We start from the raw sequence: 491641 nt of genomic DNA, 5'->3' as shown, positions 1-491641 counted from the left end.
GGAATTTTTGTTTTTCATCCTAATTTGCAGGTTTCAGAGAAATACTGGTATTTTAGATCTGCTACACTTATAATACGTAATTCAATGTTTCCATAGAAATAATTTAATAAAATATTAGAACTCTATATTACTCTCAGAATACGTAATTCAGTATTTTCATTCAAAAGTATCTGAAAATTAAAATTAGTTTATCCCATAAAACACCGAAGGGTAAGTGTCCCTATTTGTATTCTAATGTCTGACAACTAAACGACCTATTCTACTTGCAGACTCACGCTCAGCCTCGTACTGTACTTTGCAAATAAAACTAACTAAAAGCTTCAAATACTGTCTACGTTGCTGCAAAATTACTTAACAAAACGCATATTTAAGTAAATACTCAAAAATTAGATACTCCTTGGAATAAATTACTTTTGGGGGAACATAAAAGCAAATTCTCATGTAGGGTTTACCTTGTACATTTTTCGTGAGTTTTAGTTTTCGAATTCAATTATTACGAGCTGTGTAAATTTTCGAATTATTGAAATAACAATAATTATAACGAGAAAGAGGTCCGTCATTATCTTTGAAACAGATGTATTATAAAATTGAAGAGTAAATTAATTTTTATGTGTCACGCGTGGTAAATAAAAGTGTGCTTGAACTTTGAATAACAATTATTTATTCTCATAAAGTAGGTACAATGTTTCTTTGATTACAAGATGCGTCCGCGTGTAATTGTACGTTAGATCAATCCATGTCATACTAACAGGAGACATCGCTTAATATAATGCGAATTTCAGCATCCTTGTTCGTGTCTTTCGACATTCATGGTAATTGACTTCGTACTCGTTTACAGTTTAGCCTGAAAATAAAATATTTCCAATTATCCATTGTCCTTAACTTTATGACAATTTATACTCTTTCGATCATCTCTAAAACAAACCTACCCCAACGTGAATAGCAAGAACTCCATCCTCCTCTCCTTTAGAGATTTTGATATAAGCATCGCCATTCTGTTGCACGTTAACAACCTTTCCAGTGCATCTTCTATTCTCCAAGTTACCAGAAATCACGTCACAATATTGACCAGGAGGCAAGCAGGTCTTAAGGGTGGCTCTCAAATCATTTCGGTCATTGTTAAACGCAACAAATCCAGAATTTCCACGACAGAATGCAATCTGATTGCTGCCATTGTCCCACCAGTTCTTAATGCTCGTTCCTTTAACTGCATTGCGGAAGCGAACCATGTTGTAAATTTGCCTCCAACGGTGTTCACAGATCCAACCATTGCCGCAACTATCGTCTGGTTTGATAGTTGCAGATATGATATTGCCATTGCCATCATGAGGTGGTCCTTGATCCTTGTTTTGGAAGTCGAAGGAACTCATCACCCGCGGTGTACCGAAGGGGTGGGCTAACATGAAGGCGACCGCCATCTGCAAGTAGTTCAGTTCAAAATATAACAGGCGAAGGATCGTAGAGTAAAACGTTAGATAATTGTTAGCCATGATTCAGTAATTTTATGGAATTTTTATTTTTCACCCTAATTTGCATGGTTCAGAAAAGTACTGGTATTTTATTTGTATTATACTACTCTTAGAATACTAATTCGATGTTTCCATAGAAATAATCTAATAAAATATTAGAACTCTATATTACTCTCAGAATACGTAATTCAGTATTTTCATTCAAAAGTATCTCAAAATTAAAATTAGTTTATCCCATAAAACACCGAAGGAAACGCGTTCCTATTTGCTTCCTAATGCCTGACAACTAAACGACCTATTCTACTTGCAGACTACTCGACTCGTGCTACGCTTTACAAGCCAAATGGACGATAATCATCGTTTCTAAAGCTCCAAATATCGTCTACCTCGTCACGAAATTACTTAAAGGAAAACACTTTTATGTAAACGCTCAAAAATTAAGTACTTCTTGCAATATAAAAGCAAATTCTCACGCAGGACTTACCTTATACAGTTTTGATGATTTGTAAGTGAGTATTTGATTATTGTCACGTTGTGTGTCGTGATTATCGACGAAAACGAGGGCATCGTGAGAGGGTAAAAGACCCCATTCTTCTCCAAAATTGACGAACCATTTCAAAAGATTGTTACCCCGGAACGAGTTGGAGAGTTCGAAGGCGTATTTGAACTCAATCACCACAGCCTGTTGGTTGTACTCGCGTTTAGAAATTGCCTCGCCGCCATAATCGATCACTTCTTGGTATATGTATGGCTTGGAATTTGGAGGGAAACCATGCTGAGTGTTCAGGTTCTTTATTCTCGAGTAAATGATGTTCAAGTCGCTTGGCCACATGTGCTTGGCAGCGTCGATTCTGAATTTTATATATACTATTAGCAATTTCCCGTGAAATTTTACATTGTTACATGGAAATCATTTATTTAATTGAAATAGAATAGCATAGACTTCTGGTAGAAAGGAGCACCTGAGATTCAAATTAGAAATTAAAAAAATATTACTCCATTTATCGAGTCGAGCGTAGCAACTTTAAAACACAAATAATTCACAATTTGTGAAATAAATAATTCTTCCATTACCTGTTGACAAAAGGATTGTCTACAATCCCAAGTGTTCCTCACCAAAAATCTAATTAAAAACTAATTAATTAATAAATAGCATTTATATTGTAATATATTTCGATTCTTAAGATTTGTCGAAATAACGAATATTTTTGCTGAAAAAGACTATCTTGAAATACTATACAAACCGGAAGCCAGCAACACCAGCGTCGACAGCTTCGTTCAAGAAATTCACCAGCTTCGATCTGACGTATTCTTGACTCTGATCCAAATCATGAAGACCAGTCAGTTCGCAATTTCGCACGTTCTCTGGATCGTTGTAGTTGTTAACCGAGCAAGGTTTATGGAAATGTTGAGCGTGATAAGGCACTTGATAATATTCGTAGTGGTACGTGTCTGCTCTGGAGATTCCAGTGCCATGAGCATTGTTCAAATTGCCGGACATGTGATTCAGGATAGCGTCTACGTAAATTCGGACACCAGCTTCGTTGCATCTTGCTACCATATTCATAAATTCTTCTTTCGTGCCGGATCGCGTAGTCCAAAAGTAGGAAATTGGTTGGTAACGTTCCCACCATGGCCTGTTAGCGATCACCAGATTCTCTTGCAATGGTGATACCTGCAATGATTGAATCGCGTTGATAATGAATTCTATGCATTCGATATATTGTAAAAAAAAAAAGAAGATTCACGAGTAAAAGAAGAGTTTAGTCAGTGATGTACATATTTAATGAATTTCGAAGGAATTTTTATTTCGAATAAATTACCAACATGAGAAATAGGATAAGTAGGAAGGGATAATTATCTGGTATTCTAGTGTTGTGTTGTGATTACGACGCGTGAAAATCAGGTTTCAGATAAAAGAGTTATGTTTGTTTCCCTCGTATAGATATCATTTCTCCAATATTTTGTTATGTGTGAAACTAATTAGCCACTTGATCGATAATAATCATAAATGATAAAGTAATCGAACAATAATGCGGCTGAAGATAATTGCTGATAGAGAGAGCTTTATTGTTATTTACACTTGCGAAAAGAGATTCTAAAACCACCCGAATTTTCTATTACAGACTTAACCGAAAATAATTCATGTATTCTTTAATCGTATAATTTAATTGATAACAAACATTTAAGAAATGTTTATACGTCAAACGAACCAAATATATCTCACTTTTCAAAACAGCTGGCTTTATCACGGATAGTATTTGTATGGGGAAATTATTTTACTTCATACCTGCACTCCACCGTATCCCATTGGCCCAAGAAATCTTTCGCATTCCTTTGCAATGTCGTTCCATTTCCATTCGAAAAGATGCACGATGGTATCGTGGCCAGGAACAAAGTGGGGGTCTTTGTTCGTGGCTTCACTCGCTGCCAATACGAGTACAGCTAAAAACGTCGCGGTCGCCAACATCGTGGTCAGTTTGTGTTGCAAAATGCTCTGCTTCTTAATATATAACCTATCGTCGCTTACACAATCGCTTTCTGTATCCAAAGGTCTACCCCTCTGCTACGAACTACGTTTTATCGATACGATTCAGGTCTATTGTCTATCCCACGGAATCATATATGGTACTTATCTTCTTATCGCCGTGACAATGAAACAAACAGAGCTGTTAAAGCAAGCAGAACGGTGGAACCTTTAATGTTGTGATTTTATTCGGTTTGCGATCAATTTTCTTCGATTTTAATTGAACAGGAAATGAAGAGAAAGTGCGATACTGGAAATTTGTTTAGATCAAATAAGAATTTTTAATCATAGAATCGATTAAAATATTCTCACTGTCACAGGCAAAATGTTTTAAATACAACTGTCGTTGCCTAGTTCTCAATTTCGTTGAAAAATCGGTATTCAAGTATCGTAATATTATTTGAAGAAAGGCTAAATGAAAGTATCTGAGTGCATTATGGTTACGAATGATAAGATACGTCTACAAATGTGAAAAACACCTTGGAAGAGGCAATGTATCATTTTTTATTAAACTGTTGTTTCTTCTCAACGATATATTTCCCCAAGTATTATGAAACGTGATGTTTGTTTCTGAATCGTCATTCTGTCTGATAAAAATAATAATTCAATTGTAATTGTATACGATACTGTTTAATAAATTTGCAATATTTATCACGAATAGGTATCTTGACTCGTAACAAACGTGAATGAAAGTCGTAACAAATGAATAATAATTTATAGAAGTACGTGACTTGCGCGAATAATTAATGCATAATTAATCACACGTTCAAAGGCTACTGAAAATATATGCTTGAAACACCTAGAGCTCGATTATCGTAATAAAACATCATCCACAAAGCATCGTTTGCTCAGTTGTAACAAGAAACGAACGATGTACTTAATTCTCAAATATTTTTAACATCGTCCCCGTAACGTATACATCACTCGTGTGTCAAAACATCCTCATTAAGTTATTTTCAACCTACGAGAAGATTCCCGTTGTCAAGGATCGAATCTGCCATAAAATTCTTAATCGTCGACCTGGTATCCTGAAAGATTTTCGAATGATCGAAGGAAGAACGCGAGTAGGCTGACTTCACGTTTTTGGTCGAGCATAATTAAGAGCAACCGTTAATTCAGCAAAGGATCAGGCAACGCACCGAGCAGCAACAGGCAGCGATGCTGGTTGTTATCAATGGTCGTGCCGCGTATATCGTCGTGAAGCTTATAAAGTAGCGGGCTGCAAGCGTACGATTTCGCTGCGGGTTACAATTACGAGCGAGGCGCGTAATTAAAAGCTGATGTCCCTCATTTATTAATGCTACCAGACGAGTTCAGCCGCGCTGTCGATGCACGGCTGCGCGGCACGCTCGTTTTAATGCCAAACATCATCAGTCTTCGACCATGGTCTTCTTTGTCCCCACTTCTTCCGATCCGCCGATCTTTCTCCTCGCTATATAATGCGGCGATAATGCTGTGGAAAAATGAAACGTGAAGGTAGGAAATTTAAATCTTCGTATGTATAATTATATTTAGAATTACGTTTGAATGCTGTTATTTATCAGTCTATCTCGTCTCAATCTAGTACTACTCTGTTCCATCCTATACGTACCATATCTCGGTTCTCGCTTCCCACGTACCATTACCCACGTATATCACAACTCCTACTTCATTTTTCATATCTAATGCCCGGTTAGTTTGCATATTAGACCCACGGATCTCACATTGTATAAAAAATTCATTGTGTAAAAATTAGCATTGTACATCGTAGATATGTAAGGTGAGTGGTTAAACATTAAAAATGATAAAAATCAACCTACAATTTTCGGGGGAAGTGATGCTTCCGCGTGCCATTTCTTTATACATCATATTCTCCGAATATGAAATTGGAAATTTTACTTATCTTATACTATCCTTATACTTGTACTGACCTTATTTTTATCTTATACTTATCTTGTACTTATCTCATACTCAAGTTCATCTCACTTTGATTGGGTCACCATGTAAATTTAAGCGATTTTTAGAATTTCTTTTACTATCTATTGTTTTACTATCGCGTAGATACTCACCTCTTATACATATTTTCCACATCTCCTTATTTATTTGTTTAGGTGGGATTATTGAACTAAGAGATGTGTAAGAGGGAATGTCAGTCACGCGATAATGAATGACGAATATGAAGAATGGAATGTGGATTAAAGAATGTTAGATGTGGGATGGATTGTTGATGTCGATTTGATATGGAGTAGGGAATGTAAGAATTGAGAAATGAAGGGGGGAATAGGAAGTGTGAGACTAGCAAATATATCTTTGTCGAATTCAAAAAGTGTTGCAAAGTATTTTAAAGATAACTTTTACGTTCTATCGAACGCCAGTTTGTCATCTGTGCAACTCCGTCCAGCTTTTGTGTCTCATTTGCATATTTCCACTTTGAAATGCGAACACATTATCGCGCTTATCAGTAAGCTTAATGATCATTGCTCGGCCTGATGACTCAATCAATTTTATGGCCTTCCAGATGATTAAAGTAAGAGGCTAGAATCCATTTTGGATGCCGAAGTATGTTAAATAAGTTGAATAGATGCAGTTATTCGGCAATCTATTTATTGCGTTCCAGGCAAATCTGTTTGTCGGTTCAATATTATCAATATTATAAAATCAAGTAATTAAGTTACATCGGAAAGTAAAAGCAAAAGTATGTTGCTATTTATCGTAACTGACATCAGTGCATTAAGATAATTAGTCAGTGAATCGTTACATTTATCTTGATGTTTGTATCGTTTAAACAACAAAAATTCTCTTCGTTGTTATCTATAAATTATAAAAAATGTTTATAGCGACTTTCACTTTGCAAAATCATCTAGGATAAGACATTTTAGATAATTAAAATTTGACTACATTGTAAATATTTTTCACTCGAGGATCGTAACTATTACGGCCAGATGAGTTTATTTGTTACACTCAATATATTTTATTTAATCCAGGTGAAAACTGTAATATTTTGGGAAAAATGCTGGAACGTGATGTTTTAACGATATCTGATTAATGTACTTTGAGAGCGAAGTACTTATCATTGCGATAACACACTAGTAGTCCAACAGGTTGGTTTATTGATCGTTACGTAGAGATTATTAAATGTGTGCATATATTGTACCAGAACACGATACATTTTCAAGTAAAACAGATAATAAACTACAACAAATAACAGGTAGTATTGTTATGAGTAAAAAATATTTCGGCAAATAGGTGATAAATGAGTATTTCTAATAATAAATTGAATTTCCTAATTTAATTTCAATCGTTTTGCTACTCGCATCGTATAGTAACAGTAGAACATAATGAACGGTGTATCAAGCACGTTATTGCATAAGCTGCAATACTATAAGTCAAATATACGAAATTATGTTATCAAGTAATTACAATTAAGCGGTCACTGAAATTTTTGCATCGGGTAATTTTGTTGCACTTGAACAATCCCATTTCCTCGTCCTTGGTGTTCATAGATATGTGCTTTATCTCTTATATTTACTATTTACAATTAGTGACACATATACTCGAAAGTCTATCACTACACAGCTAACCATTACTTCGACAATATTTCACGTTTATTCTACTACTATTACAGCGCTATAGTATTTGCAATCAGTCTCACTGTCGCATAAATTCAGCTAGGAAATAGCTCGCATTCGATTTACTTGTAAAATTGCTGTTCTCAACTTGCAACCAGTGAAGCTACCTCTAACAGAAAGACACGTCTTTACGATACTAATAACACATTTTACTGCTTCACTTATCTTCCTAGTCATGCCTCTTCGCTTAGGTTTATTTTTAATCGTATAGATTCGCTCAGTGGATGATTATCACAGCCAGGCTCTTTAAATCGATCATTAACGTCGATACAACGTTCAATAACGTATGGCACGATGGATCGTTCAAATTTCGCTCGAGCCTTGCGTCACAATCATCAGGATGTCGAAAATTATAATTATTCCTGGTACGCTTACCATCTGTCGCCCGTAACGAGCAACGTTAATTTTCAAGAAGGTTTTCAAGAAGGTTCTCAAGTTGACGTGCCGCGATGATTCTCGTTGATCTTTAACCTTCTATCGTTTATCAAACTTCCGAACGATCAAGGTTGTAAATATCCGTTCGTGACGGTTTATGTATCGCGAGATTTTTTGATCCAACGTAATTTTGTTACACTTGATACACGATCATCGAAAGTAGGAAGGTTTTTATCGGTAAAAAAAGAGAGAGAAAAAAAAAAAGAGAAATTTGAATGGATTTAGTACATCAGGAAGGGATAAAAATGTCTTGCTTCGTTATTCCTTGACATCACGCTCTTCTCCCTTTATTTCAACTCATTTGGCTACAGAATATCACAACATGATAGAGATCGAACTTTAGATAGAATTGCACCGATCACCGTTAAACTCATCGATCGAATCGCAACGTTTCTCCGCTTATAACAAGAATATGCCAGAAAGTTGTAAGAATGGAAAGAAAATTTGACAAAAGTTGCTTGAAATTTATGAATGTAGAAAAATTCAGAATGTAGAAAAATGATGGATCATTTTTTAGATAAAAATTTTGACGAAACAATCGAAACAAAAATTGAGAAGATAGTTGTCTCGATCGGATCGACTGAATCTCGGTGGGATCGATGGTAACACTGTAACAGGTAGTTAACGCCCTTAGGCTACTCAACGACATATCATTGTTTATTAATTAATTTTTTGTTTTTTTTTTTTACGCACACCTTACGTACAAAACAGCAGAAGTAACGATGCGCACGGACAGACAACGATACACTGATTAAGTAGACTACACCACATTCATAAATATACTCTTGACACTTATGCAACTGAGCCGCGTACAACGTGACGATAGTAAAATACAATTCTCCGACAGTGACGGCTGCGATTTAGCTTCACGGTTTGATGCCCGGTTCCGTTGTTCTCCTTTTTTATGCGATTATCATCGACAACGTGCAATTTCCTCCACACCTGTTCATCATTGAAATACCACTGAGCTTTGTACAGTTCTATCGAACAGTTTTCTTCTTACAGCTATTGGCAGAAATAAGATTTCATCGTGTCGAATAAACAACAATATTTTATACGTTTGTCGATCTTTTCTCTTGTTTCGGTGTATTTGTCGTTTTTGTGATTTATACAAAGTGTGTTTGATAATTCGTCGAATACTTTCTCTTGAAAAATCAATTTCATCGTTCACTGAATTAATGTTTGTTGTCGAGAAAGGTGTGACATCGATTTTCATGCCTCGATTTTCCAATGCTGTTGTTATTGAAAGACTATATAGAGATAAAGACAAATTTTTCGTAGGGAAATGAATAAACGATATAAATTGAGCAGAAGTTAATCGTGGAATCAGTCTCGCACGAAGCGTATGTAAATTATTTTAAAATGTACAGAATAATTTGAGTGGAGGATTAACAAATTTAGAATGATGTAGTAATCGTATCGATGCAAAGAAAATAACTAATATTTAGTTAATTACAAGTCTGTGAATGGAGAAAATGTTACTTACTCGTGAAAATGTTTCCTTAGTGAAAAAAAAAAAAAACCCAGTGAATCACAACCTTTTTGGGCAAAGCAGTAGTACACTTACAGATTACGATTTTCTATTATTTTATTATAATTCTATATATGTACTTTTATCATTTTACGTTTAGCCTGAGATAGGGAACATATGTGTCGTACGATTAAAGTATTGTCAACGCTGTACGAAAGGAGAACGACGAAATCGATGCGGTATTTTCCTTCTCCTTGTTTCCGTAGATTTGTTTAATAATTATGCGATATTATGATACACGACCGTCTGACACGATTATGAAAAAGATTCGTGGAAAGCTCATGATCATAACGATGCTTCAGCCGTGTTGTTCTTCGATTCCAAATAGTTTGAAGTATTAAACGAAAAGGTAGTGCTTGCGAGGTTTCAAGTTTCTTGAAATCATTATATTTTTAGTAGTAGTACTTCCTCTTCGATGACTAAACTTAAAATTCGTCTTCGATTGCGTTCTAGTGGTTGCAGGAAATTGCGTCAAGTTTTCACACAGATCAACAATTAGCTCTTTTATTATCGTTAACACAAGATCCTCGTTTTGCTTCGTATCTTTTCACTGATGATTTTAAGCATGATTATCGCGCTCGTGCCAAATCGTTCCAGCAAACTGTACACGATACATACAGTGTGAGACTATCGTCAAAATCCTCTTCGAATGATCTTGTATCATCGACACGAGGTATTTTAATACTGTCGTTATAAATCTAAATAACAAAGAATTGTTTAAGTATCGAACGATTCTTTTGCCACTGTTCAAATACACAAAGAGTAAGATGAAGGAATCTTGGATGATATTAATTGGCGATAAATTAACTCGTGATAGGAAGTTTCAATTCTGAGAAACTCTCGGAAAATGATACGGTAATTAATAAATTACTTATTCGAAGAAATTTCGCGATAGTATAGAGGATACGAATGGTAATCACAATATTATACAATTTACATAGGTACACCGTTTGTTTGCTTGATTGCAATATACGAACAAATTGCGCATCGTTTCACGAGTTGGTAGCAACTAACTCGGCATAAATTTTTATATGATATAAATCAACTTACGTCGAGATTCAAATAGTTTCATTTCCCGTCTGCATGAACGAAGGGTTTAGCGTTAGGCGAATCAAGTGATCCGTCGTTCTGCTTTGTACCAATGCTGAGTATTACATCGATCAACAACGTTTAATAGATGATAGTCCGCTTCGTCTCCGCTGCTTAAACGATTAGCTTAGGTGCGGCAGTTAGGAAGAAGAATGTTCACAGCAAGAAATCGAATAATCCGCTTTATCGTAGCGCTATTTGTCGCTCTGACAAATTTTTGGCAAATTCAATTGGAAATTTGTTATTCTATCGTATTACTTATTACTACTTTCTATAATCGAAATTATAAAGAATTTCGAGAACTGAAGAAAAGCACAATCACCGATTGTTGTATGAAATAGGAAAAGTCGTGACAGCGTGGCAATGGAATAGAAAATATTAAATCAGCAATGCTTTCGAGATTGAAAGCGCGTTATGAATATTTAGCCGAATCGAACGATTCGAAATTACCGTCGAAAACACTTTTCCTCCTGTTGCACGTTAAACATTACTTACTACTACTTTGTGTATTCACAGTTTCATAAACAATTTTTCGTTGCAAGCACGCAAGTGGATGCGAGTCAGCAGCACGATTATACAGCTTCACACCCGTGTAAAATTGTTGTATATTAACCGTACTGTACTTTTATCATTGTCGATCGTAATCGTGATAAAAAGCGGCTGCAATGTAACAGCAGAATTACATTTCCGTGCGAGCGAAATTATATTATTCGGGATACAGTAAGTAAGTAAGTCGTATGAAAACGTTGAAGTAGAAAAATAAGAGATCGTGGCAAATAAAAATCGACAATTTTCGTCGAAAGAACGTCGATTTTTGTTCGAAGGTACATCATTGTCAAGATTCATTTTTTAGAAACGTTCATTTTCACATTTCAAACATTCGTTTTAAAAGTCCGAAGCATAGAACTAATAGTAAGATTCTAGTAACAATTTATGAAATTATTTATCATTGTCAAATCATCGACCACAGCTCTCGAACACCTCGCCCATAAGCGATATCAATTGTTTTTCTTTTTTTTTTTTTAATATAGTGTCAAATATAGATATCGTGTATATATATTCTCTTGTGTTTATATATATATATATATATATGTATATGTATATAATTTGTAGTCTTTTCCTTGTAAAAGAGTTCAACAATAACGTCTACATAGATACTTCTTAATTTTCTCATTAGCTGCTCATTTGCTGGTCTTCATTCTTGCAAATATGTCTACGATAGTTATACGCGTACTGTGCATACTTTATTTTTCATTTCGTACGAACGTTAAAATCTCTTTCATAATAAACGATACAGATCTTCTACTTCCTCCTCTTCCTGTGCAGTGATCGAATGAATGTTCGAGATGCTTGGTAAAAAATCGGGTAGACCTTTTCGATCTGCGATAGTAGATCGCCATAATAATAATACGAGAATAGTAGAAAAGTCGACGGAGCAATAAGTATAGTATCATGAAGTAGTGGTTTAATGGGAAAGCGAGAATTGATTGATGTCGACGAAAGTCGTGTTCTCCGCCGTCGCGTGACACCATATAATTGATAATGATTAGATCGAAGAAATGGTTGGGAATTCACAGGCAGGCAACGCGTGTAAATTATCGTATATAAGTAGTCGTTAAGATGTCAGTTGTAAAATAACACTCTCAAAATCAGTATCGATAACATTTTGCGTTTTGATGCTGATATACTGTTCGAAGCAATCGGAGAATTACTTCGCCGGTTCCTTCGATAATTTTTCCGTATAAATCAATCGCTGAAAACGTAAAAGGATACCGTGTACTTAGCATAGAAAATAATCAAATTTCGTTAGGAATAAATAGATTCGTGTACGCAATTTTCTAATCATCTTGAGCAGTGTGTTACTGAAATAACTCTTCGCGTTCAATTACAACCCACGTACTACGCAAATTAAGAGTATCCTTAAAATAATCGTACGATTATCGTAGTAGTATAGTATGACCTATTAAATCACTTTAATGAGCACGTACCTCGTCTACAATCATTTACAGAGGTGGACTTTTTTACTGACTGACTGTAGATGGAGATTCGGTTTTATTAACAACCACCATGAGTGAACGTCCCCGCGTTTATCATAAATACCTGTATACGGTTCCAACGATAAAGAAACGTTAATGTACTAAGAATGTTCCTCGCAAAACACAACGATTCGTTATACAGAAATCTCTGGCGAGACAACTCAAACAATAGGAATAGCCATACTCTGAAACAATTCTCTTCCAGCGAGAAAATTAATTCGTTAATTATTATATAAAATGTCAACAGCGTATAAAACCAGAGTAGAGGATAACGAGAATCGAGAACCATTTAAAATTTGTGCGTTTTGAACAACCAAACCAAATTCGCCCTGCCTTCCTGCCTCACCACTAACTTTATGTAGAAACCAGTTACGGCGGGGTCTTCCTGTTTAGGGGATTCCGCCCCATGTACCCTAATTTCTACTCTTTCGTCTTTCCTCTTTTCCGCCTTCTTTCGTTCCGTTGTTTGCCGCTTTTCTGGTTTCTTTTCCGCCTCAGGCTTCCGACCTTCCAAATACAACTGCATCTGCTGGAATTGTCGACTCTCCCATTGCTCCTCGTATCTCAGGTTCTCTATCTGTCGTTGCAAGGCTTCTTCCTGCTTGTACATTGTTAATTCCTCCGATGCCCATTGAGTTTTTAGTTCCTGCAACTGTAGTTGCAGTTTTCTTTCCTCGCGAATTCTTCGTTGTTCCTTTTCCTTCTGCTGCTTTAGTAACTCCTGCTCCCTTCTTATTCGTTCCTCTTCTTCCAGTTGTCGCTGTGATTTTTCCTGATTCGATAGGCTTGGTTCCTCTGATTCGTTTTCTTCTTCAATCTTTTCTTTGCTCTGCGATTCTTCCGGTTGCTGTAATTCTCGTTTATCCTCTCGATGTTTCTGTTTCTCTTCATCTTCTTTCTGGATTTCCAGCTGCTGTTCCTTCTTCTCCTTCTCCTTCTCCTCTTCTTGCTTCTTCTCTAAATCTGCTTCTTGTTTTTCTTCCTTCGAAGCCTCCTTTTTTTTAACTTCTTCCTGCTTCTTCAATTCTTCCACCTGCTTCTCTTCTTCTAGGCTCCGTCGATTAATCTCTTCCTCCTTTTGCTTCTTCGTCACATCCTCGACTTCTTTCACCGTCTTCTTCAACTCTTCTTCCTGTTCTCTCTCCAGTCCCTTCTGTTCCTGCTGCTTCTTCGGCTCTTCCTGTTCCTGCTGCTTCTTCGGCTCCTCCTGTTCTTGCTGCTTCTTCGGCTCCTCCTGTTCCTGCTGTTTCTTCGGCTCCTCCTGTTCCTGCTGTTTCTTCGGCTCCTCCTGTTCCTGCTGTTTCTTCGGCTCCTTCTGTTCCTGTTGTTTCTTCGGCTCCTCCTGCTCCTGTTGCTTCTTCGACTCCTCCTGTTCCTGCTGCTTCTTCAGCTTCTCCTGCTCTTTTTGCTTTCTCAACTCCTCCTCCTGCTTCTTCTTCTTTTGCAGTTCTTTCTGCCTCCTCTCGAACTCTTCCTGCATCTCCTGTCTCCTTAGCTCCTCCTCCTGCTTCCTGATCAGCTGTTCATCGTGCTGTCGTTGCAGCGTATCCTCTTGCCTCATCGATTGATACTGACTCCGTTGCTCGATCAACCGCTGTATATCCTCCTCTTCGGAAGAGCGATGCTTCGGCCATCGTTCGTGCTCCCTTATCTCCTGCTCTGCTATGCCGTATTTACCTTCAAGCGGGTGCGAGACCGCAACGTTAATAGGAATTTCCTCGCGTCGAGGCTCGTCCGATACGGCCGCGATCAATGCGGCCGTGGCCGGAGGTTAGTTGCTACCTGAATGCTGCTTCTCGTCGGACCCCTCGTCAGACCCAGTCGAGCTTAGCGATGTGTTGCTGCCGAATTGGTCCTGTAGAGATGATTGCACCGACAAACTACGGTCCTGGTGCTTTACTCTGTGGGGGGACAGGTGTCCGGGATCGACGCTTGCCGGGTCTGCCTGCAACAAACTCTCTGGTTAAGAGACTTACAGAATCGAGCCGCCGATCAAGACGGATAATAAAGGATAAATATAGAGAACTCGGTTCTACGTGGTGAAGTTCGATCAAAAATTAGAGGTGTTAACCCTTCCGCGAAGAAATTTGCAGTACAATTTTTCTTATTTGAAGAGGATCGCAATAAAATTGAATAAAATTCAATCGACAGCGTAATTAAATAAAGTCAAAGGATTAATTTGCATTTCCACGGTTGTTTAAGATGTTTTGTTATTCTTCAAACTTAATGACAGGCAAAATTATTAGATGGATTGTCTGGTTCGCTCTTCATGTCGAAAGGGTTAAGATTGGGGTGTGAATTGAGGTTGTTTCATATTGATGTATAGATTGTAATAAAACGTGTGAGGGATGTAGTGAGGGACGTGAGTAGACTTCATTTCTCTGAATTTCTATTCATATTTAATTAATGTCAGTATGTTTTACAGTCAGATGATTTGCGATAACCGTGTAAAACAATTTGAATTCAATAAATCCGTTGGCAAAGGATCATTTATTTCTGTAGAGTTTTCGATAAACGAATGTCTACTACACTTTATCGAATGTTCATGTGAAGAACAGCTATATAAAATATGACACGTAATCGATTGAACGTAGAAGACGTATTAATTTCAAACGATAATTTCGGGAAACAATTATTTGAAAGGAAATAACGATTGCAAATGGAATAAACGCTACATGTGCGACAGCAGACAAACGTACTTGGGGAAATAATATCTTTTAACACTCGTAACAGATACGAAACGGTTGCATAGAATAATTAAAGGTTGATTCGATTAAACATTTGAATATGTCAAGGTTCAAACAATTAAATATTGCAGACTTACACTTTCCAGAATAATTAACAGGAAACTTTCTAGAATAATCAAAAATATTGCAACAATCAGTAACCACAAATTTCTATTAAACTTATGTAACATTAAAGACTATATTATCTTGTATCCTTTAGATATATAATCTTTCAATTATTCTGAACAGTGTAACATACATTGAGCAAAATATATATGTTTTTATATAATAGATAGAAATGCGTGTAATGGTCTCATACAAAACTGAAAATCACTTCTCAATGAAATTTAAAAGAAACCCTTGGACTTTCAAACGGTTACACTGTGTCGCAGGTGTACATAATAGAAAATTTTTAACCAAATTTTCGAACGAGATGATCTTTTCATTTCAAACGAGATAGTTCCATTTTCTGCATGCTTCGATAATAAAGTAACAGACAGAAACGGGTGTACGTTGCATCAAAGGGAACAAGAAGAATCATAGATGCATAATCATACTTGAATTCTTTGCGACCATAATTTCTTGTCTTTTTTTAGGACGAGGCGTTATACGAACATGAAATAACTGAGCACACCACAGTTACCTTAGTGGAGAATGTACATTTTAGCTGATTTGGCTAGAAATTCGCAAACTACAATCCTGGAGCTACACTACAAGTGCTGCTTGCAACAGTGTAATCTCGATCAAGCTGTTTCATGATACATTAAAACAAACACTTTGCACGAGTTCTGTCTGCGACATACGAATCAGTAAGCTAAGAAGGCTAAAAGGCACAATAACTTGAAAATGTTCTAATTACGATAAAGTAGATACTAAGAGATAAAAATTCCAATATATATATAGTACTTTGATTTTTAATTAAATTACGAAACAATGTTCAAAGTCTGTGAATAAACTCGATATTCGTATAGAATGAGAAAGAAGAGAGCGTAAAGAAGAATTAGAAATTAATTTCATTGACAATTCTGAAATAACACGCACCTGATAGGCCAACGCGTTCACTATGATCCTCGAAGGCACCAAGTCCAGAGGATGAACTTCTCTCATCAGCACGTTCGCAGGGATCTTATGGAACTGAATGTACTCGAGGAAATTGCCAATCACGTCTTTCAGCTCTAGATTTTGATTGCTGTCGCAATACTTCTTACTCCACATCAAGGCCGCCTAAGATAATCGAATATTCGGTGAATTTTAATACTCGAAATGAGTTAAAGAATTAGAAAGACTAATAATAGAAATTCGAGTTTTTTTTTTTTTTTAATGGGAAACTAATGACGAAAAAATTTGATGAAATTAAGAAGGGAAAGGAATTATATTCTTTAGAAAATATCAGATAGACGGAAACTAGTAACGAATAGAGAATCTCTTGGTTCAATTGGCTGAAAATAATGTCGAAAATTCGCATACTTGAAACTTGGTGAACTCATCGGCTCGTAACTCTTCTCTCGCCAGGATTAAGCGAACTACATGTTGGGGGAGCAGTGTGAAGGATCCTAAATTCAACACTTCGTTGCCATGTTCGTCGACGAATTCGAATACCTTTAAATACAAAACAAGAAGATATCAGTACTTTTATACGGTAAAAAGAAGAAACCCAAATATCTGTAAATTTCTATACAATCTCACCTTATGGACCAGGGATTTTGTACACTTGTACTGAATGTATCGTTCTGCCGACGCCAATAAAGCGCACACAGTGTCCACTGTAATACAACATTGTACGAATCCAGTGCAAGCTTTTCTCAGCTGTTCTAATCCATAATAATCGGCGGCATTCATCAATCCTTTAAAATGAAAATTAGCGTACTAACGCGAAATTGTTTCCTTCAAAATGCATAGAACGTTAATGTATACGGCGAACGAAGTACTTACCTAATAAAGTTCTAGGTTGTAACGTCACACATCCAGTATGAATGTACTCGATCAGCTGACGAAACACATCGGGCTCGAATTCCTCGATGATTACGGTCTGATGTTGATTCGGCTATGATCGATCACAAAGAGTGATGTGTTTAGAAAAACGAAAAGATTGACAGCGATTCAAAGACTGAAAATCGAAAGTTCATGCTAAGCGATTTGGTGCATTTAGCGATGGCTAGAAAATATTTTCAGTCTCGGAACGGACTAACTAACTACACTTATAAATACTTCTTACTTCTAGAAAGGAGATGTATTATCAATGACGAATTTCTAAACAATTACCTACTATCGTCAACTACAAATTTTTAATAAATTGCTACGTTCTAAATATCTCCAAGGTACGTCCATCGTTGTTCGCTTAAGCATCGATGAAAATTGAAAACAATGTATTGATGCCGCTAGAATGTTCGCATTGCTGCATATCCTTATAAGCAAACTACTGTGCGTCTATAATACATCATCGTCAATTTCACGACTACATAACGAATTGTAGGATGCAGAATTACAGAATCAAATTGTGCCGTCCTCGAATAACAGAGGATTTTGATTGCAGTCGTGCGAGTCTACAGTTATCGCAAATGTGCCGATGTAAGAAGGACAGCAGTCTATATTCACGATTCTCCAGACTTAGACCGTATGGTCAATTTAAAACTTGCATGCCGACTGAAAGAGATAGAGTGGAACGATGAATGCCTCGTTAACAACTAACTGAATTGGGCTGGATGCATCGTATGGGCAATTTCTTACAAATGAAATTAGGATACCAGATTGACGAGCAAGGATTGATAAAAGGACGTCAATTTTATCTCGATAAATATGTCAATTTTTCTTATATATTTTCATTTCATTTCATTTCGTTTATTCGAATAAACGGGAAGTCCCTTTAACGTTAAAAATATATAGAAACATATGCGAATACACAGTTTCACGGAAACGCAATACAACGTAATGCGAGATAATACAGAAAAGATATAACAATTGAGATTAGAAGATTAGTGAGTATCCTATGCATCAAAGTCCTGAATGATTCATGTAATAGAAGAACAAAAGTCTACGTGATTGTGAATTTTATTGCCTACTTCACATATTCTATTTATGGTATTGATTTAAACCATTTCTTTCAGAATAGAATTACTATAGAAATATCTTAGAATTATTCTTCAGAGCTGAGACGATAACTATTTTTGTACTCATAGAAAGTATAAAGTTAAAAGTTCTAAAGACTATTTTTAAAAGGTGCCTGTAAAGTGATTTTCCAAAGTAAAATCTGGTATCCTGAGACAATAAAATCGAGGCCCTTTCGAAGAATAATGAAGTTCATATTTCTATATCTTTCAGTAAAAAAAAAAAAAAGAAAAAAGGAAAAATAATAATAGTACCACAGTGCATTAGTATCGTGAAGATATATGATAGATACTTAAAAAGTAAAAAGTTTCCTATATTACTGATCGAGCAATACAGAAATCAAATTAATTGATTCCATGAAGATTAATCGTTTACTTTCTAAAGAATCGGACATTAATCATCTACTATGATATAAAATGACAACATTTTTATAAAACGTATCAGTTTGACTTCACATTACCAACGCGTTAATGTTTCATGCAATCGTACAGATTAATTTTAACTTCGCGAAGATTATTCGCTTGACGAAGTCTAACACACACCGAGAAACAGACCAAATCCGTCTAACTAACAATTCTTAAGAGATAGAATTTCTCTCGGTGAAACTTTTCGAATCGAGGATTCATCGTTATTCAGGATCCTTCTCGTTATTGTAATGCTTCAGAACAGAAAAAGAACAAAAAATAATAAAAAGAAACAGACAGAAACTTGAGACGAGCATAGAGTGAAAGAGAGGGAAAGGGGAAAATAAAAAGAGGATTTTCAGGATGCAAAATCGTATAGAGAATTGACGTTATAATAGTACCTCTTGTATGGGAGCCAACTGCTGCGCGAACCCTGACCGCTACACGGCACACAACAAACGCACACTTACTATTTCTATCATTTTAACGACGAGGTTCGAACACAATTCGTTTAAATGTTCTTTAAAATGCTTCTTTTTTTTTTTTATTTCAATCGCAGTAAATTGATTGGTTGTAGCAACCGTTTCAAAGATTAATCGTGTAGAGTATAGATTTCAGATTGAATGTTTCGAAAATGAGAGTTTATCGATTAGAAATTTAATATGGAAGCGAAGGAAGGCAAGCACTAAATTTGTAATATTCCAACATTCGCGTAGGTGTTTCATCCATCTTGTTTGTAACAAATGAGTTCAAAGATGCCCACGTTTGATCGGTTTGATTTTATTTTTAGTTTGCTATTTCTATCCTTTCTGATAATGTAGTGAAAGAATAGAGAAGGTATTGAGAAAACGATCTTTCTGTAATGACCGTGATTACCTGTTGCGCTGCGTTTTGCAGATTCAGCAGCGGCTCCGAGCTTCTTTTCAGGAACAGTCGGATCTTGTTTTCCTTCGGCGGTGGTTCCTTTTTACGTTGTGGACTGGGTGCTTGGTAAAACATTTTTTGAAACACCCTATAGAAACAAAGAATACATTATTTCACCTTCTCTGTATTTATATTTATCTAAATATTGTAACAGCAATCTTTTTAACTGTTGTAATAAATAATATTAGAAGAGTGTTGTTATTGTAATAATACGTACTACTTAAACATCAAGATTACCTTTGCACGAAAGAAAGAAATTGATCGTAGCATTAATCGCGATACGAACCTACTTCTGGCTGCTAAAACAGCCTTCACAGCGCAAATAGGCTCTTTTGTTTCACCGACGAGGAAGGTCACGTCGCATAGTTCCGGCATGCTAGCCAGAAACTTCATGTCCTCGGCCAAGCCGGTCTTATTCTCGAAAATCGAATAATCCGACTCATCGGCCACTTCTGACCCTGACGCCTCCGGCATCGAGCTGATATTTTCCTGGAAAATATTTCGTGTAACGCATGTTCCATTAAAAAATTTCATAAAGTATAATTCCCTTCTTCCTTTCGTCTTGAAATTCCTTCTTTTTTTTCTTATTTCACACAACGAAAAAAAGACAAGGCGATATAAAGACACACAAGAATTTTATTATTGAAATATGGTATCTTTGGTATTTCAGAATAATACGATTGAAACTTAAATTCGCGCACGCGTTGTAATATATTCTACGTGATAAAACGAAAGCTTTGTAAGTGTTAGGAGAGATATATTTGGATGACTATGAGAAAGTTTGCTGATATATTCTGAACAACTTTGCGAATGATAAACAAGCTTCAGCTAACGTGTGATACGCTTTACTTCGGCGTGAATTTTGCATTTGTATACACAGCTTATATGTACCTACTATATTAAAGTCTGGTTTCGAATAAAAACATTATCCTGAAACTAAAAGCTTCAACAAGCATTATTGCTCATTAACAGAAATCAGCCATGAATTATCCACGTTTGCATTGAAATAATAAACTGTAATTGAAACCATATGGACGACTTCCAGCAAACTGACTCACAGTTTCGCTTTATATTAAACGACGGAGTATTTCAAACTATTTCCACTGCGAGAAAGTAAATATTTGCAACTTGTCGATATCACATTCACACGATTTAACTTCCTATATCGAGTTTCCATCAGGTTACTTGCCCCTGTAATCACACAGCCACTCTGCCAATACAACACCATAGCGCGGGTGCATTTATTTTCGAGAACATCCAACACTATCATTCGAGTCACGTCTAGTTCGATCAAACAACTATCGCACAGCTATTATTAGCAAAGCGTGATATAAATAAAAATCGGATTTATAAGATTCTTACATACTCGCGAAGAATGGAAACAATCTGTGTGTTTCTTTAAAAATGGACAGAGGAATCGTGTACGAATTCGAAGGAATTGTATTTTTCACTGATATCGATTCACATATACGGAGAGATCGATGGAATGTTTCAAACATAAACACTTGATTCCATAAATAATAATCGAGTATTTGCAATCTACATCGTAGGAATTCTTCATTAAGAAACGGAACGCCGCGCCAAATATTTAGCCTATATTAATTCTCGATTAAATAACAACGCTCTGAAAAATGTCAGATACTCATCCAGTTAGGTATTTCGATATTACTGGAATTCAATTATCGGGGTAATTATTATGTGCAGGTAATTAGCAGCGTTAAATTCTTTTCGGTCTATGCGATCTTCGTAAGCAATGTTTTCATTAAACGTTACCGAGAAATTATTTCACTTATTTAAACGTATTTATTTAATTCCTCTAAATGTTCAGGAAAAACAAGTAAATATCTTTCTAGAGAGAAAGTAGAAACATTTTAGTGAAATTCATTTATTTCGTTTAATTTGTTTAAGTAAATAATCATTTCGATCATTAATTTTCTTTGTATACTTCTTGAACGGAAGTGTAAAATGTGACGGACAGTTGTAAAAAGGAAGATTACTGGAAGAAGCACAAATTCCCGCATGAATGGCCTTAATGCAGTCAGCGAGGCGAGCGCGTGAGGAGTTTCTGAAGAAAATGCGACACGGGAACACGCTTTAATGGACGAAATGCACTCTCTTTTATCCGGTAGGGAAATCTGCTATATCGTCGATAAATCACCCCCTGACGAAAGACTTAACTACCCTTCCGTGTAATGAGCCCTGTTATCTACGATGTAGTTAACCTACTTGCAGCAGGAGACCCGTTTAATCCTCGTCCCACGTCAGCGATATACTTTCATTTACGTTCGACCTTTAAGCAACGCGAATTATTTACGCAACGTAGGTGTTCAGACTCGGAGAATTTGATTGGCACGTTGATAGCCAAAAAGCGAACTGAAATTTGATATATTCAAGAATATAGTCCTTTTTTTTATAGCACATGTAATTTGATCTATATATTCAGATAAAATATTTTTGTTTGTTACTGTTATTGATATATATATGTAGAACTATGTACAAATTCATACTTAAGACTTTTCTTCCGATCGCATTACAAACAAATGACAAATTTCAGAAACCTACCAATTTCTAATAATTAAATAGAATTCGTACAAGCCACGACAAATGCAAAAACAAAGTTCTGCGTCCACACCGAAGAGTATTCTGGAGAAATACTATACATTATAAGAAAATCGAAATAACTCGAAACGTTAAAAACGCCGCAAGCAAATAAACCCAGATATAACAACGAATAAAATGTTGTCTCTTCTTCAGCTATGAGAAAGAAACGTAACGGTAAAGGAAGAATAAAATTTTCTCGTTCTTTCAACGACGACAAAGAAACAGCCGCGTCTCATTAACGGTGAAGGCGCGCGTAAATTGCATCATCTCGTCGCGACAGCAATCAACTACATTTCACCCAGAAGCAACACCGACGCAATGGAAAGTGGTGCCCCGCGGAGTCAGCTTTTAAATTACCTGTTGCTCGAGTCCCGGAGCCCCCTCGCTCGCCGGCCCGCTTTTGCCCCGAAAAAACACTTTTACCTCACTTCCTCGTTTCTACGATCACGCATAATCCACCATACACGCGTAATAACGACCCGTCTACCACGGTGTTCACGCTACAGCATCTCTTTCTCCTTTCCACTCGAAGAAAACAATCAGCGATCTTACAGAAGAAAAGAAAAATATGAATCGGTGGTACGTTAACCCAAAATGAACTATTCCAGGCTCTGCTACCCCTTATCCTCTTCCAGGTACCCTTACTGACAGTCGAGGTACGTGAAATCGAGCAACCGTACGGAAGAGACACGCCTGTATCCGCGGTTCGACCTTCTTGTCTCTCGATTTCTCGCGTTCAACCCGACTTCAACCCGACACAAGTGGCTCAAGCACGCCTTAACCCTTCCTCCGACAGGCACACGAGGGGGTGGTTGTTCGAACAGGTCGTTTTCGTGAATGGAACTCGAGCGACAAACGCGAAAACGCCGCTCGTACTCGGCCAAAGCCACTCGACTGCGCCGAGCCTACGTTCCCTCGGGCCAGGCCAACCCTCATTGCGCACTCGCACACCCTCTTTAGGGGTGAGACTGGAACGCAGCTGCGCCTGTGCGACCCGTAGGTCCTCCGAAGGACCTCTCCCTTCTTTCTTCTTCTTCTTCTCCTTTCTTCCCACGGATTTTTAAATGTCACCTAGTTACCAGTATCCTGAGATCGTTGATTACGCGACCGATGGGGGGTTAATTGCATTTCCTACAGGCAGACGTGGATATTAGCCTATTTGATGACGGCCTTGTTCGCAAGGAAATTGTTTCCTTGAGCGTGGCGTCTCTACCTGTTCCTTGGAAAATTCTCTGCTTTTATTTGAATCTGTTTTAAGAGAAGATAAATTGTATAATGATGTTACTGCGTTGAAACGCTTGATCTTTAGTTTGATGGTTTGATGTGGCTATTTTGGAGAATTGGTTTTATTTTTGAGATTGATGGTTGCGGTTGAAAAGAGATATTTTTTCCTTGCTCGAAGTTGCTTAAGTATACCGTCCCCTGATGTCGTTTGATAGCGATGAAGCTGAGCTCGGCTGGTCGCCACTGTTCACTCTCGATTTTTCACGCTATGCTTAAAACGCGAGTAACGAAAGTGAAGGTAGCGTGAACTCCAGCGTGACGAATCCGGGTCAAGCTCAAAATCTGGCTCTGTGGACCACAGCCATTCATGTCTGTGGAGGAACGTTCGTCTCCCTCTGGTTCCTTCTCTCTTTCTCCACTAATCAATAACAGCCGACCCCGCAACAAGTAGGCATCCCGGCTGAAAGATGGGGAAAAAGGACACGTACCGGTACCTGCTACGTATTAAAGTTTTCCTTTTTTGAAAGCTACTATAACATTCTTTCCAACGCCTCCAATAATTCGAATATTTCACTTATTCGATCAAACACCCTTTAAAAAAAATTATCTAAATAATTCGCGTAATATAACAAATACATCGAAGTGTATGAAATTTATTCGTGAATTTTATGATACCAGAATTTAATAATCTTGACATCCTTCGTTTTTAGAATATTTTTCGGATATTTGATTTTTCTACGTGGCTCAAAATTCGTTGATGTTAGAAGGGGATGCAAGTGACCTTCATGGAAGGCGAATATCGCTATATTTTAGGTATCAATGAATATTCTAAATATAAATGATTTATTAGTGTGTATGGTAGGTGCAAATGGTAAGAAAATTGCTCAACAAATGGAAGAGCATTCGACGGTCACATTCTCCTGGCGAGAGACGTCGCAACGCGGACGACGCCTGCGCGAAAATAACGAACGATTTCGTTTTGGTTTCCGTGGCAGCCCTCGATAATTGGTGAATGGCTCGATAGATACACGCAATCCTTGGTAATCGTGAAATTGCATGCAGGAAGATTTTTAAATATTCAAATCCATTCGGCCATTAATCAATGTCAACCCTTATTATTCGATTCTATCAGTTGTAGACAATAAATTTTATGCAGAGATAATAAATTTGAACGGGCCAACAGATTAATCGTGATTAATCGAGTATTGACTCGAAATGTTTAGCGATTTGTTAATAATTAATAAGCAGCACGATAGGGCCGATCAAGTGGAAATGGAAATTTATGGTCGGACTAGAATAGTTCAAGGTTGATCAGAAACTATGTCACGACCGAGTTTCATGGTGAACTCCCGATTCAATACCACGAGCAATTACGCGGCTCGTCAAAGGAATTCATAGCGCCATAACAATGAATCGAACTAAGCACAAAGGAAAACAAAAGCTTTAAACTTTAAAGACATCGAGTTTCAGAAATGAAAAGAGTATCGTTCGATATTAGAAACTATAGAGTACAATGGCTAGCGGCATATAGTTATCCCATGTGTGAAACAATATGATTATAGAAATTATTTTGAATAATAAAAGCGTCATCAATGTTACATTCAAGCTACATCGCTGTTTCTACGATCGTCTTTCTCTTTCCTTTTACAAATTTTCTTGCTTACCCCCCTTGTTAATGACTGACATTCCATCTGTGTGTGTGTGTGTGCTTTTTAGATGAGAAAACGATGACAATTTTATTAAACAATAAATTTCCAACTTCCAACGCGCCGCAATAGTATCATCTACGTAACTTTAAAATGTTTCAATACGCTTGGTCGAGTCTTTCTTCGTTTCACTGGCAAATGCTTCCTTCTAAGTATGCTAAGAATAGACAATACACATTCATCATGTCTCTTCGTCCACGTTAATTTTATTTTCAAACATCCTTCCAATAAATCAAAATATTCTCGTGCCCCACCACTTTTCTATCGGCCTAACGGGAGAAACGGATGACCGAGTGAACAGACAAGAATAATGATCGATCCTCACGGTATTAACGTAAAACAACATCGATTTATTCAACACAAATACTTGCACGTTACGATAGAGGTTCGGTAATAATGATAATAATAATAATAATGATAATAATATTCATATATGTATATATACAGGAAATAAGGCACGTTCGATATTACATTAATTAACGTGCGACCATACGTCGCTCGGCTATCCAATATTACATCTGTTATCGTTTTATCATCATCGTGTCTTCGTCTCGTTCGTTCGATATGCAACATCGTTACCAAATGTAGAAAATGTCATATATATATATACATATATATATTTATATTTATAATATATGTATATATATATATATCTGTAAATATATATCTGTTAATGTTCTCGTTGAATTTCCATTCGTCCGTTCATCGACATTGTCAAAGATAAACTTTTACATCGTCTTAAATCTATATTTATAATTATATATATATATATAAATATATATATATATATATACGTGTTTCCCTTTTGCTTAATTATCCATGACGAAATCACGACCATATTGGTCGATTTTCCCTTTCTTTTCTCATATATTCATTCTCTGGGAACATTTCTACGGTGTCGTTCTATAGCCGATATTTCAAGCCGCAAATAGGCGCGAAATTTGAAACGTTCGGAACGAAAATCGCTATCGTCGATCGTGTTCGATTGAACGCTTATTGGAATATTTTTCTGATTGATTATTCGCGATTTATAACATTCGTTTAATAGATTATTAAATGCACTCACACTCTGGTTTCGATCCCGATGAATGCTTATTATCAATGAATCAATGACCCATTATGAGGATTAGACTGAGCTAACGGTTATTCTATATTGTCTTGATGAATTTCTCAGGAAACATGGCTCATTGTTTCAACGACAAATGTTTTAATGATGCTGGCTATGATTGATGAGGAAATCGATGACGATCGAGATATCGTGATATTGTACAATGTTCCTCGCGGTATTTACGATTTCGTTGGCACGCGCAGACACCTGCAGATTGCGCTCTTCACTGGAATTATTGATTATTAACCCTTTATTGTCTTTCGTTACAGGAGAACTGTTTGTTAATCTTAATCGTTTAGGTTGATATCGAATTCATAATGATATGTTCTGTACGTATAATACACTTCCTACATATGTAAAGAAACAATTTTTATCATCCAAAAATGTGACATCTTTGTCCAGATTTCCAAATTTTATCTTGCAAATAGATTGGAACTTCATTATATTTTATTCATTCCCAAATAAAACAACGAATTGATGTATGGAATTTCGTAATTGTCTAGTTTTCAGATTACCACCGAGTTCTCCTTTTGAAATTTCCATCAGCGAATCGTCAGACAATGAAGGGTTACACGAATTCTGCTATAGAGTTCGTGATTCTAAAGGACTTACACTCTGAAACTGATACTTACTCTCACACATACACTCGGTAAACTTATTTTAGGCGGTATCTAAACTGGCATCAAGATACTTTACACGAATGTACAAAAGTCTCCCTACACCGTAATCGGAATGTATGAACCATTAATCGTTCGTTCTTTTTTTGCCTGTTCCTACGCGCTACCTATGTGCTAAATTAATTAGAAAAAGAAGGTTTGTCTAGAATTTGGAATCGTTGGTTTCTTGCGTCGAAACTGGAATGTAAGGTGCTACTGTAAGCGGTGTAATATGACAGAGAAACGAAGGGCGATCGGCGAATCGTTGATCGATGAATTTAAACATTTCATAAATGACTTTATCTACGGAAGATTAGGTAATTTTTACTACGAGAATTTCCTGCAGATATGACGAGTTAAGTCTTTCGTTTCACTTCGTTGAAAACGTGTTTCTTCGAGATCAAAGGAATTTCTTATATCAACAACGAAATAAGTCTTCAAGTCTAACGTATTCAAGTGAAGTAATCATTAAATTGATATGTTTAACAAATCCAACGATGAACTTAATGCGTCTCAAGTACGATAGACTGTAAAATGTTCTCGTTAACATTATCTTAAAATTGTAGTATTATTAACAGCAGTCGTGTTACGAGAATTATTTTTAGTTTATCCCTGTAAAGGAAGAAATACAGATTCTGCATACGTTTTCAAATAATGTATATACTTGCTACTTGTTTCTTCTACTTCCTTCTGATTTTAAACTATGTAAAGTCTCCACTTCCATACGTACTTTATCGTATTATCCTTTTTTTTTCATTTTCAAGATACAAAAATAGAAAGCTAGAACGTTCTACTCTAAAAGCATCGAAGTGTAATCTCGAACTTCTTTGGAATGAAAATAATACAAGAAAAGACATGTATTTTACACGCAATAAATTGTTTGATACATATATTATCTCTCTTCTGTCTTGATATCGTCGTATGTATCTTTGAAAGAAAGATTTATGCTTTGCTTCGGATGAATAATCCTGTTTGTTTCTACAATCCACGAAGAAGGGATTCGTACGAGTGGTAAGCCGTAGCCGTTATTCACAATCAACGATCCGCCGTTTTTCAATGAAACTGAAACGCCACGTCGTCTCTGAGATGGCACTCGCCGTAAGCAGCTTACACAAATCGCTCCATCCTCCTTAAAACAACGGAGCTACGGATGAAAGCGACGATCGAGGCTTTCGTAGAGATCGATACGGCCGCGTTCGTCCATTTAACTCCGAATAAAATTCAACAACCTATCCCCTTTTGACACGCTTTTCGCTGTCATTGATGCATTGACGCGTATTCGCCGCCACTTAAACGTTAGGCTTAAATTATACAATGTTTATCGAACAGTAGATCATGTCGATTCGTAAGTACTTGCGCAATGTTATACGTAATAATTATATCTAATTAATCGAATCTTTAACACAACGATTCTACAAACTAGCTTTACTATCAAGGAACGGAGTATCGCTTGTAATTATTCCAAAGATTGAGACTTCTATGTTTTGGAATGTTCACGAGTCTCTCTCTCTCTCTCTCTCTCTCTTTCTCTTGGCGCATTTATATTGTGAAAATATAAAATGTATGGAGAGAAAAATATGTATTGGGAAGTTATTCTTCTTCCTAGTTCCAAGCACAAAACTTTGAACTATATTTTAATTGAGAATATGCACTGTACCTTATTACTGAGTATATTAACTTCAAAATATGTTACGATACCAAAGATGTTTTTGGAACGATACTAACTCTTTCAAGCTTCTAAATTCAATTTTATTATTTTCAATTGCTCCTTATTTTTATTTCATTGTCTCTAAGAATTCTGTCGTTTCTAATTTAACGTAGAAATTGTCTAGGTCCTAGGATCAAAATAGAATCGAGTCACTAACCATCCAGATAATTACAAGCGATGCCACGAGTATCCAATCTCTCAAGAAACGACAACCACATAAACGCGTGAGTCCATCAACGAAAGTAAAAAGAGAAGAGAACAACTATCCATTTAAACACTACCCAGTAGCAGAGGAGGAAGATTAAAAAGTCGTAGGTTCCTTCGTGTACTTTTCGTCCATCGGTAAGCTTTCAATTCTTCAATGCCAGCGAAAGCGATCCTCGAGCGTGTGTATCGACACTCGATCACTCTTCGAGTGTCCCAACTCTCTCATTGTACACCAGGTTACAGCTTATCCATGAGACTGTATCCCCCTTCGATCACTCCTTAAAACGACGTTTCTATTGCACTTCGTCCGTCTTACAGTTAAAGGTTAGAGCCGAAGATCGGCCATTTGGAACGTGTCTCTTCTTCAACTCGGACTTCTCAATGGTTCTTCGTTCGAATAGCTTCCTCAAATAAATTCTCCGTGGTTCCTTTTCTTCGTCTAGCGTTCGATCTTGAGCATCTGGCGGTGTTTCGAGGCATTCGTTGCCTCGATACCACGGCGTCTATCTACCGAAACGTGTCTTAGCGACGGAATAACGTTGAACAGGCACCCAAGAACCGGCACGATCGAACCTTCGGCCGAGACTTTTCGACTGATGACGCGATAAAGCGCGATATCACAGCTTTGATGGATCGTAGTTCTCGAACGACCACCTCTGTCTGGCTGCTGTTGCCGAACATTCCTCCATGATCAGCCGCTGCTTGCTCTCCGTTATTGCCAGACACTTGTCGCTGCTGCCGTGTCTGATTTGCTTCGTCTGAAAATAAAAGAACTAACGGTCAGTATTTGTGCTGACGATAAAGAAGAAATAACGAGAATCGAAGTTTTCTAGAATATGTGTTAGTCAACAGGATGGAATTTTTCGAATGGCCAACTATTATCCCAGCTACAACGGAAAATGATGAATCACAGTGTTTCGTTTTTGAATAAAATTATCGCTCGATATCGCGTAACAATGAAGAGTAGGCAAACGAGAATGCGTTCTACACAACCCTTAGAAATGAATAATCTAATAAATAATTCAATAAATAACTAATAACCTAATCGATAAATAATCGAATGAATAATTAGGAATATGTTAAGATAATTAAATAAAAACCTCTGTATATTCGAACAGACGATCCGCGTTCGACACGAATAAATTTCAAACTTAACGCAACAAGTACGAAAATAATCCCCAGGAAAATCAGAACAGGATTTGATATTAATTACTTAAGCGTACACTCAATACTTGCCACGAACGCAAGGATTACGTACCTGATGATTATAAATCCATTGTTGATTCCCCTTGCTACCATGACAAGGATAGAGGATGACATCGGTGCCGCTGTAATCCAGGCACGACTCGTCTCGACGGATCTCGCCAGTCTTGCTCAACATCCAGTACTGTGACAAACGATCAAGATTAATGTTCGTGGATTTTGACCTCCATCGTTTGCCTATGACCGATGGTTCTGACAGCTACTGCACATACATATGGATGCATTTGTCCACCGACAGACTGCCGAAATCATAAACATTCAAGAAACGAATGGAATAAGTAAATTTCTTTGCAACTTGTTAAAAAACGTCATGAAACTAGGTGAACATTTTTGAACAAAGTATATTCTTACTGGAGGTCGAGTTCGTATAAAAAGTCTAAGAGCGTTTAATATTGTATTCTAGAATTTTATGTAACTTGACTGACATATCGTCGACCACGATCACTTGGCTGTATTTTCTTGTTACTCGACTAAAGTTCTATCTCCTTTATGACGAGAATTTGGATTATTTGGAAATTATCATCGTCAGGAACGTTTTACTAGATTTCGTTAAATGTTCTAGTATCTCGTAGTGTATAAAATTTTAGTTTTTTGATGGCTATAGGTAATTTCAAAATTGTTTGATTAATAGAGATTCTAAAATTTGTGAGCCATACGTAATAGCGTAAAAACTGTAAAGTTATGCAATAGGTTTACTATTTTCACAAACGAATATGTGAAAGATTAGGTATCAAAAAAAATTTATTTGAAGAAATTGGAGTAATAAGGTAATTGTAATAAGATTCAAATTTCTGCTTACACGAGAGACCATGTAATATGCGGAGCCACTGAAAACTTTCTAATTAACACGGTGAAATGGCCAATTTTCTTAATTGAAAAGAAGCTTCTTTGTTGAAGGGATCAAAATTTTCTCTTGTAACTTTGAAGTTTTTAAGCGCGTCCGGGAAAACGTTCAAGTTTTTAATACGTATGAAGAGGAGTATTTCATTTCCGTAATTACTCTAACAATATAGTGGGTTCAAATTTGCACATATAATGGCTATTTAATGCTCTGAAGCCTTATGAGCCTTTGAATATCCTATGATAGTTGAACATTTTTAAACTAATCGTCTTTTTTCATTTGATAAATGTTCATCAATAAATTAATTAAAATAGAAATATTCTATTGCACTGTAAATAAATTTTTCTCGTGGCAAATAAACTTTAAAATATATAGAAACTACGATGACAGAATTGTATTTTGTTAAAAATAAAAAAATATTAAAGCGAAATGTCTTCCTACGCGAACATTTTCACCACTTTTGGAACGCAATTTCATCGGAATAATTATTAATTAAATATGTGCGTACGTGGTTACATTTGACACACTTGAGGCGAAATTAAATCGGAGTGGGAAATTATATGAGAAGAGAATTCCGTGATAATGAATGTCGATCGTTGATAATCGAGTTCAGTGGTCCCAGATATTGCGTCGATCTGTCCCTACGTGATTGAATCATACTGGTCAATTGAATTTGACATCGTTCCATCAAGTTGTAGCTGCTGGTAGCGAAAACGAGAACTAGAACGTATCTTGTTAAGTGTCTAAGTGCGTGTAGTACACGTTCGCGCTTTTGAAAGCATAACAAGCCACCCCCGTTGTGAAAAAAATTATTTCAACTGAACTACTTGTAAAAGATTCAATGATCTTTTATGCAAATAAATGATAACGTAATATTATTAAATTACTGATAATCGATTTTAAATTGGACAAATTTCGTAATCTCAAATTTAATTTATTACATTTCGTTATCGTATTAATTCGACGCAATAATTATATTCCTCGAGAATCGAACAATTAATAATATTCCTTTCCAATACCCACCTGATATTATTTTATTTTGCGTCTAATTGATATCTAAAATTAGCGTAATTAGCTGAAGCGTACGTAGAAAATTTCAATTGGTACAGGCCGAGGGAGCATATGTAGCGAAGAGTTCATTAAGTGTCACGAGTGGTCAGGGACGAACAGTGGCTTCTACTTATTCAAATCGTTACACGGTTGTAACCGCGCTGTCAGAACCATCTGCGTTGAAAATTCAAAGGTTTTCAGCCTCTGTCGTGCAACGATAGACTCAAAAGCGGCGGGGATTCGGGATAACGAAAAGCGAGGATTAACGCCATGCACCAGTTACCGCATGTTAACAACCAAGAATTACTATTTATATCCGCTCCAACAGTACGTAAAACAGATCAGACAACCATAAACCAGTATCGAGGTAAAAATGATGTTAATCTTCCGCTAAACGACTCTTGTTGCAAAAAAAAAAGTATCACTGTAATCGAATTTGCAAATTTCCTGCCAGAGATCTTCCCTTTACCGCCCTTTTTATTTCCATAGGATTTTATATCGACCATTAAAAGTAACCACGAGTATTTTAATGATAATCGATGATGAAATACGATTTAACGATAACGTTCAGCGATCGTATATCCACGATCACAATCTAATCTTGAATATAGCTTTATCTAAACACGTGGCTATCAAGCGACTGTCACACTATCTGTTACCTAATTATCAATGATTACTTGCTGTTAGTGTCACCTAATCACAATGCAATCGGCCTATCTGATTTCAATCTCTTCATCAGCTGCCAACGGCGTATTATCGAGACGTCCGTTAACTGCGCGATCATCGCTGACTATCTTTTATTGGATTGTCATCTACAACCGACTGTGTACTAGTTGATACACGAGATGCGTATGTAACACTGGGTGTAACCACTGTCGACGCTTGTCTGACGGTTGATGTTGCGAATAGCTACGTTGTTATAGGATTCTGTGTTTCATTGTTCAGGATTTTGTGTCATTACATATTGAAACGTATAGCGAGACAATCGTGAATGGAAGGATGGATTTATTTGACTTTTTCTAGGAGAAAATATCCTTGAGTTATCAGCAGCAAGATTAATATAGGATGAAAATGACTCTTTAACAAATTAATGAAGATTATTCTTGTCGATAATGATTTTCAAATTATAGATAATTAAGGCTGTATGGATTTTGATTAATTTATACAGAATAAATTTTAATTTTTATCCATTTTTACTTTGTAGCATTAACAATATTAGACAAGAATTACGCGATAATTGCAAGAATTTGCCGTTTGTAAAGCGTATGTTCATTGAATTAACCAGAAATGCTGTTATTCTTCATTATCGCGTATTTGTTAATTAAAACGAGAATTCCTTTATCTCGTACCATCAGCTATTTAATTCAATCGTGCATTATTGTGCGATTTCGAACATTCTCTGCTCGACGCCTGTCTGCAATTCACTACTGTTATTTAGAGAATTCTCTAATTTGCTGGTTTCATGTGTCAGTTTAATTAATTAGGATTCCCTCAATTCGGCTATCGTTCTTTGTCCATCAATCAAAAGCAATCTCGTACTTAGTAATTTCGAAAGTTCGCGCGTTGTTATCTAATAGCCAATTTGATTAAACACATTACAGTTGATTGACGCACTACAACTGAAATTATTTTTCCAAAAAATGTATAAAAAGAGTCTCTTTCTAAATTCGCGCAATAAACACAATCTAGTTATAGACAATCTCGATGTTTTTCAGTAACGTTACTATAACGAACAGATCCAGCGAAAAAGTTTCTAAATAGGCCACGAAATATCCATCAGCCGGTGCATGGTGTGATTCGTGTGCCGTCATTCGGACGCGTCGAAATCATCAATGGACGCCACACGGCGGAAATGCAGACTGGCCGCGACTGCATCAGAGAGTCGGTCGGAGTTCAGGGGTAGCGGCGTAATTACCGTGAAACCGCGGCTTAATTGCTACGGCAAATAGCTAAATTAAAGCGACGCTTTACGAGGCCAAGCGAGCGGCGACTGATTGTGTTTTTGGTTGTAACCGGTTGTCACGGTTGTTAAACCGCGCCGGAACTCCGGGGAACGATTCAGCTTTTGTATCAAACGTACACCCGGGACTCGCGCCGGCCAGCCTTGTCCTTCTCTTCCTGCTCCACGTCATCGTCTTCGTCGTTGTCAGCATCGTTTGCGTGATTTTAACGACGAGACGAATGCCCGGTTACGAGGCTACCTTTTCATGGTTTCGACGTGACAGCACTCGTTTTATCTGGTAACGAGATTCGCCGACCCCCTTTTTCTTCCTCTCACCGCTCCCTTGTTTCTTCTAACCGGGTGAATTTTTAGTTACCATTCGGTTTAGTTAGCATTTTTCTTGTCTTAGGTGCGCAAAAGAAGCTTGGAAGAATTTAAAACCGCGTGAAATTCGCCAAGAGAAGCTGGGCAGAGTTTCGTGTTTTGGTAAATCGAAATATGTGAAATTCAACATACGCTGGACTGATTTCATAGGAAAATGGATTTGGAATCGTGTTATAGAATGTTCAATCGATGAATGTTTCTTCGAATGTTGGTATTTAATTGATGAATGTTTCTATTCGTGTATTATCGATGAATATCGTAGTACACTCAGTTTAACTGTTCTATCTGACACCGTTGTCGAATATTCTATGGAAATATAGAGCTTTCTTCTATATGGAAATACTCGAAAGTAAATGGACCAACTTGAAATTATTTCAAACTTTTCACACGTTAAATTATCGAGCTATTATATCCATACTTTCGAAGCTCCGACGATGTACGTAGCTGAGAGGAATCACAAGTAGCAGACAAGATACTGGAATAAAAATTTCAAATTTCTCTCACGACGAGTACCCTGTAGCTAGGTAGTAAAGAACATAATTTCCACGCCATACACGACTTCATTATATCGCAACAAGCTGGAACATCGCGAGTGATTCTTTCCCCGTGACAAATGATACCGAAACAACAGATCGATTCATCAAGAGCTTAGCGTCCTTATCAATGGGTGCTGAAAGACACGTCATAGCCAGACGAGCGGACATTACTGTAGCCTCGACATAGCACGGTTACACCCACGATGGGTAATTTCCAGCACGCGTGCTGGTTCCCACGGGTCAGAAGATTAATTCGACACGCTGGCACGTGAAGCTAAAAATGACGACAAGCAGCAGATAGCCGGGCCAAGAGAAAGCTATGTAGCTTGGCCCAACGTGCCACTCGTGCACGTGTGTGAAACAGAGACAGGAATAGAGCTAGACAGACAGAGAAAGAAGGTCGACGATTGATGAGCACCTGCACCAGATTAGCCACGTTACTAATTGCAGCGAAATGGGTCGAGCTTAGCACCGAGTTAGCGTGCAAGTTAAATGGTAAACGTGTCGTGTCGGTTAATGGTCCCTTTTTCTTCCTTCGTCGGCGATACTCGTTCCTGGCAGAACGATTATCGTGAACAATTGTTCGGCCGGGCGACACCACCAAGAAAATTCGTAAATAGTTGCTGCGGTTGCTTTGTAATTTACGCGAACACAATGTGGAATACATTAGAAAGTTCGAAACCGTCTTAAAAAATTCTCGTGTTGGTGATGCGAACTAATTCGGTAACATTTTAAAGAGATTTCGATTGGAAAATTCTCATTTCTTCCAAATTGTCATCAAACTCGATTGTCATTACGAGTCCCAGAGTTATTACGAGTACGATATTACTTTGAAAAGAAATATCTTCGAGATGGCACTTATAATGGCGCTATATATACGATCTACTATAAATTAGAAATGTTCTTCTATAATATCCGATGATTACGCGCTGCTACTTGAGAACTGAAGAGGATCTGGATGAGCCAGAGATTCGTGAAACAAATGCGACAAATCGAGGGTTAAAAATGCCCAATGTTTAGCGAATCGTACGCTTCACTGGATCGTAAACAGATTTGTAAAGATTAAAAAAATAAAAACAGTTTCCATTGTTTCTTTAAATACGAAACTGTGAGCCTGTTTTAAGAACAAAAGAGATCGTTGCCGATTACATACTAAGCTGTTGTACCATTTTTCGAATCTATATTTTCAGAAGAGGCATTCAATGGCTTCTCGTTATCGTCAAATCAACAAAACACAACAACGTTATAAATATATGATCATTGATTACCTGTACGTACACACAACTATAATCTTGTATCATTATACATGACAGATAATCTCTGTAATATCACTTGTCTCCAGGTCACGAAACGCTATTACCTGTAATATGACTGTAGCATGTAATTTCATACTGTATTCGTAGATATATGCCTGGAAAATGTATTATATTCCATCCTGCTCTGTAAGTAATAATAATCTGGCCTGTGTTTTATTAAATAAACCGCGTGTGTTATTAAAACACGTTGTACAGGACTCGGACAAGTTCTATTTTTTGCAGAAACATTGTTGTATTAAATGAAATTTTGCCTGTACATAATTAACAAATAAATAGACCGCGTTTCTCTGGGAAATTGCGCATTATAATTTCACGTTAACCCAAATTGACGTATATTACATTTTAGAAAATATTGTCGAACATAACACCAGAGTTATATTCAATGAATTATGGTAATATTGTTCTTAAACGTAAAATTCTTTACCCACAAAAAGTTAATTTACTACATAATATTATATCAGTGTAAATACTATGAAATTTTGTTTAATTTTTCAGAAAGGCAATTTCCGAGATTTCACTTCTAACGTACTCCACAAACATGCTACGAGCAAGTAGATTTACAAATATCCCATCACCATCAAGGATCCAAAAAACAAAAAAAAAAAAAAAAAAAAAAAAAAAAAAAAAAAAAAAAAAAAAAAAAAAAAAAAAAAAAAAAAAAAAAAAAAAAGAAAAAAAGGAGAAAAAAACGCCTTGCAGATCCGAATCTGACGCTCGAATTATTATTAGAATCAAATGAAACAAGCAATTACAGCACCGCGTGCCCCGATGATTATTCCAAACGCGTTCATTCCCTCGAATTCTGAATTCGTGTACCTGATTGCCGCCCTGGCGGTGACAGGGATATAAACCCACTGGCTGGTGCAGGTCTTCAGGCTTTCCTGCCGAGTCTATACACATGCTGCTAACCAGGTGTCTGATCTGCAGCGAATTAACAGATTTGCAAACCGTTACTATTGAACTTTCGCCGCGAAAAAGATTCAAAGAAACTTATCTCGCTTCTTTTATCATTCGATCTGAACAGTCAGAGTGATCTCGCGCAAAGATTTACCACAATACCTTCCTATTTCTTATCTCACGACCCTGAAGAAATGGAAAACACGAAGCCACACAGATAGTACACGTAAGCCTGAAATACGTACAACTAATCATGCAGGTGTGAACGGGTGTTAAGAGGCTTTAGGTTAGAGAAACGAAAAATCGACTTTCGACGAGTACTCCGTCACAGAAATACGAAGTAAAAGTTGTTCTTAATTACATTTCAAGATTATTTGCTTGTTAATTCAGAGAAGTGTGTTTGAAGTTCATTGCTAGACTGCAAAGATTCGAAAAAGTCGAATTTTCGCTTCGAGCGTGAAACTGCGACACGAAGAGACACGAGATAGATAACGAAACAAACGGCTGAAAACGGGGCTCGTCATATGTTTGATCGAGGTTTGGATTCATCGTCCGTGCGTCTGTTTGTACCTGATTTCCACCTTGTCGATGGCATGGATAGAGTCCAGCCGGTTTGTGCAAGTCTGCCTTGCGTGCCGGCGAATCCAGACAGGTGTTACCTCCTTCTCCAAGATTACGAACCTGTTCATTAGTTAGTACAATCATTTCACGGATTAGTATCATTAGAAGCGGCAGGTTAGTTCGTACATTCTTTCGCGTAACGCGTCGAACACCCGAGAAAAAGAAATAATTTTTTCGCCTTGATTATCATATCGACGAATTAAAACTAAAATAAGGTATTTGAAGCAGGTGAACCTTGAAAATCAAGTAAAGTTTTACGATTTCAATATTTATACCGAAAGGAGCGTTCCATTCGCTTTAGTATTTAAAAAGTAGTGTAATTAATTTGAAAAATCTACGTTCAAAAAAGAAAAAAAATTGCCAATTATTCCTTGCCTTCTCAATGGCCGATTCTAATCATCGACAACCCGTAAAAGATCTTCTTTGGAAAAGGAAACTATAGCGATATGCTATTGTCGGGAGAGTTGGAAAATTGAACCTCTTTAAAAAGAACGGATCTGACAATCGACGAATTCCTCTCGTTAGAGAGACAGCGAGGAGAATCAATCTTCGATATCTGCGCGCTATAGCAAACAATAGGAATTATATCCCGGGCGAAAAATATTTTTCGCGTTGCAGACGATTTCCTATCGAAAATATTTTTCTCCTGATGGACCGTGTTATTTTTCTCTCTGGTGTTCGCACGTCGCCACGGATATTTACAATCGCCAAGTATTTCGCAGTGCCACGTCTGGGAAAACGAAAAACGCATAAATCAATGGAGGGAAACGTAATAATTGAACGGCTGCGCTCGTATATAAAGCTTCACGAAAGCTCTGGCAAAATTTCACCCTCGCGATACCATCGAGATGTAAAGACAAAAGTACACGAGTCATGTGTTATCGCGTAAGTGAATGCGATATGGAAATAGAGAAATAACGCTGCGTAAAGGGCCTTTCCATCCTTGTCTAACTAGGCACACACACTCGCGTATCACACCGTTCGTTGATCGGCGTTACACTTACACATGAGTCGTTTAATGCAAAACTAACGTCGGTCAGTCTTTTGCCTGTCTGCCTTATAACCATATCTAGACATCGTAATCATCATTCTGTTTTGTGCACAAGTACTGTAGGTATATCTTCGCTATCTATAGTTTCACGTTGGATAGCAGGATACGCGAAAATGTCAAACTCGAATCCTTACAAAATTTTTATTTTATCCTTCATTACCCGGACGTTTGACTTACGTTAAACAACTCGTATATACTGTGCATGTGCATATGTTATTAAACGAGGGCACAAAGGATGTCTGTGCAGCGTACTCTCTATTCCTATATCGCTGTTTCTTTATATGCTGCTATCTTTACATCTCCATGCTCGATACGTGGTACCTGATCGTTCTTTTTTACGCCTCGCTGACATTTTATCGGCGTAGATTCCTGTTAAACGTTTCTTTCATTATGAATCATGCGGTGGAATCTCGATCGTACAAGTTGGTTCTTTGTCGTTGAGTTTGCGGAATTTGTGCAAGTTGTTTTAGTTTTGCAAACTGTAATACGAAGGTTTGGAAGTCCAGTGTTTGTTAACGCATTGAACGCCATACGTGTTTTATATATTTTACCCTGAGAGACTCGACAGATTCAGATATATTACATCGCGAGATTTAATTTTTGTAAAATATTATATTGCGTTTACATGCTCTTTTCTGGGCGTTATCTAAGTCGTTCACACTGTTGGACATTTTTAGCCCATGAAATTTACCATCTTTTAATCATTCTATAAAATTTAGATAAGTGAATCACCGATGACAGTCGTGATAGTCAATGTGATAAAGTAGTTAATACGTTCACTGCTACTTGAAAGTCATAGTGATGTAATTAATTAGTTATGAACCGTCCAATTAACTTAGATATTTTAAGATTTTTACAATTTCTCTACAGTACTGTCTCTACCAATCTTCCGTAAAGTTTCCACAAATTTCCAGCAATTTCTTTCTTAAAACAACCCGCATTTCTCCTGATCAAACCGTTCAATCGAGATCACCGTCTGTGAAACGTATCGAGTCTCAACGAACGATCGATTTTTCCTCGAGCTCGTGGTACACGGCCCGTAGAACAGTTGCACAGAACGCGAACAAAAAGATGAGGCCTGCAACAGAGCGATGCGGTTTTCCATTTTTCAGATAGACGGCGACAAATCGAAAATGAGCCGGAGCTACTGTGTTTTGTCTGCGAATATACACCGATCCTTGCACGTGCACTACGCGCGCATACACCTACGAAAAACACAGACGTACACGTGATCTTCGCGTATAGAAGACCACGTGTGCTCGCGGGTGTATGCGTTTTCATGCAATAGAATGCATTCAGTCACGAAAGCCCGGTCAGCAAAGTCCTGATTTCGCTGCATGCAAGAATTCTGTGGTCGTTGCAGTTTCAACACGAGCATCTTCGTGTCTTTCATCCTCGTCGTTCGTAGTCGTCGACGTTGGCCGATCTGGCTGGAATAAAAACTACTGATTTATCGTCGACGTTTGGCCGACTTCGATGAAATTCCGGAAGTTGCAGGATTCCCATCTTCGTGCCGAGCTTTATTAGAGACTCGGAGGCTCCTGTTCGACCAACTAATTTTTTCGAGAGGGTTCCTTTCGCTGATTTATAGAGTCGTGATTTTTGGAAGTTATTCGCAGAGTCGATGGAATTTGACGGGAATTGAAAGAAATTGAGGTGATTGAAGGGTAAATAATTGGATAAATGGTAGGAGGATTCTTTGAATAAAATTTAATCTTCTATAACGCCACGTCAATAGAAGTTTTTAAAATTTACTTATAAAATGTCGTTTCTTCCATCGTCGAGCTTGTCACTCGTTACCGTTATGCAAGGATACCTGGTAACATCAGTAATTTATAACTTGTAACTTGTAAAATTTGATCTATCGTTAATTTGATTGTGCAAGACGCCCCTGGTAATCAAATGGAAACATTCCAACTAAAGCGTCGTTCTAAAACTAAAACTAAATAGTCGGTTCGATAACCAAAAGTCCATGCAAGCGAGTTCATAAAACATACGTTACGAAACATTTACCCCTTTCCACGCGCCGTTTCATCGAGCAGCCAAATCCTTCTCCCTGAGCATTCATCAAAGGCACACTTTTTAACGAGCACAAATTTTTCACTCGTATCGGTCCACGTGGATCCGAAAATTATTTGCATGCGAGAGGCGCATTGGAACTATAAATCCACTCATCTCCTCGTTACCCGACCGCGAGTAGCCAACGTGATTTAACCAACTCTCCATAGAAACAAAGGAAAAAGAAAAACGAAACAAAAAATATGATGAGAGTAGAAAAAAAAAATAAAAAGGTTAGGATGTCGGATGTCAGGAAGAAGAGAAGAGAAGAGAAGAGAAGAGGAAAGGCTGGCTAGACTGTAAAAGCATAAGTTTCGTGACAGCCAGTGAAATTGTTATTTCGCATGCGGCACGGACCGCATTCCGAAGCGCAGAGCGCGTGAAATGTTTCTTCGCGAAAATGTCCGGCCATCCTTTACGCGTTTCCTCCTTTTTCCAACGCGCCTCTCTTTTTCCACTATTTGCCCGGCCGTAAGAGTTTCTGCAGGCGAACGGTGCCAGCGCCGGGAAAAAATATGGCAAAACGCATTCCATTCCGGTTCGAATGGGGGAACTGAGGGTAACGGCAGGGTACTAGCGAGGGTGGAAACCGGTTGATCGATACGATTTCTACGCCACGGTCTCGTGGCTAACGCTCGATTCTTTCCCGATTTCAACTCCGTCCGACTCGATAAAGCGGATCAAGCACCGAATTCTGTTTTGTTTAATTTCTACGCTTTGATTTTCCACGCTGAAAAATTCATTTACGTGTCTGTTTATTAACGCTCCTCCATTTTTATTTTAAGAGAACTTCGAGTGTAACAGAACATTTTCGATAAATGATTGGTAGAATATTCAGAAATAAATTAGAATTTAACTCTAAGAAGGAAAAGCGGAAGAAATTGTCATTTTTGGCAAACATAAGACGACCGAAGATTCAGTTAAGGAATTCATTTCCATTCGATCTCGTTTAAAGAGAATTCAACGAGGGAAACGTTGTACCTTTGTCTTGTCGGCGTTCGTAAGGAGGCCTGTGTAAATTATGAAAGATTAAGCCATAGTTTTGCTACGTCATAATCGATCATAATTAGGAAACACTAGCGTTGTAAGGTAGAAATAATGAAGTAATCGCAGATTTCTTACATCGATCATCCTGAACATTATTTGCTTCCGAAATAACAGGTTGCAGGTCTTCCAAGTAATAAACTCTAGTCGGAGGAGAAAGTAATTCTCTGTTCGATTGTTTCAATTAAAATTTTCGAATCATTTCTGTATATGCGGCTAAAATATTTATTCTAATTACGAGATTTATCTTAAATATTCGTATAAATATAATATCGTAAAAAAACTTTCATTGAATGTTAATAAAAATATAGATTCATTTACGAATCCTAAGATAGAGAACTCTGATATCAGAGAACGAGGCAAAGTCCTCGACTTGAGAAACTTCTCAACAGAGCAAGTCGAACTTCCGAGAAATCATTACCCAGAGCCGTTTCATTTTCCGCCTTCACTTTCAAAATGAGTTTTTAAGTTTTACGAAACCAGCCATGTAATTCAGTCGCTAACGCGGCCTGGCGCCAACTAAATATTTAAACGACACACCATGACCTAGAATTCATATTTCTAGGGAAAAGTAATTATCGCGCATCATTGTAAATTCTATCTCAACAGACTCGTTTGTTGAAACGGTAAAAGAAGCAAGCGTCAAGAGAAGAGGATTATTTTTTGGGCGAGGAAAAACTGCAAATGGAGAAAGCGACAAGTATTTCAGCATTTAATAACAATTCGAGATAAACAACCAGGTTGTGATTAAAAAAGTTAATTAAGACATAACTAATCCCATGCATATTTTACTATTTATTCTATATTTTCAGAGGTGGTAAACGCTGAATATTCATCATGCGACTGGAAAAATTAATAAAAATATGTTTGTCTGTTTCTATTGAAAATCTTCACTTCCGAAATTTTCTTCGAATTCGAGCGCGTTCAACAAAATTACAGTGTACCTGATATATCATCGACTATGATCACTTTTTTCTTTTATAAGCTTCCTTTCGTCATTTTCCTCTTCCCACTAGATTCTGTCTCAGGATCTATATTCAATTATCCAATCGTACGAAAAATGTTCGGTCTTCCTTCCCTTAATTCGGGATAAAATCGGCGAACTAAAGGAAAACAGGGTGACAAGGACAAGGGAAAGCATGAAATATCCACATTGCGTGACACTGCAATTTACATGAAAGTAGAAAGCCTTTAATCCAACGTTAGATGCCGTGACTTTGTCGTGAATCTACGAACGTACATGAGGAAAGGATCTAGGGTTTTCGAGAAGGGTCCACGAGATTACGAGGAACAAGGACTGACTTTTCTTCGATCGATATTTCTATACGATACCGTCTCGTAAAGATTATTCCGACGATTTAACATTAAAACGAACGCCAAGTCTAAAGTCGTTACAGGTACTTGTAAACTGGCATAATTATTGTGTTTAATAATCATCGTGGATCTGAAGCATTATTTTACCCGTCTGTTTTAGTCATTCGTTTCGTGAACGTAACACATAAAAATGGCGGCATTAATTAAACGTTAAAAGTGCTATAAACTGTTTCGAAAGAGAATCGGTGGGAATAGGAGAAAGAGAGAGCGGTGCAAAAGTGTGAAAAATATATTGCTCACGCGATGCCTCCGTTTGAATCCGTTGAGATTAATCGTTCGATATGGGCAAGCTTTGAATATTTATATAATAATATATGAAGGTCACACGGGGGAAAAAAAAGTTGGAAAGCTCGCGATATCACTCCCAGATTTTTAAGAATTAGTTGAAGAGTAAAAAAGAGAAAAAAATGGATCAAAAATGTCGGAGGAAGTTCCTCAAGGATAATGATTGTTCTCTGTTCGAATTATATTTGATCCTTTAGTAGAACGTAGTATTCACGTGGGTACAGAAAATCGTAGAATGTAATACTCGTAAAATTAGATGAAACTGTTTGTTCAAACTTAATCAGAAAACGAGGAATATTAGGTTGGATTTATTCGAATCGTCTGTATTCTTACTGAAGAGCAAACGTAGCCGTTCTAATAGAGGTTAAACAAGGTGGATATTACCGTTGTTACAAATGGATAGTCACATTGTAAGTAACTTTAAGTACTTTACCATGGTACATTCAAATACGAAGTGTGATGCGGGTCTCTTCGAAATTTATAGAGATTAGGAAAGTTGTAATCGTTATTAACTGAATTTCCTATGTTACATCTTTGTGTAAACTTTCTCCATTCACCGCCTCTTTCTCTTGGTACTATAAAATATTGGAAAATGCAATCAAAGCTACATAAAATAAATTCATTTCAGAAACATTCACTGCTGTAATATTTGATTTAAATTTTCCGTGTTTGTCTTTTATACGAGACGAATTGATATTAAACAGTACGAGTTACTTCGTTTATAATAATCAATAACCAAACACATACATTTTATGATAAACAAAAGGTTTGTCAGCCGAGAAATTACGTATCCCGCTGTAGTTTACAGACAACGTAAATTCATTGAAACAATGTCATCCATCACTTTCGTCATCCTATTCCTCTACCAAACAATATCGCGAGCTAAACAGGGAAAAACTCCAACAGAGAACGAAGAATTGGGAAGTGTACACGAGTATCGATGGTGGAAGTTGAACGTCCAGGCGTCAGAGACGGAAATCACGGAAATCACACGATGTGCACGATCCGTTTTGCTCGTCTCGCGATTGACAGTGCATTAATTTCGTTTCGATCCAGAGGAAGAAGGGGACGGGGTGGAATGGAAGGGTTGGAGCGATCAATCACGTCTCGATTTATTTCCGTCGTGTTGCGACGCCGTCTCCTGGCCCTCTGTTTCCCTGCATTCGTAATTGCGAAATGATTGTCGGGCTTGTCGCCGATAATCTCGTAGCCCGCTTCTCCTACGGGTCATTACGTCCTCTCGACTCTCGTGCACCACGTATTTGATCGATGCGACCCGCGCGTGTGTTCACCCTCTGTTATCAAACTGCGACTGGACCTGCCGTGTTTCTCTTCGATCTCGTGAAACTCGAAATTTCCTGGTTTACCACGTAACAACGCGTTGCATCGCTAATTTTAGAGTGGAATATACAGTATGTGCTGTTTAACTGGAAACGCTCGAATATCTGGAAGAATACAAATGATAGGAGAAAAGGTTGCGGATAAAAGCTGCACGGTACCGAGGCAGACATAGCGTGCTTTTATCTATATGACTGCGCGATTACCTTGAAACGTTACGCGAAAGTGTGACATTAAAATTTCTAGATGGATACCTGCATTCTTTATTATCTACTCTTGTAACTGACGGTGTTAAAATCTTTTCACACTGGACACTCCTGATTCTTCTTTTCTTTTTGCACCATCCGCTATCGAATTTTAAAGTTTATATCTCGATAGCGGATAGCGCAAAAGACGCGACATTACAGTGCTTTGAAAACGTCTGAATGTCGGCTAAAGGAATATGTAATAAAAATTACAAGTATTCATCTCAAGATTTTAATTTCATTTTATACAACTTTCGTCTAAAACATTTCCTCGTATCATTCGTACTTTTCGAAATGTTTGAGCGTTTCCAGCTAAACAGGACACACTGCTGTACTGTGACTCACGAAAGTATCTCGACACTTTTAAATGTTCTAGATAAAATAATTTGTTACAGCAATATGTCTAAAGTACGTTTCGTGGTCTACAAATATATCGTCAAATTATTAAATTCTGATGAAAAAGAAAACCAAGACAGAACAGAATAATTGCCAATAAAAAAGGATGACACAAAATAAACAGCGAAATACCATATTCATAACCACGCCTAAGTCCTAAAGGAAAATATATGAACCTGACAGACGCAATTTCCATGACATCGTCTCTCGTTTAGCAATTTAATTCTTACATAAACAGAGGATCGGACACGACACAGAAGAGAAACAGCCGCGAGTTATAAGCCATCAAAGGAAGACTTTAATTGCAAAATCGAAATGGAACAGCGAAGTAATGGGGAAGGCAGCGCCTCTTTCAAACCAGTGTTGAAACGTCTTCGCCCGAAGCGACGTTCGATTCGCCTCTATTATCCGGCGCGACTACCGATTTCGTCGTGCTGTAAGCCAAGAATTCAACAAGCCGATCGAGACGAATCGATTTCCGATCGGATGTCGCACGAGCCTCCGGCCGCGATCCGATTGAGATTGCCTCGACCGCGGGCTGCATTGTTTCTCGATCGAACGCATTGTTTTCTATGTCGCAAGCTCGTCGACATCAATCATTGTCTTCGCCACCGACAATTGAACTTTGCCTATCTGTATAGATACAGGCCCTGCCAGCGTTTCGTCTGTCTCCTACCTCGTATAAAATACAGGATACGCGTTAATTCGTATATATCGCTGAGAAAAATATCGAGTGGATGTTCCTTCCACTCGTAGCGTTAACAACGTAGATTTCGAGTATCGTACATTGTTCGAATGGTGATGTACGTTCGAGTGGAAAGTTGGAAATTCTATATTACAGTTTTTAAGAGTTTTTATTCCTACGTAAAATCTTTAAAAGAGCTATTTTACCATTTCTTTCGTTCCTTTCAGCTGTTCTCAAAACACATTCAAACAAATTCACTGAAAACTTTGTTGTACTCTCTTCTTTCATACGCTAATCTCAAGCGAGAGAGTTCAAAATCCTGAAAAACTAAGGATTTCGCAGATCCGAGAAAAACCACGGAAGAACAATCTCGCGGCACTCGACGCCTGCGCGAATCTCCGGGGGGAGGATAGCAGCCACGCGTCTAAAAACCGTAACGCGACATTTCTCTGAAAAGAAAACGGGGGAAAAAAGAGGTAGGGAAGAAGATAAAAAGGAAGCCCTCTCTCGTCCATTTATCCCATTCGTAAAAATGGCCATTATTCGGCCAAAAGAACGGAACCTCCGAGTATTTGGCGCACCTTGGTGTATCAAAATGTCGGCTGGTAACGCCGTTAAAGAGAAACGAGTGGCTCCGTACGTTGATTCCGATCGTCGTTTACGTAGCTGCAAAAGAGAAGATACGAGGATTGCGGTAAAATTCGGTAAATTCTTACCTCGCCGGAAGCTACCGCTTCGCCAGGTATGAACAACTCCGGATAAACGTTGTCGAGGTACCACTTGAACGACTTGCAGCCGAGTTTCTTCCTCAAGGCCTTCCGTTCCGATACGTCTCCGTACTTGCCCTGCGAAAATTGCGAATCATAAGCCCGGAAATTTTGCCTGCTACGATACAAGGAAGGAAGGAAGGAAGGAAGGAAGACAGCAAGCTGGACTGCGTGTCGGAGGAAAGGGCCGTTTCCGGAAGGCAGGGATTTAAGGGATGTAAGAGAAGGGGATGAGAGTTATAAACGTAAAGAGGGAAAGGGAAGGGAGGCGAGACAAGCGAGGAGGAAATAAAGACCGGAGAGGAATACACGGAATCTTTTATGGACTCGAGTTTTAAAGCCCTCTAGAGCAGAATAATGGCAATACTTTGGCGGGGGACGATTCACGGCACTCGTGCAATGAGTATGCTTCTACTAGGCCGTGGACGGTCACTTTCGTCTAGTCGTCGGAGATTTTTTCCATCGCTGTTCTTTGTAATTAGGTTTTATCCATGGAATTTGGCAGATACGCAATATGGGTTCGAAAATGGCTGACTTGTTCTACTTGGAAATTGGTATTGGATAGAAAAGCGGTAGTAAAGGGATCGATCAACTGTTAAATTAGTATATCGCTGTTTAATTGACGTGTAAATTGATATACGATGTGTAAAATTATCTCATTAGATATTCGTGAAACGTTTTCTGAAAATTTCGAAACAATTTTTGTTGAACATTGCCGAAACACCAAGCTAATATTTCAATCGGATACTTGCCGAAAGTATTATTTCCTTTTACTCTTATGCCACACGCAAACTTCTATTTGCTATAAAGTGCCGCGAAAAAAAGTATATCTGCTATAGAAAATGGAAAATTCAAGCACGTATTGTGACAAACCGGTGCTCCACTGATAAAACGTTTTCGATAGCTGTAAAACAATTTCCAGCAGTACTCGAGTGAAATGTTGAATCGCGTCCGGGACTATCCTTTGTCTGTAATAAAACAAAAGTTGCATCGCAGAATGCTAATCTGCTAAGGTTATCGTCGAACTTGGAAAGAAATACTGTTATTACCGATGTTAAGGGATGGGATGAGATGAGAGGAATTAAAAGTGAGAATCAGTTCCTTGAAATTAGCCTCCTTTTGAAACCGTGAAAATTTAGTCTGTGATACTGTTTGATGCCTGATAGGGCTGAAGCGATAGCTGGACGGTTTGGTAATAAGAGAGAGAATTATTGTTGAAGATTAAAAGGTTTAGAGCTCGTTTCATAACGGCGAGATTATGAAAGATTAGAAGAATTTCGCTTGCAACTGTTCGGATCCTCTTCGGTGGATCGTTGCAATTAGATGGTTCGTGCAAATGAGAGGATTGTCGCTGAAGATTACAGGTCGACGTAATTTGCGAGATAATGGTATCATTTTGAACAAGAAGAGCGGGAAGTTTGGTTTCTTTTTATCCCAATGTTCTTGGAAAATATATTACTAAAAATTAGAATTTCGCAGAATTCGTGAATATATTGTAAATTCTCTTTAAGAGAAGTTTCTACAGTTCTGCTTGTATTAAAAAGAAAGATTGAATTTTTATTAAAAATTTCTAAGTAACAGTTTCTTTGAATAAACTAAGACAGTAGTTTATTCCAAGCCCTATTCTTAAAACATTCCATTCTAAAAATTTACGACTTGATAGAAGAAAACTTCCAATCAAAAGTCATCATACTACGAATAATAAGATTTTTCTATAAACTTTCCATAAAACCATCATATCATGTTTCATTTAAACTGTCTACAAGACCATCGCTGCTTTTAAAAAGCTGTTACGATATATTTGGCGTACGAATCAAAAAGTGAAATTTAAAACTTAAAAAAATATACCGCAAGTTGTTTAATCAAAGTACTTGTAGCTGTCTTCTATAAATTTAAGCCGTCAATCAGACAAACGATGAATTCCGTCACGGAAAAACGTCGTATCTTTGGATAAGATCCAACTATTAGGGCATTAAGAAAGGTGATCGTTCTGTGAAATTGTTGCGTAACAGTACTAAGCCACATGCTGCTTCTACGATCAAAGACATTATAATGAGTCTTATCTGGGACGTCTTTCAGCAGTCAGCTTATTCGCTACATATTACTCCTTTGGAGTATTATCTGCTTGGATCGATACAGTACACTTTATCCGATACTCACTTGCAATTAGTGGAGATACAGAAATGAATTTATCGTTTGGCTGATAGGTGGCTTATAATCGTAGAAAGCAGCGGCGATTATTTCGATCGAACAACTTGCTCTACTTTCCTTTAGATAAACTTTCAGTTTCACTGAAAAGACTTGAATTATTCATTTGTATACGTAATATTAATAAACTACATAAAATCTGTATAAAAAATTCTTAAAAAAAATATATCGATCTTTAACCCTTTATAATTTCCAAACTAAAATTTTCTTTCGATCGTGCCTCACAGTACTGCCCTATGAAGAGCTAAAAAACGACAAGTTACGTTTCCCATTATTATTTTAGTACGCCATACGACGTGCTCGAGACAGGGTAATCCGTCTGAAAGACGAAGCAGAATCGAGATCGGTGCGAGGGAAGTGGGAAAAGCGAGACTGAGTAGCAAGTGTTCACCTTGTCGTGACCTATCCTCTGGTAGTAGTACTTGGCATACTCGTCCAGCCACACTTCGCTCAGCCTTATGCTGTTCCTCTTGAGCACGTTCACGCCGCTGCGCCACTTGTACGGCGAACGTTTGCGGAAGATGTGGCCCACGTGCGAGCACGGCACGATTTCCAAGGTACCTGGAAACAACAATTGCCTTTCGAATTTCGTTCGTTCGTTCGTTCGTTCGTTCGTTCGTTGCAACCTATACCACAGAAACGTCTGATTGCGGGCGAAAAGAGGATGGGAAACAAGTTTATTTCGCCACAAACAGAAGCTACATCGCTATGGTTTTCAGGATTTAAGTCTTCCGGGAGATTTTCCATGCGGCACCGTGTAGCCATCCGTGGAAAAATGAGGATAGAGAAGATTGGCGTGATTGTGCGCCCAGAGATATCGGAGTCCGACTTTGATTAGATTTAGCATGGAATGGGTTCCTGTTAATTGTTATGCAAGGAACGTATGAGAAAAATGATACTGGAAATCTTCTGGATCTTTTTTCTGCTAGACTTTGATCGTCGAAATTAACGAGAGATATAGTTGTTGTGTTATTTTTAACACTCAACATGCTATTTTGTACACAATACTGTTTTTTTGGCCAGAATGTTGGCCAGCATCGTAGCTAGCTTCTTGAGCATCTAAAAAAGCACTGAAACTGATATCCGTTATGGTGTTTTTAACTTCTCTACAAAGCGATATTTCCGTGATGATTAACAATACGAGAAAATAGAAGAGAAATAAATTTCACCATTTGGAATCTTGAAAATTATGACCACGATAAAGAAAACAATTTCAGTTCACAGAACCAAACAATTTATCCTTCTAGAATTTTCTTGTATTATCAATGATTATCGGAATAGCATTTTGTAACAGAGTTACTGAGAAGATAGATCTTGTTAATCGATCAGCTTTTAATTTTTATCACCGTATTATGTTATTTTCAAGGCTCCAAGGCATTAAATTTTAGTTACGCAACAATGAATTTATATAAAAACTGAAGGTGTCATTCTTTCGCGAAGAATAATGTTCATTCTTCAGAATTAGCAAATAGCTCGAATAACGGGGGTTGTTTTCTCGTTTCAGTAAATACCAGGACAAATTTTTGTATTGGTATTGCACATACCTCCGCACATCCAGGTCTTGAAGGAGAGCTCAAGATTCTCGCCACCCCAAATATCGAAGCCACTGTCGTACGTGCCGAGACGGTCAAAGAAAGCTCGATCTATCGAAAAGAGGCCTCCGGCCATCGTCGGTGACCACACAGGCTCCGCAGGATTCTTGTGTCTTTTTTTCTCTCTCTCAGGAACTGCGTGCCAGTTGAACTGATACAGAAAATCAAGAAGTCTTGGAAACCGAGCTGGTCGACATTGAGAAATTATAAGAAATCCGTGGCGAGACGACGAAATCTCGAAATATTTTCGGTAGCGTAGTTTTAGCACCAGCATATTTGTATTTATCTACATATCTGTCTCACACTGATAATTGTCTTCCTCTTACTGTCTTATTTCACCTTCTTTTAAAAGATCTTTCCCCGTTTAATTAATAGATTAAATACGTGTATACGGCACGTCTGACTACAGGCGGACCGCAACTACTTACAATTTGCCACTCCCACTCACAGATACGTATACATCACGATCTAATCATTTCTATATTTTCTGTATTGTCTAATCTTTACTCCAATGCTACGATACGATAGATAGATACTTAATTAAGATTTTTATACTATTATACGTGTATCACACACTCTAGAAAGGCACGAATATTCGTATGTACGTTTCTCGGTGTATATAAATGTATCTCAATATTTTACAGATTAACATAAGTATACCAATATTTCTTTATAGTTTTATATTAAACGTGCAAACACCACAAAATAATCAAAATGGAGAATTCTGTCAGATTTTAAAGCACGGTTGACATCGGTCCCATCGAAAGCGCAATCATCGAAATTCCGGCAATAATTTTGCAAATTTTACCAGCGATTAACCCATCCCTGATCGGCAGAGATGGCCACTCGGCACTGCGAATAGTTTCCGCGAAATAACGGCGAAAGGAATTTCTGCTTACCTGCAGATTCCAATCGAACCCACCCACGTTCACACCGCCGGAATCCCGCCAATGATATTCGAGCGTGGTGTCGTCGATAACATCGATCACAGGACAAACGACTGTCGTCGGATCACGAGCGATACGATCGAGAAGCGGCTCCAACCAGCCCTCGGTGCATTCGCAATGGCTGTCCAAATATGTCAGGACAGGTGCCTTTGCCGCTGCTGCACCCAGCAAACGCGCCCTGATAAGACCTTCGCGCTTTTGCGCCCGGATTATCTGTACCTTTGGGTAGTTCATCATGTAGTCCTCTAGTTGACGCTGCAGATGCGCTGTGAAATTTTTAATTCGATTACTCAGCGATTAAGTAGATAAAAAACTGTTTGCATATTTATGCTTCTGAAAAGGAAATTGAGATATTTGTAAGGACATAATAAAATCTTCATTAGGATTTATAAACGACTCTATTACAGGACTGCGAAACCACGATAAAGTACTAAAAATGCACGTTTGTAGGATTAGTAAGGTTACTCCAAAATTTTATTGCTCCGTCTATTAATTTATTATCCTTTGTGGGATATAATCCGAGATGCTACGTGATGCAGCAACTCTATACCGTCCAACATAGTTACACGTAAAATTCAGATTTACGGGATCTGATGAATTATGGGGACCCATTGGGGATAGCAATTAGTAGACATTCGTGATTTAGTTTACGTTAGAATAGCTATATGAGAACCTTTCCTCTAAGCCTTCACTTACTGAGCTTAATTAGTTTAACTGCGGATACTATACAGAGGTTTTAAGTATCATAGCCGTGCGAATGTAACGATCCTCATCGAGTTTATTTGCAAACTAACGAATCATATTAAGGACATCGTTAAACGAATTTACAACGACATTTAAACAGCTGGATAATTATTTTATCGAAAGAGCTCTACTTTCGAAACTTTTTGTCTCGCGATTCTAGTCATGTCTTTCTACTTTTTCTTCTGCCAATAACGGCGAAACCTTCATCACGTTACGAGCTTACTTAGCCCATCATCAAAGCTTATAAAATTTCAGATTATTTTCATTCTTCTTCTGTGGCGATATTACGTTGCAATTTAACCTCGAGATAGCGAAGAAAAGAGACGCGTTCCTTGTTATTATTAATTAAATCGTCTTTATTACAACCATGTTATTTCACACTTCTCTGCGACAGATAAGAAAACAGATAAAAAGAAGGGAAAACACGAATACGAAGACCAAGAAGCGAACAAGAAGTTCATTGTTTCCTGTTCCTATGATAAAATTAATTTAACTGGTTTTGTAATAGGTCACAACGTCGGCCCACGTTTCTCGCTAACTATGTTTGTAAGCCTGACTTCCGATTAGCACAGAAGCTTATCCCCAGCATTTAGGGGGGATTGTACAGGCTGTTCTGTTCCTATATCGTTTCCAACACGTTGCGCCTTCCCTAGCCTGCTGTCAAGCGAGCTTAATCTGGCCGGCTTTCCCCAGCGATTTTTATTTTCTTCCCTCTTTTCCCCCTTTTGTTACACGTGACTACGGTTAGTTATCTGTCCGTTCCATCCGGCGACACGTTAATTCGATCTGAACACCTTCGACGATAAACCGACCGCTCCGCTTCTGGCTATCTCTTTCAACGAGCTGAGAAATGTAAATATAAAGAAAGGAAATCTTTGTCTTGTCCTTTGGAGATGAGGTCTCTAAAGATCTTTTTTGTTTCTTCGGAGAAAAATTTATTCCAGTTTATTCGTTGGGTTATAGACAACTGGTAATAGCTCCGGTTAATTGCATTAAATTTCGTTTCAACTAATTTTATATAAAATCATTGCCAGCGAAAGAGGTCTGTAGAGACTCGTATTTTGGAATGTTCTGAAATACTTTATTCGTTTGAAACTGGAAGTCTACTAAATATCATAATTTATCTTCGTTAGAGTAAAATTCTTTATAATTCATCACGAATCTCATCCCTCTACAGGAACTACATTACGCAATTCTTTTCCCCTGAACTCATTAACAAACTTACATCCTTCATCAGCGAAACTTCCACGATATTTCCCAACAAAAATTACCAATTAAACGCATCTACCTCGTCAGCCCGCCTCACAGGGGCGATAAAACACTCGCGAAGTTCGCAGCGTGGAAAAATCCTCTTCAATCGTACGATTCGTCTTTCTAATTCGTGTACTCGGTATTGTCAAAAAATTGTGTAAAGGAAACAGGAATGGCAGCCTGTCAAAACGCACTTCCCACGGAAATAATAGGCTTCGCGCGACAGAAAGAGACAATCGATCTTCCGTCAAAGTTTCCTTGGTCGCCGGAAAGCGCGCGTCAGATGCAGGCGAATTTTTCCACGGGACGTGTAGAGAGAAGCAGGGGAAGAGAGACCGGGAAAGATATCAACGTCTCGGCATCGTTGGCATGCATCAAGCTGTCAGGAATTTTCCGAGTACACGCGCGCAACACGTCGACGCCAGCTTTCCCTTCTATTCACGCTGACCCGATCGTTACGGGTTCTGTGCACACCACGGGGGAGATGGATCGCGATTAATCGATCCATCGTGAAGCTACGGAACGCTGTCCGCGATAACGAATCACCCCGCGAGCCTGAATAGAGATACGTTTGCTCGGACGAACAAGTAGCGATACGTAACGAACCAACGTAGCATCTGTATAAGCCCACCGATTTTCCCATTCCTCGACTAGCTCCATTTACAGCAACGATTCTCTCTTATTTAAAGAATGGATAGAGTTCTGTGTTTTAGTTTCGGTTGCTTGTTTGGTACATTTAAACTAAACCTCATAATACCAGAAATTAGATTGAAATCTGACATTAAATACTGGGTAGGATGCGCGTGTAATGTGAACGTTCTTTTTGTCCCAGTTGTTGCTGACTTTGTACCCCGGCCGGATGCCAACGTTGTTAGAAAATATACATTTCCTTAATGACTAGCCGAGGTACAAACTGTATTCCTATGAATAAAAATAGCTTTATTATAGAAGAAAAAGAAAAAACGAAAAGCTAAAGCTCCTTATATTCTGAAGCAAGAATGTATATACGATGGATAATAGAGCAGGACGAGTGTATAAAAATGTATTTTTCATAATATGACAAAAAACGTGATACTTAGATTACGCCTGTACCTCGTTCGGTATTATGAAGCTTAATCAAAGAGCACAAGGGAGAAACACGATAAAAATTCCTTTATCCGTAGTTTGATCGTGATGTTTCTTCCATGTAAGAGGGTAGTTTCGTATGATATAGTTGGCAAAGAAAAAATCTTTGGCCAACATTCTATAATATAAGTTTTTTAAATATCGATAACAATTTCGTTCACTTACGCATATCTGAGAAGTCATCTACTAAAATTATTTCTTGTATGAGGTGCTCCGGTGATCTGTCTAACACGGAATGTACCGTCCTCAGCAGTACTGACCAGGCTTCGTTGTGGAAGCAGATTATCACCGCTGTGGGTGGAAGATCTTTCAAGTATCTTCCAGGTTCTTTACACCTGAAACAGAAAAGGATATTTCTATAGGAAAATTCCAAAACTATTGCAATTCAATTTCTCTTAAGAGCAAAGAAATTTGCCTTTTTATATCGACGAAAGTGAAAAATTTGTAAATCCTCAATAGTCAAAAAATTTTACATTGAAAGAAGGATCGCCTCTCGTATGAATTTGGAATAAATTTGAACGAGGCGCATTAATATCTTAATCCCATCATCGCATCAGTTGGAAGACACGGATTACATAGCGAAGAGATATCGAAACGATGGAAGGCGAAATACGATAATGCGATTAGGAACCACTATGTTGGCGAAATAAACGACCAGGAGGTGGTGTATACACGTTTCGAAGGTCCCTATAGGCCAAGATTCTACAAGCGTTCGATTCCGTATCGTATTGGCTAATAAAGCTAATGTGGATAACAAGATCCGTAAACAATCAAGTTCCTCCATTTCCGGCGTCGTTACGTGCATTTGTGCGTCCATTCGTTTGTCAAGCTACCATTTATCGTTTCCTTCTGTACGTAATCCCGTTAGATTTATAGACCATAAAATTTCCTCCGTCTTATTTCTCCAGTGCTTAAAGCTTAATCGTATACGTTATGATAAAAAGAATATTCTTGTAAAAAGATTTCCAAATTATATTTTAGAAATGTTGAAACCTACAAGTCTTCTCATAGTCTTCTAATGTCGATAATATTCTGATAATACGTAAAAGAAAATAATAAGAATGCTGATAGAACAAGTCCAGTGATAGTCTCCAGGTATTTCTCCTTCGTTGTGAAGAAGGTAATGGCAAAGAGCAAGAAAAATAATAAAGAGAAATATTCACGTAAAAGGTCTATGGCGAGCTATGCCTTATTAACTCCAACCAATTGATTTTCACTGCAAAGCATCGACGAAACCCTTATTAATATTAGGAAACTTTGAATACATATCTATAAAACTAAATATGTAAATATTATTAAAAAACTTTTAATATATTAATAAAGAAGAATTTGCATAAAAGATTTGAGAAATTGTAACAAAACAGCCTCAGTTGTTGCATAAGCATAACGAAATTCGCGGCAAATGCCGGTAGAAGTTTCTCACTAAATAGAGCGTCTCGTGTGGTCGACGAAAAAGGGCGGTGCAGGTAATGACGCAGTTGGGAAGTTTATGAATTTTTAATGAGATTTGCTCGCGCATTAAGCTAGGATCAAATTGAAAACTAAATTTTGAAACATTCGATCTAAAAAAATGCTTTAACGTGTCACCTCGTCAACTGTTGCGCGAGTCAGGGATGAATCATTTTTTAAACGGCGTCATCGTCGTAGAAAACGCATCACGTGTATATCAAATAAATTATAAATCAGCACAATTTAATCGTTAACTTACATAAATTTTACAGTTCATTGTAGTTATAAGAGTTGTCAATTTTTTCCAGTTAGAAAATTATAACACCGATGTTTTATTGAGATTTATAAAGAAATTCTTACGCAGTGGAATAAGTCCACCAATAGTCATAAAAGAAACAGAAGTATTTCACTTTTTCAAAATAGCAGCGTGTTATGAATTTTCGAATAAAGCAATTGTCAGTAGTTCGACCGATGATAAATCAGGCGATTAACTTCTCGTTAATGGTATTGACCATAATGCCCATGTACTACTGAACCACCGAATTCCAATTAGACAGAAACTTTCTGATGCAAATTTATCTCCACAATGTGATCGATTATTCAAATATAAATTTATAGTCCATTCAAACTCGTTTAAATATTTTTTCACGCATTCTCGTAATAAGTCTCCGAGATCACGTTAATTCGATAAGAAGCAGAAATCTCTAGTTAAACGCGAGCAACAAGAGACCCCGTTAAATTTCACGTAAGACACGAGAGACGATCGGGTAATCGAATTTCGAAAGAGGAACCTCGTCGAGCGTCGACAAAAAAATGTCAGTCTCAAAGAGGCAACTTCATTTGCCGTTGCTGGTCGTGCAACGTGAACTTAACGACATTAATCCACCGAAAGCGTCGGAACGGCGAAGAATTTCGTGCGACGTAAGGCGGACAAAACCAGCCTAATTGTCGGAGACAAATTCTGTTTAAAAAGTTGTCACGAAGATTGAATTTGGTCGATCTTTGATTTAGCGACGAACAAGAAACTGAAAATACTGAATTCAAGTAGGTTCACGTTGCCTTCCGCTTTGAAATATCGATTCTAGACTCTGAATTTAATACTGTTAGTAAAGTTGTGCAAATTATAAGTTACCGCAACTAATGAATTATGTTCCATAACATTTCACAAGTAAATTTCCACTAAAGTTATTAAATTACGAATGAGAAAATCTATAATTTGTAACTTGTTATTTACGAATTCATTCTTATTTAATTGGAATTAAAAATCACGTAAAAAACAGTTAAATTTCCATTAAAAAAAAAAAAAAAAAGGAGATAGCAGTGAACTCGAGTAAACTAAACTAAAATGCCGGTCTTCCTTTGTACTTAATCCCCTAGATATCTCTCCACGCAACGACACCAGTTCCGTGCGTGTCAAAAGAGACTGGATAGCCGTACCAATTAGTGCATTGGTGCAATATCGTAATCCCTGATGCCTCATGGAGCGCCATAAAAACTCCTAATGGTCATGGGGCGCGCACTTTCGACCGTGAACGTAAAAAGAATGCGCCGGTGATGAAGTATTTTTCGTGTCGCGCAGAAAGGAATGCGTGCAAACACGAACCAACTTGAGTTATGGTAGTTTTCGCACGCGAACGCGTTACAAATATATTCGACGCCTTGCGTGGCCTCACGGCCGATAAAGCAAAAATTTCTATTATTGCGTCGCGTTAATTACATAGCCAGAAAGGATAAGATAAACTTCGAACAACTTGCAAATTTCAATATCACGCTTCAGATTATCTTTGAGCCGACATAAGTAAAAAATGTAAGGGCAAAAATGTTCACCTCAGAAATGTCAGAATTGCTATTTTATTTTAATAAGTAAGCATTTTCGATTGAAACTTTTCATTTTATCAAAGGGCATTCTGTTAATCGAGAGATCTCGAGAACGTTATCTGCTGTTTCCATTGACGTTCAAGTAACAGTAACGCGCGAGGATAGTAAGTCACGGTACCTGTTCGTACCAAACGTGTATCTACATTAGCCTAAACGTCAGAAACGTTAACTGCACACACGTTGATACGTGTATATCACGTCTATCGGCTGTGCGGTTTCCACGTTACCTCGTTCTCGCCATCTCTCTCTCTGGAGTCGAATCGAGAAAGCTCAAAGAGAAGTCGAAAAATCAGGAAATCTAGGGAACCATTAGTTCTGGTGGAAGGCAGGCTGATTATGCCAAGAGAAATCAACTCGACAAGCGATTGAAAGGGCGCAAAGGCGTCTTTTAACGTGCACAAAGAACCGAATGATTAATGTACTTCGATCTATTTTGCGGTCGGCTTGCAGTTGATTAAAATTCCATCGGCTCTAGCGAGGAATACCATAGAATGCAATCTTGATCAAAGTAAAAGATAAATATATAGCCATAGGAATTTTTAAGTAATTAAGAAATGTAGAAGAAAAATGAATGTCTACTTGAATAAGTTTCTCATAATATTCGCTTAGAATTTTTTCCATGAATCTTTTATTTTTAGCACTGTTGTGAATGTACCTTTATTAAAGTTTATCGTGCCGTTTACACGTTTGTGCTCGTGTTGAAAAATTCATAATACATTTTAATTGATTTAATAACGCAATGAGAAATTTTAATAAAAGCTCGGGTTGCCCCGTTTGCCAGACTAATATACATAAAGGAATTTTTTTTTATCAAAATTATACACTCTCTTTCAAAGATAGCAGTAAATTCTAAATGATTTTATTATCATTCGACCTTTTTTCTCTTATTCAAGCAAATTAGATATATGCATACCTCTATATTCAAAATGTAAAATACGATGGATTTCCTGTTACCACAAGAGTTAATATTTCAAACGTGAAATCATTTTCGTATATCGTGTAATGCATATAATAATATACAATGTGGTACGAATTTCTGTGTTTATCTATTTATCGGCATCGAAGCTCTATAAATAAAGAGGCAAACGTGTCGCTAAAAAATTGTTCACTTCCATATCGCAAAATATTCGTGACACGTAACGATGCAATAAATGGCCAATAAATTCTTCTATCAGATCGCGTTTTCAATGACGATTCGTCGAAAGCAACGGCAGTTTATGGATTTTAATCAGCGCAACCCACTGAACCGCATCAAGGTAATTTAAATACAAATGTTCTGTACGTATCGCACGCCTCCAAATATTCTCTTATCTTTTTTCTGTCACGCTGTCAAATGTATTTAAATAAATTGTCACGATCGTCATTAAAAACTGAAAACGGTAGCGTGGCGAGGTGAATAACGATATGAAGCATTCTTTTTCTGTGACTTGACGCAGGAAGTTCCAATGTTAGTATGATGACAAAGTTGAGATATTAGCAATTAACGATATGATAAAAATTTTATGTTCAAATAATTTCGGAAACAGGTTTCTGATCTTTTTAATTTCTTTTCTAATTAAAAAAAAAAGAAAGAGAATTAAAACGTACGCTATTTGGGTTTTTATACCGACTTCGGAAAAGAAGGAAGATATCTTCTTTCCTTTTTCTTTTTTTTTGAGTTTATTTCTTTCTTTCTAATATGCAAAATTTAAAAAATTGCATTATAGTACAAAGAAGGAAAATGAGAAAAAGAAAGAGTAGAGCATTCTAATGCAAGTGAATATTTTCTGAAAACAAAAACGAACGAAGGATTTTTTGCACACCTTTTGCATACGCCTGTACAATTCAAAGTGGAAACAGTCGCCACCAGGGAAAACTTTCGTTAAAATTTAGTAAATGAATCGCTGCTGCTGCTGTTTGCATGCGTCGTTCAATTGTTTCGTTACGAATTCGTTCGCACTCCTGTCTGTAGCACGACGAAAAAACGAATCGTCACAGTGGCAAACTTTAACCATTATACTTGGATAAACAGGTAACGTTGTTTGTCCGTCTGCGTGCAGAAATTGGGATACGAAGAAAATTGCTAGAAAAAATTGTGAAAATCCTTTTTCCCCATGTTTTGGAAACCTATCGGAACAAATGCTCGATATAAATCCAATTAAAATTTCGTCAAAAGAAATTCTAAATTCCCAAAAAGTAAATCGCTCGTTTCAAATAAGAAAATTGATTGAAAACTTCCCGTATCGTTCTATGCGACTCTTAAAATTCACTTTAAAACGTTTTCTCGAATTTCTTCCAGAAATACCGCGAATAAAATCTCCGAGTGACCAGGCTCGGATGGACGATATACATTCACAGGTTAAGTCTAAAAGAGGCTACGATGGATTGTGTTTGCCGGTAACGAGTAAACATCCTCGTGTCGCTCATCGTCACTGCTAAATGCCAGTTAGAATGGTTCCGGCCGCTAACAAGCTCTCTCGTTTGCATCCAATTTCTACACGCGAAATCTCTTCACCCGCGTTAAGCATTGACAGCGAATTTGCGCGGCACTCGCGTCGAGAGAGACCTTTCGACCTCGAGACTCGCGAATCTCGCCTTGACAGTTGACGTCATAACACTCTAACACGTTGTAATTCCCCGATGAAAAATGGTATTTCGAAATGCCTGAAAATTAATTGCCAATTAGATGAAACGAAATTGCGTCAGGCTTATTATAATGCCAAAGTGATTTCCTATTCTTTATAATATGAGAATGTTTCCTGACATATTTCGCTGTTATCATTCATAGAGGAAGCTTATCGATCGGGCATGCAGAGTAGTGAGAACTAATTCCAAATAATTTTAAATAGATAATTCTAATACTTTGTGTCAATGACTTAAAGACGCAAATTGAAAAAAGGAAACAATATTTTAAAATAATTGCGAGGAATGTTTCCTCTTGATAAATGAATTAAATGAAGCGTCAGAAATCATTCGTTATAACTAATGAATATAAAAAAGTCGTTCATTTTTATTCACAAGCTTGTAGATTTTCTAAAAGCCTTTTGTACGAACATCGTTTACGTGTTTTGACTCTACTGCGCATTTTAATAGATAGCAGCATAGATAATTACAGGAGACTGGGTATACTTGTAAAGATAACTTTTTACTGGACCATATTTTATTTTTAAAATCTCCGTTACCTCTGAAAGCGGACATTTAATACTTTAAAAAATATTGTTGGACGCTCACAGGCAATGTGCATTACGCGCAGCTTATTTCATGGTTAATTAATGTAGATAGAAAGTGTCTACATTAAAATGTACTTTACTTAAAGCTGCTTGGCGTGCTACTGCATGGATTTTTAAATTCACGAAATAGCTTCTTGATCAGAGGTTAGATTTTTAAACAGTAAAATTAGATATATGTAACATGATTAGGTGGCACGCAGTTTAATTATGAATTATTATTAGCTAATATATCCTCAGTGAAAATACAGGGAGTCTGTAAATTATAAAACCAAGCGGTAATGGGTGTCATAATTATAGGAAAATTATATCCGTTCATTTAACTCAGCTTGCGTTTAACAGAGTTTACTTGACGCGACATAAATTTCAAACCATGTTATAATATATAAATATGCGTCGTTTCCGCTGTGTTTTCATATTTCAATCAACTTCCCGTCAAAAAATTCCAAGGATGTAATGTTTCAATTTGGCTATGGTAAATTAACATCGTACAAATTCTAAAAATAATTATGAAATACAAACGCGCACAATTCTATCGCTCGGGCTTAAAAAATTCTCCATATAAATTGAATAATTAAAAATCAACTTGAACTAAACTAACAATTAAATCAAGGTAAAGTGAGGTAAAATGAAATTAAATCTTCGATTATTTTCTCAAACCTTCAACCTGTGAGAATATATTTTAAATTGATACTTGCCGGTGTATCTAAATTATTATCATCGCGCCTAAAAGCCGCACCCTAGGCAAGAGTCTCCATTTTGCGTGCAAACAACTAAACCGCAAACTAAACAGTCTCTAAACCATCCATCAGACCCATCGTCAGATTTTCAATCTATCCAGCGATCAATTTCAAATCCAGTGACACCCCCAACACCGAAGAAACATTCTCGTTATCCCGGCGTTCGGAGGCTGTCAGGGCTTACAGCAAACTAACATAATTATCGGCATCTCTAGACAATAGTCCTCGTTAACCGCCCTGAAACTATTGCTGTAGACAGTGCACAGTTTGTCGAAGACGCTGGCAGGTCCATTGGAAATCCGAGTATTACTTCCTGTTTGGAACCAGTCCAAGTTTCCAGTTGCTTATTGGTAGACCGGCTCTTCGCTCCTTCATTCTCTCCTTCTCTCCTTCCGCGTCTTTCCTCTTCCTTTTTTTTTTCTTTTCTTCTTTCCCCCTTTTCTTAGCAGTGTCGTTTCGACGACATCGAACAGCCATCGAGGTTGAACGATTTTCTGGAACCGCAGCAGATTCGCGACTAATGGACCTTGAGGAAGAGACACGCGGTCGACGTCGACGTGCCTCTTCTTCGCCCGTCAACCAGAATCTTTAGACTCGGATACTCGAGAACGGTTCATGCCACGGTAAGACAGTTATGGGATCGGCGGAAATTCCACCATAGCTCGCAACCAAGCAGAGTCTCTCTCTCTGCTCTTACCACCGGAATTTCTCTTCGATAAGGAATCGAACTACTACTACTACCACTACTACTACTACTGCTGCTGCTACTACTGTTGAACGAGCTTCACTTCAGAATTCTTATTGGCGAAGCTTTATTGAGAAACGCTCGAGGATTATTAGGTCTCCAAGTGTGTTTATTGGTGAAGAGAAGATGTCGAAGGGGGATTTGTGGCGATACTTGGAAGAATACGAAGGAGATGGAGGAATTTGTTTCGCATGAGTAATTTTTAGAAGAAATGGAGAATTCTGCGAGTTGTGTACACTGGTGGTTAAAAGTGTGGAATAATTAGCTGTTTCATGGAATAGAAAGCTAACGAGCTCCAAAATTTTCTTTACGAAGCTTTATCGAGAAACGTTCGATGATTGTTAGGTCCTCGAATAATTTTAAAACGAAGATAAATCGATACCAATAATAAATTACATTTTTCCTAAGAATTAAATATCTGCCTTACGTTTCGTTGACTAAACGAGCTCCGCTACCCTCTTTTTACATATTTTAACAAATCCCAAGAAGCTAAATTTAACCCGTTTTAATAAATTTTATCAAACACGAATTCCGCCCGCTTTAGCAAAATTAAAAGCAGGAAACGCGCGTTAAATCACGGAGAGATCTTCGTAGAAGTATGCGAAACCCTTCTCTAACAATATGTTTCGAAGAGGGACGCAAGTACAACGAAAATTTGCACGCAGACAACGGTCGCTTCGCGTTGTCCACTCGGTGCCACCCCCTCTCGCACGTCGCCGCGAATTAATTGGTCTTGCCCCGTGATTAGTAGGTCCCACGGAATTACCGCGATGCACCGGCATGATTAATGTTTCGGCGTTGCCAACTTTCGCGCGGCAAGATTAATAATGAACGGAGAGAGGCAGAGAAAGGGACAAAACCGGAACCGCTAGAATAGGAGTTTTAAAACAGCAACGAAACGTCCCCTCGTCTCTGTCTTCTTCCACCAATTTCTACATTTTCCTGCACTCGCAGATTTAGCTATCTTGAATGTCAGCCGCAGAAATTTCTGCGGATTCCGAAACGATAAACCTTCGTCTGAATTTTCTTTCTTGTTGTCCGTTTACTCTTACGTCTTTCTTTTTCTTGTGAATATGGCATTTTAGAAATCATACTACAAATTTTATTATCGTAGGATCTCGAAATCATTTGACAGTCGTAAATATCATCGTAATTGGATTTCAAGTCATAACTGGATTTCCAGATCATCTGAAAGCTAAACTGGTCATTCGAATCATGTAATATGTGACCTAGTAACTTCAAGAAATTAATTTCATGCCGCATTAACAAGTTAAACCCGAATTTTCGAATTTCTTGCAAGAGCAATTCGAAAATTGTAGACGATAGTTGAGAAAGTCGTTTGGTTAATGCATTCGGAATTGCACGGGTAGCTGGCATTTAATATATCCTGAATTCCAAAGAAAACGAGAACCTCTTGCGGTAGACGGCCGGAGGCGGCGCCTAAAGGAGTAATTAATGCCGTTTTATGGTGTCGGAGAAAAGGAGCAGTCTCTAGTGAGAATATGGGGTTTAATGGAAGGACCGCGATACGATTGGCGAACAAGGCTGCCAAGAATTCGACGCATACCATTTGAATTATTTATAAGAGTGAAAACTATCAGCGTCATAGTCAAAGCTGACACACACAAAGATAAAATATATTCTTCTGATATCTTCAGTTATTATTATTAAAAGATATTATTAAAAGATAACAATTTCATCTGGTTCCTCCTACGAAAGCACGTTTCTTTCAAAATATTTCTGTATCTTGTAATTCTATGAAACTTGATCGATCATAGTAATATCTTTCGGTCGTCGAAGTAACGAGAGAAAATCTACATTTTATCAAACATTTCTACAGCTTCGACCTCCTCAAAAAACTTGATCAAAGTCTGATTATTATCGAAACATGATAATATTCCTCACTTAGGGAATCAGGCGATTCGCGTACTTCTTACAAAACTGCATTGTAACAATTTCCAAATAAAACGAAGCTAAAATCACAGCCTCTTTAATCCTTAATCCTCTCGCCGTTGAAACTTCCATAATCCGATTGCTAGTTCGCGCGATGCACGCGCTTCATCCGAAACGCTAAACCGTTTCCCGCGGGCATCGGTATGCCATTTATGTACTTCCGTTTCGCTGTGCATTAAACTCGATCGCGCATACGTGCTATACTGGCGCGGAGGGCCAGAGGGTTCAACTGTTCGCGTTTAAGTGCGTCAATGAATTTCGCACGGTGCGACACACGGCCAATTCATCCCCCAAATTACGAACCGGTCACTGCTTATGATTAATGCCGTGTTTCTGACTGGGAACACGCGTCGCCGGCCGCGACGCACGCTGTAATCCATACGTTAATTAAACGACGCTGCGGCCAAAGAGACGTCATCGGCCGAGGACGACGAACCCGCGGAATGTGAAATTATTTATTCGCGCGATACGCCGCCGGCTGATCACTCGATCTCACTGGCGTGTAAATTATATAACGCGGTCATCGTCGCGGGTGCAACGCGTCTCGTGGTTATTTCAGCGGATATGAAAGGACGTGATCGAAAAAGACATTTCTTCGAATTTGAAATGGCGGGTTTAACTACAATTTTGTTGAATTTAGGACATGCCGTAAGGAGTAAGGTCCTGAGTAACGTTGTTACATGCAACACTTTTTAAGGTAAATATCGCTCATTCCATCCTACGAAGTAAACTTCCATTATTATTAAAGTTAGTCACAAAACTATGTACGACAGAATACGATTAACAAGAATTCCAAAATAATTGGAGGATTGAAGGAAGAGTGAGAGAGAGAAGGGTGTAGGAAAGAGAGCGAGGAGAGAAGAGAGTAGAAAATCCGCAGGCAGCGAGAGACAGTTGGCGGGTAAAAATCACGTCTACACTGACAGGCAATAATTGTCGACAAATATGCGTCGTCGACAGAAAAGCCCCGTAAAGTACACGTCCGCACGAGATGGATGGAGAATATTTGCAACAATTGTTATTTTTAAACTCACTGTCTATCGGAGGTTGGAATTTTCAGTAAAATTTCCTATATTTTACTTATTATAAATCACAATTAAATTGAATATTCTGTAATTATATTTATCTTATATCTTGTAACATTAAATTTAAATAAATGACTAATTTTCATTATCGAGTTTTATTCCTGTGATACTCTGTCAATCAATATTTTTCAAACATATATTAATTTCAAATTCAAATGTATCGTCATCGCTACAGTCGGTGGAGACGAGGCTTAAAGGGCTCGTTGAGACACCCGAATGGGAAATATCGTTTGGAAGTTGTATTTGTAGAAAATACTTGAAATCTGGTGACAGAATGGACAAGCTGCCCACATAATCAATTTTATCGCCCCAAATCTTAAAAGCTCCCAATAACATCTACTAAAATTGTCAGGACTTAGCGCACCCAATACTCCAAAATTACACGACATTTTTAAAAACCCGTGCGCCAGTCACATAGTCTGAACCTCCCTCCTTAACACGCTTTTCGATTCACCTCGATACATCGTTTCGTTTTCGAGATATCGTGGCTGGGAAAGGAGGTGGATAATTTTTAATATTTCGCTGTCGCTGTCTCGTCGCACGCTCGGACCTTTCACTCGCGCGTATCCACTGACCTGCCGCAAGTGGCGGCACGTGTTCCGTGGTCAGGGCAGACGCTGAGTCAACAGTTTTTTCACTACTATAGTACTAGGCGGGACGTACGTAATACGCAGAAAAAAAAGTGGGTCACAGCGTTTCCAGGAAATTCGGCTGCTCATTCAGAGTTGCCGCACGCGTTGCGCAACAATCTACCGTATCTCGGCAACTGATTGAGATATCCAATTAGAACAAAATGCATTATAAGGGGTGTACCGTATACAAGCGTACAGAGAATTTGCTTGTGAAACATCGACAGTCTTCTGAGTGAGATCGAGTTGCACTCTGAAGTCACGCGGTGTACATATTGCATATTTTCGTAGTGTTGTCGGGATAGTTTTAGGAATTTCTGCGAAATATTTAGAAATTTCGTCAATAGGAAGTGAAATGGTGGTTTCATGGAAGACACGCTATGCGTCGATAATTCTGTATAGAAGTGAATTGTTGGGGCGAGAAGGTTGCATCGCTGGATAATTTATTAAGCAATTTCTTCTGACGCGGTATATTGCACAATACGTGCCGCCTATGTTCCATGGAACACTATAGACGTATTGGAAACGTTATGATAATTGCGCCACAAACTGACCAAAGTTTACAATATAGTGAAATTTGCTGTCGTGAATGAAGTTAGATATCACGATCGTGACTCTGATTCTGCGATCACCGTGATAAATCACTATTAATGATTTTGCCGTGCTATCTCTGATTATGAACGTTATAGCGAAAATTATTGCATTTCACGGGCCATGAAATACCGAATGAAATTATGAACCGCACAACGTGTGAAGAACCGGGGCCATAAAACAATTTCACGTTTTGAGATGAACCAGTAATGTGCTGAATTTTCCGCGTTCCGTTTAATTAAAGCAGAAAATTGGTCGATCCGTGGCTGGCAAATAGATGAAAAGCAAGTTAATACGCGTTCCGACCAGCGTAAACCGCAGGCGTAAAATTACTTACGCCTGTCTGGTTAATGCTGGTAGCTTCTACTTGGCGCGATCACGCTCAAACACCATGCCCCAACTTGGGCAGGCATGAATTGAAAGTCAAACAGCGAACGCGGTTGTATTTAAATTTCACCGGACTTCTGCAACACCGCCCTGTTCGAGGTGTTACGAATTAAAAGTTTCCAGTCAAGTAACGACCATAATATCGTTTGTGGATAGGAAATTAGCCGAAAATTCCTAACGTTGGAAAGGTCGTCGATTCAGCTGCGATGAATTTCGTCGACACAATGTTCTCGTTTGTTTAAAATTTATGCAACTTTCTCAGATTGATAATCAAATTCATAGAACTTGGAAAGATCGTGCAGAGTGCAACAAGTTGTAAATTGGTAATCGTGTACATCGACGTTAGCACGTTTCGTGTCACATATCTTTTCCCATGTTGGTAACAATCGTTATATTCTGTATCGTCGTTTACTCTGCCAAGCACTGATCTTTATAATTCGAAGCTTCTTTTTCAACTTTTACAAGCGTAGAGAAAGATATAGAATGTTACGATTAGAAATATCTTTTCGGAGAGAAAAATTGAAGATTCGTTCGGTCGGTGTTTCATTGACCTTTATTATACATGTTTCAGTATCTCCAAATCAATAACAGAATGACGGTAAATCAAAGTCTGCGAAATAATTAATTCTTCCGTAGACTGAAAAATAAATAACGTCAGTAACATCCGGTGGTAAAAATCGATACCTGTGTTTCGAGCTCTTTATATCAACTGTCTGACGCAACACACTTGTGCATCGATATTAAGGGATGATCAGATATAAAAACTGTTGAATGTATTAATCATTTGAAAGGATCTTAAATCTTCTAATTGCGCCGACGTCATCGTGACACAAATAAAATGTAACGAAGATAAAATTGTGATAAAATTTTCATTGATCAGGTGGAATCGATAGCGAATAGCTTTGATTTAAAAACCAATCCAATTTTTATTCCATTTCCCTCGGATAACATCCAACCGAATTGAATCTCGGAAGTTAATTAGAAGTTTCATTGGAAGAAAAGAATGAAAAATGATGTCAGCTGCTCAGTCACGTACAGTTTCTAAAAAGAAGTCGCACTCGTCATTTACGACGTTTAATAAGCGCAACGGATCACGTGAAATCGATAGCGAAGTAAAATCGACGTCGCCGTTATAAGAGCATTGCTCCTTTGTTATCGAAAACGTCGATACGAAGTATTGGTTGCCCGGGGCTAGGAAACGTGTCCAGCGGCGTCGCGATGCCTCTTCCAGCCAGATGAAGATAGAACGATCGTAAAGACGGCGCCAGGCTTTTTATTAGTTCTTCACTCGCTACGTCTGAATGGTTACGATTATTCCTTGGCCCCGCGCCTTCAATTTTCTCCTAGTTTCGTGTTTCGCTTCGTTGTTTAGCTGCTAGATACGCGGCAGCTCGTTCATGAAACTTCGATAACTTTTAACGACATATTATGTTCGCGATACGGACTAACCTACGATGCTGTGACTAAACTAATCTTGTTTATCGGATTTCTCAGAGTTTTGATTAAAGTATAATGGTAGAAACTTTTTCGTATTTATTTGTGAATATCGATTATGTGCAATACCAGATATCGCACGAATGTCTTGGAAAATGTCAGCATAACAAAAGAAAGACTAAATAAATAAATCAAAACCTAATATTAATCTGTCTCGAAGACTGTAGAAATTCAAAAAATCGCATATCATCTGATTGAAAAGTCTAGAAAGATATGGAAGAAGTGAATCAAAAATTATATGAGAATTTTACAAACCGATTCACGGAATAATTCTCATTGGTTTAAGCGCGTGATTCGACAATCGTACCTGAAGAATCAACCGAAGGTTTGAGTCAACTGACACTCGGATTTCCCTTCGTGAGATTCCCTGGGGTAGAACTCATAAAATTCCCGTCGAATCGTCGAAAAATAAGCTGTGTGGCCAAGATAAGAAGCAGCGGAAAGGATTTTAGGTTGCGTCACTTCCTATTTCAGGGAATTCACCAACGACGTCGACCAGACTCAGCGAAATCGGTCGCGTGGACCGCATGCACGAACGGTTCGATCGGTAATGCGGGTAATGAAAGACGGTTTCCCTTTATCAGACGTCGAAACGGATGCTCCAATCTGAGACAGGAGCAAACATTTCTTCTATTTGTCCAAAAATTCGATCGTTTCTCCAGTACAAGTATTCCTCGCAAAACACGACAGCTAGTTTCTGGAAAAATGCCGTGTTGCGCGATTCACAAATTAACAAAAGTATTTTTATATTTTTCATAACTGCGTCAGATATGTCTATTAAAATATATGATTAAAACAATAGATAATTGATTAAAAGTACTACATGCTAATATTATTGATATTAATTGTAAAAACTGACAAGATTTCTTTGATCAAGAAAGTTTTGAGTTTCCACTTGCCTACAGCGGAAAGATTTTCGTATGCAGAGGGCTAAAGGAAGTTTAACATTTCAATATTCCAAAATTCACTAATCGACTTACATGGTCAGTCTGTAGCCGTTCTTAGAGTGTTCGAATTAGCGAAAACAGTGATCGATTTCTTGAATTATCTATCGATTGACTCTCTCTTTGGTATTTCTGAAATATTGTCAGAATCAATAAATTTTTGCAATGACCAGGTGATATTTGTGGATACTGATTACAACTACAGCTGATTATGAGCGCGACATTCTTGTTAAAAACTCGTGGTTACATTAACGATACGACTCCTATTAAATTATTTCGAACTGCCGAGATTGAAGTTGCGATTGTAAAGTTTACCGGTCGGAAGACTAATGCGTTTGTCCCCCTTCGTGTTCCGACCATCTGAATTAAAAAATGAGTTCTGAAGAAAGAAACTTCGATAAGAGAACGTACCAAACTAGATTGATTGATACAAGGTTGATCGATCGAGACAAGAAGGGTAGATGTTGCGTTGAAAAAGCAGAAACGAGGTCAGACAGATAAGCCGAATTCCATATGAAAGTCCGAATCCCTTTCAACGGTTCACCACCGACGCACGCATTTCCCGCTTGCCGAAGCCCATAAAACATATATGAAACGAAAGCTTCGCAGGAGAGCGTGCGCCGACAAAAGGAAAACCAATAAAAGTACAAAAATAACTCGCATACGTGCGTGGTTCGCGCTGAAGCACTTTGTCCCGCGGTACAGTTCGGTGCGATTTAAAGCACGTACGAAAAAATACCGCAGAATTTTATCTGCCACCAGATAAATGTAAAAAGACCGGTAAAAGATATAGAGCAAAACAAAAAAAAAAAGACGAAAGAGAGAAAAGTAAAGGTGAAGAGACGAAAAGACACGTACAAGAAGAAAGAAAGACGGAAATAGGTAAAAAGAATCAAAAATAGATTCGATCGATATTCTCTTTTTCAACCACATTCCGCTTTAGCGCGAATATCACGAGTCAAAAGGAACGAAAAATATCGTTTCGCCTCTACCTTTGCGTTTCGCACTTATTATACGACTGGCGCATTCACCTTTGAACGATCCTGATCCCCCTCGTCCATTATCATATCGATCTATCGTCAACTTTTGATCTTCTGCTCCCGGAGGAAATTCCACCAAAGAGAATGCCTAACTTTTGTGCTCCTTTATTCTTCGTCCCTGCGAAGAATGCGGATTTGGAGGCATGCGAAAATTCTCCTCCTCTTTCGCACAAGCATCTCGTTCATAGAGACGATAGGCCTTTGAATTCATTGTTCCCATAATTTTTTCCACCTCTCAACACTTTCTATAGCTCGAATATCAGACATTCGTATACATAAAAGTACGATTAACAGATTTTGCCAAATTTTCGTCTAACAGTTAATCAAAGATTCTAAGTTTGCTACGGTTCCGAGTGAAAAGCGAGTTGGATCGCCCGATTTGGTTCAGTTACCTATTGTTCGGGGATAATTAAGATCTCGCAGAGATGCACCGAGCATGAGAAGGCTTATTCGGATAGGTGATCGACGAGAGGATTACGTTTCCTCTGTGAATATCGCGTCGATTGTCTGCTGTTCGCGTGTTTGTATTTGTATCATAATTGTACTTTTTAGTAGATTTTTAAATAACAATAATTTCTTTGACTTTGTAAATTTAGATGTTTCATTTTTTTACTTTTTCATTACATTAAAAATGTTTCACAGTGTATTACGCCGAGAGATAATATTCAATATTCTATTCAATCATCCGTTGTTTATTGAAATTTCATAAAACCTGACGAAATCCAAATGAATAAATTCAATGCCACACGCAAGCTATTAAACGAAGCATCACTTATTCGCAAAAATCATCCCAACGTATCACCCAAACATCGTTAAAATGATATCATACGTAAAGCATGTTATTCGGATAAAGTCATATCGAAATATTTATCAAACCACATGATTTATAAAAATCTATTTGATTATACCACACACCGATAATGTATTTGAGGTAAATCATTCGCGTATTTTTTCAAGGGTAAATAAAAATTATAATTTCCTAGAAAATCGCAGAGAGGGAAGTGTAAGAGGTCCCGTCGATACAACACGAAACACAAAGCAATAGAAAACCAGGCGAAACAGAGATCAAAGACAATGAGAAAAGTTGCAAAAGAAAGCGCAGAATCCTGTCTTATTTATGAATTATTTCGTATACTACTCGATGGGATTAGCTTTCAGCTGATTGCTACTTGCATAATTCATTCAATTATCTGAATTATCCCGCTTTAAAACTTGACTTTATGAACCTTTTCGCAGTCCTCACCGCGTGCTTTCTTCGATTTAATTTTAATCTCGCTTCTATCTAGCCAACTTTTGACTTTCGAATCGTTACCGAGCTTCAATAATAGCTGTAAGATGGCTTTTTGCAAAGGAATTCGATCTACAACGATTCGATTCTTTACTCGACGCGACACGAATCCTCGAGATACAGAAGACAAACAGAAATGGGAGACTGTGAGGACGTAGACAGACGAAGTGCTCTATTTGCAGACTCCGAGAACCTCGATTGCTACGAAAGAAGTGCTTTAATTAATGTGGATGTCAAAAGTTGCGGGTTGAAGATTGGATCGTGCTCGGAGATACGAACAATTTGATATAATCCGTGGATTGCATGTCGATTGAGATCAATCCTTCTAAGTAGCAGAACAGGATCTTTTAACATTTTCAAAAGGGACTATTTTTCTTAAGAGAATATTAATCTTTGAACTGTTTATTTTTCCGAGCAAAAATCATTAAACGTATGATGCGATTAAACGATTCATGACGTATATGAATTTTTAAAGAACGACTCTTATTAAGATAAAATAATTCAATTATAAGACATTATACGTATATAACTCCCTGTATCTGACATTAAAACTCGACAAAAAATAATAAAAATCCTTTGTAAGATTGAAGCTAGCTACCTATGGGGTATCATAGGTACCTAATAAGCTTCAATGAACGATAATTAATCTTCCGAATATTCCAAAAGAACAGCTACAAACATCTCACTGATCGTGGGTATATAGTTGAATGTTCGAAGTGACGTGAAATTCAAGGTGATACTTTGCGATCTCGACAAGAATATTTTTCAACGACCTTCCACAGCAACTGGAAAAAAGAAAAAAGATGAGAAGATGAAAGATGACCGCGATATATCCATCGGGGTACTCTGTGTGTTCAGCCAGGGTGCAAAAATACCAGTTTCCAAAGGGAAAATGAAGCGGCTCGTCGTGGTGAGTGCGTAGCGAAATTGAAGCTATCGATTTCCTGGGAAAAAGTGGACTGCCCGATGACCGCAAACATCAGTCGAGGGGCGCGTCTATAGTCGATGGGTGATAGTAACGATTTTTTGAAAAAGAAAAAAAAAAAGAAAGAGTTGGAAACGCCACGATATCAGCGTGGCTAGACCGAAGTTATCGACTTTCGTGAAAAAAAAAAAGAGGAACTAGAACTCGATGAACCTAATCTGAAACCAAAAATCAAGGGAAATCGATAATGATCTAAACTGTAGGTACAAAAATGTAGCTAATTGAACTTTCTTGTGCTTGTATGTACATGTATGACACACACGAGAGAGAAGACTGAGTTATTTATGAAGGAAACGATATGATAGATGGAAAATATAGCTTTATTCAGATAACGATTGGAAGCTATGAAAATATTCGATCGATAGAAGCGCGATCCTTGAAGAGCGCACTAAATCATTCGACTCGTTCGATATTATTCGACAGAACTGAATATATGGACGGTATTCTTTATCAAATTCGTTTCCATTCAACTTTCTCCTCCATTGTAAAATTGCCCTCTTTTTTTTTGCGACCAGTTCCTTGCGTCGTTTCGAACATCGTGCGCTGTTTTACGATACGGAATCGAAAATATGAACATTATCTTTTCGTATAAATATTTTCAAGTGCGAAAATCCATTCTCACAACAGCTTCTAACAAGAAATATAAGATAAAAGTATGAAGTTCTAATATATGAAATTATAATGTATGAAAGTATAATATATGAAAAATATTGCGTCGCCATGCATATACGTTCCCTGTCGCCGTTCTTCGTTTCTTCTCATTTTTAACCTCTCCAGTGTCATCGGTCAACGCCAGCGAGAATTTTACTCGAGGGTTAATGTAACTTCAAAAGCGCATTTCACGGTTCAGTTGAGAAACCATTAGAACATCGAGTTATGATAATGAACTTCATCCCGCTGGGGAGGGTGTCGGTTACAGAGCTTTCTGGCCAAGGGTTGAGTGGGAACTATACCTCGTGGCGAAACTTCAAAGATAGAAACGCACAAGGCGTCAGAACACAAGAACAAAGGGAACTTTCGGTAGAGAAATTTTCTTAGTTCGACATCTAATGGGATCTTATTGCTTGTGTAACTGGTACAAGCTATACTATTGTCGCACAAACTACATCATTTATCGTTATTTTTTCACGATAAAATCTTTTTGCAAATTAAGCAAACAATTGCGAAATGTTAAGAAAATGATGTGTGAATGAAACATGAAAAGGAAAAAAACATTTTCTCTCCGACCAACGTTTTTTAATATAAAAATTTTCTACATAATCCCTATACATTTTACGTATTTCAAGTTCTATATATTCCTCTAACATACAATTTTCTAAACGAAATATCTGAATAAAATATTTCCACACTTTGAAATGTAGTTAGCCTGTCGAACGAAGTAATTCAAGTTTGTTGAACTCGAACAAATTTTTTGGAAGGACTGCGGTGCTTTCACTACAGAGAAATACATGTTTTCTCTTGAATATTTCACGAGGTACGGTTTATTTCGAAATATTCAGCGCGGAGAATATTTCAGCGTTAATTTGGTCAGAATAAAATATATATTTTTGCGCTGGGAATTTTTGCATCTAACAATGAAATTATACGTCGCGACGTGAGATTTTTTTAAAAGAATTCAGAATAAAAGATGGTTTGTAAAACAAAAATTACAATGGTTCCCACGCGGAATATGCTTTTAAATCTAAAAAACGAACTCTACCTCTCGTTTACGTATTATCGTGCTTTTATACTTCCTTCCGTATGAAAAATTCCTACAAATTAACTTCCATGAAATATCGCTTCGTTAATTTCTATTTAATAGATTTCTTGTCAGTCTTTAAATTAAAACGATCAGTCGGAAAGTCGAACGATCAACGAATTAAACGTCGTTTTACGGATCTGTAGCTACAAACGGAGCACCAAGTTTTCCAGACTATTCTATCCGTAAAATCAGCGGCGAAGTGATCGGTCAAAGTGGAATCGCAGAGTGTAGAGCGCAGAGGCGTGCACAGGTGGTCGCGAACATGAAACCGAGAGACGTTGAAATAAAAACAACGGGGTCCTTTGAATCGGCGCGCTGGATTATCAGAATACGGTCAATGGCACTCGGTATCAGTTACCCAAGCTCTCTTCAACATTGCAGTGCAGAGTTTGCCGGCCGCAGGCGTTAATTCGATACTATTCCACCCTTTCCAAGCTCTCCACCTCTGACCAATCAGTTTTTTACTGGGTGCAGCTTGATTTAAAAAAGAAATCGGAAGTTGAACCGTAGCTAAGTGAATTTTAAATGTGTAGTAGAATATATTTGTGAAAATTAATTTGATTGGCGTTTACGTTGAAATATGAAATGTTCTGTTCACTGTGTAAGATCAGTCTTCAAATAGTCGATATTGTACGAACCGAATTTAAAAGTTCAGCATTTTAGCATCAAGCGTAAAGCAATATTCGCTTTTGTTTTAATAAAAATTTCAACTGGAATTCTACGTATTGTCAACTTTGTATATCTACCGAAATTAAAATATATTGACAAAAAGATATTCGCACGTCATATAAAATAAATCTGCTACCATCGTTACAATCTAATATTCTATATTGATGTTTTATACGATCAAACAACGCAAAACACAGATTCGATATGCTACGTTTCCTACGTCGATTAGACGATTCTCGTAAGTTTTGCAATTTGCAAATTAGAATCGATAAAGGACGATGAGGGAAGTTCCCTTTCAGCGAATATATGTCCACTCGGTGCAAAGAGGAAGAGGAACTTTCAAAATCGAAGCACGCGGTCACGAGAGAGCGAAGCCTAAAGGCACGGTTGTGCGATATTAATGTTGGTGCAAGTTTCAGCAGCCTGGTTCCGCCCCTATAATTAAATGTACTTCCAAATTTTTGCCCGTGGAACGACGCGGACGTGTCGAAGTTTAATCAAACTGCCGCGGGAACGAGTTTCAATTCCGCAGAAATTTCCATCCACATGTCGAGGCTGGTGCTTTGGGTACGTATGTGCTTTGCGTTAGATCGGTCGATGGTGACGTTTCCGAAGTTTAAATTGCAAGTTATGAACTTCACGCTTATCTTTGCTTCACGCGTTTAACACGTTGCTGATGGAGTCGTAAATTAACTAGCCTTTTGAACATATCGCCGTTTCAGTGCGACACGACGTAACTGCAAATTTACAAATTTTCAGATAAATGCGTAACGTCGTTATTGCGATATTCGTTGATGGCTGTCGAGGTAATAACGACGTAAGCGTTAGTTGCGTCGCAGACATACTTGATGGTAATTAGGGAACGCAAACGACGTTGTTTATCCCAACATTATAAAACATTTCGTTCGTTATATCGTTACAAGTTTTATTAACTGAAATTGGTTTCCTTCGTCCTTTGAAAAACCACTCTTTTACGGTCGTTAGAACTGAAACGGCGATATGTCAATTTATACGATTATTAAAGTACAAGATCGTGTCGGATAGTGCTTGTTAAATTACAGATACAGTTGTAAAAGTTTTCTCAATTGTATTCGTTAATATACTTTTGCAATTGATAATTAGAATATTACCTGTAGAATAATTATAATATCACCTATTTATGTAACTATTTATGTATTCAATTAATGGGATGAAACCCTATACTGTAAAATGGATAAAGGAAAGGAGAGAATTCATGTAACAAGATACAGATACAAAGCTGCAGGCAAGAGTGAGTGCAGTGTATTTTAAAGGTAGATCAATTTCACAGTCATTCGTCTGCATTTATTGATTGATCCAGAGGAAAGATCAACTTGGTCAGCAATATTGTTCGTATAGCTGCATATTCTGGTGGCAGGGTTAATAAATCAAAGATTGATACTAAAAGATTCAACAAGAGGAGGAAAAGGACGTCTACCTGCGTTGAAACTAATTAGTCGAAGTAACGAAGGACAGTTTACTAAGTTATTTATAATTTTCAAAGGAAATAAAATGCCACCTAACCTTCTCCGGTACTCAAGGGTTGGAATGTTGAATTTACGGAGCACAGCGGTATAGTTGTGATCATAACCGTGAATAGGACAGCCTAGGGAACGTGATGCAGAACGTAGGAATTTACGTTGTGAAGTTTCAATAAGCTGAATATGAAATTATGCGTTGGAAAGTGGAATCCATGAAAAAGGACAAAGAATTATAAAATAATTTCATCAGAGAATCTTATAAAACAGCTTTAAAAAACGTAGTTATCTCATAAATTATCTGAATAACACAATTAAACAATCAAAGAATCTATCGTCGCAAAGCAAAATTTTAAATAATACCATTGGATGTCCCAAGCAATTTCTGAAATGTCTGTATTAAACATGACATCGACATGGTACTTTTTCCTGCACGAAATTCCTTAACAAGGGAGGCAAGATCCGACGGCTCTGAGTGGCGAGATCCCTCTCGAACGCCTTGCCTCCACCTTTCTTCCACTACTTTTTCTTCCAGGGACCCTTTCGTTCGGCAGAGGGTGAAGATTCACCGCCTCATTGACCCGATGTCTAATGAGCACACACCTGAGTGCTTTTAGACAAGTGGATCTGCACTTGCATCCGCCTCGGTGTCTGGCTAGCAACGCGTGCATCGCGTCGTCACGACGATGCGAATATGACGAGGGGTTACGGTGAAGACACGAAGTAGAAACAATAGAAATGGTGAACGTTTGCGATTTTTGATACGTAGAAACTATCTCGTCTCTTGCAGAGAATTCAAGAATTTCTTGAAACGTTTCCAGGATGAATCGTTTTGTCTAATTAACCGTTTAGTTACGGTATTCCTCAATATTAATTAAAAAGTAAAATTGAATAGGATTATATAGATATGGATTTTTTAAGCAAATAACTGTTAACTATCACTTGGTAGCGGAAATCTGCGAAAGAGGAGAATTATGTAATTAGTTGCCTTAGTTGTCAGCACATATGACCCTCATTTCCCTAGTTGACAAAAAATTTGTATTTTCATTAACTTTGCCAAATGGATGGCAAATGCTCGACGAGTATATTCGACGTATTACGAATCTTTACGTATTTTTGTAAAGATAGAAAAATAGCAACTGAAAATTTGTATAAATTAAATATTAACATAGTATAAAGTGACTTTTAAAGAACGTAGTTTCCACAAAAATATGTCGCACTAACTCTCGGCGATTCAGCGAATCGTTATCAATTTCACGTGCAAATGAACTTGAAATTCATTACAATTACGTGGGAAAAAAAGTGCACATAGTGAGTAGTGCGCGAGGGAAATAAAAGGTTCACCAAGCTCAAATGCAGCAAAAATTCTAACGCAGCGCGGAACCTGCAATCTCGAGTAATTAAAGTTGAAATTTAACCTTGGACCTCGTCGTTTTTACGTTATTTAATTTTCCGCGTTGCTCGTTAAGTGATTCGACAAAATTGCAAAATTACGGACTATGGCGATTACGTTTGAAAAATATGAGGAAAATTGTATCGAGCGACGACGTAAATGAGAATTTTTGGAAATTATTACGCGTTGTTGAAAAATTTTCGAAATCTAATCGAAGCATGAAATTGTCATTTTAATTGCACGTTTTGTAGAATTGTAATACGCTAATCTCTGCAGTGCAATTGCACCGTATATTTTTACATATACGAGCTTCGTAATTGCAAATTGGATAAGTGTATAAATTTAACTGCCTTGTAATAGAAATTGTATTTCTTATCCTGAACGTTTACGCAAATGTTGATTAAATACAGACAAGAAGCTAATGCAAATAACTATCTTTTTACATAGTATTAACAAACAACATTTTTTTACGTAAAAAGGATTGAAAAATATTCCGATAAGTTCTACTAATAATATAATATATATTTATATATAAATATTTCAATATACGAAACAAATATAATTATTTAAAAAATGTGATATTTCGTTTATTCCTGCCTGCGAATGAGTAACGTTCCAGCGCGTATGGAAAGTGTAGAGAGATGTTTTGGAAATGAATATTTAGCTGGTGAAGTACGAGTTTTGTGAAAAAATAGTGTTTCAGAGAAATGGTTAAGCGTTTTACGTCAATACGGCAAATAGAATGCCTTTACCAATTTTTCGAATAAATTTTTCTATGAAAGATAAACTAAAATTTTCGTTATAATTTCCTACACGTATTCTATTCTATGATCAACCACAATTTAGTATAATCGCAATTGCGAGCTATAATTACGAAATAAATCATACCAAATATTACTATTATTCTTAAATAGTGAGTAGTACGACCTTTCATCGATCCATTGAACAATACACATGTATCGGTCCCTAAATTTCACCTAAAATTCACGGACGCTGCTTGGTCTGCTATACAAAACCATCTCTAAACTTTCTGAACCTTCGCTTACACTCCTCCCCTACAATTACTACCATCCATAAATAGTGTAGGATCTTGCTACAATTAGTTTATTTCAAATGGATTAAACTGACGTTGGTTAAACAGAAAACGATGGTTGTTTAACGTGAACTAATTACAACGACGTACTATAATTAAGACGACTAAATAGTTAATTTGCAACTCTCGTCACCACGGTTCCAACGCTCTCTCTCACGCGGACCACACTCTCTCGACAACGCTAGCAACACTACTATCTCGACAATGCAATTCGCACTCTCTGACTTCTCGATTCACACTCTCTGACTTCTCAACTAACACTGACTGTTAATTCGTCTTTCTCTCCTAGCATCCCTCTGTCTTTTCTCTTAGCCCCACCACGCACGTGTCCCGCAACCAATGCCACACAGGCCTTTTCCACGTAACTATTCGATCGAAAGATCGACGATACATTGATGGGTCTGTCGGCACTTAGGCTTTCTCGCGACATTGTTTATGGTTCGCCCGATATCTCCCAGACCTTTCGTCCACGGTACTACGGTAGTAAGGAGTAAAACCTGCCATTACTCCGTCGTATTATACGTATGAACGTTTGCATTGAAATTAAATAAAAAATTCTAGCTTTCACACAAAACCACCTTTAAACCTTAACTCCGTCGAGATAATTGCTATCATTCGTAAATAATAAGCAGTATATCCATCCATACAAAACCTGTCCACTCCATCATTGAACCTTTTCAACCTTCAGCCAGACCTCTCCAAGGTTATTACATCATCCCCCGCTAATAATCCTTCGTTGATCCAAACTCGCTCGATTTGTATCCTCTCGATTCCGTAATACCTTCGCCGCATGCTGAACAGTCGCGTTACTTTTACGAGAGTGAACTTCTGCAGTCGATTGTACCCGGTGTATCCACTCGAGAAGGTTCGCCACACACGCTCACATACACACAGGATAGCGTCAGAGATAGAGCAAAAGTGGGGAGCACCCTCTCCCACTAGCGTTCGACCCTGCAGCGTCGTGAACACCCCATCTAACCTCTTCCGGGTGCCACCAAGCTCTTTCTCTTTCGTCGCTGTCTGCGTGTCTGCGCCAACTATACATATGGATGTAGCTGCATCGCGTAATTAGAGCGAGACGTGCTCAAAGAACCCGGCACTCGTCTCCTCTTCCCTTCTCGTCGCACTGTAAAATTCGTCGCGACGCGATCGTTCGTCCCTTTATCGAGGAATTCGACAAGTTTCTGCTTGCGTCGCCTCTTACACTCAAACTCGAAAACTCTCACACTCAAAACTTCTACCTCGTGGCACAACCTGCTGCTCGTTCCTGTTACTGTATCGTCTGAGTAAGCTTCTTTCCCCCTCATCGTATTTTTTATAGTTATGGGGTTGTCGATAGATCTTCGATATGCGAGTTTGTTTTATTGCAATTTTTAAAGTGGCAGTCGTAAAGTGTTAGAAACTGGCGTTTCGATTTATACTTTACGGCGCTCACTGAAAGAAGAACTGCCTTATTAACGGATTGTTCGGCGATGTTTCTCCCTGACTGTTTTCGGTATCCAACTGAGACTAGCATTCTAGCAATGGTAAAGTAATTAAAACGTTTATTAAATCTGGCTAAAAAAGATTCGTTGAAAATGTTTAAAGCACGCGTTAATATCTCCGCAGTAATTTTGGATAGAAGAGAAATACGAGTAACGTATGTAGGATACAAGCTCATGAAAGTAAATTGCGATATTAAAAATGTCAAATTGTTTGCATAAATATACCGCGCAGAGTGGTTTAACGAGTAATTAGTAGAAGCAATAAGTATAATTGCGAGGAATAAAAATTCACAAAAAGTTAATAAAAATTAATTGTGGAAAGTAAAAATATTTCCGGTGGAGAATGTCATGTATGGGGGCGGTTTTTACAAAGGAATAAAGATTCATGAACTGTCCTGGATAAAAGAGATGAAAGGTGTTCCCTAAGGACCAAGTAACAGTAGCCTAAGTAACAATACCCTAGACCGTAAGTAATAGTACCCTCTTTGTATAAAGAACCACTGGAAATTCTAAATCGCACGAAAAAATGTAGTCTTGTAGCTGTAATATTTTATGCGGGCCACCGTGTGTATTTTACGAGCAAACATTCCAGAAATTCCTGCAAAAATATAATTTTATACAAATATTTGTCACTTTCATTTCATGTTCAGTAATAAATGCTAAACTTGGTCGTCAGAGTTTAAAAAATCGAAGAATCTATTTGCAACATGAGACAACATTCTTGAAATCGCCCGAATCTTTCGTGCAACATGTTCGAATTTACACAGGTCACTGCAATGAGATCTGCAAATGTAAAGGTGCCTACTGTAACATTTGCTAACGACAAAGCGACGAATGAAAAATGGAACGATGCTTGATCAGGTTGCGAAACGACTTTTTGTATTCTTTTATCTCTTGATCAAGAAATAGTAGCAGAAATACGATCTCAGGAAAAGGAACTCTGATCCTTGTCATTTTTATGACTAGCGCGTTCTTTTGTCAAGAGTATTCGAATTACAAAAGACACTGCGCCGATGTTCCTTACGGACTGGAAACAAAATGGGATATTATAAAATGAAACGTAACAAGCGAATCTTTTTGTCTTCCTTCATTTCTGTCTCGAACGACTCGGGAATCACTGTAGGATGTTACATAGATTTTTTTAATGACCAAGATCAAACAAAGACTACACGGGGAAAAATCTGAGTATTTTAATACGATATAGGTGAAGATAGAAAGACTTTGTTAAACTAGAAGACGCAAGCCCTTTTAGGACAAATGTTGAAGTAAAAATAGTACAACAGCCTGTACTAATATTTTAAACAAGTCACGATTGAAATATGGATATTATACCAGCTATTTCGCCAAAGAACACGAGCAATTTTTCACGGTGAGTGTCCATTTAGCGTTGTTGTGTCGCGGCACATCCTGCCTCAATATCGCTTTTACGTTCCATCGCGAGAACGATATCCGGAATACCTTCTGGCCTCCAATTGCGGTCTCGCCACGAAATGTGCTTCCTGCTACTCATCCGCGAAAAATTGTATGGGATTAGGAAGATACGAGGACGGTGTCAGTGGCGTAATGCAAAAATACTCCCTCTTTTCGCTAATGCTTTTTACGACACACGTTACTTTGCAACCGTGCTTCCATGTCGCGATATTATTATTACGGTTTTACGTATTTATTCCGAGAAAGCGGTTTCTATGGCCGTGTTACGTCGACACGTGCACGTGCAAGACCAAAGTATCACGTGTAATCGCGAAGGAAAAGTTTCATCTTTGAGGAAGAAGGACGTTCGCAATTTTTACAACACCTTGTACTAATGTAAAGTTGTAATTTAGTGCAGGTGTTGTGAATGCCCATAACCGTTAGCAGTTTGCTGTTTTATTACGTAGTTAAAAAGTTGGATGCGAAACTACTCGGTCAGCTGCTTCGAGGAATTTTTTTTATCGTGGAAGAAGTAAACGGTCGCGAGTGTTTTAAACGTTATCAAAAATTAAGCTTTCGAACTTAACGTACTACTAAACTCAAACAAGCTTATCGTTATAGCCTTTTAAATATAAATTTACTATAATTACACATTCACCTTCTTCTTTTTATGACTGAATCTCCCGAAACAAAGCTTCCTTTGGAACGAATTCTTCATAAAGCACCGAAAAGCTATAAAATAAAATCTTCCATTGCTAAGAAGAAATATGTTCCATGCCTTTTCCCGAGTTCAAAGTGTTTCGCAAAAATCTTACGTGGCCAATGCCAAACGCAGCTGCCCTTTCGAGAGTATCTTTTCATGGAAGTATGTTGAATAATAAAACAGCTTTTAAATAGCTCAAACAGAACCGGATATAAGAACATCTAACTCGAACCTTTGAACGAAACCAAACACGGCCAGCTCTGCTGCTTGCGCATCAATAGTATATTTATCATCACTGTTACATTAATTTTCAATCATTTTCATTCGAGCAAATTCGAGCAAAAAACGATGGAATCCACTTTGACACAATTCGTTCTCTATTAAGCGGAGTTCTTTGTTCGAGAAAGTAATTGCAAAGTTCCCAGAAGTTTCCATCGAGATGAAGATTCCAGTTGCATAGTTTCATGAACAGAAACAAATGCCACTCGTTTGTGTAACCTCTAACGAACTATGAAGATGCAAAACATGGAATAATAAACCAACTAATCGTTATTCCATGTTTTCTTTATGAGTTTTGGCTTTAGCTAAGTAACAAGTGAAAGGCAATCAACATACCGTGTATATTATTATCCTTTACATCGATATACGTGTTTGTGACAGTGTAATAAAATAAATGCGTACTGCTTCTTGAGAAAGGTCACTGAATACACCATCGTCAGTGGCGACTGAATTGTAATTCTTGCGTGTAAAAATCACTCTTAGAAATTTATCAACAAATTGATGTTGGTTTGCGAGATAACATTAACAATTCTAAATTAAATTCGTATTTATACTTTCAATTTTTAACAAAACTTTAAACAAAAGCTTCCAATTATCGGGAAGCTTGCGTCCGTGAGACACATGACGCTACGTTTAGAATTATTAAAAATTATGTGATACACACAACGAGGCAACTGGGAAACGATGAAGGCACTGCAAGGAAGGAGAATACGCATTCACCTTCTCAAAGAATTTCAACTTTTCATATAATCAATATATACATTACGCTATCATATAATAAATTGGAACAATTATCACAAAAAGTTAATTAATCCAACGTGAATCTCGTTAGCTCAATACATTACAGGTTCTCAACGATATTAAGCAATTCCAGTTGACTAACATTTCCAAGATCCAGGGCGTACACGCCTTCCAGATGACGAATACGAAAAGCCCGAGATAAAGATCGCTACGCGGAGCACGCGAAATGCAAATTTGCCAGCGATTCCGTCATCTAAGAAGAGAAAGAGAAAGAGAACGACATGGAGCATAGAGCGAGGTGGAAATAAACTTTCGAATAATTCCGGCGACACGACGTTCGTTCACGGCCTACAGAAACGTTTACATGCCTCCGAGCAAGGCAACCAGTCGTCACGACGCGAGAGAACTTCCACGCAACTTATCACGCGGAAAAAGGGTCACGAGTTCGGAATTAATTCGCCGTTTTCAAGAATCATTCTCCGATCTGCGGTTGGAGGCAAGCGAGACACAGTGGGAGAAGTAAATGGAACGGGGGAAGACCGCTTCACGTGAACCGGCTAATTAGCTAATTAAGAGTGCGAACAACAGCCACGACGAGTTCAACCGCGACGAGGGCATCGGTCCCTCCGTCCTTCCGGAGAGGTCGCCCGGAGACAGCGGTCGGAAATTGGAAAATTAAACTCGAACGAGCAGCCCAGAAACGGCGACGTCGCCATCAAAAGTTTAGTCGAGAGGGATCGAGCTAGCGACAATTGGGAAACTGGATTCTTATACAAGTAGATAGATTGATTCGTTTGGTTTTGGAAATTTTGGAAGTTTTTCTTTTCATATACGGATGGTCTCGCCTAATTTTATCACATCTTCTGGAACACCTTCTGGTTCCCCTTGAAAATCATTCACCTTGTTTCTGAAACATTTTTTAAAATTATCAAAAACAAACGATAAAATTAAGTAAGATACACCGTATGGATTGGTTTGTTTATTGTAAAAATCGTGAAACTAAATATGTTTGGTATATTTTTATAATGCGACCTTAAAAATAAATGACGAAGAGATGCAAGTGTAAAAAACAGTTTCTGTTAACAAACTTCTTTACCAACCAAAAATACCTCAGTTTAATTCGCCCCCCTCCCCCCAAAGAAGAAAAAAAATATAACGAAAGAAACAAACAATTCGAGAATTTTCAACTGCAGAAACCATATATCCTCTATAAATCGGATTTAACCAGGGGATTCATGACTTTCATTTCGATGTACAGTCGAATGTACGTTGAACGAGAACAGCATGGCTGCTGCACAATCGTATATACAGTTTCATGCACAAAACATATTTTGCAGCGATCGCGGAAATTGCGTGGATGCACCGGAAACGGACCGAAGGGATTTTAGCGACGCAGTAGGTCGCGTACGTCTCGCTAAATTGCCCCTGTTGAATTTCTACCCTGTTGTGGAGGTCGAGATAAAGGATCGGGGGGCTGGAAAGACGTTCTTCCCGATTGAGTTTTACGAGGCGTTCACGTCACGTGCAAGTAAAACGATAGTACCTATGGTTACGCTCTGAGAAACTGAAAATGCCTCGTAAAAGCCAACACGAGAGGAAGATTTTGGGAATAGAGGAGGATGGAAACGCGAAATTCGGCTCGTTCGCCTGTGTTTGAAAAAGTTTCCTCCGTGATGGGATTTCTTTTTGCAGGATCGAGCGCTTTAGTTAGATACTTTTTACGAAGCGATCCAGTGTTTCGACGACTGATAGACGAATTTTTTGACGGAAAATCAATCTGATAATTTTTAATGGCTGAAATGAATGATCAACGAATGGGATCTGGCGATCTCACGAATGAAATTTTGTAGATTTTTATCGATATTGGATTTTGCTTTTGTTAATAGAAATTAGATTTGTTCGTCTACCAACTTCGTTCGCGTCGACTACTGATAAACGGAATAATTTTTAAGCAGACGAATTTTTATCAATGAAATACCTATACATTTTTTATATTAACAATTAGATTATTCTCCTAGGAAGAAATTACACTATAAAAAGGTTCGATTTCGAAACAAACACGACGTAGATAATGACTATCGTTGCTTGAACTTATATCTCCACCAAACATATTTTTCAGCTTCTACACAGCGGATGAAGATAAAACGTAACCTATTTTCTTTTCCAAACACTAAGCTATAGGACAGAGAAAATCCCGGCAAAACCCGTTCAGTAGTGTTTATGCAATACGAGTACGAACAGACGAACATACAAGCAGACAAAAATTCCAAAAATTAGTTTTTTGGATTTCATAGCTTACGAGCTGTTCTTGTTTTATTATTATTATTATTTTTTTTTAATTCGATGTACAGACACAATTCTTCTGTTGTTTTATTCTATATATAGATATAGATTACGTTAAACTGGGAGAAGCTTCCTGACAAACTGGAAATTTTGATAAAAATTTCGTGAAAATATTACCATGAAGTTTACTCGTTGTGCTTCCACATTATCACTGTTTGTGAACACTTGATGGCTTCTTGGTAAGTCATAAAGTAGAAATTCAATCGCAAGCTCCTTGCGTTTCGACTGAACCACAAGGATCTTCGGACGAGGATTTAATTAAACTTTATCCTCTAAGTTTCAGCATAGTTTTTAAGGAATTTTTAAAAGATCTGGAGGAATATTCCACTTTGCTTTGTCAAACGAGTTTGAACTTGTTTTTATCATTTTTTAAAACTCGAATAATTACTATTATACTCGGATATAATTAAACTAGCTTTAATATATGTATATCTCTCTCATCTACGAATGTTTCTTTCTTATAATAATAATTTATTTGATTTCGACCTCGCGGCCAAGAACTACGACCTTGAAAATTAATTCTTATATTATCTTCAATCGTTAACCTAGTTACTTTCTATTCTAAAATTATTGTTTCCGCTAGCAGCCTCCACTGCTAACCTTTCTGCTTATTGTACCTTGTAATCTTTGATATTTTCACCATTCCTTTTCTTATCTTTTTCTTTTCCTTATTCTTTTCATCTTCCTTAACCATTTCTCCAACTATTCCGATCTTGTATTCCTTAGGATCTTCTCCACGTTTGTGTTCATTCTTTCTATTCGTGTGCAACCTTCCACCGGATGTTTCAACGTCACGATATTCCTCTCGCAGATTTTACACATTCTTTTCTATTGTCGACCACCATCGAAAACCTACCTTATATGATTATGCTCCTTTTCGATCGGAATTAAAAAAATTCGTCGATCTTTAAGTTCTTTAAAAAACGTTTTGATATTTTCGAAATAACTATCAACGCTAAAGAGATACTAATAAATTAGATAAGTTACTTTTCGCGCGTTGCTTGCGCCATTACGCCCACACGATAAGATAAAGTGGCACTTTCACGAAGAAAATCAAACGACAGCGGTTTCCTTCAATTAATACGAAGAAACGTCAAGAAATCGTCCAGATAAAATACCAATTAACGAGATTTGTAAACGGAGGACAATGGGTCTAGCAATTAAGTAATTTGCAGAGAACAGGAAGCTGTTCGATCGAGGAAGTAGCGTCTTTTAATTGCTTGTTACGAATGACAGCCAATAAGGAAGCGATAGAAGGACGAAGCAAGGAAAATTGCAGCGAAAAGAAAACGAGGATCGATGAAAGATAAGATCTCTGAAACTACAACTAGACGTGGAACGTCTCCAAAAGAATGCGAAGAAGAGAATCTTTCGATTTTTGAGCGAAACTGGAAAGACGGCGAAAAGTGATTCTTCCGAAACAAAAACTGGACCGAGCATTGTTGAGAATTCTAAGTTAACTTCTAGGATATTTTATTTCGTACTGCTTGCTCCTGTCGTGGCATCGACTAGCTCAGCTAACATTCGCGAGTTCATGTTCCCAACTATTATTAAATATCGAGGAAAAACTTGGATCGGTCGCGAGTTTCTTGTCTGGTTTGATCAACTTTGCCAGAGATTCGGCCGACCAGCCATTAAGAAATGAAACGAGGACGCGCATCTCCGTTTTTCCGACGTCTCGCCAAAGAAAACTTTGTGGGAACAGAAAGAAACTGAGGAGAAAAACGTGAATTCGCTATAAGTAACGAAGAAATTATGTAAAAGGAAAGCGGTGCACTCTTTTAAAAGCGAATCGCTTGAAGAAATTTTTCTTTGAGGAGTTTCAAAACGCCTCTCCTCGTGTGTGTGTATATAAAACTGATAGAACTGATATCAAATTTTAGTAAGAAGCAAAAATTTATTTAAATACAGTTATAAAGACAGCCAATATCGTAAGACATCCGAATAATGATTTACGCAAAAGACACAAGTACGTAGAATTAATTATTAACTATGAAATAGAAATTTCATATTTCCCTCGTAGCATCAAATCGAAATATTGTAACATTCTATTTTATATACCATCTTCCGAACCATCATGATTCCGTAGATATAAATATGAAATTAATTAGCAAGATTAACTGTGATATTCTACACAGGTCCGTCGTCCTACATATTTCTGTTTTATCTACAGTAAATTTCACTCTGCAATTCTTTAACTTCACTCAATTACTTCATAACGAGGACTCGAACTCGAGAAACTTCATTTGCTCTTACGAGAGGGAATGAAGTATTCTATCTCAATTTATCCGTGAGATATAACTTCTCGAAATATCTTCGGTTTTCAGCGGTAACTGAAAGTCACTTATATCCTCTCATACGTCATAAGAAATCCATTTTCGTTCGTCAAGTATCGTCCAACGACTGTGTAAATTAAATGATAAACCTTACGGACTAAATAGCGAGACTTTTAAATGCAGCAAATGCAACTTTCCGTTAAAAACGATCCATCGAATTTTGTAAAAAGTCACGATGTAAAATACCCATCGAACGAATTCCACAAAATCTACAATTTTATTAGGGAAATATTAAAAAACGTACGAAACACTGCACATCGAACGTTATTTAAATTTCAAGAGCAAAAAGCAAACTTTCTCGGCGATCGATGCACTGTCCATTGTCTCGTTAAATACGTACATGTACGTATGCGTTTATTTGTACCAATGTAGAAGATATTTATCCGTAACAAGGTAGAAGAGCGTAGTTTACTCGAACACAACCACGTAACGGCGTTTCTATTTCGATACAGATGTACCAACAGCTTTTTGAATTGCTTCTAGCTCGGTTCGAAAGCTAGATTTACGGTGATCGATTACCAGAGAGTAACGGAGGAAAATTGCTGCCCCTGTGACGGCACTGCGCACAAACGAAAATTACCAGCCTCCCACCATTAACCATTAGCTGATTGATATGATAGAAAATAATGGCTAGATTGAGAGAGATTGCGAGTAACCGGAACGTTAAATCGCGGCTCTCTGTTTACACTGCCAGGGAAAAATGAGGGACTTTGTAGAATCGCTCTGCCATTTCGCTGAAACGGCGATCTTCTTTGCTTAATGCTACGCGGAAGGATTCGTTTTTCTTCTTTTTAATAGTAAACTCTTCGGACAATGTAATTTATGTTACAGAGTAATAGAGTAATGAGATAATTGTATATTATCGAACTGGGGAAAGTTACAAGACTCACTTCCGAATTAACGAATTTAAAGAAAAATATCACATTTAAACATCTTTAAGGTGATTACGTTTCTGCAGAAACTTTCTATAGATAAATGAGAATAAAAAATGACGAAACAGAGGAGAATCCCTTGGAAAGGAACTCTAACGAAACTCGTATCTGAATTTCGTTGAAAGCTGAAAATCTTCATCGAACGAGAATTTCATCTGCCGTTTCTCGTGTAAGCTCGTTACTCAGTTGCCCCCGTACAAGAGACTCTAAATTAAGTGAAAAATGTCGATGAAACGAAGCACAGTGAGAACGAAATCGAATTACGAAATTGCCGGAGCACACACGTCGCAGTTAATACTACGCGACGGTAGATAAAGAAACGTTGATAAAGATACATCGACTGGTCCGACACTATCCTCCTAAGAATAATTTAATGCAACAAACTCGATACACCTCTCGTTCCCAATGTTTCGAATTTAATACCTTCGTATCGAAGATTAGCGATGAAGAATCTAACAACTCTATTTTTCTGATTCATTCTTTTAACGATTTTAACGATTAATTAACAAAGTGTTATCAACCTTTGTTAAGTATCTTTGTTTGATATGATTAATAAAATGGACTATTCTAACGCATTGGACATAATAATATATTATATTTTTATATATTATCCGAATTTTTACACCTTCAAGTTCTTCATAAATGCGAGCAGATCAATATCGTCGCTATGGTATCGATAGAGCTTCAAAGAGGTTTGCAATACATTTTGTAACAACAATTTGCAATGATGTGCTCGCATGATATGTTCATAATCGGTTTCTACGAAGGTTTCTACCTTCGCAATTAACTGTACATTCACACGCTTCATTAAATTTCTTTATAATTGAAAATGTAGAGGAAAAAAAGGAGAGAAAGATCGCGAAGTATTGCAAAGTAACATCAATCGCGTAACGAGCCGTGGAAACATTTTTCAGAGTGCAGGCTTACCAGATCAAGCAACGATTCGTATGAATAAACCTACAGGGACGCGTCGGTGAAAAACTACTTCCCGAGTTTCTTTCTTCTCCGTGCACGCGTTTCCTCCCAAAAGGATCCTTCTTATTCGCGTTCCATTCGTTCCTTTCCACGGTCTCGACTTCTGCGCGTCGTTCTTTCGTTTTCCACTCGGATAATGATCAGTCTTCCACGCCCCCCACCGCCTTTTTTTCCACCTTGTTTCTCTCCCCACTCTTCGTTCTCCTTTTCAAATGAGATTTCTACCTTCTTCTCGCCAAGTTTTATATCCATTTTTACGTTGCTCGGCTATGTCAGAAAGGAGGAGAAGAAGAGGAAGAAGAAGAAGGAGAAGTATAACAAGTTTGCATAACTAAAAATTGCACAGCGAATAAGGAAAGAAAGAAACGGATGCGTTGGTGTCTATTTAGCGAAATGGGGTATTTGTTTGGCGAAAACGGGACAGAGGCCGTCGTCGGGGGACCATTTTCATGCGAAATTCCGCGTGTCTGGCAATCTGTAACGTCGTTCCCGTCATTCTTCTCGTCCCCTTACCTTTATCTCCCATGCAATAAGTCCCCTGTCTCGTTAAGATATTTCTTACTTCGTCCTCTCTTTTTGTTTTGACCATTTTTCCCTTTGGACATCTTCATTTCTTACATTCCAGCGAGAAACGGTTAATCAACCCAGTAATACTCCAGTCCTCCATTTTATTCCTGTTTTTCTCCGCGTTTGTCGTCTCTTAACTCGCCAAGAAAATGAGGAAAACGAAAGGAACCAAGATAGAGCAAAACAAGATGGCGAAGCAGGCTGATGAGTCGTTAATTGGAATAACGTGGCGACAAATATTTATTCGAGCGTGTAAGATATATTTCTCTTCCTGTTTTTTTGCTTGTTATCCTCGCGATTCCGGTGGATACTGTGGTATTATGACTCCTTCTTCTTCGTTTTGCGTTGTTATTATGCCACCTTCCTCGCCATCTGTCCCTTTCACAGAAAATAACTAAGAGTAAGTTCCTTCTTTCCCAGGAAACGATACCTTCGCAGCTGTGTCTGCGTGCCACTCTAATCGGAGAATATAACAGGTTATTGTGCCGCGTGTATTCGCTGAAAGCGAAACCTTGCGTGGCTATTCTTTCAAATCATTGATAACACAATTCATCGAATGAAGATATTTTACTAAAAAGAGTTAAATCGATGTACTACAAGGTGAAAAAGTTCCACCAATTAAAATTGCAATATTTCGCTTCCCGATTTAGTATATTCGTATACTAACATTGGTATAGTATGAAAAACACCCCGGTTGACTATCAATTTAATATAAGATTTTCAATTGTTTCTTGTTCGTTTCTTCGAATTATCTAAAAAGTAGTAAAGCAGAAAATAGCTGTTGCGATTCGCGGAATTCGAACGGAAGAATGTCCAGCTGCGTCGAAAGTCGCAAGAAGTACGCAATCAGCGCGATCGAGGTGGATTTCTCATCAAAAACTCGCGGTATTATCTATGCAAGCGGGTTTTCGGCGTGTTGGCTCTCGCGAAATTAACCCAACGTCGTCTAATTAGGATTATCTATGGCCATCCCGTGAATTTACACTGCGAAACGTCCAATTAAGGCGGCACGATAGACAATGGGATTGCACAGTCGCGAAATTACGTTGCCAAGGACGGTCCCATGCAAATAGCCTTATGTATTCCCAACGATGTACGTACTCGCGAGCGCACACGAGACGAAACCAGCGCTACGCTCGCGGAAATTGGAAAAAGAACAGGGTGAGAGCGTCTTGGTTGAAGGATAGCGCAAGAGGGTCGATGTAGGGCCGGTCGTTGTCCGCCGGAAAGAAGAAGAATAGCGTGGAATTTGTGATAATGCAAGCACGAAAGACCCGTTGTACAGGATTATTCGGTTGAAAGGCTGGCCACGAGGAGACCATCACCGTCGTGAATTAATTTCGTGATTAATTGCTCTACTCTTTCTCTTTTTCTTTTTTCTTGTTCAAGTTAGATTGGTTAGAGTCAACGTTATAAATAGTAGGTGGATCGAGTTCTGTATTTAAGCCAGACATCATAACTGTTATAAGAGAAATTTGACAAGTTATGGTATAAAAGTTAATATATCTAGCTTAAAAATTATGGTTGCGAATAACCGTTATAAACGATAAAAGTTCTTTCAATTTTCGGCAATCGTTATCGATGGCAAACATTTGTTATGGTTACATTTATTGGTACCGATAACCACAATTAGATTTCCGATAAGAATAATTGTTACCTCGAATGTCTAATTTAAACTTGTTCTACTCTATTTTGTATTTATCTTCTACCTTCGTTTTCTAAGTCTTCGTATTTTTAAACATTTACTCTAATTAAAAAATACTCGCGAAAGGCAATAACATATTGATCGAGAAATCACACGTCTCGCGTTGAGATTTAACGTTGCTCCGTGTCGTTTCCGCTTTCTGCGTGGCGCAACTTCGAAATTTGTTCGGTATTCGTGCCATGGAAACGGCAACTTTCTTCCTCGAGTACCGAAACTTTCACAATGTATTATTTCGATTTACAACGTTTTGACGGGGCCCGGGCTATGTATTAAACGCGTAAAGTTCAATTTCAAATGGCGGCGTCACGGAACCATCGCAATTTTCACGTGATATCCTCCCATGGCTGGAAAAGGAATACCCCAGGTATTCCGAAACTTTTTTTTCTCAACGTTGGAAACGAACTTCCACGACAGCCAGGAAATAGTCTCATCTTTTACCAGGTAAATGAAACCTGTTTGCATTTTATTCACGCGCCATCATCAGTTTTTCGCCTGTCTGATAGGACTACGCTTGCTTTCTAGATAACCGACGTACGGGAATAGAATTACAGGGGTCTTGCAAACTTAATTACGCCGGCTGATTCCATTAGCAAAGTCTTTGTGCAACGCTTTCGATCCACGGATTAGATAAATAAATAAGTTAACGCACACCCGACGAACGGAAAGTGATCGAAAATCAACAGCCTCGAGGTAAATCAAATTGTTAAAATAATAAACTATAATAATAATAATAATAACAATTAATCTTGCTAGTAGCTGTGGATATATAGTAATAGACATTTAATTAAGTATTGCTACCAGGACATGTTTTAATGATCTTATTAATGCACGTGATAGCGAATTAAATATAGTGAATTTAAATGATTGGATTGAAAGCAGAACGAGGAGAAATGTGTCACTCCTAACTATATTTGTACGCCAAGCTCCAATCTTAAGTTAACTTTTCATTGTAACATAAATTTTACTCTACCTTTAGTCTAAACTTAAACTTTGCTCTATATGTTTGCAAGAAACTCCGATTTGCACGAATCCAGATATTTTGAAAATCTATAGAAGATCTCTATTTTCGATAGTTATTAAATGATAGTCTTCGGAAGTCAAGAAAACAACCCTCTCACAAAAAAAAGAAAACACCCTATACAATTTCCTTCAGAAGTGGCAAAAGTTAGGGTAATATTTTACCATCGAGTGGTATAGTTTCATGGTATAATTTCATCGGCCACAAGTCCTGCTTCGAAACGTCCAAGTGTTCGATCACGACGATAGCAACTACCCTCGTCAGTAGTCCTTCTTACCTCTCCACTAACAGACTCTGCTCCTTGCTGGCATCCTCGATCTTCCCTGTCTCGTGAGGATTCTCATCTCGATGTGGATCAACTCCAAGCAGTCTGCGATCAGTAAAATCGAGTAGCCTTATCGATAGGAACGAAGGAAGTACGTAGAAGTCCTCTTGGACATTTTCTAAATTCAATTGCACGTATCGAGTTTTTCCAATTGATGCGTGTTAGAAAATTTAGAAGAAGCGAAGATACTCGAACGTTGGATTTTTCTAAAAGTGACTCTACAGCTTGTTATTGTTTCATTTGGTACAAAAATTCGAAAGAAAGGAAAATACAAGTTTTTCAGAGTACGAGGAATATTTAAAATCAGAGAATGATAGAAATACTTTTTATAGGAAACGTTTCTGGTTATAGATAGAAAAATTTCCAACGAAGAGATCGGCGAAGAAACTTGCGCCTTTATTAGATTTTCTGAAATGAACATTTCACAGGTCTGCTCGCCGCATGAAAATTCCACGTTATCTTAAGTACAACTAAAGACACGCAACTACGAAACTTCAGAACTGCGAGTTGGGGAGCGCTGCAAATCAGACACTCAGCGTGTTTTAGGTTTAACTTATAAGCAAGTCGACATTCAGCCGCGTCGAGTAATTTCTCGAAAACAGACTGACAAGTTTCCAAGCTTGTCAACTAAATTGCAATGGAAATTTATATCGAGTTACCATCGTTGAAGAATTCATTTCCACGAGTCACTCGAAAAAATACTTAATTTAATTCGAAAAAAAATTAATAATTATTTTTAAAGTACAAAGGAGACTTCAAACACGACATCATCAACGTATCACTTACGATCTTTTATAGGACAACCTTCTGTCAAAGTACGCTACAAACTATAAAGTTCCGTAGACATTCTCGATAGTTAATTTGCTGTCACTCTGAGTTTCTTCGTAAAAGAACGATCCACGCCATACGTAGAACTCTACTTAGCGATCCAGACATAAGATTCTGAACGTCGATCATCGTTAACGTGATAAGACGCTTTCACTTAACTTAATCCACGCTGGTAACGAGGATTAAGGTGAACTGGTTCGTTAGAGCCGAATAATGCTGCGCTATTGAAGAAGATTTAGGATGGATCGGATGCATTATGCATCCAGAACCTGCTCGAAAGAGTGCATCAGCCTTGTGACTTGGATCGAAGGCATTAAAGCCGCAAATAAATTTCGTCTCCGCTTGAATATTATATCTTCATTTCGTTTGCTTCTTTCTTATTCGCGAATTATCTACTTTATGCTGTTGCCAGAACTTTAATGAAAATATCACATTCCCGTTTGGTCTTTAAATTAATGAAAAAGTGTAGACTTTCTCACACGATGTTCGTGGAAGTTATTAACGAAGTATATCAATTTTCTAACGATCTTACAGCGTAATTACAGGATAGTTGTAAAACATCAGCACGTATTTCAACTACTTTATGACTAACTAAGTTCTGATTAATTTTGTATACCTGTTGGAATCCACGAAAGTTGTTCGCAACTTAATTAGTACATGAACGAATGCTTGCTCATTATAAAATTGAAACTGTAACTCGCCGTAATTCTCCGATGGAGCGACTCTGTTTTCGACATCTAAAAATCGTTCATTCCAGAAAATTACGTCTCCACTTTTGAAGCCTTTAAAAAGAAAAAGATTTTTATTCTAGAAATAGTTGGGCGTTCAAAATTCTCGGCCGTAATAATGCTCTGAAAAGTGATCTAACGTGCAAAAGGTCGCGTTTCGTTTGAACGCTCCAACAATCCCCTTGTCCAGGGATAAATCAAAAGTAACAAGCAAACAAATTTCGCGCGAAAAGGGCAAAGTTATGCAAGCGTAACGAGGGAGGCGCGTCCCAGCGCAAGTTAACGTGGCGAAGTAATTCAAGCAGATGTAAAAAGTGACTCTGACCAGATCGACTCCGCCAGAAACTGAGCAAAGTGGAAATGGGCTGTGAGAGAGGTGAGCAAATGAGACTCGCAACTCGTAAATGAGTTCTCCGACTTTTTCTGAATAATTGCTACATACTTTGCCTTTTCCACGGCAAACGACGAATTAATACTCTGCCACAGATTTAAGGTGGACGTACTAATCAGTGCATACGAAAGATACATCTTCGAGAAAAACTTCCATCTAAGTTTTAACTTTTACTCGACAAACCTTCCCCAAAAATTATGAAATACGCTCGATAATTTCAATTGAATTGCTCTAGCATATTATACGTAATGATTCGCGCAACTTTAAGTAGCCAATTAAAGAAAACACGGTTGTACGGGTTTATTAAAATGTTTCTGAACATTTGTAGATAATGTATTAGACGTATGCGAAAGTTTTAGTGTTTTTCACAAACGTTCCTCTATAATTACTTTTTATCGATATAATCTCTCGCCGTTTTGTGCGTCTGTTTGGGTGGTACTGATCTATCTGAAACGTCAACTTGACGACTCGATTGGTCGCAATAACCGCGGGAAAAAAAGAGTAAGCACGACGAATGATGACGACAACGCTATCGCTAGGAAGTTCTTTCGTACGCGGAGTACTCCGAAGAATTGACACCGAGAAACTATCACTTTTCTGGTTATTGATGAGCATTCTTTAGTCGGACAGCAGCTTTGGAATGTTGCAGAAATACGAAAGTGTATCAATATGATCTCTTGGCGACGGAATCGGAATCTCGACAGACAGTAATGCATATATGGATTATGCATAAACGAAAGAAATTTGCAGAAAGAAAGAAAAGCTAAAACTTTGTTGCATACAGCTAGTAAGATGATTTCCATAATTAACTATTAAATTTAGATTTTTAATTGAAACTTCCATTCTTCATTTTACGTTTCGTTCGTAAAACTGTAGATATAATTTTAAAAGGATTTCGCATGTTATGAGCTTAGGAGATTCGTAAATTTTTTAGCAATGTCCGCGCCAACGACAAAACAGAATCTAATCGAGAATCAAGTTTCAAAGCGTTCAGCCTGAAACACGGTTCAACGAGATTCCATTTGCCGCACGAAATCAAACGCGAGCCATTTTTCAAACAGGATTGCACGGAACCAGTTTGCGGTTTATATTTATGCGTTTACATGAAATCGACTGTAAGTCAGCTCAATTTTGTGCATGGTAAACCCACAGCGAACGAGTAACAGGAAATACAAAAGCAGCTTACACGAGCTTAAAGTGATTGAACTGCAACATACGAGAAATAAACGGGGTAGGATTTCCGTGCAGTAGATAAGCTCGGCGTTGGTCAGACAACGCCAGCTTTCATGGATATGTTTTTTTTAATTAAATGCAGAGACACGCATCGACTTATTGGAGTACGATTACTTGATTAGATTTCTCTGTGACTTAAAATTATACATAAAGCACCTAGTTTCGTATGAAAAAAACAATTCGTCTAATTATAATTTTTTCGATTCTCAATTTGGAATATCGCGTTGTAGGTTATCCATTAGAGTTAAGCTTCAGTTAGGTTCATTCTTAGTTATTGTATCCTGGTATTTAGTCAGAAACGAACCGTATTATTGATAAATCACGGCATCAATATCAATATTTCCAAAACATGAAATAGCTAGTGCTGTATTGTATGAATAAAAAAACATAGTCCGATTCTATGACGAAAAAGCAATAAAGAATGATTCGATTAACAAACGTAGTCCCATTTGTCTCCAATCAACGAAATTACTAGAAAAAAGCTCGACGAAATATTGCCTGAAGTCACAATGTGAAATACAACGGACGAAATGATGAACATGATGAAAATTCCAATTCCCAAAAACTAGCCCCGTGGAAATCAGCCTTATAAATCTACCAGTTGCGATGGAACAATTGTGTCAGAGAAGTAAATGAACCATAGAGAATAGATTACACGTTGCACGTGTAACGGCATGTGTACTAAACAACACGTTAACGAGAACGCTAATTTTTTCGCATATTTGTCTCGCGTGGTGTACTCGCGCGCCAATTCTTCAAGTACGAAATGGCGCGGTTCCCGGAAATTTCAGTCCATCTACTATTTGCACGAATTTTACGATTGCCAACCTGCCCACTAGCTTTGCTATACTAAATCCTTGTATATTGTATGGGGTTGGAAATGTATGATGGATTTGAACAAACAAATTTTGGAAGAGCGTTGTGCAGTAAAATTGTGGGATTTAGATGTCAAAACGATTAAAATATAATTTTTCTTTTCAGAGAATTTTATTTTATATCAAATCCTTCGTGAAATAAAAAGTTTTAACTTTTTCAAAAAAGAAAATCTCAAGCTATATATCTCGACATTTCTAAATCCAGTCGATAACTATAAAAAGTGTTCGAGTAAAAATATTTATCGTACTACCAAAGTGACAAATTAATGGAAATTTGAAGTGTAAATAACTGTAAAATGTAAAAGTCGCGTAACACAAGGCGAACGAGTTATCAGTTTCGAGAGAAAAAAAATTGTATCCGAATTAACGAAAAACCAATTTTGTTCGATTCCGATACGGTAGTCCACTTTGGAGGGAAAGTACATGTAATAAGAGATGGCCAATACAAGATCGAACCGTAACAAGTTTCCAAATAACAGTATCAAGGTTCGGTCCGTGAAATCTTCCCGGGTCAGCAGAAAGAATCGTAATGAAATCGATGTCGAGTAGTTTCCATTTCTCTGACAAACTTTCTATCCCTCATTGCCTCCGGAAATCTAATTTCCGCCGATAGAATTCTGCCTACGATTCATTTAAATAGAAACACCAATGGAATGAATTATTTCCAATTATTCTTTCACCCTTGTTCCAGAGAAAATTGCGAACATCCGTCTGACAGTACTGACATTTTAGAATTAAGTGCTCCGATACCTCTATTGTCGTAACATTTCAGAATTTGCTACTTAGCTAGTTAGTTTCGTTACACATTCAGATGTATCGTTTTTCTTTCACAAATATACCGTTGTGTTATACAAATATAAAATTATACGTAAAAGTATCGAATATTTTTACTATTGAATTATTTAATACTATTATCGGAACTATCATCGAGAAGAATACGAGATTAATTCACAATCTTTAGAACTTTTTAGAACTTTTGTAAATTTCTTAGCAATTCGTATGATAAAATTATAAAAATTGATGGTAACTTTAAGTCATTTTATACGCCACGTAAATTGTATATTTTCCAGATCGTTGAAAATCTATCCGGAGAAGTTTCACTCGTTAACCGCTTTACATTTCCAGATTGGGAACGAATCGAAGGAGGGAAGAGGTCGAGATCGATGTTCATAACAGACTTTACTCTGGTTTTTAAGCGAGGTTCGTCCAGCGACCCGATAAAAGCTACGTAAATACAGATGCAAGCTAGAGCTTGCTGCATGCTTCCACTTCACTTGCAAGCCGTGCTTCCAGCATCGACCCGCCTACCATAGGTAATACATAGTTCCGCATAGTGTAAGCCGCGGTGCGTGCGAAACTAGCGTAATTAATATTTACGCTACGTTACGTCGAAGACTGCAAGATAAATCTTTGCAGATTCGTAAACATGGAGATGCTTGCGAATTGTACTTGCTAGAAACTTTTGTTGCATCGTCAAACCGATAAATTAAACTAGATAAAGTCACGTTGTGAGTTCAGATCGACGAAATTTCAGACGAAATGAGCGAAACAATTGTAAGAAGAAATAGAAATTATGAAATTGCTCATATCTGTAATTGCAGGTGATTTCGAGAAGTGTAAGACGTTTCTGAAGTTGGAATTTTTAGATCAACGATTACCACACCGAGAATATTGTAAGATAGGAAGTGACTCGAGATCGTTGTTTGGCAAAAAATTCTGATTTTAATGAAACAACTTGGAAGTTGAAAGAACAATGCTTTATCGATTCCTTCGTTCTTTAATGCCCGGACATCTGTAGGTTTTATGAATAACTCGAGTGCTTAAGAGGATTTACAATTTCGAAAGGGATAATCCTCTTGATGGGAAGTTTCACGAGAAGACAATTCAAGAATAAAGGGAATCAGGAATGGAACAAAATAAGAAAATGCAATAAGAATAAAATACCTTTGTAAGTGACGTCGTTCCAGAGAATCTTAAATTTCTCAGCAATTTTAAAAGTCTTTCGTATGATGTCGTAATTTAATAATCCATTGTAAAATCCAAAGAACTAAATGAACCAACCACTGGACGATTCATAGATCGATTATAATTATAAAACCAACCCTTATCCTTCCTTAAAGAAAAAATTAAAAAATTTGTCCTTAGCGAATCAGATTTTTCTTTCGAGTTCAACAGTGACGGATCTATCCCAGTGTCAAAAACGAGTCATTAAAATCGCCGAAACTTATTCAGAGAAAGGAGGGTCAGAAAGGACGGTGACTACCGGATTTCTGGTTTTTAGAGTGGACTCTCACGTGGTCTATTCGAGGATGAATATATCTTCACAGATACGGAACGCAGTGGCCATTTTCACGAGTGTTGGCAAACATCTAGACTATTCTAGACGGAAGGGACCAGGGACCCGGAGGAAGTAGAATGAGCTACAATAGGACCCAGCGAATGGATTTCCATGCTGCATACAATGGGACGCACGCGGCGATCGTTATGCATTCGCGGCGCGATTTGGCCGCCATGCCAACTTATTTCTTCCGGCCACCAACTGTTCGAAAGCTTCTCCTCAGGATGGAGGTTCCCTGTCTCTCGCCCTTTGTAGCTTGACAGCGTGCTTTGGGAAAATTTTTACGTCTGATACTTAGTTCGTGATATTACGAACATATAGTAGTTAAGACATAACGAATTAGATGTTTTATCGTTAATGATGCTCGATGTTTAGCTACTTGTCGTGCCAGATATTGTCAAGTTATTTAACTTTTATCTTAGAAGTTTCTCAAATTATATTCGAACGTCTGTTGTTGATTTCATCGTTGTGTTAGAAAATTATATTCTTGTTATCTTTCCTCCTATTTCCATAAATCCATAAACATGTATTTCATAATCAATATGATATTCGAGTAAGATAAGTAATTTAAAACATGATCGCAAATTTAATTTTATTAAACGGCAAATGTAAATGAAAGGTATTGATAAACGCGTTCTTGACGAGATTGATTACGTTATATTTCTGCATAAACCGAAGGATTGAAACACACCAATTCCAGTAATTTTTAACTGATACAAGATCTTCCTCTGTTCAATTACGGCGGGCCATATGGAATTTACGAAGACAGCTTATTAAATTAATTTTATAAAATAAACTACAAAACGGAGATAAAACTGAGGCTATAATGAATTATTAAATAACACGTACGATAATGAATAAGTTTACTTCCGATCGTGTTTATCGATCGACATCTACTGTTAATTAAGTTGCATATACGTAGAACTGTTTAACGGGTATAATTTATTCAAAACATGAAAATAATTTTTTCAGTTCAAGTGAATTTCGAATCTCTTTCGAAGCTTCCTGCAACTATTTTTCAAGTTATGGAAACTTTGGGAACTTTTCTAAAATTCCTTTGTCTTTAAACTCCTCTTTCTCGTAGACCTTTTCCAAATCCTAATATTCCAACAAACTTTTCTACAGTTTCTAGATCTTTTTTCTATCACCTACCTATAATACTTGGAAACTGTTACAAAGGTCTCACAAATTTTGCTTACACCTTTGCCAAACTTGTCCACATATTTCCAAACTCTTTTCAAACTTCGCTCCTGTCGTCACCAACATGCTCTAAAACTTTCATCAAGTTCAAAATTTCCTCATACTTACTTCCTGTCAAAAATTTACTTCCCACGCCTTACTTCTTCGTCATTTTCAAAATTTCACAGAAACTCGACATCTCCATAAACTCTCATAATATCACCACCAAAACCGAATGAACTCGCAGAACGCAGATCAAGATTTATTGTTTATTTGCACAGTTGTCGATTCGTCCAAAGGAACGCGTTTCTCTCAAGAATTAAATTACAGCTGTCATTTCGCGCAATGAAAATTCGAGCTTCGCGTATCGATACTCAACAAAAGTACACTCCATTCGATATAACTGTGTGTTTGAGTTCGCCACGCTGTGTCTCGATTGAGAACCGACAGTCGCGATTGCTCCTCGCAAATAATTCCGCGCCGTTTGTGCGTTTCGGCTTTTGCTTTATTTAAAGCCACCCAGTTTGAATTTTCGTTCAACGTTCAAACGGATGGGTTTCATCTTTGCCGTGCTTGCTCGCTCGTTCGAATATTGTACCCCGCATTCCAAAGATAATATCTTTCGGACCGATATTCCACGTAGTCGTTTCTCCTCGTTCGAGGAATTCTACGCTACATCGTAAACTTTGATTTCGTTTTGCCCAGTTGCCGTTGCGTTGAATGCCTTGTTCTAGACTCTAAGAGGTTGTTCTGCATTTGGAAAAATCTGAGAAGATTCTGAGATACCTGTCAACGTCTCTACGATAGCGTACAATCGTTCGTTACGTCGAACGCTTTGATAAATGAAACTCTTTTGGAATTAATCGTAAAGCTATTTAATTAATCGTAAAAGTTAAATAAATTTGAAAAAAATCTCAAAGAAAGTAAAACTGAATTTATTCGATAAATTTCAAACTTGAAGTTACGTATCTGCAATTTTTACGAGCAGAGTTGTTGATTTCGAGTAGCTTCGATTCCCAAAATCTGGTCTAAAACATCACTGACTTTTCACTTTCTTTTACATATCGTTCTGCTAAATTAAAATTATCCAATCGTTCGATATTACTAAAACTTCTATTCTAAGGAGCCGAAATAAACGAATTATTAGAATTTATTCTTCCCCAATTTCTGTCTTCTACCTTCGAATTAATCCAAAACATCTGAACAATGAAAATCTTCAGAAATCAATCATTCCTGCTCGTTATACGTATATTGAGCGCTGATCACGTTAGCACGTTAATCCACACGCTTCGTTTTATTATAACGCTTAACAAATGCTTAAGGAGTAAAATAGTTTGCGAAAGAAAATCTAACCGGAAAACATTTCCTTTGATAGAGTTCTGGCAAAGGAACTTGATTCAGAAAGGAGACCCGACACGGTCAGAGTCAGCGATATATTAAATGACAGCCGGCCAGGGAAACGGGCTTCGATCTATCGTTTTGCATACGAGAGCGATTTGGTCCCCTCGCCGACTTATTTCTTCCGGTCGTCACTGGTTTCTCTTCGACCGGCTGCCGACCAAAATTGCTTTTCTATTTTCCGAGTAACTCATTACCTCGGCAATATATGTACATTTCAGCATTTTGCTCCAGCTATCTTTACCAAAAGCGTGCCTTTTTAAAGTGGAATAACTCGCGTGCGCTGAACGAACGCAAACGATCACCTGAAAGTAACGAATTCAACGTTGCTAATCTTCGGATTCATTTACATCGCTTATTATTCGCGATCAAAGGGTAATAAAGCGGAAATAAATTAGCGAAGATGCTGGAGAATGGAAGAGAAGAGAGATGTTTAGTTTCTTTAACATGTTGTAACATTCTTCTTTATCCATTACTATGTTTCAAAAGATTTCTACAAAAATACACAAATAAAGGCACTGTGTGTCTGCCAAATATCGAAAGTAAAATTTAAAACGTCATGGAAATTGATTCTCAACTACTTTCAACGAGATCGATTACCATCTCATTATCTGCACAAAAAACGAAAGTACCCTGATTCAATTAACTTTACGATATAAAAAGTCTTCCTATAAATTAGATTTGTGACACACGTACGTAAGTTTTTCATATGTTTTAAAGTTAGACGTGTGTTTTCTACCCTCTTCGGAATTTTCGTAAGACTTTTGCACAATATTACGACATTACTATATTATTATATATCCTTACTACGCACGTTTACATTCAAATGTTTTCATCGAAAGGGAAAAGAAGAAAAATAATTTGGAGAAAACGAGGGAGAAAGAGTCTCACGTCCGAGGATCGAGGAGCCTCGAGGACACTCGGTCTTCCACCTTGTAGAGTCAAGAAAAACTCACCTCCTCGCGGGTCGCTCTTAAATAACCTACTCAATTATTTATTTCTGGGTTTCTCCAGTCCGGCAGCGGCCATCTCCTACCATTTGTGAGATTCTCCTTTTGTTCTCGGCAACGAGCAACCGGCCGTGCACGTAATTTAGTCCCGGCGAGACGTATACCAGGGGATAGGTGGAAAAAGCGTAATGAAAAAGTATGCGGCAGAGCTGGCGGCCTGCAACCGGCCGATTTCCGGTCCGCGAAACGTCGAGACGCCGATATTTTTCAATTACCAAGCGGCCGAAGCACAGTTTATTTAGTTTGCGTACGATCGTACATGCCCTCGAATGAAAACAGCGTCGTCAGAGCTGATCCAACCGTTGAAAAACACGTGTAACTTTGAAACATATTATCGTTCGCTGCGTTTTTTACTATGCAACGCAGCTCGTTTGTTTTTTTTTCTTCTCTTGTACTTTCTTTTCTAATGAATATGCAGTTAGCAAGAGTAGAATAATACATTGAAGAGAAAAGGGAGAAATATATACAGAGGACAATTGTACAGTAGCAACTGGAATATAATGCCAACCAAAATTTGTTGTTGCTTTTCTAAACCAGATATTAGCATTTTATTTGAATAAACAAACAAATATAACAATTCTGTGTAACATACTTCGAAAACATGCTATTCATTCCATTGTTTTCGCTGTTCTGACACGTACGCTGCTCTGTTCAAAACGTACACGTTGATATTCCGAACGAAAAGAGTTCTTTTCTAGATTTTGTTTTTCGAATAAGGAAATGGTTGTCCTTTATTGTATATTCTAGTCTATTAAGCATAATTACCAATCCAGTTTTGCAACTTCCTTCGTATATTATCGTATACATTGTAATCCGAAACGTTTCCACGTGTTTGTCGCCCAGTACCGACTAATAAAAGTCGTCCATCGTTACAGATCAAATTGTTTTTATTTTTAAGGTCAATCTATCGATAACTGCAATTAAATTAGGAGAGGTTCATTTAATTTTTCTCTTAGCTTTTCGGCAGGAAAATATCTAAAATTTCAAAGCAGAAAGAAGGGAAATGGCCAGAAGCCACATGAATGCTACTTTGAAGTTACTGCTCGAAAATAAAATGATCGAGAGAGAGAGAGAGAGAGAGAGAGACCGCAAAGGCTTTCAATGTTCTAAACACTGAGCATGCGTCGAATGAATAGACTCTCTTCTAGCTGAGAACAATTTAGATTAAGATGTTTGTATTACAGTAAGATGTTTTGCGAGAAACGAACAGCTGTTAGTCGAGTTGTTACGTGAATACATTAATCCGCATAATTGATACTCCTAATATTTTTTTCTTTATATTCGCGAAACGTAAAGGATATTACATTTTTCTCTCGAACTCGGTTCCCTTTTTATCCATTTAAACTTTTACAACCGCAATGAAAGCGACTCTCGAACAGGGCAGCAGAAAATTGCGCATAAAGCTGGAGTCTTGACGGAATTATTGGCCTAATGTCGCAAAATGGAGAGTAGAAGAAGGATCATCTGCCCGCATTAAACAACGCTAACAACCGCTTCGCAACGATAACTTGCAACAGTGGAACACGAAGTACATAGGTCCTCGCGTAACAGACTCGAGAATTACGGTACGAACAATAAAAACTGTTCTTAGCAATGGCGAAATTATTGCTGGACAAGTCGTGTTCATAACTTCTCGTTAACCGAGTCAGCCATCTCTTTTTTCCCTTTCTATCCCTCTCTGGCTAAATCCGCGTGTATCATTGCCAATTTTCTTTTCTCGTTGCAACGTCGCAGGGTAAAGAGGCGCGAGTCGACCTTAGAAAGAAAGAAGAAGGCAGAGAAAAAGAGAGAGAGAGATGTTAATGGGACGAGCAACTTGTCATTCAAGAGAGAAAGTCTGGATGGCAAGCTCTACGCGATCCTATCACATGGCTGCAGTAATAAACAATTCCGAGAGTGGTAAACGTTATGAAACTCGAGTGAAGAAGATTGCTTTGGGTTGTCGCATCGCGTAAACGATGAATATAATCGTAACTTTGATTATAACGTAAAGGTACTGAATATTACACTTTTATGCTGATGCAAGGCTATTTGAAGATCGAAGAAGGTTTAAGCTTTCGAGGGAAAAATTCAGAAAAAGTTTGAAAGCTTCGAGTTTTACGATAGACAGATAAAATGAAAATTTTACTTTTACAGTCGCAATATCTAAACCTTCCTTCCCTCTATACGCCTCGGAAAATTTGAGAAATCTAACACGACAAAGACGTAGAATCGTACGATGGTGTATAATTGAAAGAAGCAAAAGGACACGATGCCCCTATCTACGCGTAGCACAGGATACAGATTTCAATTCTTCATTATTAGGCATTGAAAGAAAAAGTTAATCTTGTAAAAGCCCCCACTCCGCAAAAACTTCGCTTATCTCCTATCAATTATGATTGCATTAATTAGTAGAAGATCTCGAGAAGAAAGCGTCTGATTAAATTAAGCACGACTTCGAGTCAATTATTTCACGGTGTAATTTCAATGAAAGTTTCGCGCCTTGTACTCTATTGTAATCGAATAATACCAACGAACATCTACGTTTTCTATGCGTCGATCGAACGATATTAATTGGCCAAGGAAAGAAAGAGAAGTTAAGAAAATAAGAAGAAATAAATCGTAATTTCATTTGAACTCATCCTCTCGTGACGATTCGCGGCTTGGTCTTTTTCAGCAGAAAATTTCATGTTTCTTTCTGGCCACCTCGCATATTTCTACTGTACTGCGGCAACCGCTGTTCGCTTGGCACGATGTAATTGAAATTAAAAAAAAAAAAAAAAGAAGGAGAAAAGAGAAAGAGAGAGATACAGAACGAAAGAACGACGCGAGAAGATGGAACGAGTGGTACGGAAATTCGCAATTTTCTAGACGAACTCGCGTTTATTCCACGCTACGTCGAAACGTATATTGAAATTCAAAACAGTCGCGACCATGAAACAAGTTTGTATAGATATCACGTAATTAACTATGGTATGTCGGTTTCGAGTTTTTGTCCGTTGTTCGTTTCTGCGTGAATTCCTCCACTTGTTTTTGCGGTAACTGGTTCGAAGAATGCTTGCATTCTGCATTTATATAAACGAAGTCCCTACACAGTGGAAATGTTTATTGGATTTAAATTTTTAATTTCCGACGCGGCGTTTCTTTCATAGTTGACTATTACGTTAATTATGAACGTAATTATGTTATTAAATTTATTGAATTTGTTTGTTACAGTATGGAAACGAAGTATTATTCCGATTGCAATACCGATTCCGCTTTATTAATTTTTAATTTCATTTAATGTCGCCACGGACATATACAGTTGTCTAAATAACTCTTTAAAACAGAGTATCTTTTTTTAAAATTGAAACAAACGGCTTGAGTTTTTTTGACAATTTACAAGTTGCAAGATGATGAGTGAAAAATTGTTAAAAAGCTCTACTAGGCGTTATCTACTAAACTAATCCTTCTAACTTCTCAGAAAGAAACTCAAGTCGCTTGGTCTAATTTCTAAAAAACTATTCTGCTCTTAATGATGCTCGATCGGTTATGCGAGTAACTGTAAATCGTAGACGCGAGCTCTAAATAAAAAAATAAAATAATTTCTCCACCTTTCCATTTTTCTTCAAATATTCAAAGATTCCTCGGGGAGCTGACTATTCCACGATGGAAAGTCACTCGTATCGATTTTCAAGGCTTCGTCGCCGCTCCTTTTCCGAACACTCGTACGTTTTATTTACGAAAAGACCCTTTCGAGTTTGTTTTGCATAATTGAGGGAGTTGCTGGAGGAGCAGCGATAAACCCGTGTCCCGGTGACGAAGCGGGGATTCGTCTTTGAGCCTTAGCCGAGCCGTGAAATCAATTAAACGATCTGTTACAGATAAACTTTCTCTTCCTGTGACTTAATGAATATGTCGGTAGCTAGCTGATTGAATATTCACGAATCGTGCGGTCGCGGAAACGGGACCTTTTCAGGTGAATTTGTTCATTAATCGAGGTCGAGGTTGAATACATTTCGCTAGGTGGAAAGCATCGATGAGTGATAAGGGAGAGCATGCAAATTTTTAAATTATCACGCTTCCAAATTTGTTAATCTTCCGACTCACGAATCTCTAAATTTATTAATTTTCGGTCACTCGAATCTTAAAATCCGCGAAACCTCAAGTTTTCAATTTTTTCATTTAGCAACCTTGAAACATTTAAACCGCGAAACTCTTCGTTTAAAAATAAAACGCGTTTCCTTCATGACCTAACCCAAAAAGAGAATAAGCAAAATGTTGCTGTGAAAATTCCTTGCTACATTATGTACCCTAACCCACGCGAACGCTCAGTCTCATAAAACACAGAACACCGTATCTACCCTCGTTTCACCGCACGCTTCCAACTTCCCATCCCAATATTACACTCCAAAAACCACGTTCTAGCACTTCACGGTCTCCATCCAAAAAACTTGGCTTCGTCAAAATTTCATCGACTCGCTAATCGAGGTGGAACATTAGCGCGACCGTCGATTGGCTTAACGGTATGCAACGGGCTGCAAATCAGGGCCACCTGTTCGCCGACAGCAGCGTACTCTCTTCGTTACTTCTATTTGAAACCGTTTGGCTTAGTTTGAGGCAGCGGTGTCCTGCGCCAATGGTCGTTCGCGAACTTCGCCCACGTGTCCTGATAATGTCGGTTAATATCATGTAAATTGTAATTAATATTCATGGAGTTAATTCGCCGCCGCCTGCGAGCACCGCCACGAGCCACCCAACTTTTACCGAGAATTTACGATCGCCGCGGAACATATTTCGGTAGGGGACCCCACCGGTTCTGATCGTCGCGCAGATAAACCTACGTACCCAGTAGGCTCCCTGCTTTGTAAAATAAATCGTCCGGTCGAGCCATGAGATTTATGGCGGAATTATGAAGAACGATCCCACACGACGCTTCGTGGAATCCACTTCGAAAGCGATAAATCGCCCGGTGGTTTTTGATGTTTCGTCAAATCTCGATATAGAGGATTCTATACCTTTCCTGCTGTGATGTACGGATCTCACGTGCCACGAGGACGTTTCCTGTTCGCCGATTGACGCCTCGATATTATGGAATGAAAACTGTTTCGCTATAGATACACGTCTAAACCTTCCTTCTCTATCTTTTATTTCCTTTTCTCGGATTTCTTTCTCTTTTAATTTCTAAGTTGTCTTTCGAGTAATTTAACAGCTCCTGCGTTAGTTTATTATCCATCAGATTGTATTTTATAGTGGCTTTTTCATATCGAAGAGGCGGTCATAAGTGATTTTTACGCGTCTTATACTAATTTTGGAAATAAAAACTCGTCTCTTTTCAAACTGTGCGGCTCGTCTCACAAATTAATTCAACATCTAACAAAATAAATTCCGCTTTCAATGATCGCGTTCTATTGAATCTCCGAATAATCATTCGTCTCGGTTATCGTCTCATTACGTGCTTCTATGCGACAAATTAGTCAGCAAATTACAATTACGATTCACTTAAACTTGCAATCTATGTTGTTCGTTCAACTGCGTCTCTGAAAATGCTTTCCACGCGCCAACGAATAAGTAATTCTCGCAATTTGTTAACAAGAAGTTGCAATAACGTCTCGTTACGAGGACGTCTCGAAACATACAAATGGGCAGGAGGAGGCTACCCTCTTTTCCTCGGAACGCGAATAACGCGCGACGTACATGTACTTTCCTTTTATTACGTTATTCGAGCCCCGAAAAACCTTGGAGAATCCTTTTCGTATTTCATTCGGACCGTCGCGTAGGAGAAAACTTTGCCCAACGGTAAAATACGATGTCTGACGTGGCTCGAACTAAAACGTATTGCTGGCTAATTTAATTAAATAATAACGAAAGAACTTTAATCCCGTTGCGTTCGTCCGCGCTAAATTATCTCGTGTTTTCCGAGATTCCCTCGACTGGCACCGCGCTCCTTTGGGATACGGCTGTAATTTTAAGATCCGTTGAAATATTAAGGAAACGAAAACTCTGTTCGCCCGACTTGTCCGCCAAGAATTCAACAATAATACGTCGTTGAAGTTAATTCTATTATCCGATTATTTTCCTCGAGGTTCTATCAAATGTAATTTGTTATTTAATTTCGGAATTTATATTTTACTGCATCATTCCACTGTCGTCACTGTCAACTGATTATACGCTTGTCGTTAGTGAATTAAGAAATGGAAAAATAATTCCACGCGGTGAAATTAATATTATGAGATAATTGTGTTGTTTGCGGCAATTATGAACGTATTTCCGTGATCACGTGGAGTCTTAGAGCTCGATATTTATAGCATCTCCGATATTATCTTTTAAGCGGATCAATTCTGTTATTGTTTGTTATTGTCAGGAGACGGAGTTCTTAAATGGGAAGAGATTCTTTCTATAAAGAGAATTCTTTTAAGAAGCGAGTGCGTAAGAAGCGAAGACTCCAAAAGATCTTCACTAAGATGTCGCAAGGACGTTTCAGAATTAAAAATGCTAAACCTTACTTAACCGAAATCTAACTAAATCTAACTAAATCTTCAAAGAGCCTTCGTTTCTCAAATACAAATTAACATCCTAAATCTTTTTCATACCCTTACGAACAAACATAAAAGAGATTCTCTTTGGTAAATACGTATCTCCTTATCAGTCTATTAACATGTGATGCGACTAATTTCAATAAAACGTTATCGTCGAGTTACGTGTATTTATTGGATGTACACCGTCGCAAACTTTATGAGCCATTAGAAAATATTATTCCTATAAATCCACGAAATTTTCAGAATAACCTCTTCCTTACCCTGTACTCTGCTCTATATCACGAAGACATGCAGTATTAAAAATCACTATAAAAAATTCAATCTTAATAAATTTCACTCGAGGATAGTAAAATATATTGTACTACGATCCTTGGAAATATACTAAAACACGGTATCGCTTCTTTCTGTAATTTCCAATATTTTTTATGTCTTAACAAACGTATGAAATACACGTTAGGAAAAATATTGCAAGGGTTGGAAGAAAATTAACATGCAGAATGGTTCGACTCACCATGGATCCCGGGGGTCAGGCAGTGTTCTATGAACGGAAATCAGGTCGCTGACATACTGATTGAACGCGTTGTTTAGCCACCCGTCGTCGACGAGTTTTTTAGTTTCGGCAGTCAAATTCGTTGGCAAAATTACGGGTCTTCCCATCTCTCCAGGAGCGCTCGGATCTTGTTCCCGGGGAGCAACAAGCACACCGCCGCCTGAAAAACAAAGAAAACACGGTAAAATAATAATTCAGCAAACAATTTTTTCCCGCTAGCGAGACGAGAACGAACTGCAGGGTAAAAGGTTTGTACCTTTAACAATTTTTTTTAAATTCCTACGACGTACTTCCTTCGGAAAATGTTTAGCTCCCATAAGCGTAGAAGAGGAAGTTTCACCTTACAAATTTTGAAATTAATACTGATTTGTTCTGCGTGGCTTTCGTGTGAAATTGTAATACCAGCTCTTGCAGATTCATGTTCTAAATGAGACTAATAACTCTGCGAGTAGTAATAATTCCGAAACTTGTCTGTAGCTCATTAACAAGATAAATTAATTCGTCCATTTCAGACAGCGTTCTCGGCATGAAATTTCTACCTCGATGTGGGGAAAGTGTCGCTAGTCAATTAATGAGAGAAATTACTTAAACTTTCCTTGCACATTGAAATCCAAATTTTACACTAGAAAATCACACGTATCGCAACGTATCTGTTGTTTAATATAATGCGATGATATACAATTACTTGATTCATTAATATCTTCGAGGAGACGTTCGATGCCAATGAAAATAATCAAAGATAATCGATATATCAAAAACGCAACCAATGAAACTACGATACAATGAAACAACCCTTAACAACCTTAAATATATAAACAAATTTATTCCTCGAAAAAGAAAAAAAAGTGTGCTTAATACTTATCCCAGTACTAGCTTGGCTCGTTCGCGTCTCGTTCACCCATCGATTCCGAAACGAAATCATCCCCCAAGCGCAATTTCCAGTTCGCGCGAGCAGCGACACACGGCAAACGAAGGAAATACAAAAACGAGAGCAAAGGGGGTGGTCGATGCAGAAACGAGGGTAAGAAACGGAAGACGGTGTGAATTGAATTTTCAGAACGTATCTCGAGTCCGTGGCTGTCTCTTTCCCTAAGAGCTTTCCGGCACAAACTCGACTTTTATTTTTCTGCGTCATATTGGCAGCCAGAGCATCGGTAAAATGGAGGCAGTACGGGGCTCGAGAGTTCACCCAGTTTCTCCTCGCGCCGCCTTGCCCTCGCCCTGGAAATAATTTCATCCTGGCCGAGCGAGCCAGGCCCCGGTGTGCGCGATGCGGCAATAAAGAGCACGACAAATTGCTTTAGAGCGGTGTGCAGGCCGCTACGAACTTCGCCGCAGTGAAACTACCCTCGTGCATCAACCTCCCTCCCATCTTTTCCTTCGGCTCTCTTTCGAAATTCCGGTTGCAACCTTTTGTACGTCGGCCGTTCTTTGTTCCGACTGAATGCCGCCAAGGGACCCAGGAAAGATACAGCTCTTTTTATCCTCCAGTTATATTTGCGACGATAATTTCACGACGCAAGGAGGTAATACTAGCCAGACGGGGTTTGGTACGGATGACGGTGGATGGAGGATCCGATAGAAGACAGGAGGTGTCTAGGAAGAAAATAAGTATGTTTAAATATGATCGAAAGAAGAAAGGCGGGGAAGAGGGAGAAAAACTGCGAGGAGAAGGTTTGAGAAACGACAGGAACAGGAATTGTGCGTGTACGAGTTTGGACGCTATGCATTGCCAAGCCTATACGAAGATGAAGAGAAGATTCGTAGTAGCAGAGGAATAAACGATATTAGTAGACATTGAAAGCGAAGAATTGACGAAGGAACTGTAGAATCGAGCGAAAGGGTGCGCGTTCGGTCAAGAATTATAGCCAATTTTGTTCATCATCGTGATGCGCAATTGAAGGAGATAGAACCTTATGACGAGTATGACGATACTTAAACGGTTTGGCGACGCGTGAAGAGATTTACAGAAAGTGTAGCGATTTAACTGGACTCTTCCGAGGTATGATTGGATTTCTACTGAGGTACGATCGGAATTCTCCGAGGTATGACTGAGATTCTCCGAGGTACGATTGAGATTCAGCCAAAAATGCGCTATTTCAGTATTCTTAATATCTTGCACCTTCCTTTTCATCGCGCATTGCAGTGTTGGAAGGCGACCGAGGTGCAGTGCTACCTGGGGATGTGCGTCGAGGTGATGGCACGCACACCCCTGTGGAATGTTCGAGAGGGCGCGAGTCGTGTCGCGGAAACACGTAGTTTGAGACACGTAGAAGAGAAGTTAAGAACACACGTTGTTCCAACTCCATTAAATTGCTCGTGTTAAATTGCTCTGAGTGTGCAGCACTAACATTCGTAACGTTAAAACTCCATTTCTGAAAAATAGCGATCGTGGCGTAAACCTGACCCGACGGAACCTTCCGTATATAGCGTTATGACACTCAACAGGAATCTGAAGGTTTCAAATTCCTCGCCAAACATTCCTCTCCTAAACCAAACCCTGACCTCCTTTCCACTCCATTAAACTCTTTATTTTTCCCTGATCACGCGCACCGAATTTCTCCTCTCATCTCAAAATAAAAAATAGATAAATCTCTTCCCCATCCCGTCTTTGCATAAACAAGCGATTAATTACCTTGCTCCGGGCCGGCTTGAACCTTTGCCTTGGGCTGCGCGTTGAACGGCGTCTCTTTCCTGAGAGCCGCTGCTGCCGGTACGAAACCATTGGCCATTTGAGGCGCCGCGACGCCGGACGGTGCCAAGCCTTGTACAGCTGCGTTGGCACGGTCCTCCGTGTACAGGAGGAAGCACACGGTGACCCAGACCGCCGTGGCTAGAATGGCCACTTTCAACCACAGTGATCTCCTCCTAGGGAAACCCATGCTTGACTCTCAGCCTATGGACCTGGACCTGTTTAGTATCCACAGCTCTTCTTCGCCTGCTATACCTTCGTTGTTCGAGCACGGTTCGATTAAAGATCGCTGTTCAGCCGGCTCGAGAGGTCGCGTTACCTCAGCAACATCCTCTCACTCTGTTCTATCTTGTCTTTTTTCAAGTTTTCTTGATTACGAAGAGCAGGGGTGGTAGTTTCTTGGGACAGGTCGGTTTAATTGTTTGTTAACTCGGTGTAAGGTTTATAGGAAGGTTTGATTAAGACAGAATACGATGAAGAGTTTCGTCGAACACGCTCCATCGACATTTGATATGCCTTGAACGAGGCAGAATCATCGCTGAGCCTCCATCTTGCTTTGATATGCTTTGTTAGTTTGGTCGATGTTTGTGGTCGTTCGATAGAGACGATATGAGTTGATATGTATGTTCTCTGGTTGGATTCCTTCGGATATCACCGCATAATTTCACCTGAAACATAAAATAACAATTAATTAGTGGGATATTCGGAAGATTTAGGTTCGATCTGAAATACAGTTTAAACGTGAATCTTTGTTATAAATGGTTCCGGATTATTCAGACGAAATATTAATTCCGCAATTATTATTCGGTGAAGCTAGTGTGAAATATCGATTTCTCTGCGTGCAGTGAAATAGGAGCGTATTAGGTCAGACATCTTAAGGAGGAAGCGAAGGCGGCGGTAATGGAATAGGAAACATGTTTGGCAAATAAAATAGTCTAGCAAAGAATAAAACACGATTCCGAGAAAGAACTGGGTATTTTGTTCGGTTTAACTTCCCGTTTTCCTGTGTTATTTAGTAACCGATTCCCTCTACAATTATCGGCCTTTCGTTACCCTGCCTTCATTTAACGTGGGAAACCTCAACGAGACGTTCGATCACGCAATTGTTCGCGTTCTCTCGCTATGTGTAAAATAGAATAATGCAATGAACAATCTTGATTAAATCGGGGAAAGTGAAAGATACGTATCTCTTTGAAAATTAGATCGTTTAACAAATTTTTCTTTACTCGCGATGCGATACGAACAAAATATCGTTCGGAAAGGAGATTGTACTGACAATTAAAAAATTATTTCCGCTGTTTCAATTAAATACCGCGAATGAGCAAATCTCATTGATCTGAACAACTATTGAAGTTTTTACATTTAATTGGAAGATAATTTACCGACAAGGTGAAATCCAATTTTAGTGTGAAATTCAATGATTTCTCACTTCGTACTCGCTGCAAATTCGATAAGCGATTTAACAGTGACGCGTAGTTAAAATAACAAGTTTCAAGGGATTGATAAAGTATCCTCGAAACAGGGTTACGCAGTGGAACACGATAAGAAGTACAAACTCGATTAATCAGTCGTCTCACGTTGAAACTTTTATTAATTCAGTTAAAATCTGGCTGATGGAGAAACTTGCTTCCTTACGAACTTTCGACCTTAATTAACGCAAAAATCAGCAATTTGTATTTTCGAGGCTGGCGAAGGGACAAGATAGGGTTGACGACAGATTAGGAAGGCTTAATAGAACGTCTCGCATCGAAGAAGATTTACGACGACAAAACCGTGAACGCCACGAAATATTTACTAAAGACATATTTGCGGTGTAGTAAAGCAACGTGTGGGAGAAGATACACCCATAAATTAACTTACTCGAAGTAATTGAGTAATACATCACTCGGCCGGGATTTCATTAACCAAAGTAAATCATCCAAGGAAATTTCGTTTGCGGTGAAACTTTTGATTATACTATGGCAACAGGCGTTTTAGAGTATACCAATTCAGCTTAACGAATTTAATTAATCAACAACAAAGCTTGAAAACGCTGTTCAAACGATTCCCTCGCACGAGAAAGGTACAACAGTGTTACGACATTCTTCTACATATTATTGTCGGAAAGGTATCAGAATATTTACTAACGTTTAGTATACACCCTTTTAACTTCTACCTACTTTATCATAAATATATTATTTCGTTAACATAAGTAAGATATTAAACGAGGTAAAGTTTGATAGAATTTTCCAATAAGTGGAATGAATTGATATCTTAATACTTGTGACTGACGGAGTAGCTTAATTTTCCGACTGGATAGCTCAGAAATTAATTGTTCTCCGATTCGATTAATTATTCAGTGCTAGATTATTTTTTTACTTCTAACCTTTAATTGATTTAATTATTTATTTTAATCTATATATTTACTTTTTACTCTGCTTTAGTGTTATTAAATAATTACCATCGTTTAAGTTTTCAATAGCTAACCACGCCGATTCAAGTTTCTATTATGTAATTATTTTCTATCTTCTACATAAGCTAGCAACGGGGTTTCTAAATAGATCTTCGTTCCTAAATAGAAATAGAAATTCGTTCACGAGTTCCATTTGGAATCATCCAATTACATCCTAATACGATCGTTGATCGATCAGTGTTCCAAGTCATTCGATTCGATTTGATCATAAATAGACTTCTGACTTACTCCGTCGATCCATTAATATCGAATATTGGAGGCGATAGAAGACGATAATATGGTCGCAGGCTCGTCTAAATCTAAACGAAATCCAGCGGAAGGGCGTGTAACCCCCAGGCGATTCCACCTTGGTGGAACGAAATTGTTTCATTCCGCGGCTCGTTACGCGGATAATACGCGACTAGTCGCGTCGGCAATGAGATTAAATTCCGCTTCATAGGGTGCCCGAGAGACGGGCAATTTTGTTGGCGTATTTCAATTAAACAAGCCTGGGTGATCACACGACTGAATTACGAATTTCTCGGCGACGACGCAACTCGCGTCCCACGAGCGGATGCGCGCGAATCCTGATGCACCTACGAATACAGTGTCGTGTTAACAAGGTTTTGCAAGTTTAATGCGTATCAGATGCGTGTCGCGGGCGCAATCGCGCGATAATTTTGCCATCAGCATCCAGATCGTTCTTCAAGTATCTTTCAAGACCATCGGACGAGTTCCGAGAGGATTTCAAAGGAACGAAGAATGAAAGTTTCGTGGAAAACAATGTTTTGTTTATCAAAATATTATTCATCGATAACGTGTAACGAGATTTGTTTGTTACGATATATTGATTTTATAATTTTAGGATATCTATTTGAAATATTTATTTATATATACAATATTTCTTCGATCACCGAAATACCGCGAAAATGATCGATCGTGAAAATGGACGGATATCATAATTAATCATAATAGTATATTCCTTTGTGCTGTGAAATGTGGTCGTTTTATTGAAATCCATGACATTTCCCCGAGGAATTTAATTAGTTTGAATGATCACGTACGAATGACGACAATTTGGCTTTCATTTTGACATTGCACGCGAATGTTTCGATCTTTCGTATAAACTTTAATACTCGCACTAGTCCTTTTATCTGGTATTTCTTCTTCTCGTCGTGTTTTACACCAGCAAATGTACGTAATAGAAAAATTACGTAGCATCGACGAATTTCATCGTATTTCGTGAAAATGGAACACATTGTATTTCGCGTGTTGAACATAACAGCATGCGACGTTTAATTAGAACAGGACGATAGAAAAGCGTGTTCTACCTTCAGCGGATCCCTCTAATCGATACGTGATTTAGCGTTCGCATGTGAAATATTAGAATAGCAGCCTGACCTACTTTAACCGTCTATGAGACATAGGAGAACATGCTTACAATGAGCTTACACGATTCCGCGTTATACGACAAGGAGGAATAAATCCTCTTTAATCGAGCATTATATCCGACTGATGGTTTCTCCATATTTGACGTCGATACTGTGTTTGTGAATTCTTACACGTAAATAATCTTAACATCAAAAATTAATACCAAACATTTTGAAAAAAGTTGCTTTGGTAGTTCTGATATTGAACCTTATTCAATTTGTTAATCGCTCGTTATTAAAATCAGAAATTATAATTAAACATCTAGTAGATCTAACTTCTTCTACTGAAAAAAAAAGAAAGGCAAGAATGATTAAGAACATTAATTAATGAATCAGAGAAAGTAAGTATCCGTAGAGCGAACGAGAATCACGACCAACTTGTTGCAAATAAAAAATAGATGCTAGCAATGTTAATGACATTCCCTTTCTCTGTACAAATTTTCCAATCACGACGATATTCTTCTGTGTTGTAAATCGATTACTTTCCAAAGAATCGTCGGCGAGATACTGGCCTGAAGAGCAATTTCGGCGCAGAGTAATCATTTCCTTTCTCTGTTCTCAAACTCTCTGCCGCGGTTACGCAGCCCTGCTGAGAGACAGGGAGACGCGTATCGCGACACGAATCAGAATTGTTCGCGATAAGCGGCCGTGTTTGCGGCTCGCCGGGAAAACTTTCGCGGTGCACGCAATCTCGGAAATTGTCTGAAGTCGTCGTAGTCGTCGACCGACTATATCGTATCGGGGGATCGAGCGCAGAATTCGAGATAGTTACACACGACGGGACGATGAAAGTGAGGTCTGAGAGGAGCGGTGAAAAGGAAAGATCCTCGAAGCGAAAAGCTTGGCAAGAAAGCTCGCTTCGAGCCGCGACTCTATGCGTGTGCACGTTCGATGCAGTTCCAAGGATTTGCGAAAAGGCAATGGGCGTCTTCTCGATGTATTTGGATGACCGGCTGAACGAAGACAGGTTGAATATGTTTCTGGAATTCTAGGCGTGATTGTTGCTGCTTTACTGCTACAATATGTACAGTGAATTCCTTTGGAGATGGAAATATGACGAAGAGCAGGAAATTGGCAGAAGCTTTTTTATAGAAAAAAATCTACCGCTATACAGCGTGCAATTGTATACAGTGGCTACAGAACGTATTTGTACGCTATATTCGTTTGTAGAAGGTGATACGTAACTGATAGTACAGTTGCGTACAGAGTGATCGTAGGTGAAAAAATAAATGGAAAATTTCTGAGGAAATCGAGTTTGAAAATTTATCAAGTATATTTAAACTTGGCTAGGTAGGTTGTACGTGCAAAAATAGATCACAAATGTAAAATAAAATTTGTTCGTTTAAGGCTTCATTTTCAAGCAAATAAAATTTGAATACATTTAGTTAAGAACTGGCCTAATAGACGCGCGTGATACGTTTTCAAATTTACTTTGCTAAATAAAGCATCTTGCGAAAAGCATTTATTCTATATTTAATCTCGAAATTAGCCAAATTTCAGTATATTAATATATCATTTTTCCTCGTACGTTCTCCCCATACACAGTACGTTCGAGTAGAATTAAAGATATTGCTACCACGTGTCTCGGTAGTAGATTGTTACATTTAGATTTCGAAGGTTCAGTCAAAGATGATTAAGTGGCAACGTTAACTATTTTCGAGTAAATGTATCATAATGGAACTTGTGCGTGATGCAAGGCAGGTAATTCCTGACGTATCAACGATGTTGGTTTACATCAGGCTGTGGTATTACCATTAGATTTATAGTAGGCAATTTAGAACATCTCACGATATTAAGTTGTAATCTTCATTACACATATATTACTCTTACTCTATCTCAGAACAAAGTCTTTTCCAACTATATTCCTTTAACGGTGCCCAAAACACACGAGATGCATACACACAGTGGAAATTCACTTACTCCCTTTCTTTCACAAACACACATCAATATCCTCTTCTATCGCAAACCCAGAGACTTCACGAACTTCAGAAAACTCAGGAAACGCCACGTACCGAGGGACCATTATCCACGGCGTATTTCCAGCCAGTCAAAAGAAAACAATTTCTATCCAGTTACATCGATCGAGGATTTTCCTCGAGCCGTCCACGTGGAAAAACCCTTCCTCTCTTTCTTTCTCAGACGCGTGAAGTGTCGTCGATGGTAACGGCCACTAAAAACCGAACGAACCACTTCGCCACGTACGTTTCTGGCAGTCGTTCGTTCGTTCTAACAGACACTTTTCCCTCCTTGGCAGACACGTGTGGCTACTCCAGACACAACGGTTCCCTCCATTTTACCGGAAAATGGGGGTGTCGCAGCCGTGGACGAAGGAACGAGGTGGCTTGCGACGAGAAATCGTTCCGTCCGATTGTTGACAATATAATAATCCCACAGTTGGAGTGCCATTGTGTTCGCGGATATATACGTTGGATATTTGGTCGATTCTCCATAAATTGAGCTTTATCGATGGAATTTTGACCAAACGAACCGAATAAACGCGCTAGCGATACTGACGACGAAACGTTTATCGTCGTTGGATACAGTTTGTGGTCGACATTGGCAGAGTTTCAAGAAATACAGATCTTTTCGAAGTATACAGTTTGGAAAATCTTGGATGGGAATTCTTGCCTTTTCTTAGAACCTTGGGTTTTTCTACAAGAAACTGAAACATCTTCGTGAGTTTATGCGATTTCGAGTCTAGGAGAGTTTGTGAGAATCTTGATCTATGGAATTTGAATTTTTGGAAGACAATTTTTCAAATTTCGCATTCCTGTGCATTTCTAACACTTTACATTTGAATACTCAGCAATTTCAATAAATTTATAGCGCGATATTTAATCGGTTAAGCCTAAAATTAACGGCACGTGAATATTATTATCGCATTTTGTTATTAAGTTAATTGTAAACGGCACGATTATAATAATTTACGCGTATGTAACGGGGAATACATGGGAGTGATAGCAATTAATTATTTGTAATGGAGGTAACGTTGACTGCTCTGTTTTTGTGCTTGAAGTTAATCGCGTGTAAATTGAAATGTACGCGATTATGTGATAAAGTTACTCGTAGGTTAATTTTCAATCACGTAACTATTCATTTATTTAATATCCTATAGCAACAGAATTGAAATTACCTATTTCAAACGACCGTACTACGTATTATCGTACCGTATTAAATATCATATTTCATTTTCAGAGCATTAGACTCTAATCAGCCTGTTGTCCTACTCGCAAATTCTTAATATCGAGACTTACAAAACTGCTCGATTTCAAAATCGTATTATCGATCGAAATAATATCAAATTATTCTCAACTCTTGAAAACTCGATGCTTCGAAAGTTCAAAGTTCAAATTCTACGTTCGATAAAATTCTACTGCATTGTCATTCAACGAATATCCGAGATTAGGAATTCGACGAAGAGTATAGTCACCTAAAATCTTCGGCGAACCGAATGTGTGAAATTAGGTCGCTTCTCACTCTCGCAACAAAATCCTACAATCTCTATTTCCATAAGCCTGTATTTCACGACAATTGTCAGCATTTCTCTTCACCGTTTCGCATAGATCCGTGTACACACCTCCTGGCGAGCCGCAACTTTAGGAACTGCATCGAATCGATCCTGTTAACCGCGTTTCCTTGTAAACACCGACAACCGGTTCCCGGCTGGTGAACCAGTCACGCGAAGAAAAGGATTTTCACCGGTGAATTTCCAGAACGGCAAGCGTGAGATTACATTTTCGAAAGTTTGTATTTCCAGCTTTTTATTCTATTTCGCTCTTTTCTATTCCTTTTATCGCCGCAGTGCCTTCCATGTTTCGCTAGGTTACTTTGCACCGCCACACCCAGGATAACATCTCGGTCGCGTGTCCCTGTTTATTCGCCTTCCACTTTCAACAAGGGATTTTCAACCCTTGTTAAAGCCACGCTGTAATGGACAGACACACTTGGCGCCTTCGAGAGCTTCCATTTCGAAACGCCACAATGTTCTCGATTCTAGCTGCTACCGATATCGGACCGAATGCCAGGAATCGAGATGTTTTCGAATTTACAGGTAGTTTCGTTGCCGAGTAAGTTGGAGAGGGAAGTTCGATCTCGAAATTTGTTCGATGGTATGCCGTGTGCTACTCTTTCCAAGCCTCTTCGCTCTAAGAAGTTTTTGATACGTATGGCAAAGCTTCTATATATTCTTATGGAGAAACTTTCGCTTTGAAAATTTTACCTCTTCAAAGGCAACGTCCTATTCCTTCCCATCTTTTATCGACAGAGACAAAACTGAATAATAATTTTCACACCAATGGTTATTACGACATGTAGAGATGCAAATTGCACTCGCAATGGAGTTGCACGCTTTCGGTTGTGATGCAAATTAACTGTGTCGTCGTACTGGCGTGAATGAAGTTATGGTCCGTGTTACGACACCAGCGTAAAAGGTTAAGTGGTCAGAAGAGAAATTGAAAATTTACCGTCAGAAATATAAAACGACCGTAAGTCAAACATGACAAGATAACAATAACCACAAAATATTCTTCTCCGTTTTCCTTCTACATCGACCATTTCCCCTCCTTAAACGTACTTTCTCCGTGTCAGACAGCTATTTCTTAAAAAGAAGAAAAAGAAACTCCAGCAACGTTGCTGCAGAAGCGTATCCAGCTCCCGAAATGAAACGTTCGCGGTCCAATTGCGAGTTTCCCAAACTTGAAATCCTGTCGGTTGGAAACGCGAGACATTCTCGCAACAACGGAACGCGGGGCAATCGAACGGAGCGGTCCGAGTCGCTAAGAAAATAAGTCGATGCTGGCTTCGGCAGGCTGAGCACGAGAAGGGAAAGAAAGGGCAAAGAAAGTCGTGGGAAGAGACAAGCGTAGGAGAGAAAAAACAAAGCGAAACGAAAGATTTCGAATCTGCATGAGACTCGGTGTAAGGCAGATTGGAAAAACAATCGGGAACGTTCGAGAGGGAAGCGCTAAAACGCGCGTGCAACAGCTCCGACAGTAGTCGAAAGAGAGGATGAAAGTAAATCGAGACTTTTCTTTTACTCTGGATAGGAAGAGAGAGAGAGAGAGAGAGACGAGTGACTCGTCTCTTTATTCGTAGCTCGTGCCTTAAGCCTCCTCTTTGTACCCTGTGTTTCTCTTCTATTTCCGTTTCTGCTCCCTAATTTGAGGAAAGTTCGCGAAACGAGGGTCAATATTGTTCTTTTTACACGCGTGCTAAAAGTTTCCTTCCTCCCTTTCGCTTCCTTGTTCCGGGGCGAACAAGAGATGGCCACTTGTGTCCCTTCTTTCGAATAATGGAGTTAACGAGCGTGAATGTTTTCGCTGTGACTTCGCGACGCTTTTTATTGTCAATTTTCTTCTTTCCACGAGTATTTTATATACGAGTAATTTCTGGTAACGCGGTGATTCTTTGTCCTTTTTCTTTTTTTTTTTTTTTTGTAGCCTAGTTCTTCACACCGGACATGACTATTTCGAAAAAACACTTTTTTAAAGATTCGATGGCACAGGTAGATACAGAAATGAAAACGAACGATACAATTCCAACTTTGAGGGATATTGGTATATATGGCTATACGTGTCGCGTTCAGGTTTTTCGTTTTTTGTTTCAGAGGTCACGTACGTAATCCTTTCTTTCTTTTTTTTGTTTTAGTTTCCTTCTCAAATGATTTTTTACGCTTGTTTCGCGTCATTTCTAAATTTGTGTTAAATAAAGTAGGAATAAAAAAGAGCAGATTACTTTCAGCTTTAAAGGTTTCATTCGCCACAAAGATTATTACGAGTACTTTTCAATAGCGAAGAATGGAATATATTTGAGCTTCTAATATTTCCAACATTCGTGTTTTGAAGATAAAATTGATCGTGTTTAAAAATATCGCGGGACAAAAGTTTCTCAAATAAAACACGAAAATAAAATGTGTTTTATTTACTTTACAGCTACGCAGGGTGAAAAGCGTCAGACTTGTGCAAACAATCGGGAATTCGTTGGAATATTTATTTAAATTCTGAGTAGTTCACGATCGAATGATTTTCGTGTTAAATATTTGCCACTCTACTATCGACACTAAACGTAATTGCTTGGTGTGTTATATTTATTCTGTTAAAAATACGAATGTTTTGGTACGTATTTGCATTCAGTGTCATTATTTTATCAGTCAATCCGTTTCTATTACGATCTAGTTGTTATAAATCCTCGATATATGAAATACATTTCCATAAATACAGAATTTTTCATTCAATTTTCGTTAAATTGCCCGTATACTACCGATTAACGATTTTATTAAACGCACGTTTATAATTTGACAGATTGCAAAGAACGAGAACGATTGTTTCGCTGTTTCTTACCGCGTACTTAATACAAACAAGATCCATGGTCCTACAGAGAAAGAGAGAAAAAGAGACGAAATAAAATAGGCAGCTGCGTAAAGCTTCGCTTCGAAAATGGAAACTTGATTAACGAAGAGTTATTGAACGCTATTTGTTCCTATCGGAATGTTCTAGTGTGAAAACTATGGTCTCTTGAGCTTTCGGAAAAATAAAAAAAAAAAAATGGGATGAAACGAAATTGTAACAGCTACGCTTTTAAAACATTCATTTAGATCTCGTTGAATTCGAAACTTTTTTTAACGTAAATTTAGGAAACTGACCGTATGACCACTGCTCCAACATATTTCCTAATTAAACGCTTTCGAAAGGGTGAGAAATATTCAACGTGGATACTGTTTCGAAATCATGTCCATGCTTTATCGTTTCAATTTCAGGAATATTTGTAGTGCTCTATGAAATAAAGAAATTTTTACGTGCTTAAGAAATAATATTTCAGTGTCTCGTTTTGACGAGTGTATAAAAAATTCATGAATCACCGCGACTGTCATTTTCATATTCTCATGTTCATTTAACGATGCAAAAGACTTTCTACGCTCGTCGACTGCGTGAAATTGCGTCATCGAATCAGTGAGAGCTTTAGCGATGACTAATCTCAGGTGACACTGGCCCATTAATATCAATGTTGCGTTAATACATCATTTCGTTCCTAATTATTTTTCAATAAATTTACACGATCGTTGTAGCAATCTTTAAAATGCATATTTCATAAACATTACTGATAATTATTACCTTATATTAATATTAATTACACATTATATCGCATATAACATTATTACGAAATTAATGACCAATAATAATATTAAAATTTTCATTCCGCTTTCAAAAGCTTGATATCGAATCAAGGGAAATTAATTCAGTGCGATAATTGATCTAAAATATTCAAATACATCTCCTAAATGTAATATCAATTTTACAAAAGTTATTATTATATCCATTTGATGTATAATTATTCTCTTCACTAATGCCACGTATGTCGATGTCGTGTACGTTTTATTATTAAAATATTATCCTGGAAAAATTAAACTTCTTGCCATTTGTCAAAAGGAATACAAACCTTCTGGTAAATTTACGTGGTTGCGGAATCACTGTACGGTCCGTAATCCCGAACACCCTGAATAAATTGCAAAAGAAAGATAATACGAGTTGGTTTGGCCATTTTTGCATATTGAAATTTATACACGGCGCGGTAAACTTTATTCGAACGATATGTAAATGGCAATATGTTTCGTTTCTCTGGACTCTGCAGATAGATTTCGTTCTGGTCTCGTTTATTTCGTATTAAATGAATTTAATTCACGTTAGGTAACCGTATAACTGAAGTAATTTCATTGCTTCGGCATCGTTAACAAACACGAATTAATAATCGTTGCCGTTTTCTGTTACGTTCAGTCGATTTTAACCAAATAAAATAATACACAAATCGATGCATTATGTCCATGAAACAACGCGTCAAACGATAATAAAAACCTGACGTGATTTAATTCCAAGCAATTCTGTCCGTGTCCGACTACAACGATATTCTTCTATCAATCCGTTTATATTTCGATCCGTATTAAAAACACGTACATATTATTTATACGCAAATTTTCAAAAATTGCATCCTCGTGAGAACAGAATTTTCAAAGGGTTTTCATCCTCGTTCGATTGGCAAATAAATTTTATAAGTCTTACGAGTCATATTCCCGCTAATATTAAAAATTATTTGAAAATACCCAAGTTTCTTCCTCGTAGAAGCTGAAACGATAGTTTCGAAACGATTTCGTCAAACTGTAATTACATTTTCCATTTATATTAAAAACGACTGTCTTCGGACATCTGAGAAATTTTCGAAAATTCATTGTGTACTTCCAGAGAAGCGCAGGAAGTGTTCAAAGCGTCGTTCAATTAAAGTATTATTTAGAAAGCTTTGTACGATCCTTCATATGGTCGAAACACGTTTCTTCTATCCTTCGTACGGTAATGAATTTTTAATTTAGAGCCACGTATTTTTTTTCTTTCTCTTTCCTTTTTTATTCTTCTTTGCAATATACTGCGACCAGGCTAACTTCGTATCCTTCTCGGCTAAAAACGAGCAGCCATTTAATCAACTTTCGCGATGCTCGTACGATTTTGCTTTGCCTTTCGAAATCGCGCCTCCTTTTACCTGGACCTGTCTGTACACGTATAAAATGTAATTCGTAATAAAAAAAGCAAATTGCACCGGAGAATTTCTGCCCTTTCGCGTGTACAAAGGGACACGGTCTCGTCCCCGTTCATTTTGCCAATATTCAATCGTTTTCTCGACTAATAAAATCGCTATTTCGCTTTTCCACCGGTTCCTTCGTTTTATTAGAGATATTGTAATGTAAGAAGATCAAAGAATACTCATTCCAACAGCAATTCGTTTTCTTCTGCGGTTGCTTTTGCGTAGTTCGATCTTTGCGTCAGTGTATCTGATAAATTAATACTGAAACAGTTGTTACATCGATGCAACAAGGATTGAAATTCCTGTCTGGTTTTTGTATTATACTTTCCGATAAGTATCAAGTACAGTATACTCCTTCTCTTTTTCCAAATTCTCTTTCTGCGTAAAGAACGCGTCACACAAATTTTTCATTTTGCAAGAGAATATAAATATAGAAGCTAGAATCAGAAAATAATATTTCCTATATATCGAATATTTCAGTAAGAACTCAAACAATCAATTGCACGAAATGTTAAAAGAATATTCCTGCCACATTGAACGTTAAAGAGAGAAGGAAGAAAAAGCCAAAGCATTAAATTCTTTAATTTGTCCCCCTGTTTAAAACAACATTTCAGTTTTTTATCGCGAAATTTCGCGATGCTTCTCTATCCATTCGGGCTACTATAAGCAAGAACAGCAATTCTTCCTCCGTTTACTAGCTGAAGCTCGAGATTTCGCGTTTGATGCACGCGGAAATGTTTCCGCGTGGCCTGAAAGGGACAACTGGTATCTATATAATCGGGATGAGAACGGTTTTACGGTAATCTCGGGGAAATGTGGACATTAAACGCCCTCTTGGCGAGAATGAAGAACGGTGGCTCATATACCGACGGGCAATAAAGAGTTAACACGGTAACCGCTAATGGAATAATGGACACTCCAAGCGTGCACACAACCCTGGACTATCGCCAAATACGTACTTCCCTTCCACTATAAACGCCCGCCTAACCTTTTTCGTTCCATCCCCTTTTCGTATAATTTCTAATTCCACTTGCACTCTTAGTTACACTGCAAATTTTCGTGTACGCGATGGTGAAAACTAGGATGTGATGTATTATGTTGGTTACCTAATTTAATGTTACGTAGCCTGTAAAATGCGGGGGGTTTACTATGATTATTCGTATGATGACGTTGCTTGAGTTCAATTATAGAGTTAATAACGATCGAGACGCGAAACTTCTCATTCCTATAGTTTTCAAAACGCTCAAATGAATTATTTGTTCGCCAGATGTTGCCAATTGCGGATCCTGGTTGAAAAAGATGAAAGTTAAGCAAATTTGACTCGTCTTATATACGTGTTTCACTCGAATTTGCATACTTTCTTCGAATTATATAAACACCGAAGGTCCACAGCAATTGACAGAGTGGCGATTTTTATTCCTACTAGAAATCCTCGCTTCTGACATTTACATCGCTCTGCAGCTTTCTCGGATATAAGTTATTTCAATCTTGCAGATGTAAAGTAGCGGTAACAAAAATTTCATTCCCGAAATATCCATTACCGTTCGAAATCTAATCCAAAATTCGCGTTTTCTTTTTCCCCCGATTTATCGCTGACTGCCACTTGAGACGATATAATGCCGGAGAATTAAAATAACGTTTCATCAAGTCGGACAGCCGAGCGTGGCTGATTCCACGGCAAACGTTTGCCTATCGCGAGAGTCCTGATTTTAAGCGGGGGATCAAGAGGCTTGTGTGCAGAGCAACGCGGAAATTCCAGTGAAAATGGGCGTGCGTGAGAAATCACGTGCTGCAGGGCCGGGTCATGGGTCACGAGGCCATCGACAAGAAGTCTTTGCGCGAATTTTAAGCTCCTTTGCCGACACGTACCGCTTTCGCTTCGATCCCGAAAATTTCGATTTTGATGATTACGACTCTTTTAAGGAACGATGCACCCGGTTTTCGATTAGGCTGATACGACTGCGATGAAACACGGCCTCAATTATTTCGAGTGGCGATTATGAATAATTTGGTTTCGGAACGAAGCTTTTGATCGACTCAAACGAGCTACCGATAGTGGTTTTATGTGGAGTTAGCAGGCTCGCAGAAATTGAGTTTCAATGGAGAATTACACGCGTGCGCTTCAAGTTGGAATGTGCTTTTGAATGCGGCGCTAATGTTTATTTGAAGGCAGAATAAGCAGAATAGCTAAGCCACTTATTCATCGCCAGTGGTGTTTTGTTGGAAGCCGCGGATAATTATATGGTTTTATTTAGCCTTTCAAGCAAGTCCATTGTCTATATCGTATTTCTGAAAAGCTATTTCCAGTATTTAAAAAGATTTTTTAATTTTCTCATCGAAGGATTCATCAAAGTCTCTTCTTTAACACCAGTCAGGTGATTCGAAATCAATTACAAAAAATTCCATAAACGTTGTCGATGATTATGAAAATCGCCTTGTGTTGGTAGTTGCATCGTTGCAACGGAATACAGTTTATGCGTTTAACGCGAAACTTTAAATATCTCCAAATGAAAGAATGTAGAGTGTACAGAATTCTTCCACGCTTAGTAACAAGCTTTTACTCTGCCACAAAATTTTTGCAAAAATCGCTCTGCTCTAAAATATCTGCAACACTGTGATGAAAAAATTAACGAATCAAACATCGATCGTCAAGAATATCTCCGAAATTCAGGAATTAATTACCTCCTAACGAGTTTACCATCCTCTTAAACGCAAACCTTCCTCGAAACCAATCCTAGTCTCGTAATAAAAAATTAGCGAATCAAACATCGATCATCAAAAACCCGTACGTCGAAAAACCTCTACAAATTCCGCAATCAACGCGCGCGCCTCTGAAATCTCATTTACACGGTAACGGTCAGAGGGAAATCCCATGGAACGAGGTGGGTAAACATTGTGCCGTAACGAGCGAAATTAGCGGCGAGCAGACGCCGGAAAGAGAGAAACGGCGACTTCGACTTGGAAAGTTTCGCCAAGGTGCGACGACTGCTTCACGAGAGGCGATGGAGAGCATCGCCGGGCTGTCTGCGGCCGCGACGATGACGACACGACGCGGTTAATCGAATCTTCACCCGCGGGACGATTCGAGCTCGATTTCACAGGCCGTCGACGCGAACCTCCTCCGAGAGACGACGCTAATGAATTTTCGTCGAATTAACGCCGCGCACCGTGGCGTGAACGCCGACTGGCAAAGGAGAGAACGTACACATCGCGATGAAACGTGCCCTCACGGACGAAATTTCGCCTATCAAAGGATGCACCTGCTACATTTATTGGATCAGTGTAATTAACGTCATTTCCAACCTCGCGATATCGGTGGAAATTGGGAAATCAAGCGAGAACATTTGCGTTTTACTTCAGAATGCGCTTTCGGATTGAACCGAGTGGTGGTTCTTTACTGACCTTTGTTTCGATCATATTACTGAAGAATAAAGCGAGAATGTTTCATGAAAATAAATTCAAGCCACCGATGAACATTTTTAGCCTACGTGACTATTTTTCTGAGCCACCCGAGTGTCCGAAAAGATCGGGACAAAACTTATACTTCGTGTTAATGAGATCAAGTAAATTTATGCCCGAAAATGCTTTATTGAGGAGTCACAAGTAGACTGCGGATATTTATGCAGTTCTGAGGGATTTAAGAATCCAAAAATCTACAGACCGTGTGTAATAATTATATGTGTTAGCATAGCTGTGATATTTAGTAAACGCAACAAATCTCTGTTTAGATTCCATTTCTTTAATTATTCATAAATATATATAATTTCATGAACATCCATGGCCTAGTTATAAGCATTGGAAGATTCCAGGGAAAGTTGTTCTTGGTTTGTGAAAATGAACAGAAGATCAACTTACTACTGTTTCTACAGCAGCAGGAATATTGGAAAGAGATCGACGAACGGAATCCTGCATTCTTGCAGAAAAAAGAAATTTCGAACATTTGTTGTAACTGTCGAAACGATTATTAAAAACTTCTGAAAGCTTATAACTCTTCAATAAAGCGTTTTCGAGCATTTCATTTAGTTTGTACGAATATTAATTAGATACAAGTCTATTAAGTTTCGTACCATCTAGTAATACTTTCATGAGACTAACAAAATTTGTATCCTATGAAAATGAAACTTAGAACCTCATAAGAAAAGCTCATTGGAAGATAAGATATGTGCAAATACTTTTTCTAGACACTGTACATTTATAGCAAATAATATAAATGGATCTAGCAAAAGCATCGAACTTAAAACACATCAGCCACCAAACTCACCCCATGAAAGTTCCTAGCCAGTAAAACCTTCGTCCATTTCTTAAAGCCTCAAACTCCAAGCACCCACTTTCAACCAATGATTCGTAACGGAATTGAAAAGCCTCGCCTCCCCACAGGCTTCTCACGGCGTTTCTTTTCCATCAGAGAGGTCGTCGTGGTAATTTCGCGAACGTGACGCCGCGTCGAGGAGGGAACGAACGAGATATTCGATGCGAAACAAAATTGTGTTCCATGGGAAGAATTTGATAGCCACGACACCTGACGATCGGACGAAAAATACGAGGAATCGGGTAAGAATCGCGCTGGGACTGCTCTTCGTTGGCTCAACGTCAACCGTTTTGATTACTCGCGAGACAACCACGGTCCCAAACGTGATTCGAACGCGAAATCGAATTCGTCGAATTTACGACGGCTGTTTCGCTGTCGATCGTCGCTCGAATTTGCCTCGGCGATCGAAAAAAAAATGCATTGCATTCGATACCATCGCGAAATTAAACATTTTGTTCGTTCCATTAACTTGATTCTATCTCGTGTACATTTTAATCTTTTATTCTGTTCGAACACGTTCAAAAGTAACAAGAAATAATCCAAAAGGAAACAAATGGATGCTTACTAAAATTGTGGTAAAATGTAATTTATATACTTGCACACTATATATATTTTTCTTGCTAATATATTAAGATCTTTGAATTTTACTTTTGATTCTACGCGTACTTAACGAGAGGTTGAGAACCACTACGATTCACCTTATCGCGAATCTCTTTCTGCAGAAAATTTTCAGAAATCTCTGATACACAACGGTAAACGAGAACGATAACGGCGTCAAGAAAACAAAGTAATTCTGATAACAGGGGCGAACAACGAAGTAGAACAAGCGAAAGTCCGTAAGCCTCTTATCTACTTTACATCCGTTCTAGTAATGAACTTTCTCGAGGAATTATCGCAATAATTATCGCAATAATTATCGCAACAAAATATTATCAAAACGTCGTCGTCAAAGAAGAGTCTCCTACATTGTTTCATATTAGTTTTAACTTCGCAAAAGAATTATTTCGTATTTACATTATTCTTTCCATCTACTTCATCATTCTATTAATTGACACGGTACAAGATTGGTATAAAAATTATGCTAACGGCGGGCGTTTCATTTTTTAAATCCACCGATATGAATATTAATTCAAGGATGTTGTCGTTGTAAAAACTGTTGGCTTCTGTACCGCCGGATCGTATAAACAGATCAATAGGAATATGAATCAGCCCGTCCCTAATAAAACATCAAAGCATAATTCGAAAAAGAGGGAAGAAATTTTTGAAATGGCTTTACCCAGGCTATCTACAAAATTGACTCTGAATGCTGCTACGATTCTCCTAGTTACCAAAGCTCTACGGTAGATTGAATTAGATGAGAAAATGCAAGCAAAACTAACTGCAAGCCGGGAATAATTCTTCGAAATATTTATTATTCGACGTATTTTTGATAATAAAATCTAGCAAATAAAACCCGCCTGAAAAATAACGCGTCTGTCCACAGATCATTCCTCTACCTCCGAAAATTAATACCAATCTACGGCGGAATGTCAATAGAAACATTCGAAGCTTAATTCCACTTAATAAGCCAAAAGTAAGTATCTCGTAACCGAAACGAGAACAGAAAAGAGATGAATCGAAGACAAGATAAGTTCAACGAAGCATCCACTCGAATTCGTCAAACGTACATACGCGATGCTCTAGTTGGCGGAAGCAGTTCGCGAGAACTGAGCTGACTCGAGTTCCTAAACTGCACTCCAAGTCGCCAAATATTCCGCGACGTTCTTGCACTCAGCCGGCTTTGCCCTGCACTCGACTTCGGTCACTTTGCGGGCCGGAAACTGCGCGCGAATTCCGCCATCTCCGCGTAAACTCTCGCTTCCTCTCGTCGTTGCACGGGGTAAAACCGAATTCAACTCGTTGAAACTATGTCGAGTTTCTCTTTTCTACGTGCTCGCGCCGCGCGTTAAACTAGTATTACGTCACGTGTCTCCGTGCGGCGTCGAGCTCTCGTTTTAAGCGACGCAAGTCTTTGTCCCACCCTCTTCGTGTTCGTCGCTTTAATTCGCTCGCGTGTTTTTTCGAGAAGCGGACTCGAGACGAGTGGGCATTTGGTAATGCGCATACTGCGCGAGAATCACGAGTGTTCGTTGTGTTATCTTGAACGAGTTACGGTTGTTTGGATTGTCACGTCAGCGACAATGGTGAACAAAGAGAGAGGAACGAGAAACAAGGGGTGAGAATAGAGAGGGAAGCTTGTGCTTGGTTCGTGATAAGCTCTGATAGCCCGGCAATTAACTACCCTTTTGGGTGTCTTTTGATTTCCATTGATTGAAACGGTTTATAGATTATCAAGAATAGTATTATCGTAAGATTATCGAGAATAAAACGTGGTCGTATAATAAGACGCTACAAGCCCATCTAAACGCAATGGGAACATAAAACGCAAATTAGATTGCATCTTTATGCATTTTGCGGAAATTTGGAAATGCGGAAAAGCATGGAATGCGCGAAAATGTATTACCTGTTGGAATATTTAGTAAGTGAAAAAGACCTCAACTTAGATTCCATTTCTTTTTGTATTTTAGTAGTCTTTGTAATAATAAAATATAAATTTGCATGAATATCCATGATCTAGCGACAACTTGTATATTTTTCTTCTTAATCCTTGCGATTTGCTTTATAATCCAAAAGAATTACACTTCTGATGTCACAGCACAATTAATCCGTGCGCGAATCTTTGAGCGATATCGTGACCAAGTATAATGAAAAGCGCGGATCAATTGCGAGTGTATTCCGGTCGCGTCCAACGAAACGACACGAGTATAAATCTGTGTCCAAGTTGGAGGAAAAGGAGACGTCCACGAGATACGACAGACGTGGCATGGACCGTATCCCGCTGCTTCTGGATACGCTCTCCTCTGTTGCAGCTTCCGGTTGGATGCACGCGCGCGCATTGTTGCGCTGACGTGCCGCGAGCAAGAAAAACGGAGAAGAGCGGATAAAGCAGCCGTTTACAGAGACGAACGTGCACCGCACACGGCACACGGAACACGGCATAATTTCATATGGCGGTTGTCAGAGCTCGGTATGTTTCAGAACGGTGAGAACACGCGCCGAGGACTAGGGTTACATCGATACTTGAATACGCACCGCACGTAACCGGGAACCATGTGGCTAATCGTGGAACGGCTGTGTTTTAGCCACGAGAGTTTTGGAATGGCCAATTAGAATGCTTCGTAAAGTTCACTATGTTCGGAGTTGATCTGTGTTTCAAACGTATCGTTCAGGAAAAAAGGACAAATGATTTGCATGAAATTCGCGTAAGGGAATATTGGTGGAAATTTGTATCGGAAATTGCGGATTTTTATCGGTGAAAGGAAAGAAACAAGTGACATTTTAAGCTGGTATCAAGCCGCTTCCATTTCCATAGGTAAAAGTCGTAGCATATGTTAAAACGACGTTCTCGACATCGATACAGGGACGATGTCGTGTAAACAAAAGTCTCATCGGGTTTATGCAGCTTATGTCGGCGAGGAAAAACTCTGAGAATATCCGATTCCCTGTTCCATGCGCATGCATTCGCCAGAGTAAACAGAATATTTCCGGAGCAACGTTACCGTACCAGCGATATACTGTAAAATATCTAAGATACTACGATCGAATCCACAACGAGAGCAGCCGACGATTTAAAAAAGAAAATGTTCTCTTCCCTTCAAACGCTTGTCATAGAAATGAAAATAATTTATTCCTTTTATCTTCAGGAACTTTCGAGATTTGGAAATTTCTTGCGAAAGATGGTCTTCGGATATTCTTATCGCGAATATCGATCAAAATAAATTAATAAATGATAATTATTATTGAAAGTAATTTTTAATTCGAATTATTCTTAATTTAAAAACCGTGAAAGGCGAATTAAATCGACGTGAAATCTAAATTTCTTCGCTGAAGGATAGAAGTTCATTGAACAAGCATACGGAGAAAGACAAATATATTTCTTGCGAATTATTCGCACTCGTATTAAAGAATAAACAGGTAGAATAGAGAAAAAGCAATTTAAATGCGTTATCGATCGATTTTAATTGTACACGTGATAAATATCTCTAATTGAAAATGATACGGATAACAGATTAACGAGTGCAAATAATTAATGCAGACTTTGCTTGCTATTAAAGCTCGTTGCTTATCGATGATAATAAAAAAATAACAAGAGAAGAATATTAATTAAAATTTCGGATCGATATTCTACCTTCTATTACAGTTGTTGCTTACAAAGTTTCTTTTTTATTCGTCCATTGTTCCATTACAATGACTTAGGTTGGTTCGATGCAAAGTAGTTCCTTTTATTTTGATTTTTTGTTGAATCCCGGAAGGATAATGGTGCAGGAGGTGGAGGAGGCAAAAATAGTGGAAACGAAACCAGTCCAAACGAGCAATATTCGTCTCACTAGGAGTTACACCTCGCTGGTTACATTGTACTATTCTACAGACTGCACTTTGCGCAGTAGTCTGGCCGTTCCATATGCCAGACAGACTCTCATAGCTATTTATGGAATGAAACAAAAAGGATGTCGGAGGATGCGACCTATAGAAATTCATTCCCATGAAAGAATGCTTTTCTGCTAATCAAGGATCACGCTGACGATGCGTACTAATTTTTGCTTTCCATTTCAAATTACTATTTCCGCTGTCACGTCACATATTCTATTAATATGAACGCCTATATGAATACCAAGCAATTTCATAAATTAACACGTAGACAGAAATAACAATAACAAAATGCTATAAACCTCTGGTTAAAATATGGACAACGCGAACGTCAAAAGATTTCCTTCGATTTTCCACGATTCGAAAATTGTATATGAAAATTCATATACAATTCTTTTCATCGTCGAATCTCGTGATTAAAACGTTTCGAATGGCTTAAAACGGTAAAAACGACAAAAGGTTAATAAAGAAGAGTTTGTTCGTCAAAAACGGTCGGTCCAACTGAATTTCAAATGCATACAATTGGAAAATAAATTTCACATCGAAAAATATGTAAACGGGAAATTAGCTCGTTAACAACTTCATGACACAATAAAATTTTTGCAAACGAGTCACATTGTCAACAAAACGGAAAAATATATTCGCCAAATAAATTCAATCGATGTTTAATAAGCCAACGATCGTCGATGCTACAAAATTCACGGTTTTAAATACGGTTCGAGCAAACAAAGAACAGTGTTCCCATAAGTACCGGCTTCCTACTCGAAAAGAATTGTTCTGAAATTGCCCTGGGAATCGAAATCTCCGCAAACAATCGGAAACAAATTCCCCTCGGCATTCGTAGCAATTCATACCGACGTAATTATCCTGGGACGCGACACGATTCAATTTTCCGCTTAATTAACGCAAGCGCTAATACCCGAAAATCCAAGTTCCGCGATACTTTCGATCGTTCGGTTCGATTAAACTTTCCCCAAGCATGGGGTGAGTAGCGATTTATCGCGTTTTCCCTCTCGTAAGACGTTATTACGCGAATGTTGAAGCTAAAACGTTATCCATCCTGCTTCCATGGAGCAATTGAAAAAGAAACAAGCAACGAGAGCGAGCGAGAGGGACAGAAAGAAGGCGAACGAAATTTGCGTAAAAGAAAAGAAACGAAAACGAACTTGGTCTAGGCTGATCCGTTCTTTTTCCAAGCTGATTCGCGACTCACCCCCGTCGACGAATAGCTTGAGAGAGCCCTTGAAAACGACTGCAGGGCAAGTAAAGCGGAAGAGGCAATTAATTAATCCGGCGGAAAGTATGCCGAAGAAGTTTCAGCACGTCCCAGGCCCCTGTTTCCTTCGCGAAACAATGGAGATTGCAAGTGTACCCTCGAGTAAGTGAGAAAAAGCGAGAGAAGGATAGAGAAAAGGGTTAGGGAATACTCGACTCGATTCCCGGTAACGAAGCGCGCCAGTCCTCGTGGCCGTTCCTCCGCGTTGTCGGGCGTTGCATTTGCATAAAGTTGGGAAACTTTTCGAATAAACACGAGATACCAGAAACGGCACACGAACCGGGATCTGCAGTTGGCGCAACTTTTCTCCATTTCCGCCTGGTTGCAGCGCGTTTCATCGACGTCGTCGCTTCGACGATTTCTACTGGGAAACTTTTTCGGAAATTCGGTCAACGTTTCGGAAAAGTATGTAACCTCGCGGAAATGTCCTGATCGCGACGAGTTGGACAGAGAGATGGTGGACAAGATTATGGTTCGTTTGAGGTTCGTAAGAAGTTTCCGGCTGCTTTGGCCAAGTTTTCTTGGATCCTCGTTACCAAAGAGACGAGACACTTTTGGGTTACTACCGACTATTCGATGGAGGAAGTACAGCAGCAGTATCGTTTCCGCAGATTGTTTTCGATAGTGTAGTTATATACAGAGCGTTTCTTTCAAGTGCAAAGAATGGAATGCTTCGTGCGAAACTGAAGCAAACGAGATACGTGATACGTACGTGATACGAGAAGAAGGAGGATCATTGTGTGCAATGGCAAACTTCTCTGCATGTGGAGCAGCGGAGAAGATTTCAAAATTAAGCTAATTTTTCCGGATAGTCTTCTACAGGGTGTTTCAAACCTCAACCGACAAACTTTAGCAACTTGTTAGAGAGGATGTTTCGAGCAAAGAATGTTACGTTCCCTATACATAGATTCATCTCCGTTTACGAGATACGAAAGGGAAAGTAGTATAAACCACAAACAATCAGATTCGTTCAAGCCACAAAATTTTTAACGATGATAATAATAATTATTATAAACTATATTTCACACGGATTTATACTGATATACTGTACATATCCTTTCGTTCATAATATCATGATTCAACCGTGTGTGATTAGCTTCCGGCGAGAGTAACATCGGACTCCATAATTGAGAATAAACAAGTATCGATACTATTGATTTTAAGCACTCAGTTTTCGGCTGGCAATAAATTATTCATCTTATTTCTCTAATTCATAGATCGTTTCGTACCAAACGAAATGTACATAAATCACATCAAAAACCATTGGTAAAAGGTACATCTTCAGCCGTGAGAACCACGGTCGAATGCCTTCTCTTCTGCATTGGTGCGCATCGGTCCGAGATATATGGCCAGCAGCGAAAGAATAATACGGCTGCCAATGTTAACTGATTCTATATGAGCCGGAGAATTTTCCTGGCCGCGATAATGATGTTTCATGCGAGGAGAAACACGGCCCTTCCGGGAGTCATGCTACGTCCATGGGGGAACGATGCGCTATTTAGATAAGCCAGGCTGCAATCGGCTATGGTGACAGGGAAATAACGCGAATCAACACCGTGAACATCCATGGAGCAATTAACGTTATCTCGTTCTTTTCTTGTGATCTTCGTATTCAATTCATATTTTAGATTTCTACTCTTATTCATACGAGGCTCGCGATACCGTATTTATAAATATTTTCATTTCTCTATGATAATAGATTAATTTCTACGTAAAGGAGGTATTGCACGACGTAAACGGCTATTAAGAAAATTGAATTACTTTTAGTAAAAACGGAGAAAGCTTTAATAGACTGATATCTCTGGTCGTTATTCAGACTGCGAGCAAATGAGCTTTCAACGTAATAACGTAGGAGGCTATTTAATCATTAACAAATATTTAACTATACCCTTAAGACAACAGCAATTTCATCAGCCGGGGATTCTTCGTAAATGAAGCTATTAATGCTCCAAGTTACCGAACCTTGGAAACTTGAAGAAGAGACTGTTTTAGCTTTATGGAATTCCAAATCCAACAAACGGCTCAACAGTTAAACGAACTTAAGAAGAGTTAATGTTACACGAGGAATTCACAGTGCCGCAATTACAGTACAAATACAAGAAATATTACCTCTTCTTACATTTTCTTAAACTCTGGTAATTAAGAAACTTTACATTTCACCAACTGGTTAATATAAATTCGAACGTTTCTTTACGAAATAAATTTGGAGAAGTTTGTTGGAAAAGACGCCGTCTTTCTCAAAACTCGTAGTTCAGAACTTTGCTTGATAATCTGAAATAAACGAATAATTGAAAAGGTAATTTTTATGCAGTTTAGAATACACTTCATGTAACACCGTACGCTAAAGCAGACCGATGAATTCATTACGGTAAACTAATGCGCTAAATTATGCCGCTATTACTTCATACGAACGTTCACAAAATAAATATGAAGTAGCTTAACTCCGCGAAACACGAGCTTCCGTAACGGTAACTCAGAAAACCTCCCAATTAACCATTTTCATTCTCCTAATTAAAAAGGACGAAGTAGAATTACGTGCGAGGTTACAGAAAGCCCGATTAAAATCTCGCACCCGTTTCAACCGACAAAGCTAAACGAATAAACACGGTTGAGGATGCACGGAACATCCGAGTCCGAAAAAACAGGCGGAAAGTCACGTCATCCTCGTAACACGGCATCCCCCTTCTGTCCGTACGCAAACCTTCGCGGAAATTTTCCTCTCGTTACAGAAAATTTCGTTTACCGGTAAAAAGTTGCTTGGGCACGCACGAAACCGTCAGCGTTTGTTATTCGACATTTTAATGAAATACATGGCAAGAATTTAATTAACCCTTGGTCGGTAATGATGAAAGAAGGCGCACATACGGACTACTATGCGTTTAATCTTGTTGCAACGGCAGAGTCAACTCGTTCCTTTTTCTTTTTTCTTTTTCTTTTTCATATTTCTCGCTGTAACTCCTTTGTTTGTAACGTATCCGCGAGAACGCAACCGCGTAACGCTTCGCCACCTGTCCAGGAGCGCTGGCTTTTTCAGGGTTGAAATACGCTAAGATTTTTTTTTTTTTTATAACACGAGAATAATTCCATGAGAATTTTATATACAGGCTGTTTCTGTGCGACTGATGTAAAGCAGATTATTCTATATAATAATAATAAGGAGGAGGCCAAAGTTTTTTTTCGATTCAAAGTCTGTTTTCAGGGGGATAGCGCAGGAAATTGAGTTTGAAAATTCATCGAGCACGCGTACACTTCGATAACTATAGACTGTATAATGGTATTACTATTGGATACGATGGTATTTTAAAGCAAACATAAGTAGAAAGCGTAGAGTAAAAGCTTTTCGTTTCGAGTCTCGTTTTCGAAAGAATCGAGTTTGCAAATGTATATATGTACTTTGTTAACTATAGTTCGTATAACTGTACCACAACGGGATGTTCTACGAACAAGTGTTCTACAAATAACCGCAGAATAAAAGTTTTGCTTTTGAGGATTCGTTCCCGAAAAAAATCGAACCTATAACCGTCGATAGAGTGTCCTGCTTCGAATCCAATTTTACCAAAACCGAGATCTCGTTTGAACAAAATTTTCTTTTATTACTACATATTATATTATTAATATTAATAATATAACGTAGCCTTGTAAAGAACGTTGTGCGTTATTCCGAAACGAGGCGCTAGTAAAGAAATCAACACGAGTCGATGCTTCGTTAATTTCGAACGTATCACACACGGACACGCAAGTTACCGAATGTCCCATTGGTGGTAGCACGTGTTGTCGACAAATACTAATATTCCGTATGGTGGGCGTTTCATGTACATATCACGGGAAACAACGACGAGACATACGACTGACTACGGGGACTATCGGAATGTACACACGAATGCACCGCAAGCGTTAAAGTGCAAATGATTACCAATGCACCAGTCAAGTTTATACAAATCCAAGTATTTAATTATTGACAGCGGAACGATCGTGAAAACTTAATCAACTCAAGCCAGGAAACTACAAGAACCATCACGACGGCCACTATTTCTAACATCGAGCGCGAAAATCACTCGAAGAAACGATACTCGTTGCATCGTTCGATGTTCCGTTCTCCCTAAGACCTTTTAAAATATATTTTATCGTTGCGTTAATTTTGCAATTATTTATTAGATCATATTTTTCGTCAACATTTGTACGATCATTTATCAAGTGTTTAAATATGAATTTTATTACTCGGGATAATAATAAAATAATTTTATACAAGTTAAGATTGACACGAACCAGAAATTATATTTCTTTCCCAAACGAAACAACTCTTTAAATATTTATTATCGTTTTAATAAATGAAATTTAAATTAAATGTATCGCTCGAATCTCGCAAAGTTTTCTATTTATCTCTTAGATAAATTTCCCAGGAAAGAAAGACCAAAATCGAGGATAAAAAGCAGGAAACAAAAGACGCTGAGAAGTACCGGAACGGTAACAAATCGGCAAACCCCGTTTATGGAAACAAGCGGGCAGAGGATACTCGTAAAAAGTTGATAAAGATACGAGAAACGTAGCAAGAAGAAAACAGGGAATGGAAGCAGAAAGTAAAAGCATCGCGAGGTGCGAAAGACGGACATATTCGCGAAAAAGTCTCGCGGATTTTTCTTCTTCCTTAAAGCCCGTCACTTTTGACCATGCTGAAATTAAACAGCGAAAATGTTGTCGACGAGAAGTGAAAACTGACGCTTACCGCGGAATATCACGTTTAAATTCCGCTCTACGTACCAAGATTACTTTTGACAGGAACATCGAAACATAAACCGGACGAAATTGTCAAGCAAATCGAGTCAAGAATATAAAAGAGCTGTCAAGTTAGAGAGAATATTTAATCTCGCAAAAATATGTTGAAATACATATGTGGAAATATTTCATGAAAAAGCGTTCCACATTCTTTAATCTCTTGAAAAGTGATCGAATACTTGTTCCATTCCAAAAATCAAAATGGATGGATATTTCGCGTTCTTTTCAGTACACATTACTTTTAAGCATATTATCAAGTAATTGATAAAAAAATCGTGTAATTAAAAAAAGGAAAGTTTCGTAATCACACTTTGGATAAAAAAGAAAGTTATCTTCGATAACTTTGTACACACTGTCAATCAATTGAAAGAACCATCGTGGCTATATATATATAGCCATCTACAATAATAGCCATCCTATTTCCAGCCTGAAACCAGCAAGCACGCTTCGCTCGAACATTCTCATTGTCGCTGTTCGGCCATCAACAATTTCCCATCAAACCCGCATTTACACCTCCAATCTGAAAGGCAGGATCCTTTTTAATAGCCTGGGCTCTGGCTGTTCGAAGAAGAAAAACCCAATTTTGCCGATGAAGTCGGCCCATCCCCGGCCGCGATTCTCTTACCCTTTGTTCCCGACTGAATGGTAGGCTCGATATCAATTGAAACGTTCCAGAGGAAACGGCTCCATCGGCTCGACCAACAGAAAATTTTTAATGAAAGTCGCCTACCCGAAGGTAAGAACGAAGAGAAAAGGGAGAGAACGCGTGGAAACTTCTACGAGAAAGATAAAACCGGTGGATTCGTCGGAGAAAAGAAAAGTCGAAAAGAGGAAAAGAGGCAGAGTGGCGGTGGCAGAGGGAAAGCGAGCCAGGGTAATCTCTGACATCTTGTTACAGCTCGGCACAAGAAAGAGGAAGCCTCGGGGATGGAGGGACGCCGAGACCTCTTCGTGGCTGCGTTCAATTAAAGCGTCACCTCGCGCAGGAAACTTTTATATGAATGGTTTTCATTACGTCGCGGACTTATTAAAGCCGTCTTCGCGCGAGCATTAATATCCCTCATCCAGACGAGTTTTGTTATCAGGCCACCCCTTCGTTCAACCGTCCGTGCTCCTTGCTGGGAGCCAGGACGATTCTATCAGCCGTGGAACCAACGAGCACGATGGACATTACTCGACCCGGTCACGTGCGAATTAATGGACTGATTATTTGATTCATTGAAACGAGAGAAATGGTAAATGGTTTGGAAGTAAGCGGGTATCGATACTTTGCATTAGAACGATGCATCGAGACTTTGGTATTATTTGATGTAACGTAAGTGGAAGAAATTGTTAGCGATTAATCATGGAATAATTAACGGATCATTGGTTTCCCTTACTTTGCGGTTCTTTTTTCTTTAGATTTAACGACAAAAGAAAAATATAAGAGCGTGTAAAATAAAAGCCCGGAAAATAGGAGAGAATTATACTTTTTTTGCTACTTAAATTCACTCACCGATACTGCTTATAGAAAATCACACAGCGGTTGTTTGGTAAATCCTTGCTTAAGTGAAAAGTATTGTCTCGTAAACTCCCACTGAACAACACCTTATCCTGGAACAGCAAGGAATACAATTCGTTGTACTAATGTAATACATTTGTTTATGCTTAACTAAATAGAAAATCTATGATATCTATAAATTAACAGTATGGTATAAGAAAACATGTATAATAATATCAGTCATAAATCACGGGATATAATATAACACATTCGTGTAGCTATAACAGCCGACAGATGGATGTTGTCAGAAACGAACCGCTTAGATCCGAAAATAAAGCATCCTTATCCACACTCGTAGCGCGATAAAATCATAAAACGTCCAACGCTATTTCATTTCTAAGATTTAAACGGTCATAAATTATCATAGATAAAATATCTGGCGGCGTAACTCGCCTACGGAATACGCAGCAATATCCTGTAATCTTGCGTTCGCGAGCATGTACGTTTAATCTTGAATGGCGATCGTTTATGCTACGCACGAACACTTTACAACTTCCCCATTCCAATAACCATTCTCGACAGAAGAACCGCATAAATACAGAAAAATCGTTTCAGACACGTGGACAATTTTTCGTTTGAAAATCCCTAAACTGCCTAACGATATAACCAAATTGTTGGGTTCTAGCCAAAGTCTACCGAAGCTTTTTCAATTCCTCGGATCTACAACGCTGTATCTGAAACTGTGAACTGTTAACTGTGCTACGTTTCTAATCGCCTGCACTGCCGAAGCAACGTTAAACGCGTATATAAAGGAAAGAAAAAATTTGTTGTTTTCCTACGATATTCTTCTTTCTCCGACTTACCGATGCTCATCGCCACCATTTCGGAGAACCAACTTTCATCATTTTTATCAAGTTCCGTTTATACTACGAATCATTTTCTTAAAAGTTGACTATGTTAGGATAAAAGGACCTTGGAGTTGTCGACGCTGCACGAAACTACCTCCGCTTGGTACCTCCGTGTACGTAAAACAAATTTTGTGTACGAAAACAGCGACAAGCTAGCAAACAAGCTAGGTACACTATTCCAGGCACTCTATTCGCCCTCGATTCCTTAAGGAAAGCTCAACGACGGAACCCAATTCATCCCCGAAAATAACACACAGCATCCACGTAGCCGACTAGCCTAGATCGCGAGAAAGCAGCCCTGTAAACGAAAGCACGACTTTTAACGTGGCGGATTAATTTTTAAGCGTATAAATAACTCTCTCACGGGGGAAAAGGGACTTTAGGTGGAGCGTGGCTGAACAATGGTGTCTGCTGCTCAGCTGCCGGAAAAGAGGCTTTTGAATCCAGCGTACGGATATTAAACGTCGTTGGACGACGAAGCCAGTGAAAACCCGAAACTCTGACCGAGCTTCGCGGTGTAACAACGTGAAAGCCATAGGACGAGGAGAAAGGGTGATGAGAGAAAGAGGATGTACGTACGTCTACGGGAATTATGATCGTACGGAAGTAATTCCGGCTAGCGGCGTGACCTTCTTGATTTCGCCCAGTGCTCGACGTTTCTGCAGTTTCTTCGCTCGCATAACGAAGAATGGAACAACCGAGTCTCATTCTTCGAGTACGACCAACGTAACGGCAGTTTCGCGTGGCATCGTGTACAATGCATGTGCACGAGCTCGCTTATAATTTCACGCCGATGCAAGCTGTTCGATCGCAGGAAAGAGGAGGAAATAGCAGTGACGAGGTGAATGTCGATGCGAGGCGCGAGTTTTGAGTAATTGACCGAGATTCAGGGTGATTACAGTATTGATAGAGGGCGGAGATACGACTAGAGGCTACATTCTCGATGAAGAAACGACTTCCAGTCTCTTTCGCGTTCATACTTTCGTTACAACTAGATTATTACATATACGTATACTTAATCTTACGTATTTTGTTTAATATTGGAATATATTCTTTTTACCTTCGAAATATATCGTTCAAACAACTATGCGAAGCTTTCATCGGGAAAGCTTACAGCACGATCGCCTGGAAGGCTATTTTTGACATGTTATGAACTTGGTATTTCCAAAAGGTAATTTTGAGTCATATTGTAACAAATTATTGTAAGAAAGATAAGGTTGCCGAGGTTTCTGACCTGGAGGAATATGGCAACCTTCCTGGCAAACCGAACACCTTACGTTAGTTCAAGTAGTTCAAGTAGTCGAATGTTCGGCGATAAAAGTGGCATCAGAAATACTCGACTGGAAGGAAACGATCGCGGCGTCGTATTGGAGAGGCGAGCCCGTGTTCAACGTCATAACAAGGCGGAAACGAGAACGGTTCTCCTTTCTCCATTGCGTTGCTAATGCACTAAAGCTTACTGGGATGCATCGACGATGTACCGTGTTGGTGTAACGCGAGAAGTATGTAAATTAGCAGATAGAAGGCGAGCAATAAGTTAGAAAGTGAAGGTAAGTTGTGAACGCAAGATCACGTGTTTGGTTTTTGTTCTTCGCGCCGAGACGAAGAGAAATGCTAATTATAACGTGTCATGGCTTCTAATGACGATGTAAATTTCGCTGTTTACGAAGATTGATCTACATTCGACCAAATATAAATTGTCAGTTCCTAAATCCCACTCTCTTTCGTCAATTTCATTGCGCGTATTTATCCAGCATTTTTAAGTAGAACTTTTGTTAGAAGAAAAAATTGATACGAACCTGAATAGCGAAAACAAATCTCTTTGTTCGCTTACTACGAAATAAAAAAACTGTTGAATGTGTGAAAATTCTGTACGCATCGAAATTTGACCGAAAGAGAGAATAGTTTTGTTAGACACCAATCCAATACTTGTTTCTTTTTTTCATGTGTGAAATAAATTATTCAAGGAAACCGGAGTATAACTGTTGCAACCGAATTCACTCGATGTAAAAAATGTATCTATAGAACCGATCGATCTGCGTTGCATGAAATATGATACCGCGAAATTTTACACATTAGTAATTATCTCCAAGCAAATGAAATTGATACTTCAGCGACGTTTGCACAATTAATGAAAACAGTAAAACAAACGTAAAATCTTTGATAATCAAAAAATGAAAAGGCCACGATCTCTCAATTTAACCAGTTGATTCAAATGAAAATACGTTCGGAATTTTAAACTACCGTCAGTTCTCGCTACTTCTCTTTAAACAAATCTGCGAGTATTACGGAAACCAGAATAGATCCAACACAAACGATAGAGGTTCTTTGTAAAGAGAAGAAGAAAATGTTAGAGTCTAAAAAAATCACGTGTTGCAAAAAAAAGAAAAAACAATTCCTTAGAAGTGATTCGTTGAAAAATCCGAAAACTTGGAAATCCGAGACGTCTCGCGTCTTAACTTTCTCCCCGCGATTCCCAAAGTTTCCTTTCCCAAAAGCTTTCAGGAAAGACCAACGCTTTCGAAGATCGTTGTAGACCGATAAAAATCCCAAGACAGCACGGAGGAGCTTGAAAACACACGAAGAAGCGAAGAAACCTACGGATTCACCGAACAATGCCGCTACGTTAATGCGTCTGTAAGCGATAGCGTTATAGCCGTTAATGCGAACAACGAACAACCGGTGTATCAAGCAAGAAAACGGTCCTTGGAAAACACAACTTCTTAAAACAGCGTCGTGTCGCGTTACACGGTGTTCGCGCATGAGGTAACACAGGAACGAGGCCGGTTATTCTATCCGGCCCTTGGAATCGTTACAAGCATTCGTTGCGACTGAATTACACATACGCGGGCCATACTTTTTTTGCCGACGTTTCTTTTGCACGTGGAGGGAAGTCGCACGTGAAATTTCAAAGGGGAACTATAAGGCTTTGTGCGCGCGCTAGACAGGCCGCGTAAAATAAAAAATTCTTCATTTTCCATTACAATTCTGTTTGCTTGGGATCTGTGTAGCAAACGCGCGGCATCGCGGTGAAATGTATCCAAAAGTGAATTTTCGACCCTATTGGAAATTTTGGGTTTTCAGTGGAGACGCGAGTACGATACGCAAGATTTTAGAGAATGCGATTCGACAGATAAAAGAAATTACATAGTGTCGAGTATTACAGGGGAATATACAATTATCGAACTTCACATAATTTTCTGGAAATCCTTCGAATTAGAAATGCGCAAGTATTTATTTGGAAGCTAAATCCTATTATCAATAAATTTGATCAGTTTTCTTCCATCAAATAAAATTTTTATTCATCCAGAACGTTTTTTCTCTCTTTTTTTTTTTATTTATTTAAATACACGAAAAAATCCAATTCCCTCAAACTGCGACATTCAAACCCACCATAGTTGCAATTGTAATTACGAACACGGAGAAAAGGTCCCACTCCAATGCTTCGGCCAACCAATTCCAAATCAGAAAAAATACAAAAAAAAAAAGAAAAAAAATAGAAAAGGAGACAGAAGCAAGACAGGCGAGAAAAGACAATGAAAAAAAGGACGGCGAGAGAAATAGCGAGGCAAAATAGTTTGTCAAAAATGAGTCGAATTCCGCGCGCCATCGATGTCACGCGGTTGTTTGTCGATTTTTCTCCCCCGTCTCGCCGCTCTGCATGGTTTTTTTTTTTTTAAACCTGAACGCTTCTCACTCTTCCTTTCAACCTGATACACCGCAATTCTCTTTTGCCTGGTGGATCGCGGGCGCGCGTTTCAAAGCGGATTTTGCGGAGCGTGACGGCGTTCGAACGTGATCCTAGCAATTTGTCGTTGCGGCGCATTCATCGCTGCGAATCAAACCGATTAACGGCGGAACCGGCAGTCGTTGTATTCGGTGGCCGACCCTCGACCGGCCAAAACGTTTCCGCGCTAACGGTGTACAGCCTAGCTTTTTCCCTTCTCCAGCTTTTCCGTGTCCATTCGGAGACGCTTTCAGATAAATTTCGATCGAGAAACTCAGGCACGAAAGGGCAAAGGTGAAAGCTAAGGATTAACTATCTGCATTTTATTGGCCTCGATCCATAGCGCTAGGCTCTAGAAGTCGAGAGCCGACGAGTCTGCTACAAACGTTCGAATTCGTTCCGAAAGAAACCTCGAACGAAAGAGATCGACCGTGGAAAATCCCCTTCCGCGCTCTTTCCAAGTGATTTCGCTAATACTATTTGCGAGTTCATCGGTACTTTGCCCGATGGAGAAATCTTGACTGTGACTTTTTAAAGGTGGGAGGAGAATAAGAGGGGGGAGAGTCCATACGAACGAAACGGAATTATTTTTTCACGACTGCGAGAGCAGGTTTTGATTTCGATGGGGTATTTGACGGATTTTCTGGCGAGGAAAAATATTGCCGAGGTTCTGACGGATATCCTCGATGAAATGTGTTTATGGAGGTTTGAAAGATTGGTTTTGCCGAGCGGATTGCAGCATTTTTTTTTTTAAGCAAATGGGATCCTTTCGGATTTTACGCGTGGTTAGGTTATTTCATATTCGAATTCTCCTCGAATCCCAATCAATTTCAAAGAATATAAAGATACAAGAAGTAATGTTAATCGCACCACTCAATACATTTCTTAACAACATAATAGATTTACAAAGCGTGCCTATCGCTTCTGCTGTGAGAAATATCCATCGATTATTCGCAGGCAATAAGTACCGAGGAACACGTTCATACTTGCAATTACTTTGTCTACCTTTACGTAACCGTTGCACTGCCTTTTACGTTTACTCGTCCACATGATTCAAATCGTTAAATTCTGCTTGCAAATTACACAACAGAGACCTTTGGTTCGTTGACATTTACACTAACTCGACGGACAAAGCGATTTTTCCAATCGTCGCTTAAGAAACGATCATAAATCGAAGAAGGAGAAGGAGAAACTTAAAACAAACACGGCTCTCTTCGAATCTTTCACTTCTTTTTTTCCCTTGCTCTCTTGCGACATGGAATTACACGTTCGCTGATCGAACGCATTTACAAGCGGCGAACAACGCCGTGAAAGAGCAAACGAACGGATCTCTTAATCAAACTCGAACGTAAATTACCAGCTCTTGACGTTTATTTCGGCTGCATTATTAACATTGCACTAGCTGTTTGGATATTTGCATGCAAAAAGCCGATTCGTTTGATACCTATCCAATGTAATTTCCGTACAAGTAGGTACTTTAACCGCAATACCACACCGTTATTTGTCGTCATTCGAAATTGAAAATCGGCAAATTAGACCCGGTTTAGTAAAATAGAAGCTTCCCCCACGTTTTAATTATCGAAATCTTCTTCCGATGTTTGATAAAATTATTTATTTAAAATTTCCGACGTCTAATCTCGTTGATCGTCTAAACAAGTGATTTCAGCGTCGATCTTTTCGTTTATAAATATTCCAAACTTCTCTGTACTCGCAAAAGTACCATACGATATTTTCTTTCTCTTCCGAAAAATGATTATATGCGACAGAAAATGATTTTATTCTGCAAAAGTAGTTATCATACTCTGTAATATCCCACTGGTCGATTGAATTGCGTAAAACGAATAACCACTAGATTTATCCATACGATTTCATAAAAAATCGCGTATCGACTATCCACGCGCTATTGACCCTGGCCCAAAGCTGAGAACCATCTTTTATGCCTAACGACGAAAGATATACGCTCGAGTCTACTAGAACACGACACGTTCGATCCATCGTCGATCTTCCTCCCCCGTTTCTCGAATCTGCGTTTACATGGTTAACCCATTAGGCTAATCCCGCTTGTAAATTCAACCAGAGAACCGTAGCAACTGCATTTTTTCGACAACCATCGTTTCGCATTCCGATTCATCTCGATCGACCGTACGAAATACGGGCAATTAAAAAGTTAGAGTATGAAAAGTACGAAAGACGTTTCCCTGAGTGAACGGGTGAGAAAAATTAAAATTCACGAGGTGAACGACGAATGCACAATACGATTGATCGTGCGAAACTACGACAAGATATTCGGTAAAAGAAAGATAATTAATAAATTTGAAAATTGTGAAATATCTAAAATAGTTAAATTTTCACATACTGAAATTTAATAATCTCTTTTCTTTGACAAGTGACTTTTTTAGTTTGTGCGGATATTAATTATAACTGGAACTTAAAAACAGGCGCATCGATTTGCCCTCAATTTCATCTATTTTTAAATAAACGATCGGTCAGCGAGGAACACGCCATTCGCTTTTCACGCCATCTTTTGCGTGCTCTCGGCCTTAATTCTTACGATGCGATGCGCATCGCAGTCAAAGGAAGCTTTTTAACCAGTATTGTAAAGAGTTTCCCTTGGCCGGAGATAGAGATGAGGATTCAACTTCCGTTGAAGGCCTGCCTTCTCTGCCGCGCAATTAGGTTTTAAATTTTTAGTTTATACAATGTCGAAGTCGAACAGAACTACTGATAGGATTTCTTTGCAACCAGTTCGCAGAACGCTCGATATTCCAATTTCCTTGTTAATAATCTGACTTGTCTGTGCCTTTTCAAAGTGACGTGATATTTTTCCCGATAGCCTTTTATTTTTCTTTTAAAGATATCTTAATTGAAACAAATTCGCAGTAAAAATGAAACCTTTGAAAATAGTGGCGAGAGCGTATTACCGAGAGTAATTCGCGAGTAAAGAGCGCGAGAAGTAGCGTTTAAAATGAAAGTAGGCCACCTACCATTATTCACTTGATGCAAATAGGAAAAGTAAAGAAAATGAACAAATGGGCTTCGCACGAGTTAAGCGACACGCAGCAGCCGAAATGGATGTACATGGCCTCTTCGTTATTTCAGACGAATAGGCAGGCCGAATTAGAATATTAAATTTTATCTCATTGCTCCAACCTTCCACTTACCAATGATTATTTCTTCAAACGCCTAAACAATTCTCCAACGAACGAATTACCTCGTACTAGAGATACAGTAAGTTACAGCATTGGCAAACATTTTTTAATCTTTCGTTTGAATAAATTCAAAGTGCGAAATTGCGCACAAAATGCGCATAATATGAAACGGCATATAAAGTATCCAACGTATAGCGCTTGCCATAATGCTCGATGCGCGGGTAAAATAATTTTCTACCGAGCGTTATGAGATTGGTTTTCCAGAAACAATCGCGTAGCTATTGCGCTTCGCGCTTGTACTTTGCACTTGCACATTACACTCGCGCTTTACACTTGCGCTTCACACTTGCACTTTGCGCCAATGTTTCGCGTTCATCCTACTGCGGTTCTACATTTTCAATTACATTCGCAGAAGTATGAGTTTGCATAAAAATCCATACTCTACTCACGGACCACTCGAAGAATTTCGCGGGCTATAGCCTTTAAACTTCTTACGAGAGACCCGGTAAACGCGGTGTTACACAGATATACTTTCGTCGAAACGACGGAACGCCGATAAGGGACGAGGTGGAACGAAAGTGTCGTTATTATTAAATAAAGTGTGGCGTAAGAGGCGGCTGGGCTAGTCGCCGGTTATCATGGAGGACGAGGAAGAGGGATCATGCATAATTCAGCGAAAACTTGGCTCCCCTGACGGGATAGTAGACGAACAGCCCGTGGTATCGGTGCATCACGACGCGTAGAATAACGGCACTCTGTCCTTTGCCTCCCGCCACGAGCTGTCTACCCGCCCCGTAATCTTTACCGAGCCATTAACGTCCAACAACTTTTTATACGCCCGTCCCGGGAACTCGATTCAACCTGCACTCTGTTGCGTTCCGAGGTGGTACGGTGTTCATCAAGTTCGCATCATTCGGACGTAAATCGTATCGATTATGAACGAAGAACATGCATGTACACGCGATAACAGAGTTATCATACTAAATATCGTTCAAAGATGTTACACGTTAGAGGTAGATTTGATTACGAAAAATCTCAAATAGGACAATAGCTACTGTATCTGATAATAAAATAATAATACGATGTTCTTCGTTCGCTGTAGACACAGAAGTAGAAATTTTCCTATAAAATAATTTCTCATAACTTCATAAACGTTCGCAATAATAAATAAGTCAGTGAAATAGAAAATAATGTTTGGTATTTTGACACAATTTCTGAGAATACAGTGGCATCGTACAATATCTGCATTCTAAGCGAAGGAGCGTTCTCTTTTCGGTCTGCATCGGATAAAGAGTTAGACTACCGAAAAATCCAGCACATTCGCAATTCAAATCAATTTTCTAACTACAACGGGAAATTGAAATCGAAACGCAGGTAGCGGCGAGTTGCTGTACATCGGCTCTTATCGTCGCGACAATCCACGAAGAGGAAACGGAGGGTGAACTGAGAATTACTCTGGGATACGAATACGCTTCTGAGCATTCGCCATAAGCAGGCGAGAAGTGCAAGCTCCGTCGGTGCTTGAAACTTAATCCCCCGCGTCGTCATAAGATAACGGCACTCGGCACCGCATAAACTTCATTGTCTCTGTGCTAAGCGGCCGTTGCAACATCGTCTCTTTACATAGCCTCGTCTCTTCATTGTTTCCGCGGCGTTTCTGGCGTTCGTACGACTACACTGTCGCGTTACCAACCCTCTTTCGACCGCGCCGCCAGTCTCCACGATACGCAGACAATCTGATATCGCGACGAATTTTGAATTTACGTTCCGACTGTTCTGACATTTTGGTGAAATCTCAGTTCCAACATCCGACGAAATTTCACAGTGCTAATTGAATGTGTCGAGTCTTTATCGCTGTGACCTATATTTCGGTAAAATGTCAACGAAAGATTCGACAAAACGGTAGAGTATACGAGAATACTTTACCACCTACTAATATTAACAAGCTTTATTCGTCTCCGATCAAATTCAAGAATAAGATCCTAATTATACGACCAATTCTGTGTCTCATTAATGCGCGGTAGTTAAATATGGGATTGTCGTCGATAAGCAATACGAAACCGCCGTACGTAGTACCGTGTACACTGAGAGTAAAATTTTCAAGTCGTTACGTGCTGCATAAAATGCAATAATTCGAAAAAGATGTATTAGAACTAGAAATTGCCTTAGGAAAGTCTCTCCAGAATGACAAAGATCGATTTCATATCGAAGATCGCGAGACAAACTACGCTATGCGTCGACGACCAAACAATTTTATTTTGACTCGGGACCATAAATTGACGGTAAAGCTGAAAAATTATAATGGAGCTGAAGCGTAAATGAATGATGACCTACATCACAGGGGAAAAGATAAAACTTCCAAAATGCTGCTTGATTAATGCTCGATCATAGCGACGTAAGAAGGGGGACCGAATACCAATCCATCGATTTAAAACGACTGAACTGGAACAAAAGATAAGAGCTCGTGGATGTAGCAAGGGTTCTAAGAATTTTGTGTAAAAGAAAAGCGAAAAACTACAGCAAAAGGAAGGGTACAGTTTCGAGGAAACGCTGCTAATGAAAATTTCTATTTTAAACAAGTTTTCGGGAGACACGGTGATTAACGAGGTCCAGTATCATAACGGGAACACGCATAGGCGACTAGCGACGTTTCTGGACGTCGTTAATCACCATCGTCCCTTTTCTGTTTCAAAGCTTTAGCTCTTCAGGATCGATAATCAAACGAAAGGACAAAGACACTGACCAACTAAGTATTATCCAACTAATTGTTGCTGGATGATACGACATACGTAGCAAGACGAATCAGCGAGACTTTAAATTGTCTAGGAAAATTACAAAAAAAAATCAGAGTAAACGATAGAATGTAACTTTTCCTTTCCTATGGAAAGTTCTTCCATAATACGTTTCGTGATATTTTAATCGACAGCAATCTTTTCACAAATCTCAAATGCTAAAGTATTTGGCATATTCGAAATTTACGCTGTTAACTCATCGCGACCAATGCAAGCAATCTGTGAACAAATAGACTCTGTAAACAAGCGCAGCTGTCGTTAAACCAAACCGCGTGTAAACATCGAAAATCATAGATGACCAGAACGCAATTAACTATAAATAAATACAACTGATAAAACAACGAGAGAAAGAAAACCTAAATGATATCGATTGGTATTCGAAGTTAGGGTACTCGTTTCGCATCTATGTAGCTAGGATCATCCGTCTACGTTTGCGAACACCAAGGAACCTAGAGAATTCACCACGGCAGTCCAATCGTCTGTCCAAATTAGAGAAAGATAGAATTATCAAGGGAAGGAAAGACAGATGACCCTGCTGAATAAAGCAGAGAAGGTAACTTCAGCCGGCCCAAGGGTAAAATTTGCATCGGCGATTTGTACCCCCGCCCCCTTTCCCGCGGTTGCTTTCCTTCGTAGTAGCGAACCTTAATTCGTTTTGTTTCTCGCGTTGAAAATATACCGGTCTTTCCGCAGCAAGTTTCTAGTCGTTGACTATCTCGAGATAATCGGAGATAAAGAGCAACAGATAATTACAATTTTTAACGTACTTGAAGTTACGCAATTCTCAAGAAGTTGCATAGGAAGATTAACCGAAGCTATTAACTAGACTTATGTTCTTCTATCTAGAGATCCATAAAATTTGAAACTCCTTTCATCCTTCGATGTTCAACGCTCGATACTCTTCTTCTATCTTCCAAAATCTCCAGCTTGTTCTAAGACTGGAAAGACAGATTACGTTCTACCTAGTCTGTAATAGACTATAGATAATACTATGTCTAATAATAGCCTATAGTCTATTATTATGCCGTGGAAAATTTGAATTACAGACGGGACATCATAACGGTCTTTTAATCGAGTATTTTAAAGCTGAATCAATAAATCGAGCATAAGTTATTGAACGTTTATGAGCTCGTCAAAACATTCGAGCGATAAATTTACAGGCTGTTCCTCGCGTTTATGAGTGCCATAAACGAGAAGGAGCGCGTGATTCAAAGGAGACGAGAAATAGCAACCGCTCGTCGATGCAGGTAGTAGAGAACGGATTCGTGTTTTAAAGGACTCGGATCTGCCCGCTCTCCTGACGTACTACGTTTCGAGATCAAACGCGAAATTTCCAAGCGAACGATGTAATTGCATGCACTTGAAGGTTTCTGGCGTGTCGGATGTAAACTGGCTAATTTGCGAAAATAGTTTTGAAAAGAGAAAATTCCAGGTAAATGTACATTAACTGATAAATTCATAAAATTCCGGATAATCAAATTTTCTCAAATAAAAATTTTAATATGTAAATCGATGTCATGTTTTACCTATCCCTTTTACATGTAGAAAGTACTTAAAAGCGCGAAGCGTCGATTTTTCCGTTTAACCGTGCATCCAGTGCATGGGTCATCCAGTGTCGGCGTACGACCACGATTTCCCCGACATGCAAAATCAATTAAATCGACGACCTCTTGATTCCACGTGGATTATGTTTGACATACTAATGACACATAAAATACTAAATGGCGCTATAATGTTCCATGAGATTACTATGTTTCTTTTGAAATTAAATACGTCGGTGTCATTGAGAAGAAATCGTAGTTTACTGCGTCATAAAAATAAAAATTAAAGGCTTAAATTGATCGACCAGCCGTAAGAATCTTTTTCTCGTTGTTATCAATCTTGTTGGAATGAGATTCGAAAAACAAAATGATATTCCACTGCTACTTTTGGCTACTTTTCTTTAATAACGATGACAAATAACAATAAAATACGCGACCCTTAAAAGTCTACCTACTATATCTCAAATTACACCAACTTCCTCATAGACTCGTGACAAATCACTAATCGCGGAGAAATGCCCGGTCGCCAGTGTTCGATCGCACAATTCCCAACTTTCCGGAGGTAAACGAGCAAGCTGATCCAATAAAGGAAACGACGCATAAAAATTTTAAATCTACAGAACGTTGACCGAGTCACGTTCCCCGTGAGCTTCGCGCTTTCTTCTCCGTTAGATGGAAAGCGAGCAAATCAATGTTTCTCACGAGGAATGTTTCTCGTTTTATTTCGACCGACTTTGCAGTCGTGACGGTGGTCACAGGGATGGAATGAACGTCATCGTAGCTCGAAGCAGAAAATTCATAACACTGGGCCTTGGAAGAGAGAAAACGAGCGACCAAGTACAATTAGAATCGACGTGTTTGTAAATGTTTGACGCGTTCTGCCTCGGTTCGTGAAGAAAGATTTGATCGTTTCAAACGGATATATGTCACGGTTTGAACGTTTATCTATCGTATTACGAAGTAAAATTGGAAATGAATTTTAGGATAGAAAATAGGTCGTTACTTGCATTACTTATGAGATGCTATAACTGATGATTTCGCTAATTTAGAAGGAGGTCAAGAGATTAATAGTGGTGGATTAATAGAAGAAACAAGCGTAAAAGATGGAGGTAACTACACTCGTGCCCAAAACGTAATTAAGAAGAGTATTAGTTTCAAAGTAGGAAGTACTTATAATTCACGACTTATAACTTATAACTAGATCAATACTTGGATTGCCTGTAAAATAATTTAACAATTGGCCAATTAGTAAGGTTTTCGATGATCCAGGAAAGTTAATGTAATATTGCAGACAATGGAAGTGGTAGATAAAAGGAAATTGAGTATCGTATGTTCATACTACGTTCCAATCAAATATGAATTTATATTGACTGCGTACGGCAACGAATAATGTATGTACATATAACGAAGCAGGCATCAAAATCATACAGTCCCACGCTTCGCTTTAACAAGTATTTCATCGTGGAATTACGTAATTGAATAATTAAAAACCGTTTCTTTTCTATAACGAAAAAATCCATTTATCGCGTTCGTCATTAATTACGAATATTAAAAGAGTTCGCTCGGTTTTGACGCTTATCTAATTCATTAATTTAATAACTTATCAGAATCGGCAATAACCATAGAGCGATAACTTTTTGACGGGCGAAAATTGAGTTTAAATTAAATACGTACGATAAGGCCGATAGATTTAAGGATAATCTTTCATTCAAGATAAAATCTATGTAAGATCATACTTGTTTCACTGCAATTACATTAACTCAAATTCTTCGTAATATCTCGGCAAACTGAACGATACTGATCTCTCCTTATTTATAATGTTTCATTACTAAATTCTCCGAATAAAATAGAGAGAAGGATTTTCACATTGATTTCTGTTCGCACCACAATGCACACGCACACTCTAACCTCTGATCAACCCATTCAGATACACCCTCGGTACACCTCGGCTCGAAACTCATCAATATTAAACGTCTTACCTAGCAATGAATTTATTTGAATAGCCGTAAGCCTTCAACCGTTTCAGACACTTCCAACAATTTTCCTTCGATCATGAATATTGCATGATATCGCCTGTGTAACTTAACGAAATCGCGCTCCGTCGTGTTCACTAAGAGAAATGAAAAGAAAGTAAGACAAAAAAAAAAAAAGAGGAACAAGATCACCGAGTTTCTCTACGTCTGTCTGTTCAACGACCAGTGATGCATTTCGCGGGAAAATAAAACAGCTAGCTGGCTTCGATCGGATTTTTTCGGTTGGCCAGCTCGTTTCGCACGACCGGAAACAGCCGACGAAAAATCGAGCCAAGAAATGGCTCGTCACTGACGCAACGAAATCGTCTATGAAACGTAACAATCGTTACGTCCCGGCGGTAGCATTTGTCGTAACGAGATGTAAATGCACGATCGCGCGGACAAACGCGTTTCGTCTTTTTATCGCCAGTTGCCTCCGCGTTTCATTGCGAACGCTGGATTAGAAACAAAAATATAACCGAAATGGCACGAGAGCAGCTCGTTTGGCTGGACAGAGTTCGAAAGGAACGGGGCATGATCGATGTGCATCGTTTCGAGAGTTCGGGGATAATCGCGTGTACGGCTTCTCATTAAATGTACGCGATATGGGCGAAGCATGAAATATAGACAAATCACGTTTCGACCGATCGAGACTGGAAATGTTTAATCCCGCTGGATAACATCGGTAAATCCTATTGATTTATTTTAGATTCGAGATAAATTCTCAAACCTACGAACTTTGAAGCTTTTCTATCGTTCGTAAAGCATAATTACGAGTATGTAACGTTAGAGTAACGTCAAAATGATAGAATCGAATTCTTTGGGAAGATCACAGCATGAAATACTGGTCGTATTACATGGAATATTCGATGCTTATCGACGTATATATAATACGTTGCTCACGTGCAAATTATTATACGCGTAGCTCTGTTCGTCGAGACAACTTTCGAAACAGGACAATTCGAATAACCGGAGGAATTATTGAGCAAAGTTGGCATACCCATCTAACTGTGGCCCATATGACTTAATAATCCTCGTAACGATACCGAAGTTCGTATTGTATCCTGTTGGAGTAATAGATCCCCGTTTTGAAATTAATTCTATGTAACTATGACTATGGATTTGCAGTAGCGTTGTTCGGTAACGGTTGAAAAATTCTATCGCTGAAATTTTGCAACGTTATCTTATCGATACGATTATTGGATTAACGTTGACACTGATAGAAACTGTCGAATGTCTCGTGTTAGATTTATCGAATTCTCTTCCTCCGATCAGCTGCCGTTTACGATTGTACGTAGCGTGACTGAAATTACGTTACGTTGAGTTACGAAGATGCGAATTATGAAAATACGGATTAGTGTATCAGATGGTTTTATGAATATCGTCAGCTCATTAATTATTAATCTATTTGCATATTCGATATTGATTGCGCAACGATTAATCGCAATTTAGATTACACAAATATAAAGAGTGTAAAGTTCAAATATCGAATATTGGCTTGCTTTGCCTTACCTATTCCATATAGAATACAATAAAATTGAGAGATATGACAATAATTAAACGAAAGAGAAAACACAAACGGTTCTTCGCAGATAGTCCGATTAGCAACTAGTGGAAACTAAGTGTGCAAAAATTCAAGAAACTTCGAATAATAGAAAGTCACGGATTTAATAACTTTTTGTGAACCGGATAAGCGCAGAAAGGTGATTAATAAATCGGATGTTGGGTGAGGCGTGCTTCAAAGAAACGAAACCGTATCCGATAGCATTTTCAAGCGGAGAAACGATAGAAGGGAAGAAGGGATGACTATGACTATATAACCTGTGTGGTTGGAAATTCGCTTCATCGACATCGACAACACGCCACGTCGGCCCCGACCTTCCAAGGGTTGAGATAAAATCAAAGCGAAATCCCTTGAAAATCGCGCTGGAAAGAGAGCCGCGCATCCCTGGCGTTTCTGGATCGCGTTTCGATGCTTCGTTCGAGCGGAAGAACCTGCCAGCTATTTTGCCGCGTTGGTCCCTTTCGGCTGAGCTGGCAGAAGCAATCATCTTCCGAAATGTCAGACTTGCCTTGGTCGCAAGATACGAATCTCTGGAATAATTTTTTGAAAGGATCGTGTAATAAAATGTGATATTGCACAGTCGCTGGGAGAAACTGTCTGGCTATGCTGCTCAATGGAATAAGTAAATGTATCAGGAAACGATAAGGCAGATTAAGTTGTCCTGATGAATCGATAAAACATCGTCAACTTATTTTTAACGATAATTAAAATACCACAATACGGTGGAGTTCTGGTTATCCGAGTTCCCTTTAACCGAAGTTTCGTATAATCCGAGGTGCTTCGAACTTTATCACAACTTCATTTTTTTCGTAAGTTTAATATAAAGAGTACAAAAGTGAAAATAGTCAAGTATTTTTAAGACAATTGATCAAACTCTCAATCAATTGAATAATTGATTAAACTTAAATACGTGTGCAATATCGTGTTATCGAAATGTTCTTCACAATTCTGTTGCACGACTTATTAACGACCATGCATTCCTCTGTGTTACTCGAATCTTCGATTATTCGAGATAGATTCGGTCCACGTTCTAAGATAATTATCGTATATTGAAATAATTCAGCTTAGATTTAAAGTTTCGAACAATTTTTCAAATTGGTTCTCACGAATCAGCCAACCAGCCTCTATTCATCTTCAGTATCGTCGTCCTTTTTTCTCCCCTACATTTTCCCAAATCAAAGTGCTCGTCTTTCTCCTCGCAATATTCGAAAATTCACGAAACTACTCCGCATAGGAAACATGACACAAGTTTTCTAAAAATACGTCGAGCTGCTAAATTATAGATCTTGTAACGACTGGCGCATCGTAGTTTGCATAATATATCGAAATCTGTCCGATACGTCGTAGAGTAAGACATATGCATGATACGTCGTAGAATTTGTCACACGTCGAAATTCGAAGCGTTCAGAGAACGAATCGACGGATTCTTTGAAGAACCTTTGGCTAATCCAAGTATACGTTAGGCCTTTGCTTCTAAATCTTGGCGAATCCAATGATTGAGAGATTTCAACGGGGAAAACAGATGGTCGTGCGCGAATGGCCAAGAGCCGACCGAATTTATGGAATGAAATGTAAATTGAATACGCAGTCAACGAGAGCGTCGAGAAACGACACGAGTAAATCGTGCCAGTTGGCTTCTTCGTTCGTTTTCTTTTCCCTTCTTATTACCTTCGTTTTCTGTTCAGCGTGCCGATAATTCGCACATAAATTCACAACAAATTGAAATAAAAACCGGGTCGATCGGGATGCAATTTACGTACTCCCCCCCCCTCTGAATCCACTTCGCAATGACAAAAAAGGGGGTGAGACTGAATCGAACTGGGGACATGGGGCGAGGAGCAGAGACAGAGGAAGAAGATTGTTTAGTGCCAGGAAACCAATCACGATCCCCCTGGTAATTCCCTTTTCTCGTATTAATTACGAACTTCGGACGTTTCTTCGATCAGATAAACTATCGCGATGGCCGATATAATTGTTGTGGTCGAGTAGCTGGAAATGATTTTTCTTTTCTTTAGTTTTTTTTTGGACGGAAGACTGCTGTAGTGTAGACCGCAATTATCCGTTCTACCGTCGATAGTAAATTTAAAGCATCGGAAAAGATTACATTTGAAAATTTGGAATAATTGTTTATCGTTCTGGTAGAGAAGATTCGGCTCGTGGAAGGAAATTGTTACGCGTGAATTTGATGTGCAATCGCAGCACTGAGCGATCTTAACGTAACGGTGTCCTGGATCTAATGTTGCTAAGATACTTTTTATAATGCGAGTTAAAATATGCTCACCCTGAACTAGTTACGAATATGTAAGATGTAAGAACGTATAGTCAGAGCAGATACTACACATCGCAGGTTTCTCTCGGAGTCTTTTTCAAGAAAGAATTATTATAAGATTATTTCGAAAAATAATAATGGATTTCTCGCGAAGGTAATACAAAAATCAATCCAAAGTTATAATCTTATTGCTACTTACGAGCGCTTCAACAGCACCACGCCCAACGCCCAAGCATTTCTACTCGTTTCAGCAAAATGTACGAACCTGCAAAGTTAAAAAAGCGAAAATTACTTCTTCCATTAACGTGACCAGGACGCCTAAAACGATACAGTACATGGCTAAGACCGGGGCTTTCGTGATCTCGTGTAACTTGAAACAAAGTTATTGGGACCTCTGTTCCCCATTCAAGCGTACACGCAATACGTTCGTATTAAATCTCGCGTACTTTTAATTTACCGCCCACCACCGGTCGTAATATTTTCTCCTTTCGCCCTGCGATTTAAACGCGCCACCTGATGCCCTTAATGTCCTAACACCGGCATGGTAACGATTTTTACATGCTGAAAGTAGCCATTAGAATACGAAATGAACAACCAAGAATGTTCAATTATTCCTCTGTTAGAAACAAAGTTCTTTTCAAGGGTTTTATGTCCTATCAACTAAACGATTATTAGCTATAGCTTAAGATTAACTAGTAAGTAAGCGTTACATTAATCTTACAATTAATTTCGATCCCTTTACGAACTCGATAAAGTTGTGAATTTTCTCATTTTTCAGGTTATCCTTAAGCGAGCCTATCAATCTATGCTTATCGCGTGAAAGATTATACTTAGGAGAGTGTAAGATTAGATAATCTACTGTAATTGCAGAAGGGCACTCGTTGCATCGAGGAGTTGGTCTTTTGTATGATAGACTGTGGGAATGTGTAATCTTGGTATGTTCAATCTTAATCCGTGAAATATGATCTCTCCTAGCAAATATAGTATTCGTTTTTCCGTTCTTGAAATGGTCTCGGTTGACATTTTTACCATAAGGCGGGGCTGTTAGATTCCATTCAGATTCCCACTCGTAATATCAAACTATCTTTTGCTTCTTTTATCGAGTCGTTCATATGTAAGTTGTCGCAGTTGACGGTGTTTAGAGAGTCGGCGGCTTGCTTGACCAGCTTTTTCATTGCCAGGAATTTCAACGTGACAAGGGATTCATATCAGTTTTATTTCTTTTCCTTCTTTGACGGTTTTTCTACATACTGAAAAACGTAGTACTATTTCGATGGAATGATCTAGCAGATACTCGTTTCTCTCTCTCTCTCTCTCTCTTTCTCTTTCTCTCTCGCTTTGTCCTATTTTATTAACTACAATCCTATTTCTTTATTTTTTGCATCAATTACAGGATTCTGAGAAGATAAAGATACCAAGAAAATGAAATAGAAAGGGAGGAGAACAAGGCAATTTCTAGGAATTTTATCGCGTGCAAACGCCACAACACGGAGTTTTAGATTGAGTTTGCTCGTCATCGATATCGTGCGGATTTATGGCGTCGAACAATAGCGGAAAGGATTCACGCTTTCACCGAACCGCGCGTATACCTCGATCGAGCAGGAAAAATAGGAGATCGTGAGTAGACGAGGCTGCTTCCTGGGCGAATTAAACGTTTTATGGCGAAAGGCGCAGTCGATTTGAGAGTCTAAGGGAAGGGTCAAGAGGTCAACGCCACTTTTCAAAACCCCTCGGTAGTTTCTTATCGATACGATGTAATAAGGTTGTTCAAGTGCTTGGAGCAATTTACGGATCGATCTAGATGTTTTAGTTATTAATATTTTTGAACGAAAGTTTCAGAGAATGTAATCAAACAGTATGTATATCTTTTAGAGAGGAAAGTATTCTCTTTTTTGATTTTCATCTTTCTATGTACTTTTCATTAAAAAAACGTCTTCCGAGATAGCAGCAATTGAACGACGTTACTTCTTCTTTAAAGATATTTTATAGTTTTCGTGTTTTACTCTAACAGGAACTCCGATAAAACTTCGTTTCAACAAAAATGAATACTAACTTAGAAGAACGAAGAAAACACAGCTTACAAACATTCTCGAAATATTATCGAATCCACGAAGAGGAATTGCAAATAAAAAGGGACTTAAATACACGAACCACTCATTTTATAAATTTAAGTATATTATTTTAAGCCTACGCTTTAAATATTAACGACGATTTTAAATTAGAGAACGAAATCTTTGTCTGGCGAGATTCTCGCTTAGTCGCGTGATCGGAAGATTCGAAAACTTCAAAAAAAAAAAAGAGAGAGAGAGAAAGATAGAAAGCAATCAAACTTATTCGAAGACATTTTCATTTTATCGTCCATGTTAGAGTCTGGTACTTGCAAGTGGCTGTGGAATATTATTGTGTAATATTTCCCGTTGAATATAGGTTCCAAACGTCGCGGGTGAGCAACTCTATAAAATTGCTGCCTGTTATTTCCCCGATACGATGACGAAACGTAAACGGAGAGGATCAGAATTTCCGGTTTCCGGGGCAAGTTTAACGACACGAAGCGCATAAGCCACGCCGATTATCAAACACCGTTGAAATTTAATCACGACAGAGGATCTCGATGTTTTGCACTTACGTAATGCGCGTACTTGTCTCACAAACATTATTGAATTCTTACGAATACGAGCAAACTAGTCGCTGCACGTGAATTACTGCGCTTTATGGCTACTTGCATTTCCCTATCTGTATGTCATCTGACATTTTTATGTAATTCTGAACAATTTTCCGCACAAATGATAGATAAACGCGGTAATTTTTCTAATAGATTGCGAATTTTGACCTATTAAACGATCATGCTCCTCGTACTTAGAAATGCACGTTGAATGCATATTTAAAGATAAGATGGATCATGTACGGCACTGTAATAAATTTATGTAATATCTAGGCGAACATCGGGAATTGTAAGTTGCATAAGTAATTAGCGATTGCAAATAATAAAACTAGAATCGCTATTAATACATTCTATTACTTTATTTCTCATCTCATCAGATATAAATACAACCGGCATAAATCTCCATTGATTATCGGTAAATGAGCTAAATTTCCATAAATTAATCACGCAACAGTAAACACGCATACCTGAGCCGTTTCTCGATCGTGTAAAGTGGTATTCGCGAATTTCCTGTCGATGTTGCGTGTTTAAATCGAGCATCTAAAATAAGTTGCTTAACGGAAAGAATATATCTTTTATGAGAACGATGGAACATGTAAACACGATAACAGGACCTCATAAATGCTTCCCTTTTTAAACATTAAAGTCGATATTCTAAACAGCTTCCTCGGAGAAGAACCTCCGTTTTGATTTCTTCCTCTGATATATATATATAAGTAAAACTTTTTGCCTCCGCGGAGCATTTACGACCAACTAGAGACACTTTCGTCGTTAGATATTATCGTATGTTCTATCCGCGTGAACTTTAATAGAGTTGCACCTAGATTTTTGCTCGTTGCACCTTCTTGCAACATGATTTATTGATATTCCGAAGCGTGTCTCGATATAGACACACGTTTTCATTGCTTCAACTTTGAAATTATTCAAAATATTATTTTGCAGTCTCTTATCCGGAAGAATAGCATTCACGAGAACGACGGAATATAGAAACACGATAACTTCATAAATGTTTCCCTTCTGAAACATTAAAATTGATATTCCAAGCAGCTTCCACGAAGAACAAGCTACCTTTCGATTTCTTCTTCCGATATAAGTAAAACATTTTGCCCCTGCAGGGCATTTCTGAACTAAACAAATAAGAACATTACATTTTCAAATCGATGCATCGATTGACTCAGAAAAAGTACAATGTCAATGAAATCATTGTAAAAGCGGCCGTAGATAGAGCGCAGATACCGTACCACTAACCCACTAAATCCTTCCACACACGTTTCACCACTACCGATATCACCGTGCAAACACACAGTCATGCAGAGGCTTTCCTCGTAACCGCGCAACCTCGTGAATCTTTACGTTCCAGTCCATAATAGAATATCCAGAAGGTTTCACGCCGTCGAATTACCATACTGTCCCACGCTGTCAGCCTTCCGTGGCCACTTCACAAAAGGAGGCTGTCGCAAGCGTGCTCTCGCGTCAAAAGTAGCTTCCTTGGAGAGAACGCTGTGCGCTAAACCAACAGAAAGAGAGAGAAAGGGAGAGGAAGAGGAGGAACCAGAGAGAGAGAGAGAGAGAGAAATAGAGAGGTGAGAAGCGAGTTACCGTTGACGAACTTTATTAAACTATTACCACGCGAAACTCGTTAAATACCCACGAGGCAGGCATCTCGAGCCTAGACGATGCGGTTTGACCGTCTAATTTCAGTCGACAGACGGGATGTTTGCGTGACGCCGCTGGCATCTTCACGCTCCGCATGTCGAAGGCACGCCACGAGAATTCGCGGATCGAACGGAGGTTGATCCACGCGTACGTGTGCCTATCTCATCTCATCGAATCGATACGCCACATATTCCAGGCTTTAATAACGGGGTCAGAAATTCGTCGACCGGCTCGTTAACGCCGAATAAATCCTGTCGTTTCTGCTCCATCGATCGATCAATCGATCCCCCTTCTTTCCTCTATTCCTTTCTTTCGCTCGTTAATTGACCGATTCGTTCTCCAGATGAAAAAAACGCCGCCCCTTTTTTCCAAAGCTTCCACTCTCTCAGAAGTATTGACGTTTGATTGATTATCGCGGCGTTGTCGATGTCGATTCCGCAAATGGGAGACGCGGGGATCGCCTCTAGCCAAGGACAGGATCTATGGAACGAGATCCGTGATTGATGCTTCCGGGAAAACCGGCATCATGAAGACTCGGATTAACGCCGCCGTTGTTACGGTCGATAGCCCGATGACATTTTTGCTTCGACATTTTACGGTCGTTGCGTTATTTGGTTTCGCTTAAAATCGACACGGTTTCCAGTGTTTCGTGAAAACGAAGAGCAGTTTCGGGAGCATTAGCTGCTCATGCAACAGTGATTTGAAAGTTGGCAGAGAATTATAGGATTTACCGTAAATCTTTCGAGTACATTTATTTTTCAGTTAATATAAACCGAGGTATCATTCGTCCAGTTGACTTTCTCCGCTAGGATTTACAAAATTTGTCATATACTTTCAATCTTACGGAGAGAACGCGCGAGAAACTTTGATAAGACGTGTTATCTCATGGAATATCGATCCGTGCGCAACAGCCGCATCTGATTTTTATTCTGCCACAAAATTTCCGAAATTTACAATTTCTACATTCGCGCGTTCATTCGTTCGTATCGAGCAATAACAATTTATCGCGCCAAGATTCTCTTCGAGTAAACATTTTTCGGAGATTATGCTCAACTTTGATCTCTGCAAAATGTAGAACATTGCAACGGGAAATTTTCACTCCGATTGCAAGGTGAAATTTGCTGACACTGCGTCGAATCACGATATCAAACTTTTCTTAAACTCCAACACCAACAACGCCAAGTCGCGAACTCATCGTTCGAATCTCCAACAGTCGTCACAAATTCGCTGAACTCAACGAGCTTCGGAGAACTCCCTGACGTTACACGTTCATCCCTGGCTAGGGGAACGTTCGTCCCTGGGCAGGGAACGTTCAGGCTGCATTCTCGTTCTGCTAACGCAATTGTTACATCCACGTCGGATCGCGTTTCCGCGAGCGTCGAGGGAAGTTGTATAAGCCTCTGAGCGCAAGAGTAAAGTTGCCATCGACAGATTCGATAAGTTTATTAGTCGGCGGCGCCCGAGGCCGAGAATCCGGATCGAGATGATTATCCTGGGGTCCCGGGAAGATGATTTCTAGTTTCTACGAGAACTTCAGTAACGTCCGGCAGGATTGTTCCAACGAATATTTCAGCCTCGCCGTGTTAACGTAATTTTCGATACTTTCGTCTTGAGTGACATACTAAATGCGTAACTGTAAATTGAAATTGCCGGCGAATAAGGATGGTACGACGTAAGGCTTGTTTCCTCGTGGTACGTTGTTAAACGATGAACATATGGCGAAACGGCACATGAATTATTTATGATTTATGAGAGATGGTAGTTGCAAGCTGAAATGTATGGTGTGAAAGGTTATCAACGCAGAGTGAAGCGCAATATTTTAATTGGTATAGAAAATATATACTTTTCGGAACATATCTCTCAAGTGTTTCGTATTGAATCATACTCTGTATAATAATCAATAGAATAGTACGTCTATTCATAATTACTAAGATGCAATTTTCTTCAAAATTAGCGTCTAAGTTAATGCTACCGAAATTGATACCTCGAGATTCAAATATTATTGTCAATATCTTCTCTAATAATTGTAGTGTTCGAACTCTAATGTGTTCATAGTAGGTGCTGGTTTTTAACAAATTATATGGGCGGAATATCGTTATAATGGTCAATTACACTTGATAAAGTTATATACACTCGACTATCTCGTTAAATGATTAAAGTTGACTTAACGTGATAGCAATTAAAATATTTTAATGCTTTTCTAACACCTTCCACGTCGGCCAACCAACCCCATCGTTGGAGTTGGTAGACTTACACTATGAGGCTGACTATATGACTATACGATCAGATAAGAAAACGTCATTAGTAATTTATCTTAATGATGATACATTCTCCCATACTGTATAATAAACTAAAGATTTATGTTCAATAAATTACACGTAAATTAAAATGTATTTATAAGTTAATCAAATTTAAACAGATCATAAAAATCGTTTTCCTAATAACAAAATAATGATTGAAACTTTCATAGGAAAAACTTGGAGTATTAGAAAGTATCATTAAAATGATACTTCAATCATGATCTTCATAGTCTGATATATAATTCTTGTACTTGTAAAAAAGTAAATTTCCTTTTACGTATCTTGAGTGAATCGACATCTTACACGAAATACATTGAGCCCAGGCTTACGTAAATAAAAACGGATGTTATTAGTCAACCAGCACCGAAAGATCATTTTGATTTCGATATTTCACGTAACTAAATTGCTGATGTATTTTAAAAAAATACTGTTACTACAGGTCGTCTAGTAAACAAACTTTAACATATATCTCTAATATTTATTCTGATGTTTATTCTGTATATAGAACGCGGGAACATAAAATCTCTATGAACAAATATTTACTTATGTAGCCAATTTCGCGACGAACGTCGACAACCCTCAATCGTGAAGCTACGGCGTCGAAAACAAATGAACGTCAAGTGACTGGTTTCTATCGTTTAATAAATTTTTCCGCGGTGGAGTACACGTCAATGCAAACTTATTAACAATTAATCAAGCTATCCCAACAGGCAGGCAGCTTCGGTCTCCGTTGTACGAAGCTCGCGGAAGCAACTCGCGATAAGTACATCTTCGTTAATTCTCTAATTTCCCGCAAAACCAAATTGCGCATTTAAGACGCCATAATCTTCATGTTACGTCACATTACTGCAAGCAGCTGAAAGCGACGAGAAGGTCCCAAGTGGATTTTTGCGCGGCGTTCAAATACTCGCGAAACGACACGCGGAATCGCGAAACTTATTACGTTACACCTGTCGCGCGAGCGCCGTATTTCAGCGTCGCGCTGCGAATAATTGCTTAATGAAAATTCAACGACGTGCCTTGGCTGGAAAAAGGAAAACATCCGCCGTGAACGTAAAACGTCGACGGGCCAGGTCGCATTTAAATTCCACATCCAGTCGCAATAACCGCCGGGGACGAATCACGGTACAATAAGTGGAGCCAGATGGTGCCTCCTAATAAGCGGCGCACCTTTCCACCCTTCGTCACCGAGCCACCCCTTTGCCAATCTAATTCGACCTGCTTCCAAGCCAAAGCGGATGCGACCTAGCGGCTTCAATTAACAAATTCTTGTCGAGGCAATCTCAACGGTACTAATTAGGCGGCGACAAACGGAAGGTACTCTACGTTAGGTTGCACCATGAATAGGGTGATTCGTTTAAAAATATTAGACCGAAAGGATGGGTAAGGTGGCATGGAATTTGTGAGATTTACACGGTGTGGAAATGAGGACCATTTGTGATTAAATGGAGACGTTTTCGGTGGAATAATTTCGACCATCCTGTCCGTGAAATGGGGATGAACGGGATAATAGCGGTAGGATGAATTTTGGTAGGTCGAAGAATTGAAGTTTTGTCTAATAAAGACGAGGATTTTTCAGGCTTTTTAAGATTTATTTTCCTCGAGTGTTTTTGAATTTTTGTCACAATGAGCATTTGATTATACTTACATTTAACTATTATAAATATCTCGAGAAACTATCGGTGATATGAAAGAAGGTTTGTAACAAATGTTGTACGATTTTCAGGGAGAAAACGTATCGTGTCGATATTTATTTTACCTTGCAACGATCGTGTAAAACTCTGTGAAGATCAGGGTTGTATTCTTAAACAGGAACTATTCCATATTCTTGTAGTCTAGATCAAAACGCTACTTGTAGTTTGCATGAATTACTACAGAGGTATCAAATCTTTTGATCTGCCGCGATGCCGCCGGCAATAGCGTTATCTAATGTACACTAGGTTGGTCAGCTTGCTCGATCAAACATCATTGTAGCTCTAAAAGGAGCCGATTGTGTATGCACTGTGTGTTTGTACTAAATATTATTCCTCGAACGACTAGTCGCTTGTCCTACATGTTTGCCATCGAAAAATATACAACTTCCTATTCTTCTAAAACCTTAATATCTCGATAACGGTGTATGCAGAAGTACAGTGAAGAAGCACTGCTCTGATGTCGACTATAAGAATATGAAATAAAAGAATATATTCAGACTTACAAATATAACCTTAATAAAAAAAAGTATAACCTTTGCAAGGCGAATGCACGAATGTAAAATAAATATCATCGTAATACGTCCCCTACGGAATCGCGCAACGTTTGTTTCAAACATTCTCTCGCATCGTTCACAGTTTCCCAGATATTTACGCGTTTCCAGATAAAACGGACACACTGTATATTTGCTAGTTCAGGAGGATCGTAAGATTTATCCGAGTTTCACGGTTACTCCGAACGTCACCCGGTCACCTCTCAAAACCCAACAGTGTCCCCAATCGTCGACCAAAGAAATGCAACCCTCGAGGAATGGCGCAGGGAGCAATAAACCAAGCGAGCGAGCGTCATCAAAGATTCACGAGGTCGATCTCTTTAGCAAAATGGTCGCAAGGAAGGTTGAGGGAAGGAGGCAATCAAATAAAATGCAGGATCGTGCCGAAGCGATCTCGATCAGTCATAAGCTACGTGAACGAAGGTCAGAAGAGCAAAGGAGGATCGTCCAGTTCTCGGTGGAGTCGCCGGCAATTCGAACACCGTTAAGTCCCGCGAGAGTCTATTTCGCGTGCCCTCACGAGGTCTCTAAAGACACCTTCACATGCCGTCGTGATCAGTCGTTCCACGTAATACCATCTCGTGTTTGCGCCCGAGAGTTCGATGCCCGACACCCATAGCATCGTCCGTTCCTACCTCTCTCACTTAATCCTGCCTTTAACCCCTTCCCTAACCCCTTCTCTCTCTTTCTCTCTCTCTCTCTCTCTCTCTCTCTCTCTCACTCTCCCTCTTGCAACCTTTTCATCGTCTGTTCTTCGCCGACACTCGAACCGATCTTCTACTTCTCTTGCTCTCTTAAATTGCCTTTCTCCTCTCTCTGTCTATCTTCTAGCCCTTTAGCCTCGTTATTCTCATCTCGTTCTTCGTTTAATCTTCAGACGTTTTCCTTCCTCCTCTTCTCTTTCCCCTCGCTCTTTGGTTTTCTATCTTGCGAGAGCAAGGCCGAGGAACGGGCCGTGAGATTGAGAGCAGGACTTTTTAACGACTTCGCATATACGTACGATGTACCTCTTCCACCTTGGTAGAGGAGCTTCGAGCACGACCCAGCCTCCGAGAAGAGACCCGGACTTGACGATAATAGGATCCCGCCAGGGAGAAGGCTCCACGCGGTGTCTAAGTGCCTTCTAATCGGGTTTCCTCCGTCGATCGTTTCTGATGGCCCCACGAGTCGTCAGGGATTCTTGGGTACCTCATGGGTGATGATCGAAATGTGTGCGTGACTCGTTCGAGAGACGTTCGTAAAGATTGTACGGGACTTTTATGTCGGATAGTCGACGGGTAGGACGAGTTTCGCTTTGAACTGTCAGTGCTTTAACTCCTACTGACGCACTTGCGTTGCTTCGTATTATGTTTATATGCATACAAATTTCTGTTTCCTTTTTACGTATGTAACAGTGATGATTCTGTTTTGCATCTCGTAGAGCATGTTCTCCAATTGAACCCGTTGAAAGATTCCTCGAAACAACTCCAAATTGTCAAAGTTATGAAAATTATTAATAATTCTGACACGTCGTACGCAATGAACGAACTGATTCGTAGGGACTATCTTGGTGTCTCCAATCTTACAACGCGGGTGCCGATTTTTAAAAAATTCCTCGAGGACGACGAACTCATGCTCGAATGGGACAAAAATAGTCGGCATAACCGATCAAGTAGATTATCCAGTATAAATCGATCGACTTAACGATTCGAATGAAATGCCTCCACAATTTCCATTCGAATAAAAAAGAAACTTATATATTACTCTCTAATCATACGTTATATGAGTATAGCTCTTATTTTTTCTTATGAAACATAACGCTGCGTCTTGTGTAATCAATTCCAAAACGTTTCTGCCTAACCATAAATTACTACCGCGAGGGTAATCGACAAAAAGGAACGAGTATTGCTCTAAACGATCCATCCAAACGCGTAACACGCTTCGACTACGTGAACCAACCTACGTTTAACAAGAAGTAGGAACCCGTGTACATAGAACGACAAAAAAGAAAGGAAATTGTAAAGGCCGGATTATAAATAACTTTAATCTCAGAGGATATTTCCAACACGGAAATTACTAATTCTCGTATAGACACAAATTTCAAATTTTCTATCCTCTATCTATTCTCTAAAAAATTAAAAGGTGTAAAAACGCACAGAATGCGCTTTACACGCAAAATGAGTTTGTGATAGTGAAACGAAGATTATAGAGAGGAGAGGAACGTCCTATCTAACCGGCTACACGAATCTAGATCAATTACGTAGCACATGGGCCACGTGTTTTGAACTCAATCCCTCGGACAGAGTAGATTGAGTAATGCACATCGAGCTGCATTGACTGAATGACAGTCTCTGCTAAATTGACAGCCTTCCGGTTGCATGCTGTCAGACTATTATGGGGCTACGTGGCTAGAAACATGCCAGAATGTCATTCTTACTCTTCTTGCCACAGAACGCATTAGCGTTGCAATAAAATTACGTAACATTTTATTTTAATGTAACTGTCGGCAACTTTTATTATCGACTTATTGTACGTCAACTATAATATGGTTTCCTGAACGTTCGGACACTTTTTGGAACGGTAACAAATATCATGCCTGTTAGCAAAACAGGGCTTAGAAGGCTTAGTGACCAGCGCAATTGAAGAGGCGGAAGGAATAATAAAGGTCGTCAGCTAGAGAAATCATTGTGTTTTATTTAAAAGCTTAAAGTTTTTCATTAAAAGATTCAAACCTAGGCAAAGGAATATCTTATATATTTTTGGATATTACGCGCATTCTATGGATTTTTAGCTTACTTAATTTCTTGTGAATAGAAAAAATCTATAACTCAGATATAAACAATATGGTACATTGTACGATTGCCAGAATTTCATAGATATCTTCAGCCAAACTATAGCGTCGCTGAAACATTCCCTTGGGCGTTCTGTATGACAATGTCATGTTGTAACTTTCCTTTCTCAGTACTTTTATATTACGTCTCTGTCTCATCGCTTCTTACGTGTCTATTCCCATTCTTTTTCTTTCTTTTTCATACATACGCATCTCCTGCTCCTTTTTAATTCCTTTTCTCGTCTTTCATGTCTCATTAATCTATTGTATCTAAGGATTTATCCCATAAACAGATAAATAAATAAATAAATAATATGAAAGTATAATAATTTACAGATTAACAATTTTCGTGATTTCTATATAATTATGCTAATGAGAAAATCGCCTCTTGACTTGACCAGAGCTGTTTAAAATGCCTATCGTACAAGCTGGCTGTCCCTCCAGGGATGATCGACCATCGACCATTAGGAAAATTGCCAAATGCGAACGTTGCCACGATAGGAATTATTTCGATAAAGATTATTAGCCGTGACGGTAAAACGTTCCTGTCCGCTGTCCTGTTCCGTGGGAAAATACACATGTGGACGAGCCCGCGTGGATAACGGAGACATGCGGGACACCGCCGATATAAAATATGTCGCTTTTATTTGCGAACAGATGAGTAGATTAAGAATCGTAAAATGAGAGTGGCCGTGGGCAATTATGGTCTGCGCTTTTATCATGACGCGATTTTAAATAGTAATTTCACCGTGGTAAAGTTACGGTAACTGGGAATAACATTCGACGCGATGGGCTTCGCCTCACTTGATCAATTTTGACTCGTGAAAGCGCGATAAACGGTAAACCTAATAATTCTATACCGCATGACGCATCCCGAGATATTTCTGTCAAACTCTTACGATGCAAGATTACTTTTCCACCTAATCTGTGTGAGTAATATGAAATATATTTCCCGAGAAAACCAAGCTTCAAATAATCGTAGACGATATGTCAAGTACAATGTGCCCGTTTCGAAAGAGCGTTTGAAGACTTACTGCCGTTTGAATTATAGCCAAGTATTTACGAAAGAATTGATAAAACGTTACAGTAAAAGAAGCGATAAAAAGAAAGTGCAGCCTTCCATCGTGCATTCGCTTAACGCCATCAATTAATCAGCTTACTTTATAGCTGTAATAAATCAACCTAGACCTCGATCAAGGTACGAAAATCACGCAGAAAGTTTAGGAGAAAGGCTTTAATCGCCGATGGACTAGCAGTAACACGGATAATCCGTGAAATTGCGTGGCAAAGCGAGAGCAAACACAAAGGGTCAGTAGCCTGAACGTGTTGCAACGAGCAGCAGCTTGCTGGCCTCGCAAACTGGTTTCGCGCGAGTCAAGATCTAGATCGCGACCTTCTGCAAGAACTGCGACCTCGGGACTCCATTCGCCGATGAAACTGGCAGTCGAAACACGAAAATAAAATAATAACCGAGCGAAATCGATCGATCGATACTAATTTCAGACATTCGATGAAAAATAATCGCGACCATCGTCCAAGTATTCGATCGAATAAAAATAGAGGGAATGCAGGCAGAATCCACGCGTTACTCGTAATAAGGATGCAAATTTTATTTGCCCGTATAATACTCAGGCTTCCATTATTTTTCATTCACAGTTACCCGTGGCGCAATATCAAACGTTGCTTGATATTACTCGTAAACGGGCTAACGTAATGATTTATAAGCAGATTATATTAGAATAAGCGATCATCGACTATTTGGTTACAGTAATGAAACCATGCCGCGTTTTAAACGATGGTAAACGAGATCGTTATTTCTTTGCGTTAATTGCGATTCAGGTGATCACGTTACCATCTCGTTAGTTTATAATTTAACAAGATTCAGCGGATTAACTATTTAGCATATTACATAGGCAGAATCATAATCGCGGTACGCGGCCATGATAAATTCGGTTTTACTCCGTCGGGGCTCGTCATATTTGTATTTTCAATCGCACGAATCTGCATACGAGTGCATAGAAATACGAGTTTCATTCCCGTAAAATCGCAACGATCGCGCGCTACCAAATGTTGGTTGTAAATCACTCGATGTCACATTTTTACAACCGAAATGATTTTTCCCTTGGTCTGATAATATTCCTGCAAATGAATATAAATCGTCGGTAATAAAAAATAATATTTTTAGTACCAAATATCCAACATTTCGTCGAATATTTCGTATTACAAAATTTAACGAATTCAATTTTTTAACCTCGAAATTTCGTGTCGTTTAAACGCGCTTTATTTTTAGTTGTCTATTAATGGCGTTCTCGCGCTGATCATTCACGAAAAGCAACAGACGTATTACGATTTAAAGAGCCAATTCAATCGTCCGTACGATTTATGAAGGACGAAACACAGATAATAGGAAGAACCGTGGCTGTTCCAAACTTGGACTTGTAACTCGCTTTCAGCGACGATCATTCTTATTCCGTCACACACGGTCAAACGTCCGCGAATCAAAGTGCCTTTGTCTCGCCGTTCCTCAATTATTAACGAGAGTGGCTGACAAAATCGCAAAAGCGAAATGTTCACGGTGCATAAATGCGCAATGAACTTTCCGGGAAATTACGCAGCGTGAGATTGTGTCCGAAAATTGGCGAATCGTGGTCCGTGATATGCCCGGAGTTCATTTCGCTCCATAATGGCGGTCTAAATACCAGTAAAACCATTCGCGCGATGACGATTGTTATCGAACGTTTTTCCTATTTCGCTTTTCTCTTTGCCCCGGTGTACGTACTCGTATTTCTCGGCTGGACGAAACATTACCGAAAAGCAGCGAATGAAATTTATATTTTATATCTCTCACTGACTGGGTATCTTTACGCGCGGTCATTTCCGAATTTGAAACATTTTGATCGTAATACGTGGAATGTAAATCGTGTTTTCGGTCGGCGGCACTTTTCACAGCAGACATATAATTTTATAGGTTTTATATCGAGATTGGCGATTCGACGATCAAGCGTTATGTTCAATATCCGTAGCAGATTAAACTGTAATCACCGAGAATTATACTCGGATTTATTTTTAAGGTAATATACAAAAATCTAGTTTATTCGAGAGTTTTAATATTAATATATGTAAATTCGATGTAGACTCAAAAAAAGAATTATCGATCTTAAGCGGAATATAAAAAGGTGCTGATCGTTGAAACAGTGTATACACAGTTAACCTTCTATAATCAGAGATCTATTTCTTTGCGATAGAAAAAAATTATATTTGATTACAGTTTCTTATAGCGATTTGATTGATTTACTTGATTTGACCGATATCGACGTAATGATATAGTATTAAAATACATTAGTAAGGTAATAAAACGAAAGTGAAATTATAGTACTTCCTTATACTACTTTGCCTTATATTATTCCCTGCAACAAGTAATACGGATATTGCAAACCGGCTCTCAATGTACAAGTGGTTGCTTCGGGTAATGGATTGTGAACAACAAAGTTTCGTTGGAAATTTACTCGGTCAAAAATAAAAGGAAGAAAGAACGGGATAGAGAAGAACGTGAAAAATGAGTGGAAGTTTCGAAATTCACGTCTGGTGCACGAACGGGCCAGGTAGTTAACCGAGAGCCGTTTTCAATCAAATCCTGCGGCCGATAGGAGATTTAAATTCGTTTCGACGTAAATGAGTCCACTTCCCGTCTCTCTCCTGTGCCACGATTTCGATCGGAATTTTATCCCGACAGAAAAGATCCACGAAAAATTCGCCTCGATTCTTCAGGCGATACTTTGATTTATTTTTACATTCCAGTTTCTATTCTGCTATATTGACAGAGATGTCTGCGGAAGATAGAGAGAGAGAGAGAGAGAGAGGAAGGGAAATACCGTAGATTCAAATTATTATAGAATTTGAAGTGGAAAAATTCAAGCCGCAGAATCAAAGAAACTGACACAATTTCACGTTCGATTTTAGAACTTAACCAGAATTATTAAATTGGTAGAAGCAATATGAAAGATTACGCAAGTTGATAAAACACAAAATATTACCATTAGATATAAAATCAATTATGGGACGGATTATCGTGTAACAGCGATAGAATTTTTTTCCAACAACTGGTTATGTGAGATCAGATGTTTTTGAAATGTAAGTAAATGGCTTTGAAGTACAAATGCAAATTCTCTGTGATTCAGTGATTTCTACAAAAACATAATAAATAATCGAATAAAAATTTGAGATTCGATCACCGGAGGAATTTATAAGAAAAGGAACGAGCTTTGTCCTAAATTGATTATTTTAATCGATATATTTATACATCAAGATATTGATATATCAATTAGTTTGTCACTGATTGTGTACGCTAGTTTAAAAAGTTATTAAACGTGGCTGTTTAAAGAGCTAATATACTTCAAGGCTGTATCAACATCTCAAAAAGTTCTAATCCGTTATATAACTAATGATCAGTCTAAGAGAAATTCATAAAAATCATTTGCTTTCGATGTCGTTACGCAACAATCCTTCCTCGAAAAATCAGAAATTAACGCAGAAGAGAAAGGACGAAAGGAATCACCACGTCACGTGCTTCGACTTTACAATCTCCAGCATCGATTCTATAATTTCGAGCGTGAAATTAGGCAAGTGCCCGACTGGCCGAGCAACGTTTTGCAAATCGTCGTTCTGATCGATTTAAAGGCTTGGAACGCGTGGAGCGGGCCAATTTGCAATCGAGAATGAAGCTCTTGATGGCTAGAAGATCGAAGAAGAGTTTACCTCGCGTCTTAATCCGGAGGGAATTCCGTTGGATCATCGAAAGCGATTCGCCTTCACCTCTGACCTTCCTGCATTCCTGTTTCTCGGATCCAACAGGCCTGGCTCCTGCCAGCCAGCCATCTCAAGGATCTCTTCTTTTTCCTTGCGAATCGAAATGGCCGCACCGCTTCCATATTCTGCCTTTCGAGAATATATTACCAACGAAGATGAAAGGCACTTTTATCTGAATTTCTAGCGAGCTGAGGGATCGCGACTGCATGGAAAATTCTGATGACGTCGGGGACATCGGTTAGCGACGACAAATTCTTCCACTGAATATGTTTATTAATAATTTTCCACTCGGCAAGTTCCCGGATCGTTTCGTATCCCCGGTGGTAGCTCGATAAGAGACTTCGCTTAAAGATCACACGAGCTACTGCGCGTCGAATATTTTTAAGGTTTTTTTTTTACCAGATTACGCGAGAAAGTGGCCGGTGAATTTGCTTCTTCGCCCTTTCCAAGCCACCGAGGATTTTTTTCGTTTTTTCTTTTTTTCCGATAACAGAGAGGTAATGGCTGAGGAGCGTTTTATCTAAATAGCTCCGGGAACTTCACGTAGAAAAGCAAATTTGTATTCTATTCGATCCTTCGAGGCTTGAGTTTCAGTGTGATTTTTCAGTAGAGTCGACGGTAGGGTCTGAGAATTATTATCGTTATTGATATAAAAGTTTCACTTATCTTAAAGTCTCATAATGTGCTGGGAAGATGTATTTTCCTTCCTGTATCGGTGTTTTCAAACATTAAATCTAATTCACGCTAGTCTACGATATTTAGTATGTTATTAATATTTTCGCGAATTATTCTCGACTGGGTACTGTGGAACAGACGCAGGTGGCACAGTTATCGATTAAATCCCAAGTTAAGGAAACAAAGTGACCAAGCAAACAGGCAGATAAAAAAGGAAGCACTTGGAACAAAATCGATTCCAGCAGTCCGCTGCTGGTAGATAATGAATTATGCAAATTTGCGTGGACCGCCACGGTGAGTTTTCGAAATCGATGGAGAGCGTACATTTTCTCGTAGAAAAACGCGCGGCTCGCGAAAAAAGAGAAATTCGTGGATCGCGCGTAGCGTATCATCGTGACTAGTCGTTTGTCCGATGTGAAAAATTTCCAGCCAGTTGGACAAATTATCAGATATTAATTCTTCGTTTTCTACCGTGCAACCTCGACGTTGTCCGATGCATAAAGAGAGAGAAAATGATTCGAGGGAAAGAGAAAGAATTCTTTCACCGACGCTGTCGACGACACAAATATTCTTTTACGCTGATCTAACGCCGTCACACTTCTCATTCGTTCATTACGAAAAAATGGATAAAATCGTTTGAAGTTTTCAACTAATTTTTAATAGAAACGATTGCCGTACTACGTACGTAATGTAGAAGTGCCAGGAACTAGAAAAAAGGAAGAAAAAAAATAAAGGGACTGATTTTTGGTAGATATTGATAGAATGCGTGAAACAAAACGAGAGTAAAAGGATCATGAAAAAAATCACAGGTGACGCGTCGTCGAGAGCAACGTTGAAAATTTGGCCAGTTTCGACGAATTACCGTTATTAATTCTCAGTTTTCACCGTCCACCGTGCATTTGCCATTATTCAAAGCTACCGGAAGCCACGTGGATACGCATCGAACGATCTGGCGATATCGGTCATTCTATAGCAACACAGAAGGGAATGTAATTAACGATAAATCCGTTCCGTAATATTTCTCCGGTCAGCCGCTAAAATCTGTTTCTCTTTATCGTCGTGTGACATAATCTGAAGTGTTTAGACGAGAAAGCGGCTCTCAAAGCTTTAAATTTACAAAGTACATTTAAATTTCGAGCAAAAAGAAAAACGTTAAGAAATGACCATTTCCTTGCGAACGAAAAATTCTTGCGGTAAATTGAAGAGCATCTCTGAAGGAACGAAAAATGTTATCATCTATACGAAATATGATAGGGAAGTTGAAAAAAAATGAGTGCAGAGATGAAAAAGTGGCAGCGGTCAAACTCACCCATGCGTTACACTTAATCTTCATTTTCTTCGAATTCTGATCCAGCTACGGAATAATTATTCATCTATATGGACATAATAACTCTCCAGAAATTCTGCTGATAAATCGGTTCTGGTTTGAAATTCAGCAGATCCGAAGTACCACCAGATTGTTGTTACGTGAGAACAATAGCCAACAATACTTCATTTGTTGAGCGTCACGAACGAGTTGCACTCGAATAATTTAAAATATTTTGTTTAAATATTAATCGACAAAACCAGAGCGGAAGCCATTCTATCAGCGTAGATGGATCGGTATCTGAAGAAGACGACGATCAAGCGTAGAGCATGGATCGGTTCGATCGTTTTTCATCTTCGAGCTCGTTTCTTTTTTCAACTTTCAATCGAAGTGCCCTGCAACAATTTTTCGTTCGCAAGGACATCCGAAAATCGCCATTTTTTGATATCCTCCTTTTAAAATACTCGTGATATTGACTTTTGCAAAACATTACGCATATAATATCGACAAAAAATTCCATATTTCCAATCGATCTCCCATTAGGATAAAATATTCCAATGTCAACGGCCGAGAATTAAAATCAATCACTAAAAAACGTTCGTCTCGTATTACAAGAAATAATTACATGAATCCAGACAGATATAATGGTAACAGCCCGTGCAAAAGTGATCGCGTAACCGTGGGACAAAATCGATTCGCGCAATTACGTTCACGTGTATCAAGAAGCATGCGCTTTTTACGTCTCGACGATTCAAGATCGATCCCCGGGCGGTTAGCGGTTCGCAACGATTCATACGATGACAACGTACTATTAATGGCCCCCGTTGATTAAAACTATTGGCCGAGCACTCGAGGTTTTTGCACCAGGTCTCGTGTTTTCGCGCAATAAAAATACCCTGGACACCCAGTCACGGAGATGATAATTGCCTCTGGTAAAAGTTGCACTTAATCGTTACGCTCGACAAGTTTTGTTATAAAACACCCGGAGATCTCGTGGCGTGAACGAGCCGAGCTTCTCTACCGTCTCTATTCGTCTCGATAACAACTCTAAAATTTTGAAGCGAAGTACCGCGTTTCTTTACGAATCGAGCGATTGTCCTGTTCAACGTAAAATGTCATTGTACAATAGAAGTCTAGACTTGTCGCTTACGAATCGGCCGATGTTATCGTCCAATTAATAAATAAATTATTGCCCAAGACAGCTCTGGTAATTTTCTAATCCTTTGCGCTCAAAGGTCTTGTTTGCTAATATTACCAGCTGCTCGAAGCAATTTCAAAGCGAAGAACATATGGTTAGAAACGTGCGTAAAAGAGAAGAGTTGTAATCGTTTCACATACATACGCGATATCACTGAATCGTCATGCGGTGCAATATCATTTTATTTGGCGTGTGATACTTTTGGCCAATACGCGAGTTTATCTCTATGATTGTATTTTATCTGTTCGTTGCAAGAATACGCGAGATAAATGCGATCTAGTTTTATTCGCGACGCTGCAAATTGAAAAATTAGAAAATTACCTTGACAATCGATACTGGAATAGATTGAAAAAAAAAAAACAGAAATCTGAAAAATTCTTTCCGTTGAAATAATCGTTTTGTAGCGGAGCCCTCGGGCGCAAAGAGTTGGATTTTTCATATCCATATTGAGAACATTCCAGAAGATTCAAAATTATTATACCGTATAGTTTTGGCATTTTTCTATTTCCATACTCCCATACATCCTCTAGCTTACCACCAATTATTGGTAATTCTCCGAATCGCAGAATCCAAAAAGCTTCTCGTTTTAAGTTCTATCAGATTTCATAATACCGATCGTTCTCTCAATTTTTGTATGAAAAGAACAAAAAAACACATTACACTGCAGCCAACGCATCGAAAATAACAAATAGAACGAATATGTGGAAGGATCTTCCGTTACGAAAAGAGAAAAATTAGAAAATTGGATAGAAAGCTGAGGTTTCTCCAAAAAGCATGAAAGTAGCCAGTTAAATACCGCGAACCGCAAACGGTCAATTTCCGGTGGAAATTCCACGTACACCGGATACCACCGGCAATTTCTGATTGCGCTTATCCGGTCGCCACAGAGTTCGATGGAAAAGTCAAACAGCGGACAACGATACGGAGATTCGAAAGTTCCCGCTGCCCGAACAAAGTAGAGATCCAGCATCGACTTTTGCCACGTAATCCCACCGTTATTCATAGCCACGGCATTATCGAACTTCCTAAGTAGGATTACCGGAAGCAGCAGTAACCCGGCTGCTTTCTTTTCGCCCGTGGAATCACAGAGGAACCTTCTTCGGTTAAGAAGAAACTTCTTAAACCATCCTGCACCCGCCATTTCTCCTCCTTCCAGTTCTCTCGCTTAATTCTTCCATCGTCGTTTTCTTCCCTAGCCATTGACTCATCGATGAGATTTCGTGTTGCCTTTTCAGATGCTCTTTGATTACGCTTATGTAGCGTGGAAGTTTAAAAGGAACTTTTTCAAGAGATTAAACTGCGTGTTTCTTCGGTCGATATTCTTTCGTTCAACTCGAGGGTGAGAAGAGTCATTAATTTGTTGAGGGGTTAGGTTACTAATATATGCTTGATTTATCATCGTCCTAACACTTTTCTGTTCGACCTTGGAAATACAAAGTTATAGTTTAGGCTGTTGGTTACAAAACGACAAATTTATTTTCTTGGTAAAACTGGCCTTTCAGACTATGACGCATTGCGTTTCCTTCACTCTTCTACGTTTAATTATGCGTAAAGGAAACTTATCATGGCTCAAAAGAAATTCATCGAACTTATTTTAAAAAGATGTTTAAGCCCTTTTTGCGATATAAGTGAACATTTGACGGGAAGTCGTGGAAAAATGAGAATTTGATCGAAGATGCACAATTTTGTGTTAAACAAATATTTAAAAAAGTTACTGCACGATTTTATCCATAAAACTACAATCTTTCGAAAATATTAACAAAGACTGACGTGGATGGAATTCAGAACTGAATCGAATACGAAGTGAACAGCATTTGGCCAGTCACAGCTTCGTAGCTCCAAGTTTTTTCGAGTACGGAAACCACGAGCTTCAACAACACATTCGTTTCGGAGAAATTAAACGACGAAAATTTCGCCTGGTCCTCGGTCCATATTGTCAGCGGATGGTTAACGATACCCACAACTTCTGCTTGAAAAAATGTGACTTTCGTTTAAGAAATTGAATCTTGAAATTCAGATAAATAAAAATGATAGAAAACATCAAACCTATATATCGTTCGTATCGCAGCCGGCTGACTGCAAAGTGATGAATGTACGCGTATACAGCTCAAAGGGTTAATTAAGCCGGTTTCGTAAGTTCGCCTTAAGCATCCATCGCTGATTGATTCGAAACGTTTTACACGTCTTTTCTTCTAGCTAACGCTCGCACGATTGGCCACGGATCTTTTTTTCCTCGCGTAGAAGAAAACCGTGTTACAAGATGTCCATGACATTAGAAACTCGACTCGCGCGATTTTACAGAAATAAAAGTGTCATCTTTTTTTCTCCCGGATACGAGACGCGTTTCGACGCGCACGTCAGCTGCGTGAACATCGGCGATCACATGAAACACCACGATGGTTTTGTCGGATTAGCGATATATGTACGTGAAAGTCAGGTTCGCGATGTTTCTTCTCATTAAGGCGAACCTCGATGATAAATGAAACGTGATTGTACTGCGAATCAATGGAGAAACGATGGGATACAATACGAATAATTATCACAATGCGGAAAAAGATTTTTAACCGTGTGTTCGATCGAGTTTCTTCGTGGAAGATCGATCGCAAAGATATCGCCATTGATTTCTAATAATACGAGGATAAAATACTTTCGTTCGTGCTATAAGGAAGCGATATATTTTGTCGTAAATAATTGAAACGTGAAAACTTTCATGTCTATTAATTAAACATGAGGCCAGTTTCTAACGAATCACAGCGTTGGATAAAGAAGAAGAATTTAGAAATTACGGTAGTTGAGAAGTTACGTTAATTACGAAGAATTGTTCTACTTTTTGATAAAAGATGGAATTCGAGCTGACATAGATGCATGAAAAATTGTTCCATCGCTCGGTGGCACGAGCAGAATTTTGTTATTAAAAACACTCGCCGCGAAGATCGCGGGGAAACTTACAGCCGAGAGTCAACAGTTTCTCGCGAGAGAAACGAATTTGGATCAATTCAGGTACGTCCATTATCCTGTCAGAAACATAATTGAAATTAATTCCATTATACTCTGCGATTCGGTACAAATCTACTACTATTCGCATCATTCAAAATCTTTCCGAACGAGTGGCCACTTTTTTTAGGGCTAGCTGACGGCAATTTTCCGTGGAAGAATTAATTTTCAAAATTTTGTTCGCCATCGAGATGGTCTATCGCGACCAGGAGCGTACTACGTTTGAGCCGGTTTGTTGTATAGAAATCGATATTCATAGTGAGTCGGCTGAGAGAGATTCGAAAATAAAAACGGCGGACAAACTAACGCTGGGTGCAGCCTCGCGAAAAGTAGAATGTCGATTGTCCTAAATGTGACCGCACATCCTGGACACATTGGGGAATAATGAATAATTGGAGCAGCGCGGAAACCACTGAATCCCGATAATTGTTATACGTTCGCTTGATAATTAGCATTCTATCGCGTCCGCCGTCCGATAATTTCCCAATGAAAAAGTTCGCCCGTATCTAAAGGGAATTTCGTTTGGTTTCCATCGGGGAATCAAAGTTCAATCACGTATAATTCGATTAATTTTCGAAGCGTAGACTCGCCGTGATGATTCGCGATATAAATTCATGGGAATTTCATTCCGCCAAGGAACTTGCGAAGGCGCACGCTTCTTTTTCTTCTCTCGAGTAAGTTCCTTCGGAGAAAGAGGACGACACGTGCGAGAATTCACGACGTTCCAATGGCTGCGTTTAAATTTTAGACGATTATCGACGAACGTATTTTTGATTTTTGGCGCAGAAGAAAGAGGATACACTACTATTTCTATAATTGGACATTGAACGCTGATACACTTTTGTAAATATCCCTGGTGACGCTCTTGCTTCATCAAATTCCTATAGTTTCATCGGCCAGCTTTGAATTCTGCTGCCAGTAGCTATGCAGATGTTGTATTATAAGCGACGTATAAACCGTTTATTTCGAAAGCGCTGTAAGTCCATTTCCTGTAATCTGTACCTATTCTGTTCGAACAGTCGAGGCATTATTAATAGAAAACAAATGATACTGAAATTAAACAACGGTAGCTTGTTTCTCCTGCTCCTATTTTTAAACTGGATCGTAAACTATGGATCGAAGCGTAAAACATAGATTTCAAATGATTCAGATTTAATACCTAGATTGTACAATTCGCTAATTTTGAAAGTGGCGTGTAACTCCATTCGCGTGGAAAATGAGAAAAGATATCGGCCTGGTTCTAGGTAATTCTCGAAAGAACCATTTGTACGATGAATTCAAATTCTACTTAGACACATTGCAGAGATGTGAACGAGCTAAGCAGACCTTATCAGGATCTTTCATCACACGATTACGTTCACCTTTATTCTTGAGATGGTGTCAGAAAATATTATAAATGATACGCGCGAATACTTTTCTCGATAAAATCTGTCAAAATCGTATATCATGAAATCACCTTTGAAACGTCCATAGCGATTGAGACACTGCCATTAAATTTGCATTTACTGTGTTTGCCATTTTTTAGTTGCCATCAATTCTCTTCCACTTCGTTGATTCTTCTAATTGGACATTGCACTTTCTTGTGCAGAATTCAATTGTAGTTGAAATTAGAATTCTTCATTTTGGCTTGTCAAATGGAAACGACGAATGACAACTTGACACTTGATGCTTGACAACAGTATAATTGCATTCGATTGTATAATACGACAGATGTACGTAACTGAGTACCAATTTCTTGGAAGGCGCGAAGAAATTCATCGATCCACGTCTACGATTGAATCATTCATTCGATGGTCTTGATTCGTCGGTATAGTATTAACTTCGACCTTGATCGGGCCGGCAACGATCCGCCCACCGAGCTGCAATGTGGACTTTCGTGACACATACGCACATTCCAACGAGTACGACACCCTTGCACGTGCTCGACGCCCACGCGACGCGTCCTCAAGCATCCAGAAGCGAACGCCGTAGCCTCGACGTTGCAATCTGACGTTTCTATCGCTGGAAACGCGTCATCGAAATTATCATAGGCTCCCGGTGAAAGCTGATAAACCGCTCTCGCTTTCAAGCCGAACGGATATGAAACGAAGATGCGATGGATAATCAAATGGCAAAGCTACAGATAATGAAGAAGAATTAATTATTTTAAATAATCCGAGTTATTTCTACGTATATCTTTTGTTGCCTATGGGCGTAATAATACGAGGAAAATATTTCAAATTATTTAGAATAATTGTGCCTCTGACAGACTTTCTAAATAATCAATAAATATGATAATACGAAAACCTCGATCAAGCACGTAACGTTGAAAACTCTAGAATTCTTCCATATATTTTTTCACTCTTTTCGCCTCATCGCGCGTTCATTTATTCACAACGAAGAGACGCGAGCGAAAGAAAAGACGATCAAGCCCGACATCGACTTAAGAATTCATTTGACATCGCAATCATCCTCTCGTTAAGAGGATTTTGCGCAGAAACTGCATCAAGATATCTTGCAAGCCGCAGATATGATAATCGCCATCGTGACCTTACCAGACACGGTTAACCTATGCTAAGGGCGCTTTTTCATCGTCGACGACTCAGCGTGTTTGAAGATGACGCCTCGAGAGGAAGGATGATACCATTCTTCACATTTAAGAGGATCAGGCTGCTTATGATTGCCAAGATCTACCTCTTTCTACGCTGTCTACGAGGCCTGGCTACGAACAATTTTTCCAGCCGAGGCGAACAACGAACCAGACGCTTTAATTGCTTCGAGAATTTAGAATCCTTGGGAATTACTGGCCGAAGGAGTTTATAACGTTGATTGTATCGATCAGTATTCGAGAAATGTTCAATTCGATATAAATTACGTTGAATCTTTTTCGCAGTAAATACGATAGATAAATAGATGGCTAGATGAATACGTTTGCCTGTTGTAAAAAATTGAAATTTGTTATACGCGAGAGCCATATTATAATTATCAGTGGCCGGAAATATCATATTTCACATTGGAATGTAATCGATATGGCTCTGAAAAACTCTTATTATACGATGCAAAATCTGAAAATGCTGACTTTAATATTCGTACGCGAAGCTTCTTCCTCATGCAAGTGTAATAACGTACAAAACAGATGGGTTTTACTTTTAATTAAACAAATAGCAGCAAAAAAAAGCTTTGCAATAAGTAAAAACACGAGCGAGGAAATTAAAAATCGAGATACTACGGGAGAGAGAGAGATGCTTTAACGACGTGCATTCTCATACGTAGCCATTTCTGAAATCCAGGTGACAAAACGAGACATCGTCAGTTTCTTTGTACGCGTTAAAACGAAGTTTGTATTACCTTATTCAACGTACAGCATAGATGTTTGAAATGCATCAAACTTGCCCATTTCGTGTTTGTGTTGAGCTAGTAAACGCGGCAACTCTTGATTTAATCCCCTGCCCCTTGCCATTAGGTTAAAAGTGTATTTACCTTCAATTTAAATTTACAACACTGTCCACAGCCGGGCTTTCGAAACTCGAACCAGTTTCTCAGCCATTCCTGATTTTGATATTTCCCCAAAAAGGTCGAATTGAAAATACGAAATGCATCAAAGAAAAATTTCTTTCATTCGAGGGTCTTGCCCTTCTCAAATTAAATCAAATGTTTTCAATCGCTCAAAATTGTCTTCGAAACTTGATTTGTTCCGATTACTGCAGGAGCGTACAATAACCCAAATGCGTCACAAAATTTTTGATCTTTTGCGCTAACATAGTCGAACTTCGTGAGAAAAAATATTGTACACAGCTGCTAGTTGTAGAGAAAACTGAATATGCTGTTCATTTAACTTTACAACTACTGCAAATACCAATCTTGTTTGTTTCCGGATAGCTCGTACGAGAAAATTTTATACAGAGACGACGTTGGACGTATCGATGATATCGCCTTTTATTATCAATTACTAAATATATGACAAATGGAAATCTCTCTTAAATACTGCAATACAGACAAAAAATAACGTCTAATTTTTACGGCACGTGTCATTTGGAAATGTTATTATAGACGAAGATCGATCGTCTAGATCGCAGAAAAGCTAGGGCACAGCTGGACGGTCATTAAGCGATGTCGTCACCCCTAATACCGACGGAGACACTTAAAAAGTAATTTACCGGCGAAAAAAGAAACAGAACATCCAGCGACTCTGGAAGTCGCGATTCTCGACGTTCAACGTTAATTGAAGATTTCCCAAACTCCGGCACGTCACCAGGTATCAGGACAGATAAGGGAGAACAAATATCTTTGCTTGGGAAAAGATCACGTCGACGTATCTCCAGCAGACTTTCTTTGTGGGGATGTTCAAACAATATGACGCAGCATTCGCAAATAAATAACATCGAGGATTCGAAACATAGAAATGCCACTTGAACGAGCGTTAAAATAAAGCGTATTGTAAATCCGGTATCGAGTTAATAAAAATATCGAGTAGTATGCTTTTTGAATTTGTCGCCAAGCTCCCCACGGTCTCGTGGAGAAGACAATGTATAGAGTCCTATTACCCAAGATGATCTTGGTCTTCCTACGAAAACAAAGTATTTTCAGAATTCTTCCTCTCGATATTTGTAATACGCTGGATTAAAATTTTAAAACGTTCGCAAATGACAGGGAAATAACGAGTCGCAGAACACCCTGTACATCGTGGCGCGCGAAGCTATATTCTTCGTATTACTGTTATCCGGTTAAAATCATCCACGTAAGTACAGTAAGAGGTATATTTAGGTACGCATCGCAACTCGGTAGTTCCGGCGTTAAAAATGCACGCGTTTCTTTTACCGCGCTCAGCTGTTTGAAAGAACGAGCTGCAAGTGTTCACGCCTCTTAAAGCCCATTCACGCGATATTTATGTTAGCAATTAACCATGCAAATCAAGACACGGCTATATTTAATCGCTAATTACGAGCGTACGAAGTTAGAGATTCGAGGTATTGAAGCGAAAGGCGCTATGTTGCATCTGGCTACAGTCTTACAAAGGAAACTAAGCAGGAACGGTCGTCGTCGTAAAGCATTGCGAGGATCCATGCTCAGAGAGACGGCGCATTAAGCTAATTAGCGGGGATGAGCCACGAGCAAAGGGAACCGGGGAAATGATCAGTGTCAACGTGCACAGCCGCGAAAGAATATCCTCCCTCGGTTTCCCCGGATTTTCGGCATGGACACGCGTGGTGAGAATTTTATTCTCCAGGAAGAATCATACCTCGTCCGTGAATCCTTTGTCCATGGTGGGACAAAGGACTGGCCCAGACGTGGATACCAGTGTGCACGATATCGCACATCTTGAACACGTGTGCGTCCCGCGAGATACGGGGTTTGGCGTGCCTATTGTCTATTAGGAACACGTACGCCCGGAACAGAGATTAGCGTGAACCAATGGAGGTAGCAAGTAGACGACGAAAGAATTTTACGAGGTTAGGATTAATAAGCCGAGGTATAAGGAGAAAATCTGTTTTTCTTTTTCCTTCCTTTTAAATTACCGCGGATGGAAGAGACACGACGAGATCGTAAAATCTGTCAAGCGCCAACGTTTGTGTGCTTGGAAAGAAGAAACGATAATTCGAGACAGAAAGAGGTGGACAAAGAGCTGGAGATCTCATTTAAGAACGTACAGCAATTTGGAATTAGTTCTTCGTTTGTAAAATCTGCGACATCGTTATTTCCCCAGTCAGAGAATAGAGTAATTATCGTAGTAAAATATGTGGAAGAGGAGAAGAATTTTATCACGGAATCACAATCGAGATTATAACGAGCAATTTGTTAAGAAACACACACGTTTTGCTTTGCCGTGAATATAACGGAGAACTGGTAATAAAGTCGAACAACGTATACCGATGATTGGTAAAATCAATCCGTAGAAGATTTTCAGTAATTCTGATGAAACATTTTATTTAGCAAATCAATTCGCATAATGGCGTTTCACAAGTTCGGTGTGCATCGTGTGTGGGTGCTTTGATGACGCTAATTTCAGTTCTATCATTTGTGTACGTGTTCCGGAACAATAATAGCTTGGTCGAGCTCTGGCGCATTCAGTCGCATATACAATAGCACTTCGTTGCATTAGCGCACCTGTGTTAATTGTATTTTATCCGACCAAAATACTACGCTTCGATAGATCAAACTTTCCAAATCCAAATTCTTAGACCATAGCAGGTCAAAACCTCGACGAAGTTATATGGAACAGTTACGATTTCCTCTATTTATCATAAATTGCATTTTTATTTCTTTTTAATCTTTTTTGGTTTTGTGCACAAATAAATACACAAAAATATTTATTTTAAAAGGTAAATTCAGATACGCTGCGATTAAGTAATTTTTCTCAATGAGAAATATTTTCCTCCAAATCTTTTGTGTCCGATCTTACGGAAGAATTAAAAACTCGAAATAAATTCTTCTCGTGACGATATTCTTGAACGATATCACGTTTCTCAAGCGAAATGACAAACGATGGTCGTTAAATCAGAGGGGATGCAGTTACGAGAGGACTGCGTTTCTGCTTACTCGAAAGTGCATCTCGATGCACTTACGTAAGCAACGACCTATTACTTTAAGGTACGGCGACGCTACAGAAATTATCGGCGAGGATGATTATCAAAGCACCGAGTGGTCCTATTAACAAGCAATTCAACATGTTAATTGAACGTCTCCTAGATGGGTGCCTGGAGATGCGCCGTTTCCTATACGCGACCAGGCGCAAACGAACCATCCATCTGTCGTTAAATTGCAATCAAATAAAAATCAAATCAACTATCGAATACGACCAATTTTCCTTCCATTTAATCCGTTTCTTTCGATCACCAAAATGGCCAATATACAGAGTATTGCCTTAGTTATTTCATCATTTTTCTACTACAGTGCTATTCAATTTCAGGAACTTTCGACTCCGATTCGTGAATTAACGAAGGTAAAAACTAGAATAATGAATTTCCAAGAGTTGTTCTGAAATTAAATATTAAATGAGTCGAACGCGAATTGTAATACAATAACGTGGTTAACGATGGCAAAAGAAAAAAGAAAAAAGTAAGTATACTAAATCAGTGAAACTTACCTTCTAGCCGTGAGAACGTCCTCGGTTCACAGCTTCCGATCTGGTTAGATGATCGACTTCCGTTCGCTATTCATCAGCTCTCGTTTTCTTTACCAGTAGACAGTCTCTCACGAAGTCGGGCTCGAGCGAATAACCGTGAAAGTTTTGGGAATCGAGCCGGAAAACTCTTATACTCGCGTAGACACTCACACCTCGGTAACTCTGAAAGTAAAAGAACGACTCTATTAAGCATCGTGCTAACGCGATTAGACTCGTGAAATTTTCTTCCATCGTACCATCTATCGTATCGTCTATCGTAAGAAATGTTTGGACCGCTATAACCAGAAATTTGTAATTCTTTCCTGAAGGAGCTCTTTCCTTTTTCCTTGAATTATATCTTTGCGGACATGTAAATTCGAACGATCGACGATCGACACGATGTAACAACGAATGTGACGATAGGTGGTAATAACAAAATATCGACAACTATCGTGGCAATGAATCAACAGAGAAATTGTACACGGTCGTTTAATTAATTTAATTTATTGACGAAAGTAATCGTGTTTCAAGTTTTCTTTCGTTCAAATGCTCGGGTAAGTGGTATCGACCGTTGCGTGGTCAGACATGCCGTGTCACCATCTCCTTCGCAGAGAAAATTAAAATACGCTTGTCAATTTTTGTCCAAGTTGATCTTGTAGAATATTTCACACTGAAGTATAGAAATAAAAATAGAAATATGAAATTCCGAAAGCTCAGATATTTGAAAACCGAAGGGCTTCAAATTGTCCAAGATTTCAAGTTTCAAAGCAATTCTATTTTCTTACTTTTCTTACACGTTCCGGAATATTCAGGCATTCGTCTATTTATCCCGCTATTAATACATCGTTGCCCCTTAAATAACATAACTAAACGAGCACGGTAGGACTTTATTTCGCGTTCCAAACGTAGAACGCGACTCGGTAATTATAGGAGATGCAGGCACGTGCACGTAACACGGAGGAAACGAAACTTTTGCTCACGCGATTCTTTTCATAGAGAAAACGCACCGAGAGAGAAACACGAAAAGGAGGAGGAGGAGGGGGGGGAAGAGAGAAAAGGGAACGAGGAACGAATCGTAAAAGGCTAGAAGGCGAGAGAAGGAGAAAAAAGAGAGGAAATCAGATTTGTCTCATCGGGCTGTTCGTATAATACTCGACAAAGAGGATAAAAGCGAAAAGGTGAAAAAAACCTTGAACGAAGACGAAAGGATAAAACGAGAAGACGATAACAATTACGACCGCGTTCGTCCTGGCCGATTTATGATAAGGATAGGAGCGACAGTGTCGCTGCTGACTGCACAGATAAGGCAACAATTCTATTAGCCACAGCATAATAGCTCTGACGTGCTGTAATGCTGTCTCCAATTTGCTTCTTTCAATAGCAATTTCTTCACGGAATCAACTGCATATTACTGCCAGAGTAATAGAATTTTTCAGGGGAAATAAAGATGGCTGGGCTAACGTAATATGGAAAAGAATGAAAAGAATGCGGCCTATATAGAGATGCGCGAGATAGAGAAATAAAGGAAAAGCGTTTGATGCGAATATTCGAGGACTGTGTACCAAGAAGGAATACGAGATTCAAACTAAACGTGGCTGAACGTCCCTTACAGATATCTTTAACGGAAGAAACAAAGGAACAGAAAGTAGAAATAAAGGAAATATGATTATTTTCGTTTTAACGAAGTACGACATAGATATTCGATAGAGATCTCGAAATTTTCGATATCGACTGAAAAGGAATATAGAGATTTATTCACACCCGGTGTATTTTAAAATGCAAATCCCGAAACGTAATAAAGCAACGTAAATACAACGTAACAACGTAAATTAAACAAAGATTCAGCAAACAAACCATGAAACAGAACAATTCAATTTCCCTTTATGATCGCGAATAATTGTAACATTCATGAAGCCTGTATTTACAAAATCGTATCAATTAATCCCTCTACAACAACGTAAATCTTCGTCTGTCATAGATATTACGACGACTAAAAAACACACGAATCATCGAATATACACCGCCGTATCGATTAATCTCTTTTAGTTATCGCAGTGCTTCAGATTTCCTGTATTATTTCGATGATACTAAAGATGTATAATTTGTTTCATTTTTCAAACATAAAATCAACATGGTATTGACCGTTAAATAAACGTACGCGATACTTTTCTTCGCATAATCCGAGAACGGATTAAACAGGAAATATTCCGAAAAGATTTCTTTTATTATTTTACTGCTGAAGCGTAAAATCAAAATGACTTTATGCAAAGCATTTGTAAACACTCCAAGATTAAATACAAGATACTTCGAAAGTACTATATTCCTGTATCTTTGAAATAAATTGTTCGAGATATCCCAAATATCCGCAAATAACAGCAGAAAATAGATAGAGACGTACTCGTCATGCGGTCGTTTACTTAAAATAATATTCGTAGGAGAAAACAAGCGAAAATATCCGGCAAAATTAATTGCGATAGCTGGTAACGCGAGACTGCACGATTTCGCAGGATTTGCCGAGCTGTGACCAAGGGATTACGGTTCTTATTCGAGACGGCAAGAAGCCAGGACTCGAAAGGTTTAAAATACGGCGCGGCTTTGAGCGATACGGTGAAACGTTCAAAGATCCGAGACAAGCGGAAACAGGAAGGCAGACGGTCCCGGACATTGTCAGTACGCGTCAACGACACCAGGAACACCGCTAAACGCGGCTGACCGTGGAACATGCACGATAAAACCCCGTCGCTGCCGGCTTAACGACCCAGACGTTTCGCCATGCTAAACCAGCCGGTTTCAATTCTACTCGACGCGCGCCTATCCCAGCGAGTAAGGCGGGAAAATGTTTTTACGCGACGCGGAAAACGCGTACTCTTCTCTTCTGAAGAATTTTATCCGAAAGAAATAATTCGCACCTCTCGTGGAGTTGGTGGTGCTGTCTAAAAGAAAGAACTGCGAGCTTTTACCGTCTCTTTTTATGTACAAGGAGAAAAAGTTTTAGGTTTCACACTGTCGTGTGAATAAGAGTGGATCGTGTATTATTTTAGCTTGAAAGAAATTGTTTATATTTTGCAAGGATTTGATTAATTATTGTCAATATATACGCGACGGTTTGCGAGAGAGGATTCCGAGGTGATCTTTCTCTGTGTTGGGGTTATGCTTTAGATTCTCGCAGTAGAAGTGGATAAGGGTTGATCATGTATGAATTTAAAACGTGTATGAGCAAAGAAAATTATTTATAAATCGCGGAGTTGGTTGATCGTGCGCTGGTTGATCTCGTATTTTTTTCTATGTCATTTTGTAAGGTCGCAGATCCTGGGTTTTACGTTTCGGGTGTAAAGCAATTGATCGTATTCAAAGGCTATAACGTATCGATGGGGAAAAATATAAAATCGTGATAAAATAAAGTATTCTTCGCTTATACCGCGGTTGTTCATACTCTTTAACGAGTTATTTCTTTCCTTTCGCGTTCTTCTTCGACGTGATCGATAATTGACGATAGGACAGAATTGAATAATTGATCTTGGCCCGTAAAATTCGAGCACCAACCTAATACTATTAATAATAATAACATGTTGAAAAGTGTGATGCATTTATCGCAGCTTTAGCATGACCGAAAACGAAAGCCAGGAGCAAACAAAGGAAGGAGGTGTAGGAAGCTGATACTTCTTCGGCGAACCTAGCTATTCGTCCTGAATGTGATTAATTTGATCGAACGAGCAAGTGAGAGATAAAGAGCCATCCATCAACAAGAGCAAGCTACGTCAAGCTTGCTTCCTCAAATATTAACACAATGGCAACATGGTTCGGCGGTAACAAGTTCGGTGCTTTCCTGCTCGTGAGCCGGAAGAACGAAGGACAAGACAGGAAAGAACCGTAGTTCGAGTGTAAATTCGGTTTAACAATTACCTGGCCGATCGCTTTCGACACTGTCATACTCGCATGTCCATTCGTCGATTGCCAGTTTCAAGTGTATAACGTGAAAATGCACATGATACGTCTTAGCTAACCTAACGAGGCTTGTACGCTATCTTCTTATTTCCAGAAAATAGATATATCGTTGCGTTGTTATCCAAATTTTTCAATATGTTACGCGATGCTTTTTAAGTTGGTACATGCAACGAAAATTAGGCCAAAACGGATCAAAAACATCGTCGGAAGATTAAATATTTGCCACATTCACTGCGAAATTCTTCGCTGCGGCGCGTGAAGCAGCGCGTCCGCGTTTAATTCACACTAACGAAGCAACACACGACGCTCAACTATAAATATAAACAGTTCCAATTATTCGCAACAACTGCCCTCGAGAGATACAACGGCCACAAACGATTTAAATTCTAATCCGGAACAGCTGCTGGAAATTTCCGCGTCCAAGGGGCGGCACAGTGGCGCAAGCAACAGAGGGAACTTCGACAGCTGCAGTGAAAGTAGTTCGGCTCAAGAGATTCGTGTTTGCTCGTAAGCCTCTGCAAGACCGTTTGCGGTCACCCACAACAGCAACGACGAAAACTCGACTAGTAGCGAAGCTGCCTTCAAAAATAGGATTCGACCAAAGAGAATCTCGCTAGAAATCCTCGGGATCCACCTTGTCTCGCACAATTTACTATTGTTTATAGTCGATACTTTCTGTAAAATACAATAATAGCTGTATATTGGCTCTCGTTTCACGCGAATGGAAATATAGCGAAAAAGCATATGAGAAAATGCATCGGTTAAATAAAGATCTATTTTCATATGTACACTCTACGTATCTCAAAAAATACAGAGCGCTACAGAAAAATACCTCTTTATATTTTTCATTGAAAACTGACATTGTTATAAAGGAAATGTTTCGTATACATTTTGAGCAAAGTCTGGAAGAATGGAGCGCAGGAACGAAGACTTTGTTTCATATATTTTGCAGAAAATGCGCAAATTTTGGAAAATTGTGCCGTGGACAAAGGTACGCTTTTGCAGAAAACCGCAAAAAATTTTAAGAAACGAATGCTTGTAAATCGAAATAATTTTTTCAAGAAATTACAAGTGACTTTCGCTGCTTCCTATCTGGAGCAGAAATCTCGCGAAAAATGCATAATAGTCAAATTCTTGGCTCAATTGTCGATGAATGTGGTAACGTATTACATCAAGAGAAGGAGAAGTAATGGGATAGAGATACGAGTTGCCTAGATAGAACGTCATCTGGAGAACTCTCATTAACAGTGAAATTGCAGGTACTTAGTAGTTGCTGGTGTCGAGCAGTTACTGGCACTTAGTAGTTACAGTCAGTAAATTGGACGTCGCTAACTTGGCGTTGAATCAAACGCTTCGAATCGACACCTTCAGTCTAGGATGATGATCGAAGAACTTTAAACTTTGCTTCGAGTTACGATAACTCACCGACGTTTCATAGGAGAAGAATTTTTTGAAAAAGCCTATTGGAAGGACTGTTCAAAAATAAAAGTTGAGAAGATCGCAGAGAAACATTATATTCCAATCTTCAAATTTCAAGGGAGAAATTGTTTCACGTATTTTTCACCATCGATATTTTCTAGCAAGCCTGGTATTATCGTCCTCTTATTCCAAGAAAAGTCCAAGAGGAAATATCCGACTTCTACTCGTCCCAAAAGAAGAAAATCCCTAAAATCCCAACACCAGTTTCGCGTAAATAATACGAAAATGTTTGCCATATAAAACACCATGATATTAGAACGTAACGTGTTGCTGTCATGATACCTTTTTTTAGTATTACACGTGTCGAAACGTTAAATAACGATCAGTAAAGACAGAGATGATTCTATTTACTTCATCAATCGAGATTCTCCATATACATGTAAACGATAGCCGAGGAAGATAATTGCTTCTTTAACCATCGGAGACAAAGTAAATTCTTCTAATTAGATCTGTAACATATTGAATTGAACAGAAAGTTCGATCGATTTTTCGTAGCGAGATAAGTCTAAATTTAAACAACGTGTATTTTAATTGATCTACATTGGTCTAAATTGGTCTAAATTGGTGCGACTTGAATAGGATCGTTTCTTTTTCTCAGGAGACCAAATAATTCTACACCGACGAAATTGTAAAAGAGATGGCGAAAAATCATCGATGATGAATAGTCTATACGTTAATCGAGAATAATACGCGTAAAACAGAGAACACATCCTTCGATTTAGCAGTAAAAGCGGAACGAACTTTCCGTCCAACCCAATATTGGCAAAGGATTTAATATTACGACTCGTTCATTAGTGGTTTTTGACATTCCAGAAATATTTCAAAGATTTATTGCGGGACCTCTATATCTCTATATTTACCACAGCATTCATTAATATCATTTCCAGGTCTTAACTTCCTCGATTCTCGATGTAAGAAGTAACTGAGCTATATTTCAGAACGAAATTTTTTGACCTATATCGAAAAATCGATCTTTCTATCGCGCGACCTTTCAGCGCCAGAGTAAATAACAGCAGCACCCCCGACACCCCTTCGATAACCATTAATAAATTATTCCCGATTATATCCTAATCAAATTCCAATTTGACCAGAGATTGCTCCCGTGTTGATTTAATAAAGCACCGATAAATTCCAGACCTTTATTCGATTACCAAAACAATTTCTGTCCCGCAGTCGGAATGTCCTCCGAACGTGCTAACGCTAAAACTAGCGAAACCCAAACCAAATCGAAACAAAGTCCAATTACCGCGACCCAAGACCGTACCCAAAATCGTCGAGCAATAAAAAAGACTGCGAGTGGACATGGAATAAGCTCGAGCGGGTCAAAAGCAACGAGTAAAACCGATTTCTAGGATCGCTATCACAGCCGTGACGATGTAAATTCGGCATTGTGTCCCCTTGAAAAATGCCCGCGTCTCTTTTCACGGAGCTTTCCGCTCTATTTTCCCTCCACTTCCACCTCCATCCCTTTTCCGTCGTCGTTTCCTTTCAGCATTCAAGAACGGGGAACGCTTGATCGTTTCACGACAGCCGGAAACTCCGCTTTTGTCCGCGAGTTACCGGTTACCATCGAGCCGTCTCGATCGATTAGGGCGACTGGCTGGTCCTCGGACAGGTAGCGTCGTTTTTCACGGTGCACCCCTTCCTACCACGGACAGACAAGCAAGAGGAAGAGAGATCTGTTTGCTGTGCTGGAAACGGCACTGGCTTAGACCGGTTCGATCGTCACGCGACACACGCTCGATCCTCTCTCGCCCGCCGAGTCTCTGTGAGCGCGATTCCATCGGGATTCCCAAGACGAATGACACACGCTGCCTTCGAATATGTTACCGATGGACTTTTCCGCAATTTTCTTCCAGGACACTGGCTCGCCATGTAGACGACGATTGAAACGGTCATGACGCGAGAATCGGAAGAAGAAATAAAATTTTGGAAATTTGCTCGAGCTTGGAAATTCAGTTGGTAGCTGTCAGACTGCGAAGCATTGCGAAACTGATAAGTAGCTTTCCGATTTTTTATTAACACGAACAACTTTTACGAATAAAGTCGCGCTTCAGTAATTTTCTAGAAAGACGAATACTTGAAAAATCACGAAACATGTAGAAAAGGTTAGTAAGCGTGGTAATAAGTTCTAATTCTAATTCGAACGAATAAATAAGATACGCGTTGTTACGATTTTTCGAAAAATCTGCGATAAAGAGAAGGATTAACTTCGCGACCGTAAGCATTCCCGGTTATTGTTTTCGCTTTAAATCCCAGCCTCAAAATACCCGCCACTCTTTTACGAGCGGGAATGGTTTTTTTAAAACGCTTCGAGAACCATTTTCGTCTAACGCGGAACAAACGTAGTGAAACTTCTATCTCGCAAGAGCATTCGAGGCACGTGTTCCGGACCACGAACCTACAATTACAATGTTGTAAAGTAACTCGAAACGACAGCCATGAAGGGAAAAAGCCCGGCAGAAAATGTTCAGAAGAGCGGCGCAAAACACACTGAGAATTTCCCCAGCTTCCGGCTGCAACAATAGCGACTTTCCGCTTCGAGGAGCACTCCTACGTCTGCCATTCTATCATACAATCTGGTTGTTTCGTTAACAGAGTTAAAATCCCTTCGCGCTTCTTTTAATACCACGCCCGTCGATTAAATCAATGATTCTATAAGAAAAACAATTTTTTAATTTACTTTGCGATTATACATACGTACGTAACTGTGACGGTATACAACTTTGATGTAATTTTTAATAGCGTATCTTGCAGCTAGTACTGGAAATACGTAACAGCTATGAATATCATAAAGTTCGTGAGATTTATTAAGGAAGAGTATTTAATACTTTCGCTACGGCGACGTCGCTTATTACAGAACAGCTATTATATAGTAATCGTACTCATACAGAGTTTGATTACTCTATAATAGTTTGCACAACGTTTTGAAGTAAGTACTTTGCGCATTTATGTGTTTTAGTATTATAATGTATGTACATGTAGCGTACAATAGAACTATAATGAGATGAATACGTAAGAGGGAACTCAACTACGACTACTCGTGTGCGTAATATGTATCGATACGGTTTTATATAAAAGAGAATGTAAACGAGTAATACCATTTTACGAATAAACGCTTCAAGCTGGAAACATTAACAGCTTTGACATTCGAAAAATATTCTCCGCGTATCAGGAAAATCACGCTTCCTAAATCTCCAAATTCTTATCTACACGTTTCAGCTTGCTTCAGAATTTTGCTTAAAAGTATAAACCAAATAACGATGGACTTTAATAAAGGGAAGAAGGGAGAATCAACCCACTCGTAACAGACTTTCCACATTGTTTAGGGCTATTACCAAAATGTCCCACAAAATTGCCCCACGAACTGGGGAGGAAAGCAACCCCATCTAATAGAGCGGGAGCACCATAAAACGAGCAATAAAAATCCAGGGAAGGGCTCGCCACTAAACCTCCCAACATCGCTACAAATAACATCCCGTACATTCGGCAGAATCGCAAACGGTCAACATGGCAGTTAAAACGTTCCTTTTCGGCCACGGAGGTCGCCGGGAAAGCGTAATTACGCTGTCTGTTTCGAAGGGCACGGGCGTCGCGGCGCTCGCGGCGTGCCAGTTGCACGAGCCGCTCGTAACTCCAATCGCCGAGTTTCTCCGCGAATTCTCAAGGCCCTCCTCGTCTCTCTTTCTCTTTTGGTAGGGTCGTATCTCGAGAGCAGTCGGTGGAAGGTTAATTTCGTGCAGCGAGTTGCCACGGAAGAAGCCAGATTACATCGTTCGAATTACTGGGGCGTGAGATTACAGAAGTACTCGTGTTTGAAAAAAAAGAAGAAGGAAAAAGGGAAAGGAGGAGAAAGAATGAAAAAAAGGGCGATAGAAAAAGGAAGAAGAAGGAGCAGAAAGGAAGAAGAGGAGGAAAGTTGAGAAGAGAGAGAAGAAGTGGCAGGAAACCGACGGCTCGTTTCACGAGCACCAACCGCCATTGTTGCGCCTTTATGCCGGAAAATTCTCACTACCGTTTGTGAATCCTTTCTTCGCCACCCTCCCAAAGCTCCCTTTTTCCCCGTTCTTTTCTCAGATATCGGCCGCGCACTTGCTTTACGACCTTGTAATTACGGGATAGTGAGCCGAAATGGACGCGTGCCTGGAATATTTGTACAACAGAACAGCAGGAGGGAAAGAAGGCGGTCGTAAATCTCGAGTTTTCTGCTCGTTGGAGGGTAGCGATAAAACTGGATACAACGTGGGATCATGAACGCTCCCGAATCGCACGTTTCTTGATTTATTTCGGTTGAAATGGCCTGCGGTTTGTTACAGGTGTTTCGATATTAGACGACGCGTTTCTAAACTCATTTTTAGACAGTCACGACTTTAATAAACGATTCTCTGTCGAGATTTTCATTTTTATAACGTACATATTACGTGATAACTTCGAAATGCCGTGAGGATAATTTCACCGTTTACCGCAGACACTACTTCGCTTGTCCGACTACTACCGATACGTTCTACTGGCGTTAACTTGAAATGCACTTGAAAACACGGTAATCCTCGCTGAGAGCGTAACATTATGATCAAGTAGGAGCACTTGTACGTCGTTCGAAAGCTAGTTGGCAAATAAAATAATTAATAAAATAATCTCGCGATTATTGGCTGAAGCATTTATCGGTCGACTGTAAGAAAATAGGCTGTGTTTCGAAACAACAAATTCAAGGCGAGCTTACTGCAGATTAAACCCATAACTTTCGACGTGTCTCGAGCAGCTGGTTCTTTCCAACGAAATATATCGTAGTCTCTCCTATTCCCTCCACTCGTCTATGGCGGTGGTTTAAAACAAAACTCTCGAAATTTCAATAAATTCCGCTTGGCCCTTCGGCCGATCGTTTCATCGACCCGTGAAAAGCTACCAACGTGCATGAAGCACGTTACACTTTACTTATACCATACATTACGGTAACGGCCGATAAAAATGAAACTGTTCCGGCAGATATGCCACTCGAATGTGTAACTTCAATTACTACCGAGTATGCAATATATGGAATATTATATTTTATGCCGCAGATCGTATCTTCGAAAAATCATGCAATACGTTGTGTACACTGCACTGACGAGATATCAAAAATATTTTACGCGGAAGATTGCACCTTCGAAAACAAATATACGTATTATGAAATCAAATAAAATGGCGATCGAACGGCGTGACAGACACATCGATAAGATAGATAAGAAGAAGATAACTCATTTTGTCGTATCAAGTCGATGGTATTATCACGATCATAGTTTAACTTTTCGTGAAATTAATGATTCTCAAGAATTTTGATAATATATCGTCTTGATAATTCCATCTCGATAATTTCACTAATAAAGTTTTAATAACCACGCTAATGCTATCGAACGGAGACCTGCGTTTTCATAATTGCTCGCATACTTAAATCTTACACAGAAATGTTTACAAAGCACGTGAATCTCTTCGGCGAGTAATCGATGCTCCTAACGAGTGTATGGACGCGAAGAAAATCTGCCCCTGTCCGAGCAACCCTTGCGTATTATCGATCGAATTCGAAGGAGGAAAGTACGAAGGAGGAACGAATTCAAGAAACGTGATACCCGCGATCAATGCAAATTCCCTGGAAATGAGAATCGAGCGATGGAAGAGAAACGGGGACAAGCAGGATGACAAGGGACCGGCTTCGCCATAAGAAGGTTCGGGCGAGGTCCGAATGGAAAACTACCCTCGTACTCGGTACAACTGGGATTGTCGTAGGAGGATGAGCTTTCTCATAACGAAGTTTCTTCCCTAGCTTGCCACGCGATGCACGTGCGATCCCCCGAGCATCTCTTTCTCTTTCCCTTTCCCCTTTCCTTTCTTCTCTTCGTCTCCCTCTTTTCTCCGGATCTTTAAGGCTGCGCAGCCGTTGGTTAATGGATTTAACGGTTCAGTCGGAAGCTGGACGAATCTCTGTTCGCTGCGAGACTCTCAGGAACCAGGGAAAGCGAAGCATGCCTCTGATACACAAGGTGATTCCGCGAACAAGAAGTGTAACGAGCAAAGGGGTGAGGAATTAGGTCGCTGTTGTCAGATGTATTCCGTACGTGAGGCTTTTTGGTAGAGGAAAATGACCGAGTACGGATCGATTTCAGTTAACTACAAAGAAGACTGAATTATATCGAATTACGTATTTCATTTATGTATATCAGAGTTTGTATTGGCGTTATTCCGGGTTCTCCGGATCGACATTGTCGTCGTTCGCATTTTATTAATGTAAAAACGAATACAGAGCGCTTGATTTTATAGTCTACCGCGCGCCTCGAATTCTTAACGAAATTTATGATTTAACGATGCTTGGAAGAACGATTTATAGTAAACAAACGACCAAGTTATTCTATTATCAAAGATAACTTCATGAAATATGAAGGATATTTATAAAACTGAGGAACAGAAGCCTACATGAAGATTCATCGGATAAAAAAAAGCGCGATATATTTTTAGAACGACTCTCCTCTCGAAATCTCCTAGCACGCAACCCTTTATTCCGCAACTACGAGTAATTTTTTTTTACGAAGAGTCGTTCACTATCCCGGTCGACGGGGCCACCCCGTAAGAAGGATTTATGGAGCCAAATGGACGGGGGAATGAAAGGCAAAGGCTCGTACGCCGTTGAAGCGAGTTAATTAAGACTCTCCCACCCCCTCTTGCCTGGCCACGGAACTTGCTAACTACGTTTCACCCCTCGAAGCTGTTTTTTAAAGGGCGGCTCGAGCGTTTGTCGCGGTTTAGCCGGTGTACTGCCACGAAGAATTATCTCCGATCGTCCGGCAAGGTTTTCTAGAAAATACAGCCTGAATACCGTAGACCGAGGCTTTTACACTGGTGTAAGAACAAACAGGATGAACACACGCGCCTCTTTTTGTCCTTCGAGTCGATAGGATTAATTTCGGGTTTTACGGATTGCCCGCTGTGGTCGGTGCACAGACTCGTGATTAAATAGCGGATTTTCCGGACAAACCACGTGGTTTGGTTGGAGGATAGGAGGTCCGACGTGTAACTTTTCGAAGATTTGAAGATTTGAAAAAATAGAACAACATCTCAGAAGCGAATAGATAAGAAATGGTTGTTAGATAACTAATTTGAAATCGAGAGTTTACTCATAGGAAATGAGATATGCAAATATGTACTCTGATGGACGGAACGCTAAGTCAAACAGTGACACGAAAAATCACTTGTCATCGGACTCTTGCATTGATAATAGCTACTTTGAATAGCAAATCGTAAGAGGAACAGCTAATAACTCACGCATTCATAAAATAATTATTTTGCTTTGTAATTTAAATGTAACTCTAAGGATAGATAATTCTTGGAATAATGTAATTTAATAACTAACCGTAAGAGCCTTTAATTATTATCAAATAAAACGTTTGATCCGAGAGAAACTTCGGCCAACTCATCAGCCAATGTCTGTTCCCCTTAAACGAGCAAATTACGATAACCATGGCGCTCCAACGATGAACCGATCCTCGGAAAAATTCCAATATCCCACGTGGCAGTCAAAGTAACTGGAAATGATGCGCATGGCGAAAAAGGATAAATGGAAAGAGGAAGCGCGTGTACACGATGGTTTCCCATTGTTTCCTTCAACCCTTCATCTTCTTCGATACGTAACGGTGATAATACTGACAAAATTCAAAGGATTCTAAGTTAATATAATATCTGTTAAGGTAATAATACTCGAGAACTTCAGCCGGCAATTCTCCATTGTGATTCACCTGGTTTAAGAGAATACCGCGCGTTCCGCGTCTATCCTTTAAAGGGATCCCGTCTTTTGTCGTCCAAATGTTCCACCGTTCGCTATTGTCAATGTAATCCCGCTTCCTCTCCTCTAATTCGGATTATTATTTAGTTACACGCGTAAATGGTTCATTGGGGGCTTGAAACGAGATAGGTAAGACTGTGCCCTGCGAAGAAATAGCTCAATTCTGTTTATTTAATGGCACGATAATTTGCTTTGCTGTTTCCAAGACAAAACTTCCGAATGAAAGACGACTGTGTAATTACATTGTTAAATAGCCTGTACAACTGTGATCGGTATTTACTGGATGTCATTCGTAGAAGGAATCGATGGAAAAATTTTAGAAAATTAGAAAATAATATATGGTATGTGTTCTTTGGGCAGATGGTACAGCTGGAGGGTGATTCTACGTGTGAAAGTAAGTCGGAAAGAAGGAATAATACTTTTTTGTTTGACGCCTCGTTTTCGAAAACGTGGAGAAATAGATCTAACCTAACCTAAACGTAGGAGAAATAAACCGCGTGGTTGAAGACAAAATTGAAACATTACAGAAGTACGATATTACTTCTTTTTCTCGATGTATCTTTTTACGCGTAGAATCGCCACCCGCCCGATCGTATCGGCCATATGGCCACGTTCCACGACATCGAAATTTACTATTTAATTTCAAGGAAAGTAATCAAAGGAGATCGATATTTTCATTAAAAGCCAAAGGAGTACGTCGAAAAATGGCAATAAATTACAATACTCGTAAACAAGTTCATACACAATTATCGAAAAAGGGTTTCGTTCCACGCAAGGGCTTGTGAAAAGAATACCATCGACAATCGTCAAACGAAGAGGCGACTGAACGAGCGTTAGTGCGACCGACCACGCGAGGGACATTGGCACGAACAAAGAAAAAAAAAAGAAAGAAAACTGAACGATCCGCGTCTTTCACGAGGCTCCTTTTTAATTCCACCCTTTCGGTCTGGCTGGGATCACGATCGCGTCAGTAATTAGCCACGTCACATTTAAGGGATGGTTAGAGGGGTTGAAGGACCTTCGTGAAGTCGCAACCCCACGGTCGGTGAACACGCGAAATGAAAATCAGGAACGTTCAATCGAGGGTGCATCTCATTCTATGATCTACGTTTCTCCTACTAATGTGCCTCACCTTGATGCACGAAACTTCCTTTGTCATTCGATGGGAGGGTTTGTGTTTTTCTTTCATTTCAAAAGGAAAGGAATTCGTACGTGTTACTGATAACTCGATATCACGAGCTCTGCGAATGTCTCGACTTTATACAACGGAAATTAAATTTATACAACGGAACGATAGCGTTCGTGGAAAGTTGAATATTAAAAGTTGAAGTATAAAGGAACATGGCGAGCTACGACGATTTTGATAAATTTAGAGGTCGAAACTGTATCCTTTGGAATATATCGCGAAGCAGCGAAAGTAGCGAGAAATTTCTTTTTAATTGTGTTTGGTCGAACAGGCCATCCAGTCGTGTGAAAAATTTTAAAATTTCATACCAAAGTTCATAAATCATCAAAGAGAAACGATCACAAGGAAGAGCAATAAAGCTTAGACGGAAATGAAATTCGTCAAAGGAAAAGAGCATATCTACCGGACGAAAAGGGACACTCGCGTAACAATGGCGTTTCGTAAAACGGAAGCAGCGAGTCCGGAAGCAACGAACCCAATTTCCCAACACGCGACAAATATTCAAACCGACGAGCAGGCAGCGGCAAAAAGAAGCCGGAGATCGAGTGGCGGGGAACTTGTTGCGCGACAACGTAATCACACGGATCATTGCATCGACCCAGAAACCGGAAGCGACCGCGACGTTGACGCAATAAGTCGATGCTCGGGGAACGCGGCGAATCCTCGCCGACGGAATGAATTCGCAGTCGTGTCGCGGGGAAAAATCGCGCATGTTGGAAAATTGCCATTAAAATGCTAATTTTATGGCTGGGTTTATTCGAAAGAAATTGGCTGCGAAAGCTACGAAAACCGTCGACCCAGCCTGCGGAAAGAATTTCTCGCGGAAGGTAGAAGCAAAGGGACGACTCTGATCTTCCAGCTTCTTTTATTCTCCTATCATTCATGGCTGTATTATGATAGCAAACGGCTGGCAGAGGATAAAGCAGCGAAAACGCGAGTTACGCAGCCCTCCGGCTTCCTCGAGATGTAAAGTCAAGATGGTGTCTCGTTTGTCGAGACTTATGCATCGAACGAGCAACTCTCCTGGCCTAAATCTTCCCGAACAAACTTTCTATTGCTATCATAGTTACAACCGTACAAATTTTTTACTTTTATTTCATCACCCGCAGCCAACTAGGTCGTTCACGTTCATCCGAGGAATTTCTAATTACACGCACTTGTAACGCAGATGTCTCTGCTACATTATGCAACCACTCGTTTAGTCAAACGTTCGAACCTTTTTCCTACAAAAAAAAAAAAAAAAGGGAAGGCAGAAAATCAAAAACGATCCTGAACGAAACCAGTGAGGCTGAATCAAACTAATATTTTTTTAAAAAGTCTATGGTATAACACATTCGGATCTATCGAAACAGCACCACCACAGGTGCAATGAGAAATTTATCGGAACGTAGAATAATAAAATCGAAAAAAATTACAAACGAAATTTCCAACGCAAAATCTACTGTTATTACAATAATTATTATTATACGTTACGTTAGAGACACATATACGTGACATCTATCTCAATAAGCACGGGAGAGCCAATAAGCGAACACTGTACTCTCTTGAAATTACACCGGCGATGTCGTAGTTATCGATCACGAGAATGGCCAGAACCAGAACCTGCAGATAGAAGCTATTCCTTTTGGGTAGAGCCGAACCTAAGAGCAGATTCGTATGAGACCGCGATAATCCTTGGATTTACGCGTGTGCGTAAGGGGAGACACAGTACAGAGACTGTAGCCACCCACGGCACACGCGAAACTTTGCTTTTATCTTCGCCATGAACTTTCTAACACGGCATGAGAGACGTCGAGAAGGTACAGAGGGGAGCACGGTGAGAGGAACGATAAATTTTGTCGAAAGAAGCCAGGCACGGACCAACGAACGTAAAACGCGGAGATCATCTTATTTCCACGAAACAACCTCGCAGGATCGGAGATTCTGCCTGTATTAGGTATCTACTTCTTCTTCTTCTTCTCCTTGCTGCTCCTCTTCGTTTTTCCTCGTCGCAGGAAATATCGCGCTGTAAGGGACACGAGTAACTGGGAAAATTCGCGTGTAACGATAGCATCGTGGCGTCGTAGCTATTTTTCTCGCGAGTGGATAAATTAAAAACCACCGCGAGAACACAACGAGCGTCGAGAGAGCATTAAGATTTTTTGGTAATAATATCAAACTACCTCGTAACTATTTCTTCCCCGCCAGTGGATATATCAAAAACCACTGTGCAACCTATGGAGCGTTGAGAAAACACTGAGATTTTCAGCAACGATATAAAGTTTCTTAAAACAGTTGCACTGTTTCATTGACCGCTTTGTCGAGATTAAGAAATATTCCTCGCACGATTTGGTTCTTAATAATCTAAGCGAGCATTTCTTCACAACGAGTCTGCACAACTCCTGCGTCTCTTTCACTTAATTATGTTTTCGACTTTTTCAACAAGCTTTTCTATCTTGTTAGAAGAACGTCATCGAGTTACTACCAATACGATTTTCATTCGTCACACTGTAATGTGCTATAACATATGAAGGGTAGATTCGGTTGTAAAACTTTCTAAGACAACACCGTACGAAATCGAGTGAACGCTTTAATAACGCCGTTTAAACGATCTCCTGATAGAACGAAATCGATAATCCAGCATGTTAAATCGGATCGAAATTTGTTTCGCGTTTTCGACTTGAACCAACTGTTGGTTACAGAGATGCGTTAGTTGCGCGACTCGATAATGAAAGACGACAGCAGCTGTGGAAAGAGGATGGGAATACAGAGGAAAGTTTCGCGAAAAGCACGGTCCCAAGGAACAAAAGGTGAAGCAGCACGGTATATCGCGGCGCTGCTCTGTGTCGTCGTAAACGCTTCGTTCCCGGAGAAAATGAAGCAATATGACGGCGGTGGAAAGGGAGATCTCGTATTACTGGATTGCCTCATCGCGAATTTGTTACGGGTGAGTTGATTGTTGGTTAAAGTTAATTAGCTTCTGGAGACATCGGATCTTTATGAATGTTCCCTGCTGCTCGCTGCTCCGCGACAATAAGCCCGTGCTTCGTGGCGAATCCCTTCCTGCGTTCTCTACGTAAAACCGAAACGGCATTACCCGTGTTTAAACCTTCTGGTTCACGATAGGAGAAACAAAAACGAACCCGTGCGCCATGTACATTTACTTACGTTCAAGCATTAATAAATATTGTTTCCCGTTTCTCTGTTTCGAATTAGGTTGGTTCGCAAATTTCGCTCACATGAAAATTGTCGGGAGAAATAAAATCAGAATTGTAACGAATTACGAAATGTTTTAACTTGGTCTTTCTCGATTCGGACCTGTTTCGGAGAAATGATTAACGCTTGATATATTTTATGATACGTTGCTAAAATTTACGTTTTTCTATTTATTTATTTGCTTATTCGTTATGAGAGAAAAAATTCCCAATAGAGCGTATATTGTACGAAAAGGAATATATTCCGTGTTGAATGTGTATAATTAATCTCGTGATTAATAATCTTCCATCTTTTTTTTTTATACATGTGCAAGTTATTAAGGAACGTAAATCAATTTGTAACGATATTTAATTCCAAACGAATTCGAGAAGAACTGAACGAAATGAGATAAAAAAGGATACGAATAACTGGCATCTACCTCTGTGTCAAAACGAACGAATACGATACCTATGTAGTGTCTATTCTCGAGAGTACCTGTCTAATTTAACGCAGCCACGAGCTTTCTCGTCTGGGGACAAGCAATCTACTAAATTAGACTAGCCGTCTGTGGATTGTCGAAACTCGATGCCATTTTTAGCTTTCGTGACACAGGTTAGGCAACCATTTGCACCGAGGTACCTTCGTAATCACACGACTTTCGAACTTTCTCTGTCGTTTATAATATCATTTTACTCTCTCATCTTCTATTGAGTAATAACTCGTTATTGCAGACATTAACGACACTTTTGTTGTTAAATATAATTGTAGTAAACAGACAGTTATTACTGAATTTCCAAAAAGAATTAAGAGACGAATCCAAAATATCGGGCAAATCCCAAAAATCACTCACTGTTACTCAAAAATCGTCGACTACGTTACCGAGCGTCGTTAAATCGAATTCACATGGAGTTTAACCACGATTCGCCCATAAATTAACGTCATTGATTTCGGTTGTTCCGATCTAGGCGGTAGTAATCAACTGCATGGAAATAATTTTGCTGTGTAATTCGGATAAGTCCGCAATTTACGCAATCTGCGTGTTACGCTGGCGCGTGCATACATCGTTATGGCTAATTACGGTGGGCGCGATACCTTGTAGTCACCATGCACGTGGTTTGCAAATATTCATAGCGTTACTTCGAGCTTTACGCTTCTATTTACCGCGTTTATTAATTTCCAAGCGATTTCGATCGAAAATTGAAGATATAATCGTGGGAGAAAAAAAAAAGAGGCCGCATCTGTGCACGCAAATTGAACGTTTCCGATTATTTCGATGGTCCGTGGTATCACATTGCGATATTCATTTCCAGCTGATGTTTAAACGCGGTCAGATTTATTTTCGGCCGTATTTATAATTACACACGGAGTGGGAGAAAATGAAATCCGATACTTTTTCATTGTCTTGGTAATTATTGTTGCGTAACTTTGTAAACGGATTTGTTCGTCCGGTGATAAATGAAACGGATTAACCTTTGAAGAATATCAATGTTGCTCAATGTTGTTTGATTAATAGCATTTTCCTTGTTTTCCGGCAAATTCAAACTCTGTATTTTATGTTATTAATGATAAATTATTGAATCAAACAGAGGATTTAACGCGTTTTCCTACTGCTAAAATATATTCCCTTCTCGAAATCAATATTTCAAGCAATAATCCTTGATTTAACGCTCTACTTGCTGCGTGTTCTATAATTGTTCAAATTTCCTGGCAAAATCCCTATAAAGTACTCGGAACTCATTTTCCAATGCCACATCCCCTGAACTAGTTCATTAAATCTTCACATTCAAGTCCCTAACTTCTAAAGATTCGTCCGACATCCACTAACTCGCCGACTCGATGACTAGATCTCTCAGCTACCCGATCAAACTGTCAACTCCTGACGACACGATACGTAATTTCTCCGACAAAAAAAAATTCCATCAACTAACAATCTCGTCGATTAAATTGCCAAGCCTGCTAAGCCTGCCGAATTTTCATCCAAAGTCCTAATTTCTCACCGCACAATACCCAATTTTCCCAACAACTAAATCCCATCAAGCCACAATCTCATCGGCCGGATCAGACCCTCCACCAGCTTCCGAATCTTCCAACGAATCTCGACAGCACGAAGTGGTAGCTTTCGGGTATCTAGAATCGAAACGAACTCGTCCAGGTTGAAACGGCGTGAAACGAGTTCGCGAGACGATGGTAACGCGACTCGATATCGACAAATCTTTTATTAATGCCTCGCAGCAGAGAATCACGCGGGACAGATCGATGCAGGAATATCGCGAACCTGTTCGCGGATTCTGGCCGATCGCCAGAGCCACGATCACGCTCCAGTGGCTTTGCAACTGCACAGTCCTCCCTTTAATGGACTCTTCCTCTAATCCCGACCGTGATCCACGAAAAAGGAAGGAACAAGAAAGAAGAGCAAGAAGAGGGCGAACAGGAGAAGAACCGGCCGATTGAGTGTCCAGGTAAAGATACGTGACCAGTTTTCGAGAGCGGATCGGTTCCAGCGTCGTGGATCGCGGTAATTGCGAGGGACCTTTGCCTCCGTTCTGCTCCTGCTTCGCTTGTCTCTCTTCCTCGTTCGTATTCCCTCTATAATACGCCTGAACCTCTTGGGAAACCTCCCACATATACGAGTAATTCCTTCTTTTCTTGCTTCCTTGATATTTTGGAAATGAAGAAGAGAATCTCGATAGACTATACCTTCTTTCGTACGTTTCTTTTTATTTCTTTCTGTTAGACTTTTGTTATTAATATATATATATATATATTTCTTTCATATAGATTTTAATGCTTAAACATTTGAAAGAAACATAAAATGCATGCTTCAACGGAGGTTCAATTTTTCCAGTTTCTCCAATTTCTCTATTCTACAGTGTCAAAGAAATACGATAAAAAAAGAACGAGTGACACCATATAAGGACATCGATTTTCTATCGTAATTAATTCGCTCCAAGGAGCACGGCAAACAAATAAGAATTCGTTGAAGGAAACTACGAGTTCAGGATGAGAAAAATATTTGACTTGGAGGTAGCAAGGAAAAGAATTCTCTTTCTTTATTCGCGAGCAGAGTAGAAGCAAATGTCCACGGTAGCGCGGTAGAAACGGGTAGGAAGAACCGTATACGGAAAAAGACGAAGAAACGAGGTGTACTAGGATCTTTCGGTCGCGACGAAAGAACGAGAAGAAAATGTTTTCTTCTGTATAGAAACGTGTAAACGTTGACCTTTCGATGGCACACTTTCCCAATGGTGACGGAGGTCTCTCGTGCAGACCTCTGGTATCCTCTTCACCACGTGGCACACATAGTTCAAGATTCGACCTATCGTGTCTCGCGATATTTTACGACGAAACATCTACAAAGAAAGTCTGCCGGAATGCCGAGAACACCAAGACCGCTTCTGGTTGCGCAATTACTTTTACGTCTGTGTCAAGAGTAACATTGTAGAAATTCGAATAAGCATTCGGCCAGGAGCTTCCCCTCGAAACGTGACAGCCACTTTATACAGTTAAGTTTTGTCAGTGGATGCTCGAAAAAGTATTCGGATAATCAAATAGAGAATTATAGCGGCGTACTAAACTATGAGTTATTAAAATTTGTGCAGTCGCTGTTTAGATATCGCTTATTAACATCTATAGTTGCAGTTTGAGTAACGTAGTTGAGTAATATAGTTTTAAAACAATCGAGCGACAGATGAAAATGGATCAAGATCAAACATTGCAGAATTTGATCGCTAGACTGAGTACGTTCGTGCATTTATTGAAGATTTGAGAATGTAAAAATATACATAGCACGCGTAACATACAAAAATATAGAAAATATCCAAAGTATTCGTTATATTTTTCTCCTGGTAACTGAAACAAATCCTTGGTTAGGCTTCGTTCAATTCCATTAAAATACGAATTTCCCCCAATGTCCGTAGTTTATTGATCACAGAGTCTTGGAAGAATATCGATACAGCGTAGCGACTCTCTTAATTACAAATATTTCGATTACACAAACTTCTTTCATTAGTCGACTCGATAAACTTAAGAAGAATACCTACGGTCGAACGAAGGCTTCCTCCCTCGTCATTTTAAAGTTCGGGGTAGTTAAAGCATCTTCTTCTCCAGTTGTAATTGCAACATTGGATCGGAAGAATCTTGACAAGATCGTCGAAGGATTCGAATCTTGTTAATTAGAAAAATTTTGGCCAAACCGGATACCGTCGAGCGACTCGTTTCAGCGACCTTAACACGAAAAATTGTAATTATCGAGCTCGCACGGTAATTAAAGGCCTCGAAAGGACGAGTGTTCGTCAAGTGGAACGTAAAATTAATTGGAGAGATGAAAACGATATCACGGAACGACTCTCGATTTAATTACAAACTTCGCTTTCTTACGGTGACGCCGGTTCGTTCGATGGATTTCATGAATAAACGAACGAAACAATGATCGCCGAGGTTTGTTCCTCTTCGGTCTCGGTCGTTTTGGTTCTTCCTCTCTCCCCTGTTTTCTTCTTTTCTTTTTTCTTTTTTTCGTTCATTGAAACAGAAAAGAATGACTCGTTAATGGACCGATAAAGATCTTTCCGGTCGTGGGAAATTCACGTTGCAACGCAAACGCCTCTCAAACGAAAAAGCGAAGACAAGAATTGAAACGAAATCTCTGGTGAACACTTCGAAACAAACTGCTGAAACGAAGGGCGTCTACGTACAATTAGAGATCAAAGTAAAAGGTGAAACCCAAAGAACTCGGCAAAGGGACTGTGCTTCCGATTTCATCAAAATATACAATCGTAGAAAATAGAAATATTTTATAAATTCTTCGAGATGCTGTATCTACGAGGAATTTCTACGATTTAAGAGTCTCTGGATTTCTAAATTTCCTAAATTCCTGCATCCTCTTTAATGGCCGCACCTTAATCTCTGACCGAATTTATTTCGTATTTTTCTTATGTAAATGCGGTAGAACGTAAAACGCTACGTGTAAGATGCTATCAACGTATTATTATGACATCGAACATTTGAAAAATTGTTACCATCGGTCCAAAGTTATATTTATCTAAAGTACACCGTGATACGACGATTCATAATCCAAGAATAATTCGTTGAATTCGCATGCGATTATCGTACGCGCTTATCGAGCCAAGAGAATTCAGGCGACGTAAAGTTGCCACAGAAAATCACATCCACGAACTGGCGAGACATAATCGTTTAGATCAACCAAGTAGATTCTGAGAGCTAGCGGGTACAACAATAGCGACTACTTCAGGTATTTATTACAACAGTTATTCTTCTACCTGAGTAACCTTTAGGAGATAGCAAATATCGTTCGTACCATCGATCTAGAGTTTCCATCACGAAAACGTGAATCGTGCAAATAACACTGATTGTTAATAAAAAGTGCAGAGTCAACGAGGGAACGAAATTAACTAAGAACAAAACGAATATCGTGAGAAATTTAACATATTCTCCATTTTTTCAAGCACATCTGCCAGATGATTTTTACGCAGAAAAAGTAAAAAGTAGCTGGTGCAGCAACTATGCAACGCGGTCTTTTGATCTTCGAAAAGCGAAACCGCACTAGTGGCCCGTCACATAAAATTTCTCGCGTACTTTCACGGTATCGAATTTTTCTGCGAGCGGCATTAGCATATTATGAAAGCGACAGGTTTTATAAAAAGGACGTTTTCCACGATCCAACCAACAGCCCGCGCAGCCAGACCTCGCCCAACAACTTCGTCGAAGCTTGTCGCTGCTTTCGAGGAAATTGCTTTCGTTAAAAACAGCTGAAGAGGCCGGAAACTAATTCGAGCCCCCTGCTCCCGTATCCCAATGAATGTTACTCGCGACGATTCTAACCGAGCCGAGATTCATCAGTTTCTATTTACTCGAGGAGTTTCCGTCCTCCTTCTTGCCCCTGTGCCCCAGATCGATCCGAGATCCTATCGTCGATCTTCAAATTCTTTCTCCGTCTCTGTTCGATTCTTTTCGGGCGAATTTCTTTTCGATGGAAATACTATGGTCGGAGTTATTATCCCCGTGATCGTGGGAGCGTGATTTCTTCGGAGGAAAAGATTTCTTTGTATGTTTCTTGACGATGCTTCACTAGTTAATGGAATTTTCGCTCTCTTTATAATTGATTTCCTTTCAGAAGAATCGATCTCTTTCGATGATAAGACGAAGATTCCATTAAGGAAAAATGTACATTTTCTTTCGAGTGTTTTAAGTAAACGAGCACAAAGATTTAACATTTTTACTTTTCCCGTAATAATTGAATCTTTTCTATATACGATAAAAATCCTATTAGCAGAAACGTATTATTTCGAATATTTTATATAAAGGATGTGTTAAAAATAAGAGAAAAATCCTTGTTCATTGAAATATCGTTAGTTCGTTCCCGTATTCGAGAAAGAATGAAATATCACTGAATAAAAAGCTTCGTAATCGATATATCTATAAAATACGCGAAAATTTACAATAGCGAATATACGAATGCAACGAAAAAGACCGCCGACAAACTCGATAAAGTCAGCATTAAAAAATAAAAGGCATTTATCTTTTGAACGACACGAATGCGCCTCCTCCATTTCCCTATTTTCGCGATTCAGAACACTCAATGGCGGGAAAGTTAAGTGCAATTTGGCAACACACGGTGAATCAAGAGACTTAGTTGACTTCCAGTTCCCTGAAGTCAATTTCGAACGCCATGAATCGAATTCATCAGTCTTCGTCAACTATCGGCCAAGTTTCGAGTTCATGCAATTCGTATATCGCGTAAAGGGAAAGAGAAAAGACCAAGATCGATAAATACCGCTACTTACCCGCGTTAACATTTTCGGTAGATGCTTTCACGGAGATGCGCGTATTCGTTTTCCCAACAATTGCCAGTCATTCTCACGTACACATTCACTCCGCTATTTGAATACGATAAGATACAGAATTCTTTCCCCAATGGGCATTCTAACTCAATGTTTACTATATTTTTAAGCTTTCTAGAACGTTAAGAAAATTATTGTTTCCCGTTACGTAAACGCTACTGTGCAAGCGCATAGAATTAATAGCAGAACTACGTGTTTCGATATTCCTCCGTTATCAAACGCACTGATCAAGATTAAGAATCGGCCAACTAGAACGAACAAACTGAAAATCTTAATTGAATATTTCATTATATGCGATTCTCAGTCGATTGAAAATGGAATTATAATGGAAATGCTTGTCAGAACATACAAAACGAAAGTCTACGCTACGAGGTAACTTAAAGAATTTCGCTCACGTTACGAATTTAAGGTGATACTCTGCGTCGTATTACATCGCCATGACACGATCCACTGATAAGGAAGATTAACAACTGTATTAATTTTCAAGACCATAAAACAATGTTAATTTACGATTCGGTGATCTTCGATCGACCACTCGATTTGAGAGACATGTTTCGCGTCATTTCGCAATGTGCTCTCTTTTCGAGCGTGCGAACGACGATCTACTAATTCACTGTCTAAATAATGGCCATCTCGTTTCGCGGTTTCGCAAACCAACGTACGCACGCTGCATCGAAAACGTTAGAGAACGCTCGGCTCTTTAGCGGAATCGAGAATATCTGCCAATTATCGAGGTTGCGTCGACGGATCGCGGTGTTTATTAGCGGCGAAATTTCGCCAAGGGACTTCGGAACCGCGATCTTTCCGTTGCTGCGAAAGCGTTTCATCGAGATGTGCAATTAGCGAGACCGCTCTGTGGTAATCGTCTAGTAGCGTTGCCCGATTTAAATAATCCCGACTGTATCTATCGTCTGAAACGACCAATAAATCCATCGATTCGGAATTTCGTTTCGAATCGCGGAGATGGAGATTCAGATGGAAGATGCATTCGAGCAGAGTAATTAAAAGTGCGCCAGTGCTTGGTGTTTAATTTGCAAATGTAACAGAGATAGTTTGCGGAATAATTAGGAATAATTAAGATTAGGTCGGGTTTACGATGCGCAAAACAAGACGTAATTTTTTTGCTATTCTAAGAAGAGTTGCTATTAAAAGGAGAGTTTTAAAAAAGCTAGTTACGATAACAAGTCGACCTTCGGCTCGGTCTAAACTATTTTAATATTTATGCGAAAAGCAAATTGTGCCGGGCAACTAATAATTGCTGTAGAGATAATTTACCGCGGACCTTCGGAAACGTTGATTTTCTACTCTCTTCCTTTTCATAACGAATATTCCTAAAGGATCCAGTTTATTCGGAATCGTGACAATGTTTATTATAATTCTGATGAAAAATTCGAACTCTTATCTTTCGGTAGATAATTGGAAATTTATTCCAGCGACTAAAGTAGACATTTATTTCATTATTTCGCTAGTTATTGCCCTGACGCGTTACATGGAAGCACAAGTGAAAATCTCTTGCATACTAATAAACGGGAACTTCGTTCGCATTACACGTACGAACGCTACAATTAATTATAACGTGTTTAAACTTTATAATATCCAATCACGTTCACGATGCCGGTAATTCAACCACGGTAAACATGAATTACGTTTGCTACGAAAACTCCATTTCAGTGTCTGGAGCACAGCGATTATTATCACATCATTATTGGATATTATATTTAAATAGTATCTATAGAAATTACGCGCTTCATTTTCAGAGGAGGAACAGGTCCAAGGATAAGATAAATATTTCTCTGGAATCCAACTAATCAACTCCAATAATGAAATTCTCGATAGAATATTCTCATTAACTGTTTAAGCACGAGTAGATTTCCATAAATCCCTGCGAATGCAAGGAAATGACAAAGCTAAATACAATATCAAGTTGAGTGGCCGATAAACGATTCGCCGCATCTCAAGCTCGATTAAAATTTTAATATCGTTCGTCGATTTGACAGCGATGTTTCATAAAATTGTCGTTTCGACGTCTACCGACGACAGCCGTGTTTAAAGTAGCCAAGAAACCCCTATTTTCTCGTTATTCGTTTCGATATCCAGCATCGCACATCCACTGGGAAAAATTCCGATGAATTATGCCCTGAACACGTCAGACGATACAAGCCCCGATAAACACACGTGCGGAAGGCGAACGACAAATCAGCGGGAATTATCGAGAACGCGATTCTCCTAACGCGGACGTTTCCCTGGCTGCCTCCGCTCTGGCGGCGCATAAATCCGCCACTCGTGTGGAAGCAAAGAATCGCCGCAGTAAACCGCCAACTACCACGAGGGAGAGAAGTCCGAAGCGAGAGTCGAACCTCTGTCTGGGGAACCTCTGTTGGAACAAACAACTAAAACGCGCAACTAGCTCCAGTTAAAACGACGAGAGAGACTAGGCATTTTCTCCGTGGATATAAATCCGGTCACTCGATGTCACGAACGAGCCACAGCCGGCGAAAAACAGAAGGACAGAGCCTCGCGATGGGCGAAAGTTAGCAAAAGGGCTAGGGCTTTTTGGATATCAGCCAGAAACTGGAACCTGCCCGGAGGAGAGAGACGAGACTCCGCAGTGGCAACGGTAGACGGATGGATCGTTTCAAAGGACACCGTGCAATGCGAAAAACTGCGGCGATCGTCCTTCCACGGAACGAAACGGAGCAGAAAACTACGGCCTCAGCCAGCCCAACGTTCGTACAAAGAGGAATATCTGAGCGGATCGAGTCAACGATGCGGCGCTCTATGCTTCACCATCAAAGACGCGGACGAATGCATCGAGATTCGAATATTTTTCCAGGGGTTTTCTCACTAAATTTATTAAGAATATAACCGATTATTCCATCTGGATCTGTCGTGTCCATTTGTTTATTCGAGAAGTGGGCTATAGTTTAAGTCACGGAATCGCGGTTGAAATTTTTCGAATGAACAACTTTCGATGATATTAGTTCTCATACGGAGTTAGCATTTGTAAAGTGTGTTTGTGTTAGAAATTAAGAGATTTATTTTTTAGAATATTCTCAGTGCCCTGTAACAATCGATAAATTACATTCCCAATTAATGCATTTTTTCACAGGACTTTTAGAAACAAAGAATGAAAATTTCGGTAGGATAACGAAATTTTGGACGACGATCGATGAAATATCAGTTGCGAGACTCTTGGCAACGGTAGTAATTTTTGTCATTATACGAGCAGAAACTTGGGCGAAAGCTCTCGTTGCGTGGAACATTTCACGTTTCGAGTGAGACTCGTGCTTTTTAGAGTACTTCTGTTTTACAAATATATGCAGGGGATACTTGAACTCTCTAAAATTTCACTTGTTATAGTAGATGCTATTGTATTCGATAAGAGTACTTGTTACGAACCACTTGGTTTTATTGAGTTTGCGGAGAAATTCGGAGAGTTTTCCCACGTGAAACACGTTGTTTGCGTTTGCAACGACATTGCTATACAAAAGCACTCTGACACCGATTCAGCAATATTACTAACGTAACTTATTAACATTAACAATCCCCAAATAATCGACGATAATGAACTTTTCCAATGGCGTGTGACTTTACTACGTCAACTTCTAATCCGATCAAACGTACCCCTAATAAAATTGCCCAATGGAAAATCATGTCTCATCCGATATTACATACCACATTCGTCTACTTCTAATTTCCCGGAATATTTCTAATTTTCTCACAAAAGTGAGTCAACTTGCGCACAAGCGAATCACCATTTAAAGACACAAACGTTCTCTAAGCAAGCTCGTCAACACTCGACCGGTCTTAATCGCGACAGGGTACGGGGTCCATTAAAATGTGCATCGCGTTTCTATCGATCGCGTCACGCTCGAGCTCGAAGGTGTACGGCGTTCGAGAGTCAGTCTTCGAGTCAGAGGCAATTCGAAGGGGAATTAAGACCATAATCCTCGTTTCTACGCGAGCAAATTGATCCGCACGGCCGTGTCGTCTCCGCGAGACGCATTCGGCTACCCGTTTCGAACGCGCAGCCTGGAAATGCAATTAGTGCCGTTTGATAGACCGATCAGAAACGAGGAATAAATAAAATCAAGGCACGGTACGGTGTACAGCCTCGCTCGATTCTTCCTGATGCATGTGTATTTCCTACATGGAATCGTGCGGTTTGATCGTATTATAGTTTGCCGTTACCATCTATTGAACCACCTGTTCGACAGACGTACACCGTTATCTTGCATTATCGGGAGAATTGCTCGGTGTTTCGTTCGTAACCGCGAAATAAAAGACGAAGAAAAATGGTGATGCTTGCGGTAGAGTATTTGCGATAGTATTTCGTTGGAATGTACGAGGAATAGTGTCAAGTGTTGAAGAAACAGGGCCATGATTTCTTTTCCTTTGAGGATGATAAAAATGTTATTTTCGGTGCTGAACAATTGAATATATCTACGGCGAATAAGTCCGTTATTTGGAAATCTTAGCTGATATAGAAGAGATTAACAAGATTTCCTATGAACTTGGTAAATGTACGAACTGGACGATACAATGAAAATTCTCCTTTACTCTGGTTCGCGAATTAATGCAAAAGTCTTCGAACTGATAACGTTACGCGTTAGGAAATATATTTATACTGTACAAAATCGAATCTACCGTGAAACTGACGCGTTAAGTTAAATAGTTAAACACGTTATCCACGTAGCGAGCAAAATGCAAATAACAATCGATGTAACGACGCTATTATATGAATATTAAATCGATAATTATAAGTAGTATTAGCATAAATTTGAAACATGGCGAATTCAGTGATACGTGGCACCAAGAGGACATTGCCACGATTCTCTGATAATGATTTTACCTATCGTTATCGCGGTTAACATCGTAATTCGACTTGATATTGAGATCGACACGTCTGAAGATACACGTGTGAAGGAACAAAAATTTAATAAAGAAGACGAGATAACCATTTTTATCAAAATTAGTCGCGACAAAAGGTGTTAAAAAACAACGATGAGATCTATTCGTAACACAAGCAAATAGCACGTGATAGAACTACTGTGATATTACGTTATGATAGTAGTATCTTGATTGCTGTCAATGGTAGGAATTCCGAATTATATAGACCGTTTAAAATAGACTATCATTGATATACATGTAATTGGAAGATAGTCATTGTCAAATGACTACATGGTGATATTAGTTTAATAGTTCAATAGTTTTTATTATTTTTTCTTTTTTTTTTTGTAAACATAAGACGATTTTCCCAATATATATTTATAATTCGAGTAACATTCTTTCTATTTAAGAGAATAGCGTGATATAATAAAATGACAATAGAGCTTTTTGTTTCAGGCCACGATTAACGATAATCTCGATTGTATCTATATTTTTTACGTAATGAAATCCTATTGCGTTGCCAGTGACATTAAATACCTATAAAAGTAAATCAATAGCTCCGTGTTTATACCAATTGTCAATCGAAAAAGTATTTGAACGCGAGAAAACACTTTTCTCACGCGCAAACGTGTACCTTTCGGTGTTTGTGAATCATTTCTGCTGTAGTTTTACTCGCAAATCGATACGATAAACGGAACACCGAGTGATAAGACAAGCCGCACTGCGTCAACATCAATTATCTATTTCTGCTTGGACACGAGATACCGTTTGGTGAGGCTGAACCAGGCAATCGTCGTGATGCACGTTTATACGATTAGTTTGGCCAATTTACACGACTGCAAATCGAACTTTAACATTTTGTTTGCCACTGCAAACAAAATCTTTATTTCCGTTTTTCTCAAATTTTAGTTTCCGCTCGAACGATACAAAATATATCGAAATACCTATATGCGTGTGTACGAAAAAAGTTGGTAACCTTTTCGATCTGCTCCAACAGTTTGTCTATTTGTATTTCTATTGCAAATAGTAGCTTTATGGTAAAATGACGATAAGTCGTCTTTACCAAGACACGATCGCGATTCTATCGTTTCAGAACCTTCTCGAATGTCTTATCACTTTACAAGTACACAAAATTACTACATCGTATGTCATACTTCATGCTACAATACTTAATCAACCTATCGTATCGCACACCGCTCTAGCATTCTAATGACTTCTACGTTAGCAACAGCTTAAAGGCTCACGACACCATAGGCAAATCAATTTTCTACGATTCGTTACGTGTCATTTAACTATCACCATGTATATATTACATTTAGAACATATGAAAATTATCTCGCAGCTGCTTTTAAACTAAACACTTTATCAAAGGGAATGAAAATTCCAATATCGACGACTTCTGGTTTTCCTCAAAGCCGCGAAAACAATACGAAGAATTTGGCAAATAACAAACTCTCTTAAGCAAGTTCGATTTCGTAGCGACAACGTCTTGGTGTCCGATACCTATCGACATCCGAATATCGTGAAACCACCGTCGGGATGTAAAAGTTTCTTCGTAAAATGCAAACCTGGTTTCATATCGCGTAATAAACTCGAGATGAAACGTTCTCCTCTTACCAGTTGTAAATGTAACTGTCGTTTCTTCCTTGTAGCCATGTTTCATCAATGAAACATGCAAATTTAGATGACCGCAAAGGGTAAACCGAAACGAACGGCGATATCGTCGCGAACGATCACGATACACTCGAAATATCTCGAGCACGTGCGAATATTTTCTTCCAAAAACTCTTTTCCAATGGAGACTAGATCGGTCGAGCCTTTGACTGCTTCGTGGATACGTTTTTACGACGTACGTTGGTATTTTTTAAATTCTTTGGGCGAGAAACAACAGAGGATTAAACGTTCAGGATGAAAAATTTTAAAAGTACAGCGACCGGCGAAAGCTTTTCAAGCAGAATTCTTCGTCGAAAAATTGTATACAGGCCATTATCTCCGTCGGTCGTTAATAAAAAGACGTTATATAAAAAGACGAAAATACAAAATTTTACATTTTTTGCAGTACGATTTCACTGTGCTGTAAAAAAAAGGATACTACGTGCATAAATATTTCTCGACGAGAAAACAATGGGATAATATATGTAAAACGAAGATATATAAGCCTCGCTTAAGCGAGAAAGAACTTGGAACTCGCTTTCGAACGTATTTTTATCGAGGTCCTCGCGAGATGATACGCTCTATCGGAATATTAGTTTCGAACGAAATCGAAGAGATATAAGTTGTTGGAATCGACGACGCGGAGCAGGAATATTTCAAATAATATTTCCTACGCGTATTGGAACCGTATATCCGCGAGTATTGCTTTAATTGGACGGATTCCAATCAGTGCGCGGCAATGCGGAGAACAGATAGTCGCGGAAAGCAATCTATCTATAAAACCAGCAAGAGTACCTCGTTTTTAGCCAGAGAAATCGAAGATTTTCCGGTCAACGACCAGGTTTGCTTAATTTACCCTGACAAATAATTCGAGAAACATATTCGACGCGTGTGTACTTCCTTGGATAATTTATTCCTTGTGCGGATATATGCAGCTAGATTAATCCATTTAATTAATATCCCTTTAACTTTTTCAGGGCCGAATGCGTTTTCTAAACTGTGAAAAAAATTGCTTTTCCATTAGTTCGTAACGCATGTTGCGTTTTTGCGAACATGGAGCGTAAAAAGGTTAATGTAATCGGTATTCGTAGGTGCAAGAAGAACGTTAACAATTTTCGCGAAAGATAAAACGTTACTATTTATACGATCGTTGTAACGATATCGTTTGTAATAATTTGTCAGACTATAATCGGATTACGAAGTAACAGACTCACCGCAACGCAACAAAAAACGTAAGTATTGCGGCGTTCTGAAGCAACCGACAGAAGGAAAAAAGAAATCAAAGTCAGAGCACCAAAGCGAGGAAAAGAAATCTGTTATTTCCAATCGAGTCTACAGGATATCCTCTTTCTAAATGACGTGTCAACACGCCACGAACATCGTGTTTCTCCTTTTCGCAAATTACTTATGCATTAGAATATACGAAATTAATATACAAATTCGACGTAACATTGCGCGTTAGCCGATTATTTGACATTTTATATTTCTCCATTATTCGCTGTTTATCTATCTGTATTGGAAACGCTAAGTGCATCGAATAGATAAAATTTATCTTTCTACTACCTAGAATAGGTGTTCTGATAAAACGCTAAAAGTACTAGTGTTTTATAAAAAAAACAAAAATAGTGTTTTGATAAAACACTAATATTCTAGATAGTAGAAAGATAAATTTTATCTATTCGACGCACTTAATCGAAATAAATATATAAAACGATAAATGTATAAAGGAACAATACCTAAGGTACCTTGGTATACAAATATTAATAAGAGTCAGCGTATATTAGAAGATCCCAAAATCCCGCAACATGTACGCACACGACGAAAATGTATATAACATTCTCTGCCAAAACTCCATTTCCCAAAACCAAACCCTTATCTACCCAGAAAATAGCACGATCGTTAGGATCCGACTGGAGCGTTTCCACGTTTCAACTGGGTTGCCGTAGCCTTATCGCCGGCAATCTTCTCTGCGCGAACACGCGTACACGCTCGACGGATACGCCTGGAAAGCCCTCGGCTCCGGCTGGGATTAGATTACGGCATAAGCGGCTTATTTATCGCTGCGACGACGCGCATTCGCGAATGCAGCGCAATCAACACGCCGCTAGAAGCATTCCTCGCGTCGAAACGCGAGTTTCGTCGCCGTGCGAATCTCGACAAATCGACGACCAGGCATTCCAGTCCGGTTTTTCCGCGACATTCCAGGCACGCGCGAATTCGAAGCGGAGGAAACGACGATGAATAATTCTCGGCATTTCGTGAGCTGTGTTTTGGGACGCAGCCGTCCCGGATTAATGGTCTTTTCCCAGGTAAGCAAGGGAAACGATCTTTCGGTTCTCGAGGGTGACGAGTCAGACGCGGAATGGGCTTGAATTGTTTGCTTTTTGCTTGTACTTGGCAAGTCGTGCTATTGTGGCAGAAATTAATTATAGAGACTCGGGATCGAAGAATGCGAGGTTGTTATGGGGTTGATTGCAAATGAAGCTTGGGATGAATAGTGGAGATGCGAGAGTTCATTGTGCAATGAGGAATATGAATTTTCTTTCTTTCTGGTTCAAGCAATTGTTTGAAATAATTAAACTGTGAGAATATTTGGGAATGAAATTGAAATATACATAATGCGTTTGAGAGAGAAGAAGGCAGAAGAAATGAGAGAATTTCTGTGTACCTCAGGAATGGTACTGCTAAAAGAACGTAGTTTTAAATTTTACTATAAATAAATAAAAGATATTTTTCTACGCTGCTTGTATAGGATTAAGTCGGCTTAAATTAATTTACATTAGATACTTTATATGTTACAAATAAGATTTATGTCCTATATGCACAAACCCATACGGTTTGTGTATCGAGAATAAATAGTAATAATAATTGGAAGAATATCTTTTTACGTTATCTTCTTCGTTGGAAGTAAATGGAAAGTGGAAGTTTCACGTTGTATCGCATAATTAAGTTTCAATCGAATATAATTGCAAATTATTTGGGATGATATAAATGATCTTAAATTTAGAGCGGTTCTAAAGATCGACTCACGCGATGGAATGCATTAATAGCATGACTCATAGATCGATAGAGAAAGTACAATATATTTTACACGTCATTATAAAATATCGTATCATTATTGCGCGATAACAGGTTCGCGGTTGAAATCAAAACATTCAAACGTTTTAGTCTTAAAAGTATTATAAAAAAATAAAGAAAATGAAAAAATTATTTTGCAATGTTTCAAGCGCTTACGGTAGTAATTGTATAATGACAATTGCATATTCTCTTGTTCTATTCTCTGCAAATGGGGCGCATATTTTCTATAGAAAGGAACAGAGAACCCGTGAAGAACATAAAGAAACATATTCCTCTTTTATCATTCCATTGCGTCAGAACTCATTCGTTTCAAGAATGAAGAAAAGAACAATGCATGTACTGATCATTAACAATATTTCTACAGCTCCAAACTTTATGTTATTTTATGCCGATCCGAGAAAGCAACAGTACTGAAATTGTAACTCGTTTGAATATACAGTGTTCCAGCCTTCTTTTGTGAGAAATTATCTCACGTGCCTAGAATTAACAAGTTCAATGTTATCTCGAGTTTATTTAAGCATACATCGGCATATCTTATATCTTACATTCATACTTATTTAGCCTTTGCATCGATTTGCATCGTTATTTGTGTAAACATTTTGCAATGGAATGAAACGCCGCACTAGATTCAATTTAATCTAGAAATCTATTTTAATTGACATCGAGTAAAGATGTATTCGCCATATTACTACGCTTATCAGATTACAAAGCTATTAATACTTGAAAAGATATTAAGAAATATTCACCTCCCATCTCTTCTCATTACGAAATCGAAACAACTACAAACGTTGTAATTCATATGACCTCCCTCAGTCATAATAATCATCGATGTACTTAAAGCGATTAATAATTCCAACAAGACAAACAGCCACTCGTCTCGTTTGCTTCTCTCCTCTGCATCGGCAAATCGAAACAACCACAAGCTTAATTCGTAAGACGGTTCTCGTTCATCGACGTATTTACGAAGCAATTAATCGTTCGATCGAGATCAACAACATTCGCTGACATCGCGTCTTCTAAATCGTACATTCTAATCCATAAGGGAGAACTTATTGCTAACGCAAGCAATTGGGTAATTGTAAGAATCACAGGATCTAATAACCAGAAGCTTCTCAAACGCTTCTCAGACGGAAGAAAACATCGCCGTACGTCAAAGCAAACGCGATACGGTTAATTAATTCCTTTTAGAATCCCTGCCCCATTAGAAAGAAACATATCTATATAAATGAAAGCTGTGGCGCAACGTATGTCGTATCGAGTCGCAGAAAGTGACTGATCAAACGAAGCAATACGAGTGTCCCGCGGATTAAACGCGCCTCATCGGCTCGTCTATCGAATAATCGAACCGGATAGACCGTTTATGGGCTCGCGTGGGCGTCGTTACGTCAACAGAACGACGATTGAAAACGGAGAAACATAGAATGACGAGCAAGCTCCCGTTTCAGGTACAGAGAGCGCGGTGTTCCAACTGAAATACCCATTCGATACTTTTCCACGCGCTTTCAGCGAATTCATCGCGTGCTTTTACATCACCAAACACCATGCGCGCACAGAGGAAGTCGGATGCCAACGGAGGAAGTCGAATGCCAGCGAAGGAACCTTCGAATTACAATTCTCCGATCGCCTACGATCGCCAGCTGATTCTTTAATATCTGTACATGATCTGAATGAATGGAACGAGGAGAATTTTGTATCGGCGTTCGATATGGGAAGAATTTTGTTTGACTGGGTTGATCGTGGTACGAGAGATCGCCTCTCGGGACTTATCCGATATATCGACGTAATAATAAACAAGCCAAAAACTGAGGCCTTGGTAGCGTATAGAAATGATTCTTAAGAAACTTCTAAACTGATCTAAACGAATTTAAGGTAAATTTGATGTGATTTATCGATATAAGGAAATTTGGCTAGAAAAGAGTAACGTTCGCTTAACTTAGAAATTACGTGTTTCGAAGTTGCGCTATTAGACAAGTAATTAATTAACCTGAAATATAATATCAGAGCTCGATAAATCATCTAAATATAGAACTCGTTACGTCTGCTGATAATTACGTGTCGATTGGAAAGAAAAATGATAACAACGGCAGGTAATTTTTCAGAAGATAAAGAACATTTCATGTGGTGATACTTGAAGCTAATTAATGGAAAAATGTTTGATTTATCTTCAAGTTCTATAAGTCACAAAGATATATTTGCTAGATGTTATTAATGAATTTGTAGCGTAAACATATCGTCCGACTATTTTATCAGGAGTCTGTTTACCGCTCGGCAACACAATTCTATATGATTTCAAACTCCAAACTACGTTCTAGTCTACGAATGACGAATCGTTCCACGACCGAGTTCGTTCTCTTGGCAAAACAACTTTTTGCCTTGACAAGCGTTTATCACTCGAACCAAAACATACCCTTCGAGCTCTTCTCGAAATCTCTGAATTCTACATGGAACCGATCTAAGGCGTCCCAGTTAATATGAATCTTAATGCGTCGTTTTCTGTTGAAACCCGTTTACACCGCAAGGAAAGTGACGGCTGTCACGATAACACTAAGAAATATGTATAGCTAACCAGCACCAGTTCACTCATATTTTCTTTTTTCCTTTTTCTTTTAATAACCGACAAAGCTCGCAGTCAAGCGACTTTATTCGGATAAACCGGATTCTCGTTCGTTAAGCCAAATGTTTCTGTGTCGAAAAATGTTTAACCGTATCTTACGCAGCGAGAAATATCATTGGCAAATAATCAGCTTGCTTTATATATGTACGAAGAATAAGTTTGCATTAATTAGCAGGTGAATTTAATTAGGCAAAAGATAAAACGATGTTCGCTACGAGAACATACATTTAATCACGCATGAGAAAACATGATAAACGCGAGAATAGATCGTTAGGTGTGAAAGTTAGAAATAAAGAAATAGGAAGGGTGCTAGACAATTGCTATGCTATTGTATTTTGTTCCTTTAATTGTCTGTCGTTATTTTATTTTATTGAGATATCGAGCACGACAATATCGTTTGTTGGTTTTCCTATCGACACGGGAAAAATCGAACGTCGATGAAAAACCATTAATCATTGCCGTCGATTAAACTCGCCATATATTTATACGTTCGCGATTCGAGAATCGCTCGAGGTTAGTAGATATACAGGAAGCGTGATAAGCGAGCGGAAAAATTGATTCAAATCGTGTCATTGAGTTGGTTGGCCCGTTAAAGTCAACGAAAGTTTCGCGTGGAAGATAAATCGTCATTATTTGAAACGCCAAACGCAAACTCTCCCAAGGAACGATTATTATTGGTCGTTTTCTGTCTATTATCAGTTAAAATAGTCGACGTAAAAGAAAAACCAAGGAGAAAGAATCGAAACCGGATCGATACAAGAAGAGTGTCGCGATTCGTGTTAAACGTCGATTTAATCGAGACACGAATGAACACACCTATCTACTTCGATATTCGGCCGAGTTGCAATAAATCTTTGCTTTCTAGATATACTATCACCGAGAATATACCACAACAAGCTTAATAAATCTATAAAACTCGTCACAAGTGTCACGAAATCAACAGGTCCTATCCTAGAGCGATCAAAATTCCGGTCTACGTGCGGAATTTTCGTACATCGAGATGATCAATCGGTGAAACTTGGTACTTGGTATTTTACAGATCAACGTAAACTTTAAAATTTAATCCCCACCCTAATCCTAATGCAGTCGAAGGAGCAGAAAAATTACTTACAAAGTCAGTGAACGATGGACACGACGACGATGATTCAAATCCTTTCGAGCGAGGCACCCACGCGCAGCTCCAGGATAACTGTTTCTCTTGCGCGATATTTCCAAGTGCGGGCGTCCGAATCACTCACAGAACACGCGGTTTCATCGAAAATCGGTGCACGAAATTCGATTTTCGTTCGCCGAGACAAGTCACGAAGCCAGATATACGCTTTCACAGACCGACACGATTCACGAAGCAACCGGCATACCTGGCGACGACCAGGCGTTAACTGAAAGCGTATGGAGGCCGAAGAACGCCGACCACTACACCTGTGTGCCGCAGGGAATCGTAGTAGGAGAGGGCGAAGAGAAGGAGAAGAAGTTTCGTCGAAGAAGGAGACGCCCGCAATGGCCTTTACACGGCGGATATGTTTATCGTGATAAACGGGACGCGAACAGCTGCTCGGAATCCATTACGAGCAATCGCGAGGAAGAATTTCGACTTGTTCGACGATTTGTCGTTTCCAGAGAGAGGGGAGATTAAGGTTCGAAGAGGGGAATCGAGTTTAGCTGGAAAAACGAATTTGTTTTGGTGACTTAGGGAGAAACGGGGTAGGAGCCGAGGACCGAGGGATACGCGGATTTTACGGACAGGTAACTTTAAGTAATTGAATTTGAGTAATTTATGAATTAATTAACGGAATATTTGTAATAAAATCATTAAAATTTAGGAGAAATTGAGAAGCCGGGATTTTTTATGCTATTTCTTGGAGAAGTAACGTGACAGGAGGAGGAACGTAAAAAATTACTAATTCGGTAAGTTGCTAGCGAATTGAAAAGTTCGAGGTAGAAGAAAGAAATGTTTTCGGCAAAAAACGTAACTTTCGTTGCGAAGTTTTGTCTGGGACACAGAATCATTTGAATGTGTAATGTGTTTTATGAATTATTAATGCAAGATGAATGCTTCCTGTGAATGCCATTTCACGTTGAAGAATACGATCAATTGTATTCTGTTTTTATGCAAGTTTGTAAATTAAGAAATAACCCTGACCTTCCTTTTTTCATTCTAACAAAATGCTTAAATTCAACACCTCTTCTCTGTGCTTTACTCTGTCGAGTAAATTTTTACTCGAATAAAACTCACTGTCATTTTATTCACGATTCTACCATCAAACTTATCCACTTATCTGTTTATTAAGATATACCTTTACTCAATTGAAAAAAAGAGATTTCAAGAAAGAAAATAAGGATGAAAGGAATAATTCCCGTTTTTCACGCAATTCCCGAAAAATGGCTAAGCGAGAGAGAAACGGACGAAACTCGTTATGAAAATAATATGAAAACTCGTTATGAAAATAATATGAAAAGTATCGGCGTAGCTTGAACAAAATATGCAAACCTGTTCTCGCGGGAGAAATGCAACACTCTCGAATGACCTTTGGTCGAAAGTCGAAGACCTTGTCGACGATCGGTTCGACCGTCAATCTTTCCAATAATAGAAAGGAAGGAATCTTCCTGCGCATTCCCTACACTTTCTTGGAATTAAACCGTAAACCTTAGCGGGCTCCACCTGTTGAAGGAAGAGCCTGCAGGTAATTTATCTTAGAACGAACCGGTCTCCAAGTAACTTCCTTCCTACGACAAACTTTGATGAAGAAGAAAGAAGCGAGGAGACGTTTCTTTCGAAAGAGCAAGAAAGATATAATAGAGACTCGCCTGGTGATGTAGATCTCCGAGTAAACAAATGGAACTGCAATTGTTCAAGTTTTTACAAGCGACTTGCCTCGAGAACTGAAACTTTGTTCTTTGATCGTTTGCGAACTATTCTATAGTAATTGAATGTAATTAATTTTAATATTCTTGCAGGGTTTTGTTTGTTCGAGGACGTAATTCTTCTGAAATTAGAATTAATTATAGAGGATATACGTAAGTACTTTAACTTCTTTATAATGTGTACAGTTAGGTGACGTTGATGAACAGGTGTACACCAGCACGCATCTATAAATTTCACAACACGCGCTTGTGATCTCATCTGATGATGGAATTTAACTTTCGACATTAATTTTTTTGGTCAACGTACATGCTCCTTTTACTTGAAAGTTCATTTTCATCGTATTTTCATCGCTGCTACTATCCTCTAATTGCGCTTCTAAAACTGACACAGCTATTTGTCATAACAGCGTCCTCGGAAGTTCCAAGACCATTTAAAAGATCATTCGACTCTATAAAACGGACAGTCGAGATATCTTGATTAATCTATTAAAAACCGGGATTAAAGACTACTGGTTGATACCAACGATAATAAATTGTAAAGCGCGGCCCAAGACAAAGAGAAACAAGTATCGAACCGCAAGTTTCGTTTAATTGAAAAATGAATTGACCATGGAACAGACGAAAAATAGAAATAAGATACATCAAAGCCCGGAGCGTAAGTTGGAAAACGCGAAAACCAGCGAACCAGCGATACAGAAAAATTGCAACGAGTCGAATGGTGGATAGCTATGCGCGTTTGCATGCTGCACGTACAAAACGATTCCCTGTTTCATTACCGTAGACTGTGGTATTGTATTGGCGTCCGAACAAATTGCTTCCTTCCATGCAGTTTTCGGGCTGCGGATGTCATAAATACACCAGGTCCACCTATAGGGAATTCGTCGGCTAGAATTCATTGGTTACAACATCCGCTAGGAATCGTAAGTTATCGGGATTCGCGCCACAAGTATCGAAATAGGATTTATCCGTTCCCTTCAAATTAATAAATACGTAAATTTATCTATTCGCTTCTCGTACGCTCTCGTGTCGCTTCTCGTAACAACGGGGATGCGTACGACACGTGAGAAGCGAACTAATCGACGTGATACTTTACTGTAAGGTGTTGCAAAGCGATACAAATTTTAAGTATATATATGATATGTTTCAACTAAAAGAAGGAAAAAAATAAAACAGGAATTGTTACTGTAATTTAAATATTTTTTACCGACTATCTGAATCTATACGAAAGTACGACGCTTCTTAAATTCCTATCCGTCTTCGCGGAATCGCTTTAATTCCCATAAAAATTGCTATTAAGATCAAAGATTCGTATTTCCGTGGCTCCATTCGATATTTCGTATAATTTGCTTAAAATGCGTAACATTTATCTGTGAGATATCTTACGGAGGAAGAATTAGGTGAAATATCGATGGATATTAACCGAAGAAAAATCGCGCAAGTTTCAATCGATCGTTTACGATTTAAGCTTCTCTTCAGAAGCAAGTCGTCGAAGAAGTCTTCCTGCAGATTAAACTCTCTCGAATCGGCCGAACGAGACGAAGATCATCGATGCTCTACAAGTACATCCTTAATTCTGATTAAACGTAATCTTCGATGGAAAAGTAGCGCGCTTCCTATCGTTCGGTCTGCAAGTAACCGGTATGGGTGGAAAAGTTTCCCGGAGTCGTTCCGTTGGAACTCGCGTCGAACGATTCGAGACACGAATCGACTGGACATCCGGCCTGGAACTCTCTCTCTGTTTGCCAATTTTCAAGGGAGTTCGCGTGCAATTGTAGAAAAGTTTCGTACGTCTGATTCACGAGCGAAAATGGAAGGTGGAGAAACTTTACGAAATTCCTATTATCACAGTGTGAACTGTTATTAATTGTTGAAAGGGCTGAAAGTTATAGCGATGTACCGAGGATTAAGAGCGAAATCGACAACTGACGAGTCGGAATATTTCTACGTCAAACGAATAGGAGATAAGATTGATAGACTTACGTAGATCGAAACCTGCCGGTAACGTGAAGTACCAGGAAATAAACATCGATAAAAGACTGATACGACAAAAGAGGCTTCCGGAGCATGATCTTTGTCTTGGTATTAGTTTGTCGAACGTAAAGTTTTTAGCGAAGAACTCTGACATTGCACGAATATTACGCGAACCACGGACTACGTGAAAAACGTATTGAATCTCGTGACGGATCGCCGATGAAGCTAAATTACAGAAACGCTTAGCTCGGAGAAAAACGTGCGAATAAATTAATAATATTTCGAAAAACAATTACCGGAGAGGAACTATTAACCGAACAACGCGTCAATGACTAACGACTATCTATTAACAGGCTGTTCGTTCGACGATATCAACTTTGTTTCACAATACCACATCCCGAACAATAAATATACAGGCGGATTGCCATTATTGGCGCTAACGAGACGTCTAACAGGATTTCAAAGAAACAACGTCACATTCCGCAACTGGCATTACCTTCGCATTAATAATTGATTAACCACAGGCAAAGCGATTATTTCATAACATCAAGCAGTGACATCATTTATCGATCTCTGCTAATAAATAAATTCCAATGATTCCTTTGTTCTGTAAGACGATTTACAGACGGTTGGGCAAAACTTTTAATTATCCATCGCAATAGGTAATAGAATTTGGCAATTGTAAATGTACCTTGAATTTTGATTATCAAGTATCACAGCCAAAAGGTGTGCAGAAAGGTGATGTATGTACGTGTTCGATTATTCAGGGATGAAAACCTTCCTTTATGAGCTACGTTACTGCGAATATTTTCAACAATGTAAGAATGGCTAAAGAGTAATTACAAGTTCTTATAAAAGACGTTTCTCATAAAACTTCATTGCCTTTAATTGCGCAAAGAGCAGCCAACGAAAAGGTTACAACTAGATCGTACATTCGCGTTTGACAGAACTTTTCTTTCTTTCCTCGACGGGTCAATCCGGCGTTATTCTCAACGTGCTTTATTAAAAAACGCAGAAAACACTATCACCAATCGGAAGCTACGTGGATCGTTGTACATTTTCTCCACGGCAAATGAGAAATTCCCGTTTGAGCAGACGAATTTCATAATTAATTTCGCTTCTCATGTCCGGACCACCAATCTCCTCGAGTCTTCCCTTTGGGTAATTAATAAATCATTAAAGAGCGGTCAAGAACCCTTTGTAGATTCGCCCCGAAAAAAACTGCTCTTTTTCCAAATAACAAAAAAAAACAAGAACAAGAGAACGAGAAGCCTCGTTTTGCCTCCTTTCGTCTCACAGCACTTTACAACGCGGTGTTTATTTAATCGTCGTTTGAGATTCCGACTTTCTTTCCTACGCCCTGCTGAACTTTACACAATTACCAGGACGGGTCTTCTTCTTCGCTTGGATTCTCGAGATTACTAAAACAATACGACGACGACAGTTAACGTATTTAGCGGAAAAATGACAGAGGGTGTGAATTCCGTGGATGATAAAAACGTAAAAACGATGGTGGCGCCAAGCAGAATCGTCGAGAGAAGCGTTAACTCCTTTACTTTTCCTCTAAAATACCTAAATCGCGAAGAATTTCGTGACGCAATCGTCTATTAGACGAACAACGGTAACATTTCTCAGCAGAAAATAAGCGGAAATAGCGGAAAGTAACCGTAGTGTCGAAAATCCTGGAAAGCAAATTCTGGAAAATGCGTTTCACGATCGACGTCTCGGAAAATCAGTATCGCGGCCCGTCAAAATTGTTTAAATAAATGATCGCGACTAGTCGTCGGGAACACCGTGGACACTGATATGGGATTCGTCACGGGACGTTGGTCTATCGATATCGCGTGTCGATACGTGTATCATGAAAATATCGAAAGTATCGACGAGGGGCCACGGTGGATGTCAACGAGCAAAGTAAAGGAAGCCAGGCGTCATCTTCCAAGATTTATGACTCCTTCATCCCCCATCCTCCCCTTCAACCCCTGTACACATCGGAATAGATGGTTTTACCTGCACTAACTTTACGACCAAGTAACAGAGCCTCTTAAATCACTGTCATAATTGAGGAGGCTGCAAGAACAATAGAAGACAGATGGCTGAGAATAAGCGTTCGTTTAGGGAACAAAAGACGAGACTGCACCGGAGATGAAGCCCCAAGGAATCTTATGGAGGTATTAAGGGTGCTAAGATCAGACTTCGATTCGATCTTTCCTCTCTTCTGATTTCTTCCTGACAATATTTGATCGATAATCACAGCTTGATAAATCACACGCGTACAAGATGCTACTTAATTTTACTCGATTTGACAAAGCGAATTTTCGTGATTACTTGTTTGTTCGCCAAGAAAAGAAAGAGAAGAAAGATATCTCGATAAACAGAGGAAAATCAATTCGTGAAATTTATTGTCACAGCTATTCGTACAAATATAGAGTGTAGTAATCAGTTTAATAGCACGGTGTTCGAATGTTAAATCCAGTCAGTGAAGATGAATGATTATCCTTGCAACTGATAGAGAAAGAATTCATGGACGAGCCAGGTAGTTTAATTGATCATTTGATAGCGATCAGATTGATTGATTGCTTTCTCTCTTTATGGAAGAAGAGCAATGCAAACGTCGCCAAAGGTAGGATAAATTGATTGCTTGTGATTTTTATTCATTTGAAAGACTCGAAGGAACTGAGTATAAAAGCGAAAGATTGATGATGCTTACCTTCATCGACGTTCCAGTTATAATATAAAGGTACAATGGTGTCAATTCTTTACTCTATCGCGAAAGTAACCTATTCTGCCGTGTTTTAAAATCAAATGAAAATAGCATAGCGTGTTTAAAAAAAGAAGCATCTCGCAATTTCCGCGTTGGCTCAACAGACATGGCTATCAGCCTGACTATTATCAGAGACTCTGACAAGCCCTTCGAAAGGAGAATCGTCTTCGAAAATTGAGTTCACCGTTCTTAAGTTCGAACTACACGCGTGTTTACGATAACAATCGTTTTCCCCTTTAGACCGCGTGAAAAATACAGCATTGTAAAATGTATTTTTCTTACCGATGCGTTTGTTCCTGCATTTTTCATGAAACGTCACTACCTCTACAAAATTTCTCTGCATGAAGGTGTTTCTAAAGTTTCTACACTTTTAGATAAGAAAATATTTCTATAAGATTTGCGTAAAACAGAGCACGACTCTTTCAACGAAATCTTTGAAACGTCATACGAAAGTAAAAATTCACAACATCGTGCAATCATTAGCTCGAACGTATCTGCAAAAGATAAAGAAATTACTCTGCAATTGTATTTATCCAGCGCGTTCGATAGGACGGAAGAATTCACTTTCTTTGGATCGAAGGAAGAAATACAGTGTTGTTAGGCAGCTTGCGACAAATGCAACGATCATAGTCATCTATTCGCATCAGTCGCTCCCGCCGAGTAAATTTGCCAGATGGGGAACATGGCATCCGAATTTCATTTTTCTTCTTTCCTTCTTGGCGAGGCTCTTTCGTCCGATGCTGTCCTGGAAGCAGCGATCGAACGAGCCCTGGCTCTTACATCACTTTTATGTCCGTCATATTTCATGCTGGCCAAACGTTCCGACGAATGATGCATTATTTAGAACGCAATTCGGGGAGAGCCAAGCCGGGACCTCGTGGAACAAATGCGCGCGAAATGGGCCAAGAGCATCCGGCAGAATGTCGTTCCTCTTCCGGGCGATCGATCGACCTACAAGCTTAATTTCGCTACGAGTCCTCTCGCTCGAGAGACGACTCAAACTTCAAAACTCTCTACGAGATAGATCTCCGAGTGCCTCTCTAAAATTTTACGACGAACAATTCGTTTTTTCGATGGACGAATCGTGATGAAACATTAAACGTAGGTTTTCGAAATTTTTTAACGCTCGACTTTACATGCATTCTGCTAAGAAACTTGTCTTAAATTTTAGCGGATTGTGTCAACAAAATTGTAAGTGGGAATTATTTTTTATATTACTACAAATTAATTATAAATCGTTACATTTCCTAGCCTTCAATTTTTCCAGCCGACTATCTTCCTCGCCAGAGAAAAAACCAAATTGAACGCTAATCCGACAAAATATCATGGGCATCGGCCGCGGATATTTCGAATTGTCACGAGTATCCATTCTTTTTTGTTTCATTTCGTTTCGCCTCGAATAACTAACAATTCAGTTCTAGCTTTTTTAATCTACGTGTAAGCCACAAGCTTCGTATTGCTACGGTAGAGGAGAAGAGAGGTAGAAACGGAAGAAGAAAATGTGGAAAACGTATGAATATCGCGCGGAGTGGGAGGTGCATTATTTAGATGCAATTTTTTTCGGAATCACCGACACGCGAATGAATGGGCACCGGGCAAACCGAAGTGAGAAGATTAATGCTTCGATCTGACAGCCAAGCACGAACTTTCAATCTGCAATCCGCGTTTCCTTTCACGTCCCCGCGTTTTACGTAGCAAATAATGTGAGCGACGCGGACAAACCGCGACGAGTTCATTGCAAAACTGTTCCTGGGCACCTACGGTTATCTACGGTTCACGCGCTGCTGCATAGAGCTATGGGGTTTTCTCTACGTGACAGGTGTGAAAAGAACGTGAGAAATTCTATTCGCAAAGGAGGACTTTGATTGTCAGTGAGGTTCGCGTCTGCAACTATTTAGTTTTAATATATGGAAAAGGAATTTTATCGCTATTTCTAGCCGTCAACAATTTCTATGTATTATTCAGCTTTGTATTAGTAAATCGTCGGGATCGATTCCTCGAACAAAGTGTCTAATGAATAAATCGTAATCTTGGATCTTTTAATTATTCAGTTTTTCGATCTTCCAACTTCCGAATTTTTAAGGATCCATAATTCTTTAAAACGCCATTCTCTTCGACTCGTCAATTTAAATAACTCATCGATTCTTTAAATACCCTACTTGCTCGTAGCTTAAAGAGAATCACCTCGAGCGTTCCTCAAAACCGCTTAATGTAAAATAGACGAATTACTCTTGTGAATGTCTAATCTTACATATATCTTGCCTCATGCCGTCAAGATTTTAAAGCTTCAATCCTTAACCCTTGAATTGAAATATCTTCGTCTCTCGAACGTCTAAAATCTTAATCATTTGGATGGCCTACTTACCAAAAACCACTTTATCTCTATCGTGTAATTTTAAATTGACGAACTACCCCGCGCGCACAGCTACTCCGTTTTCAACTGACACGAATATCAGAGACTAGCTCGACACAGCGTCCCCAATACCTTAATTGCGTCCCCCGACATTACTTGGGCTTTCTTCGTGCCTTATGCGTACACGGCCCTCCGAATTAGACGCTCCACCCCCGAGCCCATTAGTGTCGGTGGTTTAATTAACTGCCACGATAAATTGCCGTTCGACCATTCAGTTCGATAAATCCACTTACCGAGAACTTTACTTTCCATTCGACGCGTCTATCGTAGCAGGGAAACACCGATCGTCGTTATGAATAAAGTACAATGTAGCGGCGGTGACGTGTAACGCTGGCCGAGCCAACAGCTTTCATTTCGCAACGAGACGTGACGCAGGTGATTTAATGTCGCGCAATTGCGCGAAAATATCCAAGGTTAATAATTAGCGCCAATTAATTTATCGGTTTCTATTAATTAACCGGCCAGTCGACGAATACGCTGCGCCAACTGGCTGCTTATCGGAAACTATAATTGATACGCCTTTTCAATCGGTCAACGGATATATTATCGTGTTCGAGGTTTCTAGGCTTCATGGGGAAATGCCAAAAGAATAGAAACATCGCGTCTCATTTAACTGGAATTTTAGGAAATTTGAGAGTAAGTAGCGGAAATTTATCTCATTAAGTTAACAAGGAAAGAATGTTTCAGCGAAATAAGTAAAAATGGATGTTTCGGTTAGCTGTGGGAAGCAAACGGCGAAGAAGTTCGTTGAAAATTTATTTTATAAATTTATTAGAAAAAAGGAGTATCCAAGGAAATATGGACATATAAGGCCCGTTGTGTAGTCGTATGCTTCGTTAATCCTCTGAACGCATAAAGACGCATAAAATGTAAAATAACTAATATGATTAATTAAGAGAAATTAACGATCCTTAGTTTGGCCTGTAAAAGGTTTTTGAAAATTATGAATAAGAAAAGATAGCCGAGTTGTGTGAATACGGTACAAGTTCATTAACAGGTAATTCCATACGATAATGCTACGATGAGATAAAGATCGAGAGAGGCAGAGAATGGAACTACCTTTTCCCATAAAAGCGAAAGCACGTTGCTTCTGCTTCCTCTTTAAGCCATTTCTTGCTACCTCTGTGAAATTTTTTGCGACTAAAATTATATTACGAGCTATATTTTCCAATCTAGTATTAGAGTATACCTATATGTTAAAAGGTAGCTAACGTTCATGGCAAGAATTATATGCCGTCACATCGATCTCGTATTTAAATCATTATAATCGAAGTAACAAATTTATAAATCTTAAAATCTCTAGACTCTTAGAGTTTTGAGTCCATGAAATGTATAACTGTGATAAATATCCTTTATTCTATTTGCAGATAATCGCAAACCGGAAGCGATTCGTAAGAACCGAGAAGGGAACTATCTTCGTTAAAAGAAGCACCTATTCCCACGTGAACCCAATGAATAAGATGTCACGTGCAATCCAACGACTACACAGCGAAGGAAAACTAAGAACCGGCGAGTGATAAAGGACATGGAACTCATCAGTCATGTCGCATCACACTTATAGCTATCAGGGGCCCTCCTGTTCTCTTTCCTAATGCTGATAATATTTCAGAGACGAGACCGGAAGATATTGCAAGAATCGTCGAACACGATTGTCCGAATATCTGACGACGAATTGCTCCAGGAATTAACCAAAGATCAGAAATTTTTCGTCTCGTGTTATTTACGTGATTCCATAACAAACTATGAATTATAAGATACATTAAACTGTAAAAACATACAACGAAGCGTAGTTCTCTTATATTATACCGGCAAAAATATTCCGAACAATTTAATCTGTAACAAGATTTTTAAGTTAATTTCCTCCATGGATTGGAAAAAATTAAGTAACTGTTTATAGACACAAGGGAATTGAACAGATAGTGTATACTAGAAACGGAGCGACATTGCTAAAAATTAGTTAAATTTATCTATTTGTACGGAAAACACAGATTAGTAAAATTCACTGTAATTGAAAATTCGTCCGCAGCTTAAACGTACAGTTCCATGAAAAGCGATGGGATATTGCGAAAGTTTTGAACCAGACTGTACAACTTACCTAATATACTCAACACCGTATTAAAAAAACGTAAACCATATGATAGGTTAACAAAGGCACGTTCAACGAGAAGAGCGGGTAATCAGGAAAAATTAACGATGTTTAATCGGCCACGACCGGGGAATACAAATCGTCAATTTCTTAGCGAGCAGGCCGGCGTGTCTTCTATAACGACAAATAATGGTTCGCGATCGATCATGTCTGGTCTGGGTTTTACAGACCTTTTAAGCGCGCACGTACCGCTGGCAGACGATACGAGGAGAAGTCTAATGAACTCGACGACGCGAGCGCTCTATCACTCTTTCCCAACCCATTGCTGGTCCTTTTTTCTTGCCACGCGAGCCCGCAACAAAAATCCTCGTCATCATGCAGATTTATGCCCGTGAAACGAAACTTTTTCGCACGTAGAACCAGAGCCAAACTTCTTAACCGATGGTAAAAACGTTATTAAATGACCGGCCAATTTTTCCGACGCTTTTTAACTCCAGCTTACAACTACTCCCGTTCTCTTTTTTATTGGAATGAAAACGTTCTTATTGCTACACACTGCAATTGTTCTTTTTTTTTTCTTTTTTATTTATTTATTTTTTTTTTCGATGAAATATGGAAAACGAAGTAAATCCGAAAGTATCATCGTTCTATGGTTGATTTATCGAAGTGAGAAGGCATAGGAATTTTCTACGCCGGAATAAACTTACGATAACAGCTTTCGTTTTTATCCTTCTACGATAAGGGAGAGTGGAAATGACCCATTTTATTTTTATAAGATGTAAAACACCGTAGAATGATTTATGACGGATAAGACACTGTATGAATGTTACACGATGGATTATGTTCCCTTTTTACTTTGCTTTTTATTCGGAGACACGCGAAACGACTTGCTCCATCTTATTTACAATTATTATTAATTTGTGAAAAATATTCGAATATGAACAATCTCCTCATCTTCTAATTTTCTTCTCTCTCTCCTTTCTTTTTAAACAACGTAATAAGAGACGGTTATTCTGTGAAAATTATACGAGATACATAGAGAGATATAGGCCCTCTTGCGAATATTTTACGGTGGACAAACTTGCGACTCTGATTTCCTCTTTCGCTTTAATAAAGTACGATGGAAACGATTTGTTTTACTTTTGTAAGAGTTATGCGAGGTGTGAAGAATTATAAGTTGGTTTATGATAGACGAAATCCATCTTGTGTGAAGGGAACAGGCTTTCGAGAGATCATTAATATTCATGCCAGCTGGATGAGGTATCTGTGTCGTGCTTTTTTTCCCCTTGCACTCGACGCGTTATTTTTCCATAAAGGGACTACGCGAACGAATACTATTTACAGGTTTCTCGATTGCCGCCACACGGCAGAAAAGAGAAGGAGAGCAACGTGATTTCCAACTCTCGCGTTTGACGAACGAGAGATTCTGAATTTTGGATTTAACAGCGATTTTTATGCAGATTGGACCGAATTACTATGATAATGCGATATTATAATTCCCATTTACATAATGTATTAACAATGCTTATAATAACCAGCTTGTTGTTTGCATCGTTCCCCTTTCGATGATGTTTCTTCCGATTTTATCGTCTCTAACGACTTCTAATTAACGTTTATTAGAAGGTTAATCTCGCGGATCGTGCTTTGACAATTTGTTTAATAACATGTTTCTCTACTTATTTTTATACCCTAAGCTTTCCAACTGCTGCAAAACATCCGATTATTCGACCTCAAATTAAAAAATTCCTTCTCCAGTGTTTAATCACAGTACGTCGTATTTTCCGTAAATTTAAAGAAAGATCCGCTTGAAACATTTCCAATTTCATTTACAAACTCATCGTCAATATTCTACCAAATGTTCCAATCAAAAATATTTTGCCAATCTTCTCAAAGGAACAAAAAAATTATGGTGCGAAACGCTCGAATCATCGTACTCCAATTATTCTCAGATCATTGTACGCGATCCATCGACGCGATACCGCTACGTTAAACTGGTCTGACTCGAGCAATTAGAAACCGCATTCGCCACGCGGAACAACGCTGTCGCGGAACACTCAGGCTTATTCGTGCTGTACATACCCGAAATATGGCGCAACTTGGTCAAGATTCTGCGAAGATCGCGGGCTTGTTGGTTGTCGGCTATGGACAAAGGGAAATCCACAAACTGAGGCCGGGGAATTTCATATCGTTGCCCCTTTGTTCACCGTAACAACCGCCGTTTGACTCACCCCTGCCAGAAACTTCCGGAGATCACAAACTTGGACGTGTAATTGTTTTAACGGTCCGATTCGTGACGTGTATCTTGATTGGAAGGAAACTATGAGACGAGTAGATTGGTCGAAACTACGCCAAAGTACGTCTTTATAGGAGCTTCAATTTTCCAAGTTCGCAAAGTTCCGAGAATCGAACACGGCCATAGATGTCAGCCACTTGTCTGCCATGCGGTGCTCGCGAATTTTGTCCCAAGAAGAGCAAAAGAAACCGTAAGAAAATCTAGTATTCCCGTTGATTCATCGAAGAAAACGATTTACGTTTAATCGTGTAACGTACGTTTGCAACGGTATTCCGCGAGATTATTTAACAAAAGACATTCGTGGTGCCTTCAAACAATTTCAAACATCTTGACAGACACGAAGCAAAATGTGAATATAACTCGACGCAATACCAAGAGATCATTTTTACTCGCCGCAGAGTTTTATCTCGACCCTTCAACCCTAGCTGGAAGAAGGATACAAAAGAAAGGAGGAACTTAATCAGAATCTCTGAAAGAAGTATCCCTATCCATCCCCGTTAATCCCACACGATCATTCCCCAAACAGCATTCTCTAAGCAGTATCCTTTCCCTGGGAGCATCCCCTGTGACCGAGAAACTACCCTCGATTACCGCCAAAGTCTACCCAGTAGGAACCATTTTCCAGTTTTTTCGCCCCGCAAACTGCTTGATTTTGGGCTTACAAGCGGCTCGTTTATTTACAACGCGTCGCAGAGATACCCGGCGATACCTTCCTTTTTTTTCCCAGGGAAGCATTATTTAGCGGCGGCCACTTATATTCGCGGTTGCAACGAGTCAGCCATTATAATTCTCCGGAGGTAAATAACCGCGGAGCTTACCCTCGTATCGCTCGTTTTCATAAATCGAGCCACGGGATCTTTGTACAAAAGGAACGGCGAACGTAGCGAGCAGAGGCTAGAAAGCAGCCAAGAGGAGGAGCCAGGGAACAGGGAGGAGGCTTGATAATGAAGCCACGAAGATACACGGAGGCATCGTGAAATAAATCCACAGCAACGAATGAATGATAAAGCACTCGAGGTGGGAGAGGCGATCCTCGAAGAACAGTAGTACAGTGTTATCGAAGTGAGAACGCGGCGACTAAGCAGAAATATAATGCTCCGCGCTAGTCTCTTGACCCTGCCATACAAGAGCGCTTAACGAACTGTAAATCATCCTCCATGAGAGCTTTGACGAAATGGTCCATTTGTAAGGAACCCCGTCTTCAAAGAAGAACGAACTTCTTCGGGACTATGTTTGCAGACCATGATGTTCGGGAAAGGGTTTCGAAGAACTACGCGTTCGGGAGACTGCGAAGAAATATCTAGAGCTGCTTATCGTGATTCTGAGAAAAATTTGCATTGTTAATTGCAATTGGATATCTTCAAGCGGAAAATCTACGCTTCGACGATTGAATAAATGAAACTGACGTCGTAAATTTAAAAGGTGGAAAAGTCGTCGACCGATCTCGAGTGGTTGGATAGACGATCGTATCGAACACTCTGTGAATAGAAATTCTTCGTTGAAATTTGAGAATTTCAGGAAGAATAAAAGAATGGGAAAAGAATCTTCTACTCGGAAACCGGTATAATCAACTTCCCTCGGTGTACCATAAACACTTACCCTTTCACAACCGAAGCAGAACTTCCCTCTAGCGTAATTTTCTTTCCGACGAGGCTTACTGACCGCTCGAATTCTGAAACATAAAAAAAAAACGAGAGAACCAATTAGCCACGGTGAATACCAGTTTCGTTCGTGATTTTATCGAAATTATTGCCTCTTTCCGTCTACCACGAACTAAGTTTCTCCCTGTTCGTACCGGTGGCTGTATTAAAAATTCAAAGATACCGTCGGGACGGTTAGGACGACCGAGAGAAGGAAAGGGAGAATTGAAAGAGAAATCGAACTTCTAACTCGGTTGCGGCGTCGACGAAAAACCACCCCTGACCTTCGAGCATCTCTAGAGACGATCGTTCCTTTCCTCTTTCATCCCGAAGGATTCTTTGCCTTTCCCTCTCGACAAAAAGTTTCATTCGTCTGCAGCGCTTTCAGCCGCCTTCCCTTCGTAACTGGCAAAGAAATGTATTATATCGACCACCCCCCTCCGGAAATAGCGTGAGAAGTACGAACCCTTTCGCAAGAGTTCCTCTTCGGTTAGGTCTGTTCCGCATTGGTATACACGCGTACACGCTTGTGAGAGATGTTAGAAAAGCAACGAGGAGCTATGGTTTCTTATTTAATCTTACAAAGTTCAAACGAACGCCGTCAATCACGTAAAGAGAGTTGCGAAACTTGTTCTTCGTGCTTCGATTTGATCTAGTGGCGCATAGATTTCTAAACCTCCATCTTTTCAAATATTCAAACATTCGATATTCATTCCAAACTGTCAAACGTTCGAATGTGTTTCACTTTTTAATTCATAAAAAAAGAGGAGCAATTTCAAAGTTAAAATTAAAGTTCAAATTTCTTAATTCTCAAATTTAAAATAATGCCAAATTCCAAACGTGAAGTGAAAATATCTGTCTGAGAAATCTTTGCGTAAATCCCATCGCATCAATTACGTACACTACCGAACGTGACTGGTTATGTCAGATGGAGAATTCGATTTTAATTGGAATTCCATGCCAGAGAATATTTTTCGAGATGGAGGAACGAGAGAAAATATAGTTCTGGATAAAACGGATAAAAAAGATCAAGAATCACAAAGACGAGCTTCGAAATAAGGAGAGTCGACGATTATCGACAGCTGTCGACGATATCTAGATTCTAAAAGACTCGAGTAGAAATCATCGATCATATATTACGGTGGAAGATACCAGAGGTTCATAAAGTGACCCAGTTTTGCGCAATTGCGTTTCTTTTTTTCTCGGTACAGAATAAAATTTTACAACGCGGCAAAGTCATATTTGAAGAATATTATATTGGAAGTCACGCAGAACCATTGCTTCGAATTCCAGAGCAATAAGAGTGTCTCTTTATTCTTTACGATGTGTAAGTCTTAACTCAAAATAAGAAGAAAATTAAATTCATTTACATTTTACGCGTCATACATAACGATAAAAGAAACTTTATACAATTGGAACATTACAAGATGACAAGTATTCATGTTGCAAACCGACCTGACAAATTTCATCGGATGAAATATGTTTCGAAGAGTGTGTCACTGTTGATCGCGATTGAACTGTACAGTCTGTAATTCTACGCGATAAATCTTGCCTCCCATGGTAGACAAATTTTAACAAACACAAATAATCGACTATTCTTTCGCATTAGCGCAAAACATTTCCGTGACAATATAGAATTTTCATTGCCTGTCCGTACAAACGGCTGCACTGCAACGATAAATAAAAAAATAATTTCCTGGAAAATTTCGATACGTCGTTGTTTGTTCGAAATTAAAAAATAAACGACATTTTGCGACAGTTGACTTGATATATTCTTTACGCAGCTTAACAGTCCCGCTCGTCAAACGTTCAAATTTCAGAGTTTTTAAATCAGAGTTTCGAAATTTGATTTATCTACTTTAGCCATCTTCTAGGAATATTTTTGACGTGTATTTCAGTAAATGGATTTCTGAAACTCGATCGAATATCCCGAACTAACGTTCCACGCAAACTGAACTATTCTGACAAATGAAATCTCGGTGCGATTCAATTACGACAACATTTCAGACTTATCAAAATCCAGCGAGTAGGAAGTGGTTCGCTAACGTAGAACGATCCGATAAAAATTAATTAGCCACCATGACCTTACTCGGCGAGGATAATCGCGCGTGTTGCACCTTTTTATCGTTCTTATGAACACGATAGGAAACGAGAAACCGTAGCCTCGACGTCGCCGTTGAAACAACGTTCCTTCCACGTTCCATTGTTGCCAATCAAGCAACTTCTTCTAGTCGACAATAATTGAAACGAGCCACACCGGCGTCCAATAACGAATTTCAAAACGTGCACAATCGCGTGCTAATGACTGCGGGAAAATGAATCTGTCGCAATTGCAATTAACGTTACGTTACGATTAATATCGAGTCAACGAAGCATCCGCGCGTTTTCCACGAAATCGCGTTTAATCGAACCGAACTGGTGAAATATAGGCGGTCTCTCGTCGATTCCAAGATTTCTCGACCATTCTCGTGAAAACTTCATTTCATTTATTTACGATCGTAGATCAACTTTTTCAGGAAAAGCATTCAAATAACAAATACCGTGCACGACATACGCAATTTTCATCGCGACACACAAAAATACGTGAACGTATTCTTCGCCCTCATTCCAAGGAATAACCGGAACTATCTATTTCTAAGGCATTATCCGAAAAAACGCGTGCAGAAAAGAAACAGGAGAGAAGACACCTCAACTTACGATTACCTAAATCGTCTCTAAACCGTCGTCTTCAAAATGAAGTCAACATTTCCATCTCGAGCGGAGACGGTTCTCTGGGAAATTTTTCACAGCTCGCTCACGTCTTCCATTAGGTTACTTGGCGGATAGTTCGGTTACGTGAGCTTTTGTGCGCGGCCGCGAATCTCACGGACCCGTCTACAGACACCCTCTATTACGTTTCACCGGGAAATTTCCCTTACAACATCGTACTTCGTTCGCCACGTCGCGTGTAACCGTGCCACTTTTCCCCCGCGTTTTGCCTGAAATTCACCTACCCGCACGCACACCCTTCGTAATTCGCCCGCGAAACTTTCTTGCGTTTCTACAGGCTACATGTAAATAAGCTGACTAGGGCGTGTGCGCGCGGAACACTCCGTGTATAGACGATTATTAAAACAGCCATTATACGCGTGCGTGACATTGTAGCCCGCGTGGAAACGAGAACGCAGATGGAAGACCATAGCAAACTCGAACCACGCTCTTTCGTTTAATATACATAGCGTTCCGACTTTAATACGCTACAAGCGAAAATAAGAAAATAAGTTTTGTGCAAAGTTATCGTCCTACGCTTTGTACTACACCGCGTTGATAATCAGAGCCGCGTTTGCCACTAGGCACAAAGTAGGCACGTGCCTAAAGCCCGCTGAAAAAAGAGACCCGGACAAAGATATTGGTAAACGCTGCATGAAATAAACAAATCCACTGGCTTTGATTTCGAACATTAACTAAACGAATAAATACCAATAATGATACTTATTGCAAAACCTTTGTACAATACAAGACGGTCTCCTCGATCTTTCGCGGTAAGTGTCTTAAAAAAGGAATTACTTTGTCGTTGAAACAGCAGTAAACAAAGTATCCATAAATGAAATTGAAAAGTCAATTGTTCGAGTAGAAATGGCTATTTCGTTATTTCATAAGCTGGATGAATTCAAATTTGCTGCAGTAATATATTTGGGCAATGCTTTTAAATAGAATAAATGCTGCTAGCAAATGGTTGCAATCATCCACAGGTTTAATATCTACGATGATATCGCTATATGGTAGCAACTTTATTAAAAATATCTGTAACAATTTCAAGGAGATTGAAAATCAAGCTGAAAATACCATTCCAATTAAATATAAAAAAAGCGCCGACTAACGAAACAAATATTTATGGATGACGAGAACGTACGCTTAGAAAGTGAAGCTTTTAGAACGAACATATTTCATATAAAATATAAAATGTAATTTTAATAGATAATAGAATAATAATGTACTTTGTAATAGAATAGAATCTGATTTATGCAGAAGAGGCGCTACGTAAAGGTACAAACAATAATTTTAAATTTATGTACTTGTGTATATATATATTAAAAACTTGTATCGAGTGAATTTATAGCAAAGACGTAAGTATCGATGAATTCAAAGTGGAAACGAAACGATTTAGTATATTAAGTAAGGCTGAGAGCACAGTCCTGGCTTCTGATAGATTGAATTTTACAATCGAAAAGAAACTGTTTCGCGTTAAATTCCGACTACCGTCCGACGTAACATCAACCTCTCAATACCATTCCATCATGTAGCCTTCTCATAACGCTTCGTTGAATTAAAAAACGAACCAAAAATATACAACGTTGGAAGGAATTCCCGTTCGCGAACAATTCGATGAATCGATAAGTCGAGGCTAACCAGGCGACTATGAAAAGAGTTTTATTCGCAAGCCTCGGCCTTTCAACTAGATGGACTTCGTTGGGCGAATTTATCGAGCAGGTCGTTCTTTTATGATGCATGAGATTTCCTCGATCTGTGGATAATGGAATGGGAAATAAAGTGCGAACAATTCCGTCACTCCCTGTTCGTTTCGAGTCGCGACGTTTTCGCGCGATCAAGTATGCACGCGCGCGAGCTCGCACGCTCGCGCAATCGTACATTGTTTGTGTGGCAAGTGCAGACGCGGGAAAATGCAAATCGGCGCATGAAACTGCGGGACAATCGGTTTAAAATTATACGATATAGGAAGCTGTAGCGCAGTTGAATCGTTTTAGGAGAGTACGCGTGTCAGGCGTGATATTTTCCCTTGTTTTCTTTTTAGGAAAATGGAACGTGAAAGCTGGATGACGGAGCACGTGAAACTTTTGAAAGATTTTGAACGATAGTAAAACGACAGCGTGATATAAAATAAAATGGCATTTTGGCGGAGGGAAGATATACCTGCGTTTTGTATCATTGATATCAGTGATTAATTGATATCATTGGAAAAATAATACTTGAAAGTTGAACTATTGAAGTATTGGGCAAATCGATGCTGTATCGTGCAATGTAAGATAAAATGAAAGTTTGCCTCGTCTTCGTTGATTTTTGACGTTAATTTTGCGAATGATTGAACTCCGATCCGACTCAGTTTCAATTCAATTAGATCGTAATGTTATCCTATTCTCTTCGTCTGTAGTTAATTGGTGAAATTAATATCGCGATACCAGTATCCTACTGGTTACATATTGCGTGATTGCAAAATAATAAATACTTGAAGTAGTCAACGAAATGTAATTTCTCGCAATTAAGATGATATTGTGTGCAGACGCAATATAAAACCGCAGTTTCCAAAAAGGTGAGCAAAAAGATCACGTATTAATCACTTCCAAGTGATTTTCCTCCCATAATAATCTTACGAAAGTAGTCAATTAAAAGTAATTAATTAAAAAGTGGGAGTTACCGCTTCCTTTATCGATTGTAATTAATTTCAAACCGTAAATGTGCACGCGATCCCAGTAAATGTGCACATCGGAATCCTTAATTTTCTCAGAGCCTGACAAGCCGCCTGTGCCGCTACGAAATCAATTAAGTGGTAATCTACCGGCACATCAAATAAATTTAATCACTGTCGGGCGTCGACAGAATCCCGGAATTCCATTCGTCAGTGTCGCAAAGTCAACTTTGCCACGGTTACAACGAAATAGCGTCATAAACGAGCATCGATAACGAGCACAATTAATTAGCGCGATTTTTTACATTTTTTACAGTCACCGAGTAAGCTCGAAACCTACATCAATCTGTTGCAAATACGATGCTGTATACCATTTTTTCTTTCTCTTTCCTTTTTTCTTCTTTTTTTCTTTTATTAATTTCTCATCGCGATATAAAAGTTTCTGATTCAAAGATGAGCCGATTAGCAGGTTAAAGGGAAAGAATTTCCATCGATTAATGACTCAATTAGGATGACCACGTACAGGCAAAACGATTCGTTACTGGTTAAATTACACAGGTGTCCGATCGGTAGTGGCAAGTTAGAGATAAGAAAATCGCGTGAAGAGGCAAATTGGAGGATCAGCCAGGCGAACATAATACGCGCAATTCGCATAATGCACACGTATCGGTAATAAGAAGTGGTCTTGGCAATTAGTGTCGAATAATTAAAGGGTCGTTAATCCCTTTACGGGCGGCTACACTAAAATACCTCGAGCCGAGAAGAGGTAGAGGAGGAAAGCAAGTCCAGAAATCTTGGAAGACTGGTCGAGGCTTGGCTCGAAATTGTAGAAACTATCGATCGTTTCGGGAGCTACGTCTTAATTCTTGCCAGCGTTTCTACGCGGAATGCAATAATCGTACGTTAAACGTGACACGGCTCGCCATATAATTAATGTCATGTGAGAGGCGAGTGTCGCGTTACAATGCATTCGCAATGTCGTTGAAGCACCGTAATTACCGTGAGTTTGTCTTGCCTCCCCTGACAACAAGCCCTGACAAAGAAATATAGCAAAAACGTTATACTTTTTCGAGAGAAGGGAGAAGAGGGTTTGCAGCGTGGTTTGTTTCAAGTTCTGGGACTTGTTTTTTCACTGCGACAAATGGTCGTGGAAAGAGAGGTAGCTAAGTGTGATACATAACAGTAATAACATTTGCTAATATTGGTTAAGTGAGATATATCGCGTAGTAATGATATTTGGTTGCATTATACTTATATCATATAACGTGCATATTTTTCTAAATTATGCAATAGCTACGGTAGACGTATACCTTTGGGAATTAATAACTTTATAGAGTTTCTAAATTTATACCACATCTTGCGCCATTGTGATATTGTTACTTCTCTTTCTTAAATTTTCCCGTCTAGCCATACCGTCCGTTATTTCATAATATTCCCATTGCTCGTAATATTTCGAAATAATCGAACCTATGAAATAAAAGGAGGCAAAGATTTCAGAGATATCGAAGACTAACCTGCAGTCGGGTCTCTCTGGTACTTACCACGCGGTACAATTCCTTGGATCGATATTAAAAGCCGCGTGGCGCTAAATATCACGAGACAAAGGCATGCAAATGTTCGCGAGGATAACAAGTGCGGGAGGAACGCAGGGGACTGGGTTCGATGCGCGAGAAAGCGCGAACGCAACCGGTGCTTTTATTTTCGTAAATTATTTTAACCGTGTGTGTGCAGCATGCGCGAGCCTACGTTTTACAAACAGCAAAAAGTGAACGAGAACAAAAGAAGCACAGAGGAAGAAGAGGACCGAGGAAAAAAAAGGGACTCGTGCACTCGTTACCGCTGGACGAACATATGAAAAATGCATGACGCCGGAAGGATCGTTATGCTAATTCGTTCGACGCCGCGGCAGTTTCGTGTACAAACTTGCTAGCCACGTCTACACACACGCGTGCAACACCATCGATCGTAATTAAACCTGTCCATCAGATTTCCATCGGGCGGCTGCTCGATTTCCACTTTCATCGTGTGTCACTTCACCGCTGTCACGGTGTCGGAAAAGGGGTTTCGCTAAGTTAGCTCCAAGGGTAGCTTCTAATAATAACGATATTCCATGTATGCGGAGCGTAGAACTTAATGGTGAAATGGAAAATTTTGCTGAAATTGTTTTGATTAATATCTCTGGCTTAATGTTTCTAAGAATTTTGTGAATTCTGATGCGTCTCGGTGATGTGATAGCGAGTGACGGTTTCAATTAACCAGTAGAAGTAAAACGAGGAAAAATACTTTTTCAGCTATAACGATCTTTACCTTATTATCTACAGTTCAGGAAAATTTTCAGTAATATTGTTCAAAAAATTGAACATCGATGTAACAGCCGTAGGTTAACTTAACCTGAACGTTTTCTTCCAGAAAGGTAATAAACTTGACCAGGATTTTTCAATCCTACTTTCCTAAAGACTAGAACACATGATAATGAATCGGTATAAAAGTAAATTGAGCGTACCGCGTGCATTTTTAATTACATTCCTCGAGCCTCGATGATGAATCTTGATGAATGTATAAATTACTGGAATGCATGAGCGCGCAAGCATGCTTTAGGATGCTTTAACACTATATGATTCTGTAATCACTATTAAAGCACTCCTTTTATTTTTATATCTTAATTATGCTTCTACCTACGGATATTTAATATTCTTATGTGGAACGAAAGATCTCCACTTTGTTACCACATTCGTTAAACAAAAACATTTAACAGTAGTACTTGGTTTGCGTGGCTAATGACGTTTGACCTTTCTACCAAATTCTCTGCGATTGACGCCGTAACTATTATATATTTACGGTATATTTGACGAAGTATATATATGTATAGATAATGTATTGATACAAATCGTGTATTTTATTCGCCGATGGTTCTATCGAACATCATTCCGGTTCGACTAAATTCGCGATTTTCTTACGCGTATCTACTCAAAGATATATTTCAATCAGAAGACACGTCGCGTTCCGATATTCCACCAGAAATACGAATAGCACTTTGTCTGAATCCACTCATACGCAAAGCACAAAACCGAGCTACTTTCTACCGTGATTCGACAAATCTCCCCTCAGTATCTGTAATCCACAGTGCGTTTAATATTCATACATTCAAACGAAGATACCTAGCCATCATTACCCGACGATTACTATATCCCTGGAAATTTCACCGGCGTTAAAATTCGACCGAATGCGTTCTGATTCAACCGAAATATTAACAACATTGATAGGGAACATTTCACGACTACGGTTCAATTAAAGATAAAGCGCTAATTGATGAAATTTGTCTAACCAACATACGCGCATGGTCCATATATAGAGCTCACTAAAATTACCAAATGTTTAAAAATTTAATACCAAGCGAGCAACGTACAAGAAATTAAGAACGCGTTATTTTCAAACTATAGATCTTTCGACCTATTTATTCAATACATTCTAACGCGTTGTCCTATTTTAGACCTCTAACGAATAAACTAATTGTTTCAAGCATCGCAGATAATCCGTACGATGTTCCAATGCGGATTAAACATTTAAAGAGCTGAATATAAATTTGCCGAACTACGGTATACAGGATGTTGCAATTCAGAAACGTTATATAAACTGCAATAAAACCGTGCAACTAATCCACGCAGATCTAATGTACCTTCCTTTTACCATATTGTCCTTTTGCGCGTTCGAACAATAGTAAGAAGATTGGAAAATGAAAATTGGACCGCAGCAGAATTAACAAGTAGCTTAACCATGAGCAAGCGATGTTCTTGCGATTGTGGAACACTATCCATCCCGATGCATACGGAAATTGGGTCGGAGCGGAAGCCAAACATCGACCACGGCGCGGAGGTCAACGAGAGAAAGTTAGTAGAATCGGTGTGTGCTTTGGTCGAGTCAGTAGAATGGATACGGTTGCCGGGAAAATCTGCGAAAATCAGGTAAACGGAGACGAATAATAACTGTTGAACCATCGAATCCAGCGGAACTGTTCTCCAGAATAATAAACGAGGCGAAATTTCCGAGGGAATCAACCAGAATCCGTTCGACGAACGTACATAACTTCTAGTTTTAGTAAGGCGATTTTCTAGCAGCTCCCTCAACACGAACCCAGCCCCAAACGATCCTCGCATCTCCGATAATTGTACGAACTGTGTTAAGCGGCAGATGGTAAGTCGGATTATCGGGGAAAACTTTATGCATCCCTACGTACGGGGAAGAAATATTCATACGTTCGTGACGAGGGTTTCGCCGGAAGAAGGTGAAGATCGTAACGTTAATCCGACGATGCGGCCGTGAGATCCTTTGTTAGTGTTTAGCGAGATTATGAGGAGCCCAGTGATTTTGCGTTGTAAAATGAATGTAAAGCGGTATAAATAAAATATCTTGTTACTCGTAATACCGTAGAAAGTTCGTTGAATAACGTCATGTTAGCACCGAATAAAATGATAATATTATACAAGAGAGTAAAATGAAAGAAAAGTGTTTCGCAAGTTTCGCCAAACCGGAAGGTTCGCCAGTCCACCGAGAAAGGTTACGTACGAGATGATAGAAAATAAAAGAAATAAATGGCAGATAGCCTATAATATGACTGGAATGCAAAATAAATAAGAAACGACCAAGAAATATCTTAAACAACGAATGAAAGAACACGGATGAACGTCGATAGACGAAATTATTCGAATATAATTTTTCTAGTTTCTGATATGCAAAGGGATCCAGCACTGCGGATGACAGCAATGAAAGGGCAAAGTTTGCGGGTCTGAGGCAATATAGAAAATCAGGATGGATTATCCGACAAGAAGACGACGCTGCTTTTCCGTGTGCTCAGCAAAGAAACGCGGGAAATATGCGGGGGATGCGAAAAGTTGTGGTACGATAGGAAGGAGGAGAGGAGAAAGCTGGTCGGCTCTTGTAAGCACGAAGAAGAATCGATGTTCGCCAACAAAGTGGTAATGCCGGGCCATCTGCTATTCGCCGGATATCAGCAGCCAACCAGTCGAGCAGAAGAAAATCGCAAAAGGGAAGAGGAAAAACAAATTCTAATGAATTTTTACGTTCGTCGTTTACTTAACGTCCCTAGAAAAGACAGGTTTGAAATTTTAATAGAGGCGAGAAGATTTCGGTTCTAATAAATTCATGGAAAATAATATATTTTACGAGACTAATATTTAATTTAATATTCGGAATACTTTAATTATTTCTAAGATATACGTAGGATCTTTCAAGTTTCTTACAACCAATTTTACAGATTATATTAATAAAAATGTGTAATTTCTAAATCTTAATAGGAAGTTACAATTGTTTATAAAAGCTGTAATATCGTGACGATATTTTAGATATTGTTTCCGAAAGTCGAAGAACGAAATATTATCGGATAAGGAGACTCCGATGCTGTTGTTCCATTCTAAACGCGGTAGGATCAACGATTTTACAGTTAACAGGCTATGCTGTAACGTTAACAACATTTGATCTCGTCACGGATAATTCCCTCGTTATCGGTGTATCAAGCATTGTACGTTTCGCTCTCTTCCTCCCACTCATCGCGGGGATCGCTGTGTTACTAGAAATTCGAATATTAATGTGGACAAACGGGCAGCAGATTCGCGCTGAGCGTGAATCCAACTCCCCTTCTAATTCCAAAGCTTAATCCAATCTGCATGCAATTGTCAACGAGGCCGCACTACCGTCGAGCTGCTTGATTTTAATTAAACCCAATGCAGATTAAATCTAGGCAGTAAACACGCCACCGGCTCGGAGACAGATTAGAAACTCACCCTGCCCGCATAAATTAATAACGATCGGTGTCGATGCCTGTTCAACTTGAACTGTATCGAGCGATTAACCCATCAAAAGGATAACAAAGGATCCCGTACCGTCGAATTTACTTGAAATCTTTGTTTGCTGGTGGTGATTTGATTAAAAATCCTCATTGGTCATTTAAGTCAAATTTTATGGAAATATCGTGGATGACAGGTAATAAATCTAAATGACGAATATGCGGTTGCTACAATACGAATTTTCTTGCATCTATGGAAAATTTCACCAGACGAAAGTGCGCATAATATGCAGAGATATATCAAATATCCAAAATACGCCACTATGTAATATTTAATAAACAAAACGATTCTCTGCCTAAGTTTTATTTTATTAATCACGTTCGTAAAGATATAAGTTTGTATAAAAGTGCGCGGTTCAACGACGACTATATATGGTATATAATTACAATGGAATAATCGACTGTACGAAAATGCAAATTACAATCCAAGCGTTTTATCCCCCACGCAGAGAAATAACTCGAACAACGAAACAACCGCCCGACCAAGCAAACTGAAAGCGCTGTCCTACAAAATAATCCAGAAAATAATCCACGAAAACTAGTCTTGGTAAGGAATGCTGCTTTTAACAAACGCGGTGATACCTTTGAATCGTTATGGGTCGCCGAATCCTACGATAATCGAGTAAAGCTGAACGATCCGCGGAGCGTAGCACGAATACCGTACATTTGCATCAATTGTTCCAACAGTAAGGGCAACCGCGAGGCAAACGCAAACTTCAAGTATAAGCCGTATAGTTGGCGAAGTTTGAAGTTCCCCCCAGGGAGGTAAACTAATTAAGAAGGATTCGAGATAATTAATTCGTATGCCGGACGTTTGTTTCTGCTTCAAGAATACCGCTAATATTACGCGCGGCAATCAGACGCCCTTCGCGGATTAAGCAGCCGTCTACCAGGCGACACGACGAGAGTTTCAACGCGAATATTTCGACCGTGCGGTATCCGGTTCCGGTCCCCTAATGAAACTTGGAACGATTAACCAACCTCCGAAGAGTAACTTAAAACTGGACACGTTCCAGTCCACGGACTGTAGCTGCGGAAGTAAACTCGTGAATCGTCTTCGGCGAAACGTGACCCCATTATAGTCAACGACGAAGTCGTCAACGATGCATTAAACGACCCTGGTATGATCCCTGGATTCGAAGACCTAAATAGAGCAGTGAGATGGTTAGAGGATTCTGATTCTAGCGATTGTGGCATGAAACGTCGGTACATAGTGTTATAACCGTAATTATGCGTTAGGTGATTGAGAAGAGATCTTAGGGTAGTAGGATAGGTAGTGACTATTTTCATTCTCACTGTGAATGTAGTAACCGTAGAATGTAGTAGAGAGACATATCGTTGCTGGAAGAAATCTCGAGTATGATAATTTTGATATAATTTTGCGAATAAACTAAAAATTTTATAAGCTAAAACTATATAATCGTCGAGCTAAAATTATATAATTTAAGGAAACAGCTAAGTAACTGTTTCCGTTTCTATCATGACGGACAATGAAAATTGTTGGAAAATTAATTTTCAAGCGTTGCATGTCGATTGTAACGAGAGTTTACGATGTACGAAGCAACAACAAGTTTGTAGATCTTTTCAAAGAAGATAATAACATAGCGGAGGGAGAGCACGAGTTTAAAGGCACGAGCTTGAAAGCACGAGTACTATGTAGTTTGTGCTGCGATATCACCTATAATGTGCTTTTTAAACTTCATCAAGGGAAACAAAGATTACATCTATATCGCCATTTGATAATATGAGGTTATCTGACTTATTGTTACTTCCTGCGAAAGTGCACAAAGATTAATTCCGTAACAGTGTTCACGTTGAAAACAACTTATTAATATTTCTTACAGCTTGGAAACTTACCGTTCCTGTAAATACTTTTGGCTTAAAAATATTAACAAGCAGTAAGCTGCACTTAATTACTAGTTTATATGCTTGACATTCTCTATTATCAGAAAATAATTTATTTTTTCAAAAATTCCTTTCAATTATAACTTTAAACTTATGAAACACTTCCCGTCGTAAACTTTAATTAATTTTTCAATTTATACGCAGCCTGTTGTTCCACTATGCCTCGAAATAGCTTCTAAATGTTTTTAAAGAAACTCTTTTCCATAATATACGATGAAAAATGCATATTACAAAATTTAAGTTGCATAATAAATATTCCTTTGAAAGTTGCTAATTAATATTCGAGTCGACTGCATATCGCCAGTCGGTCTTACAACTTTTTTATCCTACTTCTTACACTTTCCTCGACGTACTGCCTTAAATTTGTTACCGTATAAACACGCACTTTTTTAATTTGCATTCGTAACACGCACTGATATCATCGATTATGAATATGTATCCCCTGGATAAGCAGAACGGTTCTGTCCATTTTAATTAATGAATGGTGTTTCCTTTTGCTTTTATCCGTCGTAACAATTTGTTCCTTATCGTTATCGGATATCGTTAGAAAAAATCCCATCTATTTTTCATTTTTCCGGTTATACGCTGCTTATACGCTTACGATAATGTGCCTGGAGTATATCAGAGAAAATGTATACGCTTTAACGAAGGTTGTTATCAATCAGTGTAATAGCGAGCTTCATACTACGACAGAAGTAGTTCCGAAGATAAAAATTCATAAGCTTACGGCCTGTTTCCAAGGAAGTGAACAGAAACAGCAAAATTCAAAGTCCCGTACTTTCTAAATCAATTCGAAGCCAACAAAATCGTAACGTAGCAAGCCCCTAATTTCACGTGCATTACGTATTTCATCGTAAAAAGAAAGAATTCCTGGCATTGACGTCAAGAGATGATCGATTCACCGCAGAATGACCCAATACTATAGCTTTCTGATGATCGATGCTACAATTATTGTAATATTCCTATTTCAAAACTGCTGTACGGCGAGAAACATATGCAATTAACACAAAATTCAATGTGAATTTTTACTAAAGTCTTGATTAATTGTTAAAAATATAAAAAGAATAAAAATCAATTTTAATTAATTTCTGCACCAATGTTAAAACGTTACCAATATTAAAATTGGCTTTCGTATCCGGAAGAGATACTCCGAGCCTATTAAAATTAACCAATTTCGGACGAAATTTCCCTCGTCCCAGAAACAACGAAAAATTCCCATCAAGAAAAAACTGTGTAATTTTTCCTAACAAGCATGCACAATGGACCCCTGTCCGTTCAACTATACCGTATCCTTATCGTCCGAAAGCGGCTGCCTCGTAATTGCTAGGACTGTAAGTAGCTAATAGTATTAGCACGCCAGGTTTCCCTGGTCCCGGCAACAATTAAGCTGAAAGGCACGTCGAGTCTTTCAGCAAGATGAGTAGATTAGCTTGTTAGTTTAGCTGCCGCGTTATACGCGATACACTCTCCCCTCCCCCCCCACCAATGCCGATGTTTTCGCGGACGTACCACGTTTCCGTGTTTTCACCGCGAGTTTCGCGTACCTCCGGACTTCAACAAAAATAAAGGGAGGAATAGACTCGACCATCGCGTCGAAGACAGTGTTGTTACGCGCGAATAATCAGCATGGACGAAGACAATGCGAATCGGGCGACGTGAATTGTTCAGGAACGCGGTCATTAAAGTGATCTCAGAAGCGGAGAATTCGTCATGTTGACCACGGCTCTCGTACCCGCGTTCGAAACGTGTAAATAACGCAAAGTTTCTCCGTACACGGCTCTTTCGGTTTCACTCGTGCAAATACGCTTTATGTAAATTAAACGTTGCCATTTAAACGTGTTTGAAATGCCTCGGACTTTATATATTCTTGATTGAGACTCGTGCGATTCGCTTTGTAGCTTCGAGATTAGAGAAATCATATCTTAGTGATTTTCTGGACGAATTATTTTTTCACGCAGCTTGTAAATTTATTGACAAATTATCTAGAATTTGTTCGTTGGATGATTCGTGGAAATTCGACCGAGTTCGATGAATATCTGCGGAAAATTTGTTCAAGGATAGATGGTATTATCCGAAAGTCTGGCGTCATTCGATGCAGCCAGCATAATGACGCACGAAACGCTGGAAAAAGAAAGGCTGGAAATCGACCTCCGAATGACGATAACGACTGGCGGAATAGGAAGTTCCTACTCAGACATTAATAACCAGCGGGATCTCTTTTTCTCCAGGCAACGATCGTTCTCGCTGGTGGTCGTTTTTTAAAAAGTTTATCGTTATTGCGACCAACGAATTGCCTGTATTATCTACATGGCTACGATTAAGGGTACAACTCGATAGTAAGTATCCTAGTCGTGAAATATTCAGAAAAATTGACGAATTAAAAGTGTATTTTGCACGTTGTGTAAAAATATGATATACAGATTTTATTTAGAGAAAGGTGAATCAATTAAGCAAGTTAAAATCCACCTTTTTCTTTTATTCGAAATTTTATCTTTCCTATTTAAAACACTTCCTACCGTATTAAAGAACGTGCGCATCTATTATGATTTCTAATTGTTGCTTTAGCAACTGCAATCAGTTTCAAAGCGTGACTCGAAAAGTGAAAAATCTAATCATTTGCTGGTAATTTTCGTGCTTCCTTAAACATTATTAAATGCTTCCTGTTTTTTTATTCGTACAAGTTTCCTCGATAAAAGGACGGAAATAACATGGTGCGAATGATCGCTATCATAATCTTTCCCTGCTTAAACTGAGAAAATTTCAAAGATAGCAATCAAGAAATTATCGTAAAATTTATAAATTCGGAGAAGGAAATTTGCAACGATAAAGAGTAGCAAACGTAGCTTGAAATAACGTGGAAAGAGGGAAACATAAAGGACGAAACCGCCGCCCACACCGTCAGAACCCTTTAAGCGAATGCAGCACGATGTCGAAATAATCATAAGAGAGCCGAGTTTCTCGCAATGTCCGGATATTTCACCTACCATTTGCCCCGTAAAAATCATCATATTTCCAAGCATGCTCGCGCTGTCGCGAATCATGAGGTGGCGAGGAAGAATAAAAAGAAAAAAAAAAAAAAAAAGAAGAAAAGGAATCCCTGGAACGGAAACTTCATCGTTTCGTCGAGCTTTTCGCTCGGCCTGGAAAACGAGCGAACCATCGAAGAAGGGAATAGCGGGAATTAGAGCGAACGAAAGAAAAGGGGCCGATGGAACTCATTTATTTTACGTCCCGAGACCTTCCGAACGCTTTAATGCTTTCTCTAAACAAACTTCCTCGCTTTTGAAGCGGCTCTGTTACCTATTTAAACACACCATTCGCCGTTTTGCACGGGGAACGTTCTTGTAATTAAAACGATCTTCCGATACGTGGAACGGCAAGACTTTGCTCCAAATGTACTTTGTTCGTACAAGCTCGCGTTGAGTTGGCTATTTGTGCCGGGATCCACGACTTCCTCTATATACCGTTGAATAGGAAAATTAGCTATTTTCTCTCGTCGCTCCAAATCCGGATAGCTCGGTACGAAAGTTTAAAAATCTATCATTTCACCCGCAATATCTCGAGTCTCGCGTAAAATACTACCTATCAATCTAAAACGCAATCACCAGTGCAGTTACATCACTTTGAAATAGACGGAAGAAAAAACGAGACATAAAGAGAAAGTGGCAAATTCAACAATAAAAATTGAAAAGCGAAAATGTCGAAATGTACTCTGACAAACCGAATATCAAAAATTCCAGAGGTAAAAAATACCCGTGCCAAGGTGTGGATCGCGAAAAAGCTTTACCTGGCCAACACAATTCGAAACGAGAGCGATCTGTCACCGATCTTTGACAAATTTTATCATCGATACCGTGATCCATGCGCGTCGAATTTTTATAGACAGCAACGATGCTTGAAAAATTTTCGTGAAACAGTTCCGAGAGAGAGAGAGAGAGAGAGAGAGGGCAGAAAAGAGCCGCCGTGCCTCCTACTGGCCAAGCTGAGGCAATCGAGGTGTCTAAACAAACTTCAGAAGACGTCGTCTCCGACTCTATTTTAAGCTGGCCGAGAGTGCACAAGGGGAGATCGCGGCTGTGCCAATATTTGCCATGGACTAAAATGACATATCGTTGTTGTCGGAACGCGCCATTAAACATTACAGCTCCAGACTTTCACGGTGTCGCGCGACAAGGTGCATTGTAACGCAAATAATGTGCCGGTGCGGTATCATAGAAATCATCGTTGAAATGGCTGTCCATTTCGACCTGGCAAAAAGGGGCGAGAGCGCCAGGGCTAACGTGGTCGTGGCGTTACATGGTCAACATGGCTGTTAACCGTAACAGGACGAACAATCGACGTAATAGCACGAACCACTTCATCATGGAGAACACAATCCCTTGCGTAATTTCGTTGGACGTATCTCTTCGTCGCGTGTCTTATTACCCTTTATCGGATTATGATATTTTCATGGAATATGTATCGGTTGTATCGCGACACAGTTATTACTTGCCCGATAAAATAAGAGTGATGATGGTATTAACGCATTATGAATGGATGGTTGGACGATCGATCAGGAGCGATTATGATTCAGTAACAAGTGGTGATACACAGGATTGGTCGTAATACAATCGAGCAAGGAATGGTTCTACATGAGTCTATCTGTCTTAACTTTCCAAGTCGTTTATAAGTAGAAAATAGCGAAAGATGATTAAATCAGATATTTTTTAAGTAATATGAGAAAGTAGTAAGACAGTAGTAGGAACATGTTTTACTTGAGGAAATTTTGGCCTAACAAAGCTAGCAAAGCTAAATATTCTTGACACAATGAGCGAAATTTGACGAGAAAGGTAAGGTATTATAATGTACAACTATGTACTATACACGTGTGTACCTTGCCTCGTGTGATTGTGATGTAGAACTGTAGGACAGAGTCGCTTAAATGCGGAATTATTATTACGTTCCATTCGTGAAAACCAACTTTGATATACGATTATGTTATTTCATCCTTGTCAAAGGATTACAATTTCATTTGATAACTGAATTTTAATCACATTCTCGTGATTCAATGGAGATCCTTCAACATGCCGCGCCACGTTAATACGTCAATTATAAAATATTATCGCGAACGATCAAATTTTGAATTACAACGTTCAAACCAATGCATCGTTGAAAGCCTTTCGACGAGCAACAACGAATGTAACTTGGCTGACAATTTTGTTACCATTTATTCACTGCAATCTGTTACTCAAGAAAAGGTTGATCGATATACGCGTGAATGCGCTTAGACATATCCAACGCTGCTGGAAAAGACCGTAAATTCTTTTCAAATAATCTGTGAAAAAATTTCAAAAACATATCTCATCTTCTCCGACATCTGAGTATCGAAATGACATCTTTTTCCAAGGAGCAAGATGATTCGAAGAAAAATAGAAATATCCTTTGACTTTATTTAACATCGTCGTATAATCGCTTTCTTTTTAGTAAAAAATATAAAGCTTCCTCTTGATTCAAAGTATCATCCAGTGATAAATTTGACAAGCATCGTTATTCAACATTGCCTTTGACTGTGCAACCGGCGCATACATATAGTTGCCCTGATGCAGGATTAATTTCATTTAACCCTCTACTTCACTCTCTACGCTCTAGCAATTTGATTGCCCTTCCGGTCGCTAGCACTCAAGCATCGTGCATCCATGCTATTAATGCGTCGACATTACAAAGCCATCGATAACAATGACTGTTCGCTTTTGCTAGTCACCGTGTTGTAAATTTCATTCACCGTGATTAAATTCGATGAAACACGCAAGAAACCTCGTACGTTCTCTGCTGAAAATTGTAAAAGCAATTGGTTAGTCGAACTGAGCAATTTTCTTCTATAGACACAGTCTGATTTGCGTTAATTGTAACAACTCTTTTACTATACATATTACCCACCCACTATACATATATTCATAGACTAAACTTTATAATATATTCATTAATCCTTAATTTTTAACGATAAAGCATCTGAGAGAAATTATAGATGGATTATGCGTAATAACGAATGCAAGATTAAGTAATTTTCGTAACGAACGTCATAAATAGTTATCTAGGAGTAAAACGATGCATCTCGATCTCGATTAAAGAGAAAAATGAACGGCCGGATGAAGATAGCCTAATCGACGCTTCAATTGCAACCTTATCAATTTGATTGGCCGTATAACGGCTCTATCTACCTAACGAGAACCGCTCCCGCGCCATTATTCGTTCCGGCATTATCGATTCATTACCTCTTGAACGGGTAACTCGACGTCCTTTGTTGCGGCCCGCTGAAAATCCACCAACTATAGTTTACTTTCCCGAAATTCGCACCTCTCGCACGAAATAGAACGATGAAAGGTAACGGGAAACCGGTGGTTCTCGCGTTTTGTTGTTCGACCTCGTAACTTGCAAAATTTAACATTACGCGCTTGGAATTTCTGCAAACGTCGTTAATTTCGTTTTACGCGATATTTTCGGAAAAACCGTTTCAAACTTTTAATCATCTCCGCCCAGAAATATAATTTAAATATAAGTTTCCATTAATATTCCGTACACTTTGATAAATTGCAAACGTCAATCATTTCTGTATTTTCGGATATCGTTACAGTTTACGAGACACTTTACAATCGACGTCGATTAATCTAAATTCGATAGCAACTGATAATATCATAAACCAAGGAAGCGATTTCATAGGAAAATTGGTCGGAAGTCGACAGTGGCCAATTCCCTGTTGACGTAAAATCGAACAATGCGAAAACAATGTCGCTGATTAGCGGAATTATATTCCTGTTACGAGAAGTTTCACGCCGGCTGGCGCGGTTCACCGTCAAATTGAAACTTCGTTTGCTGATTTATCGTTGGAGAAAGAAACGACGACAGAAAATTAATTAGGAGTTCGTCGCGATCGCGAAAAACCAGCTACTGGAACAACGATCCTAAGGAAAAATTTCAAACGAGACGCTCGCATAGTTGAATCAGGTATGTGTACGATGTGCACGCACGGCGCAGCCTATGACGATGGAAAAATAAAAGAGGAAGGATAAAACAGCGCCATGGTGCAGAAGAAAGTAACGGAAGAATCAAAGACCGGTTGGATGAGGACGAAGCTCGTTCACAGTCTCTTAAAAAGCTGAAATACGATTTTATTCCATCATCCTCCGGTTTCTCTATGCGATACGTTAGGCGTTTTGTCTGTGTTTAAGCGATTGAAAATGACGATCAATATTTTACAACGTGGTTGGAAGAAAGACGGAAATGAACGTTTTCGATGAGAAACTACTGGGAAGATGATCACTGTGCCGCATAAAACGTTACATAATTTATGTTTACGGTATTTCCTGTACCATCGAAAGTCTTATAGAAATTCTAACTAAACTCATAAATTTTAAGAATTTCTTCGAGCTAATATAATATCGTCGATGACTACTTTTCATGTAGTTCGAGCGTAAATAAAATTGTTCTTGATTTATCTTTCATATTTTTAGTCTTTGACGACAAATCTTTCAGGCGGTTGATCTAAAATCACCTGTATAGAGGTTGTCTAAAAATAATTTCTGATACAGTTCCAACTAAAACGAACCAAAGCACCTGCGTCTAATCTTCCGAGTTCTTTGCTCGAATAATAAATAAACTTACATAGACCAAAGATCAACGGACTCTATATATATTCGTTTGCGACATTGAATCCTAAGTACTCGAGTACCAATTATTTGTTTCGGAACGATAAATGAACCTCTCGGGCGATCATTGGACGTAAAAAGGCCAACAAATTCTTCCTGCAAATCTTCCTACTCCCATTAATCGAGCCATAATTCCGTGGTTCAACAGAAGCACAATTCAGCAGCGTTTTTCTATTCAAGGGAGGCAAACAAAATGCAGCGAGCTGCTTGAGCTTTCAAAATTCCCGGACAACGACGTTCATCGTCGACAGGTATCGCAAAAAATACCATTAAAGAGGAGTTTACGTAGCGCAAAACGACTGGAACGACGCGGCGTTCAGCGGCAAAAACAGGCCACGGGGACGTCAACGGGCGAAATTAACAATGGTATTAAGCAACATAACCGGAACAGAAGCAAGACGCGACGAGACAGTAAATTAGCTTGGCAAAGTTGAAGCGCATTGCGTCTCCGCCACTTCGTAACGAAGAGTAAATGAATCTTGCCCGAGTTCAATTTGTACCTACATCTGTTACGGCTTCTGTTGCGGCCAAAGTCGAGAAATAACCGTGATAAATAAAAAAAAATTGAACGAGAAGAAAGATAACAGCGACGCAGTCAAGTAATAAATTGAAATTAAAACAAAAGACAGAGGCCGGACGAAATATAAAACGAAACGAGAGAATAAATTTTGCGACGACGTCGAAAGAATACGTTTTGAGAATGAAGGAGGATGATGATGAATAAGTGTGGACAACTCGCTTCGTGTTTCCATTTCAAGCCAACGGGAGAAGAATTTACTTCTTTTCGCTGAGAACAGCGAGATGCGAAACTCTTTTGAAACGCAACTATACTTGGATAATTTGATATCTGGTTAATTTAAAAATACGAGAAAAATGTAGTATGTACGTAGAAGAAGAATGACAAGGGAGCTTCAAGAATAAAGTTAAAAGTACAAGTTAGATACAAATTTTTAATAATCCCCGGCAAACTTGGAGAGTAAAACTCTAGGAGATTGTAACTCGAGTATGAATCACCCACGCAAGTGTTCACTGGCTATAAAATTTTCCAACGAGATTCATAGTAGAATAATCTACCATCGACGTATAATTAAATAAAAATAGACACCGCGCAGGCATTTTTATCTTAAACTATCTACGATTCTGATGGAAAGCGAATATGTGTTACGCAAAATGGTAAACTTCTTGAGAACGTAACATCGCAAGATTTTGTCGTTTTTTTATGGCCGTGTCCGAAGCAGTTCTATCACGAGATCGGATACTTTCGATTAGCCAGGGATTTGTATCGCGAACAAGTTCAGTTGAGCACGTATTCCAGCCATGCCTTCGCTCGACGAAGTAATATGTAACCTGCTTGATAGTCACGGTGCGCATCCCTGTCATCGGACACGAAACTCTGGCTTCCGCTTGTATCACGCGAGAGAAGACACCAGACGAAGATGAGGCAGCTGCGTGGTTCACGGTTGGAAAATCACTGAACTTCGGACTTAATAACGCAATGTCGATAGTCAAGATACGATAGAAAACTTCTCAAACGCTTTTAAAACTTTCTACGCCTAATCGAAATTTAACGAAATCAAAGTTGATTGCTAAATTTAAAATGCAAATCGGCCGCGATTCCCAAGAATCGCAGTACTCGCAACAGCGAGAGAGACAAAAGAGACAAAAGAAGGATAACGTTTCCATCATTGACGATTCATGCGCACATCCATAAACCGCATATTAGCCGCGCTATCTGCTTATCCGAACGCCATCCCGTCCCACCAAAGGTTAATTACTCCATTCCAATTAATGCTAATAGTATTACAGATCGCAGCGTCCCTTACACGATAATACGCCCCGTAATAAGGTGAACCGATCGCATCCCCTAATTAGTGGCGATGCATGTAACCTACCACAGGAAACAAGAGAATAGCTGATATCAAAACGCGTACATCTGCGCGTGGACGCGGGATTCGTCAAGCGAAAACGAGGTCAGAAAGCTAACCCGCCTTTAATTGGTACATGTTTCGTGTTAACATCTGTTACAGGGTTACGCGTGCTTCTGCCGCCAGCGCACGGCCAAAGGTGGATTAACTAATTAGAATAGCGTACGATCCGACGTGACCCAACGATTAAGATGGTACAGTCGACCTGAACTTAAGCACGATGTAATCGTCTTAGATCCGTAACGACCATCGGGGCGGGCGAGCATTAATCTTCGACCGTGTCTGGGGCTGCTTGATATGCCGCTGTGGATCCTCTGGCGATCTCGTGTCTGCCACCCCAAACCGGAGAAATCACCATCGTACCAGCCCAGGTACATCGTGTACTCACGAGGAACCAGCACTATCGTGACGCTGAAATTAGCTGTGTATCTCACCATTTTTATATTTGCCATTGTATTGTAGAACTTACGATGCAGAGAAATTTGATATGCAATGGTACGTCATGAAAATATTCGCGCATTTACATTTGTTGCTTTCAATAAGTGGAGTAATCGTATCAGATTGAAATATCTAAAGCAACACGGTGTCTAGAACCCAGAAGAAAATGAGATATCACAATGAATTTATTGAAAATACATATCAGTATCCAATATCGTTATCAATCAGCTTCCATAAAACTAAATATTATTCGAAACTTCCGTAGAAACATTCTCTAATTTTACGATTTCCGCGCTTATCGCCAAATTTCCCTAAACAATTTAATCTACTTTCGAACATGCCAGAGCACGCGGACCACCGTACGAATATACGCGAAAATACGGTCACGTGTTTCACAAGCCATGAAACACGAACAGTCGGTCTTTCACGCTATTTTCGCCGTACGTGATGACATTACGTAGGTATACGCGATTTCTCGCGTGCCCCCGGAAAGAATATTCACCGGGAACGGACCTCGCCCTCGAATTCCACGTTCGACGTAAATTCTCATGGAGACACGACGCGTGTATTAAGAATCCCCATAAAAAAAAAAGAAACGAAGACCCCTGTAGTTTCAGCCACGAAAGCCAAAGGAAACGTGCATTTATTACAAGGTAAACGACAGCTTGGCTTTAAACGTTCTCTCGAACCGTTGCTTAGAACATTCTTTCGTCCCGAACAGTCGTAATTGAAACATTAAAAGGCTATTACGCTTGTGTAATTACGCATTCATTATCGTCCTTGGTCACGATACTATTAGCTAGCAGGTGTACGACGCACGAGCGAAAAGAGGGTGAAGAAATATAAAAAAAGAGGGTGAAGCAAATGGGTGGCAACAGCGGCATAATCGACGAATGAAATTCATCGTGTCCAGCACGCTGAAACGCGAGAGTTCGACAAACTCGTGCCAAACACGTGACCTTAGCCGGAGTTCGCGGAACCCGGCCCCCGTTTGCTATTCAAACCATGATCCGTTGCCCGGCTATGGGATTCCTTTTTGGTTCTACCTGCGAATACCTCGTCGAAGATGCGATATGGGACGGAGCAGCCGCTACATCGCGATCGATAAATCTCTACCTCGTCTCTATTAGAATCGATATCGTCCTAAAAACCACCCTTCTTGTTCGATATCTACGTTGAGAAAACGCGAATATAATTTTTAATGTACACAAACTATCCATCTATAATACGCATCTATAAATATAAAATACATAGATGATTTAATTAAAATGGTAAGATTAAATTTACCAAAAATACTTGTGTAGATCTTGGCAAGAAAAGAATGTAAATTTTGCTTACTCTATTCAATAAAAAAAGACGACTTGTATGTGAGAATTTTTCACGACTTTTTTAAAGCCTACAACTATACGAAAATTAGATTTAGACACGAATGACCTAGTTTAGGCGCGGTCGATCGATATCGTGTGAAATGAAAGATTATTTGAAGATTAAATAAAATTCTTTCGTGGCGAGCTTTCTTTATCGATTTATGGACTAGAGCGAAAAACAGGCAACGAAATGATTAACGATACGCTAGATGTCCCGCGATGTAGTCTCTTAGGGCTCTGAATATATCATACGGCTAGCTTGTAGGTGCAACGTGGGTGGTGGTACAGATCAACGAAGGAATTAGGCCCAAGGGAGAGCGAATCCAGTGTCCGCGAATTACTCATGCATCGTGTCACGAATTTACGACACGTATATCGCTATTGAGACTGCAGTCAGCAGAACCTAGCACAGTTCGTACGAAAGGCCTCGGAGGCAGAAATGCAGACCAGCGTTTGGCAGATAATTTCTAAACTCTGATTTCTGACAATTTCTACCATAATATATCTAACACGTTTCTATGTCCATTGATACGAAATATTCATGACGTCTGCTACAAAAATCCAATTGCCTTGAGAATATTGTTCCTGACGGAAGAAATTGTCTTTTATCGCTCTACGTAAAAATAAAAATGTATTTAAAATTTAAAAAGTTTGTCATTTTTTCGATATTCGTGCGATTTTCGGCTGGTTCGTGTTTCTTTAAATAACTCCCGCTTTCTCCCCCATCTGCCGGATTATTCGAAATTTACTATACTCCGCGGAATCGTTCCTTTATTCTTATTCCGTTGGCTAAAGCCAACTTACAACGTGTATCGTTTATCCGACGAAAACGCGGTCTCGAAAAGACCCTCAAGGAAAAAACCACTTATCTCTCGCCACTTCTCAATTACTCCATAGCACAGCCTGACGCCTTGAACCACCCTGTGTAAACGAAACGACACAATTTCCAGCGTTTCCGTTATACAATATCGAACGGACCATTCTCCTGTGAAAAAAGAATAACCCAAAGAAATGTACGCACACTATGTTACTTTCAAAATATACGCGACAACTGTGCCGCTCTCTTGAATATGCAAATGGGACAATAAGCGTGTCCCCGAGTTGAACGAAAAAAAAAACTGGAACGAGAAAGTTTAAGGTAAGGCTCCGGGGAGAAAGAGCAATGATAGGAAAACGATCGAGGATAAAGGAGCGAGGTCAGGTAGAAGCAGCGTCTCGATTTACGTTTTACGAAGTTAATTGAATGGGTCCTCTCTCCCTTGTCGTAAGATCGCTTATAACGATGGGGGCGGAACGGAGCCTATGGAAGCGCAAAATGGTTATTATCTCCGGCGCCGCAGACATAGCTGGCTGAGCTTCTGATTTACGAGCTGCCCTCTCGACTTAATCCTCGCATCTACCCACTCGTTCCACAGCGACGATCCTCCTGCGATCGGTGCTGCAATTGGTCCTCGTCTTTTCAGACGTCGACCAAAGACATTAACACGGTGGACGCCTGTTTCGAACCGTAGCGATCGATGCCTTTTAGGATCGGACTCTAATCGGTCGTGAAAAGCGACTGACAAGAACTAAGGTACCGAGTACGCCCGATTGAACCGATGTATCCTTATATTGGAAATTTTACTTTGGGTAAAAAGAGAAAGAAAGAAAAAGAATCCAATAATTTTTATACCGCCTTGGAAAAGGAAAAAAAGCGTCTAAATTTAATCAACATATATATATATATTTTTTATGTATGTTCGCCGATTTCTCCGTAATGGCCTCATCAATCGGAAGGATTATTTTGTATCTCGGGTATATTTTCCCGCTGGACTCATTAAACAAATTTTTAGATTTTCGTTCGTCGTAAACTATTCTTTATTAACATATAAGTATGAACGAAGGGAAATAAATTTTAACGTCATATTCGGGATTGGAATCGTATCTTGGAAGGATAACACGCGATCTTTCACCTTACAGCAATCCGTTCGAGTAGCCATGTTATAAGCATATTACGAGTCGAATAGAACCGAGCGACGACCGAAGAAGCGACGTTTCCTCCCCAGTTCTCATCTCAAATACGAAACTTTGTCGTATCGAGCGATCAAACGCTTTAACCGATGTAATAACCCTGTCAATGCAAAAAAAAAAAGATCCGCCAACTTACATGGAGCCTATCGATCATAATCTGTGAAAAGATGCAGCGATAAATTTGTAAATCGAGCAGGACCGAATTAAGACTCGCGCAACTTGTTTTCCACGACATCTATCCGATACAAGAAACTTCGTGATAGGATCTCGCGCCACTTCCTGGCTCAAAAGTTGCAACTGTAATCAGGAAATTCTCGTGGAGGACTTACGGACTGTCTAAGGAAATTTCTCCTCCGGCTTGACAAATCGCGAGCATCAGGAACTCGTTCCCGAGACTCACGAGCTCTTCCGGTTTTTCACGGAGCGGCTGTTCGCCCGGACGAAACAAACCGCTCAATTTGTGGTCCGGCAGCCGAACGAATGACCCTCGGAGCGGAGTTTCAGCGAGTTTACGTATCGGTTCGAGACTTATCCCTAGCGGGCTGAGCCGGATCGTGTTCGTAAATGGCGCCATTTTTCACTCGGTCCGATCAAGCTGCCTCCGATACATAGTAAGATGTCGTTAACACGCACGATTGCGGCGTCGCTTAATCCAACGTACTTAATTCGCCATCGTTTGCAACGTTCCTCTATCGTCCCTTCGATTTGACCTCTTTCCCCAAGTTCCCTGGCTTTGCCCGCTGCTATCGAAACGTCTCTTCCGGGATTTTTTTAAATCTCCTTAAGTACTTGGCAGAATATTTAGTTAAGTGCGTTTTAATTAAGCGAAGATGCTCGGGAGGAAATAAAACTTGAAATTTACGTTCGAGTAGCGTAGTTACTTTTATATCGAAGTTTGTTTCACTTACGGAAATTAGGAAGTTAAATGCCAGTCTTTGCGTCTTCCACGGGTAACAGCGTGAATCTGCATACCTGGAAAGAAAAAGTTTGTTAGTCAAAATCAAAAGATTCACTCGCTACTGCAAAGCTATTCTGTATAAACCTCGATAAGTAATCATTGTCAAAATTTACACAGACAATTTTGCCCAATCACCGTCTCACCGTCTGCGATCGGCGAATGACGAATTCGAATAGGACGGCTTCGTGCCAACCCCACGAGCGTATTCCCGCAGTTTAATCGCGTTATATCGCGATAAGCTTCAATCCGATTTGGCCAATTCAATTTTACGAATCCTTTCGCAGACGTGCCGAGATCGTATCGCGTTTAATAGACATGCCCAGCCATCTCGCTCCGAATTAATAATTTCCTATGTGAATAACAAACCAGCCGTTCCATTCGCTTAAGTATCCATTACCGAAAGAGAAGTTAGGCTCGCGGCTACAAAACCGTCTCCGTATTATACTTTATTTCAATTTCAACTTTCGAACTTCGTGATTCCACCTCATAACTGTTGAAACGTTTTAAAGTCGTCATGAAGTTCCCAATAAAATAAACATTCCGCCAAAGTTTCCGCGTAGAACTTTTCACTTTTGCACGATGCGCGAACACGTATCCCACACTCGAGCCGTACGAACAAACATGTACCCGACGCTTAACTCCTAGAAAAATGAAGTTTCGCTCGCGTGCAACGTCGCCCGACTAAAGTTTTACGACGACTAATCCGCCGGTATTGCGCCGGAAATTTTACTATCGTGATAACGTAGTGTACCAATATCCACGCGACACTCGAGAATTTAATATTTATGTGTACAACGAAAATTAGTCGCGACAGCTAGGCGATGAATTTAATAAAATATTTCGCGTCCTCCGCATTACTTTTTAAACGATATTAATTTACTCGATATTTATTACCCTTTTTTTCTGTCTTTAAAAAGCACCAACTCAGTTCATCGTTGGGAATAACAGGTCGTTGCAAAACTGTATTCTAGCGATATTCGAATTTTGAAAGTCTATGACGAACGATATACTTCAACCACGGAATCCTTACTTACACCAATTTTCAGTGAATCGACGTTCGAGTACCATTCTATTTGTAATCGAACAAAAATAAAACCGAAATTAAGAGCCGAGTCCATTTAACAACCGTCGAAATTTAATTAAAAAAAAAAAAATCATCCAACTCTCCTTTTATCGATACCCAAAATATAACGCCAAAGGGATAAAGATAAAAAATAAAACCTCCATCCCTCTTGGTACAAGATCATTCACCCTCGAACCTAAAATCGCGCAAATCTGAATTTACAAAATCCCCGCCTGTTTACCCTGTCTATTCAATGCCATCCCTCTCGTCGTTTCAAGATAAAACCTAAAAAAAAAGGAAAGGAAAGAAAAATGAAAGAGATCAGAAGCAAAGTCCAAATTCTATAGGAAATGAAAGCCTGACCCTAAAAGACAGGCAGCCAACTCGATCTCGTCACTCCAAGTCGGCTGCTACCACTGTGGAAATTGAAGTCGGACGCGAAAGGGACCATCTCCGTATGTAGGCCACCGACAGCAATAACACTTTTTCCCCGGGAATACTTTACATCGACATCGTGCCACACTCTCAAGATTCTCGTGCGATGGTGGTGGTTTGATCCGAAGAGGAAAAGAAATACAGGGACGAAGGATCGTGGAATCCGTGTATAGGATTTTCACAAACGAAACGAGCAATCTTAAGGCTAGAGGATCCAGTGTTCGAAGAGGAGCGACCGATCACAACCTGTCTGCCTTGGCTTTCGAGCTTCGTAACCACGAGGAACGGCCTTGAGTGTCGCGGATTCCACTTTCACAAGCGACTTCCGCCCACCTCCGTGGAATCGATCCGCGTCCTCGCGGACACTTTTTTCCTCTTTCTTCTCCTTCTTCTTCGTCCTCTGCCTCTGTCTCTCGTTCCCTTTCTCAGCCCTAGCTTGTCTCTCGTTGCAGCTGCAATGCAACCCTCCGTTCCACCGGGGAATGTTATCCAATGGAAGGCAAAACGAAACATAGTTCTTTTACGGTTGCTCGATAGTAAAGAATACGGCCAGAGTCACAGGGGAAAGCGTGTACAAAATGCTATCTGTTATTCGAAGAAATACGACTGGCGTGGGAGAACGCTTGAACTAGAATCGATAAGACGAGAGGCGAAGGAGAAAGGGAGGATGAAAATAAGACGGTTTCATGTGTGGTGCGCTGGGTAATTTCTGGAATTCGTGACAGATGATCTTAAGATACGACGAATACGCGAGAAAGAAATATTAATGTTTCGAAGGGATATGAAAGTTATACGAGTAGATTGTCATCATTGTTTTCTTAGTCGTGAATGATGATTTTGTATAGTAAGATCTTCTCCCTTGTTCTAGGAAATGTGCGAATTTTGAATCGTTGACCTTGGATCGTATCTTTCATCGTCTTTATGCATGTACAGTTTCTACAGCTGTTACGATTTTCATAATCGATACGAATTAAAAATGTTCAAATTGAAGGAAACCTCGAGTAAAACACTCTGCTGTGGACGCCCTTTTGAGACAATCTCAGTTTAATTTAGTCACGAGATGGAACGCATCCAAAGAAACTTTATTAACTTCGTTCAAGTTTCCCTTCGTGAAAAAGTAAATTGATATAGGAGAAAGTCTCGACAGTTGAAATTCTGAATTCTCGTCTCATGGTTTAATCAGATGTTAATGATAACTTTTATAATTAGCATTTCTTTGACTAAATAATTTTGTTCTGCTAGATCGACAAAACACCGCCACGGTACAATGATACGGAACTTTCTCCCTGGACTTTCGACAAATTTCAAGATCCAAGATCTTCCAAGACCACGCAAACAGACCCGTAGCTCCTCAACGTCGTTAGAACTACAGTTCCACGCAAAACTGACCGAAACCAAACCCATTACGTTTCACACGCCAGGAACTTCAGTTCGGGGAACACGAGACCGTGTTCTCTACGGGTCACCACATTCCACCGTCGCCAAGTTCCATCTACGTTCTACAACCGGCTGGCCAGCGCACGTGACGTAAATTCGGTTCAAGGGTCGGCGAACGAAGAACGGAAGGCTCGTCCAACGTAAAGAAAACGGGATTGCTCGCCAACTCTGCCACCGAACTCCACCGCTTCGAGAACGCGCGTACTTACGAAAAGCGATACGTATCGAGTGCAATTTCGAGCGGTCGTATTTCTCCGCGTGCACGTGTGCACCACGGAAATCCGAGCGATGCCTCGACTTGTCACGCTTGTAACGTTAGCTCGTAATGTCCACGATTTAATAACGCGTACAGGACGGTATTGATCCCCGCGGGAACTCCGGTCACCGACGCTCGACCATGCTCTACTCTAACTCGCTTCCTGACGCGATAATTAGATAGGTTGTCTCGATAAGAACAGTTTCAGCCGGTTCTTTCGTGCCGACGATGTTAAAGGACGACACGGAGTCCCTTTAACGAGGATAGCACCGTAGCTTGCTTCGACGACCAGAGGATGGCTTTTAGAGTTAAGGACGTCCTTCGAGAACCATCGAGATATCTAGAATTTCAGTTGTTTGAGAAAGAAACTAGAAATTAGAGGAATAGGGGAGTTTTTGATCCGGGGTAAGGCATCTGAAACCTCCTACTTTCACCTTCTATTTTATCACTCAGTCATAGGGAAATCAAGTCTAACGTAATTTTATCAAATCGATCTATCGTAGTTGTGAAAAGTCGTAGATTATCGGATATTCGCTATATGGTGTTAATAATTATGATACTGTATAAGTTAAAAGACTGAAAAAGGCAGTAAGACAAAAGTTAATTTTGCATCGAGACTGCATTTTATTAAAACCGAAGCTCCATTGTGCTTTCGACAAGCAATAAACTAGGTTCAACTAAAACGTTTCGAAAATCGTGGGATCGTGACTGTGAAATGACTTGCCCCAAAGCTTTTTCAAACGTCGATTTGCGCCCGATTCACGCGGAGTCCACAACAGAACAGCGGTCTCTGGAAAATCGGCAATACAGCGAAATGGAACGCAGTGTATTTGCAACAAATATGATGGATTGCCTGAATGATACAGAATGTGGATCCTTTCGCTGAAAACGCATTGTGCGATATTTTCTCTCGAATGTCCGCCCTCGGCAAATTTTTCAGCGCGAATGGAAGTTTCTATGCTTGTACCGGACGCTTAAGCGAAATCTATTTCGTAATTATGTCATAGCAACAACTTGGAAAGTGAAAAGAAAGAGGCGTAGGTGAGAAACGAAGTTATAAATCGCGAGCAACTTGAAATTGTTCGAAGAAGCGAGAAAAGTGGTAGGAAAGTTCGCGTAACAGATGATTTTCTGCTTTGTGCTTCGTTTCAGAAAAGTTGCCGAAACACATTTTCGTTCATGCTTTCGCTTCGTCGTTAAAAAAGACGCTGAAATAGGTTTTTCCACAGGCGAGGAAAGTTTGATGTAACGTTGAAAGTAAGATGCAACCAAGCAAATACGCGAGAGTCATGTTTCTCGTAAAACTTTTACCGCCAATCGAGACAAAGATCGACGAAGCGTTGATATACGCGAAAGACTCGTCGTAAAATCGAAAAAATTTTAGCCGCTAGGAAAATCGATTTATCGACGGCAATAACTTTTCGAAACTCATCGGGGAATCGGTGAGTGGGAAAAGAAAAATCGACCAAATGCCGATGTAGAATCTCTGGTTGAAAACATATACGTAGAAGCATACGTCGCGTAATGCTGTTAGTTGAACGCCAGTTAAAATTGAACTCTCGTTAGCGTTGAAAGTCGTACGATTGTAAATGTAAAATGTAAATGTACAAAGGGAAGTCGTTATAGAAAGATCTAATTAAAAACGGAAAAATATATAATATATGGATAATATATGGAAACATCGATATGAGCAAAATTTTTGGAAGAAAAATTTCAGATTATTAACAAAGTTCGCCGAATATAAATCTGTATAATTTTGATCAACGATCGAATTATCAGTGATTATAATCATCACTTGATTAATTTTCACTTCTGTTTGTAGCATAGAATTTTTATCAGAGAATGATAGATATCACTATTGCGAAGACAGATTAAATTACTTTATCAACAAAATCTAAGGTTAAACGCGATATTGAACTTAAAATTCATATTCCAATAATTCTGATTTTTCATTTGCGTAATCACTCGGCTCTACAGATCGTCGTATGATTGGGACTCCATTTCCTGAAAAATAGGATTTTTGAGAGGAGTCGCAGATGATCGAGCGTCCCTAGACCATCTGCGTGCTATAATTATTTTTCCAAAATTCGGAAGATTAAATTATCCAGAAACGTACTTACTTGCCCGAAGCTAATCTAAATATCGATTTCAATTTAGCTGCTACATAGTCGCTTTACACGACTACTCCAGCATTCAACACTCGGCCAAAGCGATCGTCACGAAACAGAGCGTATACCTAGTATTCGACAACTATCACAGCTATTCACGGGTATTAGAATGGCGGATCGTCCGAGTCGAAAACAAATGGTACTAGTCGTAACAATGATTAATTGTAAAGGGTGGCATAGAACGTGGTTAAGCGTGGTTAATCATCCACCGCGGGACCAGAGGATTCCCTCCGTGAACCATGTGACAGAAGTACGGCGAACCACGATTGTTTGACAGATAGCCGCGTCAAAACAACCACCGCGTGGTCCTTGTATCTGCAGTCGCGTGTGCATAGGCTACTGACACCTGTCGTGGCTCCTCGAGTCTCTGTCAGTTGGACTAACCGTTCGAACAATAGGGTACCCAACCCCCTACCTGCGGACTCTCATACATCAAGAACTGACTAAGCTCGCTGCAAGACTCGTACGCCGTGAAATAGGACGCTCGAACGAGAATTCTTGTTAAATACACTGTCAGGCACAAGGTTCGTCCAATTCACCGCCGAATACCGATGGATGAGCAAGGTGAACTGTTTTAAGAAGACATACAATCCTCTGCAAAGCAAGGGTCTCAGCAACGTGCACCGATTGCAAATATCATGGTTCTAAGAATATCGGTATTGTCTCAATTTCGTCTTTGTTTTTGCACGAGTATTTAATTCGCTTTAATTTCATTTTAAACTAGTTAGATGCGGTCAAACGATTTTTTAATGAACTCGATTGCACGTATTTAATTTTCGCCATGCGATTCAATCGTCTTACAGCACTTTGTAAAAACGTGTAATTGTTTGCAATTATTTTACACAGTTTATAAGCGAATTGATACGCAGACGGACAAGGATCAATGAACTGCCAAGCGATGGGATGCAACGGGGATGAACGCGATAGTATCCTCTCTAACGCGTTGGATCTACACCAGATTCGACCCAGTCTTAACTGAGGTCTAACCTGACTATCTAAGCTAGAGCCTAACAGGGGTCACGCACTCTGGGGCCGCTGACACCTGTCGCAAGCTCTAGAGAATCTGCCAGCCTGAATAACCGAACAATAGGATCGTGAGCTTGCACCTGCACACCTGGATCTAGATTAAACGTCGGTTAGCCAGCAAATTGGCCCATCAATATTCATTATCGCACGGTCTGGACGATGGTCAAGAATTCGATCTAAGCGCTCCAGTAGTTTCATTGAAATAATACTCTTTACGCAGTGTTTTAAGTTAATTGCGAAATTTCGAGAATAAAGAAAGCTATAATACGAACATAGCGTAGAATAGAGTAGGAATCCAGTAGCGGATGATTTTTATATTTCGGTGTACTCCAAATCATGAAATTCCTAGAGAAATATTTGTTCGTTAAATATACTTTGGTTAAAACGAAACTCCGATCTTATCGAAAAATTATATGACGAATAAAATAGAAAAATGATGATCCAAAATTCCACTAGTCTCCAGAAATTTAGCAACGACATTGGCGTATCAACAACGATACGAACGAGCCTGGTCTATGTTTGCTGGACAACGTACACACTAAGAGTATCCCCAAACGTTGACCGTGTTGAATAATTTCCGTCGAATCAATTGGCGTATCGAAACATCGATCGTTGTATCGTCGACCAAGCTTCGTTCCCCCATAAATTTCTCGGACGAGGAAATATAATAAGTGAGAAAGGTGTGCGTACGTCTTCAACAGCGTCGATAAAATCATCGAGTACGAAAATTAATAGGTGAAAATTATCAGCAAGATAAGCGAGAGATTTATATCAATTCCAGTATTGATAAAGGAATTATTGATTTTGAAAAGTTAGTCAATTTTCTATGATATTGTTAATAGAATGTCGCTAGTATGGATTATTCAAGCGTGATTAAATGGTGCGAGAAACGATAAATACATTGAATAATTCTCGTTGAATTAAACCGTGCGATTCGATCGATCGTTAGTTTAGAATGTACATTACTTAACATAGAAAAGCTATTGTGAAAGTTTCAACATATAAATATTAAAAGAAAAAACATGAAAGGCTGGAATCTGTATAGTGTTTGTGACTAATTAATTTAGACGGAAGCGACTTAACCGATGTAAATTGGTGAGTACAATCAATCCTGATTCTCAGTTGCAAACTGCATTAGATACATCCGCCCTAAATTTGATATAGGTTTCGCCCTACGATCACAAGGTACACCGCAAACGATCATTACCAACGACAGATCCTAATTAATGAACACATCCCAATCGAACGACCAAATAATCGAAACGCTCAGGACAGAGCACGTTAAACTTGTTTCAGATGAAATTGCGTGACACAAATCTCTTCTACGTGAATCTATTCCACTGCTGCCGCACGTATCTCTTCCGTAGAATCAGTAAATTTTATTTATTATAATCAATCGTATATTTTGACTCTTTTGTTCGTATCGATGCAATGATAAATCAACGAAAAATCAATAGTAGCGTTACGGGAATTTAATAAACTATATATTTCTGTAATGAACGAATCGAGTAATTTATTTTTTACGTCAAAACTCGAAATTTCAAACAAAAGCGGCGACGAAACTCAGAGGAATTAACGGCAGAAAAACACTAAAAATTTAATTAAACTTTCGGCAAAAATGAAACTGCTCGCGGAGATCAACCGAAACGAATCGCTTCCGATTACAAAGCATTGGTAAACGAATTTTTTTTGTGAACGACACGATCAATTAACGCAGCTGCAAATCCGATATGCGCATTTCGTACAACTAGCAGCATCACCGTTGGCTATGAATAAATACGTTCGCAAATACCGATCCTTTAGCCGAACAACTGCGGATAAACGATAAAATTACTCGATAAACCGTCAACATACAAGAAAGATATCGATGAGGGAGGAGAGGGCAAACCGATTACAATGAAACGATTTTTCGATGAGGCTATCCAGCGATGTTCACTCTAGAAAACAATCCATTCGTTTCGAGGCGAACACCTCTGTGAGCAGCGATCGCTTTCAATCGAAGAAATCGTACCGAAAACGCTGGTAACTTCCAAACACGACTCGGCCAAATATTCAAATTAGATCCTTAAGATACTTCTCAAAGTAACTTATTTCAAAAGTAAAATGCCAAATTTCACGTAGATTTCGAAACTTTTTAGACAAACACGCGGACACGTACCTGTTCAAACTGTTTTATAACGTTTTTAATACCTAAGCTTACGTATGAAAAATGCATTAACAAGTTATGTCCTTTTATACATAATTTTCTGATGAAAAGAAGCGTATAAGTACTTCAGTCATAAGTTTCAGTCGTAAAATCGCAGAAAGAACATTTTAAAAAATTAAAGGACCTTGAATGTATCTCCGGAGAATCGCAAACGAATCCCCATGAAATTAGCAGAAAGACAAACTAAACGTTGCTGTTTTCCAAAGTAAAACACGGTAAAGGCAGGAAAACGATACAATCTGTGCGAAAGTGTCCGGAAACATACGACTGCGCACTCCAAAGACACGCAATTTGCGAAACAACCCAATCTGGGAAATTTTTCTGGCTGCATAACGGTTGAATATTTTCAGACTGCTTCAATTTCCTGGCAAACAAAGGTGGAAAACATCAAAAGATGGAAAAACACGCAACTACTGTTTGCAACGAAACTGTTCCACTTGATGAATCGCGCATAAAGGAAACTAAACTGCAAAAGGTATTTGTACGTTTTGTGAATAAAGAATATTATATACATAAATTTGAATACATACATATAAGTCTGGAAAAAGCACATAAACATATGGAAGCTGCGTATCCTCGAAACAATTTAACCATGGAATAACTTTATTAAAATGCTACGAGGAAACTAAATTATCCGAGTTATAACACCATAATACTACCGAAGAAAGAAAAGAAAAGAGACGTTGGGAATCGAATAAGGTTTGAAAATTTTAATTTGCAAGTTATGAAACTGCGAAAATTTACGTGCTATGTATCTTTTGCGAAGAAAATTCCAAAGTAAAAGAAAAACCATGTAAAACAAGCTTACGTTAAAACGAAATACGGCTATAAGAAAATAGTATAATTAGGTGTTACTTTTTTAACAACTATACGACCCATGTTCAGCAAAGAGATTATTGACAGACGAGACTATTAACAACGAAGCCATTAATGACCACGGAAAGCATGTAATTCGCGGTTGCACGTTTACAAGCCTAAATGATATTCAGTTACATGAAATGGAGTAGATTTATCCGAAATTCGAATCTTGTCTAAGCAGAAGGGAAAGGATAACGAGAAGCTTATCGAGAAAAGTGAGCAGCCGGTAGAATCGATATTATCGAAAAGAAAGCAGCGAAGGATAAGTAACATATAGATAGACTATAACAGCACGTAGATTGCCGTCTAGCAAGCATCTAATACGAATAGGGCCCGCTGCAAACTTGAATTTATGCACGCGTTGCAGCGTATAAAGTTCCCTGTCCTTGCATACTCTCTGCACCATGACAAATTTCTCACCGTTCCAGCAATATTCCTGCTGACGGGTTAACGCCAAATATATTTTGAACGACGAAGGATCAATTTTCCTACGAGACATCCAGTCGATCCGAGTCTAATGCGGGACAGGATCAGGTTCGAGAAGAACGTCTGTTGCCTCTGCACGCTTTTACAAGTCACATGGTGCAAGTAACTCTTGCTTAACAAATAAACAAAATTCTACAAACGTTTGCGAGACAAAGGTCTATAACTTACGATTCATTTAACAGTTTTCAGAGAGCAGTGTCTCTACAATTTTGACACTTTTTAAGTATGTTTGCACGCAAAAGGTAACCTTAGACAAAGTAGAGCAAGAACAAAGAATTTTTCAATCATAGGTCGATAGCGAGAGTTAAAGGAGAACATTTTACAAGTTTTCTAGACCAACAGCCCCACTTGTTACATCGAAGCTTTGCAATACAATTCTATAAGGTTCGACATCGGTAACGTTGATCTGTTACATCAATCTTTAAAAAAAAAAAACTGAAGGTGATCGCATAAATCACTCTAAGACTCGTTTCCCTTTCAAAGGGGATTCCTCCAGCGTATTCAACACTCCTGAGACGAAGAAGATGATTACCATGACACGGTTGCATAAGAGAACGCCAAAAAGAGTATCGTTCTGCTCATCTTATCGCTCTCGGCAAAAGATGCTCTCGGTAAGCCACCAAGCGAATCGTTCTACATAGTTTTCGTCTATTAGTGGTCCCTGACGAACGTTGTAACATGGGAAAGAGCAAAGTGGCAGCGACTGATCGCAGCCAAGCGTGCAACGTTTATCTTTATACGGGATCGCAATTAACCGCGATAAAAAGAAGATGTTCAAGCGAAGGTAGATAAATTATGTCGACCGACGCTATCGGCTAAGTAAATGACTCGAAATATCCGCTGAGTCAAACGTAACCTTCCACCTCCAGCGCGTGAAAGGATCGTGGACGTTGAGAAGCTGCATGTTTCCCGATCGCCTTGGGGGATGACCTTGGATGCGCATCGTTTTCAACGCGAGCCAGGTCAGACGTTCACTGGCCGAGAAAAGAAATAGAATCGTCCCCATCCGAGGCACCCTGATCTCTCTACCCTTTTCATCCGATTTTCTTCGATGAGCATTTTCGTCTCCAGCGTCCAGCTACCCTTATCCTCGAAAGAAATGCAAAGTCAGAAGGGTAGAAGAAAATTCAGAAGGGTCGCTCCGGCTTTTATCGTTCACGGAAACGAGCAGACGCCGATTTCCTTCGTTCTGATTTCTGACAAAATTGATTCCTATTTCTTGGCTGCCTGACGAATGAATTTTAATTTTGAGGATCGAACAAAGGGGTTGGTATAAGATTTATGTTCATCGTTGGTTTTCCCGACATTTTATATATCGTGTTACATTTACACGGAAAAGATTATATTAAGATGTCACAATGTCTTGATAAGTTTGCTATTAAACTTACTTGGCATATAATCGCCACTCACTCATCGCGTATTTTTATTCTAATACTTTCTTTCTGGAATTCTCCAGCTTTCAATTCCTGTAAAATAGTATTATTAAATATCAAATGAAGAAACTGAATGATCTTACCAATATTTCTGCTTTCTTGATACTATCTCTTGTTTCGTTCCTTTTTCTCTCGCTTTATATTCCAATCACACTACGTAAATGATTTCTTATGAGAAATGATAGATGGAAGAATTCAAAGAACACACGTTTCGACGTAAAAATGCAAAGAATAGATAGGATCTTTGGAATGTACGTACGTGACTTTATTAGACACCGAAGGCTACGCGATTCTTCGATAGATATATTTCAAAAAATCGTGATTCACTGACATCCTATTATTGAGCTTTCTGCTTTCTTATCTTCTTCTAATACGAGCAAGAGACAGGTTCCCTCCGTGGAACAAATAAATCTCGCAATGATCAAGAAGGAAACAGATTTCCGTGTCATAATACATCCGCGTGTAATGCGCCTCGACAATGTATACGATACGAAATATGTGCCTATTGAATTATTATTTCTTAAAATAGGCTCGAACGAAGATAGAGGATCATTGTTCCTGGAAGATCGTTAAGAATCCAATTTCCCATTCTGACAACTACGATGTACAGGATGATTCAGAATATCCTCGCACACTGGATATCGTTTTCTATCTTTGAAGAAGTACGATTTGCGTTTTTAAGATTAAGCAGCACCTGAAATGCCACACTTCACGTTTATTAGACAATTATTTCATGAATTAGAAGGGAGTTGCAGTAAAATTCGTCCCTTAAAAAGAGATTCAAGCACTTTGGACGCTGTAAAGCTACAAACGCACAAACGATCGAACAACAACAATAAAACTCTCTAGGAACAAACAGCAACAGAACGTAAAAGGAAGAATATAAACGAGCGAGAAAGGAGAAAAGGGATTTTGAAATCTCCATCTTTCGCTTAATCGGAACTCGGAACTCCTCGAACAGCTCCTCGCTCTTCGATCCCAGCCGAACTTCTTCGCCGCTCGACCCTTAAACCAATCGAACTCGCCAACTCCCGAATTCAGATTTCCTCGAATCTTAAATTCCATCTCCGCCTTATGAAAATTTCCAACGCGAAAAATCACGGCCAACCATCGAAAAAACTTCAGCCCTATTTTATCCGAAGAGAAAGATTTCCGAGGTGACAAGAAAGGGAACCCTTCCATCGTCGGATCCGAAGGAATGCCGGCATCGAAAATAGTGTACGATTCCCAGCCTGCAACCCTCGTCAGGCAAAGGATTGAACCTCCACCCTTATCCCCCTTAGCCTTGGCGCGATCTCCGCGTTTTACGACCAGCGATTTATCGGGTCGGCCCTCCCTGTCCTCTCTATCTCGCCGCCTTCCTGAAGCAGTCCATAAATTGCAGCGATGTGCCGGAAGAAAAGGAATGAAAAGGGGTTGAAAGGAAGAAAAGAGGACGCAGGATGAGCCCCGGTTGCTCGGCGAACGAGAGGAAGGACGGTGGAAAGTTGCACACCGCGAAGAAGCAGCGGCAACTTGAATAGAGGCCACACGGTATACCGATTCCTCGGCGTTCCTTCGCCAACCTACGGATCCAACGACCGAAATGCATCGAACGTATATGGCCGTTCATCCCTCTTCTGTCATTCGCACCGTGGGACTCGCGAGCAAACGATCGCGCGCACATTCATACGGCGCAACGCGTAAAGAGCGGACTGTGAACGCGGTAACCAGAGAGCCAGCCGACCGTATGAGTACACCTCCGTTCATAAATATGAGAACGTTGCAACGAAATGAAAAGATGCGTCTGGAAAGTTTTTGAAAAATTAGCGAGAGCTTGGAGAATCACTGTCGCGATTGAAACCTCCGAGAATTGGGTCAGGTACATTCGAAAGTTCTAAAGAACTGATATTTTCGACATTGTTATTGGATTATGCTTATGCATTTCTGACGAGTGTAAATATGCAAAGATGCAAGCGCAATGATACATAAGGTAGCGAAAGTAAAACACAAGATGCAACATTTAAAAGAGAAGTCTCGCAAATTCCAAATTTGACCGATTGCCCACTTGCCTGGCAAACTATGTCAAGTAGCTAAATTTTCTATAAGATCAGAACGACTCCGCAAACTTCAGAGGAAATGTCCAACTTTCATTTCGTTCCATTCGATCTACCCTACCGTGGCTATTCTCTACGGGGGGTATTGATAACGTATCCAACTCGAATATGTTTTACGTTTCGTTTAATTTGCGCTAGCAGTCTATTTATGAATGTACGAGGATGGTATCTCGGTTTAACGGGATGGAGAACAAATCACGGAACCGGACGATTGCTATTTCGTGATTTTTCGCGTTTTTTGTTTGTTGACAACACGCGCAGACGTTCTCTTTCCATCCCTTTCGCTCTTTTTAATCGGGTGAATTGTTTACATCGGATGTTGCCGAATGTTACGAAGGATCGATGTACAAAAATTGAATCCAAGCATTGTTGGGTAAATATTTGTTGGATTTTATGCATTTATGAATACCGACTGGATTAATACGGATAAACAAGGAACGAAGACGAAGAAAAGGCTGGATGCAGCAAAATTAATGCACGGATATGCGGGACGGCTATTGTTGATGTTCAGTGAGAATCATGTATTATTTGGATTAATTAATACAAGAAAGTAGATTAATATCCCGTACGAGTATCTATCATTGATCGATGTTGTGTTGATATTTGAATGAACGATTGTCAGGAAATTGTGGAATATGTGAATACATACTAGGTTCTTTAAAGTTATTACGTGTTCTAAGAACGAGCACGAAATAACTAGTAGACTTCTTCGAGGACAAAAGTATTACTAAAATTTGCAATAAATATTTGCAAACGAAGGCCAACAATGATACCTATGCGTTAAAAATCATCGCCGATCGATGAACAAATTACTATCTAGCAAAAAGCATGAAATTAAAAATCGAAGAAGCTGGAAATACAACTTTGCAGGTTCTCGTAGCTCGTGTTGCTTGAATTACGCAAATTGCGCAAATTACGCCGATCGAATACGAAAAGACGCAATTTTTCACGAAGATAACCGCGGCCACGAAACCTTGGCCAGAATGCGATGGTCTCATTAAACGTTTGCCCATTACTTCTCCACGATTCGACTTGAAATACGGTAAATATTAAATCTTACGGTGGCTGTGTCTATAGAACGATGCGAATTCAAGTGCTACCCGAAACTCGTCACTTTTTCTCCGCCGTAGAGAAATACCGATGAAATAATCGCGAACCGGAATTAATATCCGTCGATTGAAAGCAACCCTGCCGTGACCTCTTAAATTCATCGTTCAAGAATCATGGGAGTCGTTGTAATAAATATTCATAAGAGTCTCGAGAGCACGCGTTTACTTGCCCGCAGGGAAATACGAAGTTCGATGAAAAGGAAGGCCAACCGAACCGGTTACGCTCTTTCATAAGCCGAGATGCGACGTGAAATGAACGAACGAAAATTCGAGGTGACTTCAGATTTGAAACGCTGCGGAGATACTTCATCAACGATGTAATAAGTGATCTATTTCACTGGGCTGTAATTAGATTTCATTCATAGAGCGAACTTTGGAAACTTGGTTTGAGAGTTTTAACGAGCATTTGAGATGAACAATTTAAAGAGGCGCTGGCAGTTTACATTGGTAGATATTAGTGATGCACGCCATATGGCCATTTTTAATTTGATACGAACACCTTCGAGATAAGATAAAACCTGAATTTTTTATTGCCCCTAAGCGCTCATTTTTTGCGCTGGTAAAACAAATAAAATTTGGAGGCCGAACTTGTGAAATGAAATTTTAAACTTTCCTGCATAATTTATTGTCCCCTGCTGTTCTCGAGAAGATTCAAGTTTGCAAGAGTATAAAATTTCAAATATTTTACATCTCTCGTGTCACTGGCATATTCATCGGCCCTCAAAATGAAGGAGAATACGAGTTTTAATAGCTCGCGAATTAAAACCGTCTTCTATAAAAAAAGATATACGATCAGTGAAACATTCGGTTTAGAAAGAGTTAAAGCGAAAGTATGTTTTGCAAAAGATAATTTAAAGTATCGTTATCGACGTAAAGCTATAGTACATCTTATACATCAAACATTCTTCTCTCGAATATTCTTCGTTACGATCTAAAGCGATAAAAATCCGTCAAACGATTCGCGACATTGTCTAAATCACGTCAAACGCGATTAACGCTATACGCCGAACACGCAAGCGTACATACGCGTAACTTACCAGCAAAGTCTTCCGGAAATAGGTCGTTCGCCGCAAGAGGAACCGCCGAAAATAATCTCATCGTCTCTGGAACAGCTTCGCGGGGCCGGGACTCGTGTGACAACGCGATTCGTCTTCCGTAGCGATATTGCCATGAGATTTTTCTGCACACGCGTCCTCCTCGTTTCGACGAGACCCGCTCAATATCCAGCAGGATATCAGATCCCGCGTCCAGGAACGCTTTATCATCGGAATAAGTGTAGCGAGCGGGTAAACTCGAGCGGATAACGCGTATCGTCTTCGAGAAAATACAACGAGCCTGATCGACTGGTGAGCGAGTGACTACCGGAAGGGACGTGGAACGAGGGTGAAACTGCCGGAAGAAAAGGGAGAAAAGTACGGTAGATATGTGCGGTATGGGAGACTTTATTTCCGTCTCGGAATCGTTCCATTTTATTTCGTCCCTTGACTTTCTCTATTACGCCTCGACAGTCGCCTCGAATACATATATCGCAGAACGAGCAAAGTTAATTTCAACGCTTATTCGCGGCCTTCTTATTGCGTCCGTTATATATGGTACAGTGCGTGGTCCGCATATCTCCCGCCGGACTTTCATATCGGCAATTCCGATAACGAAATATTCTGTATTACGATTTAAACTTCTAACATATGTCACCTTGAAATTGCAAAATATCCTGCAGATTCTAAGCTCCTTTTTATTCAAAGATATCTTGAAATACGTGTACTTGTACATTTACCTTTGTATTTTTCTCCTGGGCTGATTACTATTTCTCCCTTCTTTCTATCGTCTTCCTTATTGTCCTCTTCAGCTGCTACTCCTTGCTAGAATTCGTTTTTATATACTCGTACTATCTTTTTATTTCCGAGAATCCTCCCTTTTCATATCTATACACTGCATCTTCTCTTTTTCCCTACTTCTTTTTTATGTGGTTGCGCTATTTTGCTATTGCCGCGCACCTATTGTTGGTTTCCTGCGTTACTGCTTACTGCCATTGCTAGAATACACCACCTTTCTCGGCGTACCTCCGTTTCCTTTTTATTCTTTGTACATCTTTTCCCTTTTTTACCTTCTTTTATCATATCGAACTGCGTTAATGAACAGTAAACGCCTCCGTAATAGATGCAAGAGTAACAAATCACTTTCCATCATTGGTTCAAGGTTCATGACAAATACCTAGTTGTTGATAACAAGAAGAAACTAAGAAATGTTCACGATAGTCAAAGTTATTAGGAATGATTTTGGAGAAAGTGATCCCAGTTGCAACCACCGACTAACCACAGGGTGGACGCGCCGTCCGTGGCAGGTACTCGCCAGAGGATAGTTGATAACCGCAGGATATACGTTCTGATAGTCGAGTTTCTCTAATGAATCGACTAAGAACTCGTCGATTAAATCATATTTGCCTTCAGTGTATTAAAACTTTGGTCTATACGGTGGTTTCACATTTTACAGGGTATAAAAAATTGGATTTCATCAAGCTTGCTGATAATTAATCTGGGCACGTTCTCGAGCATTTTTCCAGCGCGAGGAGCTGGCGGGGTTAATTAAAACGCGACTCGTAGCTTCCACGTTGTCGCTGCCAATTTACAGAAACCAACTGCCGTGAAACGAGTCAATCCTGTCCTCTATATCCTTTGTCTCCGTTGAGATTTTGATTTCAGATCTTTATACTTAATCGCCATACATACGAGAGAAGGTACGAAATAACGACCAAATATGACGTTTAAAAAATAAATTCAGCTATGAGAATGAAAAATAATTTTGCAAAGTACGAAGAAATGAAACGTATTGACGATTAGGTATCAATCAGAAGAATTAAAGGTTTGCGTTTGTCGATGAAGAATTTGAAAAAACGAAACGAGTACTCGATATGAGAGAAACTTCTATAATGCGTTTCCCTAACTTTATTACGTTATTTAATTTTTACAACAATTTCAATATGCTCCATCTCGCAGTATTTCTATCCTTAGAGAATGAAACTATTACGTATTCCATGCTTGCGAAAGTAAAATATGGAAAATGTAACGATTACGAAAATTGAAACTTTGCAAGCGGATAGCAATCGCCACTTTTCAAATTTTAATACTTGCAAATCCATTAAAGCCAACAATAAAGAGAAATTTAATGACGCGATTCCATCCAGACGTCATTAGAATTCTCATGCTTTGAAACGTCGGAGAAATGCAATCCTTAATGCGCCAAAGAGATCGAAATAGATAAAGCATGGGAATGGAGGAAGAGGTATTAAGCGATTTCGCGATACTGAACGCATTTGACCAACGCAATGCTTGTTCGGCGTAGGATTTGCTCTGAAACATTAACACAGTCCGATTAAATCGACCAATGTACTGCAGAAGCGAATGCTGCGCTGGTTATGTGAACTTGAAATTTGCATAACACCAGATAGTTCACTTACTTGATACGATTAACCGACCTGGATACAGAGATCATCTTTCTCCCTGAAACTCTGTTTTCATATCTTAAGCTGGAACTATTTATAATTATAAATAAAGGTCGCGTCGCTGATGACGATAAACTAGAACTACTATTATAAATTATAGCCATAATTATAATTATAAATAGTTCGTCGCTATCGCTAACGTGACCTAACACTAGCGTAATCTATATAATTTGAAAAAACAAAGTTTCTGGACAACACGACGCGCCTCTCTGAATGTAAAAAAAATTCCTTCGCTTATTTTAGAAATAAACGATTATAATCGGACTTTCATACGTATACGGTTCAAATGTGAAAGATTAGTGTAACTTTATCGGAGCTGCGACAGAACCTGCCACGAGTTATGCGCATTCTTTATCAAGCTCGCGTGATTTACTGGAAGCGCCGGTTCACCAGGGTAATTTGTAAGTGTATGCGAATTAATGGCGCGAATGGCATTTTACGAGCCGCTCTATTTACGGCTACGTTGCACTTACTGCTCTGGAAGCGATGACTTAGGTGTCATTAAAGGCTATTGGCATGCAACAAGTGAATATGTTAGGATTCGCGTGTATTACAATTCCTTTCTAAAGATTCTTTCCCTCCTTTTAATAAACGTTCGAGGAACCTACACTAAAATTTCGATTAATACGCCTTTTCCTTTATGGCGTCTCGGGTGTGCCATAAATTAACCTTTCTGCGTTCAAGACGTACGCAATCTACATTTCGGTTTTATTATTACCGCTGTTAATGTAATGTTTGTTTGCAACAATCGGATCTCTTTTCTTTAACTGTTTATTTTTCACGTCTCGTTCAGATTTCAATTTTACGTATTCTTGCAGACAAGTTCTTTATTTATGATATGGTATTATCTTAAATGGTAAATAGTGGTAGTATAGAACAAACAGAGTCAACGATTCTCAAGTAAATGATACCGTATAAAACGCTCAACACGTGCAAAATAAAACTTACCGGAGCTTAATAAATGCGACTACTACAATTATATTCACGATTCGTCGAAAAATCTCCGATACGATCCAGGATACGTTCGCGTAAAATCTTACAAAAATCAAAACACTCCATCGACATTCACCGTGCTATTTCAAACAACAGAGTGAGCAACGAAACGCGCCCAAATATTGTAGCAACTCCAAACTCCACGCTATAGTTACTCGTAGCTTCTTTCGCGAGACAAGTGGCTGTTCGAAAATTTCGATGCTCCGGCGCAAGAGGAATGCTATAGAGGTGTACGGCGCAGAAACGGAAGAGGGTGTACCCTTTGCACTGAGGATTAAAAAACGGTAAGTACGTGCGAACGCGACACGCGTCAAGGGGTTTTCTCCGTCAGAAGCTGGCCAAAAGAGACGACGCATAGAAGACTCTGGCAGAAGGATTGCAGAAAGGAAGGGCAGAAAGCGTGGTTACGAATTCACAATGGCATTGTGTAACTGTTCCACTCCTCACCCCTGGCTGCTGCACGATTTTCTTCTACGGTCACCCTCCTTTGCCGCTACACTCTCTTTTTCTCTCGTTTTAAGTCTTGGGACTCGCTCATTTTCTCTTTGTATACGTGTATATATATATTGCACCCTTTCTTCCCCTCTTTTCTCGTCTATCTAGTTTCATCCACTTCACGGTACTTGCCGTGAACGCCATTAATGGTTTCCGTTTCCGGTGTCTCAATCTCGCATTCTCCGCGCTTTGCCTCCAAGCCGCACACCTCTTTCTATCTACCTCTGTACTCAGACCGTTCGTACTTTTCTACCTTTCTGTCTCTCTCTCCCTTCCTGCCCCTTCCTCTCTTTTTATTTTTCAACAAAACAAACGAAGAACGTACCCCGACTTTGAGAGCGAGTCATCGCAAGGACGCGCCTACGTGTATCGTTCGTGCGTGCACGTTAGAAGGGTGCTACGAGTAGACCAGGCTAAACGAATACGCCAGGTTTATAAGGGCGAATACAGGAAATGGCGTTTCGTAAGCAGGCCATCGGAAATTTCTATGAGGACGGTAATCCCATTGGTAATTTTGCAAGAGAAAATTCAGAAGGTTATGAAGCTCTGTATACAAATTGAGCAATTTATTCGTAATGTACCTGCTAGTTTTTATCCGTGTGACAGGACAATCTGATTTTTAACGCGTTGAATCACTCCATGAAGAATACAAAATTGTCTTCCTTACATGACAAATTACGAATATTTAATTCAAAGCAACTGAATCCGTGAAATTACAACATAAATCCTCACTGTTGAGCAATTACATCGTGTGGAATTAAAACACGATCGTCGATCGAACAAAGTGGCGCTAGAAATTCCCATCGATATTTCTCTTCCACGCATCAATGTGAATACGACCGGGAAACAGAATTATTTTTTCAAGGCTATCAATTATTTGTCCTCGATATCGGTACATTCGACCCGAATATTTCACATGAAAGTGTTTACGAACAGTGGAACGATTTCTATGGCGATTGCTCGCAAACTCATTAATCGAGGGCGTGAGGAGAGGGGGGTCTTGATAGCTTTAAACGATTCGATCATGGATTCCTTCTTCGTGTTGGCAATCGGCCAACGCGTTTTCAAGAAAGTATCTGAAAAGCCGGACGGGTATTTGAATCACATCGTCACGTTCTACCTTGTCGATCGGTGACATCGGTAATAGAAAGGATCGATTTGAGTTAATGGATTTATAGTTGGACTGAGAATTTCATTTGGCTTTCCAGGTAATTTCCTTCATCTTGTTAAATCTGGCTACATTTGACGACGATAGAGAATCCATCCTAAAGTACGTTCTTTTAATAAAAATTAATTTACAAATATTGAAAAGATAAATTCTCTGGAAGATATTTAAGAGATGTTCGTTTATCTTTCTCTCTTGGGTGTGATTAATGTTTTTATAGATATGATTAAAACACATTTAAGAGATGTAAGAGAGAAAGAGAGAGAGAGGAAATTATAATACTAATGAGATTTCTTCCGAGTAATCGATGATCTCATACTGAATTGCAGGATTTTCCAAAGAATAAATCACGAACCGCGCTTGCCACTAAATATATATGTTTGGTACGGCAAAATACGTTTAACGAAAGGGGTACAATTAGGATATCCTACTTTTCTGTTAGCTTGTATCAAATGCTGACAAATAACTTTCCCAGAACATCTATTTCTATACCGCAAAACTTTACGCGAATTTTGGCCAAGTTTGTTCAAGTCGCCATGACGTTTGATCCGTATTCTCAATGTCTCTAAACTCGAAAAAAAAATCGAAACCATTGTCCGTATTAGTGATTGCATTCGCAAAATTCGGTGGCTGATTCTCATTCGGCGGACCCTTTGGTCTCTGTTCCTAAATAGAGATCCTTTGTCAAAGAATGCTCGCCTATAAATTTCTCCGAGAAGCATCGCATAAATTGGTACGAAGTAATGGACATCGAGTCTATCGAATCAACCCTTTGAGAGGGTTCCGTGAAAAAAAGCGGATGAGTGGCAAAGAAAGGAGAGGAAAGGGACAGGGGGGAAAAAGGCAGATCCGACTAACTAAATCTTTGATAGCTCGGCTCGATGGTGTTTCCACGCCAGCGATTCTTCCAACGATCGTTCCCATTTCGGCGGAGTCGTAAAGTCGGATTCGAAATTCAGCGACGTGACCCGCACCAGCCAGCGGCATAAATTCTTCGTCGTCTAGGGCTTCACCCGATGGAAGTCGCGTGATCGTTAAACCATCGAAATCCCCCTCGATTTATTATCCCCGCTCTCATCGTCGATAGCAGCATAAACTCCCATCCCATTTCTCCTCCGCAACGATCAGGATTAATTTTTCGAGATCGTGGCTCGTACCACGTCGTGTCGAGCTTCTATCCGACCGAACGTGCCAAAACTTGTTGAATTCTTGACCAGAGGACGATTATCGGATATCTGACGTGATATGATACGCCGTAGAATTTTTATCGTACGATTGAGTTTAATGCGTGCATAAAGTTCGTTTTTACGTTGAAGAAATACACATATGTGCCTGTTTCCGAACGTCGAAATACGATAAGAAGGTACAGCGAAGGATGTATTATGATAAGAAATAAATTGCACTTTTACGTCGAAACAACGAGCGGACAGAATATCGAATAAACGAATGGCTTTTATATCGCTAAAAGCCAATCTCCATAACTTTTGCAGCCAACTTTTTCAGAAACTGCATTTTAACAAAATTTAGCCTGCTTATTAAAAAGCTTTCAGCAACATTAAATTTTTATAATGCGAACTTTGATTTCGTACCTGTTCTGCTCACACGAAAGTTTATTAAACCGTCAAGTAATGCTTTCAGCGACTATGTTTCGTTTCGCCGTATGTATAGAGATGTATGTGTAGGCGCGAAATTTAAATTACCCTTAGCGAAATATTGCTCGTAATTGGTGCTTCGTTTACATTTTTTGATCGACAGTACCACCCATATACGTATATTTCGATATTTCGATGGAAAAAACGATTCTAGTAGAAACTACACGTTTGTTTTCCAATTATAAACCAGCTCGACGAAGAGATACGCTTTTACGATTAATTAAAAATTGAAACAATGGCTGATAAAAACGAAGAGAAATATTTCACTTGTATTTCCGCAGAAATTAGCTACGGCAGAAAAATTCTTCAGGCTTTCCATTTATTCTCTGCCTAGCTTCATTTGCCTGGCAATTACCTCGAAAACTTGTAATTATCCTCGTCAGTTCCGCGATGGCTTTGGATTTAGGGGATGCACTTCGAATTTAACGATCGTCGACAGCGCAGAACTTTATCGCTTCGTAACTCGGGCACGGTTTTCCATCTTTTCTCTCTTCGTTCTGCCATTTTTTACGCGATGTAACCTCGAAGCGGCAACAACGACGATTTTCACTTTTTCTACGTTGTAGTACACGCGATATGTCATGTAATTACTTCCGTTTTAAAATTGACATGAACTTTAAGCGATATTCCTAAATGTTTAAACTAACGTTCGATAAATTCCTTTTTAATCCCTTTATGACTAACCGAACGGGAGCGCCGTCTTTTAAAAGGATACCTTTCGCGACCGAACACACTATGCTTTTTTCGCCTTACGGGGAGAACGCGAATTGAACGGTGAATCGTTGTATTTAAAAAGTCGGATTTGTAAAAGCGGGAAACAACGGATTGTAGACAAGCGAAAAGTAACGGATCGTAGACAAGCGGGAGGCAACGGATTGTAGACAAGCGAAAAGAAGTAAGAGAACGCGTGCTTTGCTTTTCAAACAAAAATTGTTTCGTTCTCTTAGCAAAAAAGTTCCATACCTTGCGATGCAATTGTTGCTTTGCCAGATATCATGTCAGCAAAATTAATTTTAATAGGAGTGTACGCACGAAACAGTAATTTTAATAATATTATAATAGACACGTTGAAAAAGGGAAAATAAAGAAGAAACGCTTCGTCGTTTCAAAAACATACTTTTTCTTTCCTTTACGTAATGTCAGCCATTCGCGACAAACGAGTCCTAAAAAGCGCAAACATTTAATAAGCACCCTGCTGCGTGACGACATGACAAAGGCCACGAAGCCAACTAGAAATTACCATGGAGGGGTAACGCTCTTTCGACTAACCTTTCGCCGTACAATTAGCACACGGAATAAAATGCAATTCGAGAATAATATCCAAGCTAATAACCGTTATTGACCGTCTAATGTTTCATCTCCCTTCGTTTAAATGCATCTTATTGGTCTTAGTTAGACGTTAGGTATCTGGGAACAACGCCGTTCTCAGACAGCCATTCGAGAGTCTACGAACGGGTCTAGAGGATCGGCCAAACATCGTCCTACCTACACACTCGCAACGTATACCGATGGAATTCCGAGGAAGACCTTAAATCTCCCTTCGAACACAAAGCGTGGTTCATTCACGAGAATAAGAAGAGCAGGAGCTGACCCTCGACAGGGCCGCACTTACACACTCTATCAGCCTAATAACCTTGAAATTAAGTTTCTGCCGGTCGCACGACGATCCTTGCGGATCGGTTACGCTCTCGTTCTAACAACCAAACTTTCCGTGCTTCCGCCAAGAGGTAATAGATGTGAATTGAATAAGAAAGAAGGGAAATGATGTTCGAAATGGTTAATTTATCTGGAGGAGAAAATTCTTTTCAGATAAGAAGAATGATAATTCGAACAACTACGTGCACCTTCTCGATTATCGTTATTATTATCGATATTGTTGAATGAAATTACAAACTTGAAATATCCTGATTCTTTGAAGATTTAAACAAGACGGAATAGCGTTAACGTTTTTAAATTGGAGCGATTCATTTCTAATTATCTGCTGATTACGATGAATAATAAGGACGAAACACAAAGTAACATCAATTTAATCTATCACGCCAATGCAATAAATTTAATCAATTTAATATATCAGACCAAGTTCCGTATCAATATCGATAAATAAACAGTAAATTCCATCAAACGTCGGTGTCTTAAGCTGATCCTATTAGATATTCTCTTCCGTTGATCTGAACTTTCCATTATATCTGACTCGTTCGAGCGGAATTTCAAACTCTTCTTGAAATCCATTTTTCATTTATATTCAACGACATGATTCGTGGTAGTATTCGATGAAAGAAGAGGCTATAAATCAATTGTTGGAGCTCCATCCGTTAAAAATAAATTTTATACTTGACATGGAGCGTCTTCTTCTCGAAGCGAATAAAAGATCTTCAGCCAATTCCGAAAAACTCGTCACCAAAGGAATCAAGATGGTCGTAACTCGGGGATCGACCAGATCGTATATATCCCATCCAAAGGAGTTTCTAGTCGTTCTGCCTACACGTTCCTTTCGTTGCTTCGTGTTCATCCTGAATTCTCGACCACTTTACGTTCGATGTCTACTCGTTTAAAATTTCGAGAATTTCCACCAAGCAGTTCCTTGATTAACTAGCGTACACTAGCGAAGCAAATCGTGTTCGAAGAATTTCTTTCATACTAATCCGTAAGCCTTACTCGCAACGAACTTTCGCTCTTTATTATCAATGCATCTTTGTATGGACAATCGTACGTTGGTCGATAGTGGGATCGCTCCGTAGATATACGAAGGAAAAGAAAAGAGAAATGACAACATGTACGACAAATATATATGATAAGAGAAATACACTACAAAGTACGAGTAATAAAAGTAAAGTAAAACCCGATGAAAGAATATTTTAGAAGGCGCGTGTTGATCGACTAAATAAATAAAATGATAGATGAACGTCGTTACCGTTGCTGAACAATATCGAGACTGTAAAAAAAGCCATAAGTAGAACGACGCAGTTCGACATAAATTATTATGGATAGTAATCTTTGCAAGTTAAATTCTTCACGATCGAAATTTGTCTTTCTCTGGAAAGAACCCGTTATACCTGATTACCTATAGGCAATAACCATCGAATGAAATTTCTACGCGTTGTAATTCACGTTCGAGTCGTTTGCCGAAACGATACTTCGATTTCCACGATTTCCACTCGAAAATCACATTTTCCATGAAACAAAGTATCGACCATAACACTTGCACGTTGCGCCAGTTGCGCTTAAGGATCGCGTAAAGGTAGAGAAAATCCGCGTTCTAAAGGCGTGCGTGACTTCATTATAGGTCGGAGTCGGTGGCGTCCCTTCGTTCCGCAGTCTTTAATCGACACGACCTCTCCTCCTGCTTACTGGCAACCCGCTTTTTCCCCTCGTCGAATCGCTTCGAGTGGCCTGTCAGCCGAGAATCTGCACGTCCATGGAGCAAATTATACAAGAAAATGCACGGTTTCGCCGAGCACGTAATCGGTTTGCCTGGTAAAGAATCAAAAGGTAAGTAGGCGGCCTTCGTAGGCCATCGACCAGTAGACCTTCCTCGGCCGTTCATTCCATGTCGCGTGAACTTACACGCCCTTTATCTCTCCTCCGATGCATATGAATGAAGTAACTTTGTGTGCACGGCTCGGAAAAAATAATTGATACGAAGATTCCGGCAGAGTTTAGTAGAACGATATTTTTAACTGGCAGCAGGAAGCGATTAGGCTATAATTAAAGGCGCTGGCAGATCGTACATCGGCGATCGATCGAAATAAGACTCCTACTTCGAAGGAGCTATCTTTGTTACGTGTCACAGCGATCGTTCCTTGATTTGAAATTTCGTTACGTGGATTTACATCGTCGAGGTGGCCGTGAAACGATTCTATTAAAAACTTCGCTCCATAAGGCTCGTGTTATCTCGGTGAAAGCTTTGAAAAAAAAATTCAAACGAGAAAATTCGGTCAAACAAGATGTTGGGAGATAAATGTGATAACGGTAAATTGAAACACCATACAAGATTGTGGGTATAAGATAGGTAGATATTTCGAGCTGTCCGTAGAGATACAAGACGATTAAGAAACTCGAGTTCACTGATGTATCGATAATTAGACACCGAGGCACCGATACTGGAAGTTGCAACAGCCACGTTCGTTAAACCTTTGTATTACTCATACTGTTTAGTACGTCTCGTAGTAAATACTACATATTCTTTATCGACGATTCGTAAAACATTGCAGAGAAAAAGTTTACAATGAAAAAAGTTTGTACGATCCAATTACCACAAGTATACTTTTACGTTTCTCGTTTACTCGTGTTATTAAAGTTTCTCTTGGCTGAATGATTAAATCTTCCTATTAATTCGGATAATAGTCTAGGCCATAATCGTTCGCGTAATTTTGTAAATTTTCGAAGAGTGAAAGTTTCTCGCGGAGAACAACACGCGTGTAATTGCAACCAGCTTTCCCAATAACTCTCGTGTCCTTGCGTCAACAACGCACGGAAAAGGATGAGATCTAACGGTAAGAAAATTCTCTGCAAGATTCTATATATCAAGACGACACAACAGTTTTGCTGTTCGATGTGACTTTTGCATTAACCTTTCATCCTTTCTTATATTATTAAATGTCAGAAGTTCATTCTAATGCCATATCGCGGTAGTGGTTGACACCTTTGTACCAGGTATAGTCGAGCAAAGAATCACGAGCGATGCTGGGATCAAAAGTACGCCGAATAAAATGTTATCGTCGTTCGAATTCATCGTCGTGTAAAAACAAAAAAGACATTTTTTCCGTATTTTCAGTTTTATTCTCGTCGACGGTTAAAGTAACGAGATGGAGTATTAAACTAAAACTACAGCATCTTTCTCTACGCTTAATAGCAAGGCAGAATTTAAAATAAAAAGATCAATGTGTAACAAACGTCGTAACTTTGATAATAAACGAACAAATTGCATGAATAACGCAGAAAGCTGGCTGTCATCTCAGAAAATACTTTCCGTTATTAATAAACGTTCAAACGCGAAACCTACTTCTTCGTCTCGGATGATGAACTAATAATTCAGAACGTTAATTTCCAACTGGTACGTTTGAAGAATGTTCGCGAGAATCGCAAAGTCATTAGCAAACTGCTAACTACATGGGGCGCATGGAAATGAACATGCTGAGTATAGGTACCTGGTGTGTAGCTATACTTTAGTGCGCGTCTGTGCCTCGGTTTTCGATAATGAACCGATGAACACCGTTGTTACGATTTTTAAATAAACGAAAAATAAACAACACGCGGAACTACGTCGACTGCTGTTGCGATCGAAGTTAATAATTAGTTTCCTGCGCGATCATTATTAATAATAAATGTTACGGGATATTTCGAATAGCTTTCTAACGTTTAAACAGAAGGAATATCAAAAACCTTAGTGACCTGAAAAATGAAGGGAAAACGAGATTCTTAGTAAAACTCTAAGCCACCAAGAATCATATTCGGTGTTATGATAATCGTGTTCGATGTTATAACTTCCAACACACCATTTTACCACGGTATTGTACACATATCGAAGATTGAATATTTGAAAAGGTGCAAGAATATTTCGATTCATTGATGCTGACATGGTTGTATACTCTTTAATATCCCGAAATGGAATTATCAAATGTTCTAGAGAAAAGGGGGAGGAGGAGGATGGAGATCACCGGATGGGAACAGCAGAAAGCGATAACGACCGCTTAAAGTTGCACACTACGTCAAACGAGGCTCCTCGACATGGCTCAATTAACTTCGCTCGTGATTACGCTCACGAGTCAAAACTCGATCGAACTTGTCAGAACAAAATGACCATCGATCATCGTCACATTAGACAGGAAATATAGCGAGCAAGAGGGAACGAGAACGGGTAATATTAACGCGCAATATGACGTTCGTCACGTAACAATGGCTCCGTACAATGCACTGGCTACAAAGGGAACGCGCGACGATCGACGAACACGTTCATCTCTACGTTTCGATCGAGTGAAACTCGATAGTTACGTGTGACTGATCAATATTAATCCTTCCTAAATATCGAGTAAAATCTTCGCGCGTTAGAACTTTGAAATTCATAAAATTTCTTCCTTTGGAATTGTTGCTCCTTTCTTTACTAGATACGGTGCTACGTAAACACATTTTCGCCATCATTTCTTCGATATCCCCAATAAACCATTGATCGTGCCTGGATATGTTTAATGAAATTGTTTTTATAAAGGATAAATTGAACACTGTGGGATATCAGGACATGTTACGTGACGAATATTTTTGCGCTTGATAATTGCATTTTATAATTGAAATGGAATACAAAAAGACAATTTTTCAACAATACAGTGCTCCTATTCGTACAGCCGCCACTACGAAAAAGTGGTTTCAACATTTTCGAATGGTATTGTTACCATGCGTTATACTCGACATCGAGACCCGTTCAGGACCCGATCCTGAGAACTTGTGGAGAATTGTAGCAAGAAAAGTTCAGCATCAGGAGAAGCCACTTATAGAAAATGTCGTTAAACTTGAAAAGAGAATAAAATTTGCGTGGGTGGGTATTCAAAGCGAAACTCGATACAAGTTAAAATCGTGGAATCAAGAAAATTGTGCTTGTCACGATTTTTTCCTGTAATCTTCGGTTACAATACGAATGTAAAAATAGAGTAATAAAAAGACCTAATAAAGATTAAAATCAGCCCGAGTATTAGAGCGTTATCATGCAAAAATGCAAAGTTAATGCTACGCCAGCTATCACGGACGATCTTCGTAATCATTGGAATTGTCTTTCGTCAACGATTCTTCGATGACAAACGTTCACGTTCTCGACCAGAAGCCAGCAATCCGGTAGTCACGTATCGCGGTCATTATCTGCGAGAGAAAAAAAAGTAAACGGAACTGCTGATAATAACGCTACATTATCTCCTAGCACAGAATGGAGCACGCGACCATGCGATGTACAATACAAAACGACGACGATACAAAATTTATACTTCCGGCAGCGTAAGAGGAAAGAGGAAGAGAAGCGGAAGAGGTGTCAGGAGAGCAGAGAGAGGAGTGAATTCACATTCCATCTACGTCCCTCGTTTCCTCTCTCTATCCGAACTCTGAAAGTTTTCCCGTTGTAACAGCTGTGACTCGGCAGAGAAGCGGTTTTAATTGGGTCCGCAGCTTTCGCACGTAGAAATCGTACCTTAAGGTACACGTCTGTAATTTCACGAATGGACCAACCAACCTTCGACCCTTCCGAGTCTGGAACTCTGCAGACAGCTATTTCGTTTCGTGCCAGTTTCATAATTAAAAATTGTTCGTCTACTTAGCTGCTACCGATCGTGACACCGCTTAAAGGATTATCGTGCGATAATCGTATATAAGTAAATTGCGTATCATTCTCTTATATCTTTTTACTACGAATTTATATAACTTCTTCTATTGCTTTTTTGTGCATAAAGTAACGTTCACAATTTTTTCTTTTTTTTTTTTTTTTTAGTAAAAAACAACAAAGATTGACACCAGTGTAAATCTTCAAACGCATTTGCTTAAAGAAAGTCCTCTTATGGTTTTTTCGATAAGGGTAAAATGCTTTATTTCTGATATAAATATGATTCTAATTAATAATTATATTATAGTTTCTCGATATTACGATGTACTGTTCCCATTCAAATTTGAAGTACAATACTATTGTATCGTGACTGTCGTCGAAGTACGTGGAAAGCGTTGGCACATGGAAGCGCAACGATATGAACTACGTACTTTCAAGCAGTGACAAGAAACTTCTTCCATTTCTGACAAAATGAGCTCGTTACTCGACGATCGAGACGAAGAGACACGAACGTTATCGCAACTTCCAACGAAAGGCAGTGGAACACGATCGAAATTCTAATGTAAAACCGGGTTGCGCGAACCAGGTTAATCGATCTTCGCCGTGTTTCTTACAAGCGCTGTTCGAAACGCACGCATACTTGCTCGACCGCGACGACAATAAATGTCAGCGCCTTTATATCACAATCGCGCCTCATTATACAGACGGAGCGTCGTTTTACCGCAGAAACCTACGTTCCAGTGGAATCCCAGCGTGCTACTCGAGGAAGATTATGTTTCTGGAAATGCTCGTTGCAACTTTCCCCGATATAAATCATCGCCCGTTGCACATATGTCCGCAGAACACCGCCAAGAACTTTCTAACGTTAATTATCCCCACCCTATTAACATTCGTACAGTCACAAATATCCCGTTACGCGAGTACCAACATCGAATGTAAATCTACCTGAAATTTACTCCAGATACGAGAGGCTATGATATCTTCGACTCGATCTTCATGATTACTACGATTTTGTTCGCTGAAACTATCAACGCAATAAATATCACACGTCGTATTAAAAACGATTTAATACGAGGAAGACGTATTAAAAACATGGCAATCAAAGCTTTACTTATGTTATGTCGAGTCATTTTGACGGATGCAGCGATTAATCTGGTCATTTGAAAAAACAACGATCTAACATTTGCGGTCTAACAATCTTTTCTCCAAGTCTATTACGATAAACTTTAGATGACACAACCTCGACGACCGCTCGTGGCCTTCGATGACTCTCAATGGCACGATGATCTTGATAACCTCTCATGATCTTCAAACAATGCAATCATCGAGATTCAATCGATGCAATCGACTTCCTGTGATATTTAAATAATCGTGCGTGCGCGTTCACACGATTTCTCGCCTTAATTTAATTATTATCGGATCGCTCGAGAAGTTCGGTGCGACTTTTAAGGAATTTGATCGACGTAAAAATTCATATCGAAAAGTTTCTCGCCGAAAGACCTGAGAGTTTGTGGAAGGATGGAATTTATTTCTATTTATTTATTATTTGGAATTTATTTGATTGATTAAACGTTCTTAATCTTATCAGAGGAGCATTCTTTCTGAGATAAACGGTTCAGAACTTCGGGGAACGAAAAGTTTGCCACAGATATAACCATTACGTATACAATTCAAAATATCCGCCAAGTCTTAGAGATAAAAACTACAATACCTTCCACTGACTAGACATTCCGCGTCTCGACCGTCTATTTTGCCATAAGCTCGCTTCAAAGCTAGATCGGATTCGTTACTTTCAATGTTCGAACGATCAAACCGTTGCCCTTATGGTAATCGGTCTAGCAGCTTCCTGTCCCGGATTTCGTATTTCGCTTATCGCCTTAATAGCAGCCACTTGTACCAACTGGCGACATACGTTCGAATTAAGAGCATCTATTAACCTGATTAATTACCATAATCGTATGGCACCGGATTGCATCGTATCGACGCGAAAGCTGAAACATGTTGGTACCATACATGGCTCGAGTCTCGGTTAAATAGAAACTCTGCTTCTCCGTGGAATGAGCCGCGCATTCAAAGAATCTACGATTCTTCTCACGAGATAAAACGACAGGACGAACTCGAAAACAAAGTGGGAGGCCAGACAATAATGGAGCGACGTGAGACGAAGGAAGAAAGGGAAAACGTTGATTATAACGTCAATCATAAACGTGACCCGCAACCTTCAGTGCGTATCTCGAATGTCGTTCCGCCTCACTCGATACTATCGACCGATGCTTCGCGAAACATCGCGAACATCGCGCGATATTTTCTCGCGTGTGCAAGGAGAAATCTAATTGTAAGGAAAAAGTCGAAAAAAGAAGACAATCGTGTCAAGAAAGGATCGAGGTATCCAGTGGAGACGAGAAGTGCGATCTATTTGCTCTTGTCGAGTGTGAAATATTACGACGGTGATTCGGTTATCGGGACGTGTGTTTGAACAATTTCGAGCACACCTATTAAACTCTTCCTATCTGTTACGAACTCGTGTAACTCAATGTCAAACGTCGTTCGAGTGGAAAACAATCGCGCGTCAAGTTAGAATAAACATATCGCCGCGTGTATTAAACCAATGCAAATTGACTTATCATGGAAATTTTCGAAAATGTGTAAATTTGGCAGCTTTGACAAATAGATGTGCTCAAAAACGACTCGCGTTATCTAAATTACGAATGTGCGTTGATATGTCGCTGACACTGTTATCAGTCTTATCGTATTATTATTCTTGAGCCTCTTAACTTTGATAATCGACTTCTTCTCGTGTAAAAACTTTCAATTTAACTACCGAGAGCAACAAAAATGACTGAATAAAATTGTTTCTCACAATTGACGAATGGAAACTAATAATGCAACTGACGTATCATTGAATCAAAAGGGTAAAAGAATAAGGTGATCAGATGTTGGATTTTTTCGAAAGAAACGACCGATAAACGAGATAGTTCTCGTAGAAATAGCGACAACTCAAGGTGTTGGAATCAATCGCGAAACTGATCGCTTTCGAAACGGTTAACGCACGCCTTTTCGCAATGACAAAAGTTTAACGGACCGGAATTGAATTCGACCGAGGAAGCACCCTTCAAGAAGAACGATAGCGAGGGTAAAACGAAAAGTTAAAGAACGTCGAGACTCCGGCTGTCCGGAGAAAGAAAATTGGATTTCGCGTGTTAACAACAACCGGCACCAACAACAACCACGTCTGCACGGAACAAACCTCTGCCGTTCGATTATGCCCCTTGCGAGAACGATATACGTTTCGTTGATTTCACGCAATTCCACCGTGAACGTTAATTTGTGTTCAATGGTGCGCGAGATAAAGGAATTTTTTGACGATATGTATTTAAAGACAAATTGCAGACACGTTACGATATACACTGTGCATCTTTTATCGTAATTATATAAATTTGCCCAGATATCTCTATTGGAAGTATTTTTAACGATTTTATTATCATCGAGCAAAAACCGAATATTTTTGATTAAAGCAATTTTCACGATGTTAGGTATGTTCCAAAATATAAAAATCTGAATTTTTAAGGAGAAGGAGAATTTTTAATCCAAAGCTATACCAACTCGCGTTTAACATTAATAAAAATGACACGTAATACAAAGAACAAGAAGTACGTACTTACTTTCCGCAATTCCTTAGCGATGTTCACAAGGAAATACACAGTCGAATATTCAAAGCACACATCCAATTATTTTCAGTGCCAGTCTCCAGAAGTTCCGGAAACGAAGAGTACGAGTTGTACCGACGTACAGAAAAAAAAAAGACAGAACGAGAAAGAAAAGAACGAGAGGGAGGGAAAAAAGGGAAGATAAGGGGAAAATATTACTTCTCTGAATTAAGGAAGAACTCGGTCTACTTCCATTAAATTACGAGGAGAATCGAAAAAGTTCCCCCGTTAAGAAGAGAATAAGCGTCGGTTTCGCTTAGCGTACGCGCCTCCAACTTCAAATTAATTACACGTCAATTAGGAATACGGCTGCAGAAAATCGAGGCTCGGTCATTAAAGCTAACTACTAAGTTCACCGTACAAAGTATGTTGCAACGCACAGCAACGAGCTAATTTTCACCAAACCACCCCCTTTCTGCGCCAACCATATCTTCGCTTCGCTCCGGTCCGCCCGTCCGCCTTAATACACCTACGGCAGCTTCTAGTTTTGAGCTAATCGCTTCTTAAGAAAGTCGACGTTTCATCCGGTCACCGGCTTATTTAAGGCGGAATTTCCTATGTGAGTCTAACGCGCGCGTCCGCGTTAAAAGCACTTTCAAACCCGAATCACACGACGCGACATCGCAGCGGGCATCTGACGTATGCGTCGAACGCATTTGTATTGTTACAAATGTTACAACGAAGAAATATGCCTCTTTGATTTCGCGGTGGCGTCGTGTGATTTGGGCCTAAGGCCTGATGCGGACAAGGTGACTTTTGACGTTGCGATCGTACGTCTTTCTTTGTTTTCCCAGTTAGACGACGAAGACAGACATATAATCGCAGCAAGATCTTTTAACGCGGACACGCGCATTGCATTCGACGCGCATAAGAAATTCCACCTTTACTCTGAATGCACACGAGCGACATTTTACCGTACGACACCGTTGCGCTGGCCGTTCGAAAAACAAAGAAGCAAAGTTCTTCTGTCTCGGTAAAGAAGAATACGCGCATATTTATTTCTTTGTTTTCCCAATCTGGTGCCGCTTTGCAGCGAACTGCCTTTCGTCCGCATCGAGCATTAATCGGTCGTATAGCTTCTCTCTTCTAGCTTCTTACTCAGAGATGACAAACGCGTAAGAGAAACAGGTCAAACGAAGAGCGTTTAACGCGGTATCACTTTCTTACGCGGTCTACGCTTCTTACGTCTATTAACGTTCTTCCGAAATTTTCGGCGTAAACATTTCGTCGATACCATTTGAATAGTTACATGTGGACTGGATTGATATAAACTCGTTCGCGGTAAAGGAAGGAAAGAAATAAAAGGAGAAACACGATTTCGTGGCAAATGTGATTTTCGTATGAAACGAGGTTGGATATTTAACATTCATGAAAGTTGTTTCCAACAGTGCCGATTCTAGACTTGAATGCTAAAATTTTGACAAATCTAGGTTAAAATTTCAAATGTCTCGGCGAGCTTCTGAAAAGGAGAACGGAAAGAAACATCTCGACTTCTATGATGGTTCACGATTTTAATTCCTTTCAATCAAAGCGCAAAACGTCCATGAACGATGATTCTATGAAGATAAACGCGGTATTAATAGCTGCGACGTTAAAAGCAGAAGATTCATGCGATCGCAATCGAGGAGATAAACGACGTTATTCGAGTCCCCTGCCTCGCAATTAAAGTCGGTTGCGGGCAAACACATCGGTAATTATAATGGGATTCGATATGGCCGCATACAGAACACGCGTCGCGAACAGAGAAGCGGTTGACCGATAATAAGGATATTGGTAACGGGAAGTGGACAATGATCATTAGAGAGCGAGAGAGCGGTGGGTGAAGAGGTATAGCAAAGTTCTACGTAACACAGGTCACCGACCTTTCGACCAAATCATTCTTTTTCTCGTCAGCGGGAACCGCAGAAAAATATTTAACTGCTCTTCAATCGCGAACGAGTTAAGTCTGGTTATGAACAAATCGTTGATGCGATTCGTCATGAATTTTCGTGAATTTATACGTGACTGAAAGGATACGATCGTTTAACGAGTCCCTTTGATTCTATTTCGAGATTGTGACTGTCCGTTAATTAATCAGTAACTTCTGTGCGTATACTTTTGTATCGAAAGAATCGATCCGAAAATCCATAGGGATTTTCTATGTGTCGATCGTTCAGCCAGAAGATACAGTGGAGAGAATTATAGAAAAAAAAAGGATATATTAAGAGATTAATTCAGTATCGTGAAATGACAAAAAATTAACGATGCAGAAGTTTTATTAAGCTACTATAAATTGTTTCTTCATCGGGATAAGGTATAAAGCGGAAGGAATGTTTCGTAAATGTGAACTTTGAAATGAAAGAGCAACAAAGATTCGTTTAATAAAATGTAAAAAAATGATTTCCCATGTTTCTACTAAGAAACTCAATAGATTTTTATCAATATCTGTCTAATCTGTCGCAGCGAACCTTCCGATCTAACGGATTGCTCTGTACACTGCGTAATGCGCGTAGAACCTGCTTCGAAATCAATTAAACACACCAAGAAGGAAACACCAAAGGCTGGAAGAGCAGTCGCTCGAAATCCCCAAGACAGCTCTAATAAGTACCTCGTCAAAGGTTTCTCTGCCTTGTTTGGATCTCTCTAGCATTACCATTGCAACCGTTAAATCCTCATGAACCAGAGTACCTCTATTCCGTTTGGTTCAAGTAAACTTATATGGATACTTGTAGTTGGACAGATGCTGTTGCGAAGATCGTACAAACACACCAGGTCGAACTACACGGAACCTGACGTACGACATACTTACTCCAGTTCGTGGAATACGGCTCTTTGCGTGAAATTTGCCATCTTTGCTAATGCCGCGATTACAACTTGGTTTTTATGTGGGCAAAAAATCGATTTAACCTCTACCAGAACTACCGACGATTAGACCATAGAATGTAACTTGAGTCAAGGAAATCAAAATGGAGAGATCTACTTGTTTTTGGCAAATTACATTTTTTAACGGACCCGTTAACGCTTACAACGATCACGTTATCTCCCTTTCAAACAATAACTTTAAGGTCTCAATGTCTTTTAGCCTCAGGTCAGACACGCGCGATAGTCTTAGATATATGGTTTCGACTCACGCGTGATTTCCACCGTAACAAATTTTCACCGTAGCTTGCAAAACGAACGCTATTTAACGTATAGAGAAGTTGGAAATCAGCCCCATAATCTCGATGAAACCTTTTCAGCGAGTCGCACGACCGCTTGTTAATAGCCGGAATTACGACTGTTCGAAATTCGTGTGTCTATACAAATATTAACAGCATTGGTAACACCAAAGTGGTTTACCTCTTGTTTGTCCGTAAATACGCAATTTATAACGAACGAACTGGTTACCTACGTTGAACTATTTCATTTTCTGTAAATTGAGTTTATAATAACGTCCCGTTAAGAGGATTAAGAAATATATACTATTTAACAGTGGTACTCTTTGCGTTGATTTACGAGTTTCGACGAATACCATGGAAGTCTTGTATGGGTTCGATAACAGTTGAAACGACTCGGTACGTTTAAACAAAGATTCGCATGCAGCCAAGTTAAAGCACGTTGAAAACAGTATCTTTATAGACGATACGGTCGATAACCCACTTAGGGAAGCGTGACGCCGACACATGAAATAGGTTTGAATCATGCCACATAAAAAGTTGAGCAATATGCTCGTCATAGTGGTACTCCGCGTGCTTTCGTTATTATTACTACTTGTAGCAATCTGACATGTAGTTTTATTTATCACGGTTTACTTTATTCCTTCGAGAAAATTTCATTCTAATTTTAAATACGAAAAAAATAATTGACTATATTATTAAACGTCTACGTTATTTCTTCATTCAGTTTTAGAATACGTAGCTCTGAACGATCATAAACATTGAACGAAATCATTGAAAATCTGCTTATTTTGCATTTTACGATTAAATTATATTTCGTCGGATGTCTAGATAATAGCTGCAAAAAGTTGGACATTCCTTCAATTTAGTAGGACCTGGGCGTGTCAAGAGCTCGAGCACGACGCTTTAACAAAAATTATCCTGGAACGCGATATCGATTTCGTCTCAGCAGTAAAAAAGCGCGTCGTTAAAAAAATCTAAAAAACGTGAGCCTCGTCATGTATCGCGCGTGAGTTTCGTCGGGGCAGCGCGATATTGTTTAACGAGGCACGCGTGCATGCGACGAGACTATTATATTATCGACATCGAAAATCTCGATGATAAATCCCGCGGGCCGGTCTTTATTCGCGAGCCTCGCAACCAAATTCATACACAGCCATCTCGCACCGAATGCGCCGCGGCTCTGTCGTTCGGTACAACTCGGCGAAACGGCCGGTTGCAATTACAAACGGAGTTCCAACGCGTGTAATCATGACATACGCACTTGCAAACACGCTCGTTACAACGCCGGTCGCGCTTACACACATTGAAAGGGGAAACGACGCGAGCCAGACAATTTATTCCCCGCTATCTGAGCTAACGTTTACATTAACCAACGCGAAATCGTACGTCGAACGGTAACAATGCAGTGACCGACGTGCTACTGATCATTTTATCGTTCCACAATCCACCCGACAATCTGTCAGTCCGCCAACACGTTCGTTTCTGAATTTTTCAAGTGGTTTTCTGGGGCAATTTCGCCATAAGCGCAGATTGCGCTGCGATTACCGTCAAAGTTGATATTATTGCCACTCGAGAGGGAATCGCTGATTTTATTAGAGACTTTGGAAGATAATGGAAACAAGATGGACGTTAAATTTGAAGGGAAGATAAAGTGACGGCAATTTCCAAGTTTCCAAAGAGTTAGATCGAACGATCGTACGATTAGAGAAATTGGATAGATTAAATTATATTAAATTTGATGTTCTCTTGTTCTGTTGAGAAACAACGCCTCTCGCAATTTGCACGAAAAGTAAATTCGAAAAACATTTCACGATAAGAAAACCATACCTATTACGGTAGTCTCTTACCATTGGACTGATCTTAATGATTATTATTATCTAGTAAGCCTGACAATTTCTGTGACAGTAAAGTTTCGATAAGAGAAACAATGCATCTTGCTTATTTCATGAAAATCATCGTCGTCAACACGGAATATGTTAATAGGAATACTACACACTCTGTAAGCAAGCTGCGGCGAGATTACGTGACTGGTTTTACTTTTATCCCGGTGGCTTTATTTCTTTCGTGCCGGAGATTGCGTTTATATGTGACCACAGTCGGTATTTACTTCTTTCCACGCACCCGTTTTACACACCAAGCCACGGAATGAATTTCAACGCGATGTGAAATTATCCGTGGCTTCACGCGACGTTTTACAGCAAATTTCTCACCGATAATTATTCCTTTCCCTTTTCTATGGATCCAGTTCTCCCCTAATGCAATTTTTACCCGCCGCGTATCGCGGTATATCTATGCTCGGGATACAAGATTATTACTGTGTCGGATGCAACAACGCGGAAGTACGCAATAACATCCATTGCGAGCCTAATGCAAATGAGTGCTACGCTTCCTTTCGCTGCGTCATTTCAAACGTTTCGAACGTTTTGTTTCGCGATTACGCATTATTTTTATTATATGAATGTTACAGCAGAAAAATATGACAAGCACGATTCCGTTGATTTTCTAACATTGATTTTATTTGACGTTCTTTCTATATCTAAGAACCAATAGGTTTTTCATTCTAACATGTATAGTATATTTAGAACTAAATATACTAAATATGAGCTTTAAAATAATTTAGCTACCTTTTATCCGCAAGAACGACACTCGAGAAAACACCAGACAATCCTACGACATCCGAATAATAGTAAAATCGATGTGAAAAAGGAGCAAACGTATACGAAGACGCGGTAACTTGGCAAAGCTCTCGGAAACCTTCGCTCGCATTTCGAGCGATTCCCGCCTCAATTATTAAACCCATGGCCGGAGGCTGACGATCACAGAAATAATCCCAAGCGACGCAACGACGAAGAACGTGGGTGGTCGAACCTGCTGGTCTCTGACTTCTCGATTTCGTCTCGATCGTATTCGACAAGCACGCATTTCCATAAGCCGAGAAAGCTGTGCGGACGTGTGGATCACCCGCGACGCGACGTTCTGTGGTCTCTCGATACACGGGTTATAGCCGGCGCAGCGATGTATGCGCTCGGAGCATCTTGAGCATCCTCATAGCGAACGCTTATATACCGCAAGCGTTATGTCGAGATGCTCACGGGCTCGATAGATTCAAACCGGCAAGAGAGGATCTGGTTGAGGGGAAAAGGAAGAAAAAAGAAAGACAAGAGAAGAGAAAAATGTAGAAGAAGAAGAAAGAGAAAAGAAAAGAGAATAAAATAAGAAAAGCGGTGAGGAAGAAATAAGAGAAGGAAAGGAATGAAAGTAAGAGAAGAAAAGACCAGTTGTAAGCAGAAAGAGAGACGGTCGAATAGAAAAGAGAAGGAAGAAATCAAAAGAAGGGGGGAGGAAAGAAAAGACGCCCAAGTGAAAGACAGAAAAAACCAACGCGGAGAAGAAGACAGCAGTTGGAAACGGAGAAAGAGACGACCAAGCGTGCGAGAGAAGAGACCGATGAAGAGAAGCGAACCGACCTGCCTGAGTCAACCGGTCTAACCACATGTTTGCCTGCAAGTCGCTATGCAACAGGATGGGGTTCGCTCAGAACCGTAAGCAACCTCCGTTAAGCCGCATTTACACCGAAGAACAAATCGATCGGCGCGACATTTCTCCGTGGAAAGCGACGTTTATCCTGTAGATCGATCGCGAGCGTCGCGGCCAGAAACCGCGGACAAAGAGAGACGCCGTGCCGCGCCGGTAGCTGTGTAGCTGTGTAAGCTGTGTAGCTGTTGTCTCGCATTTAGGTTAATTAATGGAAAGGGCTGCTAGAAACTGGAGTTGTTGGCTTTACGCTGCGATACACGTGGTGGTAGCGGTTACACCAGCATTCACGATGAATCGAGATAATCGAGATTGAAATTTTTCCAACGCTATCCGCTGCTACCGTCTACGCGTTTCGTTCGACGCGCGCGCAAACATCCGGATAGCGATCGTGATATATCCGTAATTAGGATCTGTCGTTTGATCGATGCGCCCTATTAAACCAATTTAAATACAATGCCTGGGACGCTCGGCTTTGCTTGGTGTAGATACCTTTCTAACCAGATTGCCGTGGGTAGATCGAGCGGAGGGTGCGTCCGACGTTAAGTTTGATTATTTCTTCGCAGTTTAATTATTGGTTTGAAGTGGTTTCTTTTCCGGAGAAAAATGAGAAGGTAGAATACAGGTTTGTTTTGTTTTACTTGTTAACGGAAGACGCTCTGTGGTGGAACGTAAACGAGGCTGCTTGCTTCTTGAAAGAAAGTTACAAGTTTGTTGTTGTTGTTGTTTAATTACGACGTTAGACTTTTTATCGTCGAAGCTACCGGCTCAGAGTTTTGTAGTATAATGTACACGTACAGTGAAGTAAAAGTAGTAAAATTCATTTTACTACCGTAATATTCTACCATACACCGTGATACCTTGCCAATTCTTGACCAAACATGTTCGAACTTTGTTTGTTTTCTCTATCCCTTTAATAACACGATAATTAAACCACACTTTGTGAAAAAATAGCCAAATGTCCGAACGTTTTTCGACTGCAGCGTATATCCGGACGAAACAGCGCCAGATATCCGATATACGGAAAAATATACAGCCATTTTGGGATTCGATCGCGCGATAAAAAGGACTGTTCGATCAGGAGGTGTGGGGAAACAGCGAATTACAGCTATCCGACCCGAAGCGGCCTCAGCGTGCATAACACGCGTGCGTACACGCGTACAACGGTATACCGGCCGGTCATTTAAAATTTAAATGTTCCGCGTCCCGACGCACTTTATGTCGGTATCACCGATGCTCTTTCCCAAGCTGGACGATGCCCATATTTTACAAACCGCACACGAAAATCATTTCGCAGGAAAATCATGATATTCCTGTAAATATCGTTGCGTAAAAATAGTCGATAGTTTTTGAGAGTACGTTTTCCGTTTGAAATGATGCCGTGTTATTCAACAACGCGAACAAATTGCTTTATCGCGGTACGATTAGTTCCGCTACTGTTCGAATTGGAATTTTCCCCAGAATTTTGGAATTGCGAGTTACACAACAGCGAGATCTGCTTTTTTACTATTTTTCTACGGCTGTGGAATTTCGAATCTTTCGTGTTATCGTCTTTTTTCCGTAAACAATGGCTATAGATAGATCGTAGATAGCTTGAATTTACAACAGGCAGATCTGGATTGTATATTTTTGTAAAGATGTAGAATGTTAAACGTTGACTGTAAATGTTAAGCTATATCGTAGAAGTACGGTATTTATTATATAACAATCGCAAATAAAGAATTATCGAGTCGTTCGAGAAAGTCTGACTTGTCATAAGGTCGATGACGCTTAAATACATCGAAGCCGACGAAAATCAATGAGAATACGCAGGTACGTGAAATTCACATACAGGTTAGAACTATCTTTCTTTTATGAAGAAAAAAAAATTTGAATAAGATAGAATTTGATAGATTTTAAAAACGGTTATATTGCACAATGTATTGGACTGTATTATACGTTACAGAAGGACGTGGTAAAATTTTATGGTATACTATTACTCTGAGTCATCTGTTTTTGATACATCAGATAATGGAGGTCTCGAATAATAGGAGCTGGGATAATCGGGAAACCATAAAGTTGCAGCCCAGTTAAGTTAGACCTCGGCGTGCTTAAAGCCATGAACATTTCCCAACAAGACTATGAAATAATATTGGGCGGTGGAGCTTCTCTATAGATTACATAAATTAATCCACTCGACCGAATCGAAATTACTCGCTCCTATTCGCTACCTCCTCGACTCCTGTACAGAAACAAACTCTGAAAAGGGAGGAAGTCAAAGATACTAAAAGCTACTAACAGAAAAAAGATTTATGGATAATTTAACTGCGTCTAAAGTAACAATGCATTTAGGATTACATAAATAAATTCATTGGTCCGAATCGGAATTACTCGTTATTAACTAATTCCTGACTAAATATTTGCAATAATAAATAGCTCCAAAAAAAAAAAGAAGAAAGAAAGGGGAAAAAAAGAAAGAAATCAGGAAAAATATTAAACCGTGCTGAAGCGAAATTGATCGATACATCTAACTGCGTCTAAAGATCACCTGATCTTGATTTCCTCGGTCAATAATACGGAATTATGCAAACGAATAACATATATACACGGATTGAACCGGTCGTCAAGGTAAACCGGAACAAAATGAGGTCCAAGATAGAAGCAAGATTGCCACGACGAGAATCCTCAGCCGCGCTATCAGAACAAACTGCTATGAGCAGGTGGACACGTACCACGGTTAAGCTATATCGCGGGCGAAAATAGGGGGAAACGAGGTTGTTACACCTCGTACGAGGGAATCCGCTTTGAAATCTCGGCCGGTGTTCGTGGTACCCGGACGCGTCGCTTAGAATTTTCGGCACGAGCTGGAAAAAATCCAAAGACGGAAACGACGTACGCCATGGACGTACAAAAGGAGAGATCGGTCGTCTAGAACGTCGAGGAAAGAAGAACAAGGAGAAAACGGGGAACGGAGGGGAGAGAAGGCTAACGGAGAGATTGAAATGCACGGAATAAATTTCAGGCACCGAACGCGAACGTTGCAAAGAGATTTAATTAAAGATGCATTGCGCTTCATTTCTAAAGTTGAATGGAGCTCGTCGTCAGCTCGAACCTGCCCTCCTCTCCTTGATTACATCCACCCATCGACCTCCGCATCGCGTTCACTTTTTATCCGGCCAAACAAACCGACCAAATTCGCACATCCCTGCTCAAACGTTAATTGAACTTTTCCTGATGCCTCGTTTACCGCTAACCTCTCCGCGAAATTATTTTATCGTGTATCATTAGCTGTAATTACGAGATCGGGGAATTTTTCGTAGCCAAGGTCGAGGAATATTTTTTCGGAGGGCATATTGTATAAACGAATGGTTCGTTCGAAAAGCTGAGAATGTTGCTGTCCGTTGTTGACGTAAATTTGTCCGTGGGTGATTTATAGAGCTATGTACAAAGTCTCATATTGCAGTTTAATATAGTCCTGACACATATGGAATTCGTACAAAATCTACAAATATTAACCGTACTGCGTGTAAACAGGACAAGTTGCTGGAGTTACTGCAGCTACTTTGCAGGGGTTCAGAGCAAAATTACTCGATATTTGTGTGACTCTTTCGTACAAATTTACCGAGCGACGTAACTCCTTGAAAATATCACAGGGATGATGAGAAAAGTAGGTTTAACTTTCGTCTGGTTAAAACGTATCTCCGGTTCAAAAGCAAATGGATCCCTACGCGTCGTTAAGTAGACATTAATCTAGAAATTCGAAGGATGAATCCTTCACCGTACTCTTGAACTCGCCATCTTTAAATTTAACAGCATTTAACTGCACTGATCTGATAACACGAATGAGCGAACGAGCCGATAATAATCGTATATTCAAATGGAATAAAGATCGCGCGAAATAATCAAAGTGCAGCGGCGTTAAATAGAAATCGCATCACGAATTAAGCTATCGGGCAATCCATCAACGAGCAATACGGTTTAAAAATACATACATAATTCGATAAACGTGGTTGAGCGCATCTATCATCGCGTTAAATGCGCCAGCTTTCAACGCGAATATTCGCGATTCTTTTAACCCCGCGAGCACCAGCCAAGTCCACTTGAATTAATTAAACGGTCGCACGAACCATTTCAGTGCACCAAAGGAAGAAAGCGCATGCTGCGGTGGGCGGAAATTATTCGATCGTGTTATTTTTTATCGCGAACCAAATATGTCCATCGTCGATATATTTTTTTTATTTTGCGAAACGCATAACGAATGTTTGTTCTGCGCGTACGGCGCGCAACATGCAACGCGGCGAAAAAATATTTCGCCGAGCCAGGAGGAATCGCTATCGTTGGTGCGGATCATACCACTCGGCGCTCTTCGATAAAATCATCGCCGAATTTAAATTGTATATTTATCGAAAATATACGTACGCACCGTCAATTAAAACAATCCGCGTATTGATAAAAACTCGACCCGCTGTCTCAAAAGGACGAATTAAAATAAAAATACGGGCTAGTACGAACGATAAGAAAGAGATCGATGTGTTTACACCATGTGTTTAATATATCCCGACGTAAAAACTTTTAATACACCGGATCGGATTTGGTATTACTCGTAACTTACTCGTAACACGTTCATCCGCCAAAGAGATATTTATACGAATTCATAAAAAGCGTGTACACACTCTACATTGGATATTTCATATATTTTGTATTACAAAGTACAATACGTATGTACCTATACAAAGAATTATATAACCTATCTCGTATAGATTAAAATCTATTTAAAATCATATTTCTCCAAATGCTTCTACAAGATATTCGAAATTTTTGGATAAAATTTCAACCTATTTACAATGCACTTGATCACACCGCTATCGAACAATTTTCGCTGCTTTATCTCTCGATTTGTAAATAAAAAAAGCATCCTTTACAATATAGAAACAACGAAAAATCACGTTCGAGAGATTCGCATGCAGGACCCTTTGCGATTTGAATTTAAAATTCTCGTCTCTACCATGCAAAACACGGTGAAACGGACGTATGATTTCGCACAGTACCCGTTCTATCGGCCACTCTGAAAAAGTTTCAGCTAAAAAGGGAAGATTTTGTATGCCGACGGGAAGCTTGATTTTCGATATTGCACGACACAGTGACTGGCTGGAACCAACCGATAAACCCGGTAGGCAGATTTATTGCCGTCTAAATACGCTCAGCCGGATAAGAAATAAGTGCCGCAATAACGCACGTTACGTCTGCTCGCCATTAATGCGCCAGGAACGCCGGCAGCATTCCAAACGACTGCGGTCAACGAGTATCTGTTCTTTCTTGCCGCTCTGATATTGCGGTATACAGGTATTCCGTGTGTGCTTCGACGTTCGTAGGTCATGAACACGTTGCAAGAGCAAAGTGTTGGAAAGGAGATCTCCGTGCACGTGCTTAGAGTTCGTGATCGCTTTAGAAAATCTTGACGTTTCATTTTTTGGTTCGATAACACCCTAAGAGTAAACTAATATTCCATGACTAACGTTATAAGTCTTTCACGGTTTAATATAACGAGGAATGCGGAACATACGAATTAACCTGTCACTGGTAAAAGAGAAATTCACCAAACCCTAGATATTTTCACTTCTGTAGTAATTTAGAAAATTTAAGATCGATAACTGCTAATCAATATGTATGTATATATATATATATAGGTTAACGAATTTTTAATCAAACGATCAGCATAACCCATGATATTATCAATTTTTATTTCTCTTTATCGCTTGTATCTGACACGAATGCTGTTACTGCAAAAAATATAGTTTTATATTATCCGCGTGCAAACCGCTGCATTTCGAACATTTATCTACGACTCCAACATATTAATCCGAATACACTTTCTGTAACCGATCTGTTCCAGCCCGAAAATATATACGGCGATCCATTTCGTATCAGCTTTCGAAACTGAACACACAATGCATGATTGTGGATGATTTACTGATCAAAGACCACAGATTTTACATTGGCGAAACACTTGTTGCTAAAATCACAAGCCTGAAAAACGTCGACCCGCGTTTGCGAGTACATGTGTCGATTTCAGATTTTGCAATTAAAAATGACGAATGCTAGCGGGAAATAAATATTACTTTGCTTTTATCGGTATCAAAAAAGACGAGACGATAACTACATCGACCGGAGGTAAGAGAAAAGAATAATTTACACAACAATAAAAAATAATCGCAACAAAGAATTAACACTCCCGACAACAATTTTTGTCTGATACGCTTGAAACTGAAAATAAAACGTTGCGCGAGTTTCCTATGTACACTGTATCGTGTGCGCAACACAACTATACGGTGTACGTAGTAATTATCCAAGTTACGCTTGTTATTTCTTGTGTATCTGGTGGTAAACAACGAGGACCATCAATCACAAACTATGAATTAATAATCGTCTAAATGGAGTGGAAGCAATCTGCGGCTTTCGCCTCGTTACGACTTTAATAAAATATACAACGCACTAACGAATCAATCTTATCGCCACGTTATGTCTCATATCGTCCAATTACGTGTTTTTTCGCGGATAAGTCACCACAGTTGCGCTAGTCTATGCGCCATGATAACGATTAATAGGTACCAGACGATAAACAAAGTACAAGGCTACAAAGTAGCTTTGCATTTCTCTATGCAAAATTAATTATTCGTCATACGGTACAAGTTTAGATTAGACGCGCGTATCCCTACTTTAAAGTCGAAATCTTCGTTTAATGAAAGTCGCGTGTGAATTGATAACTCGTGCGATTTATCAAACGTTTACTCTGCAATATTAAGGCCAATTTGCAATTCCTTTCGGTCAGTTTACAGTCCGAAATTGTTTTTTAACATCGTGTTGATGAAAGAAAATTTAAATATAATTAATATCCTTTCATCGTTTCTTTTTTCAACTAGAACCTGCAATTTTATGTATGAAGTACGTACATTATACGAAGACTCGCGCTATAAAACACGCGGAATAAATGTAAGAAAGAAAGTGTAGAACACATGCAATTACTATATCACACATATAATTACAAACTAGTTGCCTGCTGTGACACGAGAAGTATGACCGATTAACAGGCGATGTTCTCTAATTGTAGGATACATGAATCGAGCAAACTATATAATATTGATAACAATATGTATACGTGCGTATATGAAAACGCCGTGTACACGTATACGCACCGATACGAATTTCACGTGCACGTAATCGCAACTACGATCGGTACGTTGCGTAGTATGGACGGTTGGTTCATAATTTTCCGTTGAAATGGAGCAGCCAAGTACTAGGAAACGTAATACCACGCTTGTGCCTTCTGGCACGAGTTACTATCTTTTAATCGATTAGCGTTTAATCATTGAATCGGACGTACCTAAAGTTTTATACGGGGGAACCCCCTCATTACGGCAACTCATATTATTCGGGCTATACTTGCCGGTAGGAGCATTCTGTTATTCAAACTTTCCATTATTCGAGCATTTCTTTATCCACGATGCCCCCGATGGCCCCGACTCTTTCTCTCTGCTTTTGCCTTTTCAGCGAGAAACACTTTATGCATGGTTGATCGTAATACGATGATAGTAAAATATAATGAAGCTTATGTGCATAATTTGGTATATAGAATGAACGTAATACTCGTGTTACGAAAAGGCTGCACGTTAATTAAAAAGATGCTAAACGTGAAATAATCGGAAATTTTAATGTAACGTAATACGTATTTAAAATATCGATGCCTCGTGGATTCAAATATTTTGCGCTGATTCTTGTATTTCTATCGCAACAAAATTCCCAAATTTCTTATAGCTGATCCCAGCTTGAAATGATATTTGCTGGCTGATTTCTGCGATTACCATTTATGAAAAGATGATTAAAAGCACACTGATTAGCTTCAAATCGACAGCAGGATTTTTTCTGTCGACTGCGAATGAAACGTCGTTCTGGATTACCTTTAAATGTTTTCACCGACAAGTTTATTTTCGTTCGTCGACAATGTTTATTTACCAACAACCTTTGTACGACAATTATTATGCTGATCGCCACACGGTATCGTTGATTGTGTAGCTTTATGCAAATGTTTATTTCCGTGCATGGAGAACTAAAGAAATATAACAATTATCGGCGAAAGACGAAATCGGTAAAATGATCGTCGGTAATTCGAAGATTGAAGGTAACCACCGCAGAATTCCGTCGGAAATACCAAAAATCATTTGATATCATAGTTACGAGCTATAAAACCGAGCAACGGGGAACATCTCGGAAGAGAAAGAAACAGCCGCGCAAACACGGGTTCGACAATTCGCAGACACGAAGGGAGCACACGCGTCTCGTACGTTTTCCGATCACGTTTGCGACTTGACGCGAAATGAATTCAAATCGTCGTGCAAATAACACGGGCGGACGCGCTGGAATAGCGTTATATCGATAGACGAGGAGGAGTCGATAGACAGCCGATGGTGGACGCGTCATAAAGCGGCTACGAAATCGCGATTACCTCGGGGGAAACGTAGTCGTTTTTAACCCCTCCCCCCTCCCCTCCCCTATCCGAATCGCGTATTAGCAAGTCAGAAATCTCGAAACGTTCGGAACGCGAGAGCTCGTGGAAATTTTGCGAAACGAGAAAGATCGATCGAATGTATTTAAAATGCTAAACGAATCTCTCTACGCGGATATCAATAACGGAGAGCGAGGAGAGGCCACGACTCCGAATGCTCGTTACCGGAAACGAGAGGCCGTGTAATCACCGGCTGTTCGGACGATACCCCACCATCCTTTATTTCCAGATAGCCAGGGCAATGTTTTCGTTCGCGTTTCGCGACCAATTGGAATTTCCACAGCCGTTATCCACCTAATAATCACGAACAACGCCAATGACGCCACGCGCTCTTGCCGGGTCAGGGATCAAAGCGAAAGCCACTATAAATCGATTTTTCGTCAAACTACTTCCCACCGGTATTTCAACGGTGAATTCGAAAGAATGCCGATGCATAATGCGGACAGGCGTGCGTCAAACCCTAAGTGCACGTTCGTTTATGTAGATGTAGGTCATGCGTAGCGTGTGCCTTCTTATCCGAGTGGTAACTGGGTTATTCGGTACTACGAACAACGGGGTAGTTGGTTCGCGGACTGCCGAAGCGGGTGGATTTTAATCGAACGAAGCCGAGAACCGTGTTGCTCGTCCGGTTTCGGAGGAAACTTCAATTCAGTCGATTAAACCATAACCTTGGTTGAAGGATACCGTGTTGCGCGTCTCTCCGATACGCCACCAGCGTGTTTCTATTTTCTTTTTTCAACCGCGTCCTTTTTTTTGACAGCGTTCCCGCTACGCAAACAAATACTTGATCGAACTTCTGTACGTCCACTACTCCCGAATAAATAAACAAGCTCCGTTACGATTACACATCGACATGTACTTACACACGTACGCGTATAAACAGTACGTCGTATATACGCACGCATGTACAATGCACGTAGGCGAAGAGTTCATGACACTTTTCAAGGCGGGAATTTAAAGCGAAACACGTTTTCAACACGCGAGCTGGTAACGAGAAACGTCGTAACACGCGACAATAACGAGAATAATCGACTTACCTAGGAGTTAACCAGCCAGGGGGGAACGTCCTCGCGGCAATCTCGACGGCTACGCTTCCGCCGTCGCATCCACACACTTCTGCACACTGGACACACGCGAGCGGAAACGTAGTTGCCAAACGGGCACGACACGAATCAACGCACAACGGGGGGATCTCGAGAACTCGATGGTTCGTCAGCGCGACACACGCGGCAAAATTCGAGGGAAGAAACGCGATGTCGAGACTCTCGATTGACTTGAAATTCCGATATGTTATGTTAATTTGTGCGGCGAGCGTGGCTTGACAGGTGACAAGTTCGCGTCGCGAGGCAAGAACGAACGTACGGCAGAACCTCGCGATACTCTCGATACTCGCACGCCGAGAGACCGGCTTCGACTGTCGAGCGACGCTTCACTGGCCTCACCGAGGCCTCCTAGCCGCCGCTGCTGTCAACGACACGCGGACTCCGCACCCTCTCTCGTCCCTCCGCGCGGCTCTTCCATCGGGCCACAACTACGCTATCTTTCTACTTCGACCGGCGTATCCCCACTCGGCGTCGCGACGCCACCGACCACTTACGAACCCTCACGAGCGTCGTCGAGCAATGCAGCGCGCAAACGCCCGCCGATTATTGGCGCGCCGAATGAATTCGTACGCGACTTAAACTTTGCGCTTTATTGCTTACCATCTGGTTTCGATACAGGTTGTTATGTTTGGAAGATGATAAAGATCGGAAAAGGTATGGACCGTCTGGAAACAGAAACGATGATATTCAAGATATGTTTGAAGAAACAGTGTGTTTGGAGAGGTTGTTCGTTTGCGCAGCGTTACAGCTTTTGAAAGTTTTCAGTGAGAATCGATGAGCTTTGAAAGGGCTGGAGGCTTGAAGTAGATTTGTTATGTGTTTTGATAAATATGGTGGCTACAGAGCAGTAATTGGCGACCTTTTTACTAAAAAAAAAAAAAGTATCCCAAACGATTAGCTTATGACAAAAGACACCTTATCTCAAAGTCGGTAAATATTTATCATAACTGAATTTGTTGATATAAAATTCTACTTACAAACATTTGTCACTTTCGTACAACTACAAAAATTTGATACCATGAAAACAAAACATATAGAACCTGATAAAGCGAGGCTATATTAGAAAATGAGAGTCTGTGCAAATATTCTTCGTAGCGACCGTGTATGTATTTTAAAAAATTTTCCGTGAAATCTATTTTTTTAGTATCAATTAAGTATGTATTTGCAAAAGCAGAAACATTTTAATCTACAACTCATAAACTTGTAAAATCAATGTCACGCTCCAATGCCACATGATATCTAAAAGCGGAAAATCTGCAAATATCTCAATCCCTCTGCGTGTGTCTCCAATCTCGGGTCTAGTAGATCAGATTTAATCATCAAAATCTCGCTGACAGTTTGCTCCCCTCCAGCCTGCATGCGAAATGAGTAGGATTACGTAATGCCTGACCTTGTTTCTTCGACCAGAAGCTCGTCCGCGCTGCCATGGCTGCTATTAATCTTCCCGATAAACCAATTACCGTCGCGAAAACCGGTTCAACTGTAAGCCGCTTAAATATGTACACGTTCATACGTGGCGTTTGCCCCCGGAAGAGCTTTCGAAATTTTATTAACGCTCCCTACTCCACAGAACGAGATTAACGCGATTCTCGTCGAATGAAAACCGTATTCAACCACTTCACATCCCCGTACGAAATATCTCGCTAGATCGATCGTACGACGTTATTTACAACAAAATTTGATTTCACGTGATTACTCCACATTTGAGATACCGCATATACTAAAAGGTTTGATAGTAAAGGGGGTGGGTTACTGTAAAAACACGTGAGAAGTGTTGCCCATCGTCATGTCGATGTTACGTCGCGAAATATAGTCTCGCCTAGTACGCGGGCGCGAAACGGTTAATCTTGCGATTTCCCGATAGTTGCACGTTGGTACCGCGCAACGATGGAAAAAGGTGAAAAAGGAAACGAAGAATAAGAAGAAGATGGGCTGTCGAGTGTCCCGGGGCGGTTAGCCAGCCGCGTAACCGTGACGAAAGAAATCGAGCCATTACGAGCGAGCCGTTCCGCAGATTTAAATTCTAATTCGAGGTCGGTAATGGTAGGGCTCGGTTAAGTTTGCCAGGCGAGGTGAACTAATGCCTCCGCCAGCGCGAAGCCCCCGAAGGAATTTGTAAATTCGACGCTGGAAGTTTTAATCGTCCATCAGGGAAGAAACGAGGAGCACGAACTTTTCGCATAATAATTCTTTCCTACCCTTCCCGTGGTTGGTACCTTTCCCGCTTCCGTCAACTCTTGCACTGGGGGCCCTTATAACCTAAGGAAAACGAACAGGAACGACCTGCGTACGCGAATGAATATTCCTTCGTTCAACTCCGCGGGCCTCGATGAAATAATCTTGGAGAGTATTCCCATTCTTTTTCTCTTTTTCACTTCTTTTTTTTTCAGAATTCTTTGCTCAATCGCGACTGAGACGCATTACCGCAATTTTCGGGTTTACCTGAAGAAAAATGACGACGGTGTGAATATTAACTCGGTTATCGCAACGGCAACGATGAATTCCATTGTTTGTTAAGCAATCACAAATTTGTGATTTTCTATTTGTGAAAAGAAGAGAACGAGCCATAAAAAGGTTCAATTTCTTAAAAGAGAAATATTGAACTCGGTATTTCAGATAAGATCCGTCCGATTTCTCTTCGTCGGTGGGAAGGAATGTCTGCGACTCTCTGAAGGGTCTACGATAAAATTTTCAACCGATTCGTGAGTTGTATAATTTTACGGACTAAATCTTTAAGGACCGTATGATGCAATTAATAAATTATGTAACGGTTCCATATGCAGGATCTTTCGGAAAGCAGTAAAAGATTTTGTAGAGCAACCCCAAGGGTCCGAAACGACTCTCGAAGTGCTGCAGGCATGGTTAGGTATATTCCTAGGAGATATGAGGTGATTTTAATTCTAAAATATGGCCGAGAAGGTACCATTACGTTCTATTACAGACAACAACTTCATCGTTTAATATTCTTCTATCAAAAACTGCATATCTCTTCTAACATCTTCATACTTTCTGAGCACTTTTCCAATTTTTACATAATTTATCATCTACAATCTTTTATTTATTATTTGTACGAAGGGGAAATTTGTCCTCAAACTACCAAACTTTTCTACCAAGCTATACTCCATTCGCTATAGTGATAGAAAAGAAAAATAGAGTCAGCTCTGCATTTTTTATTCTAATAAAACGGAGAACGTGCATAAGCTATATAAAAAGTACGGATAAACTATCACGTTCTGGATTCTAACAGGTCGGTAAAAATCCAATGGAATTATACTGGCAAAGAAGCGTAAAACGAGGAATAAATAACTACGCAACAGTGATATCGACCGTCTTCCGAACCAGGTAAATTCTGCAAGCTATAGATACATAGCTGCATGCTGCCAGGTACTCTAAGCACACCTGGGAAATCAGACGTTTCACGCTGGCCACTTGATAAACGTTAGGAAAGGTCTACGGAATAATTACGTTACATCGACGGCTCGGGGAAAAAGTTGCCGCTATTGCAAAACCAGAAGAACATTCTTCGAATTGCTTGTATCTTAATCACTAGTGGCTTACTGTCCTCGTTTTCCAATCTATCTCGCACGATTATTGTAAGAATAAAAATTAGCAAAAAGAAACAATTAACATGGATAAATGCTTTCTTCGCAAGTTTATCTTTAAGAAATAACACAATTTCAAACTTAACCCGAAATAATCGAGAAAGATGGCGTAGACTATTTCTAAACCTAAATAAACAGAAATAAAGCGCGAATGGAGAAATAAATCCTGTCAACTTAGATCAGTTTTTAATTGATCGAACGATATCGAAACGAATCTTCAATAATTTGAAAATAATGTAAAAATTATATCTGTAAAGATAATGTATAACATCCACGATCGTGACTTAAACTTGGAAAGAGATCTGCGATTCCGTACGGCTACGCAAGACTACGTTGTACCTAGAAAGGCTGCTACGGGGTCTAGTTTTTACGAGGAGGATACATCTTCGCGACTTGTATTGCATCTTCGTGAAGTATTTGACTCCCGAGGTCGTGAGTTCAGTGGCCGGTTGCAGGATTCTCTTGGCCAGAACTATTTCTCTCAAGATCGAGCGGTTTACTTTTTACGAGTGGCTTAGCTACAACCTGCGATGTACAACCTGTGATATAGTTGTCCAGGTACTGCTTACTCCTAACCCTGGATCTCTGTCTTGTTCGACTTGTTACTTTATGGGTCGCTGTCTCGTTGCACTCTAATCGCGAAAATTTGCATCGTTGTCCGAGCTGATTTCACGTACCACAAGTTTGTTCACACTTTCAAGAATGTTTACCCATCTACTTGTGCGCATATCGATTTTTCAACCTGCGTTAAACGATGCGTTAAATTCTCTTTATCCGTCTTTCCACAACTGGAATGTTTCAACTTTCTACGTTTCACCGCAGTTCCTATATCGACATTGTTAATATAAAAATTGTTTTCTATATTATCCCTACGGATGAAAAATGGAAATGGAAAAAACTCTACTACATATATATGACTAAATTTTTCAAACATCGACAATCTTTTTAATTTTAGAATGTTTCGTTGAAAGCGTGTTTAGTGGAGTTACCGGTAGGTCGTATCATAAAAATGTTCGCATGCAAAGTATTAAAAAGCTAGTCATAAAATTTCCATATTTTGAATTTTGACTAAAAGCAGAGCAGAAAAATTAAATTACGACAGCAACTTTTATTTGAACAATTTTTTACGAATGAGATTAGCAATTTTATCGTAAGATAATAAAAGAGAAGTAGAATATTCTTCAAACATCCGAGTTTAAACTCGTATGTACGCGGAATAGTTTCTAAATTTTAAATTGTTCGCCAGAACTATGCCTTAAAGGATAGTAAAAGCAAATTGAATTCATTTGCGATTCCTAAAAAGTAGACAAACTATTCGTAAGCACGTTATAGAAACTGGAGACCATTACGCACGTCTACAATTAACGTTGATTATTATTCGAGCGTCGCGCTGTCCTATCGAAATTCGTTCTGTGCAGCTTCTTAACCGATAGCTACCACTTAAAATGCATAGCGTCTCCTGACCGAACGACACTGAAAGTGTTTCGGGAATGTACATTACCGATACATCGAAAATTCAGTGTTATCGAAATGCAAATAGAAATTTCCTGCTGCGTTTCTTCCGTAAGCAAATTTCTATCGTTCGCGTATCTCGCGTTTCTATCCGTTCCAATGAATTAAAAAAAGTCTTGCGACCGAAATAATTTCAAAAGTTCCGCCGATTAATCTAAATTATTAATATTTTCCGCGTAAATCGTAATAGATATGTATTTGAAGAATTTCTCGTGGATTAAAAAAGTCATCGCAAAGATTGACAAGGATTATCGTAAAAAGATCAACAACGATCCAGACTGTTTTTGCTACTATTTCAGTTAGCTTGGTAACAAAAAACTGTCGATAATTTTAGATTGGTCCAAGACGAAACAAACCACGAGGAACAGAGGGGAAGAGAGGAGAGAGATACCGCCTTTTGACCGTGAGTTCGGCATCGATACTGTCAAACGATCCTTCCCTTTGAACTTTCTTAGCACCGCTTCAGTTCGTCATTGGCACGTTCGCGAAGAGCATCGTTCGGATTTCGAGTGGCAGTAGTATAACACATATCCGTGATTTCTCTGCGTCTTTTTCAAGTTTTTACAATGAAAATATACGGAGAGATCGACAACGTGTAAGAATTGTTATCATCCTCTTTTTATTTTATGTTAATTCATGATCATTTCGCGAATTTGATCGAAACTACCGTCTGCTTATTCGAATAGAGTTCGCGTTATCGAGTCGATTGATAGAGATCTGCTTGCAGAGTACCCTTTGCTACATTTGGTGTTTGTTACTGCGAATGTTACGATCGGTGAACAATCGGTTACGTATTTCGATTGTACATATATTTTCCGTCATGTGATCTAAGATAACGGAGTCGATGAATTTTAATGAAAAGGAAAGTTTCCACAATTTGTAAGAGATATTGGCACACGTGTTCGCATAATTTACGGCAGTCTATTCCAAGATAAAGATAATTCTACGTGTCCTTGATTTTATCCGAATTCACAAATTCGGTTATTATTCCGATTATTAATCTTTCCCACTTTGTATAATTTCCGTATCACGAAATTATATCACTGTGAAGTTGTCGCACTTTCTATCTGGAAACATTACACGTGATAACTAATATACGATTGTAGTTACCAGAACGGGGACAAAGCTCCTGCACTAAGAGAACGAAAAACACGAAACAAGGAAAAACAGCGGACGATATATACTTGCAACTGTTGCAAATACGAGAGTAGTCGATACTATAACATGCAACGTCACAAAGAAAGGATCCATTCAAGGGAAAAGTTAAACGTTTGTTGCGGTAACTATACACTCTGCAAAAAATTTCCTAATCTAACAAAAACTAATATCAAACAAAAACTTTGGTTCGACGAGTGTACGTGTTAAACAAAACCTTTGTTTCAGTGCGTTTCACGTCTATACTCGTCGTCTTTTGTATTTATTTACGTGACCTAAGTTCATGAGAGATTTCTAAAACTAAATTCCGCAGTTAACTGGTTAATACGTATGAATAGAAAACAGCCGCTAACTTCTTAAAAGATGATTGAGCGTTTATTTAGTTTATTTATTATCTGCTAATCGTTAAAAAAAAATTCTACTGTACGTATCGTCGGATATCAACATCGGTGATGTCACTGTATTCTTCTATAAGAGCGTTTTATTTATTTAATACTTTGGTTTGTATACATTGTTATTAGACAAAATAGCAATAGTATCAAGGAGAAGATACACAATAAGCACGCCAGAAGATCGTCAGAACAGATCGTTTGATAGATACGTAAGCTCCGTCTAATATATCCGAGATCGACTCGATTATACGCAACGCTCTAAATAAACCGAACGATCCTCCGCGTCGAAGATAGTGTTATGATGCATTCTTGGTTGTTCGTGCGATAAAACCGCCATCCTTTAACTTTTGCTTCTGGGACACTCGCCAATAAGAATATCAATGTGTTCTGGTGTCAATTTCTGCATGATTGATTTCACTGCGGTAGACCAATTCGTTGCGACCTCACACAACGTGCTCCAACAAGTTATCTCCCAAAATGAAACTCTTTAATTTAATTTTTAAACTTTACTTTGTGACATGTAAAATCTGTTCTCGTATCTGTTTCGCCTCTATGCTTTAATCCTTCGCGCTCATTGTCGGGAAACGTTTTAACATTCGTTTCGTATCGATCCACGGAATTGTTAACTAGATGAAGGTCATTAGTGAAATTTGACAAATCACGAGTTAAAAGCTACCAGTATTAGTAAATTCTCTTGGAAACTGTAACAGCAACAAGTTAGGTAATAAACCAGCCATAGCTTCATAAATGATCAATTCGTCGAGTCATTAATCATCATTGATATTATTAATCGGTAAATTATTGCGTAAGAGAGCCGAGATGGTCGAACTCTGCTCGTATATCGTATCAACTTATCAACTCTAGCCGTCCGAGACATGATCATTTCCGAAACTGAAGAAAATCGTTCTTCTTCTCGCAGGTAAGAATTTCTTCACCAAAGGTGATTACTATGTTCATTGCGAGCAATTTCATCCTTCGAAGAGGCCCTACGCGATCATCTCGAGAACCAAGTACAAAATCATCAACGAACTGCTACCGGCCGATTATCGAAAAGTTTCTGCACCGAAGCATAAGAAGCAAGTTGACCGATCGTGCGACAGACAATTGAGATCGAGCAGAATTTGCGTAAAGGATCGGATGCAGACGAAAGTCAGCTTGGAGTATTCAGTGAGCTGCAGCGAGTTCGACATAGAGAATATACCTTTGATAAGTTTTCTCACCGATCATCGATTGAAATCTCTTTTGAAGCAATTGTCCTCCTCTTCGAAACAGCCAGACAAAGTAAACGAGAAAGCAAACGAGAAACCAAAGGAGCAGGACAAGAAGCAAACTGTGAAGATCGCCATCTCGTCGCAGCAAAATATCGAAAAAACGGAGTGCACGAACGGTGTGGACAATGTTCGAACGAAAGTTTCCGGTTCGTCTGTTTCCTCGTTTTCGCTCGAGTTGCCGACGAAGAAGCTTATTTTGCACCGGTTCAGATCGAGCGTGCACGAATTCGATACTCCTTTGTGGGATCAAAACGATAATACCGACCACAACCAAATGAATTTAGCGAAGGAGATTGTTCCAGGCAAAATTAAGCGGCAAAGGCGGACGAAGAAATGTAAGCACGTCACGGACAATATGAATAAAGAGAATATATCAAAGTTCGCGTTCAGTATGGAGCAAAAGTTAAATATAAAATTAGACAGTGGAATCACGGTGCCTATGACGACACAAACGCATCGAAACTTTTTGGAAGCCATCGATTTTGATAAATTTAAAATATTTGGAAATCTTTGAATACAACAATCCTCGGAGTAAGAATTATTTATTTTTTGATACCAAAGATGATTAGATAGAGCGAATGCTCAAGTAAGTGTGATATAGTTACATTTAATAAGCGATAATAACTTACAAGGAAAAAAGAAAGAAATAATACAAATTTTTATATTTGCCATTAGGAATAACACGCGTGTTCTTGCGATAAACGTGTGTCTTTCGAATAGAACCTATTCCGACTGTCGCAATTTTGTGGTTGTTATTTTAATAAAGTGCACTCTAAGACTGAAATTATGCAGCGGAATGCTTGTCTTGCATAAACCCACACCTGGTTCTCCCTCGTCTTCGAACATTTTGCCTCCAGGAGAGTACATCACTTTTTCAACGCGTCAGCATTTTGTTTAATACCGCCCATTTTAAACTCTTTATACCTAGCGAGCAAACGAAGCTTCGAAACTCCCCTTTGAACGCGCTCCCGGAAAAATGTTTCATCGTCGAGCTCGTAATTCAGATTCATTTGCATGGTGCGTTTCATTTCTGCGGCGTAATTTAGGAATTCAGTACACGCAGTGACCTAAAATTTCCTGCCTAAGGACGTGCATTCGATGGAAAAAAATTAAACACGGAGGGTGACGATGTCGAGTATCAAAATATTTCAGAAAGATTTTATAAAAAATATAAAACACGCGAATAAACGTAAAACAAAAGACTATTTTACAGAAAGTGTGAAAATTAATCATCGTTTTTCATTTTTCAAATCGAAAATATAACTTTTTTCTTTAGAAACAAACAAAACTCCAGTTAAAAGAGACTAACGATACTATAACTCTCGTTCGAATCGATTTTCGATCCTCTCAGGAACTGTTTCTCTTAACTCTCACGTCTTTTCACAACTCCTACACTATCCTCTCTATCTTGAATCATTCTGCACTCTCAAAAATCTCACACGTGAAACATACGTTCGTGTCATGTTCTCCATATATCTTCGGATGGTACGATGCACGTCAAATCTACATTCTCCAAATCGTCCCTCCTGCATAACTCACGCGAAACCACAGAGAGACGCGAGGTTCCTCGCACATAAATTATTACTTAACTATTCGAATACGAAATATTTAATAGGAGTACATATATATATATATGTATATTTATTTATATCAAATCTCTTCTCTCTAAATTCGAAGGTTCTTACTGAGCAATTAGTGAATGTTTTAAATACAGTGTGTTCATACGCTATTACTAAAAAGCATCTTCCTCGTAAACGACGAGTATGAGGTGAGAATGAAAAAGGAAACAGACGAATGCTTCAAAGTGAAGTACATATTCACGATAATATTTTTTTCGTAAGTGTAAAAATTCATGCGCATTCTGCAATGCAAAATGCAAAGAATACCATATGATGTGAAAAATATGGAAAGATGCAACGCTGTACTCTTGTATTTATGTTCTCTTCGTTTTACGTCTCATAAATTCCACGAAATTAAAGTTAAAATATCTTTATCGCGACTATGTAGTTCGCTTTGAACGAATTATATTTTTTCTCTCTCTCTCTCTCTCTCTCGATCTTTCCTCATACTTATCGTTTACGACAAAACCACTGACTAGTAAGAGCATGAACGCCCTGTATAAATAATTTGAGGCTTTCCAGATTTAAATACTCGAACAGCGATGTTCGAATCCGTGCGTTCGGGTCGCTACTCAAGACGTAGCACGTGCCACGTATTTACGCTCCTTCGTAGCTCGAACCTATCTGTTGTTTGTTTACGTTAAAACGATACCGAAGCGAGTGTAACTTGTATACGAAATATATTTCTAACTGATATTCACATGACATTTAATCGAAGCTTTCGTCGTGTTTCTAAGATTGCATACGTAATCTCGAATGTTATGCACGCGATGTACAAATTCAGAATAAACATTGTTTATCTATGTTTGTTCATTATTATCTCCTATTATTGATCATTAATTTCGACAATATTATTACTAGAAAAACATAATCGTATGTAGTGAGGTGCGCGAACGAAGACAAACGTAGGGCGTGGTCTAGTGTTAAAGTTTGAATTAGTTTCTTTGAAACAAAAAAAAATTATTAAAGGGTGTCCGTGGTAAACAAAACATTAAGGACTGCTACTCTAATATAAATATCCCATCAGTCTATCACTCGTCATTCTTGCGAATTTTATTTCACAATAGGATTACATAAAAGAAACCTATTACGATTATATTTGAGATATTGTCTGCACAGTAATAAAATTTCAAATAATTCTGAAACGAAATTAAATAAATGTAATTCTAAAATATAACTCCCAATAAAATTAAAGTTCGTCCGCTTGATTAAAACGTTATAATGGCAAAATGAACGAGGAAGTAATCCGTTGTCGGAGCATTGGCGACATGACGTGCTTTCGAATTTTCCGAAGTTCTGGAAATACATGTCCGCAGGACTGGAGATAGTTTCATAAACAACATTTTCCAATGCTCTCGGATGTTGGTACCCAGGGCAGAACAAGCGTTTCGCGAATGTCAGTCAGATTTTCATTAGACTTTCTAGAGGAATTTCATGAGAAATCGGATTAACCAACTTTAATTTCAACGATAATACAAGAGATTTTAATTAATAGTAGTGATAGATACGACAGATCAAAAATTCGCTACCACCACATATCCAATTGTTCGTCCGTAATCCCGTAGGGAGCCCAAACCTCGTTAATGATCTAAAATAACGAGAGGGGAAAAGATTAACATCGAAAAATTCGAATCTATCTGGAGCAAGTATAAATAAATTCCTATATCTATTAGTTTCGCGCAAATGCGCAATTTATCCGATTACATGATCGTTGATCGTTGATGACCGGAAGAAATTTGGGACCGCTCTACGTACGATGTAATTTAATTAACTAAAAATGGAGAGCCGACCATGGCGGTGATCTGCCGGTAAAAATTGAAGTACCAGTCTGACTCTGGACGAGTTTGCCGTGTAAAATGAAATTTGACAAAGATACGACGCAATGTACGAAATCTAGGAACATGGGAATCCGAATGAACTTGCTAATTATTTGGTTGTTGAGTATCTAACGAACCATGACTACTCATTGTCCGGTTCGTTAACACCCCGACCTCACATACACCCTTGCTGTTGCTGGTACACGAATGGAACGAGATAATTGCTCGGTCCAATTGCAACCTGAACGATACTCTATCTATACTCTGTTTGGAAAATAATGTCCTCGATAACCCGAATGTAATAACGCTTCCTTATTGGTTACAGAGTATATTAGCAAATGATTAAAATCTGTCTGTGATTTAATAATGTAATAATTAATTTGCATCCTATCCACTTTTTAAATCCATATTGTTGCAATAATGTATCGTCGGGGTCGGTTTCTGAAGCGGCTTTCAGCGCTACGTTTATTACTTAGTCTATTCTTCAAGTACAAAGATTGCTACACGACAAGTAGAAAAATCGACCATCTGTCTCTATTAATCCACGTACATTTATCCGGAGAAAGCTTTATCATTGCACGATAAAAGCGCAGGTGGGAGTCTTTTGTTCGGCAAAAAGATGAGTTTGAGCCGGCGCGGAAATTCCAAAAAATTGTTTCATCGAAGAGGATACTCTAATTTTAATGAAGCGGACGATCACGGTCGAAAAACGAGATAGTACTTGTGCGAAAGCGCGGCCGTTGCGACTTGATGTGGATATCTAAAGGGATATTACGAGCAAGGGAGCAACGTCGAGGAACCTAAACGAGTCTAAAGTACCCACTTCTCTCCTACTCACGCTCGTTTCACAACGCGAGCGTAACCGAGTGTTTTCCTCGATGCTTCTTGACCGAGTTTCTGATGGTTCGTTGTGGACACAGAGACACGTATACTCGTAGATCCCCCAAATACGACATGCTTTCACTGACAGAACTATCCCCCGGTGAAGCTAGTGTGTATTCGGCAACTTTGTGTTTCGTTTTGCTACTCGGCACGAAATTTATTTGCCGACTGGCGAGCTCCACTCGCGAGGATTCCAACCAGCTGGATAGTACGAATAGCTTGTAAATTTTTCATCGCTCTCTATCTGAGCACGCGAACGCTTGATTGCGAGTCTCGTGATAGAAGTGATAAAAATACGATGCATCGATCAAAAATGATCCATGTCAGAAAAAATTAACTTTCCATTGATAATTATTTATACAAGATATTGGTACAACGTCGGGTATACGTAGCATCAAGTTGAAAAGGTTAAAACACATAGCCGATCGATTAAAATCGTTATTGAACGAACATTTTCCAAGTAGATTCCAGTAGAAGATTGCAGAAAAATGAAGAAAATTTGATTTCTCTCTTCTTAATGCTATGCAATTCACAAATATCGCTGATCTTATTCTATTTTAGGGGAATAAGCGCGCATAGTGCTGTATTGTAGGAAAATTCGTGCACCACCGGTGCAACGCGGTTGAACGACGTATTCATCTCTAACGTAATTGTTACGGGACTCGTACTCCGATCTTTAGTTTAATCAGGTAATGCAGTTTACCGGATACCGAGGCAACCGATGCACCGTGGAATATTACTGACAGACACCACCCAGCACGCTCTGGCGTGGGTGATGTATTATTAATTATGCCAACATGGAGCTATTAGACCAAGACAATAGCCCATAATCTCCATGTACTGAGGTAATAGCACATTCAGAAACGTACGAGGCGTTCTTCACCGAACAATGATACGTACCGTGCTCTATTCATCGAGTTCATCGAACAATCTTGGCTAAAGAATCTGTGGAATGTTCCTCTGTTACCTCTGTCCATCTTTTCAATACTTTTTCGACGTGTTAAATAAATAAGAATTTATCATTGGTCAAATTTATCGATATAATTAATTAACCTGGTTGGACGAACGTTTCGTTGTCTACGATATATTACGTATTATTACGTATACAGAAAAATTCAGTAGATCGATGTGCTTTGTGCTGGTGCGTGAAATGCGACGCAACTTTAAGCTGACGTTCACTGTATATTCATTCGGTAAAAATTACATGTTACACCGCAGACCGCGCTGTGTTGAAATACATTACCACGCAACATTGTTCTACTACGCACACTGATCTTTGTTCTTCGCCCCTGTCTAGTTAATCTTTCTTAAACCGACCACCCACATTTCTCTTGCAAATTACGTGGCTCTCTAATCGACTTTGATTGTCAATTGAAACATCACGAATTAATTCTAAGAATCTTCCGAATTATTTTCCGGGTATTTACAAAGATCAAAATTTTATATTTTCGTAATTTGCTGTTTCTATTTAGCTTCAAGCGATTCTATAGAGGCGTAAAGTAGTATAACTTTTTGAACGTAGATTCCCTCGTTTGTCTAAAGAATTCGACACACATGGTCGATACGTCTGGTCGCGAATTATCAAGACGGCGTAATTTCTAACGGACTCTGAAGTGGCACTTAGCTACAATTTCCAGACGATCGTTGCAGTCGGCTGCTGTAACGCTTTATCTCTTACCGTCTAACGAAGCTGCGGTCCGAGATTGCGGCACGTGGAACATCAGGAACTCGTTAGTGCGTGAAGCATCCAGGTATTCCGGAAACTAACTCCATTTACCAGCGGTACCACGAACCTCGGTGCAGATCAGAGAGGCCTGACCGAATTAGAACGTTTCGTCCCTTCGAAACGTAATTTACGTTTCCACTAGGACGGATTGATTTGCGGCGATTCCTACCGGTTGGTCGGCGAACCCGAGTCGAAAATAATCGCGACAACTCGACGAATCCTCACCGGTACTCGACGCTCTCTTCTTTTTACTCGTTTTCGTTTCGAGAGCATCGATCGATCGACGACGACGAGGAGGACAAAAGTTTTCTTTCGAATTAGTTTGCATCGATTTAAATTGGCTTTTCGTCGATGAACGTAAAACGCGCAGTTCTCCGTTTGTTTTCTACAGATGTGCGAGTAAATATCGCCGTTATTTGTACGGAACTTTCGTTACAATCGTCCGAATTTACTCGTATGCGAAAAAAATAACTGGGCGCCCCTTCGTTTGCCAATTTTTAAATAAAATTCCGTTCGATTGTTCGTCATACAGGGAACGTTTTTTAAAATAAAACATAAATAGTAATAATCTCTCTCGATCCCGTTTAATCCCATCGTATTTGAGTTGTCCATTTTTAGATCGAACTGGGTCATTTTATATCACTGCCTTTGTGCTTTTACGCTGTTACGAATAAAAAAATTCTTTAGAAAACGGATTTTGTATCAACTCGTCGCATTTTACCAATCTCGCTGGTATTATTTCGTGTCCCGATATTCCAATTCTTTGTCCCTTCCCTCTCACTTACAATTAGTCCGTGAATTCAGCAGAAACTTTCTTTCGTTCAACGATTCCAATGAAATGGCTGCACTCTATTTCGAAGCACATTGTTGCACGCGGGCAAAAATTATGCAATGTGGTAGCGTCGGAAGCGCACTCGGAAGGGTCGCCGTAGAAAGAGGTGGGTAAAGAGGTGTGGTAATTATTATCATTGGAATTTATGGTGACATCGGGATTACCCTTTCTCCGTGTTCAGCGCCATGGAACTGCAAGAAACTATTATTACCCTCGCTCGTGTTTCTTGTTTTGCCGTACCCCTATCCCGAAGGACCTCGTCCTAGGTGAAAGTCATAAATCTCAGCCACCGCCCCAGCTACACCCACCCACTCATATCCGAGAAGCATTCTGTCCCGATAAAAAACCAGGAATCGAACGATACAAGTGCGCTCACCACACGCTAAGAAAATTGAAATACATATTCGACGATGGCTCTAGAGATACGAATTCGCGTCCGGTTGTCACCAAGGAAAAATGATACATTGGCTGACGTGGATAGCCATAAAGCGATCCAGGTTATAGTTTGATCGTAAGGTGAGAAACTCGGGACGCGTATATACTTACGATCCAATAAACTGCTTACTCATTGCTGACGAAATTGACCGGTGACTGTGAGTAATGGAATGCGGTATAACGGTTGTTGGAACTTTATAAAATAAAATATTTAAGGACAGGGGTTGTTAATAGAATCGATGTTCAATCAGCTAACCGAAGATAGTATAGATGTGGCTTAATTATAAGTGGCCTATATCGTACGAGAAGAGGGAAAATTGATACACGCAACTCGTTTAACAGAACTGTAGCTAAAGTTGAGTTTAAATATTGAAATTTCTTGCTATACGTACGTATTTATAAAAGCTGGGAAATTCAGAAGAATATTCTCCAGGTAAATAGGGATATTATCGTACCTTGTATGTTTCGTTCTTGGAAAACATATATTTCTCCACTGAGCTCCTTGTATATAGTATTTTTCATTCTTAAATTGCGCATTTGAGCAATATATTTTCAACGTTCATTATTTTATTACTCTGCAACGTTATTAACACAGTAGTACAGATAAGCAAAAATAAAAGCTAGTAAAGATAAAATCCAATTCTTCTGGATCAATGTTAATAATAGCTGGCATGTATTTTGAAAAATTAAAAGCTAAAAATAAATTTTACACACAATTATTTCGACCTTTTGTGGGTAGGCTTGCTTGTTTATTGAAATGTTTCACGTTCAATTCAAAGGGAATAAATAATTTTCCATTTTAATCCGATTAAGAAGTATCGTACGAGGAAATTTCTACTGTCGGTGCTTTGACCATCGTGTTAGTATTAATAATACGCGATAGGAGCTCTACCTTTGGACTAAAATATCTATTGCGACCAAGCTACGCATTATTAGCCAGGATTAACATTAGCTTTCTCTACAGTAGCTGATAAAGGATATTTGAGAGGATTCGTCGAATACAAAGCGAATATATAACGAACTCTAACATCAAAGAGAGTTTTGCCATCAGAGAAAAAAGCTACGATACCTTTTAGCGAATATTAGAATGAATAAAAGATAGTCCTAAGATGATACGTACTTAATACTAGTAGCTACAAATCATCGAACGATTTCATCGAAAACGAATCATTCGATCTTTGTACGAAAAGACTATTTGTTCTATGCATTTTCACATGGAATCAACCCTTTTCGATTATATCGCCAATTACAGAAATATCTTGTATCGTATCTCCGCAAAATTCTATTTCCTTCGAGAAGATATCTCTTGCACCCGTATCCTTCAGAGTGATAGTAAAACTAGCCATCCAGTACAGTGAATAATTGAAATTCGCGCTTGCATTAAATCAACGTAGAATATATACGTATACTGGTTGAAATTCGATATAGAATCCGAGGTTCTGATCGGCGCAGTGCATTCGTTAGCCCGCAGTTTCTTTAACGCGGCGATAGACCGACCGGAGCAGAAAGTGGAAGAATTATTGCTGTGTGTACAGATACGCCTAAGGGGCCTGGCTAACCCTTTACGATCCATTCAGACGATAGCCGAGGAACGATAGCCGAGGATCGATAGCCGAGCGTTATTGTGAAATTTTCTTATTACGTGTAAGACGAGGAGCCGCGTGATTTACCGTCTTTGAAAAGAACCATCGAGAACGAGATCCCTAATTAAAGTCGTCTATATTACCGAGAGTTTACCAGTCGGGAGATCGTATGTAATTAATTCTCCGCAATATCTGGTTACCGTGCTTCACAGATACAACTGCAGATACCGCGTGCAAGAAAGAACGCGATGGAACTACTCGACTATTCGTGCGTAACGAAGCGAATTTACTCTGCAGCTGGTTCTTTTTTTCGTGCCTCTCCTTTTCACCTTGTACGCCTCTGCCCACCCAGCTTCGTGTCGCGATCAACTTAAATTAACCATTTCGACGCTGGTACGATATGTACAGCGATAAACAAAAGTATCGGGAGTACGTAACTCGTTGTTGGAAACGATGAAACGTCTTCCGAAAGAACTTGTCTTCGCTGATCTACGATATCTTCGCTCTAAATTGTTCGTTGTATCATTTGTTCGCTGTACTATCGTTTGTTCCGACATACTTCAAGAAGCGGTTTACCATGTTTTTATACATTTACTTCTTTTCAAGTTAAACGCTCTTTGGCCCACGGCTAGTTTGCTTCAGGAAGTTGTTTCTAAAGACAGTGACAGTAAAAAGTTTCGTTTGAACTAGAGATATGCCGACTAAGGTTTGGCCGGATAGCCCACTATCCGACTAACCGATTAATCGGCTTCCAAGAAGTAGATCAGTCGGTCGATTAGTCGTTTCTGCAGATTATTTTCAAATATCGCTACAAAAGAGAAGAAAGAGAAGATTTCTTAACATTGTCTGTTATATTCATCTCATCGCGTCTTATTTCTTCGTTTCAAAGAGTTGTTTCTTATGATAAAATTAAGAAATAATGACTAAAGTACTTGTTTGATTTATTTCAGCAAATAACAATTAATATTTTTGATTTTTTATATAATAATTACGCTACTTGTGAATATCTATCTATATGTGAGAATACTGCGTATTAAAAAATAGCAAAATTATACTAATAGCAGTAAAGGAAGAACACTGTATTTTTATTTCTATGCCTTATAAAGTTATCAGTAATAGTAAAAATTTAAAGTCGATCGATCGGCTGTTTTTGCCGACAAAATGTGGCCGGGTAGTCGGCTTAACGGACTAGCCGGTACGTAAGCCACATGCGTGACAGTAAATCGAAATTTTACATATATTCAATCAATGAATCACTAGCATCAATTTTTATAAGAAAGAAAGATAAAAATCGAGTCGGAAGAGATAGAATCGTTGTTGCGCGAAGCACGATTCGTTTCGCCTAACAGGCGGCAGGTGACGTGATTCGTTTCTACAAAAAAGAAAATTTCGAAGAACACGTGAACACTGGTGGTTTACCAATTGCTGCAAGTACAAACCGATAATTATGCAGTGCATACGGTGGACTCGTGCGTGTCGCAGCGTCACAACGTCTCGAACTCGCCACTTAATTTCCTGTTTAAAATACACGATCAATTATGTAAACGTTGCTCCCGTTACTTTCCCGACGAAAGTGAATGCTGTGGCATCCGTCGCGTGTGTGTTTCGTCGAACCTCGTTCATTTAGCGCAACGAATGACCATGGACGCTTATTAGGGAGATTGTATTGCGACGATAGGTATCATGGGCATAGTATGGTACAATTGTGTGAAATCGATATTAGTAGCCGGTCAAAGCTAATAGACCTGATCGTATTGGTAACTGTTTCCTCGCTTTTTTGTTTTTACTTTCTAAAAAGCAAAGAATTGTAGACGTATTACCTGTTTTTAGTTGCCATTCATCCCCTATATCAATTTGAAACGTTACGATAATTTGTCAAATATACAGAAATTTCATTTTTTTATTTTCACCGAAAGAATTTTACTGGAAGAAGTTTACTTATCTTTTCGACCACTGTGTCAATTTGGAATCGCAGGCAAATTGAATTGGGAAGATGAGCGTTAATTTGCTTGCAAACGTTGCAACAATAGACAATATAGAAGTTTCAGAGACTGAAGAGATACAGTACCAATATTAAATTTATGATATTAAGTTAATATTGTTCAGTATTAATGTAGACTAGTATCAAAGTTGGTTGAGAAATTCGGTTAATTCAAATTTAGATCAGCCAAACCGAATGTTAAAAATTCGTTTAATGTGTCATCGAACCTGTTCTTGGAAGATTGTAAATGAAGGTACAGGAGGAAGAACGCTAATGAAGATCTTTTGGCCGGTTTCCTGAATTTTGAATACGTTACGGTCCAAATTCGCTGCATTCGGCATGCAGGTGTGCAATGCAGAGAAATTCCATATGTCCTTAGTATGGAAAACTATTCCGCAATTCTGTAGTCCCTACGTGAAACCACTTTCGTGAATTTCTAATAGAGTAATTACTATCGTAGAAAGGAAGAAAGTGGAGAGAACCGCACAAAATTATTTTCTGAATTTTGCTGAAACCCGAACCAAGAATAAAACGGAAGAGGAAACTAAGAAATTCGAGATCAGGTAGAAGTATATGTAAATTTTTCACCGAAGAAAATAGCGAAAAGATCACGCGTCGTTGCATCATAAATTCAGATCACGTAGTATACCTCCTGACTTTTTCAACGAGACAATTCTTAATAAGGTCTTTGAATTTATCTAGATATCGATTTTAATATTCTCAAAATGTATATGTAAAACCTCGACTTCTGTGTAAAATTTCCTAACATTTATTCACTTTTCGACCTCAGCTTAACGAAAAAAGGAAAAGCGTTCATCGCACGCTTGATATTTGCAACAAAGGGAAAACAGAGGAAAAATATATGACCCATTTCGTGGAATCTTTTCGTGTGACCGCTTCAACCGGATACAACACGAAGAGAGTATCGCAAACGAAAAAGGGCACAGTCCATTAAGCACACGTTCCAGAAATTCGTCAAAAGACCGACCCGGAGCGCAAAAGAATTAGCTGTCTTGTCTAGATCTTTTTCGCGTGATATCTTCGCTGCGAGAGGAACGAGAGTGGTGCATCACGGGCGACGACAGAAAAGTGGCAGCGATGCGGCAGAATTTAAACGCTGCAAGTAGTCACTTGCTGGCCAGGTGATCCTCGAATGGTCGATACGGGTGCCCTTATTACCGCTGTCTGTCCTTAATTCAGAGTTACGCCACTGCGGCGTGCATTCTACCTGCGAGAAATTGCTTTCACAGCTCAATGAGAATCCTCCGATTGCCCGAATCGGAGGAAGTGAAAGAGCAAAGGTTGTTCTCCAGTACGTGACAGAATGTCGCCACGATATTGGCGAACCGACCGACGCATGCGTCGCCGACGATTCGCCGCAATTTTGGAATCTTGTCAACAAACATCTCACTGTACGCCCTTAACCCGTAAGCCCAACTAGCCTTTCGCACGCTCGCAACTCTGTTTTTTTCCACGTCGTGGCGTGATCGTCTACCGTCTACGATATTCATCTGGTTGAAACGTTTAGTCGACAGGAATCTAGTGGGAAGATAATATCGATGGAGTATACGTACGTCTGCGCGAAGGGCATGAACGTTGTTTTCAAAGTGTGATCGTGTGCAGTGAATAATATCTTGTTAAAAGTGATTTTCTGAGATGTATTTATTTGTGTAAAGTGCAAGAGAATCTGTAACTCTAATTTATGTAATATATATAATTTATATAATTTAGATTAAAAGTGTCTATATTGATTTGTAGAGAAAGTTTGAATCGCTGATGAGTTGAAAATTATTTAAAGAGCTGCGAATACACGTGCTACAAGATGGATGAGATAGAAGCTGAAACCGATCGGTCGATCGCTGCCACGCTCTCCAAAAGGTAGAACACGAAGATAATTAAGTATGGTGAAACGAATCGTTTTACAAATTACTGTTTTTTTTATATATGTTTTACTGCGGTTAGTATTGGCTTCCAACGTATCGAGGTCATTCTCGACCACCCTCAGAAGGTCTGTTACAGCGGAAATCAGATTTCAGGGAACGTACGCTTAGATCTGGATGAACCAACAAGTGCTTTAGGTAAGCTACCGCCAAGGCGATCTAAAAACGACATCTAATTTAATTCCGAAGAAAACTGAATCTCTATGACTTTAACTGTTGCGAAGCGTAAACTGTTTCGACCGAAGCAAATATTTCGAACCACGCTTTCTCCAAAGAAAGTTGTTCTCGTCAAAAATGACAGAGTGTACTTTGAAATTTATGAGATATTCGTGAACGAACAGAAAGAGAGAGAGAGAGAGAGAGGGAGAGCAGATCGTCACTGATATCGTTCGCAACGAGGCATCGAAATTAATCTCAACGGAACCGACCGTCAGATAACTTGGCCAGAGAACGGGACAACTATAGTTTTAAGTTTCGCTGGTTGGTCGTGTCTGCCACGTTATCTCTTCTGCTTCCTCCGATGTATCGAAAGCCGACCCGGCTGTGCGATAGATAGAGGGAACGCACCTCGCAACAAGATATTCGATTGGCTCGTTGTAACGAGCCACGACTAACTTCATATTTATTTTCGCGATATTTACCTTTGTTGTCGCTTCGCAATCACAAAAATTTCTTCTCTGTTCGAGTCGAACGTGTGCCAAATGTGTCATCGATCGTGTTGCATAACGGGTGACCTAAAAGACTCTACTACCGCTCTGTATACGTCACCCAGACGATGTTACCACGTGATTCTGGTATTGCAGGAACGCTCGTAGAGTGGATAGATAGAACGCAGGAAGAGTCTCTCGTACGTTCACGACTGACTTTTCTTGTGCTGAAGAGATCGTTAAGCCGTGTCTAATACACTGTTCCTAGTAAAGTACGAACGTGTTTCTTGCATGTTCTCTGCAATTTCAATTTTTGCTAATTTTAGCTGTTACTTCATTACGTCTAACGAATATTTAAATAATTTCTTACTTGAATCTAGGAGTACGTAGCAAATAGAGAAACGTATCTGGTAACCATAGAATTTGTATTGGAAAGTATTTGCCTTCTCATTATATTAAAATACATGTATTATAATTAGTAGCTTTCATTACTATCTTCCAACAAGGATTTTAGTTAATTTGCATATGAAATATCGTTTCTCCGAAATTTGTATTTAATCCATTTTGTCCTGTCGTTAATTACTCCATAATGAAGAAGAAGAAGCAGAGAAAGGAGAAGAAATTTATTACAAGACACGTATATTAAACGTTAAGCGCTTCAGAAAATTTTCATTTCGTTTCTTATCGGCTGCAATATTTAGAGGATTAAAGAGACAACGTTTCATATGCGCCAAGCAAAATAGTACAGTACATTTAATGACGAACTTTTTGCCATAGTATCGTTGTAAGTTGATCCTTCCCGCACACAGGAATTAGACTTAAATGCAAGGGAGAAGCTCAGGTATATTTTACCGATCGATCGGCTGGAATTCGACGTAAATTCTCGGCCTTCGAGAATTATCTTCACGTGGAGACGTATCTTGCTGGCGGTAAGTACACGAGATGGTAGTGATTGGAACACGAGTACCAGGATGTTGGATTAACAGATTCTCGTCACGAGTAGATGGCAAAGAAAAGACTATGATAACTGGAGGCGTCTACCCGTTCAGCCTAACGCTACCAGAGAACTTGCCGTGCAGCTTCGAGGGCCGATACGGACGAGTACGGTACTCGATTAGGGCATTGTTGGACGTAACGACCATTTATCGGTTTTCCACCAATATTATTCCATTCACGGTGGCACCCATTCTTGACCTTAATCGCGATTCTCTCGCTCCCGTGAGTAGAAATCTAACAGCCAATGATATTGCTTTTGCGATGTGATTTCGTTTCTCAGGCGCAACCAGACAGTGCGCTCTCGAATTAACGACTCGTTCTTGCGCTTCGTTAAATGCCAGAGAACGTTCAGCCTAAGACAGACGCCGTTTAAAAGTTTCAACGATATGAACGATCGTTTCAGTTGCCAATAAGTATCAAACAATCCAAGATGTATATTGGCCAAACGGAACCGATCAGCATGTCCATGACTGTTCCAGTTCGTGGTTACGTCCCTGGCCAGACTATACCGATTAAGATTGTCGTGGCGAATCCCACCACCGTCGTCGTTACGAAAATCAGAGTCGTTTTTAAAAAAGTATACTCTTTCTGTACAACTGTAACGTAGTTGCGGGATATTCTACCGTAGTTCTTTAACATCTCTTTATATTCCTTCGAAGAATACAGCTTTAAAAGTATGTATGCAAAGCACTGTCCTCAAGATTGCCAACATCAATTTCAATTTTCTTTCTTCTTCTAAACAAATTTGCAAATGTTACCAAGACATGAGTAAAGATAAGAGAACCCGTATAAGACTACGTGTTACAAGAACAGTAGAATATCCTTTTAAATGTATCTCTTCTTTTTATGGCATGCTTCAAGTTATTTCCTTTTTTGTAGTAGATATCATAGTTAATGGCTTTATTTTAGACTAGTAGCAATTGCACTGTGAAAAAGTTTTTTCGTCGAATTTTATTTGAAAGCAGCACCTCTTGACGCAGCGTATTGCGGTAAAAGTATGCGGGCCATGCTCGAGATGTGTTTCTTTTATTACATTTTTATCCTCCCATCGGTTGTTTTAAATGATGCATATTTTCTTAGGTGGTGTCTTATCGTTCGACGGAAAAGTCGCGTAAGCACAAAGAAATCGTAGTAGAAGTAGAACAGCCCGTTAATAAAGACTCCGATACGTACGATGTCACGTTTGACGTTCCTGCAGTACCACCCACCGGGATGATCCACTGCAACATCATCGACGTTCTATACACGCTTAAAGTGAGACTGTCTCAAATTTAGTACTGTCTGCATTCGACCGTAAAATCAAAATGAGCTAAGATTACAACTACTGAAAGAACCTAATTTCCATACAAATTTATCTTGGTATTTTGTACCATCAGAGAAAGTAGATCAGAGTAGTGTTCATTCCTACTTTTCGCAAATCAATTCATCGTGTCATTACGTAATCGTTGTTTCTAGTATCCAAATAAATAGTCGATCATGATTTAATCCGATAATAGTAAAGGTCTTATAATAGCCTACATTTTACTATCTTCTATGTTTCATTGTTAATCCTGCTATTCTTATTTCAAGTTGTTCAAATTTTTTATCGTGAAAAAGTTGTTCGAGTATGAGGAAAGTATAATAGAATCGTTCTCATAACGCGGTTTACTTCTCTTTTCAATTTTTTACCAAAGTTTCTCTTAAAATATAAAAATTCGATGCAGCAAGGCTCTCAATTCGTCGTTAACTTTCACAAATACAAGATTCCCTTCGGTCACTGAACACAATAAAAGAATTCTCATTAAAATTAATCAGATCGTTAAAAACGTAGCTTCAATACGTGTTTGCCAATGGTACGTGCAAACCAAGTACATACTACTTTTTCTTTACGCTCTTTATCCGAAAGGTCGAGGCCTGCGTAGACGTGAGCGAGTGGTACTACAGAATGTTTCAGAAGAACTTGAAACTGCGAACAAATATAGTAGTCGGCACTGTGCCACTTCAAAATTACGAAATCCCACAAAAAACAGCCGACGTGACGGAAGCTTTTTCATTTCATCCCCCGTGCACTATGGCTACGGAAGAATACGCCAACGACACGCCGCCGTTGAAAAACATCGAGAGAGAGGAAACTGCGAAACCAAGTTTGTCTTGTACGTACTGCCCCGTTACACAATATACAGCTGCTACATGTTAATTACCGGTATTTGCGGAAACTACCAGTTGGTTTGCATTATTCTCCTGCTCAAGAGTGTAAATATCTCTGGTCAGTTGGAAGCCACGGTAGCTACATTGTCTTTCGCAATTAAAAGTTTCACTGAAATACCGGCCAAACCTGTTGTCGCACGTCGAGCCACTGATCTTTGTATTTTAAATAATCGGTGACTGTTTCGGATCGATGCAAATGAAATGCGGCATTTTGAAATCTCGATCGTAATGGAAATGAACGAACAGTCCTAATCTCAATTTCGTCAATTTCTGAAGAAAGAATTCTCGATAATTCGTTAAAAGTAGAATTCGAAAAGAATAGAACGAACCGAGAATAAATCTCTTCCATCTTCGTTACGATCTAAAGAGAATATTTGCAATCGAGAATTACAATAGAGAATTCTATTCGACAAACACTTACTTGCATCGCAACCTCATCCATTATCCACTAAAACCAACTCATTGCCAAGTTTCTCTATCCATTTATTTACCAAGTAGTTCTAGCGGGACTAGCAAAACTAAACTGTATGTTTCTTCCAACAGTGCCGCTGTACGAGAAAAGTCAAATATATCGATCCTCGAAACCGGACAGAGACGATCCCACGGGAGACGATGGTGACAGCGACGGAGAGGTCAAACCATACTCGCCTATGTATCGCGTGTACACGTTCGCATCATCGCAGAAGAAGGACCGTTAGATAAGTGCTTGACTTCGTAACTAGAAAAAGAGAGGAAGAGGGAGAAGCTTGCTTAATTATTCGTTCAAGGATTCGCCGTTCGTTAGCGGTGTCCGCAACGGATCGCTGGAGAAGGAGAAGAAGAAAATTGTGATGCATCGTTGAAAGTAAAAGATAATTGTTCTTTCCAGAAATTGTATACATTTTAACCGAGGCGTGCACAAAAGTGTACGCGTGAATTTTACGTCCAATTTCGCGCTTTATCGATCGACCGATTGCCTTCGATTCTTGCCTTTGATTTTTTATTTCCTATATACGAAAGAAAAGAAGGGAAAAATAGTAAAAAAAAAGCATCATTAGAAACATCGAGTGAGATATGAAAATCCGTTGGGACCAACTGTGCAGCTAATTAAATTCCTTAATCATGCGAGATAACTTGCGGGCAAAGTAATTCCATAATAATTGTCAAGCCGTGCAACATCGAATATCGTCGAAACGAAGTTTGCGAGGCAACTAAACACGTATTGCTTTAATGTTCAATGAAAATGTTCTCGATGAGTTTCGTTGAAAAATTAATTCCCCGTCCCGTGTTCTTTCCCTCTCCCGATGGAAAAACACCAAGCGCATTAATATGAATTAATTTCATATAATGTATTTTTTCATAATTCAAAATTGTCTCATGTTTGTTCCACGAACGTTCTAAATTAAATGGGTTGATAGAAGCGTTGAGGAGGTGGGGTTTCTGAAGAGTGGCATAAGCGAAAAGAATCCTATATATGAAATGAAAATTACGCATTGATTGTGCAACGATATTAATAAGCGTATTTTAAATAGTGAAAATTTAATCGAGTACTTTAAATATAAATCAAGCATAAATGGTAATATGAATATTCATAATAACGAAATACTCGGTGGAATCAATTTCAATATTAGCAAATGCGGAAAGACTAACGACCGGTAATAAAACGCAAATTTACTGATATTCTTATATACGTTGAAAATCATCTTTAAAAATTTCTATCAGCTTTAATACGATCGAAAAACCTGCGAGTTTTCTCGCTCTTTTCTCTCATCAAATAAATACGCGCCTGTATACTTTTTCCTTTCATTAAAATGATATACGTGTGCTTTAAATAAACCGAGACGAATGCGTGAGAAATTTTGCTGAAAATCGAAAAATGTATTTGACGCATCGCGCGGCATTCATACGAATCATTAAACGGTACCAGCTTACCGTTTCGTAATCTTCTCAACGTATGTACGGGCGAACGGTCTCGTTCACGTCGCACGCTTGAATTAATGACGTTGTTAATGCGTGATTCAACAATAACGTGCATCGATCGTCGTGGAAATGCAATTACAGAGAGTGGCGGTTGGTACAGGTGGCGAATAAACGGTGTACAAGACCCGACGAATAGAAAAAAAAACGCAAATGAAAAATCGTATCTATTCGTTGTGTCGTGGGATTTACTCTGATCGTAGCTCGTATTCAACGGAATAAATAAAAATGCCGCGTTCGATGCTGCGACTATAACTTGCCACCGAATTTGACAAATACCGAAGGTTACGAATGCTCTTTGTTACGCCTCTCTTTGCCCTATATTTTCTATTCGAGCTTCCTTCTTTCGCGAAATCGTGAAAAATTTATTAGTTTGTAATTTAATCGATACTTTATCGTTTACGTGACAGAATAGAAAATATTTGAACGAGAAGATACTATGGGAGACAAGGCGATGATCGCAAAGAGATTAACAATTTAAGTTTTATTTAAACACTCGGAATACTTACAAGAGTGACGCTTTAGAATTTATATTGTTATTAAAAAATAGTGAGACTTTTTACACCACTGGAGAGATTTGTGACAAAATCAACAAGAGAGACACGTGAAATTGTGTCGTGCATAACCAAATATTTCACTCTCATGAAAACGTTCGTTCTTTCTAAAAATGGGAAACGTTTCAAGATTTCGAAGAATGAGATTTGATTAGAGTTTCCAGATAGCAACAAACGTTCGTTTTAAGTAACGGTTAATTATTAATATAAAATTGAAATGTTCGTTCCGTGGAAAACAGTTTCTAAAGAAATCTGTCACTAATGCATCAAACTACATTCAACTCCATATATTATCAAGATACGTTACATGCAACTCGATGTCGTGAAATTGCTGTACTCTAGGCCGGATTCGACAGGGTGTATAACCCTATCAGCTTCTTGATTTTGCGGTTGGCAACAGATGATGACGAAATTGGCAGGGAAGCTCCAACTTTGTGAGCTTTCGATATGGCAATGGTGGGTCTTTGATTACGGACGCGCTGTCTAGCAAATGCTTCTCGTCTTCCTCTGTTCTCCTTCGTTTGTGTTGCATCCTCCTCCACCACGGTGTGTATATCTACTTTGAAAGACCACATCATAGGTGGCCAAGTCTGGAGGTTCGGCTTAATCACGACACTGCAGCACGAGGTTATCCTAATTTCGTAGTGATTAAACGTTCCTGGCTTGTAACATCGACCAAGCGACGTGAAATTCACGAAAATTGAAGTTCCTTGTAAACCAGCTCGGTCTTTCCTTTTCATTTTTCCGACGTTAACTCGCAATCACGTTACCGTTACCTGTCCTCGTGAAATAATTCACGAAACCGCATGCTTCAGCTTAAAAATCTCTATGCTTGCTCTATTCGTCTAATTATATTCGTAATAATATGTGTATTTTACGATAACCAGTTGAAAATACATCTTTTCTCAATCTATAGATATTCTCAGAAAATTGTTCATCATAATTTCCGAACGATTATTAAATAATTAATACACGTGATGCTCATATTATGACAGAGTTATTATATTTAACGACACGTCCGTTGGTTATAATTAATTTTGCAATCAGAAGGAGTATTACAAGGCGGTGTCGAAAATTAATTTCTAATCAGCCATTACGCTTCCAACTCCTATCCAGGCAAACGAAGAAACGAAAGCTCGTCGTACGGCGGCTAATCGATCTTTAGCGAGGTCAGGTCGCCTCGATATACCCTTATGTTCAAGTCACAGCGTCAGAGTGTGCACCTAATTAAAAGTTCGTACTACTTTTGTAGAACCCGGTGTTACAAGCATCAGCTGTCGCAAGAACGAGCTTCCGCAAAGGACTGCCGCTCTCCTAGCATTTGAAATTTCTCGTGTCTAACTAGAAAAATTCTTTCAGAAAATTCGACTTTGTCTCACCGCTGAAACCAAATTATAGGTAGACCAGACTCTGTAGTTCCGCGTTTGCTGGAAATCAACGAAAAAATACGACGAGAGCTAAATGAAAGATAAAAGCCTTGCCAGGTCAAGTAATTCTTCGTCGATCAAAGGTTTATTCATCGAATATATGGCGAAGCTTCCAATTTTGTTCGCACGAAATTCCCGTAAAACGCTATAAATGTATAGAACAGTAATTCAATTTCCATGCGAAAATATAGAAGAATTATTTAAAAGTTTCGGTTTCGATTTTATGGAAGATTTACAATGAGAATAAAATAATGTATGAGTAACATTCAAAAGGTAACGAGGCGATTGAACGGGAAACGCGAGGGTTGTGCTCTTTGGAAAAAATGAAGGGTAATCCTTCATGAGGTAAGCAGGCAATGCACTCACTCCTACCCGGTTGCTTATTTTTTTCTTCGAGCCTGTAGACTCTGAAAATCGGGTTTGCAATACAATGAAGGCTTTCAAGGTAGCGTGCTGCAATGTTGGCACTTGCCAACCGAACGATAAAGTTTCCTCTGAATTTCCCGTAGCGCCCCTGGCAGGAGACGAGTTTACGTGGATTTGCTCCAATCAGAGTTTGTTACGTATACACACACGGTGGATAGTTACCAATGAAAACACTCACGACGATGACATTCTCCTTGATGCAGCTGTATCTATACATCGCACTGGCGAATCGATGCTTCACTTTTCCTTCGTTTCATTAGTTAACTTGTAATAAACTCCACGTGGATAATCGTGACGACGATCTATCCCACGTCGAATTTCACATTATTATTTCGCATTCATTTCTCTACATGTTTATTTTATGAAATTTTAACGCGAAGAGCAAAGTGTAGATGGTCAGATGTTGTGAAAGCATTTAATCAAACTTTCACCGGGTTAAATAATTAATTAAACTTAAATACGTATACAACGTTACATTATCAAAATGTTTTCTATGATTTTATTATGCGATTAAGCGATTTCCATATTATCCGGATTTTCGATTATCCGAGGAAGGCCCGATACGGATCAACTCGGCCAATCGAGATTCTACTGTATCCATCTTTACAAATGAAACTGATAAAGTGCTTGTAGCAACAATTAATGACTTCGCACGCGTGTATTCAACGACAAACATGTCTTGATTCCTTCAAAGATTCCAGAAATTGAACGTCATAAGCCTATCAAGTGTCTGCAATCGATCCTACACTTGACTAAACTTACTACATAATTTCCCAATAAACTTTCAACTGAATAAACATTCTCGAACAATATCTATGGTACTTGGTTTATCCGCAACAGTTTAAGTCAAGTTAGTTAATTTTAAACTGTGCCGCTTTAACTTTATATTATTCTGTATTTTACGTGATAAGCAACATCAATGGAATTTATTTATCACCATCGCCCGACTTAAATCCAACGCAACTGCTGTGTTTACCTACGATCCGGAGATATCCAGTATTAACTAGAATTAATTCACGATCGCCAGATTTTTTCCGATTGTATGGCTTGGATACGGTTAGAGTTGAAAGTCGAAAGACCGAAAAAAGATAAGAAGAAAGATGGTTCGCCGCGTGATACTAGCCAAGAGCGATGCGAAAACTTGTACACCTTCACCCAATGGGTTTCCTTTGAATTTCAATGGTCGACCCTCGGAGAATCACAAACGTTTCCGCGAAGACTAAGTACCACGACCCACGTTCTCATTTACCCCCGGGAAAACCGTCTGTTCAGCGGCGAATTTAAATCCTGTCCATCCTTCCCTTACCCCCTGAAAGCGTCTTTTTGTGCATAATTCTCTAAAGACGCATGAAAACGTTACACAACGAAAGGAACCAGTCGGAGTTTACGGGCGCGTGATTAAAACGTCTGTACAGGTCTTACCGGCAAGAATTACCAAGGTAAATCACTTTTGACCTTATTACCCTCGCACTTTCCATCCTGAAAAAGGAAGACGTTTCTATCGTTGGTTCGCGCTTATTCAATTACCCGATCCCCTTACAGACGTAGCACCGCTTTGAGAAAACCGTGAGATCGATGCCCCTTTGCTCTACTCTTCAAGGTATCTTTACTTTTAAAGCCCCTCTAATGAACGCTAAATGCTGGTAAGACTTCCGCTTCCTGGACAACTTAAAAGATATTTTGATATTTCAAGTTACCAACTATCTTTGTAAATTTATTCCTCGCCTAGTAAACGTTCTTTCCATCTGTTATACTTATCAACGTCACGAATTCACCCACTCAGACTTCAAAACGCGAAGATTCAGTGACACTCGCTTCGGAATTGCGAGTTATTAAATCGTCGGGTCGTTGAATCGTTAAATCGGAGAATCGTCGAATTATTTGTCACGTACTATGTTCATTTATCGTACCTTCGTACATTTTGGACATTTTGCAATCTTTATTCGCGAGATTGTCGAGTATTATCGTTGGTCGCTTCGTTAAAACAGTCATTGTACCATGGCCCTCGTAGGTGGCTACATAAATCCGGGACTTATTGAGCCGCATAGTTAAGTACGGGCGGTTAAAACAATTAGCTGCTCGACGCGGCTGCACTAGCCCCGGTGTAAACAGCCCTCAGCAGTAATTCTGTTATCGGCGCTCGACGAGCATTCATAGGCTTAACGGGGCTTATTTCCCTCTCTCCCCGTTCTGACCATTTACTCCTCTCTCTCCCCCCCCCTCCCTCTCTCTTTGCAACCCTTCCCCGCTGTCGATCTCTACCTTGTTACCTACCGGCTGAATTAGGAGTCAATTTTATCATATCCACAGTGCATCAACTTGAGCGACATCGACGATGAAATCAACTATTGCATGCTCGAAGCTCACGCATCACGGATGAAGAGGATTTATAACTTCTCCATGTTTCGCCGAAAATCGTGACGGATGCCTCGGTGGTGTGGCATCGCACACTTTCCTTCCTTTGTCCCTTTGTGTCCAACTGTTGGATAATCTCATTCTTTAAGACTGACGACAGTAAATACCAGCTAAGTATATATATATATATATATATATATATATATATATATATACATGCTTTTGTCTGTCTATTATAGAACAGCGATTATATGAATAAATGATATAATGTGAATAAATAATATTCACTATTAACAAATAATATGTCTTAGCGGTATTTTCAATCATAAACAGTCTAGTAATAAAGGGCGCTGAAAAAGAAACGACTCTAAAAACCAGAAGGGCCATCAAAGTATCCACTCGATGTAACCGAGCAACCGTGAGTGGAATATCCATTTTATTTCGCAACTCTAATTTACTATAGGTATAAAATAGAAAATTCTCAAATGAAATCGCGATGAGTGCTTTATCATTTTTGCGATATTAATTTGCTATTGATAAAAAAACAAAAGCAAGAAGGAAGATAGAAAATTCACGTGTGAATTATTTGCGCAACACTAACAACTATTAATCTATGCACTCAGATTTATGTATTCGCAACACTAATAACGGTCCAGTGTAGCCGTACAGGAGGCTACTTGGTGAAACTGCGTTTGATGGTCCAGGAACAGGAACGTGCTTTCGCAATCCAGTGGAAGAAGATTGGGCATTGAATATAAACGCAACACTACTTTAAAAAACGCGATCATTCATCAACGCAACTCTAACTAGAAAACTAATTAAAACAATCGCGATGGTAGGCCGAAACACTAATTCTTAAAACAAAAATAAAATTAATATCCATACATGAAGAAAAAGCTAGTTCAAATATCGTACTACTACAAACTGTAATACTAACGAAATTAATGAAACCGGTATGTAAATTTTAATCGATGAGAAAATTCTGACAATCGATGATCAAAATTGCTTAAGGACAGTCGCCATGTTATAATTCGCAACAGTAATATAAACGCGAATATCATTTTTTCGCAACTCTAATTCAAACCGTATTGATTTCTCGAACACTAATAAAAAAACCACAATTTGCCCAATGTGATGAAGGGCCGATATATATATACATATCGGCAGAAACAAAAAAAAAATGATACTACAACTACAAATGGCAAAAAGGCGAGCATAGTGACAAAGTAATAACAAGAATGACTTTCCATTCTCTGGATGATCCAGAAGATGGAAAGCCATTAGTAGTTGCCCTCTTCTAAGGCAATTTGCCAGGCCTCTTCGGCTCGTAGCCTCTTCTTTCTTCGGGCGCAATACCCGCTGAAACTTATATCTAGCTCGAGACTTTCTAGTCGAAAAACAAAATATAACTTATAAAAGTGAAATAAAAATATAAATCGCGGAAACTAATTCAAGTGCGCATGGACGACCAACGATCGTAGCGATCGCTGTCCGCTCGCATGTGCATGCTCGAGCGATAAACGTTCGTTTCGGAACCTACCCCTTACTCGCGACCACGACCACGATATTCAAAAAATCGATAGGCAAAGCTCAAGACAAATAGTATGCTCCATTCGTGATGCCAGCTTCACCGTCAATTTTTCAAATCAAATTTCCTGAAACAGGTTGGACACGCGAAAACGCGCCTACCCGACGAAAGACTGTGCCAACCTGCCCGGCCCTACCTACTTATAGTTAACACTCATACCAGAAAATATGCTACCTATCCTACCCGGAAACCTATATTTAAAATTTAAAAAATGGCAAAGCAGACACACCAACACTCTCATTCCACGGTTCTCATGCATAACCCGGGCGCAAGAGCCTACACTAGAGAGACGTCCCGGGACGCCTCCGACACCCGAGTTTAACATACAACATTCACACTCTAATTTACGTACCATTTTCCTGAAATCGACTGACGATGGCTAGCGACCATTACGTAAAGTATGATAAAGATATGTATATTTTGATTTTAATTAAGTACGTCAGAATCTTAGATTCAATTAAAAATCCATCAACATGCTGTATAAAGTATAATCATAATATTCATCTAAATAAATAATATTACTAGAATATACGATATGTAGTTCGATATTATTATAGGTAATATAATAGTTAATATTAATAATATTGTACTATTTATAATCTTCTATACATATTTAATAGCATTGTTATTGTAAATTGAAATTTATAAGTATGTATCTAGTTTAAAGTTATAATGAATAGCAAAAACGACGCAACTCCACAGCCTAACCACACACACACAATGTGGAAAATACGTCGCGCACGATACACTAACTCAACGTCAGTCGCTAAAAAATTATTAAACTTATAAACTAGTCATCATGTCCATTGCCTCTCTCCCACCCAAGTAGCACCTGGGCACGTGAGTGAGATCCTGACAATGAGCATGGAAGGGGTTAAATCTGAAAATCCTATGCTAAAAATATGATTAGCATATCTATTAAATTCTGTATCTTGCGGGCTAATATTCTTTTATTTTGTAATCTCATTTCGTTTCAAATTTTAATGACTCTATTTATGCATATTTTAATTTACTAATTTAATAAATTATTAAAAAGCTACACTTGAGTGAGAGGAAAAAGAATAAAGAATATATTTATAAAAATCAAACCTGATTAAGTTTCGATAAATACAAATAGTAATAAATTCGATGTATAATAATAAACGTAGTCTTAATGGAATATTAATAAAAATAGCCTCAGGCGATTCCTTTATCAAAACAAAAAAGGAATCAAAATATGCTTTGATTCTGAAATCTGCCTGTCGCAAAGTGTCTTCTTGCACAAAATTTAATACATCCTTGGACGGACAAAGCTGGACTTTAATATCTTTATATTGTACATTTCTATTTTTACTGAAATTATACCGTACATGGAACTCAAATAATAAAGTTATTCCATATTATAGTAAAACAGGAGGTAAAATTAAATTAAATATGTAGTAAGTATCGTAAATATTAATAGTAATAATAATTTCAATCGCAATTGCAATTTCTCAAAATAACAAAGTCTGAGGGTGTCAGACTTCTTCACTACAAAATACTTAAGTCAGTCTGATGTTATTTATTTCAATATTCATTTATCCATTACATACATATGCTTGTATGGATATTTTATCTTTGTATTGAATACATGCTCTCTGATTTTATAAGCAAATATATATGTATAATGAATACAAATTGTCATTTTCACTCGTACATACATAAACTAGTTATCAATATTAATACCACACTTGTGTTAATGATTAATGCATCATCACTAATATTAAAAAACGCGATGTGCAAGAAGACCTATCCTGAACTAATAAATAAAACACAGAAAAGAAAATGTTATTACTCACGAGTATAACGAATACCCGCGGTCACTATGCTCGTTAAGAAATCTACGTAATACAACCAGTCACCCGTGTCGATTCGGACCTTTCATCCTACGACATGATTGAGTGACCAGAGGAACAAAAATGCATGCGACTCACGATAAGATTCGAGGAACATAGTCGGTGACTATCGATGCTGTGAAGACCGTCATCAAAGAGGAGCCATGCAGTCCCATCATGGAAAGAACTATAGCAATACATAGAATGTTACAATTTTCTCTTAAATATGGCGTTAATTAGTTGGAAAATTTGAAATAGTGGAAGATTCCTATTAATCTCTATTAATTTCTATTAAAATTTTAATAACAATATCCAAATCAGGAGTAACGAGGAATAGAATTAAACAAAGTACAGATTACAAAATTACTTACATTCTTGGCTTTTGAAGTTCCACTAGATCCTTTTCAGGAAACAGAAGAAAGAGGAAGGAGTGATAAACCTTTAACAAAATATGACTTATTATACATATATGAATAATATATGCGTGAATAATTTATTTTGAAAATTAAGTAATGATTCGACAAAAAATTTGAGATAATGTAATATGGAATTCTATGAAAATTTGGTTAAATTGTTAGTAAACTCTAATTACTGTACAATTGAAACTCTGACATTAAAGTTTAAAATCAGACTTGTTTTTTCATTATGAATAATTAAAGCAGAATACAAGGTATAAAATTAATTGGTATACGATATGCAAAGATTCTTACACGTTTAGATTTAAAGCATCACTGCATCCTTCCCGAAGCACAAAAAAAGGTAGAAGTTATGAAAAACTGAAACAAAACATGTGAAATCTAATTACTATAAAAATAGGAAGGCTAAAATAATAAGATAGAATAATAAGAACAGTAAGATAAAGCAATAATAAAATCCAAAGTCTACCTTAAAGGCCAGTAATGTGAATTTTCAATAATTTTAACTATCAGAAATACAGTCAAAAATAAATGTATAATAAACCGATCATTTACAATAATGAAACCAATTATAGTGAAATAAAACCGATAATATGAGCTATCGATGATTGTAACTTGTCGAGTACACAGTCAACGATGAAAATAAAAGAAAATTTCTTAATTTTACTGAGATTATAATTAATAAATGGTTAAATACGAACATACTATTTAAATGAAGCGGGTAGAAGTGTAGAAATGCTGATGAAGTCGAAATGAAAGTACTAATAACAACAGGGTAATGCTCGACGAAACAAATTTTCGCTCCACGGCATTCAAGAGTACAATGACAGAACACGATTCTCCGCGAAACTACGACTTTCGAATATTTCGCACCAATAGCAAAGCTCCATTTGACGTACAATATATTACACCAATAGGAACAACGGTCGATTTCATTTGAGAATATTCTGCATCAATAGGCACGCTTGATTTGACTTTGACACTATATTGCGCCAATAGGAGCGTTCGTATATACAAGCGCGCGCAAATTTAGCGCATTCAAACAGTCAAATTGATGAAATTGAGGAATAGAGAACATATTTAAGGCAATATTCAGTAACAAGTATGAATAAGATAATGTTAATAAAGATTGATATTTTGATAACAACAAATATCATGGAAAGCAAACTGTGAAGAATACAATTGCAAAGATACTTACATGCTTGACTTTTGAAGTTCTTCCTAGAAAATATGAAGAAATGCAGTTTATGAGAAATCTGTAACAAAACATGAAATATTACAATTCTTTGTTAAATACATATCATTAATTATGTAATAAGATAGTAGAAGATAAAACATTACTAAATTTAAAACTCTAATAAATACAAAAATTCTATTTCAACTCTAATATAATAGTTTCATATTCAGAAATCTAGCAGTTTAATGATTTCTGATGTATGTTAAACATTTTTATTTTATAATTCGATATTACAACTTTAAGATTTTATTTCAATAGAAAAACATAAAACTTTTGAAATTATCAATCATCTTTACTTTTTACTTAATAATGATTTAGGCAAAATATCAAGAATAAGATAAATTAGAATACAATATACAAAAATATTTATTTGTAAAAGTACTTACTATTCTTGAACTCCAGGAGAAGCTTTTCGAAAATGATATAAATTATTGAAACGAAATCGAAATGACAGTACTACGATTTATTATTACCTATTGCAATTGATATTATAATCGATTACGATAGGAAATAATAATATATTGATTCTCGATGCTTTCGCAATGTAGGTATGACCTTGATTAAATACTAATAATCGTCTATTCGCATCCAAAAACAACAAATTGTTCTAAATTTTATTAGATTATGAATATAAAATGAACCAAATTAAGATTCTCATCATTTTGAAGCAATAACTTGATGTAGTATATTAAATTTTTCACTTTTATAACGAGCTCTTAGAAACTGCTTCCTCCTTTCAATATAACACCGCGCGAAATGGTATAATTTTAAATTTTAATTCCTATTTCTGCCACCAGGGCGAAGATGACTCAGATACATATCATCAGAGAGGAAACTCTCTACCACTCTTTGGTATCATGTGTACTGTTAAAGAGAAAATTTCCTCTCTGACATTGTATACGTAGTATTGCACACTAATGCCACCCGTTAATCGGTGTTACACTTGCATATTTACTATATGAATGTGCATGCGTTATTAGACAAGGACACAAGGGGTCTCTATGCAGCGTTCTCTTTCTATTTCTATATCGTTTGTTCAGTACGCTAACTCACTCAATTTTTATATGCCTATGATCCTGTACCTTTATCCTGTACCATGTTAATGATATAAAAATATAGATAATCTGACTGTTTATGCTCTGTCGATAAAATCAGAATGTAAACACAATTATGAAGTTCGCCACTACGTGGCGCATATGTTTAAGAATTCTATGTAAGATAGGAAATCTTCTGACACGCCATTTTAAAGTGCAGTGTCATCAACGCGCCGTGAAAAGTAAATTAACCGCGTGTCGAGTTTTTAATATATTTATCAAAACAAGGTGTTTGAAATATCAACTATGTCAGGAGGAGCCTTATTTGGAAATAATGCTTCACGCGGAACCCCTAAAAATTTGGTGGAATTTAAGGCGGGGAAAATGACTATGAAGGGAAAGATGGTTTATCCAGATATTCGAAAAGGACAGCTTTACGTTTATCAATCTGATGATTCATTAATGCATTTTTGTTGGAAAGATCGTGTGTCAGGATATGTTGAGGATGTAAAGACATTTTTTATTATCTTTAAAATTTATTACAATTCAAAAATATTTATCATTTGTAAAATTGATATATTTCTTTCAAACTTTGTTTAGATTTCTCTATAATCATCTTATAGATATTCTTTATTTATTTATAGGACCTGATTATTTTTCCTGATGATTGTGAATTTAAACATGTTCCCCAATGTAAAACTGGAAGAGTATACCTCTTACGATTTAAATCATCGAACAAAAAATTCTTTGTTTGGCTTCAGGTAAGATGGGTTTTAATGTTAAATATTAAATTTCATCTAATTGTTTATATTTTGTACAGATTATATTATAGAAAGTTAGTATTTATGAAGGGAATAAAAAAGGTATAGATTTTTAAAATAACAAAGACAAAATGATTATTTTTCCAATGTTTATAAATTACTTATTAGGTAAATTCCTTAGTTAATAAGGAACTTGTTAAGAAACTTTACATGTTATATATGAAACTTTTATATAAAATATTTTTATTTGTTCATTGATTTACAGTAATACCTTTCTAATAATATATATGGAGATTAATATTTATTTACAATTAAAAGAGACCTATCTATAGTTATTATATATGTATTTATAACTAATACATTTTAAACATGTATTGTATTATACAGGGTATTTTGTATATTGGATACGATAAGATATCTCACAAAGAATTAAAATTATCAAAAAAAACGTTTCAATGAAAGTTGTATAGCCAATTATCTTTTTGTAGGTTGAGTAGTAGAATGGTTCTGTGGTTTTTTAAATGAGATCATATATGTGTTAATACACTAATCAATCCACCGTGGCATTTTCTATAAAAAGATATTAACCTATCTATGCCGAAAAACTATTTGTTTAGTAGATATTTAAAATTTAATTTGTCATATGAAAGACAAGGAAAGACATAAGACAATATTCTTGTGTTTATATTGTTTTTATTTTTCATACGTTACAATGTAAACATAAGATAACCGTTTCGTGTCTTTCCTTGTCTTTCATACGACAAATTAAATTTAAAATATCTGCTAAACTAATAGTTTTTTTACATATATAGGTCAACACCTTTTTATAGGGAACACCAAGGTGGATCGATTAGAATATTAAAAAATATATGATTCCATTAAAAAAAATGAAGCTGTACCTAAAATCTCCTCCATTATATGAACCGTAAAAAAATAATTTGCACCATATGATGCCCCTTTTCGACCCAAACAACTTTTGTTAAAACATTTTTTTGATAATTTTAATCTCTCGTGAGATATACTACCATTTCCAGTTAAACAAAACACTCTATGTACATATAATAGGTTATGTACAATAATATATGCATGACACAAGTAAAATCATGTCATCCAAAATTATTAAATCGGTAATTGATTAGATTAAAAATTATATAAAATGTATTATCATTTGTTTATTTATTTATTTATTATTATTCTTACTTTTGCTCATTACCACCTGAGGTAGTAATAGATTTCAAATATAAATAAAAATGTAATAATATTTTTATACAAAATATATATATTTATATATATTATAGATTGTAATAAAATATAACATTAATTACAAAATATTGTAGAATGTATTATGAAGTAAAATATATAGGTATATCATATAAAATATATGTATGTACTTTGTGCAGTTTAGGAAAAGTAATGGTAATGCCACAAAAATTGATAAGATATTTTAGTAAGTAGGTAATGTTACACGCCTCATTTTTATACAGGATCTTAAAACAGACAAAGATGAAGAATATTGTAGAAAAATTAATGAAGTTCTTAACAATCCACCAACTCCTGGATCACAAAGAAGTGGTAGTACAAATCCAGAAGGAGATCTGCAAAATTTATTAAATAATATGTCACAACAGCAGTTAATGCAATTATTTGGTGGTGTAGGCCAAATTGGTTTAGGTAGTTTATTGGGTACAATGAATAGACCTCAAGGTGTGCAAAGTACTAGAACATCTACAACAACTGCATCGACTCGAGTTACTACAAGTACTGTAAGACCTGCTACGCAAATAATATCTTCAGCATCGTCTGCTAATGATCCCCCTAAACCTAATAGTAAGCATATTTATTGTATAGTTTATTATATAATTTGTATAAGTGATTCACGCAAATCTCTGCTTAGGTGATAATAAATCATCATCACGAACATCAGGTACATCAACACCTGCTTCAACAACAACAACAACGACAACAACAACAACAAATACAAATAACAAAATTCAACTTAGTGATCTACAAAACTTTTTATCAGAGATTCCAACACCTACAGGAACAGAATCTATTGTTCAGGTAATATCTTTTCTCCATATATAGCTTTATATAATATATTTTTTCTAAATTTTCAGCTTTTCAACATCATTATTATTATTATAAAACTACCCCATTTTCAAAATATTAATATAAATCTATCTAATGTTTAGGTTCTAACAGCTAACAATTTATACCCAGAAATAATAATAATCTAAATTAAATGATGTATGACAATATACATTGGCACTCAATATCTTATGTAGAATATCTTGTATATCTTTTTTATTTATTATAGCTTTTTTATTCGATCAACTCAAAGACAACAATCATTGAAACCACAATCTTATACATAAGAAATACACATAAATTAGAATTAGAACAAAGAACACAATAGGACAGAAGGCAACAACAAGAAAGAATCGTTTTATTCTTTCAAAAATAATAAAAATAGTAAATATGCATTTATGAAGGTAGCCAATTTTATATTATATTGCTGTGAGACTTACATAGTTCTATTTCTGTCTATATAAGCTTTCATCTTTATTATTTTTTATACTCTTAGTTTTAACGAAAATTGAAATACTCTAATTGGTAACAGTTATAACAAATAGAAGAAAAATAGATATAATAAAGATATAAAATACTAGGGCAAAAAGGAGATATGAAAATATTAAATGCTATATGACCATACAAATTTTTTCTACAGAAATATTTGCTGAATAAAATAATATATATTTATGTTTCATTTTCTTTTTCTCTCTTTTTTTCTCTTTTTATTTCGATTATTTAACATCGAATCAATCACTTATATGGGTTATTAACGACTCAAGGGCGAAATCATTTTCTGTTTAAGCAAGTACAAATATTTAATAAAACCAAATAGATAAATTATCATAACATACTAGTATAACATACTAGTATTTTTAACAGCTTTTTTTCTAACATACTATATGTTGTTTTCTGTCATACTACATAATGTTATATAGAAATTATGTAGTAGAAATGTCTTGTATCCATTTTATTTTGCATGCCGTTAGAATGAATTTTAATCATATAAAAAAATTGCATTTTTTTCTTTTAATACAGAAATTTCCCACGTGCGGAGTATGGTTTTATAATAATTTTATATTTGATTTTTATGTCATCACTTTATTTTACATTTATACATACAGATTAGATAACTTCCACGCAAACAAGCGCGCGCGCGCGCGCACACACACACACGTTGATGGATGTTATATATCACACAATTTATCAGACATATATTTCGCATTTTATATTGTATAATTAAATATTTCAATATTGTGCAATTACATTTTGTTCAGTCACAACAATTATTAAACAGTAGTTCACTGTAATATATTATCTGCTTTTTTTATTAATTCTATCTTTTCTTTCAGCTGTTATCATTATCAGGAACAGAATGGTATTCTTGATAACATACTTGAAATGATATTTCATTGTTTAATAACTTGAAATTATTTCCTTTCTAACCAGCTCTTCAAAATATATTCTGTTATGTGTCATTTTTTGATATCACAAGGTTGATTTAATATAAATTTTTTTGTGGTATAAATTATTAAATTTCAAGACCAGGTATTAATGAATATTTTATACACTTATTTATCAGAACTAACACATGTGTCAAATAATTATGAATATGATAATTTTTAATTTGTACAAATCAGTATTTATTTTTTCAACACTGATAAATCTTTTGTTATTATAAATTATGATTATGAAACTTTCAGTGTACTAATTAAATTATTGATATCGATATTATTTATAAATCTTAAAAGATGGCATTTAATGTATAATATATAATTATATATTGCGTGTCTTTCTTCTGAAACTAATATGATTCTAATTCAAATGAAGAATAATTTACTAAACCATATGTGGTGTACTAATTGCATACACAGTTTTTGTCTATTTAATATTTTTATTTTATTATTTGTATGCTTTGCATTAATTTACTTAATACCATTATAAGATATGCAAAAGAGAAGATACAATAAACGAATGAATAATATATATTAAATATTATGAATTTTTTATTTTAGCTGTGTAACGTATTAATTTTTATCATTTCATAGAATCAGTGGTACCACCAATAGTTGAAACGCAGTATAGAGCCAATAAAACTATTACTATAAAATCAAAGGGCAGAGGCATGGTTGTTTCGTTATTTAATATTCTTTTCCACATGAACTTTTCCTGGCTGTCGGAGACTCTCGCTCTGTTGAGTAGTTGGGGAAGTTTCTCTGGGATTATTTGTTGTTTTCGGCCACCTACAGCACAGCTTATTGTCCGGCAGAGGGGAGTAGCAACTGAGCTGACCAATGTCATCCCTACGGCAATTTCTACAACGGAAAGCTTGGAGCGTGCAATGAGCCCGCACTTACCACCAGGGGATCACCTGTGTACCACGCTAGTGTCTCCCCAGTTCTCCCAGGCGCTATCAATGTTCTGGTCTGCTTTGCAGTCAGGCCAGGCGGGACCTGTCATCCGTCAATTTGGCTTGGGTCCAGATGCTGTCAATGCTGCAGCCAGTGGAAACATTGAAGAATTCGTCACTGCTCTCGAGTCTGAAGCTAAGAGTGGCCAAGAACAAACACAGCAAGGACAGGAGGACAAAAATACTAAACAAGCTCCACCAGCATCTAGTCCTGATAAGAAAGGTGATGATGATGAAGGATTGGATTTAGATTAAAAATAGAATTTAACAATATTTTCATTTAGAAGATATACAATGTGTATTACATTATAATCGTTTATGTGTAATAAATAATTCCTTAATGAATGATATACTTTGTTATAATATAATGATATTTACATATATTTCTCCTTCTTATTGTAAATATATCAAGTTTTTTAAATTTCAAGTCCAATAAAATTTGTATAATAAACCATTAATGAATAAATCAAAATTAAAAATGATCTTCAAATTGAATTTTTTAATTTTGTAATATATTGTATTTAGTTAATATTATTAATACAATGATAAATTATTGATACATATTACTAATACATGTAGTTATACTTTTTATGAATATAATCCTTTTATGTATATAATTGTTAGCCTTTACAGATTTTATATAATCTATTAATATTAATTTATATAATCATCCTGTAAATTCAAATTTTAGCAAATAATTCTTTTTTTTCCAAATTTAATTGATTATAATAAAATACTATTTTTATATTTGTAATTAATTAATGATATATTGTTTTTCAATTAAGTGTTTTTGAACGAATTATGGATAAATATTTATGAACATATTTAAGTAAGGTAAGTAAAAGTAAAAAATATAAAATTTCCAAATTATGCATATATTTGTATATAATTTCATATTCTTCAATATTTAATAGCGGGAATATAATTGACCAATAGAAGAACATTGTTTACGACGCACAAACACGTTATTGGCCAACACGGATAATCGATATAGAAGATTAAACATAGTCATTCTATCATATTCTGCGTAAAATTGCACAACTTGTGTCAAGAAACAATTGTTATGTAAATTCAGTATTTCTACTCGGTTCTTTGAGTATTTAATATAGTTCTCTTTTATTAATATTATATATTAACAAGTTTGTCTCTTATAGTATAAACACTGGCAGAACGCATATAACCTATGTTGCCAGACAGTTGTATAGTTAATTCACAGAATTTCTCATTGGTCTGTCGATTATGACATCATCCAGGAACGGCTCAAAACAAGAAATCATATATTTGAAAGTACTTCTCTATATTTTATTTAAAAATAGCTGTAATTTAAGAAATGGTAAAGTATATGTATTTCTAGTTGCACAAAAATCGTAATTATATAATTTTTAATGTGTACAATTTTATAATAAAGTTAGGTTAAAATAAAATTCACTTCAACGATATTATGATTAAATTAAGTATTTTATTGATACTCTCTTAAATATCCAACTTATACAAAATTTAATGATCTTTTTTTATTATTTTTCTTATAAAGAATTATATGTTGTTTAATAATGTATAACTAGTTGATAGTTAAAAAATTCTGTATTTATATAATATGTCGTATTAAATCAAAGATAAAAAGGATTTAACATTAAATCCTTATTGCATAGACTGTTATTATATATAATACTATATACAGTTTAATTATATGTAACAAGCAAATAGATTTAAATGCCATCATATGTACATCATTGTTTGTAAACAAGTCCATGAGACAATGATACCTCATTCTATTTACTTGTTACAATCCTGACCACATGAGCATTCGCAATAACTGGTGAATCGAACAAGTAGTGGGGTCTTTCTCGCGGATGTTGATTACTGTTTCGGTGAGTGTTGCCGAAAGTTTCCCGGTAAATTAATGAAAAACATACGGCGTTCCTTATGCATAAAATATAAAAGTGCATTGAAATACTTTATAACAAAGATTACCGTACATCAGTATCGGTGTCATTGTAAAATAAGTGCGAGCATTACAATAAAATACTATTGTTTTATGTCTCTACTAACATAACAGAAATGAAGAGAGTGTAGAGTGTATGCGAGTGCATTCAACATACTCACACAATCGGTATATTCGACATGTTCGTGTACAATGGCAACCTTGACACTTGGTGATCGTTTTTGGCGGCTTCGTTCCGTTCTTACTGAAATCGTGTTTGGTAGGATCGCGTCGTGAGTGAAAGCGGCGGTGGCCATTCTGTAAAATCTTGCAGAGTTTGGCAGTATCGAATCAGTAAAATATTTCGCGCTTCGTATTAACGATATTCCGTTATTGTGTTTGTTTTCGTGATTGCAATTTCGTTCGCTTTATAATTCTCGTGTAAACTTTTGTTCTATAAAGAAATATATCATATAACAAACCACACCAAACATTTTGTGCCTACATTGGAAATTGAGAAAAATAAACAATTAAGGTTAGACAACAGTAAAATTCTAATTAAATTAATTATACTATATTTAAGTGAAATACATGTTTCAAGAAAATTTTATTTGTTTGAAAACTTATATTTATTCATTTTTTCTTATAATATTTTTGTTTGATTGGTTCAACGACCTAATTTTTTTGTTGGACTACCAGCAATGAAAACAAACTATGCTATGTAACTGTATATCAACACGTTAGTTATATGCGATCATGAATTGTATATACGTGTAAACATATGTGAAGGTTGAATGATTCTTATTTTCACGTGAACTTAAAGAAAACAATGCATTTTAATCTTATGAAAGAAAGGAAAATGTAATCGATTCGCTAAATTACGCAGAAATTGTTCAAAATAACGGTAAAGTCTTTTTCCCCAATCTTCAGATAAAAAAACTTAAACAATGTTAACAAAAGTTTTAAACTATTCCACGTACGAAAATATTTCTATAAAATAGTTACTTATCTATTCCTTAATTGCGTATTAAATACCAAACGTAGTTTATGCGTACATTCTTCGTATATTTTTTTTATAAATGTGTTCGTATATAGCTGCATGCATACAAAACATTAATGTTTAAAAGCTACTTATTGTAGCGTATAAACCATAGTTATTGAAATTTGCTGTAGATTTCAAGCACGATGTAGTTTTACGGCACAATTTCTGTATATGTACATGCTTTCTTGTTTTGAAAATGTGCATTTATCGAAAATAATACAAAAAATTAATTTTATATAACATGTATATTTTCAAGTAGATAATTAATTATTGTCATGCATAATAATTTATTATTATATTATATTTCATCACGGAAGATGTGTCTTTTATAGTGCTATATATAAAACTGTTACACAGTGCATAGACACTACCGTGAAGTTTCTATATAAAAAAATAATGTTTATGTGAATTCGATAACAGTGTTTATCTATTCCGCATATTATAAATTGAATACTACTTCTATAAAACAGGTGAGTTTTTAAATTGCTTATACATGTTTAAATATACGCGTGCGACGTAGTAACGTTTTTATAACTATAAACATTCACGAAAAAGATTTTAATTTGTAAATAAATTTGCAAAGTTTTATATTAAATAGTTTAAGAATTAAAATCAATCTTAGTATTATAAAATAATACAATATCATGAATTAAAATTATAAATTATCAATAAATATAAAAATAATTTCTTTTTATTTATAATATAATCCCAGTTACAACTAAAACTATATGATCATTAAAATATTAAATTCCTAAATTTAGTAATTCATCAATTATAAGCAATTACAAAATAAAACTAATAATACAGTGTGTCCATAGTAAATCATAATGATTTATGAAATTGTTTGTAACTTATATTAAACATTACAATGATATTTTGTCCATTTTTTTATTATTATATATTAGATATCTTTTATTACATTGGAGGTACAGATTATTTAATATTCACTAAAATTACAAAAATACAATTATGAAAGCTTTGTATAAGCATCAATCTATCCGATAGGTTGCATGATCAAAGCACAAAAGATTACATACATAAAAGTAATTAATTAATGCTTTATAATAGAAAATAATATGACTACTAAATAAATGTTTCGAGTAATTGAAAGTACTTCAATATAACATTATATATTCTAATTTATTGTAATATAATGTTATATTGTTTTACATTTACATATTATATAGAACATATATAAAATTTTATTATCATAATATAATGTTAATAAAATTTGGTGAATGTATTTGATGCCTTCTTTATGAATATAAATTATGATATTTGAAACAACACTGTAAATTTATTCTACAGGCTTCAGTGTAATAAATCTAGAAAGAATGAATGCAACTAAAAATGTTCCTGCTACAAAGCAGGCAACAAAAATATACCATGTTTCTTCATCAAATACATCTGTAAAAGCTGGAACCTGATTATAGAGAGTATCAATAAGTTTCATATTATAATTTTTGCTATTTGAAGTATGACTTGCCATTTTAGAAATGAATTATCGTGTAAAACTCAAAAATTCTGAGAATTGTAGAATTCAGATACCTTTCTTAAAGTATTTCCAGAAGGAAAAATATTAAGCAATTAAACTGTATTGTTAAGAATTCCTTATGTGCTTTCTTGCAGACTTTCACATAAACAATTGTTTTATATTTAAATGCTCAACAAAAATATCAAAGTATAATTTTTAATAAATATATTATGATTAAGACTTTTATGAATTGACAATGTAGGTTTAATTTTCACTGTTATCCCACAAATAAAGTGAAATATGAAAACTGGACTGTTTTAAATAAATGGTAAAATTGATTCTGACATTTATTCTTTAAAGATTTTATTTTTTAACTTATACTTGTATTTATATTCAATTTTTTCTTTAATGCCTCATAATCAAATTAAATTGCCAATAAATTTATAAGAATAGTCCTCTACGTTTGCTTCCTGGCTTAATTTTAAATCCTTTCTTCTTTTTCTTTTTTAACTGTATGTCCTCAACTTCAGCTTCAGATTCACGTGGAGCCAAAGGTGTGATATGTTTGTTGTAAAGTTCCAAAATATTTAAAGATGTCAAGTTTGCACCTTTGCATACTATTTTATCACCAGATACTAAAAGATACAGATGCAAGGATATAACATCAAATTTGCTTTAAACAGATTTTATAAAATTTAATTGTAATTTTAGTTACTGTAATTTAACATTAGTGAATTTACTCCACTTCTAGATAAACTTGTAAATTTTTTAATCCACATCTTTATTTTAAAAACAAAAGCGATATAAACTATTAATGTTATTTTTCTTAAGTAAAAAAATATTGTGATACTCACATAAATTGAATGTAATTATGGGTTCAGATAAATTAGAGACAACGCATGGTTTCACCATACAACGTGGATTTGTTGCAATAATCTTTGGAGTTGTAATTTGAAATAAAAAATCTCTGCAAATACAATATATGTTATATTTAATATCAGACCGCTAAATGTATATTCTCTTTTAAGTCTATCTTTATATTTATAATTATGTTCATGCAATAGTTTAATAACATAGTTTCTTTCTATCATTTATTTTGATAATTCTTGCATTATCTTTTAATTTACTTGTTTATAATATTTTCAGGAAAAATGGCACAAATGAAACAACAACTACCACTTCAAATGCCAGATTTAAGTAGTCTTCGCATAACTACAGCTGTTTCCATGCTTGGTAAAGCATATGGATGTGGACAGTGTAGTGGTGAGTTTTTATTTTTGTAATTATAGAAGTAGAAACTTTTTAAAATAAAAGCAAGCATATATTTTGCAATAAATTTACATTTTAACAAGACTATTAAAATAAATTTTTTTTTTAAATTGTAGTTATCGAGAATCTCATAAAGCAAAAAATTAATTATACAAAGTAGAAAAATATTTCAAGTAGGATATATTAGAGTTAAATGGGAGGAGCATAAATATTTATATATTATTCCATTATTTAAAAAATGAAATTCTGTCCTCCAATAGTTAATATTCAAATATTCAATAGTCTATCAATGACATAAAAAAGTATAACAATTAATAATAAATTAAATAAGTTTTATCGTCACCTTTAATAGTTCCGTAATATCTTAGCTGGAACACCCTGTATAACGCGTATGAAAATCAACTGTACCTTTTCAAATGTGTATAATAAGAAATTACATCACACGTTTGTTAATATTCAATTCCAATATTTTACAGGCTACTTAATTTTCATATTATGCTTTTATTATATTATTGTAGCAACTTAATCATCAACGTTTTCTAAAAATACTGACATCGTCTGCTAGTTACTAGAAACTTCACGTTACACATGCGCAGGATATTGACGTCATTAAACTAACCAAACCTCTTATGAAGAGAAATGAAACACAATCGTTATTGAGGCAATATTTCTAATCTCGAAAAAAATATTTTATTATGATAATAATATTCAAAACTTTCGCTGCATCTTTTAAATAAAAAGAGGGAATCAAGTACTATGTATTAACAAGCCATACTATAAAAAGTATAGTATAGTAGATAAAATATTATAGATAAAAAGAATTTATAACTAACTACTGATTGTATACTATTTATTGTAAATTCAAGATAAGAATGCTACGTACTATGATCAAATTCCAGTGAAAGATATATAAGAAACAAAATTTTATTGAACTAACCTTGCCTCCAAAGCTTTATCATGAAAGGGATCAAACTTTATGTCGATTGATTTAACTGGTTTTAAAGTTAAATTTCTCAAGTGCTTCGCAATTGCAGATATTAATCCGGCAGAACGTGTACGAGTTCCATTGAAAGGAATCGACATTTCGGAAATCAAGCACGCAATCGCGTGTAGTATTATCACCAATAGTTACAATTCTAGGGGAAATAGTTTTGAACGCAGTGCGGCCAATATAATCAAAATTTATTTATCATTAGATTATAAGACAATTATAAAGTAAAATAATATGTTAAAATAAGTTAAGATATAGAAAACAAATTTTATACTGTTTTATAGTGTTCGAGGTATTATATTTTTTAGCATTTTCGAAACACTGAAATGAAAGTATCAGGATGGGAATGTTACTAACATCCTATATATTATTGATGTTGCATAAATTTGTTCTATACTATATGTATATAATTTTATAATATCTGTTAACATGTTTCTATTCAGACGTGAAAAATTTAAATAATTTAAAAAAGAATGATGACGCCGAGAACTATTAACTATCGTTTTATTATCTATGCGCTGATTGGTTGAGATAAGATCAATCGGAATCAAGTTGGTGGCAGCCATTGCAAGAGGCAGTCTTGTTCGCAGTGTGTATTTTGGAGAAGTGTGTTGTGTGGTCAGTGGGTTTTGTGTTGAATTTTTTACTTATTTATTAGTGGTTATCTCGTATTTTTCATCGTCAGCATAAAAAATGTATCCCGTAGGGCAGCGTGAGTATTATAACGTGTTTATTTTTTTTTATAACATTTCAAAATATTCTAAAATAGCCTTTTCTGCATTTCTAAGCAAGAACAGAATTTCATTACTTGACTAAATCTGATCCTTTGTTCCTGTTTGATTACCTCAAAGTGATGAGAATTCTTTTAATTCAAGCACGTGCTAACAAAATTCACCGTAGCAATAAGTTAAAGTTTAAGGAATCGAAGAAAATTTAAAATATGACCTCGAATGAACCTCGTTCAACAGGCACAATGTGTCGTCACTCTGATCCGTCAATGCACGGATAACGTATGAGCGCATATGTATATGCGTCTAATACTGATGGTTTTTTTTGTTATTTATAGTATTTTTAATATATTATTTTAAGTATAATAATCCCGATGAAAAATGAAAGTTTTCCAATTTTTTGTATTGGTATAGACACGCTTTTAAACTTAACTATTATTGTGTTATTGATATTTTCGATTTTATTATTTTATAAAACATTCATAAATAATTTCTATGTGCATATTTGTAGTTTCTGTTATGTTATTTTCTCCTTGATTAACATTATATTTTTAGCTTATAGTATAAGTTGTTTAATTCAACTAATCTATTCAACTAAATAGTGTAACAAGAAAGAAGTCTATAAAATAATATTGAACTAAAATATACTATATTGATATTCAAAAATAAATAAATAAAATTCATTGTAATTTTTTCTCAGATTATTACTTTTTATTGATATATATATATATTTTTTTCTTTAATATATTAATTACAAGTCTCCATATATATTACATTATTATGATGACTTGACTGTGAGTTATATGAAATATCACTTGTAATTATCATTTGCTTATGATTATTATGTAAAAAATATAAGTATATATGTAATAAATAACTAAAACAGGGAATTGAGGGAAAATCTTGAAGATGGTGTTAACTGAATTAATTGTTTTATTAATTGTTTGTTAAATCAATTTTTATAATTTAATTATAATTCAGGAATATAGTTATAACAGATATTGCTATAGCAAAATATTTATTGTAGTATATGTATATATCATATTATACTTAACTATTACTTTTCATATTTTGATAACTATGTAATGTATCTTTATGTTTTTCAATTATTTTGTTACATGTATTTGTAACTGTTGAGGTAAATATATAGAAATAATTATTTATATATTCATTTACATGCATTAGATATGTATGAAAAATATATTAGTTTACTACTTTATTTCAGCTCCTCCACCTGGACCCACAACAAGTTCTTCTGTTGGTGCATCTGGAGCAACTGGCAGTAGTGTTGTAGCTCCAGGTTCTTTAGGACTTGTTTCCACACAACAAACACACACTCCTCCTCAACCTCCTGAACTGCCAAGTAAGTTCTTAAAAACTATTTCATATACAATGAGAAAGTATATATGGCACTGGCATGATAGTATACGTATTTTATAATAATTTTGCTTTTAATTATTCAATAATATATGAATTTGGTTTCCTGTTACTAATTTTCCATACTTTTTATTGTAAAATTGGAACCATTCATTAAATGTTTATGTAAAATTTCTTTAAAATGCAATATTTTTATTAAATGCATGATATTATAAAAATTGGTAACAATATAATTCTTGAAAAAAAAAAAAAAAAAAAAAAAACAAAGCTATATAATTGTGAGAAAATTTATAACATGTGTATATTAAAACCTGTATAGATAATAATCTAAAAAATATCCAAATAAATCCCTCAGCTAACAAATTTTATATAAAAAATATTTTCATATTTTCAATGGAAATGAAAATAATATATTTATGTCATACATACTACGTGTTATGGATTAACAAGTTAATAACAGTTATGTATTTTGGTATGTAAATAATTTAAAATATATATTTGCAGTGTTTTCATGTCCTCGAAGACCAAACATAGGACGTGAAGGCAGACAAATTACCTTAAGAGCTAATCACTTCCAAATAACAATGCCACGTGGTTACGTGCACCATTATGATATTAATATCCAACCTGATAAATGTCCTCGTAAAGTTAATAGGGAAATAATAGAAACAATGGTTCATGCATATAGTAAAATATTTGGAACTCTTAAACCCGTATTCGATGGCAGGAATAATTTATATACAAGGGACCCCTTGCCTATCGGTACTGACAAAATAGAATTAGAAGTAAGTACAATGCATAATAAAATATATATACAGACTTCTTTTTTAAAATTTATTTTCTAATAATACATACACTTTTTAGGTAACACTGCCTGGTGAAGGTAAAGATAGAGTTTTTAGAGTGGTGATAAAGTGGCTGGCTCAAGTTTCACTGTTTGCTTTAGAAGAAGCTTTAGAAGGACGTACAAGACAAATCCCATATGACGCTATACTTGCTTTAGATGTTGTAATGAGGCATTTACCATCTATGACATATACTCCAGTAGGTAGATCATTCTTTAGTACACCAGATGGATATTACCATCCATTAGGTGGTGGTAGAGAAGTTTGGTTTGGTTTTCATCAATCTGTTAGGCCATCCCAATGGAAAATGATGCTAAACATTGATGGTAAATATATAAATTATAATAAAATATAAAATAAATGTTGTATTCATTTCTTATGTGTATGTTACTTGCTTTACAGTTTCTGCAACTGCATTTTATAAAGCACAACCTGTCATAGAATTTATGTGTGAAGTATTAGACATTCGAGACATAGGTGATCAAAAGAGACCCTTAACAGATTCTCAACGAGTTAAATTTACCAAAGAAATTAAAGGACTTAAAATTGAAATCACACACTGTGGGACAATGAGGCGAAAATATAGAGTGTGTAATGTTACGCGTAAACCTGCTCAAATGCAATCGTAAGTATACATAAAAGCAATTTGTAATGTTATTTTAAACACATATAACATTTATGAAAATTTTAGATTCCCATTACAATTAGAAAATGGACAAACAGTCGAGTGCACAGTTGCAAAATATTTCTTAGACAAATATAAAATGAAACTGCGACACCCATATCTTCCATGCCTTCAAGTTGGACAAGAACATAAACATACATATTTGCCACTTGAGGTTTGTTGATTCTAGTATTTAGATCTCTTTTTTTTATCCTTAAAGTTATGTCTTTTTTCTAAGGAATATAGTGTAATATAATATAATTTTGAAGTATCATTTATATGTATTGTTAGGTCTGCAATATTGTTGCTGGGCAACGTTGTATCAAGAAATTGACTGATATGCAGACCTCTACTATGATAAAAGCTACAGCCCGGTCTGCTCCAGATCGTGAACGAGAAATAAATAACTTAGTTAGAAGAGCTGACTTTAATAATGATTCATATGTTCAAGAGTTTGGTCTGACAATATCAAACAATATGATGGAAGTTAGGGGTCGTGTTTTGCCTCCACCCAAGCTACAGTATGGAGGGCGCGTAAGTTCCCTCAGTGGACAGGTGAGAAACTTCCAACTCAATCAGTCAGGTCTAGCCAAATCACACATTTGCAGAGGCTCTTGTATTATTTTTGGTAGAAATATATTTTTTGCAGTGCTGTATACTATAGTGTTATTAATTATAATGCATTTTTCCCATTTGAGGATACATGAATAATATTCTTGTAATCATGACTTAGTTTAAAATTTTTGTTTTAGAATAGCTTAAGCTTTTTCTGAGATTTATACATTTTTTTTATTAAAACAAAAATCTTAATAAATACGACTTTATATAATAGAATGAGATTTTTTCTAAGATAATAATACATTTGGCCTTAAACTTTTCTATTTCAAATATATTAAAAAATTAATTAAATGAAAAGTTGCCAAATGAATGCATTGGTTCTAGACCTGGTTGATTTTGATATATGGACTGTCACTGTAATGGAAATAAATTATTTTTATAAAATCAACAAAAATAGTCCAGTAATAATATAAAATATTATTTCATCCTACAAAGAAAAAAATTCATTCCTTTATATATAACTTGCATTACATTTACAGTTCATTATCACTATATACTGTTTGATGCTATCAGTTTTGTTCCATGCAGTAGTGAAAAGAAGTGGATTGTTATTTATTTTGATTTTTTGTTGTAACTCTTCAAAATTTTTATTTACGTTATTTTATAATTACTGTTTATATGATTTTTGTGGTAAGAAGAGATAAATATAGAAGAGTAATGATTGCATGGATTGTATAGAAACACTGGTGCATCTTGTTTATTTATTATGATTCAAAGTATTCATCGTGATATTCAATGATATATTTCATCTTGTCTTTTTCCTTTTTAAAGACGAAGCAGCAGGCTATACCTAATGGTGGTGTTTGGGATATGCGAGGCAAGCAATTTTTCACAGGTGTGGAAATTAGAGTTTGGGCAATTGCTTGTTTCGCTCCACAAAGAACTGTACGCGATGATGCAATACGTAATTTTATAGCACAATTACAAAGAATAAGCAATGATGCTGGGATGCCAATTATTGGGCAACCATGTTTTTGTAAATATGCTACTGGGCCAGATCAAGTAGAGCCCATGTTTAGATATCTAAAAGCGACATTTTCATCATTACAACTTGTTTGTGTTATATTACCTGGAAAAACACCTGTATATGGTAAGTATATATATATATACATGTATATATACTATATCATATATTAATTTTATCATTATTATTAATATATATATATATAGTAATTATATATATATATATTATATTTTGTTAGTAGCTAGTATAATGTGATGAAAGGTTTATATAATTTTATAATGTAGTAAATTAATCATATATAGTACAATAAATAACATTGGAGGTTGTTACAACGTAAAATGTATGTTTTGCATTATATGAGATTCTACAGTATTGATAACATATTAGTCTACATATGTTGCATACTCTGCTTACAGCTGAAGTCAAAAGAGTAGGAGATACATTATTGGGTATGGCAACGCAGTGTGTACAAGCAAAAAATGTTAATAAAACGTCACCACAGACGTTGTCGAATTTATGTTTGAAAATCAACGTAAAATTAGGTGGTATTAATAGTATTCTAGTACCCACTATCAGACCAAAAGTGTTTGATGAACCTGTTATATTTTTTGGAGCTGATGTGACTCATCCTCCTGCTGGAGATAATAAAAAGCCTAGCATAGCGGCAGTAGTTGCTAGTATGGATGCTCATCCATCTCGGTATGCAGCTACTGTTAGAGTTCAACAACATAGACAAGAAATTATTCAGGAACTTAGTTCAATGGTGAGGTAAGTAAATTGTTATAATTTTTAAATAATACAAGTTTATTTACATTTTAAGCTCTCATAAAAAGTTCATATAAAATATATTATATTAAGTAAACAAATATTTTGAGCAAATTGAATTTTTACTTTTTTCCATATACATATAAATACAAAACATATTTTGTAAATACGTTTTGCCATATATTATCTTTAATTAATAACGGCGAAATATTATTTCTTTTTAAGGGAACTCCTTCTTATGTTCTATAAAAGTACTGGTGGATATAAACCACTTAGGATAATTCTTTATCGCGATGGTGTCTCAGAAGGTCAATTTCTTCATGTTTTACAACACGAGTTAACTGCCATTCGAGAAGCTTGTATTAAACTTGAAGCTGAGTATAGACCTGGAATAACATTTGTTGTAGTTCAGAAGAGACATCACACTCGCCTATTTTGTTCGGAAAAAAGAGATCAAAGTGGTAAAAGCGGGAATATACCAGCCGGTACAACAGTGGATGTCTGTATAACGCATCCAACTGAATTTGACTTCTATTTATGTAGTCACCAAGGCATCCAGGTAAGCTTTAAAACTCTTGATCAACTCTGTTTCTTTGTTTATTTCAATTGACCTAGATATTACATTTATTTATATTTATTGTAGGGCACGTCTCGACCATCACATTATCACGTTTTATGGGATGATAACCGTTTTGAAAGTGATGAATTACAATCTCTAACGTATCAATTATGTCACACGTATGTCAGATGTACGAGATCCGTTAGTATACCTGCACCAGCATATTATGCTCATCTCGTAGCATTCCGAGCCAGATATCATTTGGTAGAAAAAGAGCATGATAGGTACATAAAATTTTATATTGATATTATATAAAATCTTCTTTTTAAGCTAAAGCAAAATATTAATTTGCTGCATTAAAAAATGATAATATAAAATTATACATGCCAACTGTTATAAGACGTAATATATAGTTAAAGATTCTGAAAATAATAAATTAATCACATATGTGTTACCATTCGTTACCAACATGAATCTTCATCTTTGAATTTCAGTGGAGAAGGATCTCATCAATCTGGCTGTAGTGAAGACCGGACACCAGGTGCAATGGCAAGAGCTATCACAGTTCATGCAAACACAAAACGGGTTATGTACTTTGCATAATTCTTCTTTGAATTTTTCTTAGACACATAAGCAAAATAGTAAAAATAATAAAAATAATACCATAAAATGATAATGATCATCATATCTTGCACGTTGATATTTTTAGACTGCTTGAAATGCTAGACAATCTTCTTGAGTGGTCAACTTTTTTGCTTACTTTTATAATCAAATAAATCTGTCTAATACCTAAAAATATGTCTAACAATTTTATATTAAGCTTCTTTTTTTTCTTTTTTTTTTTATTTAATATATTGTGGACTAGGTTTTGGACAGATTTTTTTAACACGTTAGGAAGTAGGTATTAAACGAGGTGCTTTTAGTTAATCATGTTTTAGATTGATGCAGCTTGACTGTCGGATCGTTTCGCGATAAAAACCACGTGAATGAATAATTTAAGAATCCGTGCTGCCGTGGATATTACGCTTATTTCTTTCTTTTTTTTTTCTTTTTAGTGGTTGAATTTCCTCTAGCATTTGTATGATGCAAAAAGATCATATTACAACATAAATTCACGATTGTATAAATCGCTTCTGCAAGACTGTTATCTTGTTGTTTATATATAGTTGTCATTTGTATCAGTCATTTTTTGTAAAAAGGAAAAACAAGAAAGATGTGGACTTTCAAGTCCCACGACGATAAAATATTGGCATGTAAAATCTATTTTGCTTCAGCATATTCGTTATTATGCGTATGAGACTATGTTCTTTACAAATAACATATTTATCATATCTATGATATTTATCATAAGCATTAAAAAATTTGGCCACGTCAAGCAATGATTTGTCAATGGGGAAATACAAATAAATAAAATTGTAAATGTTAATTATGAAGGTCTCCAAGTGAATGGCCAAAATATGTTAAGAATCTTTAATAAAATCCAAAGTTGTGGCAGGTTGATAAAACATAATGTTATGTAATATGTTTAGTCTCATAAAGAACATCGTGCCACATTTGCTAAATGATATCTTTTGTATGACTTAAACTTGAATGAAACTAAATCTAATGTCATTTTTGGGATTGTTTAGAATATGTAAAAGATTGACCTATATACAAACACAGATCAAGAATTTCTCATGTGACTAAGAAAAACTTCAAATGAATGATATGTAATTAAGAGTTGTTCTTCATAATAATAAGTAGAATGAAATATGGTTTGATCATTGAATTATAATTATGTAAAAGAATAGTATGTTACACATACAAACAATTTAAAGTTATCAACCGAAAATACAGAGACGTATATTTCATTCTTCTTTTTTTTTAGTTGCACGGACATTATTCTTTGTATATGGAACGAGAATTATTGCGTAGCTTGAACTGTGGTAGTACTTTATTCATATCGACGAAGGTAAATGAATACCTTCTATCTGTATGTTTGAAATATGAAACATCTCTTCAAGCAAGGCAAGTACTTTTAAATGAAATCTATATGGCATTAGATCCTGGTTGATGATGATTCTCTATTGATACAGAAAATGACTTGATTAAAAATAGAGTAAGGTAATTTAATAAACGCAGAGTTATTCAAAATATAACATGAAATTATTAGGATAAGCTTTATTTTATTTATCGTGTAATGCGAGTTTTAAGGTCCTCAAGTTTTTATTTCAAAAAATGCATCATTCATGATTCATATGCAAATGGAACTACGTAAATGGAACAATAATCTTAATGGAAACAATAATTGTGTTAAGAGCCTTGCAAGTAACTACAATGTAGAGGCAATAGATAGGATAATGAAGTGTATAAGTATGTATTGACGTGCCCCACAAATCGTTTATTATATACCGTTAGAATCATTAATACACTAGTAAAATTTTTGATAATTTTCGTTGTTTTAAATATAACACAGGTAATTCTTTAAAATGATAATTTAATTTTATTTAACACAGAGCAGTATTAATAATATTTAAACATCATATCATTACACGATGAAGCAAATTATAAAATTGTGAAACTTGTTAAAGGTTTTTAGCAAATATCCGTGATAGAGTTCTACAAATTTTATTTAATGTAGGAGCCAATTTATAAATAGACAATAAGTGCAAAAATTCTACTCTAACGTTTGGTATTTTAATAGAGATCCCAAAACATAGCAGGAAAGAAATCATTCCGAAAATATTAATCAGTGGAATTGCAATTTGGATAATAGAGTAGATTAGCACCTGAAATTTGTAGAACTTTGTGCATTAATGATTCTAATTTTAGATTTACAAGCGACAGAATGTTAATATTATCTCGGAAAGTATGAAAAGGACCTTAATCTATCAATAATATTTATTCTAATTATAAATTTAAGTCTATACCGTAGGTTATCACTTGTAATCATAATGTTTAATGCCTAGTTTCTGACTTTATGACAGATTAGGCAACTTGTTAAATATGATTTAATTATGAGTAAAGGTCTGAATATAATCTTTGAAGGTTCACAACGATAGTTCAGTGGTTGAATCAGTTCCAAGCAATTAAAGGCAGCAGATAAACAGAAGCAAATAATAAAATCAGTATAGAAAGTAAAAGAGAAGTTGCGAGTTCTGACTAATGGAAAGAAAATAAATTTATTATTATCACGGGTGTGAAAATACCAAAATGTAGGACATGAAAAGCTTAAATATTAATGAATTACGAATCGATTTGAATCGTAACAAAGCCATATGGATCTAGATTACATTTAAGTCAATTTAAGTGCTGCAAAATGCTGCAGTGTAAATATAATCGGTGCGCAAGTAAATACCAAAATTGACATCGATGAAGTAAAAGATCAAAAGTAAAGCATTCATCAATTATGTAGTTGAAAGTAAAGTATTCGTCATTTTATTATTCACATTTCGTATCTCGATCAAAGCAATCCTTTCTAACGAGATTCTTTTCTTATGGGCTTGCGCTGACATTTGATATTTTCCTGCGCCCGATCAAGAACTAGCCTCCATTTGTAAATATACCTCAGTAATTTATCCATACATCACTATCCATTTAGTAAATAATGCTCGGTGGGCGACGGGTGGAACGTTAAGGACGATTTTTGTAATTTTTATTTTAACAAGATGAATTCAGATATTAGTTATACATTGTTTATCGATCTTTTAAATCTGATATAAAAAATAATGTTACATTAAAATAAATAATATGTCGATCAAATTCAATTTTGATAACGTACATAAATTTACGCAGTGTGTTGTAAACTTGCACTTAGAAGAAATCACGAGACAATTTAGAAAAGACAGACAGGTTTATTAAATGATCTTTACTTAGTATATAATAAAATAACCGAGTCTATTCACAAAACAAGAATTTACTTCCTATCACGAGTCCCAAACATTTTAAGATAAGGCAAATAATTTATATTTATATACCTACAATATATATATATGTGCACATATATATATATATATGCGTATATATGTATATACATCTACGTATACATATATATATGCATATGTGAAGATTAAATGTACCGCATTTGTTAACAAATGCCATGTGCAAAGAATAGATATGAATTATACGACAACACCAGGAGTAAGATGACGATAAATATCCTTGTATTTCGAAGAGCTTTACAGGTTACATCGTAATCAATTGTATTTGCAAGTGATCGATTTTCGTGATCTATTATCATGACTTTCGTGATTTCGTACATATAATTAATAAGCTGTATCGTCTTTAAAAAAGATATGTCTTTATCTTGTTCTCAAAAGATCATCATAATCGTCAGTGTTTTTAAGTGGCGTTCAACGATAAACTTAATAACAATTAAGCAAGTTCGATTTCGATAAATTATGAATTATTGATACCATTGAATGTTTATCAAATCATTTTACAGTATAAATATTAATTCGTTATCGATCCCACTGTATCATTGTCTCTGCACAAAATCATGTAGGTAAATTGTGATTCTTTCTTTTAGCCTTTGTAACTCGCAAAGCGCCACCAAAGACCTTGACGTCGTAATATTATGATTTTCAACAAATATTACTTAGGCTTACGATAAAGGGAAAAATTGTATTAACAAGATTAGTACGATGTTAAACGGATATTGGTTAACTTCCAGGAAATGCAAATAATTCAACTTGCAATACGGTCTTAAGGAAATAAAAATTAGGGTATATAGTGACGAGCAGAGATATTAGTACGGGCAATACATGACTGTGTATAAATAATGAAAAGCTATTATCTCGTTTTTAGAACGTTTCTAAATTGGATATTTTACCAACTTCTTATTTTACTTGAATGTCTTGAGTAATCGTACGGCTATTAAAAACAATAGAATATACATTGGCATAACTATTTGCATCGAAGCAAGAATGTATATTAGCACTTTTATGGTTTTACATCGTAAATTGTTAAATTAGTTTGCTTTTATATTTTGTATTATATATGTAACTTTTTTTATTATTTCTTAAACCGTCAAACATCGGATGTATTTTATAAATAATTATCTACCCTACTACATGTATTATAAGATCTTGAACTATAAGTTCTTGAAACTACATGTCATTTTTCTAAACGTCGTTGTACTATTGTCTTAGTCTTTTTCTCTAATTTGAATCAAAGATAGTTTAGAGATAGTGGTAGATGTTTAGATTCGTAACGTTGAAAATAAGAATTCTCTTTTAAATCTCATTCCTTTATGTTTTTATATACGATATATTTCCAATATAGACAGTCCAAGGAGTGGTCTGTTCATCGCTATATACTTACATAAAGAAAGAAACAAGAGAATCGATAGCTTCGTACAATACACAAAGAAGTTGTACAATATTTTTTCAATACTTTTTGTTTGCTTTTCCTACGAGGTTCCAACCACTAGCCGTTGTCCTTTTCTTTGTGAAAATGTTAAAACTTTATCATAGCATAAGTTTACTTCGCTTAAGCACTAAAAAAACATACATGTGTGAAGGTGCTTAGGGGTATAAGTGACAAAAAAATATTAGCTTTAAGAATGTCAGCACCCCGAACAAATTCAGTGATGGCGTTCCCAATGAATTTTATGATTCGTCATAATATAGTATCGTAGTTTTAGGGTTGTCTAATTAAATCCGTTTTAAAATGCGAATACGAGTATCGCATGAATAACCATATTGAAATAAGGGGGTAACCGAATAACAATGATGATTAATGACAATGATAATAATTAGCCGACTGTAAAAATAACGCTTTATAGGCTAAGCTAACTTGTATAATTTCTTGTTGAGCGTGCTCTGATTTCTTGTCTACACGCGCTTCTTCATCAGTGATCTCAGAGGATGTTTGCGCACCTTCTATTATGTTGCTATGTATTTAAGCACGAGCTCTCTTTAACCCTTTCGTACCAGTGAGCTCGAGCACCTTAATTATTGTAAGGAAAGGTTTATGCAAATTTGTGATTTCAAAGTAATGTAAATTGCGATTAAATACGTTTGCCGTTTGTAGGAAGCCTCTCGGACGACTTTAATTCTATCGTTACAAGAATACCGATAGTTTGTAAATTCCTTTAATTGCATCAGCGATCAATGTTTCATATCCACGCTTAATATTATCGTCGATCGTATCGATGGAAAACTGATTTCTGGAAATTTCATGAGATTTGTTAATTTTTTAACTTCAATGAAAGTTAATTCAACCATTTTAATTAAAAGCACGTTTAGTTAACAAATTTCCTCTTACGAATTTCAATTATAGAAAAAGGATTGTTCTTTTTTGATGATATTTCAAAAAATCGATACTTACGTATCATATTGACAATTTACAAACATTTGCACATTCACATAAACATATAACAAGTACAAGAGTTTCTTTTGAAACCTAAAAGCTTTATTTTCTGCAAGCTTTATATATAATGTGATCTATCGACTAAAATGAAAATAGCATTTATTATCGTGTAAATCCAGTCTAGTGATTTGTTGTAATATTCGATGAACATCTTATACATATAATTTTCGATGAAGAACTGAACTAATTTTGTAAGTTGACCAGAAGCAGCGTCTTTAATCAGCGGGTGAAAAATTGTGCGAGCAGACATTAAAATTACGAATGAATAAATCGGAAGAGTGTAAAAGTAGCGACGTCGAGCGCACCTAAACTACAATTGTCTTTCTCGAAGGGTGTCGTCGACGATTAAACAATGTAAATAGAAGAAATGAATAGATGGTAAAGGCGACGCGATGGTCGGATAGAACTTTGAATCGTCAAAGTCCATGATAGATGCCAATTGTAGCGAAGACGTGACATCGACCACTTATTTTCGAAGTTTTTATTTAAAATTTTTATCAGCTAACATTTCGTTTTAGTTTTTAATATTTTTTTTTTTTTTTTTAAATATTGAGAGTGTGAAAGCGAGGGAAACGTTCGAATACTATTGTACCTGTTGGATTTTGAAAAAGAAAAAAAAAAAAGATACAAATCCAAAAAGAAATGATCGAAATGTTTATTTACAAAAAAAATTATGCTTCTCAAAGGCTTTATTTGTATGGAACATTTTTTTATAGAAGTAATTTTTGGGTTTTGTATCGTTCTAAATATATGTTATGTACGTTTATTGGTATGTTTATTTTTTGCGTTCTAAACAATACGAACTTTCGCAAATTACAAATAGATAACTTTGTTCTATTGAAACATGTAATAGTAAGTGCTTGTTTAGTTTTTTAATCGAATTTAGAATTAAATAATGGATTTTGCAACGATGGACATTATTATTTGATCATTTTAAATTTTTATTTATTTTCACTCAAGTTTACTCGTAAACTTTCCAGAATAAGATATGTTACACGATCACAGGACGCTAAGCATATGACTTATTTATACACGTTTCGAGGACGATTTAAAAAAAAAAAAAAAAAAGAAGAAAACAAAATACGCGTCATCGAAATAATTGTGACATTATTAGAACAATGTCGTCCGTCCTACAAACTGCCTTATTCAACTAAATTCGACGTCCCACCGGATAGAAAAAATTGTATAAATCTTCCTTATATCTACAAGTGCCTGGCGCTTTATCTGCGCGTGTTCGACGTGGCAAATAATAAGTTTGAATTTATTAATGCGAATACAGATTTTTCAAATTTTAAAGAGCGTGAAAGAGCGCGGGAGAAAGATAGAGAACCTCGTAATAAAAAGAGTGAAAGGGAGAGAAAGAGAAAATGCGAGAACGAGTGAAACGTGTAATACCGAATATACATGTATATGAAAACAAAAAAATCTAAGAAACCGAGGTGACCATTTTCTGAGTTTCGTAGTTGGACATCCAACCTTCACGTACAATAAAAATTTACATTTTGCACAATACAACTATTACGTATTCCAATTTCTATATAATATGTATGTAACGTGTTGTGTGAGTTGCATATTATTATATAATATAATGACGCATCTCGTTAGCCCTCTACAATCCAGGTAAGGTTCGAGCAAGGAACCTTAGGAGAAATCTTTTTGTTTCCGTGACTACTGTAAATATCGTTGTAACATATACCACTGTGCAATTATCGTTCTAAACGTACATATTATAAAATAGGACGATTCTTTCGAATAAATGTTCATATTATGGGTATTACTATAATTAAGAATAAGACGGTATGTAGAAGGTTTTAAAAATATTCAATTAGATTTTAAAAGTGTGCGCAGTTTCGCTTCACGGCAGTGGAGCTAGAAAAATTGATGTAATCTTTCACGAATGCTTCTTTTTGTAGTTTTAAGTCTTTAAAGTTTTCTATAAGCGGAGTATATACGGAAGCGTTCAGAAATGACTTTGTGCAAAAATTTCAAAACGTTGGCTCGTGAATCCCCAAGTACATGTATGTGTGTATAATAAATTCCTTAATGTATAATATTATGATCATCGTTGAAAGATAGTTCTCCGTCTGGTAAGTTTTCGGAGATACATACTTCTAAGTAAAACAGAGAAGTTTAAAGAATAGAAACTCCTCAAGGTCATTTCGGACATTCCTATTGTCGTATAATTTTTTAAAGATGACGACTCAACGACGAAGCATTTGTGGTTTTACGATTTTACGTTCGTGCATATATGTACACTCTATATATTTTTATCATGCTGTACTTTTAGACTCGCTAGACAATTTTAGGAATCATTGTTCGGATCTATTTTGTCAGAAACACGAGTCACACGAAATGTACGAAGGTTATAGAGAATTGTAGAGGGTTTCGGATACGTGTAATATGAAATAGCTGTATTATGACATGGATTCTAGCACTAATAAAACAATTTGAAATTAATTTTTTGCACTTGAACTTTCTTATGTCTTTTTTCTTTTTTGTCATTTTACAGTAGAATAGAAAATGAAAATGGTTACATCTATTTCATTTCTCGGTCATTTTATTGCTTTCGATCAACTTGTTGTGCTTCGTATTTAGATTTACAAAATCGGAATTTTGGAGTTTTCGGAGAAATGAAAAATAAATATCTTCGTGGTCGTTCATGATTACAAAGAGTAAGGGTTGAAAAAAGGGTTGTAAATAAAATCAAAATTACGATAGAAAGGTCACAAATTGTACATACTCTGCGATGGGGGATGGTCACCTTAAGGATAATGCGCTTGGGATACGAAAAGTTCATCGTGAAAACATGTCGAAATGCGACTGATAACAATAAGGCGCTTATATTTAGGTGAATAGATATTTGTTAAGAGGCGTGTTGCTAGTTTACTATCGGTTGCACACTGAAAGTATGTACTTAACTATATCTGTTAAAAAGTTTTATCAAAATGCCGGGAAAAATGTTATTTATTAATCGTAAGATACAGATACGCCGACATCTATATCTATACACACATCTATATACATACGTATAGTATAAAATATATTTATAAGTGTTTAACAATTAATTTTCAATAGAAATAATGTGCATTGTGTGTGTCATTAACGATTAAATTTCATTCTTAATATATTGATATTTAGCTTGTGCATTGATTTATTAATTATCGTTGTACGATATTACGAATGAAATATTGTGCATTGATCAAAATGATTATTCAATTTCCAGTACATGTATAGTATATTTCTTTTCTTCTTATGGATATACATATATCGTTTATGTAAAACATACAATTTTACCTCATTTCATTGCTTTACATTTCAATTACTAGATATAATATATATATATATATATAAACAATTTATAAATAAAAACAAAAAGCCTATGATTCTAAAATCATGTATATGTGAATAAACAAGTAAAAGTATTTAGTATAAAGTAATGATCATACTTTTGCGTTATTCTATTTTTATTATTAATTATTAACTACGAACACTGGATGTAAAAGTAAAATTTGTCAGATAAGAAAACGTTATGTAATAAATAAAATACAAAAAGAAGACAAAGAAACTACAACAATAAAGTTCTTCGACAAAAGAGATCTAATTGTTATGTCCCATCTGAAAAAGCGTCTAAAAAATTCTTCTCTGAAAATATCTAAAATCTTTGTTAATCAAATCAAAATCGAAAATGATGCTGATTGTATTTTTCGATTCATGGGGAATCCATTTCCTTATAAGAAATATTATGAATTGAATGCCGCTTTCAATTGAATGTTTAAAACTACTATGAATCTGGTATGACGTACATTCATAACCACGTGTTGTGGTAGGACCGTGGTTGTAAGTAGTAACTTGCGACCTTGTGACAGTGATAAATTCGATTTGAGAGTTTTTATGACGACAATAATATTAGCTAGCTGCTAAATTTGATCGGATTATAATCATAAAGTTCATGTAGATGTATACATTTCACGGTAATGTTAAAAATAATATTGTATTATCATATTGATAAAACATTACAATATAACCTATAATTCGCCGGTTACACTGTTTATTTATAGTTTATAAATTATTATTGTAGTATAAATTACTTTGTTGATTATAATACGCAAGTTAGATATATACTATAGTGATTTATCATTATATTTATATGTCTTCATTGTTGTATTTAGACGTGTAATAACAGTTTCATACTGAGTTAATCTATTAACTAATCTATTAACGTAAGCTAACATTAGGGAAATTTGCTTCTTAAAACAGGCTGATTAAAATTTTATGTACTATTTACATAATATCATTTAATAATTATAGATGCTTAAATGTCAGGAACCAACATCTGCATTCGCAATGTATGCTATGAAACGTAAAAATGCAGAATTATCATCACATTCAAAGAGATTAAAGAAAAAACATAGTCCTCCAGAAAAACGAGCGGGTTTAAAGAATGATGCGCATTTGAAAATACCAAGAAAGGCAAAACAAGCACCTGTGCAGAAAAGTGTTCAAGAGATAAACAAGGTTCCAAGAACAATAGATAAAATTCAAAATGTAAATGGAAATAATAATCTAATATCTAAAAAGACTAATTCTTCTGTGTCTTCTAAGAAAAATAAATCAATTCAAAAACCAATACATAAAGGAGATAAAAAGATGGCTATAATTCCTAGTTCAAAGAAAGTTGAATCAAAAAAAAAATTAAGAAATTCTGTTTTAATGGTAAATAGCGGTGTTGCAAAAATGAAACAGATTAAACAGAAGCAACAGAAACAAGTGAAAAGCAAAAGATTAATAAAAAAGAATACTCGAGAGACTGCTTATGCCAATTGTAACATAACTGAAGAAAACCATGAGAATCCACTAATGACAAGTCGCTCGATGTTTGAATGGTTAATACATCCTATGAAAGTAGAAGATTTTTTTGAGTAAGTTTAAAGTAGTTACAAATTATATGTACTTATAATTAATAATAATTAGTAAATTAATGAGTGATATACCATTTCTCTTTCCAGAAATAATTGGGAAAAAACACCTGTCCATGTAAAGAGAAATTTTCATAAGTATTATAAATTACTTATGTCTACTCCAATGTTGGATAAAATATTAAGGGAATCTTATATTTTATTTACGAAAAATATTGATATTACCTCGTATGAAAATGGTATAAGAGAAACGCATAATCCTGTTGGCCGTGCAATTCCAAGCGTTGTTTGGGACTATTATATGAATGGATGTTCTGTTAGAATGTTAAATCCACAAACATACATACCAAAGTTACATTCCTTAAATGGTATTTTTTATGAAGAGAATATTTATAACACAAAAATTTTTTTATATAAAAATATGGAGAAACATAACTTCTTAGTTCTATAATGAAAGATATTTATTATTTTCAGCCACGCTACAAGAATTTTTTGGCTGCTTTGTTGGTGCAAATTCCTATTTAACACCTCCTAATAGCCAAGGTTTTGCTCCACATTATGATGATATTGAAGCCTTTATATTACAAATTGAAGGTAAAAAAAGATGGAGATTGTACAAACCACGGAATGAAAATGAATACTTGCCAAGGTATTCTTCGAAGAATTTCTCACAATCTGAGATTGGTGAACCTATATTAGATACAGTTGTAAATGCAGGAGATTTGTTGTATTTTCCACGAGGAACGATTCATCAAGGTGAAACTATTGACAATACACATAGTCTCCATATTACACTAAGTGTTTATCAAAAAAACAGTTGGGGTGACTTTTTGGAGAAGTTACTTCCAAATGCATTAACAACTGCTATAGAAGCAGATAGTGAATTTCGAAAGGGTTTACCTATTGATTACCTAAGACAATGTGGATTTGCATATTCTGATATTCAGAACAGTGCCAAGGATGAATTCAAGGAAAGAATAAAACATTTATTTAATAAATTAATAGAATATATTGACATAGATAAAGCTGCAGATTTAATGGCAAAAAATCATATTCATGACTGTTTACCACCTGTTATTTCTGAAAGTGAACAGGAATGCTCTGCTGTTCAAGATGGTGAAAAGATGATTGAAAATGGAATTGTTGAAAACAGGGTAGAGATAGAACCTGATACTAGAATTCGATTACTGAGATCTCATTGTATAAGGTAATTTGAGTTATTCCCCAACTTTTTAGAATTATAAGTCGTTAATTGTTTGTAAGTTTAATATTTGAAAATGTTGGTTGATATTGCACAATTTGTTATTTAAAAATCATACAATTATGACGTCAAATTTTGAAAATTTATACAAACAAAACTACTATTCAAAAGTTTTATTTCTTATTATTAGGTTAATTAAAGAGGATGAGACATTTAGGATATATTATTCGAGTGAAAATTCTAAAGAATATCACGAGTATGAACCACAATTTTTAGAAGTTGGTGAAGAATTTGTACCTGCTATTCGAGATATGATATTGCGATATCCTGACTTTATACGCGTAGAAGATTTGCCAATTGATAGTGAAGATAATAAGGTAAACAAAAAACTACATAAATTATTTCAAAGTAGCATCATAATACAGTAGAATCTCGCATTTTAACTAGTAGAGACAATTATGTTCAAATTTGGAAGGCTCAACTGTACATAGAATGTTTTCTATTATTTCTATTCAATAAATAATTTAATATCTTAAATTATTTTTATTTAACAGATACAGATAGTTAAAGATCTTTGGGAAAAATGTCTTCTTGTAACAGAAAATCCATTATGTATTTTGGAATAATCACATATTTTAAATAATATGTATAAAAATCAATAAAAAAATAAATATAATATAATAATGTAATAAAAACTAAAGCTCAAAGGTTCATAAAAGTATTAGTGCTATCTTAATTTTGATATATGTGTATAAAAAAGGTATGTTTATACTACAATTTTTTAAATATTTGTGTATTTATACAATATTACAATCATATAACATAATAATTAAAGTAATCATAACTATTTTTAACGAAAATAGAATTAATGTATTAAGTATTTCTTAATTAAAAGGATAACAATATTTGATGAGTCATTGCATGGTACGTATGGAAAAAATTTGATTATTTATTATTGTAGTATGCAGGATGATTTTTTAATTACCTGAAATAAATAATATACTGTTTTGCAGATTAAAATGGATTGTATTAAAAATTATAGTTTTTGTACATTTCAGTTGAAGACAATTGTTACAAATCAATTAATTAGAAAGAAACAAAAGATCTTGTTTCTCGTATGTTTTTGACATAAATTTATACGTTATACAGGATTCTATTAGTTATTTCATCGGCCAAAGGCGTTGTACTAGATGCGCTTTTAATTCTCCAATTTGTTATTCCGTTTTGCTTGAGCAATGTGATCTCTTTGTCTTCCAAGTACATACTCAATATATCCAAGGTATCCATCATGATCTAAGTCATCTTCCCTCAGTACTCTGTCTACAAGTTCTTTATAACAGAAATAATTATTATGTTTTCAGTATTTCATATCTTAATTTCTATATTTCTATTACGAAATTTGTTCTAATTCGAATACATAATTGTGGATATACGTACCTACGATCCAAGGCAAATCATCTTCGTAATCCATAGTTCTGGTATTTTCACTCGAACTTTCACGTTCAGCATTGGCGAGTCTGTTCTCGTGAAATGTATGTTGAATCGCATAGAGAATTTCTAATCCATCCAATTTAGCATTATTGTCAATATCATGAACTCTGAATGAAAATTTAGATATAAAAATAGCTTTTGATACTTAAAAAAAGAAAGAAAATACGAATAAATTTGCTAGTCAATAAAAATATTTAATTTACAAGAGATAACCGAGCATATTTCTTTTAAGAAATTCTTCACAATAATGACTGATAACGATATTACTAAGATGTGCAAATTATTTACTGTAGCATTGAAAATATAGTATATTATTAGTATTACAGACGTACTTGAAGTAATGGAATTCGATTTCTTGTTCAGTCATGTTCGAAAAGTCCAATTGATCCGCCATTGATCCTATGTCTTCTTTTAAGTGGCTGAAATTTTATGCTTATATTTCGAGCTTTCGCAGTGGTAAGGACTATATAAAAATTATACAAATATGGATAAGGTAAATAATACTGAAAATGCGCAAAATAATTGACGATAAAAATAATGTTTGTTGATTATTGCAATATTAAATTCTAAAGATGCAAAATTGTTAGAAGTTTAAAACTAGAGTAAAGATAAAACAATAACAAAGTGAAACAACGAACACATACTTAAATAAAATTATGATACCCAAGTAAATGAGTTAAGTGTTAACTAACGTAGCATCCTGTAGTAGTTGTGCATCTTGCGTTATTTTAACATCTTTCTGGGGGACGTAATGATGATGAGAGACAGGACTTCGTGGATGATGAGGTCCACGTAAACCATCACAAAACCCGACGAATAAACCGATCAAAATTGTAGGTATCATTTGTTTGCCTGTAACAGTTTAATAAAGAGTTTTTCGTAATCATTATACATATTTTTTTTATTAAGGCGATCGAGATCCTCGCGAGAGGATTATTATCAGTATGTTATACTTTATCAAACAGATTACAATTACAATTATGTACAATGCACTATTTACTTAAATTGTTGGTATATATATGTTATGTATTCGACAAAAATTTTAAACAACGCGCGAAAACCGAGGAAATATGTGACACTGCGTGATATTTTTTACAATGGTCAACAACAATAGGACCTGCTGAGACACTCTGATCGTCTGTGTTGCCGTGACATTGCACACTGCCACTTGTAGGGGTTGAACACCCCTTGGCTAGCGACAGATGGGCGGTAGAGGGGGTTCTAGTAATTATTATGCGATTACCCACAAGCCCATTGATTTAGATTGGACCCCGGGGGGTACAGCGTACGATGCTCTGGGCCCGTCTTCAAATTTGCTACACATCATTCGTCAGGAACTTTGCGATCAGTTAAACCCCTATGAGACGTGTACACTAAAAGTCTATGCATTCCGCCTTTCTTCTTCTAGTTTCGTCTCCGACAAATAAAATTTAATGCGGCTAAAATAATATCTCTCTGTTATATTAAATTTATTGTTTCTTTAAGGGCTGAATTTATCAAAATGGTCGTTTATAATACTTATATGTGTTAATATAATCAGATTTTATATGAAGGTTTATTACGAAAAGTTTTGAAGCGAATGAAATTAATTGAAATTTTTGAAACATCTAAAAATACAGGCGATATCATCGTACCGGTATTATAGTCATTTGCAAAGAGCGTCAACAGGAAAGAAAGAGCAAACGAAAGTGTCGTTTTCAGTCATGTTTGCACTCAAACTGAACACTCGAAGATTTGTGTAGAGAACAAACGAAGATAGGTGTTAAAAGACACGCGAGATTGACAGGAAATCCAGGGTACTTAGGAATCAATTTTATATAGGCTTACGGTGGTCGAGTGAAAATGCATATGTTGAGGGGGCCTCAAGGGGCTTTTGATGCAAGTGGACCCCCCCGGGGTATACACCCCAGTTGGAACAGTACACCCTCGATTCCCTCCCCGCGCTTTGGTGTCGAAATCTATAAATAATTTATATCATTTGGTCCATTCACTGAAAGAGCCCATATGTACCTGTGTCGCCTTACAGGGGACCTGTGACCGCTCCAGATTTTTTCCGCAGAATATCGTTCAGATCAAGAACCTCAAATATTCAAATATATTATGTCGCTATACAATGTACTTCGATACAAGTAACATATGCACTATTGGAAAATTCTATTGCATTGTTCAAATATTAAATGAGCCGCTCAGAAGTCATACTAATCAAGTCCATAAGCTGAAAAGTAAAGAAAAATGATGTCATTAACGCATATTATTTTTAAAACACGCTCTAAAATTTATGTTTACATACTAATATAATTTTCGTACGATTTTGTTACATCATAATAGTAGAATAATAATACAAAACGTAGTAATTACTTGTCAGTACATAATTTTTACTTGTCATTCATATATGTAATTAAATCTTAACATCTTGTTTTAAAGACGAGCAAATGTTCGGATAATTTCGAGCGATGATGTATATTTTTAAAAACCCGCCCTCTAGCTTTCAAGATTCAGCATCCGTGACTATCGAAACGTAATCTCGAATCGAAGAAGCAGAAGTCAACCCCTATTTTAGGTCGGATCAGGTTATTCTAACCTAACCTTAATATGAGACGAGACCAAATGAATATCCTCTTCAACCTGAATCGTATGAATTTAATACGCGTAATTAAATTAATAAGTAGAACGTGCTTTTTACCTGGATTTACCGTGGATTATCTATCAGTTATTGGCCTACGAATATAGGTCGAACTTTCGTTCGATTTTTCTCGGTCGATCTTTTCGACAATGTTTTCAACTGGGTTGTCACTTCCGTAAAGCGCGTGACATTTATCGACGTTCTTTATGGAGTTTGCGTATTCGAAGAGTTGCTCGCTACCGTGTTTCCTTAGAGCGGGTTATTTTACTTTTGAACTTTATAGAAAATGTCTTACGGAAACAAGAATCCAATGCATATTAAAAATTGAAGAGTCATTAACTCTACGTGTGAACAGTCCTAACCCTCAAATGGTATCGTTGGAATATGCGCGACTACGATAAAGCGGGTTATAAGTTAAGTTCATTCTACTCTTCTTTTATTTTATGAAGTTCGAATTAAAGTTTCTATCGCACTATGGTTGTTTCGAAGTCATACAAATTTACGCGTTCTATCATTACTCGGTCCTCAGTGGATCAACTCTTTAAGAACTTATTAAATTTTAAGAAAATATGTTAAACTGGAATGGAATAGTTTGTCCTATTTCATCACTTTATTGCACAAATTATTGTCTATAAAATTTTTTGACTCTTGTTTTTTTATGTATTTTAATATTTTGATTGTAGATCACGTAATTTATTGCTCTTTTATCGTATACTTTATATATTTAAGTAAAAATATATATATGTATGCAGTATACATAAGTATGTTGTATTACATATATAATATATGATACTTAAAATTTAAAAGCTCTTCTAATTTAGATTTATAATTCAAATTTTTGTATTCAATTAATATATTTAATATACATTAATTATTTTTCTTTTGTTAGAAGAAAATAATTATTATTTTCACTCTCGAGTTGAAAAAATGAAGCTCTCAGTTGATTTAAGCCGATATTCGTTATCACATAGTCGGTATTAAAAACAAAATACATTTTGAAAAATATTTTCAAACTGTTCATTGTCGATATATTTTACATTGTGTTAGATGCACTTTTGCCGTATAAATTACATTATACTTTGGTTTTCTATGATGGCTCATTTTTTCCTAAAATTGTGAGATGCGGCGAAATCCATCAAGATAAAAAATTGGCTGAAAATGAAGGTATAGACATCTCTTATTCTTTTTTTTTTTTTTTAACTAACCGATTATTCCATTAAATTCCTAATGATAAAATATCAGTCAAACTATTGTCAAGCAAACCTTGAGATATTATGGTTTGTCAATTGTAGCGAATAATTGACTGTTCAGATACTTTCGCGATCCATTGTACATATATTTGAAAATTTATGTTCAGGTGCAGCGATAAAAAGGTGACCGCGAAGTCAGTTCTAAAGATAATTAAAAGTAAATGCCCATAGGATCGATACATAGAAACATGCTTTAACGAATTGCAAGTGCAAAGAGACAATTAAAAACAGGAGAATCAAAAACGAGCTATAATATAGACACGTGTGTATAATATATATATATGTACATGTGTAGATGAACGACAGTTCAGAAAATAAAGGACCGTGCGTTCGGTTTGCGCCGACGCGGACAAAATAGAGGCAGAAAAGGTGAGCGAAAAAAGGGAGAAAAATGAGAAGATGAACGGAATAGAGAATCGGTGGAATACAGTGGAGAGGGTGGAAAAGCGAAAATATGGCTAACGTGTTCAAAGGAAAGGTGGAAGAGCGGGCGGAGGGTGAACGAGCAAAGGAAAATGGAGGGAGGGGAAAACACAGGGAGAGAAAAGTATGCGAAAACAGGGAATAGAGAGGAAAACAGAGAATTAGACGTTACGTGTGCAAGGATCAAAGTTAAAAAGATGAAAAAAGAAAATGGCAAAAAGGGAATGAAATAGAGAGAGTCGGGAGGAAAAAAGGAGAAAGGAAAGAGACGTTCACGAGTTAGGAACAGAGAACGAAGGAGAATAGGTATGGTATACATGTACGAAGAGAGGCAAGGAAAGAGAACGAGAGAGAAATTGCGAGAGGAATGAAGAGGAAAGGGTGCGTGTACGAGTGTGAGTGTATGTATGTTTGTATGTGTGTGAAGAGAGAAGACGAGGGAGAGAGAAGCAAGGTACACGGATGGGTCTCTGGTTGCCATGGTGACCACCGTCGCCTAAAGCTATGCTTTTATTGATTCCAAGCCGCAAACAATGTACAGGAGTGGATGTTTCGCTCTGTTCTCTCTCTATCCGTCTGGATAGTGAGGTATTAACGTACCCCGAAATACCGATACCCATGGGCACGTGCCCCAGAAAAGCAGGGTCACACGAAGAGTCCTTCGATTAATTTGCAGAGAACAGCAACTGCGTGTATCTTCTCGTTCGGCTTGTACGTTTCAAGTCCCGTCTAAGCGCGTACGAATAATTACAACGTTCTTGTTACAAAAACGCTACGAGAATATCGCTACGGAAGAACAGTTCTTTAAAACGAGGACCGACAATCTGTCGTAGGACCGTTTGCTCGTGGTACACCGAAAAACCAAATCTTTTCTCTTTATCCGTAACCACCTATTCAAAATCGAATCAATAACAACGAGTGAATCAACTGATGCGAAAGTCAGATCGCGATTGAGTTTTCTACTCGATTACAACGAACAGGACCTCCTATCGTGATATCTAGATGAACGGTATACCGCCTAGGGAATGCGTTCCGTCTGTGTGACGAGCCTCTGTTTCCTCTACAACTTGCAAAACATTACGTAAAGGAGTATCTATTTGTCAATATTTTATTTTCTATTTTCGTTATCACATTTTGCGCAATTAGATTATTTAAGGCAACACGTTTAAGATAAATTTTAGTATAAAATGTGTACTAGTAGTTTATACTAATTTTACTTTTGTTATATAACGATAAAATGTAATTATTTAACGATCAAAACTAGTTTAATCAAGACTAAACTGATTTGATCGTTGTCGTCAAAACATAATTTAGCGTATTTTCAAAACACGATGTAAACGTAATTCCAAATTTCTTCGATAGAATATCTTTAAGTATTTAATACGTTTTTTTTTTTAGAATTCACGTGCTAGAAATATTCGGTGGAAACTTAGGGATTAAGTTTCCATGTTTCTTCATAACTTTCCAGATTACTTCCGCGAATGATTTGAAAGCCGCTTGGAACGTGCTTGCTAGTTTAAACGTAATACTATTTAAAGCTTAATTAAATGTCAGGACGAAGTTAATTAAAGATTTAAAAAGTCGTTCAGAAGGTATCTACTCCCATTGACTACATAAATATTAAGTTGTACTTCAACTTCTAATGAATTTCCATTTTTTGCTTTGTTACGCATCAACACTTTATTTAAATTCAAACTGCTCGTTATCTGAAATTTCCTCTAGAGAATAACATTTTGTTTGTAATAATTGCATCAGTTTAAAATATATAAAACGCTTTGAAAATGGATATACTATAATTTCCTTGTAATTCGTCCAGCTGACTTTAATTATAAAGCTACGATTAATGGGAAAGTACTTACCGTACTATTTTATTCAGGTCGTTTGAAAGTAATTTCGTGACAAATTTAACGTATCATTACTTTTCATTTCAGTTTTGCCCATTTTCGATCCATTAAGATTCGATTTGCAACATCATTTTTAATTTTATACATTATGTCATTAGTTAATTACAATTACGAAATAAAACGATAAAAAGCTATTAATTATCTAATTTAAAGAAGTCCTCTTTCTTGAAATATCAAATTTCGAGCGTCGTTTGAAATAGTCCTGATTTGACGTCTGATACTTACGAACCTCTGTTCTAATATTTATGAGAACGAGTACATGTACTTAAATCAACCAAATTGCGTTAGAAAAGTCTCACAACTTTTCTACATTCTAAAAATATATCTTTCCTTTCTCTCTATAAATTATCTATTTTATTATAGAACGTATCCGTCCTGTTACTTTTCTCGTCCGCAGTCAAATACTCGTTTTAATCTATTTCATCTTTCAGTTCACCGAGAACACAACGGAAGGCGGAAGAAGAGACAAAGAAAGAAAAAGGAGAAGAGTACGAGAGAGAGAAAGAGAGAAAGAGAGATTCTCCTCTTCCCGCCACAGAGGAAGAGAGAGAGGTAAGCTGTTCAGCCGTGTATTTTCGATAATTATTCGACAGTCGATTTGCGTGCGGATGCAGCGTTGGGTGATACGCGGAATAGAGGGTGGTTGCAGAGGGTGGCGGCGGCATGGGGTGCGGGCGGCGATGCGGAAGGGGGGCAGAGGATTTCGAGAGTCGCGTTCAACCATCCGGAAGCTATGAATATATTATTTGACGGGCAGTTTCGGTAGTCTCCGATCGGATGGAGCATCGATCATGGCTGGCGCATCCCTTTGGGCCATTTTCATGCGTCAGAATGCGACACACCTCAATCGAGCGGCTGCCGCGAAATGAAAAAAAAAATACTGCTGTTAACTGGCGAAATACTTGTATGAAAAGCGCGTGACCTGGATTTCTGTTCGGGAAAAAAAAAAACACGCAGAGTTGTAGGATTTGCTTGTGGCGGCCGAGCAAAGTTCCGACGCCCGGGTCAACAGGTAGGGCCAATGCACCCTGCTTTTCAACCAGGTTCCCGTAAATAATTGCCCAACGTACTATCATACGAACAATACGCGAGACAAATTAAGCGATTTCGGCGAGACAATAATCGAGTTGGTGGCAAAGTAATGTCGGTTTTTGATCGTACCAAGAAAACCAACTTCAAATGGATCGTATGTTACGGTTTACGAGAAAATCATTTTCTAAGGACGATGTTCTGTATTTATAAAACGCTTGACCTTCCTCTAAGCTTAAAATTCAATGTTAATCGAGACAGCTACGAGAATTTCTTCCTCGTCCTGTCAGTTCGGTAGAGTGGTGTCATCAGACTCTGTCACCATTTTCGGTCGTTGTAAAATTATTTAAAGCGAAAGAATATAAACAGATTAATTTACTTTTTCTAATTAAAATCAGTTTCGCCGTGGAAGATGCCACGGAGAAGTTTCCCACAGAATAGTGGGATAATCAGGAGGAACGATCGATTAAATAGCAGCGTAAATTAATCTATTTTTTATATGTACAAATCCGACATTACTTTCTCGTCGATCCGATATTAAAATTCAAATACTGAAGAGGTTCTGCCGTGTTAATTTTGTTTGTAAACGTACGATTTATTTTCATATCGCAAGTTCACTCAGCGTTCCATTTTTCTCGTCATTAAATGCACGTAAGAGGTGAAAGGCGGGGAAAGGGCGCAATATATTCTATAAAGCCCCGTTCTCTTCCTTTTTCTCTTTTCGTTCTTCTTCGACTCGATTCACGGGCCACTTCTTCGTCCAGCTTGTTGCATCGAGCTAAGTGCAAAATTATTTTAAAAACATTTTCTTAACCACGTTATCCTGAAAGCTGACCCCATCCACCCCGCGTGCGTACGTAAAAAGAGGGATGCGTGTTGAGCGAAAGGAATTGGTAATGCCGCATCGCGGTTTTTCGACTCGCCGCGGTTTCTGCGCTCCTTCCGTATTTTTTATCCTCACGAACGCAGACCTCTGGTTGTTGTATACGAACGACAAACCACCGGGTCTCAAAATAATCTTTCGAGGGATAACCACCGATCTTCGGGAAAGTTCAGCCGAACGACGTTTATAATCACCCAGTGAAGGGATAAGTAACCCTAGGGTAAAACGTGTTAATCTTCTTGTGGCTTGGCGTTGTAAAGTTCGAAGACGCAAAAATATTGAGAAATTCCGTCGATACGAGAATTGCAAGAATTATGAATGAAACAACCGAAAAGAACGTCGAAGTTTCCCATTATACGTTTAACAGTTTCCAATTAGCGAACTTTTACGGTATGATACGATTATAATATTATACAAAGCTACCCCGGTGAACGTTCGAGCGAGAAAATTGATGCTCGGAAGTTACCAGTCTCCAACTTGCCCGATGAAATAATATTTTTGAGAAAATTCGAGTTAACATATCGCGTTTCGTGTAATCCATCGATATTTTACGTTTCATTTGCGTTTATATCATTACGTTTCGAACGGTAGCGTATTATAAAAGAAGCAAGAAATGCTTTTTACGGTTTAGCGTCTGGAGGACGCGGTAAATTTGTTTGACATTTTCCTTCCATATCTCTCGTCTTCTCTACGACTGCTTTTTCGAGAAAAAAGCTCTCGAACAAGTTCAACGTTTTCTACGTAACGCTGACTAGAAACTCTTGGCCGAAGCAACGAGAGGTTCAAAATAAAAGAAAAGAGCAACGTAAAAAGCATCGGAGTGGTAGGGGTTTCAGAGAGAGGATGGTTTAAAAGTACGTGGAATGGAAAAGGTGTGTAAAGGATGTACACGAGTACCGCTGGAAAATATAAAGCTGCGTAGACAAGAGCGTATCGAAATCAGTTTGTTGCTTAACGAAAAAAATTTCATTGTCCTACAAACAAACGATTAATACCTTGTTATTACCTACGTGCGATGTAAATGGTAATGGGAAAACCAAATTGCCGACATCGATCAAAGTTTAGAAGATAGAAGGTAAGCTGTGTTTTTTCAAGTCGATCGTGCAAGAAAAACGTTTAAAAAATTTAACGAGATGGAGAAAAGTTGGAAAAATGGATTTCAAGATTACAGGATAACAATACGATAAATCAGATATCGTGTTTTTAAATCGTCGAGAGTTTCTTTTACGCGTTTTAACGGATATGTCATCAGAACGAAAGTGTTTTATGCGTGTACATACATTACTTAATATCAGTTTCATCCATAAGGTCGATCAAAATATCTTCATCGAATACTTAATTACTTTGATATCGCTATCTTGTAGATGGCTTGCTCTAACAGCCATGTATATTATATACAAGGAAGACTTATGATGGGGTTCCAATTTGCCGCGGGGCGCCGTCAGGCTGCGTTTAACAACTTTTTAATGGAGGCTTGGCGACCATCTCCCCGCCGCCAACGTTGAAACATTAATTCTAACGGGTGTCGTCTTAAAAATAACTTACATCTTCCCGTATCTTTTTTGCCCACGGAATTTTTAATATTTCAGAACCTAATATTTGTTGTAGAAATTTCAATCGTTACGCGTTACTAATTCCCTTTCGTGCCTTTAAACGTTTCGTATATTTTTCCCTGTTACGCGTATTCTACGAAGTTGTTGCCTAAATTTCTCACAGATACATAAGCGTTCGCACAATTTGTGCTTACGTTAAACGAACTTACGGATGCGAATCAGCCGTTTCTCGAAAATCGAACACCGATTATATCATCTACGTACGCAACGAGATAGAAAGATTTACGGAAAACCGTAGCCGATCGTTTTGTCTCTGGAGAGTCTCGATTATCGAAAGCAAAATATTTCAAATCGATTAAAGATTGTCTCCTGCGGCCTTCGAATTGACTTTATTTTATTCAAAGCCGAAAGAGCGTTTCTCGCCTAGACAACAACTATTTCATTTACAAGCCTAGGAATCATAGCTGGCCATGGTTCGCCGCTTCTAACGAACCAATCGATTTTTCACGCACGTACGCACGCACGCATGCACGCACGCACGCACGCGTGTACAATGTACATACGTACTCACGCAAGCAACCAGGCAGGCAGGCAGGCAGGCAGGCAGGCAAGCTGGTAGGCACAGACACGCGGAGGCACACATTCGGGCCGAGCCATTGCTCCAAGCTCTCGCAGAGTCAAACCCCGAACCCACCCCCGCATCCACGACAATTCTCCACCCCTGATAAGCGTCCACCATCTCTCCTGCCTCGTCCCTATCGAGCCACCCCTTTGCTATCCAGCAAATCCAGACCTGGCTACCGGAGTTTCGGAGCCCTGGCCCTCGATCCTCTACTTCCCTCCCTCCTTGGATCTTTAGCATATCGCCTGGTTTCTACGATGTAACTCGATGGAAGCGAACAAATTCTATTTTCAACGATATCCTCTCGGTATGTTGTGCACGAGTCGCGCGAGAAGAGAATTCAAATACGGTTTTAATGATATGTGAATAAAATTATATATATTTTATATATATAACACATATGTTTGTGTGTGTGCGTGTGTGTGCGCGCGTGCGCGCGCGCGTTTGTGTGTATGTATGTACGTATATATTTAAATATATGCATAGAATGTGTTGCGAATAATGCAGGTTATATAATAACATTTCAACAAATTGATTTACGTACTGCGTATTATATTTTATTGCATGCCTGTAAAATCGAATAACGAATATAATCAACGGGAAAGTTAAAGCATTCCCGTGCTGTTCTTTAAAGGTCTAATTGAAAGTTGGTTGTGAAACGGTTTTTGGATGTCGTTATTAAGGGAATTATAAAACAATCGTAGGCGTTACTCGATACAGGATAATATTTGCAAACTGGGGACGAGAGTTACAAGAGTCGTAGTTTGAAATTGTACTAAGTAAATTAGGAAATAAATAAGCAAATTGTGTATATCTGTGACACTACAATTCTGCAAATTTAATTACGCGATTAATCTTATAAAAAGAATTCAGCGAGGAACGTGTTTTCAGGATCCGTATGTTTTTAGTCATAAAACGATATTAGAGGAAAAAAGAAGAAGCAAGAAATGGTACACTCTAAGAGTTTAAACTCGTCATCTTGGTGGATCTGATGATGGGCTCTCTGCTATTAATCGGATTCCAAGTAAACGAGGATGATACGGGCGCGTATGTGAATTTAACGCGCTCTACTTATGCGATCGTTATACATTGTAACGAATGTATAGAATGTACGTTTGTTGAGGCGAATGTTTCATCTATCAAAGAATAATCAATTTATATTCTTTTCAAACGATATCAAGCTTTAATGTGTTTCACAAATATCAAGAGATTCGAAATAAACGCGAAAACTCTTTAACAAAAAAAGAAGAAAGGGAAGGACGATTATTCTAACGCTATTAAAAACTTTCTTTTAACTCACGTTTCTAGTTAAAAGGTTAAGGAGAGTTTCATAGCATATTCAAGTATTACCAAGATACTTTTTTATCTTAAATCGAGCGACGAAACGACCGAGAAACAACCGTAGCGGAAAAATTATTTCGTCGAATGGGAAAATTTCCACTAGCTCTGCAGTGGGATCGCGAAAGCAGTTGATCTCTTATAGGAGCCTCCTATGAATATTTTATGCGCGTTATACGAAGCATTCTGAATTAACACTGTAGTAGAGCACAGCCATTATCGTTGGATTCATAAAATTTGCGACTGAGAATGCACGTAGACGGTGCAACTATTTAAATAGTCATTTATACGTTACATTGCAAATACAAATAAACGTTGATATTCGGTGTGGCCATACTTAATTCTTATCCTACGCTTAAGATGAATATTTATGTCGCACACTAACTTTCTACTAAATATATGTTTGCAATGAAGATCCTGCAATTTCTATATACATTTTGCGGCTGCTTCCAAATCTGACCAATATAATCACGATAGCCGTGTCTTATTACAGAGATAGCAAAATTTAAAAATCTTCTATATAACGCATACAATATGGACATAAAAAGTTTTTCATGGTAAGTGTTCAAATACTTTCGCGAGCCAGTGTACATATATAGATTCAGCCCTGAGCGAACTCTCTTTCCTTTGGTTTCTCTCTCTCTCTCTCTCTTTCTCTTTCTCTCTTTCCCGTATCGTTCTGCACCCCTCGTTCTCCTGGTCCAACCTTTCTAGTCACCCTCTACCCACCCTTCGCCGCGTTCTCCACCTAACCTAGCGCAGCATCCGCGTTCTGGAGCTGCTCTCGCAGCTCTCGTAATCGCATTTGACGTCGCTACGTTTTTGTTTCAGAGCTGTACGTGACGCTTCCGCCCATGAGGGCTCTTGGCAAAACACGCGAGCGAGGAAAAAAGAAAATGGGGAAGAGAGAAAGGGGAACCGAAGGCGGAGAATGACGATGGCGAAGAGGGTTGGAGGGAAGAAAACTAGAAGCGGGAACGGTGTTGAGGATCGAGAGATCGAATCGGTGTTTCCTTGGGAGATCGGCTTCCACGGGATGTGACCTCTCTTCGACTCGTTCGAGAATTCTTTCCGACGCTCCTCCAAGATTTTTTTCCCATATTCTTTCCTTTTTCTTCTCGGAATACGCTTCGACCTCCGTTTTTCCGTTAGATCGCGCATCGCTTCATCGAATTCCTCCTTCTTGCCTCGTGTTTTTCAGTAAAATGACTTTAGAGTAAAACGTAGAACAGAACTAAACGGGAATAAGAATCGAATGTTATTTGCTTTTGCTGCATGGGCCAGAAAGTTCAACCTTCGTTTATTTCACATAAAGTACGAAGACAGACCCTGGGAAACTATGGCAAGTCTTACTTTTCTTGATTTCCTGATTTCTATGTTATTTCGTGTAAGCTGGAGCGAAGAGAACGTCGATTATTCGACGTGACGCGGACCGGCTCTACCACGGATAATCGAAAATTCCGATAATATGGGAATGTTTAATTAAGGTTTATAAATCGTATGGTAAAATCGTAAGGAAGATCTTAATAATGCAATGTCGTACGTCCATTTAGGTTTTATTCGCTATTTAATCGGTTGAAAGTTTGATTAACTGCTTTCACAATACTCTTCGTATTAAAATTTCGAAAAAATTAAGTTACGGTGAAGTTTAAAGCACCTCGGATAATACGGAACTTCGGTTGAACGGGACTCGAAAAAACCGAGACTCAACCGTATTTTAATATGAAATAGTTAACCGATATTGCTATTGTCAGATATCCTTTTTATCCGTTAAAATGGCAGCCAACAAAAAGAAGACGAGAAAAATGCAAAATCGTGCTGAGATTTTTTACTTATCTTTCTATAACAAAACGCAATCTGCATTTCACTCGAATCTGTTCTACTCTTCGTTTCAATGTATCGACATTGTTTGGTGCAAACTTGACAATCTAATGCTATATGTAACTAATGCGCAATTTGGAATTACCGTGCTCCTCTTTGTGCAGAACGTACTTTGATTGGACAATATTTTGTGTTGATCAATGGGAACCGAAATATCGATAATACACTGATTATACCTTTGGCAATGGTACGTGCGGCACTTTAACACTTAAGGGAACGTTTAAATTGAACAAAAGTGCCTATTATTCTCGAAAAGTCGCAGAGATATGGAGAGAAAGAGAGAGAGAGAGAGAGAGAGAGAGAGTGTGTTAAGCGGCACGTGCTTGCTAATTTGTTCCCCGCACGTGTCACCGATAAAACCGCGTCAAAATATTGCTGGCAATTTGAATAGGCCAATTATGAAGATAGAGCCGAAAATACGCCCATCTTTTTAAAAAGAGAAAGATTATTTGCACAGATATCGCTTTAGTTTTAATTCACAGTATTACGCAGCTGCGTTATAAATAAAAAAAGGTCTGCTTAATTTAATCATCTGTTAACTAATTACTTATTTGCATAAATTATTGGAATCTATTACTTTTAGGTACAAGAGATAAGAAAGAGGAAGACAGGAAGTAAAAAAGGAAAAAGAAGTTCGGTGAACAAGCAAAGAAAGGTATTTAGAAGCTTATAGATATTCATGTTAATTCTTTTAACGTTCTCAAAGACGTTTCTTGTAAATTCGCGATATTCGGCAATGCCGATGTTTTTAGTACTTAGGTTACGGATCACTCCAAGTACAAATGAGTCGCTCCATCGAACGAAGCAAAAAGCGAAAGTTTATACACGATGTTTGGGCGCCTTTGACGAACATTCGTCTAAACGGAGACGACACGTACGATCCCAGAAGAGGTACTGCGTGTAGATCAAAGCCAGTGAATTTTCGATGCACCGACCGAGGGTGCAGGGGCATTCTGAAAAGGGGGTGCACACCATATCGACAGGGCGTGGTCGAAATCTGTCACACTAGCCGCGAACAAACCTGATGCCTTGTCAGCAATAGTATAGAATTTCTTCCGATTACTACGCTTTTCTCCCAGTGTAAATTCGAAATTTCTCGAACGATCGTCGAACACGGTGTAACGAAAGGTAATCACGCGTTAAGATATAGTAATAATCCACGAAAATTAACGAGAAGGATAAAACTGTTTTATTTCTATTTCATTAAGAGAAACTTGTAACGAGGTTCCTAGTAATTAATTTTAGAAGAGATTACGCTATCGTAGCAGTGGTAGTTTATTCGTTTCAACTCATTAGCCCAGAAAGTGGACTTGGTTACGTAAGTTACAATATATTACATCATCTTATACGTTATCCTTATCCCGTATTGTCGCCTTACATGATTATCTCTTTGCCTCTATTCCAGAACCGTCGAGATTATTCTATTGTTTAATCAAATACGCTACAAATGTTAGTATTTAAATATCAATCAGCTCTCATCCAGCGATGAACATATTTTCGATGCAATAAACGACGTAGACTTTTAAAACGAACATATTTACGAACTCGTGTTTATGCGTCATATGAGAAAATGAGTGGGTGGTTCTCCCATATGGGCAACGGATGATTATCGCTTGAATCGAGACACAATTTTTATCAACGATCGATGATACATTATAACGTCAAAAGAATGTCGTATTCTTGAACTGTGACATTTTTTACTCTCTTTTTTAATCCCAATTCTTCTTTCATTTAAGATACGATAGAATTCCAATTTTGGAATGTTAAGCGTTTCTCTTTAATACGGGCACTCATACTAATTAATAATTAATCATAGCATTGCGTTAAACTAGCTCGTGAAATATGAACACCCACTAAAATCGCATAAATATGTGGACGTTTCAGTTTGGATTATTAGTCTTTCTTTTTTTTTTTTTTTTTTTTGGTCAAAAACAAGTAAGTGGTCATGTATTTTTAAACACAACACGATGGTCTACGTAGAGATAGTTGGCATACTATTTATGAAATTGTATTCGAATTCCAGGTGGACTTCTATGTAACTTCAAACCACTGTTTGTACATAGTCGCCGTTTCACCGATTTAATTTGCAAGGGGTAGACCGCTTAGATTAGATCAGATCTTACGGATTGGAAAGCCGACTTTACGGTCTACATGGACCATATGCAGTTTGTGCTTCATAAGGGTGATCCGACTACCCTACTTAATCGATAAGATGCGAAAGCAGCGATAAACTCGCTTGTCTTTCCATGATACTGTTCTGCAAGGGAATTATCATTTTCTATCGAATATTATAGGAAACAAGAAACCGGTGGTGCTATGTGAGTCATAAAAAAATGTCTATTACCGTTTAATCAATTATAATATCCAAATAACGATATTAGAAAAGAGAATTTTCTTTAAATAGAATTAATTGACGCGGGTAAATCACACTCTTGTGTGAAAAACCAAAAATACGTTTTTCTCTTACGTTGTTCGTGCTATACGCGTGGTTATTTTACACGTTCGGCGGAAACGAAAAATGTGAAATATCGTCAACATAAAAGCGGAAGACAGCGGTTATTGAAACAAACTTCGTTCGACTCATGGGAACGTTAACGGAGATCATAAGCGTGGCAAGCAGGTCTGAATGAATAATTGTCGATAGAATAAGCGAAACCTCAATGGGGACAATTCTGGTCCCGAATTGGCCGACTTTTCACTCAGTCCACCCGTAAGTTTTTGCGACTATTGTCGACGAAATTGCAGCCTTGAAAAACGGCGACACGCGCGATGGGCGTTCTGTTTTCAAAGTGCGATTCAAAGAGACGAAATTGCCGGCCTTCAGCGTGATACTTCATCTTTTGTACGACGTTGACAAAACGTACGCTTTTATCGACGTTGCACATTTCAGACATTCGATGCATGTCGACGAGTTTTCCTGAAAATTTTGCATCGTCGAACGGAATTGTAGGCGGTAAAACAAAGCATGGGGAGTTGCGGCTAAAATATTCAATATAACTATGTAACTGAATTATGTTACGCTGATGCGATACACGGTTAGTGTACACAGCAGCTCTATTAAATAGAACGAAACATTATTGTACCATGAATACATAGGAATGCTTTTTTCCTGCCGCGATAATTTTCTGTCGTTAGATATTTATTTTAATCGATATATCCCGACCGTGACGAATCGACTCGTTTTATTCGCAAATTATTGAAAAGATGGATACCGTTTGAAAATCATACGAGGGAAACATAGCAAGTCTATATTTGTTAGTAATTCTCCGACTTTTCCAGTATTCACGTTACGCTTATTAAGGTTGGGGAAAGTTTCTTAATATATTAAAACATTTGCCACAGTTAGTAGAAATAAAAATATTATTTATTTAGCGCATACAGGTACAGCGTCAATGAAATTTCACCATGTTTTATATAACACGATATATACGATAAATGTTTTCTACAGCCAGTACGTTCAAGTACTTTGGCGTGGTACTGTACGTTTACCGAAACTTTCATTCAAAATTGTAATTATATTATCGACGAAGCATAACTTTTCAGATAAACAGATATTTGCCTGTATCTCTCGTCTCTCTTTTTTGGAAGACAGCAAGGTGATCGTGAAAGGAAGGATGACCTAAATATGGGCAACACGAGTAACGAACTGATTCTTGCTATCGCGACGAAAACGATGACCAACTTTTTTCCGTGAGTTCGAACAACTTTGAAGACGCTGAAGCTCTCGAAACTTTACGTTCCTCCTTTATAGCAACCCTCCTCATACTCTCTGGTTACATGCTTCTTCGAACTCACCCTTGGGCGAGAGAATCCTGGCGCCTCGTTTTGAGGGAGGGTCGAACGAAGAGGGCGTCAAGGAGACGAGTCTAAGGGTTCCGCGAGGATTCGTCGAAAAAGGAGAATCTACCTCCGACGTGAGAACGTAGATCGTTCCGGATGACGTCGAAGGCATCGGTGTTTGGTAATGAGTAAAAATCTACCGTGTGTCTACGTTCGAAAATAAGAGAATCTCGTGGAGAAGCAACTGCTTATACGTGTGTCGGAAAGTACGAACGGAAAGTATAAGTTTCGAACGAAAGAAAAGAAATCATCGACGCGAGCAAATCTCGATATTCAAAGAGGAAATCATGGGAAGAGTATAAAGGATAAATAAAGAAGTCGCTCGGAAGAAATTTGATATTCGGCGAAAGAACGATATTAAAACATCGGACATGGATTTAACGTTACAACGAAATAATGAAAATTGAGGTTGAAAAAATTTATTTGACGACGTAGAAAGAAGGGGAAAAAAATTGAACGAGAGAGCAGACGAAAAGAAACGAAGTAAAACTTCGCATGTACGGTACGCGGGTTCCGAGAGAGGATGGAGACTCGTTCATGGAATTACAAATCATCGAAAAGCTGTGCGCAAAACACAAAGACAGGGATGGAAATTCGTTGAAAAACCTATTCTATTCGTTACAAGCTCGTGTCGAACTCAGCTCGTAGGCAAACGACTCACGCGGCCGTGAAACGAAGAGTTTCTCGACTCGCACACGTACTAGTTGGGTCAGCCGTGTGCGTGTACGTTACGATCAAATACCGAAAACGGGGGGGAGGGGGAGCGGAGTGGGAGGGGGAGGAGGAAAGAATTAAAAAAGCTATCTGCCACGGGATAATAAAAAGGAAGACGGGTCTGCGAATGCAAAGAAGGAAAAAGGAGGTAGGGTGAAAGAGAGTGGCAAAGGGAGGCTAAGGGTTGATAAGAGGGTGTGGAGAAAGAGGCAAGAGAAAAAAGGAGAAGCAGAGAAGACGACGAAGTCGAGGAGGAGGCAGAGAACGATGAGAACGATGACGAGGACTAGTACGAGGACGAGGACGAGGACGAGGACGAGGCGGAGAGAGAAACGCGAATGCGAACGCGAACGGTCTACTGGTAGAAAGGGACGTCCCACGCGGACAGGCAGTAGTGGTAACGCACATATTGGCCAGACGTTTGTGTGAGTCGTTGGAAAAGCTAGATGGCGAGGTGGAAAGAAAATCGCTCGCAGGCTATTTTCCGGAGGAATTTTTATTGGTAGATCCGCCATGTTGAGGGTGAAGTAGGGGTAGACGGAGCAGCGGAGAACATGCCAGGATTGGTGGTTGTCCGGGTAACGCATCGTTCGAGCATCCAATAGGGTAAAGCGAGGAGAACCTCGTGCTTTCGTTGCCCGACCGAGCACGGGGGTGAAAGGGAACGCTGGTTACAGGCAACAACCCCCTACCATGGAAGCAGCCCCTCTAAACGTTCTCTGTCCCCCCGCAGAGTCACCGGGATAACTGCATTTCGTGGACAGAATCCCACAAGAACTCACGGCGAGCGGTCGCCCCTCTAACACGGCCGACTCTCCTATCGTTTCGGCTTTTTCCTCCACGTAACGCGTTACGTACCACGGTACGAAGGAAGGGCGCGAGTCATCCTGGACGCTTCCACCTCGTCCTCGTCCTCGTGCTCGTATCCGTACTCGTTTTCGTCTTCATCTTCGTCCTTACCTTCGTCTTTGCCCGCGTCCACTCTTCGTCCGTGTCCTCGCGACGCTCCACGAATCTCGTTGCCCGCGCGGTTTCGATCGGGCGCGCGCCATTTCTCCGCAATTATTTCGATATTTCAATTTTCAAGGGCATACCCTGCTGCCTTCGTGATACTTACCCCTCCCCCTTCTTCTGCCCTCCAATTCTAACCCACCTAATTGCATCGACGAGATAATAAGATTTGAATTTCGAATCGAGGCCACGGTAGCGGTAACGTCCGCTTCTCATTAACCAGCCGCGCTCTCCTCTCTTTCTCTCTTTCTCTCTCTCTCTCTCTCTCACTCTCTCTCTCGCCCTCTTCCTTCTTCTTCCTCTTCTTTTTCCTAGCTCGACATCCAACATCCACGTGCGTCTCTCGGGCAAACGAAACGTTTCTTTTCTCCTTTCTGCTCGCTTTCTTTCCCTTTTGTCTCTCGTTCGTCGGGTCGACCGCAACGTCGCGGGATTCTCCGGGAACATCGTTGGGATTCGACGCTACGACGCTTCCCCGTGAACATTGGCGCAGCCGGACGCAAACTTGGATCAATCGGATCGTCAAAAGCAGCCTACCAGGATTTAAGATCGATAAGAGTACGCTGTCGCTCGCGATCACGAAAGGACGATATCGCCATCTCTACAGCTATCGCAAGTTACTAACTGGCAGGAGGGCTACGGAGGATAGTGATCTTGTATTTGCAAGACCAACGCTCCGACGAATACGTAAATATCAGGATAGAGTTTCAAACGTGAAATTAGTGTACTTCTGGATGATTTCGCAAACCGAGCAAGGATCCCGATTACTCTTACACGTTGCAACCTTGAGGATAAAAAACTGTGAAAATCGTTGGGGAAACGATTGCTGGAATTGGAAGGATTCACGATCGAAACGAGATTAGTTTCTGAAAAGTGTCGCCGATATTGTGTTAAAGAAGTGAAACTCTCGAATATGTGTGAACGGAAATAACTGTTTCTAAAATTACCAAAATTACCAAGATTGCCAAGTTACCTTTTACGTCCACCAGAGACTTTAAAGTACGCGTACTTTAAAGTCTTAGAGAACGTACCTCTGAATTCTTGCTCGCAAGTAAACATTGCGATCGCTGCTTCGAGTCACCAACGAGTCGACGCGTTGTCACGTAAATATGTGATTTCGCGAATCGAATCGAACGCTCGAAACGTCATAAACACATGTTAGTACACGTTTGAAAATTGCCATTCGAACATCGATGTACAAAACCGTATCGCTTAAAGACGCAACGACAGACGTCTGAACGAAAGATCGTTCCTAAAAGCAACGACGAACTATCGCTGCGGAAAGGATCGGGTAAAGTCGAAAGGACCGATCTCTCAGCGCGACCAAGCGAGAAGCTTCGAAGCACGTAATCAACTCGAAAGCTGCAAAGACAAACCTTCCTCGTCGGATGTACTCTCGTCTATATCGTAAAATTCATACGCGGCAGGTCTGTTGAGAGAATTTCCTAATTCCCTTAGCGCAGGATTCGTCGCTGCAAAGAATCGAATGATCTGGTATCCGAAATCATGACCAATCTGCGTTAAGAGACCTAGAAAGCGAGACTCGTCCGTCGAAGGAGTCGACGAGTAAGATACGCGCACGACGAGCCTGTGCTAGGACATTTAGATAACAGGATCGACCCTTGAAAGGGATCGAGAAATTGGGAAAATCTAGGATTTCGTGAAAACAGAGAAGAGAAGAGTGCGAAAGATCGGAAAAAATCGATCGTGGTTCCGCCTCTAGAAGGGGAACGACAGAGGATGTCTTGGTAGGTTGTGAAAGAACAACAGGAGCACTTGGTACGAGAGACCTCAACAAGGTCAACCCGGCATCACCCTGGCTAACGACCTGTCTGGAGGTACCGGGGGTCCCGGTGCAGGCGGCGTCGGTTCCGTCGGGGGCACCTCCGTCGGCGGCGGCGGCGGTGGCGGTTCATCGCTCCCGACGACCGCCCTGAGCCTCGATCATCAGCAGTTCAACATCTTCCCTGCGATCTTTAGCAGGCAGTTGAACTTTTCCGCGGCGGCAGCTGCGAACTGCGGTCAAAACAAGCTGATGGACGAACTGAGGCCGAATCTCGGTTTGCTCGGCGTCGGACTCGTCGAGAACGAGAGCTTCCATTTGAATCACAATCAAGAGAAGAGGAAGTGTAGCAGCACGAGCTCGAACGAGCAAGATTTCAGCCTTTACGGGGTTCACCAGGGTCTCGAAGCAAGCCCGCCGACACCAGCCGCGACGCCTGGAAGGAGCAGCGTCGGGGCTACTTCTTCCGTTGGTGAGTATCGCTCTGAATTCACTCGTCTTTCCATTCTGTATGTTTCGAGTCGCCCACTTGTTTCACGACCGACTCGCACGTTTTTAGTAAAATATTTGGAGAACTATCTTTCAAGCGATACACACCGAAGACGCTACGTATTTGCGCGCTTGTTTATGTTAGGAAAAGAGGGTTTAATAAAAATTTCTATGGAAAACGATAGATACATCGATGAATTTTATATGCAACGAGGATAAACGTTCAATCTTCTGTAACAGGATGATAAATATTTAGCCACTAGTTTCTTGCCAATTTATGTATCTTACCAGCATCCATTTGCTATTACTACAAATCGGCCAAAGTATCCCGATACTTGTATGAACGGTAGCGTATACCACGATCTTATTTGGCTTGACTTTTTTTTAGAACGATCGCGCGTTAGTCTGTTTCCTCTAATCACGAACGAAAGAGATACAGACGTTGAGGATGATTTGGAGGTAAAAATGGGCAACGTGTCATCTCGATATAGATGAATTTTCCGCTTGTTGAGCCTCGAGTACACACGTACGTAGACGATAAGATCGGTTGTGTAGTGTTGACAATGGGGTGCAGGACTAGACCATATGGTGGTACCTGTTCTATAGGCTATTATTATGTGCTCGTGGGGTTTCAGAGAGCTTAGCACCAAGGGTGTGCTAATGGGGTTCACTCGAATCGTTGGATGTAGACGCGTGTCGAGTCTTGTCATCGAAGCGAAATGCTGAACAGAACTCTGTCTTCCTCCCTCTTGCTATAAATTGACAGTAACTTGTACTTAGTGCCAGAATTCAATGTAGTCCAGCTGTTGGCTATCATTAACGAGTTTAACGTTTTTCCATCGCGGAGTAGAAGATTTTGCGACAAACTGGTCGTTTCTAGTTTCGTTTTTACCAGATAGTTAAAAGAAACACGCGACCTGCGTAATTTGCAACTCGATCTCCTTCCGAGGACTCTGAGGATCAAAGCAATTACAGATTCGAATAACGATTCTGCGGAAAGCCGAAATTTTCATATTATGAAAATACGACCGATCTACGCGTGGAATTCTTTCGTACATCGACACGAGTCACGACAAATTGTCTGTTTAAATATTTGATATCGTCGCGCGTTTAAAACGCCGACGCGAATTGAAAATCCCGCCGATGACGCTCTTACGCTTTTCGAATGCCGAAGACGTTCTTCCAAATTGGAATTCGCCACCGAATTACGCCAGTTTACGGTAATAAAGTTATGGATGAATCATTGGCAAGACGATGGGTGCGGGAATTCAATAAGGATAGAGAAACTGTATGCGATCGTAAGCGTTGGTGTCGCCCGTCTCTCGTTACAGTGGAGCGCAAGAACGCGTTTGCGACTTTATCGCAAACGATAGACGCGTCCAACGAGCCAGATTACCGTCTTTCTTGCAAAACTTGAAAAGTTTTTGCCTTTATAACGCTTCACAAGAAACGATGATTTAGAGGATTGGGTAGGGCGATGGTAGTGTGAACTGTGACGGCGGAGGTCAATGACGAAGGTATACGAAAGCTCGTATAACATTACGACTAACGTTCAAATAAAGCTGGTGGTCGTGTTGAAAAATAACTTGGCATATGTACCAGAGTTACAAATAAAAAGAACTTTTCAAGATGCGTCTGTATCATCGTTACTCGGAAACTGGCATCGCATTTTGGATGATGTTCGTGGAACGTAGAATTCTCTAACAAACCATGCGAGCGATCGGATGCGTCTGTAAATATTGGAAGGGTGGAAAATATTACAAATAAGATAGGAGGTTCAACAGGTCGCACGGTAAAATTTTATTACATTTCTGCGGATCTTATTATTCGGTAATGACTTTCGCGCGATGGGTCCAATTTAAGTGGAGAACGTCCAGCGTTTTGTTTTTTCCCTTGAAGGTCAGACTTTTCAGGGACGAGATGAAACTGCCGTAGTATTCTAATGCAAATGAAAACTCTGCAACGTTCAGCTAAGCGAAAGAAGGGTGGAAAAAGAAAGATGGAAGAAGGGAAGCAGAGAAAGAGAGAGAAACGGGGAGGGAAAAATTAATGTCGTTAACCCTGTGCGTCCTCCGCGGCATTAAAAGTACTCAAGCGATGGTCTTTCGCGCGATTCCCTAGCCCCTTTTAATACGCGAACCCGCGAAATTTCTCTACTACAAACGACGGTTTCCGTTTCTGTTTTCAAAAAAGACGATTTAATATTACTACCTGAACGAACTTACCGAAAGTCAGCTTCCCCTACGGACGATAGAGTTTCTCTGCTATTTACTAGACATTTTATATAGCAATAGCATTTAACGCGATCGTTGTATAAGTATCGGAATGTGTTAAAACACATAAATTGTCCCTTTTAGTTGAAACGTCGTTACTAACGTTTTCCTCCTTTTTTGAGATACGTTGAAATTCGTTTGGCATATTTCGTTTCGTCACATTCGTTAATACGTTCGTAAAAATGAAATCCGAGAGTCGTAAGTTGTAAAAATTGCGTAGCATCGAGGGACAGAGATTTGTAATTGGAGGAAGAATCGATCGAAAAAGTTGCCAGCGACGGGATAGCTTTTCGCGTTAACTGGAATTTGGTGGCAGATGCCGATGGAAGACAGCTGCGAAAGCTGCAGGGATCTGCCTTATTAATAATCCCATAGATCGTGTCATTTGTCAGCTCGTCCAGCTTGTTAAAATCTCTGGTAATTATTTCGAATACAGTATTCTGGACGGATAATAGTCGTAGAGCTGGTGTAACTACGATGGTTCTTCCTTTTCCAATTATTTTGATCCGCGATAAAGGTAGTCATTTACTTTAGAAAATGGAAAATAAACGAGGGTTTGATTTTCAACAATAAACGAATTAAATTATTTTCTCGGAGGAAAAAGTAAATATAAGAACGTAAATGTAAGGTTTTCAGTCATATTTTTCGCTTTATATTCAAGACGCGACGTCTAAAGGAATTTTGAATAATATCGAGCATGTTTCGTTATTTGTTGTTATTTCAACAACTTCTTTCGACATATTATACATTTCTTTACATTTATGCTGTAACGTCTTACATGTCGCACGCACGAGAACATCAGTATCTTTCCTTAGTCTACTGCTTCTGTCGCACCTGGTCGAAAATTTGTTGCCACGGTCTAATTAATGTCTATGGTAATAAAATTGATGTAATCGCGACGCCTGTTGTTGCCATAAGCGAGTCATCGTTACGCGTTGTTTCATAATCGCCAAAGGTCGACTTTTCTTTCTTCTTATCTCGATCGCCGAGCGTCTCTAACTACTATCATTAAACCAGCGTAAAGTTTCGTGAAACGTACAACGATCAAAATCCGTAGCAAGTATTCACTGTCAATTTACAACAAATAAGTATATGAAATAGACGCTGCCATCGTGTTAGTGGTTTCGCTAAGAAACAGATCATAACGCGCAGATTTGCCTCGTCTTCTGGCTGAACTTGACCGAGTTTCACTGTTCACCGGGTAACGGGGCAAGGTATGTAAAGTGGACAGCATTCATCCTTGAACATTGAATCAGCATGTAACATGATTAGGTCATTAACGCCCTAACCAAGTTAGCATAGTGCGAGGGACTTCGCTCGCCACCGTTACCCCGACCGTACGTTCGTATGTTCGTTCATAAAGCCGATACCGTGAAACAACCAAGACGAACGCAGACTTCTACATCGAGACTGCAACCTCGTGTCAATCGTTCTCTCGATTCGTACGCGGTTCCTTAGCCATCGATGGTTAAGACGTACGTTATCGAAAATATTCCGACAGTTTTCTCCTTTTTCACGGGATATAATTTAGCGGAAAGTTACAGATAAAAGGGTTTTATTTCATCGTCTATCGTCGCGACAGCTACGCAACGAAATATTACGATACGATAAGGCTGATTTTTACGAGAGCTAAGACGCAGTAACAAAATTGGTGTTTTTATCAACTGAAACTTATGGGACTATCCTTCCGTTATTGGAGCAAGTCTTTGTCTTCGAACGGTTCAATTTTCGGAAATGAATTTTGATAGGTCGACTAAATGAAAACTAATTTAATTGATTTTTCCAATTTCAGGCGCGGAAGGAGCTTTTAAAAAGTTAAAACCCGACCCTTGTGCTTCGAGTCCTCACATCGGCCATACACCTACCACCGCCAGTTGTCCAACACCCGCTCGACGACGGCACAGGACCACTTTTACGCAGGTTTGCTCTTAACTTTACATTAACTTGACGTTCACGCGCATAAGAGAAAAACGTATATATTTTCGAAGCTTCCAATCTTTTCTCGCGTACAAAAGTTCCTAATTAATTGCCGTTGCTATCGCGTGCGTACGAAGCACCGATATTTCCCAAAGAGATCTTTACCCGCGCGCAGTTTCTTCAACATATCGATACATTTAATCAAAGTAATTTTCAATATCATGCAACGTATCTTTTCGATGATCATTCAGTTGGTTATTATTCCAAATACCCGAATAGGCCAACGCATGATTATTTTAAAATAACATGTAAAATAAGATCGGAGAAATATATATTTTCAAATAATATTACATATTTAAAAATTATTTGCTAAAGTCGTTTGAGAAATAATTAATTTTTAAAGCGGCGTTAGTATTTCACGCGGTATTTTACACACAGAAAATCGAATTAATTCGTTTGAAATTAAATAATTTATTTGTCACATTATGGAATAAATTATTCCTTATTTACTACTATGTTTATTTGTTATTTGATTTTGATCGTGATAATAGATTTAGCAATAATATTAAAATAAATTTGACAAAATTTTAGCTCAGATCCGAGCCAAATCGGATGACATATCGTTTAAACACGTAATCATTTTCCAAATATTTTCTCGAAACAATGCCCAAGCTTGATACGATTTTCTAACTTAAGGTTTCCCCTAATTGAAAAGAATCGATTCGTTCGTTGCATCGTTTTTCGCTACTGTCTGCACCCATTGTTACGATTCTCGGTAGCTGGATTATTTACGGATAAACTCGTTACACATATTTCGATAACGAAATTTCGATTACCTCGATCCCCGAGATCTTTCGTGTAGCGTTCAAATTTCCTGCCGGTAGTTCAGATCGGCTTCACTACGGCCTTCCAATTGTTTCGCAGGAGCAGCTGGCAGAATTGGAATCGGCATTCGCAAAATCTCATTATCCAGACATATACTGCAGAGAGGAATTGGCGAGGTCCACGAAATTGAACGAGGCTAGAATTCAGGTGAGTATCGTAGCTTTGTAACGAAGAAGAAACAGAAAACATAAGAAACTACTCGATTCATTTTCTCCTAAGCATTGAATTTTTCGAACGATTGATCCGAAATTGGAAAAAGATCAGCCTTGTGAAATCGACTCGGGTATTTTCTAACGTTTTTTGTAAAAACCAATGGGCTACTAGCGTAAAATCATTTTCATCTCTAATTCCCACGAACGCGTACAATTGCCATTTCGAGAATTTATTCTACCGATAGAGATTAACGAAAAAGAAAAGAAAAAAAATTGGAAACTCGAAAATTAATCAACGTTTCTTTCGAAAAATTGTTCCTCGATAATAAAATTCGACGATATATCCCACGAAATTTTCTCCCCATTTAGCTTCCGATGGTCTTCAAACAAATTTGACGCGTTGTTTCTCGCGAAACGTTACATATATTCGTGTATATATATATATATTTTCTGTACGTCCATCTTTTTGGCCATGAGTCATGCAATAATCGAATCAAAGACGCATGTAGGGTGGCAAAATGAAATTACGCGCGCAAATGTCGATCCAAGATACCCTCGAGTCTTTCGGGGGGTCGCAGAGTCAATCAGTGGAAACGGAGGCGTTTCGGACAAACTTTCTGATATCCACTGTAAAATAGGGAAATAGCAGATACGGAATTATCGATATCGACGAAAGTTAGGTTCGTTGCTTATTCCAGACTAGGGTAAATTTTGTTTGAAACGAAGATGAGACGAAGACGACTCTAAACGACTAACTTTTCAAGTGTTTTAATATTTTTATCATAGAGATAACACAGAGGAAGCACCTTTATTCCGAATATTAAATGGATAGAGAAAAAAGAGATTAGATGCGATGTCAACGAAATTTCAAAATATTTAGCGCACAATACGGTTTCAAATTTATTTTTCTCGAAAGCGAAGCATCGTATGGAAAAATTGTGTTCTCTATTTTTTACTTGTTTTCAAACGTTAGTTAGTTCAAACTCCTGGAAATTAGCCAGATCGAAGTGTACTTTGTCGAATCTTCAAAGCCGATTTTTTCGAAAACACAGCCTGAGGTGAAAAAATGTTATACCAAAAAAATCATCCACTGGTCGGTTGTACTGCGATTATTCCCCATCTCTGCGATTCTCGTATTAGCGTTAACTATCCAAGTATGATCAACGATTTCTCGAAAATATCGGGAAAGTAGCGCAGAAAATATGTTTCAGTTTATAGTTGAGTTATTCGGAACACCGTACTTTCGCGTGTCACTGAATTTCGCAATGCAGCGACCGAAATTTCCATAAAGCCACTGATGCTTTTTGGTAAAATTGTAGAATTATTTCGTTCTAACGAGCTTCGTAACCATTTTGGGGAAACCAGGAAGGAAACGTACATTGTACACGGATCGTAGCGATAGAAGTAACGTTGATTTAAAAAAACACGTAGAAATATAATTGAAGAGAAAACAAAAATGCGAGATTTCCATAGAGTCACGCGCTTTTTCGATAAATAAAATAAAAACTGACGATAATTTCTTCGCTGTATCCATATTAATAGTTCGTACAATTGCCATTTTTTCAAATTACATCCAAAAATGCAACTCGGTGTTAACAAAATCAGATTTTGTAACGTTTCTTTACCGACAGACGCCTACGGTTCGTTTACCACCTTTGATAATTCACTAATGCGATTATATCGCCCGCTATTGATACAGTAACTTTTCTCCTAAATATTCCCCGAAGATTTTCTATGGATTTCAAATCCGAGGAACAAGCTGGCCATGTTAAAACCTTATACATTTTTTTGATTCACCCACTGTTTCGTGCGAAGCATTGTCGTACTGGTAAATAAAGCTGTTGTCTCCGATTGTTTCTGTGAACGTTACTGCAAACCACATCTCTCTACGTATACGTTCCTTTTTCTAGTTCTATCGAAATGCCATCGTACAGGAACTTTTCGGTGGAACGAAACGATTATAAGATTTCACCAAAAAAGAAAAAATATATCGACTCTATGGAAATAGCCGACGCATAAAATATCCATCAGCCAGCGTACCCTTACGTATCCACGCGAACGTACTTAATCGCTTTATCAAGGAACGCTAACGATCTACGTTTAATCGACAAGTTGCGAAAGAAGGAAGGGTAAACATTCGATACGAGCGAACGCGTCAGCTGGAAGATGAAACGCGACAGATTCGAGGGTAGTAGTGCGGTTTTTGACAACGTTAAAGAATGGACAGGATGGAGAGGACTCTGGCGACTGTAGCTAGCCAAAGGATTCGCGTTAGCTGGTGCAGAGCCGCCGCTGGCCCCTCCGAATCCTGGAGCGGTACATATTAAAACAGTCGCCAGTGCGTTTCGCTCTTTTGATATATAATGCAGGACGGTGTTGTTTGAGTTAAAAGCCCAGGAACCGCGGTGACTTAACCCTGTTAAACTGCGATGCCAAGTAAAACGCGGTTTGCTTTGCTTTTACTCGTTGGTTATAATCCATGCACAAAGTGTCCACCAGGCAGGAAGTGGCTTCACCAATGCGGCGGAGACTTTCGAACGCGTTCATTTGCCGGCCTCAAATGTAAAAGTATCCAAGCCGGTCTTGAAACGTCGTTTCTAGTCATTAACTTTTGAAACATCGATGCACCGACCGTTTCCACTAATTTCTCCGTTCGATGTTTTTTTCAATCGCTCGCAGCTTTTCCCGTTAGCGGCACCCCTTCGCGACGGTTAACGTCGAACAGATCGTAAATAGAGACGACGGATGGAAAAGCACGATAAGCAAATTGTCCATGCTTTCGGATTCGACGGATTATTCTCGTTTTTTAACTGCGTTACACCAAGTATCATTCTTTTTTATTTTGTTTTTTCTTTCTCTTTCGGATATCGAATGGCGTTAAAAACAGAAAAGTCAAAGTCTCTGTTTTTAATCGTGTTCGCGAACGTAGCAATTAGTATAAACGTCCACACATTTTCAGCGAGAAGGACCGACAAGGTTGCTCCTAAATTTAATCCTCTTTTCCGTTTAAACGCGTTACTGCAAATTTATAGATAACATTCACGATTCATTGATCGTTGCTTCGCGAATATTATACGTAGGTATTTTTAGGAACGGATAGAACACGACAAAACCGTTATACGCTATTTCTTTTGGGATTAAGGAAAATAAGAGCATAAAGTTAAATGGTAGAATTACAACTTTACAGTGGACTTTCAACTTGGATTAAAAGTTCGCTAATCGAATTTCACAGTCGAAGGAAAGTACACGTTACGTTCTGTACGTGTATCTAGCGACGAATTTCTCGTCTATAGCGTCTACGATATTTTAAATCGCTGCGAATACCGTTCCAGCGTACGTTAGAACCGACTGAACCATCGGTTTCGAAGACTCAGAGATGTCTGAAATTACTCGACGTCCTGTGTCTCGATCGAGAAAGGACGGTAGAAACGTAGGAAGAATATCTGCAGCCAAACGAATAACAATGAAACAAATAAACGAGTTTCAGGTTGGTCGAATTAATTCGAACGAGCCTTTGTTCTACGCTGTTAAACCATTGAAAAAGGAGAACGTTGTGCGCTTCGTTAAACAATTGGGAAAAGAAGTTGGAAATTATCAGGGAACGCGCGTTTCTATTTCATTGAAATATTCGCTGCTACGGAATTCTTTGAAGGCTGCCGTGGTAGCTACGGCATTTTGTATTTTGGAAGATGGCGACACGCGAACAGGGTGCTCTTGGATGAAAGAGAAATAGGTAGGGAACGGCGGTGGCAAAGTTGAGATGAGTTGGGAAGGAAGGGTGGTTGGGTGGCGCTGTACCGGAGGCTGCCATTATATCTGAGCCGCCATTTTAAATTGAATTTTCTCCACCCTAGATAGATCTGAAACGTCTCGGCCTTGCCGAGGTTCTTCCTTCGTTGCGAGACGAGGAGTAAGAAGATGAGGAAAAGTAGAGGGAAACCGTACGAAGGGTACCAAACCCCCTATGGCTCGGCTCCCTATCCTTCTCTTCTCTTCTTTTCTCTTTTCTTCCCTCCTCTTCTCTTCTCTTCTCTTCTCTTCTCTTGTCTTTCCAACCCCTGTTTCGCGATGGATACTCTACGTGTTCGCTATCCTGTCCAAATGCTAACGGCAGAATTTTGTCTAACGAGGAACGAGATGAAACACGCGAGAATGTAGAAAGCTGATTGCAATTTAATCGACATTTTCATACTGGCGAAAGAAAATCAGCTGGACCTTTTATACGTAGTATTTACTTTGGACGATGAATTCTCATATTTATGTTTATATAAGTAGACTAGGGATGTTTATGGAAATGCGCGTTATCACGGAAATAATTAAAAGAGACTAGAAACTGCGCTGAGATTTCTGTCACGTGTTATACGTTATAACGAGTACACCTTATTTTAGATATTTTATACACACGTTACGCTCATTTTATGCACTCTCGCGTGATCAATCCTCTTATTTTTCATAGGAGAACGATTTTAAGATGCGATACCTGGTCGACCAATCACGCGTTACCAAGAGACTGTCTTTTTATTGATAATGGTAATACGGTATAATGATAACGGTTAAGAAAAAGGATAGCATCGTGGTAAGAGAATAATTCTCGAATCACCGCACAAGAAATCCCATTACCTCGAGGAAAAAGAAAGGTGAATCCGAGACCCAATATTAAGTTAGCTAAGTTTTCATTCGACCTTTTTACTTCGATTCGACTTCCGATCGAAGCCTACCTAGTGGGCGTTTTACGAGAAAATTGACTTCCTATCTGAGAGGAAATAAGAAAAACTGACGAGCGAAATAAAAAATTACCAACGTACATTCCTCCTTCTATCGTCGGACGGAATACACTTTTTTAGATCGCTGCACTCCGAATGAAACTCGCGTCTACATTTATTATTTTACGGTTTCTTGTCAAATCATTCACGACTCGCGAAATATTCTCCCTTTCTCTCCCCAACAATGATTATTACATCTCCCACGCGGAATTGCGAATCCATCAGTTTCAAGATACTTTTATATTCGCAACAACAACGCGAATATTCCGGTTAATAAAAATCTCAATCTCGACAAATGTACAGAACAAAGTAAAATGCTCGTTCTAATATTCAACGAATAAGACAAATCTCTACGTTATATCGGTACTTTTTTAATCCTGAAGCGTAGTTATCGAGAGGCGCGGTAGTTTCGGCACGATCTAACGAAGAAACGTAAAAATCGAAAGATAGAAGACGCGCAGCCTACGATCCACGAACGTTCGTTCGACAAACTGTACGCGTACGCGTGTTGTGGTACGAGGGAAGAAAAGTAGGCGATGAGGCAAGAAGAAAGTAGTAGTAGGTATATTTTCTTGCAGAGAGTAATCCATTATCTCGGGATCCATTTTCTGTCTCTATACGTGGGTTAGCTATCAGAGTACGGAGTGTATTCTCTTAGGTATACAGAAGGATAGTTTTCTTGGTCGTGGTTCTCAAAGTAGCAGACATTTTGAGCTGTTCTCTACCCTTGAGGGAGAGAGAACTGCACTTTCGCTATCCCATCTTCTGGCGCTATCTTTCTCTACGGCGGAACATAGCTGGGCGGAGAAAGGGAGGATTGGAGAGCACGGTTATTGAATTACCAACTCTTAGCTTTCCAGTTCTTGTAGGGTACGCGCCTTAAGGGACGCGCGCAAGTATGTTCGCAAAAAGCTCTTTCTGAGGAGTTGTAAATAAAAGGAGGGATCCGCGTTTACGAAACCTAGTCGCTTAAACGCATCCGTATATTTATCTACGGATAAACATACACGAATTACCTTTCTTTCGACCGATTTATTCGATGTCTTTCATTCAACTTTCGGCGATGAGTCGAATGGTCTTCAGAGAGACATAATCCGGTGCAATTAGATTTTTACCTAGAGATTATACAGAGTTCGTGATACGTTCGTTCAAATCGTATGATTCGTATAATTTTGAACGCATCGATCGATGCAATTTGTTGTTTCTTGTATAAACGTATCGGGCTATTCGCGTTGGAGAACGATTGATTTAGTAGATATTTTGTATCACGTAAGAGACTCGATTAAAAGATACCTGCGAAGGTATTAAAGAAGCAGGGGTAAGATAATCCAGTTTCGCGCTTTTAGCATTTCGAATTACTTCTTCTTTTCGATTAAACCAATGTTTTTACAAATATGACGCGAGAAATAACAATGGGGACGATTGGCCGGGTTTCATTATCGATCGTTTTCTTTTTTTTTTTTTTTTTTTTTTTTTTTTTTTTTTTTTTTCAAGATATTCACAAACGCTTTTCGGCGATACGTTTGATAAATACATGCTGCAGTATTAATAACGTTTAGAGCCACCATTTTTATGGATTCGAGGCCTGTTCTATTCGCAAGCACGTATTAACGTACGTGTGTGTGTGTGTGTGTGTGTGTCCAAAGTGAAATGTCGTTATATTTGCTGGGTAATATAATTTACAGCGATGCATACTCGAATACTTTGAACTTTGACTTTTAGATCGGAGCTCTATCATAGAGTAGTACATCGCCATAATCAAAAATAAAGGCCTTAAAAAGGAATAAACGAATCGCAGTACTTTTTGACGCGCGGTATTCCCGAACAGAATGCTTCGAAAATCTACGTTTCGATAGAATATTTCGATAGAAGGTATCGTATCAGAAACGTATACAGTACGAATAAAACTATCGCCACGGATTCTGTAAAATTTTGCATTTTCCAAACAAAAGATACTACTCTTTGTTTCATCTTCTCGTAAGATATGTAACATTTATGGCTTGGAAATATACATATGCGTATCGTCTACGTATGTGTAAACGTACATCGCGCAAAGTCTTATTAAAGATTGACGAAATACGAAACCGATAGAAGACTCGCAGTAACAAGAAAGTTAAATTCGTTATTCTGGAAATTCATATATATTTCGTGTGTGTACATATATATATATATATATGTCGGGTTGACGTTATGATTAGGGTTGGGGTTAAGGGCGTGAAACGAATCTTCGTTATGGTTAGACTTTGTCGTTATGCGATAGAGAAGATATTGACTAGTGCAAATATGATTGTTACAGATATCGACAAGTAACCGTGGTAATTAGATATTGGAGACGCTAGTGACAATGATTCTAGGTTCGATAACGAATCCACGGTCAACGGGATAACTCTTTACTAAACATAGAATACTTTGAAGCACAAATACGTTTGCTGGAACGCTCGGTATATACTGCTCGATGTGTAACTTTCCAAGGCGATCGCACGAATAATAGACTGATGGAAATTTTTCCTCTCTTTACGATTGCGTTCGTTTGTTACACACTGGTTAGAAGCATCGAGAAAGTTCCAATCGCCGTTGCTAGGCAGTTTCTGCTTGGAGTTTGATTATTAATACAACGCGTGTCCCATTATATTGACATCTCCGAGGCAAAACGTCCATCCCGTGACCGTGGCTACGTTCGGCGACCAGTTGTGTCACCTCGAACCCAATTCCACTGTCACAAATCTCGAACAAATACAATCGGATTGAATGACAATTGTTTAATTACGGTTATAGTAGAATCTAGATTACAATATTACGGAATTTTCGCACAGTTCCAAAGGGGAGGCTCCAGTGTCCTTCCATCTCCGACATATATAACCCGAAACAAGATATTTAAAACTACGATAAAGCAACTCTTAAATCGATAAAGTCACAGATCGATCGGCGGACTATTATTTTAATAGTACAGGATCGTAGTTGGTTAAAATCGTGTACATTATTACAGATGGAATGTAAAGTAAAATTATTCTTTGTTACGGCATTATTATTTTTAACGAAAGTTTCTCTTCCTTCCGTCGACAACTACGACAACTTCGATGCGAAACTAATGACTCAGGGTGACACGTAAATTCAAATTATTTGGGATGCAAGTATCTTTTGTGCAAGTGCAAATCGGCTCATGTGCCATGAATTCAAATGCGGGTCGCAATTGGTTATGCGTGGTGCTTCGCTTGTTCCGTGATTTCCGTATGTGCAGTTTAAAATGATGTAGGTATAGCCAGATATACACGTACGTATACAAGCGCGTCCCTTTTTGAAATTATCGATACAATCTCTTTGCCTAACAGCCGATACATTGTGTTCGAGATTTAATTCACAAAAGAATTTATATCAATCCAATACACGATGGTAATGACATTTTACGAATAGTTCGTCGACTGTCTTTTTAATAATAGAAAGAGAAAGAAGAAGATGTCGATACTGGCGCAGCGACGGTTCCTCGGTTTAATATTCTTTCATCGCTACGTCTGACGTTTCATTTCGAACGGTCGCGTTTTATTTCTTACTTTGTACGCGTAAAAATGCAATCAATGCGGCGTGGAAAAATATATAAGGCTTATGTTTCAGCCTAATTTTTCTTGTACGATGCTGTTTCTTCCGTTTAACGATTGATGAAATACTTCGAGTCAAAATTCGACTCCGTAAACTCGCACAGCTAAATGACCGTCGTATTCGACTTCTTTCGTTCAGCTCCCATTCGTCGTGAATTCCCTCCTTCTCACAACTATAATTTTCCTTCTTCTTTATCTCTACCAACAGTACTCTCAATTTACATCCACAACGGTACAAAATCCACGGTATTCAAATTGCCCAACAATTTTTCACCGGCCAATTCTTTCCCCACCACATTCTATTGTCGTACGTTCTCGCGTATCTTCTGCAGCCCTTTGACCCACCTCTTACGGACACTGGAACATCATCGGCGCGGATGTTTCGCGAGCTACGCTTCGAAAACTACGTATCGTGCTTCCATCGAGAGAGAGAGAGAAAAAGAGAGAGAGAGAGAGAGAGAGAGAGAGAAAGAAAAAGACAAGAAATACGCGAAGAGAGAAACGGACCAAAAAGAGACGCGATACGGGGAGCAGCAAATCAGAAGGAAATGGAGAAAAATAACGGAAGAAAAAAGATACGGAACAAGTAGAGAAAACCAGGCTTGATCGAGCCACCCTCGTGTGTCACTCGCTTCGCCATGCGATAGCGTGCCAGAACGAGAGAGAAACCGAGAATGAGAGACTATGCCTGTGTGTGTGCGTGTACGTGTATATGTGTGTATGTGTGTGTGTGTGTCTACGTGCGTGTATACGAGTGTACGAGGGAGACAGTGAGAAGAGGAGGAGAGACGGTGCACAGTAGAAATGTCGATAAAACATGTTGGCCAATGAGGAAGCTTGGAGTGACGTCACAGTCGTGGCATTGGCCAATCAGGAGGCACTGGTAACATCACCACGAGGGTGGAAACAAGTCAACCCCAACCAGGGGAGAGGCTTTTCTCTTTCTGGGGGTTGCTTGGAAAAGGGTCGGTTGGCAGGGAATCACGAGAACCCGGAAGAAGAGAAGAGAGGGGAAACGAAGAAGGAGACCATAGGGTGGAAGGGGGAGGGGGTGGTAGGGGGTTGTAGGCGTGATGGAGGGTTGAGAGGGCGATAGAGGGTTCGAGGGTGGCGGTTGGAGGTTCGGGGATTCGGTGTGCATGCCGGGGAGTCGCTGGTGGCGGTTCAGGCAACCCCCAATATGGGTTTACTAATCCCGCGAAACAATGGAAATTGCCCGATGCAAAATGGCGATAGATAAACTACTCTACCTCGGGGAGAGTCCGAGAAAAGCGGGAATAGCTCAGCGACCGACGATAGACAAGAGAAATGACCTCCGTTCCCACCACCCCCTCGTTTACAGTCTGATTAACGCGTTCTCATAGATTCGATTCGAGAACACCAGTTCGAACGTACATATTTTCGAAACTTCGAGTCGGCTCGTCTAACGAGCTCGTTCGCCTCCCGCTGTTGCATCTTTCGCGAATATCAGGAAACGTTATTACGATACTTTACGTTTTACTTAGGTTTCCGAAGAGTTTTCCTAAATTCTATCGCACTTTGTTCGCACCGGTAGGTCTGGTTTCAAAATAGAAGAGCGAAGTATCGGAAGCAAGAGAAGCAGCTTCAGAAGGCCCTGACTCCGATTCCTGCTTGCCAAGGTGCCATGATGAGGAATATTTATCCAGGTGCCAGCAGAGGTTATCAACCGTATCCTCATCCTCACAATAGCATAAATGGAATAAACCGCTACCCTCAGGCAAGTCATTCGTCTCTAAAATATTCATCCGTAATTTCTTTTCAGATCTCTTGCAACGATCGATGGTTTTATATTCTTATAAGTTGTACAAGGTGTTGCAGGCCTTTTTCCGCGAGGCAGTGCCATAAAATATCCTACGACTAAAAGTGAGAAATCATGAAGATCGATGCTTTGTTAAAGTATTGGAACAAAATTATCATGCTGACGTTGCTTTGCGGAAAGAAACCTGAAACACCCTTCGTGTACATCATCCATCGAAATCCTTCGTTACCGTTGAAAATTTTCTCAAAATAGTTTTACATAGTTTCACGTACGCTAAAAACCGAGGTATTAGGTATCGATACGTACGTGATAAAATATGAGTAACGTTTCAAGGTATGTAAATCTATTGTCACGTTTCAATCAAAAAAAAAAAAAAAAAAAAACGAAAAAGAAAGAAACGAAAATCGTTAACGCCGACAATGGATGCGTCACGCCTACCAAGCAACGTATCGTACCCCTACGAATGAATTCGATGCGTTTCTCGTTAATGATTTTAACCGAGGTATTAAATTGAAGTGCACCTGAGCGTGCGTCCGGCGCATCGCTATCGGTCGATGTAGCTAAATTGCATTTCGACTGATTAGTTGGGTCGGACGGATTACCGAATGCCTACCGGTTTAATTAAGCCAATAATTCGTCGAGCGTATCGGTTTGCCGATAAAAAAGCTTCGAGATCCTCTTAATCGATCTTCGAAGTCATGTTTGACGTACCACGATAAAATTTACCGATACTTGCTCCGATCTTTTTTCATCCGTTATCCTTTCTAGCTGGAACTCCTCTTCTCTATATTAATCTAAACTACCGTTCCACGATAACAAGTTTCCACTATTTCTTCTCCTGTATGTTGATTTAAACTACGATCTTTTGAACAACAAAGTTTCATTTTATTTATTTCGAAGAAGAATCGATAAATCCCCTGTAAACGATATGACGAAATTATACTATCGTATTTTCCTTGTGTAAACGAGTAGTTAATTTATATATGAATTTATGTTCACATGCAGATGAGTACGACGTCCTATCCAAGTATGACACAACCATTTTCTATGTCACATTCAGCGTCGAATATGTCTGCAGTTACCGGTATGAGACAAGATGCGATGGGTGAGTTCACGTGATCTCTAACTATGCGCTATTCGAATAATAGCCTGTTAATCGATTTACGATTTCATTAACTCGCTAGTTAATTTATAATTAGAAATATTTTACTTCGTAGCTTAAGCGAACCGGCGTTATATCCAAACATTGGACGTTCTACCCAAATACGAACAATAATCGTTGCAGAATTAATTCGTATAATCGGAAAATGTATTTGTCGGCATTTGGTTTAATTCGAAATTTGATTTGCCGTCGTAACATTACTATTAACATCGATGCTATAGATTTATCGCTGTTACGTGTCCAATTACAAAGTGTAGCATTTGCAGAAATACAAAGGAGGGAAACGGTACAAAAATATTAGAATCGATTCAATTCTATAGAAACGAAAACATCTGCTTGTTTTTCTTTTTTCTTTTCGTAATTATCATAGGCGTTGGTCTAAAGTTATTAAATGACTTGGTAAAACGTTGGACCGGAAATGACAGGAATCGGACATCCGTACAAACGTTCGTTCGTTCGTTCAGTCCAAGACGTTCTCTCTATTTCCGCTCGAATGCCGTCTTACATCATTTCCGGCGCAAGATGGAATATCGCTTTAAAATCGAATCAAGACTATTCGTGAATTGGCCGTCTATGCCGGTGTTCGTGTTCGAGTTTTCGCTCGGTATAGAGCGTAGGTCTTCGGCGAATATCTCTGGCTCTTATAACGATTTAACGTCTTAATGCGATAACAAATCGGCCGATTAACGATTACGACGAACCTCCTGGAAAAGTCATTAAATCGATTCACCGGATTGCTTTCTTAAGAGAAAAGAAATTTACTTTCGTTCGTCGAGCTGTTTCCGATGGGAAAGGGTGGATGGATATCTCATTGTCAGTCTTCCTTTTTCGCGTTAAATTGAATGGCTATTTAACTTATTATAACCGATCAATAAATTCTTCGTATTAAAAAGATAATATTCCGCGTACATCGTTATCTTACGTTCGCGACGATTATTATCGCAATAATTATCGCCCATTGATGACGTATAAAAACTATGGAAAGGAAAAGAAGGCGATTTCCTATTTTTTAGAAGCAAACGATTTTAACGTTCAATCTCGTTATCGATCAACTCCATGTTTCAACGAAAATTACCTTTTTGTTTTGATTTCGAAGCTAAAGATAAGAATCTGCGGGCTGGTCTTATCGATTTATCTACTAATTTATTACTTCATTTCAGGCATGTCAGCCGAGGACGAGTGGTACAACAAGAGTATTTCCGCTCTAAGAATGAATACGGCTCATCATCCCAACCTCGCTGCGCCAATGTTGCAATATCAAACATAATTGTAAACATTGTATGAGTGGATCAGACGAAATCGTTACGATATATATATATATATATATTTGACTGCATATCTTCATTCAGGCAACTTAGCATCGCTAAAACGTGTTGTCAAGAGGAGACGAGATTATTTCTCGACACTATGGAGTACATTTAAGAGAACAGTGAAACGAAATCAAATTAACGCGAATCTCGTGACATTTTGCACAAAAAGAGACGAAAAGTCGAATTTACGATAGACACGAAACAGTATCGTGTTAAACGGTTTAAACATCTTACCATGATTATTCGTTCATTAATGTTATGATAGAGAATCAGCTCTGACTATTGCGTTTCGGTTAATGAGATATGATCTCTAACGTTTCGTCGTAACGTTAATAATATTTCGACAAAAGTAACTTTGTTAATATCATTTGGTATTATCGGTAAAAAGAAGTAACAAATATTATTCATGTGCAGCGTTATGCATACACACGGATGATATGTATAATTTCATTAAACACACATATTCGCACATAACATTATAATTATTAGTGAAAATGATTATGTATGTACACAATTTTCTATTATTCTGTACAAAGCGTGATATACATATTTCGATCGAACTTTCAATTCTTAAATTAAGCGATACATGTCCGTAGGATCGGAAGGATTTCATTTTTCGTAACGATAGTAGAAATGCATATTGCCGCGTAAAGCAGTTTTGCATTTGAATTTATCAAGATTATTTCTAAAATATCGATAAAACGTGTTCTTTTGTTCTTTGTTCGTTTTATTTTTACGATATGCAGTTTCTTTCCAACGCTGATAAAGGCAAAGTCAGCGGCTAAATGAAACGAACTTGTATTTCGTGTTTTCCTCTTTCTTCTCTATCTTTTTATTCTCTTTTTTCTTTTTTGACACAGCACGCGCTACGCATAACTAACAATTAGAATAATCAATATGCACGCAGAGTGGAACTCGATACGCGCACAGTCCACGTAATCTTTTTGTTAGTTTCTTAACAACGATCCAAAACAGTTTTGTTAACGGAGGAGATTGTAAATAAGGAAGAGATACGTATACAGTGTAATCAACAGATATTCTAGCATATGCGATTTTTCAATGTCCTTTTAAAGATATAAGCATACCTAAACTTAGTGGAATATTAGGTATTGATTTGTGTGCTTATGTTGGCCAGAGTTTTAAATAATCAGGATGAGAGACGAGGATAACTGACAATGTCTTGCGTTTGAAATTTGAGAGACGCCAGGGGTCTAAATAAATAATCACGCGAATTTCTATACACAGTTCCTTTTTTATCTTAAATAATTTTACATCAAATCTTATATCTGCCTTGCAAAATTAATAATAATATATATATATATATATATATATATATATATACCCATACTTTAACACTTAATTCGTGAACAATGTTGTAAAATTATTTTAATTATTAGATACAATGGTTTCAAAATATCAAAAGTAAATCGGTATTTGCTTTTAATCTTAATCGAATTCTCAAAGTATCAAAATAAAGTTACTTTGTTTCAAAGAAAATACACAATTATATATCTATCTACATAATATAGAAGTTGTGTGCCAAATTACAGATAAAATTTTATTGCGAATGTAAATATATCTCTTAGCAGTTTCATATTTAATGCCTTTCTGGCTTAAAATGAATAATTAAATGAAATATCATATTGATTTACTTTCAATTAAAAAATTTTGTATTTCTCTTATCATAGTTGTTATTCTCCCTGGCGTCTTTCAGTGGTGATATTTGGATCTGTCCAATCAACAATCGTCTATATTGGTGTCATTTTTCGATAATTGTCTAATTAATATATTGATCGAGAATGAAGCTGCAGACGACTGCATTGTTTTCGTGTAGTTTTGCTGCAACCTTATTACTAATATCGCTCGCGGTGTTCCACGCGAAATGTTCCTAAAAATTTGTAACATATCACACGAATATACGAACACATTTGCACTTGCATACATACAGAAAGAAACACAACATATATGTGTGTCTATTACGACGACGCATGCATGAGAGCACACATTCACACACACTAACAAGTATGTCAAAGAGAAAAGATTAAAAGTGGAAATGCATACCGGGCGAGCGTAATATAGTTTTAAGCAAGGGTCACGTATTGTACGTATGTGTTGTACATAGCCTAAATAAAAATTACATTTAAAACTAAACGCGCTGTTCTCAAATATTCCACTTAAAATAACCAAATTGAGAAACGTAAAGGAAATATGAGATAAAGAAAGCACAAACAAACTTTAACGAATAGACCGCGGATTTTTATGCATTTATGTTACTTTTGTTGTTTTTTGATCATTGTAGCGTATTTTCTTCACATGATAATCCCTTATTCCAAACTAAATTCGCTAATCCACAACCAGCTTTCTTCACCTAGATTCCAAAAGCTTCCTCGATTTGCTTGGAGCTCTCTCGTTGACACTAAAACTTATATCGTTCATTGTTGAATATCCGTTTCTTACAAAAGCATGTAAATTGTAAAAAAGTTTTTATTCAATTTTACAATTAAATCCTATATGTCAAACATCGATTATGCTAGTGAAGTTAAGTGTAATAATCACTAATTGTAAGTACAATTTTTGTATTTCCATTCATAAAAATGTTAATACATTTATAATAATTATGTTTGTGACAACGAATTCAAGAGCAACTATACAATACAAATAAGATTATGTACAAAATATTTCTAAAACTAATCAACAGTGTGTCGATTTTACCTAGATTTGATTTCATATCTGATTGATTGTATATCTTATTATTGAAACTAGTTGCATTTGTCTCATCTTTTAATTGTATTGCATGTAACAAACATATAAATGCAATTATTTTTATGTGAATTCACTCTATATTTTTGTTTTCAAAAATGTATTCTCTATGTTGAGATCACAGAGTAGTTACGATTTCAATTTGTATAGAATTGACATAAACTAAACATGGAATTTAATATGATAATATGCTTCTCTGTCTAGTAATTTTAGTACATTCTACATAGTATTTGTATAAATAGAAAGTCATTTCTGAAAATAAAAAATAAAGTAATTCCTCTTTAGAAGCAGTTTATCAAATATTTTTGATACGACAGCAACATACATTCGATGTGTATGTTTATCACATTCAAAGGAAAAATAATTCATGTTAGAAAGTGAAACTTTACGCTATATAATCTCTCTATTGCTAGTTAAATAAATTCTTTTAACTATAACATAACACGGATCTCACGAATATATGTATCTGCATCTGACAATTCCATCATACTTTTGCGTGTAATAATGCATATTCTTATGCATGTAAATGCATATTACAGCTTTCAAAATAACAATGTCACCATTGTAAATATTTAATAATTTAACAACAAAATCACATCAGTTTTCCATTTAATGTTATCTTCATTTATCCCAGGCCTAATACATATTTAGGTAAATTATATGCAAATCGAGGAATTGCCATGAAAACAGACAATCTGCAAAGAAAATATAATACACGATTATTCTTTAGGTAGGAAATTTGGTAACAGCTTAAGAACTGAATATATATATATTATACATTTCAGCAGTTGCAATCTCTTAAAAAAAAAAATTTTAATCTATCAATTATAATATCTAGTAATTGTAGTAATTATAGAAGTAGTAATTTAACCTAAAACAATCTGTTTGTAACTTTCAATCAGTTGAAAAATATTAAAACTTTGTAATACTATCTAATGATACCGAAATAACTAGAATTATATTGATGTAAATGCAAAAACGCAATGGATACATTCAATATTTTAATGAATTGACTTTGATAAGTTCACTCGTTGAGAGGTTAAATCTTTTAATCTTTCTCCTCTGCCATTTTTTCTTGTTATAACCAAAACAGAGATACCACTTATCCAGAGTTATATCTATAAATTGTTTTGCAGAATTACGTTAAAAATATACAGTGGTTTTGTATAACTTTAAAAGAAATGGATAACATCTTGTTTGTAACATTATCTTGCATTTTCCCCATGCAAAATACATACAGCAATTTCAAAATTATCTCAATTATAAATACATTGGTGTACAGATATTTTTGTGAATCTGTATAAGTTAATAAGTCATACTAGTGATACTCATATAGATATCTATTGGTTTTAGTTTGAAAACTAATACCTCTCTTTTATGATGAAATAAACATTAATTATTTGTGCAAGTAATATTCAATAACATATTAAAAGAGAAGTTATATATAGTTTCAAAGTTATTAGCAATTTATATTATATAGTGGAGGCTTTCATAACTACTAAATACTAATTTATGCAGCATTCAGCATAATTTAAGCGTATAGGTAAAATCTATGTACATACTTACACTATAAGCAATGTAGATTAGTGTTGGAAATTTCAACCACCATTATATGTGTTCCATCACCAGAAGGTACTGTCTGTTATTTAATTACTAGGTGCCATTTGCTAATAAATGTGTATATCACGTGAAATAGCTTTTTGACCTTAATAATGGCCAATAAACTGTAAATTTGAGTACTTATTATACAACATTAATATATAATAGAAAATAAAAAATATTAATTTCTTTTATGTAGTGTAAAAACAATAAAAGATCTTCTGATTTTTGTTTCTATATCATTTGAGTAGAAAATTTTTGCAAAATTGTAAAAAGAATAGTTAGAATATATTACAAACTTCAAAACACCATCTTTTATAGTAATTTTTTGCTGAAACCACAAAAGCATTAATATATGTACAAGCATTACAGATTTACTAAATATTGTGAAATTGATATTTTATTTAATAACATATATACAGTATTTATATATTGCAGCACAATTTTTTAATAATATTGTTTGCCTCTATAATATTTGATATAACAATTATGTCACTTCTTTAGTAATTCATATCACTTTAAAGAACATGTAATAGCTATAAAAATGTACTAATGTTGTGCACTGTTTATTCTGAAAAATTATGTTGCTACGTTTCTTGCAAGGAAAATGCTGAAACATACGAACAATGTATGCAACTTATACAGTGATTTAATTCTTTATGCAGCATATACATGCACTAAATATGACTTGCAGAAACCTATATTGAATATTAAAATGAAAATTAATTTAATCCTTTGAGTGTTTAGTCCATAAATTAAATAGACAATTTAAAATGATTAGAATAAAAAATTTATTTTGTGATATATTGAGAGAATAATACACTGTAACAAATAAAAAATTAAATCCCAAAAAAGATAAATATATTAATTTAGTACATACTGTGTTTAACAAAAAGAAACGCAGAAAAGGCACACATTATTTCTTATTGCTTTTTTTCATTGCGTCTGTATTAAAAATTAGATTCAAAAGAATTAGAATGTATCTTTCCATATTACTTACAACAGGTAAAGTAGTTTGTTAAGTTTACGTTATGTTAACAAGCACTCAAAGAGCTAAATGAAATAAAATCAGGAACAGAAGACAGTTAAGTTGAAAATAATTAAAATGCATTAATATTTCGAAAATAGCAGCATTTAAATATTAGTATATGTTCACTACTTCTTGAAAAAATGTTTTATGGTTAGTAGATTACGAATGTTTATGCATTTATGAAAAATTTAAAGATAAGAAAAAAATATACAGAATGTAAATATGTAATATGTAAAAATATACAAAATGTTAAAAAAATAGTCATCAATAATTAATAATATTTAGTAGATGGAACAATTCTCTGTTTTAATTTTATATCTTCAGTTGCATCCACAAAAATATGAACTTGTATAAACATTCGCTAATAATCTTTCATAAAATCAGTATTATTTTGCTTAATATAGACAAAAAGTGGTAATACAGGCAATTGCAGCATGCAGATTAGTAAAATATATGGTACATATCAGATCTTTATATAACTATATACATTTGTAATACTTATTACTTAAAGCTAATTGTTAACATTTGTTACAAAATTTCTTAATAATATTATTAATATGATTAATATAATATCGTTAATGTCATTATTCACAATTCAAGTATTTGCCCATTTCTAAAAATTTGTATTACTTATTTATAGTATTACTTTCATTGCTTTCACTGAATTCTTTAAATTCTTAATTTTATTGCCTATGAGAATATTTTCCAAATTTTTTTTTAAAAAATGATTCTTTAAAAGCCGAATTTTTTAAAATTTGAAATCTGAAATGAATATTGAAAGAAATGAAATCTTACAAACAAAAAGTTTGAATATTTTGTACATTAAAAATCTGTAAATATTGGCAATTACTTTTCACAAAGGAAGAGCACATTATTACAATTAGAAATTAGACTAATGAAATAGGGAAAAATTATCTAAAGATTACAAGAAATATCAATGACAGTCATATACGAATAATAATTAAATGACAAAAATATCTGCAGAATTATACGTCAACTCGGTTGCTATTAACATCACCAGAATAAGATTGGAACCACCAATTAGGTACGTACGAGAAAGCGAGTCCGTTGTAAATCCAAGCTCGCCAACCTGTCCTTGTTTCGTTGTCTATTCTAGATTCGAGACTTTGACATAGAGCTTTGCGATCGTGACTTCTTCCACTTCGCAAATCACAAAGTAATCTTTTTCGACATTCATCATTACATTGGGGTCTTACGGGAGAATTCTTATAATAATGTCTGAAACGTAACAATGTATAACGAATTACGGGTATTTTAACTAAATTATATCAAGAACTAATGTTGTTTAAAAGATATCACATCTCATCTTCAATGCCTGGACAATTTTATGACCTCACGATATCTCTTACTTACTTATAATACAGATCGAAAAGCGAAGGTTCATTGCTCATCTTATCTATCAGGGTATCCCAGTCCCGTGGTAAAAGCGATGGCATTTGATACGCTTGTCGGGCACTGTACATTTTGTACCAAATAGGATAATCGTAAAGATTCGCTTCTTTTAGGTTCATTACCCAGCTTTCGTGATCTACGACCATCTATAACAAAATTGCGACACATTTTAATCACGTAGTCATATAATAAAAAGGAGTTTAGGACAACTTACCCTCGTGGTTTTTGGATGATCACCATCGACGTAGTATATTCTGTATCCTGGATTGAGCTCATAATAAGGCGTGACCGATGGCCCGACGTAAGCTATGCTAACAGCTCTTCCAAGATCAGCAATATCGTAAAATAATTGGAATTCATCGTAGTGGGTATGTCCAAAAAATTGTGCCGTGATTGTAGATTCGTACCTGTAAACATTGAATTTACAGGTAAAACTTTAAGTTCGAGTCTATTTGAAAGCATGTACTTCTTTTTTTTTTTAAATACTTATAGAGGATTCGAATCTAGTCGGTCAATATTCGAATCGATTTGCGATTTGCTTGACCCCATTGCTATTGAATATCAATATATTTTTCACTTTTTAAGTATCTTATTACTTTTTTGTTACACCGTGTATTACGGCAACATAAGACTGGCAGCATGAAAACCGATAAAACTCTTCGATAAACCTATTGCATATGCATCTGGACATAAATGTTACAGCAAATGAATCATAGTCATTTGGAAACTCGTTACTACTATACTAGCCTGTTAATGATTTGATAATAGTTCCTAGACCACACTTTCAAACAGTCCGAATGACCAGGTGGAATATGCCCAATGATGTGAACTTTCTCGCCATTCATTTCAGCTCCTTGCAACTCATAAACTAGCCATTGCAGTTCGCTCACTGGATCCGTACTATTTATTAGCAGCCACCAATTTTTGTTATTGCAATAATTCATATTGACAGAAAGGATTCTGAATCCTGGACGCACTAGAACCGAATAAAAAGCGCCACGGCGAACAGTGTGTGAAACACCTGCTGGTAACCAATGTCTCCAGTGTTTATCGAGCGAGTCGTACAACCACGATATGTCGTTTTCTTTTGGCACAAATGGTGGTGGAAAACTGAAACATTTTTTTACATTAATCTCTTTCTTTTTACTATTTTTATATACTTTACTATTAAGCCAAATGAGTACAAAATCAAGGATTACACGTTATTAATAGCAAGGTAGTATTAATAAAAAGGTTTGTCAATGAAACAATCGAAATTTTGTCTACAAAGAAGAAAGTTGAGGAAGTGAATGAAAGAATTTTAGTTACCTATTAACAGGAGCACTTTCATGATTTCCAAGAGCAGGAAAGATCGGTATTCCGGGAAACATCTCAATGAGCTGTGTCACCGTTTCATGCAAAACTTTCAGATTTTCCTCTCGCGTTTGATTCCACACGTCATGAGGTGGTAAATCTCCTGTCCACAAAATGTAGTCGATATCCTAGATTAACACGAGAAATTCTCCAAATTATACTGTACAAATTTTTGTAAAAACATCTTTTCTTATAAACATTTCTGATTAAAGTAGAACAACTACTTTTCCACATTCCTCGCTTACTTAAATGTCACAGACAATCACCTTTCGTTGTTTTAAATATAATTACAAATTTTATACAATTCAGTAGCAAAAGTTGTTAACATTCGTTGTTGCAAGCTGTCATTTTTTATCTTTATTTTAAATAAAATTTGTCTGAATGTAGTCATCTGTAGCGTATGTAAATCTAGTTACTTACAGAATGTGTATCCGCGATGTGCTTAAGCATATGTTCAACCGTTCTTTTTGGCGTGTCACATTTTCGGTAGTCACCCCATCGTCCAGCACGTGCGGCTGGTGTCTGGGGTGCCCCATTGGTTAATCTGCAGCACAAGGGTTCATTACAATCTGCGTTTGCACCCTCTTGGTAGTAAGGATCGTAGTGCGTATCAGAGATATGAAGAACCTTGAAGGTAGGCGCACCTTCTTGAGGCGGCACGGGTGGTTTCACAGGTGGTTTATTCACTGGCGGGAATGCAACTTCCCACTCGTGCAGAGGATTATACGCGTCGTCGCATGCGTCGCCGATAACAAAGCTGCAGATTTGCGATGGTCCCATATCTACTTGTTTCAACACGTAAATAACTTCGCCCTGAAGAAAATCATCGTTCAACATGCAATTAATTCCATAGAAAACAGTCTATAACGATATTTAATATTTCAAGTAAACTGGAAATTTGTATGCAAAGCTTATTCATCTATGCATCTATAAAACGTTTGAAGATTTTGCTGACAAAGTAACGCTAAAATCAGAGGATCGATAAAAATGTACTTATCATGGTTTTCTCCTGTGGTTTTCATATACGAATAATTAAAAATGATAAGAAATAATTTTAAATAGATAGAGCTTCATTTCAGAGGAGCTTTTTTTCAAAATGAACGAGTTGAAATGATAGGAAATTGCAGAATGGCTTGATAGAAGGGAAATTAATATCGTAAAACTTACCCCAAAGAGCAATGTAACTCCGTGACAGACTCGAGGGCTTTGAATATTAAGGGATGTACAAAATTGGTAAATGCTGTTCATAATTTCTTCGTCGTTTTTGCCAACCTTTATGTAATGTAGAAGAAGACCTGCCCCAACTTTGCACGCTGAACAAGACACTTTCGACATCACCGATGTCTCCACCTCCATCATCACTTGCTTTAGATCCAGTAATTTTAAAGCTTTATCCACAAATCCTGACAAGTGTCCATTTGGTTGCGCGTTCTCCATCTCCCACAACATTCTCGAATAATTGTGCTGAAAAGGAATACGCGAATTTTTACCAATGATAGAATATTAAAACGATAAATATAATTACATGAAATTTATAGAGTGCAAAGGCTGCAAAGTTTCTATTTAAGTTCGTCGTAATTTTTTTAATAAAATAATAATATTAATAACGCAAGACTGGTTCTCTTTTACACAAATTTAGAAATATTTCCTAGAAGATCGCGAGAGGCAAATAGATCCCTCAAAGCAGGAAACGCATCTTTTCTTTCTTTCTTCATTCGGAGAATAATGAATTTTCTGTCGAAACGAAGAATCGTATCATCGCAAAAACTTTCGCGGGGAAAGTCACTGACATTGGATTAGAGTCTACGTATAAACCTAAGTAGGAAGGATACAGTACAGGTATATATATATATATATATACTTATCCTTGTTGATCAAGTTGGTGAAAGTATTTTGGCACTGAAAGTGAGAGTTGGCGACATCGTGGAACGTGAAAAAAGGCGAGGAAATACGGAAGAACCAAAAGACAAGGTAACACCTTGTGAAAATAAATCGATATACAGAGTGTTTTCGAAATCATAGCACAATCGGAAAGAAAATGATTCCTCGTGTGAAAACATAGATTAACATTTTTCTCGCATACAGCTCGCCGAACTTCTGTTCTCAAATCTTATATCCTCTACCTCGTATTTAATATGCATAATTCAACATTCCAACGTTCCAAGTCCAGTATTTCTTGATCAATACCATTACTCTATTCCTTACATAGGCCACGTGTTATCCCGTGTCCCACATCCCGTGAACTTGACTTCGGATGTACAGATATAAGATATTGGCACGTTGGATATAGAGTATGTGAATGGTATGGAAAGTGGGATAGAGATCGCGGGGTCTAATATGCACCTTTTCACTCAGAAACGCACTTTCGCAGCACATATGTAACTTTTTTGTATTAGTAATGGAATATTGGTCGTGGGATACGTGCATGACACAGAGATATGAGATATTCCGAGTGGATCGCGTAACGTTAACATTTTCGAAAATGAGTCTCGGTCTATAAAAGTTTGGAAAGCCCCGAAGCCCCCTTAGAGACGTAGCATACAGACGTTGCCAATTTTCTTACCCGTGAAAGTTGATCGAGGTTAGTACCATTAATGCGGATAGTTTCCGCGGTCGGTGGTAAATCTCTTAGCGTCTCAGTAAATGGTAAAACGGTAACGTCCAACCCTCTTGCGGCACTTGCTTTGGCGAGCCATTCGTCTGCAAGTTGCGTCCAGTTGCTCATAGGCATTTCCTCTTCCTCCTTTGGCCTGTCCCTGACGGGACTTCCTGCAAGAACAAAATAATAAACATTTTTCTTTTTTCTAAAGGAAATGTGGTATTTAACTGTTTCAGTGATACGACCGTAGATGAAACCTGTACGAAACTGTATATAGCAGGACAAAACTATGTACCATACTTATCTCTATTGACGAAACCAATGTCAATATGTACTTATGATGATGATTATGAAAAAGATTCAACATCCAAAGGTTCTTTCTATTTCACAAAGTTCGAATTTTATTTTCAGGATTCTATTCTTTGGTATTTTAATGTTCGTTTAAGCAAATTCGCAAAGTATGCCAATGTCAGAAATGTATAGCTATCTAAAAGTACGTGTTCATGCAGAGTATGAGCTTAAATTATATAATTTCTCTGATACGCTAGAAACATTCTATAATAAGCGTGTCTCAGGAAATCCCATAATTCCTAATCAAATCGATATCATCAGACAGCATATAAATTTCAAGTACTTTCTCTATAAAACGAGGTTATGGTATTGCAAACGTTTCGCTCCATTTTCGACGTGAGTAATAAACTATCATATAGTTTATGTAAAAGTAGTAATCTGCTTAAACCTCCCTCTCCCTCGCCCTGTGTATTATCTTCTTTTCTATCGGTGTACAATACTGTATACTATTCGTTCAATCAATCGAATGATCTAAAATGCAATTTACATACCAACAGCGCTTTTCAACGTTCCAACGAGGAAAAAGCAAATAAGAATACTCGTGATGATCCATCTTTGATTTGGCATGCTACGATTTGGCTCTTTGGTATCGTCAACTGAAACGAAAAAAAAATTGCTATTTTACATCAGATATTCATAAGAAGCAGCAAATTATAAATAAATAGATTACAAATAAAAATTTCTTTACGCAATCTTTGATGGCGTATAGCAGTGTTTGCCGATGTGGAACGTACAGATTACTTGGAAGAAATCTCGAATACATATTTTGGAGGCAATTAAAAAATTACGTTGTATTCGTCATCTTCATCGCCGGTATAGCCAAGAAATCACTATTACTTTTTATACTAGCAGGCGTTCCTTCTTACGTAACATTCATAAGTGTTGCTGGTCTCCTGATTGCCCATTTTACCATAATTAACTAAATCAAACAGTCTAATAAAAAACACCGCCACTATTCCTTTTTGTCTTATTCGAATTACCTATTTATATTATATATATATATTCAAAACTTGATTTATTATGCTAGACGGTACATCAAAATCTTTTTCGGACATTGAGGTGAGACGCGATCGAAAAAATGTTGGAATGACAAAGTTGAGATTTGGGATACGCTAATGTATAGAGAATATTAATAACGATAAATTTAAGTCGACGATCGACCAACCTATTAATTGAGGATCGTGTGTCGCAGTCTGTGAAATTGCACGCGCAATGGATGTTCTTTCGATCGTAACGTGACTACCGGTTGCAGTGGGTCAGTGAGATCTGTTTTGGCGAAAGTTCGATGTGCGATCGTATCTAACTGATGCGCTATTTCCGTATATCTCTTTCCTTTCCTTTCACGAGATTCTCACAACGTTTACAATTAGTCGCAGCAAACTATGACCGATCGAAACCTCCGATACACTCTATCGCCACAAATCGCTATGGAAAGCTCGGTGATTAATCGCTATTCACGATTATTTCAAGAAATATCAGTGACTCGTACTGTTCTTAAATTAACAACTTCGTCGCTGAATTTGTTTAACGCGGAGAAGAAGAGAAAAGAGGAGAGAGTGGCATGAATACTCTACTTGTGATTTCTGCGATTAATATTATATCCTACCTGTACCGATAACGTGGAATCAGGCTTCCATATTATTCGCAGGCAAATTATTCGAAAAGCTGATTGCTCAATTTAATAATCGTTTTTCGAATATTTTATTAACGTGTGTGCTGAAAACCTGGGCTCTCTCTTGCGTAATTAGACTAATATTATTAGTGAAAGTTTGCAATTGGCACGTTACAACTTACCACGGTTAATACATTCTTTCTTACCAGAATAAAAATTAAGTTTTACAAATGAACTTTAGAAATCGTCAGTCACTCCGTTATTCTGCATGATGTAAAATTGCAAAATTGTAAAAAAATAGTCCGTATAACTCGCAATTTGTAACTTGTCGATTTATCAATATCACTGATTAGTTTTCTAGAAAATTACTGTGCGTCTCGTTGTGTGTTTATTATTAGCAAATTACCATGCAAGACAGCTCCGGTATACACACAACATAAAATAAACCTACTCTGTTGTGAAACTCTTGCACTTTCGATAACAATGAACGGAAGGAGGTTAAGCGAACTGAAACACAAAAGAAAAAAGTAATAAACTCATTCCATTCGATTTTCAAGCGAACCCACCCATTTGCCACGGAGTTGATCGATAATTTTATGTTCCATTTATTTGTCTGAGAAACGAGCGCTATTCGATCGCGTCCCGCCAATAAAAATAACGGTGCACCGAAACTACTTCGAATTTCCTAGCACGGAGGAATTCCAAAGGTTCGGTTGATGAATCAAACGGCGAGAGAACGTGTAAAACAGCCAAGTGGAATAAGCGGTTAACCGTTATTCGACCCACCAAGGGACCTTGCTTGTTGAAACAAGCCACACTTCGGCTATGCTCCGTATTTCACTCATTCAAAACGAAATCGTCGCAGAGCGATCTTTCAGACTCTCAGCTTCCGCGCTCGCTTCCCACTCTCAGGCTACGTGACTAGTGTTTCACCGCGAGAACCAATTTTAGGCTGAACCAAACGAGTCGAGCCTCGAAAATTCTATGCAACGAATCGTAACGATCACAACTAGCATATTTATGCATATAATTGAAAAAATGTAATTTCCATCGGAGCAAATCACGATATGAAATTATATAAATTATAAATAGGATATTACAGAGTATTTCTGCTTATAGTTGTGCTTCGGTGGCAGCGTGTGCAGGCGCATAGCTGTAGCCAAAATTCATAGAAGGGTACCAGTATTTTTTTACGAATATCTTGGAAACTAAGGCCGACCAAGGTTATATGTAGAGGAGAAAGTTGTTCGAAGTTGGTTGGATTTTACAACATATTCAACAAATATTATCGAAATAAAAGAATTCTATGGAACGGTTCTACAAGATCATCTCTTTGAAAGATACGATAAATGAGAAATAAGATAAAAATAACAAATAAGATAAAAGGCAGCAAGGGCAAGATTTTAAACAATCACAATGGACGATATAGCTTACGAGCAATTAAGATAAGCTCCAGAAAAAGTAAACTCGGAAAGTGTAAGGATTGTTGAAAAATATTTCAATGACGAGATTTGCGCAGAAAATACGCACAGGTCATTGCGCGAAGCTGATTCTCGCTATCGAGGGACATAAAAAATATATGCGATAATAATTACAACAAAAACGAGAATTGTTCGATTTCAAGAACAATAAGAGTATTATCATACATCAGTGGAGTATATGTATTAGTGTTGACCTCGGCAATAAAATTTACCATTTCCTGTTTAAATGTCATTGAGTTGTATTACTGAATGATTCGTTGGTCAGCTTGAAAAGAGAATCTCTCATTGTCCAGCATCAAACAGTCCTTCATCATGCTCAATAAGTTTCCACAATTACCGTGGCACTTGAAACTCTAAATCGCTGATGTTCTTTAAGTTTCAATCATCCAATATACGTATAATATCTCTTTGAAACTTTGCCAAGTTTTCAATTCTCTCGGTTTAAAATTCACATTTTTCATGACAATTATCAAACATAATTCCTGTTATTTCTAGACACTAATATTTATGCGATATTAAATTTCGAGATAATTATCGATATCTCTTCCAGCTCGCCTCTTTCGATGATTTTTTAATACGTTGTCGAGGTTATGATTCCCGACAACTTTTTCTTTCTACGTGTAACGACCGCTCGATTTGGTTTCCTATATATTCGCAAAAAAACTATCAGTGCCACTGCCGTGAATTCTACCCATAACTGTACGTCTGTGATAGCGTATACGACCGCATAAAATGACACTTAAACCCAAGCCTGTATGAACTATACACAAAAGACAAGAATTAAGTTTGGGTTAGGCGGCTATATTATCCGGCCGCTCCACAGCATGGCGTCCTACAAACAATAGTGACACATAACCATAGACAGAATTCACTGTGGGAATACTGGCAGTTTTTTGCGAATAATTCAAAGGTAAGGAAAGAGTTATTCAAAATATTGATTTCTACAACATATCCAAAAAATGATCGAGGTCGATGACATGATTGAGGTATCTATAATTACCAATTTCATCATTACTTCTAGTTTATTATTCATCATGCAAAAAGTTGTGTGCATTAAATAAATGAAATTTATGTTTCTGCTAGCTGGAATAAATGTTTTAATACATAAAATACCAATCAGCTCAATAACGCTATTATACAACAAATAAATGTATGAAACAATCGTCCTCTCGAACGAATAAGGGTTACGGTATGAAAGTATTCTCAATTATCATAAGGAAACTATCACTTAACCTGTATACCTGTAGTTACCGGGGGAGATGAGTTAACTCGTCGCTGGAATTGCTAATCTCTTGTAAATAATATCTTTATTCAGCGATCTTCTATTTATTACGTGTTGACTTTCGCTGAATATAAATTATATCGTGTTCATATCTCGAAAAATTTAATATTCGGTATTTTCGGGTAAAGAACGCTTAACAGTTAAAATTATGTTCTACGTAATATTATTATCTAACGTCGATACTGTTATATAGAGAAAACAATAAACTGTGTGACCGATAGGAGGGAATAGTGTTTCAGTTCAACAAGAGGAGTAGATATCTTCATGGCATGATACCAGTAATTCAATCGTCAGTTTCATATAATCACAAACATATTACATGATAAGAAAGTTTGTATTACCTGTATTGTAATTCATATTGTAGAACCTAAGAGCTTTGATATCACGATTTTATTACACAAAAGGCTTTATACCATTGGTTCTCAACTAGTACTAACTGGTTCACACTTGTTACTAATAATAATCTATCTAAATTTCTATCATGTACTTTATGCATAGACAAATGTAAACTTCATCTGCGCGAAACTAATTTTTATCTAACACTAAATATATGTTCGCAGTAAATATCTACTTCTATATACATTTTCCGATTGGTTTCAAATACTAATACAATCATGACAATCGTGTCTCGTTACAGCGTTAATGAGATCCATTCAAGATTTCAAAGTGTTTTGTATCATACATGGTAAACGTTCAAATACTTCCGTGAATTAGTGTACATATGTGTCTAATGTATTAGCGGAATTTTCTAAATGACACTGCAAATGATTTACGTACATTCTTATCTAACTACGTTTACATGTAAAATAGGTTTAAATTTTTGTAGATCAAAGCTAAGGTTATTCGAAATAAACCGTATGAACAGGAAGCCGTCACGAATACTACAGTTAATCGTATGCGAAGTTGAAAGTTATCAAACCAACGAGGAATACCATGTATAGTATCTAGCAAGAAAGGGGTCATTAACTGTCATCGATTAACGAGAGTAGACATACATATTAGTTTGGCACTCTCGAATGATAATATATTATTAAACATTTTCTTTGATAGAGTTTGACAGTCTCATAGAGTCAAGAATAGAATGATGTGTGGGACGAAATAATCACTGGTGTGAACAGCAGTCCAATTCAATTAGCTTTTAGCTATGGTTACTTGACTCTACTTACTCGCATTAACTTAGATACTATTACATGTACGAGTAATGATATTTAAATATGATAACATAGGAAATGTCTTCGTTGTATTTGACTACTTTATAAAAAATAATTTCAAAAATTTTAACTGAGCAGTACTTCTGCTAAAATCCTCAAAACGATCAAATGTTTCTCAAGAATAATAAAATTCAATTTGTAATTAAAAGAAATGGAAAAATTTTACCTTGAATTTCAATTCTGTATCACTTTTGGCAACATTCTCTTTCTGTAACATTTTCTTTATTATAAATGCCCACTGATCCAAGGGCAATCTCAATTGTATATAACAATGTAAGATAATATTATATAAAATACAAAATTATACAAATGATTTTCTGTCAACTTTGGAGTGTATACAACATACATTACATGATCGTTAATAGCATAAAATAAAAATTCTCAGGAATGTAAGAACACTTAAAAAGATACGAACAAGTTACGAAATCGTAGCACAAGGCACGAAGGAAGTGTAATTGTTCTCGATAGAATCTGTTTTCATCAATTTGGGAAAATTCTCACGTAAATGAGACATTGCGCAAGAAAAATACTTGAAACGATGTTACGAAATAGTAACTGTCACTAATTCTTTCCTGTTCGCTGTTCTAGTCTTCCAACAACTTCTTTGTTTTAATAAGAAGTAATTCAACGAATGAAAATTTTCAGCCTAAAATTTTTCTCTTCAATTCAAAGCAGATTCTTAAAAAGTGATAGAATTTGCAAAGAATTCTTAAAACAAAAAATAGAATTCTATTTTATTCTATTAAAAGCAGAATATTAATTTAAATTAGGTATCTGGCACACGTTGAGCGTAGCGTAATGCAATGCAGTACAGTAATAAACTCAAAATAGCATATTCTCTGCATTACACTCTGTACGTGGTAGTTTTTACTAGTTTTAAACTTCGAAATAATGTGTATAAAAATAACATGACCTTTTTGCCATACATAAACGGATAGATAGTATAAAACAGTACGGAAACTAGATAAAAAATTATAAATAAATTGAGACGCAGGCATTCGAACTATGAACTGAAGTAAACGTAAAAGACTCATGCCTGCCACTTACAAGTTATGTTCTATACTACTACTGAATGCTTAACATTTTTTATTATTTCTCGCATACGCAGAGTACTTGCCATTAAATCCATTAAATATTTAAACATCAATTCCACTGAACATTTCATTAAATATTAGCTCGATTGAATATACGGGGCGTTTCGTTTATCTGCAAACGGTGGAGTATCTCACGAGAGATTAAAATTATTAAAAAAAATGTTTTAACAAAAGCTACTTGATTCGATATGATTCATAAAATTGATCAAATGTCATATTATCCAGATTCAATCAGTTTTTGTGAAATTTTCCTACTTTCTTATATTCATAATATTAATATTACAATGTATTTTTAAATACTGTTTCACTTTTACAACATTGTTAATATTTGCGTATTAAATCAATCGTTTTAAATTGACATTCTAGTCACTTGATTATCAGAACAATGTATGTCAGGATATTAAATACATTATTAAATACAATGTTATTAAATACGTATCACAACAAGTAACAGAAATACATTAAAAAATATTTTTTAATTATTTTATTATAAAATGTATCGGCAAGATAATACTAATCTCAAGTTACCATATGTAGATATGTGATACGGGTCAATAATTTGCAATGCATGTATATTCCACAAATGAGACAAGCTGCAAAATAATTTAGGAACACGAAGCACGTAATACGATATACGTTTATCTATTCGAATAAAATAATTAGAGAATCTCTAAATGCATAATCTAAATATGTACTCGTATTGTACAAACTTGAGCATGGATGTTCCATATAACATTTTCAAAGTCGCGGAAGGATCAAGGAAATGCTGTTGAAAGCAAAGAACAGGAAATCATTAAGATAGTTAAGAAAATAGCACATACTTTCAAGGAAATGTTAGCAAGGACAAGAGAAGAAGTTATTGCTTCTGTTTCACTTTTCTATTGAAAAGTTGTTCCAGAGAGATACTTTTTACTTTTGTCTCAAATAAAATTTATCCAAGCTATCTAAGAAACTTGTGTCTCGTGATTCGCAATAAACACTAATAATATTAATTGAATCATGCAAGGAATCCTAGAAATGAGAGGAACAGTTCTGTTGTCCTAATTACCGCTAACAAAATGTGCTACATCGTAATATTTACTGGTTTCCCCCTTCGTTTGATATGAAAGATTTATGTAAAAAATAGTATTATATTTTTATCTTCAAAAGTGAAGTATGATTTTTTTAGAGGAACCAGTTTTACGCCAGTATAGTACACAACCAGGAAAATCTACGCAAAGATTTGTTTCATCCATTAAATCATTGGTGGGCATGAAGCATTGCGCTTTAAACATCATAAATACTTCTCTGTGAAACTAATTACTCTGATCTATACTCTTTTGCCCGCCCAGCAAAGAAATGCCATAACGAGTTACTATACTTTGGGAATTTTATTTATTTTTTAGCGTGATACGCATCCTGTACATTTTTGCACCTTTCGATTCCCCATAAGTGAATAAACGTTCGTATACACGTATGGAACTATACATCAGGCACCCATTCAACGAATCGTTCATGACCAACGGCCGATCGTCCTATGTCTGAAGCATCTAACCTACTTAATCCTCGCTCTCTCTCACCGTGACGTCACTCACTACAATCGTAACTTTGTCAAGCCCCCAGATTTACTTTAGATGTGCAATCGTAACTTGTGTCAAGAACTTTTATGCAAAGAGGTCATAATCATAGCTAATTTTATGAATGAATATTATTTGCACTCATGATTGATCTCATTTTGATTACCCTTGAATAATGAGTATATGAGCTTGTGTGCACACGAAGCAACGTGAAAATCTGACGTAGCTGATATAATAAGACTGGAAAAAATTTGAGAAGTTATTTCGAGAAATGCTTACGTATACAAATAATTGTATTCATAAAAATACTAAATTGCATAAATATTCACAGTCTAATAATAATATATAAATAATGTTCTATACTGAAAAGTCAATATAAATGAAATCTTAATAATAATGGAGTTTGCATATAACAATGGTATGAATCATATCGTATTATGTGGATTGATTTCATTTTTCCATTCTAATGAATCGTTTGTTTATCATCACCAAGACCCCCCGATTGATTTTCCCATAAGCCTCGTTCAGATTAGCCAAGTTACTTAAATTCAAACGACTTGATGTCAACTGATTTGACAAGTAAATAGAGATTTGGAAAAATATTTCAAGTTAAATAAATAACAGATTCACAGCGAGTGAAGTAATTTCAAGCTGCTTGGATCTACATAGGTAACTTGACTAATGTAAATGAGGCTTCGTGCATTCTAATCAATACGAAGTGTCATTGAAACTATACAAGATGTATAGCGTAACTATCAAGTTCAATGCAATAAGTTCAAAGAAGAAAAGAAACGTCGTTATCATCCGCAACTGTTATGAATACGAGTTGATATAGTGTCTCGGTATAATATGTATGTACAGTACTATAATTAATCAATTTAATAAATTACATTGAAATCAAGGAAAACAATTTAGATAATTCGTAGAAAAATATCTAGATACTTTTTATTATTTTTGACTTATGACTTTTGATTATAGTCAAATGAAACTGCAATGATCTTATTCTTCATAGTTATCATAGCTATTCCTACAGTATATTGTAACTCGATTAAATTAATTTCTGAAAGATAATATGCAATAATAAAACTAACGCTTGAAACTACAATACCTTGTTATATCTTAACGCAATTTAGTTATTCTATATCTTTGTTTTATTTTCATCATAAAATCTCCTTAACTTCACCTGTAATATGAATTTAGGACAATGATGTATATCAATAAATAAATTGTTAAAATAAATAAATAAAAGGTAATCGATACGTACGAAGTCGTGATGAAAGAATACAAAAACAGAACGTATTGCTTAATCATTTTTGATGGCGTAAGAATATACTTGATTTGCAAAAACAAAAAGGCCTTATGAAATTCCTGACCATGGGATTTTCATCACGCGCATCGAGCTCTTCGAATAGCAGCGCCGTATTTAATTGAAATGCGTGTCTTGAAAGTCATTCGTATTGTTCGAGTGAACGCACGTCAAAAAATCCTCCAACGCGAAACCTTTCGCGTAAGACGTGCGTCCCATTCCCACTAATCCTAAGGTTTCGTTGTGACTTATCTGTTGCGATATTCTTTTAACATTCGGTTTGGCTTGTGTCTAAAATTCTTATTTTTGTCCATACAAAATTTGTATTTTTCAAAAAGTATAATATGCTAATGTTGTGTAAATAAAAATAAGGACAGAACATAGGAAAGATGTTTTTGCGTTTTTTATTTGACTGTTTTCAACGAATATAGATTTTAAAAATATGTTTCTAACCATCAAACTAACATAATACAACTGTGGTAAAGGTTTATTTTATTTAAATTAATAATTTAACTTTTGATAATGATTGATGGCTTTGCAATGAGCATTGATGATTTTTTAACTATGTCGTTAATAAAGGCGACGAATAATCTTCTAATTGCCCCAAAGATATTAAAATGTCATTCTCTGGGACGTACTTACGTATTAGGAAACGCTCCTCTCTATGTTATCTTTATCGTTATCTTTATACATGTATAATATATTTATATTTATCATACTAGATAGTAGAAGATAATATGACAAAATTATTGTTTTATATCAAAAGGAATTTAATTTCATAGAAAAATAAAGAACAGCGAGGTTATGCGTCCAACAACATTTTAGACAACTTTTAAATAAATATGTATATGAATAAACATGTACATCGTTTAACTTTCCAATACAATAAGCAATGCCAAGAGTAATGAAATATGTTAAAGCGGCAATAATAGTCTGCCTACTTATCAGCTGATTACAATGATAATGATATAAACTAAAATGCAAGAAAACTCACGAATTTTGAAGTACGTAGGATGTCACGTGGTACATAAAGAAACGTTGGGAAGTGCAAGGATAGAAGAAATGGTCGACAATTTGAAAAATGTCTAAGGAACTACGTATTCTCCGAGATAAATCAGTTTTGTAACATTTCAAGATTCAGCCGGACGTTCCGCACGTTTTCTAGATCACCAGGGACAAAACGCGCACGCACACGTGTTCACTACACTCCGCGATATTTACCGAAAGGATTCTTCTTCTCTTTTTCTTTCTCCCCCCCAATCGGTTGTTGGTACTCCACGCGCGTGCGTATTAATCCACAACACAAACACGTGTGCCAACCTGGCCGCAGTGACGACTCGGCGTACACTGAGCAATACTCAGGGAATGCACAGAAATATCCCACTTACTATTTCACCCCACACTCCCACTCTTGTTCCCACCATTTGCATATAGCTTTTTGTAACTTCATCTGGCTCCGTTAATTCTTCCTATAATGATTTACGAAGTTAAATAATTATCTAATTGAACGATAAATATATTCGTCTTGTTTAAAAGCAGTTAAAGCTTAAAACTGATTCTTATATTAGTATCTTACATCTTCTTTACAAGAACATTAAAAAAGGGGTGGTTTTATTATTAATAGTAAAAACGATAGTTCTTAACATAAGTTAACCTGTGAAAAAGCATTAGAACTTTAGCAAAAGAAAAATTAACTATTAATTATTATCTCATTTGAAACATTCGGCTGCAGGTGACCCATATAGTAGAACCCCAAATTCTGTATTATACGGAACCCACAGTTATAATACTGCTTTATCATTTAAGATCTTATTCAATTTATTTACGAATTGTTTGAACTAGATAATGAAAATCTTCCTAGACACGTGGAAAGACGATCGCGATTGATTCAAATAGCGATATTTAGGACGGATAAAACAGCAGGAGGTAAAGCAATAATAGATATAATTTCTATTAAGACAATACTCATTTATATTTTTTAAGCGTGTTGTTACATTCCTGGAAATAAGCTTTTTATTCTGACATTTCTTCTTTCGATGTACAGTTATACTATAATACATGTTTAATCAATCTCTTATTATACATCGTTATATGAGGAAATAAAAGTAACGTTATCAAAGATAAAGGTGATTATTGCACCATGATGTATATATTCACCAACAAAAGTAAATTCTTATTCTAAGAAAAGAAATTATCTAGAGAAATGGCAATTAAGTATTTGTATTATTCATCAATGCATAATATATATTACGTACAAATCGTACAATGATATGTAATAACAAAATCTGAATTTAACAAAATTGTACAAATTAATTATAAAATAATAATTAGAAGTAGCAGCAATGAATATTGTTGCATTCGCGGTCATTTCCTCGCGTTCCTACCTTTTCTTGAGTTGTCAAGGAAATTGATATTTTCTAGATGATATTACTTTGTTTTTTTTCATTTTCTACGAAATGATAAAAGTATTAGGTATAAATTTATGGTGTTAAGGTTTTACTGAGATAATCATTGAAAGTAGACACGTGTTCAATAGTGATGGTCCAAGAGATTTTGTTAATCGTTTATATTTCTGCATATTGATTTATTATACTTACAGATAAGATAACTATCGTAGAAAAAGCTGTTTGTTTCTAGGTTTATATAGGCGTTATTACACTTTATTCTTGTCAGTTCGTTTTAAGATACGTATCAATACGTTATAGTTTCTAATCCTTATAGAGTTTTATATTAACATTTACATCGATTTCAACAACTCATAAACTTTAACTTTATTCGTCACCAGCCAGTGTTGTATAAAATGTTATTACTAACGTCATTACTGATACCGACGATTTTTACTAATTTAATTAGCTGTAACGATGTTAATGCTGCTACTACTGCCGTATTAACGAGACCATCCAGTCGGGCTTACAATTGTTTTGTGAAAATTAATTACGGTTGCGATGTATTCAAATCTAATATCAATGTTGGCACGATTATTGGTTCGGCAGATTTCATAACAGATGGGCCAAAGGATGGAGAACTCGCTAGTGCTGGAAACTCGTTGTATGATGTATTAGACGAACATCGATCTGGACGTTGGAGCCAGTCTTATTTAAAAATAAAGGAGCATAACGCCACTCATTTCGTTACGGAGATTGTTTGGCTATTTAGCAATAAAACAGTGGTAGTTGATAAGGTTCAAGTATTTTTATCCAATGGCAATTACACGGAGGATCAACCGATACGGAGATCCTCATTGAATTTAGCGTGCTCGTATCAAACCAATGATCATCTGATTGTTGAAAATTACGATCTCCGATTCAACTGCTACATTTCCAGTGAATTCATCGAAGATCTTTTCTACCTCTCTAAAGGTTCAGGAATTCTTTTATCGACCTTGAAAATAGCTGGAACAAATTATGCTTTCTATCAAGTCGCTGACGTTACCATTCACGAAACTGTTAACCAGATCGCCAATTACCATGGATTTGTTTCCAAGCCACCTAGTCGTGCGGCGTTGTGTCAATCGAGGATAAACAAAAATTGCGGACGGATCAAATACGAGCCGCAGAGCGTGGAAGCATTCAAAGGTTTTCCTTATAAGGAATACAGTCCACCAGATGGGAAAATTGCTAGCGGCAACAAAAAGGAATTTTCCGAATTGGATGAATATGGTGCAGATCGATGGACACGAGTCAATTTCCCTGACGTCAATTGTTACAATCAGACACACGTGTCTTTCGACATTATTTGGTACCTCACTATGCCTCACCGTACCGACGATATTCGGATATACGTGAGTAACGAAAATTACACATCAACGGAACCGCTATCCAGGCGTCATTTAGATCTTGATCCACTTTGCACGGTACAATATTATGGAGCAATCCCGCCTCAGCGATTGATCATATCATGTCCAATTTCGTTGGAGAAATATCGTCGATTAAATAAACTGAAAGAATTATTGCTGTTAAGTATATGGAATATATATGACACTGCGTTTGGATTTTATCAAGTTATAGATATTAAAGAACTGTCAAGGGAACAGTCATACGAAAATATATTGCGCAAATGTCAATTAATAAATTAACATAAAACTTTTATTCATTTAAGCATTGTGTTGTTTTTTTAATATTAAGTATTTATGTAATTGCAATAATGTTGATCGTATTTTACTACACCACGTATTTTATGCTAATATTTTATACTAGTTTACTCATTAAATATAACAGGTAAAAAGTGGTAATAAAAAATATAATCTTGTTATAAGTACCAAGATTCATTCGATAATAGCGAACAGTTGAGTAGTATGACCTTAACTTTCTAAACATCTTATCGATAAATCATTCTATCACGAACTATTCCTATTTACGGGGAGACGTAGATAATTAATTTTATATCTTAAAAAATGCGATACTGATTGTATCACAAATCAAACGTGACATTTTCATTGTACTTTATTAAAAGTCGATATAAATAGAATCAATAATATACAACATTAATATAATTATCAAGAAAAAATATGTAATTTTCATTGAATTACAATGTTTGTATTAGAAGTGTTAAATATATTTCATAAAAGATATATTTTCATGAAAGTGTTCTCATTTAGATATTTATTTTCCTCCGGCGAGGGTACTTTGTAAATATGATTAACAAATACGCGAACAAACCTGGCGCGAAGTCATCAGGTGGCACCACGTATCTTACAAGTGATACTTCGGACATGGCCCTCGCCGATTTGAATAAAAAGTGTGGTTAGTTTTGTATATACGTGAAATAAACATAATTGTAATTTTAGGTGTACATATTATTTATTACTGATAACTATTTATAATCATTCATTAATCTATATATTTAATTTTCCCGTCATGAATTAACATTGGTTATAAACAATCTCCTCAATTGGATATTAGGTAAGCTGACAGCACTTTGTCATTTAAAATCGAAAGCATACTTATCAACAACGAAGATGAAAAATTAGAGTTATTGCTGCACTTGAAGAATCCGGACTTTTTCAACTTCAAAGTTAATCCGTTTATTGCTCAGTCGAAGTCTCTTATCCAATTTATTCAATTAAGATATTGAAGAGTTCAAATTTTAATGAGTCGAGCTTAATGCTTGTTTTTAAATTATCAACTGTATATCGCGACCAAAATGTTTTAGCGCTCTACGGTCAACAAACGAAACCTAAATTCCCCAAACGTGCTTGAAATAAAGTAAAGGGATTTAAATATTTAAGTTTCTATTTTCTTACTGGTTCTTGACAATCAACCAATCGGAAAGGGCGGTAGATGGTAACATCTTAGTTGCAGTCTTAGTTACAGGTGGATGGCGTTATTGTAGGATATGAATTCAAACGAACAACGGTCAATCGTGTTATAACGTGTAAAATTCGTTTTTCCGTAGTATTAGTATACAGTATACCTGTCGTATTTATCCAGGGAACAAATAAATTCACGGAAGTTTTTATTTTACGTGTTAAGTTTTAATTTTTGATTGATATATTTGAAAGAGAAAGAAATAAGAGAATGGCCGATTCGTCCGAATGGGAACCGCTTATGCAGAAGATTACTACAAAACTAAGTAGTACATTGACTCAATTGCACGAAATATGGGAAGAAATAGGATATAATTATGAAGTACGTTCGATATATTGCAAACAAGTATTTGATCATATAGAAGATTTATTAAGTGATATGGTTTCAGAGTCAAAACTGAAAAAAGAAACGATATTAGTCAATGTTAAAGATTTAATGGACCAAATAGGTGTTCTAACGAAAGAATTAGGAACAAATGTTACAAATGCTGGATATGAAAATCTATCATTAAAGGAAGTAGAAGAGGCGCTGCGCGCTGATCTACAAAATTTACAATATTGCAAAACACAGCGTGTGACTCATTTAAAAAAGTTGCTCACAAAGGAAAAATCCCTCTGTAGGGTATTAGGCACTCAGCCAATTAATATAGAAGAAAAATTGCCTTCAGAAGAAGAACTTAAAAGTTTCGAGCTCTACCTTGAAAAACAAGAAGGTGAGAAATGTCGTTTAGAAGCCATTTTTAACGAACAACGTAGAGCAATTGTTAGAATGATGGATGATTTAGGCACATCTCCGTCATCTAGTTTTCAACATATAGTATATGAAGATGATGAAAATTATGTCTTTAGCAATAGCAATATGAGTAAACTGAGAGAACTTAGAGAAGAATTAGAACATAAAGTGAATAGTGCAAAGGAACATGTTGGAGAGATTAGACAAGAATTAATTGCATTATGGAAATATCTTAACGAACCTGAACATATTTGTCAGTCATTCCTTAGCAGTTATGAAGGATATAGTGTAGCAACTATAAATGCGCTAACCACAGAATTGGACCGATGTAAAGAAAAACGGAAGCAGAACATTGCTAAATATGTATCACAAGTAAGATCTGAGTTGGTCAAACTATGGGATATATGTAAATTCAGTGAACAGCAAAGAAAGGAGTTTATATATTTTTATTCCCATACATATACAGAAGATTTATTGACGTTGCATGAACTGGAAGTAAAAAGGATCCAAGAATTCTATAATTCAAATAAGTCTATATATGAACTCTTACAGGAGCGTGATGATTTGTGGACAAAAATGAAAGAATTGTTACAACGTGCAAATAATCCAGATCGTTTTTATAATCGTGGTGGTCAGCTATTAATGGAAGAAAAGGAACGTAAAACTATCCAGAAAAAGCTGCCAAAAATCGAAGAGCAATTAAGGAATTTAATAAAGGAATATGAAAATATGCATGAAGAAATATTTACTATAAATGGAATGTCAGTAGAGGAATTATTGAAAGAATCATGGGAACATTTAAATGAAGAAAAGGAGTCTATAAAGAAGGCTAGAAAAGAAGGAAAAGATAAATCAGCAAGAAAGGCAACACCAATTGTTTCTAAAATTCCTTCTAAAGTTGCTTTAAGCTCATCCAAAAAAGGTATACTCAGTATTCGTCGTCATACACCACTTAATTTCTCAAAGAGGAAACTTTTCTGTAGTCCTTCTCCAAATACTTCAGCAAAACGTAGAAATAGGAGCACAGGAGCAAGTGGATCTAAAAGTAAAGGAAACAGTGCAATCTCCAAAAAAGCATTGAAACCAAAAAATAGTCATAAAAACGAGAATTCCATGTTACAAAGTTCAACAGCTACTGACACGACATATAGTAAATTTGAAGAACATTTAGAGGATAAGAAAGAACTACGAAGTTCTTTATTGCCAGAAAAGGTATTAACAAATGCAAGTAAATCTAAAAGGAGAAGATCAATACGGACACCTGCTAAGCCACTAAGAAAAAATTTACCATTACCAAAAACACCAACAACTTCAGAATCATCACAATTGCAATTACATAAGTCACCACGTAGTCCTAGAATAGCACAATCATCAAGGCTTGCCACTATATCAACACCATTACCCATAATTTTTTGAAATAACATAAAAATGTTTTGTATAGTTATATCAATATGAATTATAAGCTACAATATTAAACATTTTGTAAATATTTTTATTTTATTAAATATTTTAGTATTAATATAACATATTTTCTATTTCATATCATGTTATGAATATATTATACTTTACTTTATTAATATTTATTAATTAATGTGACACAAATGTATAAATTAAATTTTCTCACAGAATTTCATTACTATTAAATAAAAAAAAATTGATAGGATATTTCATGTTATTTTCTTGTATATGTACATGCATGTTATTATTTCGAAACTAAACAGTCTTCCAACTGAGGCAGAATCAACTTGATATTTTAAAAATAATTTAATAAATACAACTTTGAATTCACGAATCACTATTTCCTAACAATAATCCTAATTCTGCATATTGCTATTAGCGATATCACCAGTGAGATTTTTTACGAAAGAAAAGTGATTATATATATTATTTTATAAGATCGAAAGATTAAGAAACTATTTTTGCTAATGGGGATATTGAGCAAACATAGATATCTTCGGAAATAATATTTGATTGTTGCGATTAAAGAGAAGATAAATTAAAACAAAATATTTCAAAGTATATATTCAAATACAGCTCCAATATTTTTAGTATTCTTGGTATTTTAAAAATATTTTTAATCAAATAAAATATATTTTCAAAATAACACATAATCTAAAAGAAAATAATCTATATATTTACTATTTGAAATAATATCTTATCCAAATACATCGTTTAAATAATTGCTTTTTAAATATTCTATTTGCGGATGACCAAACCAGTTTGCTTATAGCCGTTTAAACTTCATACATATCGATTTTATAGCCTTAGTAGACATGCGTTGACATATTATCGTTGTAGAATGCTTTGTACGCAGAACTTGACGTTTTATGAGTTTCGTTTCTTACCTGAAAGAGACAGCATGTGATAAATTACCGAAATAAATCTTCCTTAGCAAGTATGCAACATGTTATGGTCGAATCTATTGTTCTAATAAACCTGTGTCTTAGTATTTCATTTCAAATTGCATCGATTCATTTATTAACGTAAGTAATCTCTTATCGCATTTCTTTATGTATTATTTCCTTCAAAGTAACATTTTCACAGTGAGAGTTTGAAAACTTGTACAATTTGTATGACACGACGATTACGATATAGAATTATTCCCAATAATCTTTTATATATGTTTCCTTCTACTTCATCCGATGTCTTTTTTATTTCAATTACGGCTTATTTCAATTACATATATCCTATCCAGTGAATCCACGTACGTACACGCGTACTTATATATATATATATATAGTATATTGAACAATGTCAAGGTCACGGATGTTCCACGTTTCTTTACACCGCGTATTCTTCATATTTTGCTTATGACATTATGTCCACAACTACTTGTGTCGCGAAACGATTTGCACTGTAGCTTACAATAAAAAAGTTAAGGTAATTTGCACAAAAATACTTCAAGTGCTTTTAATGTTGCAGACGAAAACGAATGAGATGATGTGTTGCATACTATGTAAGTAAAATATTTTGTTAATAGCATATCAATAATATGTATAAATATAAGAACGAAATAGTTATATTTGATTCTACTTCGTACTTATCTTGCTTTTTACGGTATATCGTACGTTGCTCCAGGCTGATATTGAAAGATATATGAAAGAAATTAATAACAAAATCATATATGAAGATGACCACCACGATAGGAGACGTACAAACTCTGCAAACTTTAACGTCACACACCAGTGACGTTACGAGTATTGATTTTGCGAGCGATTGCGTACTTGTAACTGGATCTGGGTAAGAAAGTTATCAAAGTTTAGGGGTTTATATGTAAATGAATTTTTTGTCAAACAAACAAGTGTAGTTGTACGAGTTTGTCTCGAATTGCTTTTCTCGAATTGATGTTTCTAAAGTTACATAATTCTCATTTTCAACACTAAACCACGATATAGATTATCTTTTATAATATCGATCAATCCATCCCCTATATTGTGTTATATTACTGTTTATTATAATTGATATATACTCCTCGTTAAGTTATATGATATATATTAAATAATAAGATAAATAAGTTATACAATAGTTCATTAAGTTGCACTTTTCGTTGCTTAAGTCCAGTTACATAGGTATACTTATTTCCAGTTACAGAAATTAAGCCGATATGGGCTTGTATATGTTCTTTTCAGAGATAAACGTGTCAGAGTTTGGCAATGGCGATCAGGCGAAGGGTACGTAGAGGCATATTTTTCGCCGTTGCAGGGGCATAAATATGGAGTTACATCTGTCAAAGTGAGCCCACAATCGACGATGCTAGCTTCGGCTAGTATAGATGGGACAACGTTGCTATGGAATTTACGAGTAAGTTAATTACGAGTTAGTAAGATCGAAATGAAATTTGATATCATGGGAAAAAAGTGATGAATCTCAAATATGAAATCCCAGTTTTGGCAATTCATACGTCTGTAAGATACAGATTCCTATATACACGTATGTACATATGCACTAAATCTTCACGCTGCCATTAGCAATTATTATAAAGATGTACGAAAGAGGTATCGTGATGTCCTTTGCAGACAGGATCAAAAATTCATACGATGGTTCAAGTAGGCGGAGAAACTGTAAGAGTTTGCAGATTTTCACCCGATTCAACGTTACTTGCAACTGCCGGAGATAATGGACAGGTTTGTCTTTGGGATTTGATTCGACGCAATTTAGTTAGGTGAGATTCTTTTTGTTCTCCTGATACTTTCTATGTATCCGTGTACTCGACGAATCGGTCAGTAACAATTCGAATCCGCATACAGATATTTTCAAAAACACGAAGGTGCTGTGCAGAGCGTGTGCTTTTCACCGGATACCAGTTGGTTAGTAACTACTTGTACGTTTGGTGTCATGAAATTATTCGCCACCAGCGATATCATCGACTCGTGCTTTACCGATAACCAAGCGATTACTGCCCTCGCCTCGATAGATGATGCTCATGATTTAGGTGTCGTATCTTGCGACTTTTCAACCTGCCAAAAGATTACAGGTACATAAAAAATTATAAAACTTACTATCGCCTTTCAAAAACGATCTAAGCCACGAATTCGATTGACATCGATCAGTACAAATTTTATGTTTACTGCTGAATTTACCAATTTATGAACTGTTTCGTGTTTAGGTAACGAACCATTCACGAAAGTGTACCAACTAGTTACTTGCGGTAATGATCATTACGTAAAATTATGGGAGGTAACTGTGATACAGTCGAAATGCGAAACATCCACCGTGAAAATAAGCCTGTTCAGAATCATGGAAAAACACAGTAGTGCCTTAACTTGTGTTTGTTTCAATGCAAACGGATTATTCATCGCTAGTAGCGGCCTTGACAAAACAGCGGTAATCTGGGAAACGGTATGAAACAAAAGAAATAAGAGATAACTATCACACAATACGTAAAATCCCGCTTATCGCACAAAGTAAATGCATTACTATGATATTTACGCTGTATATATGCACCTATATATATAGTGATAACCATATCATTATGCTCTTTAGAACAGAAGTTGGAATAGTTTATTTGTAGACTGACCTACGTACATAATTTCTTAACTTGATTATCGTGTTGTATTTTCGACCTATCGAGGGGAGACGTGGTCGCGAGAATACGCGTCAACGGGAGTCGTAAATTCCCGTTACGATTGCAAGAATCGACACCACGAAATAGATCGATCCCCTTATTTCGGTTAGGATAATAGGGGTAGTTGTTGTGGCATAACACTGCGATTTACAGGGTTATAAATTTATATATTTCCAACATTTAATACACTAAAGAGGTACAGCGTGATTGACGAATACGAATCGAGGAGGTGAATTTGACTGTTCTAGAGCTTAAGAAGGAGAGCGGAGAGAGTGACCGCTCTCTCGTGTTGAGAACAAATTTCGTTCTTGTGTAATTACGGAGGAAAGCTCGGTATGGCTGTGTCTTTTGAACTAAGAAAACGGATTCATTGCTCACACTTTTCGTTAGCAAAATGAGGGCTACGATCTGCGATGACCATTTAGACACTTAGTTAGACACTTTTCCACTTTTCCCCTTAGGTGACTACCTGCTTTCTCCGTAATTTGTAAGAACGTATAATAAACCCAAGGACCGTTTTAAGTAGCAGCGAAAATATTTCTAGGATGAGGAATTCCTTCAATTTAAACATGCAAAGTGAAAACATATCGAAACAATGACGTTAAATGTTAACGTTTTATGGTGGGTCCTTGGATTTATTGAGGGTCGGAAGGACGATGCGTAGACCGTCGGTGGTCAAGCCGTGCGGGGTGGAGTGCAGATGTCATTTCGTGAAACTTCTATAGACATTTATATATACAGGGTGTTTCATTTATATTGGATTCGTTAACATTATATAAGTTATTTATGCTGATTTGCGAATTAATCATATTCGAGATAAACAAAACATTCCGTATATTGATAACGGTTATGATTATTAGCTTTTTTATTTCATCCCCCAATCTTTTTATTCCGATATTTTTCAGGATACCGGAAAAGTAATGGCGATAACAACAGGACATAACAGATATGTAGCATGTTGTGCGTTCTCGAGAGATGGAAATTTATTAGCTACAGGTTCCAACGATAAATCCGTAATTGTTTGGGATCTTAAAGGAAACTTATGCTTCGACTCGGAACTCGCACGACGATTTACACCTGCCTTATTTTTAGATAATCACGAAGAGGTGAGATATAGATATATGTAATGAGTACGAGCAATAAACGAAGCTCTAGATCTTCTTTATGATTCCCAATAAATCTCTAATTTTTTGTTGCCGACATGGAAAGTTGCAAGCTTTAACCATTGATCGATTTTACGGTCGCACTATATCGCTTTTATTACACCAATTACCACATCTACTAGGCTAATTACACCCTTCCATCATTTGAATCGTACACGTAAATAATTACACGTCTATAGAGTTTGATAAAATGAAACTTCCTCACCTTACCTCTAGAGCGTCGAATATGAACAAACTGTAATGAAAAACGCGGAAACATCTGTTAATGACGTTCAACTAATTCAAAGATTAGAAGAGCACGGTGGAGTAATAAACAGCGTAGCTTTCTACGGAAATCATCTTATCGCTTCTGGATCTGGGTTAGTCATATCTAACATACTTAAATAATTCAGTATACAAGATATCATTTTTTAAATATTTTATTTAAATAATGCCCAAACCTTTAAGATATTACTAGGTTAGAAATATATACAGGGTGTATTATGCAACCGGACTAAGCTGCAACTCTAAGACGGTAGAAGATATGAATGACAAAAATGTCATTCGGCAAAACAAAATGATTTATAATGATGCATACTGTTTCGTCCAGTTGTGTAGAATATTCTGTATTGCGTTATTTCTTTCACTGCTTAATTATGATAAATACTCAGGGACAAGTTAATACGAATTTGGAGCATCGAGACCGAAGAGGGAGCCAATGCTGAAATTATTACGAAATTTCAAGAGAAATCTTATAGCCCGTTGGATGGTCATAAATATAGTATAAACCATGTGGAATTTAGCCCTTGTGGTCGTATGCTTGCCTCCTGCTCCTTAGATGGAACTGTTATCATCTGGGATACCGAGGTATTAACTAATAGCACAATTATAAGACGTGAGAGATTATCAACGTTTTGGTAGTTATTTAGAAAAAAGCCTCACATATAACAGGCGTTCGTTAAACTGCAAATTAAGCTCACTACATATTATCGATTCTCCGTTATTAATTTCACGTAGAACGGTTCTCAAGCAAAATCTTCCTTCGTGAATTCGGGATCCGGTATCCGTGTTTGTCGATGGTCACCGGATGGTACTAAAATTGCTACAGCTGGAGATGATGAAAGGACGACATTATGGGATGTGAATAATATGGAGGAACTTTGGTACATGCTTCAAACTTTTTATATATGTAAATCGAATCTCGATTTCAATTGGTTTGTTATTCTTTATATGCATATAATGTCGTACATATAATATGTATGAGATTACAGGGTGGCCTCCTTCGAACTATTCAACATTCATCTGAATCAATTTTCGCAAAAAGTTAGTATTTAATTATTCGAGTTATTATCCAAGTGGGTCCAACTATGTGCATCACCCTGTATATACGTACAAATACACGTATATGTATGTAAAACATTGTATATGTAATATATATGTATTGTATATATTATATAAAAGTATTTAAAAGATTACACAAAAGTGTATATAATATAATGAATCTATGAAAATATTGTTTTTGCTTTATATAAATTGCAAAATATTATTAAGTTGTTGCAAACGTATGTCATAGCATTTTCAGTGGTCATGCCGATGCAATAAACGCGATTGCCTTTACACATGATTCCTGTTACTTGATTACGGCATGCAACGAAGGTACTTGGAGGTTGTTTCAAATCAGTGATAACAAAAATTGTGAAGCGGTGATTATTTGTGGCGAAGCTCATGACTTAGGCGTCCAAGGGTGTGATTTTTGTCCAACATCTAATTTTATAACTAATGGTAAGCATGAATAGTAGAATAATAGGGTAGAATTCTGTTCATGAATTATTGTTAGTAAGTATAGTAAGTATGTGACTATGTATATGACTATTCTGCTATGTTGTATTACAGGAAGAAGTGAGAATATAATTAGCAACAAACTTTCTTATCTATTAGCAACTGGTGGCAATGATTCCTTGGTTAAGTTATGGGAAATAACAATTGACAAAGATAACGTAATCTCATCAGGTAGTAGTGGAAGCAGTAGCGGTGATGTACGATATAAAGAAAGAAGATCTTTCGCCGGACATGGTGGCAATGTGACTTGTGTTCGATTTCCTCCGATTCAAAGCGAAATCTTAGGAAGCGTAGCTACTGATAGAACGGCGCGTATATGGAATGTAGTGAGTAAACATCCTATCCTTTCCTTTCTCTTCACGAAAAACAGACTTTTCGCTAAATGAATTTTCTACCTAATCAATATCAATAATCATCAAAAAAGTTTGTTAAAAATTAATTTACGCAATAATTTATAACACGAAGTAACGAAAAATGTGGTTTTAGTACTCTGGGACGTGTTTGTACGTGCTAGAAGAGCATGAAAGTCTTGTAACTGCCTGCGCTTTTTCGCAAGACGCTTCTCTTTTTATTACAGGTTTTGATCAATTAATATATTATATTATCCAATGCATATCTTCTTGATTGATTCTTTACTACATCAACAATTATTTTGAATCATTCGTAGGTGCTCTAGATAAAACTGTCTTAATCTGGAAAATACCTCAACAGTTGATTTCGCAAAATATATTAATAAATAACTTAAAAAATAACAGAAAAAGGGTATGTTTTTAAAATATGATGATATAATATTTCGTGTCATCGCATCAGTTATAAGTACGTTTAATTTTTAACATAAAAGGTTGCGGACTGGAAAATCGATGATACGTTGAGATGGTTAGACGAAATAGGCTTATCGATATTAATTAAGAAAGCTAATACGATTTCTTTAACGGGACGACATTTACTTTCTCTATCGGAGAATGAATTAACAAACAGACTGGACATAGAACAAGATGAAGAGGTATATCGTCAAAGAACTACAAATAATCGAAGTTATTGTTTTAACTAACTCTTTTTCTACTGTGTTTGTTTCGTAATTATTTACAAAGAAGTACACTTTACCGATTTCCAATTGATTTTAGACAGCGGAAGCATTTAAAACACAACTGTACTGGTTAAAACGTGAAGACAATAATTCTTCGGAAATCCCTATAGACGATAGCGAAATATCTCATGAATTTTTATGCCCTATCACGCATGAAATAATGAAAGAACCCGTCCAATGTTCTGGTAAACAATACAAACAGTGATCATAATAAAAAGTATTTGATATTCTAGTAAGTATCTTATTTTCAGATGGATTTACATATGAAAAAGCTGCTATAAATGAATGGTTTTTATGTGGGAAATATACAAGTCCAATGACGAACAAACCTCTTCGAGATACTTCATTTACCCCAAACGTTATACTCAGGAATGCGATATACACTTTTCTTCATGGAAATCGACCAACTGATGACATTTAAGTGTTGCATCTAATGGTGTGTAAACTAGGATATAAAATGTAACTTCAAAGAAGCTTTTTTCTTTTTTCTTTTTATATATCTACATACTATATTATACATTCACCTGACACGAATTTTTCTTACACTTGAGGTTATGCACTCTCATGAACGGGTATATGAAGTTTTAAAAGGAACAAATAATAAATACGCACAAAAAGTTGTTAACAGACTAATCAACAAAATCGATATAACATAGCAAATATGTACGTACATTTGTGAGAATTTTGTAAACATCTGTTAATAAATATATTAATTGTATAAACACACTGTTCTTTTTTTAAATAGAAATTATATCTGTCTTTATTAGAAATTGTGAAAAATCGATATTTTTACCTTATTATACTTTGTATCATACCGCCAAGTCTATTCTATACTTCATCTGTGTGTAAGGCCAAAGCCTATTGATGATAGAAGACATGTAGTATATACCAGAGATATATACGTATGTACTTATTTACATAAGGTAAAAATATAGCGACCTCTTGAAAAAAAAAGCAAAACTATGTATGCTTAGATACAATATGATTCATTGTACATATATGTACTAAGGTTAGAAATCACAATCTATAATGTAAGAATAAAATATTGAGAATCTTATGTTTTTGAAGACTAATACTATAAAAATGAATAAACCATTAAGCAAACTATTGATAATTTTTCAATTGAGGTTACTCATTATTATATGACTGTCACAGTCACAACTTCCATGTAGAACAATATAATTCTTTGAATTTCGTTTCCGTTTCCTTATTTTATTTTAACCATTATATTTACTAAACATCCGATCGAGTTGTAAATGTCAGAAATTTTTACACAATTTTAAAAAAATCCAGCTTCGGTGTTGATTAGCTTTATCGTTTTATATGCGTCACATTCCAGTAAAACCGATGACTACATAAATTCTCTGAATACTACTGGCTTGAAAAACTTGGTACGATCGAGGCGCTCGTTGTCCAACGTACATATATACACGTTCGCGGTAAAAAGATACGTACTGTGTGTGTCACTAACGATAGTCAAGCAAAATGGTTTGTATTTTTATGCACTGTCTTTTATTTGTTTTGTAATATTTTGTTGAAATACATACAAATATGTTCTAACAGATGTGTCGGTGAGGAAAAGATATACTTATATATTATACATATTTTTAGGCATCTTACTCGGAGGATCAGTTAGCAGGTACGTAAATGCGAATGAGATCATTGACACCAAGCAGAATAAAATTAAAGAAGGGCGGACAGATGGTTCTCGATGTTCAATTTAGGTCAAGAATATCCTTTACCTTATTAGACTCACCCTGGTGACATCGAATTACGTGTCGGTGATTTCCTTTTATGGTTAGGTATCTGAAAGAAATAGCAGCAGAAAAGAAGAAACGAAGACAGAACACGAATAGCATTGCGTCGTAACAACCGTGGAACCTTTATATTCGGTTTTAACTCGTTTCTGAATGTAGTTTTGTTGGTATATTTGTGATAGGCAATATATGTACATATATATATATATACATATACATATTGTGCTACAAACTTCAAGATTTATTGATATTCTGTATTGTTATCTTTGTTTGGAAAAAATACAATACAATATTTAATATATATTATTTGGATTTCTACGCGTATTTGTTATAATTATCATTATTCGTTTCATCTTTTAAAAGGTGGAACCCTATCATTTAATATATACTTAAATATATGCATATATATATTTAAAATACACAATGTATGGTTGTAGTTATCAAGAATTAGCTAACAGAATGATGTCATCAATTGAGGGTAAATAAATTTATTATTCATAGAAACTATCATCTTTTAAATCAAATTCTGACTTACTTAGGCATATTTATGCAAAGTATAATTTTATGTATCCATTGTTTATAGTTATGAAATTCTTTTTACTATGTAGAATTTCAAGAGGCATTTCAACTGTTCGACAGTCGAGGAGATGGGAAAATTCACGTAGCCCAAATTGGTGATGCATTGCGTGCTCTAGGACAAAATCCAACTGAGTCAGATGTTAAAAAATTTACTCATCAACACAAACCTGATGAACGTATTAGTTTTGAAGTGTTTCTACCAATTTATCAAGCTATAAGCAAAGCTCGCACATCGGATACAGCTGATGATTTTATAGAAGGATTACGTCACTTTGATAAAGATGGAAATGGTTTCATTTCTTCTGCTGAACTAAGACACCTTTTAACCACACTAGGTATGTATGACAATATTTTTGACAATATTTTTTTAGTAATTATTCATTACATGATCATATCATATATAATTTATTTTCTAATTCACAGACTAATTAATTACTTCTATTTTTTGGTAGGTGAGAAACTGAGTGATGAAGAAGTTGAAACCCTATTGGCTGGTCATGAAGATTCGCAGGGTAACATTAATTATGAAGATTTTGTTCGACAAGTGATGTGTGGTTAAATTCTCATCTTACTAGATACAAGTAATTATCAATCAGCGAAATTTGTATCTGCCATAAAGTATTTTTCAAGCATTTAATTCCTTTTATTTACTTGTATTGTATTTTATTACTATTGAATACTACATTGAATACTACATAAGATTATACATAATAGACATCCCAATATAATGCTTTATTAGAAGGATAGAATAACATTAATTTCCTTTTGTTTGTTTATATAATATAATATATTATGCCTTAATGTGAAGGATTCATAAAAGAGAATATTCAAAATTGAAACTAATGTGAAATTTAAAGAAAGGAAAGGATTTAATCAACCCATGAATCTTTTAATTTATGTATTAATTTGAGTAATTATTTTTAATATTTGTCATTAATTTTATATATCAGTATACATTTAGAACTTGTATGTAAATGGAAATATCCTTTCTTGTTATATATAAGTATGAAGAATTGTGCACTGACGAAAATAAAATTTATTAAAAGTGAAAAATCTAAGTACAAAATTTAGTTATTCTTTATGCATTTAGTTATCTGAAATAAAAAACGGGGCATGTACTTTTTTGAAATATATCTATAAACACCTCATTCCCGAAAAATATTAAAAGGGAGACAGCTTCATTAATTCACATATAAAGACGTTAATATTGTTCTAAATGCTCATTAAAAGTTACTAATTGTGTAAATAGAATGTTGTGAACGAAAAAATCTAATCGATTTGAATCGACTCGATATAACTCGAATCGAATCGAACTAAGTCGACATTTAAGGAGGAGCGCTTCAGTATCGTTCCATTCGCCTGAGTAGCACGGTTGCCTTGGTGTGTTAGTAACTCTACGATACTCCTATCGGATAGCGATCGCTGGTCTAGCGAGTATTTCATTGTGGAAAAGTAAAAATTACGGCCGCCAAGATTTTACGAAGAAAGAAGTATGAGTATTAACTCCGGTTTACCATTAAGTAATTGTGGAAGTACTAAAAAAGGCATAATAATGCCAAGTTTAATATCCAGCAATTGGTAAGTACCGTGCGACTACTGCGCCATTTCTGCTTTTGCTTGATCACCGCCATCTTATATTCTATTTATTGGAATTTATGTTATCCTTACAATTTTTCTTCAACCAAAATACTTCTTATAAAAGCTATATTAATAGCAAATGTCGAAATCATTATTTTCTTTCATGAATAAAGATTTCATCAGAGGTACTTCAGAAATATGCAAACAACGCATTAATAATTCACATTACCTTTCGATTCTATCATTTACCTTGATAATAGTGAAAATCTTCGGATTTATAATGTATTTTGTAATCACTGTTATATTCTCTTGTATGTTAGGAATACTTATAAACAAAATTATACATTAAAGAGATATAATATTTTGGAGTAAAGTGATTCGATAGAATAAATGGAAACTAATTAAAATTAATGGTGCGAAAATAAAATGATAATGAAATTTTAACGCGACCTATAATTTTTTGAAAGTATTATTTCCATAATATAATACGCTGCCACGTGAATCGTGAACATCCATTGCGTGACGTAGAATCGGCGCGTATGCGTCGACACATTGTACGTGTCAGCTGTTTCTTCTCTACATGTAAAGCACAAAAATCAAATAAACAAATTTTGCTACAACTTTATTTCAACTGAATAAATTCATTTTCATAAGAATAAAAATCGAGGTTGCATTGATATTACAGCAGTTTTTACTAATTAGCAATATCGTATATATTTAATACAAACTGTTATACTGAAACGGAAATAATCGTACATTAGATGTATATGTGTAATATATAGACAAAGCATAGAGATTTCTTACATAATTCTTATTGTAGTCTAGAAGTTGGCACGTGTGGAATAAAATCATGATATAATCATACTTTCAATATTAAATCATAGTTAGAAGAAAATAGTTGTCAAAACAAACTAATTTTACTGTAACGATATAAAATAACGATATAAATAAAATATATAGTAATTAATTACTACTTTCAAGCATTAAGTAACAAATGTGAAATCATCAATTTTCCACGGTGACAATTGCGTTATTTTTATTACGGTGCGAACAATAACCAATCATATAAAACCGAACGGAAAGACGAAATGAGTCACTACGAATCTTTATGAAAATGCATATTCAGTTTTTATATAATTAGCAGTCTGAACAAAAATATCCACAATGCAATTTTAATCTCGTCTTTTTCCCCGTTTCACAATCGTGCAATGATAAATTTGAATGTACTTAGTAGAAACTCGTTGATAACGAATGTACTTACAATAAACAGTGATATCTAAATTTACAAGCGTATCTAAGCATACAAAGTCTTAATCATAATTATCTTCCTCAATAAGTTCACTTCATTATCGAGAAATTCTATATATATAATATATATGAAGAAATGTTATATATATATGTTGAAAAATATTCTCTATCGCTAACATTAATCATATGTTTGTTAGCTTCTTTGAACTATTCTATAATTAATTTCAATTTACGATATATTTGTCAATTTCATATCAACCGGTTTTATTAATATGTTTGAGTTCGAAATTCTATGATTTTTCATGAATACCTTATCTAATACATTACGCGCCACATACGTGCGGCAAGTACAAGATTCCAAGAAACGAAAAAAGAATATAATTTTTATCTTTTTAAAACATTGTGAAATGAAATGTAAATATATACAAAGAAAGATAAAATACTTAAAAATATAAATAACCTGATAGATAACTAAAAAAAAAGGAAATTTAATTACTCAGACATTATTGTAATAAAAGCATATCAGACAATAGTGATAACATAACTAATCGTGGGCACAATAAAATTTAATTGACAAATAAAGTTTTATAACTGATATATACTTTAGGCATATAAAATATGAATTGACGGAATATATGGAATTACAGTGACATGTCAAGTAAATGTATGGACGAAAGTTTAGAAGAAGGCTCTAGATTCCAACAACATTATTGTATAACGTTGGGTGTGGGGCCTCTGTGGTGGTCCTGATGTGCCCCATGCCGCATTGTCTGTATCTACAGTCAACACAGAGAGCCGCGGCGTGGGGATCAAGCAGAGTCAGCTCTCTGTGAGCTCCCACATTGTTCAAGTACGTATTTACAATTATTATATTGGATGAAAATACAATAATACTTTAAATAGTACAATGATATAGAAAAATATTTTCTATATTTAAATTTTCTCTGTATTTGTAGGAGGATGAATTATTGAAAGCTGTGCGAAATAGCGAATCATTACGCTTGACATTTACTCTACATTTGACGGAAAGCACATCCGTTGAATGGGAAACTGTAGTATGGCGTCATTGTCTTTACATTCGCGTGCCAAGCTGCCTTTTACCCGAAGGTTCGAAAGAAGGTTTCGTGTCTCTCCTGGAATACGCTGAAGAAACATTACGATGTACAAATATCATCATTTGTCTACGTAAAGACAGAGCGGATCGAGGTACTTGTCGTCAACCGTTCTTTGACTCCAATGAAAATGATTATGAGGAGAAAAGTTTCTCGTCTAAAACACTTTGTTGTTATGGTTTAGCAATGCTGGTTCGTACCTTCATGTTTTTGGGCTTCACTGTACTACCGCCGACTCACTCCTTGGTACCACCAGGCAGTGATGCTGGCAATCTCTACATGCTCTATGCCATCGAGTAGTCAACCAGAAGCTCGACTTCTCTTTCAAATTTAACGCACAGGTATTTTTTTTTTTGTTTTTGTTTTTGCGTAAATATTATCACTTTAACCAGTCCATTTTTTGTCGATCTAAGCTTCTGAACTTTACTATTTCCAAGTAACTCTTATCGTTTTTCTATACTTTTTTTTTCTTTTTTGCCTTTTTCTCAATTACAGGGGCTAACAAGCATATAAACGGAAAAGTATACATTCTACAACCATCGGAACGAAAAATAAATTACAATCCAAAGGTCTTAAATAGTAAACGGAATTTCTTTCTTTTCTATTTTCTTTGCTAGTTTATGTTATTTACTACTAAGAAAAATCACAAGTTTAGGATTTCACGAAAAAATATATAAAAATTCAAAATTTTCATTTCGCAACTCGCTATGATGATAAAGTAAATTATTGTATTAGAAACTAACGACTTCGAAAGATGTAAAGTATGTAAAATATGTCAAAAATAACATTTCCAGCACTATACACCTTGGCGTTAAATTTAAGAGAAATATCTTTATATGTATACGTACGTACATATATATATATATAGAGAGAGAGAGAGATAGGGAGAATGAGTGTGAGAGCGAGAGAGATATGAAGATGTACGGAGAAAAACGAAGAAATACAGAACAAACCGAAACTGATAGTCGGGTATATGTAGATCGCCAACATAACAGGTTGTGGGCGGAGATGTCGATTCATTCTCTTGAATACAATGTTAAGATCATATGAACAGCTGACGAAGCTTCCCATGTAAAAAATTTGACGGTATCAAGGCTTGAAAGTTACATAAACCTATGAAACGTCAAATTATAAAAGAAATTTACTACTAATAAATCTCAATGTTAATTGTATCAAATTTGATTTTACCGCGTTTTATTCTGTATTATTATACATTTTTAAAATCATTTGTAAGTATTATTATTCTATATACACATATACAGATATTTTATACATGTAACGATGCGCGACTAGTGTTTGGTTTGTCTTAAATAATTAATTTTTGTTTAACTTGTATTTTTTACATGATGTATACAAATTCATTACTTTCCCAATAAAGATTAGTTCAAATAAAGCATCAACTTGTGATACGATTTATGAAACTTTGGTATTATTCTGTATCTGTAATGAGATGTGCAAACAATTCTAAACATAATCCCAACTAAAAGATATATTTATAATATTTAAAATATTTCGTTAAAATATTTACTAAAACAATCAATTACACACTGGTAGCGATCGTTGTAATCGTAACTAGGTCGATATTTTCTTTTTGCTTTATTATGTTTAGGTATTTAAATAATATTTCTAATGGCAATGATTGTAATTATAATTATATTCTTTGGTAACCCGAATCAATTAACATTGTGGAGTTTGTTTTAGTAAATGCGTTCTTTAGTGTTGACTTGATAATAGATGACGTTAAATGACGTAAAAGAAGTGTTAATAGCTTGCTAGAAATATAGATAAGTACAGAATAATGAATTAGTATACGTTAACGCAAATAGTTTACGATTTATCTTGAGTTTTCAATCGAAAATAAAACTCTCTGCGTTCTATTAACTAGTATTGTATACTGTATTGATATAGTTGATTACGTGGAGATACATGTATGTTACATTTATTATTGTGGAATTACCGAAAACACTCTTGCTAAATAAAACTTTAGAAAAATGCATAAATTTTGTACTTCGTTCTACATCAGAAGAATTAAAGAAAAAATTAACTTTTATATGTATACCTTTGTATATACAATGTCCACACATGCACATAAAAGTAGTGCTCGAGTCCCCACATAGCAGAAGCTCCATATCCTCACCAGTCCGTTCCTGTAACTAGCTTCATTGTGATAGGTGACCTCGAAACACTGCATTACGTATATTAAACAAACTTTTCTTTGTATCTTACTTGTACTCAACGCTTTTCACTTTAACTCGAAATTTGAAACCTATTGAAAGTCTAGAAAGTCAAAGAAATAAATTCCTGGAATATATTTTTCCATATATATATATATATATATAATATATATATAATATATATATTATATATATGTAATATATATATGTAATATATATATTATATATATGTAATATATATATGTAATATATATATATATAATATATATATATATAATAGCTACAACGATAAAATATCGAGTTTTTGTAGCTACGCAAACACTACTATATAAAGAATTATATACTTAGATACATGTTTTAAACTTGTAGTATCTTCTCGTGTAATAATAATTTATTATTTCATATAAAGGTACAACTCAGCAATATAATCGTATTAATAATATTGATACAACATAATTCAGTACTTGTGTTATTGTATTATTATTGTAGTATTATTAGCAATGTTCCCAAACAATACAGATTGCATGGCGTATATGAAGTGTTGGTGATTTAAATTATATTCATTGAAGATTTTTAGTTACAATATGATGAGTGAAATTTCTATTCATGGTTGTTTTATGGTTTCTTTAATTGAAATAACAGAATGCGAAAGTAAGCAATAAAAGTGAAAACGAATGTATCGATACATGATACAATATCGATCCGATTTATAAGATTCACTTCCATTTTATTGTATTTTATAACATTCTTATTCAAGTAACTTGTACTAATTACACAGATGTAACTTAGAACGATGTGAAATATTGGATAATTCTCTAAACAGTTATACAACTTATCATCTACGACGCCTAATTAATTCAAAAACTTGTACTTCACTTCATTTTATTTTATAGTAAATTAGTCCTTTTGATGTCAATATCTATTTCATCTGAGTTATTTTTTGGTACCAAACCTAAACTGTTTAACATTCCGGATGGTGCTGTATCCTCAACCGGATAGCCAGACACTTTGTTACACTTAATCAAATGTGTGGCTAATTGGTTTCCATCGGTTGTTGCATAACCGCATGAACATCGCATCTTTTTATTTAATGGAATATTAATAAGAGGAGAAGGAACTACCAAGCTGGTCATCGGTCGTTCGTTATGGATTTGTTGTTGATGTTCCTTAAACGCACGCCAACAACAAGTTACGTAGCGACACAATTGGCATATTTGTTCGCCTGGATAATGATCTTGTTCATCTATATCCTCTTCGCATTCTTTACAGGATAGATGTTCAATTGGAACGTTCACCGTAATTGGACCAGTGATCCATTTTTTAACTTTTTCATCATGTGGTAATTCCGTAACTGGACTATCGACTTCAAATCGTCTACTTTGAAATCGTTGTTTTGAAATCATTATTCCGTTATTACCAACTGAATACGGAACAACCTTTGTACTAGACACAGTGTCATGTAATTCCCTCTGATGTCGTTTTAATGAACTTTTCTGATTAAACCAAAGACAACATCTGGAACATTTATTTCCACGTCCTTGTTCCCTTCTGATAACATGTCTTTGCATATGTAATAAGAATGCGTGAACGCTTGTAACATTGGGGTTGCCTTCTTTTGCGAAATCTATTATTTTCAAACAATAAGGACACTGTAACCCTTCGCCCTTTTCATGACCACGATAGAAATGATCAATAGCATCTTTATGACTGGAAGTACGATAACCGCAAATTTCGCATCGGTAAGGCATCTCCGAAGGACAATGCATCGACGATAAATGGTTAATTAGAAGACCAGTGTTCCCGAATTTTTGTTCACAAATGGCGCAAACAACCATGTCACTGTCAGAATGACCAAAAGTGCTGTGCGATTCCGTAACGTGTGTGATCATCTGATGTTGAGATGAAAATGCAGTGCAACAATACCGACATACAGGAGAATTTGATTGTCCGGGTACTTGTGGTGGCACATGACCAATAGTGTGTTCCATTACATCTGTATTTGAACGCAATATTGCAGCGCAAAGAAAGCATTTATAATATAGGGAACTTTTATGTTCCTTTAAAAGAAGAGTTTTATCACCTTCCATAGTAGCATAGTAAAATTCTTGCAATTGTATCTGATCGTTTTTACATTCCTTATCTGTTTCTCTGATGCCTTTTGAATCGTAGATGGCTTTTTTCACCTCGGGCTCTGGGCTAATGGCTGTTGTTGGATTTCTCTTTCGTCCCCTCTTCGGACCAGGTTTCGTTGTTTGAACGGAAGGTAATGTTTCTTGTTGTTTCATGTTGCTACTACTTGGGATCAAAACTTCGCAGCCCGAAAAAAATTCTTCTTTATTTATCGTCATAAGTGGTGTCAATGGTGGTGAATTCGTATTTGAGTAAGACCAGTTATGAAACGGATTAGCACCTATCTTATTCAAACGATCTATGAGACTTTCGTTTGACTCGATTCCAGTTTGCTCTGCGATATGTTCGATAATATTGTCAAATGCTCGGGCAGCAGTCGTTCCGTACATTTCTCTCCATACTAATTCGTCCAAAAATTGTTGTATCATTTGTCTACTAAGCAAACTAAGAGTATTTTGAAACATTCTCGGGACAATTTTTCTTAAATATTCCATAATGTGATAATTGCTCATAAAATTTCGAGGACCCTGATCAGAAAATGCTGACTGTGTAACATGATTAAAACCCATCTCTTCAAGAGTGCTTTTATCAACGGTGAAGTCAGTCATAATTTTCGTATCCGGGTGTACCCACTCCTTCAGTGGGTGTAAAATATTATTGAACCGTCGTTTATACGATCTATCACCATCTTGCACCGGATCACATGCTCTTAATCTTAAATCAAGTGTAGCATAATGCAATACACCAAGCACTTCGACTTTAACTTGTCGTAAATTTCCGTCCTGCGATGTTGTACCTAAACTAATTACACCAACTTGTATCACGGAATTTTTACCTCCCATTTTACGAAATTTATCGCAAATTGCGGCAGTACAAACACTACGTAAATGTGTATAAAAATTTTTCACATATACATTTGATACTTTCACCCAGGAAGTAACATTTTGAACATTTGTTTGGCATGCCCAATGATAAATTAATTTTAAAAGAATGGTAGGTGTATATGTAGCACCCTGAAAAATTGAACCGGAAAAGAGGGAAACAAAACGATCTGCACAACATTCTGAAATCCAAACGTATCCTCCCGAATATGGAAATGTACCAGGATCACTATACATTCCTAATTTCAATTTCCTCTGATAATTATTATTATGTTGCGTACAAAATTGTTCAGACTTTACCAACCCTTGCTGTATCAACCATTCAGCAAACTTTGTAGCCGAGTACATGAGTACGCTCTTGACTTTCAAATCTGAAACGTATATTAATAATTTATATAAAGAAAAGGGTGGCAATCGATAATCACACTCATGTTAATAGGTACCTAACTCCGATCTTTCTTTTTGAGCTACTATTGGCGCGATATCCTTTGTACGAAGATTCGGTCTAGCTACGATGACCAATGAAGGAAATGTTCTGCCTCCGTTTATTTTGTTAAAAGTTACTTCCTTTCCATCTGGAAGATTCTTCTTCGATTCATCAATTTGGTCACAAGCTAAAGTGAAAGATTATTGGAATTAAAGTAGAAAAATTCTATTTGTCTACTACATTGACTGCAAATAAATTATCTCTAACGTCAATTCGATTTCCCAGTCAATACACAGCAATCAACGTGACAATCATAAAGCGTTTAATTCCACATAAATTCTTTCTCTAACCTGCACTTTTTCCAACTGATATTCCACCAATACTCGTATGCTCAGTTGGTTTTGCAATAGCCAGTTTTGTTGTTGTTGCCGATACCGTTATCGTTGGTGATACCGTTCCTGTAGTCGTATTTATCGTAGCCGATGTTGATGGCACTGTCGATGTAACCTGTTGTTTACTTACAGTTTTTATTCTGAGATTAGTAACACCTTGCGGGCTGGTTGTAGCTAAAACATTAAATTTAATTTGCAGAGGCTATGTGTCTAGCATACGTAATTAGCATATAGCTAATTTATAGATGCTTTATATCTTACTGAAGGTATATTTCAGAATGATCAAATGAAACTTACTTGGTGTAACAACATGTGTTGAGCATCCTAATTTCTGTTTTCCACGAGGTACTAGCGTGGGCTACATGATTAGAGTAAGATGGGATCAGTTCAACAAAAAAAAAAGAAAAAAAATCTGGTAGTGAAACGATATTTACGCATAACATACTTCCTCTATTATATCGGATTGTTGTACTTCGAGCACTTTTGTTCTGCGTCCGGAACGAGTATATTTATACTGCAAAAAAAGTAAAACAGAAAAAATAAGTTTTCTTCAAAATAGAACTTGTTAGAGCTTAATAAAGTAACGAGAAACTTTTATACATTTTCTGTTTGAGAATGTGCAATGGTAGATATAGTTGTGGCTGTAGATGTGGAAGTTGAAATTGGTGTTAATGTTGAAGTAGAGACTGAACCTGATGAAACATTGGTCATAGAAGTTCCTAAAATTTATTACTTGTTACTATTGGTTTATTGTATATGCACAATAGACAATCATAAACAATTATTTACCTTGAGGTTGAGCAACGGATCCAAGAATAACTCCCATTCGTGAATCCACAACCAATTGTATGTTACCCTGAGATCCATTTGCATTATTTAATACATTCAATTTAATAGATTGGTTTTTATTTTGATTCTGTAATCAATATCACTTTTTAAAGACATAATGATAATTGTATAATACATATATATATTGTTTATAATATTCATAACACTTACTACATTGACGATAGGTTGTGAATTATTTTTAACCGTTGCTTGAGCAGGATTTGAAGGCCTGGTATACGAGAAGATACAAACACTGAGTTTGCTAAAAGAGCAGCAATTGCAAAAAGATAACATCTATGTAGAAAATGATACCTACAATGTATATTGATAACCGTTGACATTGCCTGCTTGGCATACCAATTTACCTCCATGATCTTTAACCAATTCCTCCAAAGTGGCAGCAACCTACAGGTATATAAGTGAATAAATTAGAGGAAAATTGAATCTACCATATAAAATTACAAAAAAAAGAGAATTGTTTAAAGAAAACAAATAAAACATACTCTGTCATAATTTTCTTTGAGTTCTAATCGTAACACTAACTGTGCTTCGCTGAGAGGCTCTTCTGAACATTCCAAATTTAAAGTCATGTGAGGTGGTCGACTGTTTGTTATTGAACGCGTAATCAGTCGTGTTTTCGGCATTTTTGTGGTATGAACAATTTTATGACAATGTGCGGAAATGCCTACAGGGAGTAACATACATTTAACTTCAGTAAAATTTTACTGTATGTGTTTGCCTGCTTTTCTGCAAGGAACGTTAACGATACCTTCACACTTTTCAGACTAAAATGGGTTTCATACTAAAATAATGAGTGAACTGTTGCTGGGTTTTCTATACATGTAACTTCGTTTGTGTGATACCATCCGATCGACACAAAAATGAACTATGATGGCGGCGTTACCGGCGTCGCCATAATGAAACCAGTGGTAATGATGAACAGCACTGCACAACACGTTCAATGCTGTTGTATTAACAAAAGTGATAACGATAACATAATAATGATTAAGGCAGCGACTATCCGAAGATAACCAGATAATGGATAGAATCACAATGGCGAAAATATAAGTTACGAGCAACACCGGCGACCTCTGTGATGGATGGGAAACTTAATGGAGGCGTGGCTTAGATTTCAGTGCACCAATCATATAAACAAGTGTGGACACTCGTATACCAAAAGCATGAAAGAAATCGTCCAAAAATTGAGTCGTGAAAAATCAACATGGAAGACATGAAGGTTTACGTTCTGCGTTATACATGACATGCTATAAGTGTCTCAAATAGAAACAGGACACTCTATTCACTTCTATCTGTCTCGTAAGAACGAGAACTCTGCTGTCTTCCATGTTGATTTTTCATAACTCAATTTTCGGATGGTTTTTCCTAGCGAGTGTCGAGACCTATTTATATGACCATGCTCTGGTGGTAAGATGGCAAACTACTGAACGTAGGTCCTTTGGTGTTTCTGTTCATTTATTTATATCAGCTGATTTATCTATATTCCAAATAATCGCCAGCTTCTAACAATTAAAAATTTTTTTAATTAAAAGAATGTTCTTTATGAGCTGTTCTATTTAATCTTTTCTCTCGTTCAAAAGGTTAAACAGCTGTTGATGTACTTACTAAGCTGTGTATTAATTGAAGAATTCGGGAGGTTGACTGATGGGATTGCTGTGTTTTTTAAACGACGTATGCGACTATCTAGAAGAAAAAAATGTTGGTAAATTCTCGACACGACTTTTAAAAAATCGTAAATTTTATGTCCAACTCTATATATAATTACAATAATACTTACTTGATGGGATAAAATCTTCCTTTGTAAAGTGTAATGAGCATACTCTCATAGATGATGATACACTCTTGCCCATTTTTAGAACTTTCACCCATGCACTGAAGCGGTCAATAATTTCCTCCTTATTTAATTTGTTTTTTAATTTAACTAAGTTTTCATTTTCACGGGGAAAATGATAAAAACGGACAGTGTCATGTTTACATGCACGACTGTTACAACCGTACACACAGCAATATACTTTACTTTTATTTTTTCTGGCAGAAAATTCCATTTTAATTTTTATAACTGCTTAAATAACTATGTGACTTTTATTACACTGATCAATTTAAAAGCATTAAATAAATTTAAAAGCACTCGTTTTTCACAACGTGTCCATTTAAACATTGATGATCATATGAAATAATATGGATACTGGATACTCGACCTACTCTCAGTAGTTTAATTTTGCTGTCACTAGTTGGCGTATCAAATTTTCAGTTTCCTATGGTTAATGTTTATGCAGAGTACATACGTATTTACGTAAGTAAGTAAGTACATAAGTAAGTAAGTACTAGTTAAATTAAAACGAAATCTTTAGCATAAATTATTCAGATAAATTTATTACTTAGATACTACTATGACTCATAATAAATTGTAATTATCTTTTCGACATTAATTGAAATACGAAAGTAGGAGAATTGTCATTAAATCTTATACACATGATTATATACAGTATACATACATATACATAATAAGAAACTGTTTGTCTAAGTCACGGAACATTTTAGTTATTTTCTTTGAAATTAATTAGGGTTGTTTATCTGGGTAGATTCTGTGTACTACTCTGTATTTTTTTATAAGTTTACTAGTATCATCTTAAGATCATCTGAAGATATGTTATGTACTTCGTAATCATCCATTTATTAATTCAACGGAATTGCGATGTAAATATACAATGTTCATAAAGTATATTTCTATCTCGAATTTGTTATTTGAAAAGAAAATAATTGTTACTGTTATTATTACCTAAAGGAAATTCTGATAATGGCTAAAATCATGTAATATAAGAAACAAAACACTGTACATGTTGTATGCGAAAACGGCAATGAGGATAGGTTTCTTTTTTTATTGAAAGATTCTATCGCTGTAGTTTCCATGACTCCTTAACGTTAGGATTATTGGTAGAACAGTTTGGTGGTGATGTTTCGTGGAAGTAAATTACTGGCCAATGACGAGCGGTATATAATGGTGATTGGCGATAACTTGTATGATCCATTGCAAAATGATATGGATAATATGTTTCGCTACAAGGTCTCCATTGATCTTCGTTGGGACCCACATAACACCTACAAAATTGTTTAATTAGTTATTTATTTATTACCAGACTGTGAATCTCTGCAATTTCATATTTTTATTACAGAACTTTTGTACTATAACTTTTAAAATTTGGATTATAATAGATACGGTTTACAATTAATGATAGAAAACGAAGAATAAAATGGAATTAACTCAATCGATATTAATCGTACCAAGGATGATGATATCCTTGTGAAAATCCACATTGATGACTAGGTTCGCAGCAGTAATCCCAATTACCATATTCATTTTCAATTTCACAAGACCAGAATCCAGTGATCTCATTTCGTTGACAGACGGTGCCGTTTTTGCAAGGAGAACCGTTTACCGTATAACGTCGAGATGGAGGAAGCTGGTTTGTTGCTATTCAAATAAAATTAATAGACAGCGATGTTAATGTAGTTCAACCTATAATTCATTGGCTTTCCTTTTTTATCTATACTAAGAATAATTATCATTAATGATTTATGTCGGTTGAGGTTCACCTATATACAAACGCGTGCGCTTAAGCCTAAATATAGTGTAATTTTAACGTAAAACTAATTGAAGTTTTTTTCGAATACTTCAAAGCGAGGACCAGCGATTACGTATAAGAAAAAATTATTCAGAATGTTGACTTTGACAAGATAAGGCCATCGAAATACTTACAATGGAAAAAGTTAAGTCCATATTCGAAAGTACCAGGTTCAAGAGGGGATGTGTTGTCTCCATTAGCTAACTTATGTTTGTAATCGTGTTCATCAGGTCGAAATTTATTTCTCCATCGAGTTGGATGATAGGAAGCTGGCTCATGAGGGTGATGTATTTCGCTCTCGGATGTTCTTTGAGCATTCGGATAACCGAACTCAGGAGGATGTGACTGATCGTGATTTTCAAACGTTGGTGCATTTGTCGTATTGAAAGCATTCGCGATTAAACCACAATATGGATCAAAATCTTTCCATGTATATAATGTGTGATCATTATCGTGAACATAGTCCAGATTTGGCCTTAGATCTCGTATTGATATGTCACTTAAAAAACAGTTACTCCGTGTATTATCGATAGTAATGCTACGAATGAAATTAATCATTATTGTACGATACTTTTTCAACACTATACATACCTATACTAATAGGCTGCGGATATTTATGCAAATTATTATGTGTGCCTGGTTTTATGGGCACGACTCAAGAAATGGAATCCAAGCAAAGATTTATTTCACCTACTAAATGTTATTATGATTACTATACTTTGGATATTTTATAGCGGATGTCACTGTAACCGTGCTACAACCGGGCAAAGAATGATTTTACATTCTGTGCATTCTAGCATTTTTCAATTTCCCCTAAATGCATAAGCATTCGCAGACTACATATTAATACTCACCGAAAATGAAGTACTTACATGTAATTAAACGACATACAAGGTATCACACCGGCGTTTCTCATCGTCGAACACCTTCGGCGACAATCCTGTTTTGTAACAGCTCGCATCGAGGAAATCACTGCGTGAGACATTAATTTGCATGGTCTATGATATTCAGAATAACAAAGTTCGTCCATGTGCGATTGAGACGATCCCTTGTTGTACGGAGTAATTGCATTCGAATTTGATAGGGACGAAGGATGCGTTTCGCAACCATAAGATAATGTATTTCTTTCATACAACTCAGCACCATCCATATCTGGCATATCGATAGGATTTATTTCTTCTGCCGGCCAATCGCTTAAGAAACAGTTAGGTGATACGCGTTCATGACTGTACACTTTGTGATTGTCCATCGCATATTTGAAAACGAAACTTCTACAAACAAATTCTTGCGACGTGGTGCACGCAAATTGACATTCTCCAAAATCATTAACAAATATTGATTTCTTCATGACATCCATCGGCATGGTAAATCCACTTCTGATCCTCGAGAAACATTCTTCCAAAGGATATCGATTTGTTGACTTTTTTAAGTAGCAGTTCTTAGCATCTGACGTTAATACGTAGGTATCGTAATCGCGATTTGGTTCAAGATCCGTGTAAAAATTTAGATCCTGATAGGAACGATCGCTTAGTAAACAGTTATCAGTAGGATTCGTGGTTGCTACGTTGCATCTATATAGATACATAGAATAAAATTAATAACATAACATAATTCGAAAGGTGACCTCGACGTTCTCTAGTGAGAACGAGGTCACTGATGTTCAACTACGACGGAGTTGTTGAATTTTCGATGCGACAAAAGCAGCTAAACATGCAGTGACTTGCGAAAGTATTTGATCAATTACCGTGTTTACAAGTTTCTCGTGTTATTCAATATTTATTAAATCATTTATTATTTGATTTATTTAATCATTATTTGGCGTTATATTTATTTCAAATAAAAAATGCCCAACCCTTTAGGTATCAGTAAAAATTCTTCTATTCTTTCGCTTACCTATAAGCAAAGCTTTCGCAAGAGAAACTTGTTTCATTGGTACAAAACTCTTCGCATTGTTCAAAATCGTGTGCCGCGCAAGTCTTTCGTAAGACGCTTCTGCTTAATTTTGAACCTGAGGCAGCTTTCACTGAACATTTTCGTGTCATTTGTGATGTCTCGTGTTTTTCATAATATGGTTCTTTTGGAACGGACACGTAATTATCATTATAGCCGAATGCACTGCCGTAATTGTACAATTTCCCATAAAATTGCTCGTTCTCGTTAGGAATGGAATATTCCTGTGTCAGAGGATGGTCTAATCGTGAATTGGGGAAACGTGGCGATTTTGCGTCAAAATATCCTTTATCGTAATCAATGCGAGAGTTGACAAAGGTATCGTCGTTAATGACATCGGGATTGCGAGACTCCGATTCTTTCCAGTTGCGATTCCAATTCAAATCATGATAACGAGACGTAAAACCTATTTCGTTTGAAATAAAAATAGTATTTTCATTAATAATAAGGAAAATATGACAGATTATTGTCTCGTTTGTGTACTTTGTCTTACATCACTATTCTCCTCCAATTACATCGTAATCGTATCGTATCATAATCTAAATAGAATTATTTACCATGAGGCTGTTCGTAGTGAAATGGTTTGCCAGATCGTGCGAGACCATTTGAAAAATCATAAGCTGATTCGCGATATAGTGGATAATTCTCTTTATAGATCGAATGATCTGTGTGCACGAAATCTTTATTCGCATTTTCACGGTCCAACCATGTGTTTTGACTATTTTCTCGAGAACTTTTTACGTAGCTTTTCCAACGTGGTATACCGTTATCATGCCATGCTGAGGAAGGGCAATTGTCAACCTTCTCGTAATAATCGTAATAAGAATCAATTGAAAAATCTTCGTCCGTATCCATGCGAAAATATGGCGTTGATGTCAATTCGCATGTGCACTTTGAATCATCGGTCCTACGTCTTCAAATTACGGGAAAATGATATTATAATCCATAGTTGAATTTTGTTATCGCATATAGTTTTTTAAAAACCAATTCAATAACACTACAATATTCTATTGCACGCAGCTACGATGATTATAAAGAATAAAATCATTGTACCTCGATTTATCCCTAATTTTGTAATTAAAATGCATCTTGTCAAAAATAAGCAATTGTCTGTCTACTTTAGAGCGATAGCGTATATAGAGACATTTTCACATACCTATGATTAAAACCTTTACACGCAAAAGTCTTTTCGTAATCACATGCTCGACAACAATCCTGCAGATTTTCACAATTGACGATACGCTCGATGAATAATCCCATCATTTTCTTGCCAGGTAACAGCTTTCGATGACAAATTATAACTAAATTTTGGAAACATATTTATCTAATTGTAAGCTATACATACATCTATATCACACGTAACATTAACAGATCGTAATACGAGAATATTTGCATAACATTTACTAATAAATGAATATGTAAAATCCTAGCATTAGGATTTGGATAATCCTGTCGTATCATTGTGAACTTACGTGCAAAATCATCGTTATTACTTCTCTTCGAGATCGTTGAACTATGAATCGTACGAAGAAGAAGCAGCGAGATAAAGAGACTCCAAAACCACGATTTTGTAAACATATCTGCTCCTGTTTCTTTAATTATTAAAACCGACACAGCCAATTCAGAAAGCCTCCCCTTTCTTAGTCGAAATAATTAAAGTCGTTGTATCTTTTGCCACGATGATTTTCGTAACAAACACAAAAATATTAATTTTCGTGATCATACTTCCTTCATAAACTTCTTCTTCAACTTCTTCTAACTATATTGAGCTACATTTATTACGTATCAACAGTATTATTGAGTATCAACAGAGAACACTACACCCTTCAAGATATACCGAACATGTGTAAAATTGTATACGATGGAAACACCAAAACGTGTAAAAAGTAATAATGAAATTGAAGTCCAGCATGGTTTTATAGAAAAGTGAGTGCTTCGGATGCAATAGTGGGAGGAAATATTCGCACGTTGGAGGAGGGACATCATGATGATTGCTAAAGGTTGTTTGGAAGAATTGGTTTCTTAATATGCAAATACAACGATTGTCTTCACAAATACAGCGAGGACCGTAAGTATCGAGGCATCTATTGATATTTATTACAAATTGAATGCTTCTCACTGCTTCTATCTTCTAGTTGTTTTATTATTGCACTGCGAATATTTATATAAATTTATATATTCATGTCTCGTTAATCAAACAGAAGAAGTCAGTCGTATGCTATGATATTGAATTTCTTCAATTTTATTTATCGAACTTTAAAATTGTATTATAATTTTTGACAGAGTCTGTATTCAATACGTTAGAATTCTATATGAAAGACACTTTTTACTTGCCATTACTTGCCATTTTGTTTCATTATCAATTTACTATTAATTTTTCATACATTAAAATTATGTCACTTTAAAACTAAGCAAGCTCTATTATTTACGTCCTTCGAGATTCGTCAAGGATACAAGATGCTATTATTTCAGCTAGCTCGATCATTCTAATTGTAGTATGATTCGAAAAAATTGGTCATTTACATATACATTCAGTACTTTTTTGTCGATGAGCTATCGCTTCTAAGAAAATAGTGACTTTATAACACGTTTATTTATATCGAGCAATTATTATCACGTAAAATAGAAATGTTTAGAAATCGTAGTAACGATAGTCGCGTAATTACACTATCAAAAATGTATTTATTAGTAATGTATTTATGCAGTGTGTATATATATAATGGGGCATAAAATATTGCAACTTACCGAAAGGTGTGGGCGATGTTTTTTTATTTTTGTTTCCAATAATATCCAGAACGCTACGGTTATTGTCCTCGGGAAGAAATCGTTGATCGTGATTAATAAGCAAACCATAGCTACCAATACGTCCATGATTCGTCATGCCATTTTTGTTTCTTGAAATTTCAGAAATATATCATTTGACATATTTTCTTTAAATTATTACGTTCGATGCACTGTAGATTACTGATCACTAAACGGTGGATATTTTCTTTGCCGATCGTGAACATGATTTTCTATCGTTAAAAGTAAAGATAGAAATAAAAAGGGAATTACCTTGAAGATGTTAGCGTATTATGCGGTACTAATACCGAAATTGGTTCTGGTATTAATTTTGAGAAAGGATTATCATTATTTCCAATGGATTCTTTACTAATAAGCTTATTTGCTTTCGTTGAACGATTTTCATCTTCGCGTACGAAACTTTTATAGAAACGGTCAAAATCGCACCATATCGAGTCTCGTCGTTTTTTCGCGTAAACATCGTACTCCTGATCGGTTTCTAAATTCTCTAATGCCGGTATCTGTCGGCTAATTAGACAGGTACTGTTACCCTTTACACCAACGCTAGAAAGAAAAAGAAAGTGAAAGAAAGGGAACATAGTATCGATTGGTAAAATACCACGGTGGCTCGATAAAATGTTGCGTTGATTTAAACAATTTTTTCGCGATATCGACAATATCCCGTACCCAAATGAAAACGCATTGCAATCATGCTTCTTTTCTAAACAATTTTTCTCACATTCCGTTAAACTCATGGCATTAGTTCGTGACGCAATGTCCATTTCGGGTAACTTAGAACCAATGGATATCCTTGTAAAACAATCTAAATCAAAAGATCTGTTTTTATCGTTACAATATTTATAACAGAAACACATTTTCTACGAATACGTTTTACTATACGAATTACCATTCCCGGTAGGTGTTAAACGATTATCAATTGTAAGACACAGAGTATGTGAACATTGTTGAAGAATACTGAAAATTTGAAACACGAGTGGCAAAGATATATAACCCGGTCTAAACATTTTAGCATCGGTCTAACGAATGATTATAATTTGCTTATATTTTTAGTCGAATGATTAATCAAATAAAGATTCGATCGGTTAGAACGGCAAATAACCGGATTCACTATTATTATAAAACGTAATGACATTATCGATAACGCGGCCATACATCTTACACTAGATACTTTAGTCGAAATGAGATAGCTTTCTAGTTAGGTTTCTGTAACATTCAACGATCTAAACTTGACTGAGAATACTAACGAACAGTAATGCTCTCTTATACAAAATGTAAAGAGTGTTCTCCAAAGCCGCTATTACGTTAGAAACGTTTCTCTGCCCGTTGCTTCTCCTTCTTCTGTTGTAGATCTCTACTCATAGACACGAAGGAACTCTTTCAATGTGCACTTGCGGCACATTGTTCTCCTGGTTACATGTACATCACGATGTTCAAATAACGCGCTCCTTTCTTCTCGCGTTTATTCACGCGACTTGGTCGCGCAGAATGAACGCCGCTAATTGGGTTACTCGCACAATACAACTTTACGCTGCAGGTACATACCTGAAATGAAATTAAGGATGCAGGATTTATGTAATTGATTAAATTTGATATACAGCGGCTCACAAAAGTATTTCAACGCTTATAGAAACTTTTTATAAATATATTATGTATCTTACATAAAACGTTTTCAGATTTCATTAACACTGTAATGACTGTAGAGCTTTGGAAAAGACGAGATTTACTTACTTATGATAAAAATAATTTCTGTGTAAAATTTGTTTTCAAGTTTACACTTGTTTTTCCAAAAATCAATATTCTTAAGTCACGGCATCGTTGCACCAAATGAACCATACAATTTCAATCGTTTTAAACGATTATCACATTTAACGGAATCTCTCAAACGAATTCCTTATGCAGTGAATCATCATTACTATGAACTATCTGAGGCATAACGGCATAACCGAAGGTACTGTACTAAAGAAATGCTTATGTAACGGAAGTGAGACGAGTTAAACATAAACAAAGCTGGGATGCGTTACGCTTCGCGAAGCCTGGCCCAAAGAGGGAATGACTCACCTTACCACTATCATTCTGTGCTTATGAGCACAAAATTCCTCTATTTGCTTCATTATGAACACTAACGTGATACGTACTAACTACCATGATTAGTACTGAATTACATTAATAAATTTTATATTACCGCATCTCGTTGAACGAAGAAAGAAATAATTACATTTTTCATTTCATTTCAAATATCACAATTATTTGATATCGTTACGAGTATTATCACATATATCATATCAGAAGTACTCAATGTGTCGTAAACAGCATCAAATATCTTTTATTTTTATTAAAAATGTATTGAAAATATTAGATATATAAGAAAGACAGACATAGTTATAGAAAAATTTACAAATGGCATATATTTTTTAAAATTAAAAATAAAAATCTGCGCATTGATTCGCGTGCATATTTATGCACAACAGGAAGGTTGTGATCTTATCTTAAATCGTTATCGAGGAATAATTACAAAGAACATGTCATTCCGTATTCATAAAATCATTGAAATAAGGAATCAGAAGAAGGCTAGCAACAGGCATAAGGTTTCTCTTGCACTCCGTGAGCGATACTAAGGTGTTGAGCACTTTCCTCGATAATCGGTGTACATAATATGTCTATATCGTTAGGATATAAGTTTGTCGATTCGTATACTTTTATTGGTGTAGAGTTACGGTCAGTTGAAAATAATCCAAGGATACCTCTAGCAACGGTTAAGAATACATTCTCAATGCCTTCGCCTTGAAGAACCGACGTTTCATGATAGCTTGCACCAATTTTCGTGGCATAAAGTCTACCCTCCTCTGCACTGACTTGCCGATTTTCTATTAAATCCGATTTGTTTCCGATTACTACCAATACCAGAGCTTCTTCCACGTTTCTTCGAAGTTCTGTCACCCATCGTTTCATTGCTGCAAACGTATTGTACTGAGTTAAATCAAATACCAATATAGCTGCATTAGCATTTCGATAGTACATTGGTGCCATTGATCTGAACCTTTCTTGTCCTGCTGTGTCCCAAATCTATATCCCATAAAACAAATAAAGCCATGCAGTATTCAGCTCTAATAACGTAATAAAGATATCTTTAAAAATTCAGTATATTATATTCTATTTTGTCTTGAAAGTGTTTATACAAATTCTTAAGCAACATCGAAGCTATTTAACGTGTTCCAACAAATAGAAACACAGAGAACAAAGAGAAATAATTTTATATTTATCGTTGTACCCGTAGCATTATTCCTGTATCTTGTATATTTAATTTGCAATTAAAAAACGATGCTCCAACTGTAGGATTCACTTGACCATTGTACTTTTTCCCAATATAATGCATGATCATGCTTGTCTTACCGACACCTGAAAAATTACAAATTAGAATTAGGTGGTATTACAAAGTAGTTCGAGCATATTAATGTAAACAATAGACTAACCTAAATATTCTTTAACAAAGCTATACAAGGTTATACACGGTTTCGAGGAATAAATGTACATAGGTATAGACAGGAAATATAGAACGAATGAAAATGAAAAATGTAAAATGTTTATTATTACGTAGAATTTACCTTGTGAACCCAAAATGACTATTTTCCCCTCTGTCTTCATTTTCTATGTTAAAGAGCAATACATAATGACACAGCTACCTTCCACTTTCATTTATCCTAGAAGTAATTAATTCAACAACAAAGTGACTTTTGTCATGTAACATATAATCGGGCAAGACAATTATTAAAAACGCTTCTTGGAAACTGTAACAAAGTTTCAAATACATAATAACAATCAGCGAATAATGTTAAAATGTGGTATATACATTATATAAAATCTAGATACTACATACCTGTTTTTATAAGATGACAATATTTCTATCCAGATACCAAAGTACACACTTGAGAAGTGAAAAACACGTTGAATTACGAATTATATTTCAATTTCATAAATAGATTTATATATTTACGGCGACATCCATTATCACTGGTAACAACTATCACCTTGCCTATTCCTATATCTTTAATCTTCTATTTAACTACTTAAATGATAATATACCGATCAACATGTAGAAAAAGCAATAAAACTCAGCTGTTATCGACGAATGATAAAATAGAGAATATCTGTAATACCGACTTTGTAAAGAATTGGAGTGTTACTCGCGACCTCTGCAATTTACTGCGGTGAATATAGGAAACTATATTCAACTCGATTGTCAAGAGCGATAAAATCAATATGTGCATACATACACAGTTTCACGAAAAGATCTTTATTAAACTTTTGAAAAGAAAATCTATCGATGTCAATAACTTCGTTTTGCGGCACACCGAATTTTTAATATCGTTCTTTATAATATACGACAGTTTTTGGCAAGTAAAGTCCAAAAGTCCTACCTTAAGGCGCGCAGCTGATTCATCTAAAAGTTATTACTTATTTCGGTAAACCGTGTAAATTTTATATACGTAACCTTTAAATAAATTATATGTACATATATCATGTTCTTTCCCTGTAGTCTCCGTACGATATAAAGTACCAGT

General features: G+C 37.6%; 18 protein-coding genes and 2 long non-coding RNA genes across 58 annotated transcripts; 11 read left to right on the top strand and 9 right to left on the bottom strand.

Moving 5' to 3' along the window:
* Positions 1–641: 641 nt before the first annotated feature.
* LOC122574304 (alpha-amylase-like) lies at positions 642–4016 on the bottom strand. Its single transcript, XM_043741738.1, has 5 exons — positions 3760–4016; positions 2714–3144; positions 1954–2320; positions 930–1418; positions 642–844 (listed from the first exon to the last, which is right to left on the bottom strand). Exons 1-5 carry the CDS (start codon positions 3937–3939, stop codon positions 833–835), a joined length of 1479 nt encoding a protein of 492 aa, XP_043597673.1. The 5' UTR covers positions 3940–4016; the 3' UTR covers positions 642–832.
* A 4284-nt stretch (positions 4017–8300) lies between these two features.
* Positions 8301–25436, bottom strand: LOC122574301 (trichohyalin-like). 5 transcript variants are annotated; one of them, XM_043741725.1, is made up of 11 exons: positions 23074–25436; positions 22813–23002; positions 20141–20343; positions 19807–19942; positions 19332–19370; positions 17354–17465; positions 17108–17265; positions 16889–17020; positions 16463–16645; positions 14478–14640; positions 8301–14372 (listed from the first exon to the last, which is right to left on the bottom strand). In XM_043741725.1, the coding sequence occupies exons 3-11, from the start codon at positions 20326–20328 to the stop codon at positions 12985–12987; spliced, it is 2499 nt and encodes an 832-aa protein (XP_043597660.1). In that variant the 5' UTR covers positions 20329–20343; positions 22813–23002; positions 23074–25436; the 3' UTR covers positions 8301–12984. The 5 variants fall into 5 exon arrangements, 4 of the variants coding, with proteins under 4 accessions (XP_043597660.1, XP_043597661.1, XP_043597662.1 ...); XM_043741726.1 differs by having other exon boundaries at positions 23105–25436; XM_043741727.1 differs by lacking the exon at positions 19332–19370 and having other exon boundaries at positions 22813–25436.
* Positions 25437–25714: 278 nt separating this feature from the next.
* LOC122574302 (putative polypeptide N-acetylgalactosaminyltransferase 9) lies at positions 25715–321126 on the bottom strand. Of its 8 annotated transcripts, none has more exons than XM_043741736.1 (16): positions 320682–321126; positions 271004–271067; positions 243464–243536; positions 190775–190975; positions 161260–161325; positions 143114–143211; positions 114311–115035; positions 111637–111835; positions 55190–55359; positions 51857–52170; positions 50910–51108; positions 49757–49926; positions 47107–47235; positions 37213–37317; positions 30323–30451; positions 25715–29822 (listed from the first exon to the last, which is right to left on the bottom strand). In XM_043741736.1, the coding sequence occupies exons 7-16, from the start codon at positions 114555–114557 to the stop codon at positions 29682–29684; spliced, it is 1803 nt and encodes a 600-aa protein (XP_043597671.1). In that variant the 5' UTR covers positions 114558–115035; positions 143114–143211; positions 161260–161325; positions 190775–190975; positions 243464–243536; positions 271004–271067; positions 320682–321126; the 3' UTR covers positions 25715–29681. The 8 variants fall into 8 exon arrangements, with proteins under 8 accessions (XP_043597671.1, XP_043597665.1, XP_043597672.1 ...); XM_043741730.1 differs by lacking the exon at positions 37213–37317 and adding an exon at positions 37864–37974 and having other exon boundaries at positions 320682–321120; XM_043741737.1 differs by lacking the exon at positions 37213–37317 and having other exon boundaries at positions 320682–321124.
* A 5218-nt stretch (positions 321127–326344) lies between these two features.
* Positions 326345–329382, top strand: LOC122574070. The gene is made up of 3 exons (XM_043741173.1): positions 326345–326456; positions 326968–327140; positions 328328–329382. The coding sequence occupies exons 1-3, from the start codon at positions 326428–326430 to the stop codon at positions 329191–329193; spliced, it is 1068 nt and encodes a 355-aa protein (XP_043597108.1). The 5' UTR covers positions 326345–326427; the 3' UTR covers positions 329194–329382.
* Positions 329383–340965: 11583 nt separating this feature from the next.
* On the top strand, positions 340966–347676 carry LOC122574184 (arrestin domain-containing protein 17-like). Of its 4 annotated transcripts, none has more exons than XM_043741437.1 (9): positions 340966–341124; positions 341313–341432; positions 341517–341632; positions 342951–343070; positions 343145–343359; positions 343541–343714; positions 344218–344391; positions 345023–345269; positions 345868–347676. In XM_043741437.1, the coding sequence occupies exons 2-9, from the start codon at positions 341377–341379 to the stop codon at positions 346020–346022; spliced, it is 1257 nt and encodes a 418-aa protein (XP_043597372.1). In that variant the 5' UTR covers positions 340966–341124; positions 341313–341376; the 3' UTR covers positions 346023–347676. The 4 variants fall into 4 exon arrangements, with proteins under 4 accessions (XP_043597372.1, XP_043597370.1, XP_043597371.1 ...); XM_043741435.1 differs by having other exon boundaries at positions 340966–341197; XM_043741436.1 differs by having other exon boundaries at positions 340966–341224.
* Positions 347677–352097: 4421 nt separating this feature from the next.
* LOC122574067 lies at positions 352098–356742 on the bottom strand. The gene is made up of 5 exons (XR_006318886.1): positions 356605–356742; positions 356194–356259; positions 355855–355922; positions 355583–355670; positions 352098–352166 (listed from the first exon to the last, which is right to left on the bottom strand). It is a non-coding gene; the product is annotated as an uncharacterized LOC122574067 (long non-coding RNA).
* A 1625-nt stretch (positions 356743–358367) lies between these two features.
* Positions 358368–363761, top strand: LOC122574399 (proteasomal ubiquitin receptor ADRM1-A). Of its 2 annotated transcripts, none has more exons than XM_043741943.1 (5): positions 358368–358677; positions 358815–358931; positions 360416–360758; positions 360826–360992; positions 363439–363761. In XM_043741943.1, exons 1-5 carry the CDS (start codon positions 358477–358479, stop codon positions 363664–363666), a joined length of 1056 nt encoding a protein of 351 aa, XP_043597878.1. In that variant the 5' UTR covers positions 358368–358476; the 3' UTR covers positions 363667–363761. The 2 variants fall into 2 exon arrangements, with proteins under 2 accessions (XP_043597878.1, XP_043597877.1); XM_043741942.1 differs by having other exon boundaries at positions 363271–363761.
* Positions 363762–364965: 1204 nt separating this feature from the next.
* Positions 364966–383604, top strand: LOC122574468 (protein argonaute-2). 2 transcript variants are annotated; one of them, XM_043742113.1, is made up of 14 exons: positions 364966–365867; positions 366692–366844; positions 368995–369111; positions 372062–372199; positions 372718–372998; positions 373078–373384; positions 373461–373683; positions 373750–373897; positions 374014–374277; positions 375112–375430; positions 375721–376072; positions 376295–376628; positions 376713–376912; positions 377123–383604. In XM_043742113.1, the coding sequence occupies exons 3-14, from the start codon at positions 369000–369002 to the stop codon at positions 377229–377231; spliced, it is 2787 nt and encodes a 928-aa protein (XP_043598048.1). In that variant the 5' UTR covers positions 364966–365867; positions 366692–366844; positions 368995–368999; the 3' UTR covers positions 377232–383604. The 2 variants fall into 2 exon arrangements, with proteins under 2 accessions (XP_043598048.1, XP_043598049.1); XM_043742114.1 differs by lacking the exons at positions 364966–365867; positions 366692–366844; positions 368995–369111 and adding an exon at positions 370412–370820.
* Positions 367247–368045, bottom strand: LOC122574473. The gene has a single exon (XM_043742125.1). The coding sequence runs from the start codon at positions 367861–367863 to the stop codon at positions 367672–367674; it is 192 nt and encodes a 63-aa protein (XP_043598060.1). The 5' UTR covers positions 367864–368045; the 3' UTR covers positions 367247–367671.
* On the bottom strand, positions 368195–370260 carry LOC122574472 (39S ribosomal protein L53, mitochondrial). The gene is made up of 3 exons (XM_043742124.1): positions 370055–370260; positions 368703–368815; positions 368195–368483 (listed from the first exon to the last, which is right to left on the bottom strand). Exons 1-3 carry the CDS (start codon positions 370198–370200, stop codon positions 368290–368292), a joined length of 453 nt encoding a protein of 150 aa, XP_043598059.1. The 5' UTR covers positions 370201–370260; the 3' UTR covers positions 368195–368289.
* Positions 383605–386258: 2654 nt separating the features above from the next.
* On the top strand, positions 386259–389809 carry LOC122574469 (ribosomal oxygenase 1). Its single transcript, XM_043742115.1, has 6 exons — positions 386259–386950; positions 387288–387898; positions 387986–388263; positions 388370–389102; positions 389287–389473; positions 389651–389809. The coding sequence occupies exons 2-6, from the start codon at positions 387288–387290 to the stop codon at positions 389720–389722; spliced, it is 1881 nt and encodes a 626-aa protein (XP_043598050.1). The 5' UTR covers positions 386259–386950; the 3' UTR covers positions 389723–389809.
* Positions 389810–390101: 292 nt separating this feature from the next.
* Positions 390102–393428, bottom strand: LOC122574470 (multiple coagulation factor deficiency protein 2 homolog). 8 transcript variants are annotated; one of them, XM_043742121.1, is made up of 8 exons: positions 393271–393428; positions 392598–392802; positions 392415–392545; positions 391835–392026; positions 391280–391439; positions 390920–391006; positions 390534–390694; positions 390102–390425 (listed from the first exon to the last, which is right to left on the bottom strand). In XM_043742121.1, exons 5-8 carry the CDS (start codon positions 391429–391431, stop codon positions 390295–390297), a joined length of 531 nt encoding a protein of 176 aa, XP_043598056.1. In that variant the 5' UTR covers positions 391432–391439; positions 391835–392026; positions 392415–392545; positions 392598–392802; positions 393271–393428; the 3' UTR covers positions 390102–390294. The 8 variants fall into 8 exon arrangements, with proteins under 8 accessions (XP_043598056.1, XP_043598052.1, XP_043598053.1 ...); XM_043742117.1 differs by lacking the exon at positions 391835–392026; XM_043742118.1 differs by lacking the exon at positions 391835–392026 and having other exon boundaries at positions 392612–392802.
* An 11262-nt stretch (positions 393429–404690) lies between these two features.
* LOC122574026 lies at positions 404691–406040 on the top strand. The gene is made up of 4 exons (XR_006318872.1): positions 404691–404748; positions 404846–405221; positions 405302–405411; positions 405499–406040. It is a non-coding gene; the product is annotated as an uncharacterized LOC122574026 (long non-coding RNA).
* A 2701-nt stretch (positions 406041–408741) lies between these two features.
* Positions 408742–431916, top strand: LOC122574107 (homeobox protein unc-42-like). Its single transcript, XM_043741269.1, has 6 exons — positions 408742–411913; positions 415996–416123; positions 417045–417152; positions 427069–427251; positions 428299–428398; positions 429616–431916. Exons 1-6 carry the CDS (start codon positions 411694–411696, stop codon positions 429720–429722), a joined length of 846 nt encoding a protein of 281 aa, XP_043597204.1. The 5' UTR covers positions 408742–411693; the 3' UTR covers positions 429723–431916.
* Positions 430475–451767, bottom strand: LOC122574106 (sphingomyelin phosphodiesterase). 10 transcript variants are annotated; one of them, XR_006318904.1, is made up of 13 exons: positions 451407–451767; positions 441559–441789; positions 441362–441466; positions 440484–440689; positions 439088–439384; positions 438341–438733; positions 437876–438048; positions 437315–437677; positions 436782–436974; positions 436529–436713; positions 436208–436393; positions 434092–434249; positions 430475–433220 (listed from the first exon to the last, which is right to left on the bottom strand). XR_006318904.1 is itself a non-coding variant. In XM_043741262.1 (11 exons), the coding sequence occupies exons 2-11, from the start codon at positions 441435–441437 to the stop codon at positions 433151–433153; spliced, it is 2142 nt and encodes a 713-aa protein (XP_043597197.1). In that variant the 5' UTR covers positions 441438–441466; positions 451407–451767; the 3' UTR covers positions 430475–433150. The 10 variants fall into 10 exon arrangements, 7 of the variants coding, with proteins under 7 accessions (XP_043597197.1, XP_043597203.1, XP_043597201.1 ...); XR_006318903.1 differs by lacking the exon at positions 441559–441789; XR_006318905.1 differs by lacking the exon at positions 441559–441789 and having other exon boundaries at positions 451634–451746.
* Positions 451768–455073: 3306 nt separating this feature from the next.
* LOC122574396 (protein regulator of cytokinesis 1-like) lies at positions 455074–457976 on the top strand. 2 transcript variants are annotated; one of them, XM_043741935.1, is made up of 2 exons: positions 455074–455313; positions 455913–457976. In XM_043741935.1, the coding sequence occupies exon 2, from the start codon at positions 455929–455931 to the stop codon at positions 457864–457866; it is 1938 nt and encodes a 645-aa protein (XP_043597870.1). In that variant the 5' UTR covers positions 455074–455313; positions 455913–455928; the 3' UTR covers positions 457867–457976. The 2 variants fall into 2 exon arrangements, with proteins under 2 accessions (XP_043597870.1, XP_043597871.1); XM_043741936.1 differs by lacking the exon at positions 455074–455313 and having other exon boundaries at positions 455902–456039; positions 456107–457976.
* A 672-nt stretch (positions 457977–458648) lies between these two features.
* Positions 458649–466305, top strand: LOC122574395 (WD repeat, SAM and U-box domain-containing protein 1-like). Of its 5 annotated transcripts, none has more exons than XM_043741930.1 (18): positions 458649–458933; positions 459373–459406; positions 459529–459690; positions 460080–460251; positions 460467–460612; positions 460698–460924; positions 461057–461289; positions 462421–462621; positions 462895–463037; positions 463329–463524; positions 463675–463820; positions 464231–464439; positions 464551–464822; positions 464983–465073; positions 465164–465258; positions 465338–465499; positions 465621–465768; positions 465835–466305. In XM_043741930.1, exons 3-18 carry the CDS (start codon positions 459575–459577, stop codon positions 466002–466004), a joined length of 2727 nt encoding a protein of 908 aa, XP_043597865.1. In that variant the 5' UTR covers positions 458649–458933; positions 459373–459406; positions 459529–459574; the 3' UTR covers positions 466005–466305. The 5 variants fall into 5 exon arrangements, with proteins under 5 accessions (XP_043597865.1, XP_043597867.1, XP_043597866.1 ...); XM_043741932.1 differs by having other exon boundaries at positions 458649–459406; positions 465835–466019; positions 466135–466305; XM_043741931.1 differs by lacking the exons at positions 458649–458933; positions 459373–459406 and having other exon boundaries at positions 459513–459690.
* A 624-nt stretch (positions 466306–466929) lies between these two features.
* On the top strand, positions 466930–468977 carry LOC122574397 (myosin-2 essential light chain). Of its 2 annotated transcripts, XM_043741938.1 has the most exons (4): positions 466930–467071; positions 467195–467222; positions 467949–468254; positions 468372–468977. In XM_043741938.1, the coding sequence occupies exons 1-4, from the start codon at positions 467069–467071 to the stop codon at positions 468476–468478; spliced, it is 444 nt and encodes a 147-aa protein (XP_043597873.1). In that variant the 5' UTR covers positions 466930–467068; the 3' UTR covers positions 468479–468977. The 2 variants fall into 2 exon arrangements, with proteins under 2 accessions (XP_043597873.1, XP_043597872.1); XM_043741937.1 differs by lacking the exons at positions 466930–467071; positions 467195–467222 and adding an exon at positions 467749–467818.
* Positions 468978–469411: 434 nt separating this feature from the next.
* Positions 469412–473857, top strand: LOC122574384 (ornithine decarboxylase antizyme 1). The gene is made up of 4 exons (XM_043741901.1): positions 469412–469497; positions 471393–471471; positions 471702–471951; positions 472042–473857. Exons 1-4 carry the CDS (start codon positions 469412–469414, stop codon positions 472155–472157), a joined length of 531 nt encoding a protein of 176 aa, XP_043597836.1. The 3' UTR covers positions 472158–473857.
* Positions 473858–474732: 875 nt separating this feature from the next.
* Positions 474733–491095, bottom strand: LOC122574383. Its single transcript, XM_043741900.1, has 27 exons — positions 490957–491095; positions 490685–490867; positions 490351–490478; positions 489824–490145; positions 487749–487884; positions 487335–487625; positions 487026–487174; positions 485437–485581; positions 484838–485193; positions 484224–484686; positions 483203–483901; positions 482465–482868; positions 481990–482179; positions 481606–481806; positions 480894–480934; positions 480485–480766; positions 480313–480390; positions 479193–479374; positions 479006–479094; positions 478861–478918; positions 478651–478777; positions 478462–478580; positions 478307–478375; positions 478159–478219; positions 477820–478035; positions 477486–477656; positions 474733–477413 (listed from the first exon to the last, which is right to left on the bottom strand). Exons 2-27 carry the CDS (start codon positions 490722–490724, stop codon positions 474919–474921), a joined length of 7512 nt encoding a protein of 2503 aa, XP_043597835.1. The 5' UTR covers positions 490725–490867; positions 490957–491095; the 3' UTR covers positions 474733–474918.
* Between the last annotated feature and the right edge of the window lie 546 nt (positions 491096–491641).

The sequence above is a fragment of the Bombus pyrosoma genome, linkage group LG13, assembly GCF_014825855.1.
Source record: "Bombus pyrosoma isolate SC7728 linkage group LG13, ASM1482585v1, whole genome shotgun sequence".
NCBI classification, from domain to species: domain Eukaryota; kingdom Metazoa; phylum Arthropoda; class Insecta; order Hymenoptera; family Apidae; genus Bombus; species Bombus pyrosoma.
The sequence above is the reverse complement of the archived record's forward strand: the minus strand, read 5'-3'. Positions and strand labels throughout refer to the sequence as shown.

Bases quoted from the DNA above. Each gene is read 5' to 3' on its own strand.
- LOC122574383 (XM_043741900.1), bottom strand. From the start codon at position 490,724: ATGAAGACAGAGGGGAAAATAGTCATTTTGGGTTCACAAG. The intron at 478,376-478,461 runs GTATAAAAGTTT...CTTTTTTTGCAG, and splicing joins CACATTCTCAAACAGAAAAT to TATAAATATACTCGTTCCGG. The intron at 478,036-478,158 runs GTAAGTTTCATT...TTAATGTTTTAG, and splicing joins AACACATGTTGTTACACCAA to CTACAACCAGCCCGCAAGGT.
- LOC122574473 (XM_043742125.1), bottom strand. From the start codon at position 367,863: ATGGCAAGTCATACTTCAAATAGCAAAAATTATAATATGAAACTTATT.
- LOC122574184 (XM_043741437.1), top strand. From the start codon at position 341,377: ATGGATGAGATAGAAGCTGAAACCGATCGGTCGATCGCTGCCACGCTC. The intron at 343,715-344,217 runs GTATACTCTTTC...ATATTTTCTTAG, and splicing joins TCAGAGTCGTTTTTAAAAAA to GTGGTGTCTTATCGTTCGAC. The intron at 344,392-345,022 runs GTGAGACTGTCT...TTTATCCGAAAG, and splicing joins ACGTTCTATACACGCTTAAA to GTCGAGGCCTGCGTAGACGT.
- LOC122574472 (XM_043742124.1), bottom strand. From the start codon at position 370,200: ATGTCGATTCCTTTCAATGGAACTCGTACACGTTCTGCCGGATTAATA. The intron at 368,816-370,054 runs GTTAGTTCAATA...TTGTATTTGCAG, and splicing joins GATAAAGCTTTGGAGGCAAG to AGATTTTTTATTTCAAATTA. The intron at 368,484-368,702 runs GTGAGTATCACA...TGTATCTTTTAG, and splicing joins CATAATTACATTCAATTTAT to TATCTGGTGATAAAATAGTA.
- LOC122574107 (XM_043741269.1), top strand. From the start codon at position 411,694: ATGGACGAACTGAGGCCGAATCTCGGTTTGCTCGGCGTCGGACTCGTC. The intron at 416,124-417,044 runs GTTTGCTCTTAA...ATTGTTTCGCAG, and splicing joins ACAGGACCACTTTTACGCAG to GAGCAGCTGGCAGAATTGGA. The intron at 427,252-428,298 runs GCAAGTCATTCG...GTTCACATGCAG, and splicing joins GAATAAACCGCTACCCTCAG to ATGAGTACGACGTCCTATCC.
- LOC122574396 (XM_043741935.1), top strand. From the start codon at position 455,929: ATGGCCGATTCGTCCGAATGGGAACCGCTTATGCAGAAGATTACTACA.
- LOC122574399 (XM_043741942.1), top strand. From the start codon at position 358,477: ATGTCAGGAGGAGCCTTATTTGGAAATAATGCTTCACGCGGAACCCCT. The intron at 358,678-358,814 runs GTAAAGACATTT...ATTTATTTATAG, and splicing joins TGTCAGGATATGTTGAGGAT to GACCTGATTATTTTTCCTGA. The intron at 360,993-363,270 runs GTAATATCTTTT...ATTGTCCGGCAG, and splicing joins GAACAGAATCTATTGTTCAG to AGGGGAGTAGCAACTGAGCT.
- LOC122574395 (XM_043741930.1), top strand. From the start codon at position 459,575: ATGAAGATGACCACCACGATAGGAGACGTACAAACTCTGCAAACTTTA. The intron at 461,290-462,420 runs GTATGAAACAAA...GATATTTTTCAG, and splicing joins CAGCGGTAATCTGGGAAACG to GATACCGGAAAAGTAATGGC. The intron at 465,500-465,620 runs GTATATCGTCAA...AATTGATTTTAG, and splicing joins ACATAGAACAAGATGAAGAG to ACAGCGGAAGCATTTAAAAC.
- LOC122574304 (XM_043741738.1), bottom strand. From the start codon at position 3,939: ATGTTGGCGACCGCGACGTTTTTAGCTGTACTCGTATTGGCAGCGAGT. The intron at 3,145-3,759 runs GTATGAAGTAAA...CAATCATTGCAG, and splicing joins TGGGATACGGTGGAGTGCAG to GTATCACCATTGCAAGAGAA. The intron at 1,419-1,953 runs GTAAGTCCTGCG...AACTACTTGCAG, and splicing joins AATCATCAAAACTGTATAAG to ATGGCGGTCGCCTTCATGTT.
- LOC122574106 (XM_043741261.1), bottom strand. From the start codon at position 441,437: ATGCCAAATCAAAGATGGATCATCACGAGTATTCTTATTTGCTTTTTC. The intron at 438,734-439,087 runs GTAAGTTTTACG...GATTTTCTTCAG, and splicing joins GAGTTACATTGCTCTTTGGG to GGCGAAGTTATTTACGTGTT. The intron at 438,049-438,340 runs GTAAGTAACTAG...GTGTTAATCTAG, and splicing joins ACATCGCGGATACACATTCT to GATATCGACTACATTTTGTG.
- LOC122574302 (XM_043741730.1), bottom strand. From the start codon at position 114,557: ATGGGTTTCCCTAGGAGGAGATCACTGTGGTTGAAAGTGGCCATTCTA. The intron at 47,236-49,756 runs GTGAACACTTGC...CAATTTTCGCAG, and splicing joins AGAGGATAGGTCACGACAAG to GGCAAGTACGGAGACGTATC. The intron at 37,975-47,106 runs GTAAGAATTTAC...ACTAATGAACAG, and splicing joins AAGCGGTAGCTTCCGGCGAG to GTTCGTAATCTTGGAGAAGG.
- LOC122574468 (XM_043742113.1), top strand. From the start codon at position 369,000: ATGGCACAAATGAAACAACAACTACCACTTCAAATGCCAGATTTAAGT. The intron at 374,278-375,111 runs GTGAGAAACTTC...TCCTTTTTAAAG, and splicing joins TAAGTTCCCTCAGTGGACAG to ACGAAGCAGCAGGCTATACC. The intron at 376,073-376,294 runs GTAAGTAAATTG...TTTCTTTTTAAG, and splicing joins GAACTTAGTTCAATGGTGAG to GGAACTCCTTCTTATGTTCT.
- LOC122574070 (XM_043741173.1), top strand. From the start codon at position 326,428: ATGAAAATATACGGAGAGATCGACAACGT. The intron at 326,457-326,967 runs GTAAGAATTGTT...ATACGATTGTAG, and splicing joins TACGGAGAGATCGACAACGT to TTACCAGAACGGGGACAAAG. The intron at 327,141-328,327 runs GTAACTATACAC...TTCTTCTCGCAG, and splicing joins AAAGTTAAACGTTTGTTGCG to GTAAGAATTTCTTCACCAAA.
- LOC122574469 (XM_043742115.1), top strand. From the start codon at position 387,288: ATGCTTAAATGTCAGGAACCAACATCTGCATTCGCAATGTATGCTATG. The intron at 389,103-389,286 runs GTAATTTGAGTT...TCTTATTATTAG, and splicing joins CTGAGATCTCATTGTATAAG to GTTAATTAAAGAGGATGAGA. The intron at 389,474-389,650 runs GTAAACAAAAAA...TTTATTTAACAG, and splicing joins TTGATAGTGAAGATAATAAG to ATACAGATAGTTAAAGATCT.
- LOC122574470 (XM_043742121.1), bottom strand. From the start codon at position 391,431: ATGATACCTACAATTTTGATCGGTTTATTCGTCGGGTTTTGTGATGGT. The intron at 391,007-391,279 runs GTTAGTTAACAC...ATAAAATTTCAG, and splicing joins CAACTACTACAGGATGCTAC to CCACTTAAAAGAAGACATAG. The intron at 390,695-390,919 runs GTACGTCTGTAA...ATTTTCATTCAG, and splicing joins ATCGAATTCCATTACTTCAA to AGTTCATGATATTGACAATA.
- LOC122574301 (XM_043741725.1), bottom strand. From the start codon at position 20,328: ATGCCGGAGGCGTCAGGGTCAGAAGTGGCCGATGAGTCGGATTATTCG. The intron at 19,371-19,806 runs GTAATCACGGTC...TGTGCCGTGTAG, and splicing joins TGCAAAACGCAGCGCAACAG to CGGTCAGGGTTCGCGCAGCA. The intron at 14,373-14,477 runs GTAGCAACTAAC...ACCCGCTTGAAG, and splicing joins CGACGAGAAGCAGCATTCAG to GTAAATACGGCATAGCAGAG.
- LOC122574384 (XM_043741901.1), top strand. From the start codon at position 469,412: ATGAGTATTAACTCCGGTTTACCATTAAGTAATTGTGGAAGTACTAAA. The intron at 469,498-471,392 runs GTAAGTACCGTG...ATGGAATTACAG, and splicing joins AGTTTAATATCCAGCAATTG to TGACATGTCAAGTAAATGTA. The intron at 471,472-471,701 runs GTGGGGCCTCTG...CTGTATTTGTAG, and splicing joins ATTATTGTATAACGTTGGGT to GAGGATGAATTATTGAAAGC.
- LOC122574397 (XM_043741937.1), top strand. From the start codon at position 467,764: ATGTATGGTTGTAGTTATCAAGAATTAGCTAACAGAATGATGTCATCA. The intron at 467,819-467,948 runs GTAAATAAATTT...TTTACTATGTAG, and splicing joins AATGATGTCATCAATTGAGG to AATTTCAAGAGGCATTTCAA. The intron at 468,255-468,371 runs GTATGTATGACA...ATTTTTTGGTAG, and splicing joins ACACCTTTTAACCACACTAG to GTGAGAAACTGAGTGATGAA.